The sequence below is a fragment of the Pseudorca crassidens genome, chromosome 9, assembly GCF_039906515.1.
Source record: "Pseudorca crassidens isolate mPseCra1 chromosome 9, mPseCra1.hap1, whole genome shotgun sequence".
In the NCBI taxonomy this organism is placed as follows: Eukaryota; Metazoa; Chordata; class Mammalia; order Artiodactyla; family Delphinidae; genus Pseudorca; species Pseudorca crassidens.
The window spans coordinates 72,448,587-73,025,302 of record NC_090304.1 but is presented as its reverse complement, the minus strand read 5'-3'; the positions used below and the strand labels follow the sequence as shown (position 1 = coordinate 73,025,302).

Here is a 576,716-nt window from a genome sequence, read left to right as displayed (position 1 = left end):
TTGCTCTCACTCCCTCTTGTGAGAATACCGGAATCACAACTAACTGCTGAACAGTCATCAACAAGAAGACACTGGAACTCACCAAAACAGATACCCCACATCCAAACACAAAGGAGAAGCCACAGTGGGATGGTAGGAGGGGTGCAATCACAATAAAATCAAATCCCATAACTGCTGGGTGGGTGACTCACAAACTGGAGAACACTTATACCACAGATGTCCACCCACTGGAGTAATGTTCTGAGCCGTACATCAGGCTTCTGAACCTGGGGCTCCTGAAATGGGCAGAGGAATTCCTAGAGAATCAGACTTTGAAGCCTAGTGGATTTGATTGCAGGACTTCGACAGGATTGGGGGAAACAGAGACTCCACACTTGGAGGGCACACACAAAGTAGTATGTGCATCGGGACCCAGGGGAAGGAGCAGTGATCCCATAGGAGACTGAACCAGACCTACCTGCTAGTGTTGCAGGGTCTCCTGCACAGGCAGGGGGTGACTCTGTCTCACCTTGAGGACAAGAACACTGGCAGCAGAAGTTCTGGGAAGTACTCCTTTGTGTGAGCCACCCCAGAATCTGCCATTAGCCCCACCCAAGAACACGGGTAGGCTCCAGTGTTGGGTTGCCTCAAGCCAAACAACTAACAGGGAGGGAACCCAGCCTCACCCATCAGCAGTCAAGCGGATTAAAGTTTTACTGATCTCTTCCCACCAGAACAACAGCCAGCTCTACCAACCACCAGGTCCTCCCATTAGGAAACTTGCACAAGCCTCTTAGATAGCCTCATCCAACAGAGAGCAGACAGCAGAAGCAAGAAGAACTACAATTTTGCAGCCTGTGGAACAAAAACCACATTTACAAAAAGATAGACAAGATGAAAAGGTAGAGGGCTATGTATCAGATGAAGGAACAAGATAAAACTCCAGAAAAACAACTAAACAAAGTGGAGATAGGCAACCTACCAGAAAAAGAATTCAGAATAATGATAGTGAAGATGATCCAGGATCTTGGAAAAAGAATGGAGGCAAAGATCAAGAAGATGCAAAAAAAAGTTTAACAAAGATCTAGAAGAATTAAAGAACAAACAAACAGAGATGAACAATACAATAACTCAAATGAAAAATACACTACAAGGAATCAATAGCCGAATAACTGAGGTAGAAGAACGGATAAGTGACCTGGAAAACAGAATGATGGAATTCACTGCTGTGGAACAGAATAAAGAAAAAAGAATAAAAAGAAATGAAGACAGCCTAAGAGACCTCTGGGACAACATTAAACAAAACAACATTTGCATTATACTGGTCCCAGAAGAAGAGAGAGAGAAAGGACCTGAGAAAATATTTGAAGAGATTATAGTCAAAAAATTCCCTAACATGGGAAATGAAATAGCCACCCAAGTCCAGGAAGCTCAGAGAGTCCCATACAGGGTAAACCTAAGGAGAAACACGCCAAGACACATAGTAATCAAATTGGCAAAAATTAAAGGCAAAGAAAAATTATTGAAAGCAGCATGGAAAAAATGACAAAAAATGTACAAGGGAACTCCCATAAGGTTAATAGCTGATTTCTCAGCAGAAACCCAACAAGCCAGAAGGGAATGTCATGATATGCTTAAAGTGATGAAAGGGAAGAATGTACAACCAAGATTACTCTACCAGGCAAGTATCTGATTCAGATTCAATGGAGAAATCAAAAACCTTACAGACAAGCAAGAGCTAAGAGAAATCAGCACCACCAAACCAGCTCTACAACAAATGCCAAAGGAACTTCTCTAAGTGGGAAACACAACAGAAGAAAAGGACCTACAAAAACAAACCCAAAACAATTAAGAAAATGGAAATACGGACATACATATCAATAATTACCTTAAACCTGAATGGATTAAATGCTCCAACCAAACGATGCAGGCTTGCTGAATGGATACAAAAACAAGACCCATATATATGCTGTCTAAAAGAGACCCACTTCAGACCTAGGGACACATACACACTGAAAGTGAGGGGTTGGAAAAAGATATTCCATGCAAATGGAAGTCTAAAGAAAGCTGGAGTAGCAATACTCATATCAGGTAAAATAGACTTTAAAATAAAGAATGTTACAAGAGACAAGGAACGACACTACATAATGATCAAGGGATCAATCAAAGAAGAAGATATAACAATTATAAATATAAATGCACCCAACATAGGAGCACCTCAATATATAAGGCAACTGCTGAAAGCTCTAAAAGAGGAAATTGACAGTAACACAATAATAGTGGGGGACTTTAACACCTCACTTACACCAATGGACAGATCACCCAAAATGAAAATAAATAAGGAAACAAAAGCTTTATATGACACAATAGACCAGATAGATTTAAGTGATATTTATAGGACATTCCATTCAAAAACAGCAGATTACACTTTCTCCTCAAGTTTGCACGGAACATTCTCCAGGATAGATCACATCTTGGGTCACAAATCAAGCCTCAGTAAGTTTAAGAAAATTGAAATCATATCAAGCATCTTTTCTGACCAGACGTGATGAGATTAGAAATCAATTACAGAGAAAATACCCCATTAAATACACAAACATATGGAGGCTAAACAACACGTTCCTAACTAACAAAGAGATCACTGAAGAAATAAAAGAGGAAATCAAAAGATACCTAGACATAAATGACAATGAAAACACTATGATTCAAAACCTATGGGATGCAGCAAAAGCAGTTCTAAGAGGGAAATTTATAGCTGTACAAACCTACCTCAAGAAAGAAGAAAAATCTCAAATAAACAATCTAACCTTACATCTAAAGGAACTAGAGAAGGAAGAACAAAGAAAACCAAAACTTAGCAGAAGGAAAGAAATCATAAAGATCAGAGCAGAAATAAATGAAATAGAAACAAAGAAAACAGTAGCAAAGATCAAAAAAACTAAAAGCTGGTTCTTTGAAAAGATAAACAAAATTGATAAACCGTTAGCCAGATTCATCAAGCAAAAGAGAGAGAGGCTCAAATCAATAAAATTAGAAATGAAAATGGAGAAGTGACAACAGACACCACAGTAATACAAAGCATCCTAAGAGACTACTACAAGGAACTCTATGCCAATAAAATGGACAAACTAGAAGAAATGGATAAATTCTTAGAAAGGTATAACCTTCCAAGACTGAAGCAGGAATAAGTAGAAAATATGAACAGACCAATCACAAGTAATGAAATTGGAACTGTGATTAAAAATCTTCCAACAGGGCTTCCCTGGTGGCGCAGTGATGGAGAATCTTCCTGCTGATGCAGGGGACACGGGTTTGTGCCCCGGTCCGGGAAGATCCCACATGCCACGGAGCGGCTGGGCCCGTGAACCATGGCCGCTGAGCCTGCATTTCCAGAGCCTTTACTCCACAATGGGAGAGGACACAACAGTGAGAGGTCCGCATACCACAAAAAAAAAAGAAAAAAAAAATCTTCCAACAAACAAAAGTCCAGAACCAGATGGTGTCACAGGTGAAATCTACCAAACCTTTAAAGAAGAGCTAACACCCACCCTTCTCAAACTCTTCCAAAAAATTGCAGAGGAAGGAATACTCCCAAACTCTACCTTTGAAGTCACCTTCACCCTGATACCATAACCACACAAAGATAGTACAAAAAAAGACAATTACAGACCAGTATCACTGATGAATATAGATGCAAAAATCCTCAATAAAATACTAGCATACAGAAACCCACAACACATTAAAAAGATCATACACCATGATCAAGTGGGATTTATCCCACGGATGCAAGGATTCTTCACTATATGTAAATCAATCAATGTGATATACCATATTAACAAACTGAAGAAGAAAAAACATATCATCTTAATAGATGCAGAAAAAGCTTTTGACAAAATACAACACCCATTTATGATAAAAACTCCCCAGAATGTGGGCATAGAGGGAACCAACCTCAACATAATACAGGCCATATATGACAAACCCACAGGAAACATCATTCTCAATGGTGAAAAAATGAAAGCATTTCCTCTAAATCAGGAACAAGACAAGGATGTCCACTCTCACCACAATTATTCAACATAGTTTTGGAAGCCCTAAACACGGCAATCACAGAAGAAAAAGAAATAAAAGGAATACAAATTGGAAAAGAAGAAGTAAAACTGTCACTGTTTGCAGATGACATGATTCTATACATACAGAATCCTGAATATGCCACCAGAAAACTACTAAAGCTAATCAATGAATTTGGTAAAGTTGCCAGATTCAAAATTAATGCACAGAAATCTCTTGTATTCCTATACACTATTGATGAAAAATCTGAAAGAGAAATTAAGGAAACACTCGCATTTACCATCGCAACAAAAATAATAAAATACCTAGGAATGAACCTACCTAGGGAGACAAAAGACCTGTATGCCAAAAACTATAAGACACTGATGAAAGAAATTAAAGATGACACCAACAGATGGAGAGTTATACCATGTTCTTGGATTGGAAGAATCAATATTGTGAAAATGACTCTACTACCCAAAGCAATCTACAGATTGAATGCAATCCCTATCAAATTACCAATGGTAGTTTTTACAGACCTAGAACAAAAAACCTTAAAATTTGTATGGAGACACAAAATACCCCGAATAGCCAAGGCAATCTTGAGGGAAAAAAGCAGAGCTGGAGGAATCAGACTCCCTGACTTCAGACTATACTACAAAGATACAGTAATCAAGACAATATTGTATTGGCACAAAAACAGAAATATAGATCAATGGAACAAGATAGAAAGTCCAGAGATAAACCGACACACCTATGGTCAACTAATGCATGACAAAGGAGGCAAGGATATACAATGGAGAAAAGACAGCCTCTTCAATAAGTGGTGCTGGGAAAACTGGGCAGCTACATGTAAAAGAATGAAATTAGAACACGCCTTAACACCATACACAAAAATAAACTCAAAATGGATTAGAGACCTAAATGTAAGATCAGACAGTATAAAACTCTTAGAGGAAAACATAGGAAGAACACTCTTTGACATAATTCACAGCAAGATGTTTTTTGATCCACCTCCTAGAGTAATGGAAGTAAAAACAAAAATAAACAAATGGGACCTAATGAAATTTAAAAGCTTTTGCACAGCAAAGGAAACCATAATTGAGACAAAAAGACAACCCTCAGAATGGGAGAAAATATTTGCAAATGAATCAATGGACAAAGGATTTATCTCCAAAATATATAAACAGCTCATGTAGCTCAATATTAAAAAACAAACAACCCAATCAAAAAATGGACAGAAGACCTAAATAGACATTTTTCCAAAGAAGACATACAGATGGCCAAGAAGCACAGGAAAATCTGCTCAGCATCACTAATTATTAGAGAAATGCAAATCAAAACTACAATGAGCTATCACCTCACACCAGTTAGAATGGGAGTCATCAGAAAATCTACAAACAACAAATGCTGGAGAGGGTGTGGAGAAAAGGGAACCCTCTTGCACTGTTGGTGGGAATGTAAATTGATATAGCCACTATGGAGAACAGTATGGAGGTTCCTTAAAAAACTAAAAATAGAATTACCATATGACCCAGCAATCCCACTATGGGCATATACTCTGAGAAAACCATAATTCAAAAAGACACATGAACCCCAATATTCAATGCAGCACTGTTTGCAATAAACAGGTCATGGAAGCAACCTAAATGTTCATCAACAGACAAATGGATAAAGAAGATGTGGTACGTATATACAATGGAATATTACTCAGCCATAAGAAAGAATGAAATTGGGTCATTTGTAGAAATGTGGATGGATCTAGAGACTGTCATACAGAGTGAAGTAAGTCAGAAAGAGAAAAACAAATATCATATATTAACACATATATGTGCAACTTTGAAATATGGTACAGATCAACTGGTTTGCAGGACAGAAGTTGAGACACAGATGTAGAGAACAAATGTATGGTCACCAAGGGGGGAAAGTGGTGGGGGGTGGTGGTGGTGGTGGTGTGATGAATTGCGATATTGGGATTAACGTGTATACACTGATGTGTATAAAATGGATGACTAACAAGAACCTGCTGTATAAAAATATAAATAGGGCTTCCCTGGTGGCGCAGTGGTTGAGAGTCTGCCTGCCAATGCGGGGGGCACAGGTTTGTGCCCCGGTCTGGGATGATCCCACATGCCGTGGAGTGGCTGGGCCCATGAGTCATGGCCGCTGGGCCTGAGCATCCGGAGCCTGTGCTCCGCGGTGGGAGAGGCCATAGCGGTGAGAGGCCCATGTACCGCAAAAATAAATAAATTAATTAATTTAATTAAATTAAAAAACTCAAAAGAAAATTTAAAAACTCCCCCCCCCCACAAAAAAAACAAAGAATATCTCCCAAGACGAGGAAAGGCATTTCATAATAATAAAATGGTTAATTTATGAAAAAAACAGCAATTCTTAATGCATAAGAACCTAAAACAGCACATCAACGTAAATGAAACAAAAATTAACAAATCTAAAAGGAGAAAAAGATAGATCCACAATCATTGTTGGAGACTTTAATATTCCTCTATTAATGATTGATAGAACAGCTAGACCAAACAATCCATACAAATTTAAAGAAAATTTTGAATAACACTCTCAACAAACTTGTCCTAATCAAATAATAATGCAACACGCCCAGCAGGTACGGGATTCAGAATCTTCTCAAGTGCCCATAGAATATTCACCAAGACAGACCATATGATGAGCCACAAAATAAGCCTCAAAAATTCTCAAAGTATTGAAATCATACCAAGTATTTTTGACCACAAGGAGTTTAAGTAGAACTCATCAGCAATAATGTATCTAGAAAATCTCCAAATACTTGGAAACTAAGCATACACTTCTTAATAACCTAGAGGTCAGCAAAGAAATCACAAGTGAAGTTAGAAAATATTTTGAATGTAATAATAGCAAAATCACAATATGTCAAATTTTGTGAGATGCCACTTATGGTATCACCTTAAGAAGATATAGAAAAAAGATTAAAGTTACCTAAGGAAATAGAAGGAATAAAATAATGAAATAGATAAAAGTATTTTTAAAAATAATAAAGATCAATAAAATAGAAAACAAAAAAGAAAGAATCAACAAAATTTGGCTCTTTGAAAAGATTGTAAAATTGACAAATCTCTAGCAATTTTGATCAGGTTTAAAAAAAGAGAGAGAGAATCACAAACTACCAATATAAAGAATAAAAACTGGTACATCAACACAGATATAGCCATTAAAAAGATAATAAGGAACTATAATTAACACCTTTAGGCCAATGCATTTGATGAAGTAGATTAAATGGACAAGTTCATTGACTTACACAACTCATCAAAATTAAAACAAGAAGAAATAGACAGCCTATATAGCATTTTCTTTGATAAAGAAATTCAATCAATCATTTTAAAACTTCCTGAAAAGAAAACTCCTGTCCAGATGGCTTCTATGAATTCTATCAAACATTAAAGGAAACAAATACCAATACCACCCACACACTTTCAGAAAATAGAGGAAAAGGAAACACTTCTCAACCTGCTTTGAAACCAATAATACTCTAAAATCAAAACTTGACAATGACATTACAGGGAAAGAACATGACCGTCAAATATCTTTCATAAACATAACTGTGAAATACTTAAAATATTAGCAAATCAAACCAACAGTATGTTGAAAAGATAGTAAAATAAGAAAAGGGGGATTAATTCCAATAATACAAAGGGAAGAACTACATAATCTCAATAAATGCAATAGAAGAATTAGTCAAAATCCAGCATTAAGTCTTTTTTTAAAAAAAACTCAGAAAACTAGAAATAAAAGTAAATATTCTCAATTTGATAGGAGATTTCTACAAAAAATCTACAGCAAACTTCACAGCATTAAAATATTAAACACTGTCACTAAGTTCACACACACACAAAAAGCCCAGCATGTCTGTTCTCACCACTTCTTTTCCCACTGTACTGGAGTTCTAGCTGATACAGTAAGGGAACAAACTTAAATAACAGTAATGAAAATTGCAAAAGAAAAAGTAAAACTGTCATTATTTGCAAATTAAATAAATTACACCTAATAAATTCATAGGAGTCTATCAAAAAAAGTATTAGATCTCATACATGAATTCTACCAAGTCTTAGGTACAAGGTTAACATACAAATTATATTTGTTTATGCCAACCACAAACAATGGAGATTTAAATAGTTTTAAATCAGTACATTTTGCAGTAGCAGGAAAAAATCCAAAACAGCTGGCAATAAACAAAAAAAAGACATAGAAGATCACTATATAGAAAACTATAGAACATTACAGAATATTCTGAAAGAAATTGCAGAAACCCTAAATAAATAAGAAGGTATACCATAGCAATAGGTTAGAAGACTCACTATTATAAAGATATTTTTGTCCGAATATTGATTTATAGATTCAACACAATTCCAGTCAAAATCCTAACAGGTTTTATGTAAAAATTGGCAAGCCAATACTAAAATTTATATAGATATACAAAGAACCTAGAGTAAACAAATCAATCTTGAGAAAAAAGAACAAAGTTGAAGAAAATACACTGCTTGATTCTAATAGTTACTACAAAACTACAGTAAGTAAGATGGTGTCATATAGACATAAAGGTAGGAAAATAGAATAGAACAGAATAGAATCCAGAAGTACATGGGAAAGGTAGCAAAGAATATCTTAAATCAAACCTAAATAGCACTAAACATAGAAAAATCATAACTGTACTTTGGGAAAATTAAAAGCTTCTGTTCATCAACAGACATTGTTAAGAAAAAAGAAAAGAAAAGAAAAGAAATATTGGGAGAAAATATCCACAATATATACATTCAACAACATAACTTTTACAAATCAATAACAAAAAAGACTGACAAATCAATTAGAAATGGGCAAAAGAATCCAGAAAGGTACTTAAAAAAAACTAGACCTACAAATGAAAGATGATATTCAAATAAAAATGTTTCATATCATAGGTCACAAGTGAAATATAAATTAAAACCATGAGATACCACTACACACCCACTAGAATGGTTACCATTAAAATGACTAGAACAAAAGGATGTGAAGCAATTAGATCTAATGGATCTAATGAAACAATCACTTTGGAAAATGATAGCAGGTTTTCAGATACACTTATGATCTAGCAATTCCACTCTTGGTTATTTACCAAAAAATTGAAAACTTAGGTCCATAAACATCTTAATTGCTGCTTTATTTATAATAGCAAAAGGCAGGGGTGGTATCTATCAACAAGAGAATGTGTGGTGTCCTGAAATCCAAGTGAAGAAAATATTTCAAGCAGTAGTAATAAATTGTATCAAATTCTAATGCTCCAAGTAATATGAGAACTGAATTGACCACTAGATTTAGATAAGTCATTGAAACCTAAATAGTATTGAATAACTTATAATTAAATACAATTTTTAAAAGTTATTTTGTTTAGTGTCAAATATTTCAATTAGAATTGCATCACAATCTATTTTCCATTTTTCTGCCTTATAACTTCATTTCAATACAAGTTTGGGGAACAAAAAGGGTATAGTGTTCTTCCTAAAATTAGCTAATCTATTCTTTTAGAGTTTCCATAATAATCAATCCATTTATATCATATTATTTTAATATCCTTAATAGTCAATATTTGCACAAAAAATTAGCAGCTTTCACAATCAATAATTTTTACATTTCTCTGTTGCATTAATAAGTTTACACTTATACTCCCAAGTCACTCATGGAAATTTTAAGATATAAAGCATAAGGGAGATTTTTGCATTTCATTATAGATATATGCTTACTCATATTTGAAAGTGAAATTTTCAGATGATAAAAATCCAAATGAAGTTCTTTGATCCCTTACCGATATTGGTATGCTGATGAGATAAGATGATAACTTGCATGAGCACATAAACATGACAGAAATTAATTTTAAATGGACATTTAGTTCTCTGACTTTCCTACAAGCAAGTATAAAAAATATGATACCTGGATGGAGAGTTGGTTGGGGCCAGTCTGTGGAAGACCTGAAATGTCATTACAGAAACTTGATCTAAAGCATCGAGTGAGTGGTTAACCTGGATGACATTTAAATACCTCTAACTTTGAATGTTTATAGCTCTGTAGTTCTAAGATTATTTCTCCTGGAATCATTATTCACAAGAGAAAGATGGTGTATCAGTTCCAGCAAAATTTCAGTAAACACTTAAGGAAACCATTCACCAAGTATTGCCTCCTTTAGAATAGTCTCCAAAACATTTGAAAGTGAAAAGTTGCAATTCTTGCCCTCAGTACTAAAGAAATCGGACTAAAAGGGTAAATAAGAAAGTCGATGACTTTATAATAATTTTGTGGTTGGTTTTGTCCCATGTGTTTGAGCCATGCATATTGTAAAAGAATTAGTATACTACAAAGTTGATTTCTCTCACAATTCTTAGTCATCTTCCCTCCATCCAGGGCCTGGCTCCTGCCTTCTGGAAATTGAAGCTCCTGTAAGCTCAAGACAAACCCAAATACACAGGATCTGTGTTGATCAGGGAAGCCCAGAGGCCCAGTTATACTACATGGAACATTAAAGTGCAGCCCTCGACTAGGATCCAGAAGAACTATATCTTAGTCCTGATAAATATTTGTTGCAATAGAAAAGAATAGTCTCTGAACTTCCATTTATTTGAACATTTTTTCACACCTTCTCTTATATGTCTCTACTTCCCACAGGACTTTGAGTTCCTTGAAGATAAGAATCATGTTTATTTCATCACTTTCCCTCATATCTTAGAACAATGTATGCCTGGTTCTTTGCCTGGAAATGGAGTAGTGAACATAAAAGATATTTACCTCCCAACATGTAAGTAACAGTAATAACACATGATAAATGTTCGCAAGTTACTAACAATGTGTCACCAAAGCACAAAGATTCACCAGGGTCAGTGCAACTTATCCCTGAAAATTAACCTAGCATCTAAAATGGAGTTAAGGGACCCTTCTTTAAATCCCCTACATTTCTCTGGCCTATCTATATCAATGATTTTACTAAATTTTATTGGAATTATCTCTTTATGGTTCCTTTTTCTATGTATTCTTGTAAGGCAGGGGCTGTTTTTAGTTTCTGTATCACCCAGCGTGTATCACAAGATCTGACACTTTGTAGGTACTCAAAAATACTTGCTTAGCAACAAGTTTATCATTTGTTGATTCCCAAGAAGAGAATCAACTTCTTTTTACATATGAAGTACCTGCAGGACATCCAAGTGATGATACTAAGTAGACATTGAGAAACACAGCATAAAAGAACATAATGGGTTCAGAAGTCAAGTAAAAATTGAAATCATAAAATTTGAAAAGAAAAAATTACCATGTAATCTTTCTATGGTTATTTTCAAATTCTACATTATACAGTACCTATGTAATTCCTGCCTTGATGACTTTCACTTGGTTTGTTGATTGGCTATTTGATACTTCAATATTCAGCTTTCTCTGTGTGTCCTACTGAGTTATATGCTTTCGCATTTATTTTACAAAAATTGGCTCCTATGTAAACTTTTTCCTTTATAATAAAATCCCCCCTACTCAGCTGGTGTAGATCTAACTCATCCTTACCAATGGTTACATAATGTTTAATGGTATGTTATTCATTAGAGTAAATGACTAAACTGTGAAAATGAAGAGATTTTAAAACATCAATGACAAAAGCAAAACAAAACAAAAAACCCATAAAGTTTCTCTTTCATCTAACAGTTCCAGCCAGTTGCTCCCTGTCCACGCCCAGGGTCCTTTGTTTCATACAGTTGTTCAGGGGTCCGGGTTGATGGCGGTTCTCCTATCCTCAACATCTAGCATCCAAGGTTGCTCTAGTCATTTCTAGTTCCACCCTGAGTGGAGAAACAAGCATGAAGGAACACATGTGGGAGGTGTATGGGTCAGCCTGGGAATTGCACAGGTCATTTGCAGTCACATTCCATTGACAAGAAATGATTTACAAGACCACACCTAGCTGCAAGGAGGCCTTGGAAGACCCTGGCCAGGCAGCCACATCCCTCTCAGCTGTGACTTGATTTGTATAGAAAGAGAGGATAAACTTTGGTGGACAACTTGCACTTTCAGCTTCAATATGGACTTACCAAAATGTCTTCAACCTTACCCCGGATGACGGGTCTTTAATTTATGTCTTATTTATCCTTACTTACTAGTGTTTTATTTACAAGGACTCCAAGGAATGGAAGTATGACTTAATAAATGTGGTCACATTGCTTTCCCAAGTGTGTTGTAATATTCCACATTTCCACTAGTGTTGTATGTGACAGGGCTCTCTTCCCCCACCATATTTGCTCCAGCAGGAGATGTAGTCATTCATTATTCCATTGCCATTCTATTGAGTGGCAAAAAATAAAGTAATAGCTCATTGTTAACTTTAATTTACAGTATCCTGACCACTATAAAACTTTAGTCTCTATTATATATTTACTGATCATTTGGATGACTTTTTTCTGAATTGGTTCTTTATATCCTTTACCTATGAGTTATTTGTCTTTCTGTTATCCATTTTATCTTGCTGAGGTTATATTTTAAAAAATACAAAGAGATTTGATAGCCATGAAAATATGTATTTGTAGATTTATCTCTTCCCCCAATCTTCTCTCTATTTCATGAAAATCATAGACATTAATATATTCTAAAGAGTAATGTTTCAAATGCATCAGAATGTTTCCATGATCCTTTATAAATCTGAATATACAATCCTGCACTTAACCTGTTCTTTAAGAATAATGAATAATCTGGGCTTTCCTGGTGGCGCAGTGGTTGAGAGTCCACCTGTCGATCCAGGGGACGCGGATTCATGCCCTGGTCCGGGAAGATCCCACATGCAGCGGAGAGGCTAGGCCCATGAGCTATGGCCGCTGAGCCGGTGCGTCAGGAGCCTGTGCTCTGCAACAGGAGAGGCCACAACAGTGAGAGAGGCCCGTGTACTGCAAAAAAAAAAAAAAAAAAAAAAAAAAAAAAAGAATAATCAATAGTGCATGCTGATATTTTATTTAACAGTTTTAAAATACCTCCACAAAAGGTAGGCATCAACAAGCCTTCTTTAGTCAAGAAGCACACAATCCAAGGCCTGCTAAACTCCCACTCTGTCAGTCCACACATTGTAGAAAAGCTAATTCGTTTGGAGAGGAAAGTGATCATCTAGTAAATAGAACACCAGGCCCCTGGTTCAAGTACAGCGTGATTTGAGATTGATATGCAAGGCATTTGATGGTCTTAATTTGATCCCCAGTGATATGTAATCAGCATTACAAAACTTCTCACACATTACCAGGATGAATTTGGATAATCTTCCATTCTGCATTCAGAAAAACCCCTAAGCAAAGTATATCTGTAAGACTGAATAATTATGTCTACCCTATTTCAGAAAGCTCAGGGAAGTTTGCAAGCAATAATTAAGCCCTAGAACATTTATAAGGCATGGGAAAAAATATTTTCTTTTTATACACAAACTGCAGAATGAGAACAGTTAAATGATTAAATGAAACAGCTAGCTGAAGACAGAATCCCTGAAGTGCTGATGTCAGAATAATACTCTAGCCACTAGACCTCTCTTCTCTCCTTGTTATTTAAGAGGCAGGTCTCCTCAGGTCCTGGTTTAGCAAATGCAAGCAGCATAAAGAAGCCTACACTGGAGCTAGTCAGCAGATAAATAGGATAATTTCACTTTGCTGAGCTGCCAGACTTTACCCTTCATAAATCTAGGCTGTATCACACAAAGGAAGATAAAATAAATAAATAAAAACTTTTTTGTGGGACTTAAGATACCCTCTTTTGAAGATCTGATAAAATTTGTCCAATTTTAAATAATATTAATTGGATTTAGAATAATTTGACTAAAGTATGAAAATCATTTTCCTTTCATTTTCAAGGCATTTAAAAAGGGTTATTTCTAGGTAGGTTGGCAGAATTCAAATAAATTCTGTTTTAAAATACATATGGCCAATAGAAGAATAATTTTCTTTAGTTTTGATATATTTAATAATTATAATAAAATTATTATCTTATTTGTATTTAATATATTTTTAAGTATGGTAAAAATAAATAATATAAATAGTTTAGATGTCTGTGTTTTATTTGCAAATTTTGCATAATTATATACACCTTGAATGAATGTTTATTTAGCTTTTGGCTTTTTAGAATTTGTCTTTTTCTTCACTATACTTAGGGGACTTGTGAAAAAATCATGTATTAATTCTGTTAAAAGTTTTCAAAATGATTTTCACTCCACTGGGTAGAAGAAAACAGTTTATTTTTAGCTGCACCCTGCATTCTTGATATAATAATAATATTTAACATACTGATAACCATTTTCACAACTAATACTTAGATGGGATTGTATGACTTGCAGACCATTTTCCATACATGTCATTTCACTTAATGATCACAACAATCTCATGAGTTACATTTGAATATTATCCCCCTTTCATTGAAAGAGAAGTGACAATTCAGACAAAGTAAGCAATCTTTTCCAAGGTCACACAGTTTAGTGACATAGCAGGGACTGGAAAGCAGGTCTGCTGATTCCAAATCTTATTCCTTCCTAGCAACTTGTTAGTTGTTATGAATTTATTTCCAAATAGAATTTTTGTTAAGGCTAAAGTTCTCTTTAACTGAATCATAGACTGCTGATTACTTTCACATTGAATTTATCACCACAACCTCATAGATTCTCAGAACTGCCTAGCAATCCTACTTCTCACTAGTAAGTTTGCTCTTCTACTCTCTGAGATAATTTCATATTTTTCCCTATCTCTTCTCTCCTCAAACTTTAAACCCTACATCCTCCTTTTCCCCTTCAAACTTGACTCACACTTCCCTGAAAAAAATCCTATGGGAACCTCCTAACCTCCCATCAAATCTACCAGGCTACCACATCTGTTCCCTCACTCTCAGCCTCCGCTTCTGTTTCAGTGGACGACAACACTTCATTTCTATCAAAGAAGAATTCCCCCAATGGTCCTCTACATCGCATGTCCTTTCATTTTCTTAAAAACCTACTGTCTCCAATAACCCCATTTCCCATCTTAAATAAAAAAAGAAAATCAAGAAATCTTCCCATGACTTCAAGTCCCATTTCCCTTTACACCCTCACCCAGAGTAAAATTTATGAACTGTTGCTTATACTCACCAACTCCAATTTATAACCATCTTTTCATCTCTCAGGCTCCCAGTCCTTCTATTTCATACAAAAGTTTTTTTTCTAAAGTCAAATACAATCTCTTTGTTACCAATCCAATGGTCACAACTCTGCCCTCTTCTCCCTCAAATGCCCTGCATGAAACATCTTCTTTGGTGCTAAACTCTTCCATCTCCCTCCAACCTTTCTGGCCATTCCTTCTCAGTTTTACTTGCTAGTTCCTACTCCACTGCCAATTTCTTTGCAATGTTCCACTTCTCTATTTTCTTGCCCTAGGTCATCTCATCTTCCTCTCCCCATTGGCTTTGATTATCATCTATATGCTGAAAATTCCAAATATTTGCAACTCTGCCCCCACCCCTGCTTTCCAAGCTCATTCACAAATATGTTCACTTGACATCTATCAGACTTCTGCAACTTGAAAGTACAAGATAAAATTCTTGACTTTTCTTTTGCAAACCCATCTCACTATCATATTCTCCATCTCAATAAATAGCACCACCAATAATCCAGGTATTCACATCAAAAACCTAATAGTCATTCTGGAATATTCTCTTTCACTCAAATCCCCAATCTAATCGATCAGCAAGCCCTGTAAACTTTGCCACTGAAACATATCCCAAAACTTGCTTTTCTCCATCTCCACAACTGCTGTCATAGCAGAAATTCTCACTGTTCTCACCTGAACAGCTAACTGCAGGAAAACTAGTCTTCCTGTCTTCATTCTTGCCCTCTCATAGTACATTTTCCCCAGCTAACCAAAGTGATACTTTAACAAGATAGATACGACCATGTCACCATGAACTGAAAATACTGATTTTTTTCCCATTGCACTAAAACTGAAATCCAAATTTCTTACCGTAAGTAATAAAACCCTATATAATATAACCACTACATAATTCTACAATTTAATTTTTGTTTTTTGGTTCTTTTGGCCATTCTGTGCATCTTGTGGGATCTTAGTTCCCAACCAGGGATCAAACCCAGGCCCCCTGCAGTGGAAGCACAGAGTCTTAACCACTGGACCACGAGGGAATTCCCTACAACTTATATTCTTACCTCTTTCTCCCTTGCTCATTATTCTCCAACCTCACCAATCTCCTTTCAGCTCCTCAAACACATCAAGTTTATTTCCACCTCAGGATCTTTACACTTGCTTTTTCCTCTCCCTGGAATTCTGTTTCCCTGCATAGTGACACCTCTAATGATTTCAGATCTCAGTTAATATGCAACTTTCTCAAAGAGGATTTAAAGATTGCTTTATGAAATATTGTCCTTTCTTAGCACTGAATTTATTTTATCAATTTTTACAGTTATGGTTTTTGGGCTTTCCTGACTACTTCTATATTTCCCAGACTAATACAATATCAGTGACAACAGTAATATTGTCTGTCTAATTCATAGCTTCATCTCTGATGCCTAAAATACTCTGAAGCATTCAAGGTGTGCAATAAAGTTCCCCTACATATGAACTTTCAAAGATGCGAACATGTGTTCCATCAATGTCAGGCATGAGTGAAATTGCATCTTGCCCTCTGTCTCTTATTGCTGATGATCCTTCAGCTCTACCATCTCCCACCTCCTCTCCTTCCTCCAGTCAGTAACTCTTCTTGCCTGTTCTGCCCCTGTATGCCAGCTGTTGTACTGTACTACTGTACTTTTCAAGGTACTGCACTGTAAGATTAAAAATGTTTGCTTTATTTTTGGTGGGTTTTTTTGTTTTTTATGTATTATTTGTGTGAAAAGTATTATTAAACTATTACAATACAACACTATATCGCTGATTGTGTTAGTTGCATACCTAGGCTAACTTTGTTGCACTTACGAACAAGTTGGACCTACGAATGCACTCTTGGAAAGAAACTCATTTGTATGTAGAAGACACTATAAATATTTGGTGATGAAATAGCTTCAAGTGTATGAGTATTTCATCACACCTATAGGGGGAAATTCTAGAAACAATCCAGTCCAAAACATGTGTACAGTAATTTCTAGTCTTCCTTTAAAACTCCTTACTTTTGGATGTAAAAAGTCCTTTATAAATAGAGAGCTCATCTATCCTATCTACCACCACCTTAGCCCAAGCTTCTTTTGTATAATTCCTATACTACATCAATAGGCTTATTATGTTCTTCTTACTGCCACTTTTTTCTCTTTCCAATAAATTCCACAGATATCTTCAAATTAACTTTTAAAACATAATCCTGTATACCATTCAAAAGCTTCAATGTCTCTCCTATGTACAAAATAATGTCCTATCTCTCCACGGTCTAGTTCCTAAACCTCCAAGATCACACCTCATTATGCTCATACTGTGTTTATTTCTAAAATTTACACTTCTTTCATGCTCTTATCCAAATCTTAGTGACCCTTAAAATCATATTTCATCTCCTCACAGACCTCCCATCTGTTCCAGCCACCACTGATCTACCATTGCCCTGGATGTAATCAATATCTGTATGATATTGCAGCAATATCTGTCTGACTCTTGATACTAACTAATTTACTGCTTTGCATTATTACTCATGTTTATGCAACACTTTTTTCACTCATTCATTCACTGAGTATCAACTATTGCCAGATATATGCTGAATGCTAGAGCTATATAAATATCAAGAAGTCACTCACAACCTACTAGAAGAGAATAATACATGTGCTGTGTTCTTTTAATCTTTTCTAATACATGCATTAAATACTATAAATTTCCCTCTAATCACTGCTTTCACTGCATCTCACAAATTTTGACAAGTTGTGTTTCCATTTAGCTCATTTTTTTTAAATTTCTCTTAAGATTTCCTCTTTAATACATGTATTATTTGGAAATGTATTGTTTAATCTCCATATGTTTTGAGATTTTCCAGTTATCTTTCTGTTCTGATTTAATTCCATTGTTGTCTGAAAGTAGAAATTTTACCATTTCTACTCTTTCATATTTGTTAAAATATGTTTTGTGGCCTGAAATGTGATCTATCTTGGTGAATGTTCTGTGTGAGCTTGAGAAGAATGTATGTTATGCTGTTGTTGGATAAAGTAGTCTATAGATGCCCATTATATCCAGATGATTGCTGGTTTTGTTGAATTCAGCTATGTCCTTACTGATATTCTGCCTGCTTGGTATGTCCATTTTTGATACAGGGGTGTTGAAGTCTCCAAGTAATAGTGGACTCATCTATTTCTCTTTGAAGCTCTATCAGTTTTTGCCTCGTGTGATTTGGCACTCTGTTGATAGGTGCATACATGTTAAGGATTGTTTGTATTTTTTGAGAACTGCCCACTTTATCATTATGCAATGCTTTTTATCCCTGATAACTTCCCTTATTTGAAACCTACTATGTCTGAAATTAGCATAGCAATGCCTGTTTTCTTTTGATTAGTTTCAGTATAGTAAAAGTTCCCCCTCTATTCGAAAGTAGAGCATTCCTGTAAAATCTTTCCTAAGCCAAAATTACTTATAGCGGAGAATATCCTCTGCTTTCCAAAAGTTTGCATTACACCACTCACTTTTACAAAAAAACCTACGTTAGTACCTGTTTTTTGCTGACTGAAAGAAATCCAGAGAGGATATTCACTTTTACAAAAAAAAGCTGTCACCATACTAATGTAGGTCTTTCATAAAAGCGAAGTGATATAAGCACTTTCAGAAAGCAGGGGATAACTGTATGTTTCTCCATTCATTAACTTTTACTCTATGTCTGTATTTATATTTAAAGTGGGTTTCTTGTAGGCAACATATCATTGGGTCTTATTTTTTAATCCACTCTGACAGTCTCTGTCTTTTAACTAGTGCATTTAGACCACTGACCTTCAAAGTGATTATTGAGGAGTGACATCAGCATCATGATGTCTTAAGTCATTTTTTTTCTCCCCGCTTTGACTTACAACTAATTGGACATTTATAACAGAACAAAAGTGCCTCTGCACTTTACACCAGGACACCCAATAACCAAACTCAAAAGGCATGGAATATTGTGACCTAACTGATAAAGAATTAAAAATACCTATTACAAAAGAAAAAATTCAACAAGCTGCAAGAAAACTCAGAAAGGCAATTCATTGAACTCAGGAATAAAATTAATGAGTAGAAGGAGTTCTTCACAAAAGAGATTGAAATTACAAAAAGAAAAAAAAGAACCAAAAGACATTCCACAGCTGAGAGAATACTGAGAATACAACCTTGAAAAATCACCAATTTACAAAGGTAGAGAGAAACAGAGGGAAAAAGAAACAACGGAGATACAAAACCACCAGAAGGCAAATAATAAGATGACAATAGTAAGTCCTTACATATCAATAATCACTCTAAATGCAAACTGAATGAATTCACCAGTCAAAAGGCACAGAGTGGCTGGATAGATTTTTTTTAAAAAAGACCCAACTGTATGCTGCCTACAGAGACTCATTTCAGCTCTAAAGACACACATAAGCTCAAAGTGAAAGGATGGAAGATAATATTCCATGCAAGTAGAAACCAAAAGAAAGTGGAGATAGCCATACTTACATCAGACAAAATAAACTTCAAGCCAAAAATTGTAACAAGAGACAAAGAAGGACATTAAATAATGATAAAGGGATCAATACATCAAGAAGATATAACAATTGTAAATATATATGGACCCAACATCAGAGCACTGAAATATAATAAGGAAATACTAAAAAGTCTAAAGGGAAAAATAGACAACAATACAACAGTAGTGGAAGACTTCAATACCCCACTCTCAGCAATGGACAGATCATCTAGACAGATAATCAACAAGGAAACTTTGGATTTGAACCATACTTTAGACCAAATGGATTTCACAGGTATATATAGAACATGCTATCAAACAATAGCAGAATACACATTTTTCTCAAGTGCAATGGAACATTCTTAAGAATAGATCATACAATAGGAAACAAAAGAAATCTTAGCAAATTTAAGAGGATTAAAATCATACCAACTATCTTTCCTGACCACAGTATGAAACTAGACATCAACAATAGGAAAGCTAGAAAATCTACAAATATGTGGAAACTACACAACAGACTTCTGAACAACCAATGGATCAAAAAAGATCAAAGGAGAAATAAAAATTTATCTTGAAACAAACGGAAATGGAAATATATCAGAACTTAACAGGGTACAGCAAAAGCAGTTCTGAGAGGAAAGTTTAGAGTGATGAATACATACATTAAGAAATTAGAAATATCTCAAATAAATGAACTAATTTTACACCTCAAGGAACTGAAAACAGAAAAAACCAAGCCCAAAATTACAAAAGGAAGGAAACCATAAAGATTAGAGCAGAAATCAACAAAATAGAGACCATAAAAATACTAGAAAAGATTGATGAAACTAAGACCTTGTTCTTCCAAAGAATAAACAAAATCAACAGCTCTTTAGCCAGAGTGCCTAAAGAAAATAAAAGACAAGACTCAAATAAAAAAAATTAGAAGTGAAAGAGGAGGGCTTCCCTGGTGGCGCAGTGGTTGAAAATCTGCCTGCCAGTGCAAGGGACATGGATTTGAGCCCTGGTCTGGGAAGATCCCACATGCCACGGAGCAACTGGGTCCATGAGCCACAACTACTGAGCCTGCGCATCTGGAGCCTGTGCTCCACAACAAGAGAGGCTGTGACAGTGAGAGGCCCATGCACCACAATGAAGAGTGGCCCCCACTTGCCGCAACTAGAGAAAGCCCTCGCACAGAAACGAAGACCCAACACAGCCAAAAATAAAATAAATAAATAATAAATTTATTTTTAAAAAAAAAGAAAAAAGAAGTGAAAAAGGAGTAATTTTAAGTGATACTACAGAAATATATAGAATCATTAGAGGGCACTATGAACAATTATATGCTAACAACTTAGATGACCTAGAATAAACTTATAAATTCCTCAAAATACACAACTGAAACAGAAAGAGATAGAAAATTTGAACAAATAATGGGTAAAGAGATTGAATCAGTAATCACAAGCCTCCCTACACTGAAAACCCCAGAACCAGGGAGATTCACTGGTGAATTCTACCAAACATTTAAAGAATTAACAACAATCTTTCTCAAACTCTTCCAAAAAATAGAGGAAAAAAGAACACTTCCAAGCTCATTCTATGAGGCTAGCATTATGCCAACACTAAAGCCAGAAAAGAACACCCCAAGAAAAGTATAGAACAATATCCCTGATGAATAAAAATGCAAAAATTCTCAATGAAATATTAGCAAACCAAATTCAAGAACATATGAAAATGATTATTCATCATGACCAGTGGAATTTATACTCAGACACAAGAATGGTTCAACATATGCAAGTCAATATATTGTAATACATCACATAAATAAAATGAAAGATAAAAGTCACATGATTATGTCTCAATATATGCAGGAAAAGCATTTCACAAAATATAGCATATTTTCATGATAAAAACCCTGGATAGATTAGGTATAGAAGGAATATACCTCAACCTAATAAAGGCCATACGTAACAAAACCACAAACTTTATACACATTAGAGAAAAATCAAAAATTTTCCATGTAAGATCAGGAAGAAGACAAGGATGTCCACTCTCACCACAGTTATTCAATATAGTACTGGAAATCCTACTTTGTCTTGCAAGTAGGCAAGACAAAGGAATAAAAGGCATACAAATCTGAAAGGAAGAAGTAAAATTGTCACTATTTGCAGGTGATGTGATTCTGTATATATAAAATCCCAAAGACTAAACCAAAAAACTATTGGAACTAATCAACAATTTCAGTAAACTTGCAGATTACAAAATGAGCATACAAAAATCAGTTGCATTTCTATACACTAATGATGAAACATCTGAAAAAGAAGAAAACTATCCCATCACAATAGCATCAAAAGCAATAAAATACCTAGAAATAATTTTAACCAAGGAAGTTAACAAAAACTACAAGACTGCTGAAAGAAATCAAAGGAAACACAAATGGAAAAACATCCTGTGTTCTTGGATCAAAAGTATTAATATTGTTAAAATGTCCATACTCTCAAAGCCATCTATAGATTCAAGACAAGCTTCATAAAACTCCAATGGCACTCTTCACAGAAATAGAAAAAAAAATCCTAAAATTTTTATGGAACCACAAAATACCTGAATAGCCAAAGCAATCCTGAGGAAAAAGAACAAAGCCAGAAATATTACACTCTTGATTTCAAACTATACTACAAAACTATAGTAATAAAAACAGTATGGAACTGGCACAAAACAAAACCAATGGAACAGCATAGAAAACTCAGAATTAAACCCCCATATATACAGTCAACTAGTATTTGACTAGAGAACCAAGAACACCCAGTGGGGAAAGGATAGTTTCTTCAACAGTGAGGTTGGGAAAACTGGATAAACACAGGCTGAACAATGAAATTGTACCGCTATCTTATACCACTCACAAAAATTGATTCAAAATGAATGAAAGACTTAAACATAAGATCTGATATCATAAAACTCCTAGAAAAAAAGTCTAAGGAAGAAGCTCATCGATATTAGTCTTGACAGTGATTTTTTGGATATGACACCAAAAGTAAAAATGACAAATCAACAAATGGGACTGCATCAAACTTGAAAGCTTCTGTACAGCAAAGGGAACCATCAATAAAACAGAAAGCCAAACCACAGAATGGGATAACATTTTTGCAAGCCATATATCAGATAAGGGAATAATATCCAAAACATATAAAGAACACAAAAAACTCAATAACAAAAAAAAATTCAATTTAAAAATGGGCAGAAGAACCAAATAGACAAATTTTTCTAAAGGAGACATCCAAGTGGTCAAAAGGTACTTGAAAAGATGCTCATCATCAGTGATAATCAGGGAAATACAAATCAAAACCAAAATGCAATTATCATCTCACACTTGTTAGAATGGGTATCCTCACATAAACAAGAGATAACAAGTGTTGACAAAGATGTTGAGAAAAGGGAACACTTGTACACTTCTGATGGAAATGTAAATTGGTTCAATTACTATGGAAAACAACATGGAGATACCTCAAAAAACTAAACATATATCTACCATATGATCCACCAATTCCACGTCTGGGTATATACCTCAAGGAAATGAAAACAGGATCTCAAAGAGATTTTCTTCCTTATGCACACCCGTGTTTATTACAGCATTATTCATAATGGCGAAGATATGGAAACAACCTAAGTGCCCACCAAAGGAGGAATAAATGAAATATTACTCAATGTCCTTCCTTTCTTTTTACAGATCCAAGTTACTAACCTATACTATTTTCCTCCTCTCTAAAGAACTTCTTTTAACATTTCTTGCAAGGCAGGCCTATCAGCAACAAATTCCACCAATTTTTGTTTGGGAAAGTCTTTTTTTCTCCTGCATTTTTAAGGGATGTTTTCACAGGGTACAGAATTCTGGGTCAGTGGTTATTTTCTCTCAGCACTTTAAATACTTCACTCCTTTCTCTTCTTGCTTGCGTGGTTTCTGAGGATAAGTCAGATGTCATTTTGGTTTTGGTTCCTCTCTAGGTAAGGTTTTAGTGGTTTCTGTTGAGATATCCTTGAGCACAGAGATTCTTTCCTCAGTTGTGTCCACTCTACCAATTAGATCATCAAAGGCACTCTTCACTTCTGTTACAATGTTCTTGATCTGTAGCATTTCTTTTTAGATTTTACTTAGGATTTGCATCTCTCTGCTTACATTGCCCATCTGTTCTTGCGTGCTGTCTGCTTTATCCATGAAAGCCCTTAGCATAGTAATCATAGTTGTTTTACATTCTTGGTCTGATCATTCCAACATCCCTGCCATGTCTGGTTCTGAAGCTTGCTCTGTCTCGTCAAACTGTGTTTTTTGTCTTTTGGTCTCCATGTAATTTTTTCTTGATAGCAAGACATGATGTACTGGGTAAAAGGAACTACTGTAAATATGCTTTTCATAATGTGGTGCTGAGGCATAGGAGGTAAAGCATTCTATAGTCCTATGATCAGGTCTCTGTCCTTTAGTGAACCTGTTCCTCTGCACTGTGAATTTCACAGGTGTTTTTGTCATTGTCTTCCTCCCCCACTTAGGTAGAAGAGGATGGCTGGAGTGGGCTGGACTTGGGTATTTCCCTTGTCCCAGGTCAGTTAGGCTCTGGTAATACCCCAGCAGGTTCGGCTCTAGGTAACTAAATTCCCTAAGGGTAGGCCTTGTTAAGAAGAAAATAGTGGTCTGGCATATTTCATTTCAAAATGGTTCCTTTTTCCCTCCCTCTGCTAGAAGCATGAGGGGATTTTTCTCTGATATTTACTATGAAAACCTGATTTTCTCACAAAAATATAGGGGTCTCCCTCATACTGCATCCCCTTGGAGTTTTTAACTCTCAGACTTCTCAACACTAAGCCTTCAGCAATTTGTCAATTACAGTTCTGGTTTTCCTATCCCTGTACTAGTTCTTTGGAAGTTTCTGCTCAGGTGAGCTGGGATCCCCTGTATTCTCTTATCTGTGTCTCCAATCTTGAGGGCCATGGTTAGCCCTGATATCCTCACCTCTCTAATAGATAAAAGAAGAGTTGTTGATTTTTTAGTCAGTCAGCTTTTTCATTTGTTGTTAAGACAAAATGGTGACTTCCAAGCTCCTTACAAGCAGAAATATAAACCAGAAGTCTGTTCTTTTAATCCTCACAAAAGGTAGTTTATTGTTATTTCCATTTTACAAATAAGGATATGTAGTAAATGAGATTTGCCTAATGTCACTCAACTGATAAAAGAGATTCAACATAAAGAGCTGGTTCTGAATGACCATAAAGCTCATTTTTTACATTGCCCCGAGCAAATATTTTATAGATATTAATATAATTTTTACATTATCTTAAAGAAAAACATTGAAAGGTTTTATATGCAAGTACAATAAAACCTCAGAAACATAAAATATCCTTCTGTAGAATAAAGTCTCACACACACACAACACAAAACAACAACCATGCATTCCATTTTGAAATGAGGGACATGCTCACTGAAATAGCACTCTGAAGGAATTTGATATTTGATCTGAATTAACATCTATCTGTTGACAAGAAGTTCCACAAATCATAAGGCCTTCCTGAAGTCTTCTTCCAATTTTTCTAAATAGTACTGGATTCTAGGATTTTAGAATACTGGCAGGTTGAATTGTAAACAGCCTTTCTGAACCTTTAAACTCTCCTGAGTGTCTGGTGCCAGTAGGTAGGTTGGACGTGGAGAATGTAATAGAGCCTCAGGCTCTCTGGTATTCCTACAGAAAGGCCTGGGATGGGATTTTCTCTGCCTTGGGCTGGAAGAGAACCAGGGAACTAACATTACAGGGGCTCAGTGAAAGGATATTGAACAATGGGTGTGCCCTTGATTGAGTGAAAGAGAAGGTGCACAGGTGAATGGAGTCCTCTAAACCCATAAGGCTATGAAATTCCAAGGAAAGTACATTGCAGATGTTTCTCCTGGTGCCCTTTAGGCATAGGAAACTGACAGCCTGCCTCCTGGTATCCCACCAGCCCAGGTCCAACATCCATCACAGTGGCTCTACTTAAGTTATCCTGACTTTTCAAAATTAGCAATAGAAGCTGGTAGTTAGTGAAAAAAAAATCTTCCAAGTGCTAAGATAAAATACTAAGAGAATTCCAGCTGGAATTCTATGCCACACTAAACTAGTTTTTTAGAATGGAGAAATGAAGACGTTTTCACACAAACAAAACTAAATGAATTTATTAAAAACAGAACTCACTACAAGAAATTCTAAAGGGTATTCATGCAGAAAGAAAATAATTCTAAATATGACATCTTGAATGCAAGACAGTGCAAAGATTTGATAAGTACATGGGTAAATCCAAACTTATGTGACCATGTAAAAATAGTAATAACGTCTAATTTGTGAGGTAGAAAGGGGAACAGGATCAAACTAAAGGACTGAAAATATGTATTGGACATATTTAAGGCATATATATTGGGAGAGCAGTGATCTAAGTTAGTGTTCTAAGTGTTTCAAAGCTTTGCTTGGGAAGAAGGTAAAGATCTTGTTTTACTTCAGAATTTGCCAAGGGATAAATAAATATGGGAAGAATAACTTCCAAACAAGTGAGGCAGGGAGCTGTTTGTCCAAACCCAGGAATGAGATGCTGTTTATGTCAGGCTACCTATGTTGGAAATATTACAAGCAGACTTAATTACGTTTGAGGATAAAATTGGGATAAGATCTACCTAATGTGTATGTCCACTATTAACTAAATTTTATCAACTTGCTTATGGAAAATTAGAATTTTTATATCCTCTATCATATCTTCCCATTCATTATGCATTAGAAATTCCTCAAGTCTTTTTCATTAAAAAGCAACCTCTCTATTTCTCTGCAGATATGTATTTAATGCCATAGACTCAACAGATAAAGTAATGATTTTTGAAGATTATTTTCTTTAGTAATATTGAGCATTGTAAACTCACAAAGTCACAAATGGATTGTCAAAAATTTGACCTACAAAACAAACAAAAACTTTCTATACATTAAAATATAGAACTTCCCTGACATGTTAATTTTTTACTAGAAAATTACCTATAGCATCACACAGTAGAAAACAGGCTTTAGGATTAAGCCAAGTTAGAATCATATCTAAGTCAGTATCTTAATCAATTAAAATGGGATAAAAATACTTACCTCTTATCACTGACTTTTAAAATGGAATAAAGTATGTAAAGCAGCTAGGACACTGCTTGCAATATAAAATATTTGGAAAACTTGTTAGCTTCCCTTCTTCCAATAAAACGGTAACAAACCTATTCCATGTAGAATCTTGTGACTTTTCCCTTTATTTTTTATTTTTTCCTATTAAAACAAAGTATCTGGATCTGGGCTTCTTTGAGATTTGTGTTCATTTCAGCGTCTCAACTTTCTGAACCAAAGAGTTAGATCCTTATCTTAAAAGAGAATTTTTAGTGACTGGTACAAGGAAAAGTTCTCTCTTCAGTTTTATTTTTGGCTCTTTGCAATCACTTTCTCTTAACAAAGCATTTCTTTCTTGGATCCTGATGTGCTTGACTCTCATTCAAGGTTTTTGCTCTGACCTGATGTAATTTAATTTACTACAGTTTCACTATCAGCACTATTAGACAGGAACGTTTCATTTTTTAACATTTATGTAGCCATTTTTAAACTTTTAAATGCTTTAACAATCTTCCTTTAAGTGACAATTTTACAGAATAGCCCTTTGTAATAGTTAAGCTATATTTGAAAGAATGTGGAGAAATTGGAAATGGTCCAAAGAAGAGCAGGGAAGATGATTAAAGGGATAGAAAATAAATTCTCTCAGAATAAGCTACAGAGTTGGAGTTAAAAAGAGAAAGCAAAGGTGTGATGTAACTAGTCTAATTCTCCAAACCCTCATACAAATCAGTTAGTGGCATTGGAAAACTATGTGGAAAAGCTAGCACACACGCTTCTGAACCACAAGGGTAGAGGCAGTCTTCAAGGTCTACCTCTAGTTCCAACTCCTGATTACTCTAGTCCTTTTCTGATTGCTCACTGAAATTATAAATCAGAAGCCGAAAATGAGCTGCATTATATGAGCTAACTCTAATTAATTGGTGACAGTTGATATTTTGAAGACCGTGAGTGCATTTCTATAATTACTAGGGTCTCCTTAAAAATTTGGGGGATTAACTTCACATCTAGTTATGAGTCATCAAGAGACTAGGATCTGTGAGAATCCTGTGATTATTAGTACCCGAGTCATCCAAGGAAAAAGCTTTCTTATGTTCCCACTCAAACACTTGTCCTTATTCTGGGAACGAAGGAAAATATATAGCTAACAGAACTCTTCTAGGATCTAGTCCCCAGAATCAGAACCAACACTAGTTCTCTCATATTTGCCCTCTGCTCTTTTGTCTCTATGTTCCTGGGATACCTGGGAATCTATAGACTTCATGTCTTTTGGCTCCCAATAGGAGGTGCTGGCAGATCAGAGGGCAAAAGGAGAGTGAAACCAAGATATCTCCTTCTTGGCTCACTGCCTGCTACATAGCATGAGTTAGCTAAGGCTCCACCAAAGCCCATTGTTCCTTTCAACAGGTGTTTCCCATACAGCTCTCTCTCCACATTCTGTAACCACTTCATCTCCTTGGTAACAGTTCCCTCAGTTGCTAGGTCTAGGGTCCTGCACTCTCGTTTGTTGGTTTCTTTAACTCTGGTCACAAGTTTGTAAGCACTCTCTTTGTTAAACTCTGCTTAAATTGCCCAGATCAAATGTGCAACCTGTTTTCTTCAAGAATCTCAACTGATACAATTCCCCATAAGGATAAAGTTGTACACATGTATATATACTGTCCCCATAAGGATAAAGTTGTACACATATATGGATGCTTCTGCAAGCTTTTCCTTAAGCTCCATAATTGAGAATTATGTTGTATATACGTGTCTAAGTGGTGCTAAAATGATTAATAACCTAAAAGTAAATGTCACAATGTTATCTGGTCTTAAAATGATAGAAATAGCAGCCCTCATTTTATTTTGTATATCTCCAGATTATTCTGTTTATAAACTGGAAACCATCATTGGCCAGTACAGTTCTGTGACTTATTGTCTTTCTGAAGCATCTGATTGAAAATAGTTTTCTCCAAGGGCTGAACAATGTACTGATGTCTTAGAAAAAAACTCCCTGTTTTACTTTGACTGTCACACTCACAGTACTCCTGACACCAAATGTGTGGGATTTTCCCCCCACATCAACAAATTTTCCAACAATAGATGTGTGTCCTACAACAATAGCTGAATTGTCCTACAATTCAGTTCTGACACTATCTACCTGGAGTTAGTATAAGAAGGCTCAGTCACCCAAGTCTCCTCCCATTTCAGATGCCAAGCCCAAGCCCCAGGTTGTCACCTGCACTTCTGAATGACCACCTCTAAATCAGGGTTCCCATGACCCCCTCCTCAAGTTTGATCATTTGCCAGAATAGCTCAAAGAACTTGTGGAAATAATTACTTACACTTACTGGTTTATTATATAATAAAGGATATTATAAAGGATATGGATGAACAGCCAGGTGAAGAGATACATAGGACAAAGTCCAGAATTGTCCTGAACATGGGAGAAGCTGTATCCATGGAATTGGGATACATCATCCTCCCGGCACTTGGATGTGTTCACCAACCTGGAAGTTCCACAAATTGCATTCTTTGGCTTCATCGTGTAGGCATGATTGGTCATTAACTCAGCCTTCAGCCATTCTCCCCTTCCTTGAGGATGGGTAGTGGGACTGAAAGTTCCAAGCTTCCAATCATGGCTTGATATTTCTGATGACCAGCCCCCATGCAAGAGCCTACCAACCATCACCTCATTAGAACAAAAGACATTCCTGTCACCCAGAAAATTCCAAGGGGTTAAGAAACTCTGTGTCAGGAACCAGAGTCAAAGACCAAACATTAAGAGCAAAACATGCTCCTAGTGACCTTATCACATAGGAAATTACAAGGATTTTAGGAGCTCTGTGCCAGGAACTGGGGACAGAAACCTATATATAAATATGTTATATTTCACACTGGACTATTTTCTTAACTTTCTTCCAGGATTAAGCTCCCCAGTTTTTCTATATTCAATCAAAGTTTGCTGAACTCCTAATACTGCCAAGTAATATATTACCAGGGGTGTAGTGAAAATCCAGAATCCAGAACAGAATTAAGTGAAAGTGTCAGTTTTCCTGGTATCCCTCCCTCAAAGAGCTCACAATCTAGTAAATGAGGTAGAAATATAAGTTATTAAATATAAGACAAGACAGAATGAACTAGTAATTCAATATTCATTTATTGAATATTTTAAAAAGTGCCAGGTATTGAAGATAAGATTAGTAAAAATGGTCCGTGCTCTCAAGATGCTCACAGATCTAGAGCATCACACATTGCAATTCAGTGTGATGAGTTCGTAAAAAGATACAAACAAAAAAACAACTAATTCTTGTGATGGAACATTTAAGAAAGATCATGAAGGAGATGGCATCTGAGGAAGATGAGGGACCTGCCTAGGCAAAATCAAAGAAAAATGAAATCATATGGAGTGTTTAAAGGCGAAAAAAGGAAACTGGTGTGAGTAGAGCATGAGACAGGGATGGGAGAGGCAAAAGTAAAAATAAGAATTTGGGGGTCTAGACACTGGAAGAGTAAATGGAATAGATAAAGTTACCACCAAGGATGAATTATCCATGGGGCTACTGCAGCTGTTATAAGAAAAGTAGTAATGACATGCATTTGAATGACATAAAAATAAGAAAACCAGCAAATAGGTTGAGTTTTTCTTCCCTGCTACACAATCAGTTCATATTCACTCCTACATTACTTCTTCTTTCCTGTCTTATGAAGAAAGAAACAGATAAAAGAAAGAAAGTAAAAGGCCAGCACATGTACAGATGAATGGTTCTGACTTCTCTTTAACAAAAATATTGATACCCTACTCTTTCTGAAGCACTATGCTAAGCACTAAGGGAATACAAAGCAACAAGATATCCTCTTGCCCCTCATTTTATAAAAGAGGGAAAGGAGAAGAGTGCTGTGAAATAACTTGTCCAAGGCATTCAGCTATGTGAAAGCAGCCTTAGTTATATTCCAGCTACTAGGATACTACAAATAGCATCATCTTGCTTCCCTAATTGCTTTGAAAGTATCTATATACTATATATAATACTAGTCAAATTGTACATTCCATCAACTGTGATAGTGATAAATTAAGACTCTTAAAACCATTACATGTTGATATTGATCTTCACCAGTGATTCCCAATGGAAAGCCCAGCTGGAAAGCAATACAAGGAAGCCTGAGAAATGTAGTTTGCAGTGGTCAGATCAAAACAGGGAAATGCAGGGAATGGATCTGAGGTCAAACAGGCCAACATCCTGCACACTCTATAAACTTTCTCCCTTGCCATCAGTAAGGTGTCTCCATCTCTTTGCCCTTCTTTCTGCCTGTTTGTAAGTCTCCCTCCAAGGAAGGTCAAGGGCTGTGTTCTTAGCTACTCATTCATGAGGAATCGCTGGTACCTTAGGAATATAGCGCACCTAGACAGAGGTTACTGCAGGAAGAGTGCTGTAATCACCTACAGAAAAGCAAATCAGAGATGGTTTACTGGACAGTTTCATATTTCAGAATCACCTAAAAGAATGTTTAATAGCATCATCAAGCAGTTTCATGAATATTAGTTCCTAAAAACAGTGACGATCTCTAATAGATTCAGGACATTAAACGTTGTGTCCTCCTTTTATGAACTATTTCTTAAAGCCACCTTTCCAGTACAGTTAACCACTCCCTCCTGTGATATCTAACTGTGTACACTGATGATATCGTAATCCCTAGCATCCTCTGAGCACTTTAGAGTACCAGGTATTGGGCTAAACACTTTTATGAATCATTTAATTCTCCTAAACACCTCATGAAGTATTTACCAGTAAAACACACAGTTTAAAGATAAATGAAGTGAGAGGAGGTTAAATAAATTATCAAGGTTACATGGGTTGGCAGATTAATACTCTAACCTGGGACTTAAAGACACTAGAATTCCCCCCATTTAACCATTATACTTGCTGGTAAAATGCTGTACACAAGTTATTTCTTTGCATGTCTCGCTTCTCTCATAGAACACAAGCTAAAGGGAGGAATTATTTTCTATAAGTGTGTGTTGAAGGAATAAAACCTCAATATGTTTCTATTTTTGTACAAAAGTGAGCAAGGTAAAAGAACAACACACAAAAAAATGCATTCTCACCAAACATACAAAGCCAAAATATTACAATTGCCTTCTTTAATCTCACAACAGATTTATTCTAGAACTCAATTTTTGCCTTTAATAACTCTCAAGCCACCTAATTTTGAAACATTTATTACCAAAATTCATTTACATGACTGTGCATTCTAATCTCAGATCAATAAAACTCAAATTGCTTTTTAAAAAGAGATTCTAAGACTTATATTTTAAATATTTCAAAAGCAAGATCAAGATTACAAACTCAGAGGAGGGGGCCGGGAAGATGGCGTTAGAGTAAGATGCAGAGATCACCTTCCTCCCCACAGATACATCAGAAATACATCTCTATGTGGAAGGACTCCTACAGAACATCTACTGAACGCTGGCAGAAGACCTCAGACCTCCCAAAAGGCAAGAAACTCCCCACGTACCTGGGTAGGGCAAAATATAAAACAGAGACAAAAGAATAGGGAAGGAACCTGCACCAGTAGGAGGGAGCCTTGAAGGAGGAAAGGTTTCCACACACTAGGAAGCCCCTTCGCAGGCGGAGACTGCGGGTGGTGGAGGGGGGAAGCTTCAGAGCCGCGGAGGAGAGCACAGCAACAGGGGTGCGGAGGGCAAAGCGGACAGGTTCCTGCACAGAGAAATGGTGCTGACCAGCACTCACCAGCCCGAGAGGCTTGTCTGCTCACCTGCCGAGGCCAGGGGTGGGGGTGGGGGGGGTGCTGGGAAGTGAGACTTGGGCTTCGGCTTCTGTCGTATCGCAGGGAGAGAACTGGCGGCGTGAACACAGCCTGTAGGGGTTAGTGCACCACGGCTAGCCGGGAGGAAGTCCGGGAAAACTCAGGAGCTGCCGAAGAGACAAGAGACTTTTTCTTCCCTCTTTGTTTCCTGGTGCGCGAGGAGAGGGGATTAAGAGCTCTGCTTAAAGGAGCTCCAGAGACGGCGTAAGCCGTGGCTAACAACGCGGACCCCAGAGACGGGCATGAGATGCTAAGGCTGCTGCTGCCGCCACCAAGAAGCCTGTGTGCGAGTACAGGTCACTCTACCCACCTCCCCTCCCGGGAGCCTGTGCAGCCCGCCACTGCCAGGGTCTCGTGATCCAGGGACAACTTCTCTGGGAGAACGCATGGCGCGCCACAGGCTGGTGCAACGTCATGCCGGCCTCTGCCGCTGCAGGCTCGCCCTGCACACCATACCCCTCGCTCCCCCCAGCCTGAGTGAGCCAGAGCCCCTGAATCAGCTGCTCCTGTAACCCCATCCTGTCCAAGCAAAGAACAGATGCCCTCAGACGACCTACACGCAGAGGCAGGGCCAAATCCAAAGCTGAACCCTGGGAGCTGTGTGAACAAAGAAGAGGAAAATCTCTCCCAGCAGCCTCAGGAGCAGCAGATTAAATCTACACAATCAACTTGATGTACCCTGCATCTGTGGAATGCCTGAATAGACAACGAGTCATCCCAAATTGAGGAGGTGGACTTCAAGAGCAAGATATATTATTTTTTCCCCTTTTCTTCTTTATGTGAGTGTGTATGTGTATGCTTCTGTGTGAGATTATGTCTGTATAGTTTTGCTTTCACCATTTGTCCTAGGGTTCCGTCCATCTGGGGTATTTTTTTTTTAGTTTTTTTTTTCCTTTTTAAAAAATTGTTTTTCTTAATAAATATTTATTATTTTAATAACTTTATTTTATTTTATTTTATCCTCTTTCTTTCCTTCTTTCTACTTTTTCTCCCTTTTATTCTGAGCCATGTGGATGAAAGTCTCTTGGTGCTCCAACCAGGTGTCAGTGCTGTGCCTATGAGGTGGGAGAGCCAACTTCAGGACACTGGTCCACAAGAGACCTCGCAGCTCCACACAATATCAAATGGTGAAAATCTCTCAGAGATCTCAATCTCAACGCCAAGACCCAGCTTCACTCAATGACCAGCAAGCTACAGTGCTGGACACCCTATGACAAGCAACTAGCAAGACAGGAACACAACACCATCCATTAGCAGAGAGGCTGCCTAAAATCATAATAAGGCCACAGACACCCCAAAACACACCACCAGACGTGGACCTGCCCACCAGAAAGACAAGATCCAGCCTCATCCACCAGAACACGAGCACTAGTCCCCTCCACAAGGAAGCCTACAAAACACACTGAACCAACTTTAGCCACTGGGGACAGACACCAAAAACAATGGGAACCATGAACCTGCAGCCTGCAAAACGGAGACCCCAAACACAATAAGATAAGCAAAATGAGAAGACAGAAAAACACACAGCAGATGAACGAGCAAGGTAAAAACCCACCAGACCTAACAAATGAAGTGGAAATAGGTAGTCTACCTGAAAAAGAATTCAGAATAATGACAGTAAAGATGATCCAAAATTTTGGAAATAGAATAGAGAAAACACAAGAAACATTTAATAAGGACCTAGAAGTACTAAAGAGGAAACAAGCAATAATGAACAACACAGTAAATGAAATTAAAAATAACCTAGAAGGAATCAATAGCAGAATAACTGAGGCAGAAGAACGGATAAGTGAGCTGGAAGATACAATAGTGGAAATAACTACCACAGAGCACAATAAAGAAAAAAGAATGAAAAGAACTGAGGATAGTCTCAGAGACTTCTGGGACAACATTAAACACACCACCATTCGAATTATAGGGGTCCCAGAAGAAGAGAAAAAGAAAGGGACTGAGAAAATATTTGAAGAGATTATAGTTGAAAAATTCCCTAATATGGGAAAGGAAATAATTAATCAAGTCCAGAAAGCACAGAGAGTCCCATACAGGATAAATCCAAGGAGAAACATGCCAAGACACATATTAATCAAACTGTCAAAAATTAAATACAAAGAAAACATATTAAAAGCAGCAAGGGTAAAATAACAAATAACACACAAGGGAATCCCCATAACATTAATAGCTGATCTTTCAGCAGAAACTCTGCAAGCCAGAAGGGACTGCCAGGACATATTTGAAGTGATGAAGGAGAAAAACCTACAACCAAGATTACTCTACCCAGCAAGGATCTCATTCAGATTTGATGAGAAATTAAAACATTTATAGACAAGCAAAAGTGAAGAGAATTCAGCACTACCAAACGAGCTTTACTACAAATGCTAAAGGAACTTCTCTAGGCAAGAAACACAAGAGAAGGAAAAGACCTACAATAACAAACCCAAAACAATTAAGAAAATGGGAATAGGAACATACATATCAATATTACACTAAAGGTAAATGGATTAAGTGCTCCCACCAAAAAACACAGACTGGGTGAATGGATATAAAAACAAGACCCATATATAAGCTGTCTACAAGAGACCCACTTCAGACCTAGGGACACATACTGACTGAAAGTGCTGGGATAGAAAAAGATATATACATGCATATGGAAATCAAAAGAAAGCTGGAGTAGCAATTCTCATATCATACAAAATAGACTTTAAAATAAAGACTATTACAAGAGACAAGGACACTGCATAATGATCAAGGGATCAATTCAAGAAGAACATATAACAATTGTAAATATATATGCATGCAACATAGGAACAGCTCAATACATAAGGCAAATACTAACAGCCATAAAAGGGGAAATCGACAGTAACACATTCATAGTAAGGGACTTTAACACCCCACTTTCACCAATGGATAGATTGTCCAAAATGAAAATAAATAAGAAAACACAAGCTTTAAATGATACATTAAACAAGATGGACTTAATTGATATTTATAGGACATTCCATCCATAAACAACAGAATACACATTTATCTCAAGTGCTCATGGAACATTCTCAGGGGTAGATCACACCTTGTGTCACAAATCAAGCATTGGTAAATTTAAGAAAATCGAAATTGCATCAAGTATCTTTTCCAGCCACAATGCTATGAGACTAGATATCAATTACAGGAAAAGATCTGTAAAAAATACAAACACATGGAGGCTAAGCAATACACTACTTAATAACGAAGAGATCACTGAAGAAATCAAAGAGGAAATCAAAAAATGCCTAGAAACAAATGACAATGGAGACACGACGACCCAAAACCTATGGAATGCAGCAATAGCAGTTCTAAGAGGGAAGTTTATAGCAATACAATCCTACCTTAAGAAACAGAAAACATCTCAAATAAACAACCTAACCTTTTACCTAAAGCAATTAGAGAAAGAAGAACAAAAATCCCCAAAGTTACCAGAAGGAAAGATATCATAAAGATCAGATCAGATATAAACGGAAAAGAAATGAAGGAAACGATAGCAAAGACCAATAAAATTAAAAGCTACTTCTTTGAGAAGATAAACAAAATTGATAAACCATTAGCCCAACTCATCAAGAAAAAAAGGGAGAAGACTCAAATCAATAGAATTAGAAATGAAATAGGAGGAGTAACAACTGACACTGCAGAAATACAAAAGATTATGAGAGATTACTGCAAGCAACTCTATGCCAATAAAATTGACAATGTGGAAGAAATGAAAAGATTCTTAGAAATGCACAACCTGCCAAGATTGAACCAAGAAGAAATAGAAAATATGAACAGACCAATCACAAGCACTGAAATTGAGACTGTGTTTAAAAATCTTCAAACAAACAAAAGTTCAGGACCAGATGGCTTCACAGGCGAATTCTATCAAACATTTAGAGAAGAGCTAACACCAATCCTTCTCAAACTCTTCCAAAATATAGCAGAGGGAGGAACACTCCCAAACTCATTCTATGAAGCCACCAAAACCAGACAAAGATTTCACAAAGAAAGAAAACTACAGGCTAATATCACTGATGAACATAGTTGTAAGGATCCTCAAACAAAATACTAGCAAACAGAATCCAACAGCACATTAAAAGGATCATACACCATGATCAAGTGGGGTTTATTCCAGGAATGAAAGGATTCTTCAATATACGCAAATCAATCATTGTGATACACAATGTTAACAAATTGAAGGAGAAAAACCATATGATCATCTCAGTAGATGCAGAAAAAGCTTTCGACAAACCTCAACACCCATTTATGATAAAAACCCTGCAGAAAATAGGCATATAGGGAACTTTCCTCAACATGATAAAGGCCATATATGACAAACCCACCACCAACATCGTCCTCAATGGTGAAAAGATCACCATTTCCACTAAGATGAGGAAAAAGACAAGGTTGTCCACTCTCACCACTATTATTCAACATAATTTTGGAATTCTTAGTCACAGCAGTCAGACAAGAAAAATAAATAAAAGCAATCCAGATTGGAAAAGAAGTAAAGCTGTCACTCTTTGCAGATGACATGATACTATACATAGAGAATCCCAAAGATGCTACCAAAAAACTACTAGAGCTAATCAATGAATTTGGTAAAGTAGCAGGATACAATATTAATGCACAGAAATCTCTGGCATTCCTATACACTATTGATGAAAAATCTGAAAGTGAAATTAAGAAAACACTCCCTTTTACCACTGCAACAAAAGCAATAAAATATCTAGGAATATACCTACTTAAGGAGACAAAACACCTTTATGCAGAAAATTATAAGACACTGATGAAAGCAATTAAATATGATACAAATAGATGGAGAGATATACCATGTTCTTGGATTGGAAGAATCAACATTGTGAAAATGACTCTACTACTGAAAGCAATCTAAAGATTCAATGCAATCCTTATCAAACTATCACTGGCATTTTTCACAGAACTAGAACAAAAAATTTCACAATTTGTATGGAAACACAAAAGACCCCGAATAGCCAAAGCAATCTTGAGAACAAAAAATGGAGCTGGAGGAATCAGGCTCCCAGACTTCAGACTATACTACAAAACTACAGTAATCAAGACAGTATGGTACTGGCACAAATACAGAAATATAGATCAATGGAACAAGATAGAAAACCCAGAGATAAACCCACACGCATATGGTCACCTTATCTTTGAAAAAGGAGGCAAGAATATACAGTGGAGAAAAGACAGCCTCTTCAATAAGTGGTGCTGGGAAAACTGGACAGGTACATCTAAAAGTATGAGATTAGATCACTCCCTAACACCATACAAAAAAATAAGCTCAAAATGGATTAAAGACCTAAATATAAGGCCAGAAACTATCAAACCCTTAGAGGAAATCATAGGCAGAACACCCTATTACATAAATCACAGCAAGATCCTTTTTGATCCACCTTCTAGAGAAATGGAAATAAAAACAAAAATAAACAAATGGGACTTTATGAATCTTAAAAATTTCTGCACAGTAAAGGAAAACCTAAACTAGACCAAAAGACCACCCTCAGAATGGGAGAATATATTCGCAAATGAAGCAACTGACAAAGGATTAATCTCCCAAATTTACAAGAAGCTCATACAGCTCAATAACAAAAAACAAACAACCCAATCCAAAAATGGGTAGAATACCTAAATAGACATTTCTTCAAAGAACATATACAGATGGCCAACAAAAACATGAAAGAATGGTCAACATCATCATTAGAGAAATGCAAATCAAAGCTACAGTAACTTATCATCTCACACCGTCAGAATGGCCAGCATCAAAAAATCTACAAACAATAAATGCTGGAGAGGGTGTGTAGAAAAGGGAACACTCTTGCACTGTTGGTGAGAATGTAAAATGATACAGCCACTATGGAAAACAGTATGGAGTTTCCTTAAAAAACTACAAATAGAACTACCATATGACCCAGCAATCCCACTACTGGGCATATACCCTGAGAAAACTGTAATTCGAAAAGAATCATGTACCAAAATGTTCATTGCAGCTCTATTTACAATAGCTAGGAGATGGAAGCAACCTAAGTGTCCATCATCGGATGAATGGATAAAGAAGATGTGGCACATATATACAATGGAATATTACTCAGCCATAAAAAGAAATGAAATTGAGTTATTTGTAGTGAGGTGGATAGACCTAGAGTCTGTCATACAGAGTGAAGTAAGTCAGAAAAAGAAAAACAAATACTGTATGCTAACACATATATATGGAATCTAAGAAAAAAAAGAAAGGTCATGAAGAACCTAGGGGCAAGACGGAATAAAGACACAGACCTACTAGAGCATGGACTTGAGGATACGAGGAGGTGGAAGGGTAAGCTGTGACAAAGGAAGAGAGTGGCATGGACATATATACACTACCAAACGTAAAATAGATAGCTAGTGGGAAGCAGCCGCATAGCACAGGGAGATCAGCTCGGTGCTTTGTGACCACCTAGAGGGGTGGGATGGGGGGGGGAGCGAGATGCAAGAGGGAAGAGATATGGGAACATATGTATATGTATAGCTGATTCACTTTGTTATAAAGCAGAAACTAACACACCATTGTAAAGCAATTATACTCCAATAAAGATGTTAAAAAAAAAGAAAATACTTAAAGAGATACATGGTATACACCTATATTCCTGGGGGTAACAAAGTCATGGATAAATTATTTTATGTAAAAATTCTTTATGGTGGAATGAATGATTATTAAAACCTTTAAGACCTTCAAAACAAAAATTCACAGAAATAAAAAAGACAAAATCTTACCACTCAAAGATAACTATTATTAATATTTTAATGTATTTCTACAGGTCTTTCCTCTGTATTTCTTATTTGTTTACATAGTTGTGTATAGTATGTATAATTTGGAATTCAGTTTTTCTACTTTACATTGATAATAAAATATTAATTTTATTTCCTATCTTCACATTTTTTATCATTATACTACAGATTAAGTGTATTTAACCCTTCTCATAATGTTAAAATTTTAGGCTGAATTAAATTTTCAATAATAAAGAATTCTGTAAATTAAAAAAATAAATAAGAAAATAAAAAATTTTAAAAAGATTACAAATTGAGTCCAAAATATATAAAAATGTTAAGGAATATCAAAGGGTTTTCCCAAAACAAGCCAATTTATGCTTGGAAGTTAGGAAAATAAGAAAGATAAGCATTCTTAATAAAGTCAAACAGCAAGCATAAGAGACCATGTGCATTTAAATAGGCGTTGTTTTTCCTAATTATCCTTTGTAATTCTCCACAATTAATTCAGCTATGTGAACATTGTTAAATAATTTTTGAACTTCTTCCAAGAAATAACTTCAGAATCATACCCCCAAAAGTTATTCTCACTAATATCCACCTCACTATCCATCTGCATTCTTAGCCTTGTAGGGTCAGTGACTATATCTGGTTCACCGTTGTATTCCCAGCAGCCCACAGAGCAGGTGTGGGTCACAGTCAATGTTTATAGTATGCAAAATTAAAGAATGAATGCATCCACACCTAAGAAAGATTGAGATGTGCTTCATTCATTATCAAAAGAGAGTATAATTTGATGAAAAAACAGTCATCCACTGACCCTTATCCTTTCATATCAACTATCCCCTGAGGTCAATACCTTTCTTAATACTTCCATAGAAGTTTGAAAAATAATTTCTTCCTTGTTGTACTACAATGGGCATCCCATTAAGAAAAGTGATTGTAGGGAACTTAAAAAAAAATTAAAGAGCTAGAGATAATCCTAGATCTACTAATTAGCACTTTATATGCCAGTTATAAGTAGTGATAACAATCTGAAACAAAAGATTTGGAAAGAGTACTTTGGAACAGTTCACATATCACCTATTGTCCTGGCATGGTTATTTGCTGTGTCCCTTTCAAAACTCTAAAAAGTACCTAAGTTTAGGTGACTATATGACTGCTCTAATTTTAATTCATTAATAATTCAGAATACCCCAAATCTCCTTAATTGGTTCTGTTTTCATTCTATTTTTCTAAACCATTTTCTTTATTTTCCAGAATGCCTTTCTCTCCCACTCTGTATTTATTTTGTCATTACCAAAGTTAATGAGCAATGAAATAAATAGTATTTATTATTAAAACAAATTGCCAAAACTTACGCTTTTAGTAAATAAGGTTGAACTCTGCCTAAATCAAGATCATAAAGCTGGGACAAAGTGAGAGAGTGGCATGGACATATATATACACTACCAAAGATAATAGAATTTTTATGAGTTCTGGAACAAATGAAAACTCTCATTAGAAAATACAGCATCAATTTATGGCCAAAAGAATGGATAGCTCATGATTTATAAAGATTTCTAGCTTCTTTTAAGCAAAGTGTTGTGTTTTTTTTTCAGTGCTACAAGTTGAAGGCCAATTTTACTACAAAATTAAGGAATTTGCAGCACAGTTGATTCATTCTTTTCAACTATCTTAGCCATCCATGCAAGTCACTCCAAAGTCAATGAGGCCATGAAATCAGTATTGATCGTAGAGAAAATTGATATTAATAAATCAAACTCATAAGAAGATTATATGCATGACCTTGCTTCAGTGGAGAAATAAATACATATTTTTAATGTGTCTTCACAAAAGATGTTTCATAGGTCTTTGGTAAAAATGAAATTTTTCTGAACGTGTTCAGTGGCAGATAATTCAGGCCATTCCATGCATTCTCATTTGCTCATTCATTCTTGCATAAACTGTAATTTTCTAAGGCCCTAATAAGTGCCAAGCATTGTGTCACACACTGAAGATAGCAAAGACACCATCTAGGAACCGAGTGGAGGAGACAGATACGTAAAGATCATACAATATGGTAAAGAGAACCATGCTACAAATGTGATGCAATCACAGGAAAGAAGTGATTAGCTGTACAATGGGGGAGATGAGACCTCACAAAGAAAAAATAAAAGTTTCCCTAGCATTGAGGGTTTTCCCTGATCTGCCCAACTTTCTTCTCTAACTTCATTTATATCTTCATCTAACTTTTCCCCTCCCTGTAATACTGCACCACTGACAGTTTCCCATATATACCGTGCTATATGGTATATCTATACACTGTGCCTTTGCACACGGAAATTCTTCTAACTACTGTGTCCTCACCCCAAAACGTGCTTGATGTACTCCCATATCTCCTTTAAGATTCAGTTCATGTCTTTCCTGACCACCAATCCTGAGAAATTCCTCCTTTGAAGTTTTTGCCCTTTTTTTCTGTGTGCCTTAAGTAGGTTTTTTTTACATTCACCTGTGACCCCCTGGTGTTTTGCACAGTGCATTCAATAAGTATTTATTGAATGAATAAATGAAAATTTAAGCTAGATCATAATGAGCACCACAAAATAATTAAAAGTTAAAATTCTACATGTATATAATACTGACCATATGGCCCAGCAATTCCACTTCTCGTTATTTACTCAAAAGAAATAAAAACATATGTCCACATAAAGATATGTATATGAATAGCACTTTATCCATAATAGAAAAAACTGGGCATAACCCAAATGTCTGTAAAGAAATACTACTCAGCAATAAGAAGGAATTAACTATTGATTCTTGTAGCATCGTGGGTGAACATCAAAAATGTTTACCTGAGCAAAAGAAGCCGGACAAAAAAAGAATACATACTGTATGATTCAATTTATATAAAACTTTAGAAAAGACAAGTCTAATCTACGGTGATAGAAATCATATCAGTGGTTGCCTAGAGATGGGGGTAAATAGTAGTATTGACTGAGAAGGGACACAAGGACACTTTTTGAGGTGAATAAAATATTCTATATCTTGATTGTGGTGGTGGCTAAATGGCTATTTACACTTTTCAAACAGCATCAAACTCTACACATAAAATGTATACATTTTATTATATATAAATTATACCTCCATAAAGTTCATCTGTAAAACTTTAAGATAATTTGCATCTACAGAGTCATATCATATTTGGGGAACCAGAAGCTTTCAGAATTTGAGTAGCCTCCTTAATAAATAATAAGAAATTAGGTTAACAGCTACCATTTACTTAGAATGAGAAATGAAACCACACAAATTTCAGATATTTTAAAAAACCTGACAAACTACAAACATTACAAAATAAAAATGGATAACATTTTTATTAATTAACTGATTCACTTCTGGGTACGTTTTTTCCTACATTTTTGGCTACATACTCATTAATTCTTCATAGAAAAATGATTTTTGTAATATTTACCATAGAAACAATGATAAGCTCATCGAGTCTTCCCTCTAGCCTGCTTGACTATAATTTGGTTTTATTTTTATGTTATTTTATTTTTTAAAGGAAATTGATTTTTATGTTTTATTTTATTTTTTCTACATCTTTATTGGGGTATAATTGGTTTACAATGGTGTTTTACTTTCTGCTTTATAACAGAATGAATCAGTTATACATATATATATGTTCCCATATCTCTTCCCTCTTGTGTCTCCTTCCCTCCCACTCTCCCTATCCCACCCCTCTAGGTGGTCACAAAGCGCCGAGCTGATCTCCCTCTGCTATGTGGCTGCTTCCCACTAGCTATCTACTTTACGTTTGGTATGTGCATACATGTCCATGCCACTCTCTTCCTTTGTCACAGCTTACCATTCCCCCTCCCCATATCCTCAAGTCCATGTTCTAGTAGGTCTGTGTCTTTATTCCCATCTTGTCCTTGGTTCTTCATGATCTTTTCCTTTTTTCTTAGATTCCATATATATGTGTTAGCATATGGTATTTGTTTTTCTCTTTCTGACTTACTTCACTCTGTATGACAGACTCTAGGTCCATCCACCTCACTACAAATAACTCAATTTCATTACATTTTACAGCTGAATAATATTCCATTATATATGTGTCACATCTCCTTTAACCAATCCTCTGTTGATGGACACTTAGGTTGTTTCCATGTCCTGGCTATTGTAAACAGAGTCGCAATGAACATTTTGGTACATGATTATTTTGGAATTATGGTTTTCTCAGGGTATATGCCCAGAAGTGGAAGAGCTGGGTCATATAGTAGTTCTATTTTTACTTTTTTAAGAAACATCCATACTGTTCTCCATAGTGGCTGTATCAATTTACGTTCCCATCAACAGTGCAAGAGGGTTACCTTTTCTCCACACCCTCTCCAGCATTTATTGTTTGGAGATTTTTTGATGATGGCCATTCTGACCGGCATGAGATGATATCTCATTGTAGTTTTGATTTGCATTTCTCTAATGATTAATGATGTTGAGCATTCTTTCATGTGTTTGTTGGACATCTGTATATCTTCTTTGGAGAAATGTCTATTTAGGTCTTCTGCCCATTTTTGGATTGGGTTGTTTGTTTTTTTGATAGTGAGCTGCACGAGCTGCTTGTAAATTTTGGAGTTGAATCCTTTGTAAGTTGCTTCATTTGCAAATATTTTCTCCCATTCTGAGTGTTGTCTTTTCGTCCTGTTTATGGTTTCCTTTGCTGTGCAAAAGCTTTTAAGTTTTATTAGATCCCATTTGTTTATTTTTGTTTTTATTTCCATCTCTCTAGGAGGTGGGTCAAAAAGAATCTTACTGTTATTTATGGCATAGAGTGTTCTGCCTCTGTTTTCTTCTAAGAGTTTTAGAGTGTTTGGCTTTATATTTATGTCTTTAATCCATTTTGAGTTTATTTTTGTGTGTGGTGTTAGGGAGCGTTCTAATATCATTCTTTTAAATGGAGCTCTCCAGTTTTCCCAGCACCAATTACTGAAGAGGCTGTCTTTTCTCCACTGTATATTCTTGCCTCCTTTATCAAAGATAAGGTGACCATATGTGCATGGGTTTATCTCTGGGATTTCTATCCTGTTCCATTGGTCTATATTTCTGTTTTTGTGCCAGTACCATACTGTCTTGATTACTGTAGCTTTGTAGTATGGTCTAAAGTCATGGGGCCTGATCTTCAAGCTCCGTTTTTCTTTCTCAAGATTGCTTTGGCTATTCAGGGTCTTTTGTGTTTCCATACAAATTGTGAAATTTTTTGTTCTAGTTCTGTGAAAAATACCAGCGGTAGTTTGATAGGGATTAGACTGAATCTGTAGATTGCTTTGGGTAGTAGAGTCATTTTCACAATGTTGATTCTTCCAATCCAAGAACATGGTATATCTCTCCATCTATTTGTATCATCTTTAACTTCTTTTATCAGTGTGTATAACTTTCTGTATACAGGTGTTTTGTCTCCTTTGGTAGGTTTATTCTTAGGTATTTTATTCTTTTTGTTGCAATGGTAAATGGGAGTGTTTTCTTAATTTCACTTTCAGATTTTTCATCATTAGTGTATAGGAATGCTAGAGATTTCTGTGCATTAATTTTGTATCCTGCTACTTTACCAAATTCATTGATTAGCTCTAGTAATTTTCTGGTAGCATCTTTAGTATTCTCTATGTATAGTACATGTCATATACAAACAGTGACAGCTTTACTTCTTTTCCGATTTGGATTCCTTTTATTTCTTTTTCTTCTATGATTGCTGTGGCGAAAATTTCCAAAACTATGTTGAATACTAGTGGAGAGAGTGGGAAACCTTGTCTTGTTCCTGGTATTAGTGGAAATGCTTTCAGTTTTTCACCACTGAGGATGATGTTGGCTGTGGGTTTATCATATATGGCCTTTATTATATTGAGGAAAGTTCCCTCTGTGCCTACTTTCTGCAGGGTTTTTATCATAAATGGGTATTGAATTTTGTCAAAAGCTTTTTCTGCATCTAATGAGATGATCATATAGTTTTTCTCCTTCTATTTGATAATATGGTGTATCACATTGATTGATTTGCATATCTTGAAGAATCCTTGCATTCCTGGGTTAAACCCCACTTGTTCATCGTGTATGATCTTTTTAATGTGCTGGTTGCTAGTATTTTGTTGAGGATATTTGCATCTATGTTCATCAGTGATATTGGCCTGTAGTTTTCTTTCTTTGTGACATCTTTGTCTGGTTTTGGTATCAGGGTTATGGTGGCCTTGTAGAATGAGTTTGGGAGTGATCCTTCCTCTGCTATATTTTGGAAGTGTTTGAGAAGGATTGGTGTTAGCTCTTCTCTAAATGTTTGATAGAATTCGCCTGTGAAGCCATCTGGTCCTGGGCTTGTTTGTTGGAAGATTTTTAATCACAGTTTCAATTTCAGTGCTTGTGATTGGTCTGTTCATATTTTCTATTTCTTCCGGGTTCAGTCTTGGAAGGTGGAGCATTTCTAAGAATTTCTCCATTTCTTCCAGGTTGTCCATTTTATTGGTATAGATTTGCTTGTACTAATCTCTCATGATCCTTTGTATTTCTGCAGAGTCAGTTGTTACTTCTCCTTTTTCATTTCTAATTCTATTGATTTGCGACTTCTCCTTTTATTTCTTCATGAGTCTGGCTAATGGTTTATCAATTTCACTTACCTTCTCAAAGAACCAGCTTTTAGTTTTATTGATCTTTACTATCATTTCCTTCATTTCTTTTTCATTTTTTTCTGATCTGACCTTTATGATTTCTTTCCTTCTACTAACTTTGGGGTTTTTTTGTTCTTATTTCTCTAATTGGTTTTGGTGCCAGGTTAGGTTGTTTATTTGAGATATTACCTGTTTCTTGAGGTAGGATTGTATTGCTATAAACTTCCCTCTTAGAAATGCTTTTGCTGCATCCCATAGGTTTTCGGTCATTGTGTCTCCATTGTCATTTCTTTCTAGATATTTTTTGATTTCCTCTTTGATTTCTTCAGTGATCACTTCGTTATTAAGTAGTGTATTGTTTAGCCTCCATGTGTTTCTATTTTTTACAGATCTTTTCATGTATTGATATCTAGTTTCATAGTGTTGTGGTCGGAAAAGACACTTGATACAATTTCAATTTTCTTAAATTTACCAAGGCTTGATTTGTGACCTAAGATATGATCTATCCTGGAGAATGTTCCATGAGCACTTGAGAAAAATGTGTATTCTGTTGTTTTTAGATGGAGTGTCCTATAAATATCAATTAAGCCCATCATGTTTAATGTATCATTTAAAGCTTGTGTTTCATTATTCGTTTTCATTTTGGATAATCTGTCCACTGGTGAAAGTGGGGTGTTAAAGTCCCCCAGTATGAATGTGTTACTGTTGATTTTCCCTTTTATGGCTGTCAGCATTTGCCTTATGTATTGAGGTGCTCTTATGTTGGGTGCATAAATATTTACAATTTTTGTATCTTCTTCTTGAATCGATCCCTTGATCATTATGTAGTGTCCTTCATTGTCTCTTGTAATAGTCTTTATTTTAAAGTCTATTTTGTCTGATATAAGAATTGCTACTGCAGATTTCTTTTGATTTCCATTTGCATGGATATATCTTTTTCCAACCACTAAGTTTCAGTCAGTATGTGTCCCTAGGTCTGAAGTGGGTCTCTTGTAGACAGCATATATATGGGTCTTGTTTTTGTATACATTTAGCCAGTGTGCGTCTTTTGGTGGGAGCATTTAATCCATTTACATTTAAGGTAATTATCGATATGTATGTTCCTATTCCCATTTTCTTAATTGTTTTGGGTTTGTTATTGTAGGTCTTTTCCTTCTCTTGTGTTTCTTGCCTAGAGAAGTTCCTTTAGCATTTGTTGTAAAGCTCGTTTGGTGGTGCTGAATTCTCTTCACTTTTGCTTGTCTGTAGAGGTTTTAATTTCTCATCAAATCTGAATGAGATCCTTGCTGGGTAGAGTAATCTTAGTTGTAGGTTTTTCTCCTTCATCACTTTAAATATGTCCTGCCAGTTCCTTCTGGCTTGCAGAGTTTCTGCTGAAAGATCAGCTGTTAACCTAATGGGGATTCCCTTGTGTGTTACTTGTTGTTTATCCTTTGCTGCTTTAAAATTTTTTTCTTTGTATTTAATTTTTGATAATTTGATTAATATGTGTCTTGAAGTGTTTCTTCTTGGATTTATCCTGTATAGAACTCTCTGTGCTTCCTGGACTTGATTAAGTATTTCCTTTCCCATATTAGGGAAGTTTTCAAGTATAATCTCTTCAAATATTTTCTCAGTCCCTTTCTTTTTCTCTTCTTCTTCTGGTACCCCTATAATTCGAATGTTGGTGCGTTTAATGTTGTCCCAGAGGTCTCTGAGACTGTCCTCAATTCTTTTCATTCTTTTTTCTTTATTCTACTCTGCAGTAGTTATTTCCACTATTTTATCTTCTAGGTCACTTATCCATTCTTCTGCCTCAGGTATTCTGCTATTGATCCCTTCTAGAGAACTTTTAATTTCATTTATTATGTTGTTCATCAGTGTTTGTTTGTTCTGTAGTTCTTCTAGGTCCTTGTTAATCATTTCTTGTACTTTATTCTATTTCCAAGATTTTGGATCATCTTTACTATCATTATTCTGAATTCTTTTTCAGGTAATTTCCTCTTCATTTGTTAGGTCTGGTGGGTTTTTTCTTTGCTCCTTCATCTGCTGTGTGTTTTTCTGTCTTCTCATTTTGCTTATCTTACTGTGTTTGGGGTCTCCTTTTGGCAAGCTGTAGGTTCGTAATTCCCGTTGTTTTTGGTGTCTTTCCCCAGTGGCTAAGGTTGGTTCAGTGTGTTTTGTAGGCTTCCTTGTGGAGGGGACTAGTGCTCGTGTTCTGGTGGATGAGGCTGGATCTTGTCTTTCTGATGTGCAAGTCCACATCTGGTAGTGTGTTTCGGGGTGTCTGTGGCCTTATTATGATTTTAGGCAGCATTTCTGCTAATGGATGGGTTTGTGTTCCTGTCTTACTAATTGTTTGGCATAGGGTGCCCAGCACTGTAGCTTGCTGGTCGTTGAGTGAAGCTGGGTGTTGGCATTGAGATGGAGATCTCTGTGAGAGTTTTCCCATTTGATATTATACAGAGCTGGGAGATCTCTTGTGGACCAGTGTCCTTAATTTGTGTCTCCCACATCAGAGGCACAGCCCTGACACCTGGCTGGAGCACCAAGAGCCTTTCATCTACACGGCACAGAGTAAAAGAGAGAAAAAATAGAAAGAAAGAAATAAGATAAAATAGTAAAATAAAATAAAATGAAGTTTTAAAATAAAAACTAATTATTAAGAAAAAAAATTTAAAAAGTAATTTAAATAAACCAAACAAATATGGACCAACAGAACGCTTGGACAAATGGTAAAAGCAAATCTATAAGACAACATTACACATAGAAGCATACACATACCCATTCACAAAATGATAAAAACGGATATATATATATATATATATATATATATATATATATATATATATATATATATATATATATATCTTTGCTCCCCAAGTCCACCTCCTGATGTTAGGATGATTCCTTGTCTATTCAGGTATTCCACAGATGCAGGGTACATGAAGTTGACTGTGGAGATTTAATCCTCTGCTCCTGAGGCTGCTGGGAAAAATTTCCCTTTCTCTTCTTTGTTCGCACAGCTCGTGGGGTTCAGCTTTGGATTTGGCCCCACCTCTGCATGTAAGTCTCCTGAGGGCGTCCGTTCTTTGGTCAGACAGGACGGGGTTAAAGCAGTGGCTGATTCAGGGGCTCTGGCTCACTCAGGTCGTGGGGGAAGGAGGAGTAGTAATGCAGGGCGAGCCTGCGGTGGCAGAGGCCAGCTTGACATTCCAACAGCCTGAGGCATGCCATGTGTTCTCCCAGGATAGTTGTCCCTGGATCACGGGACCCTGGTAGTGGCGGGCTGCATAGGCTCCCGGGAGGGGAGGTGTGGATAGTGACCTGTGCTTGCCAACAGGCTTCTTGGTGGCTGCAGCAGCAGCCTTAGTGTCCCATGCCCGTCTCTGGTGTCCACGCTGATAGCCACGGCTCGCACCCATCTCTGGACCTCCTTTAAGCGGTGCTCTTAATACCCTCTCCTTGTGCACCAGGAAACAAAGAGGCAAGAAAAAGTCTCTTGCCTCTTAGGCAGCTCCAGACTTTTTCTCGGACTCTCTCCCCGCTAGCCGTGGTGCACTAGCCCCCTTCAGGCTGTGTTCACAGCCAACCCCTGTCCTCTCCCTGGAATCCGACCTCTGAAGCCAAAGCCTCAGCTCCCAGCCCCGCCCACCCCGGCGGGTGAGCAGACAAGCCTCTCCGGCTGGTGAGTGCTGGTCGGCACCGTTCCTCTGTGTGGGAATCTCTCCGCTCTGCCCTCCGCACCCCTGTTGCTGTGCTCTCCTCCATGGCTCCGAAGCTTCCCCCCTCCACCACCTGCAGTCTCCACCTGCGAAGTGGCTTCCTATGTGTGGAAACCTTTCCTCCTTCACAGCTTGCTCCCACTGGTGCAGGTCTGATCCCTATCCTTTTGTCTCTATTTCTTTTGCCCTACCCAGGTGCAGGGGGAGTTTCTTGCCTTTTGGGAGGTCTGAGGTCTTCTGCCAGTGTTCAGTAGGTGTTCTGTAGGAGATGTTCCACATGTAGATGTATTTCTGATGTATTTGTGGAGACGAAGGTGATCTCCGCATCTTACTCTTCCGCCATCTTGAAGCTCCCTGGTTTTATGTTGATGGCTTATGAAAGTTTCTTTTAGCATCATTGCTCATTATTGTTCATGTCATGTGACCTTTTAAGAAGTTCTCAAATTTGGAGAATATCTCTACCATGCTTCTTTTATATATGAGCTGTTACAGATGTGCTCACTCTTTGTAGTAATGTTACCTGTTTTGTGCCTTTATGAATTCTGATAAATTCTATTTTATGAAATTCTCATTTAAAAATTTTAAAGTATGGTACATTTATAATTTAATACAGGTTTTCCCCACTCTCCAAAAGTAGAGTATTCCTATGAAACCTACCATAAGCCAAAATAGTGTAAACAAAGTTCGTAGAAGCAAAAATCCGCTTCGGATTTCTTTCAGTTAGCGAAAACAGGTACTAACATAAGTCTTTCATGAAAGAGAAGGGCCGTAAAGTGAACTTTCAAAAAGCAGTGGATACATGTATTCCATTATCAAGTATATTACTAAAAAGAGGGAATCATTTTGACCAGACATCAATGAGAATTGAATCCTCTACTTAAGATTTTACAATTCTGGTGTTTCGGAAAATTCTCCCCAAGTTAGCTTCTAGTTTCTACTTTTCAAATGTTGTATCTTCTCTGCTACCCACACACTTCTGGTATCAAGTACTGTAGGGGACTTTCACATCACCATGAGATCTCTAGCACTAGATTTTCCTGATCTAATGCTGGGTAAGTTGGCAGACAGGGCAATAGTAGACTGAAAGCCATTCCTGCAGTGACATCTAGCAATAAGTTATCTACACCAAGAAGTGACTGCAAACCATATAAACATCCCATCAAACCCAAACCAAATGTGTCTGCAATTCCATTTCCTCTTAGATTCCAAGAATGCCCACAGCCACTCCAGTGTCACTGACATGAGGGTAATGTAGGGGAAAATCAGAGGAGAAAGAGACAGCAACTAGATTTTAACTGATTGCTCTTAGAAAGTACGACTTTTGCAAATTTTCCAAAAACATATGACCATATGAGTACATTGCTAAATCTCATTCATTAGGTGCACAGTAAATACACTCCTGATATTGTTTTTTTCATTCCTAATAATTCTTTCTCATTCATTGATTCAACAAATATTTGTTTTATGGAAACTATTAGCTCATAAATCTTTTCCCTTTAATTCTGACATTTTGGAAAAACATAGCTAGAAAATTTACATGTACACTTTATTTTTCTAGCAAAGAGAAATTTGCAAGAATTCTTTCTGGACCTACTCATGAACTTGGTAACACTTTGTGAAATTCAGCATGAAGCTATATAATTCTAAATTGATGATATAGGTCAAAATCTTTCATATAGGGGACTGAAGAGGACTGAAAAATTAGTTTCTTGGTTGGTTTCAATCATGAGAGTTACAATATATCTGCCAAATATCTGAATATTTCACAGGCATCTTGTGTCAGACACATAACAGCTTCATGGAAACATTGAAAAACAAAGTACTTGCTGTGTAGCTAGGGAAATATATTTCGTGAGATTTGAAATCTAGAGACAACGTTCTTCAAACAACTTAAAGAAGGGAATGACCAGCTTTCTGAAAAGATTTTTCCAGTAAACACTTCTCAAGAGGTTAGACAATCTGTATATATAATATAGAGATGTATAGACATTTACAAACACTCTTTTTCATTGTTTCTGGGGAAATGATCTTTCTCTGAGATTAAAATGGCTATAGTAAGTTGATATGCTGATTGATCAGTCTAAGGAGACTAGAATGGTGAATTGGAGTAATATTTGCAATAAGTCTTGTGTTTTTCTCAACATCTTGGGATTACTCAGAGAGCACAACTCTGCCTGCTACATAGTTTGGTGGCTTCACATTTTATTGCATTGAAGCTAAAGTTTTGTTTAAATTATTTTTTTTTTAATTTTAGAAAGCAAATTTTATTAAATATTCTACCTCAAAAAATGTAGGTTAGCCTTCAAAGACACGAAGTGTTTATGTCAGTGATATTACAACATGTAGATGGTTCATATCTCATGAATTTTAAAGATTAGGCAAATATAAAACAGGGAAATTGGCAAACTATTTCCTGCCCCAAAAGAAATACCATCTTTGGTGCCTCTCAGTTTCCTTCCCCAGCCACCCAAGTGATCGACTAGGACCACCAGTTGTGGATTCTCTCTGCATCAGCACCATTCAATTTCTGCTATCTACATGTTCAAATCTGCCTCACAGGGGGAAAAGGGCCTTTTTTTTTTATTAGATACTCACAACCCGACAAGTAATGTGGCATGCAATAATTCGCAGTCCTATTTTAGATCAGTGGACTGCCTAGAGGAACATCACAGAAGCCCATAATAACCATGATCTACAGCTCACTCATTGGACAGATGGACTTCTGCTCTCCTCTAAACTCCAAAACCAGCTCTGTGTCTGTGTCATCCCCAGTCCCCATTCCCATTCCCCTACCCTTAAGCACTTAACCTCCCTGGTAAATGGATGCTAGTTTTATCCATGGACCAAGATTATGAACTTGGACTCTTTCTTCCCTTAAGACTAAGTCGTTCCCAGAGGGATTCTTCAGCCCCTGTTGCTAGGAATACATCCCACCTGCCTTACAGATATGTCAGGACACACCTGAATCCTGAGCGGAGCATAGTTTAGCTTCAAGGGATGAACCATACTACATTACGATTTGAAGTTGAGACAGAAAAAAGCTTTCCAACAAACAACTCATATAAACACATTAATGAAAAATAGATTAAGTGTGTGTATGTTTAAAATAAACTGAGTTTATATATAAAGAACTTAAAAGCCTTATTTTCTAAACACTGGCAGGAATAATTCATTATTTTTGGAAAGTACCTGTTGCTATAATGTACATTTGCTCTTTTAGAGCCTCAGTTACCTGTTACCTCTTTCAGAAAACTGAATGGTACCCCAGAGCTCCCAAAGAAATAACTTACCTTCCAATGAGTGGTTAACTCATCTTAACGCAATGCTAAATCGGATCATTTACAAAAAGAATAAAACCCACAAAAGCTGCTATTGTTTCATTGTATGTCACAAAACAATGTTGTTGAATAATACAATTCTATTAAGCACAAAAGAATTCAAAAATTGGTTATATTTCCCTTTACAGCAGAAAAAAATAGCATATAATAAGGATATGGAAATTAAATTTTCTGTATGAGAATTCTAGGACTTCTGCTCAATACTGCTATTTGCACACAGGAATGAAGATTTCTATGAACTCTAATAATTTATCTTTATTTCCATTTTTAAATTGGATTTTGTGGCTATTGCCATCTCAGGATGAAGACAATTTCTAGATCTCAGCGTTCAAAAAATAAATGGAAACAAGATAGAATTATGTAAAAGCATGCCGTTTTTTCTTCTTCCTTTTTTGATAGAGGTTATTGAAACTGATTAAAAGTTAATCAACTATACCATAACATCAAGAATTTTCCAAAAGTTTGTCAAATCAAAGAGAAGTAAAAGGAAATATAAAATTAATGAACCACAAGGAAAGCAGTAAACTTACATGTATAGAACACATACCATGTACAAGACACTACAAATACATCTCTCATTAAATTTTTGACACAATATTTTTTAAAGTGACATTATCCTGAATTAACAAACGATAAAATTAAGAATTTTAAAAAAAATTTTATGTAAACTTCTCATGCTATGTGATTAATAAATAGCAGAGCAAGAGTTTGGTAGTTTTGCTTAATTCAAGATACAGGCTTTAGAGAGGAAGGGGGTGGGATGAATTGGGAGATTGGGATTGACATATATACACTACTAAGTATAAAATAGATAACTAATGAGAACTTACTGTATAGCACAGGGGACTCTGCTCAATGCTCTGTGGTGACCTAAATGGGAAGGAAATCCACAAAAAGAGGAGATATATATATTTGTATAGCTGATTCACTTTGCTGTACAGCAGAAACTAACACAACATTGTAAAGCAACTATACTCCAATATTTTTTTTTTTAAAATCTCTACTTTAGAGGAGGTCTAAGAAACACAGAATTATTCTCATAACCCAATTGTCAGTGTGATTACTGACTGTTATTTTATTTCCTACAGCAATGCCATTTGAATAAAAGTAGCACTGAAGTGAAATAAAAAATAAATTCAAAATTAAATAAGTAAAAATTTTAAAAAGATACAGGCTTTTTCTACCACACTATGCTGCCTTCAAGAAAATTAACTCCTGGGAGGTAATCAAAACATTTTCTAGGTTAACTGTTGTTATGTTTTGATTTATTTTACAGGTTACAAACCCCAATAGTGGGTAAAAGACTTTTTAGATCCCATGATGCCAAGGTTAATAGATAGTTGCTTCTCTACTGGTTTCAGTTGTGTTAATGTGTTGACTTCAGCAGGTTCACTAAATATCTTCAAGTTCCCATGTTAGCATTTGCCAAGTAATGTGTTCAATTCAAAAGTCCCAATGAGGGTCCTCTGCTACAATGTTCCCATTGATCCTTTTATCTAAAAATAAAATAATGAGATCTCATGGCATTGATATGCATTAGTAAGGCAAAGAAAGTAGAATTTGCTTTTTGATTTTCAAAAGACTGACTAATGAACTCAGTATGAGTCTTCTGAGTCTGTTTCACTCATCTATCCATTCTTGCATTCATTCAACAAAATTTATTGGGCACCTCCTGCATGCCTTGTACTATTTTTGCTATATATATAAGTAAATGAGACAAAGTTTCTCTCTTCTTAGAACTTGTATTTTAGGAGATCATAAGGTAGAGAAGAATAAAGTGGGGGTATTTATTCACCAGCTCCCTCTTGATAAGGTAAGTATGTTGGCTATGTCCCTCCATCTAAGTCTATCGCTTCTTCAGGTGACCCTCTCTACACAACTAGTTTTCTCCTGATACTAGGTCTTAGAGGTGATAACTTGTCCTAACTGATGCTACTGCAGCATCCTTTGTGGGTTATTTTAACCCTGCCCACACCTTTATTAAACTCCTCTCATGACCCTGTTTGGGTGTGCCATATATTCCTATCTTAGAGCCCTTGATTCTTGTCTGCTTTTTCTACTGTCTAAATCTTTTCTACTGTCTGCTGACATGTCTAAGAATTTACATGAGGAAGAGACATGTAGGCTAATTATAAATATGACATCTTCAGAAGAAAAGCTAAAGTGCATGAAGGTGAGGGGAAAAGGAGTGTGGTTAATCAAGTGATAAAATGAAAAAAGTCAAAGAAATAAGGGAGTTATGGCAACAATATGAAACAGGCTATCCTAGTTTACTGGCCCCTTCTCAGGAGCCTTCCCTGAAATAGTCATATAGTCACTCGGTAGTCAATCAATCTGTGTATGTGTGTTTGTGTGTGTGTGTGTGTGTGTGTGTGTATGTGTGTGGTGTGTCCCTCCTTCCCCTTATGGTTAGCTCAGTCTTCTCTGAAAAGCTCTGATGTTTTCTTTTCAGCCATCACAAAACTGCCTAAACCTATGAAGGATGTGTCTGCTCTACCAAGCCATTCCATTATCTTAGGTCACACACCTGTCAAAGTGGAGGGAATATCTGTACAGAAGAATGTCCATGAATAAATATACAGAGAATAACAGAATTAGAAAAATCATCATTTTCCAGATAAAATGTCATATATGATTTAGGCAAGGGGTATCAATGGATACAAAAACATTGATAAAAAATGTTGTTAAGAACAAGATATTCACAAATTCTAATGTATTACACTATGAATTATTTTAAATTTGCAAAGAGAAAAATATACCTTTAAAATTACGACTTCTAGGAGCCATCATCTTCCTGGGTGATCAAACTTATCATCACTTATCAAGAACAATCTGATATTATATGCTTTAGAATGGAGTGTGTTATGAAATATAGATTATCACCTATCAAGCACTCTTACCAAAATGCTTAACTTATATAATGTCAAAACTCTGGACCTAACTTCCAGTTTCCAAGAGAGACAGAGAATAGAGGAACAAGTTAATCAACAATGTGAGGAAAATAATCAGATGAAAGGCACAAGAAAATGACAAGACAGCTGTTCAGAGTTCTTTAAAAAGTCAATGTCAAAAGACCCAAAATAGTGAAAGCAGTTTTGAGAAAAAAGAACAAAGCTGGAGGCATCACACTTCCTGACTTCAAACTATATTACAAAGTGATAGTCATCAAAAGAGTATGGTATTGACATAAAAACAGACACATAGATCAATGGAACAGAACAGAGAGCCCAGAAATAAATCCGTGCATATATAGTCAATTAATTTATGACAAAGGAACCAAGAATACTCAATAGGGAAAGGACAGTTTCTTCAATGATTGACATTGAGGAAACTGGACAGCCACATGCAAAATAATGAAATGGAACCCTATCTTACATCATACCAAAATCAACTCAAAGTGGATTAAAGACTTGAGCATAAGACCTGAAACCATAAAACTCCTAGAGGAAAAAATAAGGGGTAAACTCCTTGAAACTGGTCTTGGCAACGATTTTTTGGATTTAACTCCAAAAGTAAAGTCAATAAAGGCAAAAATAAACCAAGTAGAACTACATCAAACTAAAAAGCTTCTGCACAACAAAGGAAAACATCAACAAAATAAAAGTGCAACCTACTGAATGGAAGAAAATATTTGCAAACCATGTATCCAATAAAAGGTTAATATCTAAAATATCCAAGGAATTCAATTAATAGCTAGAAAAAAACAACCCAATTTAAAATGGGCAAAGGACTTGAATATACATTTTTCCAAAGAAGATATACATATGGCCAACAAGTACATGAAAAGATGTTCAACATCACCATTGATCAGGGTAATGCAACTCAGAACCACAATGAGATATCACCTTACACCTGTTAGATTATCTTTTATCAAAAAGATAAAAGATAACAAGTGCTGGTGAAGATGTGGAGAAAAGGGAATTCTTGCACTCTGTTGGTGAGAATGTAAACTGGTACAGCCACTATGGGAAACATATGAATGTTCTTCAAGAAATTTAAAAAAAGAGCTACTACATAATCCAGCAATCCCACTTCTGAGTATATATCCAAAGAAAACAAAATCATTATCTCAAAAATGTATCTTCTGTACTCCCATATTCATTGCAGCATTATTCACAATAGCCAAGATGATATGGAAACAAGCTAAATGTCTATCAATGGATGAATGGATAAAGAAGATGTGAGATATGTATATATATATATCTCCACAACAGAATACTATTAAACCTTAAAAAGGGAAAAATCCTGTCATTTGCAACCACATAGATGAATCTTGAGGGCATTATGCTAAGTGAAATAAGCCAGACCAATACTGTGTGGTATCATTCTTATGTGGAATCTAAAAAAAAAGTCAAACTCATAGAAACAAGAGAGTAGAAGAGTGGTAGCCAGGCGCTGGGAGGTGGAGGATATAGGGAGAAATTTGTAAAAGGGTACAAACTTTCAGCTATAAGATGAACAAGGTCTGAGGATCTTATATAGAACATGGTGACTATAGTTGATAACATTGTGCTGTGTAATTGAAATTTGCTAAGGAAGTAAAGCTTAAATGTTCTCACCAGAAAAAGGTAAATATGTGAGGTGATGGATGTTAATTAACTCAAGGGGAGGAATTCTTTCACAATGTATATGTGTACCAAATCATCATGTGTACATTTTAAAAATCTTACAATTTTATTTGTCAATTATACCTCAATATTGTAAAAAGCCAGTGTCAAGAAAAAAATATGGGAGGATTACTCTAGATTAAAAGAGAGAGATCTAACAACAAAATAAAATGTGTACACATCAATTGGACCATGGATTTTTTAAACAACTATGAAAGACATTTGAGGTTTGGAGAAATTTTAAATATTGACTGGGTAATATTATAGAACTGTTGTTATTTTCCTAAGCCTTATTATGTAATCTGTAGTAGACTGTCATTATTCTTAGAAGATACATTGTGAAGTATTTTAGGCTGAAATGTCAAAAAGTCTGCAATTTACTTTCAAATGGTTTGGGGGTAAATATACAGAAAGAGAGAGAAAAAGTGAAAAAAGTTACAAATTTTAAATCTAGACGAATGACATGTGGATATTTACTGTTCTGTTCTTTCTACACTATTGTAGGTGTGAAATGTTTCATAATAAATAGTTGAGAAAATTTAAGAGAGTAAGAATACTAGTCAAACAATAAGGGTGTGTTAAGCACCAGTAATCATAGGACATGGTCAAAGGACATTTCCCTGAGCGTATTTTCAGAAATACTAGTCACATGATATGACAGGAAAACAAAAAATTCCATGTTTATGGAAATTTCATAATAAATTCCTCTTTTAGAAACTCATAATTGCACATAGGTGATAATTGCACATGCATTAATTCATTAATATTTCATAAAAGCTGCATGAAGTAACCCACTTTACAGTCTATAAACAAAAGCACATAAAAGTTAAGTCATTTATCCAAGGTCAAACGTCACTCTGCTCTTAATAAAGTTGAAATCTGAACCTGAACCAAAGTAACCTGATTCTAGGGCCACAACAACTAACCATTGCTCCAGAAGCTCAGAGAAGTTCGGCACTAAAGAAGTTTGCTTAACTCATATAATACACAGTATTTCTCACACATATCAGTTTCTGCATTATTTTCAGTTTAACTCTTATTACCCTCCTTACCTCTCTGAGAAAACTGTTTATATCTTGCTTTCAAGGACCATACAGTTGTGTTTGGAAGATAAGACAACACACATGTAGCAGCACACAAAAAGCAGCAGCAAGTTAATTGATTGATTGTGGTATGGGACAATCTACAGAGATTTATTTTATAAAAGGAATATTAATCAAGATATCTTAACTTAGAGAGATACCTTAGAAGCACTTAATAACCAAGAAAAAAAGAAGAAAGATCCAAGGAGCCTGATCTAACAATTGACTTTTGAGTTACCATATGAGAAAAGGTGCCTCAGAAATTCTCTATACTGCTATTGATTGCCGCTTGAATTTCAGCTGAACCAAGTATAGTTAATGTATTATTTTTATAAAAGATTAATTTAAATATATAGAGATGATAATAATGATACCCCTCTTTAACCAAGTAGAAAGTTTCTTGTGTCATCGGCACTCCTACAATCTACTCTCTAGGCATGCATGCCAAAATAAAAATCAAATATACTTTTCAGGCTTAAAATTGCATGGGAAGGAAATGATAAATATCACTCTTTTCATATATATAAATATATATTAAAACAAAATGAGAAAATGTCATATTTATATAGAACTCCTTGCCTGTTCAAAACACTCACACAAGTATTAGATCATTATGCTGCATCCTCAGATCCACAACAACCATGAGCAGCAGTTCGAAAATTATCCTCAGCAGCAGAGAACCTGGTGGTAGTATGAAAACCTGCAACATCATGGCATTTTTAAAGCATCATATTCTACAAAACTCATAGAAGGATCCCTACTATAATTTGATACCATTATGTCTTTAACAAAGACTTCTTTCTAAGATCATGAAACATTCCAGAATTCATACCTACCTTTTGATTGGCAAAACTGTAGTGGGGTTGTGAACTGTGATGCTGTGTTTTCCATTATATATTGTTTTCAGGAACTAGTTCTAAATTATATATTTAGTCTCTCTCCTTATTTTTGATACTGTTCTCCTTCCAGGCTGTAGTGTAAGCCACTTGCTTCATATAATGCTTTCCATTTTTCCTACAAATAAGTTTCCAACACCACCAGGGATACCTAGGCAAGATTCATATGACTTTTCCACTTAATATAAATCTTTTGATTTGCTGCTGAATGGACTGTTCTTCAGCATTGCTATCTAACTTCAAGCCACAATGCTGTTTATCATTTGGTCTTGAAAGCAGTTGACCACATCTGGATATTATAGTACTTTGAATTCAGAAATCATGAAATATAAATGTGCTACTATCAGCAGTGAGCAGAATTCAAATGAATCATGTTGGTTAGATATTGAAAGTGGTTTACATCTCCTTTACATTCCTGATATGTTAGTTAAAAATAAAAGACCATTAATATTAGAAGTAGGGATATTTTTGGCAATCAGACTTCAAACAGAATGAACTCAGGAGACGTCATTAGGGATTTCTAATATTTCATGTTTGTACTCTTGCCCAAGGTTTTTAAAGAATCAGCTACTCTGTGCTACACACCACAGCAAAATATAAGACAGCAGCTTACCAAATGCTTATCACCCAAATAGTCCCCTAAATATTAAATTGAACTCAATTTTATGAGACTGTTGCCTGACTGGATTTAGGTGTGTTTGTTTACCTTTCTTATCTTTTATTGTCCGTAATAAGGACAATAAATGGAATATGGAATGTTGTCCATAAGCAAAGTTATGACGTGGGCATTATTTTCTCTAGTAACAGCTCACTAAGCTTGCCAACTTTTGGTCAAAAGCAAAACGTGGATATGAAATCATTAGACTGATTTACTTATCTAGAACATAGATTGGTTCTGAATGCAGTTCTAAAGGAGAAGTTTCAAAAATAATTTCATATATTCATTCATTCTTTCATTTATTTCAAAAAGTATTTCCTGCTGTCTTATGTTCTAAAAAGTTTCAAAGTGCTTGCCATCATAGGCTTTATTTACCTTATGAATTGTAAGGGAGGCAGACAATCACTAGTAGACAAATTTTCAGTAATAGCAGCATCATTTTAACAAGCTTGTGGAATCTAACAAAGCTTCTCTGCAGGACTATGCCAATTCAATGTATAAATTAATTTATTCATTCAAAAAATACTACATGAGTGTCAACCATGTACCAAATACTATTCTAGACACTGGGGAATAAATCTGTGAATTAAACAGACATGAATATCTACCCTTATGGAATTTATACTCGAGGGGATGTGGACAAACAATAAATATTTTTTTTAAGATAATGCTAAGTGTAAAGGAGAAAAACGAAGGAAGAAAAGGGATATGGAGTGTCAGTAGGGAGCAATTTTAGATGGATTGGATAGGGAGGTGTCTCTGGGAACATGACATGGGAACGCATGTAAATATATTCTAGTGTAAACAATTTTAGTGGCCCTCTCCCTCCCCAAAGAGAATGGGCTTCTCACCAGGGAACACATGAGTTGTCCACAGGGAATACCAGAGGAAAGCCTAGCCTACTTCCCACCTCCAGAGAAGGATGTCCATAGTAAGCCATCTCCAAATAGCCATAGTGAGATGAAAAATCTAGGCCTTAAGGAATAGTTTTTACCTGAGGATTAAAATATTCTAAAACCTCACTAACTGAAACCTTTAGAAAACTTTTAGGATTACTCTGGGCAAACTAATCCTGCAATGATATTCTGTACACAGTTTTGGTTCTAATAACTTTTTCTATCACTGACATATCTGAAGTGTTCTCTTTTAATACACTTTCTCACTACTCTTAAGTTGCTTTTCTTACAGAGCCCATCCATTATCCTGAATGCTGTATGTGATTCACTGAAGCCCTTGGGCATTTTCGTTTCTGAAGCAAGGGAGTGAACGTTGTCCTGAACTGATATTGTAAGTGCTTAAACAGTACGGGAGCACCCTCCGAGAACTTCAAAAAGACCCCACACATACACACTGTGATTTTGTAGGATAGCAACACAGATATTAGAGTATCTACATAATATCCAGAGATGCAACCTTATCCTATAGAGCACAAGAGCAGAGATGTTGGGGACAGCGGGATTGGTTGTTCTGACTGCACGTTGAACTGCAGCCTGACCAAATGACCTCCTAAAGTTAGTAAGGGTACATTCCGTTGTCTCATTGTTCAATTTTACAAATCATTTCCTGAATTACTCCTGCACTTGGGAAACCCCTGACTTATTGTTCTACCTTCTCCTTTCAGGCCTTTGATAGTATTTCAGGTTTGAAATATGATGTGGCTTCTTTGACCATTAAGTTCTAGGAAGAATCAGCTCTTGCCTACAGAGGCAGTTATTCTTTCTACTGCTTTGGATGACCTTTTTTTCCTGATTAAAATAGATCACAGTCCGTTGCTCAGCGTTCATTCATTCAACAAGTAATATCTGAGTGTCTACTATGTGCCAGCCTGATCTAAGTACTGGGAAGACAATGGGGAACAAGACACGTGAGGAGCCTGCTCTCATGGAGCTGATGTTCTAATGGGGAGAGAAATTCAGTAAGCAAATGAACATAAGTAGACGAATGATTTTAAGTAGTGATAAGTTTCATAGTGAAAATCAAAGCAAATGTGGAAAGAAATTAATGACTGGTGTTTCTACAGAAATCCTTTCAATTTGGTCATTTTAGTTTTTTCAATTATCCCCCAATTCTCTCTTGTTATCTTTTTGTAATGATACCTTCCCTCACCCCTAAACCCTGGCACTAGCTTTGCGTTTTTGAAAATGTAAATAGAATCGAACAGTGTGTAACCTTTTGGGAGTGGCTCCTTTCACTCAGTGTGTCTGAGATTCACAAAAGGTGCTGTGCGTACCACTAGCTCAATACATTTTATTTCTGAGTAGTACTCCATTGTATGAATGTAGCATAGTTTGTTTATTCATTTACAGGTTGAAAGATATTTGGACTATTTCCAATTTTGGTGATTATGAAGAAATCTACTATAAATATTTATGCACAATTTTTTGTGTGAAGATAAGTTTTCATTTTTCTAGAGTTTAAATACCTAGGAGTTAAGACTACTGGGTCATATGGTAAATGTATGTTTACTTTGTAAGAAACTGTCAAGCTATTTTTCAGAGTGACTGTACTATTTTACATTCCCAAAATCAATAATGAGCATTTCAGAAGCTCTACATCTTTGTCAGCACTTGATTACCACAAGTATATTTAACTTTAGCCATTCTAATAGGGGCATAGTTGTATCTCATCATGGTTTGAATTTGCATTTTCCTATTGGCCAATGTTGTTGAATATCTGTACTTGTTTGCTATCTATATATCCTCTTTCATAAAGTGTCAAAGTATTTCATCATTTTTATATTTTCTTACTGTTGAGTCTTGAGAGTTCTTTATATATTGGAATCAAGACCTGAGTCTTGGAGGTTCTGGTTCAAGATGGTGGCATAGGAAGATCCTGAATTCACCTCTTCTCACAGACACTTGAGTCTAAAGCTACTTATGGAGTAATTTCCTCTGGAAAAAAACTGAAAGGGTGGCTGAGCAATGACTGCACATTGAGCAAAGAAGAAAAAAAAACATATCAAAGTGGGTAGAAGAGGCTGGGACACAATCTCATCATAAACCCCACTCCCAGCACAGCGACCCACAATCTGGAGAGAACTCAAAACCTGGAGTTTCTCTCTGAGGAGCAGAGCATTTGAACCCCACATTAGGCACCCCAGCTTATAGGACCTGTACTTGAGAGACAAGCTTCCAAAACATCTAGCTTTAAAAGTCAACGGGGCTCTCAAACACAAGACCCACAGGACTGTAGGATCTGAGAAACGGCTCATAAAGGGTTCAGACTCCCCCAACCCCGGGCCCAGGTCAGAGGCAGCTGACCGCACCCAGAATAAGTGAAAGAAGCTCATTTGCTAATATCAATGTATGGGCCCTGAGGGGCAGGTATCTAACTTAACATGCACATCTAGGAGTTCGCAGAACACTCTTGGGACTAAGCCTGTTGGGTGCTATTTTCACACTCTCCCTCTGCCTGGCTCCAGCTGGCAGGCACCAACTTTCTTTTCTTTTTTAATTCTAGGCCTTTTATTTTTATTTTTTCCTTTTTCCTGTGAGCATGATCTTTACACTTTCCCTCTGCCTTGCTACAGCCAGCAGGCCACATCATGCTCTCCCTCTGCCCCACTCCAAAGCACCAGTATCTCCTGGAAGGGAGGTTTTATACACATCCGGTGCCCTGATTTTTTATGGCTGCCACCCAGTGGTTGCCCCTTGATTGCCTGGCTCTGAAGACCAAGGAGAAATTGCGTTCCTGGGTCGCATGGGACTGTAGCAATTGTAGAGACCATTTTTAGCAAGCTATCACTGCCAAGGCACTGCACAGACAGCAGATTGAAACACACTCAGTCTTTCTGTGAAAGAGGCCTATTTACTTGTGCAAGACCTTTGGCCTAGAGGGCAGGCTTCTGGTCTGACACACATTTAGTGGCTTATGGACTTGCTCTCACAGAACAGAAGCCAGTGGACGCAATCTTTGTGCTCTCCCTCTGCCTCACTCCAGCTCACTGCTATCTCCCCAGAAGGAGTTTATACCCTTGTCTGGCACTCCAATTTTTGCAGCTGCCATCAGGGTACACCTTTAAATGGCCTGCTGGTGGCCAGTGGTGCTTATGCTCATAGTTCCACAGGACTGTAACCAACAGAGAAAGAGCTCTTAAATAGCAACCACCCCCAGGGCACAGCAAGAGGCAACAGATATAGGAGCTCAGTCTTTCTGTGAAAGAAGCCTGTTAGCTAATCATCATAGCTGCACCCTGAGGGGCAGGCTTCTAATTAAACATACATCTAAGGACTGACTGTAATCCTTTCCAGAGACCTCAGAGGACAGGAACTATCTGCAATCTCTCCCTTTGCTGCACAACAGAATGACAGTATCTCCCAGAGGGGAGCTTGTACACATATCAGGTGCCCTGGTTTTTTGTCTGGTGCTCTGATTTTTGTGGCTGTCCCCGAGGGGACACCCCTTGTTCCTGGCTCTGGTGGCCACAGGAGCTTGCATTCCTGGATCCTACAGGACTGTAACAATCAGAGAGACAGTTCTCGGCAGGCTACATCTCCCAGGGCACAGAGAGTGACTGAAACACACATCTATTCTTTGTGTGAAAGAGGCCTATTTGCGTGTCCTGGAGCTTTGGCCTGAGAGGCAGGCTTCAGGTTTGACTCATAACTAAAGGCCTACAGAGCTGCTCTCAGGGAACATAGGGTGATAGATGCCATCTTTGCACTCTCCCTCTGCTTCACTCCAGCTCACCAGTATCTCCAAGAAAAGAGCTTATACCCTCATCTGGAGCCCCATTTTTGTAACTGCCATCCAAGGGACACCTCCATATAGCCTGACTCTGGTGACCAGCCAGGCTTACTCTTGCAGTTCCACAGACTACATATATTTTCATACTTGAGAAACTTTTGTCTGAAGGTCTGGCTTCCAACTAGCCTGAATCTAGGTGCTGATTGAAATCTTTCCCTTTGGTACATTGACAGTTCTAGACATACTCTTAACTACCAGGAGCTATTTAAACTATAATAGGCTGCCTAGGCAATCATGAAAGATTGAGAGATAACTGAGACCTAGGGCAAAATTCAATGACAAGTTTTTTCTACACAAAGCCACTCCTTCAAGACTGAGAGAGGTGGTTGTTACATCTACTGTATAGAAACCAATACAGAGAATCAAGCAAAGTAAAGAAACGGGAATATGTTCCAAATGAAAGAACATGATGAAACCTCAAAAAAATAACCTTAATGAAATGGAGATAAGTACTTTACCTGATGAAGAGTTCAAAGTAATGTTCATAAACATGCTAGCCAAACTTGGGAGAAGAATAAATGAACTCAGTGAGAATTTCAACAAAGAGATAGAAAGTGTAAGAAAGTACCAAATAGAAGTCACAGAGTTGAATAATACAATAACTAACCTGAATAATGCACTGAAGTTGTTCAAAAGCAGAATAGATGTAGCAGAAGAAAGGATCAATGAACTCAAAGACAAGTCAGTGGAACTCAACCAAGGAAATAACAAAGATCAGAGCCTAAATAAATAAAATAGAGACTAAAACAAGAATTGAGAAGATTGATAAAACTAAGAGCTGGTTCTTTGAAAAGATAAATAAATTGACAAATTTTGAGCTAGACTTAACACACAAAAAAAGAAAGATAACTCAAATAAATAAAACAAGAGAAGCAAAAAGAGATGTTACAATGGATACCAAAGAAATAAAGAGGATCATAACAGACTAACTCTGGTCAATTATACATCCAGAGTTGGACAACCTAGAAGAAATGGAAAAATTCCTAGAAACATAAAACCTATCAAGACTGAATCATGAAGAAATAGAAAATCTGGACAGACAAATTACTAGTAAGAAGATTGAATCAGTAATCAAAAACCTCCCAACAAACAAAAGTTCAAGACCAGACAGCTTCACTGGTGAATCCTACCAAACATTCAAAGAAGAATTAATACCAAATCTTCTCAACTATTCCAAAAAATAAAAGAGGGCACACTTCCAAACTCACTTTACAAGGCTAGCATTACCCTGATACCAAAACCAAACAAGGATAACACAAGAAAAGAATATTAGAGGCCCAATATCCCTGATGAACATAGATTCAAAAATCCTCAACAAAATATTAACAAACAAAATTCAACAACACATTAAAAAGATCATACACCATGATTAAGTGGGATTTATTCCAGAGATGCAAAGGTGGTTCCACATCCACAAATCAATCATTGTGATACACCACATTAACAAAATGAAGGATGAAAATCATATGATCATCTCAATAGATGCAAGAAAAGCATTTGACAAAACTCAACATCCATTTATGATAAAAACTCTCAGTTTGTTGCAAGTGAGTCTAGAGACAATGTAATAATAATAACAATATAATAACATTTTTAAATTATAATAACAATCATTAGAGGAAATCTGAAAAAGGAAAATAAATAAAACTATATTTTTAAAAAAATACATAATCCTATCACCCAGAACAAACAGAATATTTTGATGCACTTCTATCTAGGTTTTTCATCTCTGTGATTTTATTTTTGCATAGGTGTATTAAAATAGATTATGAAAACTTATATAAACTTTTTAATATCTGAATTTTTCTCATGATACAGGAAGTACATATTTGCAGCTACAAAACATAAAATTTGAAAAATAATAAAATTTTAAAAAAACTTAGAAACCCATCATTCAGAGATTTCAGTGATAGCAATTTTCATATTATTTCTTTATGTTATTTGACGTGTTTGTGTGTTTTAGTCTACTAGATATCATACTGTATGTACTGATTTTAGGCAGAGTTACCAGAGTAATCAAAAATCTTTGTTGGATCATTATATGAAGTGCTTGGTAAAATATAGTTACTGCCATTGTGTATTTTCTTAGTCTTTAATAATTCAAATCTATATAAAATAGGGGAAAAAATAAGAAAACATTGCTTAAGTTGCTTGGAAAACTACTTAAGGCATCTTTACTGTTATAGAGTTGCCATAGCCACTAGTGTTGACCACAGAATATTTTCTGTTCTCTGCTTCCAGAGTGTAGGTTCACACTTGCTTTCTCCTTCTTTTCCTTTGTGGTTTTGTCACTAATTCTGGTCAATAAGTTGTGAACAGAAGTACACCCAGTACATCTGAAGACAATTCATTTAGTTGCCAGTTCACACCCTCCACGGGTCTCTCTCCCTCTACCAAGCTGGTGTGCAATCTTCCAAGTGATAGTGCCTGGGTTTTGGGCCCAGAAATACTGGGATGGGCATGGTAGTATGAGTGAGAAATAAACCTTTCCTTTCTTAAGCCACTGAGATTTTGATTTTATCTGCTACTGCGACATAACTAGCTTATTCTTTGTTTTTTTTAATGGAGTAGGCACTCTTCCTTCCTTCCTTCCTTCCTTCCTTTCTTTCTTTCCTTCTTTCTTTATTTATTTATTTACTTTTGGCTGCATTGGGTCTTTGTTGGTGCATGCGGGCTTTCTCTAGTTGCAGCTAGCAGGGGTCACTCTTCGTTGCAGTGTGCAGGCATTGTGGTGGCTTCTCTTGTGACAGAGCACGGGCTCTAGGCACATGGGTTTCAGTAGTTTTCACGGGAGGGCTCAATAGCTGTGGCTCGGGGGCTCTACAGTGCAGGCTTAGTAGTTGTGACACACAGGCTTAGTTGTTCCACAGCATGTGGGATCTTCCCAGACGAGGGCTCGAACATGTGTCCCCTGTATTGGCAAGTGGGTTCTTAACCACTGCGCCACCAGGGAAGTCCCATAACCTAGCCTATTCTAATCGATACTGAAGTTTGTACCTAGAAGTGGAGAGTTGCCATTAAAAATAAAGTATATGGTATTGGCTTTGGGCTGGGCAGCATGTTGTGAGACAGACTGGAAGCATGACACTCTATGTTAAGTAATTGTAAAATATTTGGTAAAACAATCACCTGAAATCAGTAGTGTGCTGGAGCTGGCTGTGTCCAAGTCAGCATCCAAGAGAAAACTGTAAGTATCTCTTTCCAACTTCAGGTTTTGTAATGCCATGTTCGTAACTTACATCTGCCATAGTGGGGGAATTTATACCACTGAAATTGGGAAGCACTACAAATCATAGTTGTTGTTTTTTTTCCTAGAGAGCTGGCTATTAAACATTTACCACCACAACATTGAATGCAATAATTTATAAGAAAGATCCCACATCTAATGACCTTGTATTTCTCCTGGGAGATTAGCGATGTGTCCCAGTTGCAGTTTGTTGCACTTTGCAAAGTACTAAAAGAAAAGGGTAGGCTCAGAAAAGCACTGGTCCAGTTGTAAGCAGGAATTACAGAGACTAGAAAGAATACATATTCAGGGATTCTTAGCATTGGAAGTGGCAAGTGCTTCTCAATCCCAAATAGGAAAAGTTAAAACTCAATCTAATAGCAAGTGTTAGATCAAGCATATGTCCTTACACTCACTGTTAAAATCTCTGAATGGATAAAGATGAAACCCAGTAAGTCCTTTCAATCTGTCAAAATTGTTCAAGGAGAAAAAAGCCTAAAGTGTAGCTCTCCCTTTATATACATACATAAAGTATGCCTACTGGCAAGTGGAGGGGACTGGAATTGAATAAATAAGAAGCCTACATTTTTAAAGCATCTGTAAGTCAAATAATCAGGAGCCTGTGAAGGAAGAGTAAGGGAATAGGGGGTTCGGGGGAGAAGGGAGAAGAAATTCTTGGATTTTCAAGAATGACTCTTGTACTCCAAACCTTCAATGCAAAGGAAGCAGACGGAAGAGCAGCTCAACCAAAGGGAAGGTGCATTCTCTAATGCTTGTTTTTAGGCAAAATCAAAGAGGATAATGAGAAAGGAAGAGCCTCAGAGAGGTTAGAGCTAAGGCCTAGAGAACCATGGACTGAGCACCCATCCTAAGAACCAGGACTGAGGTAAATAGGGTAGCAGGCCCTTGCAAATTCTGCCTAATAATAGACAACTAGAATTGCTATAAATCAATGACTTCTGTGAGTCTTCCTTTCTTCCTATTACCAAACAAGAATGTTTATTCTGCTTGTCCTGCTAGACCATTATATATTTGGTTTGGAAAACACATAGCTAATCTTTTTAGCTTACAGATCTATGGATTAAGAAGAGCCACATCTGGACCTAATGAAGAAATCACTGTGGGTTTCCCCTAACTTCCACAATTTAGAAACCACCAGGAATCATCAGAAAATCCTAGATGATGACTGGATCTTATGTTACATTACAACTGGATGGTATGACTGGATAAGACTTTTTTTTCACATAGAGTAAATGGTTATAATCAAGAAAAAAACAAATAAAAATGCTGGGAACAATGTAGGGAAATTGCAACCCTTACACATTGCTTGTGGAAATGTAAAATGGAGCAGAAAATATATACAATAGTTTGGTATTTCCTCAAAAAGATAAAAATACAATTACAGTTTAGTTCAAGAACTCTACTCCCAGATATATGCCACAAAGAATTGAAAACAGGTGTTCAAACAAAAACTTGTACACGAATATTCATAGCAGCATTGTTGACATTGGCCCAGTGGTAGAAACAATTCGAATATCCATCAATGGATGAATGGATAAGCAAAAGGAATGTAGGTCTATAAAGTTCCATATTATGCTGCCATATACAGAAATACAGTAAAATTGTGCCTCCGCTGTGGAAAACAGTATGGCGGTTTGTCAAAAACTTAAACATAAATTAATGAATGACCTGTAAATTCCACTTCAGGGCATATACACAAAAGGTTTGAAAGCAAAGAGTGAAACAGATATTTGTACACCTGTATTCATAGTATTATTGTTCACATTGTCCAAAAGGTGAAAGCAACTTAAGTGTCCATGACAGATGAGTTGATAAAGAAAAAAATGTGATATATACACAAAGGGATATTATTCAGCCTCAAAAACTAAGGAAATTCAGAAACATGCTACAACATGTATGGGTCCTAAAGTCATCAGGCTAAGTGGAGTAATCTGGTCACAAAAGGACCAATATTATATTATTCCACTTCTATAAGGTATCCAGAGAAGTGAAATTCAGAGTCACAAGGTAGAATGTGCTTGACAAGGGTTGAAGACAGTTAGTGTTTAATGGATGTAGTTTCACTTGGAAAAAATGAAAAAGTATGAGAGATGGATGGTGAGGATATTTATACAACAATGTAAATGTAGTTAATGTCATGGAACTATATACTTTAAATGGTTTAAGTGGTAAATGTTATGTTCTATAGGTTTACTCACCATGGAAAACATAAATGAAGTACTGATACATGTTACAAAATACATGAACATTGAAAACATCCTAAGTGAAAGAAGCCATACAGGAAAGGTAACCCAGATCATACTCATCTTGGGTACTTTGAATCCATCAAGGTTGTGAAAATGAGGGAAAGTCTTAAGAACACATCCAGAAAAATAAAACTGGATCAGAATGGAAAAAGACATTTTCATGCTTTGGAGCAGGTGGTGAAAGTGCAAGTGGGCCTGTGGATTAGATTAGAAGGTAAAAACCACAATGATTTCTCATTTGGGGCTTATGTGGGTGTTCCCTGGGAGAATGTCCCTTTTGGGGATAAAATGAACAATGCCAAGAATAAACCTTAATCTAAACTAAAAAAGAAAAAAATAGAAAAAGAAAAAAACATAATGGAAGTTGTCCTTTAAATTGGCATATGTGGTAAATCAGTGATGACAGGCGAATCTGAACTTACAGATAAAGAGTACATGGTACTGCTACTGCAAGTTTTCTGTATGTTTGAAATTACTAGAAAGTAAATAACTCTTCAAAACAAATGTGTCAATACCATGCCAGAAAAGTAGAGAAGACATAAAACTTCATTATAGGGGCCAAGCCTTACCCAGATTCAGTTCACTCAGAATGGTTAAGCTGACTGCTCTTGTAGGAATCCACATATTATTAAGAGGTGGGAAGATTATATTAGTAGTCACTATGTCTTGGGTATCATGAATAACCTGGGATACGATAGAAACAATGGGATTTTTGAATTACAATTTTCCACATCAAACCACCAAAATGTACAAGTAAAACATGAATTTAGTAAAGTTGCATACACAAAAATCAGTTGAGTTTCTATATACTATTAAAGAGGTAGAAGTATCAGAAAGAAAATTTAAGAAAACAATCCCATTTACCATGGGATCAAAAAGAACAAAATATCTGGGTATAAATTTAACCAATGATGTGAAAGACCTGCACAATGAAAAATGTAAGACACGAATAAAGAAACTGAAGAAGAAACAAAAAAATAGAAAAATATTCTGTGATCAGACATTGGAAGATGTTCATATTGTTAAAATGTTCATTCAGCCAAAGCAGTGTACACATTCAATTCAATCTCTAACACAACTAAAATGACACTTTCCACAGAAACAGAACAAACAATACTATCATTTGTGTGGAATGAAAAAGGACTCCAAATAACCAAATCCATCCTAAGAAAGGAGAGCACAGCTCGAGTCAACACACTCCCTGACTTCAAACTACACAACAAAGCTACAGGAACCAAAACAGTGTGGAATTGCCACAAAAACAGGCACATGCACTAGAGGAACAGAACAGAGAACCCAGAAACAAACCCACATGGATGTGGTCAGTTAATTTATGACAATGCTGCCAATGACATACACTGGGGAAAACCCCCTTAATAAATGATGCCAAAGAAACTATATACCACACACCAAGGAAACACACTGAGATCTGTCTACACCACACACAAAACTACCTAAAATCCACAATTTTCCACATTAATCCCTTCCTATACTTCCTGCCCTGAAAATGGATCCCCCTCAACAGTTGGCCGCATACAGCAAGCTTCTCCCCACTTTTTCTTCACCTTTCTTCACCTACTCCCATGGCAATGCCTCCCAGCAGGTCCTGAAGACACTGGGCTTCTGTCTGCATGGACGGGGCCCAGTGTTGCCCAGAAGCTGAAGCTCCAGTGTGTCCTGAGGAGACTGACCTCCTGTCAGTATGGACTCAGCCAGGCATTGTCCCAAAGCCAAAGCCCTGGCAAATCCCAGATCCAGTTCAACCAAAGTTGTGATGCTAATTGGCCTTGTAGGAGTCCACGTGTTATTAAGAGACACCATGAAAAGATTACATTAGGAGCCATCATGTCTTGGGTGTTATGGAAGACCTGGCGTGGGGCCCCGAGGGGCAGTGGGGTCCTTCTGGAGCATGGGACATGAGGCCATGGGCAGGGTCAGGGTCAGGGGTCAGAGGTCACCCTGCCCTCCTTTTGGCTCTGGGGCAGCTCAATCGTAGTGGAGAGAAGAGACTGAGCCAGGAGTTCCAGCTCTGCGTGAGACAAGGGCTCCATTCCAGGTGGCAGGGATGGGGCCCTGGATAAAAAATGTTTAATTTTCTCTGATGGGGAAAATGTATATGTTGCTTGCAGGAAAGAATGAGCCAAATATTTGTGACCAGCTGGGTAGAATGTGATTGTTTTGAGTGATGGTCAATATATATTTCTAGTCTGACCTCTTCCAGTCGCAGGAGGGGTTACACTTCTTCCTGGCTTCCTTCTGGTTGGGTGAGGTTATTAAACTTGATCAAGCAAAAGAGTTGTGAATAAAAGTAGCACAAATAACTTATGGGCCAGAATATTTAACAGTCAAGGCATGACCATCCAAAGGTCATTTTTCTCTCTTCCATGATGACTAGCAGTGTGCCAGCAGTGACTATTCTGACAGCCTAGATCCTGGAATGTGATCGTGCAGACAAGAGCCATCCTTGCCCTTCCAAGATGGACAGTGTAAAATGAGTAAGAAATAAAACTTTGCCATTTTAAACCACTAAAAATTAGAGTTTTTATTTATGACAGTAAGCATAAATTAACATTTCCTTACTAATACATTTTGACTTAAATTCTCCTCCCATTGTATCCTGGTTGCAAAACTTTAACTACTTAAACAAATGTAGTTTATCATAGTGTTATGATCAAACCAGTGAAAAAATTTCATCTAAGCTTTGTAGCAACAGGTATAGCACAAGAAATATGTTTCCTAGTGTTAGTAAATATGAGGACACAGAAGAGGATCAGCTGAGTGAAATCCAGGAGGGCCAAGCTTTGCCCATAGAGATGATATTAAGATGTTCCTTTGCAAGGCTTCCTTAGATCATCCGCTTTTATTTGCATCTCATTTTATTGTCTCAACTCTTCTCAGCTTGTGATTACCCTATGTCAAGTACTATATACTGGAGAGCAAGGATTTTTAAATTATTCATTTGTTACCTGAAGTAGATCATTTGAAAAGATACACTGTAAATTTCAGTATAATGTTTATTTTGCTTTGTGGTATTTATATATAAGCCCTGCATGTTATTTCTTTTCCTATTGTCTTACTCAAGTAAGAAGAAATCATTAACTATAGAAAAGATGTGTAGTTGCCACTGTATTGGTTCACTGTTAATTTGTGTTTTCTTTGTTCAAATCACTATGTCAAATATTAATACTGACATATTAATATGCCCCCAAATATATTCAATTTCCAGGATGTAACATGCCTTCATCCATAAGTGCTGCTTATTTTAATAAACAGAAGAAAAATTTTCAGATAATCCCACAGTTTCATGCTCTAATATTCTGATGCAATGCAGTTCATGAAAAGCTATAATCTCCAGAATGCACTGTTTCCAATCAATTCATATTCCCAAATGCAATCTTTTGTTTGTGGACACTATACTTACAGTAATATAAGAGACCATTGCTAGTTTCTCCTACATCATACTGTGTTATCTTCTTGAAGCTGTAGTCTTTTTTTAAATGTAGAAACTTGTGCATAGGAATTCAGAAATAGGGGTGAATCAGAGAACTGACCGTCTCAAATAGCATGCCTTGAGAATAGAAGGACCACTGCTTAGTTTTCTGGTGGGCACTGACCCATTATCTCTGTCCAGATATGGAGGTGAGGAAGAAGTATCTTCTAATGTTCTTCCAGATAGGTAGGGCTGCTACGTTTTATGAGGCAAAGCATGTAACAGATAAAATTCTTTTCTCAATCCAGTTTTATGACTGACACTGTTGGTTGTTGATACAGTACCCATTTCCCCATTCTTCCTTGCTAAAAGAAACTTGACTGCATGTGCATGCATGCATGTCTGACAATGTGCTTATCCCTAGACTAATTATTGGTCACCACTATTCTGTGCTTTCACTGCCAAGGGCGAGGGTGCAAATCCCTGGTAGGGGGAACTAAGATCCCGCAAGCCATGGGGCACAGCCAAAAAAAACAATAATTTTTTTAAAAACACTTGAAAGTCTCTGGAGTGGGCCCCCCACCACCACCACTCTATCCCTCTTTTTTGTCTACATGCCATGACTCAAATAATCAGACTGTCTTTCGTGTGGCTAGTGCCTTACAAACAGATTTAACATGCATTCATGCATTTGATCCTCAATTCAAATCAATTCAACAAATATTTATTGTATACTTAATAATCTCAAGGCCCTGGGCTAAGTGCTGTGATGAATACAAAGATAGGGAACAGTTTCTGTTTCCATATAGCCCACAAGCTAGTTAAAGTGATAATCATATACATCTATCTCTAAGACAATGGTGACTGTGATAAATGTAATTTGAAATATAAGCTATGTGCTTTCAAAGTGAGAAGAGGAATTAGTGCATTCTCTATGGGGAAAAGTCATTGAGTTATGGCACAAAATGACATGATATCCAGACATTAGCTACATCCTTGTCCTCTTTAGTTACTACTAAAAAAGTGTTTCCATATAAAAGCTATAGTGAACAGTGTGAGTAAAATAAAAGAGATGATTTACACTGTGCACCTCTGAATCCAAGTTCTAATTGTTTCTGGTTTTGTGATTTGGCTCAAGTTATATGACCTCCATAAATGTGCTTGTTCATCTGTAACAAGGAGCTAACAAAAGCGAATATTTTAGGGTTCATTGCAAGGTTCAAAATAACAAACATCAAGCTCTTAGTACAGAGTTTGTCTTACAGTGGTTTGGTTTTTTTGGTTTTTTTGTTGTTTTTTTTGCGGTACACGGGCCTCTCACTGTTGTGGCCTCTTCCGTTGCAGAGCGCAGGCTACAGACATGCAGGATCAGCAGCCATGGCTCACGGGCCCAGCCGCTCTGCGGCATGTGGGATCCTCCCGGACCGGGGCACGAACCCGTGTCCCCTGCATCGGCAGGCAGACTCTCAACCACTGCGCCACCAGGGAAGCCCAGTTTTTTAAAAATTAATATTTTGTATTTCCATTGTTGTTGCTAGCATCATTGTTATCATTTAGTGATACCAAAATAGGAATGAGATTCTGTTCAGCCAAGGGCAGGACACACACACACACAAAAAGGATTCAAAATGTGAAGTTGGACGCAACAGAAAAGGGATGAAAGTGTTAAAAAAAAAAAAAGAGAGAAAAAAAAGGAAATAAAGAAAAAAAAAAAAGAAAGAAACATAAACGAGGCAGAAGCATATCTTACCTTGCTCTCAGTTCGGTTGAAATTTGGTTCTGCTTGTACATTCTTTATATGACTGGGCAAGAAGGCGTTTATGCAACCAATAAGTGACATCTTATGGTACCACCAACACAGGTGACTCTATAACCTTCCTCCAGTTCCAATTTGTGACTCCTACACCTGCTATAATTTAAGAAACTAGAAAGCCAAACTTTTTAGAAATATGTATTTTCATAGGTTTTATTATTATTTAGGTGTGGTAAGGCTAACAGATCAGGAGATGATTACCACTGAAAAGATTGTTTATTACTCACAGCTCCCAAGAAGAGAGGGCATGGCACACCATGCAGGGGCACATGGGGAAGCACCAGGTTCAGTCAAGAGGGAAGAGGGAGTAACTGTGGGAAAGAGCCTTTATTGTGGTTTTCACAAGAAGAAAGAAGCAAGGCGGGGTAAGCAGACTTAAGCTTGGCTATCTGAATAATGTCAGCAGGCTGTGAGACACAGGGGCTGTCCTTAGTTGCTTAGAACCTTGTCCTGGGATAATTAGGGCAGATGGATAGTGAGAGCTAAGTACAGAAGGTGGTTGGGGGTGTGTGCTCTGCATTGGTTCGCTTGCATTTGGAAAGCACCCTCACAGGCAAGTAGTTTACTATCTCTTGGAATTGGCAAACCCAGGTGGCGCAAGCCCTCTGGAGTCGGCAAGGCCCCAGATGTCAAAGCTTCAGAATACAGAAAATGAAAGACATGTTTAATATAGTATGTGAAAATTAAAACGAAATAGAGCCTGAGTTTGGGTCATTGAAGATCTTCCCAATTCCCAAGAATAAAATGCTTGAGATCTGGACCATAAAACACTCTGTTCAGGACTTTCTGAGGCTGATTTTCTAGTTCTCTGCTGTGTTTTAGATGGTAGAAGCTCCTGGTTAAATAAGGTATTTTAACTGATGTAGTATGTCATTGAAAATATCCTTACTCCATGTCAAAAGACCAGTCCAAATATGCCCACCTGAAATGCTCAGTTTTCAACTGGTGTGAATAAACTTCCTTATTCTAGGTACTTAAGTGATCCCCATAGCTCATAAGAGCATTTTGTTTGTTTTAATTGGTTTCAGCAAATTTTATTACGTATGTCCCTGAAATTTTTTAACTGAAATTCATGCAGAAGATCATCCTAGGCCTATTTAACATTTTCTTCCATCCTTTATCTGGGGGAGAAAGTGCTCTTCATTATATCCACGTGGCCACCAGGGGTGGAAGAGAAGGATGAGTCATTCACCCTGAGAAGATAAAATTAGATTTCCAAATGACCCTGCCAGCAGAAGGAGTCAGAAATAAAAATCAATGACTTTTAACTAGTGCAAATGTGCATTTTGAAATGAAAAACAAAGTGCAAAACTTCAAGATGAGAAACAGCTGACTTTATGGAACTAAAAAGAGAGAGTCAGACATATCTGACCTCGAGCTAAACAGGTTTCAGGAATGGTTCTGTAATTAGTGGAAAAAAGTGAACTGTATTCTTTGGGATACATAAACAAGAGAAGCAATAACATGAAGAATTCATGTGGCATTTCTGGATTATGCAACTAAATTAATTCAAGGGAGATGTATAGAATTTGGAGATGATTCAAAGGAGAGTAGCTGCAATTAAAAAAAAAAATTAAAGAATAGTTTAAGAGAACAGAAACCTAATTGGGATTCTCAGGTGTCACCTTCATGTACATATACCCAGAAGAAGTAATTGCCCACATTGCGTGAAGGTGCTCTTGCCTAAAAATATCTTCTGCCTGGTTGCCACAGTTCTACCATTAGAATATTATTCATAGAACCACAAAAATTAAAGCAATACCATCTTAATGGATATACTAGATACTAACCTAAAAGTAGCCACTTAGTCTCTGATTAAATACTTCTAGTGATGGAGTATTTGCTATCTGATGATGTTGATGGTGGTGATAACCCCTACCATTCATTAACAACCTGCTGCGGGTTACAAATTATGCTAAGAGTTTTTAAAACATGATAACATTCAATCTTATTTTGCAGTGGACAAACTGGAGTCTGGCATGGTTAAGGCACTTGCCTAACGTTGCACAAGTCAGGGAACAGGTACAGGCATATCTCATTTTATTGCACTTTATTATACTTCCCAGATACAGCGTTTTTTACAAATTGAAGGTTTGTGTAACCCTTTGTTGATCAAGTCTATTGGTGCCAGGTTTCTGACAACATTTGATCACTACATGCTTTTGTGTCACATTTTAGCAATTCTCTCAATATTTCAAACATTTTCATTATTAGTATATTTGTTATGGTGATCTATGATAAGTGATCTTTGATGCTACTTATTGTACTTGTTTTGGCTTTTTTTAGCAATAAAGCTTTTTTTTTAATTCAAAACTGTTCTTTCTTTTAATAAAATATTTTTAAAATAAAATATGTATTTTGTAAGATGTAATCCTATTGCACACTTAGTAGATTATAGTATAGTGTAAACACAACTTTTATACGCACAGGGAAACCAAAACATCCGTGTGACTTGCTTTACTGCGATATTTACTTTATTGCAGTGGTCTGGAACTGAACCTGCAATATTATGGATGTATGCCTGATATAAAAAGTGCACAGTCTGAGTTTAGCATCTCTGCTGTTGACTACTAGACTAGGGAGCTTATTATTGAATAAATAAGGAAACCCAGACTCAGAGAAGTTAAGCAACATTCCAAGACCACATGCTGGTACAGCCCAGAGCTTGGCTCTCAACAGGGGCCTGTCTGACTCCAGAGCCTCGGCACTATCACCACCGTACCACAGTGACTTCTTGCTGACATCCAGAAACAATCTTACACACTCACCATGCTCCTCCTCAAGCTTCTACTGTACGGAACTGTTACAAATTGAACAGCACAGCAGACTCCTAATAAATATTCATTGAATAAGTATAATTGAGTTGATGCAATAGCAAGCTGTACTATAAAAGAATTGTAATGTGATACAGAAATCAAGTTCCATGAAGAGAAACAAATCTATCTAAAGAAATAAATACTTTTTTGCTGCAATTTGGTTCCCAGAAAAGGTAGCAGAATCCAAGTTCTTTCTAGCTATCTGTGTAAACTTGCAAGGATTTCCTCTAAACCTGGCCGCTGCATCATGGCCAACTCATTTAAATGTTTGGTCTTTGTTATGACAAGGAGATAGCAGAGATTCATAGACCTGTCCACTAAGAAATGGGTAGAGATAGTCAAGTCACTGCACCTTCACCAGAAAATTTCACTCACTATTAAACTAGAGTCTGACCAGGGTCTGAGTCATTGAAGACCTTGAATATTTATCAGCCATTTGATTCACCTTTCAGTCTGACTCAATATTCTCAACCAAGTTAACCACGTGTAAACTTTTGGTAAAACACTCCCTTCCGGACAACATGTGAGCGTCAGGGAGCACTCAAGGAGGCCCAAAGGAAGATGAAGTGGCCTGTGAAATTCTCAAATATAATTATAAACTTAATAGTGTGTGTATGCACACTATTAATATGCACACTAATAGTGTGTATGCAGTTCTGATTGGTGTATAATCACCTAACTAATAGAAAGAAACTAATTTGCCATTACAGCTGTTTTGAAATTATATTTAAAGGCAGAATCACAGTGCACTGGGAATTGCAGCCACAGAGCCACTGACAAGATTTTAGCTTTTAAAAAAAAGGGTCTTTCTGGGCTTCCCTGGTGGCTCAGTGGTTGAGAGTCCGCCTGCCAATGCAAGGGACACGAGTTCGCACCCCGGTCCGGAAAAATCCCACATGCTGCGGAGCAGCTGGGCCCGTGAGCCATGGCCGCTGAGCCTGCGCGTCCGGAGCCTGTGCTCCGCAACGGGAGAGGCCACAAAAGTGAGAGGCCCGCGTACCGCAAAATAAATAAATAAATTAAATAAATAAATTAAAAATTTAAAAAGGGTCTTTCTCTTTCATCTCTCCATTAGTAGTTGCTACCAACAGTAACTAAATATGGAATTAGCATTGAATACTTGCAGCAGCAATGACTAAATGAATGTATCAGCATGTTCTTGCAAGCCTGTTTCAGACATCAGGGGCTAGGAGACCATTTACTGAGGTTTGATGACAACTAGTTTGTAAAGTTCCTTTTTACTAGGACCTAAATGCTGAAAGTCTTAATCAAAAACGGTCCAAAGATTTGGGAATGCTGACAAATTCCTTCAGACTCATTTTATTTTTGACAAGGAGAACAGGAGTCCTCATACTCTTTCCAGAGCAAAACATCAGCTCATAATCTTGACAAACGAAGGGACACTGTGACAAGCAAGATTAACAGAGTATCAGACACCGATTATTTGCTGTAGATTAATGCATGTAGATCTAAATTATCCATAATGATTCTTATCTATATGGATAAGGTAATATCTCTATGTAAATCTATATTATAAAGCAAGGTTACTCAACCTCAACACTATTGACATCTGAGGCCAAATAATTCTTTGTTGTGAGGGGCTGCCCTATGCACTGCAGGTTTTTTTGCAGCATCTCTGACCTCTACCCATTAGATGACTGTAATATACACACACCTGCCTTACCAGTTGTGACAACAGAAAATGTCTCCAGACATTGCCAAATGTCCCTTGGGAGGTGAACTAGTCCCTCACTGAGAACCAATGACATAAAGTAATATTGGAAGCATATATGAGTTTAAAGGGCAGCACCACCACCTAACAGAATATGAGGACAAATATCCTGAACCATAATTAATTTTAAGTGATTTTAAGAATGGCTATAAAATGGTTTAATTTCTCAGAAGAAATAAAATGATCCAATATTATTAGAACTTGAGATTCTCAAGAATCTATTTATAGATCAAGGCTAACAAATTTTTTAAAAACTACAAGGTTAAAATAATCTGAGAGTGTACTAGTCCAGCAGTTAAGGGACAGCCCAGAACATAGGGGGCAGAGAATGGTGCTTACCTAGTGATATTTGATTGAAAACAAGCTGAGCTGGCCCTACTGAATCCATGTCCCCTTTCCTCCTTACCCAACAACTAATTGATGACTGAAGTCAACACTTTCTATTTTTAACTTTAAGCAAGAAAAATGTTAATCACCTCATTTCTTTATTTTTAAAAACATAATCTAGTCCCTTAGACCAGGCAAAGTTGTGCTGCTGAATCCAGAAGATAAAGCTAGTTTTTCTATCCAAACATTCAGTAGGATTTTATGACCTTGAAATATTTTTCCTCATCTAAATTCTCCTCCCATCTTTTAAAAATAGAGTAATAGCACAAGCATATGCTTTCTCCTTAATAATGATCCTAATGAGAGGGAGACGCAAGAGGGAGGATATATAGGGATATATGTATATGTATAGCTGATTCACTATGTTATAAAGCAGAAACTAACACAACATTGTAAAGCAGTTATACTCCAATAAAGATGTTAAAAAAAAAAAAGATGGCCAATTGGATACATTAACCATTAGGTTTCAAATAAAAAGATTTAAATAAGCTAATTTAATAACTAGCTCATTATTGAATGTCATTTACTTTACAAATGTTATAGTTTAAAAATGCCCTGAAGTTAATAAATACATTTGTATAAATATGTTGCCCTGTATGTATTAAATGAAAATGCACTGTTTCTCTTATAATTAATTCTCTGGACCCACCAGAAGTCAACTTACATATATAGGCATACATATACCCATGTGCATATGATGTGTGCTAGTGATCTTTATACAAGTGGAGAGAGGGATTCAAGGTAAAAGTTATATATATTTATTCAGATATATCTGTGATTACATTTAAGATGCAATACCAACCATAACATAAAGAAAATTATGTATCTCAAGTAAATATTAAAAGTAATATTATTTCTATGTGGTACAAGTTCGTAACAAATTAACTATAGAATTTAGGAGTTTATTTCCCCAAATAAAAAAGCTCTCATCATGAAAAAAATAAATAAATAAATAAAAATAATGATCACATATACCAGTTTGAAGACCTCCTAGGTATTATCTCTAAGGTATTTTGAGTTGTTCATTGATAAATACAGAAATAAACTGTAATATAAAAGGATGAAATTATTCCACTCTGTAGACTGGAGAAATTCATAATGAATCATTAAGATATGGTCAATTTTATTGGTATTAATGGTGGTAATCCACTGTCTTCTAGTCAACAAACCAAAGATGTGCGGCAGAGAAAACACTTGCCCGGGAAGTCAACAAAGCAGATTATAGCCCTCATTCTGCCACTGGCTCCCTACATGAGCAGTTAGCAGCTCTTGGCTTTCACTTCTTCATATGTATAATTAAATGGTCGAAATCAATTATCTCCAAAGTGGTTTCCAACAGTAAAAGTCCATGATTCTTTGTATTTATTTTCTCCTTACTTATGTTCAACACTACAATTTCGATTGCAGTGTGGGGGAAAGATGAATGAAATGATACTGCCTCTCACGTATCTTGGAATCTTTTCAAAGACAAATTCAGTGACACCAAGAATAATATGTCAGAATATAGCTATTCTTTTACTATGGAGACTTCTGAGCATAGCAGGAATTCAGAGAAAGGAGTTAATAACAGAGGTTAGAGTCTTCTCCATGGTTCCTCAGATTCCATGTTCAAGGGGGCAATCAGGAGATTGGAAGGTTCTGTGAGAGTTTGGGGTCCTGGAACTGAAAGGGATCTTACAGTGCATTGGTCAAACTACACAGGAGAAAAGTGGGTTTCAGAGCCATAAGCTGACTCACTCAAAACCTACAGCTTTCAGCAGCAGAGCTAGAATCAATATCTCTGTTCCTCTGCTTCCCTTTTTCCTGATATTTATTCCACATTAAAAGGAAATTTATGAAACTCTTGACCCAATTATCCAGGGGTATATATGTCCTCATTATTACTACCTAGGAAGAGACACAGGAAGTGATGAAATACCTCTTTTGAAAGAAAATATATTGAGCAATTGACACAGTGGGCTATTCCAATAAGCCTGAAGACTTAGTAATCCCTAATGCAATGCCCTAGTCACCGATTTTCTTTGTGGAACTAAGCAGAAAATAATCCTCGTGTTCTGCTTTTCTGCGTATTTCCCAGAGATACAACGATGAAGAAATAGAAAACCAAATCAAGCAAGAACATATTCGCATATCGTGAGAAGTAAATTAAATTTGTGGTTTTCCACCTGGCTGCACTTCAGAATCACTTGTTGAACCCAGACACCACCTAAGACATACAAAACAAGGGTCTCACGGTATTGGCCCTAAGAATCTGTCATTGTACAGCTTGAAAAATGATTTTGATGCATGCCCAAGATTAGGAATCACTGGATTAGATTTAAATATTTTTAAAGATTCCTTCACATCCAAGATTCCCTGATTCTCTGTATCTAAGTAGACTTGAGTAAGAGTTTACTGTGGTATCAAGCCAGAGCAGAAATAAGTAGTGATTGAGAACTTCACCTGCACAGAATCCCATCTGGTCTGTGGGCACCATTAAGAAGCATTCAGGGAGACATACTGAAAAGACCCTCTGAACAGAACTTTGCACCGTAGGGTACCTATGCCTGCTGGGTTCCCCAAAAATGTCTCCCCTTTAGAACCTTTAGAGGAAAAAAATCATTCGAATGGGTGAAAGTGTTATGTCACCTGAAAGAGTTAGCCCATATACTAAGTATATAATCTCTCAGATTAGAACTTCCAATTTATCCATTACTTTACAGCCTCAGGAAGAAGGAGTGTTGAAACTAATACTGGTCCTATACTGCAATACTTGTGTAACAATTAGACATAAGGTAACTGCAGTATTTGTCCAAGTAGGTATTCAATAAATGACAGCAATTTTTAATAGTCCTGGCACTATCCAGGAAGGTATGACATTGTGGAAAACCACGAAACAGCAGGCATGACAGGAATGTGGAAGTAGCAACTAGAGGCAGAAAATTCCCAAGTAAGGCAGAGAGGCATATGTCCACCAATTTCACAATTTAACCTAAGCTTAAATAAAATACTGTTCTTAACATTGTACAACAGGGAATACCTCTTTCTCTCTCTCTCTCTCTCTCTCTCCCTCTCTCGCCCCCTTGGTCCCTCATTCCCCCCTCCTCCCTCCTCCTCTCTGTCTTTTCTCACTTTCTGTCTTGCTCTGTCTTTCTCCCTCTTTATGTACACACATACACCATACACTCTCCAACAAAGAAATAAATAGTGGCACCTTTATAGCACAACAGGAAAACTAGTGTAGCTGGCAAAAAAGCAAAGCCTTCTGCCACTAGCATCATCGGACAGGATGCACACAGAGGATGCATGAGAGCATGCTGTTTTATAAGCCAAAGTGAGGGTGACCAGAAGCAGGTCAAAGCAAGGAAATGTAGCATAAAATAGAAAGCACAGCTTTGAGCAGAAAAAGAAAAAAAGCTGGGAAATGTTCATAACACTTCTGCAGCCAATCTGGCATGCAAAAGTCAGAAAGAGAAAGCTTTTTTCATCCAAAGTAATCAACATCCTGCATGGGTAAAAAGACAGGACTCCAAGCAACCACAAGTTCTCTACCTAACTGCTATGTCTGTAAGTCAAAGACAAGGTGGGCATCATGGAAAGAACTGTTGACCACACACCCACTGCTAGCCACAACCAAACATCTTCTACTACGAGGGAGATGCCGCACTAAAATCTATCTAGGACTCTTATCATGTACCAAAATCTGCAAGCAAAATTATTCTTCACACTCGGGGCAGCTGTCACCTTAGGGAAAATTTCACAATGGATGAAGTTTGTTTTGAAAGATACCTGCTGCCACTTTTGCATCTATATAACTTTTCTGATTCCCTCTCCTGTTCTCTCCACCCCAAGAGTTAGCTTTTCTTGAACATCCATTACATGTTAAGATGTTCAGGTAAAAGGATTAGGGCTACAAAGACGAATAAATCGTGGGTGTTGTCTTCAGTATATCCAGTACTCAAACAGATGATGACAATGCAATGTGAGAAGGACCCAAGAGATTGAGAATCAGGTAGGAAACTGGGAGCTTAATCTTCCAATGGAATCAACCAGTCATCATTGAGGTAGAGACATTGGAGATGGATGTTAAAGGGTCAACAAGTATTTATGGCCAACAGAATAGAAAAAACAATCCAGCAATCCCACTCCTGGGCATATATCCATAGAAAACTATAATTCGAAAAGATACATGCACCCCACTTTTCATTGCAGCACTATTTGCAATAGCCAGGCTATGGAAGCAACCTAAATGTCCATCAACAGAAGAATGGATAAAGAAGATGTGGTACACAGACACAATGGAATATTATTCAGCCAGAAAAAAGAACAAAATAATGCCATTTGCAGCAACGTGGATGGACCTAGAGATCGTCATACTGAGTGAAGTAAGTCAGACACAGAAAGACAAATATCATATGATATTGCTTATATGTGGAATCTAAAAAAGGGGTACAAATGAACTTAGTTACAAAACAGAAGTAGAGTCACAGATGTGGAAAACAAACTTATGGTTACCAGGGGATAAGGGGCTGGGGAGGGATAAATTAGGAGTTTGGGATTGATATATTCACACTACTATATATAAAATAGATACTGTATAGCACAGGGATCTCTACTCAGTACTCTGTAATTACCTGTATGGGAAGAGAATCTAAAAAAGAATGGATATATGTATATGTATAACTGATTCACTTTACTGTACACCTGAAACTAACACAACATTGTAAATCAACTATAGTCCAATAAATTTTTTTTTAAAAAGCAATCCAGGCAGAAGTCCTAGGTAAGGGGTATACTTAGAGGACTGACCATGTTCCAAGTAGGGTGTAGTACAGGAGAATAGCACACCATGGGGCAAGAAAAGTCCTTTGGGAACTTCCATAGGCACTCATGGGCATGACCTGTCTCCATTCCTATCTGCTGAGTGCCCAGCACAGGTCTGAGGTGGCATATAGCTCGAGGCTATGGCTGGGCACAGCTCTTTATTGTCACCTCACCCAGGGCTTTCTGACACCTTAACACTTCTGTCTCCAGAAATATCCCCCTCTCTGGACTCTCCAAAGTCTCAGGGAATTATTCCCTGTGACACTACAGAAGTTAAATATCTACCCTTCCTGGTGGGTTTTTGCATTTTAGAAGACAACTTGTATTGACCCAAATAGAAAAAACCTAGGATGCGAAATTATTTTGAGCAGAAGAATCTTTTTGCCACTTTTAGCTTATTCTTAGGTATCTCTCCTCTTTTCCTCCACTTATCCTATTTCCAAACCAGAGGAGCTGAGGCCCCCTGCTTAGTGACACTGTACCTCTGATCTTTGATTTACCTCCGTTAAAAGTCACATCAATTCTTACAGGAGTTCAAGAGATTTCAACCTCATCCCTGCTACCCATTCACACAACAGATGAGGTTCATATGTGGAGCACATTTCCAAATGCAGCTTATACTGTAGCCTAAAACAACAAAAAAATCAACCCGAGATTTTGTGAAGTAACTGGGATGCCACCTGTAACTCCATCCTTTACTGTCTCACAAAAGAAAGCATATTTTAAAGAAAGCAAGTCTCACATTATTATAGGGGTAATCTTGAATTCACTCTAATTTGTGAAAGAAGGCAGCTATCAGCAAATGTTGTGACTTCACTATTAGTATATCATGTGGGATGTACTCCTAAATCATCCTACACTCTAATGTTGACATGCTACCAAGTTGGAGAATCACTGGCTAAGCTTTGAGCTGAGAAACGTAAACAGACATTTCTCAGTGGTGCACTCTATGTCAATAATTCATATATAACGTTCAAAAGTGTCCAGTTCATTCCTAGGCAAAGACATTCCGAAAGGCTTGACCCAACTCATTATTTCACGATGGATAATTTGGAGAGTCCTACTAAATAAACCAATCATCTTTTATTCTCTTATGGAATTGCCTTTCAATTGGAAATATATTGTGTTGGAGTTTTCAATATAAGCTTCATTTTAATAAGGAAAAATATGTTTTATTTTATTTGACATATAAGCTAAGATTTCTTGGATTGCTATAATTTAAATCATTCCTTTTTTTATAATTGAAGCAGTTTTGAAACTTTTTTAATTAATTAATTAATTAATTTTATTTATTTATTTTTGGCTGCATTGGGTCTTCGTTGCTGCGCACGGGCTTTCTCTAGTTGCAGCAAACGGGGACTACTCTTTGTTGCAGTGCGTGGCATTCTCATTGCGCTGGCTTCTCTTGTTGAGGAGTATGAGTATGGGATCTAGGCTCACAGGCTTCAGTAGCTGTGGCACACGGGCTCAGTAGTTGTGGCTTGCAGGCTCTAGAGTGCAGGCTCAGTAGTTGTGGTGCACGGGCTTAGTTCCTTTGCGGCATGTGGGATCTTCCAAGACCAGGGCTCAAACCCATGTCCCCTGCATTGGCAGGCAGATTCTTAACCACTGCACCACCAGGGAAGTCCCTAAATGATTGCTTTTTTAAAGACAAAACGTGTTTGTATGTTACTATGAATGAAACTGCAAAGGGCATCTCAGACCAAGGTCTCATGTCCTGCATTAGGCAGTTCACTGTGAAGCAAACAACCCAAAATCTCAGTGCCTTGCAACAGCAAACAGGTATTTCCCACCACGTGTCTGCACCTGTGAATTGGCTGGGGCTGCAGCCCTGCTCCAAATGTCCTTTCATTTGAGCACCTCAGATAAAAGCACAGCCCTACATGGCAGATGCCCATTTTTATGGCAGAGGCTAAGAACAAGAGGCAATCACATTTGAAGCTTCTGCTCAAATATAGCATATGTCTCATTGGCTCATATTCCATTAGTAAAAAAGCCACATGGACTAGCCCAACATCAATGGAGCAGGAAAATCCTCTCTGCCCAGGACAAGGGAGGGGAAGAAATATTTGAAAACAATAATACAACCTATCACAGACCACCTTTTATAGATATTTCCTTTGCTTCACTTCTTACTCAAAATTACTCACCTACTTCCAAGAAATACACCCAGAAAGTCCCTTCCCATAATGGCATTAGGTACTATGTTGAAGATCTCATAGTAGCCTCTAAATCAGGCACAAAATAACCCACACGTACCCACATAAAGTGGTGGAAGGTGACAGAATAACTGCATTAAACACTGCTGTTCATCAAGAGGAAATCTGAGAAGTACTTAGCAATCACTGGTACACAGCAATTTTGAGATTCTGCTGGACAAACATTATGAGTCCCATCTTAGAGTAGGAATGTTCCTTGAGTCCTGTTCCCTGTGAGTAGCGCCCCAGTTCATCATTCTCTGTGGCTCTTGACTCCTCCCTCCAGGACATCTTTCCATTAACCGTGTTGGATGCATCAGAGGAGGGCATTGGAGACTATACCATCATAGGGGAATGAGCGGCTTTCTCAGCCTGCTTCTTGCCCAGATAGTCTTGAAATGTCACAGACTTTTAATGCAGTAGGACACTGCTTTTGGCAGTACAACTCTTTCAAAGATTTTGTTAGCTCTTCCTCTTGGATTCCATTTCTGTGTGCAGCTGTCTCCATCACAGGTCTTTGGTGGACGGTAAGTTTTTCTCTAGACTTAACGAGGGGTGCTATGGGCTTAACCAGCTCTTACAAAATCCTGTCTCTAGGAATTGCAATCACTCCCATAATTTCATCTCAACCTATGTCTTAATCAGTAGTTTTTGGCTCAAAGTATTTCTCTGTTTGATCTCTTACCAGTTGAAGATTAAAAACAGTCCCATTTTTCCACCCTAAAACCCCAGAATTTGAGTTTATTTTCTCTTCCATCCCATCCTTCAAACAGGCCAGTTATTTTCTGCATTTATTTCATTTGTTAAACAGCCTATCAAATGCAGCAAATAACAGCTAACTCACACGAGGACTATTCCATTTAAATATCTTTCCAGCCAAAGCCATAAGTTCATCAGGTAGGCTATCTGCCTCCCAAGTTACTGCTGCTGCAGAAACAAATTATATTACATTGATCATCACTCTTTTCAGTTTCCCACAATATTTTTTTCACCACCTACAGCTTTATCTGGAAGCAACTGCCACCTATTTTTATTTTCCTACAACAGCACCCCACTCCTCATATCAATTTTTATATTATTCAGCTTGCTGCACTAAAAGCAACTCCCAAACTCCAGTGGCTAGCAACAACAAACATGTTTCTTGCTGACTTTATATGCCAGCAGGTGCCACTCGGCTCTGAACGCTTTGGCTCTGTTTCATGCATGTATCTTCACATTCAGGGACCCAAGCTGAAGGGGCAGCCACTATGCATAATATACGCATTCTCGAGACAAAAAGGAAGAGCAAGGGGTATTAAATCACATTTAAAGCCTTCGCTTGAAAGTAGCATAGTTACTTCTCACATTCCATTGACAAAGCTCAGCATGATGGAGTGGGGAAGTGTTTTTCCCCCATTGAGAAGAGGGTGGAGTACATTTTTTTTCCAAATAACAATACCATCTACCACATACCTTACTGAGAAACCAGAGTTATAAAACCTCAGAGTTGGGGATATACTAGACCAACCCCAGAAAATTAGTGCAATGACCAGGATTTTTATGAGATCAATTATATACTCACTCTTCTGGAAAAAAAGAAAGAAAGAAAGAGACCAATGAACTGTTTGGCTTTGTGCTGTGCAACATCACACAAAGATATGGTACTTTGATCAATATGCAGAACTGCTTCTATAAAACATGAAAGGAGAAGCATAAACTTTCTAACTTTGTACCTTGTCTATTTTATGAAAATAAAAATTTTGTGATGGTGAAGTATATTTTATGTATAGTTGCACAGGCAATCCAGATTTGCTGAATTCTTCCAGTTTACATTTGATGCAGTTAGGGATTTTGCATCACAATCAACAGGAGCTTTAGGGGGAAAAATTCTGCCCAGAATCGTGGGGGTGCTTCTGATTATTCCTAAACAAATCACAAACGTTAGTAACTGCAGTTATTTCCATGCGAAGGAGAGCTCTGCAGGGCTGAAGACTTCAGAAAGATAAGAGAGTGAAGAGTGCCCTCTAGTGGTAACTCAAAGCTTTTCACTTGGAAACTGAAAAGTCAGATCATTTTCTTCATTTTGCTTCTTGATCTGGACCCAGAAATTTTAAAAGTAGAATTATAGAAATATATAAATAACATTCTAAATATATTTTACCCTGTGTCTGAAGTGTGTTTATTTTATAGTTTGAAGTATCAGACAATTCAGTACTCCTCACATAGTAATAAAAATGTTATTTAATCTGGTACTGTCTTTATCCTTAAACGGTCACAAATGTATACTCAATTTTATTTTTAAGAAGAAATAAAATTTTTACCCTGGAGATGGAGCTGGAGTAATCTGCAATTTAGATTTTGTTTTTATTGATTACAGGTCAGTGTCATCACCAAGAAAAAATATCTAACAAGTTTCTAACTCCCAATACTTCCAAAATGATTACACATTTTATTAATCAAGGTTGCAGTCATCTCATTTTATTGGTGTCAATGAAACCCTGATGCTATGTGTTAATTAAGAATCACCATGGCAATGGAACAGATATTTTAAATGCTGTTGCTGCCACTATTTATGTGTGAGTTCCAAGTGCCCTCTGTTGGATGAAATACAGTTGGTGAAAAAGCTGTTTCTGTTCAATTCTGGTTCAGCCCTCTCTCCCCGAGTTCCTATCAAGCTAAAATTCCATTAAAGAGACATAGGGGGACTTCTCTGGTGGTTAAGTGGTGAAGACTCTGCACTCCCAGTGCAGGGGGCCCGGGTCTGATCCCTGGTCAGGGAACTAGATGCCACATGCATGCCACAACTAAAGAGCCCACCTGCCGCAACTAAGACCTGGAGCAACCAAATAAATAAATAAATAAATATTTTTAAAAGAAATTAAAAAATAAAAACAGAACATTATCTTCATACAGTTAAACTGGGTCAAGAATTCAAGGGAAAAAAAGACACAGGCATTCAACTCATGTAGAGATATAGGATCAAGCCTTATATTAAAGTCCTGGAAGAAGAAAATCATTAAGGCTTTATTGTATCTGTATGAATAATTTTCAAGCCAGACTTTTCTTCATTACTCAAATCTCATTTCAAATATGATTGCTTCTTTGAGAAAATAGAAACTATTAGAAAACAAGTCATGGTCAGTATTTTAAAACCTGACTTTTCAGCACTTAGACATGTATTTTCTTTTTCCCCTAACAGACCTAGAACCCAACTTACATGAGTTTTTCATTCCCTGGAGAGATGTAGTTGGTCTGCTCAAGTGTTCTTTAAGCTACCAAAAAGGCAGTGTGCCCACTATGTAATCAAAAACGTCAACATTTGCAGTTACCAGATCAAGTTCTAGAATTGAGCATTAGCGATATAATCTTGGAGAGAAGCAGGGAAGCGGGGATGGCTTTTTGTTTTGTTTTGTTTTGTTTTGTTTGCATTCAGGAGTCAGTGCTTTGGTATTGGAAGGAGCAATCATTAATCCTCTTGGTCAGACTTCCAACCCAGAATGGGATGGAAGAATGGGATCTTGCCCTTATGAAGCCTAGACTATATTACTTGTTTAAAATTTCTCCTTCTCCTGTGGTCTAAGCTATGAAAGCCCTAAATTTATTTCTTGGAGTTCTGGAAAAATCAGTCTTTAAAAAAAATTAAAGAGAAACATAATCTGTGTTCCCTGAACTCAGGAGCAAAGTATCTTTTGTCTGCAAATGCCTTTCTCTTGAGAATTATGAGTTTTACCAAAGCATGAGATCATAGGCTAGCAGAAATAGAAATTAAAATGAACTTCCTCCATCAGTTTTTAACTATTTCATTTAGCTGCTAAAATATTAATAACATAATCTGAAATATGATTACTATTGTAGTTGTCAATTTGCTGCAATAAAAATGTTATGGACTGAATTGTTTTTCCCAAAAATTCATATGTTCAAGTTCTAACCCCCTCCCCAATACCTCAGAATGTGACTGTATTTGGAGATAAGATTTTTCAGTTAAAATGAGATCATTAAGGTGGATTCCAATCCAATATGACTGGTGTCCTTATAAGAAGAGGAGATTAGAACACAGAAACACACAGAAGGAAGACCATGTGAATAAATAAGAGAAGAAGGCCATCTACAAGCCAAGGAGGGAGGCCTTGGAAGAAATCAACCCTGCCAACACATTGATCTCAGACTTAACTTCCAGAATTGTGAGGAGATAAATTTCTGCTGTTTAAGCCTCCCAGTCTGTGCTACTTTGTATGGCAGCCCTAGCAAACTAATACAAGAAGTGAGGTTGGCATTATTTCTGCCTCCATAAGGTCAGCACAGGGATATGCCAGAGCTTCTCTTAGCCCTTTCCTCAAGTTTTTTCAGTCATGATTGATAGCCAGCTAATACAACTCCAAGCATCATGTCTACATCCCAGACAGGAAAAGAGGGGAGAAAATGCTCTTCTTTCTATCAAAAACTAAAAGATGTGACTTCATTATTTTTATATGGACTCTATAATTGCAAGTATCAGAAAACTCAAAGAAATTTAAACTCAAAAAGTATTGGCTCAAGCATTAGAAAATCCAGGGGTAGTACCAACTTTAGGCTGGCCAGATGCACAGATCAAATGATATTATCTGGAGTGAGAGTCTCTCTCTCATGATTTTTCTTTCACTGTATTGCCTTTCCTCTCCTACTCCTCAGAGCTACTCCTAGATATTCCAGGCTTTTTCCTCATGACTGCAAGATGGCTGCTGTAGCTCTAGCCTCACATTCTTTCAAGATCTAGTCTAGCAAGAAAGAGTTCCTATCTCCCATCATTCCTGGGTAAGAACACCTGCCTGCTTCTTCCTTCGGCACACCCTCCTGGTGTGATTATGTAGAATACTTCTTCACACCCCTATCTTAGCCTAAGCACTAAGAAGTCTGTGTTCACTTAATAATGAGATGGTCATCAGCATTGTAAAGAGTAACGACCTCCTCTTTGTTAAGCACTTACTTTGTGCCAGACTTGGTTCATTATCGCCTTGGTTCATTATCGCAACAAGAATGATCATCCTACTTCAAAAACCTTATTGAGTATTTACCTATTTTTAAATAACTAATCTTAAATAAGTCAAGTAACTTGACACAGGTCCGTGAGATAGAAAATAGAGCCAGAAATTTCATACATTTCTGTCTGACTCTAGAATCTTCATCCTTTTAACCAGTTAGCTCCGCTTGAATCCATATTGTTTTTCGTAAAGCGTGAAAAGCAGTAGCTCTTTATCTCCCCTTCAAGAACCTCCCCTGCCATCTCTTCTGCCCACAGTCCCCAAACTTCTGCTTGCTAGAATTATGCCTCTCATCTATTCTTCCATTCATGAAAGGCTAATTCCTAACAAATAAGTGCTACCCCCGCTTCCCCAATCACTCTCCTTTAGGAAAGAAAGAAGTTCCCTTATCTTGCAAAGAGAATCATTTGAATTCTATGTAGTCACTCAACCTCTGCCTTTTACAAGCTTATCCATCTTTTTAAACTTCTCTGACTTTTTTTCATCATGCAGTTTTACTTTCCTTGAGGCATATTTGAGTCAGTCCTTAAAATATGCTGGTGATGCAAAATACTTGAAAATAAATAGACAGCAGTTATACCAATAGATAAGGGTCAAAATGAGGGCCTATTTTATGTTGCCTTCTTTTCACCAAAGATCTATTTTCAGTGCAGAGATCCAGTGAGATCAATAGCACCTCTGTGCTTAAATCAGAAGCATGCTGGCATTATCAGTAGCAAGGAGAGTATGGCGCTGAGTGCAATTACAAAGAAACTTGAAAGATATGTACCCTCTTTCTTTAGAGATCACAAATCAAGAGGCTACACACTCATATTTGACAGTTGTTTTTCTCAAGGCCACATCAGCTAGGAGGCACAATCTGGAAAATAAGATGTTAAATATAATTTAGCTTCATCTGAAGATTTGCAGGAGTTCTTTCTATTCTCCATCTGCACCTCAACTTCCCTCTTAAGGAGAGGTGCCCGTCCTTTGACAGCCTTGATAACCCTCTTACCCCAGTACATGCACCCTATTGCATCACAATTCTCATTGATGGAAGTGTACACCCCACTAGATCGAGTGTTCCATGAGGGCAGTGTCTACCTATTCATTGCTGTCCAAGCGATGCCTAGCAGAGTGTCCAGCAAGCAGTGCTCAGTACATGTCTGTGATTTGAAGAGGTAAATGCTGCACAAAGACAGTGGTCCTCAGTGTCACTGTGAGCTCCTGTCCTTCAGCCACTGAGATGGCATCAAATAAACTTCAAGAGAACCTCCCCTTCAGGTGACAAAAGTCCCTGCCCACCAATGCTGAAGTGCATGGAGCCTCCAGGACAGTTTCCAGAAGTTTCCATGCCAGTCTTTTCAACAACAAATTTGAGGCCAGGGTCTGAGACTCACTGGCTGAGATGACTAACTTTCCAGGGGGTAAAACTCTCAGTTGCTGCTTTAGGATTGTGTTTATTTTGTTGTTTGTTTCCTACTTTCCTGCCCTGGCACCCTGTCAAACCAGAGAGAGAGTTCCTTCCTCCTTCCTTTACCTCATACAGAGCTTGGCAAAGACCACATGAAGTCCTTTCCACAAACCTCTCCTCTTCTCCTCCATTTGGGTCATTCATCTCCCCTCCCCAGTTCTATTGGCAGAATTTTATTTGCAGCTCATACTTTACTCTGGACAATCTACAATAAGCAAATAGGCATGGGCAGAATATGGATAATTCAAGAAAATTATTAACTGTGGCAGGGTACCCTAAACCTGGACGGTAGGAGTTGTCAAACTTGTTAGGAGCCTGTGAAGTGTTTCTGAGATTCCTTCAGGGCAGAGACTGTCTTGTCCACTAGTGCCTGGCATGCTGTTTGGCACATTATAGGCACTCAGTAAATATCTCCTGAATAAATGAATGAAGACTTGAACACTGCCTTGTAGTAAAGGCTCATTAGGCCTCAGACAACCATTATTCACCCATTGCCTTTGAGGAGATGTGTGTGTGTGCATGTTCTTGAGAATTCTGAAGGTAAGGTGCAGAAGACCACACACTGATGGTTCAGGCCTCATTTGTGATCTTCAACTCCTTGTAGAAGCACAACTGAGAAAAAGAGAGAGAGAGAGAGAGAGAAGGAAGGAGGGAGTGAGGGAGGGAGGGAGGGAGGGAAGGAAGGAGGGAGGGAGGGAGGGAGGGAGGGAGGAAATGAAAGAAGGAAGGAAGGAGGGGAGAAAGGAAAGGGGAGGGAAGGAGGGAAGGCAGGCGAGGGTGAGGCATGTACCTCAGGTTGATCTGTTATCAGAATAAGCAAAGGCAGAGGCAGAGTAAAGTGGTTAAGAGCATAGACTCTGAAACAAGACTGCCCACATTGAAATTAAGTCAAACACTTAGTAGCTCCCTGACTTTGAATGAAGTAGTTAGCCTCTCTGTACCTCTGTTCTTCCTAATAGGCATAGTAAAATCTATAGTGCCTGTAACACTTGTATTGTATGAGGACAATTACATGAGTTAATATATGTAAAACACTTAGGATGTTGCCTGGCAAACAGTAAGCACTCAACCAATGTTTGTAGATATTATTATAAAGTGCTGTGAAGCTCAATCTTCACCCCACAACTGAGTTCAATCAGATTTCAATAAATGTTTTGTACATTAAATTATTGTGGTCCTATTTGGATCACAGCGGGAGGTTATCCCCTTGAGAGTGAGGGATGGAATTTTCTCACTAGTAAGAATAAAATTTTTCACTGTCTGTCACTGTTAAAAAAAAAAAAAAGTAGTTTTAGGGCAAGAAAAGAGAACACAAACGGCAGGTCCTTATCTAGTCAGTTGAAGGAATTCTCAGTCACAACTGGGGCCTGACCTATATGAAATACATACTTTCTGATGGATAACTCACTGTTAAGTTAGTCCCTAACACAAGAACAAATGCCAGTTGTAATAAAAGTAATAGCTAACATTCACCTTTCTAAACTGGACACATGTTTACTTCAGTTCAATCTTATAAAGTAGGAACTATTACATACAGAGGCTGACCCATGGCTACATGGCTACAGGATCTGTATTAGTCAGGATAGGCTAGGTTTTCTTGTGGTAACTGGAAACCTCAGAAGCTTAACACAAAAATAGCTTATTTCTCACTTACGTTACGTGTTCCTTATGGATCAGCAGGAAGATCTGCTACCCACACTCAAGAACCCAGGCTGACTGAATCTCCACCACTAGCTGCACAATTTGGAACATGCAGCTTCCTTGTTGCTGCAGCAGGAAAACGGAAAGACACATGAGATTTTCTGTGCTTCAGGCCAGGAGTGACTCATGTCACTTTCACTCAGTAGTGCTCTTTCTTTGACCTGGGCCACACCTTAGGGAGCTCTGAAATTTGGAGTGCCATGTCAGTGCCTGGGATTTGGTTAGGGCTGGCAGTAAAGTCCAGGAGGCGTTCCCCAACCCAGAACAGGACCTGCAAGGGCCCCAGCCCTCATTTCTCCCCTTGTATGCCATGCATGGAGTCAACTAGATGCCCCAAGGATCCCTGAGACTTGTGCCCATGGAGGCATCCTGGTACCATGTGTCCGGCTCTGGCTCCAGGAGGGCAGCCTGGTGAAGCAGATTGCTCGTGCAGGCCAGCATTATATTTCTTTTGTAGGATTACACAGGATCAGGCAGCCAGAATGATATTGACATGTTCATTTGGGGTGATTCTCACTCACATTGGATACAAAATGTGTTCTAAGGTACCATCTGTTTCCCCTGCCATCCCTTGGGCTTAAAGCACATTTGGGCCCCTAGGTCAGCTCTCACCTCTCTGTGTTCAACTCACAATATCATCTCCAGTCTACAGCACCTAAGGGTGATGGCAAGCATTCTTTACTCTGTATCCCTCACTGCTGACACGCAACATAGATACAATCCCTTCTGAAGGCTCTGCATCACATGACAGAGAGTCTTAGGAAGAGAGGGGATTGCCTATCTTTTTCAAGGGTAAAATTTTAGATCATTGCTGCTTTTTGTCAGTGGGCTTTTCCAAATGATGTTTTCTCTTGCCTCCAATTATTACAGTGATGTCATATTCTTCTACGTCTGTCTGAAGCAGTACCAGACATTCCCTGTGTGAATGGGGCAACTCCTCTCACTCTGCCCAGGGGCCTATCCTCCCTGCTGGTGTCAGTATGTGGAATTCAGGGATGCAGTCAACATTGAAAGAAATCACATTCTAGAAATGCAGGGAGTACAGCCTAAAAAATTGAAGAGAAGATGTGGCTGAAAGATGTGTTGTAATCTACTTCCACTGTAAAATTTTAAACAGTACATATAACTTGACCAAAAATGAATTATCATTCACATTTTCCTTCATACACAGATAAGACTTGCATGTGTGGTCATCATCCAAAAATGCATAGCAACAACCTTTGAGAGAATCATTGGAAGCCAGTATTCATGAATAGCAGGATGGATAATGCAGTGTCAGGAAAGATGTCGTAACCAGCACGAAACACATGGAATTAGAGAACCACAGAAGCAGGAAGATCTATATTGATTCAAGACAAATAGGTTCCAAAGAGCCATGGCATTGTGAGTAATAACAATGGTACCATCTTTTTCTCCCAGTGGGAGATATGAAATTAGCCAGAAATGGTGCATTTGGTAATAAAGAAGTCAAAAAGATAGTTCTTGATCCTGAATGGAAAGAGATGGTGCCTGGACACTACAAATATATATATATATATATATTTATTTGCACTGTTTGGACAATAATCAAATACCTAAGTATTGCTTCTGTAACCACCTTTCTAAATCTTCATTTATAACTATGCCTCACATGACCCACAAATTGTGTAATATATATTTGGATCACATTGTTTATATAGGCAGGGACCTCGCCAAATATATTTTGCCTGAGACCTCCCCCACATCCTGAGATGACCCTGCTTCCATACACAAGCCATCGACCAGAACTAATCTTGTGGCCTTACCCAGCTGCAAGGGGTCTAAAAGTGTATTCTGAGGGCCCAAAAGGAGAGGAGAAACAAATATGATGGACACTAGGAATATGTGACACAGGAACCAACAAGGATGCTGCTGAGTCTGGGCATTTGAAGAGTGGCCACATTTTAGCAATTAACAGTTGGTCCCTGAGGGAGATGCAAGAGGGAAAGGATATGGGGATATATGTATATTTATAGCTGATTCAGTTTGTTATAAAGCAGAAAGTAACACACCATTGTAAAGCAATTATATTGCAATAAAGATGTTAAAAAATAAAATTTGCTCCCTGGGTTGCCGTTTCCTTCTTTATCCCACAACTGTTTCTAAAGCCTCATCAAATGTTAAACCCTTGCCTTCTCTGTGCTGCACCACAGTCTACCGTAGTGCTGAGAGCATAAATACAACATAAGTCAGAGTTCCCAGGACTGCAGGAAGCAATCCGCAGACACATCAGCTGTAGCCTTGGACAGAGTGGAGACGAGGATTCCAAAGCCAGGCAACCGAGGAGACAAAGAAATGATAGAACTGATAGAAAAGGAACTGACACAGAAACTTCTAAAGAATCTCCTACAGACACTAGAGGAAAGAAGAGAACCTCTAAGAGAGGTCTGAGGTCCTGAATGGGGAATGGGACTGAGAGCCATTATAAATTGCAGTGCACCTGCATCAAAGTCTCTGAAATTTTTCTTTGAATACCTATCTCTTCTCCAGAGCTCTGATCTATGGTTCAGTTCCTCAAAGCTGGATCTGACATCTAGACTCTTTCACTTTTATAAAGTTAATTCCACTAAAGTTACAGTGGGCACCATAAATATGAAGTTGTGTTATCTTTTTCTGTGATATTTACATTTTTTGGAAGATCTTTTTTAAATAAATGATGGCCGGGCTTCCTTGGTGGCGCAGTGATTGAGAGTCCACCTGCCGATGCAGGGACACGGGTTCGTGCCCTGGTTCGGGAAGATCACACATGTCACGGAGCAGCTGGGCCCGTAAGCCACGGCCGCCGAGTCTGCGCGTCCAGAGGCCGTGCTCCGCAACGGGAGAGGCCACAACAGTGAGAGGCCCGCGTACCGCAAAAATAAATAAATAAATAAAATAAAATAAATGATGGCCTTTGAACAGTGATCATTAGGAATTTTGACAGCTGGTAAATAAGATATTTGGAGGTGAGTGGACTTCTTGGTACCCCTCAAACCTCAACATTTGCGTACTTCTTCATCAGGATGGCATTGCTACATGCAGTCATCACAAGATGATTGGCAGCTTAGGTATTGATCCTGCCCCGTAATATCAGGTCTGTTCAGTTTCCCTCATACCCTTGTGTTAGGCTCTAACATAGACTTACTGATGCTCTAGAAACACAGAGGAACATGCCTCACTGGCACTGATGGCTTGGAGAAATTCAGGCAATCACAATAATTTAAAGGAAAGTAACCCCTTGGATGGAAGGGAGAAGGGTGAGGGAGCAGTGGCAGAGAGCACAAGATGGGAGACAAAAGGACTAATGCTGATGTCAGGAAGCAAGGTTGCTGGGACAATGTTGCCTCCTAAGGATTGAGCTCCTGCGTGGAAGGAAAAGAGAAGCTTGCATATTCAGGAGAAAGAGATTCCAGTGTGTTAAAGTGAAATGTGTATAACAAGGGAACAAAAATTAAAGAAAGGAGGGCCCATGAAATCGATAGGTAGCAGTGTCTGCAGCTTTAAAATTTGCTATTTAGCTCTTGGTTCACGTCCTATGACCAGCTAGAATTCAAGTATCCCTCTGGTACCTAAAATCAACGAAGGGAAGAAAAACTGTGCTTCACTACAGCAAAATCAACATGTGAAATAAACCTTGAAAAGTTTCAGGTCAGGCATAGTGCCCAATAGGAAATGGGCTTGAGACCAACACAGCAGAGAAATGAGAGAAAGTAGAATTTCAGATCATCGAAGGAAGCAGAGCAGTGTTAATTCATTTATTCAGCAACTATTTATTAAGTATCTGTTATGCAGTACACTAGATGGGGAATACATTAAAAACATATAATATATAATCTCTCTCACAAGGAGCTTCCTATAAGGAGTGGATGAGAGACAGCCGGGTAAACTCTAATTATAATACAGTATGATAAGTACTAGAATAGGGAAATCACAGAACACTATGAGATTATATAAAAGGGGAACCTAGTACAATCTTAGAAGTTCAGAAAACAATCCCCAGAACACGTAAAAACTGAGCTGAGACAGAAAAGGAGTGTGGGGGGTTAACTGGTTAAATGTGGACAAACCTGGTTCAATCACAGGGAACAGCATGTGCAGAGGTCCAGAGACAATCAATTACCCAGTTTGTTTGCAAATGGATCTGTGTGGATAGAAGAATATCAACTTTGGTGGGAGGGGTGTGCAGGGGGCGGGAAGCATAAGATAAATGGAGGAGCAAGCCGATGTCAGATTATAAAGGGCATCCAAAGCTGTAAATTGGACTTATCATGAGAGCAATAAGGAGCCATAGAGAAGTATTGATCAACCTTATGTAAACAATTTCTGCTGTTTCTTTTCAGAAACACAGGAGTGCTTAGCATAGTTCAGAGAATGAACCCTTTACTTAGGCAGATGGATGAAACTTCCCTCCCACCACCACTCAAAATCTCTCTCTCTGCCACCAGCTACCCCACTTTATTTCATAAAATTGTGTCTGCAAAAAGTAAATGACTTAGTTAATTTATGCTCTCATCTATCCAGCATCTCTCATCAAGTCTTCAAATACTATCCTATAAGCAATGTTTCTGCAGTAACTTTATCAGAATACCATAGAGGAAATTATATTCTAACAGTAGGATGTCAAAGCTAATTTATAGCAGAATAGTATCGACTGTCATTTCCTCCCAATAAAATCTGTGGACCAATAACAGAGAACATCACCTTGATAGAATCTTTAAAATGTCTCAATATGAGAAATTAGGGCAGAGTGTTGGTAGAGCTTCAGGGTCTTGGCTGAATATGTTTAAGGTGGTCTTGCAAGTGTGAAACTGGTTAAAATTGGTCAGAGTTTTATCATTATTATTATTATTATCAAAATAGCTCTGGATTGGTAGGTGCATTGAAGCTAGTCGTGATGAGCAAGCTATTAGTCCTAGTGAGTAAGCTGTTTCAATGATTTACTTTTCTTTTTCTTTGATTAATTTTTCTTTTCTTCCATGAGCAGGCATTTCTTGAAGCAGATAATTAGGTTATTTTTACCTGGTCCCAGCACTGATTAACATAAGGACAAGAAACAATGTCTAGTCCCAGTTTTGTTCAGCATCGAGACAAGAAATATTGCTAGTTTCAGTCCTCAGTAGCCACATAATTTCTTTGGAACATGTTCCCATTTAACGAGTAAAATTCAGGCTAATAAATGGATAAAAGGGACAGTTATTCAAGTTAATATGACATTTATTCTGTCATTGTTAGCTACAGTGAATAATTAAAAATTGAATATAGATAAAATTTAAGAAGTATAAATAAGGAGAGCTCACAAAAGCACTATCTTTTTGGTAGAGTCCAATATATTACAAATACTCAGCTGGACACAAGATTATGATGAGGATTAAATACAAAAAGATAGGTAGATATTATTATTATCCTTCAGTGAAATTGCTAAGGTACAAAAATAATCGCCACACTTCATTTTTTTATGAACACATCATTCCTCCTCATCCAAATGTCCTAAAATATGATTTTTGTGGTCTGGCCTCATTTTTCTCTCATAATATCCATACAGTTCCTTCAAATATACCTGCTTTTTCAGAACTTGGAACACGCTGTTCCTTCTGTCTGCAGTGTCTTACTCTTCTTCTGGTCTTTCCCCACCCACCTGGATCATTTCCGTTTATCCTTCTACAGTGAAGTTAAATATCACACATTTAAGAAAATGTCCATGACACCTCCCAGTTACATTCAGGAGCACTCCTTGACCCTGTAGCACCCCGTGAATATCTGACTCCCTTATCAGATTTCACAGTGCGTTATATTTGCTATCCAACTGGCCTCTCACGTGTACCAAGCCAAGAGCAGAGGACTATACTTTCTTCATCCTGATACTCCTCCGTGCTTCACAATATGACTTATGTTTATTAAACTATCTTTATTAAATGTAGTTGGAGAGTTTAAACCTACATAAAAAGATATTGACCAGAATGGGTTTAAGTGAATCTTCATGTTGTAGTAAATGTGTTTGCCACGTGTGTTTTATATTTTTCATTTTTTTCAGAATTATTTCTTTTTTTTTACATTTATTGTGCACTTTATTTCTATTATTATTACATTGTAATATATAATGAAATAATTATACAACTCACCATAATGCAGAATCAGTGGGAGCCCTGAGCTTGTTTTCCTGCAACTAGATGGTCCCATCTGGGGGTGATGGGAGACAGTGACACCCAAAGTGTGTCGCTTATATCCAGTCTACTCCGTAAGATGTGGCTTAATTGTCACTTGCCAGTCACTGACAGGGTTTTGATCTGAGTCTGCAAGCAATTGATTTATTATGGTCTCTGTACAGTCAAACCTCTCTGCTAATGATAATCTGTGTTTGCAGCCGCTCCCCAGTGCTAGCATCACCGCCTTAGCTCCACCTCCGATCATCAGGCATTAGGTTCTCATAAGGAGCGTGCAACCTAGATTCCCCACATATGCAGTTCAGTAGGGTTTGCGCTCCTATGAGAATCTAATGCCGCCACTGATTTTTTTTTTAACATCTTTATTGGAGTATAATTGCTTTACAATGGTGTGTTAGTTTCTGCTTTATAACAAAGTGAATCAGTTATACATATACATATGTTCCCATATCTCTTCCCTCTTGCGTCTCCCTCCCTCGCACACTCCCTATCCCACCCCTCTAGGTGGTCACAAACCACGGAGCTGATCTCCCTGTGCTATGCGGCTGCTTCCCACTAGCTATCTGTTTTACATTTGGTAGTGTATATATGTCCATGCCACTCTCTCACTTTGTCACAGCTTACCCTTCCCCCTCCCCATGTCCTCAAGTCCATTCTCTACATCTGCATCTTTATTCCTGTCCTGCCCCTACGTTCTTCAGAACCATTTTGTTTTTTTGGTTTTTTTAGATTCCATATATATGTGTTAGCATATGGTATTTGTTTTTCTCTTTCTGACTTATTTCACTCTATATGACAGAATTATTTCTTTAAAAGGTTTTGTGGAACTTTCTGAATTGTCATAAACCAAATGGAAAAGTACTGACTCTTGAGAATACTAAAGTTTACTCCTTATGCCTATCATGACTTAGCTTATAGGGCTCTTTGTCAGCCCAGAACAGTCCATTCTAATTAGGGCAAACTCAGATATTCTGGCTACCCAAGCAAGGGAAATGACAATATCCAATTTGGAGGATAAAGCTCTCGAGCTGCAGGAAATATTATCAATACTAAGCAATGAATACACTGACAGTAAAAATAAAGACATATTGAGAACTACAACCCAGACCTCGAGTAAAGGACAATTGCTAGGTAAGATTGCCCAGGAAGTAATCATAAAAGCTCTTATACCAGTCTCTCAGTGATATTTTAGAGAATTTAGTCCATTAGATATAGCTAGACACCCACTTTCAGTTCTATTAATTATACATGAAATATTTTTAAATGATAACAAACATGCACTTAGAATTATAAGACAATCCACATTTTAATGTTCAGTGGTGTTAGGTTTTACCTTTAAAAGCTCTGTAAGGTCTAGTGAGGGTGAACACTTTAGAGCCAAAGATGATCTAACAACCTTCACTTTCCTTGACCCTAATCAGCTCTGGGCCCTAGTGCCCTTCATCTTTAGGCTAGTTTTGTCTGACTCATCAAGAAGACATGAGCAGAGAAAGAAGTAACATCTGGAATCTGGCACAAGTCTGAGTGTGGAAGAGTTGGGTTCTATCCTCACTGGCTATGTGCCAGTCCATTGTCAGTCTTCCACCTCAGATCCTGAGCAGCAGCCCAGTTTTCTGCTGAAGCAGGAGTCCTTCCTGGAATCCCAGCCTACTTGCAGGAGTCCTTACAAGGCACAGGCCTTGAGAATACCCTATCACCAGGATTTGGAACCTGCCCAGTGTTCTCCCGGATGCTGCCTACAAACTGAAGTTTCACCTAAAACCTCACTCTATGAAATACCATTGGATATTGTCTAAGTCACCTTGGGCTGCTATAGCAGAACGCCACAGACTAGATGCCTTAAACAACAGGAACGTATTTCTCACAGTGCTGGAGGCTGGGAAGTTCAAGATCAGGGTGCCAGCCTTTTTGGTTTCTGGCAAAACTCTCTTCCTCACTTGTTGATGACCACCTTCTCAGTGCATCCTCACATGGAAGAGAGTGAGTGAGAGCAGATTCTCTGGTGTTTCCTCTTATAAGTAAACTAATCCCATCAGATCAGGACCCCATTCTAATGACTTCATTTAACCTTTATTACCTCCTTATAGGTCTTATCACCAAACAGTCACAATGGGGGTTAGGACTTTAATGTATGAATTGGGGGCAGGGAGACATAATTCAGCCTATAGCAGATATAAACACTAATCTAAATCTAAATCAAGCCTAAGTTACCTATGTACATTCAACAACAACAATAACAAAGCAACAATGTTTATTGTTTATTAAACACTTACTTTCACCAAATATTTACGGTAATATTATTAGGTCAATTATTATCTTTTTCTACTTTGCAGCAGAGGAAGTTGAAGCTTTCAGGTGTAAAATACCCTAAACAAGGCCACAGAGCTACAAAATGACAGAGGTGGAACTCAAATCCATGTCTATAGGAATTCAAAGCCCAAATGAGACTTGTCTACCATGGCTTCTTAGGTGGAAACTATAATTCAGATTGCTGATCAACCTTCAGTCCCAGCCTCTTCCCTTTCCCCACCTGCCTGAACTGTGGAGATTATTAAAGTTTGCCTCATAGACACACTTGAGTTTTGGCAATTATGGAGCTGACAGCAAGTCAATTAAAATATATTTATTCTACCCTGAGAAAACCAAAATTCAAAAAGAGTCATGTACCAAAATGTTCATTGCAGCTCTATTTACAATAGCCCAGAGATGGAAACAACCTAAGTGCCCATCATTGGATGAATGGATAAAGAAGATGTGGCACATATATACAATGGAATATTACTCAGTCATAAAAAGAAACAAAATTGAGCTATTTGTAATGAGGTGGATAGACCTAGAGTCTGTCATACAGAGTGAAGTAAGTCAGAAAGAGAAAGACAAATACCGTATGCTAACACATATATATGGAATTTAAGAAAAAAACAAATGTCATGAAGAACCTAGGGGTAAGACAGGAATAAAGACACAGACCTACTGGAGAACAGACTTGAGGATATGGAGAGGGGTAAGGGTAAGCTGTGACAAAGTGAGAGAGTGGCATGGACATATATACACTACCAAATGTAAAATAGAAAGCTAGTGGGAAGCAGCCGCATAGCACAGGGAGATCAGCTCGGTGCTTTGTGAATAGGGAGGGTGGGAGGGAGGGAGATGCAAGAGGGAAGAGATATGGGAACATATCTATATGTATAACTGATTCACTTTGTTATAAAGCAGAAACTAACACAGCATTGTAAAGCAATTATACCCCAATAAAGATGTTAAATAAATATATATACATATATTTATTTATTTATTTATTCAACACCCATGATCAGACACTAGGTAGAGCACTAGGTTACTACTTAAATATCTACATATGCCTGAAAATATTAATTTAGAAGCAACAGATTCAGACGGTACTTTGGTTACTGTAATGAAATTTTGCCACATTCTGTCTCTTTGATTCATGCTCTTCTTATTTAAAATTCTTCATTGCTCTTTGTGATATACCAGCTGTTAAACTGCCCTCACATACATCTTCCTCTATCTTTGGCTTCCTAGCACAGTATCCATTTATTCTTTATTCAAAATACATAGGTGACTCTTGAACAACACAGGTTCAGACTGTGTGGGTCCACTTATACATGGATTTTTTTCAACAGTAAATTTACAGTACTACATGAACCAGGGTAGAACCAGGGTTGCAGAAATGCAGATACTGCAGAACCACATATACAGAGGAACTGCATATATTAAGGGCCATCTATATGTTATATGCAGATTTTTGAGTTCATGAAGTTTCAATACCCCTAACCCCACCCCACCCCTGCATGATGTTCAAGTGTCAACTGTACTTACTGAACCCCTACTATGTGTCAGGCACTGTTCTAGGCATTTGGGATACATCACAGAACAAAATAGACAAATATCCCCGCCATAGTACTAACATGCTAGCATAGGGAAACAGAAACTGGTAGCCATATAAAATAAGTAAAGTATCTAATGTGTAGAAATTATGATATGGACTATGAAAAAAGAAAAGGCAGCACAAGGTAAGGGAGATCAAGAGCATGAGAGGAGAGGGTCAAGGTGAACCTCTCTGAGAAAGAGACACGTAATCAAAGACATATAAGGTAGACATCTGAGGAAGAGTGTTTCAGACACAGGAAACAACACTTGCAAAGAACTTGGGGTGAAAGCAGGACTGGGCATGTTTAAGGAACAGCAAAGAGACCAACGTGGCAGGAGCCCAGCGAGTGACAGAAAAGTCAGAGAGTTAATGGGGCACCAGATAAAGAAGGACCTCTGGCCACTGTAAGAGTTTTCATTTTTTACACTGAATAAAATGGAAAATCATTTCAGGATTCTGAGCAGAGGAAAGACAATGACCAGACTCATATTTTTAAAGGATCATCCTGGCTGTTATATAAAGGACAGATTGTAGGGCAGCAAGGATAGAAGCAGGGAGGCCAGTTAGGAGGCCATTGCAATTATGCATGGCAGATTGGTGGGGGAGAGCATGGCGGTGGCAGTGGTGGTAGTGGTGATAATGGTGGTGATGGTGGTGGTGACGGTGGTTGTGGTGATGGTGGTGGTGGTGGTGATGGTGGTGGTGGTGGTGGTGGTGGTGGTGATGGTGGTGGTGATGTTGTTGGTGATGGTGGTGGTAGTGGTGGTGGTGATGGTGATGGTGGTGGTGGTGATGATGCTGTTGTTGCTGGTCGTGGTGGTGGTGGTTGTGGTGGTGGTGGTGGTGGTGGTGATGGTGGTGGTGGTGATGGTGATGGTGGTGGTGATGTTGGTGATGGTGGTGGTGGTATTGGTGGTAGTGATGATGGTGGTGGTGATGGTGATGGTGGTGGTGGTGGTGATGCTGTTGTTGCTGATGGTGGTGGTGGTGGTGGTGGTAGTGGTGATGGTGATGGTGATGGTGGTGGTGGTGGTGGTGGTGGTGATGATGGTGGTGGTGGTGGTGGTGGTGGTGATGATGGTGGTGGTGGTGGTGATAGTGGTGGTAGTGGTGATGGTGATGGTGGTGCTGGTGCTGGTGGTGGTGATGGTGGTGGTGGTGATGGTGGTGGTGGTGGTGGTGGTGATGGTCGTGGTGGTGGTGAAGGTGGTGGTGGTGATGGTCATGGTGGTGGTGGTGGTGGTGATGATGGTGATGGTGGTGGTGGTGATGATGGTGGTGGTGGTAGTGGTGGTGGTGATGATGGTTGTGGTGATGATGGTGATGGTGGTGGTGGTGATTATGGTGGTGGTGGTGATGAGGAGGAGAGGTGGCTAGATTCTGGACATACTTTGAAAGTAAGAGAAGCCTTATCTATGAACCAAGTGCTGCCAGTTCTTGAGCCAAAGGACAAGAAGTATGTCAACAGGCTTAGCCTTCAATGCAGGAGGTTGGGGTACATAAAATAATATCTAACATAGTAAACACTTATTACCCACCAGTCATACTAAGAGTCCCGCTAGTAAGATAAGAAACTAAAGCACAGAAACATTAAATGATTTTAGTTAGTAAGCAGATGAACTGGGATTCGAAGCCAGAACATCTGGCACTGGAACCCTCACAAATAACCACTCCCCATACAGCTTTGCTGGTTAAGGCACACTTTATTGACTTGAGATCTGGTGACTCAGGGACTAATAGCTGGAGCTGATACACCAAGGGCGAATCAGGGTAACCTCTAAAATGCAGCAGTCCCTAACTCACCACTGAGGCAGAAAACCCATAATAAAGCAGTGGCAACTAATGAGCTTGATTCTAAAATGAATGAATCTCTGGGCACAAGGTGATTCTATACTGGGATGACAGCTAAGTAGAAATATGGCAGTTTTACACTCTACCTTATTTTTTAAGCAGTGTATGGCACGTGATTTAACACTTCCTTAATGATAGAGGACAACATCATGAAACTTCACTAGAACACTGTGGTCCAGGAAGCACAGCTACTTATGCCATTTGGCTTTGGGGAAGGTTTTGGTAGGATTCTTTTTTAAAAGAATATATTGAAGTTTGAAATGAGAAAAAGAGATAAAGTAGCTGGCAGTATATGAGCAGTGTTTTTGCAGCTTAGCCTCAGGAGAGATAAAGGGAATTGATTCAGAATATAGCTGGGCCTTAAGGACTGCCTTTCTGCCTCTGAGGAGGAGGACATGGCGATGAAAGGGGGCTTACAGGAATGCTGCTATCCTATGACTGGCATTTCCCTGGGAGGAGACAAAGCCATATGTGAGGTCAGAAGACACAGGTGAGCGCCCTCCCCTTCTCCAGTCTAGGCATGTACTTATAGGTTCCCAAATTTCCCTTTCATAAACATCCAAAGTGCACCGTGCCTACAATGCTGATGGCTGACAGGAGAAATTGCAACATGAAGATGATATTACAAGGACTGTCTTGCTGGAAGGAGGACCCCAAGGCTTGTGTCTTGGTGGGAAAGGAACTGAAGTCCACACAGATTACTGTCGTTACTTTGCGTTTGGGGTTTGACAGCCTAGGAGACCAGAAAAACACCAGAATTTGAATTAGAGGGGTCTAACTCCCTCTTAAAACAGCTTTCAAGTCTTCTAAGTAATCTGTCATTTTGGATTAGGCATCATATTTTTATGTGGACTTTTAAAAATCTAAGCATGGTGCATTTCACAGCTTTTTTTTTTTTTTTTCCCTGCGGTACGCAGGCCTCTCACTGCTGTGGCCTCTCCCGCTGCGGAGCACAGGTTCCGGATGCGCAGGCTCAGCGGCCATGGCTCACGGGCCCAGCCGCTCCACGGCATGTGGGACCGGGGCACGAACCCGTGTCCCCTGCATTGGCAGGCAGACTCTCAACCACTGCGCCACAAGGGAAGCCCCATTTCACAGCTTTAATAGGCAGAATTCTGAAATGGTTCCCAAAAAATTCCCACCCCTGGTGTATACAAACTTCCTCCCAGTGATTCAATCAAACACTAATCTGATGCTGCTGTGGAGGATTATATAGATATAAAAAAAAGTCCCAAATCAGTTGACCTTAAGACGGAAATTATCTTCAGTGGGCCTTCAGTGGGTCTGACCTAGGCCCTAAAAGGAACTTGTCCCTCCTGGTGAAAGAAATTCAAAGTATGAGGCGGTTCAGTACAACAGAGATTCTTTGTTGCTCACTTTGAAGATGGAGGACGCCGAGTGGCAAGGAATACGGGTGGCATCTAGGTGCTGAGAGCAATCCTCAGCTGATAGCCAATAAAGAAAACAGGACCTCAGGGACTTCCCTGATGGTCCGATGGTTAAGACTCCCCACTCCCAATCAGGGGGCCCAGGTTTGATCCCTGGTCAGGGAACTAGACCTGGCGTGCCGCAACTAAATCCTCAGCCAAATAAATAAATAAATATTTTTAAAAAGAAGAAAGAAAACAGGACCTCAGTCCTATAACCACAAGGAACTGAAGTCTTCCAATAACCTGAGTTCATACCCAGATCCTCCAAAAAGTAACCCAACCTTGCCAGCACTCTGATTTCAACCTGTGAGACCCAGAGCAAAGGATGCCACCACGACATATCAGACTTTTGACCCACAGAACTGTGAACTGATAAATGGAGGTTACTTTCAGCAGCTGAACTTATGGTAATTTGTTACACAGAGATAGAAAACTAATACAATTGCTAAAAGCACATTTTGGAAAATAAATCACTAGTAGAACTATTTAAGATGTGATTAATTGATTGAAAAAAATCCTTCCTCACCTGGATTCTTTCTTACATTTTTTTCCTCTATCAGATATTTATATTTCATATTTTGGTATTTCTTAAAGCAAGCTGTCTTACTTCTGTTGCTGCTAAATACTAATCATATCACCTAAGTTTCACTATGAAATTTATACAGAATCAACTAGCAAAGAAAGCATTTCTGAAAATGATTTTAGTAAGTATGTTACAATTTAATTAATATGAAACCATCTGTGAATAAATTAGTCTATTTCTCAATAGTTTATCTCTAATTGATCTTGTTTATTCAAACTATTGCCCCATTTTTCTTCCTTCCTAATGAAGTTCATACCATGGGAGGGAGACCCAAGAGGGAGGAGATAGGAGATATATGTATATGTATAGCTGATTCACTTTGTTATAAAGCAGAAACTAACACACCATTGTAAAGCAATTATACCCCAATAAAGATGTTAAAAAAATAAAATAAAAATAAGTAATTATTAAATCATATTATCAACAATCTCTACATTTCTATATACAATCCATTTATACACTGAAATATTTTAAAAGCCTCTTCAGAACTCAAAGGTAAAAGGGTGTAAAAAATATAACATCATGGTTAATAAATGTAAAAGAAATTCTAATGTCTGATTAGAGAATTTTAGTCAGAATCAAGGGTTTTTAAAAATTCAAAGCATTTCAACTATAAATTGTTGGCTTTCATAGAATAGCTAAACCAATGTATATATACTAAAAGTGTTATTTAATATACTCAAAATTTTTAATTAAAGTTTTTACTAATAGAGACTTTACTAATATGAAAGGAAAAAATCCTCTCCTTTCATATTTAATACAAAATATTATTAAAATAATACTCATATAAATAAAACCTCTATGTCCCCTTACGTCTTATTGTTTTAAAGGCAGGGACAAAAACAAAAGGATTCAACTGAGGCCTAGAGCTTTAGGGAGAGATGACTCCTGTTGCTAAGAAACAGAAACCTCAAAAGCAGAGTCCAGATTCTGGGATCATGATTGAACAAGATTTCTGGCATTTGCTATAAGCTAATGAGGCTCCTCAGAATCTAACCCACCAGCCAAGGTGTTAATGGAGTTTAATTGCCAGGGAAAACCCAAATCTGGCTGAAAAGGTCCTGTGATGGCTCAACTCCTAAAGCAATTCCCACTCTTTTATAAACTTGCCAGCAAACAAAGCGTTCAGCTAAAGCAGTGAAGCACTGATGAAATTAGGTGGACTGTTGACTGCAAGTGACAATCATTTAAGCAATAAAAAGGCATTTTTAGGCCACTTAGCTGAACAATCCAGAGGTTACACTAGCTTGAGGAGCAGCTAGATGCAGAGCCTGAGCTCTGTCCCTCAGACTCTCTCCATGGAGCAGGCATAGGGGTCCCCAACACCCCGCTCCTGGCAAACTACCAGCCTAACAGCTCCTGTTGTATGAGAATATCTGCAAAACTTCTGAAGAGGTTCTGAGGAGGAGTCTGACAGCCCTGGTTTAGGAGCACATGCCCATCTCTGTAGCCGGGAATAGAAAGGGTGGGGAAATGTGGTAGGCTAAGACTGTTACCAAACCAAACTTGGGGACACTCCCCCATGCACAATAAAGCCAATCTACTGACGCCAGGTTGTGGTGAAGTAAACTGTAGCATTTATTGCAGGTGCCAAGCAAGGAGTATAGTTGGCTAATGCTCAAAAGATCCCAAATTCTCCAATGGATTTTAGGGAAGAATTTTTATAGACAAGGTGAGGGAGAGAATCACAGGGTGTGTGTGATCAGCTCGTGCACAATTCTCTGATTGGTTGAGGGTGAGGTAATAGGGTGATGTCACAGGGGGTAGTATCATCAATCCTCAGGCTCTAGCCAATCTGGGGGCTACGTGCTCATGGTCATCATGAAGTTATCTTCTTCTATCTGGTGGGGGTATTAGTATCTGTGAAACAACTCCAGAATGTGAATCAGACACTATTATCTATGTCCTTCAGGGAGGAATTAAAGATTCTGTGACAGCCATGTGGCTGATTTACTGTTCAAATTTTTCCTTGCTCTCCTGGCCCAACTGCTATTTTTTTGTTACTACGCGTTCACATTCTTTCAATATTTAATTCTTGAGCCAGCCTTTTGTGACTTAGGGGAAGCCTGGGAGACTAAAGCTTTTCTACTAACAAGAGGCAGGTGGAGGACATTGTGGGGGGTAGCCTGTCCCAGGAAGGCCCTATAGAGTCCTGCTTGGTTACAAGGTGTGCAGTTATACCCAAGATACATTTGTCTCCTTTAGAGAGGTCATGTTCTGTGATCAGAAGAGGACTGTATGCCGGGAGAAAAAAATATAGAGAGGTCTTTATACCTCAGAAGGGGAATCCTCATCTATGCCACTCTCAAAGATAGTCATTGATGATGATGAACCAGGGAGACACTGCTAGCAAGAACCTGAAAAAATTAGTCTGTCCCCTGGAGGAAATCAGCCTTCTAGCAGAGCAGGGAGATCTTTTAGATATCTATCTAGAAGATGTAATACATATAACAGGACAGCAACTTCATTGTATTCATTTCCTTCTATGAAATAGGAATTTTTAAATTATAGTTAAAGGTGGGTGAGGACAAATTCCACAGTGTCATGTGTAAGACTATAAGGAACTGGATTTACTGGAAAAACATAGAAATCAAGAATTAGAATTAAGAGGCCTAGAACCTGCTTCCTCTCATCATCACAAAGAGAAGTCTGCAAAAATCAGCTCAGCATACTCCTTGACACACCACAGGTTCCTGTCTGCAGGGAATGGATTGTTACTGAGTCAAAACTCATTCTGCTCGCCACACAACAGGCCAGTAAATCAGGAAACGAGGTGTTGGGGCAAGGTATAACGATTTTATTCAGAAAGCCGGAAATCTGAGAAGATGGTGGACTAATGTCCTAGAGAACCATTTTATCAAAGTGAGAATTCAGGCTTCTTTTATACTAAAAAGGAGGTGGGTGTGGTCAGTTGATGCAAACTTCTTGGTGCCAGAATGCTTTGTTCTTGCAACTGTCCATGTAGGTCAGGTCATGATGTTCCTGTAAACCTCCAACAAGAGAAATGTTATTCTCCGCTCTGCAGCTTTTTATCTCTTTGTGAATGGAAAAGTGTTACACCCTTAAAAGTCAGAGCCTTGAAAATGGACTATCCTATATATTTTAGTCTGTAGGCAACATTCTTAAAGCAAAAGCAATAGAATACAAAGTTTAAAGTAAAAGAAACAGATCTAATATGGAGTCAGATTTGTTCTTCCCTATTACAGGATCCTGACTCTTGACTCCCTTAAAATGCAGTCATGATAAGGTTGGGTTAAGGGATATAAATAGAAAGGATTTAGGCACCAAAGAGTCTGAGTATAAATGCAAACACAGCTGGGAGGAGTTGTCTGAGAATGCCAGCTGCCATCACCTCATTACCTGTAAGTAGTAGCTGCTGCAGGTGCGAGAAGGGGCTCTCTGTTACTGTGTGTCCAGGCACAGCCATTCTTTCTAGGGGAGGAGGAGCAAGCCTCTGTATCTAAGTTGCCGAACAACTTTCCATTTCCCTTCCAATATTAAATTTGTCATTTAGCCTCAATTGCAGGATCAAGAAGAGCCACATTCAAACTTGACCGGTGAAATAAATAACACCCAAAATGCTGGACGTGGAACAGAATAGAGAGACTGGGTGGGTTATCTCCCTTTAAAGAGGGTTTAGGTGTGGGATTTTGCTATTGTTCTTGGTCTTCAATATGGGATAATTTGTAATGTGATTTGGGATGCTTCTAGAACTGTGAGAGTGAAATGAATATTGGCTGTGGGGGTCAGGACCTGTGGTGTGCTAGGCAGCCCAGGCATGACAAGGTGTGGGCTGTGACAGTTATGTTTTTGGCTATCCCATAGGGTCCATGTGGATTTTTTCCTCATCCTCATTCATCTGGCAAGAGGCCCAAAGAAGCCTACCTATTTGTTTCCCTCCTTTCTGTAGATACAGTGATTAAGTTATTCAGAAGCTGATGTGAAGCTTAAGCAGCTCCAGTCAGAATCATTCCCTGGAATCATCTGTAAAGTGTATCCTGTTAATCCCTGTTCAGAGCTTTATAGTGACTTCCCATTAGAATTAAAGCCAAACCCCTTAGCATGGCCTTTGAGAACTGCATGATCTAGCTTCTATTTCCTCATCAACTTCCTCATCACTTGACATCCTATGACCTTATCAACACACTCCAGCCATTGTGGGTATCTCTTAGCTCTTATAACATATCAAGCTCATTCCCATCTCAAGGATGTTTTCTTTGCCTCAAATTCTCTTGGATTCTTCTCATGTTGATGCTTTTTTCTTTTGGTAACTTTTTAAAAATATAATTTCAAATTTATAGAAAAGTTACAAGAATAGTAAAATGAATTCTTGTATACCAATTATTCACATTCATCAACTGCCATATTTTGCCCCATTTGCTTTTTCATTCTCCCTATATATATATTTGTATGTATATGACATTTATTTAAACCATATGAGCTTAAGTTGGAGACAATGTGCCCCCTACTTCTAAATACTCTTATGTGCCTTTACTAAGAATGAGGACATTTTCTTTCAGAACTAGAATGTAATGAACAATAATCAAGAAACTTAACAGGAATACAACACTATTATCTATACACTATTATCTAATCCACTTTGCATATTCAAATCTCATCAATTGTCCCAATGATAGCTTTTATAGCAATTTGTTTTTCGCCTGAAGTACTTTTAAAAATTCTGGTGCTCCAGGCCAATTAAATCAGACTTTTCTGGAGGAGACATTCAAGTAGAATCACTGTTGTCTCCATTCCTTTATAAACATGGATACAGACATGATTAATTCTCTTTATCAGAACCCAAGCCAGGTTCTGCATCTGAACTTTCCTGAAGACAGGAATAAGTAAAGGGAATTTATAACATTTAAAATAAAAAAATCACCTTACCTTTGGCTAGTTTACATGAATCCAGGCTTCCTGTATTATTCTTATGGGGCTTTTGCAGGAAGCCTCCATGTGTAGCTCCTAGGCTGACTTCTTGTGGCAAAGAAAACTTCCAACCACCATTGGAAGTGCCCACAAGAATATCTAGACTAGGTTCAAGAGGACAATCATAAAGGTAGGAGCTCCTTCTTTAACCAACAATGAGGCCTACCTCTTCATCTTCATTTCCTATTCCAGATAATTTGCAGTAGGAAAATCCACCTCCTTCAGGACAAATACCACTTGGTGCTCATAGTAGTAGGTCCAGAGATGACCCCATGGGGCAATCTCACCACAACTACATCCCACTGAAGCTCAAGTAACATACATACAGAAGCAAAAGATTATTTCCTTGACCATCACTTTCCCAAACAGTAAAAAAAAAAGGACAATTATCTCCATTTTTAACATTACTCCATCATGTGTAGTATTTTAATAGTTCAGTCATGATTGATCATCGATAAATTAGTTTAGTTCTGTTTTATGGTCCTTCCTCACCTGCATTCATCCCTGCAGTATTTTTGGCCTAAATACCTGACATCTCTAAAATACTGTTCATCCCATAGGTTTTGGGTCATCATGTCTCCACTGTCATATGTTTCTAGGTATTTTTTTATTTCCTCTTTGATTTCTTCAGTGATCACTTCCTTATTAAGTAGTGTATTGTTTAGCCTCCATGTGTTTATATTTTTTACAGATCTTTTCCTGTAATTGATATCTAGTCTCATAGCGATGTGGTCGGAAAAGATACTTGATACAATTTCAATTTTCTTAAATTTACCTAGGTTTGATTTGTGACCCAAGATATGATCTATCCTGGAGAATGTTCCATAAGCACTTGAGAAAAATGTGTATTCTGTTGCTTTTGGATGCAATGTCCTATAAATATCAATTAAGTCCATCTTGTGATGGGATGCAGCAAAAGCAGTTCTAAGAGGGAAGTTTATAGCCATACAATCCTACCTTAAGAAACAGCAAACATCTCGAATAAACAACCCTAAACTTGCACCTAAAGCAATTAGAGAAAGAAGAACAAAAAAACCCCAAAGTTAGCAGACAGAAAGAAATCATAAAGATCAGATCAGAAATAAATGAAAAAGAAATGAAGGAAATGATAGCAAAGATCAATAAAACTAAAAGCTGGTTCTTTGAGAAGATAAACAAAATTGATAAACCATTAGCCAGACTCATCAAGAAAAAAAGGGAGAAGACTCAAATCAACAGAATTAGAAATGAAAAAGGAGAAGTAAAAACTGACAATGCAGAAATACAAAAGATCATGAAAGATTACTACAAGCAACTCTATACCAATAAAATGGAAAACCTGGAAGAAATGGACAAATTCTTAGAAATGCACAACTGCCAAGACTGAATCAGGAAGAAATAGAAAATACAAACAGACCAATCACAAGCACTGATATTGAAACTGTGATTAAAAATCTTCCAAGAAACAAAAGCCCAGGACCAGATGGCTTCACAGGCGAATTCTATCAAACATTTAGAGAAGAGCTAACACCTATCCTTCTAAAACTTTTCCAAAATATAGCAGAGGTAGGAACACTCCCCAACTCATTCTACGAGGCCACCATCACCCTGATACCAAAACCAGACAAGGATGTCACAAAGAAAGAAAACTACAGGCCAATATCACTGATGAACATAGATGCAAAAATCCTCAACATACTACTAGCAAACAGAATCCAACAGCACATTAAAAGGATCATACACCATGATCAAGTGGTGTTTATTCCAGGAATGCAAGGATTCTTCAATATACGCAAATCAATCAACATGATACACCATATTGACAAATTGAAGGAGAAAAACCATACGGTCATCTCAATGGATGCAGGGAAAGCTTTTGACAAAATTCAACACCTATTTATGATAAAAAACCCTGCAGAAAGTAGGCATAGAGGGAACTTTCCTCAACATAATAAAGGCAATATATGACAAACCCACAGCCAACATCGTCCTCAATGGTGAAACAATGAAAGCATTTCCACTAAGATCAGGAACAAGACAAGGTTACCCACTCTCACCACTATTTTTCAAAATAGTTTTGGAAGTTTTAGCCACAGCAATCAGAGAAGAAACGGAAATACACAGAATCCAAATTGGAAAAGAAGACGTAAAGCTGTCACTGTTTGCAGATGACATGATACTATACATAGAGAATCCTAAAGATGCTACCAGAAAACTATTAGAGCTAATCAATGAATTTGGTAAAGTAGCAGGATACAATATTAATGCACAGAAATCTCTGGCATTCCTATACACTAATGATGAAAAACCTGAAAGTGAAATCAAGAAAACACTCCCATTTACCATTGCAACAAAAAGAATAAAATATCTAGGAATAAACCTACCTAAGAAGACAAAAGACCTGTATGCAGAAAATTATAAGACACTGATGAAAGAAATTAAAGATGATACAAATAGATGGAGAGATATACCATGTTCTTGGATTAGAAGAATCAATATTGTGAAAATGACTGTACTACCCAAAGCAATCTACAGATTCAATGCAATCCCTATCAAACTACCACTGGCATTTTTCACAGAAGTAGAACAAAATATTTCACAATTTGTATGGAAACACAAAAGACCCTGTATAGCCAAAGCAATCTTGAGAACTAAAAACAGAGCTGGAGGAATCAGGCTCCCTGACCTCAGACTATACTACAAAGCTACAGTAATCAGGACAGTATGGTACTGGCACAAAAACAGAAATATAGATCAGTGGAATAGGATAGAAAGCCCAGAGATAAACTCACGCACCTATGGTCACCTTATCTTTGATAAAGGAGGCAGGAATGTACAGTGGAGAAAGGACAGCCTCTTCAATAAGTGGTGCTGGGAAAACAGGACAGGTACATGTCAAAGTAAGAGATTAGATCACTCCCTAACCCCATACACAAAAATAAGCTCAAAATGGATTAAAGACCTAAATGTAAGGCCAGAAACTATCAAACTCTTAGAGGAAAACATAGGCAGAACACTCTGTGACATAAATCACAGCAAGATCCTTTTTGACCCACCTCCTAGAGAAATGGAAATAAAAACAAACTGGGACCTAATGAAACTTCAAAGCTTTTGCACAGCAAAGGAAACCCTAAACAAGACCAAAAGACATCCCTCAGAATGGGAGAAAATATTTGCAAATGAAGCAACTGACAAAGGATTAATCTCCCAAATTTACAAGCAGCTCATGTAGCTCAATAGCAAAAGAACAAACAACCCAATCCAAAAATGGGCAGAAGACCTAAATAGACATTTCTCCAAAGAAGATATACAGACTGTTAACAAACACATGAAAGAATGCTCAACATCATTAATCATTAGAGAAATGCAAATCAAAACTACAATGAGATATCATCTCACACCAGTCAGAATGGCCATCATCAAAAAATCTAGAAACAATAAGTGCTGGAGAGGTTGTGGAGAAAAGGGAACACTCTTGCACTGCTGGTGGGAATCTGAATTGGTACAACCACTATGGAGAACAGTATGGAGGTTCCTTAAAAAACTACAAATAGAACTACCATATGACCCAGCAATCCCACCACTGGGCATATACCCTGAGAAAAACATAATTCAAAAAGAGTCATGTACCAAAATGTTCATTGCAGCTCTATTTACAATAGCCAGGAGATGGAAGCAACCTAAGTGCTGATCATCGGATGAATGGATAAAGATGTGGCACATATATACAATGGAATATTACTCAGCCATAAAAAGAAACGAAATTGAGCTATTTGTAATGAGGTGGATGGACCTAGAATCTGTCATACAGAGTGAAGTAAGTCAGAAAGAGAAAGACAAATACCGTATGCTCACACATATATATGGAATTTAAGGGGAAAACAATGCCATGAAGAACCTACGGGAAAGACAGGAATAAAGCAGACCTGTCTGCTTTATTCACAGACCTACTAGAGAATGGACTTGAGGATATGGGGAAGAGGAAGGGTAAGCTGTGACAAAGTGAGAGAGTGGCATGGACATATATACACTACCAAAAGTAAAATAGATAGCTAGTGGGAAGCAGCCGCATAGCACAGGGAGATCAGCTTGGTGCTTTGTGACCACCTAGAGGGGTGGAATAGGGAGGGTGGTAGGGAGGGAGACGCAAGAGGGAAGAGATATGGGAACATATGTATATGTATAACTGATTCACTTTGTTATAAAGCAGAAACTAACACACCATTGTAAAGCAATTATACTCCAATAAAGATGTAAAAAAAAAAAAAAAAAAAACATAACTCCCTGAGCTACACAGTATACCTTTGTTGCTTATCCATTTATATAAAATGGATATATATAGTAATTTATATCTGTTAATCCCATACCCCTAATTTGTCCCTCTCCCTTGCCTCTCCCCTTTGGTAACCACAAGTTTGTTCTCTATATCTGTGTGTCTGCTTCTGTTTTGCATATACAATCATTTTTATTGTTTTTTAGATTCTACATATAAGTGATGTCATATAGTCTTTGTCTTTCTCTGTCTGACTTTTTCACTAAGCATAATATTCTCTAGATCCATCCACATTGTTGCAAACAACAGTATTTCATTCTTTTTTATGGCTGAGTAATATTCATATATATATACATATATCTCACATCTTCTTAATCCAATCATCTATTGATGGGGCCTCGGCTATTGTAAATAATGCTGCTATGAACATTGGGGAACATGTATCTTTTCAAATTAGTGTTTTCGTTTTTTTCAGGTATATATCCCAAAGTGGATTGCTGGATCATATGGTAGTTCTATTTTCTGTTTTTTTAAGGAAACTCCATACTGTTTTCCATAGTGGCTGCACCAATTTATATTCCCACCAGTAGTGCATGAGGTCTCCCTTTTCTCCACATCCTTGCCAACATTAATCATTTGTTGTTGTTTTTTACAATAGCCATTCTAACAGGTGTGGGGTGATATTTTATTGTTGTTTTGATTTACATTTCCCTGATGATTAATGATTTTGATATCTTTTTCCATTCCTTAAATTTCAGTCTTTGTATGTCTTTAGCCCTGAAGTGAGTCTCTTGTAGGCAGCATATAGATGGGTCTTATTTTTTATCCAATCCTCCACTCTAAGTTTTTTGATCAGAGCATTTAGATCATTGACACTTACAGCAATTATTGATAGGTTTGTACTTATTGCCATTTTGTTCCTTGTTCTTCCATTTTTGTAGTTCTTCTTTCTTTATTTTGTCTTCTTTTTGTTTTTCCCATTATGGTTTGATGATTTTCTTTTGTAGTGTGCTTGAGATCCTTTCTTTTTTACTTTTGTGTATCTATTGTAGGTTTTTGATGTTTAGTTACCAAGGGTTTCATATATGTTGACCCATAATTTTATCTACTTCTTTAAACTGATAAACTTCTTTAACTTCAAACACATTTAAAAAGCTCTACATTTTTTATTCCCCTTCCCCACATTTTGTGATTTTGATGTCATATTCTACATTTTCATGCTTATCCCTTTACTGTTTATTGTAGTTATAGTTGCTTTTACAATTGTTTTGTTTTTTAATCTATGTATTGGCTTATTTAAGCGATCTTCAACCATTACTTCTTTTCCATTTAAAGAAGACCCTTCAAATTTTCTTTTAGGATAGGTTTAGTGTTGCTGCAGTCTTTTAGTTTTTGCTTGTCTGAGAAATTCTTTATCTCTCCTTCTATTTGAAATGATAATCTTGCTGGGTAGAATGTCCTATTTAGCAAGATTTTCCCTTTTAGCACTTTGAATATATCATGCCACTCCCTTCTTGACTGCAAAATTTCTTCAGATAAATCAGCTGATAGCATTATGGGGGTTCCCTTATATATGACTCTTTGTTTTTCAATTGTTGTCTTTAGCAGTGTCTCTTTAACTTTTGCCATTTTAATTATGATGTGTTTTGGTGTGGGTCCATTTAGGTTCACCTTTTTTGGGACCCCCTGTGTTTCCTGTACCTGGATATCTGTTTCCTTCTATAGGTTTAGGAAGTTTTCAGCCATAATTTCTTCAAACACATTTTCAATCTCATTCTCTGTCTCTTCTCCTTCAGGAACCCCTACAATATGTAAATTGGCACATTTTATATTATCCCATAGATCTCGTACATTGTTTTCCTTTTTTTTTTATTTGTCTTTCTATCTGTTGTTCTGACTGGGTGATTTCCATTATTCTATCTTCCAGATCACTTATGCATTCTTCTGTGTCATTTAGTCAGCTATTCACTTCTTCTGGAGTGCTTTTGTTCTCAAAAATTGAACTATCTATTTTTGACTGGGTCTTCTTTATAGTTTCTAGTTCCTTGTTAAAATAGTCTTTGCTTAGATCAATTCTCTTTCTTAATTCAGTTAGCATTTTTTAACTTTTTATTTTATATTGGAGTACAGTTGATTAACAATGTTGTGCTAGTTTCAGGTGTACAGCAAAGTGATTCAGTTATACATATACATGTATCTATTCTTTTTCAAGTTCTTTTCCCATTTAGGTTGTTACATAATATTGAGCAGAGTTCCCTGCGCTATACAGTAGCTCCTTGTTGGTTATCCATTTTAAATATAGCAGTGTGTACATGTCAATCCCAAACTCCCTATCTCTCACCCCCCTTCCCCCGTGGTAACAATAAGTTCATTCTCTAAGTCTGTGAGTCTGTTTCTGTTTGGTAAATAAGCTCATTTTTATCTTGTTTTTAGATTCCATATATAAGCAATATCATATGGTATTTCCCTTTCTCTGTCTGACTTACTTCACTCAGTATGACAATCTCTAGGTCCATAATGTTCCTGCAAATGGCATTATTTCATTCTTTCTGATGGCTGGGTAATATTCCATTGTATATATGTAACACATCCTCTTTATCCATTCCTCTGTCCATGGACTTTTAGGCTGCTTCCATGTCTTGCTTATTGTAAAGAGTGCTGCAATGAATATTGGAGTGCATGTATCCTTTCAGACCATGTTTTTCTCCAGATGTATTCCCAGGAATAGGAAGGCAGGATCATATGGTAGCTCTATTTTTATTTTTTTAAGGAACTTCCATAATGTTCTCCACAGTGGCTGTACCAATTTACATTCCCACCAACAGCTTAGGAGGATTTCCTTTTCTCCACACCTTCTCCAGCATTTATTGTTTGTAGACTTTTTTTTTTTTTTTTTGGTGGTATGCGGGCCTCTCACTGCTGTGGCCTCTCCCGTTGTGGAGCACAGACTCCGGACACGCAGGCTCAGCGGCCATGGCGCACAGGCCCAGCCACTCCGTGGCATGTGGGATCTTCCTGGACCGGGGCATGAACCAATGTCCCCTGCATCAGCAGGCAGACTCTCAACCACTGCGCCACCAGGGAAGCCCTAGATTTTTTGATGCTAGCCATTCTGACTGGTGTGAGGTGATATCTCGTAGTTTTGATTTGCATTTCTCTAATGATTAGAGTGACGTTGAACATCTTTTCATGTGCCTCTTGGCCATCTGTATGTCTTCTTTGGAGAAATGTCTATTTAGGTCTTCTGCCCATTTTTTGACTTGGTTGTTTGTTTTGATGATATTAAGCCACATGAGCTATTTGTAAATTTTTGAGACTAATCCTTTGTTGGTCACATCATTTGCAAATATTTTCTCCCATTCTGTGTGTTGTCTTTTTGTCTTATCTATGGTTTCCTTTTCTGTGCAAAAGATTTTGAGTTTAATTAGGTCCCATTTGTTTATTTTTGTTTTTATTTCCATTACTCTGGGAGATGGATCAAGAAGGATATTGCTCTAATTTATGTCAGGGACTGTTCTGCTTATGTTTTCCTCTAAAAGTTTTAGTGTCTGGTCTCACATTTAGGTCTTTAATCCATTTTGAGTTTATTTTTGTGTATGGTGTTAAAGAATGTTCTAATTTCATTTTTTTTTTTTTTTGCATGTAGCTGTCCAGTTTTCCTAGCACCATTTATTGAGGAGACTGTCTTTCCTCCATTGTATAATCTTGCCTCCTTTGTCACAGATTAATAGACCATAGGTGTGTGGTTTTATTTCTGGGCTTTCTATCTTGTTCCATTGATCTATATTTCTGTTTTTGTGCCAGTACCATACTGTCTTGATTATTGTAGCTTTGTAGTATAGTCTGAAGTCAGGGAGTCTGATTCTTCCAACTCTGATTTTCTTTCTCAAGGTTGCTTTTGCTAGTCAGCATCTTTTGTGTCTCCACATTTTAAGTTTTTTTGTCCTAGTTCTGTGAAAATTGTCATTGGTAATTTGATAGAGATTGCTCTGAATCTGTAGATTGCCTTGGGTAATATAGTCATTTTGACAATTTTGGTTCTTCCAATCCAAGAATATGGTATATCTTTCCATTTGTTTTTGTTGTTTTCAATTTCTTTCGTCAGCATCTTATAGTTTTCAGAGCACAGAGCTTTTGTCTCCTTAGGTATGTTTATTCCTAGGTATTTTATTCTTTTCGCTGTGGTGGTAAATGGAATTGTCTCTTGAATTTTTCTTTCTGGTCTTTCATTTTTAGTGTATAGAAATGCAACAGGTTTCTGTGTATTAATTTTGTAACCTGCAACATTACCAAATTCATTGATGGGCTCTAGTAGTTTTCTGGTAGTGTCTTTAGGGTTTTCTATGTATAGTATCATGTCATCTGCAAACAATGACAGTTTTACTTCCTTTTTTCCAATTGGGATTCCTTTTATTTCTTTTTCTTCTCTGATTGCCATAGCTAGGACTTCCAAAACTATGTTGAATAAAAGTGGCGAGAGTGGACATCCTTGTTTCTTCCTGATCTTAGAGGAAATGGTTTCAGATTTTCACCATTGAGTATGATGTTACCTGTAGGTTTGTAATATATGAACATACCTTTATTATGTTGAGGTATGTTCTCTCTATGCCCACTTTTGGAGATTTCTTAACATAATTGGATGTTGAATTTTTTCAAAATCTTTTTCTGCATCTATTGAGATGATCATATGGTTTTTATTCTTCAGTTTGTTATGTGGTTTATTATACAATTGATTTGCAGATATTGAAAAATCCTTGCATCCCTGGGATAAATCCCAGTTGATCATGGTGTATGACCTTTCTAATGTATTGTTGGATTCAGATTGCTAGTGTTTTGTTGAGGACTTTTGCATCTATGTTCATCAGTGATTTTAGCCTGTAATTTTCTTTATTGTGGTAGTCTGGTTTGGGTATCAGGGTGGTGGTGGCCTCATAGAATGAGTTCGTGAGTTTTCCTTCCTCTACATTTTTTTGCAACAGTTTTAGAAGGGTAGTTGTTAACTCTTCCATAAATGTTTGATAGAATTCATCTGTAAAGGCATCTGCTCCTGGACTTTCGTATGGTGGCAGTTTTTAATCACAGTTTCAATTTCAGTACTTGTGATTTTTCTGTTCATATTTTCTATTTCTTCCTGGTTCAGTCTTGAGAGATTGTACCTTTCCAAAAATTTGTCCATTTCTTCCAGGTTGTCCATCTTATTGGCATACAGTTATTTGTAGTAGTGTCTTATGATCCTTTGTATTTCTGCAGTGTCAGTTGTAACTTCCCCTTTTTCATTTCTAATTTTATTGGTTTGAGTTCTTTCCCTTTTTTTTTTTTTTCATGAGTCTGTCTAAAGGTTTATCAATTTTGTTTACCATTTCAAAGAACTGGCTTTTAGTTTCATTGAGTTTTGCTATTGTTTTCTTCATCTCTATTTCATTTATATCTACTCTGATCTTTATGATTTATTTCCTTCTACTAACTTTAGGTTTTGTTTTGTTCTTCTTTCCCTAGTTGCTTTAGGTGTAAGTTTAGGTTGTTTATTTGAGGTGTTTCTTGTTTCCTGAGGTAAAATTGTATTGCTATAAACTTCCCTCTTAGAACTGCTTTTGATGCTTCCCATAAGTTTTGGATCATTGTACTTTCACTTTCATTTGTCTCTAGGTATTTTTTATTTCCTCTTTGATTTCTTCAATGATCCATTGGTTGTTTAGTAGCATATTGTTTAGCCTCCATGTGTTTGTGTTTTTTATAGTTTATTTCTAATCTTATAGCATTTTGGTCGGAAAAGATACTAGATATGATTTCAATTTTCTTAAATTTTCTGAGTCCCACTTTGTGGCCCAGCATTTGGTCAATCCTGGAAAATGTTCCATGTGCACATGAAAAGAATGTGTATTTTGCTGCTTTGGGATGGAATGCTGTATAAATATCAGTTAAGTCCATTTGGTCTAATGTGTCATTTAAGGCCAGTTTTTCCTTATTAATTTTCTATCTGGATGATCTGTCCATCGACGAAAGTGGGGTGTTAAAGTCCCCCACTATTATTGTGTTACTGCTGATTTCTCCCTTTATGGCTGTTAGTATTTGCCTAATATATTGAGGTGCTCCTATGATGTGTGCATACATATTTACAATTGTTATATCTTCCTCTTGGATTGATCCCTTGATCATTATGTAGTGTCCTTCTTTGTCTCTTATAACAGCATTTAAAGTCTATTTTGTCTGATATGAGTATTGATACTCCAGCTTTCTTTTGATTTCCATTTGCATGGAATGCCTTTTTCCATCCCCTCACTTTCAGTCTGTATGTGTCCCTAGGTCTGAAGTGAGTCTCTTGTAGACAGCATATATATGAGTCTTGTTTTTGTATCATTCAGCCAGTCTACGTCTTTTGGTTGGAGAATTTAATCCATTTACATTTAAGTTAATTATCAATGTGTATGTTCCTATTGCCATTTTCTTAATTGTTTTGGGTTTGTTTTATAGGTCTTTTTTCTTCCCTTCCTCTCTTGTTCTCTTCTCTTGTAGTTTGATGACCATCTTTAGCATTGTGTTTGGGTTGCTTTTTCTTTATTGTGAGTGGGTTGCTTTTTCTTTATTGTGTGTAACTATTGTAGTTTTGGGGTTTGCTGTTCCCAAGAGGTTTTGATATAGCAGTCTATATATGTACAAGTTTGTTTTAAGTTGCTGGTCTCTTTCCTGCCTAGAGAAGTTCCTTTAATAATTTTGGCAAAGCTGGTCTGGTGGTGCTGAATTCTTTTAGCTTTTGCTTGTTTGTAAAGCTTTTGATTTCTCCGTCATATCTGAATGAGAAACTTGCTGGTAGAGTATTCTTGATTGTAGGTTCTCCCCTTTCATCACTTTAAATATATCATGCTAGTCCCTTCTGGTCTGCAGAGTTTCTGCTGAGAAATCAGCTGATAACCTTATGGGGATTCCTTTATACGTTATTTGTTGTTCTTCCCTTGTTGCTTTTACTATTTTTTCTTTGTCTTTAATTTTTGTCAATTTGATTAGTAAGTGTCTCAGCATGTTCCTCCTTGGGTTTATCCTCCCTGGGACTCTCCGGTACTTTCCCATGTCAGGGAAGCTTTCAATAATTCTCTCTTCAAGTATTTTCTCAGGTCCTTTCTCTCTCTCTTCTCCTTCTGGGACCCCTATAATGCAAATGTTGGTGCATTTAATGTTGTCCCACAGGCCTCTTAGACTGTCTTCATTTCTTTTCAAAATTTTTTTCTTTATTCTGTTCTGTGGCAGTGATTTCCACCATACTGTCTTCCAGGTCACTTATCCATTCTTCTGCCTCACTTACCTGTTATTCTGCTATTGACGCCTTCTAGTGTATTTTCCATTTCAGTTATTGTATTGTTCACCTGTTTGTTCTTTAGTTCTTCTACATCTTTGCTAAACATTGCTTGCATCTTCTCAATCCTTGACTCCATTCTTTTTCCAAGATCCTGGATCATCTTCGCTGTCATTATTCTGAATTCTTTTTCTGGAAGGTTGCATATCTCCACTTTACTTAGTTGTTTTTCTGGGCTTTTATCTTGTTCCTTCACCTGGGACATATTCCTCTGTTGTTTCATTTTGTCTAACTTTCTGTGATTGTGGTTCCTGTTCTACAGGCTGCAGGATTGTAGCTCTTCTTGCTTCTGCTGTCTTCCCTCTTTGGTTAGCATTTTTATTACCAACTCTTTGAACTCCATGTCTGACAAACTATCTCTGTTTCATTATTTTTTCAGGGGCTTTCTCTTGCTCTTTCAATTGGGAGTAGTTCCTCTGCCTTTTCATTTTCACTTTCTCTGTCTCTAGGAATTCAGGTGAAACAGGTATCTATTGTGGTCTTGAAGGGCTGTTATGTGGGAGCATCCCTATATAGACTGTGAATGCCAAATGTCTTCAGTGCAAGGGCTGCATTTGATATTAATGCCAGCCACATCTTTCCTTATGTTGTATTGGCCACTATCACCTTGATAGAGGGTGTGGCTGGTGTTGTATTAGCTAAAGCCTGCACAGAGTGTGAGGCAGGGCTTCCTTTCTGCTCAGTGGCCCTGTCAGGGGCGGGGTCTGCTCCCAAGTTGCTGGAGCAGAAGCCCTGAAGTTTGGACTCAAGCAGGCTCTTTTACCATTAAGAGTGTGATTTTCTGACCTAAATAGACATTTCTCCAAAAATTATATACAGACTGCCAACAAACACATGAAAGAATGCTCAACATCATTAATCATTAGAGAAATACAAATCAAAACTACAATGAGATATCATCTCACACCAGTCAGAATGGCCATCATCAAAAAATCTAGAAACAATAAGTGCTGGAGAGGGTGTGGAGAAAAGGGAACACTCTTGTACTGCTGGTGGGAATGTGAATTGGTACAGCCACTATGGAGAACAGTATGGAGGTTCCTTAAAACACTACAAATAGAACTACCATATGACCCAGCAATCCCACTACTGGGCATATACCCTGAGAAAACCAAAATTCAAAAAGAGTCATGTACCAAAATGTTCATTGCAGCTCTATTTACAATAGCCCGGAGATGGAAACAACCTAAGTGCCCATCTTCAGATGAATAGATAAAGAAGATGTGGCACATATATACAATGGAATATTACTCAGCCATAAAAAGAAATGAAATTGAGCTATTTGTAATGAGGTGGATAGACCTAGAGTCTGTCATACAGAGTAAAGTAAGTCAGAAAGAAAAAAGACAAATACCACATGCTAACATATATGGAATTAAAAAAAAAATGTCATGAAGAACCTAAGGGTAAGACAGGAATAAAGACACAGATCTACTAGAGAACGGACTTGAGGATATGGGGAGGGGGATGGGTGAGCTGTGACAAAGCGAGAGAGAGGCATGGACATATATACACTACCAAACGTAAGGTAGATAGCTAGTGGGAAGCAGCCACATAGCACAGGGAGATCAGCTCGGTGCTTTGTGACCGCCTGGAGGGGTGGGATAGGGAGGGTGGGAGGGAGGGAGACACAAGAGGGAAGAGATATGGGAATATATGTATATGTATAACTGATTCACTTTGTTATAAAGCAGAAACTAACACACCATTGTAAAGTAATTATACTCCAATAAAGATGTTAAAAAAAAAAAAAAAAAAGAGTGCGATTTTCTTTCTCCCTCCACTGCGGCCTTTGCCCCAAAGAAGGGCAGTGCTTAAGTAACTGAGGCTCGTGTGCTTACAGAGCTCCAACGTGCTGCCTGTGTAGGTGTCTATGACTCCTTTCAGACACAGCCCAAGGTTTCATCTTTTCCCTGATGTGGTCATCCCATATCTAGTACAATGTTGTGGTGTGAGTGGATGGACTGGAGCTTTCAGTGGGCTGGGACTGGGGTTCAGGGCAGTTGCAGGAATTGAAGTGGCTGTGCTGCTGTCAGAAGTGGGCTGCTTCTGGGCCGCTGTTTGAGTAAGGACCAACAGTGGCCACCGCTGCCCCACCTGGACCTCCTCCCAGGCCCACAGGCTGCCACTGCAGCCCAAGTTTGAGTCTTTTCCCATGTGCTGGCCACCCTAGATCTGGTGCCAAGCTGTGCCGTAGATTGAGCAGGGCCGGAGTGTTCACTCACCTCAGATTTGGGAGTGTGCTAAGGTGGCATCAGCTAAGGCAGACCTCTCTGCACCCTGTCTAGGGGAAAGCCAGCACCCGTGCATGCTTGTGAGTGGACTCTTCTCCAGCCTTTCTATTTGTTTCAGCAGATCTCCAAGCAGCCAAGGGTGTCTTGTCTCCTCTACAAAGGACCCCAAAACTGGGACACCCAGTCTGTGGCTCAACCCACTCACTCCCCAGGGCAAATGTCTGCCCCTGTACAGCCTTCTTTTTCTTCTTAGTCCGCTCCCAGGGGCACAAGTCCCAATCCAATTTTTTTCTCATCCTGCCTGATTATGTGAGCATCTTTCTTGTAGCCTTGGTTGTATAGTTCTGCCAGTTTGCAGTTAGTTTTCCATGAGACTGTTCCACATGTAGATGTATTATTGGTGTGTTTATGGGAGGAGGTGAGCTCCATATCCTCCCCTCTTACTCCACCTTTTTGATCCCCCTCGACATCACCTTATTTTTTAGTGTGATTCTTGTGTGTATGTTTATGTCCCCAACTAGACTATAAGCATCTAATGGGTAGGGGCTGTATCTCACCTTCCTTACTTTTATATTCCTGGTTACACAGTTTTGGCACATCAGAGTCATTTCAGTGAATGCTACTAAATCATGGATTAATTTAAAAAAATAAAACCTCATATGCCAAAGAACAAAATCAACAATAAAAATGTCAAATAATACAGAATGGAGAATACACTTACATTCCTAAGTATGAGTTTTCAAAGACTTCATCCCATATTACAGGTAACCAGAAGGGTCCCAACCTGAGGGAAGGGCATGCAGCAAAGTAAACATTGTTGATGGTGGTGGTAGTGTTTCTCACTTTTTATTATGTCATAAAGTGCAAGAAAACAATAAGTGATCTTGTAATATTAAAAAATGAAACCTCTAGGCAATAAATTTAAGAAAAGGTAAATTCAAATGTGGATCACTTCTTGGTTCTTGCTCTGAGCCCAGTAAAGTTAAAGCAAATACTGAACAGCCAACTGTTAAATAATTAGGACCTACTGTTTACTAGTGTAACTCTTCCATTAAAATTGTTTAACTTTGATGAAAATTTTAGTAGGTTGAGAAACTGTAGATTCAATTTCCTCTGTAATTACTGTCCCCTGTTCCCAAGAATAATCAAGTTAGCTATAGTTTACCTAGAATTATGTAAACTCAAAATGCCATTAAAAAGCAGAGTCAATATTCTGAAACACCACAAGATGGGGATATTACTCCATTTGAAATGTCCTTTTTGTTCCCTTTAAACTTAGCTTTCTTCAGAGGGCTTAATTTGTACTTTGTCAAAAAATCAAGATTTCAAGATCATCTATGCTCCCAAATGAAGTTAGAATCCAAACCATCTATATAACAAAATTGTAACAGCAACTTCCAGGTAAAATGTGTCAGTGGAGTATGAGTTATGTTGTCTCTCCCCTAGATGTGTGTATCTGTCTTTTATATGCAGCTTCACTGTGTGTGATGTGTGTGTGTGTGTGTGTGTGTGTGTGTGTGTGTGTGTTCTTCCAGGTGTTTATTATCCTTTCCCTCTGTTGCTCTGTTGTTCTATGTGTGCCCCCCATGCGGTGATTCTGTGTGTCACTGTAATTGTCTCTCCCACTAAATCATGTGTCTAGCTCATGATTACAACCCCAGGATCAAATAAACATATGTCTGCATTTGTCCTGTGAACATGTGTGTATGCCATCCTTTCTGTTTCGATTCTTCCTTAGCTCTTCTGTTTTTCATTTAAAAAATCTTAATACAGCAGAAGATCCAGGTAGTTCACAACCATGCTAAAAAATATTTCTTTTTTTTCCCTATCATTTTTCTCTTTTCCTACTCCTATATCTTTCCCATATATTTACTAAATGTTTGATTTTTTAAAGTAGCTGTTATTACTGAACTGAATTAAGATAGGAAAATATTTTACATGTTTTATATGTTCCATAGTGTGGGGTGTGTGTGTATGTGTGTGTTTATAGATACTTTTGTTCCTCTGGATGCCTTGCACTTGATACTTGTACTTGATACAAGAGGGGTCTCCTATTCAATTGATTTACATGCTTTGTGGACATTTACTTAAGTAGAAGAGAAAAATCTCATTTTGATCTACTATATCAGTCAGAAATCAGAGTTTACAGGGAGAATTTAAATTGGTTTTCTCTGCAAATTTTTTTTCAAGAGGCTTAGTTACCTATTGATCAAATTTTTGTATTCTTATCTAATGTGGAACTAAGTTGCCTAATTCCACTATCAAATTCATGAAATAATGAAATTTTTTCTTCCATGTCCACCCTCACCACTCCTATTCAATATCATATTGAAAGTTCTAGCTAATACAACAAAACAAGAGACAGAAATAAAAGCATACAGATTGGGTAGAAAGAAATCAAACTGCCTTTTTTTCACAGATGAGATGATTGTTTATGTACAAAATCTGAAAGAATCAACAAAAAAGTACTGAAACTAATAAATGATTTTAGAAGGTTGCAGTATACAAGGCTAATATACAAAAATAAATTGCTTTTCTACATACCAGCAATGAATAGTTGGAATTTGAAATTAGAAACACACCACCATTTACATTAGCACCCCCCCAAAAAAGAAATACTTAGGTATAAACCCAATAAAACATGTACAAGATCTAGATGAGGAAAAGTACAAAACCCTGATAAAAAAAATTTAAAAAGATCTAATAAATGGAAAGATATTCGATATTCAAGACAGGAAGACTCAATATTGCCAAGATGTCAGTTCTTCCCAACTTGATCTGTAGATTCAGTGAAATCTCAGTCAGTATCCCAGCAAGTTATTTTGTGGATATTGACAAACTGATTCTATAATTTATATGGAGAGACAAAAACCCAGAATAGCCAGAACAATACTGAAGCTGAAGAATAGAAAGAGAACTAAAACCACATGACTTACTATAAAGTTATAGTAATCAAAACAGTGTGGTGTTGGCAAAAGAATAGACAAATAGATTAATGGAAAAGACTAAGGAGCTCAAATAGACCCACACAAATATAGTGAACTGGTCTTTGACAAAGGAACAAAGACAATTCTATAGAGACAAGACAGTCTTCAATAAATGGTGCTGGACCCACTGGACACCCACATGCAAAGAAATAAATCTAGACAGGTTTTACACACTTTACACAAAAATTAACTCAAAATGCTTTATAGACTTAAATGTAAAATGCAATACTATAAAACTTCTAGTGGATAATATAGTAGAAAATCTAAGTGATCTTGGGTTTGGTGAAGACTTTTTTAGATACAACACCAAGAGTATGGTTCATGAAAGAAAACGTTGGTAAATTAGACTTCATTAAAATTTAAAATTTCTGCTCTGCAAAAAATAATGTTAAAGAACGAAAAGCTGCAGACGAGAAAATATTTACAAATCATATATCTGAGAAAAGAACTTGTATACAAAATATACTAAGAACTCTTAAAACCCAAGAATAAGAAATAAATAAGAAAACAATTAAAAAGTAGGCAGGGCTTCCCTGGTGGCACAAGTGGTTGAGAGTCTGCCTGCCAATGCAGGGGACACAGGTTCGTGCCCCGGTCTGGGAGGATCCCACATGCTGCGGAGCGGCTGGGCCCGTGATTCATGGCCGCTGAGCCTGCACATCCAGAGCCTGTGCTCCACAACGGGAGAGGCCACAACAGTGAGAGGCCCGCGTACCGCAAAAAAAAAAAAAAAAAAAAAAATGTAGGCAAAAGATCTAAACATACAGTTCATCAAAGAAAATATAGGCAGAAAATAAGCATATGAAAAGATATTCATCATTAAATATCATTAGGGAATTATAAATTAAAAGAACAATGAGATCACTACATTAGAATGGCTACTATCCATAACACCAACAACGCCAAATACCAGTGAAGGTTTGGAGTAACAGAAACTCTCATTCAAGGCTGGCGAGAATGCAAAATGGTATAACCACATTGGAAAATAGTTTGACACTTTCTCACAAAGCCTAACATAATCTTACTATATGATTCAGCAATTGCACTCCTAGATATTTATCCAAATTAGTTGAAAATTTATGTCTGCACAAAAACCTACATACAAATATTTTAGCAGCTTTATTCATAATTGCTAAAAATTGGAAGCAATCAAGATGTCCTTCAATAGAGAAATGTATGAACTGTGATACACCAATACAGTTGAATATTATTTGGTGATAAGAATTGAGCAATCAAGCCATGGAAAGACATGGAGGAATATTGAACGCTTATTTCTAAGTAAAAGAAGCCAGTTTACAAAGGCTACAGTATATGATTCCAACTCTGTGACATCCTAGAAAAGGCAGAACTATAAAGAGTAAAAGGATCAGTCGTTTTCTAGGGTTCAGAGGGAGGGAGAAAAAGAGAGTGAGGAATAGGTGGAACATAGGATTTTTAGGGCAGTGAAATGGTTCTGTATGACACTGTAATGGTGGATATCTAACATTATACATTTGTCAAAGGCCATAAAACTGTACAACAGAGTGAACCCTAATACAAACTATGGACCTTATTTAATAATGTATAATTATTAGTTCACTGATTATAACAAATGTGAACCACTAATGCAATATATTAATAATTGGGCAAACAGTGGAGGGGGGAGCAGTAGGGAAGAGAAGGCACAAGATAACTCTCTTTACCTTCTGCATGATTTTTCTGTACACCCAAAACTCCTCTAACAATAAGGTCTATTAATAAAAAAAAACAGCCAATAATATCACATTTTATGATACTTTTTAATGGCCATTATTCAGAGTAGCTTTGTGAAATTAACAGGAACTCTAGTATAACATTGTTAGTTTCAAAAAACTCTGCATAAGGTGCATACATCCTGGTAGTGTAGTCATCCAAGGTACTTTCTACGTTTTAATAGATTTTATCAGAAAAGCTTTTCATTACCTACAGGGTCCAAGATTCTATTGTTGAATGTGGAAAACTCTAATGAAGATGATCTTAATATTGAAGATACAGTTATGACCCTAAATTCCTTAACAGGGGGTTGTGTCTTATTAATCTTAACATATCCTATCCTAACTAGCCTTATGTATACACTTTAAAATTTTTTGTCAAATAAATGACTAAATAAAAAAAAAAGGAAATTACTGAATGAAATAAATCAATGCATATGTGGGCTGTATAACTCATAATTTCTATTTGATTTCTGATTTTCAATTACAGCCAGTAAATAAAGTGTGTGGTATTCATCATTCCTCCTCTTTTACTCCACTGAGCAAAAAGATAATTATAAACCCCATCTACAAATTCTTTAATTCACCTTGACTAAAAATTTTAACAAGAGTCAGAAGCCATAAATCTCAGTTAACATTTTAATGAGAAACACAGACAAATGGAGATCTGTTGTCATGAATGTTTTAAGAAAATAAATCTCATGAGATCTGATTCAAGATGGTAGAGTAGGAAGATCCTGAGCTCATGTCCTCTATGGACACACCAAAATACAACTACATATAGAACAACTATCTCTGAGAATGACGTGAAGACTAAAACAGACTTTCTACAACTAATTATATGAAGAAAAGGCCACATCAAGAAGGGTAAGAGGGGCAGAGATGCTGTCTAGTTAGAAACCACACCCCCAGTACAGCAACCCACAAGCAGGAGGGATATCACAACTTTGGAGGTCCCTCCTGAGGAATGAGGGGTCTGAACACCACAATGGGATCCCCAGCATGGGAGACCTACACCAGGAAGACTAGCCTCTGTAACATCTGGGTTATATCTAGGAGACTTGAAGTGTTGTGGGAAACCAAGATTCCACTCTTGAAGAGCTCATGCACATACCTGTTCCAAGTCCCAGTGCAGAAGTAGCAGCTTGAAAAGCAAATGGGTCATATAAGAAGGAGATTCATTAACTGATTTTACAGCATGTGCCAGAGGGACAGGGATCTGATGGAACTTTCTCTTGGGATGGAAGTGCTGGTGGATGCACACAGCCTACACAGGGGATAACCCTGGAGCACCTAGATAAAGTGATTTGCACCACTGGGCCCCACAGGACACCTCCTACATAAGACCTCTCTTTCAAGACTGGGAAATGTAGCTGATATACCTCATACACAGAAACAAACACAGAGAGATTTAGGCAAAATAAAGAGACAAAGGAATACCTTGCAAACAAAAGAACAAGACAAAAGCTCAGGGGGGGAAATAAATAAATAAAACAGAGATAAGCAATTTACCAGATAAAGAATTCCAAGAAATAGTAATAAATATGCTCACTAAACTTGAAAGAAGAATAGATGATCTCAGTGAGAATGTCAACAAAGAGATAGAATATGTTAAAAAGAATCAATCAGAACTGAAGGCAATAACTGAAATGAAAAATACACTAGAGGGAATCAACAGCAGATGAGAGGATGCAGAAGAACAAATCAGCAATCTGGAAAACAGGGTAGTGGAAATCACACAATCCAAACAGCAAAAGGAAAAAGAATCCCCCCAAAATGAGGATGGTTTAGCAACCTCCGGGACAACATCAAGCATACTAATGTTCACATTATAAGGGTCCCAGAAGGAGAAGAGAGAAAAGGACAGAAAACCTATTTGAAGAAATAATGTTTGAAAATTTTCCTAACCTGGCAAAGGAAACAGATATCCAAGTCCAGGAAGCACAGAGAGTCCCAAAAAGAAGAACCCAAAGAGACTCACAACAAGACACACTATAATTAAAATGTCAAAAGTTAAAGATAAATAAAATCTTAAAAGCAGCAAGAGAAAAACAACTAGTTATGTACAAGGCAGCCCCCCATAAGACAATCAGCTGATTTTTCAGCAGAAAGTTTATGGGCCAGAAGGGACTGGCACAGTATATTAAAAGTACTGAAAGGTAAAATTTTACAATCAAGAATACCCTACCCATCAAGGTTATCATTCAGAATTGAAAGAAAGATAAAGAGTTTCCCAGACAAGCCAAAGCTAAAGGAGTTCATCACCACTAAAGTGTCCTTACAAGAAATGTTTCTTTTTTACAAAGAAAAAAGTCATAACTAGAAAGAAGAAAATTATGAAAGAAAAAACTCACTGGTAAAGACACATACATATTAAAGGTAGAGTATCAACCACCTATAAAACTGGAAAGAAGGCTAAAAGACAAAAGTGGTAAAATCATCGATAGCTAAAATAATTAAAGTGATACACAAAATTAAAGGATATAAAATGTGACATCAAAAACATAAAATGTTGGTGGGGTGTAAAAATGTAGTTCTTTTAGAATGAGTTCAAACTTAAGTAACCACCAACTTCAAATAGACTTCTTTATACATAGACTGTTATATATTAACCTCATGGTAACCAAAAGCCAAAAACCTATAACAGATAGTCAAAAGATAAAGAGGAAGGAATACAAAAATAACACTCAAGGAAGCCATCAAATTATAAGAGAAGAGAGCAAGAGAAGAAGAAAGGAACAGAGAAGAACTGCAAAAACAACCAAAAAGCAATTAATAAAATGGCAATAAGTACACACTTACTAATAATTATTTTAAATATAAATGGGCTAAAGATTCAAGCAAAGACATAGGGCTGCTGAATGGATTAAAAAAACAAGACCTACAGGGAGAGAGAGAGTCATGGACAAACGTAAGGTAGATACAAACGTAAGGTAGACACAAACGTAACAAACGTAAGGTAGATAGCTAGTGGGAAGCAGCCGCATGGCACAGGGATATCGGCTCGGTGCTTTGTGACCGCCTGGAGGGGTGGGATAGGGAGGGTGTGAGGGAGGGAGACGCAAGAGGGAAGAGATATGGGAACATATGTATATGTATAACTGATTCACTTTGTTATAAAGCAGAAACTAACACACCATTGTAAAGCGATTATACCCCAATAAAGTTGTTAAAAAAAAAAAAGACCTATATACAAGCTGCCTACAAGAGACTCACTTTAGATCTAAAGACACACACAGAATGAAAGTGAAGGGATGGAAAAAGATATTCCATGTAAATGGAAATGAAAAGAAAGCTGGGATGGCATACTTATTTAAGACAAAATACACTTTAAAACAAAGAACGTAACAAGAGATGAAGAGCATAATGATAAGGGGATCAATCCAACAAGGGGATACAACACTTGTAAATATCTATGCATTCAATACAGGAGCACTTAAATACATAAAGCAAGTATTAACAGACATAAAAGGAGACACTGACAGCAATACAACAATACTAGGGGACATTAGCACCCTATTTTCAGAAATGGATAGATCATTCAAACAGAAAATCAATAAAGAAATAATAGTATTAAATGACACATTAGATGAGATGGACTTAATATATTTATACACAAAATGCCACCAAAAATAGCCCAATATAGTCACCACATTTTATTGCACTTCACTTTATTGCACTATGCAGATATTGTGGGGGTTTTCTTTTTTCAAATTGAAGGTTTCTGGCAACACTTCATCAAGTAATTCTATTGACACCATTTTTCCCACAGCATTTGCTCACTTCATGTCTCTGTGTCACATTTTGGTAATTCTTTCAACATTTCAAATGTTTTCATCATTATTATATTTGTTATGGTCATTTGTGATCAGTGACTTTTGATGTCACTATTGCAAAAAGATGACAACTAGTTGAAGGCTTAGATGATGGTTACCATCTTTTAGCAATAAAGTATTTTTAATTAAGGTATGTACATTGCTTTTTTAGATATAATGCTATTGCACACCTATAGACTACAGTATAGTGTAAACATAGCTTTTATATGCAGTGAGAAACCAAAAAGTGTGTGTGAATTGCTTTACTGCAATATTCACTTTATTGTAGTGGTCTGGAGTCAAACCCACAATATCTCTGAGGTATGCTGTACACATTCCTTTCAAGTGCACAGCAAACATTCTCCAGCATAGATCACATACTTAGGCCACAAATCAACTCTCAATAAATTTAAGAATGAAATCATATCAAGCATCTTTTCTGACCACAATGGTATAAAATCAGAAATCAATTAAAACAAGAAAACTGGAAAAAAATACAAAGATGTGAGGCTAAACAGCATGCTAATAAACAATCAATAGATCAAAAAATATATCAAAAAGTATATCAAAAATGAAAACAAAATATTCCAAAATAAAATCTATGGAATGCCAAAAAAAGTAGTTCTAAGAGGAAATTTTATAGCAATACAGGCCTACCTCAGGAAACAAAAAAGTACTCAAATAAACAATCTAACCTGACATGTAAAAGAGCTATAAAAAAAAAAAAGAACAAAGAAAGTCCAAAGTTAGTAGGATGGAGGAAATAATAAAGGTTGGAGTGAAAATAAATGAAACAGACACACACACAAAAAAAATTAGAAAAGATCAATGAAACTAAAAACTGGTTCTATGAAGAGATAAACAAAATTGATAAACCTTTAACCAGACTTATCAAGAAAAAAAGGAGAAGAAATGAAAGAGAAGTCACAACTCACACCACAGTTTTCATAAAGAAGTATCTTTTTTTTTATAAGAGATTACTATGAAAAAGTATACACCAACAACGTGGACAATGTAGAAGAAATGGATATTTTCCTAGAAACATATAATGTTCCAAGCTGAATCAGGAAGAAATAGAAAATGTGAACACATTGGTCACTAGTAATGAAATTTAACTGGTAATCAAAAAACGCTGAACCAAGAAAAGTCCAGGACCAAATGACTTCACAGGGAAATTCTACCAAACAGTTAAAGAAGAGTTAATACCTATCATTCTCAAACTTTTCCAAAAAAATATGAAGCAGAAATGCTTCCAAACTCATTTTATGAGTCCAACATTATCCTGATACCCAAATCAGACAAGGACACCACAAGGAAAGAAAATTACAGTCCAATACCACAGATGAACATAGATTCAAAAATCTTCAACAGGGACTTCCCTGGTGGCACAGTGGTTAAGAATCCGCCTGCCAATGCAGGGGACATGGGTTTGAGGCTGGTCCAGGAAGATCCCACATGCCGCCGAGCAACTAAGCCCATGTGCCACAACTACTGAGCCTGCGCTCTAGAGCCCGTGAGCCGCAACTACTGAAGCCCGCTTGCCTAGAGCCCATGCTCCTCAACAAGAGAAACCACCGCAATGAGAAGCCTGGACACCTCAAAAAAGAGTAGCCCCCACTCGCCACAACTAGAGAAAGCCCGCACACAGCAACAAAGACCCAACAGAGCTGAAAATAAATAAATTAATTAATTTTAAAAACTTCAACAAAATATTAGCAAACTAAGTTCAACAATACATTAAAAAGATCATATACCATAATCAAGTGGGATTTATAGGGAAGAAAGGATGATTCAATATTCACAAATCAATGTGATACACCAAATTAACAAAATGCAAGATAAAAATATATGATCATCTCAACAGTGCAGAAAAAGCATTTGACAAAATTCAAATCCATTTATAATAAATCTCAACAAAGTGGGTTTACAGGGAATATGCCTCAGCACAATAATGGTCATATAATGTCAAACCCATATCTAACATAATGCTCAAGGGTATTATACCTGAAAGCTTTTCCTCGATGATCAGGAACAATGATGCCACTTTTTTTTTTTTTTTTTGCAGTACTTGGGCCTCTCACTGTTGTGGCCTCTTCCATTGCAGAGCACAGGCTCTGGACGCGCAGGCTCAGTGGCCATGGCTCACGGGCCTAGCTGCTCCATGGCATGTGGGATCTTCCCAGACCGGGGCACTAACCTGTGTCCCCTGCATCGGCAGGCAGACTCTCAACCACTGCGCCACCAAGGAAGCCCTTTTTATTTTTTTATTTTTTTGACGATGCCACTTTTATTCAATATAGTAATGAAAGGCCTAGCCACAAAAATCAGACAAGAAAAAGAAATATAAGTCATTAAAATTGGAAGGAAGGAAGTAAAACTGTCACTATTTGCAGATGGCATGATAGTATATATAGAAAACTACGAATTCTCCACCAAAAAAAAACAGTTAAAACTAACAAATGAATTCAGTAAAATTGCAGAATACAAAATCAATATAAAAAAATCTAGTGTTTCTATACACTAATATTAAAATATGAGAAAGAGAAATTCAGAAAACAATCTCATTTACAATTGCTTCAAAAAGAATAAAATACCTAGGAATAAATTTAACCAAAGAGGTGAAAGACCTGTACTCTGAAAACTGTAAGACATTGTTGAAACTGAAGATGACACAAATAAATGGAAAAATGTATCATGCTCATGGATTAAAATAATTAATTCTGTTAAAATGTCCTTACTACCCAAAGCAATCTGCAGAATCAATGCAATCCCTATCAACATACCAATGGCATTTTTCACAGACAGGAATAAATAATCCAAAATTTGTATAGAAACACAAAAGACCCTGAAAAGCCAAAGCAATCTTAAAGAAGAACAGAGCTGAATATATCATGCTCTCTGATTTCAAACTATATTAAAAAGCTATAGTAATCAAAACTGTATGGAATTGGCACAAAAATACATATAGATCAATGGAACAGGATAGAGAGCCCTAAAATAAACCCACACTATATGGTCAATTAATTTACAAAAAAGGAGCCAAGAATATACAGTGGGGAAAAGACAGTCTCTTCAATAAATCCTGTTGGGAAAACTGGACAGCTACATGCAAAAGAATGAAATTGGACCAGTTTCTTAACCATATACAAAAAATAAACTCAACATGGATTAAAGACTTAAATGTAAGACCTGAAACTCCAGAAGGAAAATATAGACAGTACACTTTTTGACATTGGCCTTAGCATTATTTTTTTGGATCCATCTCCCCAAGCAAGGGCAACAAAAGCAAAAGTAAACAAATAGGACTACATCAAACTAAAAAGCTTTACACAGTGAAGGAAATCATCAACAAACTGAAAAGGCAACCCAGTGAATGGGAAAAGTTATTTGCAAATGATATATCCAATAAGGCATTAATATCTAAAATATATAGAGAATTCACTCAACTCAATATCAAAAAAACAAACAATCTGATTAAAAAATGAGCAGATCTGAATAGACATTCTTCCAAGGAAGACATACAGATGGCCAATAGACACACGAAAGGATGCTTAACATCACTAATCATCAGGGAAACGCAAATCAAAACTTCAAAGAAATATCACCTCACACTTATCAAAATGGCTATTATAAAAAAGACAACAAAAAACAAGTGTTGGGGGGCAGAGTCAAGATGGTGGTGTGAGAAGACGTGGAGTTCATGTCTCCCAACAACTAGGGCACCTGACAGATGCTGGTGAGGGACCCCGATGCCCAAGGAGATGGGAAGAACCCCCAAGCAAATAGGTAGGATATGGGGGAACTGAAAGGGGAGAAGTGGGGGTAGAAGAAGTGGAGGCCAGACAGGTCCAGTGCCCCTCAGGGGTGGCTGAGAGTGGGAAGGGGTTCCCACGCCTGGAGGGACCCTTGGGGGCTTGGATCAGGGGGGAGTACACCCAGTGTTTCCCTTGCCCAACCTGCTGACAAAGTCTGCCCAGCTCTCAGGCCAGGTTCTATGCCCTCAGAGGTCCCTTCTGGGCCAGGTTGGTCCTGGGGGCATAGGAGAGAGGCTGGGAAAGAACAGGAGAGACAGGCAGGAGGGCCCCTCAAAGACCGGAGGAATGGGAAAGGAGTGGATGGCGTTTGACCCGCCCACTGGGGCATGGGGAAACTGCTGAACTCCCAGGCCGATCCCCTGCCCTCCAAAGTCCCCTCCAGGCAGTGTGGGTCCTGGGAGCATAGGAAGGAGACCAATGAAATCAGGAGAGGCAGGTGGGAGGGGCCCCTTGGGATGAGAGGAGCAGGAGAGGAGGAGGGCATTTGCCCTGTTCACTTGAGCCCAGGAAGCCTGCTGGGCTCCCAGGTGGGGTTCCCTGCCCTCTGAGACCAGAGGCACATCTGGGCCCTTCTGTACTGTTGAGCCTAAGCCACACCCCCAACCCTCACAGCCCCTTTTCCAGCCCTGTGGGTCCTAACCATAGGCCCCACCCACTGCCCAAACCTCCTCTGTGCTTAGGCTCGCCCTCCACAGCCAAGGCCTTTTCCACATTTTCTTTTTTTTTCTTTTTTTTTGCCACCCTACACAGCTTGCAGGATCTTGGTTCACAAGCCAGGGGTCAGGCCACTCAGGTCACTCCTCCTGCAGTGGGGGATCCAAGTCCAAACTACTGGAATAACAGAGAACCTCAGACCTCAGGGAATATTCATAGGAGTGAGGTCTCCTGGAGGTCTTCTTCTCAGCACCAAGACACAGCTCTACCCAACAGCCTGCAAACTCCAGTGTCGGAAGCTTCAGGCCAAACAACCAGTAAGACAGGAACACAATCCCACTCATTAAAAAAAGGAAAAAAAAAAACATGAGATGGCAAAAAAATATGTCATAGATGAAGGAGCAAGGTAAAAACCTACAAGACCAAATGAATAAAGAGGAAGTAGGCAATCTACCTGAAAAAGAATTCAGAGTCAAGATAATAAAGATGATCCAGAATCTCAGAAATAGAATGGAGGCATGGATTGAGAAAATACAAGAAATGCTTAACAAAGATCTAGAAGAACTAAAGAACAAACAAACAGAGATGAACAAGACAATAACTGAAATGAAAAATACACTAGAAGGAATCAATAACAGGATAACTGAGGCAGAAGAACGAATAAGTGAGCTGGAAGACAAAATGGTGGAAATAACTGCTGAGGAGCTGAAATGATAAAAGAATGAAAAGAATTTAAGACAATTTCAGAGACCTCTGGGACAACACCAAATGCACCAACATTTGAATTATAGGGGTCCCAGAAGAAGAAGAGAAAAAGAAAGGGTCTGAGAAAATATTTGAAAAGGATTATAGTGGAAAACTTCCCTAACATGGGAAAGGAAAGAGTCACCTAAGCCCAGGAAGCACAGAGTCCCATACAGGATAAACCCTAGGAGAAACACACCAATACACATATTAATCAAACTAACAAAAATTAAATTCAAAGAAAAAATATTAATGGCAAGAAGGGAAAAACAAAATATAACATATAAAGGAATCCCCATAAGGTTATAAGCTGATTTTTCAGCAGAAACTCTGCAGGCCAGAAAGGAATGGCAGGATATACTTAAAGTGATGAAAGAGCAAAACCTGCAACCAAGATTACTCTACCCAGAAAGGATCTCATTCAGATTCAATGGAGAAATCAAAAGGTTTTCAAACAAGCAAAGGCTAAGAGAATTCAGCACCAACCAGCTTTACAACAAATGATAAAGAAACTTCTCTAGGAGGGAAACACAAGAGAAGAAAGACACACGAAAACAAACCCTCTGACTGGGCCCATGAAGAATTAATTCAATGAGAGATAAGCTTCACAATAAAGACATGCTTAGTTAAAACACACACACACACACACACACACACACAAAAACTACAGGCCAATATCACTGATGAACATAGGTGCAAAAATCCTCAACAAAATACTAGCAAACAGAATCCAACAGCACATTAAAAGGATCATACACCATGATCAAGTGGGGTTTATCCCAGGAATGCAAGGATTCCTCAACATACACAAATCAATCAATGTGATACACCATATTAACAAACTGAAGGATAAAAACCATATGATAATCACAATAGATGCAGAAAAAGCTTTTGACAAAATTCAACACACATTTATGATAAAAACTCTCCAGAAGGTAGGCACAGTAGTAATTTACCTCAACATAATAAAGTCCATATATGACAAACGCACAGCCAGCATTGTTCTCAGTGGTGAAAAACTGAAACCATTTCCACTAAGATCAGGAACAAGACAAGGTTGCCCACTCTCACCACTATTATTCAACATAGTTTTGGAAGTTTTAGCCACAGCAATCAGTGAAGAAAAAGAAATAAAAGGAATCCAAATCGGAAAAGAAGTAGTAAAACTCCCACTCTTTGCAGATGACATGATACTATACATACAGAATCCTAACGATGCTACCAGAAAACTACTAGAGTTAATCAATGCATGTGGTAAAGTAACAGAACCCAAAATAAATGCACAGAAATCTCTTGCATTCCTATACACTAATGATGAAAAATCTGAAAGAGAAATTAAGGAAATAATCCCATTTACCATTGCAACAAAAAGAATAAAATACTTAGGAATAAACCTACCTAAGGAGACAAAAGACCTGTATGCAGAAAACTATAAGACACTGATGAAAGAAATTAAAGATGATACAAACAGATGGAGAGATATACCATGATCTTGGATTGGAAGAATCAATATTGTGAAAATGACTGTACTACACAAAGCAATCTACAGATTCAGTGTAATCCCTATCAAACTACCAATGGCATTTTTCACAGAACTAGAACAAAAAGTTTCACAATGTGTATGGAAACACAAAAGACCCCTAATAGCCAAAGCAATCTTAAGAAAAATGGAGCTGGAGGAATCAGGCTCACAGACTTCAGACCATACCACAGAGCTGCAGTCAAGACAGTATGGTACTGGAACAAAAACAGTACTGGAACAAAAACAGTAATATAGATCAATGGAGCAGGATAGAAAGCTCAGAGATAAACCCACACACATATGGTCACCTTATCTTTGATAAAGGAGGCAAGAATATACAGTGGAGAAAAGACAGCCTCTTCAGTAAGTGGTGCGGGAAAACTGGACAGCTACATGTAAAAGAATGAAATTAGAATACTCTCTAACACCATACACAAAAGTAAACTCAAAATGGATCAAAGACCTAAACGTTAAGGCCAGACACTATAAAACTCTTAGAGGGAAACATAGGCAGAATATTCTATGACATAAATCACAGTAAGATCCTTTTTGACCCACCTCCTAGAGTAATAGAAATAAAAACAAAAATAAACAAATGGGACCTAATGAAACTTAAAAGCTGTTGCACAGCAAAGGAAACCATAAACAAGATGAAAATGCAACCCTCAGAATGGGAGAAAATATTTCCAAACAAAGCAACTGACAAAGGATTAATCTCCAAAATATACAAGCAGCTCATGCAGCTGAATAACAAAAAAACAAACAACCCAATCCAAAAATGGGCAGAAGATCTAAATAGACATTTCTCCAAAGATGATATACAGAGTGCCAACAAACACATGAAAGGATTTTCAACATCACTAATCATTAGAGAAATGCAAATCAAAAGTATAATGAGGTATCACTTCACACCAGTCAGAATGGCCATCATCAAAAAATCTACAAACAATAAATGGTGGAGCGGGTGTGGAGAAAAGGGAACCCTCTTACACTGTTGGTGGGAATGTAAATTGATACAGCTACTATGGAGAACAGTATGGAGGTTCCTTAAAAAACTAGAAATGGAACTACCATATGACCCAGCAATCCCATTACTGGACATATACCCTGTGAAAACCATAATTCCAGAGGAGTCATGTACCACACTGTTCATTGCAGATCTATTTACTATAGCCAGGACATCGAAGCAACCTAAGTATCCATTGACAGATGAATGGATAAAGAATATGTGGCACACATATACAATGAAATATTACTCAGCCATAAAAAGAAACGAATTTGAGTTATTTGTAGTGAGTTGGATGGACCTAGAGAGTGAAGTAAGTCAGAAATAGAAAAACAAATACCGTATGCTAACACATATATATGGAATCTAAAAAAAAAAAAACCAAAATGGTTCGGAGGAACCTAGGGGCAGGACAGGAATAAAGATGCAGACATAGAGAATGGACTTGAGGACACGGGGATAGGGAAGGCTAAGCTGGGACGAAGTGGGAGAACAGCATGGACATAGATACACTACCAAATGTAAAATAGATAGCTAGTGGGAAGCAGCTGCATAGCACAGGGAGAACAGCTCGGTGCTTTGTGACCACCTAGAGGGGTGGGATAGGGAGGGTGGGAGTGAGACACAAGAGGGAGGGGATATGGGGATATATGTATACATATAGCTGATTCTCTTTGTTTTACAGCAGAAACTAACACAACTTTGTAACGCAAATATACTCCAATAAAGTTGTTAAAAAAAAGGACAAAACTCCTATCTTAGACATTTTAATACTTTTTGAATATAACCATTATTGAACATTTTTCTCTAACTTGCTGCTTGTATTTGTATTTGTATTTTTTTCTTTTTTAAGCCAGCAAATCATCTCTAGGTAATATAGCATGGTATTGTGTATAAATATCTGGACTATATGTCAGAAAGCAGATTATTTGTATCTAGTGTTTATAGAAACCAATGAATAAATATTTACATATTATAAGCACTTTTAAATGATAACTTCAAAATAACTCAGGTTTTAAGAACCAGTCTGTATGCGAAAACATCAAAAATCATCAATCTTACTATCTTTCTTCATCAACTCACTGATGACTAAAGTAGAAAAGTCTTTTTTCTAACATACAAAATATATAAGGATTTAATTTCAAGTTTATCATCACACAAATCTGCAAGAAGACATTAGAGAATGATTAAATTTTTGGTTATGGAGTAGGTCAATATTTGTAGGTAAATATTTGAGATGAATGAATAAATGAACAAATGAATAAATGACAGAATTTCATAGTCACATTAAAGAAACTTACAAAGTACTAGAATTAAAAGAGGGTAAATGTTTATCTAAGTGACATTTATTGTTTATTATGTGAAACAGTTTTTCCCTTTAAGGTTAGAAAAAAGGAGATTCTACTGATGAATGTACAAATATAGCTTAAAAATTAATTCATGGAATTGATTTTTCCACACTGCATTCAATTTTATTTCATTTGTTAAAATATCTGTAATACACAGAATAAAAATAAGCTAGTCCTAAATACTGAAATGAAAATAGAAAATAGTTGTTTTAAATTGTATGACCAAATACAGCCTTTTGTTTTCAGTTTCCATGGAGCCCTCATATATTTCTGCATCAAAAATTTGTGTTTACGTGCCTCATACAAGACCTTATCAAATAAGTCTTTTATAAAGAATGAAATTTGTATATTTTTTTCCCCTCACATATGTACTGACAATTTCCTACTACCTGTGTCAATTTATAGTACCAGACAAATCCACTCAGGGTCTTTCTTTGTCATTCTCTACATACATGAGGATGTAGAGATCAAACAGCAAAAGGCAGAGAACTGGGCTCAGTCTACAGACAATGGGTTGCTATTAAGGCATATACTTTGTTAGACTGACAGACAAAAGGCATTATGTGTAATAAGGGGGAATGGAAGAGATACTTGGCTGCTTAATACCATTTATTCTTTTTTTTTTTTTTAACCTTTCAAATCCACTTTTATTTTCCTTTTTCCTCCTCACATACAGAGCTTCTCCACACAGTGCATTTCTTGCAGCTATAAAGTCATTTGACGTTGGTCAGGTACCATTTTATCCCCTAAAACTTTGCTGGCATCAAAATGTGACAGTTAACCAGTGTTAAATCTATAAAATACTTACATAGCAGAGCACATTAAGCTTTAGACGCTAGGCAATTAAACCACGTAAAAATTGGACAAACCCCCATCTTACATGTTCAGAATCAGCTGTTCACAGTCCTATCTTGTGACTGTACATGGTTCAAAAGGCAGCAGAGGCAACAGGCAGTTACTTGAAGGACACTGAACACTATGATCTGGAAGCACATTATGATGCTACCCCAGTATCATGCACCACTCCACCTTTCTTCAAGGTGGTCTCATAATTCTGGAATGGCAGGTCCAGCTGATACCAAATGAAGACAGACAACACAATGTTTACTCTGTGGAGATATTCTAACTCCTACTATGGACGCATGGTGATTTTGAATGCAACTCGTCCTAAAAACTTGTCACGATCATCCTGGTTTTTTAGGTTGGGTGATCCATCAATCTTGCGCTCAACTGTTACTTCGTTTACGTTATTTCTATTACCAAAGATGAGCTGGACGGCAACAAATGACTGTAGATAGCTCCCATGCAATTTTTTCCCATAATATGGAAAATACTTTAAATCTATCGTTCCATTAGAAGCATAAGTTGATAGCACTGATGTGTTTTCACCCTTCAAAATACATTCTATCCTTGGTTCTCCTTGAGGCTTTAATCCAATTATTCTGTTCATTTTCACAAGAATACAAGGGCTTTCTGTGGAGTAGCCAAACTCGGGATCATCCACACCACTGCGTGCTTCAAGTAAGACAAGAGGAAACCGACATGAAGTATAATCTAGACCCTTCTGCTCAAAAAAATGCTCCATCGGGACAATCTGTGAGATTCTTCTGTTCTTCTAAGCCATATGACTTTAGAAATTTCTTAAGGTCATTAATGCACCCTCTATAGGACTCTGGATTAGACACGCTGAATGAAAAATCCAACGCCGTCACTGGTTTTGGAAAAACCGTAAGTCCTGGGCTAGGCATCTGGTCACGATTATTTTGGAACCTCATCGTTCAGAGCCTGAAGCATAGCCCACTTTGTGAATGTAAAGAGTGCAGCCAGGAACCCATAAAAGAACTAGGTGGGGCTTCCCTGGTGGCGCAGTGGTTGATAGTCCGCCTGCCGATGCAGGGGACACGGGTTCGTGCCCCGGTCCGGGAAGATCCCACATGCCGTAGAGCGGATGGGCCCGTGAGCCATGGCCGCTGAGCCTGTGCGTCCGGAGCCTGTGCTCCGCAACGGGAGAGGCCACAACAGCGAGAGGCCCACATACCGAAAAAAAAAAAAAAAAAAAAAAGAACTACGTAGAAGAGCAAGATCAAACCCCAGCTCTTGGCGGTGAGCTCCAGGAACTCTCCGGTAGTCGTGTTGTAGATGAAGAGCTTCCACTCTGCCAGGCTCTGGTTGAAGGACTTCTCTTTCTTCGTCATGGTGTGTGTGCGGACGGCGAGGGGAGCGGCTGCTAAGTGGAAGCTGCTAAGTGGAAGCTGCGAGGAGCGCAGAGGCGCGCGTCCCGGCTGGAGCAGCGCGGCCCGCGACCGCGGCGGAAGGCGGGACGGCCGAGGAATCCTCCTCGCTGCGGTGAGCGCTCAAGCAGACTGCGCTGCGCCGGGCCGCCGCTTCGGCCGCGGGAGCCTCCCATTTATTCTCTTAATTTCAGAGTGGCACCAAATACCAATCATCTCTCTCATCTTTCGTCAAAATGTTGTTAGTGAAAAAGTAGACTCCCTCTGCTATCTGGTTTCTTTTCAGTGGTAACCGAAACCACACAACTGTTCTCAGTCAACTTGAAATCATCCCAAAATGATCATATTTTTTAAATGTTTTAAAAATAAATCTGCCATAATTGTTATGACTCGTGTTTTATAACCATATTTTTATTTTCCTCATTCATAAAGAGATAAAAGAGTATACAAATGCTTGTCACTAATCTATTAGATATTCCTTTACTTATCCATCTCTCCTTTTCAGATTTCTATCTGTTCCTTTAAACTTTATTAAGTTTTGCAGAAAATATTAGATTTGTATAACTGTAAGGTATTTGCAACCAAAATTGATCTTTTTGTTGACTTGACACCTTTAGGATATATTGAAATGCCACTCTCCCCTTTTAGAGAGGTCTTCAAATTGAGAATATACAAACAATTGTATAATTATAACATGAAAAAAAGCCCCTTCTGACTTAGAGTGTGAATAAAAGGTTTAATCCCCACATTATGTAAGAGAAAGACGCTTAGGGCATTGAAAAAGGCGTGCCAGAGCCTGATTGTATATATTGGCTCAACACATTGTAAATACCTAAAGTTGCCAATCTTGACCTCTATAATTCCTCCCTTTGACCACAAAACCCTATTCTTTCAATTATCTTACTCTCCCACTCTTCTCTTCATCTTTGATGCCCTCTAGTCCTTTAATCCTTCCTATTAATAATATAAAAACTAACATATTAATTCACAAAGTGTTGTACATTATTTTATTTAATCTTAACAATCTGTATTATCCCCATTTTAGAGATAAGAAGACTCAGAGATTTAGAAACTCACCCAATATCACACGGCCAGGACTTCTGATATCAAAATAAATGGAGAGAGCAGATGCTTCATTCTCATCTTACATCAACTATACAAACAATAGAAAAAACATGTATGTATATACTTTTAAAAGAACCAGGAATAGCCATCTTCAAAACAGGAAGGTAAACTTTTGGAGGACCATAAACTATGTGTGAGAAAATTGTGTTCTATATAATGAGGTGGCAAGAGCTGGGGGCAGGAGTCCAGATATAACCAACAAGAGGCCTAAGGCAAGGATCCAGGCACATACCGCCACCTTCCAGGCTAGGCACAAAAGAAAATGATGCCTGTGCTCAGGAAGAAGCAGAGCTTCGGGTAATTAACAGAATAACACCCTTGGTACCTGGTAAACTCCGGAGGAGTGGGGAGCATCCGAGCTCAGAAAATTAGCTCTCAAGTTCCACATCTGACAGGATATAATGTCCATTCCTTGTTCTATCAATGGCTCCAACCAAACCTTAGCAGATGTTTCTATACTTCCCATAATATATGCTGTATAAAGCAGAGGTCATACTCTTTCAGGCAATCTCAGCTACAGTGAAGAATGAACAATTAAGAATGACCAAAATGGGGACTTCCCTGGTGGCACAGTGGTTAAGAATCCGCCTGCCAATGCAAGGAACACGAGTTCGGGCTCTGATCCAGGAAGATCCCACATGCCGCGGAGCAACTAAGCCCGTGCGCCACAACTACCGAAGCCCGCTCACCTAGAGCCATGCTCTGCAACAAGAGAAGCCACCGCAATGAGAAGCCCGTGCACCACAACACAGAGTATCCCTGCTCACCACAACTAGAGGAAGCCCGTGCGCAGCAACGAAGGCCCAACGTGGCCAAAAATAAATAAATAAATTTATTTAAAAAAAAAAGAATGACCAAAATGTTGGAAGTGTACCAACTCCATGAAGGACTATGAACTCAGTAAAGGGTAGGAAAAGGTGAGGGATCACAGAGAAGTCAAACTGTATGTTTCAAATAAGTAAAATTCATACACTCAAATAAAGGAAGATTATTGTATACATGAAAGAATAGGTACTTATGAAAGAGAACCAATTAGAAATTCTGGAGCTGAAAAGTGGTAGAACTGGGACTCAGACACAAGTTTCCTCCTTTCAAGATCTATGTTCTCTCCTCTGATATCAGCTACCCCCTAAAAACACACAGAGACATATATACATGCTTATTTGCTTATTTATTTAGCTTTCTCATTACTCTACCTCTATATATAGTCTTGACATCAAAGGAGCCTGTTATTCTCTTGTCTCCACATCTACTCCACTCACCTTGCAAATCTGTAATCTTGTGGCTCTCAACTTTGGTTGCATACTAGTTATTCTCTGCAACATTAAAAATAAATACACTGTAACTACTCTAAACAAATTGCAATCTGATCCTTTCTGAGTAGGACTCATGCATTGATATATTTTAAAGCTCCATGGATGATTCTATAAGAATAACTGCAATTATATACTTTTGTTTCAGAAAGGGCTAATTATTCACTAAAAATGTGCACCTTCCCCTTCCATTGTAAAAAGTCATAATTAGGAAGCAGCTGCCTAGTTAGGGAGTTATTCCTGAGCACCCCCGTATCAAGGTAGGGCCAGGTGATGAGTGCTCATCATTAGAATATAAACAGAAATAATGCATATCATTTCTGATAGGAGGAAGTTAAAAAGCAGTGTATATTCTTCATTCTCTCTTTTCCTATCTACTAACTGGATGTAGAAGACTCTAGGGGGTCTAGCAAGCACAAAATCACAAGGTGGAAGGAGCCTGGGCCCATGAATCACAACTTGAAGAAAATCACGCTCCGACCAAGTTTTATATCATCACAAAATTACTCAGAGAAACACATGTATTATAAGTCTCTAAAATTCTGAGGTTTTTTTCATCAGCTAGAATTACCCAGATCAACAGAAAAATTGGTACCTTGAAATGGGGTGCTGCTGTGACAAAAAACTCAAATGTGTGGAATTAGTGATCAGGAAGCAGGCATCAGGGAAACAACTAGCAGAGGCTGGTAAGATGGAATAGCGGTAAAAACATTTTTCAAGTATTACCTTCAATAACTCGGAAAGCAGCCCAAAAACCTGTAAGCTTGTAACTCTACAGCCATAGTTCTCAACTGGGGATGATTTTGCCCCCTGGAGGACATTTGGCAATGACTGAAGACAGTAAAACATCATGAAAATTTTAGTTATTTTTCAAGATCAACTCAATTGTTATGACTTACTCCTCCTATCAGATTACACTACCTTATGTCACTCATATTAGTCTTGTATATGCACTCCATCAGAATGTGACACAATTCATTCTCCCTTTTTTTACATTTGTCTCCTCTTCTCTATTATAAGTCTAATGTAGTCTAATCCATGTATCCCATATATTGCCTAGAATGTCTTACACACAGAAACAATACAATTTGTGTTTGTTGAGTACACATTTGTTGAATGAATATATACTATTCTTCAAATCACTGATTCTACGGTCCTTGATCCAGTATTGAGGTACACATCAAAAGATCACTTCACAATACAAGTCTTACAGAATCTGAGGGCTTACAGACACTAGTTTTCACATTATTAGGTGTTCCCAGCGACTGCTACCCTCTGGGCATTCTTTCACCCCCAACTTCTAATTGCATGCGACTAGTTACTGTGTAAACTTGCCAGCTGCCTTAAATAGGGAAAACAGTTAAGAGTACATTTCTAAGGAATGTATTCGGTCTAAAGAGTTTGAATGATAGTCTTTTAAGGAGGTTAAGGGTTGGAAAATAAACTCAATTTTAGTACTCGAGTAGTAACAAGGGTACGAAAAACAGAAACCACTATGGCTATCCATAGGAAGAAATGGTCAGAGGCAAGGGAATCAGGAAAGGCTAACTAAGAAAGGTGATATATATGTATATATGGAGAGAGATAAGAAAAGATAATTACCTACTTTGATATTACAGACCAATATAGATTAGCTTAATTTGGCACTGTTAAAAACTCCTTAGCGCATCTAGTTGGCTCTGACATTAGGATGCTAAAGGACAGTTTACTATAGATGGAAAGCAAAACAACAATTTAAATTTCCCTTCCAGACTGAAATACTGCTTCTCAGTTGAAGATACAAATCTGGACTTCAGGGTGACTGGAGACAGATTTGGGATCATAAGCATACAGGTAATGGAAATGGATGAAGTCACTCAGCAGTAGTGAAAACCAAAAAAAGAAAAGTTGAAAATGTAGAGGATATACAGAGTAGAAGCCACTGAAGGAATTAATAAGCAAACTAAATCATTATGGTTTCCTCACATAATCCATATCACATTATGTTGGCTGTTTTATATGAGTTTACAATTAAACCAGATGGCTTTGTTTTTTCTCAAATATATTATTTTTTCCACCTTGATTTCAAGATCTTTAGTATATGAACCACTCTTCCCCGTCTTTATATTTTCCTAAACGCATCACCTCCAGTAGTCAATGAACTTTTGATTCACTGAATTTAAACCTGGCAAGGAATTCCACTCCTTTCACCCATCCACCCCCCAAAAGCCCAAATCTCTCATAAAAGGGAAGTTTCTAAATTCCTGCATCAACCTCTGCAGGTAATCCTACCCTCACAACATTCTTGGCTACTAAGAGTGTGGGTTTAGAGAAATATTATTCAGTTGATCAAGGCTCATCAATGGGAAAACCTGGTAAGACTAGAGAGAACATGATCCTATGGCTAATTTCTTAATAGAGCAATAGAAAGCCAAACAGCTTTCGGTGGGGCATTGAGGGAAGAAGCATTAGAAACTAAGACTTTATGACTTTGGGGCAGATATGGCACCCAAAGAGCTTCTGGTGTCATCCACCAAATGGTCCCAACTACTGATCAAATGCATTCAACTTGGTGCTGACTGCTTAACATTCCAAAGGTGAAAAGGAGAAAAGCAGAGATTACAGGGACCATCTGCAAATGAGCAACACATACCAGTAACCTGGGGCTAGGATGTTAAAATTCACATCATTACAAAACAAACCTCCCTGTAGGCCACATTTCCTTTTAATTTTCTTCTTCTCATCTAACCACCCCCTCTTTTATTTGAACCTAACGGTCATTCTCTTCACTATGTCATCTCATTTGGGGGTTTATTTTTTTCCCCCTTTGATCTGTATGGATCTGAGTGTATACATGCTAATGTGCCTTTGGTGGTAGTGGTTTACAACAACTTTGGGAAGGCAAGACTTTCATGTTGGGACTATACTGTGCCAACTCTTCAATTCTCTTTGAGATTACCTCATGAACTAAAGAGAAAGGTTTGCATGAATTGTTTTCTCAATGGTGGGTTTTAAATTGCTGAAGTGAGAAAGGATCCTCACTGAGCACAGCTAACCAGAAGTCAAAAAACAGATGATCCCAATTTCAAATGCTATTAGGCTGTGGATAAACAGGGAAATGGAGAGTAGTGCAAGAGGAAGGCTAACCTCATAAAAGGGTAAAAGGAAAGGGCAATTGCTGCCACAAGTGCACTGAAAAATAGATAAGTAAATTCAGACACTGGTGGCAGGTGGCGGAGGAAGGTGGCAGGGAATAAATGTTGAAGATTGGAAAGGTTAAGAGGTTAGCCTAGGTTGGATAAAATAAATGTAGGCTTTGGCATCAAATACCTGGGTTTAAATTCTTACCTGTAGTCAAGTGATCTTCAGCAATTAAGATATGATCTGAGCATCAGTATTTCCACCTAATTCATAATTTTAGGGTTACTGATATAAATACACTGCTTAGAACACAACATGGTATTCAGTAATTGGCAGCTTTTATAATTATATTTAAGGATAGAAGAGTCCAAAACAGAACTTTTAGTTTACCATTGTTGGCAGCTTTCAGAAAAGAGAAAATAGCTACAAACCAAAGAAAGAAGAGCCAGTCTCTCACAGGAGAAAGAGTCACAAGATTCATACTCAAGGCCACAAAACAGTGAACCTTTTACTAGATATTAAAGTTTAAAACCACACAGCTTAACAGTAATGTTAATTTTACCACTAGGTGGCAATGATACAGCTGAATTTCACTGACAAGGTTAATTTTAAAAACAGTGAGCAAATCCAGACATAAATTCCAAGAAACTTTTTAGTACATATTTTCATTTTAGAAAAATGAAAAAAATTCTATATACAATTTAATTTATAGCAAAATGTGTGATTATCTGATTCAATATGTATGTTAACTTCTGAGGCAATTCATGCAACAAATACAATTTTTAAACAGTTCTGGTCACAGTTAAGTCTTTTTAAAAAACCTAGACATATATCATGAAGAGAATAGAAATCATGGAAAGCTACAAGTATTTTTGAAGCTTTAGAGTTCTAAGAAAGTCATTATAAAATGCAAAGTATTTCAATGAAAAAGTTAAACCTTTCAAAAATGACTGATAGAGAACAATTCTTTATTTTTAAATTTAGGGCCAAAATATGAAATAATATGCAGACACTTTGCTTTTAAATTACATATGAAATTAATATTCATATAGGTAATATCTTTTCAATGTCAAATAAAACTACGTTGTTAAGCAAGTTTATCAAAATTCTAATGAATTCAGGAATACCTTTTTACAAATGTTAAAATAATAAATGATGAAATTCCTTAGAATCTGTACTTTCCATAATTATTTCTGCTTTCTTCATAAAACAGATAATTTATAGCTTATTAAAAATACTTTATTCTTCTTTTCATATCAAATAAGAGAAGGTATGACGAACTTCTTCAAATTATAGACATTTTCAAGTGCATAGTAAAAAAACCCAAAAAACAAAAAACTTACAAATACCCAAGATATTCCCTCACATATAGGGTGGGAGCTCACATCACCACATGTAACATTATAAAACCTGTACTATAATTAGATGAATAAATAATAAACCTATACTGTTATCCAATTAATAATTAAAAAAAAAGACCCAATTAAAATGAGCCTATTTATTCCCTTTGTATAAATAACCTAACGTTCCCTAAATTTTCAACTCCCAGTTTCTACAAATGAATAGGTCAGAATATCTTATATATAAGATTTCCAATAGTTTTCTAATTTAGCAATCACTTCCTATATTTACTTTACTTCCAGAAAAAAGTCCCCCCCAAACAAATGTAAGAAAAGCATGATTTCTAAGTTATTTTATTAATTCATAGATCAGTTTCTCCTTCAATTTGAACTTCATTTTGAATTATTATAGATCACCCTGAAATCTAACAATATAGCTATTTCTCATTCCATCAGTGTATACAAATATACAAAACAAACAACCACTTAAGATGGTTAGCACAAAGAAAGATTACTGTGGCAGCCCTCACAAATCAAACAAGAGATTTCAGGAAAGTGCTCAATCTGTTCAGTTACCTGTAACTTCTGCTAGAAAATTTATGGAATGCCACTGTCATGGAAGGGATAATTGTAGATCTACAAAAATGAATACATACGTATGTGTGATTTATACCTATACAGAATCAGCTTCTGATTATCTACACAGATAAAGGGACAAGAGATAGATGCTGCAAAACACATAATCCTCAAACCACTTCAGATACATTTTTCGTATCTGTATTTCACAGGGCTGTGTCTGAGAATTCAGAACACAAAGAAAATTAAGCCATATTGCAGAGATCAAGAGTTACACAATTACCAAAACAATGGTAATGCTGATATACCATTACTAACTTGACTTTGTCATCTTCTGTTTATTTCTGATGGTGGCTCGAAGTTTACGTATCACCAGTCTATCAGGCAGAATCATATCACCTTGTTGTTCTAGATAATCCAATAAATTTTCAGTCCATTGGAGAGCAGCTGCATGATTAATATGTTTCTCTGGAATCAGTTCTATTTCCTCCTCCTCATTTTCACTGGATTCATCTGTCTGGCCTTGTGCTCTTCTGATGATTTCACTGTCAGTTAAGACTTCATAGCCTGGTTCAGTACTGTCCACTTCAAGCCATTTTTCAACGTTCTCAGGAGTCACATTTTCCAATCCTTTGGTGTGTTGTAAAATGGTAGCCACAGCAGCCACTGAGATATCTTCTTCATCAAAGTCCAGGCTTTCTTTTTCCTCTATGGTAGGGAGAATCTTCTTCCATGCTCTGCTAATGGTAACTGGCTTTACTAAATTCCATGCCATTGCTATTTCATAAAGTGCATCTAGCAGAGTTAGTTTCTTCCAGAATGATCTCAGGTCATTGCCTTCTTCCAAGTTGTTCTGGAGAAGACCTGCACGATAGTTTCTCTTCATCATAGCTATGACTCCCTGATTTGAGGGCTGAATCAACGAAGCCACATTAGGTGGTAAATATTTAGCAAATATTTGGCCATCATCTGACCTCAGGACATTTTCATTTGGATGTGTTGGTGAATTATCCAACAAGAGCACAGCCTTTTCTTGCAAGCCTTTGGATCTTAAGTGCTCGCGAACTTGTGGCACAAAGATCTTATCAAACCATTGTCGGAAAATGGAAAGATCCATCCATGCACCTTTTTGGCTGAAATAAGAGACTGGCAGGTTTGAGGTGTCAGTTGACTTGAAGGAGCGAGGTTTCTTTGCTTTCCCCACAACACAAAGCTTAAGTTTGTGTAAACCTGTTGCATTGGCACAACACATGATAGTGACTCTTTCTTCAATTGACTTGTGCCCAGGGGCTGTGCATTTACCTTTGATTACTGAAGTCCTGGAAGGCAAGCATTTCCAAAACAGTCCAGTTTCATCTGCATTGTAGATCTGTTCTGGTTGCAAATTCTCTCGTTCAATAAAGTCTCGAAAGTTGTTGCAAAAATCTTCCACAGCTGTCTCATCTCCACTTAATCTTTCGTTTCTAATATTAATCTCTCTAATGCTGTGCCGCTGCTTAAAACGAGTTAACCAACCAGCAGAGGGGTTAAAATCACCATCCATTCCCAAAGCATAAAAGAAGAACTCTGCCCTTTTTGCACAAATTGGTCCAGACACGGGATTCCCTTTTGCTCTTTGCTGGTTGAACCATTCCAGCATTGCTCTGTCCAGTTCCTCATACATGGATGGCTTCATAGATTTCCTCTTGGCCAGAAGACTTGTGGAATCAGAACTGCTTGCGTAAGTTATAATCTTTTCCTTATTTTTTCTTATATCCCGAACTGTTGTCTCACCAATTCCATAAATCACTGCCAGTTGTTTGGAAGAACCTCCATCTTCAAGTTTCTTTATTATATCAAGCTTATCTTTAATAGTTAACACAACACGCTTCCGTTTCCCTGACATGGTGAGGCTCTGGGACTCAGGGACTCACCCCAGACTCACACAGAAGCAATCCTCTAAATCCTGCCTTCTCTCACAGACTCACTTTAACACAGCCTTACACACTCAGTCTTTCAACCTTACCAGGCACCTGGTGGCCCTGACCCCTTCCCTGGCTGGGCTGGGCTGGCAAAGAGACGGCAAAGGACGATCAGAGGGGCGGAAGTCTGAGAGAACAGGCCTTTAACTTTAAATGGGCAGTAGAGGAGGCCCCAAGTCACCGCGGATAATCCGGATTACAAACATTTGTTTTATTCCCCCAGTGGCCGCGAGAAAGACTATAACCCCATCGTGACCACAAGCCTCCTTCACGCCCAGATCCCGGGTCAACGGCCGTCACTAACCCCCGCCACACCCCAAAGTTACAGCAGAGAGCGGAAGAGCCAGGGAGTCGGGGACTGGCCCCATTCCCCAGGGGGACGGTTACGTTGGATTCCTTCCCCTGCAGTCAGCCCCTTCACCGCAAGCCCCACTTCCCCGCGTTGGCGTACTTAGCCTACACAGTCCTCCCCGTTCCTCACTGCCCGCCGAGCTCCCTCTCCCCACCTCAGTTGGAACCAGGACCCCGTAACGCTCCCTGCCTAACGCGCGGCGACCGCTCCTCCCCCGACCACAAGCTCCCGGAAACGCCCCCTCCCACCGCCGGGCCCGCCCATAGCCCCTCCCAGAGGCGGGACTTCCCCCCGTCTCCGGAAGGAGGAGGAGCGTCGTCAGTCTGGACTGGGTACCTGGGCGGAGGCAAAGGTGGAGGCGGAGGCAGAGGAGATTTGGTAGGTGAGGGCGTGGGTGCGGTGCGGGCAAGCTTCCGGCTGCTGATGGTTTATTAGAAGGGCGGGGATAAAAAATTCCCGCCGGCGCTCTCGGGGTAGGCGGGACGGCTGCCCTCCGCGCGTCGCTCCACTTGCGGGCCGCCGGGGCAGAGCTGCAGTGGGCGGGGTGCCAGTTACTTCCGCGAAGGGGAAGTGGGCAGGGCTGATGCGCGGGGCTCCGCGGGTAATTTCGCGGGTTTCTGGCTTTTCCAAATCCTTGTTTGTTTTCTGGGAGCCGAGCTCCTCTAAGGTCCGGGGGTTTGTGACGTCCCGCGCACTTCATCGCGAAGCTCTGTCAGAGGGTCCCGTTTCTTAGCTACGGTGCCTCCTCCTTCCTGGGGGTGAGTAGCAGACGGGCGGGCGATCTGCGCCAGGTGTCTACGTCCCGCCGAGGAGACAGGTTTGTAATCATGAAAATGACTGTGGTGTTAACTCCCGAGAGGCTCTATTCCTTCCTAGGCCCCTCATCCCTGCTGAATTTAGCGAACCATCTTCAGTGTTACAGATTTTAATGAATACTATAGTTGTCGGAGATAGCAAGCCGGCAGGATCCACTCTGTGCGAAATTTTGGAGTACTAAACCGTAAATCTAAGTAGGGGACATTGGCTTTCCTCCCTTTATGTTTTTCGTATTTTCCTATTTCCCACTTCTGTTTTGTTGTGCTGCCCTGTTTTCCAGCCAGTGGAAGAACTATGATAAATTTATTCACAGCACTGCGATAAGAACAAAAAAAGAATCATATTCTGTAGCCCTTAAATCATGTATTACGCTGGCTTGTTTTGGTGTCGCAAGTAATCTCGTCAGATTGTGAGCTCCTTGGGAGCAGAGACCGTGTTGTTGAATTCTAGAAACGCCACAGCTCCGGAGCATGTGCTGGCGCATAGTATACATTCAATGACTGTTTCTTTGGTTTATTAAGGTTTCCTCTCCAAACTGTCATATAAAAGGAAACATCAAGAGGGGTAATGTTTTACAAATAGGATGCATCCCTTCTGGTGGAATTTCAAGTAATGGCTGGGGTTCCACCACCCTTCAAATTTTTAAGTGTAAACTACCACCTACATTGTTCATAGGGCAAGTCGATGATTCCTAGAATGAATCTTTTCTTGATGAATTAACCTCAAACTTTAGAATAAAGGATATTTCTTCTGATGAGAAATTCAGGTGGCATCAAAGTACCCTTTTTAGTTGTAGAGTTACCATGCTAGAGAAAGAACACAAGCCTTATGGGTTATCGCCTTGACATTCTTTGGCAGACAGGATAGTATGTGCTATTTACATGATTTTAACCATGAAACAAAGATGTGATAGTATTGATCATCTTCATTCACTTATTTAATGCTCTCTGTGTGGAGTCCCTGTTTTTCTCTTTGCCTAAAGGTAAGGTATCATTAAAGAAGCTTGATAAAACTTTCATTTCAAAAAATTGAGTGTATACTCAGCATATATAGAAATTACATCCATTTGCATGGATTATTTTCTGAATGAATTATAATGATCAAGAGATGTCTTACCCATCAGCCTGGCTCTATCTTCTCATTTCTGTCTTCAGGTTCAGTTCACTCACCTTTTCCCTGTCATCCTTCTTCCCTCCCCAGCTCACACAGTAAAAGTATCCACACTTAAAAAGAGGAGCCAACCATAATCAAATTATCTTCCTTTTCAATGACAGATTTTTTGACGTTATTGATATAAACAGCAATTTTGAAATATGAGACGCCCTGGAAATTTGGCAGTTGGCCAAATGAAATTTGATTTGTTTACATAAAATTTGTCTCCTCAAACATTCAATACTGCAGCTTTCCAAAATAATTTTTTTCTCATCAGAGACTGCCTTTCTTTGGAATCTTTACTTTTTGACTCAGTGGGGAATCCCTTAAATTTTGTGGTCAGTGTCATCAGTAAGGTGGTAGAGGGAAGTCTGCAAGTTTTCATCTCTCTTGCACATTCTTTTCTTGCCTGTTAGATAAATAATTTACAGAAGTTTCTGGCCTAATTCATGTGCACTAAAATCCAGTTACATAATTTAAAAAGCATGTTTGTAAACTCTTAGTCAAACTATTTTAATGATTATTTTCAGAAACTAAAATTTAGCCTGAATGAGAGATAAAATAATGACTTCTTGAAGGCATAACTTTTCCTACCTTGTACAAATATAATATTGGCAGCAGTCATTGTTTAGCACTGGATGGGGAATCAGGAGATCTGGTTTCTAATCCCTGCTTTGTCACTAACGAGCTGTGTGATCTTCGGTAAGTCATTTAAACTCTACGTCCTTGGCTTTGATTTTTATACATGAAGATAGACAATATCTTCCTTTTAGGATCAGTGTCAGGATTTTAAAATATATTTGAAAATGTACTGAAAATTACTATACATATAGCGTTTTTTAATAGCTTAACTCTGTGCAGTCATAGATATTTGAATAGTGTGACATTCTTAATCATTTCTATTATTGTCATAGGAATCACCTCTTGAAATAACTGTCTTTTGCACATGGTATAGTTTTGTAAGATAATCATCTAGTGTGTATGAAACTGCTTTTGAGTACTAATAAAATCATCTTAATATTCCTCCTGTCCATACTTTAGTGTATCTGCTGAGGCCATATCTGTCTGTTTTCATAAACTTGTTTTCATTATTTCTCCCAATTCAGACAGATTTATAAAAAAGCCTTACCTTCTTATTGTAGTGTAAAGCACATGCACAGTTAGCTTATGCAAATTCATAACTATATATGCTTAAAAAATACTTCTTTGTATTATATGGCTTCAAAATATAACCTGCCTAGTTTATCTGGTGTTTAATAAAAAGAAAAAAAACAGTAATCTGTTTAAAACCTGAAAGAGAAACTGGGGGGACATATTTTGCAGCAGTATGGTATACAATAATCCATACTTTGAAGAGTAATATAGAGATCTTTAAAAAGAGTAATTTTGACCACACACAGTTTTATTCTTTGCTGATTTTAATATAAACCTTCTGTAAAATGCAACCTAAGTGTAATTTCAAATAGCAGAATATTTGGTCTATGGACTAGGATTTGGTAGATCGCTGTTACAGTGCTGAAGGTATCTTGTAGCAGTTACTGTCATAAGGTCGCCTACATTATAATTTCTTGTGTATAATCTTAGCAACTGTTGTTGTTCTGATTTTATATGAGTTGTTACCATTATAGAAGCAGTCACATTGCCTTATAAACATAACAGAATTTGTGCAATGAAATGGGTGGTATCTCCCCCCCAACTAAAAAGATAATCATCTTGGGAAGGTATAAACTGGGTTCAGTAACACTGCCATTGCTCAAAAAATTTCTGGCGTTCTAGTTTTGGAATTACCATCAGAGTTTGCAGCACATTTAAAAAATATCTTTAATAGTAGTTAATCTTCATCTTTTCAAATTGCCTTTCATTTCTGGAAGCTGGTAACAGTCCCTTATAACTAAGACAAGTGAATAAAGTGGATATTTAAATGTCTCTTTGGGATAAAAAATGAAGTATGATTATTTTCATATTTTTTGAAAATAAAATAGAAAATCTCCAGAATATTCTGTGCCATCATGGAAATATTAGAACAATCAACCTCATAATGTGATTTCTTTGAAGGAGACAGCACTCAGTTGAATACATAAGTTCTTATATGTGTATTATGAGGTCAGTCTCATTGCATCGTGATCATATTTCTATTTTCCTTAGCAACCACAGAAGTATATATATGTTACCGTTTTTCTAGTTAAATTGTCTCTAATTGTTCTTTTACTGTATACTTGTGATAATTTTGATGGTGTTCACCCTTTTCTGAATCAGGAACTTAGATCATTTGTTTTCCTTCCCAGTACCATGCTCTGCTTCGCCATGAAACTTTTTTGTTTTTTCACCTATGTTATTGGATTGTTAGTAAGTTTTCTATTGGATTATATTGTATCTTTAACTTTTAATGGATTAAAGCCATTGCCATTTTACTAAAATATATGGAGGCTGAAATCTTGGTAGATAAGTTATCACTCAATTTTGCACTGTTATCTATTTTATGTCACTTAGTACTTTATAACTTTCTTCATATAAATGTTTAACTTTTATGTTATAATTCATGTAATTTATTCAGAATCCTTCTTTGCTTATGGGAGGAATCATTCTGTAATTCCACCCTACCTTTCTATACTGGTCTCTTTTTTCCAGCATAAAGCCTTTTTTCACACCTTTTTGGTCACACTTGTTATTAAACATGTCATGTTCATTCTCAGTGCCAAAGTTTTGACTTTATCATTTTTTCCTGAAATCCCTTTGTCTTTCATTCTTTCTGTTCAAATTTAATCAGTTCTTCAGCGGTCTATCAGATCATATCTGTTCAATAAAATTTTCAGTGAAACACTTGCTGTTCTGATCTTCCTGCATCTTTACACTTTTATTGCAGTTATTTTTTTATCACTCATTTGGTACTAAATGAATACTACCTTGCATTTTTCTTAATTATGAACCTCTATCAGCACAACATACAACATAATTCAGAATAGATGTTCATATGATGATTTCATAGATGTTCAATAAATTATTTGTTCCATAATTTGTTATGCAAATTATGCAACCATCTTCACTCAGATATTTCATGTGATTTTACCTTTGTGAACCATTTAATAACACCAAATAAATATAGTTTGTACCATAAATGCATTCATTGTTGTAATCTGGTTATCATTATTATATTCCTAATAACTTTATTTTGTAGAAGCTTAAGTGAAAATGGTACATATTAGAAGACATGAAACAAGGAAAAATTCTAAAACTCAAGAGTGTGAACAGAAATCTCGAGTGGATTGGAGGCGGACTAAAAGAAGTAGTCTCTCACAATTATGTGATAGTGATGATGAACTTGAGAGTGATGAGGAGCTTGATAGTGATGAAAGTGTTGACAGTAATGAAAGTGTTGACAGTGACGAAGAGCCTGATAGTAACGAGGGGCTTGATAGTAATAAGAAGCCAGAAAATGAAAGAGAGCTTAAATTAATTAAAGTTGAAAGTGAAGGAAACAATAGTAAGCATCTCATTAACACTGGCAACAGTTCAACATATGAAGAAGAAAAGAACAAAACCAAACATGGAAGTATTGACTTACCAGATCATGAAAAGCATTCAGGTCAAGAGGAAGATGATCTCAACAAACACTCTGGACAAATAACAGAGGAGGATTTAGAAGAAGAACACATCAAGCGAGGGAAGAGAAAAAGGACCTCCTCTGTGATGTACGACAGTGATGAAAGTGACGACAGTGATATCCTTATTAGAAAAGTGGGAGTTAAACATCCACGTAGAGTGGTTGAAGATGAATGTTCTTCAGTGGAGATGGAGCAAAAAGAACCTGAAAAAACTTTAGCTGCAAGAAAGCGAGAACAGCTCCAGAAACTGCAAGACCTCTCAAAACAGAGATCTCGTCAGAGACGCAGTAGTAGTAGAGATTTTGAGGTGTGTTATATTTTATTGGTTTTCTTACTGTTTTTAACTTTTTAAGTATTTTATAAAAATCAAAGGGCTTGAGTCTGTTCTATTTCACAATAATTCTAAAATTTATTTTTTAGTCAAGTTTCCTTGAACATGTTTGATTGCAGTATTGTATCTAATAATATTTTTTATGAGCCTCATTCTTTCACTCTTTTTTAAAATTGAAAGACTTCTTTAAAATTTGGTCTTTCCTGTTTTTAATTTCTACTTATAATCTTAATGTCGATTTTAAACATTTTATTTCACTTACCAGGGTATATTATCTTCTTCCTAATTTCAAAAGTTCAACATTTAACATAAGATTTTTTTAACCTTAAAATATAAAATTAATTTCTACAAATCAGTTTTTTATTTCAGATTTAATCTTAATTTCACATCCATACTGACAATTTTTTTTTTTTTTTTGCGGTACGTGGGCCTCTCACTGTTGTGGCCTCTCCCGTTGCGGAGCACAGGCTCCGGACGCGCAGGCTCAGCGGCCATGGCTCACGGGCCCAGCCACTCCGCGGCATGTGGGATCCTCCCGGACCGGGGCACGAACCCGTGTCCCTTGCATCGGCAGGCAGATTCTCAACCACTGCACCACCAGGGAAGCCCCATACTGACAATTTTTTAAAGGTACACTTTACCAAAAATACTAAAAGGTATGTTTTAATTTAATTAGGACTCTGAAAAGAAATCCTGCCCAAGCAGTGATGAAAATGATGATGAGGAGGAGGGGAAGGAGGAAGATGATTATGAATATGATGAAGATGGAGATGATTATGTTATTGATGACTTTGTAGTGCAAGATGAGGAGGGTGATGAAGAGAATAAAAGCCAACGAGGAGAAAAACTGAAATTAGTAAAGCAGAATTCTCTTTGTAAGTTAAATATCAAGAGAATGTTTTATAACTTGTTCTAATCATGATATTATACTAAGTATCAAATCAGCCTTTTACTATCATGTTCTAAATCATTGATTAGGAACTGTGGTTTCATTTTCAGGTAAATTTGTCTAATAATAGTTTATTTTAGTGGTTTTGAGAACCCTTTACACTCTTAAAAATAATTGAGGACCCCAAAGAGCTTTTGTTTCTGTGGGTTATATCTATCAACATTTACCATTGTAGAAATACAAAAGAGAAATTTTAAATATATCTATTAATTAAATGACTTAAAATAACTCGTGTAATATGATAAGCTCGTTAGATAATATTTTTCTGAAAAATAACTATTTTTCAAAAAAATGAGAAGAATGGCATTATTTTACATTTTAATAAATATATTTAACATCTAGCTTAACAGAAGGCAGCTGGGTTCTTATATCGGCTTTTGCATTCAGTCTGTTGTGATATTTTGTGATATTAGATGAAAGCAATTTTGTTTCACACAGATAGGTAGCTGGAAAAGGGAGGATTGTTTTTAAAGCATTTTTAAAATAATTGTGGATATTCTCATTTGACACCACACCAAAATTGAACAAGTGGTAGTTTCTTAAAGGTTAGTTTGCAGTATGGAATGTGAAAGCATGTGAATGAACTTTTAGTACTTAACATTACATTCCATTGGTTTGTCTTGTAATTTGAATGGATCTTTTACCCATGCATGATTTTATAACATCATGCACTGATCATTTGGAAAATATTGGTTCACTGGGTTATGTAGCGCTTCCATATTTTGACACATTTCATTATACAGTATTTAAGAAATCACATTCATTAATATCACCACCAATCTCATCAGAAAATTCTTTAGGTATTGGGAAGTTGTCAAGCTCATAGTAACAAATACAAGTTTTTCAAAATTCTAATTTCTACTCAAAAATCTGTTTTTTATCTTTGGTAACAAATACTGTGAGTTCTTGAAATGACAGTTTCTCTTTGCTCATTTTTGACAAAATATTTGACAAATGCCTGAATAACATAGTTGGTCAATAGTTCTCTCAAGTAAACATGGTATTTCAAGTAAACCTGACAAATGAGGCTTTTTTAACTCCCAACTCAGTTTTTTCTTAAAGTACGATATTACACTTGATATGCAGCACAAGTGCTTTATCCATACTTACCATTTCATCTCACTGAATACAAAAAAGGTGTATCCTCAAGATTCAAGATTTAATAAAAGTAATAATTTTTACTGCTTCATCAAGGACATTCTTAAGTGAAAGTAGGTTTTTTACTGAATGCATAGGAATGATTATAATGATTACTAGTAGTTTGATCCTATAGCCATGATTCATGTTAAGGGGTCAGCTGCCTTATGCATAGTTACTTTTGCAACATCATTGAAAATGTCAACATGGTGAAACAGCAGATAATTATCTTAGTGTTATTGCTTTGACCTCACTGATCCCCTTTAATGGACTAGGAGACTTCCAGGGGTCTACAGATCACACTTTGAGAACCACAGGTGTTATCTGATCTTTTGAAGTGAAACTCAGTGAAACCTATCAGGAAATTAGAATCTTTTATATTTTCACACAATGAAAATATAAATAATAGGGCCCTGAAAATTTAGGATGTCTTTAAATATGTATTATTGTTCTGATCCCTATAATTGTACATAAATTTAAAGACTTTTTTATGATGTTTTACAACTCTGGTACAACTCTGTTGGATGAAAACATTTTTTTTCTTCAAGAATGCATTTTTTCCAAAAAAAATTAAAGGGCATATTTACTAAAGTTAAGTGTAATATGGTTCAAATTAGATACCATGATTTAGATAAATTAGTAGATTTAGGTATGAATCAAATTTCAAGAAATTTATCAGTTACAGAAATGCCAGTGATAAGCATCTGTGTATTGAAAGTTAATGACTGTTTTCCTTATGTCAGTAGGCACTGGTTCACCTGCCATCTGGACATTTGAATCCCAGGAAAACACAATTAGGAAGTGTCCCATCATTCTGGATATTAATATCTAGAATGTGATAGAACATTTACTGAGAGATACCCACTCATAAACACTCCTGTTAATTAATGAAAATAAAAGTCCACCACATGGGAACTATTTTAACTTTCTTCTCTATCCTACACTTTTATGCTTACTTTTGTTTTTTTAAGGGAGGTTTTAGATTTACTGAAAAGTTGAGTAGAAAGTACAGAGAGTTCCTATATAACCCCTCATTCAGAGTTTCCCTGTTATTAACATCTTGGATTAGTTTGGTATATCTGGTGCAATCGATGAGCCAATATGAATACATTATTAACTGTAGTTCATAGTTTGTGTCGGGGCTCACTCTTTGTGTTGTACATTCCATGGGTTTGAGAAATGTATAATGATGCAACAGGTATCCACCATTACAATATCAGAACAGTTTCACTCTCCTAAAAATGCCTTGTTCACCACCTACTCATCCCTCCCTCCCTCCCACCCCAGAACCCTTATCAACCACTGACCTTTGAAATGTCTCCATAGTTTTCCCTTTGCCAGAATGTTTTATAGTTGGAATCTTACAGCATGTAGCCTTTTCAGGTTGGCATATTTCACCTAATAACGCATTTAAGTTTCCTCCATGTCTTAATGTGCATGATAGCTCATTTCTTTTTATCACTGAATAATATTCCATTGTATGGATTACCACAGTTTGTTAATCCACTCACCTGCTGAGGGACATGTTGGTTGCTTCCAAGTTTTGGCAATTATGAATAAAGCTGCTATAAATATTTGTGTGCAAATATATCTATGGACATAAGTTTCCAACTCATTTGGGTAAATATCAAGGAGTCCTGTGCTTGCTTTTACTATTGAGCATCTCCACCTTAGAAGGAGATGTACCTCATTTTCTATGCAATACATTTTATCTTATGTGTTCTTAATTGAAGCTTCTCCTTCTGGCTCTATCCTTACAAGCTCTCTTTTCTCAACTTGTAACCATATTAATGCCTTTCCTCCCTTGAGTTAGCATGTTCTATTAGCCACCATTCTAAATCTTATCTTTTGGTTCAAGTCTCCCAGTAACTCTGCAAAGCATTGTGCTTAGACTATTATACCCATCGATCCAGTGAAATTGCTCTCACCAAAGTTAGTGATAACTTTTTAGTTGCCAAGATGTGCTTTGGTTCTTATGTTAACCTGATATTGCTGTGTGCTTTGCCACTAACCATTGACAACTCTCACTTTCAAAGTTCTCTTTTTCGCTTCTTGCATTCCCCTTTATAATATTGCTTTCCTCTTTTTTCCATTTGCCATGTAAGTATTGATGTTTCTAAAGGTTCCATCCTCAAACTACCTTCACTTTGCTTGTGCTTCAGGCAGTCTCTGCCCCATAACTTCAGCCCAATCTATGGGGAAATTCCCAAACTTTTATTTCCAGCACAGATTTCTCCATAGTCTTAAGGCCCAATTTTTAAATCTTTTTATTGAACCTTGTCATCAGGGTGTCTTTCAGACATCTCAGACTCAATATGTGCAAAACTAAATGATTGAGAGGGAGCATAAGGGAGTTTTGGGCTGGTGGTAGAACTTGTTTTTTTGATTGTCATGGTGGTTACACAACTTCGTGTTTTGGTTACAGAACTGTGCACCCAAGAGTGAATTTTATGGTATGTGAAAAAGTAAAGCTCAGTAAAGAAATCCAAATGAGCATCCCTACTTCCCAAAAAATTACTTAAATCGTTAATCAGCTTCACTTCTCTTTGTAATCCTAATACACATGAGACTTGGTGACACATTATAAGAACTTATTAGTTGGATGGATGGATGATTAAGATAAACATATTGACTGAAGACTCCTTGGTCTTATAGTTTTAAGAAACAAAAATGTTAGGCGTGACCAGATTTATTAATACGTCAGAGGAAAAAAAAACACATATTTTTATGTGATGATTTATGATTTGATTAATGTTTTTAATACGTAACAATGATTATGCCATTTAAGAATATAATAAATGAAGCTAAATACAGGCAGTTTTTGATATGCCAAGGGATTATGTTCTAAAAGTTGCTATAAATCAATTCTTACATTTGAAAATCAACATACATTTTCTTGTTAAAGCAATAATCTATATGATGAATAGTGAACACCCTTCTGTGGCCTGGGTTAGGTTGTAATTAGGCTAGTATTCCCAGATTCATTCTCCCCCCATCCCCAACTTCTATAAGAACAGTGACAACTACTCATATTCAACATGTGATCAGAATTTGGGAGAAATGTTCAGAACTCCAAATTCAGCACTCACTTGAGACTCACAATCAGTGGCATATGCAATTTTACCTTTTTGAAGAGAACAGTTCTACTGTAGGAAGACATTTTGTTACTTCCTTGCTATCTGCCATTTGGCTCTGAAAGACAGACACATTTGTAACACCTTAAAATAGAATAGTTTGCCTCCTGCTACATGGTTGAAGCACTTAAAAGACAGTCTTTTTTGCTTCTCATCAATCCCTATTATTATTTATTCATATTTATTCTGAGACTGCAACTCCCAGAAAAGATATCAAAGAAAGTAGAAGGATGGACTAGCAATGGTTTGTTGTATTACAGATCTATATAGTTCACATGGTAATAATGTTATACACAGGTAGAGAGATAGGAACACCTTCAGATTTGTAGATACTAAAGATTATATTATTTTTCCAGTACTCTGTCATATGTTCAGAGTGACAGAGAACCAAGTAGTACATTATAAAAGTACATCTCAGTCTACTAGTGCCTTGCTAGAATACTGGAAATTAGATAGAGTGAACATTAACTTAGTCTCCACCTAGCAATTAAACAGAATCATTCTATCAACATGCATGGTATGACTAAGAGCAGTCTCACAACAATTTATGTTAAATATTAAATCCTCTCGAGAACTCCTCCTCTTGTTTTAGGATAAATAAAAAGTACCAGTGAAATCATATGGCACAAGGGAAAAGTAACCCTGCCCTGAAGACTCGGGAAGAAAATGCCCATGAAAAAATGTTTCTTTAAAGGAAACAGAAGAAAATTGTACAAAGCATTTGCTTTGCAATCTATGAAAAAGAAATAGTAATGAGGAGAGAACAATTTGAGGTGAAAGGGAGGTAGTTAAGGATACACTGCCAGAAATGAAAAATATAAAGTCAGAAATAAAATCTATATTGAAAGCAGTAGAGAGCAGAATTAACAGTACAGAAAATCTCATCAATGATATGTAGGTTAAACCCTAGAAGCTTCTAGCATAGAGAGAAAAATAAAACATCATTTCTAAAGGAGGAGATAATACATAAAGGAATAGAAATGAAGACCCTATTTCACAAATTCCTGGCGGGGGGAATACAGAACAAATGGAAATCTAAAGGAAGAAAATTACATAACCTTAGTGAGATATATAAAAGATTTGAATGTGTTCAGAGGCTTACCATGTTTCTGGATATAAAGACACATGGAGATGTGAATTCAAAGGTATCATAGAAGAAAATGTTTTTGAGTTGCCAAACACACCTGTTTATGCAGATTAAAGAGGCTTACATCCTAAGTTGATGAAAAATATTTTCAAACAGGCATATGAAGGAAGTATTTTTGTAATTACAAGAGTAAAGAAAAAGTCCTCTAACCATTCTTTTTAGAACTATAAAAATTGTTTAATATTAGGTGCCATATTAATGTGTTGCATATGTCAAAAGAGAAAAAATAATAATTTCAATAGATTCTAAAAAGGCATTTGATAACATTCAATGCCCATATCTAGTTTTCCAAAAAGTCTTATGAATAGTTATATGAGCATATGTCCTTTACATAACAAAGAATATTTTAAACCAAGATCTAACATCATAATGAAGCACTAGAGGTATTCTCTTTAAAATAAAGAACAAGACAAAAATATTTCCTACTTTGTTCTAGGTGTTTTCAACAATGCAACAGATGTGAAAGTAAAACAAGAAATATAACTATTGAAAAGGAAAAGACATTATTGAACATAATATGATTATACACAAGCTATCAGTTTCTGACTTATTTAACCAAAGATACAGAAGTTAAGAGAAAGGATATGAATATATTGAGAGTAGGAGTAGATGCAGCATCTATTTCCATATTTTTCTTAAGTTCTTTTTTCTCTATATGAGTGGGAGGCACCTGTTGGAGTAGAAAAAGGGGCCCATTTCTTGCTCTGCCCCTGCCCTCTTACACTGGGCTTACATCTCCATTTCAGAAGAAAGTACACCAACAGTCCATGTGCTTCTATTCTCTAATAAGAGAATATTTATAAACATTCTCTTGGTTTTTGAAATAAACTTAGCACTAGCAAGACTACATCCTCCTCAGGGTAGGGGAGAAAGCAGTCAGTGCCAGGAATTCCCAAACAGTATCTCTCTCACCAGCTCTATAATGTTCCAGGAAGCTCATTTTCCTTAGAAAAACATCTCAAAAAATGCCAGATGCACAATAAATATGTAAAACTCAGTAGTTTTCTTATATGCTGTCAATAATTTAGAAGATATAATGAGGGAAAATTCCATTTACACTAGTGAACAAAATTATTACCAGGCCTAATCTTAAGAAGAAAAGCATGACTTTACAGGTACAAGAATAAAATTTACTGTGGAATAAGGAAAGGAAATGTGAGTAAAAGAAGAGATAAGCATGTTTCTGGGAGGTAATAAATCATACAAGAGGTTATATCTTCTGAAATTAATGTTTTGATTCAGCTTTGCAAACACAATCCTAAAGTTCTCTTGAAAGAACAAATACATGAGAATAAATAACGTTTGAAAACAAAAAATAAAGTGGAAGGACTTGCCCCACCAGATATAAAAAGTAATCATAAAATTGCAGTAAGTAAAACAATATTGTACTGATGTGAGAATGACAGCCAGATCAGTAGGAAAGGAAGGGCAGATGGGGCTGAAACAAAACCTTAGCATATATATGAAATACATGATAAAGGATGCACAGAAAATCAACAGAATGACCAAACTATCCAATGATTGGGTGTGGGGAAGGTGATTAGTTACCTTGAAAAAGTCAAGTTATTCCTAAATATGAATATTGTTTATTTTCTCCTGTATCCTTTTGAAATTTTTTATAATCATGGAGAAAAGTTATAAACAATATTTCTGGGGTATTCCACAGAAGCCCATCCAATATAGGGATTAAAGTGATGAGAAAAGCTCTGGGGGAGGTCTGAGCTCTATTCCTGACTCTGCCTCTATCTAGTTGTGTAATAAGTTATTTCATCATTGAGTCATTTGTACTAGTCTTGAAGGATTTGAATTTTATTTTCTCCAATTTCCCATTCATGTCTAAAATCCTATGTTCTGAAGTATGAAAGTATCAAATCTAACTACCATGCAGAACAACATCTATGTAGGGGATTGTAGCATGAAATCTAGAGTCAGAGTGTCTGTTCCAGCCTTGGTTCCAACACTTACTAACTATATGATCTTTGGGAAGTTTTTCATCCTCTCTCTTTTTCATCTTCATTCTCAGTGACTAGACAAGTCACCGAGCCAGCTATAAAATTAGGATAATTAAGCAATTTCTCCTATTTCTTAATTTCTTAGCCTTGGAGAAAGGAACCCATTGTATTTAGGCAATTGTTTTGTCTGTTGGATTCTAATACTTATTTTAAATTAATTTCAGATTCTTTTAGTGACCACTATACTCACTTTGAAAGAGTTGTGAAGGCTCTTCTGATCAATGCTCTAGATAAATCTTTTCTGGGAACATTATATGGTAAGTTAATAATATGAATGGAAGAATCAGGGGTTTTTCCCAATTTTTAAGCAGCCTCATTGTTCTATATGTATATATGTGTGTGTGTGTATAAACAAAACCACAGAGACCCAATCTTAAGGCCCTCCAGTTGTTCCCTCTAGTATCAACTACACCAAAAGTCCATTCACATGAAAAACTTGTTAGTGTTTATTATTTGTGATATGTGAAAGTACAATAGAAATAGTTTCCCTGCCCTTTGAGAGTTCACAGTGAACTTGAGGAAACAGGACATATACTAATTAAACAGCAGGGTAATTCAACACCCATGTGTTGTCCCAGCCTAAGCGCTAAGCTCCTTGAATTTCACCAAAAGTTATATGCTTTTTTATGCTTTTGTGCCTCGTTGTTTCTCGTTAGAGTATAATCCCTTCCTACCTTAGATTTTCTAAGTGAGTATGAAATCATTTCCACTATGAAAGCTATCTGTGACCCATTCAAATAATATTTGTCACTCCCTCATTTGTGCTGTCATTATCCTGAGTATGAGTATGGTGGCACTGATGTATATGCACTTTTCATATATATTGAAAATGTATTTTTGCTTTCCTCCCTTTCAAGAGTGTGAGAAGAACCATACTTTCTATATACACACCCCTTGTATCTAGCACGGAATCTGGCTCTTAATAAAGACAATAAATATGTTGTGCTGAATGTCTACCAAAGTTCCAGAGTAAGATTTCATTCAGACTTTATTGAACAAATATTTGTTGAGTGCCTACTAAGGGCTGGGCATTATTTGAGGGCTAGGAATATGGCAATGACTATGACATGGAAGATTCTTGCCTCATGTTGCGTAAAGTCTAATGGAAGAGACAGCAATGAGTAAACAAATATATAACATGATATGATTTCACCTAAGGGATTAATTCTTGAAAAAATATAAAATAAGATAAGGAAATCAAGAGTGATAAAGGAAAGGAAACTCTGTTAGTTAGATTGGTCAAAGAAGGTCTCCCAAGTGGTATCTTTTGAACAGAAACCTGAATGAAGTGAGGGAGGAAGCAATGCATGGATCTAGCAGAGAGCACAGCAAGTGTAAAGACCCTTAGAAAAGAGTAAGTTTGATGTGTTCAAGGAACAATTAGAGAGCCTGTGTGGCTCCTTCCTTTCCCTAATGCTCTGATGGAAGGATTTTCTTTAACTTCATTAATTTTTTTAAATTTAAAATGTTTCTAACCAACCAAGCAAGTTATCTTCTTAAAACTATGGGAAGAAATCTTTATGCAATTATTTAAATATTTTATACGGGCAAAGTGCTTGGTTTTGTTGTTGTTGTTATTATTCCCCTGAACAGATGGCACCAGGCAAAAATCATATGCACAAGATATGTTGACATCTCTTCATTATTTGGATAACCGCTTTGTTCAGCCTCGTCTAGAGAACTTAGTCTCTAGAAGTCGTTGGAAAGAGCAATATAAGGTATAGTTTTATTTGTTTTTGAATCTCTGGTCGGGGGATGGGGTGGGGTTGGAGTGGGAGACCTCCCCACTCCAGTCCTTCAATAACCAGTCACACTGAATAATCTTCTAAATTATTAACAATTTTCTTTGTTAAATAATCAGCTTGTTGTTTCTCATCTCTTCTAAAGGCTATAATTGTTTTAGTCTTTCACACTTGTTATATCTATCCAATAATTAAGTAGTCCTAAATGGTAAATTTAGAACATCTCTAAGGCTTAGCCCATCTGTTAAAATGAGGAGATTGTCTCACAGGATGTTAATTATTTCAGAAAAAAGTTTCATTGTTAAAGAAGGTTGAGAAACAGTAGGGTTAACTTAACTGGAGGACTTTCAAGGAGCATTAATGTGTGAATTTATACTGTAAATCTTCAAGAGGGCAATGTAGAATATAATACTTTCCAAATTTGTGTTTCACTATGAGGCTTCTTTTCATGAAATACCTATTATTACCTTCTAGGATATTGGTTCCCATAACTTAATTAGGGAAACACTGACTTATGTAGTCTTTGACATCCTTCTCCACCTTAAGATTTTGTAGTTCTACCAATTTGGGGGAAACATCTTTTTAATTTATAAGATATATTTGATTTCATGTTATCACCTAGATTTCTATTTTATGATCTCTAATAGTAGAGGCTGTACTATATGATTTTTAAGTCTTTTCTTCCTCCCTACTTCTAACATTGTAGCTTCTAATAATTAGCAAGAGGAAAATGGCAAGATAGTAGAAGTTCAAGTTCCTTATAGTCCTTCTAGCACTTAAATCGTTAGCTACTTTACCTCATTTATGTGAGGAGATTTGGCTTCATCCAAGTCCTGTTTGGCCTTGAATTACCTGATGATAAATTAGCCACAGATGGATTAGGTTTAAGGACAGTTATGGGATTATAAAAAAAAAAAGAATTAAAAGACTTCAATTTGGAGAATAGCTTGAGTTTAGGGCCACCATATATATCTTTTTGACTTTGGGTGATTTTTTAACTTTTGTAAATTCCAGTTTATTCCTCAGATAGAGAAAATATTTATTTACTTTTAAGGTAAAGCACATAGCATAGCTCTTAGGATGTGGTATATATATATTTGTCTTTAATAAAACAATAGCATATTGATCATTTAATTTTCCCAAGTAACTGATATGCAAAGTAAGGTATCTTATTTGATCTTTAGAGTAACCCCTCAAGGAATGTACTATTATTTGCTCCATTTTAGAGATGAGAAAATTGTGACTCAGAAAAATTGAGTAACATAAGGTTACACAGCTAGTAATTAGCCAGGCAGGCCAATATTTGAACCTAGAAACCTTAGGTGTAGGGTTTCTCAGACTTCAAAGCCCATCCATTCTGCTGTAGTATGCTTTACCATACTATGGTAGGTTATGTTGAGTTTGAATAACCCAATGTTGAAATAATAACTGTAATATACAAGAAAATATTAGCTTAAAAATTTAGAGACAGAGATGATTCAGTACGATCTTGGTCAGGATAAGCTAGGTTATGCTGCAAAAATAAATAATGTGACAAACAAAGTAAACCAGCAACGAAAATCTCAATAACTTAACCCAACAAAGTTTATTTTTCACTTATATGTCCAATGTGAGTCAATAAGGGTGCTCTGTTTATTGTAGTCACTCAGAGAACCAAGCTGATAGACCTTTCATCTCAGCATGTGCTTCTGTGAATACCAGAGAAGCAGGAAGGGAAGATGGTTAGTCATCTGTTCACTCTGAATGTCAGCCTGTAAGTGACATGTGTCATGAAGTACCATGAAATATGAGAAACAGTAAAAAGTAGACAAAAGACAATGTCTTTGTGAATCATACAATGTAAAAAGGAAACTATATTGGATACTTAATTACTGTCAGGCTGATAGAGAATGCAGTTTAGTGACCCTGCTAATGTGCTCATTGTGTGCAGTTCAAATATTGTGGTAAACTGATCCACGCTACTAATTACAGCAGTAGTATCTAGCACAGGTCTAGAGCGTAAGCAAAACTACTCAAGCACAAGTAATTTCACAGCTTAATAAAGCTTATTTATGAATACCAAATATTTTCTGAGTTTGTTTACTTATTGCTAACTCACCTATTAGACTGGCCATAGCAATACTGGCGACCTAGAAATCCTAGTTCAAACTTGTTTATTTTCCTAGTACTTTAGTAAGAAACCATAGGAGAATTAAATTATTTCTGGGATATTTTGTGGAAAATATAATTCATACAATGGAGACTGAATGTGATCTTGTTTTTTCTTAATTTTTTACTAACCTAAATGAATTTAATCATTTTATTATATTATTCTGAATTTTTTCTGCTCATTCTTTCCTATTTTAACTAACTATTATATCTGGAGATGAGAAGAGGGAAAAGAAGTAAATCAAAACCTGTGAAAAGCACTGCTTAATAGTAACAGAAGTTTGAGCATTATGAAACTAATTTTTTTCCTAATCCGGTTTCTTTTCATTTACTAGCCTAAATTATAAATTCACTTTTAAAATTTAAATATATCTTGTGCTCAGTACTAAAGTAAGAAATACCAGTGTGTTTTGCTCTTACATCTTGCCCTATCATTGTGATTTCTAACCTTGATTTTAATTTGGCTGGGCTCTTTTTATGTTTTATTTTATTGTTGCTTTTCTTATCCTTTAAACCTTCATTACATTTTGAAATTATTTTCAGGAGCGAGTAGAAAATTATTCTGATGTAAGTATCCATTTGAAGAATCCTGAGAACTGTTCCTGCCAGGCTTGTGGATTGAATCGCCACTGTAGATATTCGGTGCATTTATCAGGAAAGTTATATAACACCAGGACTATGGAAATAGATGATTTCATGTCACATGATAAACAGGTATTTTTTCCCTTCATTTTAGTTCTCAACATTTAGAAATTTTCACTAAATAAGCCTGCACAAGTAACCCTAAGTTATTTTCAAATGGAGAAAGCACCAGGAGAAGGGAAAAGAATACAAGGAAAGAGTGTGCAGTTTTTGAATGTGAAAAATACGTGTTATATAGCAGATTCACTCCAAATTCAGTCAGATACTGAAACAGTGCATACTGTCTAAGTATACATCACCCAAACTGCGGGGGAGAGGGGAGAGGGTATAGGATGAGGATGAAAAGGGAGGTAACTGGGGCAGGGGAAGCAGAAGTCCTTTTGGAGTCCAAAGGAGAATTTGACCCCAATGGAAATTTTAGGGCAGATAATCTACCAAATTGACAATCCACAGACAGAGAGGCCTATTCACCTCAATATGAGATTTGAAGGAAAATTGTGCTTCAGCCTAGACTACATCAGAAGTGTTTCAGAGCCTAGAGCAATCACTATATATTTAAGGTCCTGTTAATTTTGAATGAATAGGCAAAACAGAAGAAAATGTTTGAAATATTTGAAGAAATGTATTTGATAAACAAGAACAGAGCAATGCAATGTGAAGAAAGAAAAAGTGCAAATGCGTACTACTTCTATTTTTAAATCTTTGTAAAACTGTTGCACTTATAAATGCAAAAATATTAATATTGAGATCTTCCTCTGAAATTCCCTCCATGGATTCCGCATCCACTGATACAGAGGACCGACTGTGTATTAATTGAAAAAAACCCCTGTCTCTGTGGACCTGTGCAGTTCAAACCCTAGTTGTTTAAGGGTTGACTGTACTATGTTTATACCTGCGGTTGGTTAAATCTGCAGAGAGGATTCCGCAGATATGGAGGCCCGACTGTGGGACTTGAGCATCTGCAGATTTTGGTATCAGGGAGGGTTCTGGAACCAATCCCCTGCGGCTACTGAGGAGGGACTGTAGTTTTAGTTACAGCAGTCTTGGGTAGGGTACTGAGATGAGAGGCGTTGGACCACCAGGTTATGGTAAAGTCTGAGAGCATGGATGAGAAGGAAATCGCCTAGAGGAAAAATATGTGAAATCTGAAAGGCAGTTAGGAGGACTGAAAACAGTCAGTTTTTCAGTTTTGCCCAGAGTCTGTCCAGACTCCTCAAGATGCTTAAGAACCAGTGGGAGGAGGCAGTAATTTTGAGGCAAGTGGCAAGGTGTAATGTGTCCATGCAAAGAACAGGCCAAGAGGAAAGAGAATCCCATAACTCAGTCTATTGCACTAAATGTTCCTAGAGACCTAGGAACAAAATCCAAACTTCTTCCCATCCTTCCTCTTTCCTTGAGGATCTTTTTTCTTTCTTCTCCATACTTTAATTTCCTTAAGAAGCTGGCTGCTCCTCTGTATTTGAGGGCCTAGAGAAATACCTCAAAAAGCTACCTACAGTGAGCTGGATATTATAGATGTGTGTAATGCATGTTTCATTATATTTCCTTGCTTTAATTTGTTAAACAGTGTTAATTTACGTTTCTCCATGCTGTATCTAATAAATTACAAATCAGATTATTTCTATTGCCTTGCAATCACCATCTTCTGCTTTAGGAAAATTTGCTGACAGTTTTTACCTTTGTTTCCAATTATATCTTTGGTATGTAGGGTACCTTAGTTCACACTGGTAACTGAGATAGTTGTCTTCAGATTTATCAGTTCATAGAACTATGCTAACCCTGCACAGTGGATTAGTAATCATTTATATGTCACTTTGCTTATCTGCTTTAAGATAATCATCACAGAACTTATCATTTCTCTCTCTCTCTGGCAAGTTTTTTAATACTGTCTATCTCGTTAGACTAACGTCCTTCTTTTTTTTCTTTCTTTTGTTTTTTGGCTGTGCCGCACAGCTTTTGGGATCTTAGTTCCCTGACCAGGGATTGAACTTGGCCCCTCGGCAATGAAAGTGCCGAGTCCTAACACTGGACCACCAGGGAATTCCCTAGAATAGTGTCCTTAATGTTTAGAAATGCAATTAGTTAATAAAAAGTACTCTCTGAATATATTTCTGGACATTTAAGGACGCTATTCTAACAGCATAGATTCATTTTACTTGTTTTTAGTACTTCATATAAATAGCATGCTACAATATAAGCTGTGTTGTACTGTATGCATTAATTCATAAGGTATAGTGGGCTATAACAATACAGTAGAACAGGGGTGGGGTGAAAGGAGAGGTCCACTTGGCAGTGTATGCAACTACTATATCCATTTACTGTTTACATTTACTGTTTTCTATGAAGCCTTACTAACAATGGTTTAGGCTCTTCCATATAAAATGTGATCACATTTGGGAAAAAAATAGTGTGAGAATATTCTAAAGGTAATTTTGGGTTTATTGACCTCCATAAGTGTAAGGTAGACACCAAGAGGGTAGGAATTAGAAATGGAAAGGAGTAAATTATAATGTTTAATATTTTCAGTGGATATTTTTATTTCATAGAGAAAAAAATTAGAGATTTTTAAACACCTCTCCTTCCCTTTTGTCCCAACTTAAAAATTCTATATAGATAAATTCCTCTTGTTTTGTGGAAATATATAGAATACAATGCAATAGAAGTAAAAAAATCACATTATTCTTCCAGAACAACCATAGGAGACTTCTCCCACATCATCTGTTCTAATGGCAGAAATGGAGAGACTAGCCCTAGTGTCCACTGCAACTGTTGTGGTATCTTTTTACTCAATGTGGGAGGTACTGGCAAGTGAACTGTAATTTATACGACTAGTTTGATGATAATGTTGCAATAGGAATGATACTTAGAGTGAGTAAGCAATGAACAATAATACCTGATTGTGTCTGATGATCTGAAAAACAGATTTTCCCAGAACATGAACAGAAATCTGAACATGATTTTCTTCAACTTTTGGGGATTTTAAGAAAGGTTTTAAGGTATCGCAGATACCATCTTCACAAGATGATGCATCAAACCTGACTCTTGCTGATCATCATATTTAACTTTCATTCATCTTTATCAGTATACTCTTGTACTGTGTATTGAACTCATCACCTGTGTGATCCCTACAGTGTGATTTCAGAAAAACGGTACAGTTATTTGCCAGATAGAAGACAAGTTACATAGATCAATATTGTAACTATATCATTTGTACTGAATTCATGAAAGCATAACCTATTATGCACGTAGACACAGAGACAAATACATAAGTTAGGAAGAAGTTTGTCTGTTTCCTCAGGTTACTCTATGAGAATAAGATTGGTCATGTTATAAAGTTTGGAGCCCTTTCTGATGCGTTTTCTACAATGAGTGAAATAATGTAGGTACAATTATATTTAATTTGGTCAGTGCAGGGATACTGTTTTCCTATTTTAGCTATAGGTGTGTATAACAAAGTATACATTCAAAACATTCTGAAAGAGAATGGGTGGTTGACTTCACAAGAATAGTATTCTTAATTGTAGAATCCCAGAAGTCCATATAAACATAGAAATCAAAAATTTTGTAGTTTTCTAACAATAAAATACTAATGTGTTATAATTATATCAGACTCATTAATTCAGGAAACAAATAGGATAAAACACAGTTATTTTTTACTTCGCAGAATATTTTAGAAAAAAAGTAGTTAAAAACTACCAATTTTTAATATTGGTATGAGAGTTTGTTTCAGTTTACATGTTGTTTATAAGCTAGAAAATTATCATAATCCAGGCATTTTAACCTCAGTAACTGTATATACAATAGCTTGCATGCTTTTCTTGTTTTGGGGTGTGGCTGTCCTTTTCCTTATAAGCCATTTTTCTCCTCCTTCCCAAACTTGGCTGACTCTGTGTTTTAAAGACTTAGTTCACGCATCACCTTGTTGAGGATTCTTCTCCTTTCTGGATTGGGTTAATTGTCCCTTCTCTGTACGTTGATTGCATCCCAGGCATAGCATTTGGCACATTGTTTTGTAATCATTTGTTTTTCTCCCAGGGCTGTAAATTCCCCTGATACAGGTGGTACATATTTCATTTCTGCATCTCCAGTGCTTAGCTCAATACTTGAAACATAGCAGTTGCTCAGTTTTTATTAACTGGGTTATTTAAATAAAAGAAGGTAAAGGAATCATTGTATAAATTAAAAAAAAATTAAGCATTTATTGGATTCTACTTTTAAAGAAAATCTGAAAACCAGAAAGGCTGTACATTCATTACAATATCTTCACTTCATATAGCAGATGATGTTTATTTCTTCCTTTAGGTGTTTACTGTTGGCAGAATTTGTGCTAATCGTACCAGAATTTACCATGAACTGAAACATTTTAAATTCAAGCTGTACCAGGAATGTTGCTCCATTGCAAAGACAGAAGAGGTTGAAGATGAACAGGTTAAAGAAACAGTGGAGAGAATTTTCAATCAGTCAAAAGAAAGTGGCTGGATTAAGGAGGTAAGGTATTCAATATTGAAGAACCATTTCATCGAGTAGGTTCTGGAGCCTAATTTTGATCAGCAAAAGGATACAAATTATGAGAGTAGAAGACAGTAAAATTTAAAAGAAAACCTCTCTTTCTCTCCCTGTCTTTGTATTTTCTCTTCTTCCACCCATTCCTTTCATGCTTATCATTGACCTACCCTGAATAGGTGCCCTGATGTTCTAAGCATTCGCTCAACTCATCAGATAAATTTTAATCAGCAATGATACTGTCCTTTAATGAAGGACCTCTGTCCTTTCAGTTTTATGTATGTGGTTTTCTTTACATATATATTAAGTCCCCTTATTTTCTTTGACAAAGTATAGGACTCACCTCTGCTTGTCTGCTTCCTATCTTTAGAACAGTTCTTGTGACCTGAGAGAGAAGAAGCACCTGGTGCCAATCTGAGGAAAGGATCTCGGCTGCCAGTTCTAATACCACCCACATCCTCTTCTTGAGGACATGGGACTGAGCAGTGAGCACTGTAACTGGAGATCAAGGGGAATGCAGAGGTTTCAGGCCACGGCACTGATTTTGATTCCCCCATATCCTGTTGATCACTAAATTTGATATCAGGGATAAAGTGGGGGTTTTGAAGAGTGCACTGGATTCCCGAAGATCTGCTGGCAGCTCATAAGCTCTGGTCTGCTCACAGAGCTTTTAGAATTGTTATGGTGCATGGAAAGAATGCTAAAATGATTGCAATCTTCTAAAACAAGTCTAGTTACATGACTGTATAAGAGAGAACAGATAAGAGATTTTCAGGCAACTCAGTATATTTAATCTTAAAAAAAGAAAAAGGCTGACTTGAGATCCATTGCCTGCGTTATTTATATCATAGGGAAATTTGTAAAAGAAAAAAATAAAAAGAGAGCTTAAAGAATACACTTACGAGCAAAAGGAAAGAAAATGAGAACAACAAAACAGGAACTTCTTAGGACATTACAAGTTCCACAGAGGTCTCCTGGGCTGGTGAATGACATCAAGATTGGTTTCCCTTTTGACAATTATCTGCCCACCACAAACCACCACCCACTGATCCCCTTGCCTGCCCCCCACATCTTGACCCTTAAGTCGTCTTGCTCTCATTTTTCTCTCTTCAGCTTTTTATCTTTTGCTTTGCTTCCACTTCTCTCACTTCCAGTTCTTTCCTCCTTATCCTTCTCTGTGCTTTTTCATTTGCCTTGGGGAAGAGCCATCACTTACCCAGTAAGTCCCAACTTCATTTTCCTTAATGACATTAAATTCTTAAGTGCTTTTATTGATGCATTTAAGTGTTGCCAACCCTCTCCTGGAGTTGAAAGACCTTTTGGAACACTGCATTTTTAAAAAAATTATGTACTAGGTGTAGCAAAACCACTGTGCATTACATATATTATATAATAATTTCATATGTAGGGAAGAACATTAAACTTCTTGCAGAAAAAAGTAAAAGCATTTCCAAATCACATACCTTAGAGAAAGCTTAACAAGGTCCATGACAACAGAAGGGACCTGGAATAAAAAAAACATTCTTAAGAAAAGAAAGCCAAGTATCACATTATGCTTAAAGAATAACACTTAGCATTGGGCATTGAAGGTATTTCAAGATGGTGCATGTTTAGGACAATGTGCACATTTTTTTTCACATAAAATACCAAAGAACTTCATTTTCTTTTTGAGATCCTTCCTACTTTAAAAAAATTGTCTATAGACTTCCTCAAAAGATTTCCTAGAAACCAAAGAAGTTTATTAGCCATTATAAACCCATATGCAGCTTTGTGTGCTGTGATTAAATTTCAGGATTTATCAAGTACCCTGACATTTTTCAACATCACTCTGCCTCCCCCTCAGTGTGTGTGTGTGTGTGTGTGTGTGTCTTTGAGTAATAGCACTACGTGTGTTCTTGTGATGCATGACTTCTTCTTGGCCACAGTTATTCTAACCCTTTAGAATGCCAGGGCTCAGTGCTATTATACTTGAGTGGCCACATCCGTGGCTCTTTCTGCTCTTAGCTCTCAATTATTATGTGAACCCCTTCTTTTACCTTACACAAACTATCTGTTCCTGTCATTCCTCTCCCAGCTTGTGTTTCACACCTTGCTTTTTTCCTTACCTGACTCTTCTTCCTCCGAGCATTTTCCTTCCATTATTTCGGGATATCTCAGCATTTCTTCCCAAAGACCTGCCAACTAGACTAACTTCATTCTTCGTATTCTTCCTCCTAACAGTTGAACTAGGAGATCTGTTTTTAACTAATGATATTAAAAGGGTAGGAGCAATTCAAGTGTAAGAAAAGAACAAATGATAAGAAAATTGTAATACAAAATTATAATAAAATGAAAATACATAATAAACATAATAGTAATATATGTCTCATTCTAAATTAGAGCTGAAGAACAGAGTATCATATGCACTGGCAAATTCTAACAAATGTTTTTTCTTTAAGAAGAGAGTGCCTATGATGATGGGGTTTCCAGGGAAATTGAAGACAGGATTATTGGGATGGGGTGGTGAATACATAACACCAGGAAGTGAATAAAGTATGTCCATAGAAGTATCAAGTTTCAGTTCCTATCACCACAAGCATCAGAGTTATCAGGATCCTCACTCACTTCACTGGGAGTAAAACCAGAGCTCATAAGTAGAGTTAAGAAACCATTAGGTCAGTTCATCTCCTCAGCTGAAGGAAGCACTCTGAAATCTGTCAAGCTTGAAATCTCCAAATCATCCCAATTCCTCTCTTCTCTTGTCTTGCCCTGGTCTTTACTCTCCACCTTCATTGCTGTCACTCAAATTTAGGCCCTCATTACCTAAATTATTACAGTAGACTATTATAGTAAGTAGTTGCCAAACCATTCTAGACTAGACGTTTCACCTTTTCTTTCCCCAAAAAATACACCTCAGATAGTGTCAATTTCCTGCCCTAACACCTTTGGCAGTTTTCCATCGCCTGTCACATTATTGCTAAACTCTGTAACCTAGCATTTCATACTGCCTCTTTGGTTCAGTCTTATCTCTCTCAATTCCCCTACAAAACCTCAGATTGTAGTCAAATCCCGTACTTTCTTGTCTTGTCACTGTTGTATGGACTTTTGTCTCCTAGAGAAAACTCTCCACCAAATCGTTGCCTACCAAATCTTTTTTCCCAGGACAGCTTAAATGCCACTCTTTGCTGGTCACCTCAGCTAACCATAACCTCTCTTCTGAACCCGCGTAACAGTGTCTGTACTTCTTTATGGCACTTGTTATTTGTTGTCATTGGTGAACTCTGTTCTCCTTAGGGGCAGGGAAAGCAATTTTTTTAATACCTAAACAGTCATTAGCAGAGTATTTGATATATGTTATGTGTTCAGCAAATTTTTGTTGAATAAGTTATTAAAGTTGTTATGTTTCTACCATAAATATGATAATAGAAAACTTATAATTTATAAGAAAGTTATGAAATTAATAATAATGTTCATTTTGATCTCTTTCCAATGCTTTATATGAATTAGAAATGCTTATTTGAAATTGAGTCCCTGTTCATAATAAAAAGATTTTTGTTTACAATTACCATGAGATTAACTTGCTCCTATTTGTGTCTGTAGATTGAAAAGGCCTAGTTTATCTTCACTGCTTTGAGTAAAATAACTAGCTTTTTTATTGTATACACAGAAATACGGTCAACTTCAAGAATATCTCAGTTCTGCGGATTACTTTCAAGATGAGAAGTTTGACTGAATTGTAACACATTTCCTTCAGAGAAGATTTTATAAATTCCTGTAAATTTGAAGATCATGAGTCTTGTTTCTCTGTATCATGTGACATTTATATATTTTATGTATAGGTTCATGGCAAAATATCTTGTGTGAAACATATGTTCATCTTAATTTCCATGAAATGGCGCTCTACAGTCTAATAAAACTTTTATCCACTGTACATAGAAAACATAAGCTTAATCATTGTTAAGTGTATTTTAAAGTTATATAACAATGCCTTTATAACATACGACTATCAAGTGAATGAGCTGTTCATGTACTGTCAGTTTAATAGAAAAACACTGTATTTAAAAAATATATTTAGACTAACATCTATACGTATTTATTGCTGAATTCCTGCCCAGATCTGTTTATTACCCTTTTGCCGTATTAAATGATCTTCACTAATATATTTTTTACTACTGTCATTGTCTGAATCAGTGGGCCATGAAAGAAACCTCAGTGTCTCATTCAATTCAGTTTCCTTGCCTCAGAATCAGACTGTAGTTTACCCATTTTAAGTAGAGGAGTGCTTTTTCTCCTCTTCCAGAGTTTCCCTTACGAATAGATTTCAGGCCTCCAGAGTCTTCCAACCCTCACATTCAGGAATAATTTCATGATATGTATTTTCATGCTTCATAATGTTCGTTCTTTTTCCTATCCAATTTTGTCTACAGGTTAATGATTTAAGATGTATTTTATTTATTTTTATCCATTACTTTTCCCACATAAGTATTTATGTTAGGATCAGAAGATCTCAGAGAGACAAATTCAGCCAAAAATAGTTTAAAAGCACATTTTGGCATCTTCATTGCTTTGTACATCTACATTTTCACTTAATATAAATATAATAAAGTAAATAATAAAGTAAAATGGTTTCAGAGTGAACAAATGGACCATGTCTATTCTGTATCTTTAATTCTTAAAAGTGGTATTCTCATAGGATCCAGTTCCCTGTGGAATTTTATTTATTTATTTATTTTTTACATCTTTATTGGAGTATAATTGCTTTACAATGGTGTGTTAGTTTCTGTTGTATAACAAGGTGAATCAGCTCTACATATACATATATCCCCATATCTCCTCCCTCTTGCGTCCCCTGTGGAATTTTAGATACTTGTTTCTTACTTGAAGTGTTGGTTGAACCTAGCTTCATCTGTTATGTGGTTCATGGAATGGACTTCATAACAAACTGCATACATTAAAAATTGCATTTTATTAAGTCCTTACGTAGAGATTACTTAATATTTTCTGCAATTAATTTTCCAAAATTATCCCTATTATCATTGTAAACAAAACAGGGAGAAAGAGCTTACAAAGTTGTGAGAATATTGATGCTGATGTTTCATGTGAGGAGTGCATACCTTTTTAAAAGTGTGAAATAGAAATTTCAGTCACATATCTCTATTATTCTTATTTTTCTGTCGTATGGGAATAATCCTTAACTATATGAAGCCACAGTTGAAAGTTGAAGTGAGTGTCCAAAAAGATGCAAGGCAGAGTTTAGAGGAAAAGTGATAGTCAAGTGGGAAGGGTGAAGGATCATGAATGATTTGTTAAAAAAGAAGTCCAAGAAAAGCAAGGGAATGATCTCTAAAGTATCTCTGATGACCCGGGAAGCATCACTTCTTGTATGTGACACTACAGACAAGCTTGAGCCAGCTGAAGAGTGAGAGTTCCAACTGAAAGTTTTAAAAATTAATTTATTCTTTTAAATAGCATGCATTTAATTTGTAAAAATGAAAGCACTAATGATTTTAGGGACTTATGATGGCAGCTGACCCAGTTCCTAGATCAGGCATCGTGTTGGCTTGAAGCATTTTTCCTATTAGTACAGCATTCTGACTGTTGGTCAGGAAATGCTAATAGGTAGCTTTGCTGATGTCTAAGGTCACTGCAACCGGGCAAGCTTCTTCAGTAGGTGTTTGGAGAGTACAAGAGGCTTTTATGTACATGATAACACCAAAAGTATGGCAAAGAGACAGGCTGTCAGGAAATGAGAATTAGCATGGATCATGGGGCCAAAAGCAAGTAGTCTAGAAGAAAATAGAAATGTTGAAAAATTAGAATTAACTTTTGCAGGTATTATGACATACTGTATTATTTTATCATCATCATCATTGATATCATTGATTCTATATAACACAAAAAATAGTTTGTAAACTTACAAATCTCACATGTCTATGAACTTTTTAGGTCTGGGCATTTATTACTATAGTGTTAAATTCTTTGTGTTAGGTAACTATGGATAGTAGAGATGATGAGGAACACAGATGGACAAATAAAAAGGAACTAATGCTTTAAAAAAAAATCCATAGAGCTATTACAGAAGCTTTAGAGATATAAAAGAGGGAACAGTTCCATAAAAGGGAAAGACAACGAAAAAAAGAAATGTTTATTTTATTGGCAGCTGTATGTAATTGACCATATTTTCTCACTTGTCTGCTCTCATACTCAGATGAGTAGTTCTATTCACTACTCATTTCTTGGAGGTATTATAGGACTTGCTTAGACTCCAGCATGTTGATTGAGGTGTAATTGCAGCCCTTGAGCTATTTTCGGTATAGTCTGGTTTCCCTGTAACTCTTTTCACACTTGATACTGAGGCAGCAAGTCCAGTGGTTAAGAGAATATAGGTTTGAAATCAGCCTTGAGTTTGAGTCCTGATGTGTTACTTCCTAGTTAGCTTAAGTAGTTTAATTTCAGTAAGCCTCAGTTTCCTCATTTATAAATGGGGTTAATAATAGCTCTCCCTCAGGATAGCTGGTGGATTAAAGGAGATATATGTGAAGTGCTGTGCCTGAAACAGTGACTGTAAATAAACAGTAACTGATGTGAATGGAAATGAGGTTGTGGATGATGATGTCAGCTTGAAATTAAATGGCTGTAAAGGGTAAATTTGTACAAAAGACAACGTAAAGGAGTGTCCTACAACACTAGAATATAGTATGAAAATGTATTATTGTTTGACAAGTTTTTAAGGTGTGTCCTTGCCTAGCTTAGAATTCAAAGTTTATGTCATTTAGGAATAGTGGATTTGACCAAAAACTCTGTTATTAATCAAAACCCGTGTTACTGCAGGACGGTAGAGTGAACAGTAAATTTTAATGTAAATATTGAATTTTTTCTCTTTCATCAAGTATGATTGCTGAATATAAAGTTCCGGTAGTAATAGAAAGAAGATAATGTCTAATGAATACACCTTTTTAAAAATCAAATATAAAATGATCAAAACTCCTTCACTTTTTAATGACACCTCATGAGAGAGTTCTGCGTACAAATTTGCATACCTAACAAAGATATATTTCTGCCTTTCTCCATGAGTGGTGAGGAACTTAGCCTTGGAAGGGACAGAAAGAAGTATGTTCCAACGAGAAGTAAAGTTATATTCCATCAGAATGCACTTGTCCCAAATTCCAAAGTAGCATTCCAGGATTTGTGAAAATAAAATGAACTAATGTAGGCCAGCCTATCGAGAACTAAATTGTAGATAAATCCAGCCTTAAAATGTTCGCATTGATCTTACCCATTCACTTCTATCCACAGCTCAGTTTGAAGCAGCACCATGTTACTGAGATGCCAGAGTTGGTTTAAATTAACACAGCCCCATTGCTTGAGACCTCAAATCCAAACGACTTCCAAGTTAGGATACACAGAATATTTGTGGACCTGACTATACCAATCTTGCACTCACCTTAATTTATTCTCCATAATTGATAATAATAAGCAGAATCCAATATACATTTTGAGGTCTTAAAGGTAGGATTATCTGAAGATGAGGGGACAACAGTCTGTGTCAGAGATCTATCTGGTTTGTGTTAGTAAACTTTTTGAAACTCGACTGCTACATAATGATTTTCCTCATTCTATATGTAAATCAGACAGCTATGGAGACCCCAGATCTTGCATTAGGTCTGTCATAGGCAATCTTGTATTTTCAAAGAAATCTTTTTTTTTTTTCCTTTCTGGAACTGGTATTGGTAATTTCATCATGGTAAACTATTTTAGTTATTCTTACTGATATGCTTATGATCACCCAGATTGACTTATCCAGAGACGTACAAAGCAGGCGGGCAGGTAGATAGACACCGGCCTGTCCTTTAGGAGCTAATGATGTGATTTCTTCTCCTCTCCCTCCTCCCCCCTCCCGCAACGCGCACACACCCTACGTCTCCCTGTGACACTCTTGAACATCTCCTCCGTGCTCACTCAGCTCTCGCTAGGGTGCTCTGGGGTGTCATGGACAACATACTGAAAAATGAAAATGACATCCTCAGGGGGGCGTAACGGAGGTCTGGAAGGGAAAATACATCCCCTGGCCGGGAATTTCTTCAACATTTCGAGCTGGTGAAGTAGTCGACTAGAGGTTGGGGAATTTCCCCAGCCTTCTCCCCCGCCCCGGAGCCGAGGCGGAGGCTGAGCTGCGCGCGCCGCCGCCGAGATGCGCAGGCTTTGGGATTCACCTCTTCAGCCGCTGGGAGGCCCTCTGTGTTCCCCTTTCCCCGGCGCCGGCCGCCTTGCTCGCCTGTGCAGTGGCACCCGCCTTCCACCAGGGAGCCTCGGGCGAGCGCTCCCCCCGCCCCCGCCCCCCCCCCGCAGCTCGCTGGCTCTCTCTTTCTCCCTCTGTCTCACTCTCTCTCTTTCTCTCCCTCTCCTATCGGAGCACAATGAAAGCCTGTGTATCGCCGTGACTCCGGGCTGCGGAGCCAGTGTCAGCCCAGCGGCGAACAACAGACGGGAAAGAGAAAGGAAAAGACCAGCTACTTTCTTTTCCATCTCTAAAGCGGAACAATCCAAGAGATAGAACCACATTGCTTATTGCGAGTCCAGACCCTCAGATCCACTGGCCGGGGATGGAATGTACAAAAGTGGACAGAAAAGTGGCTGGACATGACTCGGTGCAATTTGCTGGAAGTTTGTAAGTTTGACCATCGTTTGTAAATTACTCTCGGAGGAGTTTGTCTCTCTTGATAACTGTATTAGGATCGAGCCGGGGGTGAAGACTAGGAACGTAAGCGGGAAAGAAAAAAATGTGTTGAAGGATCTCTCTCAGTGGCTAGTGACTTCAGACTGCTTTCATTTAAGGCTGGGAAACCTTAGAGGGAATGAGGATTTTACTGGTGATTGGATTAGCCGAAGAAAAAAGCATGGTCCAAAAGTCCAGTTACTGGTATTAACAATTGAAAAGCTGCCTCCCGTTCTTTGGGGAGAGGATCACATCCTGCAGTCCCCCAAAGGGGAGAAAACACCGGAGCAAAGGGAAAGGGAGGAAAAAATTAAAAGCCAAAGGACAGTATCTCTTGATTTTTGTACGTTTTGAACATTGACTTCAAAAAGCTTCTGAAACAGCACTTTTTTTTTTTTTATTTTTAACCTGAGGAAAAGTAAAGGCCGTGGGTTACAGAGACCATGGTAGAAATGGGTTTCTCTGCAGAAACATCCCCATAAAGAATCTTCCAAAACAACTAGGTGAGGGGGAGTCCAGCTCTGTATTAATACCTCTCACAATTCCCTTTGCTGTCTGTTCCTGTCTCTCACTTGACAATCCCTGAATTCTTGCTCTTACCCCCAGATCGATCGTGTGTTTACAAAGTACCTAGTGGCTCTTGTCAGCTTGGTGGGGGGAGAAAAACCCCACTAACTGTCCAACTTCTCCAGAGCTGTCAAATGCAATTAGAGTTAAGTTGATCAGGGTTTGTTTCCAACTTACGCTCTGCGATTGGCTTCTATTCTTTCTCCTCACCCTCTTTTACTCCCTCCCCTCCCCCATACCTTCTCCACTACTCCCCCCAACCTCTGAAGACCTCTATTCATGTGGCCCTGAACACTGAGCGCACATTGTCAACAGCAGATTTGCCTGCACTAACCAGCCATAGCCTCCTTCCACCTCACCATCCCAGAGGCAGCAATCATTGTGTCCAGTAAGATGGGGGACACAGCGCCCCCGCAGGCCCCCACAGGAGGGTTAGGGGGGGCCCCTGGGGCGGGGCTCCTTGGAGGGGGCTCGGTCACCCCGAGAGTGCACAGTGCCATCGTGGAGCGCCTTCGGGCACGGATCGCCGTCTGCCGCCAGCACCACCTGAGCTGTGAAGGACGCTACGAACGGGGTAGGGCCGAGAGCTCAGACCGGGAAAGAGAGAGCACCTTGCAGCTCCTGAGCCTCGTACAGCACGGCCAGGGGGCGAGGAAGGCTGGCAAACACACCAAGGCCACTGCCACTGCTGCCACCACTACAGCCCCTCCCCCGCCACCTGCTGCCCCTCCTACAGCCTCCCAAGCGGCAGCGACAGCGGCCCCACCGCCCCCACCAGACTATCACCATCACCACCAGCAGCACCTGCTGAGCAGTAGCAATAATGGTGGCAGTGGTGGGATCGACGGGGAGCAGCAGCCACCGGCTTCAACCCCGGCGGACCAGAGGAACTCGGCCCTGATTGCGGTAAGGCACCTGGTTTTCTCCCGATTCTGGCTGTGGTCATGTGGACTTTGGCGAGGGTAGAGCTGGCCTCGGCCTGATGTAGAGTGGACGGCAGTGCAAAGGGCCAAGATGCCACCTGACTACCTCAAAGGCTATTGGGTGTCTTGTTTGTGAGGTGTTACTAAACCCTTACTCGTCAAGTTCTGCTGGTGTTCATTCATGGGTTTTCCTCCACCTGTAGAGTATTCCTTAAGTGGTAAGCAACTTGAGTTTTCCAGAGTTTGCTCTGGGGTCCAGAGCTTGCAGAAGAATTGGCTACGAGCGGCAAGATCTGAGCCACTGAGGAAGGTCTTGTCTCAGGAAGCCTCCTGCTTTGGCGAGCCAGCACTGATTAGGCCCAGCAAGCCATGCTTAGCCTGAAAGCATTTGTTTAGCAGTCCAGATGACCTTTAGCCAAGCCTTTTCCTTCTTGTCCTATTTCCCCTTCCCTCTTTGAAGTGGCCCCTTCTCCTTGGGTCAGGAGAACATAAGTGGTAATCTCTAGCAGAGCAAGTTCCCTGAGCGTTCCCTCACTCAAAAACAAAAACTTGGGGAAATAGCCCAGAGACTGGTGAGGGAGTGTTTTTACAAGGCCTGCTCCCTGATTTCTTACAGATTCCCCCACTGTCCCCATCTAGCTTCTTGCCACAGGCACTACAATCAGATACTGCCCACTTACAGCCTTCACTAAAATGGGCAGGCGCGAAGGGGCTGTTTCCATGCTGTCATCCTAGAAAGTGCCTTGTCTTCAGCCATTCCTGGTGACAGGACATCCAACCTGAAAGTTGTGATTAGGTTTCTGGCTGGAAGTTCCTCCTCAGAGGTATAGACACACCTCATCCCAGAGCGGGTAGCCCTTGACTCATTGGTTCTTGGTGCTAGTCCAGGTCAGGTGACTGCCTGCCGTGTGCTGGCTTTCCCCCCAAAGCTGCTGGGCCCATAGCCTCAGGGTAGAAGGTGGAGCCCTGCCCTGCAGCCCTGCAGCCCTGCAGCCCTGCAAGCTTCCTCCATTTCTGAGTTCTGTGGGGATTCGGAAGTCCTGTGTCCGCTAACAGCACAGCTCCAGTTTGCCCAAGCCAGCCCTAATGAAAGTCAGCAACAGGAAATGGCCATGCAAGCTGAAACGTCCTCAAAAAGCCCAAAGGAGAGGAAGGCACTGCGTTGAACTCCTTCTCTGAGGGAACTTGAGAAGGAGCTCTAGGGAGAGGACATCCTCCAGCCAGGCCCCTAGGATGCTTCTCTGTGGGTCCTCCTTATCCCTGGCCTGGGTCTGTGATGGTTGAAGTTTCCAGAAAGTCTGGGGGCTGTATTGGTGCTGTTCTATTCCACCACACGTTTTGCTTGAGATGCCTAGAACTGCAACTTCCTGGCGCCAACTCCAGACGAAAGATAACTGCTAACAGTTAAACTGCCCAATGTTTGTTGTTTTATCCTTGGATACAATTAGCCTGTGGGATTATATTAGTGCTTCAAGGCCTAATTTCCTCTCCCTTCCACCTGCTCTATCCCCACCTCTCCCTGGAATTCCCTAGGACAGCAATGAGAGTTTGTTTCCTGAAAGAGACATGTTGAGGTAAAGGGGGGCGGGGCGGGTAAAGAATCACTCAAATGGAGAGAAGAATGAGGTTTGTATGTGAGTGTGTGTGTCACTGGCATCTGCAGCCAAAAGCATCTAAATGCCCTGATTGTCCCCAGTAAATTTATAATCTGTCTGCAAGTCTCCCAATAATACCGCCTTGTGTGCTTCACAGTCTCCTGGTAAGTGTTTCGGGGGGTGATACAGGGAACCAGGAGCCCAGCCCTTCTCAGTGGAGAAGACAGATCTCTGTCCTGGGTGCCAAGATGGGATGTGGCCTTCACATCCCAGCCGCTGCAAGGAAGGTGTCTGCTTATGGCCTCGTTCTTTTGGCTTTTGCTTTTCTCCCACTTGGAAGGAAGATGAGGCTGCCTCTTTTTCTTGGGGGCTTGGGTATGCGAATTGAAACCAACTTCAGTGGTTATTGTAACTTTACGACGATAGCAATATCCATGCTGGGAGGAAGTGAGAGCACCATGTCTGGCCTTTCCCGACTGGAGGCTTAACTGCTGCGAAAGGCAAAGGTGGCTGCTCCTTCACTCCTGTTCTGAAAGGGAATCTGCTTTCTCTCCCCTAACTACCAGCCATCTCCTAAAACATCCCCTTAGAGGAGCTCCCTCCCCGAGTGCCGAGAAGATTGATGAGAGGTGCAGTGTGAGTTAGGAGTAAAAAGTCCAGTTTATTTCTGATGGTGGCTTTTCACTGCAAACCTGTGCCATTGCAAGGGTTGATCCACCACCCCCCTTTTGGTTATTGGAAATTCCCTTCTCCATTTTAGCTTCTAAATTTGGCGCTTTGTTACTCAGCATGGTACTCAGAGATGGTGATGCAAGTACTGTATTAACCTGATAACATTGTGTCTGAAGGGAGGCCTGGGCATTTGGGAGTGATTCACTAAGCCTGTTAAATCTGCAGGTCTCACTTCGCTCAGGATCCTCTTATTTTCAGAAACACCATCCATTTAAAGGGGACTTTGCGCAGAATGGGTGTCAGAATTCTTTCTTAATACTGTGTCCATAACTAGATTTATTTCTGTCTGGGTGTGTTGAAGGTATCCCTTTAATAGTTAATTCTTATGCCCTAAGTGGCCATAAATGTCCTTTGGAGAAAAGGAGAGAATATTGATCATCTAAAATCGAATATGCACGGTGTCCTCAGATGAAAGCCCTGTGTCCTGCATACCTGCTAGTACAATGCCTTGTATATAGTTAGTAATATCTGAATGAGGGTGGAAAGAGAACTTCTGTTCTGTGGGATAGTGTTGTCTTTGAGGGGTGTGATACTACAAGAAATATATAATGTCTGAGATTTTCAATAGCCTGAGTTTCAAGAACAATGCAAGAAATAAACCTCCAAGCTGGTTCTAATTCTGTCCACATTGAGAGCCTAATTCTGCAGCCCTTACTCAGCCAGTTTCTTCATTTAACTCAAGTGCAAGTTCAGGGGAAGCCCCATTACTGCAGAGATTGCAGGAACAGGGCCTTTAAAGAGGGCCTGGATTGTAAGGGTTTAAGCAGATCTGCATTTCTGACCACTTGGAGCAGGCTTTAGGCACTAAATCATTTTCTGGTGAAGTATGTTTGAATCTTTGAATGAACTGTGAAACTGAATAATTGCTGGTCCATGGAACAGAAAGGTTTAGAGCTTCCGTGGTGCATTATTAATCTTTCCCTTTTACCTGAGACAAGCTCTTTTTCTGTTGCTTTAGACTCTGTTGCTAGGCTGGATAGATAAGTGGTTCTAAGTCATCTTTGGCTTCAGAGATTATCTTTTCTCTAATATAGTGTGGAGGAAAGAAAACAGATCAGACAAGGAGACTGCATCCTCGGGGTCTGTGCCTGCGTGATCACTAACAAGCTGGGTGACCTAGGACAAGTTACTTAGCAGTCATGTGTAAAACAGAACAATAATGCTGCCCTAGCTCGTTGAGAAAGCCAATGAATGTGTGTTTCTGAATAGACTCTGGAAAAAAAATAAGCACTGCAGAAATGCAAGGCATTATTACTAGTATTACTAATAATAAACTACTAGACAACAAATCATAATACCAGTTTTTCCAGGGATTAAAAGTGTACTTAAGCTTTCAGTTGTCTGTTTTAAATGGTGAAATAGCTTTTATTGTAAATAGAGGGGTTGGTATTTCAAATTCAGTGCTGTCAAGATAAGACTGAGCTATCAGAGTACTTAAGTGTTCCCGAAGGTCCCTGGAAATCCTAGTGAAAATGTGCAATGGTGTGAAAGTGTTTAGGGTCTTTTACAGGCCCCTGCACAGACCTGAGCAGCTTTGGAAAGGTGTGTCCCCCGGCTTGTGGCAGGAATATTAGAAAAGTAGTTTGCACAAATGACGTGGGAAAGTTAACTATTTTGTCAACAATAGTCTAAAATGTTAATTGTTAGCTTAAGAAATTCAAACAAGTTAAATCATTGCCAGAGTCCCCTGGTTATTTTTAACTGATAATAATCAAGTTTCCAATTGACAGTTCAAAATTTGAGGGCTGTAGCGTGGGCGTGGGGCTGAAAACAGAAACAATTCATTGGCCAGAGCTGGGTGTCTGCAGCTGTCCATGTGGTAAATATCCTCCGTGGGACAGTGATAGGAGTGTTTACATTGTTTATATGTGCAGCCATCATTTCCTTAAAAACTGATCTATTTTTGTTCTGTTTTCCAGAACAGAGTAATAAAGGGGGAGTTCTTATCTATCCAGAACCTTCCTACTACTTCTTTCCAGTAAATATAATTGTAAGATCTCACAAAGGCAAAAGAGTTCAAGTGCAGAGAGAAGTTGGTACACTCCTTTACCAAAAAATGGGTAGAAAGCTTGTTTTGACAGCCAAGTAATGTTAGTATGTCACCCAAGATGTCTTGCTTGTGTAGGTCAATGTTTATAGAAGGCATCTGCTTTCTTTGAAATAATGTCTTTGCTAGGTGATGCTTATCAAATTTTTCTCAACCTTAAAGTTTAGTGCGGTATGGCTCCCTTCTGCCATATGCTCCCCTCTGTACCTTTTGTTAAGTACCAAGACAAACATGGGTGTCCAAATGTTCTTAGGCATAACAAATATGACTGAAAGAGTGGCCTTGATTAGCTGTTTTTGTTTTTATTGTTGTTGTGTGCGTTTGTTTTTAGCACTGCTATTTAATCTCAGAAAGCTTAGAAGGAAATTTGAAAAAAAATCATCCAGTTCTGCTATGCATGGCAGCTAAACCATTCCGAGTGGCTTCTACTACTTCCTTGTACTTTAATCCAGTCCCTTTTATATGATCATAGGCAGGATCATGTTTAATGAAAACAATTCTAAATTCTTTCTTCTGCATTTTCATGATAATTTCCCTTATACTTTAACAGGTTCTGTGTGAGAATAGAGAAATACAGCTAAAGACCTAGTCCCTTCTTACTTACAGGCTAGTCGTCAATCAAGACCACATGGACACAGTAAAAGTACTTAACTAGGTAGAATGAACCAAAACTGATATAGAAAATCAGAGGGAGAGAGGAATAAATATTTCTTGAGCCCTAGAATGTCAAGGCACTTTTATTGTATTTTTATGTGATGCTTAAAAAAAAAAAAAGAGAGAGAGAGAGATGAGTAAGCAATATTTGGCTATTTTACAGATAAGGAAACTGAGGCTTAGAGATTTAGTAAATGGAAGAATTTTATGCATAGCTTTTCGAGTTTGACCCGTGTTTGATCCCTCCCTCACACCTACAGCTGTATGAGCTTGGGGAGATAATTTTCTTTTTGGGCATCAGTATCTTCATCTGTAAAGTAAAGCTAATATTCTTTAGCGTAACAGTCAGTATAGTGCCTGACACATAGCGGGTACTCAAAACATGAGTGCTGTTAGTAGTTGGTAGGAGAGAAAGTCAAACCCAGGCCAGGCAGCACTTTATGGACAATGTGGGTCCCCAGCAGGCCTGGGAGGAGCAAGAGAGAAGGTGGAATGAGGAGTGGGGCTGCTGGGTGCCAATGTGGGTGAACCTTGGGTGTTTGGGAACAGAGAGTGGAGCCTGGCTGACACTGTGGTCACGTGTGAAGAGTGAGGGGAACACGTGAGCCCGATCCACCTCCTGGAGGGTCCGGAGCTCTGGCAAGAGTGTATCAGAAGCCCTGGGAAATGGTCGAGCAAGGAAGGCTCGGAGGAGTCAGCGTCTGTGAAGCAATAATGATCCTTCATATACTTGAAGACAAGTATTACATTTCCCCTCCAGCAGCCTCTTCTCATTGCTCACTGCCTAAGTGTTCTGTATTACCTATCTTCAAGTCCCTTGAGCTGCTTAATGCCTTGCTATTTACACACTTCTCCCATTCACTGTGAGTTATATACAGCGTGACATGGCCTTTGGCATTGAAAGGAGATGGTTTTAAAAGCACAGTCACTAGACGCAGAAGAGAAACTAAAAGAAGCAGAACCAACTACACCTCTCTTCTTGGGCTGGCTAGGCCTTCCAGTGCAAATAAGAATTTCCCATGTGGGTAGAAGTGGGTTCTCTTGATGTTAAACTGATCTTCCCAACAAGTGAGTTTATTAACTTGGAAAAGGTCTTTTCATTAAAACAAAACAAAAAAAATCATAAGCAGAAATTTATGAGAAGCTGTGAGCCCAGATAGTCTTTGAGATTTACTTGCTTTCTTCCTTGCTTTTTAATTACAGGTGGGTTACAGATCTTTTACTAGCCCTAAGGAGTCCGATACCGGTTTCCCCTATTTGGTCCATGTTCACAGGGCACAGGGAAGGCTCCTATGGAGTAGATGGCTTACGGAAAAAATCAACAACTCCTTCCCTCCCTGATTCGAGGCAGGATGCTGGGATACTGACCATAGCTGGAGCGGCTCTCCATCTTTGGATCCTAGCTCTGACCCTTTCCTATACATATCTAAGGGACAGGTGTGAAAGAATGAAAGCTGTTCTTTTTCCTTGGAGAGGAGATGAAGAGAGAGGTTTATATATTCTCCACAAGGCTTGAAGACGACTAGAGAGTCGGCCCCTACCACAAGCAAATTGCCAAAGGAATGGCCAAGAAATGGGCAAATAGTATTTGACAGGCACCGTGGTCTCTGTGGGTCTTAATGGTTTTAGCAAGAGTTCTAAAATTTCATATCAAGATTGTGGACATGGGTGCTTTTTCAAGTTTGGGGAAATTATCCGTGAAGTCAATAAAGAATCATTGCGCAGCTATTCTATGCCAAGAGAATGAATGTATCCATGATGAGCGATTTGATATAGCCTCTGTCTTCTTGGAATTTACAGTCTGAAAGGGTGGGGGTGTGGTTGGAAACAGAAGTGTTAAAGTCAGCTTGAGGTGGCAAGACATCGTAGCACTTAAGAACCTGGGGTTAGGGTGAGACTACCTGGTTTCAAATCACAGCTCTACAACTTACTAGCTGTGTCTTCTTGGTTCATTTAATTAAACTCTCCAGCCTCAGTTTTCTCACCTGTAAAATGGAATGATAGTGGTATAACTAACTACTTTCTGGCACCTAGAAGAGGCTCAATACATTTTAGATGTTGTTATTGTTAATGTGAGAAGTGACATAGTCAAGTCAGATTCGTGGTTTTCCCAGCTCAGGATTCTATCCCCAAAAGGATGTCAGGGATATTTTATGCAAGGGATGTTTTTTCTCTTTATATTTATTTAAAATGGTTAGTGAAGTATACCATATTACCCAGTATATCTATACTATCCCTAAATAGTTTACTATGGAGATGCTGTCTGGGATGGGTTTACATTTCTATGAAATGGGTTGAATAGTATCCTTCTTCAGAACAGGATCAATTAATATCTCTTCCATTCCTGGGATTCTAGGACTCCTAATTTAGAACTTGACTAGAGTGAGTGTTTATTTGACTCCTTACTTCTTCTTGAATAAAGGCTGGGTTTCCATTTAGTTGCCCGGGGAGTGTGTAGTGTGGACTGTGTGGGTAAATGAGAAATTTAGACTGTCTATTGAGAATTTGGAATGATTAGAATAGAATAGTCCAAATTTACCAATTTAACTAAATTATTAATTCATACTGACGAGTAATTCTTAAGGGAATCTGGTCACAGAGTCGCAAAGAGTTAGCAGTTCCCTGCTGTGGAGATTCAAATGTATGCTTTTGAAAGCCAGGTCCCTTGCTCAAGTTGCCAGGGAATCAGTTCTCTCACTGCAACCGCACACAAACAGGCGGCACGAATTTGCCCTCTTCCCAACCCCGACCTGGAGCATGTTGAAAATTTCAAGCCTTGATGTGGGTCTTAGCTTGGAATCTCTTCTTTGCTCAGTACCTCCTCAAGTGTGACTTTCCATAAGAAACACGAGGAAAATGCTGCCAAGGCTTCAAAGCAAGTTTCTGTGAGGATAATTCTTAATCAAAAGCACAGTGCTTCTATGAAAAAGTGACAGGATTAGAATGAGCATAATCTTGTTCTTGGTGGATGATATTTGGATAGGGACGGATTTCTTGGTTCTAACTCAGAGCAAAGAATGTAGTCAAAACGTTTTTGGTAGTTTCTTTATTCCCCATCATTTAAACTTACATTCCCCTCCTCCTCTTGAAGGATAATATTCTGAGGAAATGTAGAATCAAACTCGTGTTGGGTTTATTTTGTTTTATATTGTTTTTAACAGTGTTCTTGCTTCTGGAGTCACGGCTGGTTCCTATGTTAATATAGAATCATTAACATTGTTGTTTTAAAAGTTCTCTTTTGTCAGAAATGTGGTTCAGCTTTCCAGCACACTAATAACTCTCACCCACATGAAGCCCAACACCTTGAATTCCTCACTGTACAACAGGCTTCTTTTCAGGTAGTTCTGAAGGATTTGAACAGAAAGTTAATTACATGTCTTTTTCTTTTTTTTTTTTTTCCCCCAGAAAATTTACTTAAGGCCAAAGTTTCCTTCAACTGCTAATAACTTACCAGGGGTTTGTTGGATACACAGTATAATCTCTTAGAGTCATGGTAACCAGGGTGCAAAGAAGTGGCTTAATTGAATACAATGTGTACTGTACTGTGTCTTTGGAATGACGATTGCCACACTTTGGTGTACACTGCTCATTTCTGGAGGTCTCTGGCGTCTAAATTATGTAAAAATAAAAACATTCTCTGGCTGAGCAGCTGAGAAACTAATTTTTCGTTGTTGTTCACGTAAGTAGGCCCATACTTGCTAAACTGGCAAAGGCTTGCACATTTGATTGCCACACTACACCATGTAATTTCAGACAGCAAAACCTGTGAGCTGGTGGTATTATCCCATTTGGTTGTTTCACAGAGGTGTTGAAAAAGAGCAAAGTACAGACATAAGGGTAAACAGGAAAGAGCAGTGGTCCTTCTGACAGAAACACGGGGCAGAGGCGATAGATCAGGAAAGTTTGCACCCAAGTCCTGTAGCCATTGCACCACCGAGAGCTTCCTTTTCTCGCTTAGATTCTTTGCATGTGCATCTGTTTGCAGGCTCATTCCCCCGGCGAGAGATTCTGAGCTGTCTTTGTGCTAAATTAAACATTAGTTTTCTCCTTGGGAACCTGATCTTCCAAAGACTAGGCAACAGTATCTTTCCAAGAGAGCTCTCAGCTCCCTCAGGAAGAGGCTAGCTCAGGAGCTTTCTCACCTCCACTGTCTGCTTCGCTCGTGTGAGTGTGCGTTGCCTGTGAATGTTTTGTCTAACCGAGTCTAGAAGCCCTTAGAGCAAGGACTTGTACTCTTGTTTTTGGTGTAATGCAGGAGGACCCATGCTGTCTTAGAATGTATTAAATGGAAAGGATCAGAGCAACACCCAGATCATGGAAGATTTCAACCACCCGTAGGAAGGAGTTTCCTCTGTTCACTGCCCCCCAAATTCCAAACCCACAGCAATGAAAGAGGGAGTATGTGGCAAAATAGAAGCCATCTCATTTCTAACCTTCTCATCTCCATCCTGCCCATCCCCTAAGAGGGCTAGTTCATATTGTTCTCAAAATAGGCACTATTCTATCAATTTATACAGTCTCATGAGCCCTTAGAGAGAAAACAGATCAAACCTGTTTCTCATAGGTGAAAAGATTAAACCCCATTTAAAAGCAAACACTCCAAGTTCCCATAGCAGTAGGGGTAGAACTAGAACCCAAGTTTTCTGACATCTATTCCAGGTTATATAAAGTAGTCCTTTTAAATAAATCTATAAAAAGAACAGTTAAAGACAATGTAGGATTTATATTAATTTTGATAGTAGAAGGAGCATGGAGTTTAGAGCCTATGGTAAGCTGTTTTATTTTTTTTTAATTTAATTTTATTTTTTTTAAAACATCTTTATTGGAGTAAGTTGTTTTTTAAATGATCACAATGATTCCTTCCATCCCACATGCCCCTTTGTAATGTGACTTTACCACTCCTCCCATTGAAAAGTGGATGCTATTTCTCCCCAGTGAACCTTGAGTAGCCTTGCGACTTGTTTTAATCAAAAGTGTATGACAGAAATGGCATTGCGCTACTTCTGAGAATGGGCTTTAAGAAGCTCTCTTAGAATAAAGATGAAAAAAAAGAAAAAAAAACGAAGCTCTCTTAGACGTAAAATTTGTTAAGGGTAAGTCTTAAGTGTTCTCCCATAAACAAACAAACAAGTAAGTAAGTAAATAAAAATAAAGAGGACAGGAGAAAACTTTGGGAAATGATGGATATGTTTTTGGCTTTGATGGTGGTGATGGTTTTCTGGGTGTATACTTATCCCCAAACTCATTGAGTTGTATATATTAAATACGTACAGCTCTTTATATGTCAATCATATCTCAGTAAAATGGTTAAATAAAAAAGCCCTCTTGTGACACTGAGACCACAATATAATGAAGGTGGTCTAGCCAACTGGAGGATGAATGTCCACATGCTGAGAACCAAGGTACCCCTGCCTCTAACCAGCACCAACTGCCAACACGAGAGCGAGGCCATCTTGGACCAGCCAATCCTCCAACTCAGTGGAGCCAGACAAGTGAGTGAGTTCAGGTGGAATCAGCAGAGGAACTGCCGAGCCGACCTAGAGGATCATGGGAAATAGTGCATAGTTTTAACTTAGCAGAGGTTGACTGAATCAGAGCCAGAAAACCTTAGCGTAGAAGACAGTTCCGCCTCTTTAGGTGTGTTACCTCAGGACGGGTTACCTAACATCTTTGAAGACTCATTTTCTGCTTTTCGTGATGGTAGAAACTATCTTAAAATGTTGTGAGGATTGTATGAGATAATACAAAAAAGAACCTAGCGTGTTGTCTGGCACATGGTGGAGCTTAACAAACATTAGTTTCCTTGCTTTGTCCTTTGTCTCTTCTCGCTGTGTTATAATTCAACGCCCACCCCCCACCCCCGCCCCACCACCTTTATCATCTCACTTTCACTTCATGGGCATCAGTGTTCTCATAGGCTTCCCCAGCTCACTGTTCCTCTGAACAATTTATTTTTTCCCTCCTGCATGATGGCCCGGTGCTGTCATTCCTCCTAACTACCAAATTTCCAGCATTCTTGATATGCTCCAGGGAGCACGTCTGCCTTCGGTAGTCTACCCTTAAAATAGAAAAGGGTTAACCTCATAAAGATGTCACTCCCCTTGTACTGTTATGCTGCCCTTGGGAGAGTCAAACAGCATAGCAAATATATATGGGCAATGTAATTGCCTTCGATCTTCTAGGTCACAGAAGACTTTGCTAGCGAGTACGGCATCTGGGGGAAAGTAAGCATATTCTGTCTTGAAGAACAGACTTTCTAACATCTATCCCTGTTATTGTTTTTGTGGTTTTTTGGTAGCAGATTACTCTAAGTGCATCATTTTTTCCATTTTACACTTCACAATAAATGAATAAACAAATAAAGAGGGAGTGATATAGTGATACTATATTATACTTCTAGTACTTATTAGTGATAATAAGCGAGTACTGGCCTGGGAACTGGATGTTGAAGGTCCCAGTGCTCCCACTGATACCAACTAGTAGCAACTTAGCCAAATTCTTTTACCTCCCAGGTGCTTACTTTCCTTCTTGGAAAAACAATGAGGGGCACTTGGTGGTGGTTTGGCCCACCTCTGAGGCCCCTTTTGGGTTGATACACTTTGAATAAGTTCCCTGATAGTTTGCTTCTGTTTTTCAGCTTTCAATCTTGACTTAAATATATCTGCTAGGAAGAATGGAAAGGAGATGTGACAAGAGTGGGAATGTTTTATTTTGTTTTTTAGAGGAAGTGCTAGTGAGGAGGGTCTGAAGTAATCTTGGAAACAAGGTCTAGCCAGCTGGGGCAGAGGGCGAGGGCACAGCCATATTAATTGCTTAGCACCCTTCCTAGAAGTAATGAGCAAATCACTCCATATCTGACCCTATTTGATGGGGTTTAGGGTTCTAGTATGAGAAAAACAGTTGTAGGACTAGAGTTTGATTCATTAAAGTGACTTTGGGGGGAAGCACTGCTTTTTTTTTCCCCAGATCTCCCAACTACACTTGCAACATTTCTGTGGGTAAAGAAGTTTTCCAGTCCAGTCCCCCAGTGAAATAATTACATGAAATATAAAATAGAAACCAAAAAGAAAAATATTCTTGTAGAGCCTTCCTTCCTCAGGAATTGACTAGTCTTTTAGCTGTACACATCGGTCTCTCCATCTGTTTGTCTCTCTTTCATATACATGTAACAATTGGAAAGTGCAGATTAATGGATGGGGTTTTATATGTGCCACCACTTCGTTTTTTAAACGTGTTTCCGCTTTAAACAGGAACTACAAAAGAGAGTCACTGAGGAATTGGCCTGGAGGAGGGGAATTCAATCCACTACCTCTTTCCCCCCCACCCCCTTATCACTGAAACCCTAAACAGAGAGTGTAATCACCTATTTCCCAAGGGCAGCCCTAAGCCCTTAAAACTCAGATCTGTTTAAGGATTTAATAGAACTGGAAAAAAGAAATGCACAGGATCTGCTCCAAATCAACAAAGGAAAATTTACCCAACCAAATATTCAATCTAGAGAATTTCTTTGATAGCACAATCCCTTCCTTCCCTATCTCTTGATTTAGTTAGAGCACAGATCTTCAAATTGCATCTTTACGACTCCTAGAATCTTGTGGGTCTGTGGATCACATCTTAGGCTCCAGGCCAGCCCAGTGCATTTTCTTTCACAAAGCAAGATAACTAGCAGGAAGCCAAAAGGGGCATTTGGTTTTGGTTGTCATTTATTTTGTTTCAAAGGGTAGACACACTCAGTTCCACTGTTAGATTAGAGCCAGAGAGATGGTGACATTTTCCCTAGTAACTTCTAAACTCTAGCTTTTCTTCTAAGATTTTTTTGATTTTTAGATGAAAATCCTTGATATTATGTTTTGCAACATGGCTTTTCTTTTTAAAAATACTAAGATAAAGGAAGTCGTGTTGCCTTTCTTTTCCAATAGAATGGGTCTTACTTTTGCTTAGAAAATGTGCCCCAGATTCCCATTACATGTGCACACATGCACGTACACACACCCTTTGTTTACCATGGTTATTTTTAGTATATAAAGTATTATTAGTAAATAGAGACACAAGTTGATTATATGGGTGACTTTACAGAGAAAATAGAAGGGAGGAAGTGTGTTAAAGAGTATGGGAAAGATCCGTTTTAAAGGCAGTTGCTCCAGAAGACAAGAGTATGCCAAACTGCAGAAAGTAGGAAAGAGAACATTGTATCCCAGTGGTTAAGTATGGAGTGACAGGAGACCTCCATTCTGGTCCAAGCTTAACTGCTAACTAACAGGGTGACCTTGGGACCAGTCAGTCCTCCTTTGTTTCTTAGTGTCTCCATCTGCAACCCGAAATGTTTGGATTCCTCAGCACTTTGCTTGGCTGGATTATTCTTGACACACAGGATTTGGCTCATATGTCACCTCCTTTGAGAGACCTCCCTGGCTGCTCTAACTAATGTAGACATGCATGATTGATCTCTTTTTCTCTCTCGTCTTCCCCTATCACTTTACCCCTTTATAGAGGTTTTGTTGTCTTCATAAGTTTTATCACTCTGTGAGTTTATGTTGATTCCTTATTTATTTGTGCATTTCCTATCTTTCCCCACTGGGATGTAAGCTCCATGAGACCAGAGACCATGTCAGTCTTGTGCACCACATGTATCCCAGCCCTGAGAAGTTCCTGGAACATTTTGGATCCACAGTAAATATTTGTTGAGTGAATGACTAGATCAATGGCTTTTAAGCTAGAGATATCTTATGAGTCCTTCAGGGATGAAAGTAGGAAAGAGAGGTGGAGGAACGTGTAATGGGCCTCCAAGGTCTCCACCTCCTGTTTAATTATGGGTATATTATGTATATATGTGTATATATTATGTATGTAATGTGTGTATTATGTATGTATCTATACATAATTATATATATTATATAATATATGCACATATATTTGTAATACAGACATATAATTATAAACTTAGAAAGAGATATATAAAGCATATATAAACAGTAGTTTTTTTAAAAATTAATTAATTTATTTATTTATGGCCGTGTTGGGTCTTCGTTTCTGTGCGAGGGCTTTCTCCAGTTGCAGCGAGCGGGGGCCACTCTTCATCGTGGTGCGCGGGCCTCTCACTGCCCCAGCCCCTCCCGTTGCGGAGCACAGGCTCCAGATGTGCAGGCTCAGCAGTTGTGGCACACGGGCTCAGGTGGTCCGCGTCATGTGGGATCTTCCCAGACCAGGGCTCAAACCCGCGTCACCTGCATTGGCAGGCAGACTCCCAACCACTGCGCCACCAGGGAAGCCCCAACACTAGTTTTTAATTACACTAAGGCATATATGCATATCTATATTATATATAATATATATAAAGGTATATCTATAGATATACATATGGAATATAGATATATGCCTTAGTGTGATTGAAAACATGGTTCCAGTGCTACAATTATTTGAAAGATACAGGGGCATGATAATCTCTTAAGATTGTTCCCAGATTGAAATTCTAAAGCCCAGTATTTCATAAGTAGAAAATATTGGTGTAAGGAAAAGGATGATAAGATAGAAGTTACACATGTCGAGTGCCTACTGTATGCTGGGTCCTGTGTCAGGCCCTTGGACCACACAGGAGAGACAGAGCTCCTGTTGGATGGAGTTTATATTTTAATGGGGAGGGACATAGGGACAGAGAGTAAACAAACAAATAAAGGAATGAGATCAATTTAACTAGTGATACAGTAATGCATTGCTCTTTGTTCCTTAAGGTGGCTGATTGATTTGGGTTGATTAAGAGGAGGCAAACACTCTGGGAAGTGGAAAGTGATAACCCTAAACAAACAGTTACCCTCAGAGCTCGAAGATGGGCTCCTTTGCCAGTGCCTGCTGTGAGCCTGGACAGCTGCCTGCATAGTGGTCCTCCCGGTCCAGGCTGTGTGATGCTTTGGCCAGTCTGTGTAAGATGCTGGTTCTGATGCTTCTAAAGAGGAGGGTGACCATGTCAGTACCTTCTGTTCCTTGGAGCTACTGTGATCATTTTGTTAGAAGTCACTGAGGTTTGTGAATTAGGGAGAAATGGCTGAAACGCTCCTTTTGAGGAAAAGAAGACTATCACCTGTCTTTAGCTGTAGAAACAGGAAAGAGATGGTCAGGAAATTTGCACCAGGACCATAAGGGGGTGGAGGCATAGCAGGCTCTCAGGAGGCAGGCAGAAGCGGTAACTGGCGTTTGCAGTAGTCATCGTAATGTCATCCTACATGTACACAGCCCATGTAGTCCTCACAGAAACCCTGTGCTGTAAATAAGGTGACTGTAGCTTTTTTATTCTAATTAGGAGAAACAAAGTCAGAGCAGCTGAGAAATGCTAATAATATCTTATTTTTGAATAGCAAATTTGCAGTTTATCGAATGTGTATACACAAGTTATCTCCGTTTGTTCTCTGGGGTATTATTATACCCATTTTAGAGACTGCTAAGAGGCTCGAACTGGCCTGTACTTACCCTGCTAGTGAGCAGAGCCGGCCTGACCCCTGGGCTCTGCAAGGCTCACAGCTGGCAGAGTGGAGTAGCTGGGCCCCAAATGCACCACTGAATTTGCATCTAAGATGAGGACATTGACTGTCTTGAGCTCCCAGAAGCACACCCACACATATTTTGAAGCAATGACTCGCCTAGAAAGAATGGCAATCATGAATGGAATGAGGATGTCAGATACCCAAGGCACATTAAATCTAGAATAAGGGAGGCTGGAAAACTAGTCTTTTTTTTTTTTCTTTTTTTAATTCATTAATTTGTAAGAATACAAGTCTAGATGAGAAAACTTTTTTAATTTATGAAAACCTACACTTGCTACCTTTATTTCTTATGAGTCTAGTGAGTCAACCCGCAGGTCTGGGGAGAGAGGGCTCCAAGGTTGTTATGGAGAGAAACTTGAATCAAAGAAGCAGATTCATCTCTAAAACCAAGATTGGTCTAAGTTTTTCTCCTTGCTGTTGCTTCTTTTGGACGCAGATCTTAGACGGAGCTTAAGGGAGAGACCTGCAGCTCTTTGCTGAACAGTGATTTTGAACACACTCAGATCCAGGTTGAATGTATATTTTATGTTGGTGGGTGTTTTCTCACTACCTAGAGAAAATATAGGAGTTCGTAATTGTTAGGATTTTTGCTTCAAGGTGGAGAAGTGCCGTATTTATCTTTGTATTTCCACTATTACAATAGTGTCAGATATCTTGTAAGCAAGCATTTGGTAAATGTGTGTTAAACTAAACTGTGGAGAACATGCATTTTTTAAAGGACCCAACCTTTTATATTTCTGTGACTAAATGTACCATGCACCAACTGTGAAACATTGATCTTTAAGGTATTCGTTTTGTTCAACATTTTTTTTTTTTTTTTTTTTTTTTTGCGGTACGCGGGCCTCTCACTGTTGTGGCCTCTCCCGTTGCGGAGCACAGGCTCCGGACACGCAGGCTCAGCGGCCATGGCTCACGGGCCCAGCCGCTCTGCGGCACGTGGGATCTTCCCGGACCGGGACACGAACCCGTGTCCCCTGCAGCGGCAGGCGGACTCTCAACCACTGCGCCACCAGGGAAGCCCTGGTTCAAATTTTTAAATCACGTTTATTAAGCGTTTAACATGTCAGGCACTCTTCTAAGTGTTTTTTTGAGTATTAACCCATGTTTCCTCATAATCGCATGATGAAATAGGTAGGTATGATCTTATTTCCATTAGTCAGATGAGGAGGTTGAGGCATGAGATAAAGGGATAGGCCGGGACACTCATTCATGCACGTGGAGTCGGGGTTTGAACGGAGTGGATTATGCTACTGCCATGTCATGGTTTCCAACTGCATCCAGGAGAAAGTAATTATACTGGCAGTGTCAGACTCTAGCTCACACATGATTCAGGCCTGAGTTTGGAGGCCATGTGCAGCAAGACATTTGAATGTGAATAACAATTAGAACTAACTCCTTGTGTAAAATGCAGATACAATTCTGAATGAACGCCTACAGGCCACAGATTATTCTTTGAGACAGTTCAGTTGCCATTCTCCTGTTTTTTAAGAGTAGAAAGTGCTTGAACATGTAGGATCTGTGAGTGACAAATATGTTTCAATTTGCGTGCTGGGGAGGTTGGTAGCAGTCACCTGGAGGGCTGCATAGAGGTTTCTAAGGCGATATCAAAGCTCAGTGGAAAGAGGGCCAAGGTGGTTCATTACTGACATCTTCAGGATTCAGGACTCCAAACCTGGAGGATCTTGAATGTAGATTCCTGATGAAGTATGAATTCTTCCCATGGAGGAATGTATCAAGACCTGATTACACTGTGAGTGGGGCCTTTACAGAATGAATTTAGGCTTATGTAAGTTCATTGTGTCTTAAAGACAGGTGAGTTCCTTGAAGACATTATAAGCTCTGCTCTCTCTTGAGAGCTCAGATAAAGTGACTGAGACATTTTCAGCATCTTGTAAGGTGCAGTGCAAACTCAGCTGCGCTTCTTCCTCGACTTGTAGTTGTATTACCCCCAATCCCCTCTGATGTGGAAATTCTGGATATACCATTGCTCATGATCAGTACTCTGAAGGAAAACCTTTTTTTTTTTTTTTTTTAACCGGTACGCAGGCCTCTCACTGTTGTGGCCTCTCCCGTTGAGGAGCACAGGCTCCGGACGCACAGGCTCCGGACGCGCAGGCTCAGCAGCCACGGCTCACGGGCCCAGCCGCTCCGCGGCATGTGGGATCTTCCCGGACCGGGGCACGAACCCGTGTCCCCTGCATCGGCAGGTGGACTATCAACCACTGCGCCACCAGGGAAGCCCGGAAATCCATTTTTGGTAGAAGTGGAGACAAAAACAATGTAGAAATGGGCAAATAATGCCCTAAACATAACTGAGATCACTGAAACTTTCTTTTGGGAATCAAATCCTGCTGTAGTTGCTTTTAAAACCTTTTAAATAGCCAATTTGTGTTGAGCTATTATGTTCAGCCCACAGTAGGCTTCAGGAATGGAGTGGTTCTGTGGTCTCTTGGAAAGTATTTTCATTTTATCAATAGCTTCCTTTGACCCTAGAAGATAAGGGATGTAGCATCTTGAGTTTGTGAACTCCCCGAATTTAATGTAGAATTTTGGGTGATGGCGTACACGCATTTTCCATGTGGACCCGTTCCATAGCTTTGTTAGATTCTATAAGGATTCCAAGGGCCAAAGAACCTGAAGCCGAGGCTTGTGGTGGTGGGAAGAAGAATCCAGTGAAACTAGGCTAGCGTGATTCTTCAGTCTACACAGAGCAGCCAGTTCTAGGAGATCTGATGTTTCCTTTTGTTTGTGTATTGTTCGCTGTAGTTTCAGGAACCTGAACAGCAAGCACATGTAGCCTTCTTCATGCCTAACATAGTTCCTTCAGCTTGGACTTTTGTTATCTATCTAAACATTTTCTTCTTTCCGAAAGGCCAGCAGTCCTCAGGTAGCAGCTGAACTTTTTGTTCTGTTTTGCAGTATCGTTCTGAGCCCCGGTCCAGCGATGTTTTCCTTTGTTTTTAAGTGACCTCTCACCATTTGGAGCCTCCCTTCCCTCCCACCTTGACCTCTAACTCCAAGTTTACGTGTCTGTGTCATTGTGGGGAACTTCTTGATGAAAAGGGTAAAGCTGGATTGGCACTTCATCTCGGGGATTTTTCATAGTAACACTGACTCTTTATTATTAGCTGTGCGCTCCAGGCTGCTAGAGTTCGTATTTTGGCAGTGGACCATCAAACACCCTATTTTTAAGAGGCTTTAACTTAGTTGTAAACATGTGCTGTGACTGGGAGCTTGCTTTCTTTACTCATATTTACCAAAAGTGGTTTAACTGTTGAAAGTTGTTATAAAAAAAAAAAAAAAAGCTCAGACTTTGGGACTGTTTTTCCACTCGTCTAACTCAAAACTATGCGCTATCTAAAAAAAGAAAATTTGGCATTTAGTCACTAATTTGATGGTCCAGTCATATTGGTAATTTGAGGGGAGGAAGAAATGAAACTGCTAGGTCATTTTACTTTGACAAATGCCTGTCAGACTTGCATAGAGGGAATAATGGTTGCTACACATGTTAACATGATTGACCAGAACAGCTCAAAAAAAGACAGTCCAATACACTGAGTAAATTGCTTATGTCCTTAAATTTTTCTATATTTAGAATAAAAGCTTTCTATACGCATATTTCCTGCACACTCTAAATTCTCCTAATGGACTTCACTGGTCCCATTAGGAGAATATAAATAATATCCCAAACTCTTGTCGGTGTGCACGTACATACAAGGACCATTGATGTCTGGGGACCTTAAAAAGTCATATCTAGAAATTTGATGAAGGAAAGAGTATCACAAATACGTTTATTCCTTTTATCTCTGGAAGGAATTTCAGCAAGTATAACAAAACACACATTAATCTTTCGAGGAGATTGTGACTTATAGCTGTAAAGCAGGATCTTCGGGAATTTAAATGTTCAAAAGGAGGGGGTTAAACTTTGACATCTTCCTCTTGTGATTGAAGATTCTAAAAGTAACGTTAGGCAAATTCTTGTGCTCCATCACAAGAGAAATACCAGCTTTCCATGAGGGGTTAGCCTTTCTTCAAGCCTTTTTGCCACAGGGGAGGGCAACTGTGCTTCCAAGATTGGCCGCATTTATGAGGGGGAGAGAAGAAACACATACGGGAACATGTGTGTTTCAGGGGTCATGAGCCCAGTAGGCAGCCATGAGCTGTGGAAGCGCTTCGGCCTGGAAAACTGGCTAGCTGATGAGTGCATTTTTTCTGCGCAGATCCTGTTGGAAGGTACCTTTCCTCAGTGTTGTTCTTACCCCTCAGGCTGCTTGTAGACGTTCTGTCCTCCCCACATCCCAGGCAGATGAACACCTACACTGACAACACGTGGATTCCACAATGTCCGAGGACATTGGCTTCCTTGGTCCTTGTCGTGTAATATGTCGTCTTACAACCATGCTTCCTGTTCTGACTTTTAAATCACTCTCCTTTTCCAGTGCTTTCAAAGACAAGAACCTTCTTGTCCTGATGGGCATTCATTCACTATAACACACACACACACACACACACACCTCACAAGCTCCTCCTGTCTCCATCTTTTTAAGGTAATAAGGAATGGAAGACTCACCGTTTATAAATCCAGAAATTCACAAGAGAATGTCTCCATGCCAGAAGAAGGTTAGTAGGTGAAGAGGAGAGAAGCCCAGCCAGCCTCACAGTGGGCATGGTCCTCTCTGCTCCTGTCATTTAGATCTGCTCAGGGATAGGACAGGGTGTTCACCAGGGTCATCGCCAGAGTCAATGAAATGTGCTTCCTTGTTGAGTTGCCATGAGCTTGGGTATACCCTTGGGTATATATAGGGAATTAGCTTAGAATTATACTCCAGTCAACTGCCCAGAGCTGCTTTGGGGCTATGGTGATGCTCTAAGTGGTACCTTTCATAATGACTCCCTTCTCCTAGCCTCCCAGTGTGTCACCAGACCTTTGATTGTACTTTATTATTAGGTTTGCAGTGGGGCATTAATTGACAGGTGACATAAGCCAATCAATATAACAAGGAGTTAATTCCACTTCATTCCATTTTCCCCTTCTTGAGCTGCAAGTACTTCATAGATATATCCTAATTTATAACACCCCTTTAGTGGAAAAAGCATATTGCCTAGTTTGCATGTCTCTTATCTCCCTGAACCATCCTGGAAAGCTCTCTGTAGCTTCTGCAGGATGATCTGGTGATTCTCATTGATAATTTTTTTTTTTTTTTTTCCCACAACCATTTGAGCAAAGTACTGCTCTAGGTACTTTGCTGAATTCAGAAAAATCTCAACCAGTTCTCTCAGGGCCAACCTTCTATGTATATGAGCTGTGATGTGCTCATTGACTTCGTGGTACTTATTACAACCTGAAAAGTATCAAATTGTTTTGTTTTATGGGTTGTATTTCTTTCACTATTGAATGTAAGATCTTAAAAAATTAAAATAGAATCAAAATTAATTTAATATCAGCAGGAAAAATTTTCCTAATATTTGTAAGAATATATCGTCCCTCCCTTGAGGGAGGCATGTACTACCCCCTGACCTGGACCTTCTTCAGAATAAACACAACCATAATACCGTATCTGTACCCTCCTGTAGCTACATATGTGCATAACTGTTTTGTGAGTAGTAAAGAAAAAGAAGCCATCGTGGATCAGAAGGACACATACTTATGCTTTTAAAACTTTCAGGAGGGAGAAGAATTTGCAAAATTGAACTCTTAGAATTCTCTGTAAGAATTTTTTAGCATGGAGTTTTGTTCAAAAGTTAGATTTCATGTTAATGAGATGAAAAGATTCGTTAATTGTATCAGTTATCTATTGATGCATAACAAATTACCCCAAAACTTAGCAGCTGAAAACAGTAAACATATCCTATTTCATGCAGTTTCAAGGAGTTGGGGAGTGCTAGCTCAGGGTCTCTTGTGAGGTTACGGTCACCTCAAGGCTTGACTGAAGATGGAGGATCTGCTTCTAAGTTCACTCACATGGTTGTTGGCAGGACTCAGTTCCTTGCTGGTTGTTGGCCAGAGGCCTTAGTTCCTTGCCTCCTTGGCCTCTCCATAGGCTGCTTGTGTGTTCTCAGGCCACAGCAGCTGGCTTCCCCCAGAGACAGTGATCCAAGAGGGAGAAAACCATCACAGGAGCCACAGTCTTTTACAACCTAATCTCAGAAGTGACACACTTTTGCTTGCGCCATATTCTGTTGGCAGCATAGGCCAACCCTGATACAGTGTGGGAGGGAACTGCACAGGATGTGAATACTAGGAAGTGTGTATTGTTGGGTGCCATCTTGGAGGCTACTTAATATATTAATGAGTTAACATTAGCCCATAGCCCAGGTTACCATGTCCTCTACTATGATATTAAGGAAGGTTATACCACTGACTATTCTAAAATTAGACCATTCATTCATTTCACTTGTGTTTATTGAATACCAGCTATATACCAGGCACTGTTCTAGGCACTTAGGATACATCAGGGGATAAGACAAAGATCCTCACCCTTGTGAGTCTTACGTTCTACTTTATATTCTGCTTTGCATGTCGCAAATTCCATGGATCAGGGCCCAGGTGATTATGGTAAGTACCTGGATCTCAAACCATTGTTGCAGGCTCACTTGCATTTGACCAGCTTCAACTGAAACAGGGTTTCAGTTTTCTATTTTCTTTATCTGCCAGAATAAGGGTAGACTTTTTGAAAGATGTGGTAACAATATAATCTCTCTAGTGATTACATTCTTTTATTAACTCACTGTCTTAAATGATGGTTTCTCTGTCTTTGATAGCTAAGCGAGGAAGTAAAGTACATTACTTAAGAATTAAGGGAAATAGAGTACACTACTTAAGAATTAAGGTTTGGGAGACCCTCCCAGATTTGAGTCATAGTCTTCTGCTTTCTTACTGTGTTACCTTGGGTGTGTTGTTTGACTCATCTGAGTCTCAGTTTTGTCATCTGTAAGATGGTGCTAACAATAGCACCTTTCTTGGAGTTGACTGAAAGCCCTTATCATAAGATTTGGGACATAGATATAACTGTTTTATCTGCCTTTTCTTCTTTCTGACTGCATCTGTGTACTGCTCACAGACTCATTACCAAAGGTGCTATCAGAAATGACCCACTAGTTCAACCCAAACTAAACCATCCAAGACAATAAGAGGTATCATAACTTTACTCCCAGAGCTATGGCTGCTGCTAGTGTATATTAAGTGGGAAGAATAACTCAATCTGGGCTTCATAAATTGTGTTAAAGCCTTTGATTTATCATCAGGAGCTTACCATTTAGAAATGTAAAAGTGTTTTCAATATCCACCTGCTGGTTTCCTACTGATGCTGTTTCTGTTGAATATACTTTACTAATAAGTCATCTGTCAGCAAAGGAACCTGGAGAAGAAAGACTCCTGTGCTCAGGGGTTTCTCTCTCACTCCGTCAGTCTTGGGCACCTGAGCTAGGAAGCCCCTGATTTTTCTTGGCCGAGCACTGAGCAGGCAGCTGCTTCCTGTCCCAGAGGTGGCTGCCTTTCCAAGGCTGGGAAGACTGTGGCCCCGCTCTCAGTTCCTTTCTCGCTTTCCTTCCTCTAGCAATACCATTAGAGAAACTGGCAGTGAGAAGGAAGGGACCCTTGTAACCTCCAGCCCCAGAAAGAATATACAGATTGAGCAGCTAGGTGTATTGTAGTGGAGGGAGTTGCAGTATGATTATTGGAGATAACCGGTAATTTGGAACTCTGTGCATTTTACATGCCACCCCCAGCGTAACTTCTCCTTGCCTTCATTGCGCAGGAAATCTATGCATATGTGATACATAATCCCGTCAACCATTGAAAGACGTGAACAAATGTGACCAATTTCCAGGCAGTCGTGGGCTCTGGATTAGTTTAAGAGGAAAGGAATTCTGAAGACTGAGGACACACCAGGGTGGAGAGGGCTGGGGGGCAAGGAACAGATGCGTGAAGTCAGGCAGTCCTGAGTTTGAATCCTGACCCTGACACTGTGACCTCAAGGGATGGTATTTTTTAACCTATCCAAGCGTATTCATAGAAAAAATGAAAATAATACCAACCTGTGAGCATATGTAAATCACCTAGCACTTTGAACAATAAAAAACAAACAAGCAGAAAAAGAAGGTCCCAGGAAACATTTTTTTCCCCAACTCTACCAGTTTTCTAAGTTAATCAATGTAGAACATCACATTGTTTTTATTAGGAGAAGATATTTGCAGCTTCCAGGGCTTCGGTTCTCAACATTTCTGCATATAGCAGTCACTGGGGAGTGTGTTAAATTGCTGGGCTCCACCAGCAGAAATTCAGGAGCTCTGAAGTGGGATCTTTCTAGAAGGTTCTCAAGCCACATTTGGAGACACAGTCTTTGGGGTAACTCCAAGCCTTAGAAGGTTTTGAAATCACCTTGGCTTAAACATTTTAGGCATCCGTGGAGGTCAGATAGAAAGCACATTCTTTTAGCTTTGAAGACATTGAACCAAAGTTATTTTAGAGCTATCGGTGCTGTGCCTTTCTGGGTGCTTTGGAAGGCACAAAAGCAGAGATTTGCAAAGGTGCACCTTCCATTCTGTGGAAAATCTGTTGGCTTCCTCTGTGACCTGGATGGAACAATTTACTACTTTCCACAAGCACCATTTAAGAATGCAAGCAGGAACAGGACACCCAGGAATATCTGTGGAATGCAGGCCTGAAGCTGAAGGACAAGTAAAACCAGAGGGCTTGAGAAGATAACGAATGCCAAGAGGCTGAGTGCTTAACCCTGAAATGTGACTGCCCACCGGGGTGGGGAGGACGCTTGGAGCCCAAACAACAGAGGAGTCATCTGACTCTGACCTTCACTGTCTGTTGGATCATTTTCTCGATTCCTCCAAGACGTAGCTTGAATCCCCTGTCTGGTCACCACCTTGGACCAGGTTAGTACCTTCTCTACCCTCAACTGCTGCAACAGCAAACGAACCTATGTCCGTTTTAGTACACACATGGCAACACAAGTTACATTCTTACTACGTAAGATTGTTCACATCATACCCCTGCTTAAAAGTCTTTAGTGGCTTCCTGTTGCATTTAAAATAAAATACAAACTTTTTACCCAAGCTTGGAAGTCCTGCACAGGCTGCTCCCTACTGATTTCTCAAGCCACCCTTGCCCTTGCTTAAGGTGCTGCAGCCACATGTGCAGCACTTATCTCCCCAAATGAGTCAGGGTCTTTCCTTCCATGGAGCCCTTTCTTGTGTGATATCTCTAATTTGTCACCTGACTGGCTCCCACTTAATTTTTAGATCTCTACTTAAATAATAGTCTTACTATTATTTACCTTCTAAAGAGGTTTCTCTCCTGTTATTCTGTATTTTTGCCCTTCTTTGTTTTCTTTACAGCACTCATTACAAGTTACATTGTCTTTTTAAAATTTACTTATTTTTTTTCCCATTCTGGTCCATCATCCTCTTTAGAGGATGCTCTCTTCTTCACCAGTGTATCTGTGGTACCCACCAGAGTGTTTGGTCTCTTGTTGAATGAGCAAACATATACTCTGACTTGCTAGGGTATGAAGAAGGATTAGTGGGAATAGCTGCTTCTGTTTTCCAAACAAAGTCATCCTTCTAAAATATTCTGTGGAAGGCAATGCAGGAGTGTGCAACAAGTGACTCACTCACCCAAACTGAAATTCAAGGAATCACAGATGCTTTCATTCTGTTTTTCAGAGAAGTCACAGGCCTGCATATTGCCCAAATGAGAGCAAGACTGGGTCCATGTGATAGAATATGTGTGCATAAGAGTATACTAGTGCTTTTGGCTACCTTCATGGCTCAGTCTAACTGTTGATCTGACCACTGGGAAGAAATGAGCTCTGAAGTTGGGTTACATAAAACTGAAGCATGCATCAACAGGACCAGGGTCTCCACAACTTCCTCACAACCAGCCCCTTTGTGCATGCCGACAGTTAGAGTGAGATGCACAGCCCAGCACAGGGTGATAGGGAGAGGGTGAGATGCACAGCCCAGCACAGGGTGATAGGGAGGCTTTGGGCCAGATGTCCTCAGGGACATGCCAGATTGCTTCCTTCTCTGTTGGGCCTTTTGGGTTCCAGGAAGGAGGAGAGTGGGGCATTCTGACTTGTCACAGTGGGTGAGTAAATGTTATCTGAGGACAAACCAAGAACACTAAAACACTCTGATTCTAAAGAGACAAAATCTTTAACGAGTGTATGAAAGCAATAGAAGTTTGGAAGCCATTCACAAGATCCTGGGACACAAGGACTAGATTAAATGTTAACGTTGAAGAGAGCTAGCATTCGAATAAATAAAAGGTAGTTCTATTTTATATAATACATAGTAAATTTATGGGAAATCTAATTGCAAGAGGTAGTAGGCTGAATGAAAAGAGAAATGTAAAATAGATTAGATGAAATGTAAATCTATTTTATAGGTGACCAGAATGTGTTATTTAGGGAGTGTTTGTGGATATCATTTCTAATCTTTGAGGTTTACAGTAAGGACAACCATGTTGTCCCACAAAACATTCTTGGTACCATTTAGTCCCTTATCCTTTCAATAAATATTTATTAAGCACTTTCTGTACACATGGTACTATACCGTGAGCACAGTCAGAAGTTGCCAGTTGTCCCTTGGGGGCAAAACCTGTCTGGTTGAGAAGCTCTTTTGTAGTATATTCTTTAGAACTGAGGGAAATGACCCAGGTTGCTGGAATTAGATTAGGGACCCCATACCATACATCTCAGAAGCTTCCTAGTACCTCTTGTGTACCTTGATAGAACCTCTAGAGTTGGTACCTGTTGTTTTGAGTAAGACAAATGTTTGGTCTTGTACATTGTAAGAACACAATTCCTCACTGGCTGCTGTGACACCCAGTTCCAGCGGAGATTGCTGACTTCATTTGTCCTCTGGCCTACAGTCTGGACTGTAGCGGGCTGGGATAGAGCCTTGCCTGCCCCTGCCACTCCCATGGCAACTTCCTCTGTGAACCGTTTGGTGCCTCATGTTTATTCTGGGTACAAAGTGAGTCTCCATTATCTTCTCAACAGAATAATGGAACAGTTCTTGACACCAGGCAGGAATTTCGGAGGCATCTTGGAAAAGGGAGAAAAAAGTTGAAATATTTTCCCTGTGTTTTAGGTTATCTCAGCAGAAGGAGTTGAAACAAAGAGAAGGCGGTGACAATGCCGCTGTGCAGAAGGCTTATTATACCTCTCAGATATGGCACTGGTCGCCAACCCACGGGAAGGATGCTGTTATTGTCTGGGAGTGGGTGAGGCCTCATGAAAAAAGTCTGTGGTATGAGGAAATGTTAAACAAACTGGTCCTGTTCTTATTAAGAAAGAGGGGGATATCAAGATGGCTTGAAAATGATTCCAGACTACCACTCAGAGTTAAAGGTGCTGACTACGGAAAAATCCAAAAACGTGGCCTGTGTCAGGGCCCAGCAGGTCACATGTGTCTAACCAGCAGCTATTTGGCCTGGCTGGCAGGGCACGGGCTATGAGGCCACCTTTGCCTCTTGGCCTCTTTATGTTGTCATCTTTAAATCTCATCAGCCAGGGTTCAAGCTGAGCGAGATCTCCTCCGCAGAATAGTCCCAGGAGACCTTAGAAAGTTTCCCTCTTGAAAAAGTTCTGCTTCAGTGTGCCTCAAGTTTTCTCCTTTCCTTTTTCATATCCCACCCCTGCTCCCAAAGACCCCACTGTGGGGAGAAAACAAGCAAAGAAAAATCTAGAAAAACCGGGTAAATTACTGTGTGCTCCTAATCAAACTACTGCAGAGAATGTTTTCAGGCTATACAGATTACCTGATTCAGGATTCAGACTCACCTGGCGTGCTTGATAAAATGCAGATTCTAGGGGCCTGTCTCAAACCTAGAAAATCCAGATGTCTGGTATAGGGCCCAAATAACTGCATTTTCAATAACGTATGAGAACCTACATGAGGACAGGGATCATTGTCTTTTATTCATAAATGTATCCCAAATACCTGGATTACTTCCTAAAAGCAGTGAAAATATTATAGGGCACTGTAACTATTTATTAAGTGAATGGATGAACCAAAGCCTCATAGGGTTTGTTCATTAGGATTGCACTTCTATGAAATAATAGCATAAACCAGTGGTAGGAGAGAGGAGTATTTAATGGGAGGAAGACAGACTAGAAAAGAGGAAGGAGAGAAGTCAGTTTGAAGAATGGGGCAATGTCTAGGAGGCTAGCCTTAGGTGGGACATGAAAATGGGATAATCTGACTGGAACTTGTGGTGGGACTTGGCAGATGAGGAAAGAAGCTTGAAAAAAGGGAAATGCAATGAGGCAGTGGTTACAACAATGGTTCTTAAACCTTAGTGAGCCCCCCAGTCCCTGGGAGGGCTTGTTAGACCTCTAATGGCTGCTTCCCTCCCCACTGTGTTTCTGATTCAGCAGCTCAGGGTGGGGCCTGAGGATCTGCATTTCTAACAGCTTCCCAGGTGATGCAGATGCTGCAGGGAACTTTGTGAACCACTTAGAGTTAGACTGTTAGTCTCAGGAGTCAGATGATTTGGAGTATGAACCCCACCTCTACACCTTGCTAGTTGTGGGAACTTGACAGGTTCCCTAACCGCTGTATCTCGGTTTCCTACACATGTAAATACGGATAATAATGATGGTTAAATGTTACAAAGCTTACTGAGTTGATGTATTTAAAGTTGATAGCAAAGTCTAACACCTGCAAGCACCCACTATCTTAAAAATTATAATTTTATCAGGTACCACTGCTGTACTTTTTTGGAGAAATAAGGGATATAGTTGTTACTCTAATGAAAGAGGAGATATGACTTCACAGATCTTTACTAACAGTATGGACCCGTTCAGATTCCAACTTAATTATTTATTTCCCTGTCACAATATAGTATCTAACTAGCTGAAATTAATTCCTGATAAGAAAGTACTCAAAGGCTAATTTTCACAACAGGTAAATATAAATGGCCTGACTGGAGATGGAGGGTGTTGATGGTTCTACAACAATCTGAATGTATTTAATGCCACAGAGCTGTACACTTAAAAATGATTAAAATGGTAAAGAATTAAAATGGTAAGTTAAAAGAATCTGAAAAAGAATATATATGCATATATATACATATATATGTATATATATCTATATCACTTTGCTGTACACCTGAAACTAACACATTTTAAATCAACTATACTTCAATAAAAAAATTTAAAAAGTTTTCTTAAATTAAAAATTTAGCATATTAGAAAAAGTAAATAAATAAAATGGTAAATTTTTTGTTACATATATTTTACCACAATAAAAAAAATAAGGTGGATGGCCTGAGTATTACTTTCACCTCCCTCCCTAATGATCTCCTATAGGGAAATTCATTTTGGAATATAATTTATCAACTATTGTTCAGATCAGCCTACTTAGTTTGAAGAGTGACTAAATTTTGAAACAGAAATTGTACATCCTCTGGGCGAGCTCTCTAGGCCTGCCATTGTCAATGCAGTCTCTGATAAATCAGTTTTAAAGATGAATCCAGTGATGTTTTTAGGGTCCCTAATATTGAATTGCAGTCACTTCTCATACACAAAAAGCCCACCTTTCTGTATTCTCACTGGATGACTGAAAAAGAAAATGCCCTTAAGGACTTGGCCTGAGACAGCCTGTCTTTTGCTTTGAACTTTTCCTTTGTGAGATGATGAACTTGATGGAGAAATACGGGCCATTCACTCATTCTAGTTACATAGGCCTTCATCTGGTGTCAGTAACCTCCTTTTTTGTGGTTACATACTACCCTGGCAAGAAAAGATATCTTTGTTCTTAAAATCAAATACTACAGCAATAGAAGTAAAAGGCCTCCTGATACAAAGCATATGAAGGATCTGGGAAAAGTCATTTAGAAAAGCAAATACAGGTAACTTTCAATTGCCCATCTCAGAGTGAAACTCAACATCTCACAGAGGTAGTCACCCTATTATAAGAAAGTTAGATCCCCAAAGCTTGTAATCACACTCTGTATAACTTGGCATGAATTTTCCTATAGCACCATTTCTACGTGTAAGACTATATTTTTAACTTCAGCATGGAACTTGGAAAATCAGGAAGAGAGGTCTTTGCTGGACTCAGCTATGAGAATCCATCTAGGTTGAACAGTCTCTAGCCATCTGTAGCATCAGCCCTGGAGTGATGTCCCTTTGCTACCACTGCTGCCATCCCCATGGGAGGCAGGTTGCAAGTTGTGCATTCATATCACAGCAATGGCTAACGTTCAAGGTTGGAGCTATTTCAGAAATCACAATGTGATTTGATAAGATGTTTTGCAGAGACATCTTAAGTAATAAGTATTTCTAATGACTTTGAAAAATGGAATTAAAATGGGTTGTGACTATCTAGCTTCTTCTCTTTCTACCCACTCTTCAGCCTCTTCTTTTGTTTTATGTACTGTTCTGTTGCATGCCAGGAATGGGCTTACATGATTTCTCAAACTCCAGTCTATGTAAATAAGCATAGTATTTGTAGTAGAGTGGTGAAGAGCTATTCAGACCTAGATTTTATGTGAACTCTTGAACAAATTACTTAACTTCTTTGAGCTACAGTGTCCTTATGTATAAAATGGAATAATAACTCATAAAAAGTTATTGTGAGAATTAAATGAGATGAAATATGTAAAGTGCTTAGCCTAGCGCCTAGACATAGTCCTAAGTGTTGGCCATTACTATTGTTACATGCTCCTTGGGCTATCTATTGCTACTCTTCTGGCTTATGGTTAATGCGCTCATCAACATTTGCGTAAATGATGTTGTAAAACTATGTGCTATAAGCATTCTGTGCATTTGCATAGAAGGTTATAGCTTATAAAGCAGTTTCTCCTTTGATCCTTAGAACAACCCTGTGGAATGAGAAGAGCCGAAGATAGCTCCTCTTTTTACACATGAGGAAACAGGCCCAGAGAGGTGTAATGACTTGGTTTGGACTGATTTAAGCAGGGTGAAGAGTCAACCAGTCAAGACTCTTTAATCCAGTGCTTTCTGTTATCTATGAGAAAGTGTCTTCTAATCACTGGTATTGCCAACCTAAGACTAGGAAGAAAAGGCTTACATGTTTCTTGGTTTAATAATTTGTTTTTTAGAAAATGTATCCAAGAAGCCATGCTTTCTGAATAGGGTTTTAATGTTTATTTTTCTTCCATGTACTGAAATTTTTTAACTCGTGGGCAACAGTGTGGTAACTTGAAAGATGGTTCCAGGGATTTCATGCTTCTGGCAGTTTCAGGTCACACTGGGGTGAAATTTGACATACTCTAGTCACCCCTAAGGTAATGATGTTGTTGAGATGGTGGAAACCCTGATGAATTCTTAGGCAGAATGAATCTAAAAGGTTGTTTCAATATTTTTATCCCTTCTAAGTGACTTTGACTTTCCACATACTGATTTTTAGATTACTTAGTTAATTAAAAAAACCTTTAAACTTCTGACACATAACAGTTTTGGCTGTTTTCTTTGGAGTAGTCTCCTTTACATATCCGTTCTCTATATATCTATAATAAAATTTCCTTTTTGACATAATCACAGCATAAACTGTTATAACTTCTTGGCTCCAGATGTGACACTAGTTTTTAAAGGAGCAAGAAACAAGTGTTCTCCCTATCTGTCATCATGTAAATGTTAGAAATTAAGAGTCTTGAAAATCATCCATTTGGGACATGTAATATGATAATAGTTAAGGCCTTGGGTAGTAGAATCCAAGCTCTACCATTTATTAACTGAGCAAATTGAGGGAAATTATTTCATTCTAAGGCATTGATTCCCTCCTCTATCAAATGGTGATGTAATTGAACCTGCCTAACAGGGCTGGTGTGAGGACTAAGTGAGAAGGTGTAGTTGTAGGGCCCAGAAGTAGGTTAGATGCCATCATCCCCATTATCACCATCATCACCACTGTCACCACCATCATCACCATCGTCATCATCATCCATGATGATCTCAGTAATCTTGATACTGGGTTGTATGCCTCTCTTTGTACAGATTCCATGGTCATAGGTGAGAATGAATCATTCGTAATTATGAGCAGAATAATGTGTGATAGACTTAAATTATGCAGTTACTGCAGTCTTCTTACAAAACCACATCTATAGGGTTAAACTGAAGGGCAGTTTTGAGACTTTGGTCTCTGAGTGTGAATGCATTGTCAAGCCCTTCACAGTAAACTACAATAGCATTCCAGATCTCAGTATGATGTCAGACACAATGGATTACTCATTTCAGTGGGAGTTCATTCTCTCCAAAAACCCAAAAACATTCATCCAGAAATTTCAAGACATACTGATGAAGACATTGCCAGCTAACTCCACCAAGGACACTTGATTCTCTTTTTTTCTTTCTCTTTAGCTCTTTGTTTTGCTGAACTTAACCAGTGAATTATTTTTGTTATATTTTATTTCTTTATGTTGCAGACTTTTACATTTGGACAGGAGTATGCAGAGCAGAAACTAGATAGCACATGTGTTGTTCACTGTGTATAAATGAAAGTTTCATTCATTCAACCAATATTTGTTCAATATCCATTGTATTCAAGACAACAGTTTAGGCACATGATTCTTGACTTCAAGGACTTTAGATTCTAATAGGGAAATAGATTAAAAACAAGCAAACACAACAAAAAGTATGATAATAGCAAGTAATTTTTGACCATGGAGTCTAACTTTCTTTAAATTTAAGCTAAGACATAGAGGAATAGGAATTAGCCATGGAAATAATTTTGGAAAGTGCATTCTGGGATGATAGAGCAACTCTGATCCATACCTCTTTTCTTTTTTAGCTCAATACTTTATATATGTGATAGGTTTCTTTTTTTTTTTTTACTTAAAAAAATTAATTTAATTTAATTTATTTATTTTTGGCTGTGTTGGATCTTCATTGCTTCCTGGGTTTTCTCTAGTTGCGGTGAGCAGGGGCTACTCTTTGTTGCGGTCCGCGGGATTCTCATTGCGGTGGCTTCTCTTCTTGTGGAGCCGGGGTCTAGGCGTGCGGGCTTCAGTAGTTGTGGCGCATGGGCTTAGTTGCTCAGCGGCATGTGGGATCTTCCCGGACCAGGGCTTGAACCCGTGTCCCCTGCATTAGCAGGCGGATTCTTAACCTCTGGGTCACCAGGGAAGCCCCTCTGTGATAGGTTTCTTACTGATAAAAATTACATCATTAGATTGAGGGGTTTTGGAAATGATTGGATAATAGAGAATAAAACATAATGGAGTCTATAGCAAGTGAAAAGGTGACGCCAGAATTTAGAGTAATATCATAATTATTTAAATTGTCACTAGAATAGATTTGGGGGGGTTAGTATTTAAATACATATAGAATAACACACAGCAGTCACCCATATGTATGTTCAAAAGGCTTCGGTTACTTTTCAGAATTCTGCTATTGTTTAGCAAATCACTGAATTTTTTTCCCTTCCTGGTTTAGGATATCATTGAAATATCTTGGTATAATTACTTCCATACTTTGTCATTAGTGTTTTATATTCTTTATTACATGGACTAACCCCCCAAATTGTAGCTGTGCTGAAATGAAACTTCCTCTGAAATTTTTATTCTAATTCTGAGGTTGGTGGGATCCCAAATGTAATCTATAGCACTGTTTAAGGTTTGAGTCTAGAATTATAAAATCTTCTATGTACATGTGCAGGGCTTCACTGTAATTCAGAGTGGAACAATCAGCATTCAAAACCACATGAAGCTAGGACTCTCTTCCTTGCCTTCCCCACCCCCCAATAAAGTGATATCCACCCACGAGTCACAGACCATTCATTCCCTTGGGTTTGGTATTAGTTCTGCTCCTGAACTCTCATGGGACATCCGTTGCCTGAAAATCAAATGAATACACAAGGAGAGATTATCATTGTAGGGGATTTGTGGGAGCCCAGACACTTTTTATGAGAAGAGATTGTCCTCTCCAAGGATGTTATTTGAATCTGAAAAGAGGCGGTCATAAAGGAAGTGGCGCTGCTTTAATCTGCTGTAGGGAGCTGCCACCCTACTCTAGGCGGTCTTCCCATCTGAGCAAGAATGAGCATTCTGCTGGAGAAAGCAGCTGAGGTTTGAAAACAGTTCCAATTTTGCAGTTTCAGGAATGTGTCGGAGCTGCAGCTTTAAGATGGCATTTCCCCCCCTCTCCGCTGTCGAGAGAACCTGGGCTAATGTGAATGGGAGTTTTGTATGAAGGTTGCAGGGCGAGCCAGAACCACTTGGTAATCAGGGCAGCAAACACATTAATCCTTAAGGGATATACTTTACATACAGCTTCTCTCTTTTCTTTTAAAGTGAAAGTATAAGTAAAACTTCCATGTGCTCCTGTAGCTATCCTGCCTTTGATCTCATTTTAAGTTCTGCACTGAAGGCAACTTGATCTCTGTCACTATCTCCTTTCATAGATGATAATTAGCACAGTTCTAGGAGACTGGCTGCAATGATACCCTTTGCTGTTAGAAAACGGGAGCGGGAGTAGGGATCGGAGCGATTGTTTGCTGTGTTGATGACTGTGATGTTGCCATGGGAAAGCTCAAGACTTCAGGAGAGTTTGTGTTTTGTTGGGCGAGGTGCCAAGCTGTTGTGACTTATTACAGCCCTGTGAGTGAGCCATACAGAACAGTATCCTGTGTAGCAATTCAAAGGGCAGGATCGCTTTAATCAGGGAAAGATAGAGCACTGAGTATTCACATTATGCTTTATTTCAACTTGGAAATGATAAACAAAGCCAACGTTTTGGTAGTCTCTGGGTTTGCTCTTTTAACTTTGGAGGAAAAACAAGTCAATTCTTTGCACTCACCCCAACTCAAAGGCAAAACAAAAATGCTTCTGCTTTACATAGAAAGACCCCTTGTCAAGAATGGTGTGCTCTCAAATAACCACTCTACCCACAAATGCTAGTTCATCTTGACTCAGCCTCAAGAAAAGCAAAACTTCGCAGGCAAAGTTGATTTGGTGTGAAAAAAGAAAAAAGAGAAAAGGTAGAAGTTTGGGAAGGTTACTTCTAAATTCAGACTCCAGGCAGGCCTTTGCCTCACTCATCTGGGAGATTCAGCCATTTGTACCCCCATGTCTAGCTTAATACATGGCCCAGCCTAGATGTTTAGTCATTGCCCGACCACACCAAAGGCAAGGAGTTTTTGTTGGCATTGTATGAAAAGCTAATATATAGATCCACGTGAAGAAAAAATATGGAGCTTTGTGTATTATTTTGGCCTTTCAGGTCCCAAAAGGCTAGCTAGGGCCCCCTTTTTGCAGTAGTCAACACAGCCCTAATTCTTTAGGAAGATGCCAAGTCTCCATTTCATTTTGTACTGTGTAGACGTTGCCTAGAAGTTCCCTCGGTGCCAAGTCTTTTGAAGCCTTTTGATCCATTCCAGGGAACTCTTGGAAGAGGAGAGAACTTCACAATTTCCATTTTTAGCCTAAAACAGATGTCAACATGTTAACTCTTCTTCGTTTGGTATCGTGGGCCTGGGCGTGTGCAGTGACCACAAAGATGCCACTGAAGTGCTCCATGTTTTCTCAGTGTGTTTTCATCCAGAGACTTGTAAGAAATATATATGTTGCAGATAAATGAAGCAGCTGTCTTGAGACATAACAGGAGTAAAGGTATTTTTTCATGTTTTAAAATACTAGAGTAAAAGTTTCACCTGATAGATTTTAAATGTTCGTTTTATTTTATTTCTTTTTTTTTTTAAGATTTGGAAGGCTTTCATAGGTGGATGGATAAAGAAAGTACATGATTTTTAGCAGAAGATTATTTATTTCCCAGCTCTCTTTTTTTTTCCTTTTTTTTAAGATCCATTTTCTAGGAGTATTTCACTTTATCTTTTGTAAACACTTTTCAGAGTGTTTATACTTGTGTTTGTTGCTTTGTAGTTTTATTTGGTTGCCAAATTAGCTATTTATTTTCACCCAATTTAACCTTAGAGGGACATATTTTACATAGAGACAGTTGTTTTCATTTCCTTTAATTTTCAGTTACTGTATTTCCAATTAACTCTTCAGAACCATTAATCATACAAGATGAAGAAGTTTTTTCTAATATAGAAAAGAATTCCCTTTGTGTACTAGATGACTCAGATAGTAAGTTACAGATATCTAGATTTGGGGAATTGGAAATTGATGAGATTCTTTTCCCCCCAAGTGTTTTCTATATAATACAGTTTCACATGTATTTTAATATAACATAAATTCTGTCTCATTATCATCATCATCATCGTTGTCATCATTGTCTTTTAAATGGACCTTATTTTTTAGAAAAGTTTTAGGCTCACGGCAGAATTGAAGGCAAGGTACAGAGACTTCCCACATACTCTCTGCTTTCACACATGCATAGCTTCCCCCACTGTCAACATCCCCCTCCAGAGTGGTGCATATGTTACAATTGATGAACCTATATTGACACATCATTAACACCCAAGGTCCATAGTTCACATTAAGGTTCATTTTTGGTGTTGTGCATTCTGTGGGTTTTGACAAATGTATAGTGACATGTGTCCACCATAATAGTATCATACAGAACAGTTTCACTGCCCTAAAAATCTGTGCACCACCTGTTCATCCCTCCCTCCCCCCAACCCCTGGCAACCATTGATCTTTTTACTGTCTCATAGTTTTGCTTTTCCCTTATTGCTTTAAAATGCAATATCTTTAATTTTTAAATATTTTGAAAGTTACTTAAAAATTTGAAAGTCACTTAAAATGGATAAGGGTGTTTTTAAAAAAATCTCAGAACTTTGCTTTTGCATTAAGAATTTGTTACAAACGGAATAATTCCTTCACCGTAAGTGGGAATTCCTTGACCTAATAATATTTCAGAATGCTTTCCTCAGTCAAGGGGATTACAGCTTTCTGGGGCTTTGGAATTTTCAAAAACTGATTGAGTCAGTAGCTCCTTGAGTAGAAGCATAAATGGCATAACACATAAGAGCATAACATGGCACCGACACATTTAGCTTTTTCTTTTTCAATGAGCCTTCCTCCTGGATGATGCTGGTGTAGTCTCATTGTGATCTGGGCTATGTTTCTGGAGAACTTTATGCGGTTATCTGCTCAGGTCTCCATATCTCCTCTGCCTGTTCCAAGAAGAGTTATTTGAATACATTATTACTTGCAGATCTATAATAGGTCATTAAGGAAATTAGGGCTAATGGGAAGCATGAAAAACTTTTGGAAGTAGATGACATGAAATGTAAAAGGATGATCTTCTAGACGTAAAACAAACCTTGGTTTCACTCTCAGGAGAGAGTACTGGATGGATGGGGTGGGGAACTTCTTTCTCTTCCTTTCTAAATTCACCTCAGCCCACTTCCCACTTTGTGTTTTAACGATTGCAATACTTCCAAACTGCCCTCTTGCCCCCTTAACATATCCTCCATCCTTTTGCCAGTTAGATGTCTAAAATGCATCTCTTGTTGTCCCTGCTTTAAATTTTTTGAATAGCACCCTCTTCCTACAGAAAAAATTCTGAATTTCCTAACAGACCCTGAATTTTGTGGATCCTCATATTGGGAGAATTCTAGGCTTGTTACTTACTGGAAACTAACGGTGGCAGAAGTTAGCCTGACTCCTCATTCTGAGGAGTGAGGGTGTGAACCCGGCCTCAGAAGGAGAGCCAGTGTCCCACCTCAGAATTGGAACTCTGGGATCAAGGGAGGCTCGAAGATGACTTGTAAGAAGTAGGGCCCAAGCAGCCTTCAGAGATTTAAAGGACTGGAATGGGTGTATCCTGTGAGCATCAAAAGGTGCTGGATTGGGAAAGAAGGGGCACACATTGATGAGGATTGAGGACCATTCTGGGTCTTGGCATCCACTATCTGGTACATAGTAATTGTGCACTAAGTATTTGCTCATAGAACTAACTGACCCACAGCTGTCATTCTAATGTTTTGTTTTATTTTTCTTTTCACCTTGTCAAACACCTGGGTCAGAGGTCAAGTGGGATGGGGAAGGTGTCAGCTCTAGAGCCTAGAGTGAGCCCATGAGTCAGAGAAATACCCTGGCCTTGTCTGGGTACCAAGGGCAGCTTGAGCATGCCTTACCTGCTACCCATCTGTGTCACTGTGGAGCTCATTTTGGGGGATCTGTTCTTACATGACACATATTTTGTCTTCTGTACTCCGCCTGTCTTATTCAAAGGCCTGTCACATAGTCATTATCACTAAGGTATACTCTTGGCATGGAAATAGCTCAAAAGAGGAAAGGAAAACAGACCCCTTTATTTTCCTTTATTTGAAAATCCTTAGATGCACCAAAAGGAATTATTAGAATGGCTGTTTCCACAGTTTTTTTGTATTCGTATATACTTAGAGCAGAACTCATGGAAAACTGATTCCTGCTGGCTCCTTACTCTATGGCCCATTTCTTGAGGAGAAATTGCTATTTCACTATAGAGATAACTATAATTCTAGCAAGATTAGCAAAAGGAACAGTATCAGTTGTACTTTGAGATTGCTTATATTTTGACATTGCAGAAATTTCTATATTGGTAAATTACGTGATATTTCTATAAAAGTTAAAGAATGTACTACTATTTGAGGAAATAATTCAGGACACCCGAATAGGAAGTATTATCTCTCCTAGAATATGTGTGAATCATATGACCCACTGTTTCAAGGAAAGTATAGAAAACATTGCAGAATGTCAAAACTACATGGATGGTCAGTGTTGACCAGCAGTCTGGTAAAAATGGGTCCTTGAATTCATTATAAATTGGCAGAGCCCTTTTAGAAAACATTTTGGCAATATCTTTCAAGAGCCACAATAATATCTGTGCCCTTTGACTCAGTAATTCATTTCTGGGAATCTCTCAGAGGAAAGAATCCAAAATATGGAAAAAGTGATACGCATGAAAATAATCATTGTAGGGTTATTTATAATAATAATAAAAACCCTTGGAAACATCCATATGTACAACAGGAACAGAATTAAGTGAATTTTACCTATGTAAAAATATGAATATGAAAATCCCTGGAAAGTAATCCGTATAAATTATAATGGAAGTAATGGGACTTCCCTGGTGGTCCAGTGGTTAAGACTCCACACTCCTGATGCAGGGAGCCCAAGTTATTTCCCTGGCTAGGGAACTAGATCCCTCATGCCGCAACTAAAGTAGCCCGTGGCCACAACTAAAGGAGCCAGCCTGCGGCAACGAAGATCCTGAGTGCCACAACTAAGACCCAGCACAGCCAAATAAATTTTAAAAATATAATAATGGAAGTATTAAGATGGTCTGTGTATCTGTATATATTCTTTGGTTGCCAGCAACAGACACAGACTCTGGCTAATTTAATCAATAAAATAATTTGTTAGAAGGACATGGGGTTGTTTGCAGAATCCAAGAAAAGTTTGAATAACCAAACTTTGGGAAGGGAAGGAATGAGGACAGCTCTGAGGCTCCAGGTAGCAGGAACTGGAAAATCCTGTCTCGAGGGTACCTCCTCAGGGGAGAATCAGATCTACCTGGTTTCTGTTCAGGTGTCATTCTCCCCAACCTCAAGAGAATCAGAGTTTCTTTGATATGTCTTAGATCATATGTCCACTTTGTGACCAGGGGAGCAGGGCACCATGATCAACAGTCCCACACAGATCACATGCAGAAGGAGGGGTGGCTCCCCTCGGGAAATAGGGGAGATACTATTCACAGAGAAGAGGGAAGAATTGACATGGAGCAGGCCGAAACAACAGATGTATAGTACATGGTGGGATGTTTTTCTCTTCTCTTTATAATCCAAACTTTCTTATATTTTCAAAATCAGTTAATTTTAATCAACAACATGTCTGTCTTAGTATCTGAGTGTGAATCCAAGAAGCACAATTCATAAAGTGGCTGAATAATTTTCCCAGTTTTGTGTTTACTAGAATTTCTCCAATCATGGCATACATACTTTAATTTAGGACAGTTAACAAATTCCTATCTTATATGATGCATCTTTTAGCATATATGAACTCTAGTGAAAAGCTCTTAGAAATATATTTGTTCATATCAATTAGTCATGGGCCACACACAGGGTAGCAAGATAGTCATCCTGCTTTGAACACATGTCCATGGACGATAATTGATTGGCTTGACCCCACAGTTTCTAAGTTGAGCGGCTCTGCTCTGGAGTCTAACTACTACTGATGTAGTCTAAAGGGGGCCAAGACTACAACGAGGAATTCAAGGCACATAGGTGCAAAATTTGAGGATGTACTCATTCTCAAGTCTTGCATTCACCTAGTGTGAGTGTCTTCATAAATTCTACGCCTCACTCTAGTCCCAGCGCTGGTGACTGGAAAGCTGGCATATACACGGATTCAGAATTCTTAATTTCTAGGAAAAAGGAACCTATTTTTGATCTCTCTCTCTTTGTTAAAATTTTACATGGTAGCTGTAGGGTCCTAACAGTACCTGGGACCCTTGGTCAATTGGTATTAAAATCCTTTGTAGCAAAGGATTAATTCAAAACCATGTGGCTGGTTATAATTTTAAAAATTAACATTTATTGAATGCTTACTGTGAGCCAGGAGTGGGGCTAAGCATTTTACATTTCATCCTCCACATAATCCTATGAGGTAACTACTCCCATTGTAAATATCACCTACACTGAGGCATAGCAATTTAGGTAATGTGACCAGGGTCCCAGAGTCACCAAGATCCCAGAATCAATAGCAGCTCCAGGACCTAACTCCAAAGTCCCTGTTCTCGATTGTGGTGTTATGCCACCACCATCCTGGCTTTTTACCCAGTTATTTCCAGTCCCCCACCTGCCTCCTACTCACCCCCAGAAGCTCTGGGGTCATGAATCCTCTCTTATGATGTCATCTGGTCCAGGGATCCTCCCTTTCTTCCAACAGCTTATCTTCCTTTCGCTGACTTCCCTTCCAGCTCTTTCCACCGTGCACACTGAAAACTCTTTTCCATTGTATAAAAAACTTCTCCACACCCTCAGTCTCCACACAGCTTGCTGCCTTTACCTCCAGGCCTTCAGTGAAACCTGGTTCTCCCCTAAGAACTTTTCCTTCCTTCTTTTCCTCTCAGATAAAAGATGGAGAAGCTTGATGTGCCTCAAAACCGTTAGGAAGCGGTATCAGCATTATCTTAGTTCCAAACTACCTCTTTCAACTTCTCCCTCCTCCTCTGAAATTTGCACCATTCAGCTTTATTGCCTTTAACATGTTTTGTCATAGCTGTCTGCCTTTATTCAGGTCACTTCCACGCTTTGACAGCCCGCCGAGGTTTTTCTTCCTCCCAACTCCTGTCATCCCAGCAGATTTCACATTCCTGAAGGAAACGCTTCAAACACTCCAGCTCTTAGTTTCATGACCTCTAATTTCATTAGCATTCACCTCAGCTCCACTGCGAACTGGATTCCCATGGCCTCACCCTTGACCTTATCATCGCCTCAAACTGTCCTGTCAATGAAATCTCAAACCCTAATATCACAGGATCTCATCTACTTCCATCTCCCCAATTTCTCACTCTCGCTAAGCCTCCCGCCCTTATGGAGACCTCAGCAATCTTGACTGCCCTGCGGTTTCTTACTCTCCCCACCTCCTCTTGACTTTTGTTCTTGTTTTACGCAAACTGAGTCTTGAGGTTGGCAGTGGAAGTAACTCTCTCACCAGCATTTTCAATTCCTTGACTTGTTTATCGCTTTTCTTATTGCTGTGGTTTTGATTCCCCAGAAGCTGGACCATGAGGAATTGAGTGCAAGTACTTTACTCAGGAGGTGATTCTGGAAAGTATGTGAACAGACATGGGGAAGTGAGACAGAGGGAAGGAAGCCACTGCAGGGTGTGTAAAGAAGCAGGTTGCTGTTGTGGGTAACTGGGGCTCAATCTGACCGTGGACCTTGGGCAGATGCATGGAGCATGTCTCAGAGTTGTCCTCCCACGGGGCACAAGGCGGGTAGTGTATTTATCCACCAACATCCATGGGTCATGGGCTGAGGACTGCTTCCAGGGAAACTTCTTCCCTAGAACTTCTTGCTTCCTCCTGTCCATGGGCCAAGCCTGCTTACATAGCTGGAGAAAGCCCCAAGGCAGAGGGTCTCAGATGCTTATATGTTAAGAAGCTGTCAGTGTGCACAGGAAAGGTGGATGCCAAGAATATATGGGTGGAGCACAGGCAGCATCTATTACATTCATCTACCATGCAAACCTCTCAATACAGGATTGATCCTACAAGCTGCCTTCTGAATACCAACCGTACTTTATGCTATTCTGAATATCTAGTTTCTGCTCTTGGCAGGACCCATAAATAACATCCTATGCTCTTTTAACTTGTTGCCTTTCTTTCATTTCCCTCAGGATTTATGATTAGAGTCAGACAGATTGAGTTCACATTCTGGCTCTACCACTTTGTGAGTTTGGGCAGATATCAAGCCTCTCCAAACCACATTTTCCTCTTCTGTAAAATCAGAACATTAATGCTGATTTGATTGTTTTGTTATAAATTGTTTAATGCGATAATAAATACATTCAGATGTATAATGAAACATACATATATATAGCCTATAACATATATTTTATATAATATAGATATAAATATATAGATATATAACCTAGCATAATGACTAACACATAGCAGGAACTCATTAGCTCTTCATCTTCTTATTTATCTTCTCTTACACAATCCCAACGTTTTTAGCAAATGGCCTTGCCTCGTATAGCTTGCAGAGAAAACAGACCATGAGCTCTTAACTCTACAATTTTTCAACACCCTCCCAGCAGAGAATACCTACCCCTGTGTTTATACATACTTGAGTCTCAAAGGGAGGGATACTATTCCTGTTCAAGGCTAACCTTTATCTGAGCCCATTTCTACTTCCCCTGAACTTTATACCATCAGTACCAGCATTCTCCTCCCAAACCCTCAGCCTTTCCCTCTATCTTCACACTTTTTCTTCTTTCAGCTTTCTTTAAATAATTATAATCACTTGGCTTATACATACGTTGCATTTTAACTTTAACCCAGTTGGAGTATGTAGCATGCTGTTTATTAATTGAAGCAATAGAAGACACCCTTACATTACATAGCTGCCAAGCTAGATATCAGTGCTGCAGTAATTCACGTAGCTTTCAGCATAATCATACAGACTTGGAGGGGAAAATCCTAAAATATTTATATTTCCTGAACATAGTAGGTTTCTGGGAAATTGAGGGGAGCAATGAGAAGATGAAGAAGATGGGGTATAGGTGATAGGTAAAAGGTAGGATTTAGGGCAGGGAGTAGGATTTATAGTCTATAATAATCAAGGAAATGAAAATCTGTAACAACACTTAAAAAGAAATTTTAACATATGGGGTATTTCTGTATTCCCCCCCTTTTATATAAAACATCATTGACAGGCTTCCTTGGTGGTACAGTGGTTAAGAATCTGCCTGCCAATGCAGGGGACACGGGTTCGAGCCCTGGTCCGGGAATATCCCACATGCCGCTGAGCAGCTAAGCCTGTGAGCCACAACTACTGAGCCTGCGCTGTACAGCCCACGCTCCGCAACAAGAGAAGCCACCGCAACAAGAAGCCCGCGCACTACAACAAAGAGTAGCCCCTGCTCGCCACAACTAGAGAAAGCCCGCGTGCAGCAACAAAGATCCAACACAGCCAAAAATAATTAATAAATTAATATTTAAAAAAAAAACATCATTGGCATATCAAAAATACTTCTTATCGAGTTTTTAGACTTTAGGATTGTGAAGACAAAAACAGGTTGACAGACTGCACATGAAACTTGTGGGAGTTGCTTTCCATAGTAAGTAAGCATACCAAAAAAAAATCTGTTCCTGTTATAGGTACCAATTTACCATTAGTATTGTTCTGTTGTTTTGCAAACACTTACTAAGTGCTTACTCTGTAGACTTTCTCATTAGTGCTCTGCTGTGCTCTACATAGATTGTGAAAAGACAAGAACAGTAAGAGGAAGTTAGTCTTAGTCTACACCATGTGTAGAGTGAGTCACTGGTCAGTTTGAAGCTGTTCTGTCGATATCCTAGATGCTACAGGCAAGGTCATATCATTGTTTCTCATTTAATGGGAAATAACAAAACATTTCCTGATAATTTGGGCTCCTGTTTTGACCAGACCTATAATTGCCATAATTTCATTGGTGATACAGACTTTGCAATTTTATGGAGGGAAAGTGTTCCTTCTTGTTAAGAGTTGGCTGGGTACCACAATAAGGATTCAATTCATGTGAGGATTCTACTAGGGACTGAGTAAGCAAATGAAGCACTTATCCTCTTTTCTCTCAGTTTGCCCCATCTGTCCAGTGGATGTTACACTGTTTTTTCTTTGTTGTTCAAGGGCCAATTCAAGTATCTTGAATAGTTTCTTGGCCATCAACCCAAAGAGTTCGTTTCCTATTGTCCATTAAGATGCAATACAATTAACAAGGCTCATAATTCTACATTCTTTCAACCTTTTGGGGTTTAACAGTGGTACTCTAAAATTCTTATCCCTTCTTACTCCTTATTCTCATCTGTACTTCATCCTTGAACTTTTGACCTGGGAGTTAGGCACCTGAGGATGGTGCTTTTCAACTTGCTGGCCATGACCCATTAGTTGGTCATGAAACCAAATTAGTGAGCTGTAACCATTAAAAAAGTGAATGGAGTAGAAATTAGTGAGTTGCGTATTGGTAGGAGTATTATTTTCTGAAATTTGTTCCAATTGTGTGTGTATGTTCTGGGTATGATCTAAAATATATTTCTTGCTATGGGTTACAGTCAAAACAGTTTGAAAGCCACAAAGAAGTAGTGCAAAGCCTACAAAGAAGAATGTGTCACAGATGAGTGATTAGCAGTTTACTTGAGTATTAGTATTGAAGCTACTGCTTTATTGTTTATTTTTAGCATCACCATCAGACACCTCTTGGTACATGTATGTTCATATATGCGTGTGTGTGAGTGTGTGTGTGTGTGTCTGTCTGTGTGTCAACAGCACACAGAACAGTGGTAATTTGATTGAACCACAATGTAGTTTAATACTCAGTTGGGATTTATCAAATAACATGACTGCACATTTAATTACTATTGTGCGGCCAGGTTAAGTAATAATGTAGGCTTCTGAGGGTCTTGGGATGAAACAGACTCCAGATGATGGGCATTTAGTTCTCACGCTTGGGCCTTCAGCAGTGTATCTTAGTCTGTGTTGACTTCTATTTACAGCTCATCTCACTTGGGCATGCAGGAAGCAGTTTTCAATGTATTTGGTGTGAATCTGGGTTTACAAATTAGTTTGAAAAATGCCAGTTCGTTTTTATGTTTCTATATATAGTAAAACATTTTAATCCTGTCTCTGTTTTTATTGAAAGTTTATTCACCTGTGGTTTTTCTATAACTCTTTAAAACTCTCTTAAAATATCAGTGTTTTCAGAAAAATTCTGGCCATTGCAAAAGTGAATTAGTAATAGAAATTAAATTTGCATAATTCAAAGTTAAATCCAAACTAAATAAGTCTTTCATTCACCTGGTGTTACCTCTGTTTTGGTGGAGTGTCTAAGTTTTAGCTGGACAAGATTATTTGAAAATGTATTTCTACATCTGGGAGAAATTGCTAAATATGCCCTTATATTGCGGCTGCTGTCGCTACACTGAATTTGCTCTTCTTGGCCATAGGTAACAAAATTAATTTGTATTCAAATACCTCACTTCCTAGTAAATTTTCTTAGATGTTAGATACATGGAGCCTTGAAATCAGACAGCTTGGGTTCCCAAATCCCACTTATTAGGTTTGTGACAGAGAACAATTTTCATAGCCTCCCTGAGCCTTATTTTTCTCATTTGTGAAATGGAGATAATAATAGTGTGTACCTTATAGAGTCAATAAATCAAGGCAATGCATATAAAGGATAAAGCATGGTCCCTAGCATATTGTAAGTTTTCAATAAATGCTATCTCTGTCTATTCTGGAGGAGATTCTGTTCTTATCAAAATTATATGAGAACTATATGAAGTTAAAATTCTTTACTTGTGGGACATTTGATTACTATACCTCTAAATAAACAGTGAGCTTCTTAGAAATAGTGATCTCTGCCATCTTTCTCCTTTAGAATCCCTAAAGTTTTTCCCTGTAAGAATTCCCTGTAAGAAGTAGGTGCTTATAACAAGATGCTGATCATTTAGCTACAGTGGATGAAAATGTGAAAAATTTCGCCAAATGGTTGTTTCTTTTTCTTCCACCCCGAGTTTACCATGTGGTTTTGGTGTTAGGGCGACCACATCTTTATAAATAATTGATGTGTGTTAAAAAGAAAAGTCAGTAAATGTTTTCTTACAATGGGTTACCTTTGATATGAGAACATCCTTGTTCCAGAGGAGAGAAAATTCACAGTCTCCGCTCTTTGTAATGTGTTTCTGGAGCTGGCATTGTTTTCAAAAGGAAAATATTTGAGCTTGGCATTTGTATAAGTTTCCCTTATGATGTACTTATTTCTAGGGGACAGAACTGCTTTGGGGCAAGGTTAATTAAGAATGGGCATATTAGTCTTTTGAAGAACTGTTTAAAAAATGAAAGCTAAGCTAATGCTGAAGATAATACTTAAAATTCACTAGTCTCCCTCCAGAGTACTTTCTAAACTTTGGACATTCAGCATTTATTTTCTAGCTGCAACTGGATAGTCAGCGCTTGCCTGAACAGCCAAGGTTAAATAAAGGGCTTAGAAAGTATTTATCCAATCCACTTCGACTGCTAGACTCTGGATTTTTGGAACCTTTAGATCATTTGAATCTTTTTACAGTTTTCTTCTCTACTTCTCTGTTAAATGTATAAAATCTTCAGTGTTTTCATCTTTATTTGAAACATTGACCAGTCTGTTCAGATGTGACTGTTTCACTTTAACTTCCTCTGATTGCGCTGACACATGAGAATGGCATGCTATCAAAATGATTATTGTTCTGTATACTTTCCATGGGCTGTTAAGCTGTGTCTAATTTTTTCAGCCTGACATTTTTGAGGGTCCCTACTGCTTGAGTCTTCAAGGTTGAAGTTTTGCTGTTGTTACTGTTGCTATTTCCTTTTAGTTTGCAACGCTTCAAACTTTCTCTTTTTAGTAAAGCATTTGACATTTTTATAGTTATTATCTTAATGTGCATCAAAAAAGTAGTATGATTTAACATTCTTCAGATGACCAAAAATGTAAACCCTATGCCCTTACTCCCTTTCAGCATATGAGAGACTGAGGAAAATTATTCATTCTTCTAATGATTTCAAAGATGTAACATAGTTTTACACCTGATTACAGTGGGGTTTGTTTGTTTGTTTGTTTGCTTTTTATTTTGTTTTGTTTTTGAATATATATTCTAATCTGCCACAGACTCACACTTAATACTGAATAAGTGGATTAAAATGGTCATGCTCCAAACCTTTAGTATGTATAACACACTAAGTGAATTGGGCAGAAACTTTGATTGTGGATGCTTTAACAGTAAAAATATAGATAGTTGGGACGTGACACAGGTAATGTCATGTCCATTTTCATTAGAGATTCTTTTTAAGGAACACGTGGTTGCACGTGACTTCATAGCAGTTGTTTCAAAAATGTCCACATTCTAAGTTATGCGTACCCTTTTCAAGCATAGTCCAAGTGATACATTTTTACTTTCCATTTGAAAGGCAGTGTAGTATTTGAAAAAATCAACTAACTGTAAAGCAGAAAATTTACAAATAATGATCAACTCATATATCAGATCTACTTTCTCTAACTTGAATTAACCCAGGGATGTTTGGGGCTGTCTTCTGTGAGACTTTGCTAGACTTTGCTCCCTATTTCTCCACTTGGTTTTACATTCCAGTCCTATAAACTCACACTGTGCTGTTAAAAGAGCAGACTTATTCATGGATTTGCCTACCATCACGATAGTCATATATCAATGCACTAGAAGGAACAGAGGAATAGAAAAAGATTAGATCATTACTGCAAAGGGACAGACTAGCCTTTTTTTTTTTTAATTGAAGTATAGTTAATTTACTATGTTGTGTTAGCTTCAGGTGTACAGCAAAGTGATTCAGTTATATATATGTATGTACGTATGTGTATATTTATGTATGTATGTATATATATATTCTTTTTCAGATTCTTTTCTGTTATAGGTTATTACAAAACATTGAATATAGTCCCCTGTGCTATACAGTAGGTTCTTGTTATTTACCTATTTTATACATAGTAGGGGGTATATGTTAATCCCAAATTCCTAATTTCTCTCTCCCTGCCCTCGCTATCCCCTCTGGTAACCGTAAATTTGTTTTGTATGTCTATGAATCTATTTCTGTTTCAGATATAAGTTCATTTGTATCTTTTTTTAGATTCCACATATAAGTGATATCATATGATATTTGTCTTTCTCTGTATGACTTACTTCACTTAGTATGATAATCTCCAGGCCCTTCCATGTTGCTGCAAATGGCATCATTTCATTCTTTTTTATGGCTGAGTAATATTCCATCATGTATATATACCACATCTTCTTTATCCATTCATCCGTCGATGGACACTTAGGTAGCTTCCATGTCTTGGCTATTGTAAATAATGCTGCTTTGAACATTGCGGTGCATGTATCTTTTCACATTACAGTTTTCTCCAAATGTATGCCCAAGGAGTAGGATTGCTGGATCATATGGTAGCTCTATTTTTAGTTTTTTAAGGAACTTCCATATTGTTCTCCATAGTAGCTATACCAATTTACATTCCCACCAACAGTGTAGGAAGGTTTCTTTTTCTCCACACCCTCTCCAGAATTTATTATTTGTAGACTTTTTAATCATGGCCATTCTGAGTGGTGTGAGGTGATACCTCGTAGTTTTGATTTGCATTTCTCTAATAATGAGAGATATTGAGGATCTTTTCAAGTGTATGTTGGCCATCTGTATGTCTTCTTTGGAGAAATCTCTACTTAGGTCTTCTGCCCATTTTTTTGATTGGGTTGTTTTGTTTTGTTTCTTATATTAAGCTGTTTGAGCTGTTTGTGTATTTTGGAAATTAATCCCTTGTTGGTAGCATTGTTTGCAAATATTTTCTCCCAGTCCATAGGTTGTCTTTTCATTTTGTGTATTGTTTCCTTTGCTTTGCAAAAGCTTTTAAGTTTAATTAGGTCCCATTTGTTTATTTTTATTTCCATTATTCTAGGAGACAGATCCAAAAAAATATTGCTGTGATTAATGTCAAAGAGTGTTCTGCCTATGTTTTCCTTTAGGAGTTTTATAGGGTCTGGCCTTACATTCAGATATTTAATCCATTTTGAGTTTATTTTTGTGTATGGTGTTAGGGAGTGTTCTAATTTAATTCTTTTACATGTAGCTGTCCAGTTTTCCCAGCACCACTTATTGAAGAGACTGTCTTTTCTCCATTGTATATTCTTGCCTCCTTTGTCATAGATTAGGTGACCATAGGTGCATGGGTTTATCTCTGGTCTTTCTATCCTGTTCCATTGATCTATATTTCTGTTTTTGTTCCAGTACTATACTGTCTTGATTACTGTAGCTTTGTAATATAGTCTGAAGTCAGGGAGCCTGATTCCTCCAGTTCCATTCTTCTTTCTCAAGATTGTTTTGGCTATTTGGGGTCTTTTGTGTTTCCATACAAATTTTAAATTTTTTTGTTCTAGTTCTGTGAAAAATCCCATTGGTAATTTGATACAGATTGCATTGAATCTGTAGATTACCTTGGGTGGTATGGTTACTTTAACAATATTGATTCTTTCAATCCAAGAACATGGAATATCTTTCCATCTGTTTGTGTTGTCTTCAACTTCTTTCATCACTGTCTCATAGTTTTTGAAGTACAGGTCTTTTGCCACCTTAGGTAGGTTTATTCCTAGGTATTTTATTCTTTTTGATGTGATGATAAATGGGTTTGTTTCCTTAATTTCTCTTTCTGATATTTCGTTGTTAGTGAATAGAAATGAAACTTACTTCTGTACCTTAATTAATTAATCCAGCAACTTTACTGAATTCATTGATGAGTTTTATTAGTTTTCTGGTAGTGTCTTTAGGATTTTCTATGTATAGCATCATGTCATCTGCAAACAGTGACAGCTTTACTTCTTTTTTTCCAATTTGGATTCCTTTTATTTCTTTTTCTTCTCTGATTGCCACAGCTAGGACTTCCAAAACTATGTTGAATAAAAGTGGCGAGAGTGGGCATCCTTGTCTTGTTCTTGATCTTAGAGGAAATGCTTTCACCTTTTCACCACTGAGTATGATGTTAGCTGTGGGTTTGTCATATATGGTCTTTATTATGTTGAGGTATGTTCCCTCTATGCCCACTTTCTGAAGAGTTTTTATCATAAATGCTGTTGAATTTTATCTAAAGCTTTTTCTGTATCTATTGAGATGATCATATGGTTTTTATTCTTCAATTTGTTGATGTGGTGTATCACATTGATTGATTTGTGGATATTGAAAAATCCTTGTGTTCCTGGGATAAATCCCACTTGATCATGGTGTATGATCCTTTTAATGTATTATTGGAGTTGGTTTGCTGTATTTTGTTGAGGAATTTTGCATCTATGTTCATCAGTGATATTGGCCTATAATTTTCTTTTTTATGATATGTTTGTCTGGTTTTGGTGTCAGGGTCATGGTGGCCTTATAGAATGAATTTGGAAGTGTTCTTTCCTCTGCAATTTTTTTGGAATAGTTTCAGAAGGATAGGTGTTAGGACAGGCTAGTTTTAAAGTGTTGCTGGGAACAACTAACCCAGCTAAATGAGTTTTTGGCAACAGATATAAAAGAACATTTCTACTTTGGAGAGGTGTCATGGAGTACAACAGTGGAAGGATCCCAGCCTTTAGAGTCAAACAGACCTAGGTTTACATAATTCGAAGCTTGGGCAAAATGAATTAACTATTTTTTGGTTTCAGTTTTCTCATCTACAGAATGGGATAATAATATCCACCCTATAGGACTGTTACTAGGATTAAATGAGGAAAAGTGTCTATAGCATTTAGTCCAGTGCCCAGTGGACATCCAATAGATAACAATTCATTTCCTTCCCTCCCCATAATTCTCTTCTTTTTATGAAGTCTGCCTATTCCTGCTACCCAAAGTGTTATTTTTAAGGCCCATTATAGTACTAAAATTTTATGATTCTGTGATAAAGCCAACTTTTTACATTGAATCCATTCCATTACATGCTGCCTTACTCAATAGTAAATATGATCAGCTAGAAGGAACTAACTTAGCTGAATTCCATCCAAGGATGACAGCAGTGGTTCTGTGCTACAAAGTAGAATGGTGCATGGCAATAACATACAGGAGGTAATTTGTTATATGTATTCACTGAGTGGTGACACAACTTTACTACTCAAGTATTCCTAAAAAGTCCTAAGAATAGTGCTTTTCCTAATATATCTAATGTTTCACATGCTGCAAAATGATGTTCTGGTGACACACAGACCTGTGGCAGAAGAGAGCCAGCCATCTCAGAGTCTAGTCTCTGGTGTTGCATGGGCTCCTGGGCAAAGGTAATATACATCCAGGAGGTGAAGATCATAGTAGGAAGTGATTATCCTTTACATTGACAGATGCTCTCATACCTTTCAAAGTGACTGTGGTTAGCAGCAGTATTTTCTGAATAAAAAAGTGATACATGCACACACACACATATGCCCCTTTATGTGCTTGTACAAATATTGCACATGTACACACACAAGAAGCAGAAGGCATATGTAAATTATATGTGGTTCCAAAAAGGATCCAAAGAGGCCTTTTTAAGTAAATTAATACCAATAAAAGGGAAAACAATACTGTAAAATGAAAGGGAAAAATAATATACTAAAAGTAGAGTTATTTTCTGAAAGTTATTTTCCTGAAACCTCAGCAGTATAGAATATAGCCAAGGACCAGGCAGTAAACACACAGTGCTTGTGAGGAACTAGTATAAATATCACATGGTTCTCAGAAAAACCAATTCTGTTTTCCATGCCTTTAATTACCTATCCTGCCTTCAGAAATTAGATGACTTCACCTACAGAAAAGAATATTCTCTGATATAATGATCTCAGCAAAAAGTAACAAGCCTGATAAGATGGAGGAAGTCAGAAAGATCATAAAAAACAAAATAAAACAAAACAGAAAAGCCCAGCAGCCAGAGGCTATGGCAAATACCATTACGTGTGGAATGTGTTTTGAGGGCTTTACCACTTTACAGCACAGTGCAACAATTATTGTTAATAATGGTGGTTCTGAGTTATTTAGACATAGATTGGATTATGATCAAGATATTCTTTAAGAAAGTAGACAATGTATAAGACCATTTCACAAAGATATCCATCCTAATTTGTGAAAGTAAGAAAATTTGCCACTTTAAGGGTAAATATCAAATGTCTGAAATTTTGCTTATATGAAAAAATATCTCATCAGGATTTGTGAGGATTTATAATGCATGTGTGGATAGTAGAGGTAGAGTGTGGTTAAGGCAATGTGGAGCACATTAGAATCTTGAAATCTTGATTGTCTCATCAGTCAGCTTGGCCTCTATGCCTTCGCCGGGTTAGCCTGGCAGCTGACTGTCCATGGGGATGAACTGTGCTTGTTCTCAGTCTCAAAGAAGAAGCAGAATGGAAGCACCACAGTTATTTTGGCAGTAGCACTAACATTAATAGTAGCAGCAGCATCAATTACTATTTAATGAGCCACATTCTCCCCACTGTCACTTTCAAGCCACCAGGGTACCATTTTGTGCAGCAGGGTGGTAAATCAAATGGCACCCTACTGGGTTGAAAGAGTAACTGCATCTCCCTTAAGAGTTCAACATACTACCTGAATGTGAGAAAAGCTTTGGGGAGAATAAAGGCCATTAAGTGCCCCCAGGGTGTAAGACATTGCCAAAAGTACCAACATTTCCCCATTATTCTATAGGGCCAAATGGATATCAGCCATCAAGAGGAGGTGGTCCAATGGTACTTGGTGTTCATTCTCTCCTAAAGGCTAATGAAGGAATAAAAATACACTACTTCTAAGTTTCAGAAAAGTGAGGGAGGTTAGAGGACCTTTTCCCCTGATTCCAGTTATTAATTTAGTTTGTATTTATAAACAATCACCTTCCAAACATTTTAAATAGGTTTACGTAATAAAAAGAACATTAAGGGGCTTCCCTGGTGGCGCAGTGGTTAAGAATCCGCCTGCCAATTCAGGGGACACGGGTTCAATCCCTGGTCTGGGAAGATCCCACATACCACCGAGCAACTAAGCCTATGTGCCACAGCTACTGAGCCTGCACTCTAGAGCCCGCGAGCCACAACTACTGAAGCCCGTGTGCCTAGAGCCCGTGCTCCGCAACAAGATAAGTCACCGCGATGAGAAGCCTGCGCACCTCAACAAAGAGTATCCCCCCTCACCACAACTAGAGAAAGCCCACGCACAACGATGAAGACCCAATGCAGTCAAAAATAAATAAATAAAGTTATTAAAAATAAAAAAGGACATTAAGTAATAAAAAAACATTCAAAATGATCAAAGAAAGGAAATTCTGTCCCTTTGAATATATGATGTGTGTACCCAGTTCACTGAGAAAGTTAGATATATCAAATTAATACATGATGCCAAATAAAAAACAAATATAGCCACATTACCCTTTCCTACCTACACTTCATATTCCACAAATTCTCTCAAAAGGGATCCAGGTTAGCTAGGTTTATGAATTTCTATTAATTTAAATAAAGCTCCAGTGTAAGATGTGTAATGACCATAATCATAGTCTGCTCTAAGTAAAGTTTGATGCTTTTAGGTGTCAAAAGGAATCAAGAAGCTTACATTTTTTGGGTATATTAAAACTCTGGACTTGATATTTCAAATCTGTCAGGAACTAAAAAATTCATTTATTCATTCTTCATTCACACATGAGTTATATGGAATTCCATAAACATTTATGAAGTGCCTACTAAGATTCTAGGCTGTGGAACTGTAAGGGTCTGTTCCTTGACATTAAGAGTCAATATATTCCAGTTAATTTTATAATCTGTCTAATCATTTAAAAGTTCAGTTATTCGTAGAGACATAGAGAACAGAGGTGTAGACACGGGGGTGGGGGGGATGAACTTGGAGATTGGGATTGACATGTGCACTGCCGTGGTGTAAAACATAGCTAGTGGGAACCTGCTGTATAGTGCAGGGAGCTCAGCTTGGTGCTGTGGTGACCTAGATGGGTGGGATGGGGTGGGGGTGGGAGGGAGGGGATATATGTACACATGTAGCTGATTCATGTGTACATGAATCACAGGCTGCTGGACTCACACGTAAATCAAAGCTAGGTGAGATTAGACTCTGCATAGAGTTAAAAGGATTAACTGAAAGAAAAAAAAAAGTGCAGTCTGAACACAACAGTCTCATTCCCAGTCATGGTTTTTGAAAGCCAAGTTTCAGGTAGAACTTAATGCTTTGATATCTATCCAAGTCTTTTTCTATCCTTCTATCATTTCATGACTCAAGTACTAAAACTGAACGTAGGTCTCAAAGATGGTTAGGAGACGAAGCAGGCTTTACCCATATCACGCAGCCTTTCCCCATAACTCTGTCCCTACCTAAGTGCACTGCCACAGCCGCATACTGGAGAAATACAAAGTTACTTAGCAAAAAACATATATCAGGAATTCAACGCATGCTGGCTTGGCTTATTAGTAGGAAAGTTACACTTTCTTCAACGTTTTAAAAAATTTTTATTGAAATATAGTTGACTTACGATGTTGTGTTAGTTTCAGGTGTACAGCAAAGTGAATCAATTATACATGTATATATGTATCCATTCTTTTTCAGATTCTTTTCCCATATACAGAATACTGAGTAGAGTTCCCTGTGCTATACAATAGGTCCTTATTAGTGATCTATTTTATATATAGTATTGTGTGTATGTTAATCCCAATCCCCTAATTTATCACTTTCCCCCACTTTTCCCCTTTGGTAACCATAAGTTTGAGATCTGTGAGTTAGTTTCTGTTTTGTATTAAGTTCATTTGTATCATTTTTTATTAGATTCCACATATAAGTGATATCATGATATTTGTCTTTGTCTGACTTACTTCACTTAGTATGATAGAAAAGTTACATTTTAAACTTAACAAATGTGATTCTGTGTTTAGGTATTATCATTCCAGAGTGACCTTCACTTACATGTATAGTATTGTATACAAACCTTTTGAGTTTTACCAAACTTTCTGGAAATCATGAAAATTAATTTAAATTTATAATGCCCAAGTGTGTGTAGGCCACATATTTACTGGCCTCAACAGCTTAATTTAAATTCACATTGATGGCTAGTGAGCAGTCAGTCTTGATATTACATGAATAATCATGGTATTACCATTTACTGCATAACAGTTTGCTTATCATGGTACAGGCCAGATGGAAAATGTGCTTGTCTCTTTTATACCTTGTTCTAGATGGTAGCCAATTAACATAATCTGCAGAACAGTAGATATCCAGCCTCAAGTAACAGGATCCAGATCGTGTTAAAAGATACTGAATATTTGCTCTGAACTCTGAATTCTTTCTCTGCCATCAACTATTTCCATATATTACAAAAGAATAGAATATTTCCTGTGGTTTTCAGGTGCTTTCCAAGATTTGTCATTCAGATTTATAGCACCCGATGTAAATATTTCAGTGACATAGTAAAAAATGTATCAGGATACCATTTCACTTTGTCTCAGAGTTCATGTGGGGCCGTTTTGGGATTCAATGTCTCAGTTCCACAAATTTGCAAAGTGTATTTAACGATCCAACTGATAAGCCCTTCCTTTCATGCACTCTCTGTGAGTTATTATGAAAATGAAGGACTAACGTTTCTTCCTTAGCTCTTTAGCTATTGTATCTCCTAACTTGAAATTAAACAAGATGTGTCAGAAGAAGAGTATTATGATGGTAAGAACATTGAAAGATAACATCGGTGCTTGATTCTTCCCTTACTAAGGTGACTTTGAGTATTTAATGACTCTACTTTGTAGTTCAGTTACTGTAAAGTAATCCACTTACACTAGATTGTCTGTTAGTACTGTTCCAGCTCCCTATGTTTTGATTCTAAAATAAATATTATATTTAAAATTTCTAAATTCTTTTAGAAATGTTTTAAACTGAAAAAAAAAAAAAGGACAAAAATCAAGACACGTGTTTCTGTAATGCATTTACGTGAAATTAAATTTTCTTAGTGTATTTTGCTATAGGTTGCCAGTCCTAAAAGCACTGGTAATGCCCTGGCCATCAGATGTTGAACTTCGTTTTGCTTTAAAAAATGTATCCCATCCAAGGACAGAAGTAGACATATGCATTCACATAATCCCTCTGCGTCTTCCGGAGGGTTTTCATCAGATGAATTTCCCCCAAAGGGCCTTTTAGCTACCAACAGCTTCTCTTTAGGACATATATATTTCTGACTGTGGTTATTTGTTAAAGAGAATTTTAGCAGATGTTATTAATCAAATAAATTTAAGAGAGATATTGCTTTTCACTTTCTCCCATGGTATAACTCTCATATAATAACAGGTTGTCTGGGCTCCCCTTTTTGAAACTATCCGATGACATAATCTTTATTCTTGTAAGCTCAGTTTACATCTTTTCTTCTTTCTGATCTGTTAAGTGCTAGCTGCTGATTTCTTTGTACAGTATCTCCGTCAATTCATTTTCATCCCTGGAGCAGTCCATCAGACTGCCCTCTCTTGTGAATACATTGTTACTTTTTTTTTTGGCTATAAAATACACAACTATCCATACACAAAATTTGGGGGCCACATTGAGATCACTGGCTGATATGCTGACAGTATAAAGATTCATTTAAATTCTTAGTTGCACCTTGGAATGGTTGAATAGGTTCCTGTCTCAGAGATTGATCAGCAAGCTTATATGAAACACAAGTTATTTAACATCCTCACCACATACTTATTTTTCTCTAGACCGGCTCGTACATATACTCATTTGACACATTAGGGAATTAGCATAGTCATTTATTCAACAAGCGTTAATTAATAGCTGACTTTGTGACAAATCTGTAATAAGAAGGATAAAAATGAATGATGTTAGCTACAGTTTACTGAATGCCCACAATATGCCAGCTTCTAGGCCCTTTTTATAAATATGAAGAATAACAGTTTAAGAAATTAAATTTCTTTTTGTCCTAGTGGGATTCACATTCTCAGTGAGGAGACAAGCATAAAAGCAAATATTTGTGATATGTGCTACAAGAGAAATATGAGCAGAGGTGGTTTATGTGGTTTGAATCCTTGCTCAACACAGGCTTATTAGCTGTGTGACTTTGGACAAGTCCTTAACCTCTCTCTGTGGTTTAATATCTTCATTTGTAGGGCTTCCCTGGTGGCGCAGTGGTTGAGGGTCCGCCTAACGATGCAGGGCACACGGGTTCATGCCCCGGTCCGGGAGGATCCCACATGCCACAGAGCGGCTGGGCCCGTGAGCCATGGCCGCTGAGCCTGCGCGTCCGGAGCCTGTGCTCCGCAGTGGGAGAGGCCACAACAGTGAGAGGCCCGCGTACCGCAAAAAAAAAAAAAAACCAACTTCATTTGTAAAATGAAGAAAAAATCAGGTTCAAGAGATATGGTTGCACAGACTGTGCACTGCACAACTCCATGAAGCCTTACGTGGCACCATTCAATAGTTAATGATGGGCACCTCATAGGCTAGTGACGAGGATTAGCAGAGAAAATATTTTTTAAAGTGCTTAGATAATGCCTGGCACATTACAGGCCCTGAGTAAATGTTTATCATCACTCTAAAAGGCTGAATTAGAAGAACTGAAGAGATTGATTCTTCATCAGGAAAAAGTATTCATGAAGATTTTTTGAGAATGATAGGACATTGATTCAAACCCATGCCATTCTTTCATTACTTCCACTACTGTGGAGGCTTGTATTCCTGGGAAACTAAGGCTGCATTGCTAGCAGAGTTTTAGTCCTGCATATTGGAGCTCAAAAACTGTTTTCAAGCCCAACTAAATGGTGTCACAGGTACTTTGGCACCATCAGACTGGTGTTGGCTCTCAAAGCCCAGAATAACTTGTGCAATCCTAAGGAAGCATGCAGAGTCACTACTAGATTCCCTGTTATATTTCCAGATCTCTCCTTTGGAAAATGGCTTATCAATGCAGTGTTGAGGGCCAAAGAGAAGAAACTGTTATGTATCTGGAAAGGTGAAACCATTAAAAGAAATAGGAATAAAAACAGGAGGAAAAATGGGTTAAAGATGGTGATGTTTGACATGGAATGTGTGGAGTTAGACGTATTAGCAGGTGTAACAGCCAGGAAGAAGTGTTTATTGGGCAGTTGAACTATGGGTCCAGGCCTCTGGAGAGGACTCAAGTCCAGGGACAGTGATTTAAAAGCTACATGCATGTCTTTGAAGATGAAATTTGTAGTGGTGGAAGAGCTTACTAACTGAAAGTGGTACCTGTTAGGAAATGCCTACATTTTGAGGATATGGGTGGAGAAATGGTTTTCCTTTTGACTAGTAGGCAAGGGAGAAAGGAGTCTTGAGAACAAAAGTGATATTCTATAGTATCAAATGCTGCAGAGGTATGTAAGAGCATGAGGATGGAAAGAAAAGTTTGATAATTAGAAGGATCTATGTGGACATCTAGAGAGCAAAGTGCTTTCAGTGAAATTTGGAGAATGGAAGACAATTATAGATGGGGCAGGAGAGGAAGTGGACATAGCATTTGTGAAGAACTCTTTCAAAAATTTTAATGGTGTGAAGAAGGAATAGTCCTCAGGAAAGGAGTTAGAGATCAGAATAGCGTTATTTTTAGGTGAGCATAATGAATACATTTAGAGGCAGAGGTAAATAAGTGGAGAAGAGATTGAAATGTAAAAGAAAGCAGGGGTAAATCACTAGTGCATAGTAGCTCATTTGAGAATGACGGGCGACTTGTGAAAGCAGCTGGACTTTGGAATGTAGAGGAAGGATGTTGGTTGGTGTAGTAGGTTCATGAGTCACGGTGTATCTCTTCTAGTTTCTTAAGCGCTGGCTTCAGTCACATTTCTCACCTTCTTAATGACTTCTCCAGCTAGAGACTCAAACTTAGTAGTTAGTTCTTTGAGGGCAATGGGATTCTTTCATTTGTGTCAATTTTCACTTTTGGAGAAGACAGTTATAGCACATATTATTTTTATTGATGTAAGGGCATCTTGATATTCCCTTTCTATTAACCCTGTAAGTGCCCTGGTAGACAGCATAGATAGTAATACTAAACACACACATCTACAAAAAATGTGCTGGAAAATGAGCACCCCTACTTAATTTCTGGTTAAAAAATGGATGTGACATTAAAGTAGATAAGGAGGCTGTGATTGTAATTTTGGTGTTGGACGTTAAGGCCACAGAGAGTACAAAGTTTAATAATTCTGCAGTGAACTCAGAAGAAACCCTACACCTTGACAGTTGCCTTCTCTTTAGTTTATGGCTTATTTAGGTTTCAGGTTTCAGTTTTATAAGTGATCAAAAGTTAAAGTTTGTGGATTACACAATCTTTTGTTTGCCCTTGTTGATGGATTGGTTCCTGCTTTCCTGAGTTTTTAGTGGAAACAATTATATCATATAAGAAACTATCTCACTTGTTTCTATTCCCTGGCATCATGTATGGAAAAATACAGCAGTTGGTTGAATTGTCTGCTAGAAACTGGCCTTTAAAGGAGAATATAAGAGGAAGAAATTTTGCAAGTGTATACTTTAAGTTTCAAATGAAAAAGGGAGGGGGGACATAGGGAGGTGACTGAGTTCACATTGCAGTTTTTGAAGGTAATTTACTAATTCATGAAGGAAGTTACAGTTACCTCTGAAATGTAGTATAAAATTTAAAAATTCATTTAGATTTGAATTATAAAACTTCAACATGATCACTGATTGTAGGAAGATGATATCTGACCTTAGTTATATTGTCCAAGCAGAATTTTCTGCCTTATTTAAACCAAGAAATCTCACTTTTCCCTATGCAATTGAATATTTCCTGCAAAAAGTATATCTTCTAATCTAACCTTAAAAAGGAAAGAGCACTTTAAACAGAACGAGCTTAATTTTTTTTTTTTTTTTTTACTCAGGAAAATTGCTACAAATTTCTTTTCTACGCCAGTATTGAAGACCTGACCTGGCCTAGCCTGGTGTATGAGGGTGGACATCAATATATCTTGTCTTACCCAGTAGATGTGTCCTTGAAAAATTGTACTGAAAACCAATTTTCAGATTAAAAAATAATTTAAATCCACGCAAATGGCTTGAAGTAAAAGAATTCTGTTGTGAATCTTTTGAGTCCTCTTGTGCCGTGGAGAATGCCTTCATAATTCAGTATATAGAAGTCACTCCCCACCCCAAATACCGACACACAGGCATTTCTTTCTTTTAAATTCTGATTTGTTTGGTTGTAATGGTAGTTTGTTCAGTAGATCAGAGGATCTTAAACTGGGGATCCATCCTACTTTCACTGCAAAACATAATGATCCCCTCCCCCACCAAACTCAAAGGCAGATGTTATATATATATATATATATATATATTTTTAATTTTTATTTTTTGCGGTACGCGGGCCTCTTACTGTTGCGGCCTCTCCCGTTGCGGAGCACAGGCTCTGGACGCGCAGGCTCAGCGGCCATGGCTCACGGGCCTAGCCGCTCCGCGGCATGTGGGATCCTCCTGGACCGGGGCACGGTGTGTCCCCTGCATGGGCAGGCGGATTCAACCACTGTGCCACCAGGGAAGCCCAGATGTTATATTTTTGATGAACAGTATTGCTAATTCAGCCGATAAACATGGGTAGAAGCCATTGCTCCTTTTTCCACAACCAGTGCCTCGTTCCGCCCTGTGAGCCCAGACCCTAGGGAACCCTGTGTGGATATGTATGGGCGCTGCCCTAGGGAGCCCTCTGCAGCTCCTGCGTGAAAGCCCCAGCCCTGCTTGCTTCTCCTCACCAGTCAGCCATCTGGACCCGTTGGGAATAGGCACCCCTGGCAGCAACACTAGCAGCCTCTTGGGCAAATGCTCAGTGTCCCATCCCCCATGCCCCTAGCTGTGTCTGTCCTCTGTTGCCTGACACTCTCCTGGAAGTGCCCTCACATGGCTACCTGTGGGAACTGTGGTTCCCACCATGTTCGATTATACTGTAAAATATTTTGAATATTACTCCCGATGACAGCCATGTTGAACGTTCAGTTTTGTGATATATTTAAAAACAAAACTTGTAAGCGTGCATGATTTGAAAATCTGCAAATAGTAAGTGCACTAATTTTCCTTTCATTTGGAACTACCATCACAAACTTTCGTTCCTTCATCTGAGAGTTAAACTGATGTACTTAGTTCCTATAGTGTATCCTGTTAGATGCGGAAGTGAAGATAAGCTACCTCCCCTGGGAGCTCACAGTTGAGAGTAGGAAATGTATGTGCTGTATGAAAAGGGTATATTCCACAGAATGATATTATGTAGATAAATTAAACCGAGTTACAAATTAAATTACACCAGGCAGAAAAGACTTCTAGCCACCACTCATCATTATGACCCCATATAAATTTCCAGTTCATGTTGCGAATAGAGCAGGTACCCTGGGCATTGTGTGGTGGTCTTTAAGCAACGAAATAGCTTGGTGTGAGGCAGTGAGGCCTTCATTATAAGGAGGGTTCAAGCCCCGATCCACTTACCTATCTCTTAGGCATATTGCTGATGTACTAAGATCCCTTTCAACTGAGAATTTCCATGATTCCATGAAATAATCTCTGACCTCCTAGGAAGGAAATAAAAAAAATAGAGGATACAAAAATGGAGCAAACCAACCAGAATAGTAAAAACTGAAGAAAAAAAGAAAGGAATCTTGGAATGTACAGGAGAAAGAAAGAGTTCAGTAACAGTTTCAAGATCTGTAGCTTTTCACTTGGCAGAAAACAAATTACTATGAGGCGACATTGGGAAATTACTGCAATTCATTGCCTTCCTTTAAAGTTTTTTTTTTAATTAAATAATTTTAGACGATTGCCCCTTCCTGTGAGAAATATAAGACCAAAGGGGCATGCATACTAATTTTTCTGTTTTCTTTTTATTCCACCTACTGACTCCACAGTGTCTGCTTTCCAAAATTAGTTTGAAAGCCCACAACCTGTGTCCGAACTGGGCGAAGTAGCACGACAGTTCACACCTGGAATGAAAGAATGATTTTTTTATGTAAGACTGTTAATGGCTGTGTAGAGCTCTATCTATATATGAATCTATCTATAAATATATTTTATACATGACAGTTTCATTTAGACTAGAACTGATCCCAGGGTAAAACAGCATGAATAAAGTATTATTTTTGATAACACCCTCACTCAAATAAGAGAAATGAGTTCTTGCAGTTACCATTTTCTCTATGACTTTTTTTGAGATGCAGAAAAACCCCATTATAAAGTACCTAGATCCCCCAGGGACACAGACACGCTGTAGGTTACGATCCATCTTCATCTGTGTGGAGAGGTACAGCTACTCCTCCCTCAGCTCCACAGTAATTCCTGCTGCCAGTTCCAGATTGTTCAAACCGGTGGGTCAGAAAAGACACAAAGACACAGATGAGCCATAGGTATGGTACATTCATAAAATGAAAAAGTACTTTCATGAAAAACATGTCAGGGGACTGGAGGATGTCAGACTGACAGAGGACCAGGGAGAACTAGATTCAGTACCTTAGTTCTTGGCTAAGCCCTGAGAAGTTGGTCATTTGTCCTCCCGTGTCTCCTCTCCTTGTGTGTCTTCCCTTAAACTTTGTATAGGGCTTTGTACTTTGCAAAGGACTTTGACATACAACATCTCATTTGTCTCCTATATACTGAGTGTAGGAATGAACAAAAGGTCATCATTAAGGATAGATTGTGAGTATATGCACTGAACACTGCAGTTGCCACCCCAGCAATGGGGAGACCTTCCTGATATTCCCTCTCTCCCTGTAAGGAAAATATCATCGATAGCCAACTTGGCAATAGATCTGCTCACTCTCTGCCCTCTCCTGGGTGACCTTAGATAAGCCCAGGGTTTTAAAACCTTTCTCCTGTGCCCAAGCCCACATATTCAACTGTGTAATAGTCATGTCTACTTGGATGACACATGGTAATGTCAATTTCAATGTCCTAAACTGAAGTTTCCCCTCCAAATCTGTTCTTTCTTCTGTATTCTTTATGTTAGCAAATGATGGTCTTTCATCCCAGCCAGAAATATGAGAGTTCTCATGGATTATACCATCTCACTCACTTTTCAGTTTCTATAAATGACCCAGTTCCTCTATTGTCTGCTGCTTTACTATCTTTCCCCATCCTCTCTTCTTCATTATCCCCACTGCCACAATGTTAGCTGCTCCAGATCTCACATTTTCTCACTTTTACTGCAACAAAAATATCCCAAGCAGTTACCCTGCTTTCAGGCTAATCCCTTCCAATATGAAGCTGCCAGAGTGGGCTTCCTGAAATGTTGTTATGTTTATCATGAATTCAACTTCATTAGCAAAGCACACAAAGACTTTTGTGATATGCTATTGCTGAACAAAACTGTTGGCCTCCCTAGAAAGGCAAAGTGTATTTGATACCGCTGTGCTGTTCCCTCCTCCTGGAAAGCCCTTCCAGTCTCTGTTTAAAAAACTCCTATTCATCCTTCACTGCTTGGGGAATTATGGGTCATCTTGTTAGGAAAGATCCACCACCTCCCCAACTTGCCAGCCTGAGTTTGCTCCTTTTTCACCCTCACCTAATACTCAATCCATCATAATGTTTTATATATCCCATCATTGCACTTAACGTATTAAACTCTAATCACAGTTTTGCGGGGCTGTCCACCTCACAGCACTGTAAGCTCCTCAAGGCAGAGACGGGTTCTGATGGGCTTAGCATAGTGACCAGCAACAAGAGAAGCATTTGGTAAATGTTGAACAGAATCTGTTTTACTTTTTCCGGAGCACAAAGCATGCATGAAAGATTAATTTGCTCCACATGGGAAGTCATCGCCCAGGCTTACCAAAGGTCAGGTCTATATAAAGTGGTGTTACTTTTTTCCCCCTTTCCTTTAGCAAGACATTAAAAAGAAAAGCACAGTTTAAAAACTGGGACCTATGGAACCTATTTCTTTTGTGAAAAATGATTACAGAATCAGATTTCCACAGCACCTAAGCTATTCCCTAGGGCAGTGCTTCTCAAAGTGTGATCCCCAGAAGAGCAGCAGCAGCATCACCTGGGAACTTGTTACACATGCAAATCATTGGACCCCACCCCAGACTGTCTGAATTGGAGACTCTGGGGTTGGGGGTTAGCACTCTGTTTTAACAAGTCCTCCAGGTGACCCTAGTGGTCACCCTAGTTTGAGAACTACTTCTGGGGGTTAAACAAAACACTTACAGAAAAGGATATTAGCATTTATAGATCACCTATTATGTGCCAGACATGTTAACTTTGTTGTTAACTTTTTCACAATGCCAGATTAGCACTTAAAGATTTAATTCCGTAGCAAAAACAATCTTGAGAAGGAAAAATGGAGCTGGAGGAGTCAAGCTCCCTAACTTCAGACTATACTACAAAGCTACAGTAATCAAGACAGTATGGTACTGGCACAAAAACAGAAATATAGATCAATGGAACAGGAGAGAAAGCCCAGAGATAAACCCACGCACATATGGTCACCTTATCTTTGATAAAGGAGGCAAGAATATACAGTGGAGAAAAGATAGCCTCTTCAATAAGTGGTGCTGGGAAAACTGGACAACTACATGTAAAAGAATGAAATTAGAACACTCCCTAACACCATACACAAAAATAAACTCAAAATGGATTAAAGACCTGAATGTAAGGCCAAACGCTATCAAACTCTTAAGAGGAAAACATAGGCAGAACACTCTAGGACATAAATCACAGCAAGATCCTTTTTGACCCACCTCCTAGAGAAATGGAAATAAAAACAAAAATAAACAAATGGGTCCTAATGAAACTTCAAAGCTTTTGCACAGCAAAGGAAACCATAAACAAGACGAAAAGACAACCCTCAGAATGGGAGAAAATATTTGCAAATGAAGCAACTGACAAAGGATTAATCTCCAAAATTTATAAGCAGCTCATGCAGCTCAGTGTCAAAAAGAACAAACAACCCAATCCAAAATTGGGCAGAAGACCTAAATAGACATTTCTCCAAAGAAGATATACAGATTGCCAACAAACACATGAAAGAATGCTCAACATCATTAATGATTAGAGAAATGCATCTCAAAACTACAATGAAAAAAACTACATCTCACACCGGTCAGAATGGCCATCATCAAAAAATCTACAAACAGGGGCTTCCCTGGTGGCGCAGTGCTTAAGAATCCACCTGCCAATGCAAGGGACACAGGTTCAAGCCCTGGCCTGGGAAAATCCCACATGCTGCGGAGCAGCTAAGCCCGTGTACCACAACTACTGAGCCTGCGCTCTAGAGCCCACGAGCCACAACTACTGAGCCCACGTGCCGCACCTACTGAAGCCTGTGCACCTAGAGCCCGTGCTCCGCAACAAGAGAAGCCACGACAATGAGAAGCCCGTGCACCACAACTGAGAGTAGCCCCGGCTCGCCGCAACTAGAGAAAGCCTGCGCACAGCAATGAAGACCCAACACAGCCAAAAAAAATAAAAAATAAAACACACAAACAAATAAATAAATTTATATTTAAAAAAATCTACAAACAAATAAATGCTGGAGAGGGTGTGGAGAAAAGGGAACACTCTTGCACTGCTGGTGGGAATGTAAATTTTTACAGCCACTATGGAGAACAGTATGGAGGTTCCTTAAAAGACTAAAAATAGAACTACCATATGACCCAGCAATCCCACTACTGGGCATATACCCTGAGAAAACCATAATTCAAAAAGAGTCATGTACCAAAATGTTCACTGCAGCTCTATTTACAATAGTCAGGACATGGAAGCAACCTAAGTGTCCATCGACAGATGAATGGATAAAGAAGATGTGGCACATATATATATAATGGAGTATTACTCAGCCATAAAAAGAAATGAGTTATTAAAAAGAAAATTGAGTTATTTGTAGTGAGGTTGATGGACCTAGAGTCTGTCATACAGAGTGAAGTAAGTCAGAAAGAGAAAAACAAATACTGTATGCTAAAACATATATATGAAATCTAAGGGAAAAAAAAAAAGGTCATGAAGAACCTAGGGGCAAGATGGGAATAAAGACACAGACCTACTAGAGAATGGACTTGAGGATACAGGGAAGGGGAAGGGTAAGCTGGGACAAAGTGAGAGAGTGGCATAGACATATATACGCTACCAAACGTAAAATAGATAGCTAGTGGGATGCAGCCGCATAGCACAGGGAGATCAGCTCGGTGCTTTGTGACCACCTAGAGGGGTGGGATAGGGAGGGTGGGAGGGAGGGAGATGCAAGAGGGAAGAGATATGGGGACATATGTATATGTATAACTGATTCACTTTGTTATAAAACAGAAACTAACACCATTGTAAAGCAATTATACTCCAATAAAGATGTTTAAAAAATAATAATAATAAAAATTTAAAATAAATAAAATAAAAAGTAATGTATTAACCTATAATGGAAAAGAATCTAAAAAGGAAAATATATGTGTGTGTATATATATATATATATCTGAATCACTTTGCTGTACACCTGAAACATTGTAAATCAACTATACTTCAAGAAGAAATAAAAATTTTAAAAATTAAAAAAAAAGATTTGGGCTTCCCTGGTGGTGCAGTGGTTGAGAGTCCACCTGCCAATGCAGGGGATGTGGGTTCGTGCCCCCGTCCGGGAAGATCCCACATGCCACGGAGCGGCTGGGCCCGTGAGCCATGGCCGCTGAGCCTGCGCATCCGGAGCCTGTGCTCCGCAACGGGAGAGGCCACAGCAGTGAGAGGCCCGCGTACAGCAAAAAAAAAAAAAAAAAAAAAAAAAAAAAAAAAAAGATTTAATTCTGCTAAGATACCTTTAATTCTATTTAAAATTATTTTAGATATAGCAGTCTTGAGTTTGCTGTAGTATCTGGCCAGGTGAAGACGGTGCGTCTTCCACAATGCTGTCCCCCAGTGCTCTCCAGGAGTGATTCCTTTCTTCTTTATACTGATTTGTGGCACTGAAGTGACATGCAAAATATATTGCCTTGAATCATAGATATCTACACAGCTTGCTTATCTCTCAAACTGTGAGTTTTTACAAAGCATAGACCCTGTTTTGTGTGCAGAAGCCTGCACTCTGCTTTAGATAGTACTTTCCACATATGAGCTAAACACCAGATAAATATCAGTTGGATGAATGAATGAATCTTACAACATTTATCACAGTACTATGCAGATTTAGGTTTGTACTGTTTAGGTTTGTAATACACAGAACAGGGATTAAAAGCTTTTTTGGTTTTTTTGTCTGAGAAGCCATATCATCTGTTTATACGGAAGAGAAGGGGAGAAATAATTATGGAAACAGAGAAATAACCATGTTTTTTTTCTCCTCTTCTTTTTGTTAGCTGTTTCTCAAGCCACTTCAGCCTGGTTGGTGTTTTAAAGACATAGATATTTAAATGTGTGGATTAATTTAGCTACATGAATCCCAGAAGCTATCTGAATTGGATATTTTTTATAATCCGCCTCAAATATAAAATCTTCTTTGGTTGGAACTATGGGCATCAATACAGGTTGGCATGACCTTAACACATCACTCTTGGCCTTGGAGGTGCTCTGTTCAAGGAGAGACAGGGACGTTTCTTTCCTTAAAAGTGGCCCTTGGGGCTCCCCTCGTGGCGCAGTGGTTGAGAGTCCGCCTGCCGATGTGGAGGACACGGGTTCTTGCCCCGGTCCGGGAAGATCCCGCATGCCGCGGAGCGGCTAGGCCCGTGAGCCATGGCCGCTGAGCCTGCGCGTCCGGAGCCTGTGCTCTGCAACGGGAGAGGCCACAACAGTGAGAGATCCACGTACCGCAAAAAAAAAAAAAAAAGTGGCTCTCTGTGACATTGCTGTTTTGGATTTTAGGACTAAGCTAAAAAAAAAGCTGGGCACTGACAAGTGAAAGAAATTGTTCTTGCTGTCCTCTCCCTGTAGGCACAGAGACCGTCATTTTGGGGTGAGGAATGACCAGAATATTACATGACAGTGCAGAATTGTCAGTGATCCAGAGTGAATATGCACAGCCTTCCAGGGAGTAAAATGAATCAGGCTAAGGGAAGAAAATGAAACAACAGTCTCTTATACTATATTCACCACCACCCCCAGGTTATTGCTTTCTCTAGAAATGGAGAATGGGCCAGAAGACTGGTTATTATTTCACTTTTTTTCTTGAGATTCTGCACTTATTTCCATGGACATGAAATTTGAAAGCATCTAAGTGAAAACTGTGATTTCCCTGCTCTCCTCCTTGCCTTGAATATTATGAATTCTTAACATATTCACCTTGCTAGACTTTTCCCAGTCATTGTAAAATTCTCTTTCTGAAGGAATGTAAATTTCTGGAGGCTGTGAATAGGGTCTTCTATGGGCTAAAATGTTTAGCACTTACCCAGAGTGAGGAGCTAATGATACTGCTAATTACAATCCTATTAGGTAGTTAAAGTAGACATAGAGATGAGTGAAAATGGAAGAGAAATATTTTTATTGATTTATAGCATAAGGAAACATTTTTGTCTAAGTGCTACTATTTATATGGCAGGAATGTTTAAATTAGAGAAAAGTCATAGGTCACACAACACAGTTGTTCTGTTCTCTTCCAGTGTCCCATGTGGAGAGTTGTACTTACAGCAGCACTGGTAGTGAACTTCACTTTAAGGTGTTGCAAGGTTTGAATTCTACAACAAGGAAAAAAAATTCCTTAATTTATGGACAAAGAGGAAAATGTAAAAGTTAGGATGTGTTTAGGAACTAGTTCACCAATTATGTTCCTAGCCGTTATTCTAAAGGGATCTGGGCATTAACATTATTCTCTGCAGTATTGTTTGTAATAGCTGAAAAGGGGAAGTAACCTTAATATCCACTCATAAGGAGTTGACTATATTATGATGCATTCATATGATGGAATATTATGTAACGATTAAAATTTAGGACACATATACATTATATTAACATGGAATTAACTCAACAAGATATTACATGCAAAAGTAGGCTCCAAAATAACATTTGTAATATGAACCCATTTATGTGAAATTATACATGTCTAATGTGTATGTACAATAAGATTAATGACAGCAGTTACCCAAAACATTCATCATAATGATCTCTAGGTGGTTGCATGCAGGTGATATTTGTTCTCTCGTTAGACCTTTTACTATTGTTTGAATATTTACAAAAGAATATCTTTTTAAAATAAATTAAAAATGTAAGAAAAGAACACGTTGTAAGACAAGAACAGGTTCTATGAGCATATGAGCTATATGAGCTATATCACTCTATGCAGCTTCTGTTTCAAATTATGTTTTAGCTTTTCCAGTGCATTCTACACTGCTACCCTTTTCATTTAGAAATATATTTAATTGATAGGTGGCCTAATTTAATATTTCTGGTTTTTAAAAAATTTCACAATAGATATAACTATAAAGATTCATAAAGGATAAAGTAAAAATAGCAGAAACGAACTGAAAGTTTTTTTGGTTAATATCAGAGAAATACAAATATAAAAATAAGAAAACTGTAGGAGAGATAGAGAGATATGAGTAAAGATGGCCATAAAGAGAAATGAGAAATGCTTTGAAAGAGAACTAAGAATAAATAAACCAAGAAAATTTGTAAAAGAAAAGAGACAGGACGATAGAATGATACTACCTTATAATGAGCATGAATTATGTGTTATAATAATTTAAACTAAGGATTTGAACTCCACAACAGTCCTAAGAATTTTGTAGTTTTTAATCCTCATTTTGTATATGCGAAATGAAGGCCTGGGAAAGGCAAGCATCTTGCCTTAAGTCACAAATTTGATACTGTGACTGGAGATCTCTCTACTTTTTACTAGCCATCCTAAAAGTTATTTTTTTTAAACCTCAAAATAATTCTGGGGAGTATCACCCCATTTTACAGATGAGAAACCTGAGTCTCACAGTCACAAAGTAGCTTGTCCTAACCCACATAGCTATTACATAGAATAATCCAGACTCACACTTAGATTTCTTAACTATAAGTCCAGTGTTTGCTTGTGTTTTTTTCTTTTTTTCTTTTAGCACTACGGGGAATAACTTGCAATAGAAAGGAAAAATATAAATAAAATAAACAAAGAGATAGAGATGAAAGCTACCAAAAAGAAAAAAAGCTTTCCAAAGTTAACAACCATTTGTTTAAACATATGAAAGTAAATTACTTTCATTTGCATGAAATTACTATTTTGGGCTAGTGTAATTTTTCCCAAGTCAAATATTGATGAAACCCAGTAAATTCTGTCCCTTTTCATCTAAGTTGAACTTTTTAAAAAAACTTTTCAGGGGGTAAATAAATTATTCTTCCAAAACCTTTACAATTTTATGGGAAAATAAGAAAGACCATGCAAGAGAGACAAGATTATTGCCTTGGTTTATAAACAGTTCAGAATTCAGATTGTTTTTCATTGTTGTCAAAAAACAGTACCATACTTTCAATGCAACTTGATGCCAGTTCTGATTGTGACTTTCCTCTTGTTTCTATGGTAACAAACTTTACTGTGATCAGCACTATGTAAAAACTTTTTGCATTGAAAGAGGCAAGGAAAACCTGACTCTGTGTGCCTGATACACATAGTAGGGGCTGAATAAATGTTTACTGAATGAAAGAGTAAAAAAAAAAGAAAATAGTCTCAGCCATACAATTGCATGCTAATCAGATGTGGTGCTAAAATTTGCATATGCAAACATCTTTATGGGACAGAACAAACTTTAGTAAAACAGTAAGGTGTAGGGTTGTTTTTGCTTCACTTTAGACCCAGATTGTAGCACAAAGAGAGCTAAGTCGAAGGCTTAAATAGCTTAATTGTGCAGCAAGTTAGAAGTTAAAGGGTCAGAGTAATGTTAAGTAAATGAAGCTGTTTTGGAGAAAACCTGTAATGCTGCATTCCAGGTCTCCAAAGGCACAGTGCCATTTTTGTGTGTGTTAAAACAGTTTAAGGCCAAATACTGGTGTTTGCTGACTTCTAGAGCTTCCTTATGTTTCCAGTCTTTGCAAAGCAACATAGCCAAGCACACAATATCTAAATCTGGTGGACTGCTTCTGAGATTTTGCTTGGAAGATATTTAAATACATGTTGTTGTTGTTTCGCTTTGAGCTCATAATCTGGTCTGTTTTCTAAAAGCTTTAGTTTCTGGCAGTTGACCATTTACGTTTTAAAAGATGTCTGAAAATTCCAATCCAGGTAAGGTGGGTGCCTTTCGTAAGATCACGGAAACCTTTTAATGTGGAAGAAAAAGGTAGGATCTAGGTGTGTGGACCAAGAGGTTTTTTAACATATTATCAATCAACTCAACAAATATTTACTGAGTTCCTGCTATGTGCCAGGTACTGTAGTAGGAACACGGTAAACAAACAAACAAAAATCCTGCTTTCATGGAGCTTACATGAAAGGAAAAATATTAGTGGGGAAACCAAAAATAAACAAACAAAAGTAAAATAAATACATGTTAGATGGTAGCAAGTGCTGTGGAATAAAATAAGGCAAAGAAAGGGGCCGATTTTAAATAGAAAGGTCGTAGAAGCCTCACTAAGATAGTGGCATTTGAGCAAGAACCTGAAGGAGGTGTAGGAGAGTGCCAAGCACACATTAGATGGAAGAGCATCAGGCAGCCTGATCTAAAAGAGCAAAGGGTCTGAGACAGGAGCCTCCCTGGCGTATTCTAGGAATAACAAGGTGGTCAATATGGCTGGAGCAATAAGCAAGGGAGAGAGAAATGGAGTTGATGTCCAAGAGGTATTAGAGTCTGGGAGAGGAGGTGGGAGGCAGATTGTGTAGGACCTTGCAGACCATGGTAAGAACTTTAGCCTTTGTTCTAGATGAGATAGGACTTCTTGGAGAGTTTTAAGAAGAGAAGTGACATAATCTACCTAGGTTTTAAATGGATCGTTTTGGGCTGTTGTGTTTTTAAAAAAAAAAAAAAGGAGAAAGGGCAGAAAATGGAGATTGTATAGGAGGCTGTCGTATTAATCCAAATAAGAAATGCCGGTGTCTTGGAACAGACCAGCAGTAGCAGAAGTGGTACGATTTGTTGGATTCTGGATATCTGGTGGTGATGACTGCACTCTGAATGGCTTGAATGTGAGGTGGGAAGGAGGAATCAACAATGATGCCACGTTTTCTCACCGGAGCAACTAGAACGATGGGTTTGCTCTTGACTAAGAAGGAGGAGAATATCTTCTTCACAGATTGAGTTTTGGGGAAAAACATTTTGGACATGTTAAGTCTTAGACATCTAAGAGGAGATATCATTTGGACATGAGTTTGGAGTTCAGAAAAGTTGCCTGGATTAGAGGTATAAACTTGACAGTTATCAATGACTAAATCATAGACATTATTTAAAGCCATGAGGCTCAATAAGAGGTCTGTGGGCTGAGCTCTGGGACTCCCAACATTTAGGGGTCAAGGAGATAGGGAGGAACCCCCAAGGGAGACTGGAAGGAGGGGCAAATGAAGGAAGAGGACAGATTGGGAGCCAAATGAACCCATATCAAGGAAATACAAAGCAAAAAGCGCTTTTTGATGGGCTGCACATATTTACCAGGACATGCCAAAGTGAGGAGAAGGAAACAGAAGGAGCTATGTAACCTCGGTCCCTTTAGCAACAGCCATCTTAATACCTACTCAGGAGTATGTCATCCAACAGCCATTTAGACCGACCAGAGAGCTGAAGCAAATGCATGCAATGATGATTCCTGTGACCGGCTGCCACAGAAATGTCACGATAGCCACAGAATTGTAGATACTTACTTTGGACAAGTCCTGAAAGGAAACCTATTTTAATCCACCTGATACAAAATTTCCACCGTGAATTCATCTCACGATTTTTCTTAATCATCTTCAATAACAGGTGATTTCACATTTCTGAAAACAGTTGGTGCTTCTTTGAATACCTCTGACTAGCAGCTGCAATAAAAATGGCCAAGTCAGGGGACTTCCCTGCTGGTCTAGTGGTTAAGACTCCGTGCTTTCCACTGCAGGGGGCACAGGTTCAATCCCTGGTTGGGGAACTGAGATCCCGCATGCTACGTGGTGCGGTCATAAATACATAAATAAATAAATAAGGACCCAGTCACTAACATGGTACACGAATGAGGTGGATTATAATGCTGACATTGTATTGATTTATAACTTAGGATGTGTCTGAGTTTTCAGAGATTTAGCCCAATCCACATATGTATTCATTCAAGCAGTCCAGCATTTGCTTGATTTATATGCTTATTTTCCTCCAAAGTCAGATTTTTACTTTTCAAATGTTTGTTTCTGGGCAGCTACAAGGAAGAAAATATATTTACCTACTTTTTAAGATGCATGCTTAATTATGTTCTAGTTGAAGGGGAAATTTCAGACGATTAAATAAAGATAGCCGAATACCATCATAACAGAACCTTCATAATAAACTAAAATCCTAGAGAGCAGAGGTAGCATCTTCCTGGTTCTAGAGGTATGTGCCTGTCAGGAAGAGAAAGCCATCTCCACGTTTCCAGGGTCACGCTGAAATCACATGTCATATGGTTTCAACAGGGGCCATATGTTGATGCCCGTTCCTATAGGAGAAACTGCTGAGTTGTTCCAAACAGCACATAAAAATAACAAACGGGCTGAATGAGCAGGCACAGTCAGGGCCTAAGAAGTGTAAAAAGCCCCCATTTTGGCTGTTGCACAAGCGGGGGCACATCCCACCATACTTGAGGGACAGCCCTTCCGTAAATAGACTCAACTCACAATCCCAGCCTGGAGTGCAACCAGCTGAAACCAGCCCCTGGAGGAATTGAACCCCTGCAGGGAGGGCAGAACCAGTAGTGCTTTCCTGTATTTCCCTGCCTGCCAATGTTACCCCAATCCAGAGTTCCCTTCTACTGTGGGCAGCACAGGGCAGTTAATAATGCACCTAGAATGGGAAGCACAAATCAGCACCATGTGTGGTAAGCAATAGGTAATTACATTTCAGTTGTTTAGTTAAGTTTTGCTTTCTGGTTGCCTTGGGGGAACTGTAGGGAAGGTTTTTTGTTGTTGTTGTTTTCCCCTGATGTCTTTTTTTTCTTTTTCCCCCGGTTAGAAACTGAGCAGTTCCACATTGTGTTGAAATGGATATGCAGCATTCGTGTTGGCTGAATTAAGCACCTATAATCATATATCTCCTCTCCTTTGTCTACGTGTGCCACCATCTTAATATGTGGACCAGGAATTTCATTTAATGGAGACATAATTTTTCTATTGTCTTAGGGCTTATTGAAACCAGCTCATTCTCCATTAGAATGCTTTTCTGTACTTCAGCCATCAGCTCGGCACTGACTCCATTATTGTTTATCACCCTTTTCTTGAAATACTATGTATTTTCCATCAGAGTCCAAGTAGCTGATAAATTTGCTTACACCTGCAAGGAAATCTGCCTTTTTCTCCTAGGTTTTGCACATATACAAATTGTGCGTTAGGGATGCTATACCCTTCCTCACAAAGCTGCATGGCCATTCTTTCATTCTCTTAAAAATTACCTGTGGACCTACTATGTGAAAGAATATGTGATGTGCTCAGTGGAAGATTTACTTTTTCATAAGGTTATGGTTTTGTAAGCCTCCGATATTTCTGAATTTATATGCCTTGAATAGTCCGTCACAGAGGGGCCCCACTATGACATACCTCCACGAGTATAATTATTAAAGTGTGTCCTTGGAACATACCCAGCCACAGAAGAGGGAAAGCCTGTCACAGCACAGGATGCCTAGGTATCAACATATCAATCAGCTTTTAGCTTCTATCCTGGAAGTCAAGTCTGCATTTGAAACTTGTAGACTGTTTTGAGATACAAGTCATTAGAAAGATATGGGGTCAATTTCGCTTTACCGGTGAAGCTCAGAATGACACCAGAATATTGGTTTTGAAAGACTGTCATCCTCTTAACGTCCAGCTCAGGACTGACCCAGGAGGGCCACCGTCTTCACTGATGAGTCATCTGCTCCTTTTTCTTTTGAGCAAGATTTCCACGATGCAGACTTCAGTGCAGTGCAGTTACATCAGGAGCCATATTCCACTTATTCCCTTAAAAGATTACACCAGTTGCAGGAGTAACTCATGGGGAAAATATCTCTTGTTCTTCCATCACATTTTCTGCTGCTCTCAACTCTCCCCTCTTCTTCCAAGCACTGAGGCCAGGAAAGGGCCCTCACTTTTCCATCCATTCGTATGGACTAAGATGCTTTGTACTGAGTGTGTTGGCCTGGTGATTTCCTGGTCTCTTCAGGAGCCTGTCCTCCTCTGTGGCGGTCTCTACCAAGATCCTAAGGAAAGTCAGCTGACACTATTTGTTTTGTTCCCTAAAGAGTAAATAATATGTTTTTTTTACACAGCAATTTGAATTCCTTAGGTTAGTGTTATAGCCTCAGTATGATTAAGTCCTGGCCATCTGCTAACTTTTGGAAAGTCAGAGAGGGTCTTGCCGTTCAGAACTCCTCTCCTGACGGAAGGGTCTATGTTTATGGCTGAAGAAAGGCATACTTAGCATATTAAAAGCATACTTAGCATATTAAATATGTCAATGATTTGTACTACTCTCAATCTTTCCGTTTCAGAAGCGTCTTGAGAACTGGTCTAGTATCACAACTCTTTACTACAGCATCGAGTACAATTTCTAATGCTTCATTTGCAGACCCTCTTTTATTAGCTTAAAAGATACAACTTGAAGCTTCAATAAGGTAGACTCAATGAGGAGAGATTCCAAAATGGGTAAAATAAAGCTGAGGGAAATTAAAATGGCTCGCCCAGTGTGACTAAGAGGGTCAGGAATAGAACCTACTCCTAATAGAGCACATTTTTGTACGGGAGGCACAAAAGAACGGGACATGTTAACAATCAGAAAGGACTCAAGTTCAACCATAAAGCATATTTGTATACACTGTTGCATATTGTGTTCAAATGACTTATTTTTGCCTTGGTCTGTTCCAATGCACATTCCTGCCAGAGGTAGATATTGGTTTGGAGATCATTTTTTCTCCCGCAGCATGCAAGACTCAGAGTTTCCAGATACTTAACTGAGTAGGGGGTCTTGGTCATAGAAGACATGAACTGGTGGGGTCCACACCTTGTAACCAATCCTGCAGCACCTTGGTGTGTGAGGGAGCTTTACAAACCCAGCTGGTTTCCATGAGAATGAATAGTTGCTGAGGCAAATGTGGGCAAATGTAGGTTAGACAGCCCAGGCAGGAGACCCTCGGGCAGATGTGGCCACAGCTCAGGTTATAGGCTCCAGGGAAGTGATCTGTCTCTTATGTGAATTATATTTGTAACCAACATTTATTTCACAGGGATTTCCATACATTATCTCAATTTTTCCTCACAAAAGCCCCAAGAAGGAGGTATGTTAGCATGCTGTTACAGATCTTTTATGAGGCCATAAACAGGCTCAGGGAGATTGCAGCAGGCTCAAGGTTACACAACTAAGAAATGAGGATCACAACTAAGAAATGAGCCAGGTCTCTTGACTCAAAGTTGGGTGCCTTTTTATTTTTATTTATTTTTATCTATTATTTTTTTATTGGAGTATAGTTGATTTACAATGTTGTGTTAGTTTCAGGTGTCCAGCAAAATGCGTGATTCAATTATACATTTTTTTTTCAGATTCTTTTCCCTTAGAGGTTATTACAAAATATTGAGTGTATTTCCCTGTGCTATACAGTAGGTCCTTGTTGGTTATCTATTTTATATGTAGTAGTGTGTTTATGTTAATCCCAAACTCCTAATTTATCCCCCCTCTTTTAGGTACCCTTTTAATGAGACCAACCACTTTGACTACTCAAAGTGTTCTTGTGGCCACACCAGCCTCCCCACTTACCTGCAGAGGCAAAGTACAGACTGAAGGAGTTCTTCCTGTGCTTAGGGGTGTGTAAACTGTCAGGACCCCACTCTACTTTTCCCCTCTTTCAGGACCATCTTAGCTCTCCCTTGGGGTGAATGCAGGTCACGTTGTGGGGTCATCTGACTCTGCGGTCCTCATCTTCACCATGGACATCAGACTTCCTTTTAAGGTGCTCTGTGTGATTCACTAATAGTTTGATTTTTTTGCAAGATACATGCGCATTTTTTGATTGAGAAACATTTTAGAAATGCTGAACATATTACTGTGATGAAATAACAATGACTAACATTGCTGTTAAATTGTTGTAATTATAAGGGCTTCAAACTTTTTTTGATTCAGTGTTTGTTTTGATTTGTTTTATCTTGCCTTTCAAATGGCCTTTTTGGCTTTGAAACATTAGCAAATGGTGCTGTTCTCTTACAGATCTAGTTCCTACTTTTAGCAGCCATGGGAAATATATTCAAAATGTACCTGAATTAAACATGGCATTTTAGAGAACATTTTATTTTTACTGATTTATAGTAAAAGAAAAACTGAATAAATCACAGTTGGTTAAAGAAGTGATAGTACCACTGATCTTAGGGTGAATAAAGTACTCTTGAGAAATAAATTGTTTATGTAGATACGATAATACCATGATATATTCGACCCAATCAAATACATACACTAGAGTAGGAATTTTTAAATATTTACCTCCTGGGGAAGCAGTTTACTACTAGACAACAATGTAATGATTAGTCATACTTAGCCATACAGAGATCTATAAACACATAGATGCAAAGTAAATGCAAATTCTTTGGTTTATTAATGGATGATAGGATTGAAAAGAAGTCAGGAAGCGCACGAAGGTGAAATTATAGTAAACCATAAAAATACAGCACTTGCAACCAGTTGATCTAAAAACTTGCCATTTCTTGGGTGGCAGATGAAATAGAACATTAAAACAAGGATTTTAAAAAATGGATTAAATTTTAAAAACAAAAGGAAATGGTGACTGGAAGGGAAAAACAAGAGGAAGCAAAATGAGCAGGAATCAGAATCCTGGGGGAAGTTGTGTTTTTGTTTTTTTGTTTTTTTGTTTATTTTTTTCTGGGGGACGTTTTTTCACATTGATTTCTGTGAATTCTATGTATGTAATAGAGAATGCTCATTGAGAGTTAAATTTAATCTTATCTCTGAGAACACTGTAAATTACCTTTGGTCAGCACCTTTAGAAAAGTAAAGAACTGAATTTGTGACTGAGCTCTTTGTTTGATCAGCACACCCTCTATATAATTTTAATCCAGTTAAGTCTCAGTTTCATACTTTTAGTGACACATGTCCGATTGGTGGTGCTCAAACTTTGGTGCAGGTCAAAATATCCCAGGATGCTGGTGAACGGTGAAGATTTCTGGGTGCCATCCCCGGATATGCTGGTTCAGTTCACCTTGGGTGAGACCCAGATGCAAGGACTAAAGACCGCCTTTTGAAAACGCTAACATAGAGAATCATGAACCAGGAGGGAAATGGCTCTTTGAGTCAGAGAATGCCATTGATTTTTATGAACTCTGACCCTATCAAATATAAATTTTCAAATTTAAATTTTTGTTCATGGTGATGTACTGGAAATACGATATATTCCATGTTGGTGAAAAAAGACTTATAAAAATGTCTGTGATTACACAACTTGGTTGCTTATAATCAAAATTTTTATAACATAAAGCTGAAAGAATGACCTAATTGAACTCCTCATTTTATAAATGAGCCATACGAGGCTCAGGGAGCTGAAGTAACTTGCACAGTGTCACATAGCTCGCTAATGACCATGTAGGATTATTTTGCCCTTTCCATTCCTTATGTTGCATCTCTCTTAAAATTTTCTGAAAATGGTCCAGTATTATAAAAAGGACTGAGGGTAAGCCAAGCATGCCATTAGCTGATACCTTTGACTTATACAGAAAAATGAGATTAGAGACTTGGGCAAAAATATATACAAAGAGTCAACAAAGGCAATTGCATAGGGAGGACTATATGATATGTCGTGTCCCTCCTCTAAATAAATGTCATGAACTAGGGGATGGCTTAATGATGCTAAGTTGTTGCAGACATAAAAGTTTGAAGCAAATTATGAGGCTCCAGGATACGGTAAATTGGTTTTACCTTCTAAAGACTATTAAGCTTCGCTTGGATTTTTCAAAACTGTCCTCTCCCCACAAAGCTTTCCAAGAATAGATAGCTTCTTATTTGGTCTGCCGCCCCTGCCAAATCAACTAGGACTTTTGGGGGCGGGAGGGAGGAGCAGGTTGCAAATAACCAAACCCTGATTGACAGTGTTTAAAACAAATAGAGAGATTTTTCTTCTCACATTACCGTATTTCAGGAGATAGGTCATCGCTGGTATTAGTTTAGTAGCTCAGTCATACCAAGGCTCAGGGTCAGTATCTCTGTGACGCGCTTCTCCTTTCTCTCATAGTCTCAAACTCCAGGTATCACATTGGCATTCAAAGTAGGATGAAGGGATGGGCAAGGGAGAAGAGGGTTGAGAATGGGGTGTGGTGTGACAGAGTGTCTGCCACTCTCTTGGTTCGTGAAGAAAATCCTATTATTCCAGCATCAGCTGTGTAACTGACTGGGTCTCACGCAGCACCTCCAGTTTGAGACGTTCTCTCTTCTTGAGCCTCCTCCTGTACCACCATTCTTCTAGACTCAGCTACTTTGCCCCCTACACACACACACACCACACAGAGTGACCACATACCCACAGTCAGTCAGAACCTGTATTTCGGAAGAGTCCTTTGATTGACAAGCCTGCACAGGTGTCCCTAGACTATAGGAAGTTTTGTTGAATAAGCTTTCTCTGTGGATGTCCAGCAGCCCTTCGTCCCTGCTTCTTTAAAAGAGTGATTGAATCCAAGCATGACACACTGATGTTAAAAAAAAAAAAAAAAATCAGAAGTTAGTATCTTGAAAGCGTATCCTAAGGCTTTTCTTCAGGTAACCTTTATACTGAACCATAAAAAGATTAAAGACACCTTCTGTTGGACTCAGGCCTGTCATTCATGCTGAGATTGTTCGGGAAAAGAGGTGCTGACACCTTTACTAAGTGAAGTCAAGGTCTTCCAAGCAGGAAACTGGTTTGATGACAATATGCTGACTTGTCAGTTAAGCTGGTGGTTGCCCTGGGCTTCAGAGATTGGCTCTCTTTTTGACTTCTAACTTTTGTGTGTGTGTCGGGGGAATCTTATGAGTCATGGTTAGCCTTTCTAGCCTGATTAACCTTGAAGGAGCCTCTGGATTATTGGGAAAAAAATGGATTTTGCAAATAGTTTTCTTCGGCATCCCCACAGGAGAAAGGCAAGTCGGTTCAGAAATGGAAATTCTAGACAAACAACTGAAGCTAAGGACACCTCTGTGTGTAAATGCTTCCAGATGCAGACAAATTTTTCATTTTATTCTCTACAGTTTTCATTTTAAAGGGTTATTGAGATGGAAGCGTTGGAGCAAAGTGCATTAGAATCATTTGCCCTGGTTTCCCATCCGAGTGAGGTCGACTCACAGTTGCAAGGGGAAAACACTGTCTAAAAAATAAATCTTAATCAAGTCCCTGTAGTCTATCAACACATGCTTTTCAGAAGAAGGAAAAGAAGAAACATCTGAGGAAAACAGGGCTCAGTTGGTGGAACATCTTGAAGGGGGCTGGCCTCTTAGAAAATTAAAAAGACATGCGGTAGCCTAGGAAGAGTCTGTGTTTGTTAAATAGAATAACGTAAAGGAGGAACTTTAAGATACAACCATTTTAAAGTTTAAAACAACAATCTGCAATTATTTGGACCTTACAGTTGTTAGGATGGTTTTCACCCTTTTGAAAGGGTTCTGAACAGAGTTACAGATAGTTTTGTTTTTTTTTTTAATCATTGGGACAACAAAAAAAATGTCATTTGGCCTATAACATATTCTCTGCTACCACCCAGCAAGTCCTCCTCCCGTTTCCTACCAATCATCGTCCCCTCCTTCTACAGCTTCCTGTACAAAAGGCTAGGATACCAACATCTGCCTGAAGCAAAAACACATGCATTTCAACCAAATAAATAAATAAAAAGGAACAAAAGTCTGGGTACACCATGTTGCTCTTATTCTCACCGGTTGACTCCCATTAGTCCTGTCTTGTTATTGTTATAATGTCTTTCAGGCCTTAGGCTGGCGGGCCTCTGCTCAAGGGTGATTTGAAACCTGCTGATAGCAGCTGGAATGAAGCATGGAGAATCTTTTAAACTTAAGGTCTAACCTCACTGAGTTAGACCACTGTATTCTTGGGCTTAGATGTTTACTCAGTAAATGATGCTCTTCAGTGGTGGTGCCTGGGCCATTGCCCAGCCATGTGGAGGGGGGTGAGTGTGGATATGACTTCCCTCTTTGGAGGAGGCTTCTGCAAATCAGAGCTAATGGAACCCTAATGAGAACGTTCACCTCCCAGCTCCTCTGTGCCAGTGCGGTGGATAACAACAGGATGTGGGTTTTAAACACGTGTAAGCTTCTTCAAGCTGCCTCTTTCAGTTTCATTCTTTTTTAAGGCACTAGAAAATAATAATTCACATATCTGGAGCAAACCAGTATGTTTTTTGTCATAGTTTTATCCCATATCAGGACTCAATTCCACGCACATTTCTACAAGCCACTCAGGTAACTGAGTTAGTATCAACGTGTATTTAGTACGCTATGCAAATGAAAACACAGGATATTTATGACACAGGCAGATTACGATGTACGCTAAAGAAGTTTCACTTTCTGTAGATGGGAAAATAGATTGTATTCATCATCTACTAAGGGTGTTCTATTGCTGTACCTTTAGACTTGGTTGATGGTTTTAATGAACAGGACCAAAAGATGTCAAAAGCCACAAGCATGTTGGTTGTAAAAATCGAAGGCATTTACCTCTAAATTAATTTCTTTTAAAAGAAGTTGTGACATTTGAGCAGGCCATAAAATTAGGATCTCAGGCACTTTTATCAGAGACCAGAGAAAATGAGAGGGAATTGACTTCCATTCTTTGCATTTTCTGTTGTTATTCCAATCCTCACCCTCCCTTCCCTGTCCCCTTTGCCCCTCATCCCAATCCATTCTTTCTTTTCTATTACTGGCTGTCTTTCCTATCCCATCTGTTTCTCCATCTTTTTTTACCTTGCATTGTCCTTTTCCCATCACCCTTAGGATACAGAGTTAAGAGAAAACACAGAGGATGGTCAGGATCGGTGAGCAGAGAAATTTTGTAGATTTTTTTGCTGTTTTTAATCACAAGTTTTGAGTTGTTTTTGCACTTGAAGTATGCACATGATAAAAAGAAGGCTGCCAGGGCTTCCCTGGTGGCGCAGTGGTTGAGAGTCCGCCTGCTGATGCAGGGGACGCGGGTTCGTGCCCCGGTCCGGGAGGATACCACATGCCGCGGAGCGGCTGGGCCCGTGAGCCATGGCCGCTGAGCCTGTGCGTCCGGAGCCTGTGCTCCGCAACAGGAGAGGACACAGCAGTGAGAGGCCCGCGTACCGCAAAGAAGGCTGCCATTTCAATTCATATTGTGTTGAAAATGCAAAGACTCCTTTCTAGTTTTTCTCTATAACGAAGACTTCGTTGGACTGTGGACTCTGTAATTATGCTCACTGAACAAATACCTTGAAAGGGAAACAATTCCAAGTCATGTATCAAAGATTCAATTTGACATGTATTTACTAAATGCCTGACATGCCTATGCCTTTTGTTTATTCATTATAGCAAGAGAGAGTGAATTCGTATTCTGTGCTGGCACTGTGCTCCGTGTTGAAAATCCAAAATTAAATAAGTCACAAGATTCCTACCTTCAAGAATTTATAGTCTAATGGAGGAGAAAGGGGTATAAAAAGATCAATTTCAGGGTGCCGAGAGAGTGGTCTAATACCCAAAGAGCTGTGGTTTTAAAACGATGATGCAAGCCAGTTATCTCTTGCTTACGGAATAGATGGGCTACGGGAAATTTGGTAATAAAACAAGTTTATATAAATTGAAACATTTTCCTACAACTCCACTATGAAGTTGGAAATGTTTTCCCACAGAAAAGCCTCCCACAATGTCGAATGCAAAACTTGAGATCACAGAAGATACTATATTGTGCCTATATTTGGCCTCCTGAAAATTGTGTCTTTACAAGGCCATCCCTGCTTTCATTTGCAGTCCCCATCCTGCCACTCACTGTTTTCTTCTTGGGGTATTTTTCTATTTCTGGGATTGCCACTATCTTGGGACCGGAAGTACTCCTTTCTTTCTTACTATGTCTTTCTCCTTTCTTTCTTTCTTCCTTTCTTTCTTACTATGTCTTTCTCCTATGTCTTCACACTCAGCCTCTGCAGCTCAGTTTCCCTCCTTCCTTTCTGTTGAGAGATTTATGGCAGAGAATAGAATCAAACAAGATGTATTCCAGCCTGTGGTTTCAGATGTGTAAGGTGTGACTTCCTGTCTCCATCTGTCTAGCTCAAGAATTAACTTAGGGTGAGGAAGGCCGATATTTATTCATTCATTCAATAAATACATATTAACTGCCTGCTATGTCCAAGCAGAACACAGTTCCTTACCAGGTAGCATGGGAAGATGAGTATTAAATGCTTGTTTGTTCGTAATTGTGATTATGGCTACAGAGGGCAAATATAGGTTTCTGTGAACAAATGGGGGCGGGGGGAACTGAGTTTGTCTGGAAGATGTTAGAAGATCAGAAAAGGCTTCCCTGAGGAGGTGATATTTAAACTGAGATCTGAAGGGTAAGTAGGAGATTCTTCCAGGTAGAGGGAAGAGTAAAGGTTTGGGGGCAGGAAGAAACATGGTAGTTTTGAGGAACTTAAAGGTGGCGTGGCCATAGGGAAGAGAGCAAAAGGGAGCGTGAAACAGGGAGGAATAGGATTAAGCTCAGAGGCTCTGGAATCAGATGTCCTGAGTTAGAATCCTGGTCTCACGGGTCTATCCGTTAGGAGTACTTTTGGCTCCAAATAACAGAAAGCCTGCCTAAAAGAGTTAATATATAAAGTACAATATAAATATATTGTCCCCACAAAAAAAAAGGGTGAAAATAGGCAGTTCAGGGTTGGTCGGTGCAAGACTTATGCGTTCATCACAGGCATCCTTAGCTGTCACTTTGTCATTTCTGAGTTGGAAGTGGCCCTGGGCATGATGGCCCCACTGGAGGTGAGAGGGAGGGGAAAGGTGTGCAATGCTAGGTTCTTTTATCTGCAAAGTTATAAGCTTCTCAGAAATCCTCTTGTGGATTTCTGCCTACATGTCATTGGCCAGAACACAACCCAGATACTAAGGAAAGCAGGGAAAGTGAGAATGTAGATTTACCAGCTGTGAGCATGGAGGCAGCCCAGTGAGGAGGGATTGGGACTGTGTATTGGTTTCCTCAGTAAACAGTGACCGACATAAGCACTCTCCAGCTTTATGATCTTTGGCAAGTAACTCAACTTCTTCAGTTCCTCATCTGAAAAATGGGGACAATAAGAGTGTCCACCTAAAAGGGTTGTTATGGGGTTAATTGAAAGAATTTTTGTGCTTGGTACATAATAAGCATTCAACTGATGTGAGCTCTGATGATAGGCTTGACAGATATGCAGCAATCAGGTCATGAAGAGCGTTGTAAGCCATATTGATCATTTTGTGTTGATCCTTAGCACAATGAGAAGGTACCAAAGGATTTTAAGCCAGGAGGAGGCATGATCACATTTGTGTTTTCAAAAGAGGCTTCAGTTTCTCCTCTAAGGGATACAACCCGTTGTGTGACATTGCAAACTGTCAGCACAATGCTTTGCTTACCTGTGTTTGCTCTCGGATAACTTTTCTTTTAATACTTTTTTTGGCAATCTAAGTTGTTTTGAGGTGTGTGAAGTTAGAATCAAATGCAGGTGTTTGACTTCCTTTGATTTTTTTTTTTTTTAATTTTTAACCCTGGGGCAATTTAATGACAGAATATCAACCTACTTTGATCAGGATTTTCAAATCTATTTGGCTGATAGTACACCTACGGGATAGGAAAAAAATACCACAAAGATTTTACTTTGCTTTCTTGAACTACTGCCCTACTATTGAGGACCACAGCAAGCTTACATGTTTAAAAAAAAAAAAAAAAAAAAGGAAGAGCTCCAGCATTCCTTTCACACTCCCACTCGCCCCCGAGGTTCTTCCACTTCCTTCCTAGGCTTTTTTTAGAAGCAAGTGTGTTTTTCTCACGTCCGGCAACAAAGGATGTTTTTGTGCTGCCACTGAGGTTTGTGTGTGTGACTGACTTCAGAACTCTTTCTAGAAAGTGCTATCACTATTTGCATAGATTAAGTAGAACTTTATCTTAAGCGAAAGTCTCAAAGGGCTATTTTTGTTTTTGTGAGTGGATTTGCCGTTATTTAACTTCAAATAAATTTACCTATGTGTTTTAAAATAATCTGAAGACGACCTGTCAAAATTCCTTCACAAGTCCCACACGAGTTTTAATCTTAAAAAAAAAAAAGTTCAGATGATTCTTTCAGCGTATTGTATGTATTCCTATTACCTTGTTAAAGAGTTTATCATCGCTTCCTTAAATATGTCTGAAAGTGCCGCACTGCAGGTTGGAGGTAAGGCGGGATGGGGGGGGTGGGCATGGTGGCTATCTATAAGCTTTGGTGATTTTCACAGAGGAAAATGCTTGTAACAGTCACAATGTCCCGCGCTGGGGCTATTGGATGCCTTGACATTAGGGGTTTTCATTTAATTGTAATTCTCTGAGCAATGAGACAAGGTGAAATCAACAAAACTCAGATGGCCGAGAACTGTGCCGTAAATCCTGTGAGAGAATTTACCTTTACGTTGTCAGACAATATAAATCATTCAAAACGTATGCTGAAACGGCTTCACCTTTTCTTGATGAGAAATGGGGTTTACATTCCAGGTTTTACTTCTCAACCAAGAGAAAGATATTAAAAGAGCCTCTGAACATTTTAGACACATTTTGGTGGCCAATCTCTGTCCGTGTGCTGCCAGCAATAATCCCAGCAATGGATATTATAAAGAGGCAGCATTCCGTTGAGTACAGAAACAACAACCTTAGCTGCTTCCTAAACAGGATTGCATTGGAGATAAGTATCTGCTTTTAGTAAATGCCAAGCCCCACCCATAGTCTAGATAGGAAGATTTCCACTCATGTGAATTTTGTGATTTCTCTTCTGTTGGAGTTAAGAAGGGGAGCTTGGATTCCAAGGTCAATTTAATGTCTAAATTCCTTGGCATTTGTCATGTTAGATCAGCACATCTCGGGTGGCCTTCGGTAGTTATTTTAGCATTGATTTACCTCTAGTGGAGTAAATCAAAGGAAGATTTAGAAAATCAAAGTCAGTTTTCCTTGGCGTTTTCTCAGAAACAAAGGGAAGCTGTGGTGTTGATGGGTTTTTTTTTTTTTTGTCTTTTTTTTGTTTTTTTTGCTCATCTTTGCCTTCGATGCAAAATCACTCTTTGTATGAGTTTCTTTCCCATGTTAAATATCTGTTATAGGCAGAGCCCTGGGTATTTCTGTGGTTAGGGGATTATGCAAAATAATTTGAAGGCACACCATCAGACTTTGAGGAACTAAGTATTCATTTAAAGAGACAAGATACTATAGTGGGAGTTGTGAGAGTGGGCGTGTGGTGTTGTGAGAACCTAGTCTTTCATGTCACACCTGGGCTTGGATCCCAGCTCTGCCTAATACCCGAGCAACCTTGTGCAGAGGACTTCATGTAGTTCATCTGGAAAATGGAGATAATGAAGATGCTTGCCTCTAGGTTGCTGTGAAAAGGGCAGCAAGATACACTTGACTAAGAACATGACCAAAACCAGACTGCTTGTGTTTAAATCCCAGCTGTACTGTTTACAGCTGATATGGCCTTGGGCAAATTTCATACTCACTCTGTGCCTCGGCTGCCTCATTTGAAGATGGAGACGGTGCTAGTACCCACTTCATAGGGCTGCTGAGCATCTAAAAGGAGCGAATAAAGGTAAAGAGTTGAGAACAGTGCCCTGCACGAAGCATTATCTAAGGGTTTGCTTTCATTTTTGTGGGGATTAAATATAATGTGTGTGAAATGCTTGATACACATGTAGGAGGTAACTGTTAACTATTACATTATTTAGAGAACTCAGCACAATATGTAGTACATTTTTAGTACTAAGTAAATTTCGGTTGACTGTATTATCTATTGCATATGCCTGTCTGTGTATGTGTTTATATGATAAGAGAGAGAAGTACATATTCCCCAACAACATAAAAAACAAAACCTTATGGGTCAAAGTATATAGGACAGAATGGATATTAGCCAAGCCATACATCTAGGAGAGTTCTTGCTATACTACCTGGTGCTTAAATGGTTTGTTTTGTCCTTATTTATAGACCTATTTTTTCCATTGATGCTTCGCCAGCATTTTCAACTATGGATGGAACCCCTAATACCTCATAAATCAAAGGAATAATCACTACTGATTGTTCCTACCACCATAGAAAGTTAAAATATACTTGGCTTTTGGGCTTGACTAGAAACCTAATTAATGATAATAATACTGCAGGCATTTTCCCACTTATAAACAATTTATTTACTAAAAATTCAGTTATAACGCAAGAATTTGGATTGCATGATACGCAATAAAAATAATGTTATAATGACCATTAAAATTTAGGCCTACCTATATAATTATCCTAGTATCTTGAAGAACAAAAAAGGTACTGTACATTGCTGATAACCGTATATGAGTCATGGCATGTATTCTGATTTCTAGGTAGAGAGATACCAGAGACCTCTTCTGTGAAAATCCTGGGGGTGATGGAGATGAGAGGGGTGCCTCCTGTCCGTCCCCACCACCTTTTAGTTTACTAAAGAGACAGGAGTTTGGGGGATACGGTTTTCATTATGCAACTTCAGCCTTGGTTTTCTGGGCAAATCAATGGTAGAAGAGAAAGAGGGGCTTTGAGGTAAAAGTCATCATTGGTATGTATATGTCATTCGTAAAGATTACTTTATTGTTAAAACCTTTGGCATGTTTCATCGTCCCCTACACTCCCTTCACCCCAGTCCACCTCACCACAAATCAAACAGGGCCATTGTCCTAGGGGAATAACTCCAGTTGTTTCCATCAGAGTTCTTCCTGCCTGTACCCCCCAGTATGAAATTGAGACAGCTTTCAGATGAAGATGTCCCTGAAATCCTCCTTTAAAAAGGCAATAGGAAAAGAAAAGAGTTTGTAATGTCATTATCACTATTAATTCCGAATTGAGTCAGATTTAATTGTTTTGCCAGGCCAAAAAACCTCTCTCACTACTGAGTCTGTATGCAAAGCCTGGCAGAGAAATCAAATACTGTGCCATTTAAGGTGTGTCCATCACTTAATGCTTTACACGGAACAGAAAGTGACAGTGGTTTTCTTCATGGTCCAAAGCTGGTAATACGACATCTGTTTTTTCATTCATTCAACAGACATTGAGTTTTCAGTATGTGCCAAGCACTCATGGGTGCTAGGTGTAGAGCAATGAAAAACAAATTATATGCCTGCTGAGGCTAGACTGATGATAAACACACCAGCAGGTGAAGACATAGTGTGTCATACAGTGATAAGTGCCATGGAGGGGATTAATTTCATATAGGATGGTCCTGCAGAAGGAAGTTAGGGAGCGAGCCATGTGACCATCTGGGAGAGGAGCTCTCAGAGAGAACAGCAATTACAAGCCTCTGAGCCAGGAGCATCTTTGTTGACAAAGGTGTTCCAACTGGATCAGAGTAAGCTAAAGGAGCTTGGTGAGAGATGAGGTCAGAGAGGTAGCAGGGGTAATTTATAGGGCTTTGTAGACCATTAAAAAGATTTGATCTGATTCTAAGTGAGAAAGAATGTGTTTTGAAGATAGAGCCAATAGGAGTGCAGTGTGTCGGATGCGGGGTGTCAAAGAAAGAGCAGAACCAAGGATAACTCAAAATGTGTGGCCTGTATAACTACAACTGTCATTTATTGAGCTGGGGAATATAATTGAAGCATCATGTTTGGCAACAGGGGAAGAGGCGGGGGAGGGGAGAGTTGGAATATTTATTTTGGACATGTTAAGTCTGACATGCCTATTAGACAACCAAGTGGACATGTCAAGTAGGCAGGGGATAGATTAGCTGGAATTCATGGGTGAAGTCTGGCCTGAAGTTATATGTTTGGATATTTAGGGCCACAAGACTGAAAACACCAGAGAAGGAGTGTAAATAAAGAAAAGAAGAGGTGTTTGGACTGAGTGCTAAGACTCTCCAGTATTTAGAGGCCAGACCAGCAAAGGAGATGGAAGAACAGTGTACAGTGAAGAAGACATAGGAGAAGACAGTGCCCCACAAGACAACTGGGGAAAGGAGTTGAGAAGGAGACAGTGTTTGTGCGTGCCAAATGCTGCCAATAAATTAGATAAGCTGAGGACTGATAATTGATTATAAAGTTTGGTGAAGGCCATTGGTAACTTTCCATCAATGCAGTGCTGATAAACCAGCTCTTCTGATTTGTAGTGTGTACCAATTTCCATGCTGTAAATACCTCCATCATAGCCTATTTCAAGCTACCAATAGTTTCAGAGGAAGCTTGCAAAATTCTTGAATTTAACAGTTGGCTTCAGCTAGCTCCCGCACATCCTGCCTTGACAGGAGCCATTTTGGTGGAGTGGGTGGGGATGGAAGGGATTCATAAGAGATGAAATGAGAAGAATTGGAGACAGTGAATACAGACAATAACTTTTGAGGAGTTCTACTCTAAAGAGATAAGGTGGTAACTGGATCAAGATGTGTGGTCAAGAGTTTTTTGTTTTTGTTTGTTTTTGTTTTTGTTTTAAATAGGAGATATAGCAGCATGTTTGCATGCACATGGTGGTGATCCAAGTAGAGGGGGAAAACTGGTGAAGGAGAAAGCAGTGAGAATTGTTGGAGTGAAGACCCTGATTGGGAGAGAGGAAAGGGTTTAATGCTCAAGGAGGGGGTGGCTTGGTTTCAGCTTAGAGCCTGGGTAGTTCCCTTATAGTCATAGCAGAGAATAGAGTAGCATTGCCCAACAGAAAAACAGTGTGAGCCACATATGTAATTTAAAAATTCTAGCAGCCACATTAAAAAAAAAAAAAAAGAAACAGGAAAAAATAATTTTAATGATTTGATTTAACCCTATATGTACAAATTATTTAAACATGTACTGAATGTAAAACAATTACTTATGAGATATTTTACATTCATGCTTTATAAGAAAGTTTCAAAATCCCGTGTGTATTACACAAAAAAGCACATCTCAATTTGGACTGGCCACAGTTCAAGTGATCAATAGACGCAGGTGGCCAGACTGGAGAAGGCAGGTATAAACAGTTAAGTGCTTAGTTGTCTTGGTGGGAGGTTGTGGAAGTTCTACTTGCTTCTGTTTTCTCACTGAAATAAGATTCAAGTTAATCCAGCAACTGGGACTGACAATTGGGCAGAAGGTGCTAGAGGTTTGAGGAGAGAGGAAAAGGTGTGAAATAGTCCTGTAGGAGAAAGACAGAGTGAATGGAACCAGAAAATTGTACTAGGATCAGGACAGCACTGACACCCCACTTGAGGTTAGTGGTCCAGAATTTAAAGTGAGACCTGCAATCCCGAGTGTGTGGTTTTCTTTAGCCACTTTCTGTTCTTCAGAGGCAAGGGCAGGGGCATCTGCAATGTGTACAGAGTTGGATTGAACCGGGTTGAAATGAATTGGAAAGTAGACGCCAGACTGTCAATCCAGTAGAAAATGCTAAACTTTCCCCGTAGGAAATTTATCCATTTTTCTGTCTGATCTAGGCTTTCTGTGTGTGGGTTGGTGGGGGGGAAGTATGAGATGTTAGGCAAGAGTGTGTGGGAAGGGTTTAAAAGCATAGTGACATTTTTTTTTTTTTTCGGCCGCTGAACTCCTATCTCAGAATTCTTCTCTTAGCAAACTCTCCAAATTCTTTCTCTGGGGTCCCTTCACTGAGCTGTGCGTGCCCCATCTCTCTCCTTCCTTAGAAGTCATCACACTGTTTACTAAGGTTTATTATTTTTGCACGGCCTGAATCTGATATGTACTTGTCAAGACGAAATGGGTGTGTTGAGCTGACTCTATGTTTGTTGGAGCCCAGGAAGATGTTAATGAGGGCTTTCTGTTCCCTGCTTGTAACCTGAAGCTGCCAGCCAACAGAACAAATCAGAGGTTTCCAGCAGTACACTGAGGTCCTTATGTAAGGCGGATCACACGCATTTTTGTCTTTGCACAATTTCTTTCTGTATAATTATTCTTTTGATCATGCTACACATGAAAAGAAAAGCAACTGGGGGTATGAATCATGTCCTTGTTTCACTTGAAATCCAGAATTGAGACAGGGTGAGGAGTCTGTGAGAACTGCTGGTCTGAGGGAGGTTGCTCTCCATTCTTAATTGACAAACTGGGTGCGTGTCCTCCATGGTGCCCTCAGAGCAGACCTCCAACCTTGAACCTTACATCCATCAGTCACCATGAGTAACCCCATTCCTGGGTGTGATGCTGCAGGCAGCACGGTCTGAACTTTTCTCTACTGTGCACGTGGGAACACTTCATTGTTCCTCAGCAAGTAAGTTAGGTCCATTGGACTCCATTCGGACTTCTACTGAAATGTCACAGGAATTTTCTCACTGGTTTGATATTAAAGGGATTGAGCGGTTAATCTGTAACTGTGCTTTTGACAGCTTTCAGAATTATCGGTTTACGAGGGGAGTTTGTGGATACAGGAGGTAGCTCATATGTACTCTGTTCCCTGATGCCTTCCTCGACACGCCAGACAGAATCAGTCACTTGACCCCTGGTGCTCTCGTTGCATTTTGTACATTTTACCCATGTCCCTGAACGTGAAGTCCCTTTCAGAACTTCATGCTTTTGCATATGATGTTTCTTCTACCTTTCCCACCTGTAAATACCTCCTTATCCCTCAAAATCCAATAGATATTTGTTGAATGGATGAATGAGATGCTTTTAGAGGAGAGGGCCTTCCCTGAATTGATCACTTTTTCTTATGAGTCCCCACACACTTGGGTTATGTTTCATTTGGGGCACTTATCCAGGTCTTAAGATGTATTTACCTCTCAGTCTCTTTCAGGAGTCTGCAACTTTCTCCAGGATAGGACTGTGTTTTATGTACTTTTGTGTCTTTAGTGCCTAGCATAGTTAGTACCTGGCTATGTGATAAGCCCTCACATTTTTGTTGAATGTGGCATGCAGAGAATTAATCATGATAGTGTGATTTACATGAATATAGAAATAGCTTGAATTGGACCACAGTTTTATAGCCTATACAAGGTTGTACGGAAGTAAATCATCCAACTTGATGCATTTCAGATGAAACCTCAAAATGAGGATATATTGGGTTTAGCCCAAAGCAGAAGTTTATATAAAGGATGTAACCTTTTGCCCACCACACTCAGGAATTAAACTAAAAAGAAATGTAAAAATCCATTTATAGGTAATTTCAATTTGAGGCTTATAGGTATGTAAATAAAGGTTTATTTAAGGTTTAATAACCAAGTTTCATGTGGATTCTTGTTTGGGAAAGAAAACTTTCACATGGCATTAATATACAGCAAATTGTGATTTACAAAAACATTCTTACATCCTGTCTGGAGTGAGATTTTAATTTGTCCAATGAACTTTCCACTGAAAGAGAAAATGGCAAAACTGACAAACTAATCTAGCTATTCACGTTTTGTTTTGGAAACTTGCTATTCCCAAATGTTCCCTGAATTTATTTTTGAAAATTCTTTGGAAAATTCAAGGAAAACTTGGTCGTTGGGAAATACCTTGAATGTTAGATTTCGTATGTCAAAGGAGTTTTGGATTTCTTGTTGATAGCAGTTTTACTTTTTATTTTCTTCTTGTACTATTTATTGTTTCTACAATTCAGTATGTATGTGTTTTAATCTGACATCTGACATTTTAAGATACACTGTGTTTCTTATGTCTCAGTTGGATAAAATAGATGTATAAGTTTAAAAAAATGTTTGGTGTACATCTTATCTCATTTGATTGAATGTGTCTTCCAGATAATAGGCGTTTCGTGTGGAATGGATGGATAGGTGTGTGTGTATGCTTTGAGAGTGCGGGTGTTAGGTACAAGTCACAGCTTTGCTACTACATATTAACTCTCTGGCCTACAGCAAATTAATGATGTAAACCTCTGTTTCTTCAAATGTGCATAATCATAGTTCTACACAGGGTTGCAGAGATTAAAATAAATTATGCATGTAAAGAACTTTTTATCACAGTTGGCACATGGTGAGGGCTCAGAAATATTATCTGTTGTTATTACTCTTATTAACATAACAATAAATGGCTTTAACCATATAACCCATTTTTTAAAAATTTAAGGATGAATCATTGCAACATGTAGGAATTATGAATGTATTGATTGTAGTAGGTTGGGGGATACTAGTAATTTTCTAATCATTATAGCTCAAATTCTTCTATCCATACGAATATGAAGAGTAAAGTAACCGGAAGCTTCTTTATCTATTTTTAGAATTACCAGCATAGCTTAGATATGAAAACATTCGTATGCTTCACCATGATACAACAGCTGGTTGTATTACGTACCATGTCTTATTAAAGCATCATCATTTTGTACAGTTTAAAATGTTTATAAATTCTAGGTAAGCATTCTTCAAACAGGTGTCTTTCCCTCTAGGGTGACACCGATATTCTCAAAAGGGGTGATAATATTTTTAAAGGTCTTTAATAGGGTTGGATCATTAGGCATCACAGCCCCCAGGTTTTACTGATTTTCACTCTAGACTTAATGAGGAAGAAACAGCATGATCTTTTAGGCAAAAGAATACGCCACTGAGGTCTGCCCTTGAGTCAGTTTCCCAAAGAGAAAGTCTGTAGGCGCAGAGGGAGGGCGCCCGGGGCCACTGACGGACTTAGGTTGTGCTCAGAGAAGGCTGGCTGCTCAGTAGGCACTTTCCACTTTTCTCCGAACTTGAACATCTCAGTCCGCCTTCTCGGCGGCGTGGGCTAAACACCAGTCTGAGGCTGATGAGAAAGGGCCGTGGGCTCCTTGGGTGATGTTCTGGCGAGGCCCGCGCCGCGCGGCTAGGGTCCCGCTCGGCGCGCGCGTGGACACGCGCACATTGTTTTGAACTTGAGCAGCTCCTCCTGTTTTCTATCCACCCTATTTCTGTTTGTGCAGAGCTGGCCTTTTCTGGCAGGAAGTGCCAGCCATTTAAGGAGTGCAAGCAATTCCCGACAGCCTGTCCTCCTCCCCCGCCTGGCTGCTTTGCTTCCATCTCATTGGCCCGAAGACGGGCCGGGGCTTATCCCTGCGAAGGTTCGCATTTTAAAAATGTCTTCTTTTGTCAGCTTGAGATTTTCCAGAATTTAAAGCGGAAAGGAAGAGAGGAATACAAGGAAGCTATTAAAGATATATTAAATAAACTCTACTGGGAGTAAGTGTAAGTCTAAGAGAGAATATGTAACTTTTGCAAGGGAAGTTTTGGTGATTGCTTATTATTTTAACAAAGAAAGAGGGAGGGAGGGGGAGAGAGAGAGCAAGAGAGTGAGAGAGTGTTTTCTCCCTGAACTGGAGAAGCAGATGTTTAAAGGAGAAGGGCAGGAAGTGGCTCTGACAAATGAAAGGATTTTTGATTGAATTCATGAGCTAAAGTTTCCTGCCAGTAATTCATTCAACCCTAGGCTACATAAAAGAAAACCCCACATAATTGAATTTTAATCGCCTAGCTTTTTAACATACAACCAGAACAGGCAAGTGGAGCTGCCACAGGTAAAACTGAAATAATGCTGTAAGCAGATCTTAGATGAGTATTTATTGGTAGTTAAAAAACAAAAATTTTGATGCCCTTTGCTTCATACTGCTCCTCCTTTATGGGTGCTTGTGGACCAGAGGCTACTCCTTACCGTCTGGATAAGTTAAAATCCTTCGTGCAGATTTTTTTTTCTTTAAGCTGTTTTGTGAGCAGGTGCAGATAGCTTTCATGAACTGAGCCAATTGAAATGTTCTGTTTCAGCCTGCAGAAACTGAGGCTTTAAAAAACGAAACAACTGTGTTTTGTGCTGTATCTATAATTCAGCTGGAAAACGTTTCCCCCAATTTATGGTGAAGTCTGCCACTTCTGTTTCTTTCTCTTAATGAATTTAGTTTGTTTACAGCCTTAAGGAAATCTTGTCACTAGAATCCACCCTCAGCACTCCTCCAGTATTTTTCAGTCTGATGATTTCACAACCAGGGCCATTGCAAAATAAGGGTAAATGGGCTTCTTTTTTAAACCCCTGGAGATTTTTTAAGAACTTTTTTCCTTTCTTTTTTCTTCACAGTGTACTCAAGTAAACAGTTTCAGGAAAACTTGAAAACACTGAGACTTTCATACCTTTTCATAAATATAATATGAAATAAGCTACTTCTCTTGGTGAAGTCTTATAATTCTGTTCCAAGCAACAGAAAGTGGGGAGTCAATGCATCCTAAAAACTCTTGGTTTGGTGCTTGCATTATTGAGTCCTCCTGCAAAACAAAGTGAAGAGCAAATTAACTCCTCTGGAGTACAGAAGGTTCTGTGGCCATCGGTGGTGATGAGCCACTGCTTTCTGCTCAGTCACACTCACATGGGCACTATTGCCAGGCCGTAAACCAAGTGACCATAGCCAAAGCTAGAATGGCACGAATGGGCTGCACTCTGAACTGAACAAAAGCCAACTATAAAGGTTGTAACTGAACTAAAACATGTCCAAAAATAGTCCTAATGAACGAAACCAGCATGATACTTACATACTTTCCAAAATGATTGAACAACGCTACAATAGAACTTCCAAAAAATTCCATGAGCTTAACCTGAAACAAATTCAGAGCCCATTGGTCCGGCTCTGTGTTCTGGTGTTGTTTATGGGATCCTGGCTGGAAATGAAGGGTTTGGATCCTGCCCTTATGTTGACCTTCACAACGAGCACTGTCCCCAGGATCCTGAATCAGGCAGCAAGTGTTGAGGGGCAATACCTGTTAAGTTGTCAGACTGAGACACAAACCCCAAAGGACAGTGTTGCTCACCCTCAGCACTATGGAGAATTTGCACTGGATAATTCCCTTTTTATGGGGGCTGTCCTGTGCACTGTAGGATGTTTAGCAGCGTCTCTGAACTCTGTCCACTAGCTGCAAGTAGGCCTCCTCCCTCCGGTTATAACAAGCAAAAGTGTCCCCAGATGTTGCCAAATATCTGGGGGTAGGGAGGCAAAATCACCCCCTGTTGAGAACCACTGCAGTAGTCATCAGTGTTGTTTCAAAAATGCTGTTGTATCGGTGGTACTGATTGAATCAATATCCAGTAGATATTGGAAAGAAAAGCAATACATTTATCTGCCCAGAAGGATCATCTAGTAAATAGTAAGTCCTAAAAGTCCTCATTTCAAAGTTGGTTTCTCTACTAAAGTATGAAACTCTTTATGTTGGAAAGTCCATGTATGGTATTATGGTGAGGCAGAGCTAAGGAAAATACTGTAAGTTATAGAAGACATTTATAAGCACACACACTTATAAAAAGTTTACTTCACACCAACTTATGGTGTCAGTGATAAAATGATTCCAGAATCTTCTGACCACACAAACAGTGTTTATCTTCATATTCTGAAAAAAGTGGCAGAAATATTTCAACACATTTGAGTCTAATAGTAGTTTCTAGTTCACAGTGTAGGGAGATGCTGTTTGATCCAGGCTGCCTACGTACCCTACAATGAATTATTATATATTAGAGTGTTATTTCAGGAGAATTAGACATCTTAATTGTAACTTTTTTTTAGTTTGAGTATATGTCTTTGAAATGAAATGTATAGTTATTACGCGCTTCAATGAGACTTCATTTTTATATATTATAACGGTACCTTCCCCCTGGCAGCTTTCATCTGGTAGGAAGACTCATTTGTACATCAGAGCATTATTTGGAACAGTGAGTTTTGCCAAGATTATAATGTGGTAATTGCATCTAAAATTAAGCTGGGCCAAAGCATTACAAAAATAATAATAAATCCACTAAATATATAACACGGACACAGACAGTTCATCAACTTTTCTTAATACTGTGAAAAACAAACCAAATCTTCTATTTTTTTGTCTGTGAGGAAAACATGGGGAAGGAATAATCACAGTATAAAATTGAACAGCTAATCGAGTTTTCCAAGTGGTTTATTTTAAGGGTGATTTAGCATTCTAAGACACAGACCCTTAGCTTTTGTTTAGCTTTAGTCTTTAATGTAGATTATAAATCAAACTGCTATATAGCAACAAAGAAAAAAGTCACTGGTTAATATGTCCTCATACAGTGTAACTGATGATGATGTCTGTGAAGCTTATAATAACAAGAAACACTCCCTTAATCTCAGTTGATCGCCACAACCACTCTGTTCAGAATCAATAGTTTTCCTATTTTACCAGTGAGAAAACTGCAGCTCAGAAATGTGAAGAAGACATGAGCAGGTCAGCATAGCTGTGGGAGGGGTCAGGGAGTGAGTTCTGGAATACTAATATTCCAGAACTTACTGGTATATCTGCATCATTGACCGTCATTCTGCTCTATGACATGACCCTTTCACTATAAGATGTAGGTGCCATTATTCCATTTTCTTATGATAAAAAACAGACTCTGTGTGGACTGCTTGTAAGTGGTAGCCCTAGAATTTTGAAACCAGGATTTGTGACTTCGCTTTTTTTTTTGAATCCCCTGTACCTTGAATTCAAAAACATAAAAGAAACTCAGGGTGTATCAGTTCACACTAAGTATAAGTTCTTAACCTTGAAGAAGTGTAATCACATTATGTATGGCCTCAGTTTTCAGGAAAACCAAAACTTTGAAAGTTCTTTATTCTGTCCCAGGAATCTGCCTTTACTCTGAAATTGGCCAGAACAGCCAAAGTGTTTGCATCACTCTGTGCTGGACTTTCTGAAGAGAGCTGCCCCAGAGAAATGATAGCGCTGGCAATGACTCCTCCAATAGGGGTCAACAGCTATTCACTTCCACCTCTTCCACTGCCGTCACCCAGGAGAAGGAAGAAAATTTACCCCAGTGAGCTGCTATCTAAAGCCTTTCCTGTCTTCTTCCAATGTATCAAATCATCTAAACCTGACACTGCCTGCCAGCCATTGAAAGAATAGCACAGCACTTAGTTATGGCAAGTCAGAAGAATTGGACCATACCATATCAGTGTGCTCGAGTGTGGGCGCTTGAGTAGTCAGTAAATCAGTTCTGACATTCTTAAAGTTGTTAGCATGATTTATATCTTTTATCGCAGTTATAGTTGTGTCAACCTGCCTCACCCCTGGCTGGCCAGTCTGTGCCTCTTGAGTCTAGTCCTGGTGTCACGTGCTGTTTCTGACTTGGACTTGGGCCACAGTACCTCTTCATTCTCTGTTTTCTCCACGGGTTCCTGAAGCCCAAACTTGCTACTTATTCCTTTGGATAATGACCCTTCAGCAAAGCCCTAGTTAAATTCTTTCCCACTTAGTTCGGTTTCTCCAAGAAGCTTCCATCAGCTGTATTCCATCAGTGACTCAATAATATTCTACCCCATTTTGTGAACAAGTTCTTTATCTGACTGACTCTGTTCATACCAGACACTTGACTAAGTCACATTTCTTGACTTACCTCTTCTAGTAGTTTCTGGTTCATTAGCAGACAAATTCTGTATGATCTCACGTATATGTGGAATCTAAACGACTGAACTTATAGAAACAGAGACTAGATTGGGGGTTGCCAGGGGCTGGAGAGGTGAGAGAAGAATGATAGTGGTCGAAAGGTACACACTTCTGGTTATAAAATGAATACATTCTGGGGATTTAATGTACAGCACGGTGACTATAGTTAACAATACTGTAATGCGTATTGAAAGTTGCACTTTACACAACATTGTGAATCAACTATACTTCAATAAAATAAATTTTTAAAAAAAGTTGCTAAGAGTAAATCCTAAATGTTCTCACCACATACACACACACACACACACACACACACACCAAAAAATGGTTAACTATCTGAGGTGAGGATGTACTAGCTCACTTTACTGTGGTAATCATTCTGCGGTATAAACGTTTATCAGATCATCCTGTTGTACACCTTAAACGCACACAATGTTATGTGTCAGTCACATCTTTATAAAGCTGGGACAAAAAGCATTAGCAAACACACCTCGACATATCATATCTAAAATGGAAGTTTTGTCTACAGCGATAACAGCTACAATGACACCTAATGTTGGAAAAAGAGTTACTGATCCAGGAGCTGAACTTAAACTTCTCTGGGGGTTAGTTTGGAGTAGTGACAACCACAGCCGTTGTGGAAATACCACTGCAGAGACAGCCAGGCTTGGACTCACAATGGTGATTTCATTCAAAACTGGGTTCTTTTTCTCTGGTCTCTCAAATTATTTCCAGAGGTTAGCCACTTAAGAGAAAAAATAAATCTTCTCTCACTTGGAAGTAAAGAATGTGCTATTTGACTTGAAACGTAACACAAATATTCTTTGGCTCAGTTTTGTTTTGTGTCTGATGAGCCTAATGCTGCTTTTTTCCTTTATACAAACCCATCACTGGTTTCTTCTGTGAGGTGTCGTAGCGTGAAATGTTTAAATCGAACTTTATAATCAAACTGTTTTAAGTAACAGTTTTCTTGTCTCCTCCATATTAATGAAACAAGCTTGTCCTCGGAGCTGGGTATTTCAGGCCTAATTCTCTTTAGAGCACAGGTGGCATGGAGTATACAAAAGCTCCTCCGGTTCCTTTAACCACTTAAGTACTAATTTTGTGGCATGGAAAGCATTAGGCTGTGTCCATACAAGCAGAACAAAGCAGAATATTGAGCAATTTTCCCAATTTTATCAATGTAGTAAGTCGACTCGATTGATGTTTCTAGTTAAAACAGATGTTTGAGTTGTCAGGATGCACCCAGATAAAGCGTTTGTTGAAATAAACGTTAGCTTAGCAGTTTCCTTTCATTGCAGCAGCATTCTAAACAATGGGCAGGTGTAAACTGTGGAAATCTGTGAGCTTTGAAGAAACTGGACCTACTGTAAAAGATTATGTCATTTTCCAAATGGATTATATGCATAGCCAGACTCAATGCATGATTATTATATTAATGAATGAAGGAATGAATTGTTAAGTTTTGTAACCATTTTTGGCCTGTGCTTGATCAATTAGTTAAATTTCGTATTCTTACTATGAGTGGATTCTATACATATCCTTCCTCGTTTACTTAGCTGTTCTTTTATGTGTTTATATATATTCCACCCTGCAAGTAATGACTGAAACGGTCCCTTTCATTTGGCCCTGGTATTCCATATATATTTATTAACATGATCCCATTTGGGGGTTTCCACACCTTATTGCTGTTTCTGATATAAAAGTTTGACCTGTAGTCGCCCACAACACAACTGGCAAAAGCTATGTAACCTTTCAAGCCATGTAAAAACTGCTGCTATTGATTGGGAAAAAAAAAGTATTTATTGGTTGTTTTCTGTGTGCCTAACAGTTTACTAGATATTATGGAAAACAGCTTCATCTGTGGGGAGCTGATAATCTAATTGGAGAAAGAAAACCAACTCACATGAAAAAGTTATAAAGAATAAATGAAATGTATTATGTGGTCCAGGCTCTTAGAGCTGAGGATAATAAGGTGTTAACTGCGTGGGAGAGACAGTAAACCTCAAAGGAGTTAAAAGAAGGTAGAAATCAACATGGGCTGAGGCCATCTAGGAAGACTCTCAAAACAAACCAACAATATTTATAAGCCCCTTCTATGTTCAAAGCATCATGAGGGCTCAAGAGAAGTGTGGTCAGAGATGGGACTTAAGCAGGATCTGAGAGGATGAGGAAAACACTGACTGGCCAAGAAGACAAGGTAAAGTAAAATACAGAGCTCAGGGGAGGGGCGGGGGCAAGGGAGAGCCGCAGCTCTGCTAATCAGTTTAACGTTGCAGTTCTTCCTTGAAACTCCTTAGACTGATGCAGATATGCCAGCTTAGATTTTTTAAAATCCATTTTGGCTCTTGCTTGTTCTGCAAAATATTAGCATCCAGTTCAGAGGTTTCTCTCTAAGAGAGAGAGAGAAAAGCAGATAGTGCTATTCTTGGGGATATGGGAAGATGATCTAGCGGAAATGATGGACGGTGCACCAGTGTGTTTTTCTTGCAAAGAAAGGCACTATGGAAAACAAAGGTGCCAGCTAAACTCTATAATGTGTGGTAAATGCAGAAAAGTCAGTATCCCTTAGAGGATGTGGATGAGATGCTGGTAGCCAAGCTCTGTTATTTGCAGGGTTGGTACTCTTTGGGTTTGGAAAAACTCTCCCATTTGTTAGGCACTTCTTTCTGTTTTGAAACACAGTGTTTCAAAGTGAGTGAGCCTTCATTATGCTTTCTGAGTTCCATATATGCTTGTTCTTATTCAAAATCCCCTGCTATGGAGACCAAGAGCCAATCATTTCTGGTTTAGAGATGCAACGATACCTGCAAACACCTTTATTTTCCAGGCAGAAAAGAAATGGGAGAAAAATGTTTATTTTAAAGATAACAGTCCTGCTGGTTTTAAAATCATTGTCATTAGCATTGAGATCTAATGCCTTTTCTGCTCTCTGTTTAAAGCACTTTAGGTGTTTTGGGTTCTAGAGTAACACAATATCTCAAGTATTTTATTCTGTCAAGACAGCAGTCGCAAAAGTTCATTTAGTTGTTGGGGAGAGTTTGGAAGAGAGGAGACTATTCTTGCTCTACCATCGTTTCATTAATTTTGTATTCTTCTGTCTTGTGTCTAGAGAGAAATTGGATAAAGTAGAATATGCCCATAGCACTCAAGTTCTGACAGTGCACAGCCTCATTCTTACTGAAGCAAAGAAGTTTTGCTTTTGTCATCAATGCAAAGTGCTTTTTTGGTGTGAGGACTCCTGCCATTTCCCTCAGGATCCCAGACCTGCAGCACAGGGCGCTCACTTACCAAAAGCACAGCCGAAAAGAGCATTCATATCTGGCACAAGCAGTGCGGTGCATCTGTTCTAGGAAAGTGTGGGCCAGATGTACTGCCTTGTCTAAAACAGATTTTACTGCTGTTTACATTCTCTTTCCAGCTCTAATCTGCAGCTTTCTGGCTTGTCCATGATACAGTAGCAAGGAGGTATCACTTGGTTGTTAAATGCTTGAAATGATGTGAAACATTTCACTGCAAACTGGGGTTTTGAAGAAAGACTTCTTCGAAATTGATCTGGATTTCTTTAAAATATCATATTATAGGGAAGGGTCTTCACCCCTAGGAACATAGAAATTCAGAAGGAATTAATAAGGAATAGATGATCACCTGGGCTAACACTCCATCTTTTATAGATAAGAAGTCAACCCTGAGGGAAGTGATTACTTGCCCAAGGTCAGATAGCAGTTTACTGGCAGGATGAAGTCTAAAATCCAGGTATCCTGACTTTCAGTCTAAAGGAGTGATGCAAATTCCTCCAGACCAGGAGACAGCAAACCTCGTTTTGTTAAGGGCCAGAGAGCAAATATTTTAGACTTTGTAAGCCATATGGTTATTGTCAGAACCACTCAATTCTGTCCCGGTACCTGAAAGTAGCCAAAGACTATGTAAACAAGAATGTGTCTATATAAAACTTTATTTACAAAATCAGTCAGTGGGCCAAATTTGGCCCTCAGGCCATGGTTTGCCAACCCTTGCTCTAGATCTTAAGGAGGAAAATAAGCATGAAAGTCCCCTTGGGAGCTTCTTTATGAGCCACATCCAAATTTAATCTGTCATGGAGAATGTCAGTTTTTCAAAGGTCCAGAGGGTGCAATTAGTTAGATAAAATTGCTCTGACTCAGGCAAAACTGACTCTTTTTACAGCTTTCCTGAGAAAAGATTGTTTATGAGAATTTCAAAGTGTTGAAGAGTCATTCTTCAGGATTGTCCTTATGTCACTATTGTTCCACTTAAACGTGGAAGATTCATGTTTTTATATGCCTTTCAGAAGTTAAATACAATCACCACAGAGGTCTTCTATTATCACTGTTGGATTTTGTTAACACGAGTAATCTCTTAAAATCTAAGCGTATATCTTTTTTTCAGAAACAGGATTCCAAAGAGTTTCCCAGTTTAATAGCAGATGAAATGAAAATGAAGTTTTTCTAAAAGATCCCTATATTTTTATATAAAATTTCTCTTGGAACAGAGAAATGTTGAAGTTTCTTAAGTTTGCACGTGTGTGCAAATGTGTGTGTATTTGTGTGTGTGTGACAGAGGGAGAGAGGGAGGGAGAGAGGGAGAGATAGACAGAGACAGAGATCTTTAGGAGGCGAATCAGAGGGGTTACCTACATCTATAACAATAGCTGTCCTGATTATGCTAAGGGAAATAAGTCAGACAGAGAAAGACAAATACTGTATGATATCACTTACATGTAGAATCTAAAAAATATAACAGACTAGTGAATATAACAAAAAAGAAGCAGACTCACAGATACAGAGAACAAACTAGTGGTTACCAGTGGGGAGAGGGAAGGGGGGAGGGGCAAGGTAGGGGTAGGGAATTAAGAGGTACAATTAGGTATAAAATAAGCTACAAGTCTATATTGTATGATACAGGAAACATAGCCAGTATCTTATAATAACTAAAAATGTTTTAAAAATTGTAAATCACTATATTATATACCTGTAACTTATTTAATATTGTGTATCAACTATACTTCAATTAAAAAAAAAAAAAAAACAACCCCAAAAGTAAAACAGTAGCTGACCTGGAATGAAAACCACATCTCCATTGAAACTTTTTGGTGGGTTCAGTGTCCTATGACATCCTTGGTGGGTTCAGTTAGTTGAACGTACCTTTACTAAGGTAAATTTACAGGGTTCTTCTATTCCATACACATATTTGTGTGAAAAGTGATCCTTTAGGAATTATGTTGTTTTTGCTGGTCTCAATCCAGAGGCATGATTTAAATGGTGGATGGAAGACACACAGAGTAGGATGGAGGAGGTGTTGACTGAGGCAAGGAAGGGAGAGAGGGGCTCAAGTTCTCATTTTGAGGCCCACCTGCCACGTTTCATCTGAGCAGGTGCAGCCAGCTCCTTACTTTCTTCCTGCCTCCCCCTGTTCCCCTTGTTTCTCCGCCTCTTCGCTGCTCTTTTCCTACTACTGAACACTAACGTGGCAGAGGAATAGGGTGATCTGTCAAGACTGATCTGGGAGAAAATAATTTTAGTTCTTTTTCATTTCCTTCTTCCCTTCAGTACTATAAAGAATGGAGGAAAGCACATACATATATAACTTTTCCCCACTATAAATGTTGCATTTTCAAAGCTAATAGTTTTATCTATGTGTAACAATTATTTGGGGAGTAATTAAAAAGAAAGTTATCTATTTTAAAGTTCCTTTTATTAGGGAATAACTACTGTAATGCCTCGCTCATTTCCTGTGGTTGTGTTAGTCTCTAAAATAAATTTGGGATAATAAATAACCCTAATATTCTAACTGGCTTTTCTTTTGGTGGTGGATATTACTTTTTTTCTTCTCAGTTTGCTTTAAAAGTTCATATAAATATTCTCATTGCATAAATGATAGCATTAAAAAATGGTTTTTTTTTTTTTGGCTGTATGCGGGCCTCTTACTAATGTGGCCTCTCCGTTTGCGGAGCACAGGCTCCGGACATGCAGGCTCAGCGGCCATGGCTCACGGGCCCAGCCGCTCCGCGGCATGTGAGATCTTCCCGGACCGTGGCACGAACCCGTGTCCCCTGCATCGGCAGGCGGACTCTCAACCACTGCACCACCAGGGAAGCCCAAAAAATTGGTTTTTACAAGCAAATAATTAAGAGGTTAATATCCTTCTTCTGCAACTAGGCACATAATAGGATGTTGGGTTTGATGTAATTTTGTTTTGTTTTATTAATGCTTACAGTTCAAGTTATTTCTTTTCTCATCAATCTCCAGGTTTTATTAAAAGGGGGTAAAGAGATGACATGTTGACGAATCTGTAGTTCTAATACTCTAATACCATGACTCAGCATTCTGACCTCTACATCTGTGGATCCACGTCCTCCTGTTAGAAATTCCCTTCCCCTCCTTTCCACCCACCTACATCCTACCCAGACATCGAGTCCCTCTCTTAAGACCGTAGGCCTTTAGGAATCTCTCCTTGGATAATTGCCCACCACAAGGATCCTTACTCTTTTGGAATCTGTGTAGCACTTTCATTTTGTGCCAAACAATTCCTCACTTAATTATATATTATTTTGGATCACTCTCTGGTGGTTTAAAGCATAGTGTTAAGCACATCATCTGTGCAGCTGTTTGAAGAAAAGGCAGGTGGCTCATGGGGAGTCAGAGATGTGATGCCTAGGGAAGGCCACAAGCTCCCACAGGGAGGAATCGGCTTGGAGGGTTTGTTAAAATCAAACTGTGGCCCTCAGACCCAATGACTAGAATGTCACAATGACTAGAATGTCAGGACACCACATGTTGCTACATCAACCAAGGCAAACTCACCTTCACCTGATTCACAGAGGCTGATTAGAATGCCAGTTTATTCGTTTTCAACATGAAAACTAGTGTAACTAGACACTCAAGTTCTCAGGCGAATGTATTGTCTACCTCTGAGTAAGCTATGTGAGTTCCATAATAACCATCAGAACTCTTGGTGAGCATGGAATCAATGCAAGAGTGGCTAGTCAAATTATTTAAATGTTCAAAGGATTAGAACAAGAACACTGGTGATATATATTTTACCATAAGGATATACCTGCACATAGAACTGGGTAGGTGGTGTCCTTTGGTGGGATAAGCTTGGACACTAGTCAGTGCTTATATGAATGAATACTCTGTGACTTTCTCAACGATCCTAGGTATGAGCAACCAACCTTCTTTCCTACTGGCAAAGTTTTTCTTAAGATCTTAAATAGAGCTGGTTATTAGTTTCCTGTCAAGTCTTAGTCTCTTGCATTTGATTTTTTTTTTCATCTCTGCTATGATCCATTGTATGTAGGGAAATCTCATTTCTGTAACCTCTAATTCCTCAGGGTACATCTCACTGTTGCCTTCCTTTACCTCCTGCAGTAGGTACCAGTAAATATTGAATGATTGATCATCTCGCCACTCCAGTACAAAATCCTTAATGGCATAGACTGCACAAACATTTATTTATTCAGAATTTAAGAAACAAGCATATTTAGTATCCACTATGTTTCAGCATTTTTGAAGTTAATAGGGATACAGAGGTGTGTAAAACACAGTGCCTTTCCTTAGAAACTTCATATTTAAAAGACAGGTGTGTAAAAGAAGTAAAATAATGTGTTTTGGGTGCTATGATGAGAACAGTGTTGGGACATTAAAGAGGAAATAATTGATTTTACTTGTGGGGATCAGGAGAGTTTTCACTGAGAGAGAAATGTATTGATTAAAATCCCTTACATATGCAATTTTTATGATAAATTGTTTTAGATATCAATTCAGATTATTAAGATCTTCACATCTTTTTCATTCATGACCATTCACTTGTCATTAAATCCTCATGCCTAATCTAAGTTTGGAATGAAAGTCACAAGACACATCTTTCACTATTTCCTGATTTATGAAACATGGAAATGTAGCTCAGGATTTGAGCATTTGTTGATCTCATGTAACCATGAGAACATTAAATAAGGAAGGAAGTGCAGAAGTGGATATGATGATCTCTTACAAAGCCCTTATCTGGGTAGAGAGGTAGGGTGTCAATTAGGCAAGTGTCACATCTATAGACATCACAACATATTAAGCTTAGTATCAACTCATTTCCTGACAGCCATCCTCAAATATATACATGAATGAAATAAGAGAACCTGGGGACTCTATAGATCTCAGATTGACCAAAACAGAATCAACATAATCTGATGTCAGCAGTCTTGAAAATCAGAAAATCCAAGAGGCAGTTGTCCCTCTATGCTTTTTAATAAATAATTAACATCTCTGTGTACTCGTTTACTCATTTGAAGAAAGAGAGCTAGTATAATCTAGTCGTAATCTCTACATATAGGATGCCATAAGATAAATGAGATGCAGTTCCGTTCTTCCAACATTTTAACTACTTCAGTTTCCTAAATTTAAAAGAAATATGCATAAATCATTGAAAGAACAATATGTGTAAATCTTTAAAAGAGCATTAAGTGAAATAATGCCTTTAAAACTGAGAATCAATATGTACAAATATGTATAAATATATGTATATATTTGAAAGAACAAAATGTATAAATCTTTGAAAAATATTTTAATGCATTTTAATGTATTTTTGTAAATGAGAAATTTTTGCACAAATGTTATCATATCCATATTCTAAATAGCACAAGATTTTCTGTCTAAAAATGGGACCAAAGGACAGTCATATGGTAGAAAATCTTTCATTAATCAGACCAGATTTCATTAAAAATGTTTCTTAAAGCTGTTTCAATTTTCACCTTATCCTATTGAGGATAAAAATTTTGAAAACTTGCCAACTGCTGATAAGGATAACATTTGTATGCTGAGTATAATACTTTCCTTTTTAAGAAAAGATTTCTCTGATTCTAGGATACCAAAATAATACAGCAAATAAATTTGTGTTTTCCATATCCACATCCACTTTTCTGCCTTTGATATCTAGCTTTGATTTTGCAAGATAGAATGTTATATGAAAGTAAACACCAAGTGGCTATATTTCGTTGCAGCCCAAAGATTCCACAGTTTCTCCAAAAATTGAATAAATACCCCAAATAATTTAAAATTTCTGGAATAGCAGATTCTACTTTTTTCCTGGTATAATGAAATGAAGCACTCTTTCAGGTTTTTATTCTCTATTGGTTTGAAGAAAACATTTGTGAATTCTTAAGTAAGTTAACCAATTCATGTGTATTGATCTTTTGTGTTCAAGGCATCATGGTAGGTGCTGTGGGGATAAGGCAAATTGAAGTCTATATTCAACACCCAGGTTGCTTACAGTCTAGGTCAAAAGACTAGACACATGGTGAGAAATGCTTTATGACATGATGCACAAGGCATTATGGGATGGAGGAGCGTCTAAGAAGAGAGTGGTGATCCAGAGGGATGCCTGCAGTCCATGGGGTTGTGGAAGACCTCCTGGAGGAGCAGGTGGGACCCCTGTAGGATCTTCCCTGCTGCTTCCGAAAGAACTTAATTAAGACACACTCTGAGGTATAACTGCTCTTTCTAGGAAACAGTTACAATTTGATTCTTTAAGTGTTTAACAACTTTTTCAACTTCCTATTGTTTTCTTCTTGCCATTCATAGGTTTCTTAGTGCTTTGGTGTTGGATTTGTGTTTTTCTCCTCTGTTGACTTATCTGAGAAATTCTGGCACTAGCCAGGTTTGGGATGTTTTTGTTCAGACATTCTTAAGTTATTTGGTAAGAAGTAAAGTCTTTGTTGGATTTTTCTGCTTAGAAACTGCTTTTTTCTTTGTCTTTGTTTAAATCCTGAACTCAGTAAAAAGCTCTTTATTTTTATAGAGTGTTCTGCAAAGCAATATCTTGGGAGGCGAGAGAAGAGAAAACCCTTTTTCTTTTCAACTGGAAGTAGCCATATTTTCAGAAAATATTTAATAAATGTAAAAGATATCCAAAACAACCTTACAAGAGAATGCATGCACACGGTTACATAAAAGAGAGCCCAGTGCTTTCCATGCCCATATCAGCAGGCCTCAAAATTGCTTGTGAACGACGGAAACCGTGGCCACGTGCCAGCCAGAAGCAACATCACCCGAATGGAATTCACAGTTACACTGTTAAGACTTATAAATACAGTGAGGGTCCGGGAGCCAGGACCTTCAGGCAAATCAGGCTTGTCTGGTCTGGTCTGGTCCGGCTGACTGAGCAAGCGAGCCCTCTCTTTGCATGAGGCCTTCCTCAGCGTCAGTGACTAAACTTGTTTGTCCCCAAAGCTAAAATGTCCCAAGGGATGGGGGACAGTAGCCATCCATTTTCCTGCCAGATACTGTCCTAGTTGGGGCAGGAAGTCATCCTGAAAATCAGGGGGTATGTGGTTGGTCTGGGGACAGTGTTTGGAAGTCAGGAAAGTGGAACCATTTTTGAGTATGAATTCATTTCCCTTCAGAGAAACTATGCTGGATCCTAGGAACTGGGTGCTGTCACAAAAGATAAAAGTAGATAGATCAAAGAAGTAGATCTAGAAAGAGTTGTAGGAAAATAAGAATGCAGCCCAGCAGTGGCTGAGAGGGGTGGGTGAATTTAGCTTATGCCACTGGGAGTGAGCCAGGGACCCAAGGTGACAGGAAACTGTAAGTGATCAAGACTAAGCTGTCCAGAAGCTTAGCAAGAAGTCCTTTCTCCCCTACCCTGCTGACCAAGAGGGAAAAATTGGAGAATTGAGTTTGTCATGAGACAGTTATAACAATAACAGCAACAACAATAATAATAAGCGCTTATTCCATGCCAGCTTTCAAGCTAAATACATTGTACGTATTTCTCATTTAAACTCATGACAGCCATGTGAGGAAACTACTATTATTATCTCCATTTTACCCATGAGGAAACTGAATCTTAGAGAGGAAAAAAGCATGCCAAAGGTCACATAACTGGATAGTGAGAATTTGGGTTGTACCCAAGTATGTTTAACTTGAGAGCTCAAGCTCTGGACACACACTGTACTGTTTATTCATTTATTCACGTATTCACATCTGTATTATATACCTACAATGTACCAGGCACTAGAGGAGAAGAAAAGAGACCCCCACCCCCTGTACTGCATGAAACTTACAGTCATGTGTTCATGAAATAATGATATAAATATTTATTTGTGATCTGTGGCAAGTAATAGTAAGGAAAGGTGATGGGACAGAGAATGCCTAGGTAACTAGGATGAGCATACCTTTGTTATTAAGGGAAGCATGATAAATAAGGTTAAGGAAAGGGTTGCATACTAAGAAATGTGATATTATTTGGGGGAAGTCAAGGAGTGATTCCCTGAGAAAAAAACACATGCTTTTATTTTTTATTATTTATTTATTTTCAGCTGTGTTGGGTCTTCCTTGCTGCGCACGGGCTTTCTCCAGTTGAAGTGAGCACGGGCTACTCTTTGCTGTGGTGCGCAGTCTTCTCATTGCAGTGGCTTCTCTTGTTGAGGAGCAAGGGCTCTAGGCACGTGGGCTTCAGTAGTTGTGGCTCGTGGGCTCTAGAGCACAGGCTCAGTAGTTGTGGCACATGGGCTTAGTTGCTCGGCGGCATGTGGGATCTTCCTGGACCAGGGATCAAACCCGTGTCCTCTGCATTGGCAGGCGGATTCTTAACCATTACGCCACCAGGGAAGTCCCAGAAACACATGCTTTTATATCTGAAGGATTAAAGACTAAAAACCAGGCAGAGAGGAGAACATGCATAGTAGGAGGTACAAGAGCCCTGAGGCTGGAGAGAGCTTGACAAGTTAGAGTTACTGAGTCTATGAATCCTCGTTGACAGATAATGTAAACTACTGTTGTGTCACCTTCAAGGTGCTTCATGTTCTCCAGCTGAACCTAAAATTTCTTACTGTTTCCCAAATGAATTGATATGAAAATATTCTCGCTGTTCTTTATGCATTTTTTATTTGTTTTCTGCTAATTTTATCTGACACGGCTTTCAAGGTTTAGGGAAACAAGGGCCACATCTGTCATTGTTGTTATATTACAGTTCCTAAGATTACATGCAATTAGGTACTTAATAAATGCATTTTTATGATAAAGAGAAAGAGGGGGTAGTAAATGTCAGTTCAGAGAATAATAGAATTTAGTTGCTTTTAACTGATGTGCTCAATTAGGACTTGACATTGCCTGAAAAAAGAAAATCTCATCTTTGTATATTATGTGAGCTAAGAAATAGATTCATTTTTAATTTTTGCTAAGTGAAGCTTTTTAATATTACTTGAAAGTAAACAGGAAATTTTCCAAATTAATGCTCAGCAGTTTGGCACGTGGGGGGAAAAATCTTTTCTCTAAAGCAGCTCTTCCAGGGAACAGATTAGTATTAATTAGGGGATGTTTTACTAATGGAATATTTGCCCTGCCATTGTTGTCACTGTCCTTCATCCTTGAGGATGGCGTTATTGACAGTGATTGTTCTTATGTGTGATAGACTACGGGCAGACAGACCATTTCACAAAACTCCATTTGTCACATACCCCGAGACAACTGTCCTTGGTTTAAAAGCCTGAAGCTGTTTGTCAGGCCTGGCATTGTGTGGGACCCTACCTGCGAAAATTATAATTGGCCCAGCGCCTTTTCTTGAATTCCACCCATATTCTTTCTCTATTACACAAAATAATTCTTAAATAACTTTTCACACAATTAGGTAGGACGCCTCAGATTGCTATCAATCCTTTTATCAGTTGCAGTGGGTAAGACGGTGGAGAACACTGGAATTTGGAGCCTTTAAAAACATGCACCCTATCTTATTTGTCTTTGTATTTCCAAGGCTTAGAATAGTGATTGCCTGATAGCAGACAATTTAATACATATTTATTATATAACTAGTTGACAGAATGAATGACAGTCATATCCACTGCAGTTAGTGAAAGGTGGGTTCCAGACCATGACTTTTGGTAACTGCCTCAAATTTTCTTGCCACTTTCAGGAATTAATATCATAGATTTAAAACTATGAATATCTACATTGAGAATACTCATAATATTTCTATAATATCTATATCAGTTATCTATTCTGAATAATGAATTTCCTCAAAACTTACCAATTTAAAGCAACTAACATTTATTATCTCACAGTTTCTGAGAGTCAGGAATCTGAGAGCAGCTTAGCTGGATGGTTCCAACTCAGGGTCTCTCATGAGGTTGCAGCCAACCTGGCTGCTGGGGCTGTAGTGATCTGAAAGCTCGAAAAGGGCTGGAGAATCTAAGCTCACTCATGTGGCTGTTGGCAGGAGACTCCCTGACGTGGGCCTTTCCATAGAACAGCTAGATTGTCCTTATGACATGGTAACTGGCTTCCCTGAGAGGGAGTGATCCATGAGAGATCATTTTTATGTACTAATTTCCCAAGTTACATGCTATCACTTCCACTTTATTCTATTTCTTAGAAGAGAAGTGAGTCACTAAGTCAAACCTACACTCAAGGGGACCTACATCTAGGTCCTACCTTGGAAGGGAGGAATATCAAAGAATTTGTGGACATTTGAAACCACTGAAATATCTAAATATTGAAATCTTTCCAATATGTTAACATAAATTGCATGTTTTTTTAAGTGGTACAATATATCACAATGTTCTGTTGGTCAATACAAAGTGCTTTTCGACAAAGTGCTTTTCGACAAAGTGCTTTTCCTGGAAATCAGCAAACAGTTTTGAAGTCTAAGTAATGCCATTTAAAAAACAAACAACAACAAAAAAATCTCATCACCATGAGAACAAGAATCACCAGTACTTGAAGAATCCGAATAATAACCTTTTAAAGTTTTTATTTTATTTTTATTCCTCTCAAGTAGATTTCAACAAATTCAAATTTAAAAAAATTAAGAGCATCTACTTTGTACCAAGTACTGTTACATGCAGTGGGAAGGGGAGAGGCATGGGTGCAAAGGTGAAAAAGACATAATCTATCCAGAAGAAGCGGACAGTGGGGCAGAGATGATGGATGCATACACAAAACTTGATATAATACCAAGCTTACTGAAATGAGTTTTCTAATAGTGCTACAGAGATAGTGCTATGGGAACACAAGGAGAAGAAAGTTAATTGAAATTGGAAAATGAGAAGACTTCTCGCAAGAAGTGCCGCTTGAACTGACCCTTGGAAGGTGAGAGGCCATCCTAATAGATGGAATCGTGGTAATAAAGACATAGAGGCAGCAAAGTATAGGTCTTTGGGAAAATGGTTGTGGGGTGGGAAGAAGGCTGGAGTTTAATACTGGAAAGACAAACTGGAGCAGCTGAATGCCGTGAGATGGTACATTCTGCGCAGTGGAGAGCTATGAAAGAGTTGTTTGGTTGGGTTTTGGGGTTTTTTAATTATCAATATGTAAGTTTCAGGTGTACAGCTTTATATTTGGACATCTTTATATACTACAAAGTGATCATGACCACAAGTCTAGTTACCATCCATCACCATAGAGTTGACCCGCTTCATCCATTTTGCCTACCTCCCAACGCTGTTCCCCTCCATTAACCACCCAAAGGATTTTGAACAGGGGGGATTGAATGAATGAACAGACTAAAATTTAAGAATTAGAACATGTGGAAATTATAATGATAACTATTTATTTTATGCTTACTATCTGCTAAGCACTTTATGTGTATTATCTCTAGTCCTTGGTGCAACCTTATGAGTGTATTTCCATCACCGTTTTACTGATCAAGACATTAAGGCTTAAATAGTTGAAATAAATCACCCTGCTAGTGAGTGGTGGAGTTACAATGCAAATCCAGGATTGTCTGACTTCAAAATTCCATATTCCTAACATGCATGTGTAACTCTTTTTATATGATGAATAAAATATGGAAGTATATTGAAGGGTACACGTAGGTTGTCAAAAAATACTGATTTGAAACTGATTATGAGACCAAAGAACTTAGTATCCTTGTCTTTTACTCTGTATCCCTATCTGTAAACCAGACTACCTATTGAGAACATACATTAATTATGTTCCTGAGGGAAAAATCCAGTCCTGTTACACCTAAACCAATCACCATAAAGAAATAGTTCAAAAGACCAGTACTATTGAGAACAGCTTCAAAAAGATGAAAATACCCGAGCAGACCTGCCCTCTAACATTTGCAGGGTTCAGGGCAAGACAAATGGAGGCCTACATACCATATGCCTCAATATTAACAAGTTATAAATCAGGCTAATAAACAGATGTTTTCTGTCTTCCTACTTTGACAAATATACGTTTATAATGACAAAATGAAAAAGGATATGGAAAGCTAGGGTTCCTGTATGACTGAAAGTCAACAAATATCTAATGACTGGATTTAATTATTGTTGTGTGCATCTGGATATTCTGTTGTTGGGTTGGTGATGTTTCCATGAACAAGAAAATTAAGTTATTCACAATTAATAAAGTATTAATTAATCCATAAAATTTTATTGCCGTCATTACTGCAGAATCCCTAATCTTGTTGTCATAGCAAAGATTTTTATGTAGTTTTTTTCTACTGACTGTCACGATCTAAGATGCTAAAGTATTAAAAGTAAAATGTAATTTTATTCAAAGTGTGCACAATTTGAATACACTTTCATCACAAGAGTAACTTAAACATAAACATGACAAAGTTAAAATTAGTTTTGTTCTCAAAAGTTATTTTTCCTCTAAAATCTTCAATTTTCTGCAAAACAAAAGGTAAAATTTGAAGTCTAATTAATGAATGTAAAGTTTAAATTAAAATGGTTTAAATGAAGCTGAAATTTTATTTTGGGGGAGATTTAATTAAATCTTATTAAATATTTTAATGAAAACTATTAGCAATTCTAATGTTCAGTGTTGATCTAGTTGCCAAAGAATCTCTATCAAACAGGTCACTTCTAGCCCTACATATAACTTCAAGAATAACAGGACTTGTTTAATATTACAAGATGTTGTGCCACGATGTGCACCTGTTGGGAATATCACGCTAATAGGTGGGTACTTCTGGAACCAGGAATTAGAACACAAAAAGAAGCAGCAAAATGGAAGGTCGGCATTACTAGGAATGGTCCCTCATTTTCCTTTGCATTCATGCCAAGAGGAAAGACTTGACAAGTTGAAATATTTGTCTTTTTCTTATCTAAGTGCTTCTACTGCCCAAATCTCCCCGCCCTCCAAAGTGTCCTCTGGCCTTGGCAGCATCACAAACCAGAAGAAACCTCCCCACCTTCAAGAGGAAGCACCCTGGCTTCCAAGACACAAAGCAGGAGATATGGAGACGCATCCCCCCTGGGGCCTGAACACTGCTACTCGTAAGAGTGGATGTTTAGGGTGACTTGTGGCGTTGGGCATCACTGAGCGTCAAATTCCAAGTGACCATGTCAGTTAATACATTTCTTTTGTCTGTGTGTGTGACACCCATGGCTCCCCAAAGCACAAGGCCCAGGCTGCAAGGCCGGTGCTGAACCTGAGCGTCACCTGTAAGTGATTCAGCGCCCTTCAGTCTGCAATGGCGGGATGACATGTGGGGTTGAGTTGGTGGTGGGAGTGGGTGTTGGAGGGAGAGGCTGCCAGCATAAAGGCTTTAAGTCTGGTTTTAATAAAGCCGCCAGATTCTACCGGGAGAAAATGAAAGATTACAATTGTCTCAATGAATATGTGACAAAGTAGAGGTGGAAACTGGGAGGAAATGAGGTGAAACACAAGGGAGTGATGTATTGGAAAGGGGGAATGAAAACCAGTCAAGAATGGAAACACCTGAAAAGCTGCTCAGGAAACTTCCCTCACTTGTGTACAAGAAACCTGCTCCTCTGTGTACACAGGAGCTGTCTGTTCACATCTGCAAATGGGGCAAATTGAGCTGTTTTCTATTAACGCTGAAGTACACTGAGACTTTGGAAATCTTCAATAACAAAATCAGGACCAGAGAACAGTAAAAATAAATAAATAAATTAATAGCTAGCTTGTCTGAGCTGCCACTCAGATCTTCCCTATATTGTGCAGAAGCAAACAGCTAAATAGTGATTTTGGTTTTGTGGTTAAAGTCAACTACTAGGCAACTTCTTAAGTGGTTCATGGCTGTCCATGTTTTATCCTTATAATTGAAACAATATTTCCCGCTTTTCCCAGAGTAATCATTTTAAAGGTGGGGTCTCTAACCTCGGGGACAGCCTGGCCCCTACAGTGTTACACTGTTCCCAAAATGACAGGGGACACAGAAGAGACTGGTCACACTGAAGGCTGCAGGATTGGAACTTTGCTCGTGACGCCAGCTCGGCCACTAGAGAAGGAAAGGCTCCAGGCTGCCTCTGAGTCTTGATGGGTTTGGAATGACTTTAAAATTATTAATCAATAGAAATAAGATAGGTGGGGACTTGGGAACACGTTGTTCTCTGTGGGTAACAATGGCAATGACAAGGTCAATTGCTGTTAAGTCTAAACAATCAGAAACTATGAACTCCCTCACCCAAACTCCCAGAGTTGATGTCACTGGCTTGCTGGATGGCTGCATTATAAACAATGTTGTGGTGAAATCATTATTTATTAACGACCATATAACACTATACTGCAGACGGATTTTAGGGCAGTACATCTCCTAAGTGCTCAATAAATATTTCTTGAATAAATACATGTTCATTGGTTGGCTCAACAAATGTTCCTTGAATACCTGTTATGAAAAAGGTGCTGGGTCCCGATACAAAAATGAATTTGTCACAGCTGGAGCCTTCCAAGAGATTGCAGTTTTACAAATGTTATGCCAATGAATGGATGACCCAAAATGTTTTCGTTTTTACGTAGAGGATTTTGCATGTGATTTTTGGAAAAAGCCACTAGAGAACTCAGAGGATATACTTGAAACTTGTATTTTGCTTTAACATATATATCCCCAGTTACTTTATTGATTATAGTACAACCGGAAATCAAACATCAAAAATCCAATCTCACATATACTCCAGGATGCCAAAAAAAACTCACTTTGCATTTAGAAGAGCATCTTCCACGGCATTTAAAAAAGAGTTACAGTAAGGAAAAATAGTATGCGTGACTTCAGATTGCAGGAAAGTGGGTCCCACTTGGCTTGTAAGTTATGCAACTTCCTCACTGATGACTGAGAGAAAACTAGAGGCAGCAAATAGTCAATAAAGAGTAAGGCAGGAAGTGTGTGGTGACTGGAGTCCCAGGAGGGCTCACCATGCCGGTGCCACTACAGAAACAAATCTCTAAGGCAGTTAAAGTTTTCCTGCTTGTCACATGCTCCCAAACAGAGCACAGTGCAGTGGTTTAAATGTGTAGGTTTAAAGGAGTGCAGAGAAATAGGGAAATAAGAAAATGGAATCTTTACCTTGTAGAGTGAATGAGGCTCACTTATCTGTCCCCAGGCAGCGCTTTTCACTATCTGGGTGGCTGGGAATTTGGAGTCTCTGCCGGCTCTCAGGCACTGATTCTTCAGTCAATTCTTGAAGGTCCTGATAAGCAGTGGACACTGCGGGGAGTGTGGATTCAAAAAAGATAACAATAATATGATGATGTCGCTGATCATGACTGCCTCCCACGGGTCAGTGCTCTCTAAGATTTGACACTATACATACATCATCTCATTTAGTACAGCACTATGAAGTGTTATTAACCCCATTTTACTGAGGGATGAAGATAATCAACTGAGTCTTAGAGATGTGTTTGTCCAATGTTACAAAGCTAGGAAGGGGCAGAGCAACATTTGAAACCAAAATTGGTCTGACTCCAGGGCTCATGCTGTAAATCACAGAGCTATGCTACCACTGGCTACATTTTCCCCCCAGGGAATTTATAAATGAAAAGTCAGTTCAAATAGTAAGCAGAGTATGTTGAATGTCGAGTGAATGCTGTAAATGATAAATGCTGGCGAGATGAGGTGGTAGATGTGATGAGGCGATGAGGGAAGGCTTCTTGAACAAGGTGGAATTTACATCTCGTTTCTGAAGAATGAGACGCACTTAGATTGAGAGGTGAGGGTTATGTGGAAACTGTTTTTAAGATGTCATATTTTATCATCTTACTCCTCTTGACTGGCAGTAATGAAAATGAAATATTTCAACAAAAATACATGGAGGTGCCCACTCTGTGAAGGGCATTATTTTTGTTGCTTTAAAGCTTTTTAGCATACTCTAAAGGAGGGACTGGTTAATCTCCAGTGTCTTCTAGATCCATTAGACCCCGAGCCAGATGGCTCCATGGGGACTTTGGGAATGGCCAGTGCAACAGTCTCTACTTTTGCACATACTCGTGAAAAGAATGGCCCCTTAGGAATTTCGGAGACCTGCAATCTAGAGATAATGTAATTCTGCTCATAATTCAACTGCCCCCAGATATACGGTGGCCAGATTTAGCAAATAAAAATACAAGAGGCCCAGTTACATTTGAATTTCAGATAAACAACAAATGCTCTTTTTAGTACAGGTATGTCCCCAAAATTGAATGGGACATATTTGTACTAAAAAGAGCATTTGTTGTTTATCTGAAATTCAAATGTAACTGGGCCCCTGCGTTTTATCTGACAACCACAGCAAGGTAGGAATTAGAGGGAGAATTCTGAGATTTGAATTTCTTCGGCCTATCTAAATACTCCTCTTTTAGAAAACATCAAATCAACTAAAAAAGAAAAGAAAAATTATCACTAGTGCTGTACCCCCCATGAAACGTGTTCAATTTTAACATGAAATCAATGGAGCAGGAAAAGAGTTCCATCACAAGGTAATTTTGTGGAACAATGTAAAATCTCTGTGTGTTGATACCTTACAAATTCGTTCAAGAAATTCTGATCTTGAAGTAATAGTCAGGGTTGACCCAAGTAAGTCACTTGCTCTTTACCAAGATAAAAATACATTTCATGCCTTGTAGTCGGAGGATAAGAAAGGGCAGGCTAAAAAGTGGATTTCCAAGGAATGCCCTCATTAAAGATGACAATTAAGAGGGGTTCATTGAGTAGGCATGTGCCTTCAGATTGAATTGTAAGAATGATGATTGTTTCTGGAGTTGGAGTCAAATATCAGCCTTTAAACCAAGTTCAAATCAATGCTGCACCTGCCTTCTGTCACTGACACCACTGTGGAAAAATTCAAAGGCACGCTCAAAATTTTTTTGAGTGCATTTTCAAAACAACTCAAAATTAATACAAGCACTCCCAAAGCAGAAAGCAAATGTATTTACCTATTTAATGTCTACTTTGCCAGTAATTATTAAATAAGAAAGAGGGTTCTGAAGAGAAATAGTGTACTTTGAGAGAATGTAAAGCATGCAAGGTAAAATGGAGTGTTGAAGAGGGAGAGACTTGAAATCACATTTAGACATAAATCCTTTCAGGTCACAATCTCATAGATTACCAGCATCTGCTAAGCCTAGATAGTTTATAATCACTAAAAGTGTTCTAATCTTCCTATGGAAGGCTTACCAAGGAAGTACTGAATTACACTGGGTTAATACTTATAAGAATGTACAGTCAAGAAAACGATGCACAAATTAATGTAGTGGCTACGTAGTAAAGTCTGATGTTTGTAACGTATCTGAACGAGGCTGTGGTTATCAAAGATAACCTCCATTAGGGTGATGTGTTCTCAGCTATGTAATCGCCTGGAAAGTTGCCAACAATTATTTGCCTTCACCCACTCCTGCAGTCATCTCTGACTTGTCATCTTCTTACCTTCAGAAAGAGAGGAGGACTTAAAGGTTAAGTCTATAAAATAGAGAGGAAACCGTAAAAGCAAAAGCACAGATCTGGCAATGAAGGAAGATGCTCAAATACGCTGTCAGTGAATGGTGTTCTTTGTATGAAGCGTCAGCTTTAAATCTGATGTCTCTGAATGTCTATCTACCTCCCATGCCCTGAACAGTGCAGGGCAGCATTTAGTGTTGTGTGAAGTGTACACCATCAGCACCTTCGAGTAACAGTCTCCACGTCCTATGATGCGTGGATTTTTTTAAGATGGACAACGTGTTTATGTTTGTATAAGATTTTATTTACTAAATGCATAGGAATGAGCATTCTCACTTTCCTCCAGTGAATTTCCCAGGATCAAGGGATATATTTTAATGACACAGAGGTATAAATTGACAAATTATAAAACAGCTGAGCAAATTCTTGTTATACGTTAATAGAAGCAGCAATAAAACATGTAATAAGAACTGAGTAAAGTGCTTTTGTTGGGTGCATTCACACATCCATTTAAGTAGAATATTTGGACCTTAATTCCACACACCCACTGCCTTGCTCTTGTATTCCATGGTCTCCAGTCATTCTCGCAAATTCTCTGAACACATGGCCTCTTTGTGCCTATTTGCTTTTGTGTGCCCTCCTGCCCCTGGTGGGATTCCCCTCTGCCCTTTGTCTCTCTGGTGAACCTCTGCTTATCTTTCAAAACTTAATTCAAAACTCACCCTCTGACCTCTGCTCCCCAGTATCCCCTCTACTGTGTTGCTCCAGCCCTGCATTCACACCCTCTATGAGAAAGCACATACCATTGATTCCCATTAGTTGTTTCTTTGTTTCCGTATCTCAGTGGGCTCCACACTTCTGGAGACCAGGGGCTGTGTCTTCTTCTACTTTTTAGTCTCAAAACAGAGTATGATATATGACACACATAGGTGATCAACAAGCTTTTGTTCAATGACAGTCACCTGCAATATGCCACTGGCCTGGGCACTCTGTGAGGGGTATAAGACATGTATGATACCAGAGACCAAATACTCACATGAAATAGCTAAATGACAAAGCTCTGAACTTTTTTAAAAATTTACTTATTTTTTACTGAAGTATCGTTGATTTACAATGTTGTGTTAGTTTCAGGTGTACAGCAAAGTGATTCAGTTATGCATACGTATATATCTATTTTTTTTTTCAGATTCTTTCCCCTTATAGGTTATTGCAAAATATTGAGTATAGTTCCCTGTGCTATACAGTAGGTCCTTGTTGGTTATCTGTTTTATAACCATAAACACATAATGTGTATATGTTCATCCCAAACTCCTAATTTATCTCTCCCCTTTCCCCTTTGGTAACCGTGAGTTTGTTTTCTATGTCTGTGGGTCTCTTTCTGTTTTGTATAGAAGTTCAAGGGATATCATATGATATTTGTCTTTCTCTCTCTGCAAAGCTCTAAACTTAATGATACCAGCAGTGAAAGTTGTAGCAGTTGAGAGAAGGGAGAGTAAAATTCTGTGGGAAGGATTTGGGAAGGCTGCATGGAGAAGGTAAAATTTGAGGTGGGCTTTGACAGAGGAGTTAAAATGGGAGAAGGCAGTGGTCTCCTCTTCCTGGGCGGTCATAGACTTTAGGACAGAAAAGTCAGGATATATAAACTGTGAAAAGAGGGCCAAGTTTGAGTGTGAGGTTTACACTGAAGAGTAGGTTAAAATCTCCCCATTTTTCATTCTAGGTAATGCTGGGAATCTTCTTCCAGTGTCCAGTGTTACATCTTCTTCCTTTGGTCTAGGAGGCAGGCCTAAAAGGGATTCAGCTTTCACTCTGACAACTTGTGTAAACACTGTGTGTGGAGTTCCCGTGGGTTGGGGACACATAGATCTGCAAAGATGGTAAATATTTTTTAGAAAATTGAGTCTATAACTCTGCCTCGAAATATGCAGTTTTTGTCCCAACCTTCAACTTTCCTATTCTTCTCATAATTTTATGAACTATATTTGGGGTTTCTTTTAACCTAAAGCTCAAAACTAGAAAGGCATTCTGATTGCTTTTGTTGCCCTAAACTGTGGCTCTTTCAGTTTCTGGACTCGGAAATGTCATTTGATTATGAGGATAAAAAGTCCAAGGGTGAGAGGAAATGGGTTCCAGAGAGGGGAGGGCTGACAGAAGCCGAAGCAGCGGCGGGTGCTGGGTGCTGGGTGCATCTGGGCTGTGTTCAGCTGCATGCATGGAGGCGGAAGGGAGGGAGGGAGCGGGCGTCCAGGTGGCGGCAGGGTTCAGTGGGCCGGGCAGTGAGCTGCTCAAGGGCGCGGTCTGCCTCCGCCTCTCTGCACCGCATTGAGCAAGCCTCTGACCGTTTCCTCCCTCGGATGTCCTCATCCCAGAAGAGGGGATAACGATGGGTATTCATCAGAGGAATCACTGACCAGCATCTCATTCAGAGCAGCTAAGAGAGGTGGTAGTTAGACCTTTGAAAACATGAAACAAAGCAGACAAGTAAAAATAACAGGAAGTGGAAGAGAGAACTCCGTGACCCATAATGTTCTGTGTCATCTGCTGGTGTCACGCAGGTCATAAGGCCTCCATAAAGATTTGTGACTTAGGAGGATGGTCATGCTGGGGACCTAGTCACTGTGAACCCAGTAATCCCCAGCATCTCAAGGAGCATGGTCTCCTCCTAGAGCACTTATTTCTACATTGGAATTGCCCCATTTCTCAGCCCATCAACTTTGTACAAACATAAGTGGCCAATTCACTTTGCTACACAAATGACTCATGATTTCATGAGCAAGGCATGCAGCTTCCTTCACTCCACTTACAGGAAAGGAGCACATAGAGGCATGTCTCTTACAGGTTAGGTCTTTTCTAGGTGTGAAGCAAATTCAATGAGGGAACAGCTAGACCCAAGCTCAACTATCCAAGATCAGCTAGAGGATGAAGCTCATAATTAACTTCAAAAGGCACATGACTCTTCCTGGATCATCAACCTCTACCTCCTAATTGGACCTGAGTTCAAAAATCTCATTTCTCACAAAAGGTCAAAGCATATACATTTGGGACATTTTTGCACAAATGGATGTGAGTAAGAATTTAAGGAGGAAAAGGCAACTTTCTACAGTTTTCAGCACACATTAGCTATTTGACAACTGCTGAAATATAGCTGCATTTAGAGGTAGTGTGGGTAGCCAACCATTGCTATTCAAGACGGGAATTTTGGCCAAGAACTTAGAAGCAAGTGTACAGCATGTTCCACATGACTATGAGCATTTCTCATCTGGAAGATAACTGCATCAACAACTCCTGGAGTTTTCTTGGTTATTTAAACCTTCTGCCTTGGAATTGAATTCATGGCTTACCACCATCGGCAACCATTTCCCAGATTGTTGTAAGCTTTCACGGAAGGAGTAGGAATCCATAGAGGAAAAGGGGAACAAATGATTCCGGAGAGTTTACATCCCTTATCACATTTAATCCTCATAAGAACCCTAAAACATTAGTGCTTTTTTCCTCCATTTTATAGACCTTTTAAAAAAACAAGCTCAGAAAAGTTCAGCAACTTGTCTAGGATCTAGATGACTAGAAATGGAAGTGCTGGAATTAGAATCCAGACTTTCTTGACTCAAAAACGTTCATTTCATCCACATCAGTTTACCAGAATAACCTGAGCATGGCCTCAAAAGACCTATGCTGGAAATGTGCCTTCTCCTGGTTCGAAGGATGGATTCGCTTTTTATTATTCAACTATTTAGGTTGCTTATGTATCATGTTACATAGCAATTCTGAACATCACTAATCAAATGAAGGGGAAATACCTTCACTACACACACACACACACACACACACACACACACACACATACACACAATCTACCTTTTTTTCTTTTTTTTTAAATTGTCTCTTTGTTCCAAGACTGGGAATAAAAATAATTAGAATTTGCTTTGGGGCATCTGTGTCCACTTTAACCTGATCTATTTTGTCTAACATTTCTTTGCAAAGCGCTCAAATGCATTGTTAGCTTATCTGATCCTGTCGTCTAGAGACCGCAGAGTATTTCACATCTTACCGGGGGAACAGATCACTTTTAAGGAAGGGAGGGCATTCTTTACTGACTTTTCCTAATTTAAACCCATTGAATTTTGTTTCTACTGCCATTTTAAGGGCAAAGAAAGAGCAATGCATCTGTAAAGAGCTCTGTCACTTTTCTCCATGTGATGACTAATGGTGAGGAACTTAAAACCTTATCCTTGGTATCTTTTGGAGTCCAGACAATTCAACACTCTCTTGGGATGAGTAAATATCAGCCTGTTCCCAGGAAGATTAACTAGTAAGATGATGGAGGAAAAGCTGCTACTTTTTAGAGGGCTATACTTAAACTGCCATCTCTACTTCTTAAGACAGAATCTCAGATGATTCATTTCCATGGTGCTATAATTTCTAGAAAGAAAAGATATTTTATACAGTTTTAAGAGTAACAGTAGTTTCCTTCCAAGATGTTAATTTTGATCTCAGAGTTAATGTTTGTTCATGTAATACATTTACTGATCTTTAAAAGGCCATAAAATAGAGTTAGAAGACCTGGCTTCCATATACTTGTAGGCAAATCCTCAATTTCTTTACCTGTTGTGGAGGTAACAATACTTACCCAACTTCCCTCATAGCCTCACATTTAAAGGGAGAAAAATGAAGCATATTTAAGTACTTTGAAAGTTCTAATGGTCCCCATGGGAAGCAAAGCATGAGCTTTGTAGACAGAAAGCCCCAAATCTGAAACTCAACTTCGCTACTTATCACCTGTCTGGGCAAATTTCCTAAACTCTATATCTTGGCTAACTCATCTGTAAAGTGGGCCAAAAATAGTCCCTACCACATAGGATACTTGTGAGAACCAAATGGACTACTCCCCCTAATTATACCATAAGGAAACCAAGGCCCCAGTTGGCAGTGTCTTTCCCAAGTTCATTCGTCAACAAATGCTCACTGAGTTATACCAAGCAGTGTGCACGCAGGGATTCAAAAGCCATTGTTTAAATTACCATGCCGCCTCAATTCTGAGGAAGACTTTTTTTCTTCTTAATTGAGAGTTCTTTTTGCTCCTTTATTTCAGGAGGCATGGTCATATTGCTGACTCTTTCTTGTTTATGGGCTGATGACTCATTCCTGAGTTATCTTAGCCTCTTGTTCCTTCTTTCTTCCTCTCTTCTGCCATCTCCATCACGGGACCATTTTCTTTCTGCTAGCACTTCTCCTGGAGATTATGGAAGAGTGGTGAACTACAGTGAATTAACTCCTTGTTAGCAGCCCTGTCTCTTGAGAGAGAAGCTTCACCCACTGCTGCTGACTGATAAAACTATGGCAATCTCTGCTCCCTAAAAGCGTCTCCCCTACAACTTTGGCTTCCAGGCTGCCTCTTGCCTCATTCTGCTTCTAATTGCTCCTTCTTTGCTGGATCGTCTTCCTGGGCTAAACCCTTAAATGTTAGTGTTCCTTGGGGATCTGGCCTTGGACTTCTCTTTTTAGTTTGCTTGCTCTCTCAGGTGATCCCATACACACATGTGTCCTCAGTTACCGTCTATCAGATACTGACTTCTAAGTCCATTATCTTTCACAGTGAATCTCTTTCTTAAACTCCAGATCCAGATGCCCCTTGAACATCAATGCCTGTGTCCCACAGGTGCATCAAACATGTGTTCAAAAAGGAACTCACTTGTCCCCCCCCATTCACACACACACACACACACACACACACACACACATACACACACACACACACACACACACACACACACACACACACACAGTTTCCGGGTTAGAACTCTAACCTCTTCCCACTCTCTCCACTAGGTACCCTGTGAACCATGATTAAATTTACCAGTTTTCCCCACGTGCTTGTCATATAGGAGATGTGTAATTTCTTCTTCAAAGACCCACCCATCCTTCTGCTCTCCCATTTTCTTACAACTACTCCTTAGGTCCCAGCAAGTGAGCCTTTAAGAAAGACAGTCTTTTTAGATCCCTCTCATGAATAATTATTTGTTCCATCTGTGCATTCATCTCCCCTCATTCATAACTTTATGTTATGATATCTTTTTATTTATCTCTCCCCAATAAGACTTTGAGCTCATCAAATTAGATAATAATATTCTTTTTTAAAAAATGTCAAAGACCCTGTCAGATTGGACAATGCCTTACACACAGAAGGAATTCAATAAAAATTATTGAATGAATGCACTTACGACTATTATTAAGACCCAAGGAGCATTGTTTATCATTCTGTTTCCATGGTGAAATATTTGCTTGTTGAGTCGTTTACTAAATAATTCACTTAGCCCTCCACAAACCAATTAACAAAAAAAGCCTTCACAAGTGGCTTTGATATCACATCAATATGTAAGAGTTTAGAGTTAAGATTTCAGAAATATTTCTGTACCCTTTGGCTTTCAACAACTTTCAGATCTCCCTAAAATTTATTTAACTTTAATTTACTTAAATTGTTAAAAAAAAGTAATTGTTATACATAAGCTTATCTGACCCCAAATTTCTGATTATTATATTAACTCCAGACATAGATGAGGACTTTAAATCTAAAGGTATTTCAATAAATGAGTAGAATGAAGTCAGTGTAACGTAGTTTGAGGAAGCAGTGCACATATGAAGCTATGGAAAAGGAAGAGGCAGCAGAATTTCAAAAACCTTAAACCAATTTTATTTACATATGCTCCCATGTAAAATAGTGTTAGTTGAACGACATGTTGGTTTTATAAAAGTCTCATGGTTTGTTATTAATTGTCTAACATGGTGCCTAGAGATAGGAAAACAAGAATAATAATTATAATAACTTGACATTTATAGGGCACTTACTATATGGTAGATGCTGTGCTAAGGACTTTACATTTATCACTTAATCCTCCCAATATCTCTTTGGCACAGTTCCTATTCCTACTCCTGTTTACATATGAGTAAAATGACACTTGGAAAGGTTGAATGACTTACGGGGAGGACACACGACAAGCAACACATTTTATAGCTCTTTCACTGTAAGTCTAACTGGTCGTTCTGAGTTACGTGAATGAATACCTTTTAATCATCTCAATGCTGTATTAATTAGTAAGTGACTGATAAATCATTTGATACTTTTGTATAAACTGTTTTGACACATCTAAAATGACAAGGCATCTGGCATATGCTGTAGTCATTATTGAGAATCATCAAAATTAAGTATAGTTAACTGTTGGTTGTCTAAATCCACCCCTTTAGTTTGCTTTAAAGTCTGCTTCTCTATCAGAGTCTTGAGGTTTTACTATAAAGTATGCTTGCTTGTGTTTCCTGGACCTAGAACTCTTTTTTGGGTAGAAATGTAAGAAGAATTATTTCTTTAAAATTGGACAATATCGGGAATGCTGAGTAACATATTCTTGAAACATAGTGGGAGATTTTTAGGTCTGCTGCATGATGTGGGAAATACAATTTCCTGCTGGAAGGTAATTTAAAAAAATAACTGATAGTAAGTTTTGGGGGGGCTGTTCAATTGTAAATATACTCAACATAATCGCAATTAAAAGAGCCTACGGATTTTTTTAAGGCACATTTAGTAACATGTTTTGATTTGTAGTAACATTTAAAAGTCATTATAAATTTAAAAGTGAAGTGACAAACCTGTAAAATACATTTTAAACATGGAACAGACAAAAGAAATATCTGTAAACTGACTTTATATGATGAAACTTTAATGTTACATACGTGGTGACCTAGCAAATGAAATCTAAATTTCATATAGAAATCGTACCTAAAAATATACCAGAGATAAAAGCAAAGACGTATATTCAACGGATGTTTACTGAAACATTATTCTTCTTTTTGTTTGTTTTGCCATTATTCTTATACCAAACTTCCAGGAGAAATCCACCAGTGCAACTGAAGAGCAATGGTTAAACAATGATTATTTAATAACTTATGAAGATACTGTGAAGCTGTTTTATTTTTTAACATCTTTATTGGAGTATAATTGCTCTACATTGTTGTGTTAGTTTCTGCTGTATAACAAAGCGAATCAGCTATACGTATACATATATCCCCATATCCCCTCCCTCTTGCATCTTCCTCCCACTCTTCCTATCCCATCCCTCTAGGTGGTCACAAAGCACCGAGATGATCTCCCTGTGCTATGCAGCTGCTTCCCACTAGCTCTCTGTTTTACCTTTGGTAGTGTATATATGTCAGTGCTACTCTTTCACTTCATCCCAGCTTACCCTTCCCCCACCCCCATGTCCTCAAGTCCATTCTCTACGTCTGCGTCTTTATTCCTGTCCTGCCCCTACGTTCTTCAGAACCATTTTCTTTTTTTAGATTCCATATGTATGTGTTAGTGTATGGTATTTGTTTTTCTCTTACTGACTTACTTCACTCTGTATGACAGACTCTAGGTCCATCCACCTCATTACAAATAACTCAATTTCGTTTCTTTTTATGGCTGAGTAATATTCCATTGTATATATGTGCCACATCTTCTCTATCTATTCATCTGTTGATGGACACTTCTGTTGTTTCCATGTCCTGGCTATTGTAAATAGTGCTGCAGTGAACATTGTGGTACATGACTCTTTGAGTTATGGTTTTCATAGGGTATATCCCAGTAGTGGGATTACTGGGTCATATGGTAGTTCTATTAGCCTACGGTTTTTATAATGCTTTTCCCTAGGTTAATTACTTTCAGAATATCTACCCGTCACAGTATGCTATATAGGTTGCCAATAAAGAATGCAAATTATTTTTTCCTCTATATTTGATCTCCTGAGTTCGATTTATGAATAGTAAATGAAGATGGAGCTGCCTTTATTGTAAAATCTGAGGGGCATGAAAAAGTTTTCTTGTCCCAAAAGATTTTGTCCAAAAACAAAAAAAAAAGAAAGAAAAGTTATATGTTTTAAAGGTTTTCAAGCCTTTGATTGCTATTAACAAGTAACTCTCCCTGGGAGAGATAAGCCCTTATGTCTTTATCACACCCTTAAGGAATCACACTGGGCAGCTGTCAACATGAAGATTCCCAGGCCTAGTCTCAAAGATTCTGATGTTATAGGTCTGGGATGAGACCTATAAAATTCAGGAATCTGCATTTCTTTGCTGATTCTGATTTAGATGGTCTTCTGGACAACACTGAAAAAGCTTGACTTCATGGACAACTGTCATAAACTGGGGATGTAGAAGCAAGAGTAAAAAGAAAAACTGAAAAGTTACCAAACCCAAATTCATCTCATTAAAAATAGCATCTAGATGTAGCCCTGCCTTGAGTCTCAGGTTTATCTGAATTTTATTACTTCAAGCATCACCAGGTGAAATAAATGAAATAAAAGCTCCTTAACTGACTTTAAAAACTCAAAAAAGGGGAAAAATGACTTGTTTGTTTCAGAGGGTTCTTTTTAATAGCCCCCAAAATCTACTGAAATGCTAAAATTTTAGAGCAGAATATACAAAACGTTCTTGAATTATATTTTATTCTTGGATGCCAGGCATATTGGGTTTGTATCACAAAACACTGAAATAATAAAAAGCAGGTGCCCGGTCAAGTTTCTTTCATAATTGGAAAACTAAGAGTTGACGTATTTTGCAAAAACTTTTGACGGAATAACCCCAGTAGATTAATATAGTGCCCTCACTATACATGAAAGAGATGGAGATTGGGGTGGGGTTTAGTACTTAAGAATATAGTAGGTGACAAGTTAGGCTCATAATACTTTTTATGTTTTGTGGGAAATAATAATTTTTTTTTTTTATTCACTGCTAGAAAATGTGGCCAGTTGTTAAGAAGAGCTTGTTCCATATGATGGAGACTCTGAGTTTGGAAGTTTAGACAAAAACCTTGCAGGAGTGCTAGTATGGAGAAAACAGGAAGACAGCTTCCTCTCTGAACATACACCGTTTCCTGGGGAGGAAGTGGGGTTTTTAAAAAAAAATTGTTCTTTGTTGACTCTGTAACTGAGAGGCATCTATTTAGTGATGACTGTACATGTTTATACAACCAGGACATCAACCTTAAAAAAAGAATCCTGAAAGTACCTTTTCTATTTGATAATGGCTTTTTCAAAGCCCTTGGATTAGTTGGTTTGGAATTTGTTGTATTTTATGATCATCATTGATTTACTCACAGCCAAGCATATACTGCCTGGACAGTTTTTAAGGGACAGCAGTTAAACACCACGCCATAAAGTGGATTTCAGGGCTTCCCTGGTGGCGCAGTGGTTGAGAGTCCACCTGCCGATGCAGGGGACACGGGTTCGTGCCCCGGTCCCAGAGGATCCCACATGCCACGGCGTGGCTGAGCCCGTGAGCCATGGCTGCTGGGCCTGCGCGTCCGGAGCCTGTGCTCTGCAATGGGACAGGCCACAACAGTGAGAGGCCCGCGTACCGCAAAAAAAAAAAAAAAAGAAAAAAATAGTGGATTTCAGCACTGCTCATATTTTGAGCACAGTGGCATGGCCTGAGGCAGCCTCACCACCTCGCAGACTGAGCAACAGAGGTGATGGGTATTACCCAGTGTGCCAGGACCAGCCCTCACAAGAGGCCCACTCTGTGTGCATAGGTAAAAATAGGCAGCCCCAGGCAGTGATGGCAATGTGCATAATCTGTGATCGGTTTGGTATATGGGATACCTACTGGCTGAAACTTGTTTATGGCCAGCCTCATTTAAGGATGAAGCAATACCATCAAGGTGACCACAACTTACCAATCAATTGAGGGAATTGTGAGCATAAACCAAAAACCATGAGAACCATGAGAGTCGCTGAGTCTAAGACAGTTCTGTACATTGACTTTTAAATAGTAACTTTAACATTATATTGAATGTTTGGGCGGAATTTGCCCTGTAACCTTTAAGGGACTTAAAAGATGGGCCAGCGAGTAATTGAAATGACATCCTTTACACAGCAGAAAGAGCACATGACAATGCTCAGAGTACCCCAAAGCCATAGATTTCCAGATTACAATAGAGAAATCTAACTGGAGCAGTTACAAAAAAACAAGTCCTTTTATTGAGGGCAGAGTAAATCTCTTTTATGAAAACCAAAAGGGAAGTGGCTTTAACATCTTTCCTTAAGTTACTTTGAAAGAATGGTATTTATCATGTTTTTTCAGGAGGTTGGATATCTTTCCCTTGCTTTTTTTATCCTTATAACTTTATGGTCTCTGTAACTTTTGTCTTTCTATTATCCACCAAACTTAATATTTTAAAATACCTTGCTAAAACCATATGTTCTCCCAATGTTCCTTTTTATACCTCCATTATTTCCAGAAATTTCCAAAGTATTTGATAAACAGTATTATGTAGTTGCAGAGTTGCCCAAAAATCCACACCCAAGACAGTCTTTATTTTCTCACCTAGTCAACTATATTTATATGTGGTATGTGCAGGCAAGAATAAAAGAAAAAAGAATCTGCATTCTTTTTCTTTTTGTCTAAAGGGGCAAAATGAAATAGATTACCCGATGACTTTTGGCCTTCTGACAATTTCATTAGCTCTACAATAATAAAAAGTTTTCAACAGACGTATTTACTTTTCTCTTATATTAATACTACTCATCAATCATTACAATTATCCATTTGGCCTCAAAGAAGCTAATTTTTAATGACATATAAACTAAATTGTTTTTTATGTTCACAAACCTTTTTGAAAAGACTAAGGAACTATTGTTAGGTAACTGATAAAAACCTTTATTGCTCAATTTGCTCACTTGTGAAAAGTAATCCCATCAAAACACAAATTAGGGAGGCATTGAGAACCAGAAAGCTCAGGCGAGGTACTGTTATTGCCAAAGACATCAATTTTTCTTTAGGCATATAAGTAAACCTTATTTCTCCTTAAATGTGTAAAAATCTTCTGTTGAGGGCTTACTTGGAAAACCCAGACCAAACACCTGAAGGATCAAAAACAAAATGCAATTTTGTTTTCTTTTAGGGATCAAGACCTCAATGTTTAGCTGTTCTCGCTCTCAGCCAGAAACTGGGGAGTCTTTCAAAAGGAGTACCAAAGAAGGTGGGCATGAACAGAGGGAGACAGATCTTTGACCTCTTGGGGAAAAGGAAGGACAAGGGTTCTGACGGCAAGGCAACCTCCAGCCGTCAGCCTGTATGTTAGGAGAAGAGTCGAAGGCAGCCTCTCAGAAGTGGTAGCGTTTGGGCTGTGGCAAGAGTAATCATCCAGCTTGCCAAGGAAATCAGCCTGTGAGCCACAGTGTGTGCCCTGGACTCTGGTCCAAGAAACAGGAATCATACCCCTGCGCTCGTTACCATGTCTTCACCAGCCTGGCGCTTGGACACGTAGTGTAAGTCAATTAAAACTGGTGAAATGGAATTAAACTTAGCTTGAGCTTCTTGAAGGGAGTGACCATGTCACATGTCTATTTAATCCCCAAATGCAGTGCCTGAAATATACTAGACACTAAATATATGTTTAATGATGAACCAATTATGGAATCCTTGGGAGTTCTCACGCAGTCCTGTAGAAATGATTAAATGAAAGATATTGGTAGATCTGTTGTATTAAAGTACTCTGAATAATTGTTACTAACAGAACAATAAATGGGAACAATTAGGTCACTGCAGTTATTGCTCAAAGGACAACCCGCAGATTCGAGCATCCAATGGTGTGGCATATGGTTATGCATCTCACCATGTTGACATCATGCTGCAAAATTCACACATTATATAAAAAGAAATCACACCAGGAAAGTACAGGCTACCACAAATAGTAGAGTGAAAAACACATTACTGAAGTTTACTGCTTAGTAACAGATTTTAGGAATTTGAGCTTCTGATTCTTAAGAACTTCATTGATGCCAATTTTGAGAGGCCCTCCAACTAACGTAAGAAGAATGAAAGATACAAAGAAATGAAGTGTAGTAGAACAGGGATGAGAGGGAAAGGTAAGTGACTTAATTTATGTGCAGCTAACATTATTTCTAAAACATGTAAATCCTGTCAGGCCCACCTGGGCAGGGAGTCAGGAGACCTAGGTCCTTGCTCTCTCTCTGCTACTAAATATATGAAGCATATTTCCTCATCTGTAACATGAAGACATTGAACTATTTCTGATATGAATTGTGGTTTTAAAAAACCCAAAGCACATTTAGGGTTTTGCCAAGACCTCTTAATGCACATTGCTATTATCTTTACAAACATATCAGTAGAATTATAGCCCATAATTCAGTGACCTCTTTATTATCCTGAAAATAATTAACTTGATATTACAGGTAAGGTTGTGTCAGCCATTTCTTAATAATGTCCCCTTTCCAAAGGATAGCTCCTCTTCAGTCTCTTTTGTCTTGCAGCACTTTCTCCTATTTCTGGTACAGAAACTGCCTGGAGCGATGTCTTTTACTTAGTCTCTTTGTATGTCTGTCATCCACACTAGACTCTGAGTTATTTGAGGGCAAATACCATAACATACTCATCTTTTAGAGTCCTTGCCTAGTGCAGGGATTGGCTCAATAGTAGGTGCTCAATAAATACTGAAGGAATATTTAAAAAACTTAGTTGGTCAATAGCATATTTACTGTATGTATCAGATACCTTCTTTTTTTTTTAAGTTTATTTATTTATTTATTTTTGGCTGAGTTGGGTCTTTGTTGCTGCCCACGGGCTTTCTCTAGTTGTGGCGAGCGGGGGCTACTCTTCATTGTGGTGCTCAGTCTTCTCATTGCAGTGGTTTCTCATGTTGCGGAGCACGGGCTCTAGGCGTGCGGGCTTCAGTAGTTGTGGCTCACAAGCTCAGTAGTTGTGGCTCACAAGCTCAGTAGTTGTGGCTCGTGGGCTCTAGAGTGCAGGCTCATTAGTTGTGGCACACGGGCTTAGTTGCTCAGCGGCATTTGGGATCTTCCTGGACCAGGGATCGAACCCATGTCCCCTGCATTGGCAGACAGATTCTTAACCACTGTGCCACCAAGGAAGCCCTATTAGGCACACTCTGTTCGCCCCTTCTATTTGGATTCACCCTTTTCTACCCTGTTCTAGCCAGCAGGTTCTTGCCTTTCAAGGTAACCTGCTCTATAGGATTTTCTCCTACTTGGTTTCAGAAACTTCTTCCTCTTCCAGTTCTTCAGTCTAGGAATGCTGACCGCCTCTGCTATTAGCCTTGGGTTCCTGCTGTAGCCCTTGGGATTCCCCTATACCTTACCTACACATGGATGATTAACCCCTTAACCCCTCCACGAATTATCCTAATTGGACCTATTTCCTGTCAGGACCCTCACTAATACAGTAGATAAGAAAGGAAAAAATTTCAGTTAAAAATGTGTTTTTGCACTCATATCATTGAGAATGACCACACTGAATTTTTTGGTAAACACCTCAACAAGTAAATCCTGTGAAGGCTAAGTATTTTTGTGTACAGCTGACCCTCACTGATTCACTCACCCCCTAAGTATGCTGTTACAGATTCATTTCAGTGTCTACACCACAAATGCATTTTGCATTCGAGTTAGTAAGTACTTATGTTTACATTTGGTCATTGGCGTTTCTCTGTGTCTTGTGACCTCTTGCACTGGAATATAGTGCCTCAGGACAAAGGGCGCCATCTTTTGCTTTTTCTATGATGCCTCACAGATAACAGTTCTATGGGTGACAATTATCTGAAAAAAAATCTGGATATTTATGATTATGAATAGAGCCTAATAAGTGTAGAGCCGTATGTGAAACAAAACATTTTGCACATTTTTGGGGCTAATTTGACTGGGCTTGTTAATTGTCTTCCAGAGCCAACAATTCTTAAGGAAGTATATAACCATTCAGTTAGTATATTCGTGGCAAAATAATTTGAAGAATCATTAAAATGCCCATCCTTTAGAGCATGTTAAACATATTAGTTCAGGCCAAGACCTAGATATGCCAAGCCTTTATCACTGATGCGTAAGCACCAGGAAGCCAGAGACATATTCTACTTTGGACACTGCTGAATCCTCAGTGCCTAAAACAGAGACTGGTATTCATTATATTTGTTGATTAAATGAATATATTGGAATTGCTTACATTATTGTTGTCTTTCGTGTTTTTGCAGTTGCCATGTTGTCATTCATAAATGATCAAAAAGACAATTTAAGTTCATTTTCTCAACAGATGTTTATTGCATTTATACACTTGTTTTTGAACAGAATGTTTCCCTTAGGAGCTCACGTTCTACAGCTGAAAAGTACGCTCTTGAACACAACAGAGTCATGGGTGGATCCCACTCAGTGGCTTTTCTTTTACATCAAAATACCTTTGCTAAAAGCAAGCCTGTACCTCCAGTCTCCCAACCTCTTATTTTTTGCCAGCTTTGCAGAAATATATTGAAGCAATTAGCACTTTCCTAAAGAGCCCCTGATTCTATTCTGGGATTCTATGGCTGATGACCATGTTGTGCCTTTTCATGTGGACTTAATTACTCTGATACAATTGCTGGAAAGCTATTTTTTTCTTGCATGATTTTTTTCTACCTCACCCTCAATGGATGAAATCAGAATCTTCCTCCTTGTCTGTGATTCAGGGTGTCATGGTTCCATTAGAGACTTTCCCAGGTCCTTTTTTTTTTTTTTTTTGCGGTACGCGGACCTCTCACTGTTGTGGCCTCTCCCGTTGCGGAGCATAGGCTCCGGACGCACAGGCTCAGCGGCCATGGCCCACGGACACAGCCGCTCTGCGGCATGTGGGATCTTCCTGCACCGGGGCATGAACCCGTGTCCCCTGCTTCGGCAGGTGGACTCTCAACCACTGCGCCACCAGGGAAGCCCCCCAGGTCCTTTTACTAGGCTTTTATATGACTCCAGTTGATTTATTCAAGCTTTTAAATTCATAGACATTTTGATTTATTCGCAAACACTTTTTACTTGTTTGATTTTAAATAGGTTTTCCATGTGAATCATTCTTCTGGAGCAGTCCTAGTGGTCTCAGAACTTGGAACACATTGAATAAAACTCCAAACTTAAAGTAATTGTTTCTTAATCCAAGTAGATTTCTAGAGGATGCAGAGTTTATGAGGGAATTGTACATGGCAAGATACTGTTATAATTGGGGTGTGTACATTCCCTTTTGGGAATTAAATATCCTCCTTCTTCTCCTCCCTTTCCACCTTCCTCTTCCCTCTCCTCCCTCCTACTCTCTCTCCTTTCTTTTCTTGAGGACCCAAAGATCCACTTCCCTTTGTAAAGATTCACATTTACATGGAAGAGAGAAATGCTTTATAGATCCTTCAAGTAGGTACGTATTACAAGTAATCATATACAACACTTTAAATCTATATTGCTCTGAAGAATTTGTTCATGAAAATACAGTTGACCCTTGAACAACATGGGGATTAATCCACATATAACTTATATCACCCTCCATATCCTTGGTTCCTCTACATCCTGAGATTCAGCCAACCGTGGACTGTGTAGTACTGTAGTGTTTACTACTGACAAAAATCCATGTATAAGTGGACCCCTGCAGTTGAGATCTGCGTTGTTCATGGGTCAACTGTAATTCTTTACAATGTATATTCAGATTACATACCATAAACGAATGAGGCCTTTCTTTTCTTTTTTTATTAAGAAAAGGGAGAGACAAGAAAAAGCCGTCTTTTTTTTCAAAAGAGGTATGAGTCATTGTAATCTCATGAAATATTGCTTCCAAAACATAAAAGCAAAGAAGTTCAGAAGTAAAACTTACCATCTTGGTTGCTTTTGTTACATGAAATTGCCTTTCTTATTTTTTCCCTTCTTGGTCACCTCATTGTTCCTTTTATGCAGGTAAGGGATGGTACCATTGCCCTCTGATTGGTTTACGCACTGGTGCTTTCTCTCCTGAAAGGGCCATTTTCAGTCAGACTGACTCTTAATGTCATTTCTATATTTCTCCACCTCATTCCCATCTCCCGCCCCACATACACACACTTTGCACTACTGCAGATGTTAACTTGTCAGAGCCCAGAAGTTGCCGAGATGTCTGCAGGAAGAAATGCCAGCATGATACATAACCATGACCTGAAGGAAATAATAAATTGCAGGAGTGTTGCTGTGAGGAACATACTAATTTAGGACATCTTTCTCTGATGAAATGTCAGGCTCTTAGTTTTCCAAATGTGGGAACTTTTGTTCTTGTTTTCCTCTTAGGCACAGGATAATTCCCAAGAGAGATTCCATTCATTCCTCATAGAGAAACAGAAGACAAAGAATGAAGCTGAGCTAGTAGCTTGTTAGGAGAATTGTGTTTGCTCTGAGATCTGATTCAAGAAAGGGACTTGGAATCTCAGCAAGCCCAAGCTAGAACTTCTCCATTTTGCAGCTGAGGCATATAGAGCTCAGCCATGGATTCTCCTGACCAGGGAAAGTTCCAGTCATCTAGAACACTAAGCAAAGAGACACAGAGACTGTACATAGAGACTGATTGTTGGCAATATCATTAATGAGGGTCATGTTTACATTTTTATTGTTGTTATCGAGTCCAAGCTCATACTGCTCTCCACACGACAGCCTAATAAATCCAGAGATGAGGTGTTGGGACAAGGAATAATTACTTTATTTGGAAAGCTGCAGACCAAGAAGATGGTGGACTAGTGTCCCAAAGAACAACCTTCCCTGAGTTAGAATTCAAGCTTCTTTTATACTAAAAAGGGAGGGCATGTAGTTGGTTGCTGCAAACTTCTTGGTGTTGGAATCCTTTGTTCTTGCATCTGTCCATGTAGGTCAGGTTATGGTGTTCCTGTAAACTTCCAACAAGACAAATGTTATTCCCTGTTCTGCAACTTTTTATCTCTATATGAATGGAAAATTTCTATACCTTTAAAGGTCAGAGCCTTGAGAATGGACTATCCTGTATATTTCAGGCTGTAGGCAACATTCCTAACTTGTAGCAAAAGCAGTAGAATACAAAGATTAAAGTAAAAGAAACAGATCCAATATAGAGTCATCAGATTTTTCTTCCCTATTATATTGTGACTAATCTTTCATCTGTTTTAACTACTATCTTCTAATTGGTGATAATAATATAACTGAAGTCCTCAGATATGTAGGAAGTACTTTTATTTCTTAATTTACCCAAGTTGATTCCTTGCCACCCTTCCCCTCTTCATCCCTCAAGAGATAATTTCAGTAGTGTTCTCTTTATGCTAATAAGTGATGCTCTTCCAGATGGAACTAGAAGCTGAGCCCTGCCTAATGAAATGGTTGGTCTTCATTTTTGCATTGGTCCAAATTGATGAAACATACAGGGACTTTTGTATTCATTGTTTTATTCATCTTTTATAGAAAATGTGAAGACGTCTGGATGGGTTTGGCTTTCTGCCAATTAATGTTGCCACTGTTTTCCCCTGATGCATATTCACATGAGTCAACAGCAACCTTTTTGACTAAGCAGAGTTAGATTTAGCAAGCCTGTATGCATCAGGATATTGGATGTGGGGGAAATTAGAATAACAGGCGGTAGTGAGACCTCAGACAGAAGCACTGACAAATAGGTTCCCAAAACAATGGAGTCACCTTGGCCCTACACCACCTCACATCTCCCCAGAACAAGTTCTACGTGATGGACAGACAAAGAAGTGCTCAGTTTTGTCATCCCTTGCTCAGAAACTCACAGCCCAGAAGAATCTGGAACCTGGATCTTAAATTAAAGAGGGTACAACCTCTCTAAGGAAAGAGGCCCCACCTCAGCCCAATATGTCATGTCTCTCCTTATCCATCCTTGAAGCCAAGCCTTCCTGTGAAGATCCCTTGTGGTTTTTAACATATCATTTCAGTGAAAAAGCATGCAATTTAATAGCAGATCAAGGGCAAAAGGCTAAAAAGTATTTCATAATGTGGCGTGGTGGTGGGGGAGCCAATTCTTACGCTTTGTTAATAGAAATAAATTAACTGAAATCAAGAATGTGTATCAGTCAGACTTAACTTTGGTTGTGACAGAAAACACAAAAATCACGGTAAGTAAAAGAGCATAAATGTTTCTTTCTCTCTCTTATGAAAGAAGTCCCAAGGGATGGACTTCTCCCAAGGGATGGAAGGAGAGGGAGGAACTTCACAGCATCAGGGATCTACATACTCCCTCGCTGTTCTCCCAGCCTCAGCATGTGGCTTCCACGTGGGGGACAAGATGGCTGCTCGATGCTCAGTCAGGAAGAAGAAGCAGGTGGCTGCAGCAGTAGGGACAGCCCCTCTCTTTAAGGATTCTTCACAGAAGTCACACGCAATACTTCCATGTAAGTCTTAGTCACATGCTCCCCGCTAGCTTCAGGAGTGGTGGGAACATGTTGCCTTTACTTAGGGTAGTTATGTGGGCAGCTAAATATCAAGGCTAGTGTGACTAATGAAGAAGGAAAGGATGGATGTTGTTCTCCCTTCTGGAACTTTGGCAGTGCTCTGCCCACTTCCCAGAAAACTAGTGGTCTCTCCATGGGAAGTGAAAGGCCTTCTCTACACCTGTCTTATTCACAGAACACCTAGGGTATGCTTTTCAGTCCCAGGAGCCACACTACAAAAGAGATATATGTGAACAAATCAATTCAGAGGTAAATTACCAGGATGTGTGAGGACTGGACCCTCCATCTACCTCAGTGTTCAACAAATTGAATGGACTGTGTCACATGAGGAACAGGTGAAAGAACTGTTGACATTTCTCTAGGAATTTACTCCTTTCTCAGAAAAAATCATGGGGACGACATGATACAATACTTGACCTAGGATGTCTGAAGAACTATTCAGTATGTTCCCAGTTGGTAGAATTAGAAAGTGTCCCCAGTTAGTGATTCTGACGAGAGGCACCACGTAAAGGAGTATTTCCAGGTCCTCAGAGGAGTCCTGAGGTTGACTGAGCTGTGTCTGGGGAGAGTGAACTTGCTGTGCTCGAAGGGACTGAAGCAGTGTCTATGGGGTCCATTGACAGCCTTCTAATATGTCCTCCTGGCTCTAGTCTTCCAGTCCCTCCAGTCCATTCTCCACACTGCCACCGGTGATCTTCTAAATGCAAAACAGATGGGATAACTTCCCAGATCCATCCCTCTCAGTGGCTTCCCATTGCTTTCTAATGCCCAGTTCCTCCTGTCCTTGTCTTGTCTTACTCACTCTGAGTCTCCAGACAGAATTGCCACTTCCCCCAGTGTGTCAAATTTCTCTCCCTTCTGGAGCTTGGCCCATGTCATTCCCTCTTCCAGAACGCTTTCCTCCATACTCACTCTCACATTTCACCTGGCCAACTCCTACACATCCTGAATCATCACTTCCTCTCTCTGAAGACTCCACTCCCACCCCTCAGAAGGGGCTTTCCCATAACTTGTGACACCTCTGTTAGCACAGCATTTACTACAGTTACTGCAATTGCTCATTTAATGATCTGTCTTTCCAGCTAGACTGTAAGCTGTCTGTAAGTAGAGTCTGGTATTCTCAGACTCAGCACACTGCCTGGTCATCCTAGGTGACGGAAAATAATATGGAACGTTATAGAAGATACTCAAGCATCAGCTGAGGGGACATACAGGTCAAGCATGAGGAAGAAACAGTAGAGGTAGGAGTCATGAGGAAGGGACAACAAATTAGAGTGTCTTTTGCTCCAGCCTCCCTTACATTCTTTCTGGAGTGGTGGGATTGAGGCATGTGAAAGAATTACTTCTCTTGGGTTACTTGGATTGCCTCCCAGCCCCCAAAGAGTTAGAGCAACTGTTACAATGGAATTTGAAATACTATCTATGTTAATGGAGGTCAGAATTACCGAGACTGGATTTACAGCTCCAAAAATTGACCCAGATTTATTTCCTATTATTCAAAATTAGTTATGTTGAAGGAAGAGCAAGGGGCTTCTTGGTATATAGACTATTGCTAATGTGTCCCTGGACTTAAATCTTGTTTGGCTTGTATCTCTTCTGGAGAATGTGACTGAGGATCTCAGCAAGTGGGGCTGAGCTTGGGGTCCTGACCACATCAGCAGCAGAATTTGCATGTGGGCAGCTCTGGCCTCCCAGACCTTAGTGACCTGGGGGGGTCACCCATGTCTGCCTTTTCCTGAAGTGATTTTTACAGGCTCTGAGTAGACTCCTGCCCTTAAATACCTACTGCCATTTGCTTCTTAATGCTTAACATTCCAGGTTTAGAGATGAGGCCTGAAATTAAAGGACCACAAGAAGGACACGTTGATTTAAATTCACTTGTAGAAGACTTGGGCTACAGAAAGTATAGATGGGGAGTGAAAAAAAAAAAAATGAGGAGTTTGAGCCAGGAAAGGCCAGGAATTCTAAGTAGGCTGAGCAGGTAGAAGACAAACTGCATGTCATTTATAATGTTGTTTAGCCTTATTTACCCCAAACATAACAGACAGGAGCAATTTCTTTTTCGGGGCTGAGAGGATAGAAGAGGAGTAATTCAGACCCAGGAGTGGACCTCCTGCTTCCAGCATGGGGACAGGGCATCCTCTATTATCCACTAGAACTACTGTGGGATTCTCCATGTGGCATTGCCCTTAAATGGGAGGGACGTACAGCCCCACCTCTTCATTATCACTGGTGACCTCGTGGTCAGTCCCCACCTGCTCTGCAGTTGCCCACGTCTCCTTTTTCTTGATACATACAGACAATCAGAAAGTAGATGAATAGGCAAACAGATAGCAGTTCCCCAAGAGGAGGGGTTTTATGCTCATGCAGCCCAGGACAGTGGTCACCTTGAAAAAGATTTTTTAAGTCTAGTCCTGTTCTGAGGCTGACTGGAGATAACTTTGCCTAGAATAAAAATAACCCAACAGGCATGAACTATTTATTTTCATGATTGCTTCAAGAAAGCACATGAACAACAATCTTATTGTCTCTTCCATTCTTGTTTTAAAAGGCATGCAGCTGCTAATAAGTTTGTGTGTGCAAAGCATTAATTAACAATAGTCCCTTTTTATTTATATTTACCCTCTAAAACTTTAATTGTTAATTGCTTTTGTAAAATGTGCAGTTTGTGCATCTTTCTGTAGATTTGCAGCGCAGTGAAATTAAACATTTTAAAATATGTCAATGATCAGAGAGGCTTAATTCTTCTGACATATACAATGACAGTGTTTGAATTCTATAAACAAAACCCACTGGTACAATTAATCATTAACCTACTTGCTGTAGGGATTAAGGGAGAGAGCGGATGTTAACTCTTTTGTGACTCACTGTAAGTCAGCAAGAGAGGAAAGGTGGTAGCACGTGTAGTTTTTGTTGTCTGAAAATTGACGGCAGTTCGATAATCAGAGGATAATTTTCCAATAAACTATTGGGATAGTTTCAATAATATCCCAATATTCCAATAATATCCCACTTTTAAGTATAAAAACTTGCCTTTGTACTGAGTCATCTGGAATTGTCTTCCACGCTGTGGATGTACATGACCCGGTTACTCGTGCAAGTTGCCTTTCACTTCCATTAGTTTCTAGTAAATTATGCCTCTCTCTTGCTCAACTTTCTGCCTGTGTGTTTATTTTTTTTTTGGTGAAGCAGACACCCAGAAGGCATAGACAATTCATATTAGTTTTCTGAGTTTGTGAGCTGATGGAAGAATCACATGGTTCTTCCTCTGTACTTTATCACTGGAGGAACTAGAGAACTCCACCATCCCTGGTCCTTCCTGTAAGCTCATCTTCTGAGCTTTCCCTCTTTGGCCCCTTATCCCCTTTAGGTGCTTTTGGGAAAATATTCTTACCCCTACACTGGAGCTCCCCAGCACTACCAAGGGGTGAATTGAGGTGTTTCTGTAAACAGAGGTAAAAATCTAAGCGAGCTCTGTGGAATATTCTGTAGATTTAAATATACTAATCATATTTTTCTCAAGAATGCAGCAGCCTTTCACAGGTCTTTGCAGAGAGTCAGTCTCTCTCTCTCCATATTTATATATTTTTGAATGCATGAATGATCAATAGCATGACTTGTGGTTCTGTCCGAGGTCAGGTCAGTAGGGAAAAAAGCCTACAGATGAGGGAGAACATGAAGTTGAAAGATTTTATATAGCTTGGATACCAACACCGTTCAGAATATTTGGCTTTTCTAATTTCATTTTGCCCACCTAAAAACAATCAGGAAAAAAAATTCGGGGTCTGAATATTTTTTAATCTCTTGTTTCCCAAGCAAGCATATGTATCACAGAATTATATCTGTTCTCGTTAGGAATGTTTAAGCATTTTGATTCTAAATATAAACCCCACCTATTTGACAGTGTTCCTTTAAATGTCAGAAAAGCTGGAGAAGTTGAGGGGCTGGGAGGGATCGCAAACTGAACCTCTCTGAAGGATTTTAATGCCTTCCCTTCGGTGTCTTTTCTTCCTGAGAATAAAGGGAGGGAAAAGAGCCAATGGACTCAGCCCTATAGCAACATTTTTCCCCAAGGAATTTTGTATTTAGTTCTTGTGCCTTTGGCTAATAAAGAAGAGAGACACATTTAGCTCATCTGAACAAAAGAAAGCAACGTTTCAAAATGTGGTTCTTTTACTTGCAGATTTTCTAGATTTTATCTCACCCAACTCTAGGCTGTAAACTAAAGAGGACAAATTATTTAATGCAAGAAATTTATTCTCTCCTTGCAGTAAACTGCTTTGTATTGAGAGAGCTTGTTTTTCCGCTCAGACAAAATGAAACAGGAAATTATGTGGTGGGTTCAAGCTGAAGAGAGAGCCACACTCCATAATTTGAGCACCTAGCTTCTCCCTTTCCCAGATAATGTAGAGAATTTCTTAAACTCTCACCTTTACTTTGACTATTCAGATATGCAGGCTTCAGCTATGAATACACAGTATTACGAGTTCAAACACTGGGACTGAATTGACCCGTTAATAAAATAACTAAACTGGTCTAGTTAACTCATAACTCCTACCTCCCACCTTACCCCCTTCCACTCTGTCAGCCTGTTCCTCCAATTCAATTGACCATTTGTTTGCATGAATTTATTGGACTGACCACCTGGTGTGCTGTTACAGAGGCTTGGTCTTTCTTTTATTTCTGTGACTATCAGTTTTTGATTCTTAGTTTGAGGCCAGTTCTAGATAGTTTACCCTTTGATGGATAGAGACCCGTGCTTTGTCTTATTTGGTTCCATTCAGACGAAAAGTAGGGGTGTAAAAAGGATGCTTGGGTCCAGATAACAGGAGGCCTAGATCCTCTCCCCTCTGGGGATTGTCCCCTCTGCAGACACAGCTACAATGAGAATTAGAAAGCAACAACAGAAAGGAGAAAAAGACCACATGGTGGAATTGTCAGCTGCTTTTGTTAATGTCTCTTAAAATTCAGGTCAGGGTAGTACATGCATATACCTAAAATGGGGAGATGGTCTGGTTAAAAGTCAAGTACGTGTTCTTCACATTTTATAAGAAATAGGATAAAGACGGATGAAAAATAAAGATCTTGCTTTTCAAAGAGAAATTTCCATTTTGTTACAAAGGAGAGTGCTTCATTTGAAATTGGTAAATGCACGGCTGCTTTGCATATATTCCAGAAAATAGAGTTTGTCTTTTTGAACCTCACAGGATTAGCTGCTGTATTACTATTTCTTCTTATTTCTGGAGCTATAGATGTTATATAAACAGGATAGCTCACAAACATCTATCAGCATGTCTTTAGCATGGTGTTCTGTCACGTGAATGTTGCAGTCTGATCAAATTGATGGTGTCTTTCTAGCTGGGGAAACACAATGCCACATAATTCCATTCCCCCGACATCATGTTTTAATCAGTGGAAGACAGCAAGCGCCAGAGAATGAACAAAATGGTTCCTGAACCACTTACCCGAGAGTTTTAATGGTGCACCTAAGATGTGATTCCTGGAGTTCACGGTATTGTAAATTATTCTAAGGCATATGCTCCACCAGAATTTTTATCTTAAAATAATTCAATTCTGGTTCACACAAGGGCAGGGTCAGATGGCCTGCAGGAAGAAAGCCAGCTAAATTTCCATGATTCATGGTCACTAGGCAATGTCTAGTTGCAGCTGATCATTCATACTGGCATATGTCCCAAGTATAGGTCATCCCAGTTATGGATAACATGACTGCCCTTAATAAGACTAAAGGATAGTTAAATGTAAATGGATAGCTAGTGGGAAGCTGCTGCATAGCACAGGGAGATCAACTCGATGCTTTGTGATGACTTAGAGGGATGGGATAGGGAGCGTGGGAGGGAGGCTCAAGAGGGAGGGGATATGGGGATAAATATATACATAAAGCTGATTCAACTTGTTGTACAGCAGAAACTAACACAACACTGTAAAGTAATTATACTCCAATAAAGATGTGAAAAAACAAAAAAGACTAAAGGATAGTTTTACTCTGCCTTTAGATAATTTGAAGGCTGTGAGTAATATCTAGGAGGGATCATTCCAAGGAATTCTAGCTTAGAGACAAAATTCTTCCTAATCTTTTGAAAACAATTATCTTTGAACAGTCTAGCTGTGCTAGCAAGATTTGGGATGGGAGACAAGGGGTGTAATTATAAAATCACAAAATGCCTCATCATAGATGTAACTTCCATTTTTCTTAAAATTTAGGCTCTCACAGTTAGAAGCATCTTTAGAGGTCTTTGAACCTTAACCATATCTGTGTCTGGGTGATATTGACTCCCATTCTAAGGCTCTTTACCTGATGGTTTCCTCCTTCTTTGGATCCGGTTAGAAAGAGATCTGTCACAATGATCCTCCTTGTTAGGAAGGACCACAGAGGAGGATTATAAGGACCTTGTCTCGGAGGGTCTGGCACATTTTGCATATAACTTTTCTTCAAAGTGAGAGCAGGGGCTTCCCTGGTGGCGCAGTGGTTGAGAGTCCGCCTGCCGATGCAGGGGTCACGGGTTCGTGCCCCAGTCCGGGAAGATTCCACGCGCCGTGGAGAGGCTGGGCCCGTGAGCCATGGCTGCTGAGCCTGCGCGTCCGGAGCCTGTGCTCCGCAACGGAAGAGGCCACAACAGTGAGAGGCCAGCGTACCAAAAAAAAAAAAAAAAGTGAGAGCAAATTCCATGCTTCAGAGAAACCATGTGCTGCCCTGACTGCCCATCTTTCAGTGTGCCAGGTTCCCAACCCTGTTCCTCAGCCAGCCTTGACTCTTGGCTTTGCAGAAGGCTCAGCCTCACTTGATTTCAAAGCCTCTACTCTCCTCCCTTGGACTCTGCTTACTCGTGGGCTGGGCAACTGCAGAAGTCCAAACTTCACATAGTTATCTGGATTTGTATGAAAATGCCTTATATGTCACCCAATTGGATATCAATCCATACAGGGATTTCTGCCAGAACAGCCCCCATCTGTGGCCTTCCAGCTGGGCTGCCAGACCTCCAACACTCTCACCGAGAGACCTCGTATTCTCGGATGCAGCCCATTTCCTCTGAGTTGGGCTTCTTATAACTCTGTGAATTGTTCCTAGACAAGAACTTCGGTCAACACCCAATTGGTTGAACCCTTCTTTCACATGCTAGAACTTTAGCTGATTAAAGATAACTCTTATGCTTCTGTCCTCAGTCCTTTTCATCTTTCTTATAACACAGTAGTTCAGATTCTCTCTCCATGTCACCTGGCACGTCCTCTAAACAAGTTATCAGTTTGGCTATCACCCTTCTAAAAGGGGTACCGAAAACTGAACACTATATTCTTAGCGGGGTTGGCAAGAGCAGAGTTGAGAACTAACTCTATATGTGCAACCTCACAGCCACGTTGTTTTGGCAGCCACATTGACTGATCCGTGTCAACTAAAATTCTTTGTATCCCGTTGTCTCTTTCAGAATAGGCCCTCAGTAAAATTTTGATTACTTGAATTAACTCCAAAAAAAAATTAACTCCTTTTTACACATTAACCCCTGCTAGATTGCCTCTGTTCAATCCTGTTCATTCTGTACAATTGATATTTTATGTCCAAGTACAGGGACTTAATGTTTATCCCCTCAAACATCAACATTTTAGGGCTGGCTCATGATTCTAACTTGTTGAGATCCTTTTGTTCTGAATTCTGTATTCAGTATATTTTTTATCGCTCTCAGCTCCATGTCATTGATGAATTGACTAAGCATGTTTCTACAAAATTTAACCAAGTCCTCAACACAGATTATTAAACAAGACAGGGAAGAGGTCAGAGTTCTATGGTGTGCCATCAGGGCCTTATGGATTGTCAGTCTTCCGTGAATCAGCTCTCTATATGGACATTTGACTGACTACGAGTCCCTCTAAAAGAGATGGCCAGTAGGACCATGGATTCTATGATCAAGCAGAAATGGATTCGAAACTCCAACCCTTTCCCTCACTAATGGTGTGGCCTTGAACAAGTTCATTAAAATTTCTCATCAACAGACTGCTCGTCTATAATAATATTTCCTTCTTAGGTTTTGGGGGCAGATTGAATGAGGCAATGGCTATGGGTTATGGACCAGTGCCTGGCACATGTTTGTCACCCATCAATATCACCCAAGCTCCCTCCCTCACCTAGTTTGTCTACAGCTTATATACAAGGATATCACAGACTCTAGGTTCACCACTGAAAGTAAAAATTCAGTGATCTATTAAAATTGCCTCATCTATGTGGCTTTTTTATTTCCTCTTAGCGAATCTTTCAGTATGAAATCATTTCCTTAAAAGGGGGGGTTAAAAAAATAGGAATTAAGATTTTTTTTCTTTATGTCATCTAGTAACATGCACCATTAACCTCAGCCACATAAATTCCTAGTCTGCTTTGGCTCTGAACTTTAGAAGAAAAATTCTTTAGTCATCTTTAGTATTTTATAATTATAATTAAGCCAACTTAATAAAAATATAAATATCCTAGTTCCATCTTTTAAAGCTATTTCCTCTTGTGATGTATTCATTTCTGAATGAAGGTTTTACTTCCTACAAATATTTCTGGATAATTCAACAAAGACACCTATAATCAAATCTACAACAAACAAGGTAGCGAGTCGATCTGGAGTTCTGATAGCTTAACCTGTGTGTCTACAGATGGATATGATGAAGTATGACATGAATCAGTAAATCTGTCAGGAGAAAAACAGATTTGCTGTCACAAATTAACCAGTTTTACCATGATTTCAAGGCCATAGATTTTCAATTCCCTGAAATTAGTCATAGTGGTAAGATACTAATTTCTTTCTAGTCTAGCCCACAAACAGTGTTAAAAGCCTGTTTCAGGTATTTCAAATGGAGAATTTAAAATGTCCATTTAAAATGATTTTTATAAGTTCATGTTTCCCTAAGAGTAACTCTTGGTAATCAAAAACACTAAGGTAAAATACAAAGATTTACCAGGTAGTAAATGAATAAGCACAAAACTTGTACTATGCAAAATGTCCACTAGTTAAACAAAAAATCTACTTCAATAAGAAATCTAGATTAGGCCCTGTTGGCTTTCATTGTATAATGGAAATCCATTTATATGCATTTCCAGACTTTCATCGTATCATACCTCAGGGTACCAATAGGGGAATCACCTCTTCTATTAAACTAGATGTGTCAGGAGAGTAATGGGTGTAGAGGTGGTCGTTTCTATGAGTGGAACCAGATGTAGAAAAAAATCCAGTCCCTAGCACTGAACTGGAATCTTCTCTTGGCTGATATGATGTGACTGAATTCCAGGAATGTTAGTTCAGTTCAAAGAGGAATGGGTTCTCATCAGTGTCTCTTTGGGCATTTGAAATCTTTTGCTTATTTGTTTGTAGGATTCTTTTTTTTTTTTAATGAACTAAGGCACAGCACTTTTGATGCAGCTCTGACTAGCCCTGTAGAATGCTGCCTCATAACTTTTTCCTGTGACACTTCCTTTCAGTGATGTTTCACATGAGCTTTTTTCCCTCTGCCCACACTCTGTGTTCACCACCAAATTTCCATTGTCAGTCCCTGCCCACACACAGTTGCACTTGCTGGTATACTCCTCCAATCTTAGAGCAGTTCACACTACCACTAACATTTTCATTACACATTATGGAGAAAAAATCAACTTCCTCAAAAAGGTCATAGAGTTCACGTAAAGGACTTGCTATTTTCTAGGGCATTTTTTTCTGTGAGGTCTCCTCATTCCTGTTTTTTCCACTTGCCACAGTAAGAATATGTGCTCTCTCTTTGCTTGTGGGACCCCCAAGCCGTTTTTCACTGTTGAATGGTTTTCATCAGAAGTTCTTCATTATGAGTCAATAAAATAATACTCTATAGTCACATCCCCAGCGAAAGGAAGGATTGCCTAAGTCTCTAGATTATTCAGGAAAGGAAGTGGGCGGGGCGGGGGGGCGTGGATTTGTTCGCTTTCTATTTTCTATTCAAGCAAAAGTAGATTTTAAAAACCGAATTAGGGAGGTAATAGGAACTGCTTAAATCAGACTCTCTTATCTGTGTTTATAAGCTCCCAACTCGGGAGAGCTTGAGAAAAAGAAAACTAAAGTTTCAAACATGTGCTTGTTTCTAAGCACAAACTTGGCAACTTCTCACGTGGCTTTCACGAAACCTAAGAGTTCTCATACAAGTGAGGTCTGTGTTCATCACTTTCCAGCAAAGATTAAATAGCAGGGTGCTGTGGTGACGACTCTGGTTGCTAAGACTTCATTGCCAAGTCAGAAACATCAGAGGGACAACTCCATTTAACCAGAGGCCAAGGATACCTCGGCCACATGAGTGCCAGGCCAAATGCCAGCCAAATTAATCAGCATGCAGAGTGCAAGAGTCAGGAGCAAAGCCTCTTCTGGAGTGCTCAGTCCATAGACCGGTGTGAAAAGTAGCAGAGCAGAGGACAGTAGTAAGTGGCCCATTCCCAGACGTGACTCTGACACTTAAAAATTTCTAGTCACTTTGGGTAAGTGATACTGGAAGTTCAAGCATTTACTTCCAAGGCAGCCTAGGATAGCATCAGCTGTGGTTTCTTAACTGAGCCTAAATTAATACCCTCATTCTTTCACTTATGCATTCATTCATTGAAAAGATAGATATGTCTAGGGCACCTAATAAATGTCAAGGAAATTCCAAATACACTTTTTTGGGCATAGGTAATGCGTGAATTTAAAGTTCTGAGAAAAATAGGAACCCAGAATCTGTATTTGAGCCATAATAACTAAAATAAAAGTAGTTTTTATTAACTACCTACTATGTGTACATTTTATATATCTCTTTTCTCTATCACACTTAACTTCTAAGGAAGGTGTGGAGAAGGCAGTCGAAGGGGTGCTCAAGGGCAGCTTGATTCACAGAGATGAGAAAAGCCCCTCAGAGGATCCCTGGATACCCTGTCAGTGTGGAAATAAGTTAAAGGAACATAACTCAGCCCCGGGAAAGTCAGAGGAGTAGATAATAGTTCAGTGGCGTGGCGGGGCGTGGGGAGATATAGGTGCTAAATCATGCTGGTTGTGTTTATTTGTTTGAGCTGTGATTTGAAAGTCAGTGAAACCTGTTTCTTTAAATCCAGTTACATTTATCAGGTCACATCCTACTTGTGATATTTTGTGCTTATTTGTAAAGACCTTTGTAAAAGGTCTCTCTCCCTGTGAGGATCCATGAAATGTAGTTGTTAAGGGGTAGGGATCCGAAGCCAGAAACTATTGGGTTCCATTGGCCACTCAGACACTCACCACCTGTGTCACCTTGGGAAGTGATTTCAAGCTCTCTGCATCAGTTTCTCATCTTTAAGATGAAGATGGTTACAGTTCCTACAGAGTGGAGCTGTGAAAATGACATGATGCATGTGAGTTACTTACCATGGTAGCTAACATTTACAGAGTAATTATTCTATCAGCTCCTTCTGCCACTTTTTTAATACAGGCTTGTGCATCTATTCTTTCCAGGGACTCAAAAAGTACTCTGTCTCTCCTGTGGGTTTTTTTTTTTGTTGTTGTTGTTTTGTTTTGTTTTGTTTTTGTGGTACGCGGGCCTCTCACTGCTGTGGCCTCTCCCGTTGCGGAGCACAGGCTCCGGACGCGCAGGCTCAGCGGCCATGGCTCACGGGCCCAGCCGCTCCGCGGCATGTGGGATCCTCCCGGACAGGGGCACGAACGCGCGTCCCCTGCATCGGCAGGTGGACTCTCAACCACTGCGCCACCAGGGAAGCCCTCTCCTGTGTTTTGATGGGCAATTTGTAGAAGCTAATATTCATTTCGAAGCAAAACCTCCTTATGCTATATTGCTGTATAATTTCGTCAAGCGTGCAAGTATCTGATGCTGCTTATTAAAGTAAGAAAATACACTGTGCCATCTACTAGAAGGGAGGAATTTGTGAGTTCTCTGCATCCGGGCTTCTCAAACTGTGACGTGCACATGGATCCTGAGTCTCGTTGAAATGCAGATTCTGATCCAGTAGGTCTGGGGCAGAGCCTGAGATTCTGCATTTCCAGCCAGCTCCCTGGCAATGCCAGAGCTGCTGGTCCACAGTCCATACTTTGATCTAGACCCCAAACCAATAGCAGTGACGGAATGAACAGGGCTGAGGAATTGGTATGAACATTCCTCCGGTCATGGGTAATTTCCTGGACAGCAGTATTTTTGTGGAAGACCCAATGCTCAGCCCTCACAGACATGGCCAAACCTCACTGAAAGGCACCACCTTCTTACACCAGCACCTGTGAAAACATATTGGAACAGGCTATAAAAAGAGAGAAACCTGCAGCCAGACACCTGGGCAGCCCGCAGCTGTTCAACGAAGAGAAAGCACCCTGGTTTCAATACTTCGATGCTCCTTTTCTAGAAGGCTGGGTCCTCCCAAGTCCCCATTATTTCTGAAAATCATGAGTAGCAGACGTCCCCGAGGCTGGTGGACCACAGGAGGGAGCATCACAGACTTTACTTGACCTTTGTCACTGCAGTGAGTAGCTCCCAGAGAGCAGCTCAGCCTCTGTGGACCATTCCTCACTCCTCCACCAAACAGATTTTTAAAATCAGGGCTCTCAAAGTCTTTATTTAGTGGATTTGGGTGCCAGTTGGACCGATAAAACACAGAGTGGACTCTATGTCTCCACATCTTCCCATGACAGTTCTTCTGATGGGGAAAAGGAGTAAATCCCAGAAACACTTTTTTTAAATGTTTAAAAATCCTAGAAATGTTGGACAAATATAAAAGTCATGACGGTATTCAGAGTCCCTTGTGCTCCATTTGGAATTCGAGGTTTAACACAGACACTGAATTATAAAGTGGTGAAATCTTCTCCTTTACCAGTGCTCACGCATTTTTCTCTAACATTGCTCCTGGGGTACTGCTTGCCCTGGCCCGGTGACAAGAGATGCAGTGCTGCCCTGGGAGCACAGTCCACCAAAGGCTCTCCCTGCTTTTGCAAATGCAAATGCAAACTTTTGACTTTCATATATTTCAGGTAGCTTTTCCATAGTCTGTCCACAAGGCAAACTTACTGATTTATTTCTCAATCCCACGCCCAGTTCTAGCAAAATATTTGGTATAGAAATTTCAATTTTATAAAATAACAGTGAAAGGTACAACAGGGATTTATGAAAAGCATGCTTATGAGGTTATAGACATAGAGAAAAATAATAATGTAAAAATACAAAGTCGGGGGGAGGGGTATATGGAACTCTGTCATTTCTGTGTGGTTTTACCGTAAACCTAAAATTGCTCAAAAAAATTAAGTCTGTTAATAAAAGAAATGCAAAGCTCACGACCTTGGAAAATATAAACAGATACGCTAAAGGCAGAAGCTCTAGAAAGGATGTTCAAGAAGAAAGGGCTTCCGGAAAGTTTCCTATTGCTGCATCATCATTAACTGGTATAATGAAAAAAAATCTGTTCCTCTGGTATGAGGTAAGGAGACCCCATCCCCCCACCCCACCCCATTTCCTGTCCAGCAAGAGAGAACCTCCTGGAATGGGCTTAGAGTAAGGCCTGGGTTTGAATCCCAAGTCAGCCCTCTCACTAGCTTTGTGGCTTTGGGGAAGCTACTTAACAGCTTTGACTGCAAGTTTTCTCATCTGTAAAACAGTTATTGTGACATGCGCATAATGGAATTATTATGAGGATTAGATGAAATATTGTAAATGAAACCACTAGCCATAGTCTGTGCTTGGCAAATGTTAATCGAAGTTAATCAGCTTCTAGTAGCAATCCTCTGCTTTTGTGGTTTAATTCTATGAAGAGGTGTATCGTGTCAGATGGAAAGTCATTTAGTGGGGAAAGAAACCTGGGGAGGGATGAAACCTACTTGTATGTAGGTAAGTACCTAGCAATCTGCTTGACACACTCGAGGGCTTCAATAGATATTTGTTGAATGAAAAAGGCTCTGGACCAGGAGTACCTACAATGATTGACTTTATCCTCAGAAGCATTGCTCTGATGCTTACAGAACATCACAATTTCTAAAGTGCACTTATACCTATTTAATAAAATAAACCAAAACTTGGGAGGAAAGTAGGACAGATCTTAGATTCTATTTTAAAGAAGTGGAAACTGAGGTACACAGAGAATCATACAAAAACATTTAGTAAAAGAGCAGAATTAGAACTCAGGTCTTCTAATTTATGCAGTTTTCCCACTCTATCTGTTGTAAGTTAGCAAGTTTCTTTTCCTTATACCCACTAGGGGAAAAAAAGACATTCTAAACATTTAAGAGAGCATAGATGAGTCATAAGCCTGAGTTTGGGAAATTTACAATATAAGGGAAGATTTGCTCTCTGTCTTGACACGTGGCCAAAAGCTATATTTTTTGCATCTTAGGCTTATTTTCAAATAATATAATTTTGTAAAGGCTTGATGGGATGGGGGTGGGGGGAGTATGGCAGGGCAAAGAGAAAAGAAAGTAAAGAAAGGTTTTCCTAGTAATGGAAGGTTTTCATGGTTATTACAATAGTTGCACTAAATGTACCAGCTGATGTTTGTAGAGGTCTAGAAGAAAAGTAGAATTTTTATGTTTTTGTAACACCTGCTAAGACTGTGTAAATGTCATCTTGATCTGGAGGATGGCCAGCTCCCACATATTTCCTAATAGAAGGAGCAGAATAAGATGAGGTTGTAGATAAGTAACTACCAGTCACAAGCTGGTTAGTGAGGGAGCCTATATTTGAGTCATAGACATCTGATTCCATTACTGATGTTAGAGTCTTCCCTGTATGTAGGCTTGGGTGGAAAGAAACAGAAGTCTTGAAATTATTAAGAGTTTGAGGAAGGGGGTTAAAGAAATAAGGAAGGAGATTGGAGGGTAAAGAGCTGAAAAGGGAAGGCTAGGGACCCTGACGTCAGGTTTCTCTCTTTGACACTGTGACTTGATCTGGGGTATTTTTGCCATTCCCTGGCTTCTGTAACGTCTATTATCATCCTTCCTTTTGGACGAGTGAACTATGTCTCTTTAGATTGAAGGATATATTTAGTTATAATGAGCCCAGGTGAACCAGACTTTTCATTTGAAAGGTGTTTCGAACGTAAGGTCATTGTCACAAGACACAGCACTATGTTGCTGGGCAGAGATGTAATGTCAGGTAGAATAATACAGCCTTGACAGACAGCCATACGGACCTAAGCACCCAGGGACAAAAGCGGAACACAGCTTTTCTCGGGAAGTTGTCTAATCAAATTCAGGCATGTGTACAGCCTGCAGCACTGCAAGGATGACCATTTCATTGGGCAACGATTATGAAAATTGGATTCCTTTTTTTCAGAAGAGGGTCAAAATTAGAATTCCACAGAGCATTATCTTCTTCCCGCAATGGCCATGTCATTCTTATTAGAGATTGTGTTGCCTAGAAATCCTGCTGACCCTTTTGTTCTTCCTCACATCTAATCCATGTTCAAGTCAGCAGCAAAACTGGATACCAGACACATTCAGAGAAGCACAAGAGACAATTAGCACCTACCTCGTGGAACACTGGTGACGATTCATAATATTGTGCCTCAGCTGCATATGTTTTTGTATTTACCACAATCAAGCTTGATTAAAGCTGACTTTTTGTGACATCCTCTGATTCCTTGTGGTGTTGGGAGTTTTAGGAGATTGGTTGTCCAGCTCCCATTTTTCCCCTCATAGGGAGTCATTCCTGCATCCATTTTCTGATCTATGCCAGGGATTAACGGCTGTTTCTCTGTGGCTGGTGAAACAACATTGTTGAGATCACCCCTGGAAGCTGGCTGGGGGAGATTTAACTCTTCAGATCAAATGTGTTTTTACCACCCCTGGCTCTGCCTCCTGATCAAAGTCAGGGGTGATTTCGGAGAGGTGGCCCCTCACTCAGATGCTGTATGTCTGCTCTCTCCCCTCAGGCATTAAAGATAAGCCACTGATGTGGAACCAAGTCCTCATCGTGGCAGCCGGCCTCTGTTTACTGCACAGTCAAGGCCCACATCTTTGGCTCTGGACGTGCAGGCTCAGCAGCCATGGCTCACGGGCCCAGCCGCTCGGCGGCACGTGGGATCCTCCCGGACTGGGGCTCGAACCCGGGTACCCTGCCTCAGCAGGCGGACTCTCAACCACTGTGCCACCAGGGAAGCCCGAGGCCCACATCTTTAATCCCACCCTATAAAGCTGTCTGAGAGAGTGGTACAGACCCACGGATGTCTTTTACTGTTTTTCTAATCACTTTTAATGTCTTTTCCCACAGTTTTTGTAAGTGAGTGTTGCTGTCTCAGCCTGGCCATGTCAGCCAAGAAAAAAAAAAAAGGAAAAAGAAAGATTCCCATAAAAAGATGCTATTTTAATAATTCGATTTATTTTTTTTGGGGGGTTAGAGAATATAAAATTGTAGAATTCATCAGGATTTAAATTGTGTCTCAGGTACAGGATCTTATTTAAACACATACACACGAACACACACACACACACAGAACCAATGTCTCAGGATGTTCAACCTTTTCCACCTCCCTCAAAAACACCACTGTCTGTTCATGTCCAACATGAAAAAATGAATTATTCCCAAGCTCTATTTTCCCTCATAGATGTTCATGTCTCCCCCACCCCGCTTTCCCTCTTTTATGGCTATTCTTTTGATTAAATGTAGGCTTGGAGTTGCTAATAGTTTCAGGAGAAATGTTTAGATCCGATACAAAGGTATTTGAAAACAATAGAAACGGATTCAACATCCTTGCAGCTTCCCTATGAAGGAAGGTGTGTTTCTAGGTGTGTTTCATGGCCTAGAAAGATTTAGCCAAAAGTGAAAACCCATCCCCCGTAGCACTGTCAGATTTTTCATAGTACAACTGACATACCTTGTAATTTTGGCAGTGGCCTGTCATTTGGATAGTTGTCTGAAAATGCTACTAATGTTATTTTGGATAAAACCTGTCTCATTACCATGTAAGTTATGAAAAGAATTGAACTCACATATCACCCACATTCCTTCCCCTCTTCCGGTGTCACCCCTGTCCTATTGTGATGCAGCGCAGTTCCCAGGGGACTGTAATGGCCCTGAAAATTGACAGTCACATTCTAGTAGAACGTATTTTTCCCATTTAATAACACGGTCTAGGTAATGATTCATAATCCTCAAAGGGCCTCCTGCCAGTGACAGCTGAACTCAAGAAATTGAGTACACCATGCAATTTGGCGGTTACTATACTTTTATGGTTCAATCAAGAGTTAAAGCAACAGTATATCTGGAGAGACTTTGGTAAAATGGCATTTACCTGATATATTTCCATGTCTGTTTCACACATGTAACTTTGGCTTCTTCAGGCCACTGTGGCCTGAAAGAGGACCACAAAGAGTATATTTGTTCCCCATGAGACAATCAGTCCTTTAAAGGCAGGGATATTTTCTCCTTCTCACCTCTGTATTTTTAGTGCCTACAATAGTGCTTGGCATGTAGTTGTGCTCAGTCGTTACTTCTCCTCTCTGGTGGCGTGTCAGTCAGGAAAACAATCTGCAGTTTTTTGTTTTTTTGGGTTTTTTCGGTACACGGGCCTCACTGCTGTGGCCTCTCCCGCCGCGGAGCACAGGCTCTGGACGTGCAGGCGCAGCGGCCATGGCTCACGGGTCCAGCCGCTCCGCGGCATGCGGGATCCTCCCGGACCGGGGCACGAACCCGTGTCCCCTGCATCGGCAGACGGACTCTCAACCACTGCACCACCAGGGATGTCCAATCTGCGGTTTTGAGCTCCCATCCATCAGCATCACTACATCCAAACTCCTCAAGGCCCCTTTTAAACCCTGGAAGGATTAAAGTGACTGGCTTTATTCGTCTGGCCCTCAAGTAGCAGAGCTACTTCCTTCCCACACCTGATGGCCTTCATTAGGAGCTCCTGATGCTCCTCCTACAATCCTCATCTCATCCAGCTCCATTACAACTCGTTACAACTAGGTGACCTCACTTTCTCAGTCTTCTCCTGACTCATAGGACCACAGCTGGACCTGAGACTTTTTGAGTGTCAAGACTTTGTGCCTCTCCCAAAAGGATTCCTTCCTACTGACCATCAACAGCGAGCACCCCAGAATAGTTCCTGGGTACCTTAGCTCCTTCCTACCTCAAGATGAGCCCCCTGACTTACTTCCAAAGACACTATTTTTTTTCCCAGAAACTTTGTTAAGATTAAGTATAATAATGTATATAAGTCATCTAATATAGTATCAAGCATCTGGTAAACATTCAATAATTGATAGCTTATTCATTTTTATAATGAGTTAAACTTTAAAATATATTTTTCCAGGGCTTCCCTGGTGGCGCAGTGGTTGAGAGTCCGCCTGCCGATGCAGGGGATGCGGGTTCGTGCCCCCGTCTGGGAAGATCCCGCGTGCTGCGGAGAGGCTGGGCCCTTGAGTCATGGCTGCTGAGCCTGCGTGTCCGGGGCCTGTGCTCCGCGATGGGAGAGGCCACAGAAGTGGGAGGCCCACGTACCGGAAAAAAAAAAAAAAAATCTTTCCATATCTATGAATTATAACAAATATTAAGTTCCTAATATCACAGGTACGGAGACAACATCATGAGGTTAAGTAAGCATGGGCTTGCCAGGGAATTTAACCCTGCTTCAAGCCCCGGCTTTGACATTGGCTTCCTCCATGACTCGACATCTCTGAACCTCATCTTCATCTGTAAAATTTGGGTCACAATACCTCACATGGTAGGTATAAGGATTAAAGGAGATCATGCCCATGATTCCGTGTTCTAGATAATAAAGCATCATGCAAATGGAGGTATCTTCTTTCTCCCATGCAAATGTATGTTACGTGTATTGAGGGCAGCCTGTATTTTGCTTTTGCAATAGGTGAGTTTTAGAACTGAGTTCAGAAGACATCAGCATGGGCATAAGAAACTGACTTTCCTTTTCTTGGTTGTTAAGGGCAAATAGCGCTAAAGTGGAGGAAGACGATGTAAAGTCCAGGTCTTCCTTCCCCTGATCCTCCCGTGTATGACAGAGTCTGTGGATCCCCTCAGGATTTTTGCAACCAGGGGCTACTCTGCCAGTTTGTCTTGCACACCATTAAAAAAAAAAGAATTCAACTAGAGCCAGGAAAATTTTTGTTGGTTTGCATTTGAGATATGTTTTTAAATTGCAGAACAAAGTTTAATTTGGTTTCCATTTCCCTTGATGAGGAATAGCATCTCTACTGCAAGAAAACCTGACACTTCTTTATTCTTGCAAGGATGGTAAAAATTTTCTGGGTCACAAAACAAGCAATAGAGGAAGAAATGAAAGTGCATGCAAGACGCTTAAAATAAATATTCCTCTGTGGTAATTATTAGAAGGCGTGGATTAAGACGCTGTCAGCCCCAGGAGTTTGGGTCATCCTTCCCTCTAGTTTTCCCTCCTTGCTTTGTTCCATGTTGCTCATACAACACGTGCTAGGCGGGAGCTGCTTCACCCCATGTTTCCCAAAGTGCTTGGAAACGCTGAATGGCAATTATCAAACAATGCCTTAGGGTTTGTGGGCTCCAAGAATATTACTCTAGCCGAAGGCCACATCAAGAAACTGTTCCTTATAACAAATCCACTGTCAGAGGAAAATAGTAGCAAGAGATTTGAATTATCCCGGGTGCCACGCGAGACATTTAATTCAGGTTACTAACTGAATGTGTCTTAGGCTTTGTGGGTATCCCACCAGCCTAGAATGCAGTCCCTCTTCTCAAGGACATTATTGTTTCACTCAGGAGATCAGACTCATAGGCCACCTCAATAATAAAGAAAAAGAATTGCTGTCGCCATGTTGACTGTAGAATTTCAGAGGAGGGAAATGAGCATAAACCGGCGTGTCCCAGGGAAGTCTTCCTATAGGCTGTACAGTTGGTACGGGCCTTCCAGGACAAAAGAGGCAGACATCCCCTGAATAGTGCCTTCCGTTCATGCAGCCTTTTAGATCCTCTGTGACCGCACAACCCCTGAGTGAGCTGGGCAGGTCTCATCCGACAGAATCAAAGAAAAGAGAGGTGGGTGTGACCCTTCCACAGTGTGGAAGGCAGGGATGGGAGGCCGGGTCACCTCCCGCTCCTGCCTTGATGATTCTGATATTCCCTTTCCCTAAGTCATTGCTGCTCAAATGTGTGTTACCATTTTACTCCGCTTTCTGCTTAGCCCATGGGAGATGCTCGACACATTTCCTTCTGTCCCCTTGTCCTCAAGAGAGGCAGGGGATAAAATGGCCACATTCCTAAAAGTAACAGTGCAAAAGCATAATATATAAAAGAGAAGACTTCTATGTCTTCTGCTCCTCTCAGGGGAGGCGATTCTAGTTGGAACCGTATTGGAGTAAAGTGGAAGCTGGCGAAATATGATGATTTGGGAGGAGAGAAGGCGAGAGAGGAGGCCTCCGTCCTTACCTTCTAGAATCCTCTGCAGCCTTTGGCATGGCTGATGATCCATCCCTTTCTTGCTTCCTGACATCCTTTCTCCCCGTTGTTTCCACGGCATCCAAGGAACTTGTCCACCTCCTCTTCTTCTTGTGAATCCTTCTGTCTCCTTCACCAGACACTCTGGTTCATATAGCCTCTTAGATGCAGGTGGCCCAGGAGGTTTGGTCTCAGCTCTGTGTCTCCTACCCTTTTCCTCCCCCAGAGCCTCCCTCTCTGTGCGGATGAGCTGAGCTGCTACAGGCCAGACTAGATTTCTGCCCTGAGCTCTAGTCCTTTATCTCCAGGGCTTCCCAGTTGCCTCAGACTCAACCTGTTACAAATGTAATTTTGTCCACTGAAACCCTCCGGTCTCTTATTTCCAAGACCATTTTCCCCAGAATCTTTTTTCTTCTCTTCTGCTCCCTGAGTGTCACAGAACAAATATAAAAGTTATTCTCTACGTTCAAGTCTGTTCCTTGGGTGGAGAAACGTTTCCTGCAAGATGGTTTGTGGCTGATGGCTGCTGTCTGTGTCCAAGGGCTCTGGAAGCCATCTTCCCACAGCCCCCTGAATTCCAGAGCCTCTCTGGAAAGAGGAGGAGGTGTGGCAGGTTTGCATAGGCGAGAAGCTGGCAAGAGATGGCTTGTAAATGCCAAAAATTATTGCGCTGGCGTGAACGGAGAGGAAGGACGTTAGGAAAGAAATAGAATCTTATCATCCATGGCAACTGGCAAAAAGGATGCCCATTAGAAAGACGTCCGCCACTGGCACTTTGGCCCCCATTCAGTGTGTGGCATTCTATGTACGGAGAGGCTGGAAAACATATGAAAGGGAATTACTCGTGTTTTTCCATCTGTACACATGTGCTTTCGCTGGTGTTAAATTCTTGTTGCAAGAGTCTCTCATTCCGTAATGTACACACAGAATGATATTCCCACCACTTAAAAAAATTATTATTATTAAAACCAGCTGAGTCAATTCATAGGGCGTTGGAGCAGGACAAGTGAAATGTAAACCCACATTCTCTGGAACTGTAAATGCTTTTAACATATGCACTGCTTCATGTGAAATTTATTCCACCACCAGTATTGTGCTTTCATGTCATTGTTTTTAAGGGTGTTATTTGAGGATAAAAAAAATGCATGGCTTGAGAGGGGGAGTTTTACCCTAAATTTTGAAATTGTGGTCATCAGTGTCTAACAGACACAGAGCTTCCCTTCTAGGTATCAGGACATGGGCAGAGACCAGTTTGAGGAAAGAAACTGTCCCCTTGCTCCTATCACTTATGTGCTTCTTGAAAAGGAATTGTTTATCTTGCTTCAAAAATGAGCACAAAAGTCACCCAAGTAGGAGACCCTCAGAACGCCACCAGTTGGACCTTGGGTGTACTTTCTTAGGTGATGAATGCACCCGGATTAAGGTTTATTATCTCCTTTTGCTTTGCTGCTGAGCCATGAGCTACCTTGCTTGAGGCTTAGTTGAAAACACTACCCAGAAACACTACTCCACTCTGGCCATGGAGAAAACAGCCTGCTGTGAGGTTTTAAAAATTCATTTATTCATTCAACAGATGTTTACTGAGGAGCAATTAGGTGACAAGCACAAGTCTAGACTTTTGGGATACATCAGTGTACAAAAAGGATGAAGGTCTCCACCCTGTTTATCAGAATATACTGTGTTTTAGTCAAATCAGCACTTACTACCCAAGTATGTCTCTCTACGAGGTACTGTGGGAAGCTCCTGTTGGAATACCAAAGACATGGAAGGCATGGTCCTGCCATGAAAGAAATATCAATCTAGCTTAGGTTGTCAGATTCAGGGGTTAGTTTATCAGTCCTCTTTCTTCTTCTTCTTTTTTTTTTTTTTAACATCCTTATTGGAGTATAATTGCTTTACAATGGTGTGTTAGTTTCTGCTTTATAACAAAGTGAATCAGTTATACACTCACTTTGTCACACCTTACCATTTCCCCTCCCCATATCCTCAAGTCCATTCTCTAGTAGGTCTGTGTCTTTATTCCTGTCTTGCCCCTAGGTTCTTCATGACCTTTTTTTTTTTTTCTTAGATTCCATATATATGTGTTAACATATGGTATTTGTTTTTCTCTTTCTGACTTACTTCACTCTGTATGACAGACTCTAGGTCCATCCATCTCACTACAAATAACTCAATTTCGTTTCTTTTTATGGCTGAGTAATATTCCATTGTATATATGTGCCACATCTTCTTTATCCATTGATCTGTTGATGGACACTTTGGTTGCTTCCACGTCCTGGCTATTGTAAATAGAGCTGCAATGAACATTTTGGTACATGACTCTTTTTGAATTATGGTTTTCACAGGGTATATGCCCAGTAGTGGGGTTGCTGGGTCATATGGTAGTTCTATTTGTAGTTTTTTAAGGAACCTCCATACTGTTCTCAACAATGGCTGTATCAATTTACATTCCCACCAACAGTGCAAGAGTGTTCCCTTTTCTCTACACCCTCTCCAGCATTCATTGTTTCCAGATTTTTTTGATGATGGCCATTCTGACCAGTGTGAGATGATATCTCATTGTAGTTTTGATTTGCATTTCTCTAATGATTAATGATGTTGAACATTCTTTCATGTGTTTGTTGGTAATCTGTATATCTTCTTTGGAGAAATGTCTATTTAGGTCTTCTGCCCATTTTTGGATTGGGTTGTTTGTTTTTTTGTTATTGAGCTGCATGAGCTGCTTGTAAATTTTGGAGATTAATCCTTTGTCAGTTGCTTCATTTGCAAATATTTTCTCCTATTCTGAGCGTTGTCTTTTGGTCTTGTTTAGGGTTTCCTTTGCTGTGCAAAAGCTTTTAAGTTTCATTAGGTCCCATTTGTTTATTTTTGTTTTTACTTCCATTTCTCTAGGAGGTAGGTCAAAAAGGATCTTGCTGTGATTTATGTCGTAGAGTGTTCTGCCTCTGTTTTCCTCTAAGAGTTTGATAGTTTCTGGCCTTACATTTAGGTCTTTAATCCATTTTGACTTTATTTTCGTGTATGGTGTTAAGGAATGTTCTAATTTCATACTTTTACATGTAGCTGTCCTGTTTTCCCAGCACCACTTATTGAAGAAGCGGTCTTTTCTCCACTGTCTATTCTTGCCTCCTTTATCAAAGATAAGGTGACCATATGTGCGTGGGTTTATCACTGGACTTTCTATCCTGTTCCACTGATCTATATTTCTGTTTTTGTGCCAGTACCATATTGTCTTGATTACTGTAGCTTTGTAGTATAGTCTGAAGTCAGGGAGCCTGATTCCTCCACCTCCATTTTTCATTTTCAAGATTGCTTTGGCTATTCAGATCTTTTGTATTTCCATACAAATTGTGAAATTTTTTGTTCTAGTTCCATGAAAAATGACAATGGTAGTTTGATAGGGATTGCATTGAATCTGTAGATTGCTTTGGGTAGTAGAGTCATTTTCACAATGTTGATTCTTCCAGTCCAAGAACATGGTATATCTCTCCATCTATTTGTATCATCTTTAATTTCTTTCACCACAGCAATCAGAGAAGAAAAAGAAATAAAAGGAATCCAAATTGGAAAAGAAGAAGTAAAGCTGTCACTGTTTTCAGATGACATGATTCTATACATAGAGAATACTAAGGATGCTACCAGAAAACTATTAGAGCTAATGAATGAATTTGGTAAAGTAGCAGGATACAAAATTAATGCACAGAAATCTCTGGCATTCCTATACACCAATGATGAAAAATCTGAAAGTGAAATTAAGAAAACACTCCCATTTACCACTGCAACAAAAAGAATAAAATATCTAGGAATAAACCTACCTAAGGAGACAAAAGACCTGTATGCAGAAAACTATAAGACACTGATGAAAGTCCTCTTTCTTCTGACAGAGTTGAAGATGGAGGACGCAGGCAAAGGCCTTCCACAGAGACCCCCTTCCCCTAAAGACGCACAACTTCCTTGTTACCTCCCTCGTTTCCTGATTTTTATATAACTCCCATCCCTTGGCATCTGCCATTCATTATTTGGTTTCTACCATCACCCTGTCTCCAGCTGTGATTTGACTCTTTTTACCAGGCCTTGGGGCACTGTTTTGTGTCTCACTGGAATTTAACTTTGGACAGTACTTATTTTCTGCTTTATTAATCTCATGTCTGCAGTGACAATCAGAAGAAACGCTGTCCTTTATGTGGCATTTATTTACACCTTTTGTTAGTAATTCATTTTAAAAAGTATTTGTTGAACACCCATCATGTGCAGGCATTTTACTGAGGCCCTGTGCACAAGGTTACTCTCATGGATTTCAGAATAGAGTGGGAGGGTCAGAAAATTGAACCAGTAATTAAATATAATATCTTGGGAACACAGAAAAGGAGCACCTACCCTGACTGGGTAGAGTCTCGAGGCATAAGGGGAAATTAGGCAGAGAAGCACGATCTGGGTCAAGACGAAGATATAAACACCTATGTGATAAGGCCATGTATCACCATCAGTCAGATAAAACAGACAGCGAATATTGTGTCATTCTCCTCAGATCACACACAGTCTGAGGCCCACTTCACTTTTCCCTCCAGTGGGTTGTACCTCCTTCTCCTCTCTGGTTCCACCATCAATGACCTTGAGGACATAGGAAGGAGGAAGAGAAGAGAAAGGTGAGAAAGATGGTAGACAGGTGGAAACAGAGCTGAAAGAATCTGCACCCACTCAGAATTAGAAATAAAAACTCCACACAGAAGCCAACCTCCTCTCTCATCCTTTCTCTCCACAGCTTTCAGCCAGGTGCTTTAGCCAAGAAATCCTTCTGTCATTCACCATCTGGTAATCCGTGCATCCACCCTTGAACCTCTCACTGTGAGGAGAGGTAGCCTCTGCTCACCTTTCTGTCAAAATGCAGAGTTCCAGGCATCCTGGAGTTTCCTGAACTAGCTTCAGTTTTCTAAAAAGCTTCATCAGAAGGCAAACTGTATCTGTGATAAGACTGAATAAACTCACTGAGAGGTGAATTTTCTGTGCTTTTCGCTGGAACGATAAAAATGATTCCAACTGGCACTTCAGAGAAGATGAGAAGCATTGATTAGCCATTATCTATGTCTCTGATTAATTTTTAAATGGGAAAACATTAATTGTTACTTAATTAATGCAATTGGGGAGAAAAGTGTTTCACCACGTGATGGGGCAGAGAAGGGAGAAATAATGAAAGGCTAGGATTCCTTTGTTTGTTAACAGCTTGGAAAACACTAGCTAAGGAGACATCGGCTGCACAGCTTTGGCACAAGGGTAGAGAGTTGCACCCCACCCACCTGCTGTGCCATGACCCCGGAGAAAGGGACTGTGTGATGCTGAGGTGCATATACATTTTCTCAAATTGGGTCCTCCTGAAACACACATCTGGAAGGAACTTTCATTGTGGACCATACTTCGTATAATGTACAGCAAAATAGCTCAAGACTAGAGGCGCTGTTAGTTACATGTTAGGTGACATGGGAATAATAAAGTTTTTCTTTATCTCCCAATCCTTTTTCTTCCATCATTGATGGCTACAATTCTGTCACCAGTTCCAATGGGGGTGGTTGCCACAATAGTAAGCAATTCTCCAGCATTGTCTGGGTGTCCTATAATTCTGACACTACCTGGTGATGACGTCAGATCCCACAGGTTAAGGGCTCAGTCCTACAAGACTGCCCCTCTCAGTTTTAGACACTGGTTAGCTGTGCTTCTGAGTGGCTATAGATCAGAGGTTCCAAAGACCCCCCTCCTGGGATTTGATTGATTTGCTGGAGTGGCTCATAAAACTCAGAGAAACATTTTACTTAGTAGATCATCAGTTTAATATAAAATAATATAACTCAGGAACAGCCAGATGGAAGAGATGCCTAGGGCAGAGTATGGGCACAGGTCACAAAGCTTTCATGCCCTCTCCAGGAACTCCACTGTCCCCAAATTTCCATGTATTCATCAACCTGGAAGCTCCCCAAACCCTGACCTTTTGGGTTTTTTCAGAGGCTTCATTACAAAGGCACGATTGATTAAAGCATTGGCTGTAGGTGATAGGACTCAATCTTCAACCCCTCTCCCCTCCCAGGGTATTTGAGGGGGGAGACTTAAAGTTCCAATCTTCTAATCACAGGTTTAGCTCCATGGGCAACCATCCCCCATCCTTAGGTGTGGTCCAAAAGTTGTCTCATTAATGTAACAAAAGGCACTTTTATTGCTCTTGTCAGTTAGGAAATTCCAAGAGGTTTAGGAGCTCTGTGCCAGAAACAGGAATAAAGACCAAATATATATTTCTTATTATAAATCACAATGCTACAATGGCATAACAGAAATAAAGGCAGGAATGGGAGTTGGATTTCCAGAAAAACAGGCATGGACTCACTGTTGCTATTGCGTTTAGACTGCTCCCAAGGGTTGTGACCAGATGACTTCCTACAGGTGGCCTCAGCAAGATCCTCTAGGAAGGAGTAGCTCAAGTACCTGCCTCCTGTGGTGGCCATCTCCAGGGCCTGAGGATAGGAGAGTGAGGCCTTTGGAGAAAGTGCTGGATGGAGCAGGTTTGCCGCCAGCTGGGCAGGGGGGAAGAGAATGGCTCTTTGTTTCAGATGTGCTTTTTTGTTCCTGTTTCAGCTAAGTGCTGGCGCAGACTGCCCAGTGGAACTGGCACTCTCTCTTCATCTTTAAAAATCCAGGTGTGTTGCTATTGATTGACATTTGGAAACTGCTTCTGTGGTTAATACCGAGAAAACTGCTCTCTCTTAGGAGAGCCGTGAGCTCTTTCAGGCCTTAGGTAGGTGGTTTGCAATTCCCAGCCTAGGAATCAGTGAATAACAGGACTGAAGGACTCTTAGAGAAACTTTAACTCAAATCACTTTTCACAGAAAGAAGAGGCCCAGAAAGGCAGAGTGACCTGCCAAATGTCACATCGGTAATTTATGGCAGATTAATAAGCATAAATTAACTCAACATGAAACTGATGATAAAGCTCAACCCTGAATAGCAAAACCTACGTACCCTAAATACCGTCACTCTGTTGCCGATTCTTAGAAAATAACCCAAGTGGGATTACTAGAAAATGTTTTCATCCACCCTCACAGTCAGCCCTGCTTTATGACAGAGATGTCCTTGTAGCAGGTCTCTACAGAGTGCATTTTATGGACTTCATTTCCCTCCCTGACTGTCTTCCACAGAGGGATCCTGTGCGAACACATGGTACTGTGTCGCCTTGATCCGCAGGACCCCTCCAGTCCCTTTGTTCACGCGAGACAATGTGTGGTTCTGGGACCCCCAGCAGGGGAAAGAGTCTAAGATACCAGCCAGGGCTAGTATTTCTCTAAGTGTGGTCCAAGGACCATCTATCTGCACAGTGCTCATTACAAATGCAGATTCTGAGATCAACTCCAAAATTACTAAATCAGAAAGGGGACAGAAATACGAATTTTAATAAGTTCCTTAGGAGATTCTTTTTTTTTTTTTTTTCCCGGTACACGGGCCTCTCACTGTTGTGGCCTCTCCCGTTGCGGAACACAGGCTCCGGACACGCAGGCTCAGCGGCCATGGCTCACGGGCCCAGCCGCTCCGCGGCATGTGGGATCTTCCCGGGTTGGGGCACGAACCCGTGTCCCTTAGCCTTGGCAGGCGGACTCTCAAACACTGCGCCACCAGGGAAGCTCCCCTTAGGAGATTTTTAAAGCATGCTAAAGCTTGAGAATCACTGCCCTCGGCTGTCTGGGTTACATCTGGCCTGACCATTCTCATACCTGTGAATGAGGTGATATGGTCTTTGAGTAAGATTAGATAGGTAGATAGATAGGTAGATAGGTAGATAGACAGATAGATAGACAGACAGATCGATCTTATTATACTTAAATAATATCCATCCACTCATTAAGTTAGCTTTTATGGAGGGCTTTCTATTACTAGCACCATAGTGGAATTAATAAAAATGGAGCCCCTACCATATTCTATAGTAATTGTTTTCATATATTAACTCCTTTAACCCTTACAACCTTATGGGTTACTATTATTATGTTCATTCAACGGAAGAACAAACCAAAACACAGAGAGATTTTAAAAACTGTCTAAAGTTACAGAGCTTGTAAATGGTAGAGGCAGAATTTGAACCCAGGTAGTTGTCTAAGAACTCGTGATCTTAACCACTATGTTGAATAGCCTCGTCAAATATAAAGGCGAGTAAGACTCAATCATCAATGCATCCCTTCCACCCCTAACCCCAGGAGCTCAGAGTCTAGTCAGGAATCCAGACTTACTTACATTATGGTTTATTAACTGCTATCATAGAGGTATGAACAGAATGCTATGAGGGTAAGGAGGAAATTATTAACTGCCAAAAGTGTCAAGAAAGTCTTCAAGAAGAATTTCATAGCTTCACGAGAACAGGGATCCTATCTGTTTAGCTTCCCTTAGCACAATTTTTTTCTCTTTTTTTTTTTGCAGTTAATAGATGCTAAAAATAATTATGTTGAATGAGTGAATGAATGAATGAATGAGGTGATTCATTTCAGCTGGCATTGAAGGATAAGGAGGAAATTTTGTGACAAATAAGAGGAAGAAGAATGCACAAAACCTGGAGGGGTAAAAGGTTAAAAATAGCTTGTTCTGGGAACAGAGATTCCGTGTGACTAGAGCAGAGCCTGCCAGGGGCGGCTGGTGGTGGAGGGAAGAAGAGGCTAGTAGTGGAAAGTCTTAGGTGCCATGTCAAAAAATTTAGGTTAGTTAGTCCTCTAGGCAGCCATCTTCAGGCTGGGGGGTGACATGATCAGATTTCTTTAATGGGAAAACACTCTGCAGGCCATTTTGAAGGCACAGAGTGGTTTGGAGTGAAGAAAGTAAACTAGGAGGAAGGCCAGCTAGAAGGGGTGAAGTAGTGAGGGCCAGAGATTAGGAAGGTCTGAGCTAATGCACAAGGGCAGGGGGGAGACAGGGAGGGGCCGATAGGAAATGCATGCTTGAGGCAGAAGAGGCAGGATTCAGGGACCAAGTGAATATAGAATATCCAGATAAGGCTTATGATTTTAACATAAGTGGGGATGCCATTAACTGAAATGAGGAAAATAAGAAGGAAAGTTGAGGTGGAGAGAGTTAAAAAGTTCCGTTTTAAACACGTTGGGTTTGCATCTTCTGTCGGCCTTCCCAGTCTTTCCAGTGAAGATAAATTCCCAGAGGGCATTCATCAACGTAGCGGAGGAACACATTTGCCAATGGAGATGTGGTGTTTGGTGCCATCAGTCTCAGGGTGGAGCTGAAGCCGTAGGAGCAGAGCACATCCCTCAGCAAGAATGTATTAAGGGGTAAGAGAAGAGAAATAAAAAAGTATTCCTAACACATGGGTTTTAAGAGGTGAGCAGTCAGTAGGGCAGACCATGCAGAAAAAGATAATTTCAAATCATGCTGGTCTAATGGAAGAGTCACCTTGTATTTATTCAGAAGAATTTTAGGAAAAGGAAACTCTTCTCAAAAACTCTATAGACAGGCTGAAACCTAGAACACAGTGCCTTTGTATTGGATGCTTTCTTTGGGCACCGACTCTCCTTCACCTGTGAAAATATATATGATATTTTTTCCCCCAGTGAATGCCAAAGAGCCCAAGAATGGAGAATTCTCCACCAAAACTCTAGCTGTTGGTATTCGAACTTAGGGCTTCCTTGGTGGCAAGTTAGGAAAGTTTTCAAAGATCAGCGGTTACCGTTCTCTCCGCAGGCCTTTTTACTTCCAGCTTCTACTGGGCTAGGAAGCCACCTGTTAGGCTGAGTCCATGAACCCCCAGAGCAGAGCAGAAAACAAGATGAAAAACCTATTAGGTAAAATAACCACTTTCTTTTAAAATTAACCCTATAAACATTGTAACACTTATCCTTTACCTCAATTCAATTGACTGCAGTAGAACTGACTCACCAGATTCAGTTGGGGGTTTTTAAACTAGTGTGTTTTTGCTGCCTTAGTGGAAGTTTCCCTGGGACTGCCCATAGCCTGGAGGTCCTTCACAATTTGGGGTATGTGTGTGTGTGTGTGTGTGTGTGTGTGTGTGTGTGTGTGTGTGAGAGAGAGAGAGAGAGAGAGAGAGAGAGAGAGAGGTGGATGCTGGTGTTCAATGAGAATTATAGGGAAATAACATTTTACATAGGATTTTCCCTGTATCGATTTATCAAACATTAAAATGGCCAATGTCCTCATGGTCTGTGCTATGCAGGATACCTACACAAATATCCTGCCTAAGGCAGAGAATTCACAAAATCATAAATACTCATGCCAAATAAGTATCTGAGGGAAAAGATTCAACCTCAATTGATGTCAAAGAAATATAAATAAAAGCAACAATACAATACTATTTTTTCCTTTCAAATTTGTTAAGGTGTTTAAAAATTATACTATTCTGGGTTGCCCAAGGAAATCAGAAAATGATGTACATACTCTGCTGTGCGAATCTAATTATGTACAACCTCAGAGGACAATTTGTCAATGTATATCAAAATATATAATCTTTGACTCAGCAATTCTTCTTTTTAGAATTTATCTTAAAGAAACAAAGAATTGTATACTTAAAATAGGTGAATTTGATCCTATGTGAATTTTACCTCAATAAAGCTATTTTTTAAAAAGGTATGCAAAATATATATTTATTACATTATTATTTATAACAGTGAAAACTGGAAAAAGTCAAAATGCCTATCATATACCACACTCAATGAAATACTCTACAGGCATTTTTTTTTACAAAAAGTTATGTTGTAGTACTACCATAGCTCTCCAAGTGTATTCCCAGACTAGCAACATCAATATCTCCTGGAAACTTGTTAGAAATGCAAATTATGGATCTCAACCCTAGAGGTACTAAATTAGAAACTGGAATTGGGACTCAGCACTCTGTCTTAATAAGCCTTCCAGGTGATTCTGAGGTTCAGTAAAGTTTGATAACTACTTGGAAAAAAAAAAGTTCCTGGTAAGTTGTAATGTGAAAACAAACAGAAACAGGCTACAAAGTAATATATAATGATGTGAGGCCAATTTATTTGAAAAATATCTATGTATACACATGCCTAAATAAAATACCGATAAGAGATATTTTCAAAAGTAACAGTATTTATCTAAGGATGGTAAATATATAGATCTGTTTGGTTTTCTTCTTGATGACTTTCTGTATTTTGCAAATTTTCTATAATAATTATGTATAGTTTTTCTAATAAAAAATGTTATTTTGCAAAGTTCTTGCCCTTGGAAGTTCTGGGCACCAGACATTTAGGGAACTACATTGCACAAGTTCAGTGAAGAGCAAAATAGAAAGGATGGGTAGGTTTCTCCCATAATCACTTCTGCAAGGACTGTTACTGTTTTTAAAGTAGAACTTGACTTTTGTTTTTGCGGTACGCGGGCCTCTCACTGTTGCGGCCTCTCCCGTTGCGGAGCACAGGGGCTCGGGACGCGCAGGCTCAGCGGCCATGGCTCACGGGCCCAGCCGCTCCGCGGTATGTGGGATCTTCCCAGACCGGGGCACGAACCCGTGTCCTCTGCTTCAGCAGACGGACTCTCAACCACTGCGCCACCAGGGAAGCGCAGAACTTGACACTTCTTGTACTTGCTTTAGTTATGAAAGTGCCACACTAACTGTCTTAAGCATCATGCATCAAAGGGTATGTGATGAATGGTGAACATCAGATCTCAGACTCGACTTCTTTTGAGACCATGATGTGGTGGTTTTCTTTTCTTTTTTCTGTGTTGTGGGATGGTTTTCTTCTTCTCCTTCTCCTCCTCCTCCTCCTCCTTCTTCTTTTTTCTGTGTTGTGTCCAGGAATTTGTTGCACGTTAGCATGTGCTGCTCTCCTGCTTTGGAAGAGGTCACTTTGGGGCTTTGTCACAATCTGTATCACCCTAAAAAAATCAAAAGCATCTTCTCTGTTCTTGTTGGCACAACCACTGAATATATCAGGTGGCCTAGGCCTTTTGTTACAGGACAATGTGACAGAGGGAGAAAGGACAGACAGTTTCCTTGTAACTAGTTCTATAGCCTGGGGCGAGTCTCTCGTATTCTCTGGGTCTCGCTTTCTTCACCTTTAAACTGAAGGAGTTGACAAGATGATCTCTGAAGTCCCTCCCAGCTCTGAATTTCTGTGCTTTTATGACTAGATTCACAGAGATAGGGTGACCCATAACCAGAAGGCAATGTAATGCTCTTTGATCTGTTTCATGCAGTTTGGCTTTGCGAAAGCCCGGTGGTATTTTCAGAAGCTGGAACTTCCTTTCATGGGCGTCTTCCTGCTCTGGTGCTGAAAATCTATTTTGAGATATTTACCTAAGCAATATTACCAATGAGAAATGGTGTTTGACATTCAGGATCCTTTCCATTATAGCACTGAGGAGTTGGACAGCCTACAGATAAAAAATGACCCTTTCTATAAATGTAGAGGGAGAAGGTGGCCATATAGCACAGGTCAGTGGAATCTGAACTATTTATTAGACAAGACACAGTAGTTCTTTAGATCAGTTAGGAGACTTGGATTCTAATCCTTGCTGTGACCTTGTCTCAGCATGTTATCTCTCCCACTCTCTCTCTCTCTCAGCTGCAGTTTCCTCATTTGAAATATTTCGAATTCATCTTTAGTATTATTTCATTTCTGAAAAAATTGTGAGTTTATGATTGAAAAAATGAATTGTGGGGATAAAGACAGTTTTCCTATCTGAGGAAGTCCCCAGGAAGTAGCTATTCTAGAAAAACAGAATTGTAGAATTGGAAGAAAGAACCCCATCAATCCCACTGAGGGTCTGAATCATTTCTACAATATCCAGCTTTTCCTTAACAGGCAACAGGAGATGAACACATATGTCGTCTGGGGCTGACACTTGCCAACTTTTGCTTGGGGTGAGAGAAGTGTATACTTAAACTGCCGAGACAGCCCCAGGTTTGGGGAAGCGTTTTCTGCTCATCCTTTTAACTACAGAACGTTTACAGCGTGCACTCCTCTGTTAAGGAAGCACGGGAAGCTTGCTTGGCATAGAAGTAATGTGAGTAATGACGTTTTGGCTCTAGCCAGCATTCTAAAGCTGGGGTTTTGCAAAGGTTGCAAATCCCCAGAGGAAATGCTGGAGCACAGAAGGCCTGCATATCATGGATTACACTAATCCAGGCAGGAAGTGATAATGACATAGTTACACAAGCAGTGTTTTTCATGGCTAATTGGGAAGGATGGTCATTTAATTAAACTATGCCAGACCCTGGGTTTTTTGTGTCCGGGACGGCAAAAGGGCCCTTCCTAGACCCTCTTGCTCAGATCACTTAAGCTCAGCTGTAAATTCCAAGAGGGTAAGGTCTTTATCTTTTTATTAACTTCTAATACCTAATACCTAGTATAGTTCCTGAAACATAGGTGCTAGACCTGGATGAGAAGACTTCCGAGTATCTTATTAGCCATTTGAAATGCTTTGTTTTAAACCAAGTAGAGATGCCAACACTTGATTCAATAAGCCTCTTATGGATGCAAAAACAATTCTGACCTGATTCTGCATGGATGTGCTGATCACACACACAAAAATGAAATAAAATAAATAAATAATTAAAAGTTAGATTGATAAAATAAAGAGAATGTCCCCATGAAGTTATGTACATATCATTTAACTTTATTTTTCTTCTCTGTAAGCAGACAGAAAGCTGGGGGTTCTGGGATATGTTGTCAGGATTAAAGTGCTTGTTTAATTTTTTAAAACAAGCCTTTTAAAAGCTTAAAATGAACCTGATGGCTGCATAATATACTAGAAGGGAGTAATGTATTGAGATTCAGAAAAACTGGGTTTCAGCCCTCTGGTGCTGACACCAACCTGTAGTAAGATCCAACTTTCCTCATTTGCAAAATGAAGGGCATATATTGCAATGGTTATATTTCCCAAACCAAAAATTACCCCATTTTTCATGATGTGGGGGACAGGAGGCAAATTGGGTGATATAATTTGGAAGCTAAACTGTGGGAAGTTCCTGGACACAACGATACCATTCGAACAGTGGAATAAAATATGAACACTGTGCTTGTTGAATAAAATTCAGGACATATGGATGCTGAACGTGAGACAACACAATCTTAAGTAAGTTATAGTGTAGATCTTCTAATTATGTTTTTATTGCCTAGAATTCTTCCTTCAGCACGGAAGTAGAAAATTCCAGTAACTTGAAGATATTTGGAGGGTCAGCTTCCCATCATCCTTTCTCAGTCTGAAGTGACCCTCTTGTTGTCCTCTAACCTGCTCCCGTCCCCATCTGGGGGATTCCGAGACTCCTTTGTCTGTCTTACAGAGTCCAAAAATGAGCCCATTAAGAGGCTGTGTAAGATCCAGGCTGTTCTGCTCAAGGAATCATAGTAGGAGGGAATGAGATCTATGAGATGAAGTAATAGAAATACATTCTAAAGGAAATTTTCCCTCAAATGCCTGTTTCCTTTGTGATTGATTTGTGTGGAGGAGGCAAAGCAGATTGAATTCCCCTGCCTTCCCCACCACATTCCTACTGTTTCAGCTTCTAAATGTTCCCCATCACAGGACACAGGCATCTTCTCAGAGACTGGTCCTCAGGGACACTCCCCACTCTCAGCTCTGCAGTTTCCACATGCTTCTTTCTGTGACATTTCTGCTTTCCATTGACGCTTGAGAAATTTTATTAAAATGGAAGAAGATTTATCCCCCCAGCAGAAATTGGGGTCACTGATTCTCACGGAAAGGTGCAGTGGCTCGCAGGTTATCCTGTAGCCGTTTGTCAAACCTCGTGGAGTAATTTATAGGCAAGTGCGCACCAAGGGTCACTCCTAGAGGGTGCAGAGCAAACTACACTGTGCATTCTCCCCCAGATTTGTGTTTGTGATAAATAATAGATGAGTGAATCCCTACTGGGCGGCAGGCACAGAGCTACAACAGATTCTATGCATTATTCTATTTAATCCTTAAGACAAATCTGAAAATTAAGGATTATTAGACCTCATCTCAGAAATGGGCAAGCTGAGGCTTAAGTCAGTCAACTTACCAAAGGCCATGGGGTTTGTAAGTCTTACAGTTGGGTTCAAAACCAGGGCTTTCCTATAAAAAGGAATGAAATAATGCTATTTGCAGCAACATGGATCGACCTAGAGATTATCATACTAAGTGAAGTAAGTCAGACAGAGGAAGACAAATATCATATGATATCACTTATACATGGAATCTAAAAAAATGTTACAAATGAACTTATTTACTAAACAGACTTACAGACATAGAAAACAAAATTATGGTTACCAAAGGGGAAAGGTGAGGGGGAGGGATAAATTAGGAGTTTGGGATTAACGGATACATAGTACTTTATATAAAATAGATGACCAAGAAGGACCTACTGTAGAGCACAGGAAACTCTACTCAATATTCTGTAATAACCTATATGGAAAAGAATCTGGAAGAGAATGGATATAAGTATAACTGAATCACTTTGCTGTACACCTAAAACTAACACAACATTGTAAATTAGCTACACTCCAATATAAAATAAAAATTAAATTAAAAACAACAACAACAGGGCTTTCTGACTCTTTACTATCAATCAGGCTCAAATGACAAGAATACCTTTAAAGGGAAAGAAGAGATAGAAGGCCACCTGAAGGGTACATGGAAGCAGAAGGAGCCAGGGGCTCCTCCCCTTGATGTAAATGGCTCAGTGGGATCCTGTAATCATAAACATCTCAGGGTTTTCTGTAGGCTCAGAAGACAGTCATTTCTGCCTGGTTTCCCCCTGATTTAACAAGAACTTATTGATCTCTTTCTATAGTGCAAAAGCACTGTGGTAGGATAGAGAGACACAAAGCTTATGAGAACATATACTGTTCCCTAATTCAAAACCATAAACACTATAGTGCAGGACATGTGACTAACTATAATAAATTCAGAATGTGATATTATTTTACATAGAGTGGAATGGGCATACTGAGTAGAGGCAGTGGGGCAGTGGCTTTTTAAAAAATGTGGTCCCTGGACCAGCAGTGTCAGGTCACCATCACCTGGGAATTTATTAGCAATGCAGATTCTCAGGTAGCACCCTAGGGATGCGGCCCAGCAACCTGTTTTGTTCACTGAAGTTTGAGAAACACTGGTTTAGAGGGTTAGGGTCTTGGCTGGTAATTGAATTTGGCTTGCTAGGAGATGGGGTAAGGGACTGACAGCAAATTATTCTGGATAGGTAATTTCGGGCTGGTGATTTAAAGGCGTTTAACTTCTCGCTACTGAGACTTCAGCAAATGGATGAAGTGCGGATGGCAAGCCTTTGGATGAAGTTGACATTTTAGGAAGATCACTGCCTGGCAGTAGGTTCAAGGGACCATACACTAAAACTGACCACAGATTTCTCCTCTTTCTCCTGCCTTGGCTGCTCTGCCCACTCAAGTTTCTATGACAACAGTTCTGATACAATTTGTATTTATGAAAATCACATAAATTTCATTAGAGCCTTAGGGATTCTGGAAAATCAATATTTTTCACATCTGTGGGTCATAAGGAAGAGCAGCTGCCCTTTGCCCGCTAGTCAACAGGAAACAGAAGGAGAGCTGTGCTCTCGTGTTAATTAGGAAGGCTCAAAGGCACAACTTTGGGAATTTTCACATTTTTCCTCTACCATTTGCTCTTTCCCGCAAAGAAGACTTTATTCTCCTAACACAGCAAATTTTATTTCCTTTCCCGAAAGGTAAGGCTGAGAAAAGGATGCCTTACCCACATCCCCTTACCAAATTCTTTCTTTACCTGGGCACCTGAATGATACTTGTTCTAAATGAGAATTTTAATAAGAACTGGAGGATCACTGAAGAGCAATGCCCCTGGCTAATTCTCTATGGGGTAGTCTCTCTCCTGATCATTCTACCTCGAACCTGGTGACAGCTCCTCTGTGAAATTAAAAAATAGACTTCATACATAAATTAGGACTTGCCAGTTACAGCCTCTGCCCAGCCAAAAGAAATCTGCTCTGATTTCAAGACTACTCTTGTCGACCTGTCGTCAGACTTCTCAGAAGCATTAGGAGTGGAGATTACTGCCAGCTCTGGGCTCTCTCCTGAGCAGCTCCTCATGTGCTGACTTTTGAGAGCATTCACGATTTCTCTGGACTTCCCCTGTGTCACACAGGAAAACCTAGACAGATGGTCAACCTGAGCAGCATCTTGCTTTCAGAGCCTGTCTCCGTGTGTGGGCCTGGTCACCCTAGGACCAACAAAACAAAGCTAGAGAAGGACAACTGGGTGGTCTACCATGTTAGGGAAACCAACACATGTCAACAGACTATGAAAATTAGGACTCTTTCCTCTGTAAATAAACTATAAGTGTTCACCAAACCTTGGAGTCTATGGGACTCTGTAGCACCTCTTATCCATATAATTCATTTTAGCAGTAATCATATCCTCTCAGACAAACATGTTTTGTGTTTAGCCTTGCCTTCCCCACAGGACTTGAAATACCTTGAGAACAGGAAATGTGATTTATATTCCTTTTGAATACTAAAACCACAGCCCTGGAAACACAACAGATAATTCTCCTTGAACTGAATTAAAATGGAATGGAATACAAGAATTAGGGACCACCTCTTGAAGTTTGAAATAGGTAATTTGGGGGTTAAAAGTAAAAGAAAAGGAAAGAAAAATACAATCTTAAAATTATCAGGCAGTAAGTTTACAGAAGTTATTACCCACAGAGGTGATATAAGCAAATACATAGGTTCTAAGATTTTTATTTGGATTCTTTGAAATATTTGTGAACCACATATGCTAGCTTTATATCTATTTCCCTCTCATTCTACATTAATATTAAATAGATATGTTAGTGTGAAGATAGATCATAGGTATAGGTAAGTAAAATAGTTGGTTACTTATAAGAGTCAAGTTTCGCATAACAAGAGATAACTTAAAAGGTAGCTATGAATGTGAATTGGTACAGCCACTATAGAGAACAGTATGGAGGTTCCTTAAAAAACTACAAATAGAACTACCATATGACCCAGCAATCCCACTACTGGGCATATACCCTGAGAAAACCATAATTCAAAAAGAGTCATGTACCAAAATGTTCATTGCAGCTCTATTTACAATAGCCCGGAGATGGAAACAACCTAAGTGTCCATCATCGGATGAATGGATAAAGAAGATGCGGCACATATATACAATGGAATATTACTCAGCCATAAAAAGAAACGAAATTGAGCTATTTGTAATGAGGTGGATAGACCTAGAGTCTGTCATAGAGAGTGAAGTAAGTCAGAAAGAGAAAGACAAATACCGTATGCTAACACATATATATGGAATTTAAGAAAAAAAATGTCATGAAGAACCTAGGGGTAAGACAGGAATAAAGACACAGACCTACTAGAGAATGGACTTGAGGATACGGAGAGGGGGAAGGGTAAGCTGTGACAAAGCGACAGAGAGGCATGGACATATATACACTACCAAACGTAAAATAGATAGCTAGTGGGAAGCTAGTGGGAAGCAGCCGCATAGCACAGGGAGATCAGCTCTGTGCTTTGTGACCACCTGGAGGGGTGGGATAGGGAGTGTGGGAGGGAGGGAGACACAAGAGGGAAGAGATATGGGAACATATGTATATGTATAACTGATTCACTTTGTTATAAAACAGAAACTAACACACCATTGTAAAGCAATTACACTCCAATAAAGATGTAAAAAAAAAAAAAAAAGATAGTTATCTCTAACGATTTTCATGCCTCCTGCATAAGCATGCCATTCTTGTCAGTCGACTGACCAGTGGTGATGGGAGAACTAACATTTAGCTCAACAGAAAGCTGAGGAGGTTTTGCCAAAGTCCCATGAAGGCTCATGATTAAAATTATTTTCCTACCGCAGTACCTGCCATTCTTCCACAGACCACTAGTGGTTAGACACAGATGGATAAACAATGCTTTCTGTACTTTGATTTCATGGACAAAGCTCCATGATGTTTGTGTCAAGATGTTTTGGGGAAAGTCCTTCACTTTGGACATTGAAATGTCAAGTGGGGTGAAATATCAAGTGGGACAGCCCCTCTCTCGACCAGGGACCACTCCCTGTCAGAAGTGAAGCTTGTGCGGTATAGGTCTGACCCCTTCCTACATGCATCTTTGCTTCTGGAGTTTTGAAATTTCACCGCATTCTCCAAATGCCAGCTTTGAGAGACATACAAAGCACAGAATGTTTATCAGTCTCTTCTTGTAGTGTCTGGCTTTCTGGCACTTTCTTCCTCTGCTGAATCATGACAATGCTGCCAGGGAAGCCATTGGAACCCTCTCCCCCAATGACTGCCGTTGCTAATACAGTGCCGAGCCTGCCCTGCCTGCCCGATTGAGACATGGCTGGGGACTTCACAACCACTGTAATTACAGAGTCCACCCACCACTGCAAGCGAGACACGGAGCCAAGAGAACATCAAGTTTAGGATTCCATTGTGCTTTGTTTTTTACTGCCTCATAATACTAAAGTTCCAGCTTGGAGATGAAACATTATATAAAGAGACCTAGGTTTGTTTTCAATGATAATTTGTTTTTCAGCCCAAACAAAGTAGGTAGAGTTGTTGTTGTAGTTGTTATTTAATCTCAGTGCTTCTGGATGAACAGTGACCATTCTTTACCTCCTCTGGTCAAACTCTTTAGGTGGTTTTCAGAAATTGGTTAATATGTCCTCAGATCACCCCTGGGAGGAAGTTAAGTATCTTTGTTTTTCTAGTTGGAAAACATGAAGCATAAAAAGCTCCTTAGGCAATTGCCTTAGCCTGTCAGGAATGGAAGCCTGAGCTGTCACTGGGGAACTCTTGGTGTCTTGGAGGGAGGGCACTCTTGTCTTCTCACTGGAGGGAGATAGCATGTGTGCACTGTCCAGGGGCAGCAACATGGCGGTGAGAGCAAGCCTCCCACTCAAGGAGACCGTGCCTCTGAAACTTCCCCCAGTGGTGCCTCTCTCTCCTGGCTGACAGTTACAGCAAGTGACCTTCAACTCTATGGAAAGTCCAAGTGACTAATTTAATGAACCTTTGTTGGGGGGGGGGGCAGGGAGGCAGAGTGGGAAGAGGCTGCCTGGGCCCAGGGCCAGTGTGAGCCATCTTCAATCCATGCGGGGGGTTGAGGGAGAGATGAGAGCAGAAGGTGTCAGAAGAAAACAGGTTTCTCTACATGGTCAGGGAAGAGAGTCTGACCATGTGGACAGATGGAGGCCCTGGGTTATGGAAGCAAAGCCTGTCAGCAAACCAGGAGCACTTCCTGTCTGCAGGCAGGCAGAGGGCCAGTTCTTCGATGAGCTGGAAATAGGAAGCAGTGGGTGGTGGTCAGCAGAGCCCTTTTGCTCTGTGGCTTTTACGTAGTGAAGTGAAAGAGCTTGTTATGTCAGTGATCCGGGGAGCTTGTTTCTGTGCCTTGTTCTCTTTTATGTTTCCTCTTGTAATACTTGATGGTGCTGTATCCACAGAGGCCACACGGCAGTTACGTCTCAGACATACATCAGCCAAGAGCCATTGTTCAGGCTGCAGTCGTTTTGCCCAGCCGCGTGGCTGGCTATGTTTAGATCATGATTTAGTTCACTTGCCTCTGCTTTCTCGAAAGCAGGAGGGGGCAGGGCGAGGAAGGTTCCTTCTGTCGCCCTTTCTCTGAAGAAGTGACGGCGCCTTCCAGGCATTCTTACAGCTCAAAGCCCTGTTCTAAGTAACATGGAGGTAATGACTGAACATGGGACCAGGTCACTCTGGTGAGCTAGAGATTTTCCTCCCAGATTTTCTTTGTGAATTGTTGCAACCCTGTCAGGTGGGTGGTATTGTTTGGAGGAAAATGAGGCTCAAAGAAATGCACGAGGTCTCCTAATAGACAGCCTGACCCTACCCTAAAGGACCTTTTGAAGAACCATAACCAGCAAGAAGGCAGGTGGAACTCAGATGGCTCTGAGCCCTGTCAGCATTTCCAGGCCCACTGCCTTCACAGGAATCCAGTCTGACTACCTTCTAGTCACCCTTTCTGACGCAACTTGGCTACTAATCTCCGCTGGAGTTTCTGAGGGAGCCCAAGATATGGCATCCCTCCTTCCCACCTGAGTCCCAAACAAAGTGAGAAACATCACCATTCTTTTTTTAATTTACTTTTTATTTTATATTAGAGTATAGTTGATGTACAATGTTGTGTTAGTTTCAGGTGTACAGCAAAGTGATTCAGTTATACATATACATATATCCATTTTTGTCAGATTCTTTTCCCATATAGGTTATTATAGAATATTGAGTAAAGTTCCCTGTGCTATACAGAAGAAACATCACCATTATTAATTAAAAAAAGGACTGCAGTGGGAGACTTGTCCACTGACTGGACTCCAAAGTTAGGCAGACATCTCTCCCCAGGCTTGGGAAACAAGGAGAGCCTGCTGGGTGAGACTTACCTTGTGGGGGAGCAGCGAACTGCCCTCTTGGGGGCACGGCTGCACCAAAGAGAAGGCAGAACATCAGGATCTGCACACCTCTGGCAGAGTGAATTGAGGGCCAGGAGGCCAGTGTTACAGGTCCTGGGGCTTCACAGACACCTGGCAGTAGCTCTCAGGAAGTGAAGAGTCACTTATCCTGACGCTTCCTCCAGGCTATCTTAGGTGGAGCCTGTAGAATATTCTAAGGCGCCCTCTCTGCTCCCCCACAGCCCTCCCTGCATATTGCTGTCTTGTCACATATAATTCTGAATTATGACTTACTGTTCACGTGCCTCTCTCCTCCTGAGGACTGTGCATTCTAATGAATGTCCTGGGTCCTTTCATCTTTTTGTCCACAGTGCCTGGCACAGAGCAGGTATTGGTGAGAGCTGGTTGAATGGCACTGAACTGGGGCACTGAATGTCTTTACCAACCAATACTGGCAAAACTTTGTTGTTGAGTGGTCTCAGAAACTTCTGAGATGTTTTTCTAAGTGGTCATTTACAAAGTCAGGATAAGCACTGATGAGACGTAGCTCTAGAAGTTCTAAAGGAAAACAAAAACTATAATGCGTAGATAAAAGCTGCAGAGGCTGTTGGCAGCCAATTCTATTTATCAACATGAACCTGTGCGTCCGCTGGTGATTAATTACAAACATGTTGCTGGCGAGGGATCAATCCAAGATTTAATAGGGGCCTCCAGTTACATTCATTCCCTGTAGTGAGGTACAGTTGACCCTTGAACAACGTGGGTTTGAATTGCGTGGGTCCACTTATACACAGATTTTTTTTTTCCAAGAGTAAATACTACGCTGCTATATCACCGGAGGTTGGTTGTATGCACAGATGCAGAACGAGGGATATGAAGGAACCGCATATACGAAGGAACCAAGCATACGAAGGGCTGACTATAAATTATACTCGGATTTTCGACTAAACAGAATGTTGGCACCCCTAACCTCCATGTTGTTCAAACTCAAAGTTTGATGCCCAGAGCAACAGCAGCACCTGGGAGCTTGTTAGAAATGCAAATTCTCAGACCCCGTGTCCCCCTCGTCCCGAATAATCAGGATTTCTGTGAACAGTGTCCAGGAATCTGTGTTTTAACAAGCCCTCCTGGTGATTCTCAGGTTGCTCAAGTTCGAGAAGCATTGTTGCGATGAGCTTCCTCTAGTGTGGGAAGAACAGAGTTGCAGCGTCAAAGAAAATAATAGTAAGAGTTCACATAATTTGCAAGGTGATGTTCTAAACATTGTAAGTGTATTATCTCCATTATTCCTTTCATCAGTCCAGTGAAATGGTTACTATTTTTCACTTGGTTTTATAGATGAGCAAACTGAGACTCAAAGCCAGGACTAGGGAGAGGCAAGGGAGGCACTCTCCTCCTCGTGAGAGAAATTTAAGAGGATGCCCCAAACCCAGTAATCAAGGTTAATAATATTTTAATATTTTAAAATATCAAAATGAATGCTAATAAATTAATGATGATCAGAATATCAAAGAAAGATCCAACAGGCAGAATGGTTACAATTACTTGTCAGGTCATATGGTTAGTAAGAAACAGAGTAAAGACTTGAACCCAGGCTGGTTGACTCCAGACACTGCATACTCAACGGAGATGCCATGGACCTCCTGTCAACTAATACTGCCCTGTTCTGATAGGGAAGGAAAGGTCCAACTCTAGGAGCAAGCAGCGTTTGGGTCACAGGGACGCCTCATGGTTCTGAACTCACTGGGACCTAAACAAAACAAAACAAAACAAAAAACTATCTTAAAACGGAAGCAGAAAATTCAGATGGGGGCCTAAATTTCACAGCTTGGCCATCTATAAGAAAGAAAGATGATTTCTTCTAAGTATGAGAAAGGAAGACAATTTCTAAAGCTTCCTCCCAGTTTTTCTTCTGGCGGGCTCCTGCTGGGAGAATCAGTGGGTAGAACTACCCTGCATTCTGGCTGTAGGAATGTGATAATTAGAATCACTTAATATAACTGCAGTGGCCTCCTTGGTCCATCCCCCTTTGGAGAGAGAGATTGAGTATTTCCCTTGCTTCCAATCTGTGAGATTCTGGCAGACAGGCAAGCTGCTTGTCTTGAGGGCTTGTCATTGAGAGCTGGTCACCTAGAATGCCCCAACATGTTTGGGCTGCATTGTTAAACTCCATTGGTATTCTCCCAGCAAAGCTCCTCTCCTTCTTTTACCAAATCAGCATTCTGTGAACAGGATATTTCCTAACCTGATAACATTGCACGTTTCTGCCGCACCCGCCATGATTCTTCCCTGCTTTATATACATTGATTCAAAGGAATATTTCTGGTAAATGTGTTCATGTGTCAGAAGACACATAGCTAATTACATAGGTAATAAAAATTTTACATGATACATTAAAGAAGGTCAAAGGGTTTATGGCTATCTCCCATTTTCCCTCTCTTTAGTGGGGACAGAGGAGAGGATGTTATAAACCTAGAATTCTTGCTGGTCATGTACCCTGTGATATTTAAGGTAAGTGGGAGGTACAAAGTTTAAAACTGAGACATTTGGACAGAACTTCTAATATTTGGACAGAACTTCTAACTGGCCACATAGTGGTCAGTTTTTCTGGCCACTATGTATTTTGGTAGCTGTAGTATTTGGGGATAAGTAGTTTCTCAGATTTGTAATTTCAACCCAATGGAGGTCATTTCCTGGGGGCTACAAAGTGAGTGCTGGATGAGTTTACATTTCTTTTGCTATTGATAGCAATTTGTGTTTACTCTTTTTCACCTTTTGAGTATAAATATTTTTTTTCAATAATTTATCCTAGAAATATGTATAGAGCACCTATTCACTAAAATCATGAGGGACAATTACATGGGGAAGCTGTAGTCTCTGCTTTTCAGGAATTTATAGACAACTAACAGTCAGGAAACGTAACTGATAACTCTACTGCAAGATAGGACAGACTAAGAAGAAATAGCGTACGTACTTTAGACATTCAGCGATGAGAGAGACACACCTGGAAAGGATCTAGGAGGAGGCTCAGCACAGTGGATCAAAAGGGTTTGTTAAGTGAAAGAGGGCTCCAAGTGAAGAGAGCAGGAGCAAAGGCACGGGGATGAAGAGGGATGGATGAAGCATGTTCTAGAAAAGGAAAGTGTCCCGTTGGGCTGGAAAGTAGAAATTAGATGAGGGGTTTTGAACTATATTCATTAGGCACGAGGGAGCCAGTGAAGATTATGTTTTTCAGCAGTGTTAGAATATAAGTAGAGGGCTTCCCTGGTGGCGCAGTTGTTGAGAATCTGCCTGCTAATGCAGGGGACACGGGTTCGAGCCCTGGCCTGGGAGGATCCCACATGCCGCGGAGCAACTAGGCCCGTGAGCCACAACTACTGAGCCTGTGTGTCTGGAGCCTGTCCTCCGCAACAAGAGAGGCAGCGACAGTGAGAGGCCCGCGCACCGCGATGAAGAGTGGCCCCCGCTTGCCACAACTAGAGAAAGCCCTCGCATAGAAACAAGACCCAACACAGCAAAAATAAATTAATTAATTAATAAAGTCCGACCCCCAACATCTTCTTTAAAAAAAAAAAAGAATATAAGTAGAGCTATGCTTTTGAGCAGTGCTTTTCAGCCTTTAGTATGCATTCACATCACCAAGGGATTTTGTTAAAACGCAGATTCAGATTCAGAAGGTCTAGGCAGGGGCTTGAGAGCCTGCATTTCTAAGAAACTCCCAGGTGATGCCCTTGCTGCTGGACTACAAAGCATGCTTTTAGTAAGGAGTCTTCAGAAATATGTTGTAATGGGAGATCAGATAAATTAGAGTGGAGGAAGGATGGAGACTGAAACAGGGCTTATTACACTGGCCCAACAGGAGGTAAAGCAGGTCTGAACTAGAGCAGAGTAATATCTGGTGGAAGTGAAATATGTAAGGCTTGACAGCTACCTTACACAGAGTGAGGGAGAATGGGATCCATCACATATGACCCTAAGACCCCCAGACTGTGGACCCGGGTGCTGTGAGTATGCCCCTCCCCTAACACTTTGTGCTCTAGTCATCCAGAACTACTTACAGTTCTTTGGAGTTGCCAGACTATCTGTCTAGGCTTGTGTCACATTGCTGATTCTGAAAGAAATGCTAGTGTATCTCTCCAGCCCCCATCAGACTAACTCCTACAGAACCCATGCAACTCAAGTCAGGTGTTACCTCTTGCTGGATGTCTTCCTAGTACCCTCAACTACCCCCTTCCCCTAGGCTGGATTAGGTATCACACCTTTGTGCTGCCGTGACATCTTGTGAGGTATCAGATCAAAGCACTGTGTAGTCAGATGACATACTTGACAAGGTATGACCCTGTGCTTCTGGAGTATAGGAATTCTCTTTCTCAGTTTTATAACCTCAGCGTCCCAACAAGGTGGAAACTCAACAGTGTTTGATGAATGACTGGATGAGTCATGAGGAAGAGCAGAGTTTTACTCACCTGGTGGCAATGGCTTTTGTTTTTGTCATTTCTGGTGAGAAAGGAAGTTGTTTAGATGTTGGACTGAATCTAGTTTGGTACATGGTAATTTTGAGGTGCAGAATATCAGATGACGATGTCCAACAAGTAGTTAGACATTTCAGAATACAGCATAGAAGACACTCAGATCTCAGTACAATGACTTAGGAGTCATATGTATGGAGTTGACAGTTAAGAATACAGAAGGGGATCAAATAAAGACAGAGAGGGAAAGACAAAGGGAGAGAGACAACCAGCAGAGGAACAGAGTCACAAAGAGAATGAGACAGAGAGTAGACAGGGACAGATGGAGGTAGATGGAAGACAACAGCTTTATACTTCACTTTTGAAGCCCTTCCTTCTGTGACACCCAATGTGAGGGACATGATTGGGACACATGTCACTGTGTAAGGGTGATGTTAGTCCTGGAGGACTTTGGGACGCGGCAGGAGGGAGATCCTGTGGGGAATTAGGCCTAGGTGTGAGGTCAGGATCCAAAAACCGAGTTGAAATCCAGGTTATACAGGCCTGTTTCATGCCTTTCTACCTTCCAACCTGGGAAGAATTTCATTCATCAAAATTTAGGTGAACTTACAGCTTGGTCCCAATTCCTCTGCCCTTTGCTTTCCAAACTGCTTGATGAGATAATCTATTCAACACACACACACACGTACGTTACTACGTTCTTCTTTCTATCAGGTAGTCTTGTGTGCATTTAAGAATAAGCCTTTTCAGGCTAGAAGTAAGTAAGAGCCATTTTCTCCAAGTAAGAGCCCCCAAATTTTATCCAGAGCAATACACTCCACAGAAACAAATATCCGAATGCAGGCTGGTGGGCACCCCTCAAATCATCCTATGTGTCGGCATCTACAAGGCCTTCAGAAAGAATGATCACATCCAGCCTTTTTTTTCTTGTTGCCCAAAGCAGCATTTTAACAGACTTGTATTGTGTTTTCTCCATTCAGTTCACTTAGAGGGTGACATTTTGCCCTCAAATTCATATGCATAGTTGCTCTTAGAGACTTCCAGAGCTACATTCCTGACAAAATCAGACCCTCTGTTTTATCTGAAACAACCCCCCAAAGAAAATCATCGGATCTGAATGAACAGAATAATTCTTTATGTCCACGGGAGACAGGCAGACAAAACCCAATAAAACTGAAGAAAGAAAGAGACATGGCCATGATTTGTTTTTCATAATTACTTATTCAGAGTAGAAAGGAACAGGGAAAGAAGGTTCCTTTTAACATGTCTTGACGTGACGGATGAGGTGTGCTCGTCATGTGTATGCAGGAGAGATGAATGCAGGGCAGTCTTATTAAAGGCGATGTTTCACGTTGGGCGGAGATATATTTCTATCTGCAACGCTGGAGATAAACACCCGGCGTTTTATTCCTCATTTTCATTGTGCTTAAAGCCCCTCGCTGTTCTCTCAGAGTGGCAGGTGCTGTGACTAGCTTGCATCAGACCTTTTTTTCTATGTCCCATCACAAAAACAATCCCCCTTTCAAGACATGAAATAGAAATACCCTAAATGCATGTTTTCCTCCTAACAATACCCCCAAACGTGTCTGTGATAGATCTGGAAATCATACTGGAGGGCAAAAAACCTACATCATCTCTGAGTTTATTTTCCCTTCCTTGTAACTCAGTCACACAGTTTTCTTTGGTGCAAACCTCGTCCCAGCCAGAAATCAAGGGAGAGAAAGAAAAAAGGAAAGTTTTATCTAAATTGGCTTTGTTTCTTCGGTTATGTGCAAAGCGTAAACAAACTTTTTCTACCTAAAACACACAGCCTTTACTCATGAAAGAGTTGAATCCAGAAGCTTCTGACTTGAGCTGTAGCAGCAATAAGCTGGATCTGTGATTTAAAGGAAAGAAATTAATAATACAATTGTTCACATTTCTGATTAGGGGAGGGTGTTAATTCATCCTTGAATCATTTTCTAAGGCTGTGATGAATTCTAGGATAAAAAAATTTAAAAATAGTACGTGCAGGAAATGTCAAAATAAGGTTTATGCCATAAATATTTATGCCTCCATGGTACAGTCATGTGAGGACCTAACTTGTATCCTAAGCCATGTAAATACATAAATAAATAATCTGGGATTTGAGGATGCCTAGGAGATTATAGTACACATCACTCATGTTATAGGAAAGGAAGCATTGGCCAAGAAATTAGCTATATAGCATAAATATTATTCTTTAGTCGTGAATGCAATTATTTACTTATTATAATCTTTAAATTTTTAAAAAATTTCTTTATTTTTATTTTCTTCTTTCATTTTGCACCTGCAGTGAGGGAGTTTGACACTAACTCATAGGTGTGCTACTTCTATAAACAGTTTTTGAATAAGTAAAGAAAGGATGGGACATGATCCCTACCCTGAAGTAACTCAGTGGTTGAACTCAAGTCTCGTGGTCCCCAGGCGACTGCAGGGCCTTTTGTTTTGAGCAAAGAGTGTGTCAAGCTCTTTTCTTAGAGCTTCTACATTAAAAAGGGCTGCTAACTGCATCTTTTAACCTGTAAAGACTCAGGAAAAATAAGTTACCAAAAGCATTTCAAATGTTGAATTATTTCTTACAACCCGAAAAGAACGACTGGTGATGGTAAGTTACCTTCACCTTTGGATGAGTGGCCCTGTGTCACTGCAGTATTTGAGAAGTCCCTGTGGTACAACAAGGTGTGTGAAATCTGGGTGTTGTCATTTACTGAGAACCCACCTCATGGCACATACTAGTTTGAAGTGCTTTGTACATGCATCTCATCTCACCCTCAGAATAGCTCTGTGCTGTGGTGCTGTGCCCATCACACAGTTGAAGACCCTGAGGGTCAGAAAGGTTAAGTGACAGAATCACAGAGCTAACAGTGATAACAACTTAGGTTTAGACTCGGCCTTGTCAGGCTCCAAATTCCTTGCTTTGGCCCCTATTCTGCCTCCCAGATTCACTGCTAATAGCAATATGGTATCCAATTCTTCCAATTTTTTTTTTTTTTTTTTTTTTTTTTGGCTGTATACGGACCTCTCACTGTTGTGGCCTCTCCCATTGCAGAGCATAGGCTCCGGACGCGCAGGCTCAGCGGCCATGGCTCACGGGCCCAGCCGCTTCGCAGCATGTGGGATCTTCCCGGGCCGGGGCACGAACCCGCATCCCCTGCATCTGCAGGCGGACTCTCAACCATTGCACCACCTGGGAAGCCCCCTTCCGAGTAATTTTAACTATGAGCCAGTAGTGAGCACATACAGCCAGACTGGTCTGGAGCATAGTTTCCCATTTTCTCTCATAGAAACCTACTGGATCCTATAGCCTTAGGGTCCCAAAGAGATAGAATTCCCTATGAGATCCCTGTCTGGCTTCCTTCAAATAGTGAAGCTTCTGCTACCAATAAAAAGTTATATCCTGACAGCTCCTGTGTAAGACAGGACCGTAACACAGTCATTTGAACATGTAAGCCTTTTCCTTCACCTTGGGGTGATGGAAGTAGATGGAAGAATCATCCGTATTTTATGTGATAGTACTGCATGTCACCATGTTTGTGTGTGACAAACTGCTCTGGTTGCAATCCTTCACATTTATATATGTGTACAATTTTTTAAAGCCCTTACACATCATGATTTTATCAGGCCAGCCCCTTTTATAGACTAGGAGACTTGAGTCCTAGCAGGTTTAAAGTGACAGGTTATGTAGCTAATTCACAGAGGAGACAGAACCAGAACTCACATTTCTTAATGCCTGGACCAGCGTTCCTTCTACTGTGCCAAGTTGTTGAAAATTCTGAGCCTTATCACGTGCTTCTCATCTTTTCCCTGAAAAATCACAAGACAGCACGATGTTATCTGGCCTATCACTGTAAATATTTTAGCATTTAAATGAGGAGGAGGAGTAAAGAGAGAAAAATGTTTTTGTAGAGATTTCTTTCAGAGATAGGAGGGTTCTTGGTCTCCATCCAGATATCATGAGCATTTAATGAGACTATTGTCCACAAGTTGGTGCAGGGTTTAGCAATGAGGTGGTAGCTGTTTGGTGCTTTTCAGTCTCCCTCAAGGTCTCCAGAGGGAAAACAGGAAGCAGGATTAGTACTGACAGAAGCTGCCTCTGGTCCCGGCCTTGAGGAAAGCAGGTCACCTCTCTGAGCCTCAGTTTTACCTTCTTTAAAATGAGTAGTAGTTCCTGTTTTTCCCAGCTCACAGAGTTGTTTTTGAGAATCCAGTAAGGTAATGCATTGAAAGTTCCTGGAAAACCATTCACATTACATGCCTTACAAATGTAAGGGATGCTTTTGAATATTATTAATGGATCGCAGAGATTCCACAGCACTGAGAAAACAATGGAATTAAAAGAATGCAATACACTTCACTCTAAGTTACATTTTTTTCCCTCTTGAATCAAAAATGGGGAAAATAATATTTATTCCACAGGGCTTGTATAAGAATAAAAGGAAACGTCTGTAAAGGACTTAGAGTAGTAGTTGGTGTACATCTGGCACCTCTTCCACAACTTCCAGTGGTGAAGCCTACCTCATCAGATAGGCTGGCAGATGATCCCAAGTAAGACAGTGAGTATTCTTCTTGTTTGTTACTCTTCTGTCATTCTCAGTTTACTCCACTTCCTCTAATTCCACAATAAAAATAGAGCTATTCATCAGATAGCAAGCCCAGGGTCCCTGTCTTCTAAGGTCAGCACCATGGGTGGGGGGGTGCCACACAAATATTTGGGGGATTATTTAGTGATTGAATCTGGGGAACTGAGCTGATGAATTCCTCCACATTTCCACATACTGTTGAACTGAATCCACTGCCACTACATACTTTTCTGGTCCCAAACTACTTCTCGACCTCTCTCCTCTCCCAGATCCCTCCTCCTGTACTTTCTGGAAGATTTGCCCATGACTTAGCATGTCAGCTAGCCCTGGAGTTTACACACTGATTCTCTTTTTTTCTCAATAAGCATTCTTCCTGACCGTATTATGAGGATTCTCTAGATGTATATATTTGGTTTGTGTCCCTCGAGGCCCTGATTAATGTTACTCGGCATCCACCCAACAGTGTGCTTTCAGTTACTAATTGCTTTACCTGGTTAGTAAAAAGCCTAATCAATTAGGTAGCAGAATTTGGAAGAGAACATCCAAGCTCCAAAGGAAAAGCCCAGTGCTCATTCCTTTATACATCAGCCTTCCTGCCATGAAATTATTAGACCCTCATAAGCCCGTCATTTCAACTGCTGTCCTCTTCGTTTATTCTCTCCAGCCCTCCCCAGAGAGAACTCCAGCATGATATTTAGTACAATTGGGCTAACATCTTCAGACACTGCATTTAGGTGTTTGAAATAAAATGTGTAATTATGGTAGTGGAAAGCTGCATCTGATTCCAAACAAACCTCGTGTTCCCCTGGCTATAATTAGAGAGCAAGGTTTGCAGCACACATTTTCCCAGCAAAGCCAGTTCAAGTGAGGCTTCTGTTCTTTCAGAGGGGCTCCTGGAAGTATACAGCCTGGTGATGAAATGATTGGACATTTGTCCCCCTTCTCAATTCTAAACGGATTGTCCATCATCATTCATACAGCCTAAAAGGAATTAGCGTTTGGAGTTTTGGATAATACTCTTCAAGTGTATTTGTCTCTAAACAGGAACAAATTAGAACAAGGAAGGAACGTTGCAGACACCCACAGACATCCATGGACCAACATGTGCAGAAGTAAAAACTGTATCTTAAATGCCTCCAGAGCCTACCTTAAAATCCACAATATTAGCAGCAGGAGCAAGGTGACCAAGGGCTCAGAGGTTTTCCTGTTTCCTATGTAAGGACTGTCCATGTGAATCTTCTCAAAACTGTGGATTTCCCCACTGTCCTTGGAGGGTTTATGTAATTAGGCATATTTAGCTGTACCATGTTATAATGCTACAGGAAGAATCCCATTTGTCAGCAGTTTTAAACTTTGCCAAATAAAGGCTTATTGGCAAACGGCAGTGAACACTCTGATAATGACCCAACTTTAGAAAACACACACCCTGCTGTGTTGTATTCAAGCCACAGTTCTACTGAAATAAAAAAGAGAGACAATGCCTGCTTTCAGATACCACAGATCCTTTGTATTCCAATAAAAGTCTAAATTAATGTTTTAAAAGGTTATTGCTATTTTTTCCCATTTAGCTGGCATCGTTTATAACTCTTATTTAAACAAGGTCCTACGTTATTTTACTATTTCTTTTTGCACAAAAACTAGTGTTTGATTGCATTAGATCATCAGCTTCTGGTTTTCATTAGACAAACCTGAAATACCCTATTATTAAGATTAAACAAAAAAATAGTTGTTTTCTTATTCTGAAACCTATTATTTTGAGGCTACTCTGACCAGAGGAAAAGAAATCAGCTTTGCAAAACCTGACAGAGAGATCCTTCAAGAGGAGTAAGATAACCTCATCAATGCTGCATTTGGGTTGTATATGGGTCCCTTCTTAGAACTGACAGTGGGAAAGAGGGATAAGTTAATTCCTTGACTTTTGCAGTACTTTCCTTATTAAGAAAGGACTTTCAAAGTGCAACATACATGGCAAAATATACTGTTTGCCTATGTAATTAATGCCTGCATTCCTGTGAGGCGCTCCTGAAAATCTACAATAAAAAATAGCACTTGGACCCAAGGGTTGTCGGGGGTCTTCTATCTCCACGTCATTTACACTTATTCTAGTGTTAAGTCAACATAAATACTAGGCCGAGCCATTAGCAAAGGAGGGGCAGTCACAGCAGCCTAACAGGAAAATGAGGTCAAGATAACATGCACCAATCAGGACCTCCCTAACTCTCCCACCCACTCAAATGAGAACTCTAGCCCCCTCTCTTATGGTCTCTTCCACCTGACTTATTCTTGCTGGTCGACTGGACCTCAATCAGAAGCCATCGCTCTAGGACACCTACCTCAGCCAACCAAAGAGGAGTTAGGTGCCCTCCCATGAGTTTGCAAACTATTATAGCTCTAATTATACCATATTGTGACCATTTCAGACTTGTTGGTTTCCCACATTGGACTAATGTGAGGGACCACATCTTTTCAATATTGTATTTGCTGCATCTAGCCTACTGCACGCCACATACGAGGTGTTTAATAAAGGTTGCTTAAATGAATGTCCCCTCAGACTAGCGTTCTTGATTGTCCCCTCACCTTCGCCAGTTTCTTCTGGTTTTGCCGCAGATTCCTGTGATGATGGCTGGCCCCACTGGTGATGTTGGCCAGAGCGCCAGCACTGCCACTGAGGTGCCCACTGACAGCAGCATCCAGGCTGCCTGTGCCTGACTGTGCTCCCCCTGCAGATGCACAGATCCTGATTCAGATGATGCATTGTTTCGTTAGCTTATTTTATACTTCCTGTGTCTTTGCACCACCACCCTTATTTTTAGGACATTCTAGGCATGGCCCTTAGCAATCTAAGGGCCAGAGGTCTGCTGTGCTCAGAATCACCCCTTTCTCTGTGACAGTGGTTCAGACTCATGTACCTTGGTTTTCATCTCTGAGAATGAGTTTTTTCTCAGGATGCTGTCTGGCTCCTCATCTAAATGAAACTTAGTGGAATTTCCCTTCCGTATGTCCATCTGATATACCCAAATATGTCCGATTATGAGGGTAAGCACAATGGAGGCTCTAGCTGGAGCTCTTCCTGCTCTGAAGAACTGTCTGAGCATCAGCAAACTTTGGCTCCCTTGCATTTCAGGAGAGGTGTCAAGGGTCCTGGTAAGGTAAAATACAGGGCACTCAGTTAAAATTGAGTATCTGATTAACAACGAATACATTTTCTAAGTATATGTCCCAAATATTGCATGGGACATACTTATACTAGGGAAGTACTGCACTTCAGCCCCAAACTAAACACCTCACCAGAAGTGATAATGGTATTATCACATCATCCTTTATCCCCACTTACCTGAGCTTATTGTAAGCCTTTGAGTATTGAATAACTAACAAGAAAAATATAAATGGTCAACAGTGTGGTGAAATCAGGCAGGATGTTGTATGAGACATACTTATACTAAAAAACGACTTGATGTTTAAATGAAATTCACATTGTGTCCTGTGTTTTTATTTGCTACATCCGGCAACCCTGTATCAGAAGCATCATACAGCCGTTTGAAGGACAGGGACAGTAATGTTCCCAGTATGTCCCTATAATGACAGCCCCTGGGGCGGTCCTTGATGGAACAGATGGAACTGTCAACTGTCTCTGACCTCCTGACCAACATGCTCACCCCAATCCAGATGGTCTTCCGCGTTCTAAAGGGAGGACACGTCACCTAATCAGCAAGTTCTAGACTCTGGATGTCTTATTTGTGTATCTTGAGTGGTGAAAGGTCTTTGGGGAAGAGAGAGGGGGAAGTTTAGAGGATACCTGTGGCAGCACTGCATCAGGCTGCATCTTACTGGAGTTGAGAAGTGCTGCACCAAAGAGTTCTGGTTTAAAGTCATGAAAGCTTAGGGAGTAGCTTCTGAGACTTTGCTCAGAGAAAATCCAAGCTCCACATGTCATGTAGAACTTCTGCTAGCCATTCTGCCCTGGGGATTGGCTTGGAGTCATCTCAGCCTGTTCATGTTGGGCAGAAGTGCTGTGCTTCAGCCCCAAAAGCTAAGTAGCTCAGAAGAGGTGATAATAGCATTTTCATGTCTTCCTTTATTCCTCTTCTACCTGGTCTTACTATAAGCCTCTGAGTATTGAATAACTAACAAGAAAAATATAAATGGTCAACAGTATGATGAAATCAAGCCAAGGCAAGAATGTGAAAATGAATTAACATGAACAGGGTAGACTTAATTTTCTTCCCTCAGTCCTGGCTTTTGTGCTCGCCACAAGTCTAATGGAGGCCCAGATGAACCATGCCATTGCCCGGGCACTTGTAACAAAACAAGAGGAGGTAAAGAGGGATGAAATCATCCGTGGAAGCAGGAAGCAATTAACCACATAAAGAAAGTGAAACATCATCAATGATAAGCCTCCCCATCAATTTACTCAGGTTTGAGAACTTTTTGTTCAGAAGGTCTTCAGTAAGTTTTCCTAGCTTTCTGCAGCTTCCTTAATTCAATAGCTTTTTTTTTTCAAAACGACAAAATTATGCAGTCATTACTGCCCACGTACCCAGGTCTTTATTGTATCATAGAGATTAGATGTGGGTGGAAAGAGTGGAAATAGGCAACACAGATGGAAATTTCAAAGGTCCTTAACGTTTGCCTTTGCTTGAGTATTTTGTATTATAGATCTTCCTCGATTTAAGATGGGGTTACCTCCTGATAAACCTATCACAAGTCAAAAGTATCTTAAGTTGAAAAGGCATTCAATACACCTAACCTACTGAGCATCATAGCTTAGTCTAGCCTACCTTAAACGTGGTCAGAACACTTACATTAGCCTACAGTTGGGCTAAATCATCTAATGCAAAGCGTATTTCATAATAAAGTATTGAATAGCTCATGTAGTTTATTGGACTCTGTACTGAAAGTGAAAAACAGAATGGTTGTGTGGGTCCAGCATGGTTGTAAGTATATCGGTCGTTTACCCTCGTGATCGGTGGCTCCCTGGGAGCTGTGGCTGCCACCGCTACCCAGCCTCACCAGCGAGCATCATACCCCATATCGCTAGCCCGGGAAAAGGTCAGAATTCGCAATTCCAAGTAGGGTTTCTATTGAATGCATATCATTTTTCACACCATCGTAAAGTCGAAAAATCTTAAGCTGAGCCATTGTGAGTCTGGAACCGTCTGTATTTTGGTCTTTGCCATCATCTGGTACTGTCCTGAGAGACGGAGCTTCTGTACTGTTGTTCTGAAAAACAACAGTCACTGCTAATCAAAACGATTATGAGTAGGTAAAGAGGGGAGATGGAGTCCCCAGTCTGATTTCCTGCTGTCTAATTACCTTTCTCTAAGGGTCTTGTGATTCTTGACAAAGAATTTAATGTGGTTGGAGATTTATTATTCTCTCTTACAGATCAAGAAAGGGAATTGTTATGTAGTCAATATTTGGGATAGTAATTGTTGATACCACTGTCTTTTTAAAAATTGATGTATAGTTGGCATACAGTAATATTGTATAAGTTACAGGTGTATAATATAGTGATTCACAATTTTTAAAGGTTATACACCATTTATAGTTATTATCAAATATTGGCTATATTCCCCATGTTGTACAGTATATCTTTGTAGCTTATTTTATACCTAATAGTTGGTACCTCTTATTCTCCTACCCCTATATTGCCCCTCCCCCCTTCCCTCTCTCCACTGGTAACCACTGGTTTGTTCTCTGTATCTGTGAGTCTGCTTCTTTTTTGCTGTATTCACTAGTTTACTGTATTTTTTAGATTCCACATGTAAGTGATATCCTGCAGTATTCGTCTTTCTCTGTCTGACTTATTTCCTTAGCATAAGGCCCTCCAAGTCCATCCATGTTGCTGCAAATGGCAAAATTTCATTCTTTTTTACGGCTGAGTAGTATTCCAGTGTGTGTGTGTGTGTGTGTGTGTGTGTGTGTGTGTGTATGTATACCACTTCTTTATCTATCCATCTGTTGATGGACACTTAGGTTGCTTCCATACCTTGGCAATTGTAAATAATGCTGCTATGAACATTGGGGGGCGTGTATCTCTTTGAATTAGTGTTTTGGGGTTTGTTTGTTTGTTTTTCGAATATATACCCAGGAATGGAATTGCTGGGTCATATGGTAGTCCTATTTTTAGTTTTTTGAGAAACCTCCATACTGTTTTCCACAGTGGCTGTACCAATTTACATTCCCACCAACAATACCACTGTCTTTTAACACAGGTGGTAGGTGATGGGCCTAATATATCTGATTTGTGTACAGATTTGTGTTAGTAGAGCTAATTTGGTCCATGGTACATTACAAATAGATATGGAAAAAAAACTTATTAGATCATGGTTCTGGAATATTTCCCTTTTAAGGAACTGTAAGCATCAAATGACTTATCCTGGGCAACAAAAGTTGCAGGATAATTAAGTAACTACTTTCAAGAGTGCTGGAAGTTACTGTAGGAAAAAGTGTAACCAACTACTTTTTACCTTCTTGGAAGACAAAACAATTTAAATTTCAGAATGGGTGGTGAAATCTTTCTCATCAGCATTTTACTGTAGAGGACGGGGAATCTTCCCCAAGTGTTTGAGAAAGGTAGGGAGGGGACCCAGTAACCTAGAACAATGTAAAGTTTTCCGGAGGATTCACAAGTTCGGAGAGGTCATAGAAACCCACTGGTCTCTAACTAAGAAACTTCTTGGGTCCTTCCTGTGCTGTGGTTCACAGGTTCTTCCACCTCAGGCATTCCCAAGTGAGGATGCATTATCAAACCCAGTCCCTGGTGGTTCGTTCACCCAAGCAACATTATTCACCACCATCTTTCTCACCCTCTCCTAAACGCTGGCCGACCACTTGGGGGTAAGGAAAACAGGAAGACTGAAATAAGATCTCCCATTAGCAGCCATTAGGAGCTCAACATTCATAGCTCAGCAGCCACTGAAATAGATTTTTCATAAATTTCCTGAGTAGCCTTGTGGAACCCAAGATAAAGAGCAGTTATTTGCTCCCTGTTTTACAGATGGCATAAATAACTTCCTTTGGCCACAAAGCTTTAGAGCTAGGAATGAAACAAAGATCTCCTAGGCCAGGGGCAGTAACATGAGCTCAGGTGGCTGCCTGGAAATTAGCACTTGAAGAGGGTGACGAAGGAGGAGGCTTTTAATGTGGGTATCATCACAGAATACAGTAAAGTATATTTTTCTTCATGTTTTTCAAATTCCATTTTGCTCCACCTCAGCATTTTTTGGTGTTCCATTTTTGATTACAATAGAAGGATCTTAAGTCATACAGAAAGAAGAATCCTGTATTTTTATTAGCTTAGGTATATTTCGGTTTCTTTTGGCCCTAATAACTCCAAGTAACATTTACCATGGCTATTTCTTAATCATTCTGTTCAAAATAGGAACGACAGAGGCCAAAGAGCAGTTATAACACAGTGCCTTGACGAACATAGGAATATTGTAGGGAAAGGTATGGGAGGGGAAATGATATGATGGAAAGAGACTGCCTTTTGATGTGATTAGTATATTAAAAAGGTGGTTAAAAAATAAAGGAGCCAAGTATTAAAGGCCAATATATTTAATAATGTTCAGGTTTAACCTAATTCTAATTTTCTAATTCACTCATAATAATACACATTAGCCAGAGGATTAATATTGGCCATAAACACCTACATGGTTTCCTCCTCTCTCTCTCTCTCTCTCTCTCTCTCTCTCTCCCTGCTCCCCCCACTTCCCCGCTCACACACACAGTACGTGTAGTATGTTAAAGTGGAGACTGGATGGTCAGTGAGTTTGTGGAGAGTACAATGCTTGTTATTCTTCTTCTCTCTAAGAGGCAAGAAACAAAGGAATTCCACAGCTTAGATCATGTGAGGAAACTCTTTCTAGCTCCCAGTAAATGTGTCGTCCAGTTCTCAAAATGCACAGGCTAAAGTAAACTTAGACTCTTATCCAAAGTCTTTGCTGAGAAAACAAAGGAATTAGGTTTTCCCTGAAGATTTTCCTAAACCAGTCAGATTTGCTTCTTTTGATCCAGGCGTATTAAAAGACAGTAAGAGAAATTTAGTCTTGGGAATTACTATTTTAAACAAAGGCCCGAAACAGTGGTGTCTATTTTTAAACCCTCCTCATTCCTCTCCAGTAACCAAGCGCAAGGTAATTTGAATTCTGTTTCCAGTTAAGACGGTCAACTTGATTCTACTGTACAATTCAGTGGTCTCTCCTTTATACTTGATTTCTATGATATTAAGTATATACAACATTTCCTTTCCTTTTAACCCGGTTTCCACTTACACTTTTCTGTGTATCTGAGATCTGTACTGTGACCTGCCTGAACTCATGGAAAATTGACGACACTGAAAGAGAATTGTAGTTAAGCTTCCCAATGGCACTTTTTAAAAACAGCAGTGGAAAAAAATAACAGGGCACTCATCAGATGTGATTTTTGGCAGACACTTCACTCGGGCTGCTCAGGGTATCCCCAGAAATTACAAACCCTCAAAGTTGTTCAGGGCACAGTAAATAAAGCAAGATAACTTATTTTAATGTTCAACTTATTGATGCAGTTCCCTTCTCTGCAAGTTTTTAGTAACATGGATTTTGATCTAAGTAAAAGGTCAGCTTTGAAGTTAAGTGTAAAGATATTTACAGGAAACGAAGCAGAAAGTGAGGTTTCATGCATTTTCAAATGTCTCTATTATTTAGGAGAAAATGAACTGTGGCATCAGTCAAAAGAACAACAGATGCCTACCCTCCTATATTAAAGTTAAATGAATACCTACCATACCAGTAGTATGCTACTAACTGAAATTGGAAATTCACTAAGGTATGTTTTCCCCAACTTTGCCTGTGAAAACAGGAAATAAACAACTGTGAATTAACGTTCTGAGTAAATATGTAGCAGTTGTAGTTTGGGGGGAGATGGGGAAGACCGCCAAGATGAAATCATCATGGTAGATTTTTTTTTTCTAGTGTGGGATGCTAACTAGACATTTGTGACAACTACATAATCAACAACATCTTTAAATATTTAATTTCTTGTCAGTTGTTATCTAAATTGATTTCAACTCATGTTTATGTAAGTGTGTATGTATTATGTACATACGTATAACTAGATCTGTCAGAGGGAAGTGGCAAATTGAAGCAATTATGTGGCTCATTCTGCAGAGTAAAAAGAGGAAGAGAAGAAACCTGATGGCGAGGAAAAGGACAATTTAGAAAATTGTAACTTACCATATAGATTTGTATTTAGGAATAGCTTGGACTTCCTCAAATTATATGTCTTCCTACAAATCTTGGACTTCTTCCTACTCTAGGTCATCAGATTGATTCCTGGATGTGTTTAGATGGTCACATATAAGTGAGTTCACTGGCACCTTAGTGCAGGACTCCTTGGTTCCATGCTGGTCCTCAATTGGGTTAGTTACCAAAGTTTAGTTCAACAGTAATTTAGTTCATTGAAGTACTCACTGTGTTCCAGGCCCTTAGCTAGGTGCAGGGGCCTCAGTTCATTTCATTATAATCTATAAGGTGTTTTGTTGTTGTTAAAATGATCCCCTGGTCTGATGCCCAAACTAATAACAGAAAAGTAAAATGCAATACAAGACCTCTGGCTTACACATTCCATTACCTGACACCAGGGTCTCCTGAGATCAGGAGAGCGTGATGGGGTTGATTTGGCCAAGAGACCGGAGGTGTGTGATTCTCCGAGGTCCTGTGGCAGAGGAAGGCCAGGGGAACGCTGCCCCCATGTCGGTTGAACATTCAAGCGTTTGGATCAGGAAGACTTGCGTTACAAGGCATGCATCCTTCATCCCTTCTTCCCCAAACCCAACCCTGGACACTATAGAAAGAGAGTCATTTTGTTCAAAGGATGGGCGCTCTCATTCAGAGATGCATGTCAGTATCAGGAATTAAGAGCACCTCCCTGATTAATGAACCAGAAGAATCCCTCCTCCAGAGGTGGGAAAGAACATGCCATTCTCATTCAGGAAATAAAGCTGCATAAATGATAAGAAAAGTCAATCTTTACCACAGTTTAAAAAAATCGAAAACACCTGGGTTAGGACCTCACTTCTGCCACCTAGTAGCTGAGTGAACTTGAGAAAGTTATTTAACATGTCTCAGTATCAGTTTCCTCCTCTGTAAAGGTGCAGTAATAATAAGATCTAACTCATAAGCCTGGCATGTGCATGAAATGAGAAAACGTATAGAAAAGTTTGGCTGCAATATCTGGCATTGGGTAAAGGTTCAGTAAATGCCCCCTGTTACTACCATCCCTCCTTCTGCTATAGCTGGGCTGCCTGAGGGGCTTCAGGCACTATGGATCTAATGCCTTGTGCATGCCTGGAGCTCAACTTTTAGAAGGAATCCTTGCTGTTTCTTCTAATACATGATATCGTGGCAAATGAGGAAATAGCAGTCAGTGGTATTTGTGTCTTTCCATGGTAACCATTTCTATTTACCCCTCTTAGCTGGAGGAAATGAAGGCAATAGCGGCTGAATTAGTTGGAACATGCCATTCACTTTTTACCACAATGTGGTAAGTAAGAATAGGGAATATGATTATAAAATTTCTATGTATCAAGTAGTTGGAAATATCAGATAGAATCTGGGGGAAAGGATAGTTTAATTTACATACATCAAAACTTTGTTGACTCATTTCTTAAATTTCAGTATACTATTTGGACAAGAGTGTGGCCGATTTTAAATATATAAGAAGCATGATCTTCTAAGTAAATAAGTAATTGCGGAATCTTGAAGTCCTTGGAACCTTTAACCTGGTAGGGGACAAAGATAATAAACAAGTAAATAAATAAACAAATAAACCAAGTATTTATAGTTTGTAATAAGAGCTATAAAGGAAATAAATAGGGTTCTGTGTCCTACCGACTTACTAGCTGTATGATCTTGAGTAATTCACAGATCCATAGAGTAATAGAATCTGAAGGCATCTTAGAGATCGTTACAAAGGCTTTATGAACTATAAAGCACTAAACATATACAAAGAATGATTGTCAGCGATATCTAATTATAAGCCATTCCTACCTAGTAATAAAAGCAGCCATTAAAGACTTTTTTAAAAAATTTTATATTGGAGTATAGATGATTTACAATGTTGTGTTAGTTTCAGGTGTATAGCAAAGTGAATCAGTTATACATATGTCCACTCTTTTTTTTTTTAACATCTTTATTAGAGTATAACTGCCTTACAGTGGTGTGTCAGTTTCTGCTTTATAACAAAGTGAATCAGCCATACATACACATACGTCCCCATATCTCTTCTCTCTTGCATCTCCCTCCCTCCCATCCTCCCTATCCCACCCCTCTAGGTGGTCAAAAAGCACCGAGCTGATCTCTCTGTGCTATGCGGCTGCTTCCCACTAGCTATCTATTTTACGCTTAGTAGTGTATATATGTCCATGCCACTCTCTCACTTTGTCCCAGCTTAGCCTTCCCCCTCCCCGTATCCTCAAGTCCATTCTCTAGTAGGTCTGCATCTTTATTCCCATCTTGCCCCTAGGTTCTTCTGACCTTTTTTTTTTTTTTAGATTCCATATATATGTGTTTGTTAGCATACGGTATTTGTTTTTCTCTTTCTGACTTACTTCACTCTGTATGACTGTCTCTAGGTCGATCCACCTCACTACAAATAACTTGTCCACTCTTTTTTAGATTCTTTTCCCATATAGGTCATTACAGAGTACCAAGTAGAGTTCCCTGTGCTATACAGTAGGTCGTTATTAGTTTTCTGTTTTATATATAGTAGTGTGTATATGTCAATATTAATCTCCCGATTTATCCCTGCCCCTTTTCCCCCTGGTAACCATAAGATTGTTTTCTACATCTCTAACTGTATTTCTGTTTTGTAAATAAGTTCATTTGTACCATTTTTTAGATTCCACATATAACTGATATCATGTGATATTTGTCCTTCTCTGTCTGACTTACTTTACTCAGTATGACAATCTCTAGGACCATCCATGTTGCTGCAAATGGCATTATTACATTATTTTTATGGCTGAGTAATATTCCATTGTATATATGTACCACATCTTCTTTATCCATTCCTCTGTTGATGGACATTTAGGTTGCTTCCATGTCCTGGCTATTGTAAATAGTGGTGCAATGAACATTGGGTGCATGTATCTTTTCAAATAATTGTTTTCTCTGGGTATATGCCCAGGAGTCGGATTGCTGGGTCATATGGTAGGTCTATTCTTAGTTTTTTAAGGAACCTCCATACTGTTCTTCATAGTGGCTGTACCAATTTACATTCCCACCAACAGTGTAGAAGGGTGCCCTTTTCTCCACACCCTCTCCAGCATTTATTGTTTGTAGACTTTGTGATGATGACCCTTCTGACTGGTGCGAGGTGATACCTCACTGCAGTTTTCATTTGCAGAGACTTTTTTTTTTTTTTTTTTTTTTTGCGGTACGCGGGCCTCTCACTGTTGTGGCCTCTCCCGTTGCGGAGCACAGGCTCCGGACGCGCAGGCCCAGCGGCCATGGCAGCGGCATGTGGGATCTTCCCGGACCGGGGCACGAACCCGTGTCCCCTGCATTGTCAGGCGGACTCTCAACCACTGCGCCACCAGGGAAGCCCAGCAGAGACTTTTATTAAGAGCTCTTATTCCTCATTGGAAGTACAATATGTTTCTTAAAAACATAAAACCCATTTCATTCAATATTCCATATTTCGGTATTTTCACTATTTTAAACTAGTTCCCTGCCAAGTGAGCTGACTTAGAGAAGGCTGAATATTCACCTCATCTTTTGGAGGGAAGAGAATCAAGGTGCGTAATGATTATATGGACTGCCACTCATATGCCTGGAGACACGACACGGCCCAGAAATAACAGATCTAGGTGCCTGTGAAACTTTAAAATCAATAATAATAAAGACACATAAAAAATAAAAACAAATGTATTTAGCTACTTTTTCCCAGATGGTGTTCAACAAAAATGGAAATCAGAATATAGACTTCTAGAAAACAGGCAACAGCATATATATTTCATATTAATAGAACCATCCTTTGTAATGGTTCCCTCGTAATGTTTCATATGCTCAATATTGAACTTAAAAGTATTCCCATTCAATAGGAAATATTCCATTAAACATCAAATAAATTCATATCCACACTCGTTTTCATGAAAAATTCTGAGTGTAATCTCCTATTCAAAGAGCTTAATTAATGTCTGTGAAGTGCCTTAAGTACCTTAGATAAAAATTATCAAGAAATATCTTTATCTAGGAGTACCCACTTGAGATGGTTTTGTCTTACATATCTTGTGTTTCACATACCTCCTAGCAGAGTATCATGCATATAGAAGGCACTCACTGTATATTATTAAATGATATGTAACACTTAAGTAGTTTTACTCTAATATTTTTTCTACAAACATTACCGAGTAGCCATATCTTGGGTGTGATCATTATGTTCCAGGATTTAATGTAAATTTTACCAGGCTTCCAGAAATACCTAGCACCAAACACAGACGAGACTGATGTATAAACCCAAATACCAGTTTGGGCCCTTACAGTGAGAACTATAATACACAGCAGACCAGAACACCCCAATGCACAGAGGAATTCATCATTTCCCACATGTAGGGGAGACAAATTACAAGGTCAGTTGCTTGTCAGATATGAAATCAGAGCCATGGTATTTGGTAGGAACATTGCCGTGCTGTTATCAGAAAGCTAAGAGCATACTATATGTATCCCTCCTACGGGTTTATGTTTGCAGAATGGCTGATATTTCTGTCTATGTGAGACATGCTAATAGATTACTATTCTTTGAGATTCCTCCCTTTTTGTTGTTGTCATGCTGACCATCATTCACATATTGTTTCTTCAGGGCGGGAGAAATCAAATGATCATGCTACAGCTTTATAGGTGCAAAAATAACTATACTCGCCTGCTAACATTTGATCTCTGAGACTGAAGTATGGTTGATTCTAAAGTAGACTCACTAGGTCATAGACTCTGGCAAACTATTGTCTGTCTTATTCACCTCTGAATCCTTAGCACGTTGCAGAAGGCCTGTCACACAATTGGTCCTCAATAAATACTTGTAGAAGAAATGAATGAATGGATAAGTTACGATTACAAATGCCTGACCTCATTCTGTATACTCATTTTTTCCTAATTTCCTGCTCAGAGGATAACTTTTCGGAGATCCTTTTCTATAAGTGATATGGGCAAGAGCAAGATATGTATATGTGCACACTATTAACTGTATTCTATTCCTTTGCCAAATACATGATCCTGGCCTACCAGAAACTTTAAACTTAAAGTGTACAATTCATTGTTTTTTAGTATATTTAAAAAATCGTGCAACCATCACCATTATCTAATTCCAAAACATACTTATTATCCCATCAAGAAACCCCATACCCATTAAAAGCCACTCAGCACTGCCCCCCTTTCTCGGGATTCTTGGACCACTAATCTACTTTCTGTCTCTTTGAATTAGCCTCTTCTGGGCATTTCATATAAATGGAATTCTAAATATGTAATCTGTCTTGAAGAATGTTCCGTGTACACTTGAGAAGAATATGTATTCTACTCTTGTTGCATGGAGTGTTCTATACTATCAGGTAGGTTTCATTGGTTTATAAAGTTGTTCAAGTCTTCTCTTGTTGACGGTCTATCTAGCTATTCTATTCATTATTGAAAGTAAGGTATTGAAGTCTCAAACTATTATTGTTGAGTTGTCTATTTATCCCTTCTGACAGATTTTTATTTATGTATTTTGAGGCTGTTTTTAGGTGTATATATGTCTATAATTGTTTTGTCTTCTAGAGAGGTTAAGCTTTTTATCGTTCTTTGCCTTTATTGATACTGCTCCCTTTTCCAGGAATGTCAGGAATATCTCTTCATCCCTACTCTGCTGAAATTTTACCCATTCTTCAAGACGCATCTTTAATGCTGTCTTTTCTGAAGTAGTTCTCAGTCTTTCTGCTTGTTCTGCTCACTCCTACTTTTGTATATCCATATCTCTATTATAGAATTGGTGTTTTTGTCTGTCTACTCCTAATTAAAGAGACTGTTTCATTTTTGTATCCGTTCCATACAAAATGGTAGGCATGGTAGGTATTTAATAAATATTTCTAATGTCAGAAAAAGATTAGCCCCATTTTGAGAGATCCTAGATGATTGGTATAAGACAATGGGTAGAAGTTACCAAGGAAGAAGTGTAATTTAGAGTTAAAGAAACCTAAGATTGTTTTTCCCTTGTAAAGAAATCTCAAGCCTTGAATGTAGGAATGGCAGATGATCTAACTATAGCAAATTATTCTTAAATGCAAGTAAAATTCAAGTTATAGATCTTCGTCTTTCATGTCCCTGGTTTGGATCCTTTCTTCAAGATTTAAAACAGCAAGCCATGGTACATATCATGGCTTGGCAAACTTAGAGCATTTTGGAATCTTCTTACTTTTCCCTAACTTCTTGCCAACTGGAAGATTGTGATGAGGCATGAGGTAGAGAAAGCTGTTGAGTGAGGAAGGGGGGAAAATGTCACATATCCCTCTTGGGTTTCTGAACCATGTTATGATTTCACTAGAAAAATGACATTCTTTTGGAAGTCATCTTGAAGAAAGTTCTGTGGCTCAGTGATGTAGGTGGCTCCTCTGGTTTAGCCTTCTGCACAAGAAGCCCTGCATGGGAGAATTGGCAGCCGACCTCCTATTCGGAGTCCAAGTGCCAAACACATGAGCACGCGTGCGAGGGTGCACACACGGACGCACACACACATGCACACACACACACAGTAAATGCTGGGAAAATAATCTTTAAACGAGGTGATGAAATTGCAATGTTCCACGTGCTTATATCTTCTATAGCCGTAGGACATTTTATCTGCTCATGATTTTGCTCAGTTATGCTCTTGGCATCATTATAATCTGTCTGGGACAATGAGCTTGAGATCATCGTTTTGTATATCTCAGTTTCAAGAAGGTAACTTTTCCATCGTACCTAGTAGTTCTTAGCTTTGGCTAAACATTAGGACCATCTGGGGAGCTTTAAAAACTGCTGGTAGCTGGGTTTCACCCCCAGAGACCTTGGTTTAGTTTGTCTGGATGGCAACACAAGTGTTAGGATTTTCAAAAGTTCCCCTCGAGGATTCTTATATACAACCAAGGACATGAACTAATCATCTAGAATGGTGATTCTCAAAGTGTGTACCAGCAACAGCAGCATCACCTGGAAACTCTTTAGAAAAGCAAGTTTGAGACCCCAGCCCAGACATACTAAATCAGAAATTCTGGGGCTGGGGCCCAGCAGCAGTCTATGTTTTAACAAGCCCTACAGGTAATTTTGATGTACTCTAAAGTCTGAGAACCACTAGTCTAAAATGAAGAGACCTCTTTTCACTAATTTTTAAATGTTCTTTTAAAAAAGGTTAGTAGGATTTAATCAATTCAGTGTGTGTGGGGGGGGGGGTCCATGTTATGGGCTGTATAGAGTAATATAAATCTGATTTTAATTTAGTGATTACCCCATATACCTTTTTTCCAAGTTTGATAAATCTTGAATTAAATACTGTCTAGCGTGTTTGTATCATGTAGATGGTTACTCTGGATGGTGTATAGCACATCAGCCCACCAAAAAAATAAGCCCAACAATGGATTGTTCTAAAATAGACTATAAATGTAAAGTGTCAGCCTGTGGCATACTAGAAGGAGTCTCCATGTTTTAAATAAATCACAGTTTTGGACTTCACACCTACTCTGTATGTTTTCTGTCAATGTCACATCAGTGACATTCAGGTTTGCCTTGAGCTGAATGATTAATTTTTGATTTGTGCTTCTTTCATTGTTAAAGAGTCAAGATCAGTTCAATGCTGTTTTGCTCTGGGATGAAGACATTTCATTAACTCCACATCTGAGTTATTTACTTGTTTATTATTTGTCTTCTGGTTAGGTGCTATATGGTAATTGGAAATTGAAAACACAGTCCTACAAAAGGTATGGGAGAAGCCTGGGAGCCCCAGGCCCTATGGGCCTGATGAAATGAGAAGCTGGATAACATTTTAGTGTCAGCCAACTCTAACACCTATGTGAGTGGGACAGATCATCTTTGTGTCATGTGAGAAGGTGGTGTGGCAGCACTTTAGAGTTGATGTTTATGATGATTCTAATAAACAAGTGACGAAGCAAACTAGGACTGTGCTACTTAAGAGAGGGTCTGTGGACCTGCAGCGCCCTTATCACCCGGGAGCTCTTTAGAAACACAGAATCTCAAGCCCTGACCCACACCTGATGAATCAGAATCTGCAGGTTCACAAGATGTCCAGGTGATTTGTATGCACATTAAAGTTTGAGAAGCACTGAGCTTCTTTCACCGAACCATGTCTGTTTTCTTCTCCTTGGTCTACTGGAGTGGAACATGCTACTTATAAAGCAAGCAGCCTGTATTCCTTTCCATTCTGACGTTTCCAATGGAAACAATAGGCTCAGTAGGATGGGAAATCAGCAGGAATAGCTGACCAAGAAAGGAAGTTTAGATTGAACAAAGGTTTGGTTCATTTTTATAGCCCCTAGAGTAAGAACAATACTGTACAGAAGCTGTTAATGATGGGCTGGATTGGAAAGCAGTAATCTGTGCCAAAACTCAAATGTGTTTTTACTCTAAACTTCCCTCCAGATGTCCAGTTATACTGTAGAATTTCCAGCTGGTAGGAACCCCATAGAAATGGCTGGTCACTAAAATATACTTAAATATAAAATAGATCCATATTAACTTTATTTTCAATTTTTTCTGCTCTTTTAATAATTTCATTAACTTCCATTAGGCAGCAAATGATTTGGTGCTGATTGAAAATGTCTAGTTGACCTTGATGGAGAGATTTTTAGCGGAGATTGTGCTCTGTTTAACAGCTCACACAGGTAACTATGGCAACTCTCCATTTCAGTTATGAACATGTCATACAAACCCTAAGTGAAAACAGCTTCAACCTACCAGTCCTCTTTAATAAGTAACCCAATAATAGTGGACCATTCAATCCAGGGAAATAATTGAAATGGCACCAAGGAGGGAGGGCTATAGTCTTAACACACTGGCCAACCTGTTAGCATGATTCCCTGTGTACCATTCAACAAATCACCCATCCACTTTAAACAAATGAAGAGAAACCCATATAACTGTTGCGGTAGTTTTGCCCACCCATATTCTGTTCCTTTCAGGCTGAACTTTACAAAACGTTTCAAGAAACAGTGGCTGTGATTTCCCCAATTTGTGGATGGAAACACTGAGTCAGCAAGAGATTTGGGCACCATGTGCTCTATGGCATTCTGCAGGAACCATGCCTGAAATTACTGCACTGACCTTACTGCTACAGCCTTTTCCTTTTAAACACCGTTTGCTTCCCCGCGCCTGTACCCACATGCACTGTCATCAAGCTTAGTTGCCTGTTCAGAGACACCTTTTAAACACCGTTTGCTTCCCCGCGCCTGTACCCACATGCACTGTCATCAAGCTTAGTTGCCTGTTCAGAGACACTCAGTGACTCCCCATTGTCTATAGCGTGACGTCCACATGGCATTCATGGCATGGTCTGTCCTCCGCCTACCTCAGCCCACGGTATAGGGACCACACACCCCAGCATCCAGAGTCATTGATCCTCAAATATGACCAGCACTTTTATTCCTCTGTAACTTTGCTTGTACCCATCCTTTACCCTGTGCTGCTCTTCATCTCTTGGTCTTCCATATTGGAATCCTTCAGGCTCAGCTCAAATAAGCTCTCTCCTGGCAAGTCCTTCCTGATCACCCTAATCAGAATCATGGGCTTCCCCTATACTCCAGGAACATTTGGTTTATGCCTCTATCGTAGTGTGGACTCTGAGCTGACTCATGCTGTAGTGAGATGGTGTACCCCATAAGGGTAGGGGCCATGTCTGTGTTGTGTCATTTACAGGTACATCCTCAGGGCCTAACACAGTGCCCAGCACAGAAGAATTTGCTCCACCAATATTTATGGAATAACTGAAAATGTGAATTAGGTTTCTATTGTAGCCCAGCCAATCTGACGTGATTGTCTTTCTCTCCACTTTCCAAGAGCATCCCCATCTCCAAGGTTCAACTCAAGTACAATATACTTTCAGGCAGGGAATTCCCCGGCAGTACAGTGGTTAGGACTCCGAGCTCTCACTGCTGAGGGCCCAGGTTCAATCTCTGGTCAGGGAATTAAAATCCCACAAGTGGTGCACGTCGGCCAAAAAAAAAAAAAAAAAAAAACTTTCAGACAGCTTCTTTAGTTTACAAAGTCTAAGATGACATCTCTCCCTGAACCCTGATCCAGTGTTTGCTTTCTCTATTACTCCTTTATGTGCTATCATTTTTCTCTCATAAAATTTTACCTTTCTGTTTCCATACAGCGTACCTTTTCAACTAGACGCTAAGTGTCTGGCAACTAGGGATGATGTATCCCTCAGAGCTCCCAGCATAACACCTTGCACATCGTGGACGCTTACTCTATAGTTATCGTTCATGAGTCAGGATATCGGCAAAAGTACTACTATCAGAAGGAAGCCTTTTCTCAGGCATCCCCAAAGTCTGGGTTCCCACTCTCCATGTGAATTAGAAGTCTCGTAAGCTGAGACCGCTGTGGGCCTCTTTCCCACTCTAACCCTGCCCACCGGTGCAGTTACAACCAGAACCTATACCCTTTGCTTACCAACAGATAAGCATCCTCTAAAGAATGCTTTGATCCCTTCTTTTCTCCTTTATCCTCATGGCCTGACTCACATTACTGCCTGGCCTAACATAGTACCAAAAAGGCCATCCTGGAGTATGACAAGGAAAAGGAAGAGGGGATGATTAAGGGCCTCATTTGATGTTGGTCTCACTGAAGAACCTTTACTCATTGCCTTTCACCTCACCATTAGTAACATGTCAAGGGCTGCTAGGGGTCATAAATAAAACAAACTGTTCATGACACAGAGAACAGGCAAATAGTACTGATTCATTTAGGGTTTCATAATGTGTGTGCCAACCCAGCACACACACTGTGGAGCTTGCCTCCCCATCTGTAGCCCAGACCCGGAGAGACGGGGTCCACAGATGTGAGCATGTGCTTGTGTAACATGGGCATTGTTCCAGCTGGAGTCAGAACCAGCAGCCACCTGTCATGTTCCAGGTGTCCCCCCATGGCTCTCCTGCCCCTTCTGGTGACAACTCCCGGAGGCTGAGACTTGGAGATGGGAAGTGTTTCCACACCATTTCTGTGCAGCATGGCTCAGAGACCTCAGCCTGTAGAAGGTAAAGTGCTTCTGCTTCAAGAACCATAAACAGTCTCTGTTCAGAGTCTGCCTCTTCTCCTCTGTGCTCATTTGCTTCCCTGCCTCCACATCCAGGACTCTGCATAAATCATGAACTTTTCAGGTCATTCAAGGGCAACTCATTAACCCTCCCCCCGCTTAGGAAGAGACAGCAATGTCATCTCTTCCTAAGTGGTGGCTTAATGGCCACAAGCAGAAAATGCTTTAGTAAGAGGCAATAATAAAACAATAAAAGGTGGCTTATGAGGTATGTAATAAATGGTCCAAATTAGGGGATAAGTCCATGTGGCCATCATCTATTCTCACCAGTGGATGACCTGGGGGAAAGAAAGAAGCAAAAGAAGCCCTGGATTGGGAATTATTTTGAGAAAGCTACATTTGAGCTTAATACATAAGCAGCTTCTTTCAGCAAACCATACAAGGTTTAGCATTCGGTTTCTAGATCCACATTTACTCTTCTTAGGATTTCTGTGATCTATGACCCTTCTCTTCTCTCCATCTCATGTCCTTTTACTGGGTGCATGCACATATGCGTGTTCTCTCTCTCTCTCTCTCTCTTTCTCTCTCTCTCTCTCTCTCTCACACACACACACACACACACACGTTGACTTTAAGTAAACAAAAGCATGGTGATGAAAAGAAGACTGGTATCTATAGAATTTTATCCTTTTAAATATGCTTTCCCAGGGATTATCTCAGTAAATATTTAAAACAACCATTCTAGTTAGGTAAGGCAGGTGCCATGATGAACATTTTACTGATGAGAAACCCGGGATTGATTTGCTAAAAGATAATAAGAGAGCCAGAATCAAGACTGTCTTTCCAGTCTCCGTCCCAGGTGGTTCTCCTGCCTACCCCACTGGAGTCAAACCGTAGAGCACACAGCATTGTAATGATTATCTTACCCACCCCTCTTGCCAGCTGAGCTGGCAGCACTCAGGACAGGGATAGGTCTTATTCACGCCTGTCTCCCAGTTTCTAGCACAGTGCCTGACACAGTGGAATATTGTGTGTGGAACCAGGGAAGGGGATGCATGCCCTCTGGAATTCTTGCAGAAGCAGCCCCTCGAGAGAATAGGAAGGGAATCCATGGCCGGCAGAACTGGAACATTTCTAAATCATGTTGCCTCCCGGGGTTACCCCTTATCCCTACCCGTGAAGCCTGTGTCACTCTCTCTCCCTTCCCCATCTTTAGATACTTACTGTTCCTCAGCTTACATAGTCCTCTGGTTCATAAAGGCTACAGTGGCTGCTGCTTCCCTTATTTGCCAGCCCAGCACCTGGTGATTCCAGAGTAAACCCTGGGTGACTGTGACAGGCTGTATCTTAGAGCTGGCTCTAAGAATGTTACATATCTAAATGGCAGTCTTCCCTCAACAGAAGTCCCCTAGCATATTTGGGGACACTGCACGAACCACAAAACCAGATGCATGTGGATTATTACACATGTCCGGGGCAAATGGTAAATTGCCAGTCTCTTTATTAAACAAGCATTATTGAGCCTTATTAGGTGCCAGACACGGCGTGAAGTGCCGGGGACGCAGTGAACAACCAGACAAGCTTCCTAACCCAGAGGAGCTCAGCCAATTGTAGAGATGGGCAGATGTGTGATTACCAGGAAAAAAGACTTTAAATGTCTCTCAGGCACACCTCGCCCAGGTGAATTCTAATGACATCTTTTGGAAATCTGGTTCCTGCCTTCAGGGGGCTGCCTGGGAGCTGGCTACAATGACGTCAAGGGCACGGAGGGGTGGGAAACAAGAGAGGGAATGCTTAGAACAGTAAGGGTGGTAATTGATCATGAGAGAGACAGAGATGGCCACCTCACCACCTTGGACCTCAGCTCCTCCTTGATTGTCCTGTGCACAAATGTATCCAAGAGGGGAAGCCTAGACCTCCAGCACTGAAGGGTTTCGAATGGATAGATTCAGCCAGCCCATGGCTCCACTCGTGTCCCTGAAATGGTCCCTGACAATCAATCCTTCAGATGCTCCTCAAGCCCTTCAGGCAAGTGACTATGAGACCTGTCGTTTCAGCGCCAGCACCGTAAGGGGCATTCACTAGGCATAACGCAGGTTTGCAGCTTACGTACGTTTCCTCTGCCCTGGCCAGGACTGTGGCTCACATTTCACTTACTTGGGGCTTTCGGAGTACGAGACCGGGCACGTAAAGAATGGGATAATTGATCTTTTCCCTCCTGGCTGGAATCTGTGGTTGCATTCCCTCTAAACCGCACAGAATTCCGATTTGCCGCCTTGGATTGTACAGGGTCCTCTGTGAGAAATAAAAGCCTACAGGTGTGATGGTTTACTGCAGCCGTGGAGATAGAATTTCTTATGACTAAATGGCTTATAGTTTCTCAAACCGCACCCGCCCCACACACACACCAGCCTGAGAGATTTGCCTTCATCCAACCTCCGTTTCTTAGGCAATTTTCTCCTTTGTCTGGTTTTCTTTCCCTCCCTTCATGGCTACTCCCACAGACCCATTTACAATAGGGCACTTAAGGAGACTTGAGAATTTTCTGCAACTGGGGAAAAGGCAGAAGAGTTTTTAACGGCACCCATGGGGGAAGAAAAAAAGGTTTTCTTCCCCATTAGTAGGGAATCACGCCTTAGAAATTCAGAGAGATTATCTGCAAGTCAGGAGGCCAAGCACTGCTGTATCTACACATCTGGAGAAATGTCTGGTGACTCTGTGCTGTCGCCCCAGGGCAACACTACCAGGCCAGTTATCAGGGCAATTAAACCCCTGCAGACAGGACCATGGAATGGGCACGAAACTAAGAGTGGCTTGGTTTCCCAGCTCTTCCTTTGAAGTCTGCTTTCCTCCTCTTCTTTACGTGTTGCCAAAAAGAATGCCTTCCTGTGGTGACGCAAAGGCCTCCAGGACACTCACCCATTAATCACAATGACTATATGTTAATCCTGAATGAGTTCGTTATGATTAACAAAGAATGGTTTGAAAAGCTGAAATTTAGATTTGAAGTAATGAAAAAAAAATACGATGCTTCTTTGGAACATGTTTATTGAGGGTTTACGCACACTGCGCCCAAGTCCACGTCTGTTAATTCTTTTTGCCATCAGCTAATAATACACACCAGACAAATACAAGTCTTTCCTTCCTGGTGGCAAGGAATCACATCCACATGTGTTAACGGCCTCCTCTGTAGCAGGAAGTTCAATTCATAATTGAACAAGTACTGATCGTCTCCTACATATCAGTGGAAACACACTGTCATGAAGATTCCTGATATCCCCGCAAGTCTGCCTATTTCTAAGATCTGAGACCACTGAGACTCCTTCCACTGTCAACTGAGGTAATTCTCTCATGATCTGGGAGCCTCTTGGCAAGCCAGGCTGTCCCAGGGCAAAAGAGAGAATGTGGATTCTCGCTGGCATAGAGGATCGAGGACTCTGTGGGGTCCAGCTTGAAATCAACAGCTTCAGGAACCCTTCCTGCTCTCTCTCCTTCCAGAAATGAGCTGGAGACATGGCTTAGCATCCAAATTATCCTTCACTCGCTCCTGACCCTGGCGTTCTTCAGATGAGTATCTATTCATCAGTGGTGAATCTAGCTACCTGCCTGGGGGATTTCTCTTTGCATCATTTTCCCATCTTGTATATTCAGAATCACAGCACTGGTCCAGAAGTAACTAAGGAAAGCAAGACACTATCCCTTGAGCAACTTGGAAGAAAGAACTAAAGTAAACACGGGGATCTTTGTAATTTGTTTAACTTTATTCTTCAGTTTCTCCTTAATCTCTGAGGATCCTCATCCTCCAGATCAGTGGTTTCCATACCTCACTGATCACCATAATCACCCAGGGACGCTTTAAAGATCCGGATTCTTGGGTTTCCCTGGTGGCGCAGTGGTTGAGGGTCCGCCTGCCGATGCAGGGGACACGGGTTCGCGCCCCGGTCCAGGAAGATCCCACATTCCGCGGAGCGGCTGGGCCCGTGAGCCATGGCCGCTAAGCCTGCGTGTCTGGAGCCTGTGCTCCACAACGGGAGAGGACACAACAGTGAGAGGCCCGCGTACCGCAAAAAAAAAAAAAAAAAAAAAAAAAAAGATCCGGATTCTTGGGCCCAGTTGGTTGAGATCCTAATTCAAAAGGTCAGAGAGAGGAGGGGAATGAGGACGAAGACAGGAGGAGTCGGAAGAAGCTGAAAATGGCTCACCCGCGCCCCTTGCTCCACAGCCCTACAAAAACCTGATTTATTTTTTTATTATTCCTTCCCAAGGGTTAATGATATAATTATCCAAAAGCAATTAGATGCAGGGTGGAAACAAAATGCTTAAGGCAATGGGAGACAGGCTTATTGATGAGAAGAATGGAAGAATAAAATGTCACCAGCATGTGAGCTCTTCAAACCTGGGCTTCAGGCCTCACACCTGGGCATTGGAGGGGGCCTCTACTGGGGCCCTTGGGGACAGCAACAAACTCATCACACAATTTCCCTCTCACTTCCCAGGAAGCAGATCACTCCTGATCCTTCAGGTCTGCAGTGGACGCTGGTCATCATCTCAGCCTCTGTGGCTCTGCTCAGCTGTTGTCTAGCTCAAGGGTGTGACTTTTCCAACAAATATGTACTGAGCACTGAGTGTTCCTCAAGCACCATTGTAGGCATGAGGGACTCAGTGGTGAACAGTCTTAAGGCCTAGGTTCTCTCCTAGAGCTTACATTTTGGTGGGAGGAGAGATGCAAAAACTCCTACTTAAAGAAAATTATTACAAATTATAATAATGGTTTAAACAAGGTGTGTGTGGTGGGGGGGGGAAGAAAAAAGTAATTAGAGGAAATAGGAGAACTCCAAGAAAGACAGAGCCAGGTGGTAGATAGAGCCTGGCCTGGGTTCTAGACGCAGCTCTGATAGCTGTGGACTATGTGAGAACTTCATGCCTTTATTTTGTTTCTATTTTTTCTAATTTCTTCTACCGTAAGAAATTACCACAAACTTGAGGACTTAAAATTTAAAACAGAAAATTTATTACATTGCAGCTTTGGAGGGCAGAAGTCCAAGGCCCAGGCAATTTGGCCCAGTGAGACCCACTCACTGGGCTAAAATCAGTGTTCTGGCAGGGCTGTGCTCCTGGAGGCTCTAGGAGAGAATCCTTTCCCTGGTCTTCCAGCTTCTGCAGGCTGCCTGCATGTCTTGGTTCATGGCTCCCTTCCACCTCCAAGCCAGCAGTGTAGTGTTCTCACATTAGCTCTGATTCTGCTGCTGCCCACTTCACTTATAAGGACTGTTGTGATGACATTGAGCCCACCTGGATGATCTAGGAGAACGTCCCCATCTCAAGATCCTTAATGAATCACACCTGCAAAGTCCCTTTTACCATGTATGATAAAATATTCAGAGGTCCTAGGAATTAGGGCATGGACATCTTTGGGGGGAGGGGCTATTGTTCTATCTACCACAATGCCACACCTGCCTTTCTTCCTCTTTAAAACAAAAATACTATTACTTTCTCAGCCCACCTCATAGGGTTATTGTAAAAATCAAATATGGTAATGGACATAGAAGTGTTTTTACAAGTTGTAAGAGTCTGTATAGTTATAAAGAGTTGTGTAATTATTTTAATATGGAGAAATGGTGGGAAGATTCAGAGAACAAGCAAAAACAGGGAAGGAAACAATGGGGAGAAAAGGTGCTAAAAGGAAAAATTAAAGGAGGAGAGTGTGTTTACCTTGGAGGAAACAAACCAAAAAGGTAACTTTTTATTGTGCTTGGTGATGTAAAAATATTATGAGGAGGATGTTTATCATAAACACTCATTTCACGAAAGAGCAAGAGGTAGATTTTCCTTCATCACTTCTTGACTCATTTTGTTCCTTCCCAACCTTCATAAATCAGACCCAGAAGATTGCTCCAACTCCGTTATTGTGAATCTATCTTTCCATGTTGTTTCCTTTTAGTCTTTTGCATGGCTTTCTCAGTTTAACAAACATTTATTGAGAAATTACTATATGCTGCGCACGGTGCTAGGCTCTAGGGATTTCAAAATGAAAAGGACACAGTCTTTGCCCTCAGGGAGCTTAGAGCTTAGCGGTGACTTCACCGCATTGAGTTCAAGTTCTCTGTGTGCATGCTTGCCTTTTCTACTAGAAGATGAAGTCCCTGAACAAAGTTTTGCTTCTACTGTGGCACAGGCCCAATGACTTACAATTGTAGGTTTAACAGTTGTTGGTTGAATTAAATAGAGAACATTTCCTTAACCATCAAAATGATTTCTTGCCAGAGTGAGGGAGGTTGTGGAAGTCTTTGATCTGTCTATATTTAAGAAGAGAGTAGAAGTCTCTCTGCGGATGGTTTGGAGTCACTTGTTGAAAGGCAGGGCCCTGGACCGAATTATTTGTTAGGTCCTTTCCAGACTTATTATCATACCACCTATTGTTCCTTGGTTGCATAAGCTTATTCATTGTCCGTTAAATATGATTATTTTAAGGATTTACTCATTGGGGGTGTGGTGGGCTTTCAGCAGATTATAGAACATCTTTGTTCCAAGATGCTTCTAGTCTGTCTAAGCAGAGGATGATGTATTGTCTAGGCAGTGATGGGGTAGATGTTTCAGATAGCTTATTTGCCCATTACATTCTTGATGCGGTACTCCAGAACTCCTCCTCTGCATGAGAGCTTGCTGAGAGCGCTTCTGCAGCATGACAGGTACTGAGCCCACCAAGGAATCCAAGGCCACGTCACTTTCTGAAAGTAATCCAACTGTGGAAGGGCAAGGCCAGTCCTGTTCCCATGCCTTGTCAACTTGCATGGTTTCTTGTTTATCTCCTCCCCACATTTGCTCATCAGATTCTCTTCCCTTGCAATGTCTTCCTCTCACCTCTCCACTTATCTAAATTCCACCCATCTTAAATTGTGTCTGCTTAGACCCATGAAAAGAGGTTGGACTTTAACCTTCTGGGCCAGTCTGATTCATTAAGATAGCTAAACTCATGATGGTCAATTCAGTTCACCATTTGTTATTACTACTTACTATGTACTTATTAACTACTTTGCCTTTGTTCTTTAAAAAATAACTTAGCTTTTGTTGTGTTATCATTATTTTCATGTGCTCTGTATTTTATTTCTCTGTATCTTCTTATGACTACCCATAGTCCTTTGCACTTAGTAGGTAGTATTCAATAGAGCCATCATTTAGTGATTCCCTTAATGAACTGAACATTGAAATACTCATTCTCTTTGCCACACACATGAATCAGCATGATATTCCACTTAGGGGAGCACATTCAAGCTCGAGGAGTCATTTGTTTGGGAAAAGCACTTGGGAAACCAGTTTCATTTTTCCACCTTCTTCCTCCCAACCCTGCAGAGATGGGGAGAACTCAGCTCCATATGTCCCAGTGGCTGAACACCAGAAAGCTTAGCAATTGAGCACAAAACCTGTCTCTAAATTACACACACAAGCCAGGACCTCCTATTGCCATATTGTCAGACCAGAGTAGAACATGAACACAGACAAGGTACATGGTGCTACAGGCTGACTCTGTTTGGGTCACACTGCATTCCAGGGGAGGCCAACTGATTCAGAATACTCAGTGTAACAATATGATTCTTTGCAGTTCAGGTTAGAATATTTGAGCCGTGTCTTTGTCCTCTCTGGCCTGTCACCCCAGAGGGTGAAACATATAGTTCCTCAGGTCTGCTTTATGAACCCATCCAGTGGGAAGGTACATGTACAAACTTAAGTGAGTGGTGAAAGTCTGACTAAGAATGAAAAGCACGTAGAATTTCAAGCAGAAGTGCATTCTTCACTCTTACAGTGGTGTAAAGGGAGACCAGAAAGCACTGCCTTGCCTCCAACTGAGAAAGCATATGTTATTTACAGGAGCTTGGTGCCTCTTTGCTGCCTGCGTTGCTGTATCAGAATCCCAGGGGGTACTTGGCTTCCTGGCCTCAGATTTGTCAGGGTAGCAGAGAAAGTTTACCAGCCTTCAGGTTACCTCTGAGCCCCAGAGTCTGACTCACATGGCTGTGGTGAAGTGGCTCTGTGGGTTTCCCAGGGTCCTATGGAAATGGTGCTTCAATAGACACTGAGACTGAGGATCTGAACCCCTGGTCCCTCCCTCCTCTAGATGGCCCAACTTGAGACCCTAGAACTTAGAGTGGCTGGAGATGTCCTCCTCTCATTGAGGCGGCCCCTCCCATCACAGGGCCTCAGAGCAATCTTTCCTGACCATCCTGCTTAACACAGTACACTCTCTTCTCTTACTCTGCTTCCTATTTCTTCAGAGCGCTAGTATTTTGTTGAGGACTTTTGCATCTATGTTCATCAGTGATATTGGCCCGTAGTTTTCTTTTTTTATGGTATCTTTGTCTGGTTTTGGCATCAGGGTGATGGTGGCCTCATACAATGAGTTTGGGAGTGTTCCTTCCTATGCAGTTTTTTGGAATAGTTTCAGAAGGTAAGGTGTCAACTCTTCTCTAAATGTTTGGTAGCATTCGCCTGTGAAGCCATCTGGTCTTGGACTTTGGGAGTTTGTTGGGAGTTTTTTAATTGCAGATTCAATTTCAGTACTTGTAACTGGTCTGTTCATATTTTCTATTTCTACCTGGTTCAGTCTTGGGAGATTGTACCTTTCTAAGAATTTGACCATTTCTTCTAGGTTGTCCATTTTATTGGCATATAGTTGCTTGTAGTAGTCTCTTATGAGCCTTTGTATTTCTGTGGTGTCTGTTGTAACTTTTCCTTTTTCATTTCTAATTTTATTGATTTGGGCCCTCTCCCTTTTTTTTCTTGATGAGTCTGGCTAAAGGTTTGTCAATTTTGTTTATGTTTTCAAAGAACAGGCTTTTAGTTTCATTGATCTTTTCTATTGTTTTCTTAGTCTCTATTTCATTTATTTCTGCTCTGATCTTTATGATTTCTTTCCTTCTACTAACTCTGGGTTTTGTTTCCTGACCTTTTATATTTACTCAGCCATTGTCAGTCTCTCCCACTAGACCCCAGTGAGTCCTCGAAGTCTTTGAAGACTATGGTCTGCTTGTTCATTAGATCTCACACATGTGGGACAGAGGTCCTCAGTGTTGGTAGAATGATTATCCTGACCAAAACCTGTAGGAGGTAACAGGTGAGGCATATATTGGCCAATTTAATTAATTTAATTTCTGAGCCAAGATTACTTGGAGGATGAGTGAAGTAAAAACAAGTTCACCTCCCACCACCAAATATTTACTATGCCCTCTCTGCTTCATCCCCGCTTCTTTCTGTGTGAAACTCCCAGTGTGGCCTCAGCCAGCATGAGCCAACATGGGAACCCGCAGGTCCTCTCCTGGCTCTGGTTTTCCTGGTTCAGAACCACAGCAGAAGCATAACTCTGACAACCTGTGTTTCTAATGATGCTTCCCATTCACTGTCTCTGCTTTGCTGGAGCCCCTGGTCGTGGTGTTTTTAATCCCAACCAGCTCACCTTTTCCTACCTCTGCCCTCCCCACTAGTGTTGACTTCTTTGCCTGTTGGGATTGGAGTTATTGGCTCCATTTCACATTCCAGCTATACCTAATCCTAGCCATGGGAGCCCAGCCCAGATGGGGCCTGAGGCCCTTCTGCCGACAAGGACACCTAAAAAGGTGTCCTTCAAATCTGCCATTGAACCAGCTCTCAGGGGAGTCCAAGAAGGAGAGAGGCTTCTCAGTATTCACAACTTCCTTTTATGGTGGGGGCCTCTCTGTTGGGTGAAACTTTAGATGCTACTTCTTTATTTCTGAAAATATTTCAGGCTTTCCCATCCACAGAGCCAGCAATCGAAATCAGTAGATGTGTAGGGAGGGTGTGAGTATATGAGATCACAGATGCAGAAGCCAGAACACTGAGAGTGGGACTTACAAAACCAGGGCTACGTGGGGTTGATTTGCATTAGTTCATTTAAAACTGAGGTTCTGAGTGGGGAGGGAGGAGGGAGTAAGAAGGAACAGGAGTTGAGCAGATTAGGATAAAACGATGACTCTGAGAGACAGAAGGTAAAATTGGGTCCTTCTACACAGATTCCTCACCAGGAATCATCATCGTAGTACATATCTCAGTCTAGACTATCTTTTGCCCCAGGGGCAAAGTCTGGGCAATCAAAGAATGGTCTGGATTTCCCTCAGAAGGTATGATTCCTTTATTATTTTTTCAAAACCCTGCAACTCTGGTGATGGCATGCCAATTTCCTGGAGCAGGACTTCACCTAATGTTTCATTTTTATTTTTGATTTTTCCAGGAGGGGTCTCTAACCACACCCTCTGTGAGTGACTCCAAATACTTTCTCCCCATGAATAAATGAAGCATTATGTACTCAGCTATACCAGTGCCTTCATATGCTTCCAGTGTTTTTCTAGGCTTCAGCAGAGCTTAAAAATGTATAGCCCTCAATCCCCCTTTTGGGAGCCATAGAGACGGAGAGAAGGGAGTCTGTGTTCCCTCGGGGCCAAACACCCTGGATTTAAGCCTCCATTTTTTCTTTTTTCCCTCGTTGGTAACCATTTCAAATGCAAACCCATAGAAGAACACATTCTCTTTATTCAAACAACAGGGATGGGGAAACATTAAGAGCAGAGTAAAAGCTGTTCAGTGCGCCTGGATGACTCAGTCTAAAATAGTATTATAGCTTGGCAGCAAACCCACTTCAGAGAAGCTGGTGGGAGACTAAAATAAAAGTTAAATTGAGGGGGTAAATCATTTTATCAGGCTTAGGATTTCTACTTGATGTAATGAGATTCTCAATATAAAATGAGCTAATATGTCTGCCCAAGGGCATAGATGTTTGAAGAAAGAATTTGAAAATACAGCCTCACAGTAACTAGCTGTCTGAAATAAAACAATGTAGGGCAGTGAAATTCTCCTCATATAAATTTTGCCCCAGTACGTTTCCTTTTGAATGGCATGATTCAACGGGAATATCCCTTGCTTGTCATTAAGAAGGGGGACAAAAAAGCCTACAAAGTGTTTTCTTTTCCTGTCAAAGACTTTTCTATGACATTCTATTTTCCTTCTCTTCTGCCTCTTTCTCATGTATCTTCTAGAAAACCTAGGCCTGTCTTTTGCACTGCACAATGCAAACTGAATTCTGATTGTTCATAAAAGGTGAGGCTAAACATATTTCTGCATTCTTGCCTGTTGCTCTCTGACTTTGCACGACTCAAACGCAGAGTGGGCCTGGAGGGCAGAGGGCAGAGCCTTTGCTGACAAACCCACAGGGGGAAATTACGGCATTTCTTCTCAGCAGTTGACTCAGTGGCTTTTACACTTTCTCCCTTGGCTTCCCCTTTTCTAGTTCTTTCAGAGGATACTTTCCTTTAGGCCAGGTATGTTCCTTATTCCACAGAACAGGATGAGTAAGTCAAGCCTTGGGAATGTATTGCCAGCTATTCCTTCAAACTAATTCAGTTATGGAAGGAAGGGATGGCTAATGTGTGGGTGTCAAACGCGTGATCATGGAGGGTGAAATTGGGGCAAGAATGGACGCTCAGAGGCCTCCCCTCTTGCCTGGGAAGTATAAGCACAGAGGGGAGAGAAGGGTGGAAGAACGGTCTCCTTTTGGTTCTACAGATGGCTTCCATATCCCATTGGTACTTCATAGACTGTAATGATCTCAGCACAAATATTACTGGTGCCATTTGAGGTAGGTCAAGGAACACACCCAACGGGTCAGTCTTTTTTTTAAATTTATGTATAATTGATTTACAATGTTATGTTAATTTCTGCTGTACCGCAAAGTGATTCAGTTATATGTATATATATGTTCTTCTTTTAAATATTCTTTTCCATTGTGGTTTATCACAGGATATTGAATATCGTTCCTTGTGCTATACAGTAGGACCTTGTTGTTTACCCATTCTATATATACTAATTTCCATCTGCTAACCCCAAACTCCCACTCCATCCCTCCCCCATCCCCCCACCCCTTGGCAACCACAAGTCTGTTCTCTATGTCTGAGCCAATGGGTCAGTCTTCTTAGTCCAGCTGCCACCACAAGAGGGGAGGGGATATACACAGGTTCTTGGGCAGAACACTGCTATCACCCCAGGGCCATAGAGCAGCAGGCCCAAGGCTACTTTCTCAAGATGGACACCACTTCAGGTCATCCTGCACACCACAAGCATGACTGCCGAGTCCTGAGCAGAAACCAGAGCTCAGGCTCTCTTTGGCAATGGCCTGAGTCCCATTTCCTCTTTATCACCTTGCTCAAGGCCCTTCAAGCCTGGTCACCATGTAAGTGTCGGCTTGCTTTGTTGTTATAGAGAAATTGTCATCATCTGTATGGAGTGCCCCATCCAATCAATGAACGCTTCTGCTTCCATTTCAAAAAATTGTTTATTTTTACCATCGGGTTTATCTTTTCCAACTCATATGCTTATGCTTCTCCCTGGCCTTTCATGTGGCATAGGGGTCTGCTTAACAGGCAGCATTTGTAAGTACTCAAGGAAGAACTCTGTGATGGGTGGTTGTTGCTATAGCAGCCTTTTTGAGGGGGAAAAAAAACTGACCTTGAACATGGACACATAAGAAATCATAAGAAATTAAAATTTCTCCCTGAGAAAAGAATGAAGCTAGAATGCCAAAGACTCTCTCAGCCCCATGAAAAGATTTGTATGAACCTTTTCCATCCTTTGGATTGGGCATAGCAAGCTGTGGGCTCTGAATTCCCAGAATTATGTTTCAGTGTGAAAATCAAACAGCTCCATTCTTTTTCAAAGCATTTCTTTAATTATGGAGGAGATGGCCAACATGTGGGGCAGTGTCACTGTCAAGCACCTGGAGGTCATACGTATGCAACATCTTACTTAAAAACCTCCCATTCATATCTTTTAATGGGTCCCACCAATAAAGATGTGCTATTTCCTTTTCAGAGCTGTGGTCTTAGCAACTTGATGTCAGCGTTTTCAGCTTTCACAGCAGGGAAATTCAGGTGAATTCCAAACTGTGATTAGAGAGATCTGAGTGGAGTTAAAAGGAGTCAAACAATAAAAGAGAAGCACACTCCACAGACACATGCACGCAGACCGACTGCGTGCAAAGATAAATTGCATCTGCGTATGACCGTGTTAGCTCTTGCCATAAAGCAATGAATTTGCTAGGAATAGATAAAGGTCAATGGGAGAGAGGGAAAAAAAATCTCTTTCTACTGCCAAAAGTAATAAAGAGAAAGAAAAAGGCACCTGTGACACTAGATATCCTGGAGAAAAAAAGAATGTTACTAAATGATATTGAAAGTTTAAAAATATGATGAGAAGCTAAAGCAAGAAATGAAATGATGTGTGCTTGCTAGGTGAACACAGATGATGGAGAATAGTCTGAATTGATGCATAGATGGATCAAGGGTTGTTGGATTGTTCTCTCTCTCCCCTTCCCCCTATTCTCTGACTGTTTTCTTTGATGGAGAAAATGATAGGCTTGATAATACATGATGATAGGCATCCAAAGATCAAACTTTATTAGATCCTTCTTATTCGGTAGTAGGAAACTATCTGAGCAAAAGCAATTCCCATATGTGACCTTAATTTAACAAGTGATTAGACCCAATCCTGATGCTTTGAACTACCATTGGTTATCAAGATCAAGTAGGATACCATTTTAAATAGGCTTTTAGTATCCTTAGATTTCCTGCAAATCTATGCTACTGGAATTTTCACTGAAGCCACTCAATGCCCTCCATCCCTTTTTAAGTCTTTCTCTGGGTAGTTTTTGTTGTTGTTGTTCCTCAAACAGGATTTTCCTATATACCCTTATTTATTTGGACACGAAACCCAATGAAAAGAATACCTGGATGCAACACTTCTGCTTTCTCAGTGATACCTATGTTTCTCAGGGCCTGGCTTCCCTCTTATCTTGGCTGACTTCAAATGCATATGGAGCTTCCTATTACATGCAATATGTTTAACTACTCTAGGAAAAACAGGCAAACTCCATGCCTTCTATCTAGTATTTGAACAAGGAAACTCAGCCTCACTACCTCCCTTACTGGTATAGAGAAGAGAAGAAAATATGGAAGAAAACGAATGAGGTAAAGTGAAGGAATTAGGCAAGATGACAGAATCATTCATTCAAAAATGTTTAACTGCATACTTACAAATACAAAATATTGTACCAACTGCTGTGAAGGATATAAAAAATGATTAGGCATGTAACTCCCTCTAGCTGCTATCCTGCCTCTCCTTCTTTCAATCAAGCTTTTAGGAAAAATAATCTACCAATTTGCTCCCTTCTGTGACTTCCCATTCTATCCTTAATGCATTGTGATTTGGCCTCTTCCCCCAATCACCATCAAATGTCAGATGCTGTGGATACAGCTCTGCTTTGGTTCCAGGTGACCTCTCATTGGTTGACGTTGCGACCTCCCTCCCTAAAGCTCCCTTCTTCTTTCAACTGTTCATCTCCTCTACCTTACTCCTCTCCTGCTCTCTCCTTAAATTTTAATGTTCCCTAGAGTTCCATTCCCATCCCTCTTCTTTTCTCACTCCAAACTCTCTATTTGGACTCAAAACCACGTTCATTCCTTCGACTAATGCTTAGATGCGTTTCTGTCCAAGCTCTTTAGACAGCTAAAAGCTCTCTCCTGATCTGCAGACCCGAATATCTAGCCAGCAAGGAGACAGCTCCACCCATGTGACCTACAACATCTCCAGCCCAACATGGGCCAACTTGGACCTGTCATTTGCCTCCCCACCTACCTCTTAAAACAGACTTCTCTCCCTACCATTTTTTTCTCAGCAAATGACTCTATCATCTACTTAGTCACTAATCCAGGAATCTGGATTTGGCCCTAATTACTTTCTGTCACTCACATTTCTCACATGTAATTAATCACAAAGTTCATTTGGTTTCTGTTTCCTAAGTTCTCTCCCATCACCTCCGTTTCCACCACCAGCACTTTAGCTCAAGTCCAGTTCTCACCATCCCTTACTGAGTGCTGAGATATTTATTCCTGGTCTTCTGGCTTGAGCTCTCCTATCTCCAGTCCACCCACAAATGTTTGGGTGTTAGAGTATTTTTTCTAAAATACGTTACAGATCGTGTCACTCCCCTACCTAGTCCTTTGATGCCTACCCATGAGCTTCATAATTAAGCCCACCTTTCTCTGCATGGTTTCCAAGCCAGGGAGGCCATCTCCTGCATCTCCGTGAGTGCCTCACCTCTTGCCCGGTACCTGTGATGGACAGTTCCCTGAGGACCTAGTTGTCACTCTAGTGTTTCCCTGGAACAATTCCCTAGCGTGAAATGGAAGTTTTCTCTGGTGAACGCATTTCATAAACAGTCAGGCAAATTTGATTCACTTATTAGCCAGGCAACCTTGGTCAAGTTGTTTAAATTTTTGTAGCGTCATTTTTCTCACCTATAACATGAGGTTCCTTATATCTCCTCTCAAGGTTGTTGTAAGGATTTAATAGTAATAATAATAATAGTTTGTATTATTGGCCATTTCTATGTGTCAGGGCTGTTTTAAGCACTCTACATGAATTTATTTAATCTTTGCATCAGCTTTGTAAGTATCATTATTATATACATTTTACAGGTGAGAAAATCAAGGTACAGAAGTTAGGTGACTTGCCCATGGTCATAGTGATAGTAAGTAGGGAAGTTGGAATTCAATGAGTTGATATATGGAAAGTACTTTCTATTGAGTAGGCACCCAGTGAACGCTGTTGGTTCTTCCTCTTTTCTGTTGTATGCTGAACACTCATCCAAGTTTTGTTGAGAGACACAGAAGACTAGATGAAAATAATAGCTGATATTTATTAAGCCTTAATTATTTGCCATATTTTGAATACAGACTTCGTAGACATTATCTCATTTGAGACTCACTACAACTACTGAGTGGGAACTGTTACATCCATTATAAAGAGAAGGAAATTGAGGCTCAGAGAGGTTAAGTAAACTACCCAAACTATCTCATAGAGGACAGAGCCAGGACTTAAATCCAGGTCTCTTGTGCCAAAGCTCGGGCTCTTAACCACTACAATGTATTGCCTCAGAAGACATCAGAAGACACAAAACGGTGTTTATGATCTTGCGGGGGGCACTGAAAAAGATATAATAACAGTTATAAGCCAAAAGCCTTAAATACATGAGGAAAGCAAACCATGGATAGAGTGGCTGACTGGGGCACAAAATAATACAGCGGTGATCACAATTAGGCTCTGAGAAGGAGTGAGTTTTGAGCTGGAATTTGTGGACAGTGAAAGAAACGCACTGGTTGAAGAGAAAAACCCTCTTTGAGAGTGGAATGACGTATATGGAGACATGACAAATGCAGAAAATGAGTCATGGATAAAGAAGTATTTTATCCTCTAGAAATCTAACTAGTGGATACAAAATATTAATCTCAAGCCAGGTACAGAGAAGAAATGTATGTTTGGGGGTAGGGGCTCAAGTCCCAGAGGCATCAATCCTGCTGACATCCGGATTAAAAGCAATTTACAAGGTGGCAGTTGGTGAGCTTTCTCAGTTTAAATCTGTCCTGTGTTGTATCTAAAAGGCAAATGAAATAAACAGTAGCAATATTTTTGAAGATTAGGAGCTTTCTGAGTTAAGACTATGCTTTTAATATTTTAAACGGACTCAAGCAACACAGTAAATAGTTTTCTTTGCAGAATGGTGCGAAATGAGCTCTTTTATTTGTCTGATTTATCCCATGGCCATTTATAATGGGGTGAACAGTTTTTTGTTTTTTGTTTTTCATCAGGGAACAGTCAGTTAGCAGTTAACGCAAGGCCCAGGTTAGTACATTCTCCTCTCATTTTTTAAAAATGATGAATATTGACTTATCATGATACGAATTGACAGAAAGGAACGGTAACATATTCCTGTTTGAAGATACGTTTTGGGAATTCCCTGGTGGTCCAGTGGTTAGAACTCTGTCCTGACTGCCGAGGGCCCGGGTTCGATCCCTGGTTGGCGAACTAATCCCACATGCCATGCGGCACGGCCAAAAAACAAGAAAAAATAAATAAAAAGTTTCAAGAAGAACGTAAGCCTATCCTGGGAAACAGAGGTTCTCATCATCTGCAAAGAGGCTTTCTGCTCAGCCTACTGCTTTGACAGAGAGACTTACTGTTGCTTCACAATTTCGACTTGTTTAAAGTTTTATTTTCCAATCTAGGTGGGTTTATTTTCCCTCTTCAAAGAATATGGCCACACATGAAGAATTGGAATCTGTCAGGTGGAGAATTCATCTCAGTCATATAATTACCGGGCTGAGCAGGTTAGATCAAAGTGAGGGCATTGTTTTGCTATAGGACATTGCTTCAAAGAGCAGTTAAACTGCAAACAATATAAAGGCTTTATTGTCCCCCCACCATTTAATGTCATTTAAATCATCAAGAATCATTTCCCATAAATGTATGGCAAATAGTGGGATTTTAATTCCTGCTTGAAAAAGTCTGCTTTCAGACCTTCCTGGAAAGCAAAGGAAGTTTTCTATCTGCCATTATACATTCACATTTCCGGGCATGAAAGGCTTAAATTGCCCGAAGTGTAGGTTTTGTTTTTGTTTTTTCAATTATAACCAAATATCTCTGTAAACCTCTTCATGTTTCAGAGAGCCAGTTAAGCAATTTCCCCTTAGATGTGTCTTTGATGTGAAAATAAACATAGGCTGGAGTGAAAGCTGAGGTCTCTCTAAAGGAGCATCTCTCTGTATGGTTCATAGTTACTCAGACTAACATCAGACCAGAGAAAACACACATCAACACCCTGTATCGAACCTTGATACAGTTGCTATAAGAAAAATATTTCTTCAAAAGTTTCAAAAGAATGATGACATCAATGCCAAAAACATCAAAGGAGCTGTTTGGTGCTTTCAGGTACTTTGCCAAACTACCTTCTAAATGCTGCTTAACATTCCTTTGTAACGGAGTTAAAGATGAGCCTGAAATTGCAGGGACCTCTTAAAAGGTCTGCTCATCGCTCCCGCCTCTGTCTCCAGGTGATAGCATCCAAACCAGTTAACACGTTGCAGACCTGGGTTGTCTAAACATGATTCAGATGGAAGTTTTATGTTCAGGATATTCTTGTGCATCGAGGGGAGAATTGGTGGAGATATCATCTCTGGACCTCCCCTGGGTATGCCGTGTCGAGCTATGTGAAGACAATGGGAACCCTGTTAGAATCCTGCTGTCATGGAACAGCCGCCCTCATTCTTAATTCATAACGCTCTCCTTTCATAAAGGCTGTGGAAGAGCTGGGTTAATGACCACACGTGGCAAGTTGAAAGAGAAACCAAAATAAATGTGTGCATTTAGCCTCTGCTCAGCTTTTCAATTTTAATCAGTCAAGAAAAATGTGCATTTACCTTATGAAGACTCTAACTGGAACGTAATTATTGGCTTTATTACATCTTTGTTTTAGTTGGGAATCGTCTGTTGTAAGCGACAGAAGCCCCCTTGAAGTATCATGAGGAAAAAAAAAGGTGTAGGTGTGTATGTTGGGGGGAGATTTATTGGAAGGTTACAGGGCATCTCAATTACAGGAAGTATAATTGACTCTCTCAAAGGGCTGGAACCAGGAATTGGAAAGCTTCAGGAATCTCTCTGCGTCTCTGTCTCTCCCACTCCTTCCTCCCTCCCCCTCTCTTTCAGCGTGTTTTCTCATCCTGGCTTTACTCTGGGCATCAGTTTCATTCTCCCATCTCTGTAGACTCGCTTTCTCTGTCTCTCATTGTACATGACTGAGAATGATTCCAGTACAGGCAGCCCTACATCTCTCTCATTTCAAGTGCACAAAGACTACTGAGAAGGTCTTGTTTCAATTTCTGATTACTAGAAAAGCATTGAAATGGTTCAACTTGAATCAAATGTCCGCCTTGATCCAGTCTGCTTGGGGCTCGGGGAGATGGGATGTCCCGCCGTCAGAAGCAAGCCCCGCTACCGGATTCTCCGAGAAGTGTGGTTATTTAGCATGGGCAGACATACTGAATAACATGTTCGCATCAATCTTAATTATATAGATGATATATGTTCCTATATCGAAAAATTAGAAAACACAGACATATGAGCAAAGTGGCAAAAACAATCATCATCCTGCCACCAGAAAGTACTTCAGAATCTTGAAGTGTTTCCTTCTAGACATTTTATTTTGCTTTAAATAATCTTTTTGACCGCCTATTTGTTTGGGTTATACTAGAGATGAGTTACAGTGGTCACCAAGATAGACACAGCTCAAGCCTCCCTCTCTAGGGCTTATTGGGAGATAGATAGGGCTTGCATGGGAGATAGACTTTATCTAGGGCTTTCATGGGAGACAGACTTAAAAATTGGAAGCAAATGAATACAAATATTAGGAAATTGTAATAAACACTGTAAAGGAAACAATCAGGAGGTTGAGTTGGAAGACAACCATGAGAGCATATTTTAGGTAGGTGGTCATGGAAAACCTCTGCTGGGGTCACACTGAAGAAAAAGAAGGAGCTAGCTATGATAAGAGTGAGAAGAGGTAGAGGAGGTGGAGAGTTACAGAGCAGAAGACCTGAAGCTGAAATCACCTTTTGTGTTTGGGGGAATTAAAAAAAAATAATATGGCTGGAGCTTAAGTGTGAGAGGACCATCCCTTTGGTTGCTATGAGGAGAACACACTGGGATGGGCAGGGGCTGTGTGAGGAATAGATTGGGTTGGGGAGAGGCAAAATGTAGGGTCAGATTCTCAGAATGGGGTTGAACAATACTTGGTACCTCACTGTGCATGAAGCAGAGGGGGCGTGAGGAAAAAGGAAGAATGTGGTCAGAGAGAATTAGGCTGGGAAGAATAGGAACCCTTAGTACCTATTTAAGTCAAATAAGCCCTTTAGGATGAGGGAGAAATGCTGCCACGGAATTAGGAGTGGCTGGGTTTTATACTGGTATTATTTTACAAAAAAGTGGGGACTCTTCAGTACCTGGGTTCAAACCCCAAAATAATGAATTGCAACAATCCTGGGATGGTGTGAGGGCATTCTCTCTGCCACCTGTGTTTTCCTGATATTCACATTGGCCAACGTTTTGGAATAAATCCAATTCCCACAGGCATAAGGAAAGAAGAGCAAGCTCTTAGAACACCGGTGCTTTTCCTATCACTCCAGTATCTCTCAGCTCTGCCCCAGTTCCCAGCAGCTCTGCAGCTGGACAAAGAATTGCTAAGAATCAGCCCTATGGTTTATGAAGCCCTGTGGTATGATTCATGGCCAATGGCAGAGAATCATAGACGTCCCATAAACTGATTCATCTAACATTCCAAGACCACTGGCTGCCCAGTAAGTCAAATCGTCCGCCAGTCAGCGAGCTAGTGCTGGACTGAGCTTGTGTGAACACATGAGATGCACAAGTACTCTCTCTTCCACTGACTCCTTGGAATCACACTGAAGTGAAAAACTCACAGACCTGAATCACTTACCAAAGACAATATTAGACAGAAAGTGCTAAAATCATTAAAGCAGGAAGAAAGAACATGAGGGAAAGTAGGAGGGCAAGGCCTCACAGAGGAGATACCCTGACCTTGAGCTAGGCCCCTTAGAATGAAAGCTTTCAGACTGGGCCCTCCAGCTAAGGACGAGAGAGAAGCCACTTGATTAATGGTACTTAATACATTGTACATTCTGCTGAGGAGGACATTTAGAGATTTCCAGAGAATTGCCAACATTTTAGACACAGCATTTTTGGGGGATTTGCTTCGATATATTTTGGGCAAAAAGTGAGTCATGATTAAAGTATTTCATGCACAAAGTGGTTGGGTTTTTCAAGCTTTTATAGAATATTCTGTTCATTTTCTATTAAACACAGAGGGTCCATCTCTGAAAGGTGGCCCCACCAGCCCCTGCTTTATGATGATTGTAGCAACTAGTCAGGAAGACCAAGGAGACAGTCATCAGGATAATCACACTGGTTACCACTAAGTGGATCTAGAATGACACTGGTTAAGCTAGTAGACAATATGGCAAAGTACTTCTACCTTGAATTTTCTAATTTAATTTCAACATTCCCCTGTTGTTAGACAACAAGTTTTGTTACACTGTCACTAGCAGTGTAGCTAAATATCATAAAACAATCTTATCATTTGCATATTTGGGGGTGTATTTCCTTGGAAGGGAGAGGGATTCCTTTCCTATCTTTCCAGACAAAGGCCACTCTCCTCCACAGCTAATCCCATACACACCTCGGCATAGCAACCATCACATTGCACTGTTCCTTTTCGTTTTATTTCCAGACAGACTGGTACACTCCTTTTTGTTTGTTTTTATCAATTCTCACATTTACTGAGCACTATGTTCTAAGACCAAATTTTGCAGGCTCTTTATGTGCTCTAGCTACTTGGTCCTCACAACAACGCTAAGACATCGACAGCCTCACAGAATATATACTTGGTGCTAAATAAATATCTGTTGAATGAATGAGTAAACAGATGCCATTTTACAGATGAGGAAAGGCTCGTTTTGTTGTCTTCAGTTTGCCTTTGTCTAGCACATGCTGGCATGTAACAGTCAGGACAGTAGGAAGCCTCACACAGGCTCAGACTCAAGTTCTGCCTCTTCTACTGAAAAAGAGCCACCAGGGATGGAGCGCTGCCCTGAGCTGGGAATGCTGCTGGTGCTTTACTTACATGGTTCCTAACCCCCCTAAAACCCCATCCTACAGGGAGGACAGTGACTGGTTCAAGCTCAGTGAAGAGGAGGGAAGTAGCATTCACATCCCAGGTTTACTAGCAGCTCAATTCCATGTTCCTTGGAGATCCCGCAGCCTCCCATTCATCTTGATAAAACAGGATGTGTAAAATATATGATAGTACTTATATGTGGAATCTAAAAAAATGATACAAAGGAACTTATTTACAAAACAGAAATAGACTCACAGACATAGAAAACAAACTCATGATTACCAAAGGGGAAGAGGGGAGGGATAAATTAGGAGTCTGAGATTAACAGATATACACTACTATATGTAAAATACATAAACAACAAGGACCTACTGTATAGCACAGGGAACTATATTCAATACCTTGTAATAACCTGTAATGGAAAAGACTCTGAAAAAGAATCTATATATATGTATGTATAACTACCACTCTGAGACAGCGTTGCATGGGTTCTCATCCCTCTTCCCTCAGTGAATGTTTTGTGAGTTGATGACAAACTTGGAACATTCTCCAAGGGGAAGGGCTAGAAGTGTGCAAACTGAGAAAATGCTGTAATGAGACGTCCTCACTCTGCCCTGCAATGAGGAGTGTGTTTCTGAGGCAATTTCCATCTCTTCTGGTTACTCTTCTACAAGCAGCCATGAACAATAAGAAGGGGGCAGAGAGGCACTAAAGAAGTTCTGAATGTGGGACTCTTTGGCATGTAGTGTCTTTAGAAGGACAGTGTGTTGACTTGTTTTCTCTACAAAGATCCTGAATTTGCAGCGCTCTGGATTCTATATAAAACTTTATCTTTGGTTTCATTAAAAACATAGCTATTTTATTGACTTAAGTGGTCACATTTCTCAGAGTCCAGACCTTATGGAACAAAGTTATGGGACAAAGTTTCCAGATAGATCTAACATGCCTTCCCCAACACCTTCCACCAAAAAAATAATAAAATTAAATTAAATTAAAAATCACACTTTATTCTGAAGGAATAAAAATGGAAGTTCCTAAAAATTATACAGGAAGTATCATTTACATGGGACATTGAGTCAAGGTGGGGCTTAGAATTGCACCCCAGGAGGCTCAGCACCACCTGGAATCCATCACAAAACTTCACACACACCTTCACGTTTGGTTTACATGGATGACAACGTTGTTTCAGTTCTCAAGCTTCTCATTCCTTGACTTCAGGGTTCATAAGAAAGTGATCACTCAAGCAAAACTCTAGTGGAACCATTAAACTGCTTGTGAATTGGATATGAAGATATTTACCACAGCCTTCTTCTTACCATTGCTTTACTGCTCGGTTGTTAGAAGGGTCCAGCTTCTCAAGTACTGAGATCATCCAACAAGCTACTATTTGAACACCTGTAATGTACCCAGCATTGTGGTTAGTACTAAAAGGAGCCAGTCAAGTATAAGACACAGTGCCCAAGCTCAAAGACCTTAAAATCTAGCTGGGCAAATCTAATTACTATATGGACATAAAACAATACCTCGCAATACAGGGAAGCACTACGGAGAAGCTCTGAACTCTACAAGGGCTAAATAAGAAGTAGGAGCTTTTTGATGTCTTCAGCAAAAGCCTTATAACTCCATCTAGTTTGTTTGGGGGCAGGAGAGCCAGGGAAGAATCACTCTTACTTTCAAGTACTGTGATGAGCTGGAATTTGCTGTTTCAGGATCCCAAACATTTTTACTTCAAGAATCAAATCGAGTCATAAATTATTGGGGGAGTTGATCTCTTTCTCATATTACCTATTCTGAACCCTATCTCTAATCAGCCATGAGTAAAATGGCCTGAGGAAAGCTTACAGAGGATGGGACCAAGATATTCCCTTAAGTATCTAAGCAGAGGTAAATTTGGTTCTCGTGTTTATTTCTTTTTGAGAAAGACAGAAATCTTCTTGAGGAAAAAAAAATGTGACCTATGGACTGAATTGTTACCTTTGTGTGGCATATTCCCTGTTTCTAGGGCAGCACAGGAGACAAAGAATGCATTTATTTGTGGAAAGGGATGGGGGCAGGGAAAGAAACAGAAACCAGAGGATTGTGCAATAATGGTGTTCTTAAATCCCTCCAGGAAGTTTGTGTTTCTAGTCCTTTGGAAGAGTAAAGCACAGCTGTTGAAAAAGGAGAGTTTACCAGGGGACTGCAGCCCTGATGCCACTGTGTATTGGATTTTCCTTGTCCATATGCTTCTCGGCACCTCCATTTGCAGCCCTTGGGGCAGGCAGGCCACTGTGTCTGGGCCCTGCCCTGAGCAGGCCTACCCCTTCCCCCAGTAGAGACCGCAGGCCTCAAATAGCACAGAGGTGTTCAAGGAGAAGAGTCAGAACAAGGATGAGAGTAAAAGGAAACAGTCTGCTGGGTCTCAGCGAAGGGAAATACACTGATTCCTGTGTCATATGCAAGCCAGACGAGACTTGCTGTGTTGAAATCCTTCCCAAAAGAAGCCCTTTTCTTGGATGGCTAGTGAAAGGGTGATATTGTATGCATAATCTCACAAATTAAATATAATAATTTTGGGGAGCAGGTTTATTGTACAAAACAAAATGTGCCTCTCAGTCCATCTAGAAAAAGTATAAATATTGAAATGTAGCACTCATTTGAAGCCTTTACATGCTGCCATGAGCTTAGTCATCTGCATTTCTCTCATGCCAGGGATCATTGCACAGAACCCTCTCTGGATGATCAATAAATCTTTTTGAATGACCCAGTGACCCTTTGTCTCTTCCCTTTCTTCTGTTGGAGCCTCGAGAGTGATGTCCTGAGCTTTCACCATCAACCTCCAACCAATGATGTCACCATCCTCTCCTGCCATCCATCTCTATGAGTCCTGAATGCCCTTACCCTTGCCCTGTGCATGCCATACATCTTCATTCTGTTATTCTTCTACCTTGGCTCTCTGTGTCCACTGTGTTGAGAACAGTGTTGGCACGTGGCAAATTGAAGGCCAAAGGAAAGCAAGCAGTGTAGTAAGTGATTCAGAAGGAGGCCTTCGGAACCGGACTCGGGTTGCCAGCCTGCTTCCATATCATGCACTATGCAATCTTAAAGTCAGAAGCTGCAATTTCTTCACGTGAAAATGAAGATCAGGATACATGTTCAGAGAGCTGTGAGAAGATTAAATGGGACTCTACACAACACTTGCTTTAAGAGCACCTGTCTTAAATTAAGTAGTCAATACATAGTAGTTCTGAAGTGAGAGCCTTTGGGGGACCTCTTGCTTTTGAGGGCCCCTTCTTCCTTATAAAAACTTTTAAAATTGTATTTTATGACTGTGTTGACATCAAGATAAATATATTACTATATATATTAAAACATTTCCTCAACCTAAAAGTTCAATTTTTCTTCCATACTAAATTAAATTATATTTTCATGGGCCCCTAAGACTACTGTAGGCCCTGGGCACTGTGCCTACCCAGCCTAATGGATAAGTCAGCCCTGGTGAGAGATTTGTTCTGGAGATTCTTTCCTCTACCCTTTCAGTGTTATTAACTGCTTTCTGGAAACTATTTGTCCCCTCTGGCTTTCAGGGTATACCCTGCCCTTATACTTCTACCTGCCCCCATCCCGTCTTCCCCAGCCACCTGGAAGGTCTACACTGTGGAGCTCCCAACTTCCCTAAACCAGCTGCCATCTTTCTTGATGTAAACCCATGTCTTCATTCCTCTGACTGAGTCTCATTCCCTTAGGACGATTCCTGGCCTGATAAGGTGGCATTGAATTTTCTGATAAACTATTTCTCACTGAGGTATTCATGATATGACTCTCTGTGTTCTCTCTCTCCTTCTAGAATACAGTATTTCCATTTTGTCACAGAAATTTTTGAGACTCTATACCACAATTGAAAGCCATATATCCGATGGAGACATTTTAGTCCAGCAAAGAAAATACTTCAGAGCAAAGATTGAACTTTGAGAATCACTGAGATTGTATTGTGCCTCTACTTTTGTGCATTCATTGGGCCTTGGTGACATAACTTTGATTAGAAGCTTCTACAAGGCAGGACATAGACTATCCCCAAAATTCTCTTGGTAAATATCATGCCTGATGAAGTCCTAATGGAATCTTTTTAACCATGGGGATGTCTTCCATGTGTCACTGAGAAGGACTTCTGTTTCCCACCTTAAGTCATCCATCCAGCTATGCTTGGTGGTGACTTTACACCATGATACATATGCCTATAAAACACTTCTCACTCCCTCATTGTCTATTATTTTCTGGGTTCAGGCAGGAAAGTGTTCTCAGAGATAATCCTATTTATAAAGGAGGGAACTGTGGTCCACAGAAGAGAAATAACTTCCTGAAATAGCAAAGCAAGTAATGCCAGAATCAGGACTAGATCCTGGGCCAGCTTCCTCAATACCTGCGTGTGGGCACCAGTTACTTATCTCTGTCAGGGCCTGGGGTACCATTTACTCCCCAGCACAGGCTCAACAGTGGGAATCCTTGGTTTGGTAAATAAAGCCGGGCTTTATTGCTTAGTGTTTGTTTGACCTTGAAGAGTTCCTCAGTCTCCCAACCTCAATTTTCTCATCGCTAAAAGGGAAGGGAGAGGGTAGAAATAGTATCAACCTTACAGAGTTGTTGTTGCGAGGATTCTTAGAGTTGTTCTGTGAGAATTAGATGCGACTATCCATACAAAAAGCTTAGCTCAATGGCTAGCACCCAAGCCCTCAATAAATGACTTTGTTGTCGTTGTTACTACTATTATTATTACTACTACTACTACTACTGCTACCACCACCGCTAATTCTATTACTCCATCTCCAACCCTGGTGGCTTAGAGAAAGTCCTGGAGCTGCTTCCCAGAGTATGTACTGAACTGCCCAGGGAGTGGCCTGAGCAGTAGAGAATCTGGCAGAACAGGTTTTTTCAAAGCAGTGGAAAATAAATCAAAGGCAATAACCCAAACCTGGAAAAAGAATGTTTTCCTTTGTTTTTTCTTTACCAGTTGTGGAAAAAACCTTCAAAATGTAACATGCTGAAATAAATCAGTGTGGCCTCTCTTAAGGTAACACGGCTGACCCTCTTTGGTCTGTGCTCTTCCTGACCGCCTGTGGACAGACGGTAACCACTTTCAGTTTGTGCCAAATGCAGTGATGGCTGACAGTGTTCTGTGGTGATGTTGGCCTATATCAGTGAATAGACAAGATTAGGAGTCAGGGAAACATGGAGAGACAGCAAAGATGAGGGAACAAAAGCTTCACAGCCAGGTACAAAGGGTACCCTATTCCTTGCTGCAACCTGCTCATCACCAAATGTTAAATCTCATGGGATTTAGTTAGGGCTCTTGGTTGAAAGTAACAGAAGCTCAACTCACATTAGCTTAAGCAACAAGGAGACTTTATTGTAAAGATTCCATAGTGTATCAAGGAAAACAAAGAGAGAGGCAGAGCTGGCCTAAGATTGAAATCAGGCCCTCAAATGCTATCAAAATTTGTGTCCTTCCTCTCTGCATCATTCCCTCTTTTTCCACAGACTTACTTCCTCTATGGCTGTGGTTGGCTTAGTGGAACAACACTTCACAAGTTTTATAAATGACTGTGCAGCTACCCAAAGAGAGCCTGGTCTCACTTTCTCCGATTTCACAATTCTCATGGAAGGAATGATTGGCCCAGCTTGGGTCAGTTTCCTTTTTCTGATTGCCCATTAGCAATGGTAAAAGGTAAACATTGGTTACACCAGCATGGTACATCGACCATAACTATACACACTTGTGAGGGGGCAAACCCACAGGTAATGGATTACTGAAACAGGTATCGAGGAACTACATGACAAGAAACATACTGTTCACATTCAGCCCTAGATTGCATCCCCGCCATTCCCTGATTCCTCATCATGTGATGAGAGATCCAGGATATCTCTGTGCTCACTACCCCCTCCCTCTTCGTGCAAGGCAGACCCTAGCCCTGAACAAGGTGACTCCAGCATCATATAGTGGAAGTGACACAGGCTTTAGAACTATGCAGAACTTGAGTTAAAGCCCAGGTCTACCACTTATACTGGGCAAGTTATTTAGCCTCCCTGAGCCTTGGTTTCCTTATCTATAAAATAACGCATATCTAATGGATATTGTAAAGACTTTGTCTTTATTGTAAAGTCTTTGTTGTAAAGACTAAGGAAAATAAAATAACCATATTTAAAGTACTTGGCATATAATAGGTGCTCAGTTACGTTAATTTCATTTTCTAATTAGGTTACCTAGAAATCTTCAGGAGGGTGGGGGAGTGATGGTAAGAGAAAAGGGAGGACAGGAGAAGTGATAGAATTTTATATCTGGGAAGTGTCCTTCTGCCTCAGTAATTTGCAATTATCTTGAGCGAACATTAAATAATTGAAGTGGGTCAGCTGCACTGGGAAAGCCACCCTTTGCTAGATATAGTCTCTCACTTTAGAGGCAAAGCAACAAGGATCTCAAGATCAATGGTGCATGTTTTATGTTTCTTATTAATTTACTGGTGTGACTGTATGGTCCTTAAATCTCTATATATAATGTCTGAAGTTAATAGAATACAGTCTTATCACTGAGTGAGTGATTGAAGTACTTTAATATTTTGTTGTTACTGTTGCTGTTTAGAGAGATGTTCCTCTTTGAGAAGGTAGTAAGCCATATTTTTTTATAAACTAAACTTCATTGAGTTCTTACTTCAGTAAACCCTGTGCTAAACGTTTACATGTCTCATGTCTTCCTATGAGTTAAGTGCTGTCGTCCCCATTTTCCAGGTAAGGAAATTGAGGCTCAGATAAGTCCAGAGCCAGGATCACTTAGCACTCAGTGACAGATTGGAATTTGAGCGCCGCTTAGCCAGTTCCAGAGCCTGCGTTCTTAACCACTATGCGGTACTCCCTCTCTACACCTTGGTTTTGGCTAAGAGATTTCGAGACGGGCCAGATAAAAAATGAATCCCCCGGAAAATCTGTGCTTAGAGTGGCTCATTTGATAAATGATGACCTCATAACTTCTGTGCAGCCACCCAGTATTGCTACAGGGGCTCAAATGCAAGCTGCAGAATCATAGGAAGAAAAATAGTTAAACAACAGAGAGACTACCTCCTTCGACACGACAACTATTCTGATTACTTACTTAGAGGATAAGAGTGATGATGGGTTGAATCTGTGAAAAAGAAACTGGAAATTGGGTCTCAGCTTTAGACTCTACAGTGTTTCCCATCTTGGTCAAAATTGTATTCAGTCCAGTGGCCTGTGGCCGTGTGGGTTATGTGTGCGTGCATGTGGAATAGTTTGGCCTGTTCCAGAAAACAACACCACTTTGCTGATTAATCATAAGCATTATCAATAACTCCCCATGACACGTGAAGGATTCTTCATCCATCGGCCAACGTACCAATCATGGGAACCTCTATGACCTGTCACCCCTCACTGACCTGCTCCTCCAGAAACATTTTGCTCTGTTTGTGCTACTGTAAGTTTCATTATATTCCAAACTGGGCTTCATTTGTGCCTCCTCCTTTGTGTAAATGGAAAAAACATTCAAATATTCTGTCTCTTTTGACTAAACGCATCTTGAAAAATATCTCATGTTTTGTTTTCTTATTCCCCCTCTGTCTTTCAGCTCCAGGGTTCCTTGAAAAGAAAACAGATAGTTAACCTGTCCCCTGCCAACAGCAAGAGGCCTAATGGCTTTGTCGACAACTCATTCCTTGATATCAAAAGAATCCGTGTTGGGGAAAACCTCACTGCAGGACAAGGGGGCCTCCAAGTAAATAATGGACAAAGTCATATGATGTCAGGGACCTTGCCCATGAGCCAAGCACCCCTGAGAAAGACTGCCACGCTGCCAGCCCACACACATTCTCCTGGAAATGGTATGTTCAACATGGGCTTAAAGGAAGTGAAGAAGGAACCGGGAGAGACTCTCTCTTGCAGCAAGCACGTGGACGGTCAAGTGACCCAGGAGAATATTTTTTCTAACAGGTACGGAGATGACCCCGGAGAGCAGCTGATGGATCCCGAGCTGCAGGAACTGTTCAATGAACTGACCAATATATCTGTGCCTCCCATGAGTGACCTTGAGCTTGAGAACATGATCAACGCCACCATAAAGCAGGACGACCCGTTTAACATCGACTTGGGTCAGCAAAGCCAGAGGAGCACTCCCCGGCCATCCTTGCCCATGGAGAAGACGGTGATCAAAAGTGAATACTCACCCGGCCTGACCCAGGGCCCCTCGGGCTCTCCTCAGCTGAGGCCCTCATCCGCCGGCCCTGCGTTCTCCATGGCCACCTCGGCCCTCTCCGCTTCCTCCCCGATCCCTTCGGTCCCTCAGAGCCAGGCTCAGCCCCAGACGGCCTCAGGAGCAAGCCGGGCCCTGCCGAGCTGGCAGGAAGTATCCCACGCCCAGCAGCTCAAACAGATCGCAGCTAATCGTCAGCAGCACGTCCGGATGCAGCAGCACCAGCCGACCAGCTGGCCAGGCTTGCCCTCTTCGGCGGGGCCCTCCCCAGGTCCATTTGGGCAGGAGAAAATCCCCAGCCCCTCTTTTGGCCAGCAGCCATTCAGCCCCCAGAGCTCCCCCATGCCGGGGGTCGTGGGCGGTGGCAGCCAGTCGAAGGTCATGGCGAACTACATGTACAAGGCCAGCCCCTCGGCCCAGGGAGGGCCTCTGGACGTGCTCCTGCAGCAGAAGCCTCAGGATCTTAGTCGGAGTTTCATGAACAACCCACACACAGCCATGGAGCCCCGACATGGCAGCACCAAGCCTTTGTTTCATTTTAACTCAGATCAAGCCAACCAGCAGATGCCTTCCGTTTTGCCTCCCCAGAGCAAGCCTCCTCTCCTGCATTATACCCAGCCGCAGCCACAGCCGCAGCAGAGCGCGATTTCAGCTCAGCCGCAGCAGCAGCAGCAACAGCAGCCGCAGCCGCAGCCGCAGCCGCAGGCACAGCCGCAGCCGCAGCCGCAGCAGCAGCAGCCGCAGCAGCAGCCAGCAGCTCAGCCCACCCAACCCCTCTCGAGCCAGCCTTTGCTGAGGTCGCCGTTACCACTTCAGCAAAAGATCCTGCTGCAGAAGATGCAGAGTCAGCCCATCACAGGACTGGGGTACCAAGTCTCCCCACAACACAGACAGGTAAGGGCTGTGCTCCTCCCAACGCAGAGTACCCAGACACCATTCAGCTTGGTCCCGTTGCTTTGGTTACCATTATGTTTGCACTGGGACAGAATCAAGACCACAAAGACAGCCATGGTGCTGACAGATGCCTCTGAAGACCTCATGAAGGTTCACTTGAGGCATCTGGAGGCAAGAGCATCTTCCTTGTAGAGCATCACTGTCATTGGGGTCTGTTGTGATCAAAGGCTCTTGCTTATTAAGAATGTTGCCTTAGAATCCATGCCTTTAGTGACAAGTCCAGTTGTCAGTTAATTTGTTCAGTCAATAAATCAGTCATTAAGTCGGCATGCATGCCCTGAGTACCTACCGCATGCATGATGTTGTGATTGTGCTGAGTATTGAAATAAGGCCAGACATGATCTTAAGAGTGTTTAATGACAAACCTCCACCCACACCAACCAACTGAAACATCTAAACGCCCAACCCATCATAATGGACCCTGCTGTGATTCCATGCTGGTGCATGAAGGTTGAGTATCCACCTTAAATAAGACATGTTCTCTGTCTGCAAGTACAGTCTGGAGAGGTCGACAGGCTTTAAAAACTATCATTTTAATACTGAATGGAAAGGATAAGGACATGGAGCACAAAGCTTGGGTATCTACTGAGCAAGGGGAAATCAGGAAAGGCTGCCGGAGAAGGTAATGTGTGAATTAAGTGTTAAAGCATGAAATTGTCATGACTACCAACAGAAAAAAATCTGTGGTTACCTTATATCCTGTGGTTAACATAAAGCAGAGGTTTTATTCTGCCCCAAACAGGAATCATATGAAGAGATAGCCCTGTGTCTCCAGAACACACACTGGTGAATCAGTGCTGATCCCCAGGGAACTTGCAAGGAAAAATTCTTCCTGGAATAAGTGAGGGAAGGCAGGCAGGAAGGCTGAATGTTGCTTTGTGCATGTAACTTGACAGATCTGCGTTAGCGTCCAAGCACAAAGACAGCACGTTACCTGTCAAAACAATGTGTCAGGACAGTATGACGGCACAGAGCCTGGTTCCAATCACATTCCTAGAGTAGTTTGTATGGCTACTGCCCAGAAAAGAATGCCACCAGCACCACAGACTGTGGCCAAGCTAACCTTTGCCTTAGATATATGCCAGGAGAAAACTAGACTCAACTAGGATTCAAGAGCTGTGTCCCAAGTAAACTTTCGGCTCTTAACCACTTACGAAGTGTGTTTTTCTAAATCGTAGATTATGAAGAATGGACTTGGAGTAGAGTCATGTGTATATTACAAAGTTCCATTTTTAGCATGGGTAATTTGGGGATCGTTTAAAAGCAAACAGTATTGTGGAACTACTTTCTAATATTCTGTGTAGCCACTTTGCTGTGGGTGAACCTGGGTTTAAATTCTAACTCTGACATTCTAGCTGTGTGACCTCCAGCGAATCAGTGAGCCTCTCTAAGCCTCAGTTTCCTCACCTGTAAATGAGGATGATAGGATTTGGGGAGAGTAAGTGATGTATCTCTCAGGCGGGGGTCTAGAATAAAGTTGGCTATTATTGTGATTATCATGGAAAGGACCATACATGATATCAGAATATTTTTCAACATGCATTACTTTTATGTAGGAAGCCCGTTGGAGTGAGTCTCAAATTTTTTCACAAGCAGTACTAGAGGAATAAAAGAGAACAATCTTTAGTTCTGTCCAGCAATATGGTGAGTGGGTAGCGATTTACCTTTCCTGGGCCCGGACTTCTGACCATAAAAATGACCATAAATAATGAGATATTAGTAGAAGTTAGCATTTATTGAGTATTTACTCTGTAACTGGCATGACCTCTTCCCCCCTTGATTGTGGTATCTCATTTTACCCATATAAACTAATTACCATTATTCTCATTTTATAGGTGAGGCAAATGAGGCACAGAGAAGTTAAAATGACTTTTCCAAAGTTACACAGATAATAAGTAGCAGAGCCAGGATTCTGATGGTCTCCTTTGAAGGTTGTACTTTCAGACTTGAGGCTATACTGCTCACAAGAAGGATTTGCTGGGAAATGAATGGCCATTTGTAGATCATTGTGAAATTCTCAAAAGAAATATTTCTTATAATATCGAGCCATATTTACATAATCTACATAGTAAATTAAGTTTTGGTAGGATAGAGAAAGTCTCAAATCTCTAATCACCTTCAGAGCTGTTAAAGAAAAGAATCAAAAAATATCTGTGTGTCACTTGACCTTCCTGAGAGTGAGTATTATGAAGCTTAACCAAAATAAGCAATGTACAATAGGAAACATAGCTCTTTGGTACCCCATCAGCCCTTCTTTGGGAGCCTTCCTGCCACCTCCAACATACTCTGTCTTGTTTCCGCCTCTGTTGCTCATATCAACAACTGTCCACCATACTTCTGACCCCTTAGTCCCCATGCCAGCTTCCAGGACCCAAGCACACCAGTGGGTGCTAATGACCAAATCCACAAACATCTTCCAGTGCCTTAGATATTTTTTTTTACTTTTCCCAGTGTGTATGACACTTATGATGCCAAGGTAATTTTCATCTTTTCAAGAAGGCCCTCAAAAAGTGATAGAAATGATGGTGACATGTCCAGCTAAAGGCATCTTCTATACAGACAGGCAATGGCTACTCAATCAAAGCCTTATCCCAACCTTGTCAATTGAACTATATTGTCAATTCCGGCTCAACAATTCCATGAAGTATGACTCTGAAGTGTTCTGTGTCTGAGTTGTGAGCAAGTGTATCAGAGCTTTGTAGTCAAATAAGTGTTACCCTCTTGAAAGCATTCACCTTTGAAGGGGTTGGACGCATTCTAATAATGGTGCTATTGTTCAATACAGTTGCAGAGTTTTCCTCTAGGGATTGTCTTCAGAGCTTTTAGCACATTGAGTGGATTGTTATCAATGCAGTAATATTCATCTTGTTGGGGTTATTTTTGAAAACAGTCAAGCAGAGTAATGCAGCTTTGGGTCAAAAAAACAAAGAATAACTATGATGGGATAGAACTGCATTTCAAGTTTGGTTTGTGAACTTTCCCTGAAGGCAATAAAGAAAGTAAATGAGTTGCTTCCCAAGATGATAATTTTGAGAAGCAATTTTCATTTGGGTGTACATATTTCTAGGTTCTTCCATTTTTATTGTCCCATCCGCTATATTGCTAAGTATTCTAAACTCAGAGAGAGTAGTTTTAACTCTGCCATTCATAGTAGACAGTACAAATCTGTGTTCTCATCTCAGATTAGCCAAATCACTGATACTCATGACCAAAGCCATAGGAGGGAAGGAAATTAAGCAATTCTTAAGTTTACCAACTAAAGCATCCTGAACGAAAACAGTAGTCACGAATTTTTTTTCTGCTTGTCATACTCACTTTATGTCAAACACAGCAAGATTTACTAGTGGGATATGTTAATTGGGACAGTCTAGCCTTGGGAATGGTGGAAATCTTGGTTCTCTGCTACAAAATGATAGATTGAATTTGTTGATCAGTTGTTTAGAATTTACCCAGTAGACTGTGCAAAGATGGCCTTCTCTTCACCTTTCAGAACTCTGAACCCAGATAGGGCTGCATGCTCAGGCAGAGACTGAAATTGGGGGAATTCATATGTCCCTCTCCCTTTATTGGGTACCTGCCCGCCTCTGCTCTCCTAGATGTGAATGGCACCCGAGAGATAGATGCAGCATAATCGAATTGTTGGAGACATCTTTATTGTTCCATGCCTGGAGTAGTTTTAAATAATCCCTTCTCTGGAGACTGAGAGAACAAATGGTATTTGATGTTTCACAAAATGTCTTCAGCAACTCTGTCTTGCTAGTGTTTGGGGCTTGGCAAATGGAAATACCTCCTGGCTATAATTTTCGTCTTTTTCCGATTGGAAGGTTATGGGAGAGGGCAGGAGAGGGATGTAATGCATGCAGTTCTGATTTATCTTCAAGTCACTGAATACGTGTTTTAAGGTGTGAAAGAATTATTGGTTGACCAGGGCTCATGAGAGTTCAATCCAAAGCCCTAACCTCTTGCACTAGAAAATGGTCTTTTTCAAAGCTGTATAATCAGACACTTAAAAGTGTGAATTTTTTTTTTGTAACATTAGAGCCATGAAACTCAAGTGGATTCTATATTTGGTTTAGAATCCTCCCATCTCTAAAAATTCTGAGAGGGAAGGCAGCCAGTGAATGGATAGTTTGTTATGACCAAAACATAAATTTGTACATTTCCTTTTTAGTTTAAAGCCAAGCTCCTCAATCGTATATTAGGAACCTCACCCCACTCTCTCTACCTAGCCAAGTTTATCCTTCAGTGCACTATATATCAACCCTTGGCATAAATCAAGCAATGTTCTCCTCCCTTCGTCTTTAAGTTAATCTTGTGTATAGCTAACCTTAAAGATGAACACTCAGAAGATTGTTTCCCAGTTGGTCTAGCTGAGGGTGGAGGAATGAGGACTCACTGTAGCTGTCATATACTGACAAAACTTCTAAATCCTTATAATTGCCTAGAGAAAGTGCCAGAGAAGAGATAGAACCTTCATTCAACTGGGAGTGCCTTTTCTAATAGGAAAATAATTATGAATTCAGAGTTCTGCAACAATATAACATCCAAACCACCCCTTTGCTGGGGGCTAGGGGTTGGCTAAAGGGTCAGCCAATTAGGCTAGTGTCAGGGTTTGGTTTTAGGGGCAGAATCAGGTGAGAGGAAGTCAGGAGCATGAACGGCCAAAGACAGAACCCAGCCAAAATCCTAAAACAGCTAGGAAACAAAATCAGTCAGTATACTCAGAACCGAGGGGTGAATCTAAAAGATGGTAACAAACCCATGATTTCGTAAGTGACCTAAAATCTAGAGTGTAGTTAGGGTAGAGACCCAGGAGATGCTAGGTGGTCATTACAAATGACCCTCGACCATTCGGTGATTTCCATTATGACTTACCTTGGCTGGATTATGCTGGCAAAAGGGAAGAGTTCTGATACAGATATACTGAGGGCTGTTCATGGCAAACCAGGAGCATTTTCTTTTATATTGTCATATTATCTTTGATATTTCATCATTTATCTTTTAAGTTTACAAAAGAAACAAAAATTTGTTTTTAATACTCCATGAAACTAGTGCTAAGGCCAGGATCCAGAGTGAATTTCCAGACACACATGTTAATATAATTTATACTGAAGACTTTTTTTTTATTGGAGTATAGTTGATTTACAATGTTATGTTAGTTTCAGGTGTACAACAAAGTAAATCAGTTATACATATACATATATCCACTCTCTTCTAGATTCTTTTCCCATATAGGCCATTACAGAGTATTGATTAGAGTTCCCTGTGCTATGGAGTAGGTCCTTATTAGTTATCCATTGTATATACAGTAGTGTGTATATGTCAATCCCAATCTTTCAGTTTATCCATTCCCTGCCTTACACCCTGGTAACCATTTAGAAAACCAGTTTGTTTTCTACATCTGAAACCCTATTTCTGTTTTGTATATAAGTTCATTTGAACCCTTTTTTTAGATTCCACATATAAGTGATATCATATGATACTTGTCCTCCTCTGTCTGACTTACTTCACTCAGTATAACAATCTCCAGGTCCATTCATGTTCCTGCAATGGCACTATTTCATTCTTTTTTATGGCTGAATAATATTCCATTGTATATATGTACCACATCTTCTTTATCCCTTCCTCTATTGATGGACACTTAGGTTGCTTCCATGTCCTGGCTGTTGTAAATAGTGCTGCAATGAACATTGGGGTGCATGTATCTTTTGGAATTATGGTTTTCTCTGGATATATGCCCAGGAGTGGGATTGCTGGATCATATGGTAGCCCAATTTTCAGGTTTTTAAGGAACCTCCATACTGTTCTCCATAGTGGCTGCACCAATTTACATTCCCACCAACAGTGCAAGAGGGTTCCCTTTTCTCCACACCCCCTCCGTGACCATCATCAAAAAATGTACTGAAGACTCTTTTTTTTTTTTTAACATCTTTATTGGAGTATAATTGCTTTACAATGTTGTGTTAGTTTCTGCTGTATAACAAAGTGAATCAGCCTTATGCATACGTATATCCCCATATCCCCTCCCTCTTGTGCCTCCCTCCCACCCTCCCTATCCCACCCCTTTAGGTGGTCACAAAGCACCGAGCTGATCTCCCTGTGCTATGCAGCTGCTTCCCACTAGCTATCTGTTTTACCTTTGGTAGTGTATATATGTCAGTGCTACTCTTTCACTTCGTCCCAGCTTACCCGTCCCCCTCCCCGTGTCCTAAAGTCCATTCGCTAGGTCTGCATCTTTATTCCTGTACTGCCCCTAGGTTCATGAGAACCATTTTATTTTTTTTTAGATTCCATATATATATGTGTTAGCATATAGTATTTATTTTTCTCTTTCTGACTTACTTCACTCTGTATGAGAGACTCCAGGTCCTTCCACCTCACTACAAATAACTCAATTTCATTTCTTCTTATGGCTAATATTCCATTGTATATATGTGCCACATCTTCTTTATCCATTCATCTGTCCATGGACACTTAGGTTGCTTCCATGTCCTGGCTATTGTAAATAGGGCTACAATGAACATTGTGGTACATGACTCTTTATTTTTTTTTAACATCTTTATTGGGGTACAATTGCTTTACAATGGTGTGTTAGTTTCTGCTTTATAACATAGTGAATCAGTTATACATATGTTCCCATATCTCTTCCCTCTTGCGTCTCCCTCCCTCCCACCCTCCCTATCCCACCCCTCCAGGCGGTCACAAAGCACCGAGCTGATCTCCCTGTGCTATGTGGCTGCTTCCCACTAGCTATCTACCTTACGTTTGGTAGAGTATATATGTCCATGCCTCTCTCTTGTTTTGTCACAACTCACCCTCCCCTGCCCCCCATATCCTCAAGTCCATTCTCTAGCAGGTCTGTGTCTTTATTCCTGTCTTATCCCTATGTTCTTCATGACATTTTATTTTTCTTAAATTCCATATATATGTGTTAGCATACGGGATTTGTCTTTCTCTTTCTGACTTACTTCACTCTGTATGACAGACTCTAGGTCTATCCACCTCATTACAAATAGCTCAATTTCATTTCTTTTTATGGCTGAGTAATATTCCATTGTATATATGTGCCACATCTTCTTTATCCATTCATCCAATGATGGGCACTTACGTTGTTTCCATCTCCGGGCTATTGTAAATAGAGCTGCAATGAATATTTTGGTACATGACTCTTTTTGAATTATGGTTTTCTCAGGGTATATGCCCAGTAGTGGGATTGCTGGGTCATATGATAATTCTATTTTTAGTTTTTTAAGGAACCTCCATGCTGTTCTCCATAGTGGCTGTATCAACTTACATGTCCACCAACAGTGCAAGAGGGTTCCCCTTTCTCCACACCCTCTCCAGCATTTATTGTTTGTAGATTTTTTGATGATGGCCATCCTGACCAGTGTGAAGTGATACCCCATTGTGGTTTTGATTTGCATTTCTCTAATGATTAATGATGCTGAGCATCCTTTCATGTGTTTGTTGGCAATCTGTATATGTTCTTTGGGGAAATGTCTATTTAGGTCTTCTGCCCATTTTTGGATTGGGTTGTTTGTTTTTTGGATATTGAGCTGCATGAGCTACTTGTATATTTTGGAGATTAATCCTTAGTCAGTTGCTTCATTTGCAAATATTTTCTCCCCTTCTGAGGGTTGTCTTACAGTCTTCTTTAGGGTTTCCTTTGCTGTGCAAAAGCTTTTAAGTTTCATTTGGTCCCCTTTGTTTATTTTTGTTTTTATTTCCATTTCTCTACGAGGTGGGTCAGAAAGGATGTTGCTGTGATTTATGTGAAAGAGTGTTCTGCCTATGTTTTCCTCTAAGAGTTTTATAGAGTCTGGCCTTACATTTAGGTCTTTAATCCATTTTGAGTTTATTTTTGTGTATGGTGTTAAGGAGTGTTCTAATTTCATTCCTTTACATGTAGCTGTCCAGTTTTCCCAGCACCACTTTGTGAAGAGGCTCTCTTTTCTCCATTGTATATTCTTGCCTCCTTTGTCAAAGATAAGGTGACCATATGTGTGGGGGTTTATCTCTGGGCTTTCTATCCTGTTCCATTGATCTATATTTCTGTTTTTGTGACAGTACCATGCTGTCTTGATTACTATAGCTTTGTAGTATAGTCTGAATTCCAAGAGCCTGATTCCTCCAGCTCCGTTTTTCTTTCTCAAGATTGCTTTGCCTATTCAGAGTCTTTTACATTTCCATACAAATTGTAAAACTTTTTGTTCTAGTTCTGTAAAAAATGCCATTGGTAGTTTGATAGGGGTTGCATTAAATCTGTAGATTGCTTTGGGTAGTATAGTCATTTTCACAATGTTGATTCTTCCAATCTAAGAACTTGGTATATCTCTCCATCTGTTTGTGTCATCTTTAATTTCTTTCCTCAGTGTCTTATAGTTTTCTGCATACAGGTCTTTTGTCTCCTTAGGTAGGTTTATTCCTAGGTATTTTATTCTTTCTGTTGCAGTGGTAGATGGGATTGTTTCCTTAATTTCTCTTTCAGATTTTTCATCGTTAGTATATAGGAATGCAAGAGATTTCTGTCCATTAATGTTGTATCCTGCTACTTTACCAAATTCATTGATTAGCTCTAATAGTTTTCTGGTAGCATCTCTAGGATTTTCTGTGTATAGTATCATGTCATCTTGTACTGAAGACTCTTGACTGGCAAAATTAGCAGGAGGGATTTTGCTTGTGTCTTGTTAGTGTTCTTTGGTTTGTTCATTTTAACATGAATACCAACTCTGTGCCATATATAAATAACCCAGATGGTAGATATTATCCACGCTTTTTTAATAGATGAGGAGACCGAGGCTCAGATGGGTTAAATAACTTGCTCAGAGTTGCAGTCAGCACTGGCCCAGTGCTAATAACTACTATGCTGCCTAGGTTAAGGAAATAGGTACAGGTGGTCTGGGTTGTGCTAACAGAGCCTTTTTTGTCATGTCTGTTTGAAATTTCACTGTTTTCCCCATTCCCAGGTTTTTTCTACCTCAGGGAAAATTTCAGCCAGTTCTGATGCAGTTGCCTTATCTCAATCCACAGATCTCTAGTCTCCTAGTCTGCCCAACTTGGAGCCGGGAACTAAAGATTCCAGGCTAACCTGAGAACTGATCCATTCTCCACTCTAGCAATAGCTTGTATTCATTCACGCAAAAAATATTTGTTGAGTGCTTGCTCTATTTGTTGAGTTCTGGATACTGATACTACAACTGAGAACAAAGATGAAGGTGTGATGTAGTAAGGGAAAAATAATTTTTTTTAACTTTTTTTAGATTATAAATAATCAGAATGTTTTCAAATTGAGCTATTTTCATCATATTGCAGACTTATTCTTGCTTCTGTTGCTAGGCTGATTTGCTGCTGGGCTTCCTGGTACCTCTGATCCATGATAAAAATGGAAAAAACCCAAGGGAGTGGATATGTGATTTAGTTTTTAAAGCAAAAAATCCAAAGTCTTTGTTATATTTTTTTAAGTGATAAAGAAAATACATTCACTCTCTTTTTCTTCAACATCATCCATCAAGATTTTAGAACCTGTTTATGGTCACTGTTAGAGGTTCACAATAGGGTAAAACCATAATTTTTGCATTCATTCATTCATATGATGAGAATTTATTGAGCACTTACAATGTGCCAGGAATTGAAGACTAAAAGATTAAGTGATCCAAAGAACCCTCCTTGCATCCATCAAAAGATCAGGAAGTCATGGTTCCTCTCCTCAATGAGCTTTTGATTAGAAGGAGACATCTGTCCATAATACTATTGGATTCCCATTGGGTATGCATACTACATTGTCCTTTGCTTAAATCCACTTTATGTAGTAACTGAGCCCAAATCATCTGGGCTTTTCCCCTAAGTTTTCAAGTTCAACTTTGAACATGTTACTTTAACCTTTTATAGAATAGAACTCTATTTGCTATATATTCCACTTTCACTTCTATTTCATTTTATCTTCCTAGTATGCAATAGCTCAGTTCACAATAGATTGAATTGGTGTGAAGCAACAATTAATTCCTGTGTCCCTCAATACAGAAGTAAACACAATAGCAAGAAGAACATGTTAGCCTTGGAATCATAATCCATAGGGTTTAAATCCACAGTTAGGGGAATGGCTTCTGTTATTCTCATTCCTCTCATTCCAAGGTCTTTGTCCATGCCTTGCATCCGTCCATAAGAGCTGTGCATTTAAAGCATTAGTGGGTAATTTAGCCTGTTGAATACCAAGTTTCTAACTAGGGAAAAGAGGGGTATGAGGTTAAGAAATAGATTTGATCCTGGAGAGGGAAATGCAAGAGGGTTAATGGAAAATATGACAGATATTTAACTGTAATGTGCATTAATGTAAGTGATTCAAACAATCCCCTTTGCACCCATTCCAATTAGTTTTGCCTTTTCTAATCAGATGTCAGTTGGTATCAGTTCGGTGGAGGGGGGGGTGGGGTCTTTTTGTGAAATCAAAAGGAAGCAAAAACCCATTTAGCCAGTGTGCTAATCAGTAAGTGTTCATATCAATGGTTAATTAAAGTCAGGCACAGAGACTTCAGATTCAGAAGGTGTTTACCATAAGAAGTTCTAGGTTTGAAACAAAAGACCACACAAATATTTAGACTTCTAGGATCAGAGCGATGTAACGTGAGTGAATCATCTTACTCTTTTACATTGTGTTGCAAGCAAGGAAGACCCAACTTACACACACACACACACACACACACACACACACACACACACACACACACACGCAGAGCCCAGGCAGCTCTCCGGATGCTAATTAGAGAACTCTGGATGAATATTTGCATTTTATGCAATGAATCTGCACAATAAAGTGCCACCTTATTCTCCAAGCAGTATATGGAGTAGAGCAGAATAAAGGGAGGCCAGTGACTACACGCCTGTGCATCCTGCAAAATCAAATTTCAAGGTCCTTGAGGATGAAAGAATGGGGGTGGTTGACCTGTTTCCCTTTCTTTCTGCTGCTAATTCCCTCCACTCTGAATCACTGGCATTTTCCAGTTTGCTTTTCACAGGAGCTTAAGTTCAGCTCCACCTTTAGGAAACATGAACTTCATAAACAGGGAGCTTGTTCTGGCCCTATGTCTTGTAGCCCACACGCCTGTGTGGGTGAACACAAGAGCCTGTGGACCTCATGTTCTTGTCTTTGGCTCACATCTCAACTTTATGTCTCTGGTTCTTTGTCCAGGACCCCCTCCCCTTGTCTATCCCCTCTCTTCTTTTACCCTTTCTCTACAGACCAATTTTGAACTCACCTCTTTTCCCTGAACTCCTTTGAGACCCGTTTTATGGCAGGCCTGGAAAGGGGTGCCGAGGACATTTAGCCACTGGAGTTGTTATTGGCAACAAGGGTGAAGACACTTTTCCTGGAAAAGGATGCATGTTGGGGAGAACCTGATGAGCTGGCAGCCCCGCCTCTGTGTCCCGCAAGCCTCTGGCACAGGTGAATGAAGTCTGAATGGGCACACCCATGGGAAAAACATTGCCCCTGTCGCATCAAGTGCTTGCTGACTGGCCTGAGTCCTTGCCATCTTGCCAACCTGCCAGTGGAGTGAGCATTCTAAAACAGGAATTTAACCATGTCTGTCACCTGCCTAAGCCCCTTAAGTGATCTTCATTTTCTCATAATGAAATCCAGCTCCTCCCATGGCTTTGTGTGACCTGGCTCCTGCCAAGCCCTCCAGATGGATTGGTTTCTATTCCCAGCTTTCTTCTTCCCTTAGCCCTATGCTGTCACCTGTGTGTGCCCCGCAGACTCCCATACACTATGCCCTCCAGCTCCCTCCAACAGAAGTCCTGAAAAGTACCACGCTTTCACCCTCAGCTCTACAAACAGGCCGTTCCTTCTTTCTGGAACATTCTCCCACTCTACTCTGCCTGGCTAACCTAACCCTAAGCTTTCTCAGTCTCAGCTAAACAATTTCTTCCAGAAGGTTTCCCTGGCCTCCCAATATGGATAAGCTCCCATTCTGTATTCTCTGCTAGTTGCCTCTACTTCCTCTCTTTCAACAGCTATCACCCCTCATATCTCTTTGTTCTTGTGTGTCTTCCTCAACGAAGCAGCGAGCCACTTGAAGGCAGGGATCGTGTCCATCTTGTTCACCCTTATACTCCAGTCCCTAACATGTCTACTCTGTGGTTGGCACCCACAACATTTTTGCTGAAGAAATGAGCAGCGGAATTATACCATTGACCCATCATCCTTTCTTCTGTTCTGAGGATTTAAGGTCCCCAACACATGCCCCCTCTCCTCCTCAGAAGGTAGAAAGAGGAGCTTGCCCTTCCGCCTTCATCTATACCAAGTCTGCCCTTAAGACGTTTGCCCATGGACCTGGCAACAGCTCAGAGAATTCACTCTCAGCTGCTGCATGGGTTAAAACTGTGGAAGGGGATTCGACAGAAGCACTTTTGATAGAGGCTGGACAGACCTATATCCTGGGGAATCATGCAGATAAGAGTCAGTTATAAGAATTTTATCAACAATACTCCACATGATTTTTTCTTTGAGAAAACATGTATGGAACATCAATAATTTACCAATAATGACCAAACACAATCCCTCTTCATAAGTAATTGAAAGAAGCAAGTGATTATAATGTAGTGTTATAAGGTTTCTGATAGAAGCCACTGTAAGGTATTCTGAGAGCACAGAGATGAAGCACTTAGTGTAGCCTTGGGAACCAGAAAAAGCTTTCTGGAGGAGGTATTATCTCAGTGCCTACCTCAAGGAAGACTAGGAGGCAGTGAGGGGAAAGGGAAAAGGCCTTCCAGGCAGAGGCTGAGTTCTTTTGGAAGCTTCCAAGTAGTTCAGTGTGGCTGGACTGTGGAGTGCAAGGTCAGGAGAGGAGAGATGAGACTGGGGTGGTAAGCAGGGGCCAGGTCATGAGGGGCCTTAAACACCATTATAAAGGAGGTTAGAAATTCATCCTGAGGGCAATAGAAAGTTGTGGAGAAAAGTGTACAGGTTGTTTATAAACAGAGGCATAACTTATGCCTACCACAGAGGAGTTGCGAAATTCAAACCTATTGAATGTTAAAGAATCAGATTTGCTCTTCAGACAAGTTACAGTATAGGGAATATACTGGAGGGGCCCAAGCCAGGGGCAAGGAGACCTTCACCAGATCTGTATGCCAAGAACATTTCAGAGATTTGAACGTGCAGTTGCTGTGGGCCCAGGCAGCTCCTCCCTTCTGTCAACCCTAGAATGTCCCTGCCGGTTCACTGGTCCTCTGTCCCATTCTCCCCCTTGCCCCTCACACTTGGCTTCTCTATGGCCAACACTGGACTTCTGCTTTTGCTCCAGAGGACTTGGTCTATCTTATATCTTCACTTTCTCCTTTCTACCTTCAAGCTTGCTCAAGCCCCCAGCATCTTTCCAAAATAACTTCCCATCAGCCCTCCTACCCCCATGAGCCCCAATTTCCCAGTTACCAGGCTCAGGACCTCTGCGTCAGTATAATTCCTCTCTCTCTGCCTTAGGCCACCTTCCCAGGTACTACTACGGAGGCCACTGATAACCATCTACACCTCTTTCTCTTCTCCATGACCACTGCCACTGCCCATGTGCTCACATTATTGCAGTGCTCCCTTGTCCCTCCCAGTAATGGGCTGGACAGTGTGTCTAAGAAATTCTACCTTGCTCCACACTCCTGGGGCTGAGCCCAGTGGCTGAGGTTCCAGTTATCTTTGTGGCTTTACCAGGCCTCCCCCTTGGAATTACAGCTTTACCCAAGATCCAGTCCCTCCCTGAGGCTCCCTCCACTTCACAGGACCAGCTCTCCTCCCAGTGAAGGTCTTTTGCCCAACCACTACATTTTCCCCACTGGCTGCAGCATCCTATCCACCCGCTTAGATAGTTGTGAGATGTCCTGGAACCCTGGCCCTCTCCATCCCCTGCCCTAAGTGCCCATGTTGCTGTAACCGCCCCTCCTCAAGCAGTGAAACAGGTAAAGTCCATTTCTTCCCCCTCTAGTGTGTACAACATAGTGAAAAAACTCTTCCAGTACAGTTCTTACATTGTATTATACTTGTTTGGTCCAGTGAACTGTGAATTCGTAGTGAGTTTGGACACTGAAATTTCCCTCCCCACTCCGAACTCACAAAGCATTTTGCATCTCTCATTGCTTTCAACCTTTAACTGTTGGTAAGTTCGTATTTTAACCCCTGCACTAAACGGTAAGCTCCTTGAGACCGGAGTCTGTTTATCATTCATCTTTGTACCTCCAAGGGCTAACAGAGAAAGTTCCAACATATGGATACAGAAACAGAAAGAGAGGAGGAAAAAAGAAAATAAGGAAGGGAAAGTTATGGTGCGAACATTGTAAATCAACAATACTCCAATAAAAATTAATTTTTAAAAAACTCAGTAAAGAATGAACAAAAAAGAAGCTGTTGTGTGTGTGTGCATGTGTGTATATGCGTGTGTGTGTGTGTGTGTGTGTGTGTGTGTGTGTGAGAGAGAGAGAGAGAGGGAGAGATAGGCTCTATGGTCTTGAAATCAAAGGAAAATAAATAGGTTTGAATAATTTCTGATATCAATCTGAATATAAAATGTACGTTATTGAGAACTTATACATTGCTTACTTCATAAGCATCTTAATGACCATATAGCCATAATGACCATATAGCCTTGGCCACATTACTTAAATTCCCTGAAACTAAGCTGCAACATCTGTAAAGTGAGAACAACAACACCGATTTTGCAGGATTCTTGAACACATTCCATGGAATAACCCATAAGACATACAACAAATACAAGGCTTGCACCTGGTAGGCAATTCACAAGTGCTGGCTTGCTTCTCTTTGCAAAATAAGGACCCTCAGGACCAAATCCATTCAAACAATACAAATTAAATGTTAGTAGACACTTGCAATGGGTGATTTCCAAAACTGAGCTCTCATTTATCTCTGCGTTTCCAGGCAACTAAGGCAAAAAAGAAATCATGTGGGTATATAGGGGTTCTTTTTGTTGTTGTTGTTAACATAAAAGAAAGCGTGCAGGTTCATCAATGGAAGTTAACTTTTTCCTGGACGTGAATTCAAAGGTACATTTATCACTGGGGGAATTAGGTAACATGATGGACATCTTACACTGGAAATTTTGCAAAGACACTATAACACTATTTACCTTCATGTTTCTGTTACTAAGCTGCGTTATGAAATCTGAGGCCAAAATACTAGCTTTTAATTCAATGAATACTTTTCCCCAGGAAGCTGAGATAATGTGGTCAGATTAATGTTTTCTAAGACTCTGTTCAGTGGTTTTCACACCCTGTTTTAGCAAGAATACTTCTTTCCTCCCCTCCCCCTTTCAGGGTGTCCCTGAGGCACCTCCCCAGAATTTAGGTTCCTTCAGGGCAGAGATTATAAACCAGAGTTCTGGCTTATCCCAAGAGTAGAGTTTAGAGACCATATAAGAATGCATAATTTAAATTCCCATTAGACTGCCTCAGTCAAATATCAATTGTCTCAAATGAGTCTCTGGCAAACCCCTGCATAGTATAAAGTAGATTAGACCTGTGGAATGTCTACCTCAGAATCAGATTTCAGAGAGACTTTTCAAATCCATTTAAGCTATAATCTTCTCCCTGCATATAAAACAAAACTATAAACTCCAGATGTGACCCTTCTGTTCTTCAGACCAAGCTCATTAAAAATCACCATGAAAAAATTCAGCAGTTGGTACAGTTATTTATCATCCAACAAAAACTTAAGCACCTCCTGTATACAGAAAGCCATGCCAGCTGCTGTAAGAAATATAACAAACGTATCTGCTGTGTGGTAAGAGCTCCATGGGAATGAGAAATACAGCACGTGAATATTCTGGAACCAAACTTGTTGCTGAGTATTTTACCTTGAGTAATCAGACCTTGTTTACTTCCTTTGCTACAATTTTATTCTATAGTTCTGAATTTTATGAGTATAAAACATAATTACCATCCTCATTTTTTAATTTTTTATTTTTATCAAGGTAACATGCACATAATTTAAAAAGACAAGCAGTGCTAAAATGCAGAAACCATTCACTGGCACCCCGTCCCTCACCCTTAGTCCCTAGAGGAAACCATTTTCATCATTTTGAGTTGCTTCTTCTGGTATTTGCCGTCATATTTCTAAACGGATCCGTAACTTATACCTCTTGATTTATTCATCTTAGGTGCTACCTACTGCTTCTTATTATAATGGATGAAGATTTAGTTCCATTTACAGCCTTTCTCCCTCTCCCCCTTTGCCGCATCATGGCCATGTCAAAATTTTGCTTGAGTTCATATCAGTGTCTTCAGGGTCATGAAGAGAGAAATAATGTTTCCTGCTAAGACAAGCGGTATACATAACTATAATTCCTCTCCAGGAGTGAAGTGTCCAACGTTGTTTTCATTTGTGAAGTTTCTCTGAATCTCTGGCTAAGTCTTTTCATACCACCCAACAGCTCTGTAAAACATCTCAGTACATTTTCCTCACTCTAATTCCTGTCAGAGAATCTCTTTGCTCCATTTCTTTTCCTGGACGTGTCTCCCCAGGAGCCCTCTGTCCCCACCACGATCCTGACGGGTGTTCTCTAGGCCTGCTGATACACCATCATCCTAGGCCTTCCTGCCACCATCCTGGGAATCCCAGGATGGGATTCTTGTGTTTCTCTGTTTATTTGTTTACTCTCATTTTGGTGGACTATGTCTGCCAGGAGCTCCCTGACAAAGGGTGTATGAGAGGTGAAATCTTGAAACCTTCAGAGAAATCATAACCCATTTAAGAAGATTAGAAAAAAGAATTCAAAACATGAAGAAAGACAATTGTTGAACATGGATAGTGTCCTAGTTAGTATACTTGGTGCTGCAGAATGTGCAAAGAAGGGATGAGAAAGGAGCCCTCAAGTATTGAGCACCTCCAATGAGCTAAGTGCTCTTTGCATGACATTCTTAAGAAATAGGAATCATGTTCTCCTCTTTATATATGAGGAAGTTGAGAGCAGAGTGGCTTACTAATTTGCCTGCATCACACAGCTCTCAGGTGGCAGAACTGGAATTCAGTTCCAGAATTCAGATCATGTTTGTCGGCTTCTAACCAGCTCCACACATTGTGTGTCTTAGCCAAAAACATGAATGCAGAATCTCTGCCCTCAAGGAGTTTGCTCCACCGTGTCTTTAATGCAATGTCAGACAATTCTCTGGCCCAGTATACTGACTGCCCTTTTACTTTCACGTATGTATGTGTTTGTTGTGTGTGTGTGTTCGTGTGTGTGTGTGTGTGTAATTTAATTCTGGTTAATAGAACATCTATTTTCATAGTCCCATGTACATCAAGGTGTTTTTTTAAATATTTTTCTGTGAAATTCTGTAACAGAGCTATTTCCAAAGGAGATTTCAATTCTTTATCCCCCTTTATTTATCAGGGATTAGGCAGTTACAGTCTGATCTTGTTACAACTGAAAATATGTTAGTGGTTTTGCCCTTCTCCCCGGTGGATTTTGGTTTCTATGCCAGTCAGTTCACTGGCTGACATTTATCACATGTAGCTCCTGCCTAACAGACTTCCAGGATAACTAACTGTGTAGAAGGAATGATACATACTTCTGGCTGTGTACTGTACCTACAGGTTATACCAAGCTCTCATTGCCTGGAAATCTGTACTGATAGCCCTCTCAGAAACAAAACAGAATAGTAAGTACAAGTATTATAAACATACGAAAGGATTTTAAAATGAAGGAAAGAAGATAGAATCACTGTTTTATATATATATTTATATACATATATATATACACACACATACACACATACACACACACACACACATATATATATAACTAATGTGCAAGGAAACAAATACCATGGATGCATTTCATTCGTGCTGGCACAGTGAAAGCCCTCTGACAGCTTTCCTCACCCAGAGGGCTTGACGCCTCAGATACAGCTCTCATTAAATGAGGGAGACTCTTGGTGCAGAGAAATTCTGGGACTGGAGAAAAGGGAGAGTTCCTGCACACTCCTAGCACTGTTCTCTAGCAGCGTCTTGGTGGCTGTTCCAGTACCCCTGCTCTCAAAGGCAGAAACATGAACCCTTTCATTCAGTCAGAAATTAGAAGCAGGTAACTGTTTTCTGAACAGTCTCCACTTTTGAATGTTGGGTTCCAAAGGTTCATTTTTAATTCGGTTGTTTGGCACCCCTGGTGCACTTTTCCACAGGAACAATTTAAAGAAAGTTTATTAAGTCCTCAGGCGAGCCTGTATAAAGTCTATTTGAGTCATATGGACTTCGAGCAATTCGAGTCCTAACCATGATTTCTCTAACTTTACATGAAGAAAAACAAAATTTGTTCAGTGTACATTGATTGAGCCAGGAATAGTGGCGGAATCAGGAAGACAATCTATTTGGAGAAGCAGAGGATTACAGTACAAGAGAGACATGCGAGCCCCAGGTGTGTACAGAGCTCTTTGCTACGGAAACCTCCAGGAAGGGGCTCCCCCCTCAGCCAGGCTCCAGGTTTGGAACCGGGAAACTAGGAGTATTTTCTGCTGAACCTTCACGGCAGAGGGAAGAAGGCCTTCAGACCAAAGGAAGAGGGAAAATGAGATTAGCCAGAACATCACCAGGAAAGGGGCATAGAACTCTTCATTTCTAGGGGTCATTTACAGACATTTAGAGTGTGGATACCACCTTAATGCCTAGGGACGACCATGCACACCAGTTTTGTGGACTAAATTTTGTTTAGTTAATTTATCAGGATAAAACAGTTGGGAGCCATCAGTTCTATTTTCATAGAACTATTCCATAGAACATAGAAAGAGAGAGCAGCAGGCAGTGAGGAATACACCGGTGACACAGCCGGGCCCAGTGACCCCACCAGGCTGTGCCTAGACTCCACACCAGGTCTGGGAGGCAGGACTTGGCAGATGAGGCTGGGTTTTGTACGCTGTGAATAGTCCACAGAACTATTTGCTTCTGAAAAAGCAGTTCTCTTACAACCATGATGATTCCTAAAATAGGGTTTTGACCCACGCGTGTGATGACGTTGAAATGGCCTACATAGCCAAAATCAGAGAGAAAACCAGAGGGTCAGAAAGATGGGGTAGAAAGTAGGAAAGAGAGATCCCGAGGGAGAAATGAAAGGAAATTGGGGCCAAAAAATGCATTTCTGACCATCTCTTCTGCTGTATAAAGATACTTTATAAGGCAATTTAAACTCTGACAAATTGCCTATTTCTGTTTGCAAATGCAGACGAAGCCAACCATTCTCACAAATCTCTCCATTTGTTTTTCCTCCTCATGTTTCATTCAGTTTGGGGGGGAGGGTGGGTGATGGAGGGTCTACTGTAAAATTCTTTCACATTTCTCTGAACACTTGAAATGGGGTCAGATCTAAATGGATGTGAATTCAGCATTGGATCCCAAGGCCCAAAGGTCAGGCTCTACTTGGACGGTTTTGATATGGAAAGCACTGCCAACATTCATGTTTGTAGAGCAGTGGGTTGGTTAAGATCTACAGAGAGTTCATTTTCCTCATACCTAGAGGCGAGAAGTTTCTCATCACCTGTGGGTCTGTGTGAGTCGGGGAATATTGGAGACCCCCTCCTTGGTCCACCTTGTGTGCACATGTTTTCCAGCGAAGGCAGAGGCAAATGGGTGAGAATCTCAGGAAGCTGTTCCTTGGGAGTGTGAGGGCAGCCCCAACTTCCATGGGAATGGGATTCCCTGCCAAATTCAGATGCCGAGGCTTCCCTCGGGGACCACAGCCCATCCCAAATGGAGGAAGTCGCTGTGAGAAGTTAAGCAGGCAGCTCTGAAGGGCTGTGCTCGTGTGTGTGTGTGTGTGTGTGTGTGTGTGCTCGTGTGTGTGTCTATGTCTCAGTGAAAAGAGGGCAGTTCTCCATCATGGCCTGTATTCTAGTACACGCGGAATTTAAAATTTTTTGAATTAAAAATATCTTTAATATCTAGAATATGTATAGTTACACACACGCACATAACCGCAAACAAATCAATAGGACAAAAGCAACAAGAAAACTCAATACAAAGTTGGGGAAATGACACCAATAGGCATCATTTGTAAAAAAAAAAAAAAAAAAAATTACAGAAAATAAAATAAGACCAATAAACATAGGATAAAATACCTCATACTACTGGTAAACAGGTAAAGCAAATTAAAACCATGTGATACTTTATCATATTCATTAGATGGGTAAAACAAAAAATACCTGGCATGTATGTAAAACAGTAATAACTCCTATGAATTGTTGATTCAGAGTGATTATCCATATCTTGTAAATGTTGATGTTATTTTTTAATTTATTTTTTATTCTATGCTGAGGTATAGTTGATTTACAATGTTGTGTTAGTTTCAGGTGTACAGCAAAGTGATTCAGTTATACATATACATATATCCACTCTTTTTCAGAGTGAGAGCAGCTCTCCATCATTGCCTGCATTATAGTACATGTGGAATTTTAAATTTCACAGAGAGAAAACAGTAAAGAGACTAAGAGGGGAGCTGGTTTCTCTCTCCAAGGCTGGCTTTTCTGCTCCATCAGACATTACAAGACACACACCATTCACACGTCCAGGTTTTACAGGCTTGTCTTTCCCCCGAGTGTCTCTGAGACTCAGCTCAGATGATATTTCAAATGATTGTGAGTATCACATCTCACAGCAATAGAGTCAGAATAATTTTCTGTTGTAATTCTTTTAAAATGAAGAATTTTTTTCACCTACACATTGCCCTGAGGTGGGATAGAGGAGAACTGATTAACAAGTTGATTCTAAAAGTGGAGACAAGGGACCCACAAAGTAGGACCCGCCAAGGTTCACTTCAGGGTTCAAGTTTAGGGAAGCTTGAGAAAACTGCACAGAAAGGCCAGATAGCTCAGGCCCATTAGCATATGATCAACGTGGAAAGGTATTATACTATCTGAACACCAGTTAGGAAGAGGAGAAACATTTTTTCACATAGACCATTGTAGCAGATGACACATGAAACCGTATGTTCTCAGCCACAGCTTTTCCAGTAACCTGAAAAGACAAAGAAAAAGAGAACTTGGGGAAACTCCTACTCATCAGTCAGGTTTCCCCTTCAACATCACTTCCTTTCGGAAGCCGGTCAGACAGATCCACCCCCAGCCGACTTCCCCTAGCTCAGCTCTTCTCACCCTTTCCAGAATTATCTGTCTTGTTCACTAAACAACCATCACCTCTCAATCCCCAGCAGCCAGTACTCACCCCAGCACTTCGTAGGCACTTGAACTTGTGCTCAGTGATTGGTGGAGTATCGAGGGGCCCGTGATACAAAAGTGAAAATGATAGAATCCCTGAGGGAAACAAGATATCAGACAATTTACCAAGCTTTGTAATACCTATAAGCACCCTTTCTAAAATAAAACAGAGGGAAGGTTGAACTTGTGAGCACCCTGGTGATGAAATAGACAACTGTGTTAGCTCCTTCTCTGACTTATTAACTTTACTAACAGGAAATAGTGAATAGAATCCTATTTCCTTACATTTCAGGTTTGCTGCCAAGATAGCACAATATCAATAATAATAAGCAATGGATTTCATTGGGGGAATATTATATCAGGAAGAAAACATGACATATTATCAGTAGCTACTCCAGGAAATCTATTGATTGGCTGTATGATACGTAACGTTGAATTTCTAAACTTCAGAACTGAAAGCTAATACATAATTGTCTGTGTAGCAAAGCTTTAAAGAGTGAAATAAAGAGTCACCCTCAAGTTTCCACTTACATTTCTTTGTTGCCTCCTCCTTTTGTCACTCTGTCATTTAAATCATTTCTTTCAGCGGAACAATCAAAAGCAAAATATGTTACGCCCACTCCTTGGTCTGCTGTATCCATACAGCATTATTTACTGAGCACTGTTGGTGTGCTTGGCATAACAGACAGCAGAAAGGAAGTGAAGGCTCTTCCCTACGGTTTGCTGATTCAATTAGAGAGCCATTTACAAAGATAACTTGAAATCTCAGACACAGAAATATAACTTTTATCCCAGTGTCACAAATGACTTGAAATCTTTTTTGTATTAGGATACTCGTCAGTACTCTTTTCATTCCTCTTGTAGTATCCAGTATCTCCATGTTTGATGCAGAGAGAAAGATGGAACCCAGGGGTAGATGCAAAGGTAGATGACTTCAGGTGGCCTTGCACATCATAATCTGCACAAAAATTAGACTGACCTTGAATCTTTCTTCCACACTGACCTCTCCAAGGATAGAGTCTATTGAAGAGGCGAATCTTTGGGGACCATTTGCCTTGGTTGGTTTTTTGGCGGTTGTTTTTTGAGGGAAATTACATTCCCCAGATATCAGCTGTAACTCTCATGCCACCAAAAAGACACCAAGCAAACAAGAGCTTGATAAACAGAACCCAGTATTACCACTGTTTCTGGGTAGCTCTTTGAATGTGGTGGGTACAGCCTGTACTTTTCTTCACATACTGCTATGCTTTGAGAGTATGAGCCTGTCCAAGGCCACGTGGCTTTGATGCCATTGATTAGCTGGGTGGCTGCATGAAAACTAGGTAGCCACTCTGCCTCATTCTCCCCAAATCACAGTGAAATAGATGATCAGACCAAATGCGTGGTCCCCAGACTTTTATCTTTCAAGATCATCTTTATAAGAGATTTGCTATATTTCATTTTTCTGTGTAAAGACATTAAACATGAAAACAACTACCACTTACTATTACCATAATTTCATGAAAGAAAATGCATTTCAGCATTACAAAAAATTGAAACCACCATAACTGCAGAGTAAGTAGCAAACCTTTAAATTTAGCTATTTCAGAGACTCACTGCATAAGCCTTATTTATTTATTTATTTTTGGTCCCACTGCCAAATGAAAACTTCCTTGGAAATGGATACATATCCACAGAACACCGTTAGCCTATACGATCTGCGTGACTCCTTCTAACTCTGCCATCTTAAGCACGATCCTGGAACTTACACATGAGTCAATAAACGCAAAGCCAACCAGAGATGCATCACCGTCTACTTCAAAGAGCGGAGGTGTTCACATTTTCCAGTGCCCAGCTAACTAGAATGTGGAAGGCACTGCCAACCACTTCATACTACTTCCACCCAAAAGAGTCGACCTCCTTCACACCATTAAATTGTCATTGTTTTCAGCTGCAGTTACTCCTTTAATTAGAAGTGAACCCAGCAAGAAAGAAATCGAATAAAAAGAAATGGAGGCGATGTCAAAGCAACAGAAGAATATAAAAGCAAAATAAAAGCCTTTTTGCAAGGCTCAGTGGATGATTTTGCCCCAAACACGAAAGTAACAGAAAGGATTTACAGCACAAAGAATGTAATACAATTCAGTTAAATTATTCAGTATTGTTACAGTATTAATGCTGCAGCCCAAGTTTCATTGTATAAATTAAACACACAGTCTGTTCCCTAAGATTGTACTTGGTTTCCATAATAGTTTTTTTTTAAGTCCTCACAGATTGGAAATATAAATATGGAAATTTATGGTTATCAATATTTTGAGCCAAATCCTAAGAGAAGGGGTTTGGACTGAGGTCTAAAAGTACTTAACTGAAATGGAGCCACCAAGAGACAAGTTTAGTCTTGGAGGCACATGTGAGAAGGTGACAAATGGAGTTTATCACATTGGGAGGCTTGGCTTTGCCTTCCTGTTTCCTTTGGCAGTTCAGGGCAAGAGGCCAGCTTTGGCATTCATTGCTTTAAAGGCACAGTCACTTTGGCGTGAGATCGGATCCCTGGTTCCGTTCAGGGTGCATTTTGTAGTAAATCTGTTCTTAGAATGAAGGAAGTTTTTAGAAAATGGCCCTTTACTTGAGAGAGATCTCTTTGAAGTTGAGCAGATTTGATCCCCTTCCTTTTCTTCCTGGCTGAGGAGCAAAAAAATAGCTTAATTTATTTCAACTATGTAAATGCTCAAATTTAGGTTCAGAGGTGGCGTGAATCTTAGAGATGTTTCTAATAAAGTCATTACTCCCTTTTCACATATGCAAGAGAAATTCAGTAGCTTCTCCAAGTTCATTCACTCATCAGACCCCTGATTAGAACTGTGATCTGATTTCCGGATCAATACTGGAGCCCCCCCCAGATCAATTACATTTCCCATGAACCTCTAGAATCAGAGTATTAGCAAGTATACAGATACTTCTATGTAAGAAGCATGCAAAGGCCCCTTGACCTATATTTCTCAAGATATACACTGAAGCAAGGTTTAAACTATGCAGAAATGTGGCCTGACTTATCTTTATTCAGCAAGTGGGCTAGGCAAGATCACTGCATATTGGAAATGGGAATATCAGTGAGGAATCAGAGAAATTCTGTAACGACTTGAAATTTTCATTTTTTTAAAAAAGCGAAGATTAAACTAATTAAATACATCTCTTTGTCTCCCCAGATCTTATGCTCCACCAAACTTGGTTTCCTTTATTTTTTAATACAGTATGCATTTTAAGGATTTGTGGTGTAGTTGGTTCAACAGCTAAGATAAATGAAGGGAGGACTCTTCCCTAAGGGTCTGCTGATGCAGTTAGAGAAAGCTGGCTGTGATTATTCTGATTGACTGCCCACAAAGACAACCAATCGTCAGAATGGCCAGTGGTGAAATGCCATGTTGAGCTCTTTTAATCTGTCTCTGTAATATTAGGCACTTGCAGGATGGACTGGAGTGGAGAAAGAAAACGGGGCCTTTGGAGTAATACAGATGGAAGAGACAGGGTTTGGTGACTGGGGAAATAAAAGGATGGGATAATATCCAGAGCACACAAATATCCACGTCTTCATAGCCCATCAGTACAAATGAGGTCACATAAGATCAAAACTGGCATCTCACAGGCTACAACCTTCCCCCGCTACCTTCTCACCTGAGTATTCTGATCTTGTGAAAGTTACTTCTAGCCCTCGTCCACACCTCAGGTATTTGGGGATCCCAACTAAGTGTTTTATATGCTCCATACCAGCGGCTGCTACTCGGCGCCACACTTCAGATGCCACTGGCCTCCACTGCCTGGAGCGTCTCGTGTCCACAGGCTGTGGATCCCAAAGCGATTCCAAGCTTAGTGTGACATCTCTTTCTCTTCCCACACACCTCTTTCCTTCCCCAGGTCACACTCAGCCAGGAGCGTGGTTCAGGACACTGACAGTTGCCATTTGTCTTGCTGGCAAAACCACTTCCCTCTTATTCTCTGGTCCTATTGCTGAAGTGATCTGTTTATACCAGACTCTAAATTTCTTCATAAAGCATTTTCTTCCCCAGGAAGCTCCAGCCCCTTTCAATAACTTGGTTTCCATCGTACTCTTTTACCGTTCTGTATATATGTCTGAATAATGAACATAAATTCGGGATAGAGTTCAAACCTCTATGCACCTTTTCTACCCAGGAGGACCCTTCACCTTCGTGTAAATTCCTAAAAAGAGGGCTCACCTATTTCCTCCTGGCAGGTGTATCCAAGTATCAACGCAAGAGATGCTGAAGTAACAACAAATTAATCATTGAAGACAGAGGTGAACAATAGAGAAAAGTCAAAGACTAGTTGTGGTCAGGGCCCCTGAGGCTGAAATGAGATTTATCTGTTGTCCACACTGAACATAGAGCTGTGTAGTTTCCTATAGTGGCAAAATGAACTTAAAAATATGAATTAATCAAGAACCACTGATCTAAGCAATACAATTCCTCTCATTTTTATAGTGTACTTGTGTCTTCTAAAGTTACACTAGTATTTATCTGGAATTTTCTTTGTACATTTTTTAAAATGTCCATGCCCACCTTGGACCAATCAAGTCAGAATCTCTTCAGTTTGAGCCTGGGTATCTTTCTCTCTCTTTCTCTCTGTATAGATTTAAAGCTCCCCCAGGAAATTCTACTGTGCATCAGAGCTGAGAACTACTGTTCTAGGGGAAGTACCGGGAGAGGGGAAGTTCACAGACTTGCTTTATCTCCATCTTTGAAAAGTCGGGCTTTCTCATGTAATTTTGAAGGGAATCAACTGAGGTCAATTATTGTAGTAGAGAAAGTCATCAAAGAAAAATTATCTTCTTTCCAATGGGTCGTAAAGATTCTTGTAAAAATAACTAATGTCATTGAGAATAAAACATTTCCTCAGTGAAGTGATATATGCATTACTATTATGACTCAGGATACTCAGATAATTAAGAAGTAACACTTTTGTTGACATTTAACTACATCAAGCAGAAAAGTTGTTGAACCAGAAATGTTAGTGGGTGAGAAAATTTTTTAAAAAACTGTCATTGTCAGATAATTTCTTCCTCTAACTGCGTCTTTCCTAGGAGAGAATTTATTTGGCCCTATTTATCAGCATATTTGATTCTGTCATCACCCTCAGGCCAACAAAGAGGGAAAAAAAGGTTAAAATTCTGTACAGAGGCCAACAAGACAGATTAGCCACTTGAAATCACAAACTTGCAAAACATGGCATTTGAATTGTTCTTTGGGAGTGCATAAGTAAGATGGGTTTGAAATGAAAACTAAAACAAGACAGGTAGTCCTGGGTATGCATTTTCCTGTCTCCATATTAACATGTCATATCATATTCAAAGAACTCAATAGACCCCAGTAAACAATCACTTCCTCTCCTTCCTTTAACTCTCATAACAAATCTTTGAGGCAATTTTGGGATTCTCAATCCTGTTTACCAATGACAGATTTTAAAAGATGATTTCAAAACAAAATCCAAAAGGGATATAATTTCCAGAAGAAGTGTTTCATTTGTTGGATTTTTACTTATCCTGCATAGAGGAAGGGGATTATGTGACAACTTTGTGTTTTAAAGGATTGTTGCTGACAAAATAGACTTGCTTTCTGAAATAGAAACATCACTGTTGTGGAGCCCTGCTGTTGGATGCAAGAAACACATTTGCTTCGATAGAAATGGGCCCTTGTTGTTTCTTGAAATGCGTGCCCTGTTGTGCAGATAGAGGCACTTTGAAAGGCAGTCCGTGTCTTGAAGAGCTGTTTTTAAAATAGTGTCAGGCTATACTGGACAGACGGGCACTGAGACTGGAGATGCTATGCCCAGAGAAAAACGTGTGTAAAGGGAAGCTTATCAGCAGAAGAAAAGAGTTTGGAAGGGCAAGCCCAGTGGGCCTGTTTGGGAAGGCAAATTAGGCATTTGTGGTGGGCTGCCCGGAACTCTGGGGAGGTCTGGCCACGTGTTCCGTCTAGTCTGTCCGCTGCTGAGTCCTCCACCCATTTCCCATCTCACTGGGGGGAAATGCCAAAGTCCTCATGGTCTTTACAGGATCTTACTACAAAATCACACATGCAGGAGCACACACTCTCTCTCACACACACACACACACACACACACTCTCACATCCCTCCTCCAACTGCAACTCCCATCACTCTCCCTGTTTCTCTATCCTCCAGCCACACCTGCCTTCTCAGAACGCACCAAGTTCATGCCCGTCTCAGAGTCTGTACTTCTGATTCCCTCCCCACCTCTCTAGCTTTCTTACCAGGTTTCTTTTTCTCCATAGTTCTGATCACCTTTGGACAACTGTTCAATTTACTTGTGTTTTTGTTTCTGTCTCTCTGCCCTCGCTAGAATTTAAGCATCGTGAAAGCAGGGACTTTTTTAGTTTTGTTCATTGTTGTATACCCAGTACTCAAACAGTGTCTGGCACTTAGTAAACACTCAGTCAATATTGGTTGGACACATGGAAGACTTTTCATCCTACTCTAATATAACCCGTTCCTAGGGTCTGGTTCCATGGTTCAATGGAACGTGGTCTCGCTTTAGGTCAGCTCTTATCCGAGGAAGCATCATTAGAGCTTCTTCAGTAGATGGCTCAGGGCTGAATCTAATAGGGCTCGTCGAGCCCTTCTGCAACACTGTATTCTCCCCCAGTTTCCCTGCTCCTTCCCTTTCCTTCTGCACAAGCCACAGTGGAGCTGAGGTTACTCAGTGACTGCAAAGCAGGGGACAGAGAATCCTTTGGGGATGAAGACCTTGAGCCTCTCCTCCTTCAGGAGCTGCTGTCCTTCCCTTCCCTTGACAAAGACAGGGCTCTGTCTTGTACCCTCAGGATGGCAGTGTGTGCCAGCCCCAGTTAGTCATTCAGCACATGGTGACACTGTTTACACACTCATTACTACCGTTAGTGAGAGGGTCCTGCAGCACAGGCGTCCTATCAGCAAGGTCCAGGCAGCGCTAAGAAGAGTCAGACTCAGGCAGAAGCAGAGTAAGATACTCTCTGTCCCTGTGGGGTTGGTTTCTGAAGAAGAACCACTGGTTTTGCTGCTAACTGAAGTGCACAGCTCCCTGGCATGGATAACTAGTCATTACTAGTCACGGACACTCTCCTTTGAGCAAGTTTTCAATCTTTTCTTGAAAGACGTTGGGCAGGGAAAGGGGAGCAGGCCTAAGAGGCTGGGTAGGTCAAAGGCCAACTTAACCGGTTTCCCTATCGGGCCTGGACCAAGAACAAAAGCAAGGAGAAGGCTGGGAGGTCTCTATCCCAACAGCACCAGCTCTGCCTTCCATGTCTCCCAATACAGGGCAGAACAGAGAGTGATTAAGAGCATCAGCTTTGCCATCAAATTGACTTTCATTCAAATCCTGACTTTGCCGGTCCCTAGCTGTGTGACAGTCACCAAAGTGCGTCAATTCTCTGTGTTTTATCAACTATAAAATGGAAGTGATATCTACCGTACATGATTATTATAAGGATTAAATGGTACTGTTTTTTGTTAAGCAGAGCCTGGAACATAAAACTTCACAATAAAGGCCACTCCCCAGAACCAGACAAGACCTGAATCATCCTCTATGAATATTGGAGAGATTTATGGAATGAATCATGATTCTTCTTCCTAGATGTCTATGTTGTCATCCCAAAGGACTTTGGAAAACTAATAGCTAAGCAAAGGTTCTTTGCTCTGTCTTCTTTCTCGTGTGTGTGTGTGTGTGTGTGTGTGTGTGTGAGAGAGAGAGAGAGAGAGAGAGAGAGAAAGAGAGAGAGAGAGAGAGAACGAGAGCACAACAGAGAGAGTGTTGTATACAGGCATGACACAGGACATTAAAAAAAAAATCACGCTTTGCCCTGCTGTGCCATGAGAGCTAATATCAGTTGTAAACATGAATGCATTAGAACTCTATTTCTTTATCTTGGCTTTAGAATAAATATTCGATAAAACCAGGACACTTTTCTTAGTAACTCTTCTTGGAACTTTTTTTAAAAAAAATAGGTATAAGCATTTTAAAATCTGTGAGACATGTATTCAGAACATTTTCCAAATCATTACCAAAAGATCACTTTTGTTCAGATACTTTAGGTTCTGGACATCAGCTATTTCCTGCCCACTTTGACACAAAAACATTCCTTCTCGCTTTTTAAGAATACAGTCCCTTGTTGAGATGTTGGCTTCCCGGTTTAGAGCATAAATTCTAATCATTTCTAAACTTCCAACATTTATTCTACACTTAGAATTCAAGCAAAAGGACAAACAGCAATGGAGTTTAAACATGAAACTCCTAGAAGAAAAGTTTAAAAATGTCAGTTGTTTCCAAGATCATGATAACAGTAATTAAAGCCAATTGAAGCTTTATTCTGTGCCAGACACCATTCAAGCACTTTACATTGTTAATTCACTTAATCCTCATAACAAATTTTTGAGAAAGATACTATTATCCTCCACATATTATTACCACAGTGAGGTGTGTGGGGATTAGTTAACTTGCACAAGATCATGCAGTTAGTAAGAATATCCCACAGTCTGAATATATTGCCTTCTACAAATATAATAGTGAATTTTATTATTCATGGAAAAGGAAATTGAGGCTTAGAGGGTCCCAGAGATTTGCCCAAGGTACATAGCTGGTAAGGGTACAGGAAGGACTTGAACTTAGGGGTATCTGAATCCAGAGCTTGGATATATATACACATACTTAACAAGTGTTTTTCAGCATTCAGACAAACCCTCAAAGTAATTTCCATAAACATTTCATCAAACTTTCCTTCTGGTAGAATTTGAAAGGACATTAGAAGTTCTCTTGTCTAACTATCCACCCAAAGTACACATCATTTTTTAGAGTGGACCTGATCGATCGTCACCCAGCTTCTGTTTCCATCCATCCGTCCTCCAGGAACACAGAGGGTCCATTACTGAATCACTCAGAAGTTGAGAGCTTTCTTATAGTAAGCTGATGTGCTGTGACCTAATTTTCTGTTTTCTAATTTTTTAAGTAACTATTGCCATTCTTAGGAACCTTGGTACTAACCTAGCACTACACTGAATCGTGTATCTTTAGGAAAATAGAATAAGAAGGTGTCATACAGCAGTGTCCCATAGCTGGCCAATCATGAACCTTGGAACCCTTAGGTAAAAGATGTTCTGGCCACCCTTGGCTTGTTGTACAGATATGAACTCATCTCACTTCTAAGCACTCAGGCAGCATCTGAGCAGAAAACCCTTGGTCAAACTCTGGTCCAGCAGACATTGTATTAACGGGCAAAAGAAATTCGACACTGGATTTGGATGTGGCATTTAGAGACTCTTGTTGGAATTAGGAACAGTTCTCATCATGTGAATTCAAGTCATACAATTACAAAGGGATTCTCAAATTGGAAGAATCTAATATATTCACAACTTTTTCTGCATGTATTTTGTTTTGTTTTGTTTTGGCTGCATTGGGTCTTCATTGCTGTGCGCGGGCTTTCTCTAGTTGTGGCGAGCGGGGACTACTCTTTGTTGCAGTGCACGGGCTTCTCATTGCAGTGGCTTCTCTTTTTTGTGGAGTATGGGCTTCAGTAGTTGTGGCACGTGGGCTCAGTAGTTGTGGCTCGCAGGCTCTAGAGCGCAGGCTCAGTAGTTGTGGCGCACGGGCTTAGTTGCTCCACGGCATGTGGGATCTTCATGGACCAGGCATTGAACCCTCATCCCCTGCTTTGGCCGGCAGATTCTTAACCACTGCACCAGCAGGGAAGTCCCTGCATGTGTGGGTTTTTTAAAATTAATTTTTATTGGAGCATAGTTGATTTACAATGTTGTATTACTTTCTGCTGTACATCAAAGTGAGTCTGTTATACAAATACATATATCCACTCTTTTTTAGATTCTATTTTCATATTAGAGTCACAGATGTAGAAAACAAACTTATGGTTACCAAGGGGGAAAGGGGGGGAGGGATAAATTGGGAGATTGGGATTGACATATGCATACTACTATATATAAAATAGGTAACTAATAAAAACCTACTGTGTAGTACAGGGAACTCTACTCAATACTCTGTGTGTCTTTTTTTTAATGAGCATTTACTGGATAGCTATTTGAGAAACCTATGGCCCCATAAAAAGCCATAGGTTTTGGAGTGAGGCAGGCTTGGACGCAGATCCCAGCTTTGTCATTTTCAAGCTAGGAAAACTGAGTCATTAATAACCTCCCCAAGACTTGGTTTTCTCATCTATAAATAGGAGTAATAATATGTATTATAGGTAATAATGGGACCACTGTGATGGCTAAGTGGCATAATATGTGTAAAGTATGCAACATACTCATTGGTACATAGTAAGCACTCAGCCCATGGTGGTTATTATTACAGTAGCTATTCATTCATTCATTCATTGACTCAAATAATAAAGTTTATTGAGTTCTCGTATAGTAGAACCATACATCCAAGCTTTATGCCCTAGGCACCAAAGGTACAGTACTAAAAAGATAAGAGAGGGACAATGACTTCCTAGAACTTGCCATCTAGCTGGGAAAGCAGATACTAAAACAGATACAAGTAGTAAAAATGAAGAATGAGTTATGAGAGGAGAAGCACAGGAAAGCACAGGGATGCGTAACTTTGTCGGGTGTGGGAAAGGGTCCCTGAAGAAGGGTGTGAGCCCTGAGGGAGGAGTCAGCACCAGACAGAGTGGGGGTGGAGATGGGTGGACAGCTTGTCCCGGGCGGGGAACAGCAGGCACAAAGCCAAGAAGTGAGAGAGCAAGAATGTGCCGGGAAGGAAAGATCAGTGAAGCGCCAGAAAGATTGACAAGAGGGTGGACTCAGACTGGGACCAAATGAAGGACCCTTGTATGAGTCACGTTAAAGACCTTGCTAGGTTTTATCCTAAGGTCAATGGGAAGCCACTTGAAAAGCTTTTATTGGGATGGGGAGGGGGGTTGTTGGCAACATAATCATATTTGGCTACAGTGTACTAGAGAAGAACGAGAGTTGGTCCTTGTCATGGAGACAGTTACAATCTCATGGTGGGAGAAGTTGAAGGGGAGGAAAGGGGTCCTAAGAGAAGTACACAGTTAAAGAAGTTAAAGAAGGCCCAGGAAGAAAAATGCTCTTAGGTACAAAGTTCTAGTTGAGATTTTAAAACAGGGAGTGAAAAAAAATAAATAAATAAATAAAACAGGGAGTGACCCATCTAATTGATATAGCATTTGAGACCCATCTTAAACATGGGCCCCCTTTGGATGAAGAGAGCTGGTGATGAGGGGGGCTTGCCCTCCTGGATACCCTAAGAAGTAAAATTAGTAGCCATACTCTTCAAGTGCACCCAGATTCTGTTAACTGGTGCTACATTCCCCATCCTTTCCCCGTGCCTTATTTCAGAACCCCTTTGAGAGAAAACTCCTCAGCCCTTACTGTAGCCCCTAAAACCCACGTTCTGTAAATTTCAAATTATTACCATGTGTGACGCCCCCCTGCATTCTTCCAGGGCTATTTCCAGCTGGATGCCTATGTAAGCTTATAGCTTTCCAGAGTACCTCCTATACGCCCCCTCCAGCTGTGAACTTTTTACCTGGGCTTCACTGCAGTGTCTACATGCTTATTGAGAAGTTAAAACAGTACAGGAAATACTACATCATCCCCCTGGCATTACCAGTTAAATCTCTGAGTGTTTGGGCCTTATGAGGTTGAGGCATTTATTATAAATGCCACATCACAGTTGTTGCAACTTTCTGTTTCTTTTGAGTCATTCTGTGTAACGCAAACCAATGTGAAAAGTATCCCTCTCCAACCCCTCCCGAATTTTTTATTTACTTTCCCTTCATTGATTAAATGTATGATAAGAATATCAAAGCAATAGCCATCGGATTTTTTTAATTGATGATTAAAATAGCCATTTTTCTTTGAAATAAACGTTCTTCTTTAAATCAGGCTGAAAGTGGAACTTCTCTCTCCCAGTATGCTGGCTTCCTATTTTGTTCTGAGACTTCTGTTCAGTGACGTGCCTGTGCTGAACACAGCTTTCACACTAACGTCTGATTCACCTTATTTGGAACGTGGCAGGTTTTCAGTAAATGTGTCTCACACTGCTTTGAAGAGCCCTCTGTTCCCAGAGGTTAAATAACCTCTGGTCACACTTTGGATTTGCTGTTTTCAGTTAGCGTTATTGTTACTCTGGGCAAACAATTAGTCAATCAGAAAGTGTACCCCGTGTGCAACTGGGAAGCTTGTACTGCTTCAAGCAACAGGAACACTAGATAAAGTGAAAAGCAAAGACTTTTTTGCTCATGGAGTAGTGCTAGAAAAATGAGAGGGAAATGAGTTTTTCTCCTTTTATTACATTTATACCTATGGGGTATTGTTTACATTAAGTAGGATTCATCTGAGATACTTCCTCCTAACACAGAGAAAACTTCAGAAATGGGAAAAAAGAGGAGGAGGGAAGACGGAAAAACAAGGAAAGAAGGAATGAAGGGAAGTTTTGTTTGGAATGGAAATGACTTACCTGAAAATATTTGTTTTGAAATTCTGACTTATAAGTCTTTACACCTTTCATAGAGAAAGAAAGGCTCTTGTCTTGTAGGACTGGTGGATCCTCCATTCTTTATTGGTGTGCTGACATGCAGATGTCAAAACCGGGCTGCTGGTAGACAGCCATATTCCAAGGAAACAAGTCTGGCTTCAGTTTTTTTTTATCTCTCTATTTGAACAATTGATGCACTTAGCAGAGAACTGTGTTCATCTTTTCAAATTCACTTTGCACTTTTATATTTTCCTCTTCTGGTGACATTGTTAAGAAAAAGGACCTGCATTACATTGTTTTCCTGCCTCCGGCCCTCAGTCACCCTTCAAACTCTCTCGGGTGAACTTCTGTCCTTCACCCAGCTGTGGAAATCACACCATCTCTTCATCCAGAAAAACCAGAGGCAAAGAATAGTCCAGGGAGACAACTTCTTGTCATCAGAAGAATAACTGTCAATCTGCTTAAAACAAATTCAGAGGATTTGAAAATGAATCCCTTATGGGAGCATTTTCTTGGGAACTTGACAACCAAGTTCCTCAAGGAGAAATCACCAAGCAAATAGTGATTGTTCCAAAATCACCAGATACATCGGGCACAGTTGTCTGTTCACTGAGTTTCTTTCGTCTATGCATACATATATATTTCAGATCCAGAATAACTTGGGAATCAAAATTGCTGATTCCAGATCCAACTTCTCGTGAGACCCAGAAATCAGTTTACCTCTTGTGTTCTCAGTTTCCCTTTCCATGACACTGAAGAATGCTACTTCCCACTGGTCTCATGAAAAACAGAGGATGATATTTAAGAAACAGATTTGGATTATCCACTCTCTGAGCTACTGCCTTGCACAGTTTTGAAAGGAATGACTCTTTTAGATCCCAGCCACAAGACTACCATCAGTAAACTAAAACTTAGCAGTTATTGTAAAAGAGGTGATTTAATTTCCAAAGGGCCCTAATTTTCTCCCAGGGAGTATAGTAACATTGAACCTAGCACTTCAGTCTTTAAAAGGAGGGCCTCGGCTTTAAAGAATCGCAGCACATTATACTCATGAAAGAAGTGCAATACCCTGTAATTTTCACTTAAATTCACATTTTCTTCTCATTAGGTCTTTTTCTCATTTAGAGCCAGGCCCTCTGTGCATACTTTAATGTTTCCCATTGAAAGGTCATAAAATGGTTATTTGGGTGATTTTGTGCTGTGTGATAATGTAGGTAGTGATATTTTCTAAATTAAAAAAAATCAGGATATATGGTCTGAAAAGCCCAGATCCACTTACAGAGACATGGTGACAAAAATTTGTAACTGAAGGAAGACATGCTAAGTAACACAAGAACAGGTTCTGAACAGTTTGAATTCTCTTGGGGATATCAGAACCTCACTGTTTCATTGGAGTGTAAAGTGTCCTAGCTTTCTCCAGAAATTTCAACTTCATGTTTTGTCCATTTACAATCGTGCCAGAAAATTTAGTCCTACATTCATTAAGTCATTGCGTTTATAAAAATGGGCATTATTATGACGGAATCATTTTCTAGAACTTTTTTAAGCTTCAGCATGTAAAGTTCCTGCCTCACTTCATCACTTCAGCTCTTGGCTTCAGCCATGGTAGGTACACCACATGAAACTCCTTCCTTCCTGTCTTTGTCTGCGGTTCCCTCTGCAGGAAGCACCCTTTCCCTTCCCTCCTGGCTTTGCTCAAGCCACTAGTCCTAGCTCATTGATCAGCTCCTTCAGCAGAGTTCAATGTTAGACTCCCACAGCACCTTTTAGCGTATTTCTATTCTAGCACTGAACTCATGGATAATCCTAACTGTCCCATGGGATTGTCAGAAGCCCAAGAGCAAGGACCACTTTCTATCCATCTTTAAGTCTTTGGTGACTATCCCATGCTCAGCTCCGAATAAATGTTTTTGGAATATATGAAAGAGGGCAGTCTTATCCACGTCTATGTTTCTTACATAATTTCGGCTTCTTTTTGCTTTCCTTGACCTGCTAATTCACCGTAAAGCATACAGAGAGGTCATGGAAATAGGGGATTGGAATCTCTGAATCAACGTCTGCAAAGGGACAAGCAGTGAGCTAAAATCCAGTTTGCTATTTTTCTTAACATTGCTTCTTGCTACCATGCAACTCTCATCTTCAAGCCCAGTGCTGTTATCAGGTATAAATGTAAAGTGATTGAAAAAGAAAAGAAGACAGAAATTCCATCATCTATTTTAGTCATAGTTTTGCAAAGTCACCATCTTGGGTGTATGAATATCCATGACAAAGAGAGTCAAGTCAAGAGCCCCAGTTCCCCACTTGCTAGCTTACTTTAGGGAAATGGACCCAATTCTCTGTACCTTAGGTTCCTTCTGTGAAATGAGATAGTGGCATTTACTTCACAGAATTGTAGAGATACAACACATGAATCCCTGTTAGGTAAAGGCCTTGGCACAGGACTTGGCAGTGGGTCCCACTGTAAGTGGAAGCTGGGGCTGTGGACTTGAGATCCATGGGGCTGGAAATATTCTGGCAGGCAGGTGGGCAGAGTTCTAAAGGCTCCTACAATGGGAACAGAAAGAATTGGGTTCTACTTAAACCAAGTACCTCAAAGAGGCAATCTCACCCTTGCTGAAAACTGCTTGGATTTTTACAGCTCCATCAGTGTTTTCTCCTCTGGGGATAAGGTGAAAGGTTCTAGTGTGAGGCTGACTGCAATGTTGGCCAGCTTGCCCAGAAGGCATGGCATCCCCAGCCCTGCCTACATGGTCCTAAGCTTGGAAGTAATCAGGAAAGAAAAACTATCATTTGGGACCCCAAGTCTACCCATTGAATTCATATATACTATACCTCAGACCCTTACTGAAGCTTTACTGTCTCTGACACAGATTTAAGATACAATTTTTATTAAATTTTCAGAAATGATTCCTGGCACTGAAAATTTGAAAAGGTTGTGAAAGGGCTGTTAGAAGTCAGGATAACTTGTAGTAAAAAGTGTTAACTGCCTGGTATTAAAAGAGAGACCTGGAAAATTAGACACAGGGCAGAATCACTGTCCAGTATGATAATGGATGTTCCTAAGAGATCACTCTGAGTCATGTTAAAAAAAAAAAAAAGTTAAGTCATGTTCAATATCCTTTGTTTCCAAAGGCAGGGAAATGGGAAATACTCTTTAAGGAAGATTTCTGTTGAAAAGTTTTGATTTCAGTGGTCTGCAGAGTTTACTTCTGTGGAACACCTCGTTCTCTGCCAAAGCCAAATAAATGAAGTGTCGCTGTATTTGGAGAATAAGGAAAGTGGAACGTTTGTTATAATGATGTTAATTTTTTCTAAATACTTGTTAAGAACAATTAGGAAGCTGGCTTTTTTTCCCCGAAAGTTTATTGAGGAGCAAATGCAACTATACTGTGAGCTTCCTAAAGAACAGGGACATTTAATTTTGTTTACCAGGTCTAGATCAACTCAGAGGTGATTTGGTTTTGGATGGAGAGATGGGTAGATGCTGGGGAGTGTGATAACCATGGATGTTTAACTGATTTTGATGTGGAAGTTTAAAAATATCCAAGTCTCACTTCTGCTACTATCCATCTCAGTGATTTGGGGCAAATCTTTTTCATCTCTGGGCTTCATTTTCCTCATCTGTAAAATGAGGAGATTGGACTAGATCACTTTATAAAGTCCCTCCCAATTCCAAGAGCCTAGGATTTAATAGAAACAAAATTAGTTCTTTTGCCCATCTGACACATAATTGAAAGTCTCAACTAAGTGATATAGATGGGTGCAGCAAACAGCAAATTTTATTTCAAGGACATTGGTATTCTTGGAATACAGTTAGCATCTTTTGGCTTTGTCTAAAGCACATACTATGCAGTCAGAATGGCTTGTCCACATTTTTTTTTTTTTTTTATTTTGAATGAAAAGATTTGTGCCTCCCGCATGTAGGGCTTGGCGCACTCTGAATGGTAGCCTACACATACGCAAATAAGAACTGGGAAGATAATTAAATCTGAGGTGGAAATAGAGTAGACTTGTGAATGAACAAAGGAAGTGTGTTTCTCTGGAAGCCAAGATGTCAAAGATACATTTTACTGGTACTGTACACTTTCAGCTTTCATGTAAATCAGTATTCAGCTGCTTCAAATGTTCTAACTCTGCATTTCTGAAGAATCCATTGTGTTTATGAACTGTGGCTGAGGCAGGAGGAGGTGTCAGGCATTTTTAAATTCCAAACTTACAGAGAATCACAGACGTACGTGGTGCTCTACACAAAGAATCGAATGGTCAAAATGTACTTGATTTTTGAGCTAAGAGTGAGAACAAAATGGATTCATTTCTAAGACTTTGCTTCCAAATCTGAGCTTCTATTTTGTTTCTCAGAAAAGAGCCATGGAACTAAAAGGGGAAAAATGCAACTCAAAGGATTCTAAACTGCTTCCTTGCTGCATACCTTTCCAATGGCTCAGTTTTGGCAAACTAGCTCCAGACCCTACCACTATCCAAGCTCCCACTGTCCTTCCTTATGACTCACACTCACGCTTGGGGGCTAAGAGGCTGCTCCGTGGCTACAGGGATACGTGTCAGAAGAAACAGAGGTTGAAAGGAAACCCAAAGGTCATTGGGTCCAATCCTCTTACGTTACATAGATGGAAACTGAGGTCCAAGAAGATGACACCCTTCACACAAAGTAACACAGCAACTCACACGAGTATCCTGATTTCTAATCCATTGCTCTTTTCACAGCCACACTGATCCCTAACAAATATGTAATACAAAACAAGTGGACCAGACCCTTAAAAAAAACCCAACAGGGTTATAACGCTATTCCGTTTTTTTCAGAGGAACCATCTTTTCACCTTTCACATTGTTGCTTTTGTCTTGTCAGCTTCTTGCAGAAAGATGACTTACTGCTTGGAAATTCAACTTGGCATTTTCTTTAGACCAAGTGATCTTTTAAATGTAGCCAACATTTCTTTTGGAGTATGACTCCATTTCACATAACACATCCTAAGATTGATGTTTACTGAGTTGGTTGTTTAAATCACGTTCAGAGCTTGGTTACATGGGCTGTTTCTTTGTCTCTGTCTCTCCCTCTGTCTCCTTTTTCTTTGTGCTTCACACAAAAGGATGGGGCCCCCAGGATCATCTGGAAATGGATCAGTGTATTCATGTGTGAGCTTTACAAAGCACTGGAGCAAAGGTGTCATTAAACGTTAGAAGTCATTCAATCACACCCATCTCTTCATACACAGTAAAGAAGGCTCTTATGGTAACCGTCCATAAAGCTTTGTGTGTTCATTCACCCCTTGCTTCTTGTAGGAGCTGGTTCCCTTTTTCCTTCTCCCCTCTCCCTTAGAGGAGGTTTGAGATTAGCTTTGTTTTTCTGAATCTGCCTTTAATACTCAGCTCTTGTTTGGTGCTAAAAGTAACTAAAGTAATAGAGCTTCTGGGTTTAATTCTGATTATGTTTCCTTTCAAATGACGGAGGTTTTCCTGGTATCCATGATGCTGCCATGGGCTTGGCAAGAAAAAAGAATGACTCTTACCTTCCCAGAGGGAATTAATTGTCTATCCTTAAGTATGTTCCTAGCAGGCTTTTCTAGGTATTAAATGTAGAAGTCAATTAAGGGAGGTTTCAATGTATTAGTATCCTGTTTGTCTTGAAATGTAAATGGAATTTATGAGAATTTTGAAGCAGATGCCATCTGCTGGATAGTTAAGATACTGTAACCAAAAACAATGTGAAGAGAAAACATATGGAACAGTATACCTTAATGAGGGGACTGATTGCTAATTTAAGTCAACCTCCACAGTACTCCCCAGGCCCCGGGTAGAGTGCAGTGTCCCAAATTTATTGCCTGCAGTCTAAATGTTTAAATTTATTTTTTTTCTAATCTGAATAAAGATATCCCTTCCTATTCATGCACAGGACTTAGATACCCTGGACTTTCCACCTTCTTTTCCAATCATAAGAACAAATGCAAAAGAAGTGCTCATCTTCAGGGAAAGGATAACTTTGCAACAATGCATTTGGGAGCCACCCAAATTAAAGCCAGAGGTAATATAAAAGAAAATGAAAAGAGAGAGACAGAGATGAAATAGGGTTATGCAGGAATAAAGGGTAAGTGTATCAAATTAAAACCACATGTAAGACATAAATACAGGCTAAATAGCTAATTCTTTCTCCGAGGGACCCGTGAAAACAGTTGATCTCTACCTAACACCCCGACACTGCCCCCTCATTAGACCAGCCCATGGATAAAGAAACACTCCTTAAATTAGCCAACCTCCCTTAGAAATTATATAATACAGTCACATTCTGTATAACTACTATTGATGCTGGATCCCAGCTTGGGCTCTTCCTCTGATTATCTGAGCAGGTTGTTTCACATTTTAGGGACTCAGTGCCGTCTTCTGTTAAATATTGCTTGATGAATTTTACTTCCCTGGTGAGTTATTTTAAAAGTTGAGATGCAAATTAATAGTATATCCATAAACAGAAGCCCCCCAAAATATCTCTATCTAGAGTTACAACTTAGAATTAGGACACTGACAAGTCAGAGTCTGTGAAAGAATGGTGTTTCTCCACAAGTAAAAAAATATCCTAGGAAGTGAGAAATTTCAGAACTTCAATCTGCATCTGGCTAGGAAACCCTATGTGGAGTTTGCAGGAAGAGACCCATACATGGCTACAAGATGGTTCTGTTTTTTTCTCTCCCCATAGAATATGAAACAGGAAAACTAAGTCCGTAAATGTCTTCCATGAAGAGCTCTCAAAGCGAGGGCACCCAAGTTGTCAGCTCCATCTCCATTTCTGAGTCACAGATCCACATATATGGCTAAAAGGAGGGAAGGAGCAGACAAAATACCAAGGAGATGAAGAGAGAAAGAAAAGATGTTCCCAAACATGTTCATTGTTCACCCACATGACTTACTGGTATGTTAATGTCTCGCATCAGCCACTGCTAATGAGGATGCTGCCCCTTATTTCCCTTTTACTTTATAAATGGAGTGGCATTATGTAATCACCCTAATGAGGTAGTAGAAACATAAGTACACAGGAAAATTTGATAGGGTTTCTCCTAATTCATCCTCTGCTGTGTTGGTCACCCCCACCCCCGTCCCATTAACCCTCCCTTTCCCCTCCGCACACCCCCCTCCAACTGGCTGAGTCTCTAGTCCCAGAGGACATATTGTTGGCTATTATTTATAATAAGACTCTCTCTTCTTGGCAGGATATAGAACAGCTGTTGGTCTATTCTCTGCCACAAAGACCAACTTCCCTCTTTTGCCCTGGATGATTGGAAGAAAGTCGGGGCGAAGAGCAATTTATAGTTGTGTTACAGCACCTCTATTTTCTTTTATGTTTATTTATATGGCTTCCATTTCTGTCTGGGATTTCTGAGATAATCAGGATCACCCTGCTACAGAATTCTCATTTGGGGAGGCTCTGGTGGCAGCTGATGGCATTTTTCTTCATTGAGTCAGACATTTTAGAACTCCAGGCTAGAGGAAATAGTGAACATTTCTTCTGTGAGAGTTTGAGAATCAATGTGGTTTTTGTTTTTTGTTTTTTTTTCCCTTAGGAACTGATGATGTGTTCTATGTTACGTGAACTTTGAATTTCTCAAGGGGAGGCACCTTGTCTTTGTCAGCTTTCTGTCCCCAGACTGTAGCACAGTACCTGTTCAGTAAGTGTTTCGTGGATGAACTGAGCAGAGTACTGAGTGGGGTCCTGGTCTGTCCATCGTTAGATGTCAACTTCTCTGACAGACCAGCACTTAAGTCTCACCCCAGACTTCCAGGCCAGACAAGCGCATCTGAGGTGGGCCTTTTCCTGAGATCTTCTGTCTTGGATTATTTTTGACTCTGGGACTCATCCTAGGCAAAGAAGCACAGGAACTCAAGGTTTCGATATCCAGGACAGGTCCTGAATCTTCAGAGAGACCTGAACATCTCCGGAAGTGGAATATGGAGAGAATTTCTCTGTTCTTTTAGGAGTTGAAGGAAATTGCAAAGTAGGAAATTGGTCTGAGATGCCAGACCCAGAAAAGATCCAAATGGCTTTGACAGTCCTTGTTGAACAGAAAGGAATCACAGTCCAGCATTACGGTTTCTCCTCATGACAGAGTGTTTGGAACTGAGACAGGTTGGCTGCTGGTCAGGACCATGTTTAGTAAAGACTGGGCAGAAGTAGAGTGGAGTAGTTAAATCTGAGGTGCTGGGGTGTGGCAAAGAGGAGATTGACTTCTGGTTCCCTCATTTACTTTCATGTGAAAATAGCTTAGTTAGTATTAATAATAGCTAACTTCCTCCATAATCCAACCAGCTCCGTTCCTGGAGAAGACTTGGAGAGCCGACAATTTCTATGGGGTGGGTGCCTCTTTGTAAGGGTTTGTAAGGTTCTTTCAGATTTCCCAGTCTGTGTTCCTGAGTGTGTCATAAACATCCTGACGGACCTGAAGGGTCTCTATGTTGTCTCTGATACCCCACAACCCACCCAATAAGCACCTAACAAGTGTTCCTGACAGACACACAAAGAATCTATATGATTAAAGAGAATACTAGGTGCTAATGCCACTGAAATGTCTGCCTTTCCGATAATTTTCAGCATTTTGTAGGCAACAGGGGAAGAAATAATAATAATAGCTGTGGTTTATAGCGTGCTTATGACATGACAGGAACAGTGCTTTTCACTTTGCATACATTATTTTATCTCATAATCTGGTTTCTAAAGGGAATCACTGGAGACAGAAAATGTCACAGTACTCACTTTTGCCCAACTGTGAGCCAGGCCCTTCAGAACTGGGAAAGGAAGTTGATCAGGTTGGATCAGAGAATAGCTTAAGACTTCTCTGGAGAAGGAGAGACACAGGCCTGCAACACAATTAGATCCAGGTAAACTTCTGCCCTTTTTATATGCCCTTCACCTATACCCCTGGTTACCCTGATGCCTCCTAAGTAGTTGCTTATTAACTCAAATAAATTATAATCGACAGTCTTTCCGGCATTGTAGGAAATGGAGAGCCAGGAGTGCCTTGTAGGAAGCCCTTGGTGGTTCAAGGCCATGTTTAATAACGACTGGAGTAGTAAAATCTGAGGCATTGGGGTGTGGCAAAGAGGAGATTGACTTCTGATTCCCCTATTTATTTCTTGTGAAAGTAGCTTAGTAAATATTAATAATAGCTATTATTAAGGTGCACACCACATTAAATAATGTACCAGTGAAGTCAGACTCCCTGAGTTCAAACTTCACACTAGAGCTGTAACTTTGAGGCAATCTCTCTGTGCCTCGACTTCATGGTCTAGAAAATATATAGAATATCTACTTTACAGAATTCTTGTTAAGAATTAAATGAGATGATACATGTCAAGTGCATAACATAGTGTCTGGTATTTAATAAATATTGGCCATTAATATTATTATTACTACTAATAATCAATACCTACCTCTTTTATTTCCATAAGATATGAAGGCTAATTAAGAGAAAGGACCTTGCATATCTCTGTATCTAGCACAGTGCTTGGCACATTGTAGATTCTGAATGAATACTGGCTGGCTGGCTGGCTGGCTGCCTGGATGGATGGATGGATGGATGGATGGATAAATGAATTTGAGTTTATGCTGATAAAAGACTCTACCCAGAAAATCTCATTCTTTCCAGATCCCTTCCTAGAAAGTCATGCCTCACATGTTACCCAAAGGAAATCGCCACGACACTAAACCAGCTTGCAACATCCAGCAGGCAGTTCCTTAGGCTCAACTAGACATTCAGGCTCACAAGATTACTATATACCACATCAGACATCAGTCTACTCAGAAAGATATAAGATAGGAACTGTAGTTGCCAGCAGAGCAGCATTAGACATTCTTCTGTAATTAGAGCCCCACCAGCTCAGGTGCAAGATGATGAAATCCATACTGGGCAGGTGAAGGAGCTGCCTTTGCTTAAAAAAGCCTTATATCCCACAGCAGTCAATAGCTCTACAGCAACTCCAGAGACATGGGTGCAGTGTCCTCTCAAGGGACATTCTAGTCACCAGAATTGCTGCACTCAGAGGAGTCCAAAGCCTGGCCTTCCCATCAGGTATTTACAGTTCATTTGTACTTCCACCCTAGTCCAGATGCAGTCTACCAATGAGGGGTCATTTTTTACCATATGCAATGTTGCCTAGTAACATAGTTGACACATACCATCTTTATCTGTTTCTAGGGAAACCAAGCTAAGAAGTTAACCAAAGGTCAGATTCTCATGCAAAAAGGGAAAGAGTTTTTAACTCTGTGCCCACACCATCTAAATAGTTACTTACAGCACAGCCTGAGAAACCTTTACAATGTCTCTGTGAAAAAACACATTCTTATATCTCATACCTGCCACGTATATTTCCCAGAGTAAAATTATATAGGTGTGGCCACATGCACCATTCTGCACCCTCCCTTCAACAACCAAGAGGCAAGCACAGTGATTCTTGACACTACGCCTGCCTTTCTCATTGTCACCCACCCCCACCTCCAATCAACAGTCTCATCCTTCAGAGCCCAAGCACAGGTAGCTCTCCACACACACACACACACTCACTTCTACAAATACACAAGAGACTTCAGTTTCCTTGGACCCATATCCTCTTAAAAGTTTCTCCCAGCCCAGAAGTCACACTACTAAGGATCTTTTGAGTTTTTCCCTTCCCCACAGCATTGTTGGGAGGATAAAATGAGATTAAAGAGTTGAAAGGACCATAGTAAAAATCTAAACTAGCTTTACTGTTCAGAGAGTGGGACTGAATTCCAAATATGGGTGAATGGCATCAGATCTGCCTAAGTGGGAAGCATAGAGCAATCCTGACTTCTCTGATTTAAATTATTAGTGTTGATATCCATCTTTACTATAAGTAGTTAGGGAGATTTTATTGACCCATGGGAACCACTAAACTCTCAGATCATTTCATCTTTTAAGCAGCCATGAGATGGTAGAGAGTTTGGTTAGTACCAACTTGTCTTAGTAAAAGAATTACATATTCCATTTATTTCCCTGCCCGAGCGATAATAATAGTTTCTATTTATTAAATTGTTAACATGTGCCAGGGACCATGCAAAGTGCTTTACTTACACTCTCTTGTTTAATCATCAAATATCACTAACTCTATTTCTCAGCAGAAACCAAAACTCAGAGAGTTTACAAGACTTTCCCAAGGTCACTCAACTGTAGGTGGCAGAGCCAGGGGTTAGGTCATGTTTAGTATTAGATCAGATCTCATGTTCTGTGTTCTGTGATATCTTCATGGAGGTGGCTTATAAGTTATGCATTATTTCCATTAAGCCAGTCAGTAAGTGCAGTAGGAACAGATTTCACATTGCCTTTAAAAATTATTTTTACCTCCTTTCATCAAAAAAAAGAAAAAAGAAAAAGAAAGGGATTTTATTGAAATAGGGAGGAGAGTTGTTTAGATGAAAATATATGTGAGACAAAGGCAAGTTCTCATTTTATTTGAATTTCTTTTCTCTATTTTATATTGTTACCTATTCTAAAATATCCAAGAAAAAGGCCATAAAGTACAAAGGGGACTAAAGAAAAATAGAACATAGCATGCACATTCTGAAGTCACCACAGCTAGTCCTGTCAGAGCCCTTTCAAAGGAGTGGTAATTACAACTCATTATCTACCTTGACGACGTGCGAAATAGTACAAGAACTGCTTCCAAATTGTTAAAATTCTATTTGAGATATTAGAAACATCACTGGTTTATTATAGTGGAAAGTTTCATAGCTTTTCCCCAAAATTTCAGCTACATGTTTTGTCTACTTATAATGTACTAGAACATGTATTCCTGCCAAAAAGAAAAAATAAGCTAAATTCTTCCACTTACAGCTAGCACGTTCCTACTTTGTTCTGATTAATTCACAGATCTGTGCAGGAAAGAATTTGCAATTGGCAAGAAAAATTCTGAACTGGGCAGTTCAATTGTCAAATAAATTTTAAAACTTGCACGGGGTGTGGGGAGAAATGTAGGTATGTCGGCATTTTGAACCCATAAATGTGTGTTTTCTTTAGATCATGCCAATCTAAGAGAAGGAAAAAATGAAAGACTTTGGTTCTGTCAGATAAAATAATTTTTGCTTTAGGAAACTTGAAGAGATCCATTCAATCATATAATTTTTCAGTGAAGGTAAATGTAATAAAACTTTATAATTCACTTTATTTCCTTCAACCCCTCTTAAGACGTTCTCATAGAAAATAGTTGCGCGAATAAAATGACCTCCATGTGTAAAAAAATTTTTTTTAGTTAACATCATTTCCTTCCTGTCTGAATTAAATTGGAGTATGAAAGATTAGTTTTATAGGAAATACAGGATGGAGTTTATCAGAATGGTTTCATCCTCCTGAACTTTATTTATTGGGGACATCAAACAGAGAATGAACATTTATTTATTCACAGTGTTTCCTTAATCATGTAATTTTATAATGCCTTTTGATTCTTAAACAATCTTATTTCTTAATCCAGATTTCTTTGCTTTCTATTAACCTGCTCACCCATTAAATAAAGGTTAGAAAATATGTTGTATATGGAGGGTTAGCAACCTTTCAAAAGTGAGACACCTTTTTTGACACCTGCTCTGGCATGCTGGGGTAGCTAGAGTGGATACTGACTGTCCAAATAGAACAAGGAGAATGGAAGTAGCACAGAGTAGATAGAGACTCTGAGAGGTCCCAGCATCTCAAAACTATACCAGCCACCACTTCCATATTTTTTACTGTAGACCGTTGAAGACTAAACCTATACCTTAGCATGACTTCCTTTGACCAGTTTTTTTCTATACTTTTAGAAATCAGAAGGAATGAATGGAAGAAGAGGTAATCAGTATCTATTGAAACTTTACTATAAGCTGAGAGGTGAGCTAGGAGTTTTATTTAAGTTATCAGTTATCTAGCGAATCTTCAAAGCATACCTGTAAAGTAAGTTTAATTAACCCCATTGAAAGGTGAGGATGAGATGATTTGCTCAAGGTTTCTTACGACACAATGCCAGAGCCAGGATTTGAGATAAAACTTGTTGGAGTTTGGATTGGGAAGTGGATTGGCTGAGTAGCAAGAAACTGAAAGGAAATTTTGAACAGGGGTATTTGGGGGAAAGGCATTCATGTGTTCATTCAACAGCTATTTGATTAGCTATTAAGTGCCAGCCCTATGCCAGGCACCAGGGGAAACAGGAGTGAATGATAACTGTGTGGACGCTGCATTTCTGTCACTTAGTTGAGAACTGAATAGCCAGGAACCACACTGTAAACTAGAAGAAAGACGTGAAAAGGAAGGTAGAAGGTACCAAAGGCAACCTTTGGTATATATCTATTGAAACCTTCAATGGAAACATTCATTTTTCCTTTCATAAGGTTCTGACCTGAGCTTGGGCTGAGTTCTTCCTCCAGAGTAAAACCTAACAAATGTATTGTTGGAAAGTAAGGGCTATGATTCTGGAGACTAAACGTTTAAAGGGAGCTTTAGTCTATAGGCTTCTGAAGTAGAGCCTCTACAGTCATCCCAGCAAGTGTGAAGGGCATAGATGTTGGAGATGATGATCTCGATTCCATTTCTCCACCATCTCATTCCTTAAAGAGACTCTGGCACTTAGAAGATACTTTACAAATAATTGTGGGAGGGAAGGAAGGAGGAAGGAAAAGGGAAGGAAAGAGCAAGTCTTCCTGGACCTGTGTTCAGATTCTACCTGTCTTCCCTAGGGACCTCTGATATAAATGGAGTTTGCTTATGCAAATCCAGGGGCTGAGATTATCCTGTGTATTAAAACTGTTCTAAGCACTTAGAGTTGCACTATCATGTAAGTTCATTTATTAGAGACATTTGTCTTTTAGTTTAAAGGTAGTTGTATCTTACAAAATTTGAGGTGAAAAAGAAATGCATTAGGCTGACAGAGGTAGGCTACCATTCATAGTTTTGAAACTAGAACATTTTGCTGACAAAGAGAAATGTATTTTTAAGCCTGAGTTCTTTTAAAAAAAAAAAAAAAAACACTCTTCCCTCCTAGTCCTCTAGCTAGGCTATCTCTGCCAGCTCCCCGGCTATGAACACAACACATTCTTGCAATTCATCACTTCCCTTGGCTCAAGCCAGCCTTTAAAATGGTTGGCGGCATATGCTTCTCATTAGCTCTGCCTCTGCCTCACCTGCACTGCTCAGACTCCCCTCCCCTGCCCCCTGCCTGCCCCCTTCCCTCTTCCTCCTCCTTCCCCAACCCCAGACCCTACTCCTGCCAGCTTCTCTTACCGAGCAGCGCTGCCTGCTGGCATGGCAGGAGGCAAGCAAAGAAGGAGAAGAAGAAGGAAATAGATCAGTTCTATCGAAAGTAAATGCTGTGGTTTAACAGCCTTTCGTTCAGAAATAAGACCTAGGAAAAGAGAAAGCCAAGGGCAAAACCAAAAACAATAACAGAAATGGAGAAAAGCAGAAGTCTGCTGACTGGGAGAAAAAAATAGAGAGGGGCAGCAAAAGGTTAAAAGGGAAAAATTCCCATCGTTACCTCACTTAGGCAACCAAATGTTTCTTTAGGTCACCGGTGTCTGTCTTGATTTATCTTCTAGGTTCTATAAGGGAGTTTTACCCATTTGGAGGGCATTTTCCGTTTAACTCTGTTATAGGAGGGACAAAATATTCCTTCCATTTGGTGAATTCCGGTTCCCTCTGTGACCCACCGCATAAATTAAGAATAGACTGAATCAAAGATTTTTTGATCAGCCCAAAAGAGACTTACCAATACCCACCAAATTCTTTTCTCATTTTCTCCTTGTGTGATAGCTTTCGATTAGCACTTTCAGTCCTTGGCTTACTTTCCAAAATAATCACGAAAGTAAATTCTCTCATTCTGTCTTCGAGTATAGTTGGACAACTCTGATACCAATTTATTCCTACCACAAGACCTAGAGTGCAAATTGGTGGGCAGCTTTTTTTGAAACTGGTTATTAATGGCAAGAAAGGAATGTTGAAAGGGTAAAGGCCTTAATCTTTGATGGCGTTATAAGAGGGTCATAGAAATCTGAAGGGACCTCAGAGATTCCCTAATCCACACCCTTCATCTCACAGATGGAGAAGTTCAGGCTAAGAGGTGACCTCCCCACTGTCATACAGGGATGGGGTGGCGGGACGAGGGTTCACCCAGGAATCTTCAGCCCTAGTCCTGTTCTCTTTTCCATGGTATGCAAGCACCACGCTCTCCCGCAAGTCCCTTTGTGCCAACATTAGACACAGGGTTCTGCAATCTGCTGGTCTGGTATGCCTTTTGGTTCTACATCCAACAGTTGATATAGAACCTATATCAACTGACTTTGCTCAATGTTGGTGACCCATTTTATCTGCCGGACCAATAGAATACCTCCAGAGAAAGAACCACCTCTGAGAAAAATTAGAAAAAGGTTCCCCTTCCTCAGGGCATATCCACACTCCCACCCCTCACCCTCTATCCTGGGCACAGGGCTTAGCAAACTGCAGGGTTTTTTTTCATGGTCTGTGTAATTTATACAAGAGCATCCTGGGCCCCTGCATCCCCTACAAATATAGAGTTCTCTCTACAAAATATAGATAATTTAGTACCTATAGCAAGGGAGGGGGCGGTGCAAGGAGGAAAGTTAGGATCCACCCTCTGGGGAAGCAGAGGGCAGGGCAGGAAGAGGGCCTGAAGGCGCCATCTGCACTGAGAGGGGAGGGGCAAGGAGAAGGGCTACAGGAGGGCAGCCAGAGGCCGGGAGCTCAGGGCCTGGGGGCACCAGAGTGGAGCCTCTGAGGTCAGTGTTTATGAGGGGAAGGGGTTCACTAGTGTCTTTGGTAGGGCCTGAAGTCACCACCAGTGGCGATAGGGGTTGCACAGGAGTCTTAGAAAGACCCCACTTGGTCCATCAATGGGCAAAACTTCCATGACCATGTGTGTAATGGTCCTGACCAGAGGATGTTCATGGATCTAGAGAATCACAGGTGCAGCCAACCCCCTGATTTACAGAAAGTCATTCTGATGTTTTCATCTGGAACAGAGACCCTCTCATTATAGTGGATGAAGGGAAAAAAACTCATCTTCAAGGACTTAGACAGTTTTTTTTTTCCTAACATCTCTTGTTTCCAAAGAACTGAGCCAGATTCAGCTCTGAACAAAATTGTGCAGTCAGACAAACTTGTCAAAAGGCCTCTTTTCCTCTTGATTCACCTCTTTTCAGCAACCAGATGCTTGTACATCCCCTTAGCCACCTGCCCTGTCACTCCCTCCTGGCTTGCAGTCACAATCTTTTCTAAGATGTTAGCTGACAATGGCCTCATGCATTCGTTCAAAAAATATTTATTGAGAACTTAGTGCCAAGTTTAATGTTTTGCCCTTCCTAGGGTATTTATGTTTTAATAGAAATTCCGAAGCCCAGGACAATCCCTGGTATATAATATACATTCAATAAATCTATGAAAAAGGAAGGAGGGAAGAGAATGGGAGGCATATAATACTCAAAGAATGGTGAAATTCAAGAATCACATCAGGCAGTGCCCAGGAAGGGAAAAATTGGGGGCAGGAAACCTTTATAACCACCCTACACGTCATGGCAGATAGGCCTTAAATTCTGTTCCATATTCTCCAAAATCTTAGGACATCAGTGCAACCACATGGAAAACTGCTGCAAGCACCCATACTCTACCTCCAAATTCTTCCAGACATACCTCCCTCTTGCCCAGCGAGATACCCCAGCACTTCTGAGCTCCTGGATTTTTTTTGGACTCTGTTCTGGTCCCATAGCTTGGTTTCTGTTACTTATATCACCCCTGGATTAGCAACTGTCTTGAAATTATACCTTGGCATTAGCCTTCATACTGGTGCAACGCAAGGTGTGATTTCTGGGATTTCTCTCTGGCTCCAAGTACTTTGCTCCCAGAACCCCAGGCCCTGGCCCCCTACTCACCTGACCAGCATAGCTGCTCACCTCTCTCTGCTTATTTTAAGTCCATAAAAGGGGGGGGGGGGGGCTATAGTTACTAAAATCACTTACAGAACCCTTTCCTTGAGAGCTTCTGTTGGAAGTCACCTCTCAGTTTTCTTCCTATTAGAGATATTTATGTGTCTTTCTACTTCTTTCAACTGGAAGTTCCTAGAAAGAAAATGCTCTGCCTTAGTCACCTCTGTAATACCATTATTGCTTAGCACAGCGCCTTGTCCATAATAATTCCCCCTAAAATACTTTTTCTTTGTTGAACATATTCAACCAGATATTCTATTGCCCATTTCATTATTTTGCTTTTTTTTTTTTTTTTTTTTTTTTTTGCCCATTTTGTTTTACTTGTTTTTGTTTTTTTTTTTTTTTTGCAGTACACGGGCCTCTCACTGTTGTGGCCTCTTCCGTTGCGGAGCACAGGCTCCGGACGCGCAGGCTCAGCGGCCATGGCTCACGGGTCCAGCCGCTCCGCGGCACGTGGGATCTTCCCGGACCGGGGCACGAACCCGTGTCCCCTGCATCGGCAGGCGGACTCTCAACCACTGTGCCACCAGGGAAGCCCTGTTTTAGTTGTTGTTTTAACCAGAGGAAATTAACAGGGATTTCTCACTGATTCTGGTCTTCCTCTGATGGGAAAATTTTTATGTTAAATGCAAATTACTTTGCCATCTGTGTGCAGCATACGTTCTGGAATCCTTTCCCTTTATGTGGGGAAACCAGGTTTTCCCATCGATGACCATTAAAGTACATTTGGCAACGCTTGCAGCTCTTTCTCCATAACCCAGGTGGCAAAGTTTGCCTCTCATTTCCACTTGTGGATTTTTATAAGGCTTCTTCATGCTGCTCCTTCTTTTCAGGTACTTTTCTGTTCCTGGGCAGAGGGTTTGAACCTTCTGCTTGGACCTCCCCGTCCATTACTCCCTAGTCATTGCACTGATTCTGTGAGAGGAAGCCTGTTTTGCTAGTTAGAACCTAATTCCACTTGCTAATGTGTCTGATCTTTTGTATTTCTGCTTGTAAAACGGTATCAGTATTTGTTGTTGCTCCTTCCTCCCTAGGTTGACAGGTAAGCAGAGGAATAAGTTAGCTGAGCTAAGAAAAGGTGGCATTTTTCATGTGTTCCCCAGTGGACCTCTTCCTAAATTAAAGGCAATACCTGGGTTAAGGAATGTTAAGAATTGGCTGGTAATCAGCATAATATTAGCAAGGGTTTGATTCTGAAAAGGTTTCACAAAGATACAAACATGACTTAAAGATACAAAGGTAGGATGGGAGCCAAGGTGAAGGACTTTAATTTTTAGGCTAAAGGTTTGAACTTTATCCATTGGGGAACCACAGTGAGATTTCAACAAGGGAGTGACCTAAATGATTAGATATAAGTTTTAGAAGGGTCATTCTGACTTCAGTGTGGAAGACCAGTGGGCATCCAAAGTCAGTGTAGGAGGCTGATGCAGCAGTCCATGTGAGAAAAGAGGAGGGCCCAGATGACGGAAGACAATGGAAACAAAGGAGGAAGAATAAATTTGAAAGACCTTTCAGGAAAAAGAATGGACCTTCTACCTCTGCTCCCTCATCACTCACTCCAGTTTCCTTGGCTTCCTCTCTGTTTCTCACACATCAGGCACACTCTTTTTTCTTTTTAATTGAAGTATAGCTAAGTTACAATGTTGTGTTAGTTTCAGATGTACAGCAAAGTGATTCATATATTTTTTTTTTCATATTCTTTCCCATTATAGGTTATTACAGGATATTGAATATAGTTCCCTGTGCTATACAGTAGGCCCTTGTTGTTTATTTTATGTATAGTAGTGTATATATTTTAATCCCAAACTCCTAATTTATCCTTCCCTCCCCACCCTTGCTTAACCGAAGTTTGTCTTCTGTGTCTGTGAGTCTATATCTGTTTTGTAAATATCGGTAAGTTCATTTGTATCCGTTTTTTAGATTCCACATGTAAACGATATCATAGGATATTTGTCTTTCTCTGTCTGACTTCACTTAGTATGATAAACTCTAGGTCCATCCATGTTGCTGCAAATGGCATTATTTCATTCTTTTTTATGGCTGAGTAGTATTCCATCGTATATATGTACCACATCTTCTTTATCCATTCTTCTGTTGATGGACACTTAGGTTGTTTCCATGTGTTGCCTCATGAGTGTCCTCACTGACTAGACTGCTCTCCCACCAGATTACCATGTCTCACTTCCTGAGATCCTTCAAGTCTTTGCTTGAATATCCCCTTCTTAATGAGCCTTACCCTGATCAACCTGTTTAAAAATACATACCCCCACCAAAAATCACGTATCAGAATGTTCATAGCAGTGATATTTACAATAAGCAACAAGTAGAAAATATCCAAATGCCCATGAACAATTGAAAGGGTAAAGTGTGGTATAATCACACACTGGAATATACCATATAGTAATCAGAATGCATGATTAACCTACAACCATATGCAATAACGTGGATGTATCTTGTAAATGCTGCCAGAAAAGCAGCCTGGTTAAAAAAGACTACTTAATATACAATTCCATTTGTATAAAATTACAAAAACAGTCAACACTGAGCTCTGTTATTTGAAGTCAGGATAATGGTTACCTTTGGCTGGGGAGTTGGTTACTAGAAGAGCACAGGAAGTGCTTCTGGGCTGCTGGGAGTGTTCAGTTTTCTGTTCTGCATGCTGGGTACACGGGGTTAGTTCAGTGTGTAAAACTTCAGAGAGTGGTTCCTTAATGATATGTGTACTTTTCTATATGTATTATATACATCAATAAAATTTTCAAAATGCAACTCTTCTCCCGATACTTCTCATCTCCCTTACTCCACTTTTCCACAATACTTACCACTTTCTAATATAAGCTGCAATTATAATGTTCATCACATTCTTTACCCATTAGAACGTAAGTTCTATGAACTCAGGGATTTTGCTGCATTTTGCTTACTGCTATATCTACATCACCTTGAAGTGCGCCTGGCACATAACAGGTAACAGAATGAATGAACGAACTATTGAATCAGAAAACGTGAATAGAACAGGCCAGACTCAGAGATACAAGTGGAACCCTGGTTGAGGTCCAGTGTTGCTTTGGCGATTTGTCCTTCCTGAGTGTGGTGGATAGGCTGCTAGCCCCGAGGCTGTGATAGTCTCTTTCCCATGCCTGTCTCCAAGCTACTTCTTAAGGCTACTTCTGGGCCTTTAATTAAGCCTTTTTCTTATCCTAGACTATTTACATCATTTGCCCTGAGTCAGAAACCTTCCCATCTTCAAAGCCAAGTTCAAATGCCATCTTTTCCATAAAGCCTTTCTTAACAACCTCAACCTAAATTCCTTTAGCTTCTTATTTTTATTTTAGGGTGAGAGTCTTCTGGAATTGTTTTTACTCATTCATTCATTCATTTGCCAAATATCTATTGAGCATCTACTGAATGCTGGATACTATTTTTTTTTTTTAATCTTTAACTTGAGATGTCTGTTTGTGTGGTTAGCAGTAACCCTTTTTTTTTTTTTTTAAGATGTTGGGGGTAAGAGTTTATTAGTTTATTTATTTAGTTTTTCTGTGTTGGGTCTTCGTTTCTGTGCGAGGGCCTTCCCTAGTTGTGGCAAGCTGGGGCCGCTCTTCATCGCGGTGCGCGGGCCTCTCACTATCGCGGCCTCTCTTGTTGCGGAGCACAGGCTCCAGACGCACAGGCTCAGTAGTTGTGGCTCACGGGCCTAGTTGCTCTGCGGCATGTGGGATCCTCCCAGACCAGGGCTCGAACCCGTGTCCCCTGCATTAGCAGGCAGATTCTCAACCACTGCACCACTAGGGATGCCCCTGGATACTATTTTAAATCCTGGAAAATACAAGGTTGAAAAACAATGTCTTTCGTGGGGCTATATTCCAGTAGCGTAGATAGACAATAAACTAATAAATAACTACATATGTAAAATTATTTGGGGTGCTTTGAAAGAAATTAAGCAAGATAAAGAGTTGGAGAGTGATGGGGTGCTATTTTAGATAAGTTATGAGGAAGACTTCTCTATATCAACAACACTGGAGGAGAGACGCAGATGAAGTAAGGAAGTGAACTATGAGGAAGAACATTCCAGGAAGAGGTAACAGCAAGTGCAAATGCCCTACAGTAAGAGCAGGCTTCTGTATGAGTCTTGTATGTGTATTCCTTGGGATAGGGTTTGTATGCCTAGCACTCCGTTTTGGACGCAGAAAGTTCTGAGTGATTGAATTTATTCAAGATTTTGTCATTTATTAATCCATTTCACGTTTTTACTTAAATAAGCATTCCTAAAATGTGTTAAATAGAATATATCCCAAACTGAATTATGCAAAATCTGTTATACCACACACGCATGGTTCTGTAGCCAAATAAGTATAAGAAATAATGAAGATTCATAATGTATACAAATATAATATAGGTGTTGCTGTCTCACACTAAGAAACAAAGCAAAGCAAAACACCTAATTCATTATTTTCTAACATATGTTTTCCCTGTGGAGCAAACATTCATAATGCACGAAACAGTAGAATTCCATAGAGTTCAGTTTGGAATATATTATCTCAGATTCCTTCATTTTTATATTAGGTACATATTTATTAAATTCCTAATATTCACCTGACTCTGTTTCATAATTTTCCAGATAAGATATGAACACCAGAATATTACAATATTATTCTATTTGATAGAAGAACATAGATTTTCAACATTCTCTTTCCTGTGTAATAGAGTATATATCTCCACAGCCCCACCCTGCCTAATTTTAATCTATATCTAGTGATCTTCTTCACACTGTTAACAAAGATGTCTCTTGGGATACTTGGTCACCATCAGGATTAGAAGCTAAAATATCAAGACCCTGGTTCGTAAGCCAGAAATAAACAAATAGCAGTCAAGAAAATAGAAACAAATCTCAGAATGCCCAATGAAAGAAAACTTCCAGGTGGTAACATACATCCAGGCTCCATGGATGAACAGCCTTTGAATACAGCTCGCTCTGAAATAAAACATCCAGAGAATTGCTGCTTCTGAACGTCTATGTATTTTTGGTCTCTCTCCCTTTGCATGTCCTCTGTGAACTGCACTAGATGACTGGTGACAGCCTTAAAACTCAGAAGTTCTAATATCAATCTATGTTTCTTTGCTCCCAATTGCTCCCTCTTTAAGTATTTATTGGTTTTCCATGGTCACCAGCCAGCTGAAGATACATGCTTCAGTAACAAGGCTAAATTTGCAAACAGCTGTCAAATAAAGTTGTAGCTGTCTTACAACTTTACAACTGTGTCTGAGTGTGTTTGTCTCAAACTACCTGCCTATGTGTATGAGAAAGAGGGAGGACCTAGACTCTTGGACAAGTTTAACCAAAGATCTCATAGCCACTGGTAAATTTGAACAGGAGAAAAGAGCATTTATTCTTATTTTATGGTGGGTGTGGCATATAGTTTTACAGGTTTAAAGGCAGCAGGGAAACTGCAAAGCCAAAGGGTTTTCTGGGGTATTCGTTGCTGGGAAGAAAAACAAGCCAAAGTTTTGCTTGTGGCCAGAAATATCCCAGAATGCATCTGGTGATTGGGCAGAAATTGAGCCCTGGCCAGAGCCCAGAGCCACTGGCTGACAAGTACAGCACGGGAACAACCTAGGCGGTGTTCTCAGACTCAGATAAAATTTCCAAGATGGATCAGTTTTAAATTATCTGCTCCACTTTCATATATCTAAGATGATGCTCCATGTCTAGGATTCTGGACCTCTGAACTGGGAATGGAGGCTAGAGGGAGAAAACCCTCTGGTTTTTGTCAGTATCATGAAAGGTGTTTTACCTTGGTTAACTAGGCAGCAGCACACCTGGATGTTAGAAATGGACTGTTATTCCTAGAGAATTCGGGACAGTAAAACATTTTTGGGGGTTAACCATTTTCAGTGTTTTGTATCATAAGAATCTTGACTCCAGAGATATATTTACAATGGAACTGCTTACTTAAATCTCTAATTTTATTTATTTTGTTTTTTTAACATCTTTATTGGACTATAATTGCTTTACATTGTTGTGTTAGTTTCTGCTGTATAACAGAATGAATCAGCTATACATATACTTATATGACCATATCCCCTCCCTCTTGTGTCTCCCTCCCACCCTCCATATCCCACCCCTCTAGGTGTTCACAAAGCACGAGCTGATCTCCCTGTGCTATGCAGCTGCTTCCCACTAGCTATGAGCTTCTCACTTCATCTCAGCTTACCCTTCCCCATCCCCGTGTCCTCAAGTCCATTCTCTACATCTGCATCTTTATTCCTGTCCTGCCCCCAGGTTCTTCATAACTTTTTTTTTTCTTTTCTTTAGATTCCATATATATGTGTTACCGTACGGTATTTGGTTTTCTCTTTCTGACTTACTTCACTCTGTATGACAGACTCTAGGTCCATCCACCTCACTACAAATAACTCAATTTCATTTCTTTTCATGGCTGAGTAATATTCCATTGTATATATGTGCCGTATCTTCTTTATCCATTCAACCGATGATGGACACTTAGGTTGTTTCCATCTCCAGGCTATTGTAAATAGAGCTGCAATGAACATTTTGGTACATGACTCTTTTTGAATTATGGTTTTCTCAGCGTATATGCCCAGGAGTGGGATTGCTGGGTCCTATGGTAGTTCTATTTTTAATTTTTTAAGGCACCTCCATACTGTTCTCCATAGTGGCTGTATCAATTTACATGCCCACCAACAGTGCAAGAGGGTTCCCTTTTCTCCACACCCTCTCCAGCATTTATGGTTTCTAAATTCTTTGATGATGACCATTCTGACTGGTGTGAGGTGATACCTCACTGTAGTTTTGATTTGCATTTTGCTAATGATTAGTGATGTTGAGCATCTTTTCATGTGTTTGTTGGCAATCCGTATATCTTCTTTGGATAAATGTCTGTTTAGGTCTTCTGCCCATTTTTGGATTGCGTTGTTTGTTTTTTTGATATTGAGCTGCATTAGCTGCTTGTATATTTTGGAGATTAATCCTTTATCAGTTGCTTCATTTGCAAATATTTTCTCCCATTCTGAAGGTTGTCTTTTCGTCTTGTTTATGGTTTCCTTGCCATACAAAAGCTCTTAAGTTTCATTAGGTCCCATTTGGGGACCTAAATATTTTTGTTTTTATTTCCATTTCTCTAGGAGGTGGGTCAAAAAGGATCTTGCTGTGATTTATGTCATAGAGTGTTCAGCCTATGTTTTCCTCTAAGAGTTTTATAATGTCTGTTCTTGCATTTAGGTCTTTAATCCATTTTGAGGTGTTTTTGTTTGTTTGCTTGTTTTGCGGTACACGGGTCTCTCACTGTTGTGGCCTTTCCCATTGCGGAGCACAGGCTCCGGACGTGCAGGCTCAGCAGCCATGGCTCATGGGCCCAGCCACTCTGCGGCATGTGGGATCTTCCCATACCGGGGCACGAACCCGTGTCCCCTGCATCAGCAGGCGGACTCTCAACCACTGTGCCACCAGGGAAGCCCTTGAGTTTATTTTTATGTATCGTGTTAGAGAGTGTTCTATTTTCATTCCTTTACATGTAGCTGTGCAGTTTTCCAAGCACAACTTATTGAAGAGGCTGTCTTTTCTCCATTGTATATTCTTGCCTCCTTTGTCAAAGATAAGGTGACCATATGTGTGGGGGGTTATCTCTGGGCTTTCTATCCTGTTCCATTGATCTATATTTCTGTTTTTGTGCAGTACCATACTGTCTTGATTACTGTAGCTTTGTAGTATAGTCTGAATTCCAGGAGCCTGATTTCTCCAGCTCCATTTTTTTTTCTCAAGATTGCTTTGCCTATTCGGGGTCTTTTGTGTTTCCATACAAATTGTAAGACTTTTTGTTTTAGTTTGGTGAAAAATGCAATTGGTAGCTTGATAGGGATTGTACTGAATCTGTAGATGGCTTTGGGTAGTATAGTCATTTTCACAATGTTGATTCTTCCAATCTAAGAACATGGTATATCTCTCCATCTATTTGTATCATCTTTAATTTTTTTCATCAGTGTCTTATAGTTTTCTGCATACAGGTCTTTTGTCTCCTTAGGTAGGTTTATTCCTAGGTATTTTGTTCTTTATGTTGCTGTGGTCAATGGGAGTGTTTCCTTAATTTCTCTTTCAGATTTTTCATCATTAGTGTATAGGAATGCAAGAGAGTCTGTGCATTAATTTTGTATCCTGCTACTTTACCAAATACATTGATTAGCTCTAGTAGTTTTCTGGTAACATCTTTAGGATTCTCTATGTATAACATCATGTCGTCTGCAAACAGTGACAGTTTTACTTCTTCTTTACTGATTTGGATTCCTTTTTTTTCTTTTTCTACTCTGATTGCTGTGGCTAAAACTTCTAAAACTATGTTGAATAATAGTGGTGAGAGTGGGCAAACTTGTCTTGTTCCTGATCTTAGCAGAAATAGTTTCAGTTTTTCACCATTGAGAATGATGCTGGCTGTGGGTTTGTCATATATGGCCTTTATTATGTTGAGATAAGTTCCCTCTATGCCTACTTTCTAGAGAGTTTTTATCATAAATGGTGTTGAATTTTGTTGAAAGCTTTTTCTGCATCTATTGAGATTATCATATGGTTTTTATCATTCAATTTGTTAACATGGTGTATCACATTGATTGATTTGTGTGTATTGAAGAATCCTTGCATTCCTGGGATAAATCCCACTTGATCATGGTGTATCATCCTTTTAATGTGCTGTTGGATTCTGTTTGCTAGTATTTTATTGAGGATTTTTGCACCTATGTTCATCAGTGATATTGGCCTGTAGTTTTCCTTTTTTGTAACATATTTGCTTGGTTTTGGTATCAGGGTGATTGTGGCCTCATAGAATGAGTTTGAGAGTGTTCCTCCCTCTGCTCTATTTTGGAACAATTTGAGAAGGCTAGGTGTTAGCTCTTCTCTAAATGTTTAATAGAATTCGCCTGTGAAGGCATCTGGTCCTGGGCTTTTGTTTGTTGGAATATTTTTAATCACAGTTTCAATTTCAGTGCTTGTGATTGGTCTGTTTATATTTTCTATTTCTTCCTGGTTCAGACTCAGAAGTTTGTGCTTTTCTAAGAATTTGTCCATTTCTTCCAGGTTGTGCATTTTATTGGCATATATTTCCTTGTAGTAATCGCTCATGATTCTTTATATTTTGTAGTGTCAGTTGTTACTTCTCCTTTTTCATTTCTAATTACGTTGATTTGAGTCTTCTCCCTTTTTTTCTTGATGAGTCTGCCTAATGCTTTATCAATTTTGTTTTAGTTAATACTTTATCAATTTTGTTTATCTTCTCAAAGACCCAGCTTTTAGTTTTATTGATCTTTGCTATCATTTCCTTCATTTCTGATCTGATCTTTATGGTTTCTTTCCTTCTGCTAACTTTGGGGGTTTTTTGTTCTTCTTTCTCTAATTGCTTTAGGTGTAATGTTAGGTTGTTTATTTGAGATTTTTCTTGTTTCTTGAGGTAGGATTGTATTGCTATAAACTTCCCTCTTAGAACTGCTTTTGCTGCATCCCATAGGTTTGGGGCCATCGTGTTTTCATTGTCATTCGTTTCTAGGTATTTTTTGATTTCCTCTTTGATTTTGTCACTGATCTCCTGGTTATTTAGAAGTGTATTGTTTAGCTCCATGTGTTTGTATTTTTTACAGTTTTTTCCTATAATTGATATCTAGTTTCATAGCATTGTGGTCAGAAAAGATATTTGACACAATTTCAATTTTCTTAAATTTACCAAGGCTTTATTTGTGACCCAAGATATGATCTATCCTGGAGAGTGTTCCATGAGCACTTGAGAAGAAAGTGTATCCTGTTATTTTTGGATAGAATATCCTATAAATATGAATTATGTCCATCTTGTTTAATGTGTCATTTAAAGCTTGTATTTCCTTATTTATTTTCATTTTGGTTGATCTGTCCACTGGTGAAAGTGGGGTGTTAAAAATCCCCTACTATGATTGTGTTACTGTCGATTTCCCCTTTTAAGGCTGTTAGCATTTGCCTTATGTATTGAGGTGCTACTATGTTGGGTGCATAAATGTTTACAATTGTTATATCTTCTTCTTGGATTGATCTCTTGATCATTATGTAGTGTCCTTCTTTGTCTCTTGTAATAGTCTTTATTTTAAAGTCTATTTTGTCTGATATGAGAATTGCTACTCCAGATTTCTTTGGATTTCTATTTGCATGGAATATCTTTTTCCATCCCCTCACTTTCAGTCTGTATGTGTCCCTAGGTCTGAAGTGGGTCTTTTGTAGACAGCATATATACGGGTCTTGTTTTTGTATCCATTCAGCCAGTCTATGTCTTTTGGTTGGAGCATTTAATCCATTTACTTTTGAGGTAATTATCAATATGTATGTTCCTATTCCCATTTTCTTAATTGTTTGGGGTTTGTTATTGTAGGTCTTTTCCTTCTTTTGTGTTTCTTGCCTAGAGAGTTTCTTTTAGCATTTGTTGTAAATCTGGTTTGGTGGTGCTGAATTCTCTTAGCTTTTGCTTGTCTGTAAAGGTTTTAATTTCTCCATCAAATCTGAATGAGATCCTTGCTGGTTAGAGTAATCTTGGTTGTAGGTTTTCCCTTTCATCACTCCCTTCTGGCTTGCAGAGTTTCTGCTGAAAGATCAGCTGTTAACCTTATGGGGATTCCCTTGTATGTTATTTGTTGCTTTTCCCTTGCTGCTTTTTTTTTCTTTGTATTTAATTTTTGATAGTTTGATTACTATGTCTCTCAGCATGGTTCTCCTTGGATTTATTCTGTATGGGACTCTCTGCACTTCCTGGACTTGATTGACTATTTACTTTCCCATATTAGGGAAGTTTTCAACTATAATCTCTTCAAATATTTTCTCAATCCCTTTCTTTTTCTCTTCTTCTTCTGGGACCCCTATAATTCAAATGTTGGTGCATTTAATATTGTCCCAGAGGTCTCTGAGACTGTCCTCAATTCTTTTCATTCTTTCTTCTTTATTTTGCTCTGTGGTAGTTATTTCCACTATTTTATCTTCCAGGTCACTTACCCATTCTTTGTTATTCTGCTCTTGAGTCCTTCTAGAGAATTTTTAATTTCATTTACTCTGTTGTTCATCATTGTTTGTTTGCTCTTTAGTTCTTCTGGGTCCTTGTTAAACGTTTCTTGTATTTTCTCCATTTTATTTCCAAGATTTTGGATCATCTTTACTATCATTACTCTGAATTCTTTTTCAGGTAGACCGCCTATTTCCTCTTCATTTGTTTGGTCTGGTGGGTTTTTACCTTGCTCCTTCATCTGCTGCATATTTCTCTTTCTTCTCATTTTACTTAACTTACTGTGTTTGGGATCTCCTTTTTGCAGGCTGCAGGTTCATAGTTCTTGTTCTTTTTGGTGTCTGCCCCCAGTGGATAAGGTTGGTTCAGTGGCTTGTGTAGGCTTCCTGGTGGAGGGGACTGGTGCCTGTGTTCTGGTGGATGAGGCTAGATCTTGTCATTCTGGTGGGCAGGGCCGCATCTGGTGGTGTGTTTTGGGGTGTCTGTAAACTTAGTATGATTTTAGGCAGCCTCTCTGCTAATGGGTGGGGTTGTGTTCCTGTCTTGCTAGTTGTTTGGCATAGGGTGTCCAGCACTGGAGCTTGCTGGTCATTGAGTGGAGCTGGGTCTTAGCATTGGGTCATTGAGTGGAGCTGAGTCTTAGTGGAGGTCTCTGGGAGAACTCTCACCAATGGATATTACATGGGGCCAGGAGGTCTCTGATGGTCCAATGTCCTGAACTTAGCTCTCCCACCTCAGAGGCTCAGGTCTGACACGCAGCTGAATCACCAAGACCCTGTCAGCCACATGGCTCAGAAGAAAAGGGAGAAAAAAAAGAATGAAAGAAAAAATAAAATAAAATAAAGTTATTAAAATTAAAAAAATTGAAGTATATTTTTAAAATAAAAAAATTTTTAAAGTAATAAAAAAAAAAGAAGAGAGCCACCAAACCAATAAACAAATCCACCAATGATAACAAGTGCTAAAAACTAAACTAGGATAAACATATAAATCAGAAACTAGTCAGTCACATACAGCAAACCCCAAGTCTATAGTTGCTCCCAAAGTCCACCGCTTCAATTTTGGGATGATTCATTGTCTATTCAGGTATTCCACAGATGCAGGATACATCAAGTTGATTGTGGAGATTTAATCCTCTGCTCCTGAGGCTGCTGGGAGAGATTTGCCTTTCTCTTCTTTGTTCACACAGCTCCTGAGGTTCAGCTTTGGATTTGGCCCTGCCTCTGCGTGTAGGTTGCCCCCTGGCATCTGTTCTTTGCCCAGACAGGAGGGGGTTAAAGGAGCAGCTGATTCGGGGGCTCTGGCTCACTCAGGCCAGGGGTGAGAGGAGTATGGAATGCGGGGCAAGCCTGCGCGGTAGAGGCCAGCATGACATTGCAACAGCCTGATGCATGCCGTGGCAGTGGCAGGCTGCAGTCTCCCAGGAGGGAAGGTGTGGATAGTGACCTATGTTTGCACACAGGATTCTTGGTGGCTGCAGCAGCAGCCTTAGCGTTTCATGCCCGTCTCTGGGGTCTGCGTTGGTAGCCGCAGCTTGCACCTCTCTCTGAAGCTCATTTGGGCAGTGCTCTGAATCCCCTCTCCCCACACACCCCGAAACAATGGTCTCTTAACTCAGGCTGTTCCAGACTTTTTCGAGGATTCCCTCCCGGTTAGCTGTGGCACACTAGCCCCCTTCAGGCTGTTTTCACGCAGCCAAACCCAGTCCTCTCCCCAGGATCTGACCTCTGAAGCCGGAGCCTCAGCTCCCAGCCCCCACCCATCCCTGCGGATGAGCAGACAAGCCTCTCAGGCTGGTGAGTGCTGGTCGGCACCAATCCTCTGTGAGGAAATCTCTCCGCTTTGCCTTCTGCACCCCTGTTGCTACACTCTCCTCCGTGGCTCTGAAGCTTCACCCAGCCACCCACCCACCCCCGTCTCCACCAGTGAAGGGGCTTCCTAGTGTGTGGAAACCTTTTCTCCTTCACAGCTCCGTCCCACTGGTGCAGGGCCCGTCCCTATTCTTTTGTCTCTGTTTATTCTTTTTTCTTTTGCCCTACCCAGGTACATGGAGAGTTTCTTATCTTTTGGGAAGTCTGAGGTCTTCTGCCAGCGTTCAGTAGGTGTTCTGTAGGAGTTGTTCCACATGTAGATGTATTTTTGATGTATTTGTGGGGAGGAACGTGATGTCCACTTCTTACTCCTCCGCCATCTTGAAGGTCTTCCATCTCTAATTTTAAATAGTTATGTGATTCAACATATTTTCAAATCTTTTTTTTAATCAAGAATTCTTTTTTGTTTTACAACTTTTAAAGGTTACTTTCCATTGACAGTTATTACATAGTATTAGCTGTCTTTTCAAATCTTGAGATCTAATTTCCCTAACCATCAGCCCTATCATTATCATTTAGTATTATAAGAAAGAGATAAAACTAAACCCAATGTCACAGTATACCCCCATTTACCATCCTGTTGTATATACTTAACATCTTGCCTTCTGTATGTGGCACTTTCTTACCCCTCACTACAACTGTGACTGCAGTGGTGACCAAGTCAGTCCCAGGGGCTGTGAGTCAGATGGTTATTGTGTGTTCTTTACCACAAAATTCCTGCACAGAATAGTGCTAAAAGCATTTAAGACGAATGAATGGTACATCACTCCTTGTTGTGAGAGGAAGTAAAGCTCTCCAGAGTGAACTGAAAGGGCTGTTCCGGCCCCACTTAAAACCTCGGGCATACCATCTTGTTTCGATGGTCCCATCCTGTAGATGGGATTATCTTAAGCCCAGCTTTTTGTGATTGTCTAACTGTATTTGATATCATTCTGACGGGCTTAAGCCACTCATTAGATGAGGGATTTTTTTATGTTTGTCACCTGCCTACTTTACAATAGAACTGCATGTGCAGCACCTCAAAGAAGTAGCTGTATTTTCCTCAAAATTCCATTTAAATATCATATTGTGGTAAAGTAAAAAAGTTACTATACCCATTCATTATTTTTTTCACAGATTCCATTTTTTGAAGGTCCATTGTATGCCAGGTACACTTTGAGACCTTTTTCGTGTTTAATCCCTGTAGTCTCACTGAGAAGTACATATTATAATCCTTAGTTCTCAGATGCCGAACCCACCACAGACCAGAGAGATTATGTAACTTGCTCAAAGTCACGTGGTTGGAGCCAGGACTACAACCCAGGTCACCTGATTCCAAGGTTGTCTGTCTCCCTCTCATCTCTGTGTGTGAGACAGTGTTTGATTTCAAGGAACAGAACTCTCCTCAACCTCTCTTGAATAAAAGATTTTCTGGATGAATACTGTGGTGTCTTAGAGAACCCAGTATTGGGAGGAATGCTGAGATTCAAGAAAATGAGAAAGTAACAGCAGCCATCTCTGTATTTCTCTCTTTGAGATCTCACTGTCTCTTTTCCTTCTTCCCTCTACCAAGTTCTTGATTTCTTTTGCTCAGGAACTTGAGCCTGCAAGAGCTTTGGCTTACCATAATGCCAGTTCTCAGGCCACACAACCTCACAGGTCCAGGAGCCAACAACGGACAAACTCAGCCTGCCTGTCTTTCATAGAATGCACAGTCTTAAAAAAAAAAAAAAGAAAGAAAGAAAGAAAAAATACAGGAATTTGATCGACCTAGGCAGAGGAGACTGTTCCAAAAGAGAGTGTTATAAGAAAATAATGGGTGTGCCTAAAACACATGCTTCTTTATTTAGATATTCTATATCAAATTTTAAAATCTGAGTTAATTATACTTGTCTCCCAGTAGCTTTCTTCCAGTCTAGTTCTGTTTATTTTTTCACATACTTCCCACTGATGATAGTCAGCCTACCTTTGCTTGGCCTATTTTGCTCTCATCTTGATTGCCTCCTTACAGGCTAGCACACAAATCGAGATTCCAGTATTTTTTTCTTTGTGACAGTTATGCAAATGCTTTTCCTTCTTTAGTAGTTAAATTCCAACTCCACTTCCTCTAGGTAGCTTTCCGTATGGTACCTTTTCATACACAGTGATGATATGAGTCTGTTCTTAAGTCCAGCCCCTTTGCCTATGAGGAGAGGTCATTTGAAAAAGCAGAGGATCCTTTTAAGCTTTTAAAGTGAACCTCCCAGATAGCCCTATACAGTTCTCTTGTGACCCAGAGCATATATTGAAAGCCATGTGGTTAGATTGATCGGGGTCCAGGGCAAAACTAACTGGCCCTATATGATCAAACCAAAGACTCTGATCCCCTGGTATGCCAACTAGACAAACATCTGACCTCAAATTCATGATGGATGGTCTGAGGCCAGTGCTGAGGAATAGCACCTATTGTTTCCTTAGACTATGTCTTTAAAATTTCTCAATATCATTATGCCTATACTATTATGAATACTCAATAAAGTATCAAAAATCATTTGGGGATAAGGAATTCTGGGCAGAACTTGAAGTCATTGAACTTGAATTATTCAGGACTTCTCTTATTACTTTTCTATTACAACAAAGCTTTTTTGCATTAAATGAGAAGGAGGTTTACAGTAGCTGATGGAGTCACTTTTAATTAAATGGTTTAGTAAATAACAAATGTTTTTATCAAAGTTTTAAACTGGAAGAAATTACATACAAACACACACACACACATCAAAGTATTTGACCAACTGCCCTAGCTGGCTGACTGTGCTGTTTTAGAAGCAAAAAAAGAACATGGAGGTGGAGGTCAGAATCTGTGCTTCCTGGATTCAGGTTGTTAGTCATCAGATACAAAGAGTATAAAACTCTGACTTTACAAGTGTTCATTATGTTATTATACATCCTTATGAGACCTATTCCCCTTAGGCCACCTAAAGGACTAGGGTGTTTAGGATGTTGAACTGTTTAACTGTAATTATAACTATTAAAACCTTATAAAATGCATCAAATAAAATAGATTCAATGCTTCCACTTTTAGGCTAATTTAAGAAAAATAGTTAGAAGGAACATTGCTCTTTCCCAAAAAAGATTAAAATTCAGGGATGGGCCAACAGTAGGGGGAGATAAGTATAGAAGGGAAGAAAAGATTTTCCTTAAAACCCTTTATAAAGTGTTTTTATTTTCATGCTTAACAAATGAAGCCTTCATCATCTTTGCTTCTGGGAACAGTTTCAAGCCTAAGAAACACAGTTGGAAATGTGCCGTGTTGCAGCCCATCCCCAGTTAGTCATTCCAACTGGATCCAAATCAAGTAGCTCCCTTCCAAGAGTTCTCCAAAAAAAGCTCATGATAAGAGATGAAACTTAGCAATGCAACCTGGAAGGCTGCACATTTACCCTCTGCCACCAGGTTTTCCAAGACGTGGCCCAGAGTACACCCTCCTCCTCTTCAATGAGCTCTTTCACCAGAGCCCAGCTCTGCCCCCAACAATCAGTTTCTCCTCTCATGCAACCTCTTAACAAAAGCATAATCAGAATCAGACTCCCTGGGAGTCCTTTTCATTCAATATTTATTAAAAAGCATTTCTTGAGTATTTACAGTGTACAAGGCCCAGGTCAAGACTGTGTGGTCACAATCCTTGTCTTCAAGGAGCTCACAGTCTTTCAAGGACTCATAGACTTGCAGCTATTATCTAAGTACCAAAAAAAAAAAAAAAAAATTTAGTTATAATTTACATACTATAAAGTTCTCCTACATGCATAGTTTCCGAAGTGTTGACAAATGCATAACCATTTAACTATAACCACAATTTATTAATAGAACGTTTCATCACCCTAAAAGTCCCCTGTGTTCCTTTGTAATCAGTTCCTTCCCCCACCTTCAGTCCTGGCAGCCATTGGTCTGTTTTCTGACCTTATAGTCTTATTGTATAGAATGTTGTATAAATGAAATCAGACAGTACGGAACCTTTTGCATCAGGCTTCTTTCACTTAGCATCGTGCATTTGAGATTCACCCACGTAGTTGCGTATCAATAGTTTGTGTATCAAATTCCTTTTCAGTGCTGAGTAGTATTGCATTGTATGAATGTATCACAGTTTGTTTGTTTGTTTTTGCGGTACGCGGGCCTCTCACTGTTGTGGCCTCTCCCGTTGCGGAGCACAGGCTCCGGATGCGCAGGCTCAGCAGCCATGGCTCACGGGCCCAGCCACTCCGCGGGCATGTGGGATCTTCCCGGACCGGGGCACGAACCCGTGTCCCCTGCATCGGCAGGCAGACTCTCAACCACTGTGCCACCAGGGAAGCCCCTATCACAGTTTATTTAAACATTTACCAGCTAAGGGACATTTTGCTTGTTTCTAATTTGGTCTTTGTGGGGACATAAATTTTTATTTCTCTTGGTTAAATGTCTAGGACTGGGATTGTTGGGTCAGATGTTAAGTGCATGTTTTTGAGAAGCTGCCAAACTGTTTTCTGAAGTGGCTGCACCATTTTGCTTTCCTGGCCTCAGTGTTTGATTGTTCTAGCTGTTCCATACTCTAGCCAGGACTTATCCCAGACATTCTTAATTTGAGGAAACTTAAGGCCATGGACTTATTTTTAGACAGAGAGAGAGCATGTCCCCATCTTGGCCCACTGATATGCAAAGAGCTAGGTAATATCACACAAAAATCGAGCAACTGGCATTCATTAAACACTTTATCTGTTCCCAAAGTATGCTGTGCACTGTGGGCATGTACACGACACATAAAACTGGATCCTTTTATCCAGTGAATCTTTTATTCTACCTTTCCCAAGCTGTATTCTGAGAAAAACTCTAAGAACTGTTTGTTTATTAAATATGTTAAGGAATCCTCCTTTCTGGAAATTAACAATTCACCTTAGCATATTCAATGTCTCTGAGACATTTTTCAGTAAAGAAATTGCTTTAGTTTGTTTTAATCACAATTTCCCATAGATGTAGAGATGTTAACTGTGTTTTCCATTTGGGTGGACAGTTGTTACAGAAACATTTATGAAATAATTCTATTCTTTTTTTTTTTTTTTTTTTTTTTTGTGGTACGCGGGCCTCTCACTGTCGTGGCCTCTTCCGTCGTGGAGCACAGGCTCCAGACGCGCAGGCTCAGCAGCCATGGCTCACGGGCCCAGCCGCTCTGCGGCATGTGGGATCCTCCCGGACTGGGGCACGAACCCGTGTGCCCTGCATCGGCAGGCAGACTCTCAACCACTGCGCCACCAGGGAAGCCCAATAATTCTATTCTTTTCTCATGGATTTCTAATGTCCCTACTCTTATATGACAATTTTCCTTGTATTTGTGAGTCTGTTTTTAGACTCTCTACTCTATTCTGTTGATCTTTTCATTACTTCCAAGCCAATTCACAGTGTTTAAATTACAATGGCTTATAAACCATCACATACCTGATAGAGTAATTCCCCCATCATGTCTTTCTTTTTTTCAAAAATATAGTAGTTATTTTTGAACTTGTATCCTTCCATACGAATTTTAGAATGAGTCTGTACAAAAAAGTTAGTAGCAGAACAGTTTTTCCAAACATAATATTTTGTGGTCTACCAACATACAAAATGAATAAAAATAAATGCTCTACTCGAGGTGGGATGGAGTCTCTGGATGTGACCTCTAAGCCCTTCTTTCAGCCCTTGAAATCTTTCTTTCACCAAACTTCAAAGGTGTCAACTGAGCAGAGAAAGTGAGAGCTTTAAGCCAGTGAATGACTAATGGTGGGAATTTCCAGCCCACAGAGAGACAAGGTCAGAGGAGAAGATGGGAGAACAGATCAGGGGATACATGCTAACCTGGCCCATTTTTTTAGAGTTTTCCTTATTACTGTTCTTGACCAATGTCCGATAATTGGAAAACTGCATTATCTAGGTAATCCTTTATAAAGTTTGTTCACAGGAAAGAAAAGTTTTGTCTTAATTATGACTCATTTTAGAAACTGGAAAAACTGTGGTGTGGTCTCCCACATCGGCAAAGAATCCCTCTGAGATGGCAAACAACTAGAAACCTGGATATTGTCCTTGGAAGACAGACGAGTAGAATTTTAACATTGTGAAAATCTCTCAGATTACAGTCCATCCCTATCAGGGAATATTACTGCACAAACAAGATGAGCATCCGTTAAAAGATAATTTCCTGAAATAGTCTCATGTGGAACAAACTGAAAATCCACAATCCTTCAAGAAAGATTTTTTTTCATTACTTGATCTTTAAAAAATGGTTTCACTCTTCACTTCCCTAGCAGATGTTGCAAATTTCAGAAACAAGCAGGGACTTTTGGATTGAAATGAAAAATTGATCCACTTAAAAATGTAAAATTCAGTTCAAAATGTTTAGAATACAGTAAGTGGGGCCTGGAAAGAGTATACCTCTGCCTTGGAGGATTTCCTTTCTATGTTATTCAGATGCCATAAATCTGGCAAAGAGCAGCACTGCCCTGAATGTGATGAATAACATTTTTATAACCTTTTTTTTTTAACAAAATGGCTCATGTGTGGGGAATATATGAAAATTGGATGCTACTATTGATAAGATCTGGCAAATTATTTTGTGTTTAAGGAAGTACTGGTGGGGGGTACAATAAAGGATGCAATTCTACAAATTCTATACATATGTCACATTTCACTCTGCCATTTTTTTATGCTTAGTATTTAATGGTAATTTAAATGTAAGTACAATAAAATGTGAAAAACAGAAGAAAAAGAAATCCATTGTGTGTATTTACATAATAATGTATGTTATCAGTCCCTTCAGGACATTTAAGTTGTCATCACTCACATTCTTTTCTTTTTTTAATTGAAGTATAGTTGGTTTACAATGTTGTGTTAGTTTCAGGTGTACAGCTATGTGATTCAGTTATATATATATATATATATATATATGGAGAGAGAGAGAGAGGGAGAGAATCTTTTTCAGATTCTTTTCCCTTATAGGTTATTACAAAATATTGAGTATAGCTCCCTGTGCTATACAGTAGGTCCTTGTTGTTTATCTATTTTATATATAGTAGTGTGTATATGTTAATCCCAAATTCCTAATTTATCCCTCCCCCACCTTTCCCTTTTGGTAACCATAAGTTTGTTTTCTATGTCTGTGAGTCTGTTTCTGTTTTGTAAATGAGTTAGTTTGTATCATTTTTTTTAGATTCCACAGATAAATGACATCATATAATATTTGTCTTTCTCTGTATGACTTACTTAGTATGATAATCTCTAGGTCCATCCATGCTGCTGCAAATGGCATTATTTCATTCTTTTTTATATATATAAATTTATTTATTTTATTTATTTATTTTTGGCTGCGTCGGGTCTTCGTTGCTGCATGCCAGCTCTCTCTAGTTGCGGCGAGCGGGGGCTACTCTTTATTGCGGTGCGAGGGCCTCTCACTGCGGTGGCTTCTCCTGTTATGGAGCACGGGCTCTAGGCGCATGGGCTTCAGTAGTTGTGGCTCATGGGCTCTAGAGCTCAGCCTCAGTAGTTGTGGCACACGGGCTTAGTTGCTCCGCGGCATGTGGGATCTTCCCGGACCAGGGCTCAAACCTGTGTCCCCTACATTGGCAGGTGGATTCTTAACCACTGCGCCACCAGGGAAGCCCTTTCATTCTTTTTTATTACTCTGCCTTCTGACTCTATTTCCTAGATATCAGACTTTGCTGATTTTTAATTTTCTTTTCTATAAGGAAAAAACTTATCAAATACATGCTCATTCATTTATTACTTCTACAAATATTTATTGAGTGCCTATCGTGTACCACTTTGTTGACCACTGAGAATACAGGAGTAAACAGGACAGTCTCAGGCTCTCATGGAGTTTAAAGCTTATAGGAGATGATAGACAAGTAAGTCAATGGGAAAAAAGCATGATGAGTGTCATGATGGGAGAGATTTAGGGGACACTGTCAGGGGACCTGACCTAACCCTGGGGTTGGGAAGGCCTCCCAGAGGAAGTGGTGTTTAAACTGACCCTTGAAGGGTAAATTGGATGTTTATAAGAGAGAAAAGAAGAGCCTTTCAGGCAGAGAGAATAGCGTGTGCAGAGGTGCTGGGGCAGGTGGAGCATAAATATCTTGAGGGAGCAAATTAGGAGAAAAATTATCTATTGCCAAACTTTCCAGATCCAGAGAAAAGTATCTACTACTATCTCAACTTGTGTACTCAGTCTGTGGATGTTACCCCTACATTTGGTCAAATAATATATAGAGATGCAGCCAGCTACACATTACTGGCACCTTGTTTATAATGAGTCCGTTCATACAGAATGGCAACGAATGAATCCGAATGTACTATGCTCCCCTTACCTTTGTATCTCTGCCTTTTTCACGTGATGAACTCCGAACCCTTCTGCAAGACCTGGTATATCATCTCCTCGAGAAGGATTCCTTCTTGGGTCCTTCCTCCTTCAGTCTGAGGTAGGTGCCCCTCCTCTGTGGGCACACCGTGTTCTCCCGTCAGAACACTCTTCAGTTTGTTTTCCAGCTTATCTCCCTGCTCAGTTTCGAGCTCCTAAGAGACAAATGTAAGGGAGAGAGTAAGTGGGGGCTTTGAAGTCAGAGTCTTAAGTTAAACCATAGCTCAACCACGTGCTGTGTATCCTTGAGAACTTACTTCTGAGACTCAGCTGCCTCATCTGTAGAATCAGTATAATAATGGTGTATATCTCTTAAAGCTGTTTTGAGTATTAGAGAATAATGTACGTGAAGTGCTTGGCACAGTGCCTAGCTGTAATAACACTCTATAAAAATTTGCTGGGACTTCCCTGGTGGTCTGGTGACTAAGACTCCACGCTCCCAGTGCAGGGGGCCCAGGTTCAATCTCTGCTCAGGGAACTAGATCCCACATGCCACAACTAAAGATCCTGCATGCCGCATGCCGCAACTAAACATCTCACATGCCACAACTAAAACCTGGAGCAGCTAAATAAATAAATATTTTTAAAAATTTGCTGAATGAGTGAATGAATGAATGAGAAAATGTGAGGTTTGTTCACAGGATTGATTGTTCAGAGCTCATTTCCTTCCTTCCTTCCTTCCTTCCCTCCTTCCTTCCTTCCTTCCCTCCTTCCTTCCCTCCCTCCCTCCCTCCTTCCCTTCCTTCCTTCCTTATTATTAAAGTATAGTTGATTTACAAGACAGTGCTTTTTAGGCTGTAGCCAATTCAGTGATCCAGGTCCCATGAGCTCAGTCCTGGACATTGTTGCCTTAGCCAGAAACTCCAGAGGCACAGGTATCCATTAAACAGGTACTGATTGCCACAGCTTCAGCTGCTGCCTAAAGAGTCCGGCTTCTCATTTTATGCTACATGAGTTCTGAATCCAGACTCCCAGTACTACCATACTTCCTACAGGTAGAAGAGAAAACGTCTCACATTGCTGTCTGTTCCTTTCTTCATTCATTCATGAAACATTATTAAGTACCTACACTGTGCCAGGGACTGGGAGAGAAGTTAGTGATGTAATGGAGATCTGATGAGATGTTTTCCTTCCTTATTTATTTATTAGCCAGGATGCTAAACAAATGCATTGTATGATACCTTTTTCCCCCATGGCCACCCAGAGGCCATCTCAGCCCTACCTCGTGCTGCACCTATTGTGCTCCCAACACCATTCCTTCTCTCCCGCTCCCTATCTAGTAGAGCTATATATCCGGTTCCGTTGTAGCTATATGTGCTGAGCACACTGGTGCCAAAAGGAGTACTTTTGATTACTATTAAACTGAACCTTCATAAATAAGATTACATAAAGAACGAAGGAAGACGTACAGCCTCTTGCCTTGCTAGCATGCTTCTAACCGTATGAATCATTCCACAACAAAGGGAGCATTGGGACCCTCTCACCTCATGAGAAGATGATGCTTTTAGTGGTGTTGCCAAAAGGATGAGAGACAGATAAAATGATGTCCAAGGAGCCAAGTCAAATGTAACTATTGTCTCTCTTGGGTGGTACATATGACTTCAATTTATAGAGAATATTGACATTTTAGGGTTGTTTTACGAGCCCACCTTATGCTTTTACTCAAGATGAGAACCCACTTATCTTTTCATTCAGCAAACATTTTTTTAAATTGAAGTATAGTTGATTTACGATATTGTGTTAGTTTCAGGTATACAGTATAGTGAATCAGTATTTTAGCAGATTATACTCCATTATAGGTTATTACAAGATAACAGGTATAATTCTCTGTGGTATACAGTATCCTTGTTGCTTATCTATTCTATATATAGAAATTTGTATCTGTTAATTCCATAGCCCTAATTTGTCCCTCCCTTTCCCTCTCCCCTTTGGTACCCACAAGTTTGTTTTCTATATCTGTGAGTCTGTTTCTGTTTTCGGCAAACATTTATTGAGGGCCTGAATGTACACTGCTGGCTAAAGTATAAGTCCTCTTCTTTAAATACGCTTGGCCTAATGGGAGATGAGAAGACTAATAAATGAACAAATCGTAACATTACAGCACCAGATGGGGGTTAAGAGCATGAGTCTAGAATTGAACACTGCATTTGAAATTTGAAGCAAGTCAATTACTTGCTTACAGTCTAACTGGGGATACTTACTCAACCTTTCTGAGCCTCAGTTTTCTTGTCTATAAAATGAGGATAACAATAGCATTACCTCAGGAAAAATGTGTTGAAGAGTCAATAAGATTTTCTATGTACAGTGCTTCTCATGGTGTCTGGAACATTGTAAGCCCCCAGTAAATGTTAGCTGGGGTTTGTTTTGTTCTTTATTTTTATGGTGGTTGTTATCAGAGGCTATAACAGAGTCTTGAACAGAGTGCTATGGGAACATTGAGAGAATGTGACCCATCTGACTTAGGCATAGGTTTCCCAAGGTGACATCAGAGCTGGGTATTGAGGGCAAGCAGAGCGAGAAGCAGAGGAAGGGCATTCTAGGGCCTCCAGACTCAGAGTCACAGAGTCATGAAGATACTGAAACAATTCAGAGAACAATTCAAAGACATTCTATAAAGTGACCGGGTAAGAGTGGCCAAAAATTGGGCTTCCCTGGTGGCGCAGTGGTTGAGAGTCCGCCTGCCGATGCAGGGGACAGGTGTTCGTGCCCCGGTCCGGGAAGATCCCACATGCCGCGGAGCGGCTGGGCCTGTGAGCCATGGCCGCTGAGCCTGCGCGTCCGGAGCCTGTGCTCCGCAACGGGAGAGGCCACAACAGTGAGAGGCCCGCGTACTGCCAAAAAAAAACAAAAACAAAAAAAGAGTGGCCAAACATTATCCTTAGACACAGGCTGGGGAGATAATATCGCTACCATAGAAAATGGTTGGAAATTTATAGTCAGTAGGAAGCCAAAGGTGGTCTTCTAATTATTCCTTTTGTCTCTTCCTACATCCAAACTATTCAACAAGCAGATGGCTTTTCACAAGGTGGACATGTATCTGCACACCTAGAAGATGTAAAAGGTACAGTGTAAGAAACTAGAGAAATTCTGCAATAATAAGAGCTAACATTTGTTTGAACTTTATGGACTAGTGAGAATTTTCATATATACGATCTGTTTTAAGCCTTATGATATCCCTGTGATTTGGCATTACTGAGATTTCCAGCTCGTATAGAGGAAAACCCAGGCTCAGCAACTTGTACAAAATCACACAATTAGGAAGTAGTGGAGTTGAGGCTGTAAACCCATCTAACTTCAAGGCCTTGGCACTTTGCAGAAATGACCCTCTCAACAAACTTATGGTTACCAAAGGGGAAACGAAGGGATAAATTAAGAGGTTGGGATTAACATGTACATTACACTAGTAGCAAGGACCTACTGTATAGCACAGGGAACCATATTATTTTATAATAACCTATAAGGGAAAAGAATCTGAAAAAGAATATACAGTATATATATATATATTATATATATATATATTTTATATATATATATATATATATAAAATCTGAATCACTGTCTGTACACCTGAAACTAACATGATATTTTAAATCAACTATACTTCAATTTTTTAAAAATCACTAAAAAGAAGAAATGACCTCCTCTACTATCGTAACTCTTTCATTGTCAATCTAACATTTTTTTCCTGAATAAGAACTCTTGTCTATTAAAAAATACATCTTCCAATCACTGTTTTGGTCCTCTAAAATACTGCTGAAATATCCCTTAGCCAGCTTATCCCTAGGCTTTGCTTCAGCTATTTTGTGGCTTTGATATCTGGATTTTCCATTTTTATGATCATCCTGTATCTTCATTTTCTCCAACCCTAGACAACCAAGAGTGTTTGCAGTTTAATTAATCTTTCAAAATCTGTCACTTTCCTGCAGGAGACTTACCCATTTTAAAGGTGATTCCAGCCTTACTCAGCAAAACCGCCTCTTGTTCACTACCTCTTGTTGAAAGCGTCTCATCTTAATAACTTGACTCTTTCCACCTCTTCCCTGCTTTCTCTCTGTGCTTCCCTACCCTCTGCCTGGCATATTCCGTTTGCTCAAAGCCTGAAAATGTTTGTGCTGTGAACAGCTTGTAAGCAAAAACCGACCAGGTGGAAATCTGGCAGTGTATGGCCACCCCTTATGTTTCCAGGGCCTCGCGTAAGAACTCAGGAAATCTGTCTGCATTTCCCTGCTGGCCCCGAAGATCCCCCTCCCACAGATGGGACACCCCATGTAGCAGTGTGGTTCTGCTTCACTCTAGAACATGATCCCACATTCCACAACAGTCCTCTAACTAGCTGGGTGGTCCAGGCAACGTTCTGGGGAGCCTTGCCAACTACCAGGCAGCCAGCAAAGCTTCCACATGTGCGGGAACTGCGCCGGAAAGGTGAGGAGACAAGACTGGGCTCAGCAAGTGGGTGCATTGGGAATTCATATAAGAGAAAGGAGGTACGCCAGAGGACTCAAAGCTACCCAGCAACAAAACATGAAAACAGTGACTCCATCCTATGACAACAGTGCCATCTGTAGCTTGTACATCTGTCCAGGTCAACTGCAGATCAGGAGAAGCTATGTGGTTGAACTTCCCAGGTAGATGAGGGTCAGGGCTTTCAATCAGTAGCATAAATAGCTCAATGTCCTGCCCGGGAAAATTTACTCTGGTCTACCCTCTGCAGAGGTGCTTCATCTTATTCTACCCGGTTCTCTAGGACTTCATGGTCCTAAACTCTTCCTCACTGAATCTTGTTTCAGCTCTACACACCCCCACCCCCAGGGAGTCCCTGCATTCCTTGCCTTCTTTGGACCTAGTACCTTTAGTATCCCTCTCCTACGATGTGACAATAGCCTGGTTCTATTCAAATATAAAGATGCCACCATCACTTATTTTTAAGGTTCAGCCTGATGCCTCCTGGACTAGACCATCTGCCTGTCTGTTCCATCCTCACTGCCGTAATACCACCTAACATTAATAAACTTCTTTATAGCAGGCTGAGTGACGTGATCCTTACAAGACCCTGTCAGCCTCACTATGGGCTGCATTAGGGATGTGTTATTAGCTTCATTTTACACCTGAGTAAATAGGCTCAGAGAGGTTAATTCATCTGTGTGAGGTCACAGAGCCAGTAAATGGCACAGCTGGCACTCAAACCTATGTTTTCTACTTTAAGTCTAGTGTCCTTTCTTTTACAGACAGGGACAGTGAGAGTGGACTAAATCCAACGACTGTCACATATGCTCATGGGGCCAAGTGACCCTTTTCAAATCAGCTCCCCAGCATCCTTCTCTACCCTCCCTACCCGGCGAAAGACTAATCCTTCTAAAAGCCCTCTGCTCTCTGTTTGCCACCTTAATCCCCAGGACCCCATCTGTTATGTCTCTGGACACAAATACACATGGCCCATTTAACTGCAGTGATTCAGGGCAGAATGAGAAAGGTAGGAAACTGGGACAGAATTCCCTGATTATAACAGGGCAGGCACTGGGATTTGGGGACAGATTCAGGACAGGGGCCAGCAATGGAGATCATTGTGGCAGACAGAACACAGCAACAGATAACTGGTGGGAATACAGTTATTTGAATTAGAGCAAAATGAAATTCAACACAGTGTCTTCAGAGTGCCCTGACCCGTGGATGGATCATAAGGATAAAGAAACAGGAGGAGTGGTGGAAATCAAGGCAAACAGACAAGGGTGAGCTGGAGCCTATGATTAGGAAGGAGCACAGTCGTAAGGCCCAGGGTGGCAAAAGCAAGACAGCGCCTCTCACCATGGGAGAGAGTCTGGGCTACAGAGACCAGAACTTAGTTACAGACACATGACAGGAATCCTCCAAACAGAACCAGCTTCAAGGTGAATTTGGTCTCAGGAACAAAGGCAAAGCCTTATTTTCAGAACCAGAGACTTGGTCAGGACCACACCTAAAACCCAGCTTCAAAGGGAAGAAGGATGCTGGGCCTGGGAACAGGCAGGACCTAGCATCCCTCCATTTGGGACATTACCCTCCTAACCTATATTAATCAGAATAGACAGGTTATGATGCAAATAATATCAAAATCTCACTGGCTTAAACATAAGTTTTATTTCCTACACTGTATGTCCACAATGGGGACAAGGGCCATCTGGGGACTGAGCACGATGGAACAGCCATCACTTCAAGCACAACCATTTGCCGAACCAGAGAGAAAAGAATGAGTCTTTAAGGGTCTCACATTAGCAAATAAATTCTTATCCAGAGAGTGACACACACCACTTCAGCTCATGACTCATGGCCAAAGCTAAGCACATGTCCCCAGTCACCCATAAGGAAACCAGGAAGTACAATCCTGCCACCGGCCCAGTAGTTAGAGAGCTGCAAACATTCAGGAAGCAGCCTACAGCGAGGCCTCGATGTATTGGACTCCTGACGGATTATTATCTTCAACCTTAGTTGGGAAAATAAGGCATCAGTTACAGAAATCTCGAAAACATGGACTTTTCCATTCGTTTAACAGGTATGTGTGAAGCCATGTTGATGGTGGTAGAGACAGTGGTGACCAGATATATTTTTTCCCTCAAAGAGCTCCTAGTCTAATGGGAAAGAGAACACAACCACATAGTAAGACAAGAGCTTCACTAAGGAGAAACCCAGGATTCTATGGAAGCCCATGGGAGAGGTGACTGATCTAGGCGGTGTGTGGAGAGATGAGTGTAAAGCAGGCTTCCACGTTTACATATAACTCTGCTCATTCACACACGCGCGCGCACACACACACACACACACACACCCCACAAGAGATAATGAGAGTAAATCAAAAATCCCCAGCACCAGAGTCTATCCCCTGTATCCCTCTGTCCATGAGGCATGGTTGTTCCTACCCTATGGAGAATAAACTTCATAGAGGAGAGCTTCTGTTTTTCCCACGAAAGTCTAGCTCTAGAATTCCGGTGACTTGAAGGTAATTCAATTTGAAAAGGAGTAACAGCCATTCACTCTCTCATTCTGACAAAAATTTCCTCCCTTAAACTCTGCCACTGAGTCCTAAAATTCCGATTTCATTTGCTTGTCTGGTTAATGCCTAGAATAAACCTGTGGAACTCCAAACATTAACTGAAAGCGGGCATGCAATAAAACCCCACCACGCCTGTTCACAGTAGTTCATCCCTGTAGCTTTAGGCAGGTGGCACACTCAAGGTGTGGTCTGTGAACCAGCACCATCAGAATTACATGGGAGCTTGCTGTAAATGCAGAAACTCGGTACTCTAGTGCCTGCCAAGACCTACTGAATAAGACTTTGCATTTTCACAAGGTCCCAAAGTGATTCATAGGCACATTAAAGTCTGAAGTGGGGCTTCCCTGGTGGCGCAGTGGTTAAGAATCCGCCTGCCAATGCAGGGGACACGGGTTCGAGCCCTGGTCTGGGAAGATCCCACATGCTGCGGAGCAACTAAGCCCGTGCACCACAACTACTGAGCCCACGTGCCACAACTACTGAAGCCCGTGCACCTGGAGGCTGTGCTCCGCAACAAGAGAAGCCACGCAATGAGAAGCCCGTGCACCCCAACGAAGAGTAACCTCCGCTCGCGGCAACTAGAGAAAGCCCACGTGCAACAACAAAGACCCAACACAGCCATAAATAAATAAATAAATAAATAAATAAATAAATAAATAAATAAATAAATAAATAAATTTATTAAAAAAGAAAAAATAGAAGGAGTGAGGCAAGGACTCAGGAGGCCCCTTCCCAGTTGCTCTTCCTTTTCTCCTGCTAAATCTGCACATGCAAAACTGTTCTATCTACATGCACTACCCTTCGCTGACTTGTACCTCCAACACTGGCCATGTAGAGTGTGGATCCATTGATTGAAAGCTCTCCATAGCCTCATTAAATGGCACTTAACAAGTGAATAGCAGAAACTCCAGAACTAGGAGACTCAGAGGAACAACCAAAGTCTGCACTTTTAAGTCATGAATATGGTGGGAAATTTATAAACTAGCAGCTGGATTTTTTTATTTGAACAAAAGTTTCACCCAAAATGGACTACCATGTACAATCAGATCCTTCCAATATTAAGGTCTTCTGAATCTGACCTGTTCCCCCAGCTGTGCTTGTCAATCCACTGTTCCCTGCCAGGTGTCTGGTTCTACATCTACATTATTATTACTGTTGTTGTTGCTGCTGTTGTTATTAGCCTTTCACTGCTGATGTAGCTGTAATGGGCAATTTACATGTACTTTTAGGGAATTCCCTGGCATTCCAGTGGTTAGGACTCTGCTCTTCCACTGCAGGAGGCATGGGTTCGATCCCTGGTCAGGGAACTAAGATCCCACAAGCCATGCAGCACGGCCAAAATAAATAAATAAGTAAATGGATTTTTATAGGACTCAGAAAGTTGAGTTACCTTAGCCCAAATAAAATTTGATATGCCAGGAGTTACATCTGAACTGAGTGAATGGCTAATTCTTTCCATAACATTTTCCCATAATGTATACTTTATTCAAAAACGTATCTGTGATTTTTGGAGCACATTCAGCAAGCATTTCCACCCAGAAGACCTCAAGTTGAAGTTAATAGCTTCCTGTTACAAAGGTATTAGAGACTATAGATATTATATTCAAAATGATTACTATGATTAGGTTAACTAAACACTATCCTTGGGGCTTCCCTGGTGGCGCAGTGGTTGAGAGTCCGCCTGCCGATGCAGGGGACACGGGTTCGTGCCCCCGTCTGGGAAGATCCCACATGCCGCGGAGCGGCTGGGCCCGTGAGCCATGGCCGCTGAGCTTGCGCGTCCGGAGCCTGTGCTCCGCAACGGGAGAGGCCACAGCAGTGAGAGGCCCACGTACCGCAAAACAAAACAAAACTATCCTTGGCATTATTATAACTTCACTAGTAATACTTATTAATAGTATTATTTGCTATATAAGCAAAACCAGTATAGAAAACTGCATATATTTTGAAGCAGATGAAATAGGGTAAGAGTTTACATTACTAAGGCATTTGCATTTTCCACTTAAATTATTTTCATAAACATATAAACCTAAACAAACAAAACCCTCCACATTCTTTTCTGCTACCTTTTTTTCTCCCCTCCCCTTTTCATCAATACTCCTCGAAAAATTTCTTCAAAAACCCTGACTCTCATGTCTCTTCTCATTCTATCTTGAACCCGTTTTAGTGAGGTTCTTGTCTCTAGATTTCCAATGAAATAGCTCTTTTCAAAGCCATCGGTGAAATCCAGTTGTCCGTTTCAATGGTCAGTTCTCAACTCTCATCTTGTATGATTTATCAGTAACATTGAATCCGTTGATCACTCTCTTCTCCTTGACATACTTTCTTCACTTCGCTTTCAGGACATCACTCTTTCATGGTTCTCAGTCCCTTCTGCTGGTTTCTTCTTCATCTACCAGATTTCTAAGCATGGGGTGCCCAGAGGTTAGTCTTTGGACCTCTTCTTTTCTTCATCTGCACCCACTCCCTAGGTGATAACATCCAAATTCATGGCTTTAAATATCTTCTCTATGCTGACAACTCCCCAGTTTATACTTTCAGCCTGGATCTCTCTCCTGAACACCAGACTCATATATCAAGTTGCCTACCTACACTTCGGTATCTCAGCCTTGACATATTCCAAGTTAAATTCTTTATTCACCCCCCTCCTTCCCCTCAAGTCCAAAAACAAAGCAAAACTGTTTATCTCACAGTCTTCCCCATCTTAGAAAATGATTACTCAGGCCAAAAATCTTTTAGTTGCCCTGGACACCTTCCTTTCTCTCTCACTCCACATCTAGTCCACAGGTTAACTTTATTGGCTCTGCCTCTGAGTCTTTCTGGAATCTGGCCACTTCCTACTGGCGCCACTCTGGCCCAAACCATTCTTTCTCCCCTAAATTATTCCTTATAGCCTTCCTTACAGGTTTTCCTTTCCCATACAAACTATTCACATAGCTGACAGAGTGATCTTTCAAACATAAATCAGATCCTGGCACTCCTCCACTCAAAATCCCCTAATGTCTTCCCATATCACTCAAAGTAAAAGTTAAAATTCTAACAATTGCATACGAGGCCCTACGGTATTACCCTGCCCCCTCCACCACTACCACCCTCTTCCCTCTTTTTCTACTAGCCGTACTTCAGACTCACTAAACATGCTCCCACCTCAAGACTTAAGGAATTTCAGGAACTCCTCCAGCTATCCTTTCACTTCCTTCAGGTAAAATGTCATCTTAACTCTGAAGTCTTCTCTGATCACCCTACCACCTCCAGCCCACACCTCCAACACACCCTATGCCCCAGTCCCGCTTTCTCTTCCTTTATAGCACTTATCATCATGTGATATATTATATGATCACATGTTCATTATCTGTCTTCCTACACTAAAATATCTGCTTCATGAGGGCCACGACTCTGTTTCATGTACCGCTGCAACCCCAGGACATGGCATAGTAGGAATGCTATGGTTTTTGAATGGAAGGAAGACAGTAGGGAGGGAAGGGAAATACATTCTCATAATCTTAAAGTGTGGGTCAGTTTTTAAGATTTCATTTACACGCAACTTTTTGGAAATCAGGGCTTCCATAAGCCAAGATACACCTATCCATTCAAACTGGATTTGAATTCACCCTTTACTAACTGAGGGATATTGGACAATTTAGTTAACTTCTCTAAAAGCCTCATTTTCCTAACATATGAAATGGGGGTAATAGTAAAATATACCTCCAAAGACTGTCATGAAGATTAGAAAGGGTAATGTCTTTAAATTGTTTAGGAATATGCCTCGTTAGCAGGCCCTCAATACATGTTGATGGCTGTTATTATTATTACCGGTTACTCTTTGTGTCTTTCAACTTAATAAATTATTTTTTAAATGACCACAACTTAATGTTATTTTCAGAAATTATAAATTGAATATAATTCTCATGTATCACAAGAAGGGACAACTGGAAACATTTGACTGGTTCCCCACCCCAACTTTTTTTTAACTATTTAAACAAAATGTTTCTGTAGAATTTTGATTCTGTTCTTCCTGTTCTCTTTCCTAATCTGAAAGCGTTCTAAATCAGAAGTTTAGTTTTTTCTTCTTTTTCAGGATACTGACAGTGTGTAGTGTATCAGCTCTTTTCTTTATGTTCCTAAAGCCCATAATTCCATGCAAATGCAACTTAGAAGGACACTCTGGGTCTTTGTATCTAAATGGACAAAGGAAGCCCACTATTTACTTCCAAAAGCCTTTGTAAGATATTACCACAGTTAGAGTACATCCCCACAATTAATGTTCTTCCTAGAATCTGAATATCTCTGCCAGATGGGGTGGAACACGCTCTCTTCAAACTTGGGGAGGGGGAGATTCTAAACATCAGGAGGAGTAAGGTGTCAGAGGGCATGTTGGAGGGGTACCAGGTCTATTAAGGGTCCTGACTCTGGTGCAGATGGTAATCTGATAAACTGATCACCACGAGCTTCCAGCCACTGGGAGGAATAGGAGGGTCAGAATGACTCTTCAAGCCCTGGTTTTCATCTTCTAGTCCTTCCCCGCTCCTTCACTTTCTTGCCCTCTGCTCCGTCCCAACATGAACGACCCCACCACCACCACCAGATACAAGTAGGCAGTGTCTGTTCTCATGACTAGTCAGAGAGCAGTTCCAGACTCAGGTAATAAGTTGATCTACAACATTTCATTGCATGAAACTATCTAAGTCTATCTACATAGGCACAGAGACCCAACCAAAGTACTGATAAGGACTGATCGCTGAGGCCAGTTTGAGTAAAGATTAAGTTCTGAGCAAAAGGACTTCAGAATCAGCCCGATGATGAACTTAAAGGCAGCCCCAAATGCCATTTTTATGTGTGTTTCCCAGGGACTTAACCTCCTTCGTTTTGGCTCTGGAAGCCACAAATACATGGTCTCTGATGTACACCTCTCTTAAAATTATATTCTTTCTTTTAAACTGTAATGACACGAGAAGTTAAATAACAATTATAATAGTCACCAATATTAACTGAGCTATATTGATATGAAACACTTTTTATGCATTATCTCCTGCAATCCCTGCAGTCATGTTCTCCATTTCACTAATGAGAAAAACAGAGGTCAGAAGATGTGAGTAACTTGCCCAGGATTTAAGCCCAGGTCTGTCTAAGTGCAAAGTCCACATTCTTAACAAACTATGCCATAATGCCTGCAGAAAATTAACTTTGGCTTATGTCCTCCCTGTGGTATAAAGAATCTTTTACACATTTTGACATACATGAATCATAGTTAATATACCTCCATGAATTGCCTTTTTTGCCTTCTTAACACTTTCATTTTATTACTCTTTGCTCTTCTGCATTTATTGGATTGGATTGGCTCAATGGAAAACTGGTCTGCAGCTTCATGCTTTTATTTTAGCCAACTGGAGTAGTGTTTACAAAATGATTTTTACATATATTATATCATATGCTACCCTGGGTCCTGTTGTACTAGACCACATTGGCTTATATTTTCATATTATGTACCAATAATATATACTTACCACTGCTTTATAACAAGACTCTGGCTGAGTTAGATTTGTATTATTTCTTATACTGATATTATAGCAGGGCTCTGGAGTCAGGCCGCCTGAGTTAAAACTTTGGCTCCATCACTTACTATCTAGATGAATTATTTAACATCTCTAAATGTCAGTTTTCTCATCTGTAAAATGGGGATACTAATAGCACCTATCACAGAAGGTTGTTACAGTTATGAAACATGATAGTACGTAAAGCAGCCAGCATGGTGACTGACCCACAGTTAGTTCCCAATACGTGAAAGCTGTATTGTTATCTATGGTTAATGACTCAAATAAACATGTATTGGAATTTCTTTGAGATTTTCATACCCATGATATATAAATTGCTCTAGAGTTCCATGACATCTACACACAGTTTGAGAGTCCCTTAACTTGTAATTGATGTAGGTCTTTGCCCTAAGACTGACATAAGCCCCCAAATATTACAAGCTTAGCTTCAAATTGGAAAAAGATTGAAGATAAGCAGGCCAGTTAAGCCAAATATTGTGTTTTTAAAGTAATTTGTGTGTGGTGAGGTCAGTTTACCATAACTACAGAGAAACATAGAACTAGTTAGAGTACATTACCACAAGTTGAACTGAGTTGAAATAGTCAGATTGGTTGGTTTTTGTAAGAATATAGTCTAAGACCATCTCAAACCCTGAAAACTTTCCTTCTATAGTTCATCATTGCTTTCCTTCACAGTTCAGAGTTCACTGTTGTTAGTTTTAAATGTTGATCCCAGGAGGCTCCAGTTAAAAAATGTTCATTTTCTGAATGGGGTTTCCTAACAGGCTGCATTGATTTAACATGAGTCAACGACCATTATGTCATCCCTGTCACATACATTTGGGTGAAGAGCTTAATTACCAATAATAAGGTGGTCTTTTTGTTTGTAGAATGTCATTGTCATTCTCCTTTCCGTAGTGAATATACCTCAGCCTAAAGAAATTATGGCTGTATGCTAAAATGCTGAGTACACCAGGAGAATTGTGTATTTTGTGATTGGATTTCATACTTTAGTTTTTATATGGTAGATATACTAGTTAAAATCTTCTACTTGAACTACTAGAGTCCTGCTATTACTTAATTCTGACCTGTTGGAAAAGAGGAGTTAATAAGTACAAAGAATCCTCAGGGTTACTTCATTTTGATTTTTGTTAGATGTGATGTTTGATATTGGAAAAACAATACATTTGTAGTTATAACTGACTTCTCTTGGTAATTTGTTGTTGTTATTTGCATTAACTAACCCTTGTCCCTCCCCTCCTAGAAATTGTATCATAGCTACTCTTCCCTCTTCACCCGACCTCCTAGTTCATAGGTAGCGTGGTTATCATTAGTGATATTTAAATGCTGAAAGAGAAAAAAATAGAACCTCCAAGTCAATCTATTAAGATGAATACATATACCACTGCATGACCAGCTAAGATCAATAAATAGTACCTAGTCAAGTAATTTAAAAACACAACAAAGAAGAGCATTGAATAAAATGATAACAATGTTAGTTAGCATTACAACTCTGTTGCCTTGTGAAACAGAATTATTTGAAGGAGGATTTCTGAAAATATTTTTATTGTTTTTCAAAGCATGGTGCTTTGTCAACACAGAAGCTATTTTTATGTAGAAACAGTAGTGAAGTTATCTTGTGTTCACTACGAAACTAAATTATATCAACTTACCATCATGTTGCTTAAGGAAACAAACAGATTTCAAAGGTTTATTCCAGAAAACAGTGTTTAATCAATTTCTTATACCATCTTTGAACATAATCTAGTAAGCAGATGTGGAGTTAACGGCTTATTATGTTCTCACTCCCTATATCCATTCAGAGTCTGCCAGGCTCAGAGTAAAAGTCAAGACATGTGCACATGGAAACTCTGTAGATGTTTGGAGCATTTGAAATTAAAATAGTGAGAAGGCTGCCTGGGCGTCCCTTCAGACATGGCACAGTGGAGCACAGAGACAGGAAATATGCCAGACTGCCTCTGCGGGAGGCTGCTGAGAACACGTGCATCAAGGAACAAGGAACTGCTTAATGATTAATCACTGTCAACCTTTGTTCTCGTTAAAGACTTGATTGTTGGACAAGGCTTGTAATGAGGGACTGTTTTGGTGTCTGTTGCTATGAGATTGTGTTCACTGATCCTCAGTGGATATAAGCCACTGTTCCCTTTTTGCCCAAGTAGAATAAACTTGAATGAAAACGCTCTAACAGTGCCTGCTAGTGGTGCTTTAAGAAGAGGCTCTGGACATTCTGTTTACCAAATGTTACTCCAGCCCCAAAATAGAGGACAGATATCCAGGAGTTTGTCTCAGCTGAATTATAGCATATGAGATTTTAGCAAACAAAAAACAAAACCAGAGAACTTTGATAATAAAAAAAGCAGATAGAAGTAGATTTTAAGGAAGTAATGATATAAAGACTCTCCCCCAACCACACACATGCACATCTTTTTGGCAGACACAGATATTCAGAAATTAAAATTTAAAGTTGTGTTACCCTTTCTCTTGCCTTCAGTAAATAAAATACTGAGTTGTGTCTTGCAAACCAAATGCTTAACCACCAAATCATGTGAAAGGCTGAAGTGTGTATTGGCATTTTCCTAAAGGCTAAGGAAAAAATTGTACTTATTCTGTCATTGACTAGTTGGCTTATGGACTTTTGCATAACCATTTTTGAATCTTTATTTCACTGCTATAAAAGATCAATGGAATATTTTACAGGAGGAAAAATGCTATTTTTAAATGTAAAAAATTATTCTTCTGAGTTGATGTGACTTTAAAAGACTCTAAAACTATAAAAAAACATCATTGCATCATTACCATGAAGTTACTTTATAAATATATACTTATGTGAAAGTACTAAAAGATATAGAATAACTAACACTGTGGGTGATATTCTCAGATTATGACTACTGCCCCCTAGCCAAAACAACTTCTCTCTGACAAATAAAGCCTGCTATAGTTTTTTGATGTCTGCATGAAGCAACTTTTCTTCTGGTTTATATCATATGTAACTATTTAGTTCAAAATATTATGTGTCCCTATTCCTCTCTCCTTTTTATTCTCTATTCCCTTTAACTCATCCACAGTGTAATCAGGGGAGTTGAGTAGGGACTGTTTGGACCTCCAGCAATCTAAAATATGGCCTCTGTTGGCATCCTATGCCCCTACCTACAGGTAACTATGAATGTTCCATTGACATCAGAAATTATCCTGTAGAAACCAGGGACCTCGCTCTTCCAGAGTGTCCCCTGCACATAAAGGTAGGAAGGGACCTAGGAAAGGCCAGTTGATCAGTTCCTGCATCTCCCTGCTGATTTGCTCTAAGTCCTCCCAGACAGGAAAACTAGTTTTTCATTTAAATCTCTAAATAGAAATCCAGTTTGCTTGGCAAAATAGTCACAATATATATAATCTGTAAACACTTCAATTTTCATAGTCTGGCCTCTATGTTTATATATGTATCCACATGTAATTAAAGATATAGAATGTAAATTTTCTCTGGTCACAGCATTTATGTGTTGATGTTACAGTGGGGAAATATCCTAAATTGAGACAGAAATCAGGAGGTTTACAATGATAATGATAATTATAGCTGGTTTGGTCATTTAAGACATATTACAATTTGCAGTAAGTGGATTATCCCCAAAGCTACAAATTGTTCCTGACTCCGTTGGTGGAACTGCAACCCACTGAGGAATATCTTTCAATAAGACATGCTTTATAAATCTTGGTAGGTCTGATTGTTTTTTCATCCTTGACCAGAGATATAAACGTTAAGGAATACTTGACCATTTTGTAAGGTAGATCCTTGAACAGACGTCCTTGGGCAATATATCTAGTAGCTAGCCTAAAATCCTGGGGGAAAAAAAATATATATATCAAAATAAATTACTCTCTATACAACATTGTGAATTATTATTTGCATTTAAATAGAAGCACTACTGGCTTCCCTTACTGTAATAGATGCTTACAGGTAAATTACCATACTTTTCATGGCTTCCCTAGGAACTGAAGGAACCATATATCGATGCCCATGTTTATTTCTTCTACCCTCTGAAGACCAGTGTAGTAGTTAAGTACACAAGTTAGTTCCACTGTTGTTAAATTTGACTAAAAGTTATTCAGCACATACCAATAGCCTCTCTTTAATCTCTTATAAATAATAAATACAATTAAGTTACTAAAATAAACTATTATCTAGATTTATTGCTTTTCCTCTAAAAACAGTGACCATCCCACTTTCTTTTATGACCAAGGACCAGGTAAAATCCAAAGATTAGCACCTTCTTGGTATGGAAGCTTATAGCAGAGTATATGAATGAATGTCATTACCTGGGAGAAATCCACGAACCCAGCTGCCAAAAAGATGATTAAGGTAAAGAAAATTTATGAGAAAAATATTCAGATGTTTGAAAGGCCAAGAAAAAGTTGCAGCATTGGGGTATAGAAGGACAATAGAATGATCATCTTTAGCATTAAGTGATAGGTATTTATTTTAAAGGAACTGAATTTTCCTTTCTTTCATATGATCTAGATAGCTACATTAATGTTACATCTAACAGTGTTATTTTGGGGAATTCCCTGGTCCAGTGATTAGGACTGTAGCTTTCATTGTTGCGGCCAGGTTTGACCCCTGGTCGGGGAACTAAGATCCCACAAGCCATGTGGTGTGGTCAAAATAATAATGATAATAATAACAACAGTGTTATTTTGTTTCTAAAGAACTCAAAATATTTTAAGCTTAATAAACTCTCAAAATATCTATAAATTTAACTACCTTTCTAAAATGGAATACTAATGCTTGCCTAATATCTTAAAAAAAGCAACTTTTAAAAATGATGCTAGAATCTCAGGGTGTCAGTACAGCTGTGTCTACAAGGAGAAAACTAAAGTCAAGACCTGGCAAGGACTAGATAAATATGATGAACTTCAACTAAAAATCTATCAGGTAAATTAAGTCCTTGGATAAGATAATTAAGCTGGGTCCTACTAATACCAAAACAACTGGTTGAATCAGTTAGTTTAGTTAAATAACTTTTGCAAGCCAATTGTTTGGCAATACATAGTCCAAAAAAAAATAGTTGACTGATTTTAAGTTTCCATATTATTCAATGTCTTGGCATTTCACATACTTGGCCCAAGTTCTGTTAAGTTTATGGACAAGATAGAAAATTTTAAAATTATTTTTGTGTTTATTTTTCTTATGTGGATGGCTAGATAACAATATTTTCAAATTATAAAGAGAATCCAATTGGCTCAAATTTAGTCACAGTTTGATTTAAATATTCAGAAATGCTCAGATATATATTAAATGAACTGTTACTTGGATCCAGCCAGCAGCTGAAGAGCTGTTGCAGTCCCAGATGTATGTCCTTTTAAAAAGTACCACATGGATCTGGAAAATGCAAAACAATGTAAACACTGGAAACTGTACAATATATCAGTCTCCCTTCCTGCATTCTCTTCTGATCAGCAGTTAGGAACATAAGCCACAAATGTTTACCCAGTTGAAAAATCACTGGACAGTTATGTTCAAATCAAGGATCTGTTTCCAGTTACAAGCAACAGAATCCAATACAATCAACCTACCCAGATTGCTGAGAAAAAAAGGTTAAAAGTTCATATAACTCTGTACGTGCTAAATTTAAGTTCAAGGTTTTAATCATGAAAAGATTTTATAGTATCTGGAATTGACAAATAATAACAAATATTCTTGGGCAAAGCATTTTATATGATATTTGATACTGATATTTGTCTTTCACTGAAATTTTTGATATCCATGTTACTTTCTAATAACAGCTAAATAATTGCAAATCATTTTATAAATTAAGTTTATCTGATTTTCAAGTAATTATTTACTATTTATTTAACAACAAATATATACAATATATATATACAAATATATCTTTGTTATGTCAGGCTTATGTGTGCTGGTGGGAATGCACAGATGAATAAAACAGTCCATTTTCTTAAAGTAATAATAGTGTAGTAAGAGAAAAGATACATGTAAATAAATAATTTATATATTCTATAAAATAAACACAAAATATATTTGGGACTTAAGCAACACCAGTCACCAATGTTGAACAGGTACCAAAAAAGGTACCTACCTTCTTCTGACTTCTCTATTCAAATGAATTAATATGAAGAGTAAGCTTGTGAACCCAAAGTTGTACTAGAAATCCTTGTAGTTGAAAAAAATGTCCTAAAAAGTGGTTGACATCTAAAAATAATTTAGACTCTCTACTCCGCCTTGTAATTCCAAACAGAAACAGAGAAGCTAAAATACTGTTTATGTGTGTTAGACATCCCTTATGTTGTTACTCAAGATAATTAATAGAAATTTTAGGTACATCTTTCTAGATTCATAGCCATTAAGTAACAACAGATCTGGTAATAGTTGCACAGCTGATTTGACTAATGTAGACAGACAAGATAATCAGACCAAAGAAAGTTGACCTTCCTCATTCTTCCATAGTAGACTTTTCATTTAAGGTTATCATTTTTCTAAAACATTATTTTGGTACTCTGCAGATCAAAATGTGTTTGTATAGTTTGCATAAATAAGATTTGGTAAATAACCTGATTTTCTGGGAATTGATCCAAGTGAAACCTCTAATCTTTTGAAGTTCATCCCATACTGATTATTAGGGAGAACTCAGCTTTTTTGAAGTCCCACTGAAGTATTTAGTGGCTTGTTTTGCTAATCCAAGGGAGACTTCAGGACTACATTTAACAGAGAACAGATGGCTCCTTTTTAAACGTCTTTTGTGGTCATTATAATAATACATTCAAAAATAGCTTATCATGTCACATTAGAGTAGATGGACACATTTGAGGACCTTGACCATAGTCACTATACTGTATTAGTGGATTTAAATTTCTACGTCTGTTAGATAACCTGCAATAACCAAAATATTATCTCTGTTCTCATAAGAGGAGATAACGTTGGAATTTGTAGGCTACTGTGTAGGTCAGTACATTTTGTATATTTTAGTGCAGAATGGATATTCAAAGCACAAAAATTACCTCTAGCAAAATATTTTGTAGATATATTTTGCAGAATCAGGGAAAAATACAGACCCTTCTACAGAATCAGTTCAGTTAAGACAGGTATTATTAGCAAAGCTATATAGTTCTATATTGTGCCTTCCACATGGAAGTATATGAACAGGTCCAGAATTCAGTTTAATACATTTTTCAACATTTCCATCCACAAGCTAGATTCAATCAGTTCTGAAGAAGATGACCAGTTTGATTCCCCACTCCCACCTGGATCAATCTATTATTTGTTCATTATATGCAAAACCACTGCATGTCATATTGTTAGGTTGCATTTGAGACTCAATGGAAAAAATAAATCAAATTATTTCATCATGGTGATATCTATGGTCACCCTGATTCTATATAAATGAAATTTCAACTATTCTAGTACTAGAATGAAACTTAGAGATTTTAACCTAACTTCCTTATCTTAAAGTTGGAGAAAGTAAAGCCTAGAGAGCTTAGAAGAGAAGACTACAAAATTAACAAGCGTCACAGGAAACAGATTCAATGAAAGAATGTCGTAGTGTGTAAGAATTGGGTGGGCCAAAATGTTCATTTGTTTTTTTTCCGTAAGATGGCTCTGGTAGCACTTTGTCTTTAACTTCATTCGAAACAATTTTGTTAGATTGTATGTGACAGCTGCCATATCAGCGTGCATTTTTAAAAACTTATCAAAATTGGTGAATTTTTTGTGTAGCCATTTTAATATTAAAGATGGAAGAAAAAAAGCAACATTTTCGGCATATTATGCTTTATTATTTCAAGAAAGGTAAAAAAAATGCAACTGTAATGCACAAAAAGATTTGTGCAGTGTATGGAGAAGGTGCTGTGACTGATCGAACGTGTCAAAAGTGGTTTGCAAAGTTTTGTGCTGGAGATTTCTCGCTGGACGATGCTCCACAGTCGGGTAGACCAGTTGAAGTTGATAGCAATGAAATGGAAATACAATTGAGGACAATCAACGTTATACCACGCAGGAGATAGCCGACATACTCAAAATATCCAAATCAAGCATCGAAAATCATTTGCACCAGCTTGCTTATGTTCATCACTTTGGTGTTTGGGTTCCACATAAGTTAAGCGAGAAAACCTTGACCGTTATTTCCACATGCAATTCTCTACTTAAATGTAATGAAAGCATTAAGTTTTTAAAACAAATTGTGACGGGTGATGAAAAGTGGATACTGTACAATAATGTGGAATGGAAGAGATCGTGGGGCAAGCGAAAGGAACCACCACCAACCACACCGAAGGCCGGTCTTCATCCAAAGAAGGTGATGTTGTGTATATGGTGGGATTGGAAGGGAGTCCTCTATTGTGAGCTCCTTCCGGAAAACCAAACCATTAATTCCAACAAGTACTGCTCCCAATTAGACCAACTGAAAGCAGCACTCAACGAAAAGCATCCAGAATTAGTCAACAGAAAACGCATCATCTTCCATCAGGATAACACAAGACCGCATGTTTCTTCGATGACCAGGCAAAAAATGTCACAGCTTGGCTTGGAAGTTCTGATTCATCTGCCGTATTCACCAGACACTGCACCTTCAGATTTCCATTTATTTTGATCTTTACAAAATTCTCGTAATGGAAGAAATTTCAATTCTCTGGAAGACTGTAAAAGGCACCTGGAACAGTTCTTTGCTCAAAAGATAAAAAGTTTTTGGAAGATGGAATTTTGAAGTTGCCTGAAAAATGGCAGAAGGTAGGGGAACAAAAGGGTGAATACATTGTTTGATAAAGTTCTTGGTAAAAATGAAAAACATGTCTTTTATTTTTACTCAAAAAACCAAAGGCACTTTTTGGCCCACCCAATAAGAAGTCAAAATTGTAAAAGAAACTAATAATGTAATATAGGTGCTAACTTTTCTTGTACACCTGCTCTGAGCCAGAAACTGTGCAACATATTTTACCTACATGATCTTATTTAAGCCAACACAGCAATCGTATGATGAAGGCATTGTTATTTACCCCTTAATAGTTAAGAAGCTGAGACATAGAGACTTTTATAACTTGCCCAAGAACAATTAGTAAGTTATGGAGGAAATATTTAAACCCAGGCAGTTTAACTACAGAGGCAGCATTTTTCATCATTATAGTATTTTGTCATGAGATATCACATGAGATATGTGAGAATTTTCTTAGGTTTCTCACTTCTCCATCTTAAAGAGAAAAAAGCTAAAAGTAGTCTATAAAATTTTGATTAACATGAAATTCCAGAGTCAAAATTCCATATTGACTTTTGTTTTGTTTCCAAAGGGAAAATCTTATAGTTTTTCAAGGTATTAGAAGCCATCTTTGGAAATCGATTCTTAAAAGTTCCAGATTTGTTTCATGTATAATTTGAACATCATTTTGAGTTAAGAACCAACCCTTTATAAAGGATTTTCTTCCTTTTGAACTGTGGTGTCATTTATCCCTTCTTTATTCTTCATTACTACTTGTTACTGGATTGCCTTCATGTTTAATGAGAATAGAAAATGCTGATAACTTACCCCATCCAAAACCAAAGTACCTTCCAAACATTTCTAGAGGACTAGCACAAGTGTAGGGTATAAAACTGGTTCCTAATGTATGTCCCTTTGAAATAAATGTTTTTGTAAAGATGAGTTATAAGCTTAATATAGTTATACATTATACCAAAGAAAGAAGAAGAGGGGATTAATATCAACACAATATATAGAGTAAACTCAACAAAGGATAAAATTACGCTAAGACACAAGTTCCTCATTTTCTTTTAGTTGGTGGAGGCAGTGGTGATAATAGTTAGCTATTGCTAAGTTTGAGGCACTGAGCACATCTTTGGATGATTATTGCTTGTTGGTTTATTGCTGGTATTATTACAAACACCACACTCTCCTCACTATCTGACAATCAGAAATTGTATATTATTTAGCCCTATGCCTTGTGTGTGTGTATACGTTTATATTTACATTCAGTAAATATAAAACTGACTTAAGAGGAAATATTAATATTTTTCACATCTATTGCATACCTGATACTAATACACTAAGCACTTCACTTACTCTATGTCATTCGTTCTTAACTACCACCCTTTGAGGTAAATATTATGACCACGTACAACTCTGAAAAAAGTGGAGCTGGGATTTGAACCTAGTTTTGTCTGATCCCAGAATGACTATTTTCGCTATTGCTGCCTATCCATTCAAATTGCTTTTATAATAGAACAGAGAGATATTTTTAAATAATTTGACTTTTACCTTATTTTATTATGCCTTCAAAGTATTTTGCATTTTAAAGGCATATGTGTAAAAAAAAAGCCAAATTTCTTAACCTATAACCTCATCTTTAAAGTGGGAATCATAGTTAGAATTATTGTGAAGATTAAAGTAATAAATGTCAAGCCCTCAACACAGGGCCTGGCACATAGCTTTTAAAAAATGGTAACTGTGGGCTTCCCTGGTGGCACAGTGGTTGAGAGTCCGCCTGCCGATGCGGGGGACGCGGGTTCGTGCCCCGGTCCGGGAGGATCCCGCATGCTGCGGAGCGGCTGGGCCCATGGGCCGTGGCCGCTGGGCCTGCGTGTCCGGAGCCTGTGCTCCGCAACGGGAGAGGCTGCAGCAGTGAGAGGCCCGCGTACCGAAAAAAAAAAAAAAAAAAAAGGTAACTGTTAGGAAATTGTACTCCATCAGTGTGCCTTCCTCCGTCCTTACAACAAAGGCACGGAGTCATTGTCATTATCATCATCGTCATGATCTCCATTATCACTGACCACTAGCTCTTTTTCTTCCTAACACGTCCTTTATGCCCTGGACCCCTCTAAGCTGGCACACCCATTAAAGCAACACTGGATTTAACAACTTTGCTCAACCTTTGCCTTCTGTCCTGCACTGGCTTTCCAGTTGCCTTTGAGAAGTGCTAGCATTTTCATCCCATGTGCCTTATAGCAAGTTCTGTCCTCATTTTCTAGTTTGCACTGCTTCGTTTATTCATGTATTTATTTATACAAAAAAAAAAAAAACATTTATGGGGAGTCCACTGTACCCTGTGAATTTCATGATGAACATCCCAGCCCTCCAAGCATTTATAATGGGAGATAGATATAAGCAAACAAGCCATTGTGATACAGAGTGACAAATGCTACCTAATGGATCCGCACCAGCTTTTAGGGACGCACAGAAGAGGACACTGAACAGCCTTGGGAGGTCAGAGAAGACTCCCTGAAAAAAGGACATCTGAGCTGAGCCCAGAATGAATGGGTGTTTACTTGGCAGGGAGGGGCAGGGGAAGAGTGTTCCTGGCAGAGAGGATGTGAACGCATCAAAACTGTGGAGAGGAGAAAGAGCTCTGTGAGACTGGAGAATTGCGAGTGTTTTAGTATCACTATAGTATAAAGTGAAGAAAGGACGTTTTGAGAGGTGAAATGGGAGGAAAGATGCAGAAGCCAGATCTAGAGGGACTTTTTTCTATACCATTTTTGGGAGTTAGGACTTGATTCCAAAGGCAATGAGGAGCCGTGAATGGTTTTAATCTGGATGTGCAATGTAGAGGATGTACTCAAGGAGAAAATCATCTCATTTCTTTCATAAACACTAACCTTTGAATGATGGGAGGTGGAGTTCTCAACCTGAGGTCTGTTGATGGTCTATGCATGTTTAGAAGATTTGTAAGCTCCCTGAAATTGTAAACAAAATTGTTAGTTGTATGTGTACTTGAGGGGAGGGGAGAAGAGACAGAATCCATAGCTTTGTGAAATCCTCAAAAGGCACTGTTATCCAACGACAAGTTTGAAACCACTGCTCTAGGGGCAGAAAGCAAAAAGCTAACTTACAGAGCAGAAATTTCAGGTCTGCCACAAAGAGCCCTTCTAAAGTTGAAAAGTTTTCTTTTAAGAGAAATTTCTCATTCCTTCCCCTAAGTTACCAAAGTCTTCCCACTCCACCCTGACCCACTGACGTTTTGTTCCTGGCCACTCTCCCACCTAAATGCTGCTTCCTCGCTCATGGAACTGTTCTTCTGTGCCAACCCATAACAAGTGTCCACCCCAGAGGCTAAGAATAGACACAGTGTCCTGGTGACTTGAAAATTAGGTAACCTCTGAAGGATGAACTCTACAGTGACCACAAACTCATTCTAATCATTTGAACCAAACAGATTATTAACATATGATCAGGGTTTCCCTGCAGGGTGGAGGAGAATGTTCTGAGCAAGCGAAGAAAAACGTCCTATTAAATAGATGAGAAAAGCAGCTACTGTTCGGAGTTGCAAAGGATAAAGAAAATACTAATCTAAATACATCCTTCTGTGTTTGCATATTCTACGTTTCAACATCTCCCCTACCCCCCTCACCCCCACAAGCCAGTTCTATCAGACAAGCTATAATTCTCTCAAGCAAATAGACTTTATTCCATTCATTTCTCCTTAATGTATTTTCCTGGATTTGGATGGTTCTTCATCTTTTCGTTAGGTTTTGTGATTTTGTACAAGTCAATTCCTTAACGTTTCTGGGCAGTGTCTTCAACTGTTAAATGCAGTTGGATAAAAGATGTGTAAGTTGCTTTTCAGTTTCTGCTGTTTGTAATGGTGGCTGGAGTGAAGGGCTATTGTGAACAGATGTCATTATAGATATTTTTTATTCTCAACTTGCCTGTTCCTTCCAAGGATTGCTGGGTACTTTCTCTGAGGCATTTTATCAATTTAATGTAAAAGACCAAAGTACTTAGCCTGACTTGGCTAGTACAGCCAAACAGAGCAAGGGTCAGAACATTTTTTTCCATAGAGGGCCAGATAGTAAATATTTTAGGCTTGTGGGTCATAACGTCTCTGTCACAGCTATTCAACTCTGTCGTAGCGGGGAAGCAGCCACAGACAATATATAAATGAATGTGTATGGCTATGTTCCAATCAAATTTTATTTACCAAAAAAGGTAGCAAGTTGGATTTGACTGGTCATGTCATAGTTTAATGACCCTTGAAATAAATGACTGGAAAAAAAATAGATAAATAAATAAATGACTGGAAATCTGAAGACAGCAGTGTTTTGTCCCTTCAGTCTTTCTGTGTAAAAGTTGTTTCCTGGATGATTTCCTGATCATTGTTTTGTTGTCGCTGTCATTACTGTTGCTGTGTGTCAGCCACTCCCAGCCACCTCACCATCCATATGCCCCAGATAAATAACTGAAGTGGGCCTGCCATCTTGTAGGGAATCTGAAACAGCTAAGGCAACTTGCTTCTCAGGCATAGAGATAAATAAATGGCTTCATAAGCAGACAGTTCAGAAGATGCATAGCCTGGAGGAACAGTTGAGCAGTTAGTTCATGGAGACAGGGAAAGAAGAAAAGAGGGAAAGAGACAAGCTGGGGGGAGGGGGAGAAAGACTGAATAGCAAATCAGTTTGTGAGATCTACTGTACAGACTTGCCCAGCTGGGTACTTTATCTTGAATTTGTTTTGCAAATTGCAGATGCCTAGCTCTGGAAGCCAAGAAAAAGAAAGGGCAGTCATTCCACGCCAAAACACTCTCAGGGATCCCAAGTAACTTACATTACTTCATTTTTGTGGGGAAAAAAATCATTATATATTCCCCTTCCAAAATAAGAGAAACAGAGAGCCATTTTACCCAGATGCCCAAAACAAGACAAATATTTTTTAGAGGTTTTTTTTTTTAATATTAAGAGAACAATACTTGTCTGATAACTGCTTGCTTTGTGAAACTTTCTATGTCACTGTTCAGCCCACAAAACTGCTTTAATAGTAAAAACTGACTGAATTCAGTGAGTATTAATATTTCAACATACTTCAGTGAAACCAGGGATATTTTTGTTTGCTGCTTTAGGACATGTCTAATGGGACCCCATTTTACCTTTTGCTGAAATCAACCTACTTCACAGAACACTCACATTCCATTAAAATGAAACAGGCAATCCTAGCATTTTTATTAGTTAACATTTTTTAATAAGATATCTCACATATTGACCATGATTTACAGAGCCATTTTATCAAAGTCAGGCCTAGGGGCCAGGCCTTCACTCTGGTGTTTGTTACTGAGATTCACAAGGTTTTCTTCATACATACTCTTTCTTTAAATATGTATGCCTAAAATTTTAAAGAAAAGGGTATTGGTGAATTCACTGTTAGGGCTAGAATAATGAGGTTTGGTTCTAATTTTTAATTTGGACATTCTTTTCAAAAGGACTTAAAAATGGCTTTAAGAGAAATGTAGGTGATAAGGAGGACAGGTGATTTGTCCTCTAAGGAAAAGGGTTTTCCATTTTAAAGAGTTCCCTTAATTTTCTGCCAAATTTTAGAGACATGGTTTGTGATCTTGTTAAGTTAGTACTTCCTGTGCTGATCCATGAACAAGCTCTTAAGTCAACAAAGTAACACATTTGGGAAAGCATTCGTTTACCATATTTTCCATACATTAAAATATGCATCCAGCTTCCTATAAATGTAAATCAACCTTACACACTGCCTCTCACTTGTGAGCATGTTTTGATTTATCCAGCTAAAAGGTTTGGTCATCATATACATGATTTACCAGATGGTCTTCTAACCTCCTTGAGACCATTCTGGAAAATAAATTTCCCATCCATAGTCCAGTTGGAAAACTTGGAAGTATAGACATGCTGCAGAGTTTTCCAGCAGGCTGAGTGGTCTTTGATCCCTAAGGCCTGAAGAATGCATGATGTATAATATTGGGTTGGCCAAAAAGTTCATTTGATTTGAAGTAAAAATAAAAGACACATTTTTCATTTTCACCAAGAATTTTATTGAACAATGTATTCACTAACCCAATGAACTTTTTGGCGAACCCAATAGATGCTCAACAAATATCTGTTGAATGAATGATTAAGGGTAGAGTGAAGATAATAATTCTAAAGATATAGTTTGATTATTGGCAGAATTTTATGAGAAAGATATAGAAATGCTTTCATTGGTCTAGCAGTCCTGTGCTGGATTAAAACAAGGATTAAGAAGGTTTAATCATATTTAAGCACTTGGCATACTACCCTAACTCAGTGGCTTAGCCAATACTATAAAAGAACTTCAAAATCTTAAATACACATCACACACATACACACACACTCACATAGATGTGGAAAACTATCTATAAGTGCATATTAAATGTAAATTTATATTAAATCCCAGGATGATAGGATCAGAAGCCTGTTTTGTACGTTAGCATCAAATACCGTAATTTATTGGTAGAAACAGAAAAAAAAACACAAAATGAAAGATCATTTAAGTTCATGATTTGAAAGAGACTCTAGAAATCTGAGTTTTCTAGCATATAAAAGTAGCCTAATTCATTCACAACCACACACACACACACACACACACAAACACACACACACACACACACACACACACACACACACACACACACTCTTTCATCTACGAGCTGAGGATGTGCCATTTTTACCATGGCCTTCACAAGCAATTGAGGAGAAAATGAGTGTTGAGGGAGAAACAGATGATTTCTATTAAGTCAAGTTCTACATGGGCTGAGTGTAAGGCAAAGAGTGAGGCTGAATATGGAAATCAAATCCAACGCATGGGAGCATATTTTTCTTTCAAAATATTTTATGTACTAAAGTTTGCACAACATCTTGGCAATGACAGCAAGCCTGTGTAAGGAGGTGTTTTGTGTTTCACAGCTAACATAAGGGCAAAAAAATGTATCAGCAGCCAAATATTACTTCCATCATGAGTGGAAAGAATGTGTATGGTAGAGTACATGGTAAGGCCCATGGGCTAAAAACTACAAGGTTTGAAAATCTACAAAATTCGAAAAGAGAGCTTATCTCTTATTTTAATATCTGTTGGTATTGTAAAGGAATGAAACTAAATTTAGTACGGTCCATCTGTTTGATTAGAGAGAGAAAGACAGAGTTACATTTTCTTGGCATGCAGATCTTTTATAAATCTTAGCAGAGGGTAGTTTTGCCGATTTCACTGGAAATTATTTTGATGATGTTCACTGATTCTGCCAAAGTAAGCATTCTGTCACCTCTTTTCTTTCTCTTCATTCTTCCCCTTTGTAAATACTTTTTTGATCTTTGGAAAATAGAAAACTGCCTGTCACATAGTAGATATTCCGTAAAATTTATCAAATTTATTAATGGATGGATGGATACATGGGTGACTAGGCGAACCATTAGGAGATGTGGATTTTAATCCTAAGGCACTAGTAGGTATCATACCACCTAATGGAAATGACTATGCATTGCTTTTTAATGCAGTAACCTTGAGTGAGTGTGTCCATGGGCTTTGTGATGTGTGTATCTTATAAGCCAGAGATTCTTTTTTTTTTTTTTTTTTTTGCGGTATGCGGGCCTCTCACCGCTGCGGCCTCTCCCGCTGCGGAGCACAGGCTCCGGACGCGCAGGCTCAGCGGCTATGGCTCACGGGCGCAGCCGCTCCGCGGCATGTGGGATCCTCCCGGACCGGGGCACGAACCCGTGTCCCCTGCATCAGCAGGCGGACTCCCAACCACTGCGCCACCAGGGAAGCCCCAGAGATTCTTTTTTTAATTGTAGTTGATTTACAATGTTGTGTTAGTTTCTGGTGTACAGCAAAGTGATTCAGTTATATATATATAGTTTATACAAGATATTATATAAACCATTATAGTTTATTACAAGATATTGAATATAGTTCCTTGTGCCTACAGTAGGACCTTGTTGTTTTATTTCATGTATAGTAGTGTGTATCTGCTGATCCCAGACTCCTAATTTATCCCTTATCCCACCCCCTTTCCCCTTTGGTAACCATAAGTTTGTTTTCTGTCTGTGAATCTGTTTCTGTTTTGTAAATAAGTTCATTTGTATCATTTTTTAGATTCCACATATAAGTGATATATGATATTTGTCTTTCTCTGTCTGACTTACCTGATCTCTAGGTCCATCCATGTTGCTGCAAATGGCATTATTTCATTCTTTTTTATGGCTGAGTAATATTACACTGTGTGTGTGTGTGTGTGTGCGCGCGCACGCGTGTGTGTATGTGTCACATCTTCTGTATCCATTCATCTGTCGATGGGCACTTAGGTTGCTTCCATGTTTTGGCTATTGTAAATAGTGCTGCTATGAACATTGGGGTGCATATATCTTTTTGAATTAGAGTTTTCACCTTTTCCAGATATATGCCCAGGAGTGGGATTGCTGGATCATATGGTAGCTCTATTTTTATTTTTTTAAGGAACCTCCATACTGTTCTCCATAGTGGCTGCACCAATTTACATTCGCAACAGTGTAGAGGGTTCCCTTTTCTCTACACCCTCTCCAGCATTTATTATTTGTAGACTTTTTGATGATGGCCATTCTGACCAGTGTGAGATGATACCTCTTTTTAGTTTTGATTTGCAGTTCTCTAATAATTAGCAATGTTGAGCATCTTTTCATGTGCCTTTTGGCCATCTGTATGTCATCTTTAAAATATAAGCCAGAGGGCTTCCCTGGTAGCGCAGTGGTTGAGAGTCCGCCTGCCGTTGCAGGGGATGTGGGTTCGTGCCCCAGTCCAGGAGGATCCCACATGCCGTGGAGCGGCTGGGCCCATGAGCCATGGCCGCTGAGCCTGCGCGTCCGGAGCCTGTGCTCCGCAACGGGAGAGGCCACAACAGTGAGAGGCCAGCGTACCGCAAAAAAAAATTAAATTAAATTAAAATATAAGCCAGAGATCTTAACTTCAAATGCCTACATGGACCAAGCAAGTAATAGAAATGAGGGAAAAGGGTGGGTATAATAAAATGAGGAATAGTGGGGACTGTGGCCAACTGGAGAGCACAAGGGCCTACCTGTGTTTAAAATATGATGGGAGCCAAACATACCACATGTGCAGTCAAGTACACTTACACCATAAGCTCCTTCACAGAAATAATTGTTTCTAAAATATCTCTGCCATACACAAAATAATACAAAGATAAGTAAGAAAAATATTAATTGCTAAAATTTATCTAGAACGTACTAAGTGCCTAGAACTGTTCTAAATTTCACCTGGCCTAATTTTATGTCACGAATGTAATTACATTCATTTTACACATGAGGAAATTAAGACACAATACTTCATAAATCTATATTGGTTGCTCTATATAACAAATAATTGGATATTAAGAAATAAAAAATAGCACAGCACAGAACAAAGTATCAGGGCCCTGAGCTGAGCCCCTAACCCAGATGAAAGAAGCCCACTCCAAGAGAGAGTGCTGGTGGCTTGTAGGACATGTGGGGTGAAATCTTTCCCAAGAGCCATGATGGACTTAAAGCTGACAGATCTGACTGGGCATTGAGTGCAGATGTGTTAGGGATAGTTCCTTTCAGCTGCTCAGAGGATGTTCCTACCTCAGAGCTGACTCTAATTATTTTTCATTAACTGGTGAGAAGGACCACCCCCTCCCCATCCCCACGCCTCTGCCCTTCTCCCTAAAACACTCCCTTCCAGGCGCCTGATTGAGGGTGACCCCTTAGAACAGTGCTCAGTACACATTTACTGCATGGACAGATGGGTTGACCCAGATTTACAGTAGGAAGCTTTTTCTCCCCAACTCTTCCTGTCTCAACTGAGAGACAATAGAGGACGGTGATTGAGAACTGGAGTTCTGGAGTCAGACAGGCCTGACTTCAAATCTTCCTCAACTACTTACAGCTGAGTGATCTCTCTGAGGCAGGTTTCTCATCTGCAAAATTAGGATGAAAATAATAGTCCTTGCTCATTGTCTCATTGTTCTGTTAGGAGGACTAAATGATATTAATCACATAAAGTGCTAAGCCCAATGACTGGCCTGTAACAAACCTCAGTGCATGGTCATTTTAGGATTATTTTGTATCCCTTTTCCTTGTGGCAGTTGGTGAGCTCTGTAGCCCCAGGGATTATTAAAGCAAGAACATGTTTCCTGCATCCACAGGCTTTGAACTGGTGGCTTTTTTTTTTTTTTTTTTTTTTTTGTAGTTCAGCAGATACTAAAGAAAGAGAAGGCAAGTCCACAAGTGGAGTACCTACTATTTACTGCTCATCAGGCATCATGGGAGTTGCTTTATCTTTTTAACGTCTTGTAACCTCACACAGTCCAGCTGGGAATGAAAGTCTGATTTCATTTCTCCCATATAGCTAGCGTTTCTCAAAGAGCATTCCCTGGATCAATGAGCATTAGAATCACCTGAGTAGGTACCTGATCTGTGGCCTCAGAATTTCTGGAGCAAGGCCCACCTGGGTATCTGCTTCCTAGATGAGTATCATCAAAGTGGGAGGATCTTTCATTTAGTACTTGTATCATTTAATCTAAAACTTGATTCTGTATTTTCTTGTATTTTACATGTAAGCATGTCATTTCTTCCTTAATTAGATGATAAATTCTCCAAAATGAGGACTGTGTTTTCTAGTTTTCTTGTAACCCCAACAGTGCACAGCTCAATCCTAAACACACCAGTTGGGAATTAGTGAAAGCACCTGGCTGGGTTTAGCTTTCTGCCCTGCAGGGTGCTGACCTGTCAATGCCTAAACATTGGTAGAGACCTCAAATTAGAATGGCAATTCACCAATACCCAATATTATTTAACACAGAATTGTGAGTCTTTGACCAATACTTCCTTATTGTCAGTTGGTGTCCTTTTACTGATTAATGCACTAAGATTCCCAACTTACTGACCAGGGAGCAAAATTAACAAGTCTCTGAAAGGTGAAGTCCCTAACAAGTTTCAGTGTTTGTGAAACAGAAACTCACAGGTCTTCCTACCTTATCACAGAAAGCTAGGCCCCTTATGTCCAAAATGGTTATTCAACTTTTAAACACATGAATTGAAACGATTTTCATTGCAGGATCAGCAATGATATGGGCTAACCTAAGGGAAAAGGAAGAACTTGTTACTTTATGATGTGTTTGTTCCTGAGCAATTCAGAGGTTTGCCATATGTTTTCATGGTAATTTTCTTTGACGTGCCATAAATACCTTCTGGAATGCGGAGGTTCCACCGTCAGAGTCACGTGGGAGCTTTTCCAGTACCCTAATGTCATTAAACCAGCTGCTTTGGTTGCTGTGATATGCAATTATTTCTTCTACATTTAAAAAGCAATTCTCTGATCTCCAACCCATTAACCACGTTTGATCTTAACAAGTTGAAAAATGTTTGGAATCTAAGCTTATGATCTTTGCGCAAGTTTTTTTTTTTCTTTTAATTCACAGTAGCTTTCCACCCCCTCCTCTTCTCTTTTTTTAGGATCAACACTCTGTGGTAGGCCAGAACACAGGCCCCAGTCCAAGTCCCAACCCCTGCTCAAATCCAAACACTGGAAGTGGTTACATGAACTCCCAGCAATCACTGTTGAATCAGCAATTGATGGGAAAGAAACAGACTCTACAGAGGCAGATCATGGAGCAGAAACAGCAGCTTCTCCTCCAGCAGCAGATGCTTGTTGACACGGTAAAACTTTCTCCCAATTTCTACTGCACATACCTATTGGCCCAACAGAGGGAATTCATTATTTTCCATTTCTACTTACTGTGCTTGTCTCTGTGTCTACCTACGGGACAGCCACCAGGGTGTCCTGGCTGTAAGAGAGGCTAAATCTATACATGTAAAGTGCTGCAGGAAAAAAAAAAAAAACTTGATTTACCAGCTGCTGGACAGTTGGAATGCATAGGACCTGGGCTGACTAGCCCTGCCCAGCCCAGGAATGTTTAGAGCCACCAACATGGGCATTGGTATCAGGCACAGGAAACCAGTCTTCTCCCATAGCCCCCAGGGGCAGAAAATAGGGGACAAAACTTTAATCAACTCAAATCCAAACTGATTCTAGAGGTGAAAGTGTTTTAAAGCAACTCTAAAAGCCAGTGTGGAGTTTCGAAACTTAAAATTTGGCCTCCAAAATACAAGCATCTCAGAATAGTAGATGTTTTTTAAGGAAACCGAAAATGTATTTCCCACTTTCACCACATTTAAGTGGCCTTACCTTAAAGGCAGGGTCATTATTTCCCACACATTACCCAAGCATTAACCCTACTTCACTATTTATCTGCTTGTCCCTTCTATATTCTCAAACTCCTACATTCAACAACTGCTCCAAACCCTTCCTGCCTCCTAAGACCAAAGCCTTTTCTCCAAATTTTATGCTTTCCCTTCAAACTATTTGGCCAAATGAAAGAAGAAAGAGGCAAAGTTAACCATCTCCAGGTTGATAGAGCCAAGGTACACAGAAAATAAAATTTAAAAAAAAATAAATTTATACTCAAGGAGCTTTGCAGTAAGAGTCAGAAACCCAGGGTGTGATAAGCGTATAATTCATTCAGTAAATATTTACTAATTTACAATGGGAATACAGCCATAAACAAGACAACCCTGTCTTTGTCTTTAAGGAGCTTAGAGCCCTCTGGGGATGTCAAATAAATAGGCAATTGTAATACATGTGATTAAATGCTGTGATGTGGGATTACCAGAAGTGGTTTCAGAGAGGAAGTTGTATCTACTGAAGATCTGAAGGTGAAGTAGGAGATGGAGGGAAGAACGGGGGAGGGTCCAGCCAGAAGAACCAGCATATTCAAAGACTCAGGGACAATAAGGTATACTACATATTACATTTGCTGAGGCATGTCACATGCACAAGGATAGGGAAGTGAAAAGCTAGGAGGCCAGAGATCAGAGACCAGAGGATAAGCCTTGCTAAATCAGAATTTATATTGTTGAAAAGCAATGGAAGGACTCTGCACTTCCACTGCTGGGGGCCCCAGTTCAATCCCTCATCAGGGAACTAAGATCCCTGCAAGCTGCACAGTGTGGCCAAAAACAAAAACAAAAAAAGAAAAGCAATGGAGAGGACTTTAAAGCATTTGAAACAAGGAAGCACTAGATTCAGATTTGATTTGCATTATAATAAAGGTATAAACATAGCGAGGGAAAATGTAATGGAGGCAAAGATAAAATCCAGCTTGGAGAGATTGAGGATAGTCTCCCAGAAGAGATAAAATTTGACTTTGACTTTGAAGGACTGTAGGATTCTGATGGATAGAGTGGTCCACCATTCTAGCTGGAGAGTGGACCAGAGACCGAAAGGTATAGCCTGGGTGTGTATCAGTTGGTTAGTCTGAGATTGTATGATGAAATATTTAATGCATAGTGAAAAGTACAAATCATAACAATCCTTTATGTTTTATAAGGAATGACAAATGGAATTAAGTTTGGAATCCAGAGCATGTGAGAAGAAATAATGAGAAATAAACTTATTTGATCTTGAACAAGGAATAGTGAGAAATAAACTTATAGGTGACCTTGAATGTTGCCCTAAGTTGTAGGGGAACCACTGACTGGATTGCTAAGTGACACAACTAATTTCTACTATAAGTCATAGTTTTGAAATCTCCACTCCTCCTACCCACTCCCTCCCTTTTTATGATCGTCATAAACAAAATAGCTAAGAAACAAGGGCAGTAGAAGAGAAAAACATACAATCTAAGATTGGCTTACTGGGTACACTTCCATCATTCCCATCAACACTACTAATTTGTTGACTTGTAACAGGCAGAGGTTGAATTTCTGGATTTTCAGCTCTCATTAAAAGGCGAGGAAACATTCCATGAGGGTCCTGTACTGGCACTGTCCTAACTCCCATGGAGTCCCAGTTGAGTCACCGCTGGGACAGGTGCAAAGGGCAGTAGCTAAGCTGTGAGAGATGAATGAGAATGAGGCTGCTGTTTTTGTGATTTTTATAAACCATTCACATTTCTTTTTGTTTGGCGGACATTGAGGGTGCCTGTGCTTTTTAGCATATCCAGGAAGAAACAGTCTTTGATGCCACTTTACATTAGCATATGTTTTGTAGTCATTTGCAGTCAGTTGGCAAGGCCACATAGGCTCCTAAATTGAGACATTTTCTCATGAAAGTGTATTATCCCGTACTTTCTATTATTTTCCCACCAATGAAGCACAAAGAAGAGAGATGAGTAGTACTTGTTACAGTGGACATCATAATTACCAACACGTTTTGTGCACCTACTATGTGGCAAGCACCATGCTGCGCTTTTACGGTAAAGGATTAATCCTTACAATAGGAGTATGAGAAAGGTCCTAAAATTATCCATATTTTACATTTTGAGATAGCGAAACTGAAGCAGAACAGATGTGGGCAACAGAAGATTATTTCTATGTTAGCTTTTTGGGTCCAAGATATTGGGTTATCATGAGACATTAGTTGTGAAGTTAAATTTTGTGTTGCACAGAAGTAACCTCAGGGATGGCCTGTGAGTTTACACTTGCGTAGAATGGGGATGTCCTTCTCTGGCAAATGGAGCAGTCTCCATTCAGTGTTGAAGTCTGGTCTTTGCTGCCCCTCAGCACAAAGTGACAGCATGGCAGTTCTTGTCCATGCGCAAGGCCATTAACTCTAACTCATTTGTGAACAAGTACTTTAAGAAACTCAAGTTTCCAGAGCTGTGTATGTTAACACTTTGAACAACCTAAATAACCCCTCAGGAGAATAAAAAGTCAATAAGTAGATTGAACGTATGTAAAAATAAACCCAGACTTGAAATCCAGTCTTTCATGGAGCAGCAATGGCCTGATTATCACTCACACACACGCGTGAATTCTGTTTTCTACAATAGAAACAACGGAAACACCTCATTGCATAGGAAAATATGATAGATGCTTTTGAAAAAGAGAAGATTTCAGAAAGTCCCATGTTGGCATAAAAATCAAAACTGTCAGCTTGCACAATAGTTTACAGCAGGAATGGTTGCATATTGCCACATTTGGGTTCATGGAACATCTCAAGCTGTTTCTTAAACATTTAGGGTTTGGGCAAAACCAGAAAGAGTTTCACCAACCACTTTTTCCCTTAATTTGTAAACCCATATTTAAAAGAAATGTAATCCATATGCTTCTGATTCATTTACACTTAGCTCATCAAAATTGTGTTTTATATGAATTACTTGATGCCCCCAAATCCCTGTGAGTCTTTCAAGTCTTTTTCCTTAGAAACAAGAATTTGAATTTGGTTTGTTGTTGTTTTAAAGCCACTTTTTTTCCTTTATAGTAGATTTATTCTACTTAGAAGGTTTGGAATTTGTTGGGAAACTGAGAAATACATGGTTTAAGTGGGTTCTAAATTGGGCAGCCCACATTTGGCTTCCATCTAATTAACCCATCTGTTACAAGGTTTTCTTTTCTATTTATTGACTTTTCTATAATTATATTGTTCTCTGTATACCTATGCCAATTATTTTTATCTTTGAAAAAGGGGGTTGCTTTGGGGTTCATGCAAAGTTTCAGTGAAGCCATTCTAAAAACTTCCTGATCCATCCTGAGAAAAGAATCTCCTGATGTCCAGAACTGATACAACACTCACAGCCAGGCTATTTTGTTCTCTGTTGGACGTAAACAATTTTACAGAACACTAAGCTCAGATAGGATTGCTCTGAGACCATGATAAAATGAGACAAAAGAAGGCCACTTCATAATTTTGTCTAAAAACAGACATAAACAAGGTCACTGTGCAACTCACAAAATAGGAAAAATTCCCCTTTTGCTAAATGCGTGACAAATAATTCTTTAATCAGTCATAGAATCAACCTCACTTTCTGACAGCTTACAACCTAGAACAAATCCTCGCTTCCTTAGACCCTCCCTAAATCACCCAGTCAAAGCCCAAATCCTATAATAGGTTCTTTCTAATACACTCCTGCTGAGACACCCTGTGGTCCCCCGTGATGTGCCTTCTTCCTGGCTCCAGTGAGTGATAAACCCAACAGGTATGTTCCTGTTCCTGAACGCAAATTCATGTGCCCTACACACAGCGAGGCCAAACAAACCCAAACGTCAGAGTTTGGAGCAGAGAAAGGTTTACTGCAAGGAGATGGGTGGCTTGTGCCCAAAAAACCCCAAACTCCTTGAAGGGTTTCAGCAAAGGACTTTTAAAGAAAGGTGAGGGAGGGGCGTTGTTAGTTGTTGTAAACTTCTTGGCGTCGGAATCCTTTGTTTTTGCAGCTATCCATGTAGGTCAAGTCACATGTTCCCAGTAAACCTCCAACAAGACAAACGTTATTCTCTGTTCTGTAACTTCCTATCTCTATATGAATGGACTCTTAAAGGTCAGAGCCCTGAGAATAGGCTATCCTGTATATTTCAGGCTGTAGGCAACATTCTTTTATAAAAGGTGCAGAGCCAGCAGGAGTAAGCACAGGAAAAGGGCCAGATCTAATATGGAGTCAGATTTGTTCTTCCCTCTACATTCCTGGTGATCTTTGGCTGGGGCCACTGACACTATAAAAAGAAGGCCCCTGTTTCCTCTGTTAGCCCCCAAACTCACCTACTCTAAAGATCTAAAGGTGGCTGATTCCAGAAGGAAGAAAAGAAGGGAGACTGGGAAATTTCTGGGCTCTGAGAATGGGGCGCAGAGAAACGAAGCAGCAAGAGGTCCTTGCATTGTGTGGCTGGAAAGCCTAAGTTTTTGACTCAGGATCTGGTTTTGGTTCTACCAGTGTGTGATCTTGGGCAAGTTACTTAACCTAAGGAAGCTTCCATTTCCTTATCTTTTAGGTGGGAATAACCATACTTACTTTCGATGGTTGTTTATGAGGGGGAAAAAATAGGTAATAGGCACAGAATGCCTATATCAGTATCTGATAAGTTATCTCCTCCAATCTCAGGTTGCCAGAGTTAGCAAATTAAAACATAGAATGCCTGAGTGTCCTGCACTTTATCTGGCAATCTTATTCCTACACCTTACACACTTGGTAGGACCAATATTATATATAGGTACCAAAGTATATCAGGTATGCTACAAAACAAAACTAGAAATCCTCATCTCAGAATTCATAGAAATTTTGTCCTCGCTGAAAGCTAATTGCAAAATAAAGAAAATGAGAGTAGTTACAAGACCCAAAACACATGTTGAATGTTAAGGAGAGGTAGAAATTACACTTTCATGCAGGAAATTGAAATTGAAAAGTTTTGTCTCTAAATAAGGTCCATGATTCACCACTATGACTGCAAATCATGAATAAAAACTAAGTAAGATCCATGATTCACAACTATGACTGCAAAATTTTTCTTATATTCTTACTTTTATGAATCTATACATTTTTACAACCGAGAAAGTAACAATGCTGTTTAATATGTTTTCATTTGTGTTTTCAAGGAGAAAATTGCTCCACAAGATCAGATAAACAGACATTTGACAAGGCCACCCCCAGATTATAAAGACCAAAGAAGAAATGTGGGCAACATGCAGCCAACAGCTCAGTATTCTGGTAAGTGTTCTTAAAAATTAATAAAAATCATAACTGTGCAAAGAAGAAAACTGTTCAGTTGTTAGTATTTCCTCCTTCTCCCATCTCATATTTAATTGTAACATCTTTCTTAGACTCCTTCTCTAACTCCAATTTAACTTTCAGATCAAGACCAAACTGGAATTTATTTTAGTCTACTCATCAGTTTTTCTTGCTTATTTTTGTTCCTTATTCACATATTTCACTGCTCTCAGGACTACCTGTGAGAGTCAAAAAAGCATAAATATTTTCTAACTGCTAGGTTCAACCATTCTCCTCCCAACAGCATATCTTGACCCAGATAGTGTAAGGTAAGCAGACATTTCTCCCTCATAGTCGCATTTGTAACTTACATAGTGCCCAATCTTTTCATCTCCACCTTTGGGCTCATCTCCCTAAGACAAATAGCCCTATCACCAAAAAATAATTGAAAAGCAAATTAAGTCTTTAGGAAGTCTCTCAAAAATACCAAAGGTGGATTGCATTTAAAATATAAAGCAAGAGGGTTCCCTTTTCTCCACACCCTCTCCAGCATTTATTGTTTGTAGATTTTTTGATGATAGCCATTCTGACCTGTGTGAGGTGATACCTCATTGTATCATTGAATTGCATTTCTCTAATGATTAGTGATGTTGAGCATCCTTTCATGTGTTTGTTTGCAATCCGTATATCTTCTTTGGAGAAATGTCTATTTAGGTCTTCTACCCATTTTTGGATTGCGTTGTTTGTTTTTTGATATTGAGCTGCATGAGCTGCTTGTATATTTTGGAGATTAATCCTTTGTCAGTTGCTTCGTTTGCAAATATTTTCTCCCATTATGAGGGTTGCCTTTTCGTCTTGTTTATGGTTTCCCTTCCTGTGCAAAAGCTTTGAAGTTTCATTAGGTCCCATTTGTTTATTTTTGTTTTATTTCCATTTCTCTAGGAGGTGGGTCAAAAACTTGAGGACATGGGGGAGGGGGAAGGGTAAGCTGGGACGAAGTGAGAGAGTGGCATTGGCATATATACACTACCAAATGTAAAATAGGTAGCTAGTGGGAAGCAGCCGCATAGCACAGGGAGATCAGCTCAGTGCTTTGTGACCACCTAGAGGGGTGGGATATGGAGGGAGCGAGGGAGACGCAAGAGGGAGGGGATGTGGGGATCTATGTATACGTATAGCTGATTCACTTTGTTATATGGCAGAAACTAACACACCATTGTAAAGCAATTATACTCCAATAAAGATGTTTAAAAAAAAACCCAAAAAATAAAGCAAAACTTCTTAATGGGTATCAATATAGCATAGGTGGCAGACACTACCCCTAAAATCCCTCCCTTCCACTCTCTGAACTCCAAAAGAACCTCTTTTAAACATAACCTTTGCTACCCCTGCCTTCCCCTAGTCAGCATCTGTTTGAGCCTTTCTGCCCAGAACTCTCTGCGGCTTGTCATGTTAAACTAAGCTTGTCCTCTATTTTCCTAAATTCTCTCTGCTTAAGGCCATAAAAGAGATTCTCTAAAGAAGGAGGGGCTGTGAATATTTCTGTTTATTAATATTTTCTGGTCCTGTTAAGTGTAGTAATCAATATGTTGTTCTCATTTATTTAAACATTTTCAAATGCACCAGATTGCCTCTTTCCACTAAAATTAGGAACGGGATATATATATTCCACTCTCTAAGATTGCTTTGCTTCAGGGCAAAAGCAGGATTCTCTGAGTCTGTCCTCAAGGAGGTTGAAAGACAATATGGGTATTATTTGGAACATGGCTTCTTATATCATGGCCTATCAGTGGCTTTGGGGGAAGCTAAGAGCCATCTGAAATATTATATCAAATTCAAGGTGAATGTTTGTATTTTTCTTTTCCCATTCATATAAAAGATTCCCAAGGATAGAAGTCTAAGGCTGGTTTGGTGGCTCTACCATGTTATCAGGGATCCAGCCTTCTTTAGTCTTTCTACCCCACCTTCTTGAGCATATAGCTTCCATCCTAAGGGTTGCCTTGTGGCCACCACATCACCAGTCTTCATATCCATATTCCAGATAGAAAGGTGAAAGATGGGAAAAGGTAAAATGGCCTCCCAAATGAGTCAGATTCCCTTTTTAAAGTAGGTTTTTTTGGACACTCATCTAGTAACTTTTTTGTTTTTTAATAAATTTATTTATTTGTTAATTTTGGCTGCATTGGGGCTTTGTTGCTGCACACAGACTTTCTCTAGTTGTGGTGAGCAGGGGCTACTCTTCGTTGTGGTGCACAGGTTTCTCCTTGTGGTGGCTTCTCCTGTTGCAGAGCACGGCTCTAGGCACACGGGCTTCAGTAGTTGCAGCACGTGGACTCAGTAATTGTGGCCTGTGGGCTCTAGAGCATAGGCTCAGTAGTTGTGGCACACGGGCTTAGTTGCTCCGCAACATGTGGGATATTCCCGGACCAGGGATCGAACCCATGTCCCCTGCCTTGGCAGGTGGATTCTTAACCACTGTGCCACCAGGGAAGTCCATCACCTAGTAACTTCTGCCTTTAGCCAGAATTTATTCATATGGACCCCCCATCAGCAAGGATGTTTGGCAAATGTGGTTTTTCAGCTGGGCACATTGCTGCAAAATCAAGGCTCTGTTTCTAAAGAAGACAGGAAGGTTGGGTATTTGGGAGGGACCTAGAAGTCTCTTCCATAGTACATATGGGCATTTTCCTGAGGGAGGTGACCTTAGCAACCAGCTGCTAACCCCCAGATGGGTAAGAATCACCACTCTAGAGCACTGTAATTCACGTGCCTTCTGAGAAGAAATAAACAAGCACAACACAAACTCTTTTATCATTTTTTATTTCAATCTCAGTACTATAATAATCACCTTGCCCAGATGTTAATATTAAAAATGATGTCTGGGGCTTCCCTGGTGGCGCAGTGGTTGAGAGTCTGCCTGCCGATGCAGGGGACACGGGTTCGTGCCCCAGTCCGGGAGGATCCCACATGCCGCGAAGCGGCTGGGCCCATGAGCCATGGCCACTGAGCCTGCGCGTCCGGAGCCTGTGCTCCGCAACGGGAGAGGCCACAACGGTGTACAGGACCCGCGTACAGCAAAACAATAAATAAATAAAATAAAAAATAAATTTAAATGATGTATGAAAAACACCTAGAACAATTTCTACCACAAATTAAGAGCTTCTAAATATTAACTGTGATTAATATTTTTTTATCTTTATGGAAATTCTCCCTATTCTAGTTGTTTAAAAATACAGCTCTCCTCATAAACCTTCTCAAGGCATATTGTTAAAATAGGGGGCACCTAGAGGGAGTGATTTTTTTTTTATTATAAATTTATTTATTTATTTTTATTTTTGGCTGCCTTGGGTGTTCATTGCTGCGCATGGGCTTTCTCTAGTTGCGGCAAGGGGGGCTGCTCTTTGTTGCGGTACGCAGGCTTCTCATTGCGGTGGCTTCTCCTGTTGCAGAGCATGGGCCGTAGGCATGCAGGCTTCAGTATTTGTGGCACGCAGGCTCAGTAGTTGTGGCTCGTGGGCTCTAGAGCGCAGGCTCGGTAGCTGTGGTGCACGGGCTTAGTTGCTCCGTGACATGTGGGATCTTCCCGGACCAGGTAGATTCCAGCCCTTTGCACTGGCAGGCGGATTCTTAACTACTGTGCCACCAGGGAAGTCCCTAGAGGCAGTGATTTTTAAAGCCTCGAAATTTTTTCCATAGCATTTCCATAATGGAAATTCTCTTCTCATGAAACCTGCAGATACCAAGCTTGATATTGCTTAATCTCAGTAGCAGCCTGTGCACTCTGAGTTATTGTCCAAGTTTCTCCTATCTGACTCTGATCCCTCTTCATCAAACACTGCCCTACACAGTCAGGGCCTTGTGCTAAACCTGGAGATACAAGGAGATAAAGAGACTGTTTCTGCCTTCAAGGGGGGTGTAGCTTAGTGGGGACATATTTTAAAACAAATAGCAAGGCCTTCAGTCTTTCAAAGTGTGTACCACGCTAGCTATCCTCAAGCAGTAGGGGATATGCTAGGGTTATAATTGCAACCATGCTCTCTTCACATACTGCCATTCTGATACTCATATGTGTGTCTAGTTCTCTGTTTCTCAGTATCTCTGATTCTCTGTGCCTCCCTGCCTCTCTGCTGGGAGAGTACTTTAAAAGAGTATCTTTCTCCAAGTTATATCTTTGCCTCAATCTCTCATTCACTCGTTCATTCATTCAATAAATATCAATTGAATACCTACTTTGCACCATCCACTGAACTTGGAGAATATGACAGTGAACAAAACAGGCAAAAATTCTTTCTCTCATGGAACTTATCATCCAGCAGGCACTTTTATTTATCTTTCTGGCATTCCATTTCTGCCTCTCAAGATGTCTTGCCATGATGATTTTAACCTCCTCAAGCCAGCAAGATTTCAATGTGTCAGTTAATCACTATCCAATAGGTGGAACCTCATTCAGCAGACTGTGATTGAGTGGTCCCACATTCAATCACTTATTTACAGGTATCAACATAACTAGCTGGCACTTTGAGGCTCCATGTATTTCCCAATACAGAAGCTAAATGCTAAATGAAAACTTGAAAGAGCAAATGCAGCTTGAGAGAGGAGGCTGGAATATCAGGGAAAGCTTGATGAAGGAACTTGGACCTTGGCCTGAGCCTTTGAAGAAAAGATAGGGCTTGGTGAGGTAAGAAGGGCATCATATGAGAAGGAAATGGCTGAGTCAAAGTAGTTCATGATGTGTGGATAACAGTGCGATAATAACTAATCCTCCTAGAGCAGAGTACTTTCTGTATGGAAGTAATCACTGGAGCATGGATTACATTGAATTCCAGATGTTTGAAGAGATGGGAATTTACCTGTCTTATGAAAGCTTCTTGAGTGGGGATGCAGATGAAAATTGGACATGATTTTCAAGGCCATAGATTTGGACCGTTAATCTAGTAGCCATGTATAGGGTGCATCCACATGTTCTAATTTGGACCCAGGGGTGACCAGTAGCATGGACTTCATGACAGCTGGATAATCAAAGTTGTAGTCTTTGGTCTTGAAACAGAGTAAAGCTAATTCAAAATGGAAGATTGACTATCACTTCCCCTCAATGATTCCAGAAGAATAAAGCCTAAAAAATAGAACCATTCTATTTCAGTCTTCCTTCTATAATGTGTAAACTCTTGACCAAGGGGTAACTTAGGGTGATACTTCCCCCAAAAGCTGTCTTATTCCTTTTATATAATATGCTATGATGATTATTTCTCTTTATTTGTTCTTACACACAAAGGCAGTCTCAGAGCTGACAAGCTATCGTAAATCGCTATAAGAGAAGAGATAACCTACTGTTATGAACTAATATAATTATCTTCTTTTTCTCAGGTGGTTCATCAACAGTGAGTTTAAACTCTAACCAGGCTTTGGCAAACCCAGTTTCAACACACACCATTTTAACTCCAAATTCCAGCCTCATGTCTACTTCTCATGGGACAAGAATGCCATCCTTATCCACAGCAGTTCAGAACATAGGGATGTATGGGAATCTGCCTTGCAATCAACCTGGAACATACAGCGTCACTTCAGGAATGAATCAGTTGACCCAACACAGAAACCCAAACCAATTGATAGCAAATCAAAACAACCCTCTGATGCCCCGGCCACCCACTTTAGGGCCCAGTAATAATAATAATAATGTGGCCACTTTTGGAGCTGGATCTGTTGGCAATTCTCAACAATTAAGACCAAACTTAACCCATAGTATGACAAGCATGCCAGCACAGAGAACGTCGAATGTAATGATCACATCCAACACAACGGCACCAAACTGGGCCTCTCAAGAAGCAACAACCAAACAGCAGGAAGCGCTGAAATCTACAGGAGTCCGCTTCCCCCCAGGCACACCTACAGCCTATACTCCAAACCAGTCACTGCAACAGGTGGTAGGTAGCCAGCAATTTTCGCAGAGAGCAGTGGCTCCCCCTAATCAGTTAACACCAGCAGTGCAAATTAGACCCATGAACCAAATGAGCCAGACGTTAAATGGACAAAACATGGGTCCACTCAGAAGTCTGAATCTCAGACCCAATCAGCTAAGCACACAGATTTTGCCTAATTTGAGCCAGTCAGGAACAGGGTTGAGTCAGTCGAGGACAAGCATAAGCCAGCCATCATCCCTGACAGCCGGCAGTTTTCCTTCACCCAACCAAAGTTCCAGGGCTTTTCAAGGAACCGACCATGGTAATGACTTAGCTTTTGACTTTCTCAACCAACAAACTGATAACATGGGCCCTGCCCTAAACAGTGATGCTGATTTCATTGATTCTTTATTGAAGACAGAGCCTGGTAATGATGACTGGATGAAAGACATCAACCTTGATGAAATCTTGGGGAACAACTCCTAAAGAAGAAAAGGGAGACAATTCACAAACTCCAAGCACTAAAAGGCAGTATTTTACAAGGACTCTGTAAAGGCCAAACTGTTGACTTTTAGTTGGACTCTATGAAGATACCTTGGCTTAAAAATGGAAAGCAGAAAGTAACTGTAGCGGTGAACATTTTAGTCCAAATGCTTGTTTTAAATCTCAAACCTGGAAGTAAAACATTGGGATCACTTTTTCCCTGTCTACACCCCAGGACACAGTATCCAGTTTATCCAAACAGAACTGTGATGTTGATGTGTAATTAGTTGTGTAAAATAGGCTTCCCAAGCTCCTTTTCTCCCTGAAAGAAAAGTAATAGAACTTCTGGCTTGTTTAAACCCCACGTCATGCGGAGGTACTAGTTCCAAGCAACAAGCAACAAATTCCTTAATTTTCTCTAACAGATATGAAGTGTGGTTTAATCCCTCCACTTTGTCTTTTCATTTAGGTTTCCTAAAACTTCCAGGGTAGATTGAAATGTTACAGATTTGTTGGGAGTAACCAAACAGTGTCCTAAGTAAACGAAAACTGGAGAACATAGAGAACACCCAGTGGACTATAGAATTTCTTCCCCAGATTCATCCCCTCACTTTTTCAGTTTTCCCACATATCCTATACTTCAAGATGCTGTGTCTAGTGATGAAACAAGAACGCAGAGATGGCCAACTTTTTTCCACAACCAATTTCCAAATCCAGTTTCTGAATCTTAGATTCAGTCGCGACCTATCCTAATCATACTGAAATGTTAGTGCACATGTGTCTGCATCAGATTTCACTACTTAAAAGGGAAAACACCACATTGGGCATTGCTATAAAGGAGATGTATTTGACCACAAATAACTTGGGGTGTTGCTTACTGTGATGATGACTGCTGGTTAGTCCCCAAGCTGAGTGAAATTGAGCCTGGCCCTCTCTGCTTATTTTGATGACCAGAGACTGATTTGTAAGAAAAGGAAGTTTGGAGAACAAAGCTGACAGTAGAAGGTATCATGTTTTGGTTGAAGATAAGAAGCAAAAGGTCAGGACCAGGGATGGTGGGTACGGGTGTGTACAAATCTATTTCATAGGGTTTGAAGGAAAGCATAATTGAGACAAAAAATAATCTGGCCTTATTTGGACACATTATTTGGGTGAACAGCTAAATAGAATGTGATCTATTAATAGCAGTCTACTCATTCTTCTGTCCCTGATGCGATGAATCATTGCCACATGCTAGATGGGCCCTTCATATCCAGGTTTTCTCCCTCAGGGCTGAGCACTGTATCAAAGAAAGAGTTCCTATTGAGTTGTGTAACAGATCAGCTGCAAAATGGCAAAGATGTGTGCTGATTTGGGATGTATGCAAAATATCTCTATCATTTTCCTCATTACAGAGGAACACAGGTTACCTTCAGCTATTTTAGTTATACACTCTCGTATTCAATTATCAAGTGATATTTAACTGAAATCATTTAATAACTCTTTAAATACCTTTCTAAAAAGAACACATTTTGAAAGTTCTGCAAAGCCCTCTTGCAATCTTTAAAATGTCTAGAAGCACTCTCTTTTACACAATACCAACATCACTGGCCCGGAATCTTTTCTGTGCTAGGTTGTAAATATAAATAAATTACTTGTTTTGTAAACTTTTGTAAAGAATATTTTGGTAGAAATACTTAAAGCATATTCTTTGGGTTATATTTATACATATGTGAAATAAATATACTATCAAAAGGTTATATTTTATACAAAAAGTAAATTGTTACCTTTTGTATGCTAATATACAAAGTTTTGTATCATATGATGGTTTATTTTTAGCTCTTACACTTCAACCCTAGGTGGTCAAGTGGGAACTTTTGAAAACTATCAAGAGGCTTGTTAGACAAATTTATATTCTGAAACCTCAATAAGAAAGCATTCCAGGTTTCAACTTTCCTTTTTTTTTTTTTCCTGCTCCCAAATTCTTTTTTAAACCCATAGTTGTGTCTTGTTTGATTATTCTGCTGTGCACATTGTATTGGTCCTTGTTGCATGTGGTCTACTGTGTGTTTTCCCATTTTATAAAACAGTGTTTCTCCATGCAAAAAAGTAAGGAAAAAGTTATGTACATATAAACACTTTTATTTTATGGCTCCTCCATGTTACTGTATATATCTGCCAGCACATCCCAGTTACACTCCTGTGATTCAGCTTATTTTTACCCTAACATAAATAGTATGTTTTGTAGTAGCTATCAAATTTAAGAGAGAGAGCAATCAAAATGTTTGGATTTTCTTCTATCTTAATGTGAATTTCATAATTAATGTCTATTTATTCAGCTATTCATTAAAATACAGGATTCTTTGGAAAAAATGGTGTAGTCTATAGTTTCTGTTTGTTGGCAGCCTATTACCAAAGATGATGTAATTTTCCTGAAAGCTGAGATAATGACGATTTGATAGACATATGCAACCAAAACTTAAGGATTTACAACTTAAAAGCTATGGAATACAATTTCCCTTTTACAGAAATACCAGACTACTTAACTGTTGGCATTGTTTATCATTCTGACACATTATACACGAGATAGAAGTAATTTTCTTTTTTCTTTTTTAAATTCAAAGACTAGAAAGTCATTTAAGCAAATAATTCATTCTTGGCTTTGTGTTAAGCCCAATGAAGACAAATAACTCTGCTCTAAGTGAATGCACTAATATTACTTGCGTTACTGTAACTGTACCCATAACTGTAAAGATTTCAACTTGTAAGACAAGTATTTTGTATCGCGTGTAATTTCATGTGTTAAAAAAATAGTTTAAAAAATTCAGAAGTGGTTCTCTTGTATGAAATCATGCTTTCAGTCACCAACAATGTTGTTGCTCTATCACAGAAAGTTCTGATGGGCAAATTTATTCTCTGGGAAGCTTCTAATACTAGTGAAATGCTGATGTGACCCATTTCAATATTCTTTACTTCGCTTAGAAAGTTTGTATTAAGATCCCATATGCACAGCAACTACTAAATACTGGAGAAACACAGCCTAATTCTCAGGCACGGCGGACCTTTGCCTGGCCTGCTGTGTGGCATTTGGGCAGACCAGGCTGAGTGAACACAGGGCCAGGTAAACACAGCCTCACTGAGCATATTTACACAGTCCTTCTTGGGAGTCAAGGAGGTTGAGAGAAAGATGGGCCTTTGTAGGAGGCAAGGGAAACCATTCTATCAAATTTTCTTGCTCCATTGTTGAAATATGTTGCTGGGGTTCCACTGTCCCTTCCCCCTCTGCCAAAAGAGATGGGTGACATTATCCTTTTTATTAGCATTATTAATGGAGCAATAATAAAATTTATATTTTATGTAGTGCCTGATCAATGACTCTGGAAGGTTGTAAACAAAATCAACATCAATAAAAATAAATAAAAGGCATACAAATTAAGAGAAAGAAATATGTAATTCTAAAATTATCCAGTCAATCCTAGTATGTACCCATGGAAGGATCCTTGAGAGTAAATGAGAAGGTAGACGTGAGCGCAAGAGAGAGAGAGGCTCAGCTTCTTCCTCCTCTGTGTTTGCAAAGGCAGTACAAATTCTTAAACGTTGTATCTGCTATTTCCATTTTATATCTCTGTGACTGTATTTCCTCACTCAAAAATGAGGGCGTGTGGTTGAGATAGCTTTACATTTCTTCCCAACTCTAAAACTCTGTGATTGATTATTTTTCCAAAAAATTTTTCCAAAGCTAAGTGGAAAGTTAACCAAAGAGACTCAAAGCATCATTTTTAAAATAGAAATCAGTGTTCAATCAACCTTTTGAAAATGTTCAGATTGCCAGTCAACTTTATTTAGCAAAGCACCCCTCTGCTTGAAAATTAAATCATATGAAAATGAGATTTCATCAAAAGTAAGCCAGAACTAGTCTGTGGACTAATAGAAAGACAATGTAGATGTAGGTGCCCACTGACTACATACAAGTCCAAGTTCTGAAGATCAAAAGCTGGGATGTGATATTAAATGGGCATCTTCTTGTGAAATCATAGAATTTCATAAAGAAAATATTTGCCTAATAGGGAGAAGAAATCCCATACTTTGAGTAGCATACTCCGTTGGGTATATAATAATGAATTTTCGTGAGTTGTAAATGGCAGTGTTACGTCTTTTAAATACATTTCCTAAATTCCTATAGCAGACAAAGTGCAGGTAGTGCCCTACTGTTAACTTCACTGGCAATAAAAACGTTATTAAAACATTACACCATGAGAATTAAGAAACATATTGACCTTAGATTTTTAAAAGTAAATGCTGTTGTCCCTGACCTGTATGCAATAATATTAAAAGGGGGCTTTTGTTTGTTTACATAAATAGCATTTTAAGTTTGCTTTTTACCAAATTGAATCATCATTACCTCCAGGCTTTGCATAAATATATAGAAACTTTTTACAATACTTAGAATTCTTTCAGGAAAAGGGAAGGAGAAAAATGTATAAAAGACTGTAAAACCATTGACGGTTTTCATAGGGTTCTTTCAGCAAAAGGGACAGAAGAAGGAAGGAAGAAGGAAGGAAGGAAAGAGAACATATCTCAAATAGGCTTAAAGAAAGGAATCTACTGATGGACATAACTGCAAAGGCCAGGAGCTAGTTCTGGGTTTAGACACAGCTGAATCCAGCAGGTAACAACGTCATCAAGAATTGGTTCTTGGGGCTTCCCTGGTGGCGCAGTGGTTGGGAGTCCGCCTGCCGATGCGGGGGACACGGGTTCGTGCCCTGGTCTGGGAGGATCCCACGTGCCGCGGAGCGGCTGGGCCCGTGAGCCACAGCCGCTGAGCCTGTGCGTCCGGAGCCTGTGCTCCGCAACAGGAGAGGCCACAACAGTGAGAGGCCCGCGTACCGCAAAAAAAAAAAAAAAAAAAAGAATTGGTTCTTTTCTGTCCCTCACCTTTGCTTTCCTCAGTCTTGGCTCCATTCTCAGGCAGGCCCCTCTCTCATGGTGTCAAGATGGCTGCTAGAAGCTCCAGACTTATATCTTCATAACTCCACATCCAGCTTGAACCAACTTTACATCTCACAGGCTTTGATTAGGGCATGTGCCCATCCCTGGACAATCACTTTGGCCAAGGAGTTGCAGTCTGATTGGCCAGTCCCGGGTCAAGTGCCTATCCCTGGAAGCAGAGGGAGTATTAATACAATCAGACTATATGGAGTTAGAGTGGGAAAGAGAAGGGAGGGAGGGAGGGAGGGAGGGAAGGAGGGAGTCTTCTTCCTCATTCTTGTCTCCTTGTGGTAACATGGTAGTTAACTTCGGCTCATGTCTATGTTCTACGCTGGAAAAATAGATAGGAAAAAATTATGAAGAGCAAAAAATGTTGCTTATAGAAAATCTTTACCTTTCCATTTGGGAAAGGTCACCCCTACTCAGAGATTTTACCATACCTCATTAGCCATGACTGTGTCTATGGCCTTTCAGATCTTCAAGAGAGGCTAGGTGTTAAGTATTTAGAGTTGTAGCCCCTGTAGTAGAGGATGGCAAGGGAACAGGTGGTTGGAAATGATGTAAATATAAAGACATGCATGGGAATGATAAACATAAATTCAAGATGTTAATTATCTTTGAGGGATTATAGAGAAATGTAATTGAGAGGATGTATACAAAGGACTCAAATTATGTTATTTTCCAAGCTGAATGAAGACTACATAGCTGTTATTTTTTAATGCCTTTTTATATATCTGAAATAGATTATTAGAAATCAAATGAAAGCTAAGTTAAATTATTTGGGGTTTTGACTAAAGGCATTCTGCTGTGAATAAATGAATGAATAAATAGTGATTGATTTAGAATTATGGTGGTATGCAGATGAGATACACTGCAAGGTACACTGAAAGGCCCTCCTGACTAAAATAACTAAAATACTAAATTTTAACATAAAAGGAAGATTCCAAACTTACTAAAAACTACAAAAATAAAAGCCATGTGCTACTAGCATAAGTGTAGACATAAAGTTCCATGTTGTAGAATTGAGGGTATAAAAATAAACACTCACATTTATAGTCAAATGATACTTGAGAATGCCAAGACCATTCAAGGGGAGAGAACAGTCTTTTCAAAAATAGTGCTAGGACAATTGGACATCCACATGCCAAAAAAAATGATATTTTGACTCCTACCTCACACCATAAACAAAAGTGAACTCAAAATGGTTCACGAGACCTAAAGTAAAACTAAAAATATAAAGCTCTTAGAAAAAAAAAGATGTAAATCTTCATGATCTTGGATTAGGCAAGATAGTTTCTTAGATTTGACACCAAAAACATAAGCAACAACGACAACAAAAATAGATGAATTGGACTTCATCAAAATCAAAAACTTGTGTGATCCAAGACCACTATCAACAAAATGAAAAGATAGCTGTATTAGTCAGATATCTCCAGAGAAAAAGAATCACAGAAATAGTAGGATAAATATACCTACACATACATATATAATATGTATATTAAAAAACCACTGAATTGGACACATTAAAGGGATAAATTTTATGGTCTGTGATTTATATCACAATCAAACTATTTTAAAAAGAAAAAATAAATAAAGGGGCATTTAAAAAATAGATCAGTGCATTACCACCAAACCAATATGCCATGCTCAGAAATAAAGTAAAACCAGGAATCCTCGGACATAAGCAAATGTCAACATCAGCTTTGGCCCTGACAGTTTCTGGAGACCTTGAACTTGCATTTTGGCAACTTCACAGGGTGTGGGGGACAGGATATACAGGCCAGGGCACTTTCAAGGTGAGGAGTCCAATTAAAAGATCCCCTGCCAAAAGCTGGTAATCCAAAGGAATATAACCACAGAGTAAGGGTAAAACTGAAATAAACCCTGCTGTGTTACAAAGGGGAAAAATTCTTCCCTGGAAACATATAACCAAAGTCAGCATTCATATGAGTTTGGGTTTGTACTCATAAAAGTTTACACATTAAAAAAAAAAAAAACAACCTGAGTGCAGAATTTTATTTGAATTGTCCCCAGGTTGGGTACACCCTCAGGAAACAGACAGAAAAAAATGCAATTCCTCTTAGGAGCTTTCAAAAAATCTCCACAAAATTTCAAAGAAAACTAGCATCAGATCCATTATCAAAAATCACAAAACACACAAGTAAACAAAGCATCATGAGTGAGAACCAGCAGAAACAGCAGACAGCAGAAGAAGACATAGATGTTGAAAATAACAGACACAAAAAAGACCTAAATTTAATACACTTAAATGAAATACATAGAAAGAAGTAGAAGCTTAGAAATATCAGCACAAATTGAATATTGTCCTGAGTAAAAGATTAGGTGTACATAGAATATTCATAAATTTGATAACATTATATGCCATAAAATAGCCTTGTTAAATTTCAAAACATCAGTATTATACTGACCACATTCACCATCCCCAATTCACTTAAGTTAGAAATGAAATTTAAAAGATAATGGGAAAACTCCATTCACTTGGACATTAAAAAAAAAAAGAAAATCTAAACAACTCATGGATCAATGAAAAAAATGTAAGATAGATAGCTAGTGGGAAGCAGCCACATAACACAGGGAGATCAGCTCAGTGCTTTGTGACCACCTAGAGGGGTGGGATAGGGAGGGTGGGAGGGAGAAGCAAGAGGGAGGAGATTTGGGGATAGATGTATATGTATAGCTGATTCACTTTGTTATGAAGCAGAAACTAACACACCATTGTAAAGCAATTATACTGCAATAAAGATGTTAAAAAAGCTGTAATAAAATATAGAAAATGTTTGCAATTAAACAAAAATAGAAAACTTATGTTGGTTAAGCAGTTCTTGGAGAGAAATTTATGCTCTTAATTGCCTTTCATTAGAAAAAAGGCTCAGAATGAATTTTAAAAATCCAACTTGAAAAGTTAGAAAAAGAGTGTAGGATAAATCTAAAGGAAGTGTGAGTAAATAATAAAAATAGAAAAAATTTAATTAATAAAAATAAAAGCAAAAACAAACATGCAATTGAGAGAACTGACATAATCAAAAGTTGACTCTTTAAAGATATTAATTAGCAGACTACTGGAGAGACTCATCAAAGGAAAAAGAGAGAAAAAATTACTAGGAATTAAAAAGAAATATAATATTCACTATTGTGAATCAATTTATGGCAATAAATTTGAAAATTTAGAGGTAATGAATGAATTACCACAAAATATAACTCTTCAGAACTGATAATGGAGAACCTGGATAACAGGCAGCTGGGATACATGTTCAAAATCTTACTATAAGGAAAACAGCAGGACAAAAGCAGCTTAGCAGAAAGATTTTACTAAATAGTCAAAGAATAGCTAAGTTCATTTTTACATGAATTTTTCCAGAGAAGTGAAAAACAAATGACACTTTCCAACTCACTTTTCGAAGCTGGCATAACCTTGATGCCAAAACAAGACATGGATGGAAGGCACATGAGAGGAAAATAACAGGCTGGCTACACTCGTGAACATAGTTTTGAAAATCCCTAAACCAAATTTTAGCCAACACAACCCAGTAGTATATAAAAAACATAGTAAATTATGACTGAGTTGGGTCTCTCCCAGGAATACAAGTTCGGTTTAATATTTTAAAAACGGATAGGAGCAAGACAAAGTTGCCAACTATCATCACTCCCACTCAGTCTACTCAGAGGAATGAAACAAGAAAAAGAAATAAAACACCTAAAAATTGCATAGGAAGGACCAAAACAAACATTGTTTGGATAACCACAAATAGATATGATTACCTATTTAGAAAACCCCCAAAGAATCCAACAAGTTTCCTTGATACAATTGATGCATAGAAGCAATCTGTTTACACTACCAACCATTAAAAAGTATAACTGGAAAAAACTTATCATTCACGACAATATCCAAAACAAAAATTTAGGGTATATAAATAAAGCCCTATATTAATAAAATTATTAAATTCTAATGAAAAACATTTTGAAAGACCTGATAAATAGAAAATCATACCATGCTCTTGGACAGGAAGAATCTATATTTTAATATCTTCAACTTGATCCATTGCAGAAGGATTTGTGAGGATACCTCTTGGTGCTTCCATACTCAACGATAATAGCACATAGGCAGTTTCCACAATCTAGTCTTTAAAAAGGCAAGGTAACCAAAGATTCAGTTCCCTCAAGGATGAAGCACTGGGTCATCCCACCAAGGCAAGCTCCAAGAGAATATCTGACCAAGAGAAATCTATAATGTGTGGTAAAGGGGTTGACGAATATTAATGATAGCCTTAGGATCAACTACAGCCTTAGGGACTGTACTTTGTCTCATTAATTCACCTATTGTTAAGCCCGTTTTTGTTTTTCCCTTTTTCAGGGAACTGCATCTTGAACCTTGAATAATCGGTGACAGGATAGAGTGAACATAGTGTGGGACTTTGAGCGGATCTGAGTGGTACAAGGGATGTTTTGTAGCAGATCCAAAAAGGGCTTCACCACATTCTCTCAACCAATCCTGGACAGCTGCTGTGCAAGATGATTGCTTCCTGTGTATCTCTGCCTTGGGGTGTCCTCAGCATACTCAACCCACACATGGGACAAGCCATAAGTGACAGGGAGTTAATGCCCCAGGGCGATCTTCAACCAATTTAGGACAGGAATTGGCGGACAAGTATTCTAAGTTCCACCTCCCTTAGTGGATAAATCTAATGTGTGTTTCGTATTCTTTCAGAGCTGCCAGCTGGAATAAGCCCAAGTGATAACCTGCTCATGAACTCTCACTTTATCTGCTTTTCTTCTTTCTGAGGCTCTTACTTCCTCACATCTTTACAATGCTTCCCAGAATCGCTTCCCAGAAAAGCTGCTTATATCCAAATCTTTGTCTTAGGATCTACTTTGGGGGGAATTAAACTAAAAACCCAAATTGTCCATCACCAGTAGAATGGGTAAATTGAGGTGTTGTCCTGAAATAGAATGCTATGCTGCAGAAGGGAATTAGCTAAACACATCACCATAATGTTGAGGGGAAGAAGTAAGTCACAAAAATACAGCTCTATTCTGTTTAGTATTTAAAAGGCAAACGAAAGATATAATTTAAAGATGCATACAGGACAGCGAAATTGAAAAGAAAAGCAAGAGAATGATTATCATAAAAGTCAGTCTAATAGTTGCCTCTGGGGTGTGTAACAGAAAGGGCTTTTAAGGTACTGGCGATATTCTATTTCTTAACCTGGTTGTGTGTACGCCAGTCATTGTGATATTATTATTCTTTAAATTATACATATGTATTTTATTTACACTTTGATATGTTTCATGATAAACAATTTTTAAGTGCTGCCAAATTAAGTATGTGAGAGACAGAGGATTGCAATCAATCAAACAATCCGTCACTAAGTACAAGGGTTTTGCACTCAGATTGCTTTGCAAGTGTTTTGTTTTCATTCCATTTTAATGAAATCAGAGCTTGAAATCATACAAGATGCATTATGTATGTGATTCATGCAAGAAAGACTTCAGAGCCTCCCATTTGCAAAACCATACCAAAAAGAAAGGCCTTGGTCCTAACATCAAAAGATTTATGTACGAAGGCACTTTATAAGCTATATATTTAAATGTTTAAGATTTACATTTTAAGTTAAAACATTTATGTATATTTGTATGTATATAGTATATGTATACATATATATAATTCTCTCTTTAATCCAATTTTATTTCCTTGTTTAAATTAACTGACAAACAACCAGTTCTATTCAAATCATATAAGAAGACATCTACTCTATTAAACATTAAGGAAATGAACTAAAATTTTTAATTTGTGTAAGGCTTTGTTTGAGAACTAATGCGAGGTGAGGATAGAATGGCACAGAGGTTATGTATGTTTGAAAACTAAGCTTGATCCTTAACATTTATTCCTGAGAAAATGTAAGACTTAAATATTAAGGAAGATTATCTCCAATATGAATGGATACAACATAAATAATCTTCAAAGTAGTTTTTACTCATTATTCATTCATATACTAACTTGAAAGCAACATGTCACTTTTCAAAGCACTGAAGAAAAAGTTAAACATATAAAAAGATAGTTAGGTATATAAACCTCATTTATATATGTGTCTCCATTTGTATAATTCTGCCTTTCAACACTTACTGGAAAAATAGAAGATTATTCTACATCTGGTCTTTTGGTCAAAGTTGGCGGGGAATTTGGTTAATCTTTGGAGTGATCAGAAGGTTTGAAGGATGTCTTAATCCTGCTCCGAGTGTGTCAAAGTAGATAGATGTCTTTGTTCATTTCACAAAACCAAATAAGAGTGGTGGTGTGCGGATTAGAATTTGACAATTCAATCCAGATGACTACTTTATTATGGAAAAATATTCCACATCCCTTATCTATTCCAGAGAGTATATCATAGAGAAGGCACTATAGCTACACTATGATACAGTTGCAAATATTAAAATGAAGGGTTATAAGAAGAAAACACAGCTGTTAAAGGGCAGTGACTGAGTGAATTCATTTAGTGTTACATATCTATGATGATGTTGGTTATTCAAGATTTTTTCCAAAACTCATTTCAAAGGCTCTCACTTTAGCATTTCAAAGGTAGTGGATAATATTTGGGGGAAAAAAGTATCACTTCTTTTAGATGCAATAATAATAGAATTTGAAAGCTAAATATGCAAAGGCTTTATAAAATGATGTGTATTGGGGAGTTCTGAATGTCCATTGTGCGCACAGATGTCTCAGTTAGAAAATGAAATATTGGCATGTTTCATAGTTTTTCTTTCTTGAAGTCATTTGCACTTGTGCAATGACATGAGCTCTCTTTATGACACAGAGAGAAAAGCTGATCATCTCAAAAAAATGGGTAAAAATTTGGCTCTCCAAATTTAACTGACCCTGGATGTGAGTTATTAAACAAATAAAACACTGCATATGTGTGTTTATTTGCTTTTATTTTAAAAATTCAAAACATGTCAAGGCATATTTCACCTCAGAAAAATATGTTCAAACTATTTTACATTTTAAAGTTAAAACATGTAGTGCTCCATTCAGAAAGTTCAGATTTTTTTTAAAGTTCATTTAACTCTATCATTTTTCCAAATATCTGATGCTTATTGTCCCATTGCAATATAAAGTCGGAAACTATGGATACTTCCTCTTAGTCCTTTAATAGCACAATTGGATTCAAAGATTGTAGAGCCTTGTTAGAGAGCTAGATTTCCCGTCTCTGTGTATAGTTCTTTTTCTTGAAACTGTACATCCCAAAGTATATTTCATGAATTACTAGTTTGGGGCTTTGCAACACACAAAGGGTTTCCATTGTCAAATTAGGTTGGAAAGTAGTAGAATGCATTCTTAGTTCTATACAAGAGATGCTAGTCTTTTGAAATTTTTCTCTAGCAAACAAAACTGTTTAACTTATTTTTAAAACTGGAATTTCCTAAAAATTTGTTTGTGCTTTTTCACATAACCCCAGTTGATATCCTAGGGTATGGTTAGGCAAATGCTGTCCTACATAGCTTAAACAGAGTGTATTCTGGCTGGCCTTTAAAAGAATATTCATTTCTACAAAATGTAAACATTGATATATTTGTATTTGCAATAAAAAAATACTTTGTACATGATAGTTAATAAACGTCTAACATTTTACTGACTTCTCAAGATCAGCACCAGTCTTTCCAGAGATCGTATTTGTTTGTTTACTTTGTGAAACTAAAGTGATACAGAGACTAAAGAAGTTTCAGGAGCACCTGCCTCATATAATATGGGATACTTTTCAGATAATGGTGATAATAAAATCAAAAGTTTTCAAATGAGAGAGCCAGAATAAGGGAAAGCACCTGACTTTTGATATTATGGAAGAAAGAATTTGGAGGAGCATGAATCAAGAGCTGTAGTTTAAAAGGCTGCATATGAAGCTTAAGGCATAAGGCAGAATCGCGGAATATTGGTCTGTGTTCTGAGAACATTAGCTTAAGGAATCTTTGAGGAAAACTTGAGAAGACAAAAGTAGGTGAGGTTTTCTAGACATTATATCTACTTTCACTTGAGACCCCCTATTAGCTTTTTAACTGTTAGTGCTAATTTATTATTCCCTTTTAACTTACATGGTTTTTATTTTTTTATCAGCTCTACCTAAAATCACACATTGGTGGTACGTTCATACCATTTCAGCTTGTTTTATTATTTTAATTATTTCATCTGTTAGTCCTCTGGTTGTGATTATTTTGCTGGACGTAGCAATAATTCTTCATCCTTCTTAGTTCTTTTCATTTTCTATATTCCATTTTCTCTTCTACGATATTATTCTTAGTCTCTTTACATTTTTCTTTTATGTTGCTTAATTACTGTTTTAAAAATTATTTTAAAATATATTGAGTGTATTACATTTTATTTCTTATTCCTTTCTGCTCTTGAAACTTAATAAATGCCAAGCAGCTAATGTAAGGGAAGAATCTGTAAGGACTGTCCACACCCTGAGTAATGGAAGCTAGATGGGTTTTTTCTCTAGTCCGGTCTGCCTAGTCCATCCAACTTTCCTTAGAACACTCCAATTCCCACCCTATTTCCTCTAGTGTTGAATTCCTTGAATCTACAAACTAGATAATAATATTTACCTATAGAAAATCCATTTGAGCAGTGAAAAAAGTGCCGATTTTTATGGTAAGGTGATACATAACTAAACATTCATTCATCCAATCAATAGATATTTATTCTAGTGAAAGGGAGAGGTGAGAGGGTCTATTTTCAGATCATTCTTCTGCATAATAACAACCACACCTTCAACATTTTACACTTATTAAGTTTTTTCTTTATGCTGAACACTATTGTAAGCATTTAACATGTCCTAATTTCATTTCTAAAAATTCTATGAGGTTTTTATTGTTTCTTTTGTACTAAAGCAGAAATTAAAGTAAAGAGAGAGTAAATAATTTTCTCAGGGTCATACAGCTGGTTAACTCATCAGCAGGATTAATTTCAGCAAGTAAGTAGATGGTTTTAAACCTTCAGTAAATATCTTTAAATTAGGAAGGCACAATATGTCAAAAACTAGACTTTAAAAATACTTTTATCAATCTGCTTCCAAACATCTAGTTGATTCACCTTGCTATCAAGGCAATGTTAAAAAAGGATTAGGGACTTCCCTGGTGGCACAGTGGTTAAGAATCCGCCTGCTAAAGCAGGGGACGTGGGTTCAATCCCTGGTCTGGGAAGATCCCACATTCCGCAGAGCAACTAAGCCCGTTTGCAACAACTACCGAGCCTGTGCACTACAACTACTGAGTCCGTGTGCCACAACTACTGAAGCCCGCGTGCCTAGAGCCCGTGCTCTGCAACAAGAGAAACCACTGCAATGAGAAGCCCGTACACCGCAACGAAGAGTAGCCCCCGCTCGCCACAACTAGAGAAGGCCCGCGCAGCAACGAAGACCCAACGCTGCCAAAAATAAATATATATTTTTTAAAAACAGGATTATCTAGGTGTAGATTATTCGTCCTGATATTTTGTGATCCCCAATTTCTAAGTTTTATCCTATCGCCTGTGGCCATTATACCAGTCGACCAAGGCATCCAAAACACAGATAACAATCTAGGAAAATAAATAGTCTTTATTTTAAGCTGGAGCAGCAGCCTCAGATCACCATCTCATAATCTACGCTATTGGACCAGACTGGAAATATGTCAGTTTTATCTATATCTTTTGCTCTTCTTCATAGTTCTGGAATGGAGCCAACCTAAGTAATTCATTCTTTATTCTAGAAATCATTTTGGTTATATATACTTGGCTATCAAAGATGGAGATGATCAACCTAGAAGATTTCCCCAAATCCAGTTACTCCTCCAGAGTCATGGGGTGGATGCTAAAAAGAGTACTGTGGCTCCAATCCAGTCCCATTTATAATTCCCATATTCTGTACACCGGAATCTCTAACCCCTAGGAAGGGCCCAATTTGTGGTCTTTTGAGGACTCCATGCTTTCCTAAACCCATCTCAGAGCCTTTTATTATTTTAGGGGTGTCACAAGGGTTTGAGGGACAGCTATGAACACATTATTTTGTGTGACCTACAAGTAGTTTTCCTCAATTTCCGTCTCTTCTCATGGGATTACTCAATTGAGGTTTTTAGAATGATAGTGGCTGCAACTTTCGCTGAATTAGGTAAATAAGAAATCAGACACTCATTGACTATGCTACATAACTACTTGAACATCAGAGTACTTTAACAGCAAGGCATTGACATACTGTTTACTTTGTTGCAATGCCCTTACTGCCTTTCTTCACCTGTCTGACTCACACAACTCAATTTCATAAGATCATCATCTCCTCTAGGAAACCTCCCCTAGACACCAAGTTGAGCTAATTATCCCTATTCAATGCTCCCAAAAGACCTTAAACTTATTTCTGATCATTTTACCTATTTTCATTTAAAAATTATTATCAGTCATGTAAAATAAATTACTGAAGTTACTACAAAAATGCTATTGAGAATCTTATTTTCTACATCACTTTAGATCCTTCACATAAAATTTCAGTGAGATATTTCCTGTATAATTCAGTACTATAAATAGCTTTTGTTTCTTCTGAAAAACTCATACGATTCCTCCTTTCTGATAATGAGAATTATATAACAGATTATGTGGAGTTTTTATGTGGAAAAGGTAAGGCTTTGATAAATATTTAAAAAACAAAATGTAGATGAAGAGGGCAACCATCCAGTGAATTCCTTTGTGTATAGCAAAGATGGATTATTAAGTCAAAATCCTGATTTGTTTCTCTCTTTAGTTCAGGTTCTTTGTTTTTGAAGTCAGTTGTGTCAGTTTAGACCTGTTTAAATATTCCTAGTGAATCTGATTTCAGTAAGGGATGGATTTATTAAACCTGAAATTGTATTCCAAGGGCTTAATTAAATAGATTTGGCCTCGTACAACTTCTCCTGAAAGCAACACTTCACGATTAACTTCCTTTCAAGTTGTGTGCACTCATCTCTTTTTGTCCCTCAATCTCCCTATGCAAGTTTCCTTTTGGCCTGGGAACACATATATGGATTCTCCATATTTCGAAACTGTACCCCTGAAATGCAGGGAGTGGAGGTGCGGTGTTGTTGTTGTTTCTTCTCTGTCATTAAATTACTCCTAAGCATGTCACTGTTTTTTGCGATTTCCCATTACTTTGCTTCTCAATTTTAAAAAAATCAGTATTTAATTTGCTTTAAATCCTTTAGATTGTATGAATAAGATTTATCAACATAGCAGTGTGATGATAGAATTCAAGCTTTGAAATTTAGAAGCAGAGATCTGAAGATCTCTATTATATACAAATCCAAAGATCTCTATTTGGGTAACACAAAGAATGTTGTTAGTTTTTCGTCTTTTTCATACTGCACAGATGTTATATCTCAGACTATGGGTAACTATAAATCATGAATAATGTGAAAGCATTACAAAGAAATGAACATGCATTTTAGAACTAAACCTAGTGATGGATAGAATGCCTGGAAGGGGAAAAAATACAAACACGCTCTGCCGAGAGAACATATTCTTCAGGAAGTCATCACTCACTCACCCAAAACATTGTTGGTGGTGAATGCCATTTTCCCTTGTGATTAGGTGGTGCTCTCATGAACACTATCAAATCAAATCAAGCATTCTCTTGGAAACACCTATGAGCCACATTGATTCGTTCATTCAAATATGTATTTATTGGATGCCCACTTTTTACCAAGCACTCTTCTAGACGCTTGGAACACATCAGTGGACACAAACAACAAAATTTCCTAGCTGTAGGTGACAGATAATAACAATAGATGGAATAAATAAGTAAAGTATATGACTAGCAGAAGGTGATAAATGGAATGAAAAAAATTAGAAGAGGGTAAGAGAGATATAAGTGCAGTATATGTAAAATTGATGTGAAATGTCTCGAGACAGAGACATTTGAGTAAGGATTTGAAGGAGGTGTGAGAACATTAATATTAGTATAGAAAAGTTGTTAGCAAAGATATGTCAAAATCATCAGGTTATGACTAGAGAGAAAAAAGCACAACAAACAAACAACAACAAAAAAAACAACTCCAAGTCATTCTGACTCAATTTTATCTTCAGTTCTGAATGTTTCAAAGTGATTGCAGCCCTAAGGGAAGACAAGTAGGTTTTTGATTAGTTTTCAGCCCCAAACACAAACTTCATTTAAGGTCAAGGTGAGGTGGTTGTCTCATACACCCCCTTTAGTTATCATGAGCTGGAGCAAAAATTCAGTAGATGACCTTGAGAGCATAAGCAACTCACACCACATAAATGTGATATACATTAGATATCCAACATTAGACGCTCAAAGCAGGTACCAAAGCTTGACAGTTCATACAACACTTCCCAGGAGATTCAATAACAATACATCAAGATGTAATCTCCTCCAGGACAAATTCATCCTTCCCAAGATGCCAGAAATCTTTTATCTGCTTCCCAATGCTTGAAGTAATATATCAAAGAGTCATGAAAATGCCATGAATGTGAAACTAATTTAAATGAATCAAAGAAGGAAGGCAACATGTCCATAGATGTGTAGTTTAGGAACTGTGATCACGCTGAGACAATTTAACTTACTCAATGGAGAAGTGACAGTTGATAGATTAAATCACAATTATAGAGATCATATTATCTGAAAATATGAAATTAATAAATTCAAACACAGAGCTTTTTAAAATGTATAGTTCAATCTGTTGATGTTGGTTAACTTGTCCCCAAGGTCACTAGATATGGGGGTCTTCAATTACTGGCAAAATTTCAACCATGTTCAGTCTTCTGTTCATCTTTGGTCTGACTTATACTGTATATCTCTTTATTCTTTTAATGAATTAGATAGAAAACTACCATTTATGGAACATGTATAACATAGGCACCATACCTGATGCTTTACGTGTATCATCTCACATTCTGATATGTATGTGTGTGTGGTTATGTAGGAAAATGCGGGAGGAGAAGAAGGAAGAATAGCTACATTTTACAGGAGTTCAAAGAGGTTAGATGACTGCTCTAAATTCACTAGGAAATATTAAAGCCTGGATTCTGCTCAGGATTTCTAGCACTGTTAAGCTGTCTGCTACTAGACAGAGGCTACTATAATAATTACTATTTCCATAGAATTTTATCATTTATATTACTTACATACTTTGATTATATCATGATCCTAAGATCATTTAATTAATCTTGGTTTTCTTCAAAATTATCAAAACGCACTAAAGCCACATGCCTATCTTTTAAGTATAAAGTTTCATAAACTACATTTATATGACAAACTCTACATTTGCCTCTATCTCATGATGAGGAAAGAGACTGTATTTTTAGTAAATACAATAATGCAAAGTATGGCAAATTACTTCTCTAAGAGTGTTTCCTCAACTATAAAATGAGGATAATAATATCTATCTACTTAACTACTACCTCACAGGATTGTTGTAAAGATAAAGTGTGGGGGCTTCCCTGGCGGCGCAGTGGTTGGGAGTCCACCTGTCAATGCAGGGGACGCGGGTTCGTGCCCCGGTCCGGGAGGATCCCACATGCCGCGGAGCGGCTGGGCCCATGGGCCATGGCCGCTGGGCCTGCGTGTCCGGAGCCTGTGCCCCGCAATGGGAGAGGCCACGGCAGTGAGAGGCACGCGTACAGCAAAAAAAAAAAAAAAAAAAAAAAAAAAGATAAAGTGTGATAATACTGTGTATATGAAAGAGTTTTGAATGTTATTTATAATAATGCATTACATTATTTAATGATTTTTATTAAAGGTCATTTCTAGGTACCTTTATAATACACTTTCTTCCTGATTTTCATTGCTTTTCAACTTACATAAATATATGCTTGATATTAAAAGTTTATCATGTATCAAAATCTATAGAGTAGAAAGTTAAAATTCCATTTCATACTCACCTTTCTCAATCCAACTAATTTTCCTTTCCAAGAGCTGATAATAGTTACTAGTGATCCTTGTTCTTGCAGATCTTTTAATATTCATTTATATTCATAAATTTAAATATATTCATTTTTTTCTAAATACATATCAATCAAATATATTTTACTTGACAATTTTTTGCTTACTTTTGTTAACAACATGTCCTGGAGATCTTGAATAGTTGTGTGGTAGTGTAGTACTTTATAATGGATAATTGAGCTATTTCTATTATGCATGTGTCTGTAATGAACACCCTTTAATATATATATGTATATATATATGTCTTCATGTACAAGTAAGCATATTTTTATAAGCTGAACTCCTATAAGTGGAATGTCTGGATCAGCGAGCATATTACTAATTTTAATAGTTATGGTCAAAAAATCTTCCAGATAAGGCTGTGCCAAGTTATACAGTCTCTAACAGTATACAAGCATCCTTTTCAGGACCTTTGCAAACATTAGTTATTATCAATACGTTCATTTTTGCCTATCCTATGAATGAAAAATACATGATTGCTATTTTCATTGTCATTTATCCTACAACCAATGAGGTGTTCTAATATTCTAATGTGTATATTATTGGATAATTGCATTTTTTTCATGAAATATGTTTTTGTGTTCTCTGTCCATTTTCCTGCGGAGTTGTTGCCTTTCCCCTGGTTTATAGGCACTCTATATATTATGGTCATATTTCTCCTTTTTATTTTATACATAGCAAATATCTTATTACAGTCTGTCACTTTTCTTCTATTTTTGTTTATGGTGTCACACACCAAAAAGAAGTTTCATAGGTTTATATAGTTAAATCTGTTAGTTTTTCCCGTTTTGATTTCTGTTTTTCTGTGTTGCTTAAGGTCTTTCCTATCAAAAATTATAAAAATAGTCTCTTGTGTTTTCTTCTAGTACTATTGCTTTCACTATTCTTTGTGAGAATATAAGTAGCTAGTTTCTACCTCAAATCATATATAAAAAGAGTTCTGATTGATCAAAGATATATGTATCTGTCTATCATCTATCTCTTTAATGTTTCCCAAAATGGATAACCAATTGTATTAGCACCATTTTTTTCCATAATTGTGCAAGATTTGTATGTTTGTTTTGTGATTAACACTGCCTCCGAATCTAGGAGTCACTGTGCTAACAAATCACTTGTCTATCACATCCTCCACCAGCTTCTATTCTCCATCTTCTACAGAATACAGTATTCCATTAATACTCTCTGGATGCAATTTTAGGCACCGAGGACAAGTCACTGGGGGAAATGTTTGGGGCAGTAGCACCATTTTTTGAAGACTCCATCCATTCCCCACTGATTTGAAATCACTTCTACCATATAATTAATCCTCATATATATTTAAATTGGTTTTGGATGACACTCTAGTCTTCATTTTGCCTTGTAATATTTTCTTGTCTAGCTATAATACATATGAGTATATATATTATGTAATTGTAATAAAGGGGTATTTGTATTCTTTCACTTAATACTGTAAACATATTTTCATGTTTCTAAATGGTTTTTCCTAATTATTATTTGAATGGCCATAATCTATTATTTACATGTTCTGTACCTTATTTCTCCCCTATTCTTGGACATTTCTATTGTTTGTTTCTAAAGATAATGCTACAATTAACATCTTCATTCTCTCTCTCTCCCTTCCTCCCTCCCGCTCTCATTTTATGGCAAATCCTTAACAGCAGAATTACTGCATAAATTGGCGTGAATATCTTTATGGATTTTGAGATGTCTTGCCATATTACTAACAGGATTTCTTCAGTTTTCAATATTCTCTGTAATATATGAATTTACTTATTTCACCGTGATCTTCTCAGTATTGAGTGTTATTTCTCAAAAATGTTTAATAATTTTTATTTCCTCATAATTTTATTTCCTGATAATCCTGTATGAAGTTGGTTATCTGTCCCATCATTCTGAGTGTATCTTGATTATTCTATATCACAGCCAGATAATTTCTCATTAAGTAATGAACAACTTAATCTGTATTGTGAACTTGAAAATGACATACAATCTTTTATTGCCTCATGCTTCTATTTGTTAACTCACCATAATAGACAACACATTGTGGACTATGGGATAATTGAGTTCCAGTCCAATAAAGTCCAATTTTAGGCATTTACTTTTCTGGTTACCTGTGGCTGCATACCAAAATCATCCCCAAATTTAATGACATATAACAGCCTTTTGTTATGATCACATATTTTCCATGTTTTCAACAAGACACCAAGGGCGTAACATTTTTCTGCTCCATTATAACTGGATAACTCAAAGGCTAAGCGTAACTCAGTGGCTGGGGGCTACAGCCATCTGAATGCTTAGTAACTCACATGTCTTGCAGTTGATGCAGAATGCTGGCTAGAACCTTAGCTATCGGTATTGGCAAACAGCTGGAACATCTCCACACGACTTCTCCAAGTGGCTGGGTTCCAAAGTCAAGTATCCTGAGAGAGAAAGTCAGGTGGAAACCATATCATTCATGACTTAGAAGTTGCAAAATGTTACTTATTTTGGTAGTCATAATCTCACCCAGATTTAAAAGGAAAGAACATAGACTCCACTTTTTTAAAATTTTATTTTATTATTATTATACAGCAAGTTATTATTAGTTATCTATTTTATACATATTAGTGTATATATGTCAATCACAATCTCCCAATTCATCCCACCATCACCACTCCCCTCACTTTCCACCCTTGGTGTCCATACATGTGTTCTCTACATCTGTGTCTCATTTCTGCCTTGCAAACCGGTTCATCTGTACCATTTTTCTAGATTCCACATATATGCGTTAATATACGATATTTGTTCTTCTCTTTCTGACTGACTTCACTCTGTATGACAGTCTCTAGGTCCATCCACGTCTCTACAAATGACCCAGTTTCGTTTCTTTTCATGGCTGAGTAATATTCCATTTTATATATGTACAACACTTCTTTATCCATTCATCTGTCGATGGGCATTTAGGTTTCTTCCATGACCTGGCTATTGTAAATAGTGCAGCAATGAACATTGGAGAGCATGTGTCTTTTTGAATTACGGTTTTCTCTGGGCATATGCCCAGTAGTGGTATTGCTGGGTCATATGGTAATTCTATTTTTAGTTTTTTAAAGAACCTCCATACTGTTCTCCATAGTGGTTGTATCAATTTACGTTCCCACCAACAGTGCAAGAGGATTCCCTTTTCTCCACACCCTCTCCAGCATTTGTTGTTTGTAGATTTTCTGATGATGCCTATTCTAATGGGTGTGAGATGATAACACATTGTAATTTTGATTTGCATTTCTCTAATAATTAGTTATGTTGAGCAAGTCTTCATGTGCCTCTTGGCCACCTGCACATCTTCTTTCAAGAAATGTCAGTTTAGGTCTTTGGCCCATTTTCTGATTGGGTTGTTTGTTTTTTTAATATTGAGCTGCATGAGCTGTTTATATATTTTGGAGATGAATCCTTTGTGCATTCATTTATTTGCAAATATTTTCTCCCATTCTGAGGGTTGTCTTTTTGTATTGTTTATAGTTTCCTTTGCTGTGCAAAAGCTTTTAAGTTTCATTAGCTCCCATTTGTTTATTTTTGTTTTTATTTCCATTACTCTAGGAGGTGGGTCTAAAAGGATCTTGCTGTGATTTATGTCAAAGAGTGTTCTTCCTGTTTTCCTCTAAGAGTTTTATAGTGTCTGGTCTTACATTAAGGATTTTAATCCATTTTGAGTTTATTTTTGTGTATGGTGTTAGGGAGTGTTCTAATTTCATTCTTTTACATGTAGCTGTCCAGTTTTCCCAGCACCACTTATTGAGGAGTCTGTCTTTTCTCCATTGTTTATCCTTGCGTCCTTTGTCATAGATTAGTTGACCATAGGTGCATGAGTTTATCTCTGGGCTTTCTATTCTGTTCCATTGATCTATATTTCTGTTTTTGTGCCCATACCATATTGTCTTGATTACTGTAGCTTTGTAGTATAGTCTGAAGTCAGGGAGTCTGATTCCTTCAGCTCCGTTTTTTTCCCTCAATATTGCTTTGGCTATTCAGGGTCTCTTTTGTTTCCATACAAATTTTAAGATTTTTTTGTTCTAGTTCTGTAAAAAATGTCATTGATAATTTGATAGGGATTGCATTGAATCTGTAGATTGCTTTGGGTAGTATAGTCTTTTTCACAATGTTGATTCTTCCAATACAAGAACATGGTATATCTCTCCATCTGTTTGTGTCATCTTTGATTTCTTTCATCAGTGTCTTATAGTTTTCTGCATACAGGTCTTTTTTCTCCCTAGGTAGGTTTATTCCTAGGTTATTTATTCTTTTTTTTTGCAATAGTGATTGGGATTGTTTCCTTAATTTCTCTTTCTGATCTTCCATTGTTAGTGTATAGGAATGCAAGAGATTTCTGTGCATTAATTTTGTATCCTGCAACTTTACCAAATTCATTGATCAACTCTAGTAGTTTTCTGGTGGCATTTTTAGGATTCTCTATGTATAGTATCATGTCATCTTCAAACAGTGACAGCTTTACTTCTTTTCCAGTTTGGATTCCTTTTATTTCTTTTCTTCTCTGATTGCCATGGCTAGGACTTCCAAAATTATGTTCGATAATAGTGGCAAGAGTGGACATCCTAGACGTGTTCCTGATCTTACAGGAAATGCTTTCAGCTTTTCACCATTGAGAATGATGTTTTCCGTGGGTTTGTCGTAAATAGCCTTTATTAGATTGAGGTAGCTTCCCTCTATGCCCACTTTCTGGAGAGTTTTTACCATAAATGGGTGGTGAATATTGTCAAAAGCTTTTTCTGCATCTATTGAGATGATCATATGGTTTTTATTCTTCAATTTGTTAATATGGTATATCACATTGATTAATTTGCATATAGTGAAGAATCCTTGCATCCCTGGGATAAATCCCACTTGTTCATGGTGTATAATCCCTTTAATGTGCTGTTGGATTCTGTTTGCTAGTATTTTGCTGAGAATTCTTGCATCTATGTTCATCAGTGATATTGGTCTGTAATTTTCTTTTTTTGTAGTATCTTCATCTGGTTTTGGTATCAAGGTGATGGTGGCCTTGTAGAATGAGTTTGGGAGTGTTCCTTCCTCTGCAATTTTTTGGAAGTGTTTGAGAAGGATGGGTGTTAGCTCTTCTGTAATTGTTTGATAGAATTCACCTGTGAAGCCATTTGGTCCTGGACTTTCCTTTGTTGGAAGATTTTTGATCACAGTTTCAATTTCATTACTTGTGATTGGTCTGTTCATATTTTCTATTTCTTCCTGGTTCAGTCTTGGAAGGTTATACCTTTCTAAGAATTTTTCCATTTCTTCCAGGTTGTCCATTTTATTGGCATAGAGTTGCTTGTAGTAGTCTCTTAGGATGCTTTGTATTTCTGTGGTGTCTGTTGTAACTTCTTTTTCATTTCTAATTTTATTGATTTGAGTCCTCTCCCTCTTTTTCTTGATGAGTCTGGCTAGAGGTTTATCAATTTTGTTTACCTTCTCAAAGAACCAGCTTTTAGTTTTATTGATCGTTGTTATTGTTTTCTTTGTTTCTATTACATTTATTTCTGCTCTGATGTTTATGGTTTCTTTCCTTCTTCTAATTTAGGGTTTTGTTTGTTCTTTTTTCTCTAGTTCCTTTACTTGTAAAGTTAAATTGTTTAGTTGATATTTTTCTTGTTTCTTGAGGTAGGGTTGTATTGCTATAAACTTCCCTCTTAGAACTACTTTTGCTGCATCCCATAGGTTTTGGATTGCTGTGTTTTTGTTGTCATTTGTCTCTAGGTATTTTTTGATCTCATCTTTGATTTCTTCAGTGATCTCTTGGTTATTTAGTAATGTATTGTTTAGCCTCCATGTGTTTGTGTTTTTAACATTTTTTTCCCTGTAATTTATTTCTAATCTCATAGCATTGTAGTTGGAAAAGATGCTTGATATGGTTTCAATTTTCTTAAATTTATTGAGGCTTGATTGGTGACCCAAATCTGATCTGTCCTGGAGAATACTCCGTGTGCACTTGAGAAGTGTAATCTGCTGTTTTCAGATGGAATATCTTATAAATATTAATTAAATCTATCTGGTCTATTGTGTCATTTAAAGCTTGTGTTTCCTTATTAATTTTCTGTCTGGATGATCTGTCCATTGGTGTAAGTGAGGTGTTAAAGTTCCCCATTATTATTGTGTTACTGCCAGTTTCCTCTTTTATAGCTGTTAGCATATGCCTTAGATATTGAGGTGCTCCTATGTTGGGCGTATATATATTTATAATTGTTATATCTTCTTCTTAGATTGATCCCTTGATCATTATGTAGTGTCCTTCCTTGTCTCTTGTAACTTTCTTTATTTTAAAGGCTATTTTATCTGGTATGAGTATTGCTACTCTAGCTTTCTTTTGATTTCCATTTGCATGGAAGATCTTTTTCCATCCCCTCACTTTCAGTCTGTATGTGTACCTAGGTCTGAAGTGGGTCTCTTGTAGACAGCATATATATGGGTATTGTTTCTGTATCCATTCAGTGAGCCTGTGTCATTTGGTTGGAGCATTTAATCCATTCATATTTAAGTTAATTATCGATATGTATGCTCCTTTTACCATTTTCTTAATTGTTTTGGGTTTGTTTTGTTAGGTCCTTTTCTTCTCTTGAGTTTCCCACTTAGAGAAGTTCCTTCAGCATTTGTTGTAGAGCTGGTTTGGTGATGCTGAATTCTCTTAGCTTTTGCTTGTCTGTAAAGCTTTTGATTTCTCCATCAAATCTGAAAGAGATCCTTGCTGGCTAGAGTAACCTTGGTTGTAGGTTCTTCCTTTTCATCACTTTAAATATATTGTGCCACTCCCTTCTGGTTTGTAGTGTTTCTGCTGAGAAGTTAGCTGTTAATGTTATGGGAGTTCCCTTGTATGTTATTTGTTGTTTTTCCCTTGTTGCTTTTAATAATTTTTCTTTGCCCATAATTTTTGTCAGTTTGATTACTACGTGTCTCAGAGCGTTTCTCCTTGGGTTTATCCTGCCTGGGACTTTCTGCGCTTCCTGGACTTGGGTGGCTATTTCCTTTCCCATGTTAGGAAATTTTTCATCTATAATCTCTTCAGATATTTTCTCGGGTCCTTTCTCTCTCTCTTCTCCTTCTGGGACCCCTATAATGAGGATGTTGGTGTGCTTAATGTTGTCCCAGAGGTCTCTTAGGCTGTCTTCATTTCTTTTCATTCTTTTTTCTTTATTCTGCTCCATGGCAGTGAATTCCACCATCCTGTCTTCCAGGTCACTTATCCATTCTTCTGCCTCAGATATTCTGCTATTGATTCCTTCTAGTGTATTTTTCATCTCAGTTATTATATCTGTTATCATCTCTGTTTGTTTGTCCTTTAATTCTTCTAGGTCTTTGTTAAACATTTCTTGCATCTTCTCAATCTTTGCCTCCATTCTTTTTCCGAGGTCCTGGATCATCTTCACTCTCATTATTCTGAATTATTCTTAAGAAGGTTGCCTATCTCCACTTCATTCAGTTGTTTTTCTGCAGTTTTATCTTGTTCCTTCATCTGGTACATAGTCCTCTGCCTTTTCATTTTGTCTATCTTTCTGTATATGTGGTTTTCTTTCCACAGGCTGCAGGAATGTAGTTCTTGCTTCTGCTGTCTGCCCTCTGGTGGTTGAGGCTATCTAAGAGACTTGTACAAGCTTCCTGATGGGAGGGACTGGTGGTGGGTTGAGCTGGGTGTTGCTCCTGTAGGCAGAGCTCAGTACAACTTTAATCCACTTGTCTGCTGATGGGTGGGGCTGGGTTCCCTCCCTGTTGGTTGTCTGGCTTGAGGAGACCCAGCACTGGAGCCTACAGGCTCTTTGGTGGGGCTAGTGGTGGACTTCAGGAGGGCTCATGCCAAGGAGTACTTCCCAAAACTTCTGCTGCCAGTGTATTTGTCCCCACGGTGAGACACAGCCACCCCCCACCTTTGCTGGAGACCCTCCAACACTAGCAGGTAGGTCTGGTTCAGTCTCCTATGGGGTCACTGCTCCTTTCCCCTGGGTCCTGATGCACACACTACTTTGTGTGTGCCCTCCAAGAGTGGAGTCTCTGTTTTCCCCAGTCTGTCAAAGTCCTGCAATCAAATCCCGCTAGCCTTCAAAGTTTGATTCTCTAGGAATTCCTCCTCCCATTGCCGGACCCCCAGGTTGGGAAGCCTGACGTGGGACTCAGAACCTTCACTCCAGTGGGTGGTTTTCTGTGGTATAATTGTTCTCCGGTTTGTGAGTCACCCACCCAACAGTTATGGGAATTGATTTTATTGTGATTGCGCCCCTCCTACCATCTCATTGTGGCTTCTCCTTTGTCTTTGGATGTGAGGTATCTTTTTTGGTGAGTTCCAATGTCTTCCTGTCAATGACTGTTCAGAAGGTAGTTGTGATTCTGGTGCTCTCTAGATTCCATTTCTTGATGGAGAATTGTCAACATCACATTGTAAGAAGAGGAAGTGGGATAGGTTTATTTATGCAAAAATATTTGGAAAATGTAATCTGCTATATTTATCATTGTATTTCAAATTTTTGCTGTTCTTTTCTGGCTGATTTTGCAAAATATTTACATTTACATATCCATTTTTTATATTGAAGTATAGTTGATTTACAATGTTGTGCTAATCTCTGCTGTACAGATCCACTTGTCTTGAAATACACAGATTCACATTTTACATTTGCACTGCAGTTCTGTTGACCATTTATGGTGTTTTCTGAGCTATTCTACTGCCTTTTACTCTTTACTCAAAATAGTATTTAACAACATTCAGATGTTACTGTAGTTTCTGCTCCATTGCAGTGAGATCTCTTCTGTTGTTCACTTAGCTTATAAGGAGACATGGTCATAATTTTAGTTCTATATCAATTTATGGTTAGTGCCAAACTTCTTGGCCAAGTATTCAAGTAAGGGGAAGGAATCAGATTGGAGGATTGATAACAAAGAAACCTGAGGAAGAAATTGCAGATTGACATCTTGGAATGGGCCCAGAGTTTGAAAATTTTTATTCCATGCAAATGCCCACCAGGAAGTACCCACTAGGGAAGAGGCCCTAATAATCTGATGACAAGATGACCTATTTTGTGGGTATCAGTGAGAGCTTCTTTTCCTAGCAAACCCTAATACTTGCTCAATGAGCTTAGAAACAAACATGGTAGGAATCTA

General features: G+C 39.3%; 3 protein-coding genes, 2 long non-coding RNA genes and 1 pseudogene across 15 annotated transcripts; 2 read left to right on the top strand and 4 right to left on the bottom strand.

Annotated features, from left to right (window-relative positions):
* Positions 1-146,761: 146,761 nt before the first annotated feature.
* On the bottom strand, positions 146,762-148,382 carry LOC137230768 (sodium/potassium-transporting ATPase subunit beta-3-like; annotated as a pseudogene).
* Positions 148,383-154,393: 6,011 nt separating this feature from the next.
* Positions 154,394-158,407, bottom strand: JRKL (JRK like). The gene has a single exon (XM_067750773.1). It carries the CDS (start codon positions 157,741-157,743, stop codon positions 156,172-156,174), a length of 1,572 nt encoding a protein of 523 aa, XP_067606874.1. The 5' UTR covers positions 157,744-158,407; the 3' UTR covers positions 154,394-156,171.
* Positions 158,408-158,409: 2 nt separating this feature from the next.
* On the top strand, positions 158,410-185,625 carry CCDC82 (coiled-coil domain containing 82). 10 transcript variants are annotated; one of them, XM_067750781.1, is made up of 9 exons: positions 158,410-158,553; positions 158,824-158,929; positions 163,315-164,048; positions 164,749-164,947; positions 172,616-172,708; positions 174,045-174,169; positions 176,885-177,055; positions 181,286-181,471; positions 185,133-185,625. In XM_067750781.1, the coding sequence occupies exons 3-9, from the start codon at positions 163,329-163,331 to the stop codon at positions 185,196-185,198; spliced, it is 1,560 nt and encodes a 519-aa protein (XP_067606882.1). In that variant the 5' UTR covers positions 158,410-158,553; positions 158,824-158,929; positions 163,315-163,328; the 3' UTR covers positions 185,199-185,625. The 10 variants fall into 10 exon arrangements, with proteins under 10 accessions (XP_067606882.1, XP_067606876.1, XP_067606883.1 ...); XM_067750775.1 differs by having other exon boundaries at positions 158,824-158,988; XM_067750776.1 differs by adding an exon at positions 160,743-160,841 and having other exon boundaries at positions 158,466-158,988.
* Positions 185,626-189,812: 4,187 nt separating this feature from the next.
* On the top strand, positions 189,813-551,458 carry MAML2 (mastermind like transcriptional coactivator 2). Of its 2 annotated transcripts, none has more exons than XM_067750771.1 (5): positions 189,813-191,654; positions 429,983-431,497; positions 536,247-536,450; positions 542,158-542,269; positions 547,634-551,458. In XM_067750771.1, the coding sequence occupies exons 1-5, from the start codon at positions 191,142-191,144 to the stop codon at positions 548,650-548,652; spliced, it is 3,363 nt and encodes a 1,120-aa protein (XP_067606872.1). In that variant the 5' UTR covers positions 189,813-191,141; the 3' UTR covers positions 548,653-551,458. The 2 variants fall into 2 exon arrangements, with proteins under 2 accessions (XP_067606872.1, XP_067606873.1); XM_067750772.1 differs by lacking the exon at positions 189,813-191,654 and adding an exon at positions 380,212-380,516.
* Positions 312,828-327,405, bottom strand: LOC137230762 (uncharacterized). Its single transcript, XR_010946247.1, has 3 exons — positions 327,349-327,405; positions 327,125-327,258; positions 312,828-312,924 (listed from the first exon to the last, which is right to left on the bottom strand). It is a non-coding gene; the product is annotated as an uncharacterized lncRNA (long non-coding RNA).
* LOC137229683 (uncharacterized) lies at positions 523,829-528,030 on the bottom strand. Its single transcript, XR_010945799.1, has 3 exons — positions 527,865-528,030; positions 527,631-527,708; positions 523,829-524,760 (listed from the first exon to the last, which is right to left on the bottom strand). It is a non-coding gene; the product is annotated as an uncharacterized lncRNA (long non-coding RNA).
* Positions 551,459-576,716: the final 25,258 nt, after the last annotated feature.

Bases quoted from the DNA above. Each gene is read 5' to 3' on its own strand.
- JRKL (XM_067750773.1), bottom strand. From the start codon at position 157,743: ATGTCAGGGAAACGGAAGCGTGTTGTGTTAACTATTAAAGATAAGCTT.
- CCDC82 (XM_067750781.1), top strand. From the start codon at position 163,329: ATGGTACATATTAGAAGACATGAAACAAGGAAAAATTCTAAAACTCAA. The intron at 164,049-164,748 runs GTGTGTTATATT...TAATTTAATTAG, and splicing joins GTAGTAGTAGAGATTTTGAG to GACTCTGAAAAGAAATCCTG. The intron at 174,170-176,884 runs GTATAGTTTTAT...AATTATTTTCAG, and splicing joins GTTGGAAAGAGCAATATAAG to GAGCGAGTAGAAAATTATTC.
- MAML2 (XM_067750771.1), top strand. From the start codon at position 191,142: ATGGGGGACACAGCGCCCCCGCAGGCCCCCACAGGAGGGTTAGGGGGG. The intron at 431,498-536,246 runs GTAAGGGCTGTG...CTCTTTTTTTAG, and splicing joins TCTCCCCACAACACAGACAG to GATCAACACTCTGTGGTAGG. The intron at 536,451-542,157 runs GTAAAACTTTCT...TGTGTTTTCAAG, and splicing joins AGCAGATGCTTGTTGACACG to GAGAAAATTGCTCCACAAGA.